Source organism: Podarcis melisellensis (genome assembly GCF_964234715.1).
Source record: "Podarcis melisellensis genome assembly, chromosome: 1".
Lineage (NCBI taxonomy): Eukaryota > Metazoa > Chordata > Lepidosauria > Squamata > Lacertidae > Podarcis > Podarcis melisellensis.
The window spans coordinates 47,801,617-48,284,731 of NC_138528.1; the positions used below are offsets into that span (position 1 = coordinate 47,801,617).

Consider the following 483,115-nt stretch of genomic DNA (forward strand, 5'->3'; position numbering starts at 1 on the left):
GCCGGGCGGCTGGGGGAGGCGTTCCTGCCCCACCGCCCGGCATCGGGACGATGCCCCGAAGCCGGGCGGCTGGGAGAGGCGTTCCTGCCCCGCCGCCCGGCATCGGGACGATGCCCCGAAGCCGGGCGGCGGGGGGAGGCTTCAAAAGCCGTCCGGGGGCTTTTAAATCGCCCCGGACAGTCCCGGGGCGATTTAAAAGCCCCCGGTTAGGCAGGCAGCCTTCAAAAGCCTGCCTTCAAAAGCCGTCCGGGATAGCGGGAAGCGCTTCCCTGCTATCCCGGACCGCTTTTAAAATGCTGGCGGTGGGGAGCAAAGCCTTTCGCCCCCGCCGGCCTTCCTGGACCTCTTCTGAAGTCCGGAGGGGGGAAAAAGGCTTTGCTCCCCACCGCCAGCATTTAAAAAAAGGTCCCCGAGATTTCCCTATGGGCTTTCGTCTTGCGATGCAAGCCCATAGGGAAAATCGTCTAGCGAAGCGTCGCAAAAACCGAAAAACCCTTTCGTCTTGCGGGTTTTTCGTCTTGCGAGGCATTCGTCTTGCGGGGCACCACTGTAAATCATTTTCATTATGTTTTCTTTTAAGGCATTACATGCCGTAAATTTAACACCAGTGGTCCATAACTGTTCCCAGTCAGCAAACATAATATCATGACCGATGTCTTGTGCCCATTTAATCATAGCTGATTTCACTGTTTCATCCTGTGTATTCCATTTCAACAACAAGTTATACATTCTTGACAAATTCTTAGTATTGGGTTCTAACAGTTCTGTTTCTAATTTTGACCTCTCCTTCTGAAATCCTATTTTCCTGTCCTGCTTAAATGTCTCATTTATCTGATGGTAATGTAACCAATCTCGAACTTTGAACTTTAGTTTCTCATAACTCTGGAGTTTAAGCTTCTCACCATCTTGTTCTAGGATTTCACAGTATTTTGGCTAATTAGAATCCATATTAAGTTTTTTCACCGCCTTAGCTTCCATTGGTGACAACCACCTGGGAGTCTTACTTTCCAGCAAGTCTTTATATCTAGTCCAAACATTATATAATGCTTTCCTGACAATATGGTTTTTGAAACTTTTATACACCTTTGCCTTGTCATACCATAGATATGCATGCCAACCAAAATTATTATCATACCCTTCCAAATCCAAAATGTCTGTGTCTTCAAGAAGTAGCAAGTGTTTCAACCAGCAAAAGGCTGCTGATTCATAATAGAGTCTTAAGTCCGGCAGGGCAAAGCCCCCTCTATCTTTTGTGTCAGTTAAAATCTTAAATTTTATTCTGGGCTTTTTGCCCTGCCAGACAAATTTAGATATGTCTTTCTGCCACTTCTTGAAACAGTCCATCTTGTCCAAAATCTGTAAGGTCTGAAATAAGAATAACATTCTAGGCAATACATTCATCTTTATAACAGCAATTCGGCCTAACAAGGAAAGTCTCAACCTAGACCATATTTCTAGATCTTTCTTTACTTCTGTCCAACATTTTTCATAGTTGTCTTTAAATAAATTCACATTCTTAGATGTTAAGTTCACCCCCAGGTATTTCACTTTTTTCGTTATTTCCAAACCAGTTTCACTCTGAAATCTCTCTTTTTCTTCCATTGTTAAATTTTTTTCCAACACTTTCGTTTTCTGTTTGTTCAGTTTAAATCCTGCTACTTGACCAAATATCTCACAATAATTCTTACTATTTACCAACTCTTAATTGCAGCTTGATTGTATTCTGTAATTTGTATGGTCAGTGTGACCTTTTGTTCCCAGCCTGTAATTGCCTTTTACAACCCTGAGGCACTGCTATAGATCAGGGGGGCCCTTGATCAAGAAGATAAACAGCTGCCAGTCTTTTAGACAGCTGGTCTTTTGCCTGGCATTAAAACACACAAGCATCTGCAAATATATATTTTTAAGCTCATTTTAAAATACAAATCTTGATCAATAATACAGATCCTGATCAGCACATGGAATGAGGTTTCTGAAAATGATTCTCCCCCCCCCCATCTATCTTGCTAAAAGACTGTTGCAGTGGAAAGCATGTGAACAGACTGTTTCTAACATTCATTCATGCAATAACAAGACATCAGCTTTTTCCCCCTTGAAGCAGCTTCAGAATAAAATGGAATGTGACGCATGTTTATCTCTTGGCAGCTATTTCAGAAGGACATTGCTGTATTCAGCTCCCCTGAACCCCACACTGTCTGGATTTACAGTCAAGCGATAAAAAACCCCAGAATGCCAAGAGATACCCACCCCGGTATCTCTGTACTCTGTACTTTATCCCCAAGTACTAACCTGAAGAGTGATTTCTTAAAAGCAAGTGAATGCTTTCTGTAAACTTTGTAAAAAAAATATATTTTTAGGATCTACTGAAGAAGCGCAACATGCTCAGATCAAAAGGCTGCTCCTATAGGAATTTTGAAACTTCGAAACTTTGGAAGTTTGCCAGTGCACGGGAACACTGTGCCCCTCCTGCTTAACACTGACAAACACTTGGCAGATGAACTGCAATTTGCAACATGGCTTACAGGCCGCAAAAGCTCTGAAAGAAATTAGAGCGCAGAGAAAAAGACTTTTAAAAATCTCATTGGCAAACTTAACCCAAGAATAACTGTCATCCATCTGTCATGGACGCTTTATTTAAGATTCCTGCATTGCAGAGGATTAGACTAAATGACCCTAGGAATACTCTTCCCAGTCAAGAACACCTGGCACCTATTCTCATGTCTTTTTTTGATGCAAGGTGAAGCCCTTTTAATTTTCCCAGACATCTAAAAGCTGTTTTGAATTGGCTTTATTCAGCTGGTATGCTGGTATGCTTTTACTGTACTGCTTTGCTAATTATACTTCTTGGTAATTTTATTATTTTAATCTATTTCAAATGATTTGCTAGCCATTCTGGAAATAGTAATATTGAAGTGCAGGGTAAAGTAGAAGTGGAGGAGGAGTGATAGTCAAGTACATTGCACAACTAGGCTTAAGCAGGGGAGCACAGTGTACTTAAACAATATGATGCAATTTACACTGATACCTGAGATTACACTGATTACACTGCAGTTTACACTGATACCTGAGATTAGATTGGAATAATTTTGTGGGTGATCTCAAAAGAATCTGCTATGGTTAGGGTGGTGTCTCATAATGGAAGTTATGTGACACCTTGGTGAATCCAGGACTGGGGTGTTTTCTGTTGTTTCATATTTTATTTTCTGCATAAAAATAAATAAAACAACAATAAAGAGAGTCTATTTGGGAAGAGTTTACATAAAAGGTTGTGAGCAATCTTATGATTGATTTTGACGTGCTAAGGATAATCATAATAAAGTTTGTGTGCTCATCAGGGCCTGCCAGCTATGAGGCAAGGTGAGGCAACTGCTTCAGGTGGCAGGATCCACAGGGACAGTAGATTCCAATGCAGGATCTTTATTCCCCCCCCCCTTGTTGCTGATGAAGATCTTCACTCACCCCTTCTTTCCTGGAGTGTGTGGGGGGCATTTTGTGGCTCACCTCTGGTGACAAAAGTGTCTCAGGCCAGACCTGGTGCTTAACAGCACTACATTGGTGTAGGTATTCCCAAGGCCAAACCAACAGCTGCTATGGACCTCCTCCAGCAGAAGAGACACTATAAACATCTGCTGGCACATAAGAAAAGGGAAGCCATTAAGAACACCTGAACTTTAATTATTCAGGCAGTTAAATCCAATGATTCAGCCACATTCTGACATATCACATCTAGCCCACAAGGCTATGGCCCAACCATGGTGGACTGTCACATCACCCCAGGGACCTGGGAGGCACACTTTCAGGATGTTTACTTGGACAGCTCTGCTGAAAATGGAAGATCTAGCCAAATGATAGGAAATCTGCCTATGTGGGCTCCAGTGATGGTAACAGAGATTAAGAACTAGGTAGCTTAGCTAAGACTGGGGAGGGTCCCAGGGGAAGACCTAATCCCAGCAGAGGCCATTAAAAACAATTTGGACTTCTGGGCCCCCACTCTGGCTTCACTCTTGACCTGCATCGACACTCATGGTCAAGTCTCCAATGACTGGGGGCTTGCAATCATTGCCCCTATATATAAAAAGTTGATGAGATAAAGCAAGATATATAGTCAACATCTATTTCTGTGTGGAATGGTTCATTTCAGTAAGAATACATACATTATATATTACCGGTACCTGTAATCCAGAAACTCAGCAGGCTGCTGCTGGATGGACAAAACACTCTTTCTCCTCCAGCAGCAGATTGCATTGTCGGGCTTCAAGTTACACTATTCATACTCTTTAAAAAGTGTGTTTAGATAGCCCTTTCTATTTTTTAAAGAAAAGCAGAAACATGGGCTCCAATTTGCAGTGCACATCTGGTTCAGAAAGCAGGACCAGTGTTAAGTTGTGGGTGAACATGTCAGACGACACAGTGATTCTTTAAACAGCTCTTCTTTATTCAGATGCCAGAACAGAACTAGGCTGAGGAGCTCAGTCAGCCTGCTTATATAGAGTTCCAGAACAATGCAACTGTTGCCATTTTCTAAAACTATCCAATCACTGAACGTCACTTTTCGATCCTTCATTTGCATAACTATCTACAGTATCCTCCTGCTGGCCCAGGATTAGAACTTCAGTACATAACAACCAGGACAATTTCCTGCTAAAAATCACCCTCTAGCTGCTGTTTGTGTCATAAACCCACTTGCTTTACTCTGATAGTGAGACCGAAGTACAATAACAAGTAGAGGCTATAGATCAAATCCATATAGTACACTTTATTTAGAAGTTTTATGAAATGAAAAATATAAATATCCTCCCCCTAAAAGACTATTCAGTCTAGGGTCTAAAGTGACCTAGCTGCACCATTGTCTTTACCTCTGCAAGTATATTAAATATTTCCAGGCTGTTTGGACTGGGATTCAGTCCTGTACTGGCAACTTCAGGTTGTACAATGAAAGGAGATTTGTATATGTTGTAACAAACCTATTTTCCCCGAAGACTGGATTTTTTTGCAATAAGTATAGTGTTGGGGAAATGCACTGGAAAGTGTGGGATAAAAATTGCTTGATGCAACATTCTACACCTCCCTCCAGATAAATCAGGATTAATGCTCAGTAAGCAGCCTGTCACTCTTGGTTGCTCCCAGCTATTAGCATTTGCCAACAGGTGGTGTCATAACTTTCAGTTCTTGTAATTCATTATTACTAATCATGTGGCACTCCTCCCACACCTCTCACTGTTTTATTTCTCTCCGTCAGTGGAGAAATTTCATTTGCAGAGGAGAAGTTTTCTACAATGTCAGCTCTCAGGTTTGGGTTCCTTTATTTCACTAGCTATCCTGTAGGCTTTATTAACTTGTTCTCAGAACCACAAGTAACATTTTGCATAGGCCACATGCATTTTTGTATGCCATACTGAACTACAAGAAGTAGACAAAACCAAGCAGGTTGCAGTCCTAACCCCACTTACCTGGGGGTAGGACTTACTCCTGAGTAGATTTGGTTAGGACTCTACTATGTGTAAATAATTTCTAACCTAATTTAATATTTGACTTTTTGCTGCACTTTTATTATGCTGGAAGCTGCCCAGAGTGGGTGAGGTATAAGTAAGAAAATATTATTATTATTTAACATTCATTGAGGTTATGATTAATATCTCCTTGGCACGCTGAAATAAATATCTACAATTATTGCATGCATTGTGTGGCCCCCTCTCCCTTTCCCTTGCTGTCATTAATATGCTTAAGTGGGCTCTAGCACTTTGGGGAGATTTGTTTCAGCCCTCCCTAGTGACATTCTGAAGGCTAAACTAAAAAAAGTTGCTAGGAACCTTTGGGTGAAGCCATGTGCTTTAAATGTATGGTGCAGATGTGACCTTAGGCTGCAATTGTGAAAGAAAGCCTTACTGAACTTAATGGGTATTAAGTACTGACCTTTGAGGGGCAGTTTTATATAGGTGAGTTTTTGTAATATTGTATCTTATAAATTTCTGATAATCTTATTTTTTTCCACAAGACATCTGCTTTTGAAAATTAAAATTAGTAGTTTTGTGCAAGTAGTTCAACCTAGGGTACGAAATAACTTAGCACTGGTTACTGCCTGTTTCTGTGAGGGAATGCAGAAGGCGAAGGTTGCCAAACCACTTGCTTTGTTAAGGGAATAGCTTTCGCTGGCTAGTTAGGTGGTACCATTTAGCATATCCTAACAGCGCCAACAGTCTCCATTGGCCTTCACTCCAAGGAAGCAAATCCTTGGGAAGCACAGGCACCTCTGGAGTCTCTCACTGCTCAGAGATTGGGGTGGTATGTAACAGAAAGTTAATGGCTATTGAGCTGTATGATATACTATTTTCTTTATGCATATATACAACCTGAGCATAGGATGGCATGGCTCACAGCATCAACACTCCAACAGATCTTGCCTCTCCATTAGGTTCTTAGCCCCTACCATTCTGCTGCATATCCTTGGATTCAGCACAGCCTACGGAGTCAAGCTCAGACAAACCTCAAATACCAAAACTAACATCCTTTTTCTTTTCCTTCCTAGCATAGCATGGCATCCAGCCAGGTAAGAAGGACGTGAGAATACCTACCTGCTCTTTGAAGCATCTACGGTGGTCATTATGGCAACACAACAAAGCCATTCTGATCCTGATTGATTGATTTTTGTTGTCATCGCTACTTATTTTCTGCCCTACACCTTAAGGTCCCAGGGAGGGCGTGGCTTACGACATTTAAAATGCAATTATTGCACAATATTAAAAACAGATTGAAACAACTTATTTAACCAAGGAACCAGTTTGACTGGTTCACCAGGTTTCCTCTTGTAGAGTATAACGTCACAGACGAAAAATCGCAGGCCTGCAAGAGATCCACAGATATCATCCAGACTCATCTCCCAAACCAGTAGCAATATTGTTTCTTCAGATTTTTGCTTAATTGGTGATATATATTTTTCATTTAAAGGGATTTTTTACCATGCTCTTCCGTCAAAAAGGCTCGCTCGGTGTCTTAGAAAGGAAAGTCTTTGTTCTCTGGCATAGAATCTGAGGGTGCCCCCAGATTATTTTGTGGGAAAGGAGTCAAGCGCATTCTGGAACTTTAGAATTCTACAGTCTAAATCCAGCTGCTTGTTGTTGTTATATTTTTAAACAGACTTTTTGTGGTTTGGAAAGTGATGTGGGAATGCATGAGCCAGAGGAGAAGGTTAAAGGACAGAATCACAGAATTGTAGAGTCGGGAGGAATGATGAGGGTCCTCTATTCCAACCCCTGTAAGCAGGAATCTTTTGCCCAATGTGGGGTTCAAATCCACGACCCTGACATTAATAGTCTCATGCTCTAGCATCTGAGCTGCCCAGAGGAGCAGGCCAAGAGAAAACCTCTATACATACCAAAGTAACATTTACGGCTACGCTCTCTTATGTTTTAGGAAGTGGTTTGCAGGAGGAGTATGCACATCAACCGCTCGGCTGGATGGAAAGGTGGCCGTGGTCACAGGGGCTAACACTGGCATAGGGAAGGAAACTGCCAAGGACCTCGCACAAAGAGGCAAGTTGTCTGTCCCATTCATCACCCACCACATGCCACTCAACCATACCAAATTGAGTGGGACATCTCTGAATTACAGAAGCCATCCTGTTTTTTAGTCCAGTAATTTGCTGTGAGTCAGCTGGCTTGTGCCAGACCAAAAGACACTCTTTTTTTGTTTTTGTTTTTTGTTTGTTTGTTTCATGCTCTCCTACAAATTGGCTCTCTCACACCAGAGCGCTGGACCAAAAGACACTGGCTCCCACGAGAGCACCCCTATTTTCATCAGATGGATGTTGCAGAGATTGCCACCATCAGGGTTTAAATGAATAAAGGCTGCCTTAACCATTTTTAAGTGAACAAGCAAATATATAAGTGCCTTAACTCTTTCCTTAAACAGAGGGGTTCTGGTTCATAGGATTTATTTTCATTTTTTAAAGGAAATTCACTGAATTACATAAGCCCCCTGAAGGAGAGGAGGCATGTTGTTGTTTTTTTAAAAAAAACACATGCCACAAGGGCTCTGCAATAGCAGCTGCACTTTAATATGTAAGCTGCCATATCTGTTTTAACTATATATTTCCCCTTTGGCTCTAAAAGCATACTTGGCATACCGTGTAGTTCTTAGCCACACTTCTCTGTATTCACTTTTTCTATACAATAAATAATTTTAGAAACCTCTATCATGCCACTTTCCTTAGGCTGCAACCTTACACACTTACCTGGAAGTAAGTCCAATTGAAGCAAATGGTCATTACTGCTGAGTAGACCTGTCTAGGAGTACACAGTTGTTGCTTTAAAAGGCCAAACAATGTGATCCACATGTAATTCTTTACCACAGGGATGAGGAGCCAGTGGCCTTCCAGATGTTGCTGGACTTCCACTACTCCTCAGCATGGCCAGTGGTCAGGGGTGATGAGAGCTGTAGTCCAGCCCTTCTGAATGTGCCCTCATTGGTGGAATGAACATTTGACTGCGTCCCATTGGAACTGCAGTCTCGAGATATTTAATTAACCATGGTTTAGCGTTATATCTGAATACAGCCATTACATTTGGGGTAAGGGGGGTGTATTTATTACTATAAATGTATGTATTCTGTCCCCTAAAATAACTTTAACCAAAGGTAATTTCCATTTTTAGAAATACATTCAAGTGTATTTTTCTTGAACATAGTAATGGGTAATTAGACAAGGGCAACTACTTCAAATGCTTGAGGTGAGCTTAAAAAAGCTGAGTATTACTCCCCTCCCACAAAGATTCACAATTTATTGCTGCCTATAACATCTGCTGGCAAAAGGGCTTTTACATATATTTATATTCACATATTCATATTGTAGAATTTTTATATTATTTTATATTTTGTTCCATTAAAAGAAATTAGTCTAGAAAGACAGGACCAAGTTTAGAAACAGCTTGTTTGCCTTATTCCTCTTTTCTATTAATTTCCCTTTTGAAGGTGGTCGTGTCATCCTTGCCTGCAGAGATATAGCAAAAGGGGAAGCAGCAGCCCGTGAAATTATAGCCGAAACAGGGAATCAACAAGTTATTGTGAAAAAACTGGACCTGTCTGATAGCAAATCTATACGGGCATTTGCAGAAGATTTCCTAAAAGGTATGACTGACTAAAAGTTGGCACCTGTGTAGTTACTGCATAGTTTAATTACTAGGTGGTCCTGGTCCTAGAGATAATCTGTATGGAGTCAAAATTTTAATAGACTTTGTTTAAAATAGAGAGGCATTTGTCTGGCTTCCCTATGTGTTCTTTAAACCAGGGATCAATAACCATTTTAGACCAGGGGGCACATTTTGAATTTTGAGAGAGTGCTGACTGCTCCAGTCACAAAATTGCTGTACAGTAATGGGGGCCATGGCTTAACACAATATGGCTGCCATAGCATAACACAAAAGAAAAGAGAGAACAGTCATTGCTGATTTTCCACCCTTACCCCACCCTTGGACATCCTCATGCTTAGCACAGGAAGTCATCTATGTCCTGCTGGTCCTGATTGTAGTGACACAGCTGTTAAAGGCAAAAGATTCCTGTTTTCTCCATTTCAAAACAAAGCGAAGGCTGACATCCTGTAGCCGTTTACCTGGTGTTATAAGTGACAAAACTGCTCCTTTCCCCTTATGGGGTACCCAAGAGCCCATATAGAGTCCTTTTGTAGGTTCTCTGTCAGTAGGAGAAAATTACAGAGACCAGCCAGAGAATATTGAGAAGCAAAGCAGCTAGTAAGCCTGATCTTTATTGACTGTTGCAACAGGGTGCTCCCCCACCCACAGGAGAGAGGAGAAGGACCCAGAACAAAGGTGTGTCCGCCCTTATATAGACATTTTAAACTGCCCGTCCCGGAGTCCAAGACCACCCCCAGAAACATCATACATACATCACAGAAGGGGTGTAGCCCAAGACCACCCCCCAGATACATCATACCTACATCACAGAAAAGGTGGTCTACAACAAACCTGAGTGCGTTGTTTATCTCCTGGCAAGTTACCTGATTGCATTATCTGGGTTTTGGCCACTCTTTTTTTATTTGTTGTTGTTGTTGTTTAGTCGTTTAGTCGTGTCAGACTCTTCGTGACCCCGTGGACCAGAGCACGCCAGGCACTCCTGTCTTCCACTGCCTCCTGCAGTTTGGTCAGACTCATGTTTGTGGCTTCGAGAACACCATCCAACCATCTCGTCCTCTGTCGTCCCCTTCTCCTTCTACCCTCAATCTTTCCCAACATCAGGGTCTTTTCCAGAGAGTCTTCTCTTCTCATGAGGTGGCCAAAGTATTGGAGCCTCAGCTTCACGATCTGTTCTTCCAGTGAGCACTCAGGGCTGATTTCCTTAAGAATGGATGCATTTGATCTTCTTGCAGCCCCTGGGACTCTCAAGAGTCTTCTCCAGCACCATAATTCAAAAGCATCAATTCTTCGGCAATCAGCCTTCTTTAGGGTCCAGCTCTCACTTCCATACATCACTACTGGGAAAACCATGGCTTTAACTATACATATCTTTGTTGGCAAGGTGATGTCTCTGCTTTTTAAGATGCTGTCTAGGTTTGCCATCGCCTTTCTTCCAAGGAGCAGGCGTCTTTTAATTTCGTGGCTGCTGTCACCATCTGCAGTGATCATGGAGCCCAAGAAAGTAAAATCTCTCACTGCCTCTATTTCTTCCCCTTCTATTTTCCAAGAGGTGATGGGCCCAGTGGCCATGATCTTCGTTTTTTTGATGTTGAGCTTCAGACCATATTTTGCGCTCTCCTCTTTCACCCTCATTAAAAGGTTCTTTAATTCCTCTTCACTTTCTGCCACCAAGGTTGTGTCATCTGCATATCTGAGGTTGTTGATATTTCTTCCGGCGATCTTAATTCCGGCTTGGGATTCATTCAGCCCAGCCTTTTGCATGATGAATTCTGCATATAAGTTAAATAAGCAGGGAGACAATATACAGCCTTGCCGTACTCCCTTCCCAATTTTGAACCAATCAGTTGTTCCATATCCAGTTCTAACTGTAGCTTCTTGTCCTACATAGAGATTTCTCAGGAGACAGATGAGGTGATCAGGCACTCCCATTTCTTTAAGAACTTGCCATAGTTTGCTGTGGTCGACACAGTCAAAGGCTTTTGCATAGTCAATGAAGCAGAAGTAGATGTTTTTCTGGAACTCTCTAGCTTTCTCCATAATCCAGCGCATGTTTGCAATTTGGTCCCTGCTTCCTCTGCCCCTTCGAAATCCAGCTTGCACTTCTGGGAGTTCTCGGTCCACATGTTGCTTAAGCCTGCCTTGTAGAATTTTAAGCATAACCTTGCTAGCGTGTGAAATGAGTGCAATTGTGCGGTAGTTGGAGCATTCTTTGGCACTGCCCTTCTTTGGGATTGGGATGTAGACTGATCTTCTCCAATCCTCTAGCCACTGCTGAGTTTTCTAAATTTGCTGGCATATTGAGTGTAGCACCTTAACAGCATCATCGTTTAAAATTTTAAATAGTTCAGCTGGAATATCATCACTTCCACTGGCCTTGTTATTAGCAGTGCTTTCTAAGGCCCATTTGACTTCACTCTCCAGGATGTCTGGCTCAAGGTCAGCAACCACACTACCTGGGGTATACGAGACATCCATTTCTTTCTGGTATAGTTCTGTATTCTTGCCACCACTTCTTGATGTCTTCTGCTTCTGTTAGGTCCTTTCCACTTTTGTCTTTTATTATGGTAATCTTTGTATGAAATTTTCCTTTCATATCTCCAATTTTCTTGAACAGATGATTTTTGACCACATCCAACTTACCCAGGTTCATGGTTCTTACATTCCAGGTTCCTATCTAATATTTTTCTTTACAGCATTGGACTTTCCTTTCGCTTCCAGGCATATCCACAACTGAGCGTCCTTTCGGCTTTGGCCCAGTTGCTTCATCAGCTCTGAAACTACTTGTACTTGTACTTGTACTTGTACTTCTACTTGCTCTTCCTCAGTAGCATGTTGGATGCCTTCCGACCTGAGGGGCTCATCTTCCAGCGTCATAACTTTTATATGCCTGTTGTCTTTGTCCATGGAGTTTTCTTGGCAGGGATACTGGAGTGGCTTGCCGGTTCCTGCTCCAGGTGGATCATGTTTGGTCAAAACTCTCCACTATGACCTGTCCATCTTGGATGGCCCTGCACGGCATAGCTCATAGCTTCTCTGAGTTATTCAAGCCCCTTCACCACAGCAAGGCAGTGATCCATGAAGGGGCTTTTGTTATTATAACTACTTAATTCCTGAATCTAGGTCACAGCTCACACCCTGTTCATATCTTGAATGTGCCCTTAAGACAGGATTTGTGAGGACAGGATTTGTGAGGAAAGAGACATGGGGAAGGTTTCTCACTTTGACCTTGCAGAGAAATATTTGAGGTCAATTTGTTCAGGACCTTGTCTATGGGGTTTCAGACGTGTGGTTTATATATACAGTTATCGAACATTATTTATTTTATATATGACCTAATTTTTTTTATAACACTGGGAATAACTCCCACTGAACACAGAGACATCTGAAGTAGAAATGTATCCCATTATACTGGAAATTAACAATGCTGTGAATTCTTAATAAGTACTTGGACATTAGCTTCTGCACAGCAGGAGACATGCCTGAGCCTTTTTGCAAATTTCACATTTTGTATTTGTCATTTGTGGAGGGAATTACCGGTATTTAACACCAACCTGCATTTATTGTGTAGCATTTACAGAAGCGGGTGGCGCTGTGGGTAAAACCTCAGCGCCTAGGACTTGCCGATCGTCAGGTCGGCGGTTCGAATCCCCGCGGCGGGGTGCACTCCCGTTGCTCGGTCCCAGCGCCTGCCAACCTAGCAGTTCGAAAGCACCCCCGGGTGCAAGTAGATAAATAGGGACCGCTTACCAGCGGGAAGGTAAACGGCGTTTCTGTGTGCTGCGCTGGCTCGCCAGATGCAGCTTGTCACGCTGGCCTCGTGACCCGGAAGTGTCTGCGGACAGCGCTGGCTCCCGGCCTCTAGAGTGAGATGAGCGCACAACCCTAGAGTCTGTCAAGACTGGCCCGTACGGGCAGGGGTACCTTTACCTATTTACAGAAAATAACTTTTAGCAGGTACCTGATCTTGAATGAGTCCACTACAGAAAAGACGTGTCCTAGTTGCTAGGGAAAAAGAAGTTCAACCTATAGAGATTCCAAGAACTGCTAGAAAATAAGACAGAAGCAGGAAAAGTACAGTAAAGGGGAGGGGTAAACAGAAACTTTTAATGACCTCAGGGATTTCTATTGCCTGGTATCCAAACAACTTACTTTACAGTCACCACATTGACTTTACTAATTGGCCTAAAAACACTGGCAGGTGGGAGCAGCTAAGCCAATTCATTTCACAGAAATCACTTAGAAGGGAATCTGCACATTTTGCTTCATAACTAACTTTCTAAGAGGGCTAGAGACTTAATTTTTTAAATAGAAGCTTAGAGTCTAAGGAACCCGCCTGAGGGCACCAAAGAAGGCCTTGTGCCTGCTTGGCGATCTCCACTTTAAACCTTCCATGACAATGTTCTTGTATTTAAGAGGAGCTAACCTTTTGCTTGGAAGCTTTCCCTTGAACCTTTCTGGCACTTTGAAGCAGGAGATGGATCATTCCACAGCTTCCATTTGAATTTTGAGATGTCTTATATAAAACACCTGGCAATGTTAACTGCCAGAGACATGGTAGATGGACCTTAGGTATGACCCAGAATAGCTATTCTTATAATTGACTCATTGCACTCTTGGGCACTCTGATTAAAAGGATGATATGCTTTTGAGTAAACACATTTAAGCATGTATGCTGCATTTTGCCTGAAAGGGTAATAATATGTTTTTGTGTGTGTGTATGTGTGTGTGTGTAGGAATGACTGTTCAGCTCCTTAGATATAATAAACCCTGCTAATGATAGTAGTGTTCTATCCAAAACATGTGTCACTCAGAATGGACACAGGGTATATTATATATTTAGCTAACAATGAGTGTTTAGAGATAATTTTTAAATAAATAATAGTCCATGAAGTTGGACTACTACAATTGCCAAAACCCATTCAAAATGGGTATGTATGCACTCAGATACTTGAGCAATAAGGATACATATAATATTCACTGGAAATTAGTCTGAGGTAATAGGCCATTCATACAATCCATTTCTTTCCCACTAGTGCTTCCATTTATTTATTTATCCTGTCACGTGGTCCAACAGGTGGTGGTATCTCACTATTTACCTAAACTAGTAGGAGATCTTGGCAAGAACCATCAACCCTCTGACTGATAGAAGTTTGAATTCCCTCCACCGGTCGGTCCTGTTGGGTAAACTGTAAAGTTTTTCTGTAGACTGAGTAACACAGTCTAATATTTCATCACTTAGTATTTGCTAATTATTTTAATCAATTTACTATACTGTACTTCCTTGTTCCCAACATATACATTCACAGTAACCTTAAATCATAGAATTGTAGCGTTCAAAGGGATCATGCGGGTGATCTAGTCCAACCCCTGGAAAGCAGGAATGTCAAATAAAGGATCCATGACAGATAGGTGGCCATGTAACCAAATGCTAGTTATGATAAGAGCCTTGCTCCTTAAAACATCTCAATCTTCTTGTCTTTGGTATTTTCTGCTTAATACCCCATTATTTCCTGTAGAGGAGAAGAAGCTCCATATCCTCATTAACAATGCAGGAGTGATGATGGTTCCCTATTCCAAGACTGCTGATGGTTTTGAAATGCATATTGGAGTCAATCACCTTGGTAAGATCATGAGACATTGATGTGATAAATGGATATATTACCTGGCTTCTCTTTATTCCTGTATTTGTAAACCTGAATTTAGACAGGAAAAGCATAGAGACAGGCGTTGTTGAGGGTAACACCATGAGGATTACACAAATTAAATTTGAACGCAAAAAGTTATAGACACACTGTAAACTCCAGTATGGACAGGCCCCAAGTCACAGTCCCCTGGAGATTTAATTAAATTATTTATACTGTGCCCATCTTGGTTGAATTTCATATATTCATTTGAACTAACCAGCCAATTTTTTGGTTATCTATTTCTAGTTGATTTATAGTACAGTAAAATTAATGTCATTTTGTTTGATTTTAAAAAAAACATAAAGTGTTTACATTATTGTGAGTACTATTTTTGTTCTAAAGCTTAGTTTTACATTATACACATGTGTGCCCATAAACTCTAGAAAAAGGTAAAGGTAAAGGACCCCTGACAGTTACTGTAAGTCCAGTCATAGACGACTCTGGGGTTGCGGCGCTCATCTCGCTTTACAGGCTGAGGGAGCAGACGTTTGTCCTCAGACAGTTTTTCCAGGTCATGTGGCCAGCATGACTAAGCCGCTTCTGGCGAAACCAGAGCAGTGCACGGAAATGCTGTTTACCTTCCTACCGGAGCGGTACCTATTTATCTACTTGCACTTTGACATGCCTTTGAACTGCTAGGCTAGCAGGAGCTGGGACCGAGCAACGGGAGCTCACCCTGTCGCGGGGATTTGAACAGCCGACCTTCTGATCGGCAAGCCCAAGGCTCAGTGGTTTACACCACAGCGTCAGCCATGTCCCTAAGCTCTAGTAAATAACTGTAAATCTCCTCTCCCTTTAGGGCATTTTCTCTTAACATTCCTCCTGCTGGACCGTTTGAAAGAGTCAGCCCCAGCTCGGATAGTGAATGTGTCTTCCCACCTCCATGCTGTTTGGCGGATAAACTTCAAGAACCTGCAGGGAGAGAAATACTACAATGGGTTCCTGGCATACTGTCAAAGCAAACTGGCTAATGTTCTGTTTACCAGGGAGCTAGCTGGTAAATTGCAAGGTGAGCTTTAAGAATGAACTGCTAATGGCGCACAACCACTCATATGTACGTATATAATAGGGTTGCCCATAGCCAAAGCCTGGATGTGAGAGGAAGGGGGAAGTCACAGATTACTGAAAGGTTGCACACATGAGAGACACATACATACAATCTCAGCATATTATGGAGGGGCTCATAGCATTAGCACAGCATAGATCTTGCTTCCTCATTTATTTGCTGGCAGCACAGAGGTAAACATGTCTCTTTCCCAGGCGCTGCAGCATCTGCCCGCTTCCCTTCTCACTTGCAAGCAGCTTTCAAGCTCTCGGCTCCTTTGTTGTCCTTTTGCTTGTTTGTCACCTAGATGCAGCTAATTTCAACATAGCTCATTCCTTTGAAGTGAAGCAGAGCACTACAGTGGCTGTCTGGTCTTTGAATTCAAAGAGCTTGCCTGACTGGCTCCCAACCTCCCTCAATCTCGTAACCATAGCTGGGTTGAGAAAAGGTTATGCATCACCACATCACCTCTATGTTTCTCATTGCCCCAGTAAGGAATTTTAAATATTGCACATTGAAAGGGGCCATTGGGCTAACCTGACATGCATTTTGGAGGAGTTGGATGTCTAAATTGTCCTAATATTGTATCATACCCATGCCATTGCCAGTGGCTTCTAATGTTATCTAAATTAAGGGTTTTCAGTGATTTATGAATCCACTTTCTACAGTCTCCAATGCTTCTTTATCCCCAAGGATGTTTCAGCCAAGCCATCTCACTGCTACCTTTCCTCTCAGTTCATACTCAAACTAGCTCTGATAAGTGTTGCTAGTTCCCAAACTGTGCTGGGCATTGCACTTCAAGACTGCGGGGAGAGAGGGAGATCCCCAACCATCAAGACAGATTAACATTCTGTTCATTCCCGCCTCGCCCCCCTAAATATGTAAACCATTCATTTAGTATGCTATAACAGATTTCAATTTAAGAGATGTTAACTTTTTGCTGTTTTATTTATATTTTTGTGTATTTTTAAAAAATGGCTTTGTTAAACCCTCGATACTAATTGAGTGCTGCACAAGGTTCTGTGCATTACAATGATATTGTGTGTATTACAGTGAAAAGGGTGGTCCAATACTAGCTGCCTAGTATTGGGTACAAGGGAACAATGCCTAGTATTGGTACATGGGAACAATATTACTCCTTTCCTTTTGAACCTTTGGATTCATATATTTTGGTTGATATTTCTGCTTTATGTTTTTCTAGGCACTGGAGTTACTGTCAATGCTTTACATCCTGGTGTGGTTGATTCTGAATTGTCGCGTTACTCAAATACGTCAGGAATTTCTAAAGCGCTGTTTCGCTTCACGTTTAAGACACCAAAAGAAGGAGCCCAGACTAGTATTTACTGTGCAGTGGCAAAGGAACTGGAGTCAGTGAGTGGGCAATATTTCAGGTGGGTCTGGGATTGTGATTTGCAGTTGGAATACAGACATCTGGATTCAACACATCTGGATAATTTTTTCTGCGGTAATGCTCAGAGGTGCCCACATCAGACCCAGAAGGCAATATTAAAATGGCACATTGCACATTAAAAGAAAGAGATCACATGCAATAGCTCTAACTTAAAAATAGCAGTGTGGACATGGGTTGTGAGAAGTCTTTGCCTCTGGTACAGCAGACACAGTGCAATTGCTCCTTTGAACTATTAAAGGTAAAGGTAAAGGACCCCTGACAGTTAAGTCCGGTCATGAACGACTCTGGGGTTTTGACGCTCATCTCGCTTTACTGGCTGAGGGATCCGACGTTTGTCCGCAGACAGATTTTCCGGATCATGTGGCCAGCATGACTAAGCCGCTGCTGGCGAAACCAGAGCAGCGCATGGAAACGCCATTTACCTCCCCTGACAGAGTGGTACCTATTTATCTACTTGCACTTTGACGTGCTTTCGAACTGCTAGGTTGGCAGGAGCTGGGACTGAGCAACGCGGGGATTTGTCCTAGGCCCTAGGCTCAGTGGTTTAGACCACAGCGCCACCCGCATCCCATCTTCGAACTATACAGAAGCTATACAGAAATAACAAAGCTATTATCAGGAACATCCAGACAGAACAAAAGCCCTTTTCATACATAGTCAATGGGGGGGGGGTGTCATATACCAAAATTTGCCCCTTACCTTTTCAACAGTGGGCAGGACAGCTTCTTTATCTTGTGAACTGCCCTGAATTTTTTGGATGAAGGGCAGTATATAAATTTAATAAACAACACCAACAATAATTCATTATTATATTTTGTAACTTGAGAAATGACACGCAGCTTTGCTGTCAGTGGGCTGGCCACTAATTCCTTCACCCTCAAATGATTCGGATGCAGCTTCAGTTGGCGGGGAGCAAGCTGCAACAAAGCCATAGTGTCTCTTTATCGGCAACCACCATGTTTTGTGGCAACTGTCTCTGGCACCAATGACTGCAAAAATTAGGCAAAGTGCAGTGCCCCATACAAAAACAATGAAAACATCCCCTTTGTTCAGGAGTTTGAATTTGCTCTGATATGATCACTCAGTTAATAGGTTTGGCTATTCCTCATCTTGCTTGTCAACCCTATTGAATTGTCTGAGACTTACTTCTCAGTAAACATGTATAGGATTGTGCTGCTGGGGTAACCTTAGCCCACTGTTGTCCATAAACCCAATTTGCTATCATATTGATTTGGGAAATACGCTCAATGTTTAATCAGAATTCTGATTCTTTGATGGTTTTGAATGGCTTAACAAATGATTAACAAAGTGCCTAATGAATATTTATTTTTTTCTTTCTACAGTGACTGTAGACCAGCCTGGGTTGCTCCTCAGGCTTGTAACAAAGAGGCCGCAAAAAAACTCTGGCAAGTCAGCTGTGAGCTGATGGGAATCCAGTGGGAGTGAACTGGGATGGGTCTGTGGTTGACATTCATAGACAGAATGTGAAGGCAACCAGAACAAAATAAACTATCCTTATCTTCTCATGTGTAGATGTCAGTGTCTATCAGGCACTTTATAAACATAGATTGTATATTAATAAAATATGTTCCAATCAACACTGAGTTCTACTCTTTGGTGACCTGAAGACAGTGATACTTAGCTGCAAACACATAACTGCTTCCCTGGGGGGGGGGAGGAGTGAATCTACCCTTATTGGTTTGTGATATAACTTTCACATGTAAACCTGTTAGATTGGTTGGATTTTGAGAAATTATCCCTACATAGAGGAGGGCAAAAGCATTATTTTTTTATATGCTGAGTCAGAATCTTCTTCCTTCACTTCACATTGAAAACTCTTTTTAAAAAACCCACAAAACACTGCACGCATTATCTGAAAATGGAAGTCTATAGTCACATCCACACCAAACATTTAAAGCATTTTGACAGTCATGGCTCCCCGCAAATTATCCTAAGAACTGTAGTTTACCCCCCAAGCTACAATTCCCAGCACCCTTAAAATTACAGTTCTCAGGATTCTTTGAGGAAAGCCAAGCTTAGGGTTGAACCAGTGAAGGCGGTGAAGGTCCTGTGTGAGTGCCTGGAAGCGGTTGGAGGATGGATGGCAGCTAACTGTGAAGGGAAACAGGGTTACCCCATACAGCCCTTAAAACTGTTTGTGAATTCTCCCCCCCAGCCAGGCCTTGCCTCAAGCATTTTAAAACTGCATTTCCTCTAAGACAAAAAGCATTAGCCAAGCATATTCCGCTTGCTGTAACTAAAAAAGGTAGAGAAACAAAGATAGAGAACAGTCCATTGTTTCCCAGGCCTTTCTCAGGCTTTTGGCCTTGCTAAGAACCACATTGCAACTTGCTTTCTGTCAAACCATGCCAAAGCACAAGAATGAAACAACTGGAACACTCTGAAACCCCCTCACCCCCTTTCCTGGGAAAAGTCCAAAAATGGTCCCAAGACAGAAACTTTCTGTTCATGCTCAGGGGAACTCATGGGCAGGACTCTTGAAGAAGGAGGAGAAAGGGGGAGGGAACTGGAAGGGGATATATACTCTGTGCAATGGCTGTGAACTTCGTGCTTGTTTTGTGACTTATCACACTTGCTCCTCTGCCCACCTGGGTTGTCAGAATAAAAAGCTCTTTCTCTGGATTTAACCCCTTGGTGTTGTTTGGCTCCTTTCGTCCCTGCTCGGGTGCAACATTTTCCTACCCATGGTTTAAAGGGCCTAGAAAGGCTACATTTTCTTTTTTTTAAGAAGTTGCATGAGACCTTAATGGACTTTTTAGACTATAAAATCGTAATGATGGGAGATATGAATGGAGTTGTCTCCACAAACATGGACAAAGCACAGAGACAAGTGATTTCTAAGGAAAGGAGATTACCAAAGACTTCTTTTGAAATGACTGAAACTATGGACTTTATTGATATTTGGAGAACAAGGAACCCTCTTGAGAGAGAGGGAACTTTTTTCTCTGAAGCAAAAATGACATGGACAAGAATTGACCAAATTTGGGTTACTAGTAGCCTGGCGCCAAGAATAAAAAAAATAGAAATCTGCCCAAAAACTTGCTCCGACCATAACGCGGTAAAGATGGAGATGAAATTAACAACAACTGGATCCTTTAGATGGAGAATGAATGACACCCTATTCAGAGATGAAGAGATTTATAAGAAGGCCCAAAAAACATTGAAAGATTACTTTGAGATAAATTTGAGAACAGAAGTGGAGAAAAGAACAATCTGGGACGCTAGCAAGGCCGTGATGCGAGGTTTCCTAATTCAACAGAACTCTATAAAGAGGAAAAAACAAAATGAGAGAAAAGAAAAAATTCTAGAAAAAATGAAAGAAGGAGAAAAGAAATTGAGGTCTAAACCAAAGTCTCACGAGATCTTGAGAGAAATAAAGTATTATCAGATGCAATATATGGAACTGATGAATCAAGAAATAGAATGGAAAATAAAGCAAATGAGACAAAAGACATTTGAATCGGCAGACAAATGTGGGAAACTTCTGTCATGGCAATTGAAAAAGAGGCAGAAATTGAACACTGTGACAAGTCTAGAAATGGATGGAAAGATTATCCACAAACCGAATGAGATAAGTAATTGTTTCCAAAGTTTCTTTAAGAAATTGTATGCACAAGGGCCAGTTAATGAACAAGAAATAGAAGAATTTATTTAAAAAGATGGACTGCCAGAAATTTCAGAACAAAGCAAAATGATTCTGAATGAGAAAATAACAGAACAAGAAATAGAGGGTGCCATTCAGAACATGCAACTGGGAAAATCACCAGGACCAGATGGTTTGTCTGCTAGATATTACAAAGCGCTGAAGGAATGGTTAATACAACCATTGAAGGAAGTTTGTAATGAAATTTTGGAGGGGAAAAAGGCACCTGAATCGTGGAAAGAGGCTTTTATCTCACTTATACCGAAAACAGAGACTGAAAAGAACCAGGTTAGAAACTACCGCCCTATATCTTTACTTAATGTGGATTATAAAATTTTTGCAGACATTTTGGCAAAAAGACTGAAGAGAGTGTTGTTAGGGGAGATTCATAAGGACCAAACAGGCTTTCTCCCAGGGAGACATATGTCAGACAATGTGAGGAACATTATAGACATTTTGGAGTTGCTAGAAGTGGACATTAACAGGAAGGCTGTTCTAATTTTTGTGGACGCGGAGAAAGCCTTTGATAATATTTGCTGGAGCTTTATGAAGAAGAATCTCCAAGGGATGGGGGTAGGCCAAGGTTTTCAAAACGGTATAGGTGCAATATATTCTAACAAAAAGCAAAGTTAATTGTAAACAATCTGGTAACGGAGGAAATACCAATAGAAAAAGGTACACGACAGGGATGCCCAATATCCCCTTTGCTTTTTATATCAGTCCTGGAGGTTTTGTTGAACATGATTAGAAGGGACCAGTTGGTTAAAGGAATTCAGGTCGGAGCCAAACATTATAAGCTAAGGGCATTTGCAGATGACCTAGTATTAACTTTACAACAGCCAGACACTAGTACTAAAAGAGTATTAGAACTAATTGAGATATTTGGTCAAGTAGCAGGATTTAAATTGAACAAACAGAAAACGAAAGTGCTGGGAAAAAATTTAACAATGGAAGAAAGAGAGAGATTTCAGAGTGAAACAGGTTTGGAAATAACGAAAAAAGTGAAATACCTGGGGGTGAACTTAACATCTAAGAATGTGAACTTATTTAAGGACAACTATGAAAAGTGTTGGACAGAAGTAAAGAAAGATCTAGAAATATGGTCTAGGTCAAGAATGTATAATTTGCTGTTGAAATGGAATACACAGGATGAAACGGTGAAATCAGCTATGATTAAATGGGCACAAGATATCGGTCATGATATTCTCTACTTCTTACCCCTTGACATCTTAACACTCCTCAATTTTACAACAGTTTTTAAGATATGTTTGGAATTTCTTCCAGTCCTCTTCCACTGTCTCTTTCCCCTGGTCTTGGATTCTGCCAGTCATCTCTGCTAGTCCCATAAAGTCTGTCACCTTTGTCTGCCATTCTTCCAGAGTAGGTAGTTCTTGCATCTTCCAATACTTTGCCAGAAGAATTCTTGCTGCTGTGGTAGCGTACATGAAAAAAATCCTGTCCTTCTTTGGCACCAGTTGGCCAACCATGCCCAGACGAAAAGCTCAGGTTTCTTAGGAAAAGTCCACTTAAGGACCTTCTTAATTTCATTGTAGATCATCTCCCAAAAGGCTTTAATCTTTGGGCAGGTCCACCAAAGGTGGTAAAAAGTACCTTCAGCCTCTTTACATTTCCAGCATTTGTTATTGGGCAGATGGTAAATTTTTGCAAGCTTGACTGGGGTCATGTACCACCTATAAATCATTTTCATTATGTTTTCTTTTAAGGCATTACATGCCGTAAATTTAACACCAGTGGTCCATAACTGTTCCCAGTCAGCAAACATAATATCATGACCGATGTCTTGTGCCCATTTAATCATAGCTGATTTCACTGTTTCATCCTGTGTATTCCATTTCAACAACAGGTTATACATTCTTGACAAATTCTTAGTATTGGGTTCTAACAGTTCTGTTTCTAATTTTGACCTCTCCTTCTGAAATCCTATTTTCCTGTCCTGCTTAAATGTCTCATTTATCTGATGGTAATGTAACCAATCTCGAACTTTGAACTTTAGTTTCTCATAACTCTGGAGTTTAAGCTTCTCACCATCTTGTTCTAGGATTTCACAGTATTTTGGCCAATTAGAATCCATATTAAGTTTTTTCACCGCCTTAGCTTCCATTGGTGACAACCACCTGGGAGTCTTACTTTCCAGCAAGTCTTTATATCTAGTCCAAACATTATATAATGCTTTCCTGACAATATGGTTTTTGAAACTTTTATACACCTTTGCCTTGTCATACCATAGATATGCATGCCAACCAAAATTATTATCATACCCTTCCAAATCCAAAATGTCTGTGTCTTCAAGAAGTAGCCAGTGTTTCAACCAGCAAAAGGCTGCTGATTCATAATAGAGTCTTAAGTCCGGCAGGGCAAAGCCCCCTCTATCTTTTGCGTCAGTTTGGCGGAGATGACTGGCAGAATCCGAGACCTGGGAGAAGAAAGGATAGAAGAGGACTGGAAGAAATTTAAGAATTATTTACAAAAATATTGTGATTTAATGGAATGTTAAAAAAGATGCTTGGTTATAAATAATTGGCCATCACTAAAATAGATCAGGAAATGATAATAAGAGAGATTAAGAGAAACAAATTTGAAGGAGAATTAATTTATTGTATTTTATTGATACACAAGCTGGAAATAAGATGATAATTTGCTTGACAAAAATTTATTAATGATGTAAATGGGAGCGGGAGGCGTGAGGAAGTTCAAAGATGACATGAAACTTTGTTAAAACAAACAATACTGTTTATTATTAATGTACTTATTTTTTTTCTGTTTTTAAAAATCCTAATAAATATTTATTAAAAAAAAAAATATCTTTTGCGTCAGTTAAAATCTTAAATTTTATTCTGGGCTTTTTGCCCTGCCAGACAAATTTAGATATGTCTTTCTGCCACTTCTTGAAACAGTCCATCTTGTCCAAAATCTGTAAGGTCTGAAATAAGAATAACATTCTAGGCAATACATTCATCTTTATAACAGCAATTCGGCCTAACAAGGAAAGTCTCAACCTAGACCATATTTCTAGATCTTTCTTTACTTCTGTCCAACATTTTTCATAGTTGTCTTTAAATAAATTCACATTCTTAGATGTTAAGTTCACCCCCAGGTATTTCACTTTTTTCGTTATTTCCAAACCAGTTTCACTCTGAAATCTCTCTTTTTCTTCCATTGTTAAATTTTTTTCCAACACTTTCGTTTTCTGTTTGTTCAGTTTAAATCCTGCTACTTGACCAAATATCTCACAATAATTCTTACTATTTACCAACTCTTAATTGCAGCTTGATTGTATTCTGTAATTTGTATGGTCAGTGTGACCTTTTGTTCCCAGCCTGTAATTGCCTTTTACAACCCTGAGGCACTGCTATAGATCAGGGGGGCCCTTGATCAAGAAGATAAACAGCTGCCAGTCTTTTAGACAGCTGGTCTTTTGCCTGGCATTAAAACACACAAGCATCTGCAAATATATATTTTTAAGCTCATTTTAAAATACAAATCTTGATCAATAATACAGATCCTGATCAGCACATGGAATGAGGTTTCTGAAAATGATTCTCCCCCCCCCCCATCTATCTTGCTAAAAGACTGTTGCAGTGGAAAGCATGTGAACAGACTGTTTCTAACATTCATTCATGCAATAACAAGACATCAGCTTTTTCCCCCTTGAAGCAGCTTCAGAATAAAATGGAATGTGACGCATGTTTATCTCTTGGCAGCTATTTCAGAAGGACATTGCTGTATTCAGCTCCCCTGAACCCCACACTGTCTGGATTTACAGTCAAGCGATAAAAAACCCCAGAATGCCAAGAGATACCCACCCCGGTATCTCTGTACTCTGTACTTTATCCCCAAGTACTAACCTGAAGAGTGATTTCTTAAAAGCAAGTGAATGCTTTCTGTAAACTTTGTAAAAAAAAAATATTTTTAGGATCTACTGAAGAAGCGCAGCATGCTCAGATCAAAAGGCTGCTCCTATAGGAATTTTGAAACTTCGAAACTTTGGAAGTTTGCCAGTGCACGGGAACACTGTGCCCCTCCTGCTTAACACTGACAAACACTTGGCAGATGAACTGCAATTTGCAACATGGCTTACAGGCCGCAAAAGCTCTGAAAGAAATTAGAGCGCAGAGAAAAAGACTTTTAAAAATCTCAGCTGGCAAACTTAACCCAAGAATAACTGTCATCCATCTGTCATGGACGCTTTATTTAAGATTCCTGCATTGCAGAGGATTAGACTAAATGACCCTAGGAATACTCTTCCCAGTCAGGCTCACCTGGCACCTATTCTCATGTCTTTTTTGATGCAAGGTGAAGCTCTTTTAATTTTCCCAGACATCTAAAAGCTGTTTTGAATTGGCTTTATTCAGCTGGTATGCTGGTATGCTTTTACTGTACTGCTTTGCTAATTATACTTCTTGGTAATTTTATTATTTTAATCTATTTCAAATGATTTGCTAGCCATTCTGGAAATAGTAATATTGAAGTGCAGGGTAAAGTAGAAGTGGAGGAGGAGTGATAGTCAAGTACATTGCACAACTAGGCTTAAGCAGGGGAGCACAGTGTACTTAAACAATATGATGCAATTTACACTGATACCTGAGATTACACTGATTACACTGCAGTTTACACTGATACCTGAGATTAGATTGGAATAATTTTGTGGGTGATCTCAAAAGAATCTGCTATGGTTAGGGTGGTGTCTCATAATGGAAGTTATGTGACACCTTGGTGAATCCAGGACTGGGGTGTTTTCTGTTGTTTCATATTTTATTTTCTGCATAAAAATAAATAAAACAACAATAAAGAGAGTCTATTTGGGAAGAGTTTACATAAAAGGTTGTGAGCAATCTTATGATTGATTTTGACGTGCTAAGGATAATCATAATAAAGTTTGTGTGCTCCTCAGGGCCTGCCAGCTATGAGGCAAGGTGAGGCAACTGCTTCAGGTGGCAGGATCCACAGGGACAGTAGATTCCGATGCAGGATCTTTATTCCCCCCCCTTGTTGCTGATGAAGATCTTCACTCACCCCTTCTTTCCTGGAGTGTGTGGGGGGCATTTTGTGGCTCACCTCTGGTGACAAAAGTGTCTCAGGCCAGACCTGGTGCTTAACAGCACTACATTGGTGTAGGTATTCCCAAGGCCAAACCAACAGCTGCTATGGACCTCCTCCAGCAGAAGAGACACTATAAACATCTGCTGGCACATAAGAAAAGGGAAGCCATTAAGAACACCTGAACTTTAATTATTCAGGCAGTTAAATCCAATGATTCAGCCACATTCTGACATATCACATCTAGCCCACAAGGCTATGGCCCAACCATGGTGGACTGTCACATCACCCCAGGGACCTGGGAGGCACACTTTCAGGATGTTTACTTGGACAGCTCTGCTGAAAATGGAAGATCTAGCCAAATGATAGGAAATCTGCCTATGTGGGCTCCAGTGATGGTAACAGAGATTAAGAACTAGGTAGCTTAGCTAAGACTGGGGAGGGTCCCAGGGGAAGACCTAATCCCAGCAGAGGCCATTAAAAACAATTTGGACTTCTGGGCCCCCACTCTGGCTTCACTCTTGACCTGCATCGACACTCATGGTCAAGTCTCCAATGACTGGGGGCTTGCAATCATTGCCCCTATATATAAAAAGTTGATGAGATAAAGCAAGATATATAGTCAACATCTATTTCTGTGTGGAATGGTTCATTTCAGTAAGAATACATACATTATATATTACCGGTACCTGTAATCCAGAAACTCAGCAGGCTGCTGCTGGATGGACAAAACACTGTTTCTCCTCCAGCAGCAGATTGCATTGTCGGGCTTCAAGTTACACTATTCATACTCTTTAAAAAGTGTGTTTTGATAGCCCTTTCTATTTTTTAAAGAAAAGCAGAAACATGGGCTCCAATTTGCAATGCACATCTGGTTCAGAAAGCAGGACCAGTGTTAAGTTGTGGGCGAACATGTCAGACGACACAGTGATTCTTTAAACAGCTCTTCTTTATTCAGATGCCAGAACAGAACTAGGCTGAGGAGCTCAGTCAGCCTGCTTATATAGAGTTCCAGAACAATGCAACTGTTGCCATTTTCTAAAACTATCCAATCACTGAACGTCACTTTTCGATCCTTCATTTGCATAACTATCTACAGTATCCCCCTGCTGGCCCAGGATTAGAACTTCAGTACATAACAACCAGGACAATTTCCTGCTAAAAATCACCCTCTAGCTGCTGTTTGTGTCATAAACCCACTTTCTTTACTCTGATAGTGAGACCGAAGTACAATAACAAGTAGAGGCTATAGATCAAATCCATATAGTACACTTTATTTAGAAGTTTTATGAAATAAAAAATATAAATATCCTCTCCCTAAAAGACTATTCAGTCTAGGGTCTAAAGTGACCTAGCTGCACCATTGTCTTTACCTCTGCAAGTATATTAAATATTTCCAGGCTGTTTGGACTGGGATTCAGTCCTGTACTGGCAACTTCAGGTTGTACAATGAAAGGAGATTTGTATATGTTGTAACAAACCTATTTTCCCCGAAGACTGGATTTTTTTGCAATAAGTATAGTGTTGGGGAAATGCACTGGAAAGTGTGGGATAAAAATTGCTTGATGCAAAAATTGCTTGTAGAAACACCTCCCTCCAGATAAATCAGGATTAATGCTCAGTAAGCAGCCTGTCACTCTTGGTTGCTCCCAGCTATTAGCATTTGCCAACAGGTGGTGTCATAACTTTCAGTTCTTGTAATTCATTATTACTAATCATGTGGCACTCCTCCCACACCTCTCACTGTTTTATTTCTCTCCGTCAGTGGAGAAATTTCATTTGCAGAGGAGAAGTTTTCTACAATGTCAGCTCTCAGGTTTGGGTTCCTTTATTTCACTAGCTATCCTGTAGGCTTTATTAACTTGTTCTCAGAACCACAAGTAACATTTTGCATAGGCCACATGCATTTTTGTATGCAATACTGAACTACAAGAAGTAGACAAAACCAAGCAGGTTGCAGTCCTAACCCCACTTACCTGGGGGTAGGACTTACTTCTGAGTAGATTTGGTTAGGACTGTACTATGTGTAAATAATTTCTAACCTAATTTAATATTTGACTTTTTGCTGCACTTTTATTATGCTGGAAGCTGCCCAGAGTGGGTGAGGTATAAGTAAAAAAAATATTATTATTTAACATTCATTGAGGTTATGATTAATATCTCCTTGGCACGCTGAAATAAATATCTACAATTATTGCATGCATTATGTGGCCCCCTCTCCCTTTCCCTTGCTGTCATTAATATGCTTAAGTGGGCTCTAGCACTTTGGGGAGATTTGTTTCAGCCCTCCCTAGTGACATTCTGAAGGCTAAACTAAAAAAAGTTGCTAGGAACCTTTGGGTGAAGCCATGTGCTTTAAATGTATGGTGCAGATGTGACCTTAGGCTGCAATTGTGAAAGAAAGCCTTACTGAACTTAATGGGTATTAAGTACTGACCTTTGAGGGGCAGTTTTATATAGGTGAGTTTTTGTAATATTGTATCTTATAAATTTCTGATAATCTTATTTTTTCCCACAAGACATCTGCTTTTGAAAACTGAAATTAGTAGTTTTGTGCAAGTAGTTCAACCTAGGGTACGAAATAACTTAGCACTGGTTACTGCCTGTTTCTGTGAGGGAATGCAGAAGGCGAAGGTTGCCAAACCACTTGCTTTGTTAAGGGAATAGCTTTCGCTGGCTAGTTAGGTGGTACCATTTAGCATATCCTAACAGCACCAACAGTCTCCATTGGCCTTCACTCCAAGGAAGCAAATCCTTGGGAAGCACAGGCACCTCTGGAGTCTCTCACTGCTCAGAGATTGGGGTGGTATGTAACAGAAAGTTAATGGCTATTGAGCTGTATGATATACTATTTTCTTTATGCATATATACAGCCTGAGCATAGGATGGCATGGCTCACAGCATCAACACTCCAACAGATCTTGCCTCTCCATTAGGTTCTTAGCCCCTACCATTCTGCTGCATATCCTTGGATTCAGCACAGCCTACGGAGTCAAGCTCAGACAAACCTCAAATACCAAAACTAACATCCTTTTTCTTTTCCTTCCTAGCATAGCATGGCATCCAGCCAGGTAAGAAGGACGTGGGAATACCTACCTTCTCTTTGAAGCATCTACGGTGGTCATTATGGCAACACATCATTATGGCAACACAACAAAGCCATTCTGATCCTGATTGATTGATTTTTGTTGTCATCGCTAGTTATTATCTGCCCTACACCTTAAGGTCCCAGGGAGGGCGTGGCTTACGACATTTAAAATGCAATTATTGCACAATATTAAAAACAGATTGAAACAACCAGTTTGACTGGTTCACCAGGTTTCCTCTTGTAGAGTATAACGTCACAGACGAAAAATCGCAGGCCTGCAAGACATCCACAGATATCATCCAGACTCATCTCCCAAACCAGTAGCAATATTGTTTCTTCAGATTTTTGCTTAATTGGTGATATATATTTTTCATTTAAAGGGATTTTTTACCATGCTCTTCCGTCAAAAAGGCTCGCTGGGTGTCTTAGAAAGGAAAGTCTCTGTTCTCTGGCATAGAATCTGAGGGTGCCCCCAGATTACTTTGTGGGAAAGGCGTCAAGCGCATTCTGGTACTTTAGAATTCTACAGTCTAAATCCAGCTGCTTGTTGTTGTTATATTTTTAAACAGACTTTTTGTGGTTTGGAAAGTGATGTGGGAATGCATGAGCCAGAGGAGAAGGTTAAAGGACAGAATCACAGAATTGTAGAGTCGGGAGGGATGATGAGGGTCCTCTATTCCAACCCCTGTAAGCAGGAATCTTTTGCCCAATGTGGGGTTCAAATCCACAACCCTGACATTAATAGTCTCATGCTCTAGCATCTGAGCTGCCCAGAGGAGCAGGCCAAGAGAAAACCTCTATACATACCAAAGTAACATTTACGGCTGCGCTCTCTTATGTTTTAGGAAGTGGTTTGCAGGAGGAGTATGCACATCAACCGCTCGGCTGGATGGAAAGGTGGCCGTGGTCACAGGGGCTAACACTGGAATAGGGAAGGAAACTGCCAAGGACCTCGCACAAAGAGGCAAGTTGTCTGTCCCATTCATCACCCACCACATGCCACTCAACCATACCGAATTGAGTGGGACATCTCTGAATTACAGAAGCCATCCTGTTTTTTGGTCCAGTAATTTGCTGTGAGTCAGCTGGCTTGTGCCAGACCAAAAGACACTCTTTTTTGTTTTTGTTTTTTGTTTGTTTGTTTCATGCTCTCCTACAAATTGGCTCTCTCACACCAGAGCGCTGGACCAAAAGACACTGGCTCCCACGAGAGCACCCCTATTTTCATCAGATGGATGTTGCAGAGATTGCCACCATCAGGGTTTAAATGAATAAAGGCTGCCTTAACCATTTTTAAGTGAACAAGCAAATATATAAGTGCCTTAACTCTTTCCTTAAACAGAGGGGTTCTGGTTCATAGGATTTATTTTCATTTTTTAAAGGAAATTCACTGAATTACATAAGCCCCCTGAAGGAGAGGAGGCATGTTGGTTTTAAAAAAAAAAACACATGCCACAAGGGCTCTGCAATAGCAGCTGCACTTTAATATGTAAACTGCCATATCTGTTTTAACTATATATTTCCCCTTTGGCTCTAAAAGCATACTTGGCATACCGTGTAGTTCTTAGCCACACTTCTCTGTATTCACTTTTTCTATACAATAAATAATTTTAGAAACCTCTATAATGCCACTTTCCTTAGGCTGCAACCTTACACACTTACACACTGGAAGTAAGTCCAATTGAAGCAAATGGTCAATACTGCTGAGTAGACCTGTCTAGGAGTACACAGTTGTTGCTTTAAAAGGCCAAACAATGTGATCCACATGTAATTCTTTACCACAGGGATGAGGAGCCAGTGGCCTTCCAGATGTTGCTGGACTTCCACTACTCCTCAGCATGGCCAGTGGTCAGGGGTGATGAGAGCTGTAGTCCAGCCCTTCTGAATGTGCCCTCATTGGTGGAATGAACATTTGACTGCGTCCCATTGGAACTGCAGTCTTGATATATTTAATTAACCATGGTTTAGCGTTATATGTGAATACAGCCATTACATTTGGGGTAAGGGGGGTGTATTTATTACTATAAATGTATGTATTCTGTCCCCTAAAATAACTTTAACCAAAGGTAATTTCCAAGAGAACAAGTTGGTCATCACAAACACGCTTTTCCAACAACACAAGAGACGACTCTACACATGGACATCACCAGATGGGCAGCATCGAAATCAGATTGATTATATTCTCTGCAGCCAAAGATGGAGAAGCTCTATACAGTCAGCAAAAACAAGACCTGGAGCTGACTGTGGCTCAGATCATCAGCTTCTTATAGCAAAATTCAAGCTTAAACTGAAGAAAGTAGGAAAAACCACTGGGCCGGTAAGATACAATCTAAGTCAAATCCCTTATGAATACACAGTGGAAGTGAGGAACAGGTTTAAGGATTTAGATTTGGTGGACAGAATGCCTGAAGAACTATGGATGGAGGCTCGTAACATTATACAGGAGGCAGCAACGAAAACCATCCCAATGAAAAGGAAATGCAAGAAAGCCAAGTGGCTGTCCAATGAGGCCTTACAAATAGCGGGGGAGAGAAGGCAAGCAAAATGCGAGGGAGATGGTGAAAGATACAGGAAATTGAATGCAGATTTCCAAAGAATAGCAAGGAGAGACAAGAAGACCTTCTTAAACGAGCAATGCAAAGAAATAGAGGAAAGCAATAGAATGGGAAGAACCAGAGATCTGTTCAAGAAAATTGGAGATATGAAAGGAACATTTTGTACAAAGATTTCCATAATAAAGGACAAAAGTGGAAAGGACCTAACAGAAGCAGAAGACATCAAGAAGAGGTGGCAAGAATACACAGAGGAATTATACCAGAAAGAAATGGATGTCTCGTATACCCCAGGTAGTGTGGTTGCTGACCTTGAGCCAGACATCCTGGAAAGTGAAGTCAAATGGGCCTTAGAAAGCACTGCAAATAACAAGGCCAGTGGAAGTGATGGTATTCCAGCTGAACTATTTAAAATTTTAAAAGATGATGCTGTTAAGGTGCTACACTCAATATGCCAGCAAGTTTGGAAAACTCAGCAGTGGCCAGAAGATTGGAGAAGATCAGTCTACATCCCAATCCCAAAGAAGGGCAGTGCCAAAGAATGCTCCAACTACCGCACAATTGCACTCATTTCACATGCTAGCAAGGTTATGCTTAAAATTCTACAAGGAAGGCTCAAGCAGTATGTGGACCGAGAACTCCCAGAAGTGCAAGCTGGATTTCGAAGGGGCAGAGGAACCAGAGACCAAATTGCAAACATGCGCTGGATTATGGAGAAAGCTAGAGAGTTCCAGAAAGACATCTACTTCTGCTTCATTGACTATGCAAAAGCCTTTGACTGTGTCGACCATGGCAAACTATGGCAAGTTCTTAAAGAAATGGGAGTGCCAGATCACCTCATCTGTCTCCTGAGAAATCTCTATGTGGGACAAGAAGCTACAGTTAGAACTGGATATGGAACAACTGATTGGTTCAAAATTGGGAAAGGAGTACGACAAGGCTGTATTTCGTCTCCCTGCTTATTTAACTTATATGCAGAATTTATCATGCGAAAGGCTGGGCTGGATGAATCCCTAGCCGGAATTAAGATTGCCGGAAGAAATATCAACAACCTCAGATATGCAGATGACACAACCTTGATGGCAGAAAGTGAGGAGGAATTAAAGAACCTTTTAATGAGGGTGAAAGAGGAGAGCGCAAAATATGGTCTGAAGCTCAACATCAAAAAAACGAAGATCATGGCCACTGGTCCCATCACCTCCTGGCAAATAGAAGGGGAAGAAATGGAGGTAGTGAGAGATTTTACTTTCTTGGGCTCAATGATCACTGCAGATGGTGACAGCAGCCACGAAATTAAAAGACGCCTGCTTCTTGGGAGAAGGGCAATGACAGGCCTAGACAGCATCTTGAGAAGTAGAGACATCACCTTGCCAACAAAGGTTCGTATAGTTAAAGCTATGGTTTTCCCAGTAGTGATGTATGGAAGTGAGAGCTGGACCATAAAGAAGGCTGATCGCCGAAGAATTGATGCTTTTGAATTATGGTGCTGGAGGAGACTCTTGAGAGTCCCATGGACTGCAAGAAGATCAAACCTCTCCATACTGAAGGAAATCAACCCTGAGTGCTCACTGGAAGGACAGATTGTGAAGCTGAGGCTCCAGTACTTTGGCCACCTCATGAGAAGAGAAGACTCCCTGGAGAAGACCCTGATGTTGGGAAAGATGGAGGGCACAAGGAGAAGGGGACGGCAGAGGACGAGATGGTTGGATAGTGTTTTCGAGGTTACCAGCATGAGTTTGACCAAACTGCGGGAGGCAGTGGAGAACAGAGGTGCCTGGCGTTCTCTGGTCCATGGGGTCACGAAGAGTCGGACACGACTAAACGACTAAACAACAACAACAACAAATTTCCATTTTTAGAAATACATTCAAGTGTATTTTTCTTGTTCATAGTAATGGTCACCGTATTTTTCGCCCTATAGGACGCACCGGCCCATAGGGCGCATCTAGTTTTTTGGGGGGGGAATAAAGAAAAAAAAATTATCCCCCCGCCAGCTGCGGCTTCAGTGCGCCCTGCGCTCCGGACAGCACGCTGCTATCCGCAGCATAGGGAGCCCTGCAGGAACTCCCACAGGGCTCTCTAGGCTGCGGATATCTTCCCGAAGTAATGGGTAATTAGACAAGGGCAACTACTTCAAATGCTTGAGGTGAGCTTAAAAAAGCTGAGTATTACTCCCCTCCCACAATGATTCACAATTTATTGCTGCCTATAACATCTGCTGGCAAAAGGGATTTTACATATATTCATATTCACATATTCATATTGTAGAATTTTTATATTATTTTATATTTTGTTCCATTAAAAGAAATTAGTCTAGAAAGACAGGACCAAGTTTAGAAACAGCTTGTTTGCCTTATTCCTCTTTTCTATTAATTTCCCTTTTGAAGGTGGTCGTGTCATCCTTGCCTGCAGAGATATAGCAAAAGGGGAAGCAGCAGCCCGTGAAATTATAGCCGAAACAGGGAATCAACAAGTTATTGTGAAAAAACTGGACCTGTCTGATAGCAAATCTATACGGGCATTTGCAGAAGATTTCCTAAAAGGTATGACTGACTAAAAGTTGGCACCTGTGTAGTTACTGCATAGTTTAATTACTAGGTGGTCCTGGTCCTAGAGATAATCTGTATGGAGTCAAAATTTTAATAGACTTTGTTTAAAATAGAGAGGCATTTGTCTGGCTTCCCTATGTGTTCTTTAAACCAGGGATCAATAACCATTTTAGACCAGGGGGCACATTTTGAATTTTGAGAGAGTGCTGACTGCTCCAGTCACAAAATTGCTGTACAGTAATGGGGGCCATGGCTTAACACAATATGGCTGCCATAGCATAACACAAAAGAAAAGAGAGAACAGTCATTGCTGATTTTCCACCCTTACCCCACCCTTGGACATCCTCATGCTTAGCACAGGAAGTCATCTATGTCCTGCTGGTCCTGATTGTAGTGACACAGCTGTTAAAGGCAAAAGATTCCTGTTTTCTCCATTTCAAAACAAAGCGAAGGCTGACATCCTGTAGCCGTTTACCTGGTGTTATAAGTGACAAAACTGCTCCTTTCCCCTTATGGGGTACCCAAGAGCCCATATAGAGTCCTTTTGTAGGTTCTCTGTCAGTAGGAGAAAATTACAGAGACCAGCCAGAGAATATTGAGAAGCAAAGCAGCTAGTAAGCCTGATCTTTATTGACTGTTGCAACAGGGTGCTCCCCCACCCACAGGAGAGAGGAGAAGGACCCAGAACAAAGGTGTGTCCGCCCTTATATAGACATTTTAGATTGCCCGCCCCGGAGTCCAAGACTACCCCCAGAAACATCATACATACATCACAGAAGGGGTGTAGCCCAAGACCACCCCCCAGATACATCATACCTACATCACAGAAAAGGTGGTCTACAACAAACCTGAATGAATTGTTTATCTCCTGGCAAGTTACCTGATTGCATTATCTGAGTTTTGGCCACTCTTTTGTTATTATAACTACTTAATTCCCGAATCTAGGGCACAGGCTCACACCCTGTTCATATCTTGAATGTGCTGTGAATTCTTAATAAGTACTTGTACATTAGCTTCTGCACAGCAGCAGACATGCCTGAGCCGTTTTGCAAATTTAACATTTTATATTTGCCATTTGAGGAGGGAATTATTTAACACCTACCTGCATTTATTGTGTAATATTTACAGAAAATAACTTTTAGCAGGTACCTAATCTTGGATGAGTCCACTACAGAAAAGACGCATCCTAGTTGTTAGGAAAAAAGAAGTTCAACCTATGGAGATTCCAAAAACTCCTAGACAGAAGCAGGAAAAGTACAGTAAAGGGGAGGGGTAAACAGAAATTTTTAATGACCTCAGGGATTTCTATTGCCTGGTATCCAAACAACTTACTTTACAGTCACCACACTGACTTTACTAATTGGCCTAAAAACACTGGCAGGTGGGAGCAGCTAAGCCAATTCATTTCACAGAAATCACTTAGAAGGGAATCTGCACATTTTGCTTCATAACTTTCCTTCTAAGAGGGCTAGAGACTTATTGTTTAAAATGGAACCTTAGAGTCTAAGGAACCCGCCTGAGGGCACCAAAGAAGGCCTTGTGCCTGCTTGGCGATCTCCACCTTAAACCTTCCATGACAATGTTATTGTATTTAAGAGGAGCTAACCTTTTGCTTGGAAGCTTTCCCTTGAACCTTTCTGGCACTTTGAAGCAGGAGATGGATCATTCCACAACTTCCATTTGAATTTTGAGATGTCTTATATAAAACACCTGGCAATGTTAACTGTCATGGTAGATGGACCTTAGGTATGACCCAGAATAGCTATTCTTATAATTGTCTCATTGTACTCTTGGACACTCTTACTTGTCGGTCTGATTAAAAGGATGATATGCTTTTGAGTAAACACATTTAAGCATGTATGCTACATTTTGCCTGAAAAGGTAATAGTGTGTGTGTGTGTGTGTGTGTGTGTGTGTGTGTGTGTGTAGAGGAATGACTGTTCAGCTCCTTAGATATAATAAATCCTTCTAATGATAGCAGTGTTCTATCCAAAACATGTGTCACTCAGAATGGACACAGGATATATTATATATTTAGCTAACAATAAAGATTTAGAGATAATTTTTAAATAAATAATAGTCCGTGAAAGTGGACTACTACAATTGCCAAAACCCATTCAAAATGGGTATGCATGCACTCAGATAATTGCTTACCTGAGCAATAAGGATACATATAATATTCACTGGAAATTAGTCTGAGGTAATAGGCCATTCATACAATCCATATCTTTCCCACTAGTGCTTCCATTTACAGTGGTACCTTGGTTAAGTACTTAATTCGTTCCGGAGGTCCTTTCTTAACCTGAAACTGTTCTTAACCTGAAGCACCACTTTAGCTAATGGGGCTTCCCACTGCTGCCGCGCCGCCAGAGCACTATTTCTGTTCTCATCCTGAAGCAAAGTTCTTAACCCGAGGTACTATTTCTAGGTTAGCAAAGTCTGTAACCTGAAGCGTATGTAACCTGAGGTCTATGCAACCTGAGGTACCACTGTATTTATTTATCCTGTCATGTGGTCCGATGGTGGTATATCACTATTTATTTACCTAAATTAGTAGGAGAACTTGGCAAGAACCATCAACCCTCTGTCTGATAGAAGTTTGAATTTCCTCCACCTGTCGGTCCCGTTGGGTAAACTGTAAAGCTTTTCTGTAGACTGAGTAACACAGTCTAATTTAGTATTTGCCAATTATTTTAATCAATTTACTATACTGTACTGTTCCCAACATATATATTCACAGTAACCTTAAATCATAGAATTGTAGATCATGGGGTCATCTAGTCCAACCCTTGGAAAGCAGGAATGTCAAATAAAGCATCCATGACAGATAGGTGGCCATGTAACCAAATGCTAGTTATGATAAGAGCCTTGCTCCTTAAACCATCTCAATCTTCTTGTCTTTGGTATTTTCTCCTTAATACCCCATTATTTCCTGTAGAGGAGAAGAAGCTCCATATCCTCATTAACAATGCAGGAGTGATGATGGTTCCCTATTCCAAGACTGCTGATGGTTTTGAAATGCATATTGGAGTCAATCACCTTGGTAAGATCATGAGACATCGATGTGATAAATGGATATATTACCTGGCTTCTCTTTGCCTTTGCTTATCTTCCCTGCTCTTTCCCCCCCAGATTTCACAGATTATTCCTGTATTTGTAAACCTGAATTTATACAGGGAAAGCATAGAGACAGGCGTTGTTGAGGGTAACACCATGAGGATTACACAAATTAAATTTGAACGCAAAAAGTTATAGACACACTGTAAACTCCAGTATGGACAGGCCCCAAGTCACAGTCCCCTGGAGATTTAATTAAATTATTTATACTGTGCCCATATTGGTTGAGTTTCATATATTCATTTGAACTAACCAGCCAATTTTTTGGTTATATATTTCTAGTTGATTTATAGTACAGTAAAATTAATGTCTTTTTGTTTGATTTTTTTAAAAAAAACATAAAGTGTTTACATTATTGTGAGTACTATTTTTGTTCTAAAGGTTAGTTTTACATTATACATATGTGTGCCCATAAGCTCTAGAAAAAGGTAAAGGTAAAGGACCCCTGACAGTTACTGTAAGTCCAGTCACAGATGACTCTGGGGTTGCGGTGCTCATCTCGCTTTACAGGCCGAGGGAACAGACGTTTGTCCTCAGACAGTTTTTCCAGGTCATGTGGCCAGCATGACTAAGCCGCTTCTGGCGAAACCAGAGCAGCGCACGGAAATGCTGTTTACCTTCCTGCCGGAGCGGTACCTATTTATCTACTTGCACTTTGACGTGCTTTTGAACTGCTAGGCTGGCAGGAGCTGGGACCGAGCAACAGGAGGTCACCCTGTCGCGGGAATTTGAACTGCCGACCTTCTGATCGGCAAGCCCAAGGCTCAGTGGTTTACACCACAGCGTCAGCCACGTCCCTAAGCTCTAGTAAATAATTGTAAATCTCCTCTCCCTTTAGGGCATTTTCTCTTAACATTCCTGCTGCTGGACCGTTTAAAAGAGTCAGCCCCAGCTCGGATAGTGAATGTGTCTTCGCACCTCCATGCTTTTTGGCGGATAAACTTCAAAAACCTGCAGGGAGAGAAATACTACAATGAGTTCCTGGCATACTGTCAAAGCAAACTGGCTAATGTTCTGTTTACCAGGGAGCTAGCTGGTAAATTGCAAGGTGAGCTTTAAGAATGAAATGCTAATGGCGCACAACCACTCATATGTACGTATATAATAGGGTTGCCCATAGCCAAAGCCTGGATGTGAGAGGAAGGGGGAAGTCACAGATTACTGAAAGGTTGCACGCATGAGAGACACCCCAATCTCCAAGCGGTGAGAGACTCTAGGGATACCAGCACTTACCCAGTGTTCAGCTTTCTTGGAATGAGGTCAGTGGAGACTGTGGTGTCTTTAAGATATATGGTTTTATTTACACATACATACAATCTCAGCATTTGATGGAGGGGCTCATAGCATTAGCACAGCATAGATCTTGCTTCCTCATTTATTTGCTGGCAGCACAGAGGTAAACATGTCTCTCTCCCAAGCGCTGCAGCATCTCCCCACTTCCCCTCTCACTCGCAAGCAGCTTTCCAGCTCTCGGCTCCTTTGTTGTCCTTTTGCTTCTTTGTCACCTAGATGCAGCTAATTTCAACATAGCTCATTCCTTTGAAGTGAAGCAGAGCACAATAGTGGCTGTCTGGTCTTTGAATTCAAAGAGCTTGCCTGACTGGCTCCCAACCTCCCCCATCTCGTAACCTAGCTGGGTTGAAATTTAATGGAAGCATCAGAATGAAATGACTCTGCATTTAAAAATTCCTTCTGGGAAAGCTATTAAAGTATGATTTGGAGCCATGGGTAGAGAAAAGGTTATGCATCACCACATCACCTCTATGTTTCTCATTGCCCCAATGAGGAATTTTAAATATTGCACATTGAAAGGGGCCATTGGGCTAACCTGACATGCATTATGTAGGCGTTGGATGTCTAAATTGTCCTAATATTGTATCTTACCCATGCCATTGCCAGTGGCTTCTAATGTTATCTAAATTAAGGGTTTTCAGTGATTTATGAATCCACTTTCCACAGTCTCAAATGCTTCTTTATCCCCAAGGATGTTTCAGCCAAGCCATCTCACTGCTGTCTTTCCTCTCAGTTCATACTCAAACTAGCTCTGATAAGTGTTGCTAGTTCTCAAACTCTGCTGGGCATTGCACTTCAAGACTGCAGGGAGAGAGATCCCCAACCATCAAGACAGATTAACATTCTGTTCATTCCCGCCCCGCCCCCCTAAATATGTAAACCATTCATTTAGTATGCTATAACAGATTTCAATTTAAGAGATGTTAACTTTTTGCTGTTTTATTTATATTTTTGTGTGTTTTTTTAAAAAGGCTTTGTTAAACCCTCGATACTAATTGAGTGCTGCACAAGGTTCTGTGCATTGCAATGATATTGTGTGTATTACAGTGAAAAGGCTGGGCAAATACTAGCTGCCTTACAGGGTACATGGGAACAATATTACTCCTTTCCTTTTGAACCTTTGGATTCATATATTTTGGTTGATGTTTCCGCTTTATGTTTTTCTAGGCACTGGAGTTACTGTCAATGCTTTACATCCTGGTGTGGTTGATTCTGAATTGGCGCGTTACTCATATTCGTTAGGAATTTTAAAAGCGCTGTTTCGCTTCACGTTTAAGACACCAAAAGAAGGAGCCCAGACTAGTATTTACTGTGCAGTGGCAAAGGAACTGGAGTCAGTGAGTGGTGGGCAATATTTCAGGTGGGTCTGGGATTGTGATTTGCAGTTGGAATACAGACATCTGGATTCAACACATCTGGATAAAGTTTTCTGCGGTAATGCTCAGAGGTGCCCACATCAGACCCAGAAGGCAATATTAAAATGGCACATTGCACATTAAAAGAAAGAGATCATATGCAATAGCTCTAACTTAAAAATAGCAGTGTGGACATGGGTTGTGAGAAGTCTTTGCCTCTGGTACAGCAGTCACAGAACAATTGCTCATTCAAAATATTAAAGGTAAAGGTAAAGGACCCCTGCCAGTTAAGTCCAGTCATGAACGACTCTGGGGTTTTGACGCTCATCTCGCTTTACTGGCTGAGGGAGCCGACGTTTGTCCGCAGACAGTTTTTCCAGATCATGTGGCCAGCATGACTAAGCCGCTGCTGGCGAAACCAGAGCAGCGCATGGAAACGCCATTTACCTTCCCTGACAGAGCGGTACCTATTTATCTACTTACACTTTGACGTGCTTTCGAACTGCTAGGTTGGCAGGAGCTGGGACCGAGCAACGCGGGGATTTGTCCTAGGCCCTAGGCTCAGTGGTTTAGACCACAGCGCCACCCGCATCCCATCTTCAAACTATACAGAAGCTATACAGAAATAACAAAGCTATTATCAGGAACATCCAGACAGAACAAAAGCCCTTTTCATACATAGTCAATTGGAGGGGGGGGTGTCATATACCAAAATTTGCCCCTTACTTTTTCAGTGGTGGGCAGGACAGCTTCTTTATCTTGTGAACTGCCCTGAGTTTTTCGGATGAAGGGCAGTATATAAATTTAATAAACACCAACAATAATTCATTATTATTTTTGTAACTTGAGAAATGACAAGCAGCTTTGCTGTCAGTGGGCTGGCCACTAATTCCTTCACTCTCAAATGATTCGGATGCAGCTTCAGTTGGGGGGGGGGGAGCTGCAACAAAGCCATAGTGTCTCTTTATCGGCAACCACCATGTTTTGTGGCAACTGTCTCAGGCACCAATGACTGCAAAAATTAGGGAAAGTGCAGTGGACAGTGCCCCATACAAAAACAATGAAAACATCCCCTTTGTTCAGGAGTTTGAATTTGCTCTGATATGATAGGTTTGGCTATTCCTCATCTTGCTTGTCAACCCTATTGAATTGTCTGAGACTTACTTCTCAGTAAACATGTATAGGATTGTGCTGCTGGGGTAACCTTAGCCCACTGTTGTCCATAAACCCAATTTGCTGTCATATTGATTTGGTAAATACGCTCAATGTTTAATCAGAATTCTGATTCTTTGATGGTTTTGAATGGCTTAACAAATGATTAACAAAGTGCCTAATGAATATTTATTTTTTTCTTTCTACAGTGACTGTAGACCAGCCTGGGTTGCTCCTCAGGCTTGTAACAAAGAGACCGCAAAAAAGCTCTGGCAAGTCAGCTGTGAGCTGATGGGAATCCAGTGGGAGTGAACTGTGATGGGTCTGTGGTTGACATTCTTAGACAGAATGTGAAGGCAACCAGAACGAAATAAACTATCCTTATCTTCTCATGTGTAGATGTCAGTTTCTATCAGGCACTTTATAAACATAGATTGTATATTAATAAAATATGTTCTAATCAACACTGAGTTCTACTCTTTGGTGACCTGAAGACAGTGATACTTAGCTGCAAACACATAACTGCTTCCCTGGGGGGGGGGAGGAGTGAATCTACCCTTATTGGTTTGTGATATAACTTTCACATGTAAACCTGTTAGATTGGTTGGATTTTGAGAAATTATCCCTACATAGAGGAGGGCAAAAGTTTTTTTTTATGTGCTGAGTCAGAATCTTCCTTCACATTGAAAACTGCTTGCTTCGGCAGCACATATACTAAAATTGGGACGATACAGAGAAGATTAGCATGGCCCCTGCGCAAGGATGACACGCAAATTCGTGAAGCATTCCATATTTTTTGACTTCCGGTTTCGATCACAGACAGAAAGGAAAGGGAGCGCAGAAAACCTCATCGGGGTTTTTCCGAGTAATACAGGGGCTTGGGGGAGCCACAAAGGCACTGCGCCCCCCAAAAATCTCAAGGGGGACACCCTTGAGGGATAGGCTATCCAGCAGTGTGGGAGCGGTTTTGTGGTTTTTTTCGGGGGTTTTCTTCTGGAAGAACTTGAGGACAGCAGGACTGTGAGCGCAATGGGAAAGTATCGACTCTGTGTTACGATGTCTCTGGCTCTCACTGGAGAAAGCGATGAATCTCCATAACTGCAAGAATGAAACCCTTAGTGTGAGTAGAGCATTTTTATTCCAAAAAATTAAAGAACACACTAAGTGAACGTTGGATGTTAAAGGATTTAAGTAAGGAATTCAATTTCCGGATTTCTGTATTATCCTCCCAATTCTTTTTTGGATTTTGGTACAAAAACCCAGATGTTTGATTGTGCTACCTCTTCCATCTTCTTTCTCCTCCCCCTTTTCCTCCCTTTTCTTTTCTTTTTGTTTCTTACCTCACTAATACAATATTAACAATTCATTCTTCTTCCTCTCTGTTTTCATAATAATATAATATAATGTAAAATCTAGGGAAATTCTGCTCTAATCCAATTCCTCACCTTTTGGGGGATTTGTAGCTACATGCTGAAGCAACAAAGAACAGATGGAACTGAAAAACTGATTCTAGAAATGGACTAAGTGCAAACAGTGGAAGAGTCTAGAATTTCACCTCAACACCGAATAGCCGAGTTTCCTATTTTACGTTAAACTTCAAATTAAACTTTAATAAATCTGAAAGGACATAAATAGACTCTATATACTTGCAAAACCTTTGGTTTTGAAGATCCTGACTTATCTGGTTACTTATCTGGACACTTATTTGGATATTTATATTCCATCAGGAATTCCAAAGATTGAAAACAAATGGTAACTTATTAGACTTTGGATTCATGCTTGGAATAAACTTCTGAAGACTTTCCGCGAATTGGATTAAGCCGACAAATGGCTGAAGACGACAGAATTTGATTTGGACTGGATGCTCTCTTTCTAACTATAAAAGAAGCTATCCCTCATTTATTAAAATTCTCTTTGCTCTGAAAAATAACATACTAACACGACTATATTTAACATGTGACAAGGTCACTGGGACTCTATAATATTTTAAGGGTTTTTTTGGGGAAGTTTTGACTAAAACCAAGGGGGGTATAACATCAAGAGGTATAAAGAAAGTGGTAAGAGAGTAAAATTGTAAACTTGTTAAGGTCTATTAAGATATACAAAGAATAAGAAAGAGATTGTGCGCCCTCTAGGGGAGAGATCGAATATTAAAACAGATCAACTGATAAAATAATTCTAAAATGTTGGGGAGAAGGTATCCCGACAAGAGGAAATTAAATACCTAGACATTTTGTGGCTAAAAATCAAGGAGGAATTTAAGCAAAGTGAATTACACATGGAAAGTACACTAGGAGAGGTGCAGGAACAGATAGATAGATAGAAAGATAGAAAGTGCTGTAGGAGAACTTTCTAGTAAGATACAAGATTTGACAGTCAGGTCAAAAACAATTGAAGAGACAAATAAGAAAATTCAAAAAGAAATGAAGGAACAAAAGAAGGAGACAGAAAAAATAAAGGAAGAAATAAAAGACTTGAAAAAAACGCAAGATCAAATTTAGAATAGTCTAGCTATGGCAGAAATGCGACAGAAGCAGCTTAATTTGAAATTTAGAGGAGTGGGAGAAGAAGCAAACGAGAACATAAAGGAAAAAATGATTAGGGAATTAGCAAAATGGTTGGAGATAAAAGAGGAAGAGGTAGCATATATGGTAGAAAATGCATTCAGAGTAAGAGTGAAATCCCAACAAATTAAGTCAATAAAACTTTCTGGTGATTGTTTAGTTATTTTTAATTCAATTGAGATGAAAAACACAATATTAAGAATGAGTTATCAAAAAAATTAATAATTGGAGGCAGGCCAATTATTATTTTTAAAGAAATTCCAATCAGGGTTTTGCGCAAAAGGAAAGGATATAGAGAAATAATGTCTTGAAAAGAAATGTTATACAATACAGATGGGAGTTCCCAGAAGGAATCTCCTTCTACTATAAGGATAAAAGATTCAAATTGACAGACACTCAAGAAGTGAAAAAAATTCTGACAAGATATGAAAAGGAACTTGGAAAAGTGTAAGAAAGACCTGGAGGAAGAGAGATGAATACAGAGGAGAAGAGAGGAAAAAAGGAAATCGAGAGGGAAGAGACAGGGGGGGAGGGGAGGAGGAGGACGGAGAGGAGGAAGGAGCCATAGGAGGAGAAGAAGAGGAAGAGGAAGAAACAATCGGAAATAGAACCACCAGAATATAAACCAGAAAAACAAAGTAGAACGAATAGTAACTTAACATAACAATGACTCTTAAATTTTTGTCCTGGAATGTGAATGGTTTGAATGAAAAACATAAGAGAAATAAAATTGAGAAGGTTTTAAAGAAAAAGAACTTTGATGTGATTTGTTGTCAGGAAACACATGTGGCCAAAAAACATAAGCATATTTTGATAAATAAAAGGTTGGGAACAGAATTCATTAACTCAGATACAAACAAAAAAAGAGGGGTAGTGATATATGCAAAGGAGAAATGGGAACCCAAATTAATATGTAAGGATGACGAAGGAAGAATTTTGGGAATACAAATTAACCATCAGGGAGAAAAATTTAATGTGGTAACCGTTTACGCCCCAAACACAAATAAAGCAGAGTTTTTAAAGAAACTGGAACAAATATTATTAGACCTAGAGAGTTATAAGTTGATTTTACTTGGAGATTTAAATGGAGTGCCAACACCGGAATTAGACAGAAGTTCAAAAAGGAGGAAACTGAATCAAGGGAAACTACCAAGATTGTTTAATGACCTCGAGGAAAACCTAGACTTAATAGACATATGGAGACATAAAAGTCCAATGATGAAACAATTTACACATTTTTCAGAACCACATCAGAGCTGAGGTAGGTTGGATCAAATATGGGTCTCAAGAGAACTAACAACAAGAGTTGTGAAATGTGAGATACAACCTAGAACCCTCTCCGATCATAGTTTGATAGTTTTGGAGTTAAAATGTGAAGTACAGGGTACGTACAGATGGAGAATGAACGATTATTTACTTGAAAATGATGAGGTGATTGAGAAGGCCAAAGTTACTCTTGAAATAATATTTTGATTTAAACATCAACAAAGAAACAAATATCGATATAGTTTGGGATGCCAGTAAGGCAGTTTTAAGAGGTTTTCTGATTCAACAAAACAGTTATAGGAAAAAGTTGAGAGAACAAAAAAAAGAAGAGATACTCAATTAAGAGATTGTGGAAAAAATTTAATAACAAAACCTAATGAGGAACGAAATAAGCAATTGTATAAGATGTTGCAAACACAATATTCAATGTTAATAGACCAAGAAGTGGAATGGAGAATTAAGTCAATGAAACAAAAATTCTTTGAATCAGCAAATAAAACGGGGAAATTTTTGGCGTGGCAATTAAGAAAACCAAAAAACCAAAACGTGATTAACAAAATAAAAATAAAAGAGCAACTTTTGGAAGACCCTAATGAAATAAAGAAAAGCTTCCTTAAATTTTACGAAAAATTATATAAAAGAGAAGAGGAAGATATAACAGAAATAAAAAAATACTTAGAAGACAATAGAATTGAATGTTGAACGGAAGAGGAGAAAAGCCAACTAAACAAACCCATAAAAATAGAGGAAATCCAAGAGGCGATAAAGAAGATGAAACTAGGGAAAGCCCCAGGGCCTGATGGTTTATCGGCTAAGTATTATAAAGTCCTGGAAGAACATCTAACACTGGTGTTGTGCGAAGTAACAAATAAAATTTTAAGAGGAGGAAAGATACCAGATTCCTTGAAAGAAGCATACATTACGTTGATAACCAGACTCAGATACACTCAATATTAAGAACTACAGACCGATATCATTATTAAATAATGACTATACAATTTATGCAGAAGTAATGGCTAATCGGCTCAAAAAACGTTTAATCAATCTTATTCATACGGACCAAGCCGGATTTCTACCCAATAGGCAATTAAAAGATAATGTAAGGCACATAATAAATATTATTGAATACTTGGAATGTAAAAATGAAATCCCCGCAGCATTAATTTTTATTGACGCCGAAAAGGCTTTCGATAATGTATCTTGGCAATTCTTATTAAAATGTATGGAAACAGTAGGGATAGAGGGCACATTCTTGGAGGGAATAAAAGTGATCTATTTAGATCAAAGAGCTAAACTGGTTATCTTTTTCCCCCCTTCAATTTCTTTTTATTGAGTTTCTCTTAAAAAACAAATCAAAAGGAAAAAAACAAATCAACAAATGCAAAAGAAATATCCATACATAGCACAAAGATAACATCCATTACAGTTCTTTGTCTTTTTCCTTGAATTTTTATATCTTTAGATATTTAAACCTTTTCTCTACGCACCCATTGACCTCCTTCCCTCCCAATTTCGGGCTTCTTAATAAAAATTCTTTCTTTTTTCTGCAGCTATTAATTGTTAATGGTTTACGCGTCGTAAGACTTATATCAAATCTGCTATAGTTTTTAAGTCTCTGTAGTTTCCTTCAATGTATAACATAAATTTATTCCAGTCACTAATAAACTTTGTATTTCTTTGGTTTCTGATTTTTTGTGTCATTTTTGCTAAATCAACATAGTCATATAATTTTGTTTGCCAATCTCTGATTGTTGGGGTATTTGGGCTTTTCCAATTTTGTGCAATTAATATTCTAGCGGCAGCCGTGGCATATTGGACTAATGTCTTATCTTCTTTTTTATTTTATCCCCAATTACTCCTAGTAAGAAGGCCTCTGGTCTTTTAGGGAAGGTATATATATATATATTTTAAACTCATTATAAATAAGTTCTCAGAACTTCTTCATTATTTCGCAGGTCCACCACATATGGTAGAAATTGCCTTCTTTGATTTTACACTTCCAGCAAGCCTTATTTCCTGTTTTGTACATTTTCCCTAGTTTTGCCGGTGTGATATACCACCTATACATCATTTTTTCCAAATTTTCTCTGAGTAAGACACATGCCGTGAATTTCATTCCACTAGTCCATAATTTCAACCACTTATCATATTCTATATTGTATCCCAAGTCCATTGCCCATTTTGTCATGACCTCCTTTATTTCTTCATCTTTAGTGTCCCAATCTAATAATATGTTATACATTTTAGATAATAACTTGGATTTACCTTCAATTATTTCTATCTGGAATTTAGATTTTTTTCTCGTTTATCCCTACTTTTTTGTCTTCCTTCCATACTGTGTTTATTTGATGAAATTGCAGCCAGCCTGTTAGTTTGTCTTTCAACTCCTCGTATGTTCTCAATTTCCATCCACTCTCTGATCTTATCAGTAGGTCTTCATATGTCAGTCTTTTTCCTTCCATATTTGCTTTTTTGGTTGTTAAAATATCAATTGGTGATAACCACCAGGGTGTTTTCCATTCCAGAAGTTTTTTATTTTTCTCCCAAACTTCGTATAGTGGCCCTCTAATAATGTGGTTTGAAAAACCTTTATGTATCTTTTCTTTATTTAGCCACAAATAGGCATGCCAACCGAACCTGTTATTGAAGACTTCTAAGTCTAACAGATCGGTGTCTTCCAAATTTATCCAATCTCTGATCCAGCAGAGGCAGGAGGCCTCAAAGTATAACTTCAGATTAGGTACCGAAAATCCCCCTCTTTCTTTCCGATCTGTAAGTAATTTGAATCTAATTCTCGGTCTTTTCCCTTGCCATATAAATTTCGAAAGAGTTTTTTGCCAATCTTTAAACATTGAGGAACCTCTAATCACTGGGATGTTTTGGAACAGAAATATCATTCTTGGGAGTATGTTCATTTTTATTGCCACCATCCTTCCCGCCCACGAAAGTTTTACTCTGTTCCACGTATCTAGATCTTTTTTAATCTCCTTCCATGTTGTGGAATAATTATCCTGAATTAGATTTATGTTTTTTGTGGTGAGCCAAATTCCCAAATATTTTATTTTTTTAGCCACCTTGATTCCATTCTGTATCTCCAGTTTTTCTCTTTCATCTTTTCCCAAATTTTTAGTCAACATCTTTGTCTTTAATTTGTTTAATTTAAAACCGGATAGTTTGTCATATTCTTCTAATAACTCCAAGGCCTTACTAAAGCCTTTCTGCGGTTCTTCTAGGGATAGCATCAGATCATCTGTGTATGCTTTTAGTTTGTATTCCTTCGTTCCAACTTTGATCCCTCGACTCTCTGGTGTTGCTCTTATCTTGTTCGTTATTACCTCTAATGCCATAATTAATAAAAGCGGGGATAGAGGGCATCCCTGTCTTGTTCCTTTTTCAATTTTGAATGAATCTGTTAGATTATTGTTTATGATCAGTTTAGCAGATTGGTTCGAATAAATCGATTTTATTCCTTCCATAAATTCGCCCTCTAGCCCTGCTTTCTGCAAACTTTTTAATAAGAACAGCCATGAGACATTGTCGAATGCCTTCTCTGCATCGATGAAAATCAGCGCCGCAGGTACCTCATTCTTACACTCCAGATATTCAATGATGTTTATAATGTGCCTTACATTATCTTTGAGTAACCTATTTGGGAGGAATCCTGCTTGATCTTTATGTATTAAATTTACTAGGCATTTTTTGAGTCCGTTTGCCATCACCTCTGTGAAAATTTTATAATCATTGTTTAATAGTGATATAGGTCTATAGTTTTTGATATTTAATTTACCCGTGTCCGGTTTAGGGATCATCGTAATGTGGGCCTCTTTCCATGTCTCTGGTATCCTACCTCCTCTTAATATTTTGTTCATGATGTCACATAACACTGGCGTTAGTTGGTTTTCTAATACTTTATAATATTTAGCTGACAGTCCGTCCGGTCCCGGAGCTTTCCCTGGTTTCATCTTCCTTATCGCATCCTGGATCTCTTCTACTTTTATAGGTTTATTTAATTGGGTTCTTTCTTCCTCTGTTATGGTCTTCCCACTGTAGTCTTCTAAGTATTCTTCTATCCGGGTTATCTCTTCATCTTCCTTTTTGTACAATTTCTCATAAAATTTAAGGCAATTTTCCTTTATTTCTTTTGGGTCTTCTATCAATTGTTCCTCTATTTTTATCTTATTTATTACATTTTGTTTTTGCCTTTTTCACAGTTGCCAAGCTAATAGTTTACCTGTTTTGTTAGCTGATTCAAAATATTTTTGTTTCATTAACTTAATTTTCCATTCAATTTCTTGACTTGTTAGCATTGAATACTGTGTTTGTAACATTTTTATTCTTTGTATGTTTTGTTCGTCTTTTGGGTTTGTTATTAATTTTTTCTCACATTCTCTTAGCTGACTAAGAATTTCCTCTTTCTTTTGTTCTCTTACTTTCCTCTTATAGCTATTTTGCTGAATAAGAAACCCTCTTAGGACCGCCTTGCTCGCAATCCCAGACTACATCTATATTTGTTTCTTTATTGAGATTCAGACTGAAATAGTCTTTTAAGGTGGCTTTGGCCTTTTCAATGACATCTTCACTCTCTAATAAATATTCATTCATTCTCCATCTGAACCCGCTATGAGATACACCTTTTATTTCGAAAACTATTGAATTATGATCAGAGAGGGTTCTAGGTTGGATTTTGCACTTTGAAGTTCTTAATGTGAGTTCTCTTGAAACCCAGATTTGATCAATTCTGCCCCAGCTCTTATGAGCTGGAGCTAAACTGATTATCAATAATAACTTAATTGACTCATTTGAAATCTCGAAGGGTACAAGACAGGGGTGCCCTCTGTCACCTCTTTTGTTTATAATGGTGCTAGAAATAATTGTGAATAAGATAAGGCAATATCAGAGATACGTGGAATTAGAATTGGTGTAAAAGAATATAAACTAAACACATACGCTGATGATTTGAAGATCCACAAAAAAGTGTTGGTAAAGTGTTAGAATTATTAGAGGAATTTGGAAAGGTATCCGGCTTTAAGCTAAATAAAACCAAAACCAAAATGATGACTAAGAACATGAAGGAAGATTTAAGAAACCATCTTGAGTCACAGACTGGGATTAAAGTGGTAAAAAAGGTAAAATACCTGGGAATATGGTTAACCATGAAAAACATAAACTTAATGGAATACAAACACCTGGAAAGAAATAAAAAAGGACTTACGATACTTGGAACAGGATAAAACTCTCATGGTCTGGAAGAATGGCGGCAATTAAGATGAATATACTGCCGAAACTGCTGTTTTTATTCCAAAATATTCTGGTAATTAGGGGAACCTCAGTATTTAAAGATTGGCAAAAAACTCTCTTGAAATTTATTTGGCAGGGGAAAAGACCGAGAATTAAATTTAAATTACTCACGGACCAAAGAGACAGAGGAAGATTTGCGGTTCCAAATCTGAGATTATATTATGAAGCCTCATGCCTTTGTTGGATCAAGAAATGGATTGTTATAAAGAACACAGATTTCCTGGACTTAGAAGGTTTTAACATCAGATTTGGATGGCACGCATATCTGTGGAACAATAAAGAAAAGGTCCATAAAGGATTCTCTAACCATATTATTAGAGGGCCACTGCTTGAGGTATGGGAGAAAAATAAAAAGCTGCTCGAAAGAAACACTCCCTGGTGGTTATCACTAATTGACATCATAACAGTTAAAAAAATTAACACAGAAGGTGAAAGATGGACTTATGAAGATCTTCTAGTAAGAACAGAAAAAGGATGGAAAATCAGATCATATGAAGAGATAAAGATTAAATTAACAGGTTGGCTCCAATTTCACCATATTAATGCTCTGTGGACTGAAGATAAAAAGGCAGGGATGAATGAAAAAAAATCCAGATACCAGGTAGAAATATTAGAAGGTAAATCTAAACTTCTATCCAAAATGTATAACCAGTTACTAGAATGGGATACCAAAGATGAAGAGATAAAAGAAGTAATGGTAAAATGGGTGATAGATTTTGGATATAATTTAGAATATGACAGTTGGGTGAGACTTTAGAATAAAGGAATGAAATTCACAGCTTGTACGGCACTTAGAGAAAATATGGAAAAAATGATGTACAGATGGTACATCACACCTGTAAAACTGGAAAAAATGCACAAGACTGGAGATAAAACATGTTGGAAATGTAAAACACATAGAATGTAGTGGCGTCCACCCTGTGGAACACCCTCCCATCAGATGTGAAGGAAATAAGCAGCTATCTTCTCTTTAAAAGACATCTGAAGGCAGCCCTGTTTAGGGAAGTTTTTAATATTTAATGCTGCATTGTTTTTAACACTCGATTGGAAGCTGCCCAGAGTGGTGGGGGAAACTCGGCCAAATTGGGGGGGGGGTATAAATAAAAAATTATTATTATTATTATTATTATTATTATTATTATTATTATTATTATTATTTGTTCTCTTTTTTTAGGACACATTCTCTTTTTGGGAGGAAATTTTCTGTCCCCAGTGGATTTTTTAAATTTGCCAAAATGTCTCTGGTTATACTTTCTGAATGAGATACAGATATAAGTGGTGGTTAAATACTTGCTTTCCTCCTCTCTCTTCCTGCAACCCCCCCCCCCTGCAATATATCAGAGCTTCTATAGCAGTGTTTCCCAACCTTTTTTGGGCAAAGGCACACTTGTTTCATGAAAAAAATCTCGAGGCACACCACCATTAGAAAATGTTTAAAAAATTAACTCTGTGCCTATATTGACTATATATAAAGTAACTCTCTTTAATAGGCCTCAAATAAACACAAAGAAAGTATTTTATAATTACTTTATTATGAAATAGTAAGTACCGTATTTTTCGTCCCATAGGACGCTCCGTCCCATAGGACACACCTACTTTTTTTGGGGGGGGGAAATAAAGGAAAACATTTTTTCCTTTATTCCCCCCCCCAAAACAAGGTCGGGGAACAGTGGGATGGCGGTGCTGCACCTCCCCGCTGTCCCCCGAGCTTGTGGGGCTGGCCCATGTCTGCCTGGCACGAGGGGCGCTCTGCTTCAGGGCGCCCCGGCGTCGGGCGGCAGGCTACAGTCCGCAGCATGGGGAACCCTCTGTTTCAGGGCGCCCCACGCGCCCCCCGGGTGCGCAAGGCTTGCCAACACGAGCGCGGAGCACGGGGCGTCCTCCGAAGGGCGCCCCATGCTCCGCGCTGCCAGCTGCCGCCCGCAAGCCTTGCGCTCCTGGGGGGAGATCCCCCGGTTGCGCAAGGCTGGCCAACACCAGCGCGGAGCACGGGGTGTCCTCCGAAGGGCGCCCCGTGCTCCGCGCTGCCAGCTGCCGCCCGCAAGCCTTGCGCTCCCGGGGGGAGATCCCCCAGGTGCGCAAGGCTTGCCGACACCAGCGCGGAGCACGGGGCGTCCTCCGAAGGGCGCCCCGTGCTCCGCGCTGCCAGCTGCCGCCCGCAAGCCTTGCGCTCCCGGGGGGAGATCCCCCGGGTGCGCAAGGCTTGCCGACACCAGCGCGGAGCACGGGGCGTCCTCCGAAGGGCGCCCCGTGCTCCGCGCTGCCAGCTGCCGCCCGCAAGCCTTGCGCTCCCGGGGGGAGATCCCCCGGGTGCGCAAGGCTTGCCGACACCAGCGCGGAGCACGGGGCGTCCTCCGAAGGGCGCCCTGTGCTCCGCGCTGCCAGCTGCCGCCCGCAAGCCTTGCGCTCCTGGGGGGAGATCCCCCGGGTGCGCAAGGCTTGCCGACACCAGCGCGGAGCACGGGGCGTCCTCCGAAGGGCGCCCCGTGCTCCGCGCTGCCAGCTGCCGCCCGCAAGCCTTGCGCTCCTGGGGGGAGATCCCCCGGGTGCGCAAGGCTTGCCGACACCAGCGCGAAGCACGGGGCGTCCTCCGAAGGGCGCCCCGTGCTCCGCGCTGCCAGCTGCCGCCAGCAAGCCTTGCGTTCTCGGGGGGAGATCCGACTCGCCCGCCTCCCTCCCACGGCACACCAGGCAACGTCTCGCGGCACACTAGTGTGCCGCGGAACACCGGTTGGGAAACACTGTTCTATAGCATACATATAGTAGGGGTATTTAAAATGAGAGTCTCCATAGTGTCCTCTTTTTTTGCTCTTCAAAATATGGAAACCCTAACATGATGTGGATGCGATTACAATAAATAAGATGCTGGAAATGAATGAGGAAACACAAATAATCTATAATTCCAGTATAATGTCTAGGAATACAGTTGGAAACTGTTAATCCCATGCACTCAGGGAAATGAATTTTGGGAAAGGCGGGACACAAGCTGCATTTGTGAGAGCAAAAATAATAATAACCTCTTTCACCCAGTGCTCGGAGATTTAGCAAATGTATCCTCTCACACAGTTTATGGGTTTTTCTTTGCTCATCCAATGCTTTTCTAAGAGTAAAAGCAGCTGCAAGGGAAGCCAATGGAACGCAATGCCGCAACAAAGATGCCTCATTGTCAGACAACGGAAAGGCCAGTCTTCACTTTTCTTCTGTCTATGGCTTCCCTTGAAGACTGATGGAACTTCCACTCCAATGCTTAACTTTTCACTTTCCGGTGCACTTTTCAGAGTGGGGAGCGGGTTGGGGAGAGCCACGTTACCTTTTACTGCAAAAGGCAACCGATGGAGTCAGGTACTGAAGGTATTGGGGCCTTTATATGTCCGGGTCCTTGGTCAACTACAAATTGCCACTGTTTTTTGTGTTGAATATATGCCATATGGTAATTTACATGGGTGGCGCTGTGGGTCCCTGCTCCTGCCAACCTAGCAGTTCGAAAGCACCCCAAAAAGTGCAAGTAGATAAATAGGTACCGCTCCGGCGGGAAGGTAAACGGCGTTTCCGTGCGCTGCTCTGGTTTGCCAGAAGCGGCTTAGTCATGCTGGCCACATGACCCGGAAACTGTACGCCGGCTCCCTCGGCCAATAAAGCAAGATGAGCGCCACAACTCCATTTGGTCACAACTGGACCTAATGGTCAGGGGTCCCTTTACCTTTACTTTATATGCTATATGATAATTTATGGACCTAATAGGTATCTAAACCATTTGCACGTGTTGCCATGCAACCAGTCCATGCAGAATGTAGGCACCCTATATGTAGAAATGAGCAAACCAAGTGATATTTTAGGGAGCAGGCTATCAGGCGGGGCCCATTACTTACACCATAGGAGCCTACACAACACAAAACACTGTTGCTGTACGTAGGTTTTATTTTTTTATCTTATATTTTAGAAATGTATATCCAGTTTTTTCCCCTTTAACCCCCTCCTCCCCCCGCGCTTAAACTATAGCTTATAAATTTATAAGTAAATCCGGCACTAGGTGGCACCAGTACTGAGATGAGAAGAAATGCTTGCAAATAAACAAAGACTACCAAGTCGGCTTCCAATGCAAAACACACGGAGTTTTTACCGCAGAAGTGCCTTTAAAACGTAGCTTCAGCGACACGACGGGTGAAAAACGGCCAACGGCGTGTTTGGGCGCTTACCGGAAGCTTAGATTGAGTGTCGTTCTATTTCTTTCCTATCTCTACGGCGCACCAATGAATAGGATCTCGCCCCGCCCCCTCTCTTCCCCGCCCCGCCCCATCTCGCTCTCTCCCTCCCGCCAATCCCAGCACTCTGCGCTCACGCTTCTCCTTTCCGCCTGCTCCTGTGCGGCTTCGCGCGTCGCTGGGAGGTTCTTGCTGCGAGAGCCGGACTCGGCGGAGAGGCGACGATGCTCGGCTTCGTGGGGTCCGTGCTGGCGCTTTTCGCATCTGTCCCCCTCCTGGTATTTGTGGTTGCTCCGATCTTCAGGTCTGTGATTGGTGGGCTTAGACTTGCAGCCTTTTCAGCTCCTGCCTCTGCAACAACTTCCTTGTGCTAAATGAGCTTCGACGTGATGAGGTTATATGGCAGATTTCAAAACTAAAAATCTCATTTTGACACCGGTTTAGCTGTTAAATATTTCTGTCTTAACGCCTGTTTCTTCCTTCACTTACTGTTTTGGCTGTTTCCCCCTACTTTTTCGAAACTTGTCTGTTTTTCACCTAATCCATTCATTTCTTAAATGCTTTTGTCATAAACTCCTGTCTTTCCATTCCCGTTGGCTATTCAGTTTATTTTATTATTTTTGTATTTCTCTGTATTTCCTTTATCTTAGCCTTTAAATATGCTTTTCCGGGGTGGGGTGGGACACAACTGCAGCAAATAACTTGATTTTATGAAATTCAAGAAGCAGGGTGGGAAGGTAGAAACGTGGCTACCATGTTGTAACTAAAGTTAAAGTTCAACAGATAAGGGACAGGTGGAAATTAAGTGAATGCAGATTTTCCATCTCTGAGGTTTACTGACAGGAAAAACTGCTGTAATTTTAAAATGTATTGTGGAGAGGATTCCTAGTCACATCCTAAAGTACAAATGAAAGAGACAGGGTATCTTCGGGCACTACTTTATATAATTCCCTGAACCAGTTAACTGATTAGGAGGCTGTCAAAGGTCTTGGAATAAAATGATCCTGTCTTTGTATTTTCCTTGGGTAACTGTTCCTACCCACTGTGTAAGATTCCCACAATCTTCTGTTAGAAAGTTTTTACATTAAAAGTTTTAAAGATCCATGTGGGGGAGGGTCTAAGAACTCAAGGGATAAAAACCGAATAAAACTGGAAAAACACTGCTAATACTAATTCTACCTTATAATAGTAATGATAATTTTATTATTTGTATGTCGCCCATCTGACTGGGTTGCCCGCAACTCTGGGTGGCTCCCAACAGAATATTAAAAACAATAAAACATCAAACATTACCCGAGAATGTTCTAAAACCAACTTAATTTACCTTTCATTCAGTTGTCTGTTATGTTTGCAGTGTGTGTGTGTGTGAATGTTCTAACACTGTAAAAAAACAAGGACATAGCTTTCTGGTAGCTGATAATAAGGGGGCGGCGGAGGAAGAAATGGGTTTTCAGCTTATGCTGAAAGGTGAACTGTGTTGCACCAGGGAAGAACATTCCACATCTGTGTGATATTTTATGTTATGGTGATATAGAAATGCTTTTTAGAAATAGAAAATCTGGACTTCCACCGTGAAAGCCAAAGCACCCATTACTCAGTGACTAGAAGGAGTCACCCAGCAGATCTTAAATGCTGGGCAGAAGAATACCAAAAGAGGTGCTCCTTCAAATAACTGAGTCATAATTTCAGGGCTCTGTACAGAAGTACTAAAACATTGAATTTGCACAGTAGCATATAGGCAGCCAGAACAAACTCTTCCGAACCAGTGTTATATGATTCCAAGCAGCTTTATCCAAACACTCTGTTCTCTGGCAGTTGCAACTGATGTAAAATACAATCTAAGCTGGAGGCTACCCGAGCATGGATTACTGTGGCCGGGATGTCACTCTCCAGGCATGGCCATAGCTGGCAAACCACCTGAAGTTGGACATAGGTGCTCTGTGCCATTGATGCTACTTGGGCCTCCAGTGGTAACATCTGGATCAAAGAGTACTCCTAAGCTCATGTGGAGTGTGACCCAGTTCAGAACTGGTCTCTTACAAGGCACTAGAACCACCAACCCACAGCATCTCTGTCTTGTTAGGATTCAGCTTCAGTCAAGAATCTCGAGGCAAGAATTGGTATAAACTTGTTGAACCAATTCTTGCTTCAATGTGATAACTGTGAAGATTAAAAATCTCTTTATAAACAACGAAGAACAAAACCTACCAAGTATTGGTTGGGCCGTATTGGTTCCATGCAACACTGAATATGATGCTATATTAGTTCCCATCCCATTGGCTGAGTTTTCTGAGTAGATGTTATAAAAAGAAGCCTTATTCGCCAGATGCTCCCCAGCAGCTTTTGTTAAGAAAATTTCTCCTTATGGCTTCTTCCTTGAATAACTCCAGTTAAGTATAGGCTGGCATTACTGACTAATTGCCCCATAATTATTATGTTTCTGTTCCCAGTATGTGTATGTTTTGGGTGGTGGGGGCAGGGGTCCTATTAGCTTTTAAATTAATTTCATCCCCCCCCCTTTAGTGTGAAATAGCACTATTTTGTAATTAAACAATTATAGGAAGCAAGTAATGGAAGCCCCACACTTAACCACTGTGAGGAACAGGATCCAATTAATTGTGTAGAGACAAAGGGGCAGTTTATCAGTAATGCCAAGAAGGGATGGAGGTAATAATGCCACACAAAAGCAAGATGGCAGACCTGTCCCCCTTCACACTATCCTAGTGGCATGGTATGATGTGATCTCACATCTCTAAGTGGAATATCACAACTATCTAAGTGAGGCTGATAAAGTGGGTCTTTCCACCCAACTGATACCTTCTCAAGGTGGCTATGATATGCTTACATGGCTCCTGATGGTGTGGGATTGTGTCCCAGAGAAGTGACTTCCATGTGGCTGTGTATGTGTGTGTGTTTAGGATTGCTGATGTATATTGGTCACACACAAGTTAGAAAAATAAGCGACAGTCCCTCTCCCCGTCATCAACAGTTAAGTGTGGCCTGTAGGTGCAATCACAAAAGTCTGATTAGAAAACGGGCCATTCAAAGCACATCTGGAGAGAAATTGTGAAGAGTGTTTTCTTTACGTCTGCATATGAGGGAAGGGTCTGTCATTCCAATAGGCACCTACAGAGCTGTCTAGTAAGCAATTATCTTCTTTCTACTTCTGGGCCTTTCTACTTGAGATGTAAAGGTTGTGGTCTTGCTTCACCTTTTTGTTGTTGTTGTTGTTTTAGAATTATGGAGGTGAACTTTTCTCAGAGTCATTTTCATAGCATAGACTTGACTGTGCATATTTAACATGTAAATAAAGTAGCAGTTTGCCACATTCATTGAATCTGTGATTGACTGATGTGTCCTTATTTTTGTAGGAAGTTTATTGCAGGAGGAGTGTGCAAGTCTGCCGCGAAGCTCAATGGGAAGGTTGTTGTGATCACAGGGGCCAACACCGGCATTGGGAAGGAAACTGCCCGAGACCTTGCAGGAAGAGGCAAGTTACTTATCCCCACCCACCAGCAGTTTTCTCCTGTGACAAGCCTTTCACAAGGCATGCAGGAGGGATAATAAAAAGGGCTATCCTAACCATGTATTAAATTCAGTGGGGCTTACTACCTGGTGAGTGCAATTAGGCTTGCAGCCTTGAACACTATCTGTGCTGAAGATTTAATTTGGCCAGAACACCTTGTTCTCATGTTTGCTGGTGTGATGTGGGAAGCACTGGGAGACGAACACATGAGGCGTTCCCAAAGTAAAGGAAGGATTGAACTCTGATTAATAAGAATACACACAGAGGCTTGAATCAGCAAGACCCTGGGAAGGGTGTGTATAATAATCTCTCCCTCCACTCTCTGGCCCAGGTCGTTTTATTCACAAAAGAACTTTTTACAGAGTGTTCGTAAGAACCAATCAGATTTCTTCTGAGCATTACAACAAACCCCACGTGGGGACAAAGTTAAACTACCAAAACTAATAAAGCATGCACTTCTGGGGTAAATAAAGAACAGAACTACAAAGGAGTGCATTAAAGAAACTGCCCACTGTCTTTGATGACCCAGGACACCTGCCTGTCTAAGTGTGTACGTGACTTGTCAAGCAAGAGAAATGGGCAGTGGAGGAAATGGCTAGAGATGCAGAGGGTTGTGGGATTTGATCAGAAATTATTGTCAATGTATCAAACCGAGTCAACACAATGCATTCATCGTGAACACAATGGCTTGACGCATATTGTATATTTCCTCATAGTAATCCCACCTGACCCCACACTCTGTATATTTACACTCCTACAAACACAGCCTTCCAAGGCTTTATAACTGGCCCTCAGGACTCTTCCCCATGCCCTTCACCAGCCCTTGAGGTGAAATGTGTCCTTCTATCTTTGAGACACAACACTTGAGACTATGTATATATTGTAGCCTTCCTTGATAGAAAATATTTTATCCCTTTTCCATGAAGCACAACCAGTATTTAGCTGAGATCCAGTGTGGGAAGGAATAGGACTTAGCAGCCATTTTGTGCTTAGTTTAGTTTAGTAAAATGGTTGCTGTTTGGTTTTAGAGGCTGTTCTGTACAGGAGTGCCAAAGGTTTGGCCTTCAGATTTGGCAGTAAAGGAGAAATAGAAACATAATCAGGAATTAGCTCTTCCTCAGATTGACTAGATGTTAAAAAGTTAAGGGGGAGAACCCAGAAACTGAACTGAGGTTACAAATGGCAAAGTATTGGCTTTGTGAGGGGGGACGCTAGAATAGATATGGCTGTTTATTTTTATTTGCTCTTATAGGTAACCCCACCCCCCATTGTAAAACAAGGCTCCCCTCCTTAAAATAGTTTGCACAAAAACTGTTTTCTTCACCTTACTAAAGCTGTAAATTAATACAGTAGTTTGTTTTGGAACAAGTTGGTCTAAAGCTTTCTTATTCCCTTATATTCTGCCTTTCTCAAGGCGACTCACAGCATAGATTTGAATAGATATGACAAAGAACATACAATATATATAACTATTAAAAAGCAAGTAAGTAACCCTATAAAACAACACTGAAAACCATTAAACACGTATAAAGTATAACACCCACCCTCCGAGGTGTGACTGACTGGCTAGAGATCTGAACAAATGGCATCATTTTATTGCTGGTCCTCTTCAACATACTATTGAAAATCTGTTGTAATTCTAAGGATGGGACTTGAGTCATTTACCTGGAACCTCTTTGAGCCACATAGTTTCTACCTTCTGTACCCCTTTGTGTTGTTTATTAATTCCCTGCTTTTCCTTTTTGCAGGTGCCAAAGTCATCCTTGCCTGCAGAGATATGGCAAAGGCAGAAACAGCAGCCTGTGAAATCCGGACCACAACAGGGAATCAGCAGGTTACGGCAATGAAACTGGACTTGGCAGACACCAAGTCGATTCGAGAATTTGCTGAGAATTTCCTCAAAGGTACGTTTGAGACTCCTTGGTCGTGTTTGCATGTAATGCTAAGCCAAAGTATGGCTTGGCAAGAATGAACAAGCATGGAATAAAAAATGTGAGCCCTTTGCTCCTTCCCTGGTCCTCCTGCTGCTGTACTAACTAGAGCAAAGCCATAATTGTGTTATGTCCAAACCTGGTTTTGTGGTTTATTGGCAGCTCTGACTTATCAAACCGAGATTAAGATTCTCACGCTCTACTAACTGTTTCAACCCTTATTTGAAATCAGTTGCTTTTCTTCAAATATTTTGCTTCACTGTGTATGATAGAAACATTTCTCTGGTTGTTCAGAGACTTGAATTCCAACAGCACAATCCTATGCAAGTTATGTTGAGTTTAATGGGATTTAACACCCAGGTAAAAATGTATAGGATTTCAGTCTTACCATGACATCTGACACTGTAAAACAAGACTGTTAGGTTTGAGGTAATCAGAAATTCAGTTTGCCTGTGACTGGAAATAAAACTTACTATATTGCATCAGGCCACCGTTCAAAGTTATTGCACAACCTGTCCTCGTACATGTAGACCCATGCTCTGAGGCAGTCTGCAAGACTAATGAATCATGGGAGAAACTGCAAAACAGGAGTTAAGCTGACAGCCATGAGGCAGAATGTGTTGTGCTGTCACTAGGGTTTTATCTTGGTTTTCCTATTTCACGTGCTTTCTTGTAGAGGAGAAAGAACTCCATATCCTCATTAACAATGCAGGGGTTATGCTGTGCCCGTACTCCAAGACAGCCGATGGCTTTGAGATGCATCTAGGAGTCAACCACCTGGGTAAGGTCCTGAGGTGTGGGTTGGGTGAATGGGTCTGCCCTTTTTACATTAATAATTTTTTGGAATGTTTCTAGTTGGCTAACAGTACTGTCATATCTCGCCAGGTCCCAGGCACTACTAAAGATTAAGTTAAGGTTTGATTTCCCTCTGGTTGGTTCCATCACCAACTGTTCCAGGACACACACCCATTTAGGGGATCTAGAAATTTTACCTCTTTGTCATGCCTTGAACATACATTTACCCCATTGTATGTGTGTTGGGAGCTGAAATTGCCTGTTATAATTACTAAAATACTTTGTCCCTGATTTCATACTCCCATCACCTTGAGCATTTTGGTTACACTGTTACATTTCCATTCCTAAATAACTTTTGGGACCTGGTATTGCCACCCACAGAACTTCTCTGGAGGAATCTCCGTCTTTGGGGATTTTTACTTCATTTGGCTTTGTGTCCTGTTTGTCATACCGAGCGACATTCCTGTAACATTAAAAAGAGTTTTTGCTGCATCCTGGGTAGAATTGCATCCAAAGCTTCCTTCGCCATTTCTCTTCCAGGGCACTTCCTTTTAACATTCCTGTTGATAGACTGCCTGAAGCAGTCTGCACCAGCACGCATAGTCAATGTATCCTCACTGGCCCATCATGGTGGGAGGATTCGCTTCCATGACCTCCAGGGCGAGAAGTCCTACAATCGGGGCCTGGCATACTGTCATAGCAAACTGGCCAATATTCTCTTTACCCGGGAGTTGGCCAGACGACTGCAAGGTGAGCTGGAAGCATGTAGTGGCCTTTTGTTCATAATCTCATCTTAGTGTGACTTTGTATGGTGGGAAACTGGGATTGTTTTGTGGAGGAGGGAGGTTTAAAAGAGCGACCTTTGCAGACGATGTCTCAGTTTTCTGAAATATTTGTTCAAGGATCTGGACAGACAGTGCAGATTGTGAGCTGAAATCAAAGGGAAGACATACTGCAGCAGTCTATAGGTGCTCTATAGTTGCCGTCCTAAGTACACTTGAGTTTTATTGATGTACTTGTTTCTTTGTGCGAGTTGCATGGTGCCTTTCTGCCAAGGTGGTTTATAACTTTAAAACACTAGAACAAATGCACCGTATAAAATTCAAGGTGACAGAGCCCTCCAAGGCCAACTGGGAGCTGATGTTGCCTCTGCTCCCTAGCCTGAGTTCTCTCACTTCTGCCTGCCTTCAGAGCACACAGGTCTTCAACAGCCCCAGGAAGGTGGGAGAGAAGCTGCCCAACATCTCTGTTTGGCTGTTGATGGTTGTGTCAGAAGCTGATGCTGTGTGCTTCCTGGCCTGGCCACCCAGAGCTCTCATAGCTCCCAGTATGTTTCTGAGCACAATTCAAAGTGTTGGTGCTGACCTTTAAAGCCCTAAATGGCCTCGGTCCAGTATACCTGAAGGAGCGTCTCCACCTCCATCGTTCTGCCCGGACACTGAGGTCCAGCTCTGAGGACCTTCTGGCAGTTCCCTCGCTGTGAGAAGCCAAGTTACAGGGAACCAGGAAGAGGGCCTTCTTGGTAGCGGCGCCCGCCCTGTGGAACGCCCTCCCACCAGATGTCAAAGAGAAAAATAACTACCAAACTACTTTTAGAAGACATCTAAAGGCAGCCCTGTTTAGGGAAGCTTTTAATGTTTAATAGGTTATTGTATTTTAGTGTTTTGTTGGAAGCTGCCCAGAGTGGCTGGGGAAACCCAGCCAGATGGGTGGGGTATAAATAATAAATTATTATTGTTATTGTTGTTGTTGGATTGCAGTTGTATGGAACACATTAGACTTAATCCCAGTCAATGATTGATGGGATTGAACTGCACCTTCAAAAAGACAGCAGCACATTTTGGCACCAGGGACTTTTTTAGCAAAGGCTCTACCCACTAAATAGTTCCAAGGAAGTATACCTTAGGGTTGTACCTGGTGTGTGTGTGTGTGTGTGTGTGTGCGCGCGCGTGCGTGCGTGCTTGTTTGTTTTCAGGAGCAAGCAACAGCCAGTGGCAATTGACTGTGTGTCATATCAGTACCGTTAAAAGTACCTTTTTATATAGACACATGAGAAATACTTGTGTTTTCATTTCCAGGTGCAAACTAATCTTATTTGTTCTGTGGCAATTCAGACAAACAAAAGAAGGGATCCATTTTGCTTTTTATGTTGGTTTATGTGCCTGCTTCCAAAATGCTTTTCTAAAGCACGCATGATTCCTCCCTTGTAGGCACTGGCGTCACTGTAAATGTCCTGCACCCTGGAACAGTCTCTTCTGAATTATCCCGCCATTCAACTATATTAGATACTGTATGGAAAAGGTCGTCTTTCTTCTTGAAGACACCGGCGGAAGGAGCCCAAACCAGTGTGTATTGTGCAGTGGCAGAGGAGCTGGAATCAGTGAGTGGGAAGTATTTCAGGTGAGTTGAGGCTGTGGAAGAACTGGCATTGGGTTGCAGAGTGGGGAAACAATGGTTTAATCCAGATCTCAAGGATGTCTTCGGTGCTAAGCAAAGGCATGAGGCTTGGGAGAACAATGTCAACAGAATGAGTCAGATTGCAACCAGAACAAGCTGGACTCTTTTTGAGCCACAGAAATAATGCAAAAAAATTACCTATCAGGGATGGATTTTTCTAATGCCTACATCTCTTGTAGAGAAGGGAGGGCCCCAATCTAGCTGTGTGCATGATAGTAGACTGCTAGTAGTTAGCAGTATCATATGGGCAGCACCAACTTTCTCTTGGAAAGGGCTGGGCGTCCAAAACTGGGACCTTTGCCTAAATGAATGGTGATCTCAGAGCCATTGTTGACTATGTGTCCTGCACTACATCTGTGCTTAACCCAGCTTTGCCCAACCTGGTGCTCTTGAATTGGTGCTAAGACTCCCAGTTTCCATCAGCCCCAGTCAGCATAGCGAATGGTCAGGGATACTGGGAGTTGTAGTCTACTGACATTTGGAAGGCTGCAGGTTGGGAAAGACTGCTCTAACCAGTGATGCTGGTGGCGATCCATATTTGGGAGCTATGTGTACAGCCCTCCCTGCCCTGGGTTCTTAATGTAGCTGGGGATATGTAGTCCAAAGGCATTTATTTCATGCTTCTTAAATCAGGCTGGCTGAGGAATTCCATCATAGTATTGGGTATTAAGGTGTGTGATGTCTCAGCTCTTCAAAAGGTAGAGGTAGGTTCTAATGCAGCATGGAGATGATACCACTGAGCTGAATACCTAGCAGCTACACCAACTGTTATGTTTGCAGGAAGTAGAGGCTGCATTTAGGGAAAGTGCAGACTGCTATAAACTTGTGCCAGATGAGAAGACTCAAGGCATGGAGACTTGAGCATGGATTTTCACACACCTGCTTCCCTAAGCTGCTCCAATTCAGACTGTAGGTGGGAGCTGACTGTTTTGTTTCCACTCCTTATAAAATCACTCTGCACATAGGGAGATGAGAAGGGTTCTAACCTGATGGTTTTGTGTTTTGTTCATATTTGCTAACCACAGCTTTCGATTATGCCATCCTGAATTCCTAATAGAAACTTTCCTTTATGTGACAGTGACTGCAAACCAGCATATGTATCTCCTCAAGGACGCAATGAAGAAACAGCGAAGAAGCTCTGGGACGTCAGCTGTGAACTATTGGGCATCCATTGGGACTGAACGAGGGGTGATCTTTCCCTAGAGTTGTACATGCCTAGTGAGTTATTTCTTGGAAAAGGCAAACTGTCAGAGCTGAAGGATGCAGCTCCTACATGGTCATTTGATACCCATGATTTGAATTTTGTTTATTATAAAGCGAGCCATTCAAGGCTTTCATATACACAACACAGCTATCAGCATGCTCTGGTTTCCAACATGAGAACAGCCATCCTCTCTTGGTTTGATGCATAAATATGGAAGGAGCAGTTGCCAAAATGCAAGAATGCATTGTACCTCATCTCCCACTCCTCAGTGTTGATTTGTTTGATAAATTAATCACTATTACATTTAGGTTCTTGATTGAGGTTAACTGAGATCTGTCAATTCTGCTACAGTAGACACTTGCTTGTACTGCTACTTTATCTTTTACAAGAAGTCAGCTTTTTGCTGGTCTCTGGAACATAAAATGTGATCAGAATGGGGTGCATTGAGAGGTTTAGACCTACAAATGAAATAGTGTTTCTGGAAGCATTATATGATAGCTAGTTGAGGCCAGTTCAGTTCAGGGCAAGTTGAGTTTAAACACATAGGTTTAACTTCCCTGTAGATTTGGGGTCCAATTACACTTTTGAACTTGAGTTGTGAGGATATCACAAAATGGCTGCTAGCCATAAAACACTCCACATAAGGCAAGCTGCCGAGACGAAGATAGGAGTTGCTTGCTCAAATCAGTAAATACAAGGTGTGTGTATTCTGAGCGCCAAAACTCTTGCTTTAAGCCTCCCATTTTCTAGTCAACCAGCCAATTCCCACCAATGCAGAGAAGGCCAGCCTCTCTTCTTAAATCAGTTCTTGAAAATCTGTTTTGATTTCCTGCCCCATGACCAAATTGCCTCTTGTACTTGGGTACAGACATTTCTTGCTCCCTCTCTCTCCTTGGTGTCAACACAACTTCAGGCTGCTAGTGTAATTAGAAGTATTTAATTGAATGTTGTCCGTGGGGAGAATGGCTAGTGGACCCTGAAAAGAAGAATGAACCAATCAAAGTGGTAGGGGGAGCCTAAACAGACAGCATGAAATAACTTTAATTCTCTCTGGGTTAAAAAGAGCTTCATGGGTGCCGTGGTAGATATCTTGGTATTACAGTAGGGAGCTTAGCTGTAAATTGAGCATACCATTATTTTGTATAGCGTAAGTGTTTTGTTAGTATCTAACAGCCCTTTGTCAGAACAATAGAGCCATGGGGTGGACATGGTATTCTTAATTTTCTGAGGGAAAATTGAGAAATAAATCCAGCAGCATGCCTTTTGAGTATTTAGTTGTTGGACAGATAACTTTTACAAGGAGTCAGATTCTGCATAAATGTTTGGTGCTGTGACCTCAAGTTGGCTTACAGGAAAAACAAGTTCTGCTTGCATCGAGGGGACTTTAACATAGTTTAAGTAAAGTAATGCAAAGTCCATTTTCTTTGGCTGGAAGTTTCAGTTTGGCATTCAGCACTGGACATTTCTCAATACACTGACTAAATTAAACATTGAAATTTGCACTGCTCTGTCTTTGCTTTTAAACATTGATCTCTAGGATTTAATTTAATGTAATTTAATACAAAATCCCAACGTTTGTCAAAGTTAAACTAAATGAAATAAATTGACAAAATATGCTTTATTCCTGTTCATTATGGACAGAAGTTCATCTCTCATCAAGGGTCAACATTTGTTCATCTCATCAACACCAGTATTTATGAGGCAGGGCAATTTATAGGACAGGTTTTGCTGGTGGAAAAAAACACCTTAGAGTGAGCCACCAAGGAATTTTGAGTTGCAAACAATGTAAAGTGCATAGAGTACAGTGCAAAAGGGAACACAGAATTAGTCTAGAATCTTCACCATAGCAGGGTCTATTGTTTCTCCTGTGAAGACGTATGTAAGAGACAGGCAAGGGAATGAGAGATGTATAGCAACTTAAAATACTGTATATAGAATTAGTGCTTTTCTCCCCCCCCCCAAATGCTTTCCCATGAGAAAACTGATCAATACCACGTACAGTCACATCACGTTCTTGTGAAGCCCAGTAGAAATTCAGTTCTGACAGACAGAAAAGCGGCTTTTGTAAGCCTTAAATTCCTAATAGGATAATCTTCAAGACTGAGGAGGTGGAAGAACTTGAAAGCTGAATGTATATAACTTAAGCCGCAAGCTATTTCTGGACACCAAATCCCATGAGCTAATTGTTCCTAACATTTGTGGCTATGATGTACTGCTAAGACCCATAAATAAAGGTCAACCATGTTAAAGTTAAAGTTAGCAGGAAAGGACAATATTAACCTTAAAAACCCGAGTGTTTTAAGGTGTAAACAATTAAGTATGCTTATGGACTGATTGTGCATCATGGCACAGCAGTTAACTTACCATCACTTTAGTGCAGCGACATCACCTACAATTCAATTCCCACACCCCCTTGTAATCAATTAGGTTCCCTTTTCACAGAAACGGATGGGCCCCATAAACTGAGTTGAAGGGTTTTACCTGGATGCTCTGCCTTAGATTTAAAAGGAATTTTAAAGCCCACTGCAAATTATGCTTCCAATTGTGGTAACTGGAAAGACAGCAGGATAGACAGGTAATTAGCGAATGGGATGACAAAAACCAGGTACTGGGCATTACATTTACAATCAGTCCAGACTCCCGAAGGGTCTAGGCGGCTGTGGGGGCAACTTCCTCTCTGGATTCTATTTACTATTTAACTTTATACGTTGATTGCATCACATGGCAATGTGCAGAATTATGCACAGCTCCATTGCTACTCATACTTACAGCAAGACATTGTGGCTTTCATTGAGTGCTTCTGGCTGACAGCAGCTGCTTAAAGTTGCTGCTACAGAGGCAACTTTATTGAAAGATTTGTGGCAAACAGATTCCAAGCTTGCACAACTATCTCACCCCTATAATTGCTTGGCCTAAGCTGCCACTCTGCACTCTGCTCCAGTTAGTTCACATATACACACACAATAGTTATTTCACTCCATCTAAATGTCTACTGTTCTGCAAAGTTGGTTTTGGGCAATGAATAGATCATTAAAGTTATGACTTGTGAGAAAATATAATTAAATCAACCACCCGCTGGAGGTGTATTTTCTACAACAGAGAGGACAATTTTTTACAATAATTTTCACGCTATGCACATGTCGTAAAAAGCTTTGCTAAGTCCACAGATGGCAGTTTTAACAATTGGAACTTGTTTCCAAATTTCACATATCAGCTGTAAGTTTAAGGATCTTACAGCTGACCAGTGGTACAAGTAAAGTTTCCTCCAGGAATTAGGCTATCCTAGTATCTGTCAATTAGCAGCAGGACAAAGTGCATCTCAGCAAACTTGTGTGTTTCTCGAAACAGGAAAGGAAGCTTCCTCCTCATAAGAATTTCCCATTGCTTTCCAATACCTATAGGAGAAACAGCACATACCTGTACAAAAGCAAATCCTAGAGATGCATCTGCTACATATTCCAAAATTCAAAACCCACATTACTATCTCTCTATACAGATTTGCCTGTGATACAGTTTTGCGTTAGCAGAATCACAAGATAGGTTCCAAACTAGATTTAACCGATGTGGGTTTTAAATTAATAAAACAATGCCCAGGGGATACATGTACTGATAGCAGCACAGGAGAATATGGTTGATGAAAGACTGAAACATTAACATTTTTAGGTTGTGCCGGGCGGTGGGGGGAGGGGAGAAAGAAAGAGAACACCCTGAGGTAGAGATAGTTGGTTGTCATCTGGACATGATTGGCACTTTTAGTCAGCAGTCTTTTCCTTTTCGGAAGAGGCATAGGAGCAGCTCCTTTCCAACCCGCCGCCATACATCGACTAAGCTGATCTGACCAACACAATGCAGAGCCTTCCCTTTATAAAAAAGCAAACCGCCAACAATGATACGCTTGCTGGAAGTCACTTCTTGGAGCCCTGAGTGAGCCAGCTTCTTGGCTTGGTGTGGTGCACTGAAAGCCACTGGCTGCAGATGGTTTGCACCACATCTTCCCCACTATCCTCAGCCAACTGCCGTACATGCAGGACCAACTGCACAGCGCGAGCGTTTTCTTGTCTCACTGAGACCAGGTAAGCGGAACGCAGCTTGTGGCATTTCAGATATGCTTGGATCTGAAACGGAGAGAGAAAAGGGTGGGATTCTTCTTTCTGCAATTGGATTTCTACTTAACAGGATGGGACTCTCTCACCAGCTTCCTGGTATAGCCCCGTACACTTCCACCCTCTCCCTTGCCAACCTGCTTGAGGGCTGGGGGAATCCTCCAGAAAAGCATGGGATGTGATTGCAGCTGGGCGTGGGAATCGGTAAAAACACAGGGAGTAGAGAGAAGAGTCAGACCACTGATGCACCTAATTCGGTGTCCTCAACACTGCCTAGCAGCAGCTCTCCAAGGTTTCAGGCAGGGGAGCCCTACATGAAGATGGTGAGGTTTGGATCTTTTGAATGCAAAGCGTGTGCTCTGCCATTGAACCACAACCTTTCTCTAAGGGAGACAAACCTCCACAAACCTTATGTGAGTGGAATAGGAGTTTTGAATCAGAGCCAAAAAGCATTGGCTGGGTCCCTAGAACAACAGTATACACACAAGGTTGGGACGATTCCAAGTATTGGAACAGCTGGCATGGCTGCTCTGATGATCAGGAACTGGAATGCATTAATTACCAAATCTTAAAATAAATCTCAATACTGATCAGCCTGGGAAGTTGGCTAGGACAAATTCAATTTATGCCTGGAGCTTTTAGAATTGAGAAACCAGTGATCAGAATGGATATTGCTTTAGTCTCAAGTATACTATACATCTTTCTTTTCCCGTTGTTTATTTAACAAAGGGTGGGGAATCTGAGGTCCTCCTTTGGCTGATGGAATTACAGCCCTACATTGTCTGGAGGGTCCAAATTCCCCATCAGTCACTCAACCTACAATTTTTTCCATTGCAAAAAAAGAATGAAGCTCATTTAAGAGAATTTGGGTTTCAATATCCACTATTGGAGAAGCCCTATTTGAAAAATAGCACAAAGCTATACTGTTTCATTCGTGAAAAGCAAGTATTTTAGTTGTGGCTTTCTCTGAGAGCAGCAGCCTTTTGCAAAGAGAATTTACCAGCATTAGAAACACAACAATGGATGTGTTCACTAACAGGAGAGAAAGAATCAAATTCTGGAATAATGAGCAGCTCAGGGCACACAAAGGATTCATTGACGGTCTCAGCTGTCTGCAGCCTCTGCAAAAGTTTGCCACGAAAAACAAAAGTGCAGGCTAAATTATTATGCTCCAGATTCTGCAGGGGACCCTCCAGGTCTTTTGACAAGGTTTTTTCCATTGACGGGACAGCTAGATGAGGAGGCTAATCTTCAACAGCTCATGAGTTATATAAAGGGTTATATAGCCAGACTATATAACCCTTTCAAAGCAGCTTTCTTTTATTCTTTTGAGGCCACATCCTTGCAAGTATCACTGAATCTTCTGATACTTGCTGCTAAATCGAGAGAGCACAAGATAATGGAAGAAGCAGGAAAGACTACAAAAGTTGTGGGATCAATGTATCCTATTCTTCACTTACCTTGTTTTCATCACTGTCCATATCCTTGATCAGATCGTCCAGATCCTGTAACCCACAAAGAAAAATAACCAGTTGTAAGATCGCCATGACATGTGTGTAAAACACTTCATTGTTAAACATCCCTTGTATCTATTCCAAATTTGATGACACATTAAGAATTACAGGGATCTACAAGATGATGCCAAAGAGACAGCTAGCCACTTTTGCATGGATGGATTTCAGTTTGTTGCAATCTATGGATATAGACATGGTGCTTTGAGAGGTGGGGCCCACCATGTGTTTGCTCCACACTTGCCCTCCTTAAGTGATAACAACCAGAAGGAGAAAGGCGATTGGTTCGGCCAGGAGGTAATAAACTTCCTGGATTATGAGAGGAAAGGGTCTCAGCCAGCTTGAAAGAAGCTCCTCATAAGAAGCCCCTCACGAAAGCATGACGAGCAAAATGAGAATAATTCAGTCTTGGTGATTACTAAAAGTTGTTACCTGCATTCCAAGCACACAATACTTATTTGCAGAATGTAAACAAAATAGGGTTGTGCCTTTTCTTTCCAGGAAAAGAACAAGATTACCTCAGCAGGAATAGAATCAGACTCGTCCAGACAGTTTAAGAGGACGTTGTCCCCATCAGTTTTATCTTCAGCACCAGATTCCTTGATGCACTTAAGGAGCTGCCTGATCTCACTGTACTTTTGCTGCTTCACCAGTTGTCTGGCCACTTTAATGTATACATCAGCAGCCTCCAGCTGGAAATCCTAAGGTGGAAGAACCAGTATGATTTCAAAATACACAAACACTTCCCTACAACCAGAATCGAGCTTTACTGATACAGGAGCAATAAGGATCTGGGAAAATCCCTTGTCATGCAGAAGTACTTTATATAAATTTAGTCACTGTGATGCTACAGAATCCTCCTTCATTAGGGCTATAGCATCACTTAAACAAGTTCATGCAATTCAATCAGCTAAGATATATTTTAAATCGTATTCTCTCATATGCATCCCACCAACATCAACATACAGGCCAAGCTATTGAACGACTCTGCAATGACTACATCCTTACACACACTGATATGACAGTAAGTCCCACTGAGCTCTGTGTGACTTAGTCAAACACTATTTACAGTATGTAAGCTTCCTTAGGTTTTAAAAGTCAAAAATTATTTGGCCAAAGGTTATCTGTTCCTAGTTTAATTACATAAAATTCACCATCCCAGACCACTGGTCATTATGGCTGGGACTGATGGGAGTTCAGAGTCCAGCAACATCTGAGAGGAATACAGGTTAGCCTCCTCAGATTATACAGCACATATGAAAGTGAATGAAATCAAGTCAAACCATCAGGTCAAACTGGTTTTATAGCAGCAGCTTTTCAGAGGTTCAGACTGGTCCTTTCCAGAAACAAGGACATAAAACCTTCTGTATGCGAAGTAGGTGCTCTAGCACTCAGCTACACCTCTTCCACCTAATTTTTTTAAGACTGGGAAAATGCTTGAGCCATCTAAATATCAACAAATATCAGCTATGGTGGCACTACATCCCTCACACAGTTATCTCAGCAAAGACTTGGCAATAATGCGGGAAGGGTGTGTGGAACTCGCCATTCATGTCTGTATACCTCTACAAGAGATACTGAATATTTGGCAAAGGGAACCTCTATAAAGTTGGACTCAACTAAAGCTGCAACTCTCTGGTTGGATAGTGTTCTCGAAGCTACCAGCATGAGTTTGAACAAACTGCGGGAAGCAGTGGAAGACAGAAGTGTCTGGCGTGCTCTGGTCCATGGGGTCACAAAGAGTCGGACATGACTAAATGACTAAACAACAACAAAGCTGCAACTCTAAGTTGAGGGTTTAGGTTTGTGAGACTCTTGGCAAGAATATGTTTGCTATGAGTATTGTGAACCTGATCAGGAGAGCTTTAAACTAAATCCTGAAGAGAAGGGAGACAAAATTACAGATGGGAATACTGAGTACTGGGGAAAATAATGTCATAGATGATCAGGAAGCAGAGGTGGTGCTACAGAAACGTGCTAAAGGGCAAGAAACTACAAGAAGGAAGCAGCTGGAGGGAATGACTCAAGGTTTCAGTTGTCTCTATACTAAAGCTATACTAAAAACCTAACGCAATTATGAAAACAGAAGCTTCTAACTCAAGTTTTTATAGACACCTAAAAGATACATCATTGTAACTGGCAAAAATGCTGTGGTTTTTCTTATCTGCTTTGGTGAGAATTGTAAGGAATCAACATTATGTATAACATCATCTCAGGTTCACCGTACCTGTAGAACTCTAAACGCAATCCCAAAGCCTTCTTCAATGTTTTTACCTTCCAGCATGACCTGAGAAGAAATAGCAGCAGCAAAAAGGTTGAGTATTGTTCAAACAACCCACAGTTAGTACTGTCAGCTCCATAACACAAACAGGATTATCAGTCCCTCTTTCCAAGCTTAAGGACAACATTCAGTTTCGGAAAAGTGATATTTATAATTTTCAATTTATTTATTTAATATACTTATATCCTGCCTTTCTTTCAAGTTGGGATTCAAGGCAGCTTACAATTAAAAAACACAGCATAATAAAAACAAACTACCGTATTTTTTGCTCTATAAGACTCACTTTTTCCCTCCTAAAAAGTAAGGGGAAATTTGTGTGCGTCTTATGGAGCGAATGCAGGCTGCGCAGCTATCCCAGAAGCCAGAACAGCAAGAGGGATTTCTGCTTTCACTGCGCAGCGATCCCTCTTGCTGTTCTGGCTTCTGAGAGTCAGAATATTTTTTTTCTTGTTTTCCTCCTCCAAAAACTAGGTGCGTCTTGTGGTCTGGTGCGTCTTATAGAGCGAAAAATACAGTAGTTGAAAACAATTAAATTGCAACATATCTAAAACCAGGAATTAAAATATAATTTGCCCTGGGTCAGGGATCAGTATCTTCTGCACCTTAGTTTCCAAAGACCTGTCTGAAGAAGGTCACAGCCTGGCAGTGGAGGAAAAAGGAAAAAGGAGGGAGCCCATCCATCCTCTCTTCAGAATGAATTCTACAATATGAAAGCAGCCATGGATAAAAATCTCTCTTGTATCTCCTCATCCAGTCCTGCTGCTGCTGTGTGAGAAGCCAAAGTTAAGCTTAGCATGAGGTCCAAACCAGAATTTATGCATTGTCTTGCAAACCACAAGTTGTAACTAAGGTTGGTTTTTGGGTTTACTCCTTGTGGTTTGTATGCAGTGAGACAAACCTTGAGTCCAGGTTTGGACAACACGCTACACGAAACCATGGTTTAGTTAGAAGTGCAGAAGCCACGATCTCTTCTCTGGGAACCTGTGTGTTTGCCCTAAGCTATAGTTTATCCTAGTGTTAGATGCAAACCAGCTCTCTGTAGGCTACACTCAGTGCTGTTTATAGTGTTCAGTTTTGATACCTATAACTATGCCATGATTTTATGAGGCACTCAGTACCTTGCAAGCTACTTCCATCTTCATTTGATTGTTTCCAAAGAGTGTAGGTACAGACGAGACAGTCAGAGATGAGGCTCCCAATTTTTCGCACCGATGAAGGAATCTTGTCACTTCCAGTTGAAGCTCAACTGTATTGATGTGCCTGATTTAGGGGGAAATGCTTCATTACACAATACAGTCATACCTTGGATCTCATCGCCTTGGTATTCGTCCGTTTTGGTTCCCGAACGCCACAAACTCTTAAGTGAATGTTCTGGTTTGCGAACGTTTTTTAGAAGCTGAACATCTGACGCGGCTTCTGATCGAGTGCATGAAGCTCCTGCAGCCAATTGGAAGCTGCGCCTTGGTTTTTGAATGTTTTTGAAAGTCGAACAGACTTCTAGAATGGATTCCGTTCAAGAACCAAGGTACGACTGTACAGAAAAGTTTTGTTTTTTTTAAAAACAATGCCTTCACACATCACTGAGTCTATTAATAAATAAATAAGAATATTTACTTATTTTTCCTTTCCCAGAATAAACATCCTTAAACACTTTGTGGGCGAAAGGAAACAAAAAGAATGTCCTCATTAAAGAAAAACACACAAGCATAACTCAAGTATATCACGGAAAACATTGCATGCTAGATTTACTCTGTAAGATAAGAGAGGGTGGACGTGTCAACACATAAGGCAGTATTCAACAAACGCCTCCTGTCAGCTTAAGAATTTCCACTTGTGCAATCGGGATTCCCTCCCCTTCTACTCCTCACCCCCATCCCAAATCTGCTCTGGAGGTTTGGAGGAAACCCAAGAAAAGATATATTGGGGGGAGGAGAGGTGGGAACATTTTGTTGTTCAAGCAGAAATCATTTTGCTGACAGGACACATTACTTAATGCTACTTAGACAAAACCCATACTCCAAAATATCCACAGAGATATGCCTTGTTAAAATGGAGTTGAGCATGAGAAACTTCATTTCCCTTAAATTCAAGACACTAGAGACACAAAACCACAAAAATATTGAACTTAAATCAACTGATTTTTAAGAGCATGGATGCATATAGTAAAAGTCCTGAAGAATGCCTTATCACACTGTTCAGGGAAACTGTATGATCAAAAAAATGGAGAATGAAAAATATGTCATCAAATGTTAACATCTGCTGGTACCTTGAGACGTCAGGAGCAGACATTTTCTTACGGAAAGTACATGTAGCCTTTTTTCTTCCTGAGCTCCTTGAAACTTCCTGTAGGTAAACTTTGAGATGGTCCTTGACCTTCAACAGCCAGGTATGCCTTTCTCCCAATTCAGCGTAAGACTTTGCATTGTGAGTGAAAAATCTAATACAGGTCATAGCAGCACGGACTTGATCCTGAAAGACAGGAGTGTTAAGATGGGTAAACCTTCAAATTGTGTATCATTGGTGAAAACCACTTAGCAACTCTTCAGAACATATTTAACATCACCCGCCCTATGGAACGCCCTCCCACCAGATGTCAAAGAGAAAAACAATTACCAGACTTTTAGAAGACATCTGAAGGCAGCCCTGTTTGGAGAAGCTTTTAATGTTTGACGGACTATTGTATTTTAATATTTTGTTGGAAGCTGCCCGAGTGGCTGAGGAAACCCAGCCAGATAGGCAGGGTATAAATAACAAATTATCATCATCATCACCACCACCACCATCATCATCATCAAACCCCCACTCTTACCTTCATAAATTGTTGCAATTCATATAAGATATGATAGTAATTCTTTTTCTGCAAGTGTTTGCAAGCTGCAATGAGATAAGAACCCCAGCTAGCCAGACCTGGGTCAATCGTTTCCAGTAAGTTTTCCAACATGTGAAGTTTTCCACTGGTATAGCTTGGGATAAATATCCCTTCAATAAATACTTCATGTGGGCTCTCCTAAAACAGAGAAAAATTCAAGTGTTTAGACGGACTTGCCTCTTCCATATCATTACTTTAGGAAGAAAAGCCTCTGTTATCAGGCTACAGTAGACTGCACGTTTTTCATAAAAGTTACATTTGTCCAATTCTCAGATCAGACTGAAAATTGTTTTTGGTTATGAAGGCAGACACAGCAGAAGTTGAGTTAGGGGGAGTCTCAACATGAAAGCCTGTGAATACCCACCAAACACTATGCTGTTCTAATAGTCACAAGACATCTTAAAACTGAAATATTTCCTGGCACCATTTACACTTGCCAATAAATCTTGGAGGCACTTGAAGAAGGCCTCAGCCATTTTATGAAGGGAGTCGTAACATGGAAAATAAAATGGCTATTTTCAAGGCAGAAGAGAACACAGCACACATTGTTCAAGGGCGGCTAGTCATAGCGATAAAATAGGCAAGATTTTCAAAACAGGGCAACTTCAACAAAAGATTGAGACCAAGGTCAAGGTCCTCACAATATTGAGAAAACTAGTTTCATAACAAAGTAACATGTTCCCATAATATACCACCTGGAACCCATCCAAATTAAGAGACATGGAAACCTGGAACCTGCAACCCTCCAGCTGTTGTATTCCAGCTCTCATTGTCCACATGACCAATGGCCAAGGGTGATGGGAGTTGTAGTCCTGCAGCATTTGGAGGACCACAGGTTCATCACCCCTTACTAGAAAACCTCCAGGAGGAACAAGCTGCCTCACCTTATTTAACAAATGCAGCAGTGCTTCTCGCATGCAGTCGTGCCTCATATAAAAACGAATGATTGCTAGATTGGTGCCATAGTTGTTCAAATAGAAGAGGCACTCTTGGTAGTAGCTGTTGTGTTGAATCTTCCCCTCAGGTATCAGCTCCAGGGAAAGGCTTCGTGTCCTTAGTGTTGCTTCCAGTTCCTTCAAAGTAGCAAAGTAGTCGTCATCCTGCTACCAAAAAAAGCAGAGAATCAAACATCACAAGTTCCTGTGAGAAGATGTCTGTTCACCATATGGTCCTGCTGGAGGAAGGAAGAGGGAAGCAATTTCTACCGATTCCTACATTCCTTGGCAATACTGCCACCAAAAACTGGAGGGACCCTCCAGTACAGTGTGGAAGGTGATGCAGGATGATTTTTAAAAAAAATGTTACCAATCACTCCCTGTACCACAAATACCTTCCTCCAGAGGCCCTTCCATGTTTCTGAGCAGAAAGACACTCTGATCCAAATCATAGTCTAGAAATGAGCTGCACAGTTATGCTATGTGGGCAATATCTAACATCCAGTTTCCTCTTTCTCTGACCCGGTGCAAGTCAACACAGAGTGGAAAACTGCTTAATCCCTGCAAACAGGTAGGTTTCAGTATGGTACCACATCGTCTATCTACACCACAATAGCACATAACACAATGTGGCCACTATTATCAACAGCAGTTCACAAGCAGCAAGTTGCAAGCAACATTCCTTTATCAATTCCAATTCCTCTCCAGCCCTTTCTCCAAGGTGGTCAAAGCAGCATGCATGGTCCTCGCTCCCTCTTCATATAATCCTCCAAATCACTTTGTGAGAAGCAGGTGAACGACTGGCTTCTAGTCACCATGCAACTTCTGTGCCTAAATTGGATCTTGGATCTGGGTCTCCTCAGTCCCAAATCCAGCACTACATAAGATTGGATCTGCACATCAGGGATGGAGAATGTGTGGCTCTCTGGATGCTGTTGAACTGAAACTCCCACCAGACCCAGCCAGCAAGACCAGCGGTCAGGGTTGATGGGAGTTGTAGTCACTTTCTTGCTCTACATGCTGTTGTCCATGTCAGCTTTCAGCAAGAATGGCAACAGGCCAGATGGTAATCCCAAATGCTAAAACACCAGAATATTACATGCCTGGCATTTTGTCCCGTGTCAGTAAAGAGCCATAGATACCCTGATTTCACTTTCTTCTTCCCTAGTGAACAGCTTGAAGGCACAAAAAAAAGAATTCCAAACCAAGACAAGATGTTCTTGATGCACACTTTGTTGGCATGGATTTAACTGTGTCTTCAATATTTTCTGCATCTAACCTTGACTTGGACATTCTACCACATGCCATTTTTAGCTGCAGCCTGCATACCACCGAAACAGAATGTTCAGGTTACATTAAAAATAAAGTACGCACATCTCTAGCGCTGTTAGTTGTAGAAATAAAAAGAGAACCACGGGCAATGTTCTAACTATATGCTCACTAAACTGTAAACTCGCCCTTCCAATGACCACACACAGAAACATAAATAGGCAGTAAGCATTAGCTTCTTATTTTTAAGTGTCTTTTAAAAGTACATTTAGGCACTTATACTGCACTTTTCAGAGCAAAAGGCTTTACAAAGTGGCTTACAATACTGAATGGGTAGGCATATAATTTAAAAGCAATGACAATTCAATATAACAATTTTCTTCTAAATAGCAGATTTTATTGAATTGTTATGTTTAATTGTTTTTACTTTTAAACTGTATTCCTACCCATTAATTATTGTCAAGTCCAACAAAACGGGACAGTTTAAAGACTTTATAAAACAGGAAGGCCTTTGGAGCAAGTCCCAAAAGCATGGGGGAGGGAGATGCTGATGATTTACTATTTATACCTTGCCCATCTGATTGGGTTGCCCCAGCCACTCTGGATGGCTTCCAATATAATAAAAACACAGCAAAACATCAAACATTATAACTTCCCTAAACAGGGCTGCCTTCAGATGTCTTCTAAAAGTCAGATAGTTGTTTATTTCCTTGACTCCTATTGGACGGGCGCCACTACTGAGAAGGCCCTCTGCCTGGTTCTCTGTAAACTCACTTCTCTCAGAGAGGGAACCACCAGAAGGCCCTTGGAGCTCGACCTTAGTGTCCATGCTGAACAATGGGAGTGGAGCGGCTCCTTTAGGTATACTGGGCTTTGCACGGTTCCACAGAACAGCCTTCGCCAACCTGGTGTCCTCCAGTATTTTGGACTACAACTACCAACAGTCCCAACCAGCACGGTTGTAGTCCAAATGCCTATCCCTTGGATCTGAGTTATGGTGGGCAGCAGGTCTTTAGATGCCATAACCCAAGGTTTGGGGAGAATAATGTGGACATAGGCAATCACAGAGATAACTTGGTCCCAGATTAAATACAAACAGGACCTTTTTTTTAAGCTGGAAATACCGAACTCAGTTCCGGCACTCTCAGGGTGCCCAGCCATGGCCCTTCTAAGAGAACGAGGGAGGCATTCATGGTGAGTTCCAGAACCTCTTTTTCTAGAAAAATAGCACTGAATACCAATACCCTAGCATGTGGAATGTTCTGGCTGTAGCTGTGGCTTAAATCTACCTCAGGAGACCAGCTGTTGAGGGAGGAGGAAGACTGGATTCTTACCACTGAGATAATGGGCTTCACTGTGGACTCCAGGTACTGTATCACATCTTGGACCAGTCTTGAGCCTGAGTCTAGCTGGTTCAAGTCCAGAGGTGGCTTTAGGCACCGGCTGAATTTCTCTCTGGCGGCAGAGAGGTTGCCAGCTTTAAGACATGCCATGCCCCAGGCGTGCCATGCCCCACCTGGATCCAGGCCAGTCTTTGTGGAAACCTAAAATGAACAGGTTACTGAAAACAGGCACCAATATATGAGAAAGTCTCCCCCTCAGTCTTCCATAGTCATCTTTTGTTTTCTGAAGGAAAAAAAATGTACACATGTGCAATTGCAATGTCTACCTGCTCACTTTTGTTGCTCTTTTCTAGCTCTGCAGTTTTTCTAGCTCTAGAGTATTCTTTTTGAGCTGCAGTAATCATGACCCAGAAGCTGTACGCCGGCTCCCTCGGCCAATAAAGCGAGATGAGCGTCACAACCCCAGAGTCGTCCGCGACTGGAGCTAATGGTCAGGGGTCCCTTTACCTTTAATCAGAGCTGAACACTATTGGCCTATTACTATTGTACACTATTGTGGTCACTATTGGTAGTTTTATAAGAGTGCATTTGTCACAATACTGAGAAGGTACATTTCAGATATTAAGAATTTAAGAAATCTTAATATATATTCTTAGAAACAAAGACCATGCCTAATGGGTTTTTAAAAATTTCCTATTACAGCTACAATAGAACCAAATAGCCCCCAAATTAAGCATGTCTTCAAATCCCAGCCCCACCAATAAAAGCTGACCTGTACCAATTAATCAACAAATGCTTAGTTGATTAATCTACAAATTATACAGTTGCTTTTTTAAAAAAAAAACCAAGCATTGGTTTTCTATATTTTATAAAACACAGAACCAAGCCCAAAAGGCTAATAGGTGTCTTTATGAGGGAAGAGATGCTTCAAGTTGAAGTTCAAACACCCCAATATTTGTGTTCTCTAAATGAAGTCAATCTGTGCAAAAACAGAGCAATGATTTGAAGGAGCCCTGAGGTTGTAACTCCAGAGCTGCTTCTCTCCCCATGCATTACCTCTACAGCTAGCTGATAGTATTCTGCTTCCAAAAGCTGATTTCTTAGCCTTGCAACTGCTGTAGGCTGCAATATCTGATCCAGACATGGAACACGACGATATGAAGCAGTGACTAAAATATGTAGCACATCGACTTTGCTGATGTAGCTGTTGGCAGAGTTAAAATAAGATACAAAAGTTAGAGGCAGCACAAACACTGGGATCCACCAAACTGTGAAAAATTCAGCACAGTCCTTATATAAATGTTTCAGTCTCAGCTATAGACCACTTTCTGCTGCATCCACCTCAACATGAGCCAGGTCTGTCTGACTACTTTGGGAAGGCATCTCAGGAGAACCGCAGACCACTTACCTGTCACAGAGAGCTAAATCTTGGCTCATCCCAGCTTTTACAAACATCATTTTCGCACTGAAGAGAAGTTGTTTCATGATATCCATGAGGAGGCCAGCATCCACTTCGGGGTTTGTCAGCCCTCGAGAAAGCTTGCAGCAGTGATCTATCAACTGGTGACCACAGGCTACGCTGTCCGAATGGAGATTGAGGATGGCAATACACAAGGAAGCACTGGGTGCCTGAACATTAGGAGAGGCAAAGGAAAGGCAGAGGCAATTGTGAATCCACCTGCAGGCTGCAGCTGAAGAGCTAAAGTGTACTCAGCCAAAAAGACAGGAGCAGAACAATATTCTTCACTATAAAACTCAAAGAGATAGAAGAGTCTGTTGACCCCCGCTACGTTGACCAGATGTATAGTAAGCTCATGGCAGTGGAAGAACAGCAGCTTACCATAAGAGACCCAATAACCATGTCCAAAAAGGCAGGCAGCACAATATGGCCCCCTTCCCAGCACCACTACTGGCAGCACAGAGTGCAATATCCAATTTATTAGCATGACTGCGACCCTGTCCATAGGCGAGCTTACATCTGAACTGTATAGGGTCCACATGCGCAACATAAGAAGCTTTAACAGAAGATCTTCAGACAGCTAAAATGCAAGCTTTAGCTTCTAATTAGAGAAGCAAATCATCTTACAAAGAAGCGCTACCACATAAACTGCTATCATGAAGTAGGAATCCAGTCAAAGGAAGAGACAGAAGTGCCCAACCCGCTTATTTTCTTCATTCTCTGTGCTAATCTGTCACAAATGAACTTAAAAGCCCCAACATCACCTCATTCACTTGCTAGAGCAAGGAGTGTACATCAATATTCTTCTTTTCTGCCCTGCTGCCAACTTTTCCTTGCTTGCCCTATCATGTGCCATATTGGAAGTCCATTTCCCCCTTTTAGAACATACACTTACCTGCTCGTAATAAAACTCAGTGCGCACAATTTCATTCTCCTCTTCTCTCAAAGAAAGAAGCCACTCAAGTTCTGTTATTTTGGGTATTTGCACCACTGCAGAGTAATCTGAGCATTCGTTATCGGAGGACGCAACTGCCGTTGACAGAACACACAAGAAATCAGGACAAGAAGTCACATGTTACAATTTGGAATCAGACATCTGTTCCGACCCCTGCTCAGTAGAGGCTCTGTGAAGCAGGGTGCAACTACAGGAGGGAAGGGGAACCCTGCTTCTAGGGGCTGCCAACCATCAGCTCTATAGCAGGTAAGGGAAAAGACTTGGATGTTGTGTACGAATTGCAGCTCCTTCCTTTGCAAAAGATGATTAAAGCAAAGTGGGGAACTGGCTCAGTGCACTTCTGTTCCCTGTCAATATGGGGGGGGGGGACAGTCCTTGCAAATTTGAAACTGCATGCATACGATTTTCAGAATGCAATACATTTTGAAGCTTAAGACCCTGAATAGCTCTAAGCTTACACTTCTTCTGGGATGACTGAGTTGTTTCTGCCTTGTGCACCGTAAGGGCAGATAAAGGATACTGAAAAGCTTTTCTAACCAACTTTGTAAAAGCCTATGAAGAAAACAAAGAGAAACCTGAATGATTTGGAATTAAATACAGGCACCTGTTTCCATGGAGAAAGGAAAGGGGGGTGTCTGACCCTGTTCACTACCAGAACAATGTTCCATCAGCTTTACACCAGAGTAATGTGGCCTTCAGTTCCAAAAAAGTTTCTCACCCTTGAACTACAACATTACTAAAAGATAGGGCATGGGTGAGGGGTTGGGAAGTCCCAAGGGCAAATAGCCCAAGGAGTCCTCTAGCCAGTCATGAAAACGCATTGTGGCTTCCAAATCTTGCCATATTTTCCAGCAAGTAATCTGGCTGAGTTAAAACAAATCCCTGTTCTCTTAAAGAAAAGTAGCTGTGTTAGCCATGCAGCAACGCATTAGAAAGCTCATGCCTCTGCATTTGTTACGTCTTTGAAAATGCTTCAGGGCTTGCCCATGTTGCCCACAAGCAACATTAAATGTGAAGTCAGTCCTGTAATACATGCCAACAAAAGGCAAATCTCCTCACCTTCCTCTTGGTCCTGATCCTCCACTTTTGTACTATGAAAAGAGAAAAACAAAGATGCTTCATACCTATTCAAACATGCGTCGAAAAGTTAAATTCAGTAAAGCAAGTGTTTTCATAGCATTAAATCAAACTCTGAAGCCCTACCCATAGTCCCACTGTTGGAACTAGAAACAGGAACAGCAGGAACTAGAAATAGACTTTTCCTCCTCATTGAAACTCTCAGGGGGTGGGGAGACCCACAAGAAAGGCTAAAATGATTCACTAGTTGACATCAAAGGCTAGCATTCCAGATACAAAAAAAATGGGGAAAGATTGTTTACACACATTTCTGCCTCAGGGGGCAAGTCCTCTGAGCCCTCCTTGTTGTAATAATTGTAGCACTGGTCACAAACACGAGCCGGGTTTTCCCTACACTCTTCCACCGTCATTTTCTTGGTTGAACACGAGCTGCACACCAGCCTCCCGCAGCGTCTGCAGTGATGTCGTCTATTAAACTGAGACACAAAGAAGAACCTTTAAGGGAGCAATGACATTTCAGTGGTTACCATTTAACCCATTCAAGACCCACAGCCATTTTGATCTTTTGGGCACAATAGCAAATACGACTGACAGAAGTGCAGCAAGCTGCCCAAAGAGCCCACAGCAGACACACCCGTTTAAGTGTTCCAGTTACATGTCAAGTATGGCCTTGGGGGTTCCTCACCATAGTAAAACGTTCCGTTTTGCAGACCATACAGGTGACTTCGTTCTCATCGGGAATCCATTGCTGTTTTGGTGGGGGCTTCTCTGGTGGCACAAACTCCTCTGGGGACACAGTTTGCTGCAGGCTTCTCTCTCTCATGCTGGAAGAATGTGTTGCATCTTGATGATAAACAGGAAACGAAACCAAAAAATGGAGAACTGAAATATAATATTTCATAAAATGTACATACCACTCGATTGTAAGTAAAAGCCTCAAATCAATCATGGCTACCCTTCGGTGACAAGGCAATGCAAAGAATATGCTAGTAGAAGTTATTGTATGGGTTTTTGGTGGGGCTCATCCGTTGAATCCCACCCAGAATGTTTTTTTTTTTTTAACTACTACAGCTGAAAGCAGATTTAAGAGAAAAACACAAGTATGAACACAACATCCAGCCATTAGACCTTCTCTCACCAGGAGAACTAACTGGAAACTGTTCCGTCGATTCTGATTTAGACAACGTATCAGACTCAGATCCCCGACACAAATTCTCCTGCATCTGAATCACAGAATCTAAAGGCAAAAGAGAAAACCATTTATATCTGCAGCAAAGAAGATTAGAATGATTCATCCAAACCTGGATCAGTACATGTGATTCAAGTGACTACAGTTTTTGTACAAGCAATTTACTAACCCACCAGCATGCCAAGAAGGTGTAAGGTTCAGACTTTTGCATCTAAGCAAAAGGAGAACAATATGGATATGTAGAAACATAGGGATACTAGGCCTTCTAATGTTCTTTTTCCTCAACTCTTTTGACTACGCCATCTTAAAAATATACAAAAAGTTGAGCCGGAAGAAGTAAGGGGCTTGGTTCACTGCATTATGCAGGCTCCACTGGTCAGTAAAACATATTAGTAGTACTGCACTGTGTGGCAATAAGAGAAACAGAAGAAGAAATGGAGCAGCACAGGGGCTTTTTAGTTAAGTCGCGAGCCAAAACCATGGGGTCACAGAACCCAAAGCGACAAGGTGGATTTGGCTTGAATCCAATCTGCCTTACCAGCTGAAAATCTGTCATGTTTGGTTAAAGAGCACCTGGAACATTTTCACTGATTAGAGATTTCCAAAAGCAAGTCACCTGATCTTTTCTCTTTTAATGAGAAAGGGAAGTCAAGGGCTTTCCCAGCATACTTGGAGAGCAAAGCATCAATGTCTTCTACCGTAAAGCCTATCTCTTGCCCAACCAAGAGCTGGTGCAGTGTCTGTACAGCCACGGCTACCCAATCCACCTTCATGTTCATCAGGAGCTGCTCCAACATGAGCAGTGGCTTGCAGGACAGGTGAGAGTAGTTAGCACGGTAAGGCTCAGGAAGAGTCAGTAAGACCTTGGATGTAGAAACAGAAGAGAAACAAAATTAATTTATTTCATAAAATTAATATAATGCCTGATTATTATTACTGAAACCTCTCTCATTACTTGAGAGAAGAACCCCCAAACCCAGCAATGCAGTTGCAAATTTCAAATCTGCTTACCTTTGATCCCATATAAAGGGCCTGAATTTCATTATGGCGCATAATTGTTAAGTGTTTGTAGAAGTGTGTGGTGAGATAATCTGCAAGGAAATGAGAAGCTGCCAGGCTGGGATGTTTATCAAGACACTGTTCACTTATGACCAGCTGAATGTCTGGGTCTTCTATCCTTTGCAAGAGCTACAAAGAAAGTGAACAATGGAAAGTTAATTCAGATCATAAAATAATTTCACACTGCCAGCTAAAGACATCTGCAACCTAAAATTATCTGTTTAACACAGTTCTACACCGCACTTTATGAGGTTAGGTTTTCACGGCAGCACCAAACAAATATATCAACCACAATACAGGAAATACAGATAATGAGGCAGAAAATACAACTAAAAACATTCCAAGCACAATGGGACCTAGCAAATTATTATGGTTGCTCATTTTATGATGAAGGCTGCTGAGCAGGGCTACAAGAAGAAGGCCTTCCTGCTTGTACATCATATCACTCTACCACAAACAAGTGTCATACATGGAAGGGAAATGGATTTGTGTCCACAGGAACCATAATTTGCCAAAGGCTCCTGGGCACATGCTTGTCATTTGCTCAGACACAGACACCCACCGGAGACACCCACTGAATACAGGAAATCATTTTCCTCCCTAATGTGCAAAGTGTCCCGTTACTGACATCTTTAAGATTGCAAAATGATTTTGGAGGAGGATAAATCAGAAAAAACAAAGCAGTTACCTGCAAAGCCTTTTCTGTGTCTCCCATTTCCAACAAATGAAGGAGATGCTCTTGGTGAAGATTGATCAAATCATCTCTTGGAACAGGATACAAGTTCCCCCATTCTTCACATAATTCATGATCCTAGGATAAAGACAAACAGCTCTTTCTTGTATTGCCATCACTCTGATACTGGAAATCCGGAAAACCTTAGATGAGAAGAGCTTTCTGCAAGACCAACCAATTTATTTGTAGAAAGTTGTTCCTCTGCTAGGCAAGGAAACAATGGGTGTGAAAGGTGCAGTTCCTTTCTACAGCATGACTAGGAAATAAAACCCCAACTGTGGATTTCTCAGAAGTCACCAGTTAGCCATTGCGAGACAATAGGATGTGGGACTAGATGGGACTCTGGGCTTGGGGGAGAATCTGGGGGGAATTGCGTATTGTGCAGGATCAAGCTTCCAAGGGAGGAAACACAAAAAAATATAGCCTACCTTTGCCTCCAAAATCACTCCTACAACGGTTTGGGGGTCATCAGTGCAGGCTCTTTTCAGGTCCTGCCAGTCATGCCAGAGTGTGACATCTTGTAGACTTAGAATCTGACAAAATAAAACAAATACAACTGAACAGCCCCTTCAGCAATCTCTCTCTCTACTTTTAAAAAGGACTAAGGCAGACAACTGAACCAGGAATTATTCTAAATTACAAGTGGTCTGCTGCCAAAAGACCAGAAAGAGCAATCATTGCCTTTATATAACCCAGCAGCCGAAAGACGCCAAAAAATCTGGGAGAAATATTCTACCCCCAAATAAAATGATTTATTACCTTTTGATAAACCTGAAGCTCTCTCGTTTTCCTCTGCAGCTCAGATCTGAGTTCTTCGGGCACCTCAGGGTCGCAGGCACAATAAGCCAAGATTTCTAGACAAGCCTCCAAGGGCCAGTTATCCAGACAGCGCAGGGCCAACCTGCTCCTCAGCAAGGCATCTCTCACTCGGAACAGGTATTGCCAACCATCCTCACCTGGAAAGGAAGAATACACCAGAGATTTGAAGTTTGGCTTTAGAGTACTGTATGCTTTAGCTGCACAGGATGAAGGTGATGCAAAGTAGGGTAGCAGCAATGACATTAGGAACATCAAAGGCTGCCTTATACTGAACCAGACCCTCTCTCCAGGGTTTCAGGCAGGAGTCTTTCCCAGCCTGATCTGGAGATGCTAGTCTCTGGATCTGGGACCTTCTGAATGCAAAGCATGTGCTCTGCTCACTGAGCTACAGCCTGCCTCTTCCCCCTCTTTATAGAACCACAGTTGGGGGAATAACATGGCTATTGCTGCTTTTTCTGTTTCTACTCTACTTCCACCCTACTCTCAAGCAGGCCCACTTATCAGATGTTTCCAGCTCCAGGGCTACCAGAGCAATGGCTTCCAAACCTTTCCACGCATGGACCACTTAAAAACTGCTGATGGTCTTGGTGGAGCACCTAATGATTTTATGTCTGCCACAGCAACTGTAGCAAATGGTGCTTTATGCTGTAATTACATTTATTACTTTTATTTCTGATATTTCATTTTATTGTATTGCAATCTGCATTCCATTGAATTCCTAATGCAATAAAATATTTAAAAAATGAAAGAAGCTATACGAATACAATAAAAATAATATGCATTTTTAACGCATTTAATGCCACACACAGAAGCCTGCAAACCACTGAATGAAGCATGTATACAATTGTTGGTCCATGGACTACAGTTTGGGAACCCCTGAACTAGAGGAAACATCATGGGCTCAAGTCTCAGACTGAGTGGCAAAACCATGGTTTGTCACTGTATCCAAAGTGCCTCAAGACATTTTCCATTTCCTTCCAAAACTAGACGACTGAGTCGTCAGTTCCTGGTCTGCAGCCCAAAGTGCCATTTCTACAAGAAGAATAATCCCTTCTTTACCATCAGCAGCAGCACAGCTGAGTACGGCATCCTGCACGGTGATTAGCTCTTCCGTGTCCTGGCTGCAGAGATTCAAGATCTGGAGGGCTCTGGGCCAGTCCCCTGTGCTGAGAGCTTGCTCAAAGTTCTCCATCAACACCTCAACAGCCATAACAGAATGCAACCCCAGGAAGAGCAACGACACGTAAGGCTTGCCACAAAGTGCACTAGCCAAGCCTTTTCCCTCCTCCTGAGGGTCCTGAAGGGGCTCACACATGGCAAGAAGAAAGCTCTCCAGAAATGGAAACTCCTTTAACAGCGCTTCGCATTCCTTGGCAACGTGCTCTATAGACAAGGGCGCTTCCCGTTTGCCTCGAAAGTCCATCCACAACAGGCCCTGCTTGGGGGTCTTCTGAGCCTTCGACACACTAAGACAAGCCATGGCAGCTGTCAGTTTTGACTGAGATTTCAAGAAGGCGAGGGTGGAAGCTGTGAGCATGTGCTGGTTCTGGTCAGGCAGAGTGGGAGAGGGATGCCCTGGAAGGTCCTCAGAGTCCATGGCGGGATTGTGGACTGGCACCTCCACGTCAGGCAGACAGTGATAGGCATGCAGGTGTGCCAGGCTACTAATGTTGGTCAAAAGGATCCTGGTCTGGTTGCTTTGCCTGGTACAGCACAGAGGCAATGCCTTACAGCAGCAGCTGATGATCACTTCTTGCACATTTAGGTTCAGTTCTTCTTTGGCCAGCAGCAAAGACAGCCTGCACAATTGAGGAGCAGAAAGTACAATAAATTTAGCAGTACACTAAGCGCTGCTTTAAAGAGAGTGAGTGGTATACAAGGTAAACCCAGCTTTGCTATTGATCGTACACAATACATCCGCCCGTGTTTGAAGCAAGTCAGTACCTGTCCGGAGCAACCTGTCTCTCAAACAAAAGCTGGGACAGCAAATGGGGAGGACTCTGCTGAAGTAATAGGAAAGGGTTTGCCACTCTTAACTCCGTAGATTGATCTAGAATTAGAGAAATGATATTGCAAGAGTGTCATGTCAACTTGATTCCGCGCTATGCTTCTAAAATCTGCTCTTGGCATGCAGCAACGCTGCATGTTTTTGAAACAAACTTCTTAGTGCTCCCGTTTCTGCTGCACAGATGCAAAATAGGTTACTTTAGAAAAAGGTTGTCATAGGCAGAGAATCAGTGACACAGGCACAGGTCAAGTTACCCACAAATATAGATACAACTTGAGGTTGCTCATTAAGAAGCTAGTTCCCCCACCCATATTGATATTTCGTGAATTAAAACTTGGATTAGCTTGTTTCAATGGTGAGAGATCTCCCACCTAGCTCTGGAGTGAGGCTTCGGAGGAGAACGGCAGCCAGCCTGTTAATATAGTCAAAGAAGCTTTGCACATAGAGGTTTTGCACAAGGCTCCCTTCAAGGGTCTGAGCATGTTGCTCCAGGGTTCTCAGCAAGAGTTTGAACTGATTAGAAATGGGATGTGCCTCCAATTCCGCGGGTTTCAAAGAAGCCTGTTCTGCTAATGCAGCCAGCAGGTTCCCTCTGGAATCTATTAAAACCAAAAGAAAAAGAGAAAGATTAGAGGTGAAACGCTCTCTCTCACAGATCACAGAATCGCTCTTTATTTCTCCACATCCCACATAACCCTTTCCATTCAAGTGAGAGCCAGTGTGGGATAAGGGTGAGAGTGTTGAACTAGGACTGGGAGACTAGGGTTTAAATCCCCACTCAGCCATGAAGCTCACTGGGTGGCCTTGGGCCAGTCACTGCCTCTCAGCCTAGCCTACCTCACAGGGTTTTCTGAGGATTAAATGAGAAGGGCAGAACTGTGAATGCCACCCTGAGCTCCTTGGAGAAAAAACATATGGGATAGAAATGCCATGAGCAAATAAGAAAGAAACAGTCTGTCTTGGTACAAAAATTATTTCCACCAGCAGGTGAAGTCTTGGGGAAATTTTACATCTAAGAATGTTAAATGGGAATAATTAAAAAGCACTTTTATCCATTATTTTGTACCAGATTATGAGGTAGAGATTTATGGCTTGATCAGGGTAAATTTTTAAAAACCCAATATTTAACATTTTCCTAGAAATATTTACTCATGTTGAATAAGAATGATTTCAGAATTTTCCAAGTTATTTAAAATTGGGAGCTAAATTTAAAATTTAAATATGGAGAAACACATACGGTATTTTTCCACGTATAACATGCCCCTGTGTATAAGACACTCCCTATTTTGTGGGACTACAAATTAAGAAAGTGGGGGGAGATTGTCCAGAGTTGCTGAGCTTTTTTTAGGGAGGATTGCCCTGAGTTGTTGAGCTTTTCGGGGGGGGGGAGGGGGAATTGCCAAAAAACAGTCACCCACCTGACCTACGCTGCCACTTGCACACATTGCGAAAGCCACCTATCATCTGTCCCCTCATCAGCAGAAACTGCCAATTGCCCACCCAATTGCTGCAGCGACAGCCAATCAACAAAACAGCCCTTGCAGCAAACACCAATAACACGCCCAATAGCCGCTGACAAACTCCAAATAGCAGCAGCAACCAATTCCAGGTCCCCCCCATGCACTATCCATGTATAAGTTGACCCCCCATTTTTCACATAATTTTTAAATAAAAAAATCTTGTCTTACGCATGGAAAAATACGGTAGTTCAAATCAAGAAAAAAGTTTGAGTGATTGACTTTAAGAAAGACATTAAGATACACACAGACTCATGCATACACTTACCTGAAGACTCTTCTACATGTGCCAGTCTTTGAAGGATTTGGTCAAAGTCTTGTGATAAAACAATTTGGCTGGTAATACAGTTCTCAGTCAGGACTGGGTAACAAGTCTGCATGAGGTCAGCAATGCTGCAGTTGAAGTGACTGCTTATTTTCTCATCTGAGATTTCTGTTGGGAAAAAAGATGCAGAGTCAATTAATACCAAATCTGAATGTTGTTTCAAATATGGAATAGACATATGAAGGACGCATGAAGGGGCCTAAGTGGCATAACTGAGGCTCACTGTTGAGCTGAGTCAATGCATCATGCAGACAGATGTCTTGCATTGAATAAGACCATTGCTCCATCTAGCCCAGTACCATTGAATGATTGGCAGCAGCTCTCTGAAGCATCAGCTCAGGATCACTAAAACTTCCAACTTAGATTCTCTCTGGTTTCCAAGGGCCGATTCACATATTCAGTTTTGCTATCTGGAACTCAGCTTCCATGAACACCAGGTGTGGGGAACCTGGGGCCCTCTAGACATTGCTGAACTACAACTCCCATCAGCCCCAGCAAGCATGGCCAACAGTCAGAAATGATGGGAGCAGTAGTTTGGCAACATCCAGAGAGTCAAATGTTCCCCACACTTGATGTGCACCAATAATTGTGAGGGTTTTTCCTGCTGGGATACCCACCAGTTGGGCAGTCAACAACAACTGCTGAAACAACACTCACAACAGAACGAAGACTCAATACACAGTTCATAGCTGTAATCCTTGAATAAAAACCATAGCTGAGAGCTTGCCATTTAGAGGAAAGCAAGCAAGCCTTCCTTGGGATTCTGTTGAAATCAGCAGATATCATATGCTACCCTCAGAAATCACTGCAACATAGGATTCCTAAGGAACCCTGCAGTGACAATACAAGGTGTATCTAGCGTGGCCAAGAATCTGTGATAATATATCTAAAGCAATACTTTAATGCAGACACAAGCCCAGGCAAAATCCTCATAGCCAGCTTAACAGAATGTAGGTCTGCATCCGCCCCTGTCTTCTTGCTCAGGTTAATTACATTTATATCCACCTTTCCTAATGGTTCACGGTGGCGAACAACAAGCACACACAACTGTAAGAAGAAATCACGCAAGCAAACAAAAATATAAAAGCGACATAAAATACCCATTTTTTAAAAAATGTTTAAAACCAGCAGCAGGAAATGCAAACATTAAATTCACAGAGCAAACAGTCGAATGAAGTCAGTGAACTGAGGTGCAGCAAAACAGACGGTCAAAGGCTGAAGGCCTTCCCAAAAGAGTAAAGCGGCCATCAGCAGAATGGAGAAGGGAGTGGTTTTCAGTTATTCCCCCTTCCCATCCAGCCTCAAGATTCTCCACACCTAAACTTACTCTGAATGAGCAGATGTAAGATGTGAGAGGGGGCTGCAAAGAGGAGAGGGATTCACAAAAAATGCTTCTCTCCCTTTCCCACTGACGGAAGCCTTACTGTCAGCTGAGCAACGCCACAGGATGCAACCCTAAATCTTCATCCTTCAGCCAATGTCCAACAGAGAGGAAGCCAGATGAGCTGACCTTAGGAGGGAGATCTATAGCCCAGGGGTGACTCTCAAGAATCGGTCCTCGAGGTGTAAGCGAATGAATGATGTTTAAATCAGTTACCTGATTTAGGCTGCCCTTGTGATGTGTTGATGATTTTACTTATTTGTTGAAGAACTGCTGGGAAACCCCTCATGCCAAGAAAGCCCTGGAGAACAGAATCAAGTCTTCGGCCTGGTATCAGATGCAGAAGGCAAAGAAAGAAAACACAGGAGAGAGAGAAACTAATTATGCTGACAGGATTACATGCAAAGTCTATGGTGGCCATAGCTGTTGTAGTTACTTTTAGTGCTAAACATTTTGTTTTTCAAGGTCAAAGCACCTAAAGAGAGGAGAGAAACGTACCCTTAGTTTCAAGGCTGTTATGCAACTTCCTATCTGCCGTCTCCAAGAGCTGCTTGCAGGTTTTCCATAAGTGGCACTGAGTAGACGCCAAGTCAAAGAGAGCCATAGCGGAGGGGCAGAGGCCCTCCACAACATTTCTCAGAGGATCTGTATGCTCTAGCTGGAGACTGTTGGCCCAGAAGCTCTCTCGGAGCATAGGGACAAGGCCTTCTGAAGGGGCAAGGAGCTTGTTGGTAACATCCGAAATCGAGTAGAACACCATACCTTGGGAAACCAAGAGAGAAAGCTTCATTAATGATTTGGGGCCACAATTAACAGGCAACATGGGATTTCAGTCCTGAATATGTCAGACCCCTCTCTAGGTTCCACTCTCATTTTTGTCCAAAACTGGGAGTGCACAGCTCCCTTTCATGCTTAGTATGGCTTTAGATAATAGAGCAGAGAACAGAGGCTGCTTATTTCCTCACTGTATCCAATACCAACATGGATTCCTTACTTGCATGTTTTCATTTGTCCCTCATCGCATACCCCCACTTCGTGTGTGTGTGTGTGTCCACATACTCTATTACTATGATTAACAAAATGGAACATTTTTTATTTATACTGCAAAACATTTTCGTTTCTGAACTGCTATGTGATGCTTTTATAGCACTCTCTTTATTTTACTGTGATCAGGAAAAAGTGAGGGACAGAAGACAATTGACAAAATGTGCTGCAACCAAGAGTGCCTGACGCAAACATAAGGAAAGTAATTTCTTGCTGAGCTACTCTCCTTGCAGCATTAGTTTTAGAGAACATCTGTGACAATCTTCTTTTTTAGACACCCTTCAGGGGCAGTAGGGGCGGGAAGAGACACTTTGGACTGCAGCCCATCAGGGGCTTGCTTGCACCCACTTTATGTTTGCAGTCCCAGCAGGCAGAAAAATCGAGAGGGGTTGGGGTTTGTTTATTTTTAAGCCTATGTTGTATATAGCCTGTATTTAGTTTGGTGGGACGCAAAGCAGATTATATAGTAAGCTGCAGTTTAATTCCCTTGAAAGTCATACCTGTGCTGTGTGTGTGTGTGTGTGTCTCCCCACCCATTTCCCAAATTTTAAAGCCAACAGCCAAGTCTGCACCTGCTGCTGCAGCACTTCCAATGGCCTGCAGTGTTGAACGGCCACTTCCAGACTGTTTGAGGTTTCCAGATCCCTCAGATGACTGGTGCTCAATCTTGTGTTCCACTTTTGCCAGCTCCTTGATCACTTCTTGGTAACGCTCCAAGAATATCAGCTCACCATAGAAAGAAGACGCCTCCAAGCTAAACATAATCGCCACCTGTCATTGTGGAATTGAGAGAAACCACGTACGTACATATTAGGCGGGAGAAGTATTTTTTAATCAATGTTCCAGATGTTCTTTTTTTTGGGGGGGGGAGAATGATAAATTCTCCTCTACTGGCAAGCTCTTTTTTCCTTTTTCTGAAGTTCCAATTGAAACATAGCATATATCCAGAGATTTTTCTAGAAAGATCAGTGAGGCAAATAAAGCTACTGCTACCAGGTTTTCTACCGCGACAGGCTGTGGGTAACCAATACATTTCCAATATTTGTGTGTCTCCTGCTTCTCCCGTCCCAAACTGAATTTCCTTTATTATGTAAACAAAATCTTTTAAAAAAATATTGAAGAAATATTAACTTGCAATCATATCTTAGATATAGAAGGATTAGTAAACCCCTAATATCTTTTCTGGAAGAGGTCCAGACTTAAAACAATCAATTTCCTGAACATAAAAAATAAATAAATCCCTACTAGATCTGGCAGGGGAGGAAGTAGACGGCTGGGAGAGGACCATTTGCCACATCAAGACTGTAGATGCAGAGTCAGCATGCAGAATGTGCACAGAATATCTAGAAACCATGGGAGATTAATCCCATGGCTGCTCTGGACATATAATGGATGCACAAAAACGTCCAGAAGAAACCAGCTACTTTCAAAACAAACACCACGCAGTGGCTATTGAGTTACCTGATGAGCTTCTACGTAGTTACCCCTCAAGATACAGGCAACAAGAAGAGATTCAGGTGGGGAAAGCATCATTGGGATGAGGGAGCTCTGTTGAGGCTTTATCCTGTATTCTACATCACTGCAGCCAGTTAGTGAACTCTCACTTCCATCTAAAAATGGAGGGAAGGTGGAGGGAGGGAGATTTAACAGTTATCAGGTAATCACTATTGAACCTGAACTGGGGAAGATGTACACAAAGTAAGCAGTCGGTGCCAACTCCTGCTGTTTTTGGGTAATTGCAGAACAGTCAAAAGGTTTTTAATTAGTTAAAAATGTTAATGTATGTGCTGTCCTTCAGCATTTTTAACCAGGGTGGCCAACAGTTGATAAAGAAATTAATAATAAAACCCTTAAAAATTATATCTCTGCAGCAGAATAAAAATTAACACTTCAGCAGAATTTCAGAAGAGAAAATAAAGAATATCTTAATATACTGTGCTTCTTTTGAGGGTGATAGGGTGGTTTACAACACAAAGGTGAAAACACAAAATGCATATAACAACAACAAAGAATATTAATCCCCTTCTACAAACACAAATTAATAGGCCATACATTGTTTAATCAGCCAAAGGCTTGGTTATAGAGAAACAGTTTTTGCCTAGCACCTAAGGATATGTAGTGAAGGTGCCAGGTGAGCCTCCCTGAGGAGAGCATTCCACAAATGGGGAACCACTGCAGGAAAGGCCCATTCTCGTGTTGCCACCCTCTTCTCCTGGCTCTTGAAAGACATATGAGCAGGCAGTAGTCATGCCACCATGGAGGGGGCATTTCATGGCAAGCAAAGCACGGCAGTGCGACCAAGGAAGATGCCCATACCTGATGTGCTGGTGAGACTTAACTCACTGCTTGTGCTTGCCAGTGGTGGGTCTGAGGTTCCCTTCTTCTGACCTGAAGAAGAAAACAAGCAGTTTGCGAAACACACTTTGGCCACACAAAGCAATTGAGAACATTTTATTCCAGGTTCCATGGGAATGATGGAAAGAGAGAAGCCAGTAACATTGATATGCTTGTTTGGCCTTTCATCGTTGTTAAAAGTATAGCTTATCAAGCCTTGGGGAGGGAGCCTCAGAGGGGCTTCTCTCTCCCATAGAGGACATTGTCTAGCACTTACAACATAGGGATACTTGTTTTTATTTGGCCCCAAGTCTAACGTGAGCACTGAAAGTTATGCAGTCTGGTTTTTTTAATATATATATTTTAAAGATATATTTTATTAAATTTCCATAAAATTCACATAAACATTCCAATAAATAATGGATTTTTCTTTTATATCATTATATATATATAAAAAAAACGGAGTGCTTTTTCTTTTTTCAACAAAAAAAAATCAGTCTGTTTTTTTATTATAATGATATCAGATTCAGGGCTCTAGTTGTAGACCAGGATGGGTCACAGCCCCACAAATCCCCACGATCACAGACATGAAGTTCTGAAAGAGGGGAGCAGGTTTTCTTATATTTTCTTCACCTCACCTGGCTTTGGCCTTTGAGACGGGCTGTGCCTCCTCTTTGAGCTGGACCCCCTGGTTAAGTTTCCACATGTTTTACTGGGAACACGTTGACCTCCTAGAAGAGCAACAGTCAGCTACTGCGTTGGGACTCCATTATTTATTTCAGTCACAGCACACATTCAACGCAAACAATGACAGCATAAAGTAACCATGCAAGTAGAAGGTAGAAGCTGCCATCTCACATGTTCCGAGCTTAACACACTGAATAAAACCCAAGTTCTCCTTCAAGTATAAAACCATTAAATGATTGAGTTTTAAGTTCTAGCCACAACATTGAAGCTATTGTGTAAACCAGGGGTAGTCAACCTTTTTATACCTACCGCCCACTAATGCATCTTTCCTGATGGTAATATTTCCTTACCAGTGCTCGATGGAAGGAGGATTCAGCTTGTGCTGTAGAACCCCCTACCACCCACCTAGAATCCTGAAACACCCACTAGTGGGCGGTAGGGACCAGATTGACAACCCTGTGTAAACTGACACATTTTACTTCTGGGTGGGCAGTAAGAGCTACATTTTGCAGAGCTCAGGGAATTTACGAAGGGACCTGAACGGTGAGAATTTGTGGCAGATAAGCTAAAAAGAGCACTGGGAAACACTGGAATGGGCTTACTGACAGCAGAGAAGCACCTTCTAATGCAGTCTCACAGTAAGCTGCCTATAATTAGGGACAACCATCAAAAATAATGATGGTTACGCTTGACTTCGGCCGGTGAAACCATTCTGGGCAAACCACATCCACCTGTCCTAGCCCCAGAGTCATACATTAAGTCAGGTGTGGGTAAGGGCTTTGCCAAAAGAGGCATTGCAAGTGCTGCCTTTTGAAACAGCTGCTATAACAAAGGCAGGGGCCTTCATTATAGGCATCTTGTTGCCTGTGAGGTGCTGGCCCTGCCCACCTGTCAAACTGGCCTCACCCACCCCTCTCAAGGCACATCCTAATAAGGATCTGACCCATGGAGCCATGAACATGTGCTCTATTTCTTCCCTGGCTCCTTGACGGTATTAAGATTCTTGCTGCTTGCTTTTCCATTTCAAAGCGCCACTGAAGTAGCAAACCACTTGGAACCCCTTACCTGCATTTCTGTTGCTGAGCACTATTTTGTGCCGCCACTGAGCTTCAGAGAGGTACTTGGAGAGCAGCTGCACACGACAACCAAAGCCATCTCTGTTAACAGACACATTCAAGCAGTCCAGCAGTGCAAGCTCTTCCTGAGCCACATGCTTCGAGTCCCAGGGGGAAGAGCCCTCCATTTCTTTCAGATGGTCCTGGAGCATGTTGAGAATGATCTCCATTGCTACATCATCCGCTAAAAACCCAGAGGTGTCACGGACGAAATGCTTCAAATCCAGATGGCTCCAGCTGAAGGACTCACATTTGTTACTATCTGACTGCAAATCTTGCAGCTTTGGGATGCTGAGCTGCTCGTAAGATATACCGTAGGCAGTGCATGTCTCAGGTCTCCTTCCAGGCTCTGCCGAGTGCTGTGGACTCGCCGAGGTGGAAGAGCCTTGGCTAGCACAACGCTCAAGCCTCCTGACGGCACAGTTCTTTTTCTCGAGGACAGACTCTTCTGTGTTGTCCTCCTCGTGGGGATCATCACTGCAGAGGTCGCTGTAGGAGACAAAGAGCAAGGAGAAGATGTTCTCCAGGAGTTCCAGGCGTAGAGGAACAGGGACAGTCCTTAAAAACTGCTGGCACTTGGCAAGATACTGAGCAAAGAGACCTGCATAATCTGCATTTGGGAAAACAAAACATTAGAAACAGATTTACTATTTCCCCTGCTCTCCTCATTCAAGGACTAGACGCTCAAGATAAAGGTAACTATGGAACTATGGGAGTCATGCACCCTGACCTCTCTAGCCCTGTCTTCTTCCACTTCTTCCTCCTCCAGCGCTTTCTTCTACCCTTTCTACCTTCTCCCCCATCACATTTTATGACTTCCCTAGGAAACCCCTACACGTACCCCCTTGTAAGTTCTTTGGGGTAGGGACCTATCATATCTGTTCTTTGCAAAGCACACAGATGGTGCAGAATATATAAAAACCTCTTTACATAACAAACCTCTTAGGGCATGCCAATATCCAGTATGAATATGTACGATAAACCTTTATATTGTTTACAAAAACAAAACTCAAGAGGGGGAAAAGCCTCTAACTTTAATGTTTGCCTGCTGAAGATGCAGAAATATAAATGCGCCTGAAAATTAGGCAACATTCATATCCCAGCCACCTGTCTTAAATGCCCCCAGCTTAAAAACTCTCCTGAGGGTTTTGATGCAGCCACAGAATAAAGAAGGCAGCATTTAGTTGGACATTCAACATCACTTAGGCAGCACTGGCCATTTCCAAAAACAGAATGCAGGCTGTGCCTTACACCAAGTCAGAGAGTCGATGCGTCTAAGTCAGTGACTGGCAGCAGCTCTCCAGGGTTTTCAGGGAGAGGGTCCTTTCCAGCCCTAGAGACTCTGGGGATTGAACCCAGTACCTTCTGCATGCAAGTCATGTGCTTTACCACTAAGCTACAGCTCTTGCCCTGACACATTAGCCCATCTCATCCAGATAATAGAAGCAGGGTACAGAATTAGACCAGCAGCACTAGGACAAGGGAGTCAAAGAGAAGGAGTCTACGGATTCATGTCTAACTCAATCTATAAATATAACCCAAATGCTATCCTCAACTGTGAGCCCATATTAAATAATTCAATTCACAGCTTATCAGGAAAACAGTTAACATTTTGACCTTGTGCAACAGCTATTGTGCTATTTTACACATTTGTAAAAATAAAAAAGATGTATTGCTCCTACAGTAAGGGTGAATTCTCAGCACAAGGCCTCCACAAATCAGCCCATGGGTATACCCAAACCTTCCACATATGATTGCAATTGCCAATGTAAACTTTCCCTCAGCTTGAAAAGGATTTTTATATAACTGTAAAGGGATAAAAAAGGGGAAAATATGCTGTAATACTTCCCTATACGTTATGGTCCACCTATTCCAGTTTGTGCACTCATAAAGTCTCCTTGTAGCAGCAATGAATGGCTTTAAGGAGAGTGGAAGAAAGAGAAGTGCATGTGGCACCTGCCCCTCCATAAAGGCTTACAGCTTAGTGGGCCAGAGTGTGGTACCCAAAGAGCTAAACCTCTGGGGCAATGCCTTGCTACTTTGGCTCACCCTACACCAGCGAGGGCCAAACTTGGCCCTCCAGCTGTTTTGGGACTACAACTCCCATCATCCCTAGCTAAATGGTCAGGGATGATGGGAATTATAGTCCCAAAACAGCTGGAGGGCCAAGTTTGGCCATCACTGCCCTACACCTCTAGAAATCACTTACTGATCCTAAGGACTCCTTTCCACACCTTTACCCATAAATCCTTACTTGGTGATCATCTCCTTCCATAAATCCCACCTTTCCCCTACGAAGTCTGGGCTAGTGGAGAGATCACTGCTAAAGAAATTGATGGGGCAAAGGAACGAAAGCACACCATTCCAACCGATCATGGTGAAATGATGGCACAGCAGATTGCAACCTCTCTTCCTGCACCAGCATTACAGTTCTGGGGAAGAAAACTATTCAGGTGTTTCTTGTTCTGCAGAAAGAAGTAGATGAACACCGAATAAAAAGCAACAATGACTTTTGTTACAAGGTATGTAGAAGCTACCAGACCTGGGCAAAGGGGCTGATCTGCAGATTTGCATTTGCCAGGAATCTCCTCAGGGAGGCCATTGACAAAAAAGTTCCTGCAGTCTTTGCAGTGTGAATCTTTGTGTGCATTGACACAGAGGGCGTATATGGCATATTTCATGGCACAAAATGCCTGGAAAAGAATGAGATTGCGACGCAGGCTCAAATGACTGGAAGCTGCCATCACTGTTGAATCTAAAAAAAGAAAGAGAAAGTGGGAAATGGGAAATGGAAAGTTGAGTTTGCTCAGCTGTAGGGAAGTTATTAACATTTCCATTGTTTCCAGAGCCTGGAATCAGTGCTCCCACCCAATTCCAAACAAGGTTAGAGAAGCTGCAGACCAACAACTGGTGTAGCACATGGGGTTGTGTGTGTGTAAGAGAAGTAAAAATAGAGAAACAGGTTGGGGCTGTATTGTGAGTGGATGTGGGCTTTAACCTTTTATCCTCATTGCAGCCCCAACAGAAATGGTCTCTGTCTATACCTTCATTTCACAATGAGAAGAGAGCTTTGAATTGTACCAGTGGGAGACCCCCCCCGAAACAGTAAACACACACACATGGTTCCAATTAGGACCACAGCAGGAACAAAGGCTTGCAGTTCACCTCCCTGCGTGCCACAGTCCCCATCTGTCTCATCCCCATACACAATGGCTATTAATGTCACCTAAAAAAACCACGCACACCAGTTCATGATTTGCTTTCACTTTCAAAGAATCATGGCCTAGCATTCTGTAGGAACCAATCTTTGGTTAGTTTCTAAACAAGCCAACATCAAACTATGTGCTATGAAGCTGGCTTCTTTAACTGACCATAGTTTTCTTTCAAACCACAGTCTCTGGTTCGTAGGCGACACTAAGCTAAGATTCTTAGAAACTCAAAAGAAAATGCTAGCAAAGCCCTCCTTGCCATGATAAACAATAGTGTATCCAACAAACAGGTTAGATGGACACTTGGTTATATCTACAGCCATCTCTCCCCCCCCCCCCCATTTACCAGGAGCTTCTTCAGTGTCCCTGGCTGGAATTGCCTGAAGAAGTTCAGTGACAGCTTCTTCGTTCAGGGCCACAAGATTAGTAAGATGGTGCAGAAAGTAAAGGGATGTGTGGGACTCCAAACTGTGCAAGTGCTGCAGAAGAACCTTCTCTGGGATAATATTACTGCAAGAGAAAAGAAGCCTAGTTTCAATGGCAGCAAGATTAGCTTGTAAGTGCACATTTTTTCAAGAGAAGGCTTCACAACACTCTGATTCAGATTTGTCTGCATGAAGTCTTTTATATACCTGTTAAGGGGAATGTAAGTTGAGTGCTTAATGTGTGTAGCAAGTGGCCATTGCACACATTCCCCAGGCCTCATGGACATCAACCATGATGTGCACATCCATCCTTGCAGAACATGCATATATCAAATGAATTTTATGCTTTCTCCAGCCATTGTGCATAATTCTCAACAGGTTTCCCCACCACCACCATGCTGTTACCTATTCTGTTGAATACACCATTCAAGAACTTCCACTTGGGCACACAGTCCATCACAGAAGTCTTTTAATACTGAGTCATTGTGGAGACCCTGTTAAAAAGAAATAGGTTTGCATCCATTCAAAGCAAAAAAGCCCTCCAATTCCTCTTCTTAAGAAACTGACTGGAATCAAAGCAAGGAAAACATTGTGCCTTCCCCTCACAGGCTTGATAAGGCCTGACGTACCTGAGATTTGTGAAGAGTCCACAGAAGCATTTTTGCCGATTCTAAACTGTGACACTGAGTCCACCCTAACAATATCAGGAGGCGACTGAGGTGGCTGAATTCTTGCTGTAGTAAACTGTTGAGGCTGGAGAAGTCTTCCCTTTTCAATAAAGTTAATGCTGTACCCTAGAGAAAAGAACCACTTGTTTGTTTTAAGACTGTGGAATGCCTGAGTGGGAAGCAGAGTTAAAATTGCAAAGTTAAATTTGCAAATGTTAAAAACAGTTCTAAGAAATTTTTCATGTTCTGTTCCTCTGGCCTGTAGGGAAGTAGCCCCTGGAAAATGTATGGATAACATATGCTATTACCACCCCCTCTCTTAGTTCAAAATGACTCCTTCAGGAGTTTATGTAGACACAAATCATTCTAGCATAATGATCCAAAACCTGTACTGGGCATGGACCAATTCAAAGGGACTACGGCTATGAAGAATGCATGCCTTGTATGTGTTAAGGTTCCATGTTCAATCGAGAGCATCTTGGGTACAAAGACCCTTTATTGAGATCTCAGAGAGCTAGCTATTGTTAATTGGGTTGGACAGTACTTACAGTGAATGTTCAGCCTGACTCCACAGAAGCAGATGCTAATATCTATATTAAGTGCTTCAACTCACTTAAATCCCATTCACCTTTATACACTATTTACACTTGTTTCAGACCTTTTCAAAGGCACCATTTCATAACATATGAAGGGTGTTACCCATAGCAAGCCCCTTGATTTAGATAGGTAAGCCCACCTTCAAAAATAAACAAATCCAAGAAAGAAATACCTAAGTTACACCATTAATCAGAGTAAGCATCTACATGAAGCACATAGAGTTCTAGTTTGCAGTTCACTGACTTAACTATTAAGGCACTAAAACTGCAGCACATTTGCCAAAGATCTTGATAATAAAGCTGGTAGTGAGTTCACAAAGTTCTTTGCCTAACTCAGAAACAATGGCAGCCACATGATCCATTACTCAACTCCTATGTGAATGTCTCATAAGTGATTTACCAGAATTTGTTCCAAAAAGTGCTTGTTGCTGCTCAGGCAGTAGAAATACGCAGCTTTCCAAGAAGGAGCGTGTTCACGATCCAAGAACAATGCCATCACTGCCCGCTCTACATCCAGCTGTTCAGATGTACCTGAAACACCCATAAGTTGGGTTAATTTCACATATAGTTAAGACACAGAATAGCACCAAGATGAGCAGGCTCTCTATACATTTTAGCTACAGTCACCAATTATCTCCTGGTTAAACTAAGCCAACAGTTATCATTGCACAGCAAAGAGAACATGCAAATTTAAACAAACCTTTGCCAGGTGACTTCAGTCCCAGCAGCTTCTCTCTCATCTTCTCAATGAATACACTGCTGAACAGATTGAGCAAGGCATGGCTGTCTTTCCTGAGCAGACAGCCAAGCAGCCTCTCTTCTTTCAGCGGGCTCCGCTCAGCCCAACAGGCATCCAGAAGTTCTCGGCAGAGAAGCCGTAGCTCTCCAGTCTGATTCTCCACCTCCAAATTCAACATGCCAAGGGCATGATAAATTTCATCCACGGCCTCGCTCCCACCAGATTCCAACAACTCTGGATTTAGCTGGAGTCGCTTCAAATATTTTAGGGACTCCCAGAGAAAGTCAACGAAGATGTGTTGTGGAGAGCTGCTGTGTGAGAGCGAAGAGCTCTGCTCGGCAGAATCTCTCTGAAGAAGCTCCAAGATGGCTTGCAGCTTCCGAGGAGCCTGCAACAGCATCTTTCGGAGAGCAGAGAACACCTCGGCACTGAATAGCTGCACGGCTCCATCTCTCGGCTTCCTATTTGGCCCATGCCTGTTTCCAAAAGCTTCATATAGTTCCTGGGGAAATAGCTGGATTAACAGAAGATTCTTTCCACAAATACAACTGAGAGACGTAAAGAGGTAAGCAGATATATAAAATATGGAGGAACTGTCAACAGCATTGCCCCAGTTTACACTGGGGGTCTAAGAGAGCCCCAAACATAGTTAAACATCTGCAGCTGGACAGCCCCATTCCAACTCTATCTGCTTAATGCAGCTACAAGGATTCTTCATGTAGCACCAGAGGAGAAATGATGTTGTTGGGTGCCTGAGACTTCCTTGCTCCTCTCTGGTGCTACAAGAAGTATCCCCTAAGTGGCAGAGAATAAATGAGCTGATGGTGAAAAAACAGAGAAAAGACTGGAAGTAGGTTCCCTAGATGACTGTAGAACCAATAGGTGCTAAAGAGAAGCAGAGATGTCTGGCCACAGTGAGGATCTTTTTAATTCTCCTGCGTGATCTGGGCCATTGTCTGCTATCTAGGCCAAAGAACAAGAACTGCAAACACTATTAATGCTTATAGCTATTGAAAAGAAATCAGTAAGAAGATGCAAAATTGACAGAAACAAGAGGAGAAATAAATGATGGGATGGTGATGCTGTCCAGCAATTAGAGGGTGAAAGGTTCCCCACCCCTGGAGTGGAGAAACTCCCTTTCTCCCCATGCTGCTCCTGCTGATAATGGTGAATTATCAGGTTATTATAACCCCCACTCCCAATCAGAGACACTCTATCCCACTTGTCACACTCTGGTTAGATTTCCTTCATTTTTGCCAGGAAATAGCTTCTTTGCAAGAAAACTTATGAACATGACTGTTAAACAAGTAAAGGGCAGAATGAGCATCAAGCATTTCATTATCAAAATATTTTCACATGTGCTAGCCTCTCTTGTAAATTTATTCTACACCTAAAGAGGGAGCACTTTAAAATTAAAGCAATAGTTATCAGCTTTAAATCATGAAGTGAAGGTTTCAGAAAGCCGTATCAAAAGCTAGTTACATTTTCAAAGGGAAGCTAAACCAGCTGCATCTTGTACAGAAAACCATATGTTTTTCTCTTCTTCTTTCAGTCCTATTTAAGGGGTTTCTCACCACAGCCGTTATGTAGCTGGTTACAGATGCCTGAGTCACATGAGTTTCTGACTGCATTTTGTTAATCATGACACATGATCCTAGAGCACCTTTCTGTTCCACAAACAATTGTTTTCTTTAATGAAGGTTTTTGCACAAGTAGAATGATGTGGTAATATAGGATGCAATAATATATAAAAAAACACCTGGTGACCTCTTAAAACAAGTAGAACTCATAAACAGTGTTCCTGAAAAAATTAAATCAGTTGAACCATTTGGTATTTGATCTCAGGTTGGCGATATCCAGTCCAGAACCGAAAGCAAAGCACTTACAGAAAAAAACTGAGAAGCCTAAGAGTTTGACACTAAGACTCAGAACTTTTCCTATTACAGTGGTACCTCTAGATGCACACAGGATCCGTTCCAGAGCCTCATTCGCATCTAGAAGCAAATGTAACCAGTGATGGCACGTCTGCGCACGTGCGCATCGCTTTTCACCGCTTCTGCGCATGCACGTGACACCATTTTGAGCGTCTGCACATGCGCAAGCGGCAAAACCCGGAAGTAACGCGCTCCGTTACTTCCGGGTTGCCGCGGAGCGCAACTCGAACGCGCTCATCCCAAAGCACATTCAAACCGAGGTATGACTGTACCTTTTGGACCAGAAGACAGAGCTATGCAGATCCACTAGCAGTCTGAACAATATTTCATTATGGACCTTAAAACCGAACTTTTCCGGAATTGATGTGGGCCTAACAATTTTACTACACAAAGGCAGGCAGTTTCCCAACTGTTGTTTATGAGTTATGTTGCAAGGTCCAGAATCCAACATCTAAGACATATTAGGTTAAAAACAAACAACCATCCATCAACCTTCACAAGAGAGGTGACAAAGCGATAATAAAATAAAATCGCAACATAGGAATATACTGTATTTTATACCAAGTCAGACCACTGGTCCATCAAGCTTGGTACAACCGACACAGACTCGAGTTTCAAGCAGGATTCTTTCCCAACCCTTCCTAGAGCTGCCGGAATTTTAACCTGGGGCCTTTTGCATGAAAAGCATGTGCTCTCCCACTCAGCTTGACCCTTCCCCAAATTAATGCATCCAAAGTATGACTGTTCCCCTTGAAGGGATCAGTGACATTCCCAATAATCAGTCATCTTCAGAAGGCTGGAGCTGACTGGCTATAAACTTAAGCATAAGGGGGGAAGCCTCAATGGCAAACATCCATAGAGATGGCAATCAAAACACTCAAGAAAACTAGGTTACGTAGGTTATATTTTTTTAACAAGCCACACAACGTTCACTTAAATAGGCATGGATTCGGACCAACAACTGAAGTGGTGACTGCTCATCTGAATCACAGCCAGCTAACTCCTGGATCACCCCACATTTCATATGAATTCCAGGAGTTGGAATTATCTCACGCCTGTACTGCCCAGCTGAATTCACTGTTCATACACGAGCTTTGCACACATGAGAGCAATATTAAATGTAACGCCTGTTGAACCAAGTTCACCCTCAAGAAGCAATCACACCTTTAGAACAGCATGTGAGACATCCTTTTCTAGTTCTTCTAGTAGAAGCAAGAACTCAGTTTCTCTCTGGAGAGCTTCTGGAACTGTTTTCTGGAGAAAGAGAAAAGAAATTAGAATGATATGTACTAGAATAGGTATGCAAATAAAATACCATATTTTCCCATGTATAACCCCCCCCCCCGTGTATACCCCTATTTTAGGGGACTCAAATTTATGAAAATGGGGGAAGACGACCCCCGTTTTTAACATTATTTTAGAGTAAAAAAAACCCTAGTCTTATACACAGAAAAGTACGGTATATCTAGTGAGCACTTCTTGGTAGACATTTTAGATGTTTTAAAGCTTTTAGGAGCTGGGGAGAGATTGCAATTTATTTTCCAGTCTACTTTGATACTTCCTGCTCAAAGAGACTAATTTCAAATAGACAGACATTCAGCCAACAACGTTTACTTGCCAGTACTTATAAACCAAATATTTGGTTCAATTAGTTTTAAAAAATGACAGCTACAATCTAAGGGAACAATTTATGGGAACCTTGCAGAGAGCTGGAGGGTGGTACTTTTGGGGGGGGGGGCATTGCCAAATCTAAAAGAATGTTTTTGCCCCACTGGTTCAGCAAGACTGCCAACTTTCTTACTGAGTTAACTCCTATGACTATACCAGCTAATTAGCACACAGAAACGAAGCAGAAGATTTTCTTATCACTTTATCCCCATGACAGAATCTATATCTGTGGAAGTTCTGCATGTCAGTCTGCCTTTCAATGCACAAGGGCAGGAACATCAAAAACTTAGAACTGCCACTTGCGTTTTGCAAGAATTGAAAAGAAAGCATCATTATATGCTTCATTTTGCTTTTGCATTGTGGCCTATCCATTCAGAATATCAACAGGACTTGCACTATCAAACTAATTGAAGAAGAGCATAATGTTACAGTCATAGCCAGGCATAGGCAAACTCAGCCCTCCAGATGTTTTGAGACTACAATTCCCATCATCCCTGACCACTGGTCCTGTTAGCTAGGGATCATGGGAGTTGTAGTCCCAAAACATCTGGAGGGCCAAGTTTGCCTATGCCTGGTCATAGCCAAAGCCTTCTTTAATAGCCTTCTGATTTTTTTTGTAATTACTAAAACAGCAGCAATTCTCAAACTTCATTGGGTGCTACAAAATTTTTCAAATTAGGACAAAAGTATTTTCTTATCTGGAATGGAACAGATTTTTTTTACCTGCTCCCATGCAAGCCACGTCTGCAAAACAAGGAGCCAAAACCAAGCAAGTTTTTGAGGACTGTGGTTCGATCCACACCTACAAGGAGATATCCCCAAATTAGTCATTTTCCATACTAAATGCATTTATTTAGAAATCTCAGTAACTTTTGAACTGCTTTGAACTGCAGCTCTAGCAAGAGCAGCTCATAACCCCCCAAAGCAATGGTGCTCAAAGCTCTATCACAATCGAATCCATTCTTGAACAAAGGAAATTCAAAGGGAGACTGCAAGATGAAAGCAGTAAATGGCAGTACGTATATCAAGAGGTTCAGTACTATTGCTTGTCTATGGAATTGCCACAATCATTTGTCATCACATTACATGTGATAACTGACTTACAAATGTCAGGATACCTGTGTTTTCAAACATTGTTTTTTGTGAATCGTCCCTGTTATGTAATTCTTACCATCTTCACATTTCTGCATTCCACTTCCTTCTTTCCTCAAAGTTCACAATCACTCTTCCCCTCTACAAATATCTATGTTCCTGTTAAAACAAAAACAAAAAATTCCTTCCAGTAGCACCTTAAAGACCAACTAAGTTAGTTCTTGGTATGAGCTTTCGTGTTCATGCACACTTCTTCAGATACACACACTTTTGTGTGCATACACACTTCTTCTGTATCTGAAGAAGTGTGCATGCACACGAAAGCTCATACCAAGAACTAACTTAGTTGGTCTTTAAGGTGCTACTGGAAGGAATTTTTTTTGTTTTGACTATGGCAGACCAACACGGCTACCTATCTGTAACTATGTTCCTGTTATTCAGGATAACACTTCATGTATCCAATGGTGAACTGGAGTTGACAGAAGTCAATATCATAATAAATTTGTTACTCAATAACCTTTGTTATTTGTGTTGCAAAAAATTAACACTGCTGCCCTTTTGAAATTAATAAGGAACACACTCAAAACATACTTTAAGGCTGCATTTGCTTACCTGGGAATAAGCCCCACTGAAAATAATGGGACTTTCTTTGGAGCATCTATGTACAGGACTGCACTGTAATATTTTAAAACTTGCAACTTTTTCACACACTTTCAACTGTTAGTTACCAAAAGTCAATGTAGTGCTCACCTCAGATGAGAAGGGCAGACTATTAGAGCATGAAGGATCCTTTCCACTTTTTTACAGCCATCTTCCTGCCACCGGTGTAACTGAGGAATGCAGGCCTGTGCAAGTTCCCAGTCTTCCCTCTTCACACAATCACAAAAAAACCAGAAGAGCCGTTCCAGGGATGCAGATTCCTCCTTACCAAATGGATGCATCTTCCTGCTTCAAAATGTAAACAAAAGATTAGAACTCATCAGATCCTATTCTTAAATCATATCTGTCAAACATTCACTTACAATGCACTTCCTAAAATGAGAGATGGAAATTTACAGAAAGATTCATGTCTAGAAGTGGAACTTTAGTTTTTCCCTACACAAAGTTAGAATATCTAGCAGGACAGACAGCTAACCTAATACACTTGCACTTTTACAGAATAACAAGAATAGCAATTGTCTTGTTTGCCCATTGAAAATCCATCAAAACATTTGCAGGTAAAGAGGTGAGAGTGAAAACAGGAAAGTGGAAACTGCAGCTGTCTAGCCTTCCCTCAGGCCTAACAATAACAAGTTGAGAGACTAAGCTGATCTTGAGTGGAAATACAGGGGACAGTATGGATGCAAGGAAAACAATAAAAAGGGGTTAAATCTTTGTGAGGATATGGAAATCTCTGAGGGGGGTGGGGCTGAGCCTGAGCCAGAGAGGGTTAGCAAATTCTGCATTAAGATGAGCAAAACCTTTTAGCCCAGCAAGAATTATTCCTGCAGGTTAACCCCCCCCCCCAAAAAAAACTTTAAGTCATCTAGTGGACTCATTAATAAAGCAAGGCTCATTTATTATATCTGAACAGTTCTTATGGTGCCACATTCGACTTAACTGCTCTGTGGGAAACTTTCCACTGCCAAATAAACTTTGCCCAGCTAATATATGATGAATCAAGCCCCCCTTGAACTTGCTCCAATTCGCATTTCAGTTTCTTAAAGAAGTACCTTGAGGGGCACTACTATTCAAGTATCAAGCTTAAAAGTAGGTACCTTCACTCAGAATTACGTCCCACCAAACAAGCTCAGTAGAGCTAACTCCAAAGAGGGCAAAGGAATGTAGCACTGACGTTCCGTGGCTGCTTTTTATACTTGACAACTTTGCTAAAAGGTTACTCTCATCACGTAGGCAACTGTTAATTTAAAAGCCTGGCTATATTTAAATAACCACCCGCAACAGTCTACTAGTGTCTTCCTCGCTCGTCTCGGCAAGCGAGCTGCCGTGCCCATCTCATGTGAACTTCTCCGCCCAAATACCCCCGGCAGGAGGCTCTCCTGCGTCCTTCTCCGAGTCTCGTCTCACCCAGCGGAGTTTTTCTTTTTCGCCCCCACCCTCCCCATACTTTCCCTGGGCATGCAAAGGCAGCGCAGGCAGGGAACCGGCAACTCGTGCCTTGCATAGGACCCACCTGGAAGAGAGGTCCAACCACCAGTAGAATATACACTCGCCTCTGGAGCTTATCCTACTGTCATCAGCGCTACCTGCACTCCCAGACAGAATCAAGTCCGGTTGCCGCGGCCATGTTGAAAAGCTAATCAGGTGATCGAAGCGACAGGCGGAACAACCGGCTTATTGGGCAAGGGGGGCGCCATCTTTCTCTAGGGCAACGAAGCCCAACAGTTGCCATCTCTGAAGCGGGCAAAAATATCACGTGTCTGGAAAGACAGGCGCTCGTGGTCCGCATAACGTACAATTTATTTACTGATTTTTAAAAATTTGTATTCATCCGAAGATCCCGTTCTCCCTTATCCTCTCTAGTTCGGTTGGCTGGGATTTACCCAGATTTACCATACAGTCCTTTATTCCACTAGCTGGCCGGATCCCTAGCTTTCGTTATAGAAAATAAAATAAGCTAGTGTCTCATCAGGCAAAACGTGTAGGCATTCCGAGCCATTCTTCTTTAAAAAAAAAAAAGCTACTGTAGCCTACTGTCATATTTTAATGTTGCTAGCCAATGAAGCAAGTGATAACTGTGACTGACATTTAGGAAAGCAAAGCACACAGACTAAAATGTTAGACTGACACACCTACTGTCTGGAACTTCTTGATTCATTTTGAAGTCTGGAGGCGACTTCAACGGAGAAATGGTTGTGGCCCTATAGAAAACAATTCTGAGATTTAGGGTTATTGCGTAGCTGTGATTGGGCCTGTGCACCCAAAAACAAAAGGTAGTAAGTCTCTCCAAGTCATCTTTTACATCAAGAAAATGGGTCACCCCAACCTTTGCAAACATATTAAACAGTTAACATGCCAATAATTAATGCTAATAAAATTAATCATTAAGAGAATGTGGGGTATTTTATATGGCAAAGTGGTCTAATATTGTTATACTCATATTGCTAAGAGGGTGGAAGAGAGTACAGTAGTTTACTACAACCCTGCAGTGCAGTTCAGAGAATCCACGACGTATATTTCAGGAAATACCTTTGTGAGACCTACATTACATGTGAATGCATCTAGTCCCTTTGGAGGGAGGTAACTCTTTACAGTGTTTATTATTAGAGCTTCTAATAGCAAATAACTCTTTAGGTCAATGAAGACTGCAATCTCTCTTACCTGGGAGTAAGTCCTGCAAAACTGAGTGTTACCTGCTTCTGACTATATAGGTTTGTGATGTGTAGGGTGAAAAAACTTGTTAAATTTTCATTTCTTTGGGTGCCGTTTACTTCACCATTCAGGTCTGATCGTGAACTAATTTACTTCAGCCTTATTGTCAGTTTTAGTGCTGTTCAACACAGTGAATTTCATGTACTTCCAGGCATTATTTATTTATATGCCATTGTATGTGACAAGGGTACAAGTATATCCTCTATTATATGTGTATAAAAACTGTTGTTTTTTTGCACCTCTGAAGCCTGTCTTTGAAACTTACTGGTTGATCAATGGCAAAATGAACAACTTCCCCTATTCCCAAAGCATTATGTCAAATATTCTTCCCTCTTATTCTGTCCGGCATCCATCTGAAGATGTTGACTGTTGTGTGACTCAGCTATCTGCATGGGTGGTGTCTAACTGGTGTTTGCTAGAGATAATGTTCCCCACTACATCCTCTGTTCTGGCTCTTTTGTTTGTTTTGCATATAGGCAGGAAAAGAACTAAACTTTTTCCATAGACTTCTAAGAAGGCCTGAGTGTAACAGTCCAAAAAAACATGACAGAAAATGACAGGTGCACAACTGTAAGTATTGAAAAACCTACTTTCTACTTTCCTGCAAGCCTATTTATTTGTGTAAGTATGTAAAGAGGAAGAGGCGAATGAGTTTTTATTTAACTTATTTATTTTAATGTTACATATCTTTGAATCCTGGAAAAAAATATCAGATATGGCTTTGCCTGCCAGTGCTAATCCCGTAAATGTCTTTGTTTGGCTGCAACATCCACATTGTTCAGACAGAGTGCTATTACCGTAAATGCTTCTGATGCACTGAAATCAGAAGAAGAAAAAGAGGGCTCATAGAGTGGGAGGCCACTGAACCAGTCTGTTCCCCTCTGTGAGTATAGCAGCATACATTTCCCCCAATTAACATATTGTAAATAAGCCAAGTGATTCTCTACCCATTTTAAGTGACTATGTCAGTGAAAGGTGTCAGTCAAAGCTGCAGTTCCTGCCAACCATGAAATTATTAGTTGTGAGATAACATGATTGTTTTAGATGTTTGAAACTGTTTTAAGTCCATTTTTATTTTTTATTTTTAAAAATTCACTTGCCACCTTGGCAAGAAGGGTAGGATATAAATTTAATAATAATAAATTGCCACGGAATGCAGTTAGACTTCTGAGTAAATCCACTGAGAACCAGGCTGCACAAGAAAAGCTACTGCAAAGTACTTCTACGGATGGCATTTTAAAATTAAGATTCTGTAGAAATAACTGGTTAAATTGAAAATGGAAAATGTTTTGCAACTGTGAGGCTTTAGCATAACCAATGACAGTCATGAAAACTTTTTTAAAATGCATATCAAGTAACCACACCCATCCTTGTGGATGGCAGCGCCAGGAATCAATCTAGATTGAAAGCAGCATGCTAAAGACAAGCATGAACAATTCGGGACTGAGAAAACACTATATTTTTGTGCTACAAATGGCTTGGTGTTTGTGCAGGCATTGTGGTGCAGTACAGAATCAATCTGCAAGGAGCTTTTATTTTTGGAATGAAGCACTTTTCAGGAGCAAATAGTAGATATAGATTGTTTGTGTACTATGTAGAGAAAAACAAGCACTCAGTCTCCTTTGATTCTAGAATAAAATGTCAGGTGCACAGCTTAAGAGTCATCCAGTACAGTACATTTTTGTACTGGCAGTTCATTATTGCTCTGGGAGGTCTTTGGACACACATTTCAAACATTCCAGATTACATTCCATTCTGTGATCAGTGCTTTTTCATTGCCTAGCAAGTATTCATGCGATAGGTCCCCTCACTCCATCTCTCCAAAGGACTGGAGGGAAAGAGTTCAAAGTTATGCCTGAATACGAGATTAGTGGTTTTGTATTCAAGAAGGTTTCAGTGAAGGATTGCTATGCCTCTAGTGAGCAAGGGATGTGGCACCTTTGACCTTTGATGTTGTTGGACTCAAGAGCTCCCATCAGCTGCAGCCAGCATAGCCAATGGTCATTTTAATACATCAACATCTGGAGGGCCACAGGTGCATTATCCCTGCTGAGTAGCCATCTCTCTTAAACAGGATTTGGCAATGGGTGTGTGTGGGGGGGGGGAGGAGATTGTAATGTTTCAAAAACTGGCAAAGTATTTACAACCAGAGACCATGCTTTAGCATATAAATAAAAAACAATAGTTCTGAAATAAGAGGCATATTGTTATGTGCTACCCCAATCTCTGAGTGGTGAGAAATTCCAGGAGTTCCAGTGCTTACCTAGGGTTTGGCTTCCTTGAAATGAAAGTCAGTGGAGACGACACTTTCTTTAGGATCAGGGGCAGCATTTCCCATTTCATTGCTTGTGTCCTCCCCTGCAGTTTTATCCTCACAAAAGCCCTCTGAGGTAGCTAAGGAAGAGAGAGATGGGTCACCTAGTGAGCTTCATAGCTTAGGATTTGACTCTGGGGCTGTGTATACACCATACATTTGAAGCACTTTACCTCTCACAGAACCACAATTTCCAGCACCCTTAATAAACTACAGTTCCTAGATTCTTTGGGGAGAAGTCGTGCTTTAAATATATGTTGTGTGTACACAGCCACAGGTCTCCGTTTCCAGTCTGACATTGTAAGCATTGTATTACACTGACTGTTCACTACACATTTATTAAGTCTAGAGCAGGGGTCAGCAACCTTTTTCAGCTGTGGGTCGGTCCACTATCCCTCAGACCATGTGGTGGGCCAGACTATATTTTGAAAGAAAATATGAATGAATTCCTATGCCCCACAAATAACCCAGAGATCCATTTTAAATAAAAGCACACATTCTACTCATGTAAAAACACCAGGCAGGCCCCACAGATAACCCAGAGATTCATTTTAAATAAAAGGATACATTCTACTCATGTAAAAACACGCTGATTCGCGGACCGTCTGCAGGCCGGATTGAGAAGGTGATTGGGCTGCATCCGGCCCCTGGGCCTTAGTTTGCCTACCCCTGGTCTAGAGTAACCCAAGTGTGAAATGAGGGTATTCAACCTTTTCGGGCTTGAGGGTACAGTTGGAACTGTTGGAGGTACCATAAATATCCATTTCACAGAAGAAAAAGAGGTGATGCTCACCCATCCCCAATAACATGCAAAACACCTGGTCCTCCCCACAAACTCCCCCAAATAATAAAAAAGCAGGCAATCTTTCTAAAAGTCAGCTCCCCAACCAACAAAAAGCCCAAAAAACTACTTTTAAAAATTGAAAGGGGTCAGGGCCTTGACAAGTGCCAAGGGGGCTGTCTGAAAATGATGTAGTGCCCACATTTTGGGCCCCAGGTGTAAAGAAATGCGTTCATGAGGCAGTGCAATCCTCAGCAAGACCTACAGTCCAAGGTAGCACTCTTGTGTACAGCTATCTGGGTGTAACCCTCAGTGAACGCCAGTTAAAAGGTTTGAGCACATCCATTTTCCTTTCTCCTGCAGGGTGGCTCTTTGGATGAAAGGCTGTAGCTTAGTTGTAGGTAGAGCACTAGAGCACTTGCTCTGCATGTGTAAGGTCCCAGGACCAAACCCCAGCATCTCCAGAGAGGACTGGGAATGTCCACTGTCTGAATTCCTGGAGAGCCACTGCTAGTCTCATTATTCCAGTACCGAGCAAGATGGACCAATATAAGACAGATTTCTATCTTGTTGTTTTTAATGCAGAGCTTAAAAGACAGGTACACCTAGGAAGAAAACTCCTGTGTACGTATACTATTAGTAATAGATCAATATGCAGCTTTGTATTTTATTGTACAGATGTCATTTTCAAACACATATTCAGAATTATTGTTTCCCCCATTAGGTGGAGAAATACGTCGGTGAGATTAAAGGAGGACTAAGGCCAACCATGAAAATCACTATCATGGGGGTAATATGCCCTGCCCCCAAGAGGCAAGTGTGTCGGCTGGCATTCTAGCAGCTCCTTCATGGATGTATCTGGCGAAAATTGCTCATAGGTGCAGATCTATTAAGGAATAGCGTTAGCTGGGCAAAAAGGGAGATATAGTATTGTCAATATGGAGAACATCAGAGGAGCACTGAACATAATTCACTATTTCTGAGCACTGTAGCTCAGCAGAGCATAACTGACCATTCTTAGCTCACACATCCAGACATTAAAGGTAAAGGTACCCCTGCCCTTACGGGCCAGTCTTGACAGACTCTAGGGTTGTGCGCTCATCTCACTCTATAGACCGGGAGCGAGCGCTGTCCACAGACACTTCTGGGTCACGTGGCCAGCGTGACGAAGCTGCTCTGGCGAGCCAGAGCCGCACACGGAAACGCCGTTTACCTTCCCGCTAGTAAGCGGTCCCTATTTATCTACTTGCACCCGAGGGTGCTTTCGAACTGCTAGGTTGGCAGGCGCTGGGACCGAGCAACGGGAGCGCACCCCGCCCGGGGATTCGAACCGCCGACCATGCGATCGGCAAGTCCTAGGCGCTGAGGTTTTACCCACAGCGCCACCCGCTATCCCATCCAGACATTAGTCCCTTCCAATTCTAATATTCTATGATTCCATAATTAAGTCTCCTGTGAACCCAAAGTAATCACTCAAAAAGGTGGCTGCCTGCTGGAACTCTGCATGCTTCTTCCAATTTGCCTTCACTGGGGATGGGTAATCCTGCTGACCCATCTCTGCTTCAGTTGTGGCTGGAGCACGGAATCATCCTGATTCATCACAGAATTGCCTCTACTGTCACCAAGGCTCCCTATTGCCCCTCTGCATGAGCCAGTGCTGTGTGCTTCCATCCTTCCCATTGGGAAGGCAGGGGAAAGGGGTCGTAATTTTGCTATACAGTATTTGTTTGTTTGACTGGGTCATTCCAACACTTCTGATGCAAAGATGGAGGAGAAATAGCTGTTCCCAGAGGCATTCCCAGAATAATGCCCTATGCACAGGGCCAGCCCTACCAGTAGGCAGAAAGCGGGAACCCAACTGTTCCTTCTGTACCCCCCAGCTGTTTCCTTCTGTTGCTGTTTTGTTCTGTCTTGTCCCTTTAATCTGGCCTGCTGCTTTATGTGCAGTGCAAGAAGCTATCCCATCACCCCTGGTGCTGAAGGAAAATTAATCTGCATGTCTGGTCAGCTGTTTAAAATTTGCTTGAGTAGCCATGCACAATGCATCATCGCCTCATATATCTGTGCTGTTTCTTACAGAGCACTATGATGATGTCACACTAAAAAGGCAGGCTCTGTGTCGTATCTGATGTATGTTTCTGTACAGTTCTCATAATGCTTTTTCAGGGTCTAGGCCAGTGCAGTTTAGCTACTTTTCTCCAATTGCAGTTGGAGGTAAGCATTTAATGCAGGGTTGGAGAACCTGTGGCCCTATAGAGACATTGCTGGGCTCCCACTAACCCCAGTCTGCATGGCCCATTGTGAAGGATGGTGGGAGCTGCAGTTCAACAGCATTTGGAGCATAGCTGTCAACGTTTCCCTTTCTAAAAGAGAAATTCCCTTATTCCGAATAGGATTCCTCACAAGAAAAGGGAAAAGTTGACAGCTATGATTTGGAGGGCCACAGGTTTCACATCCTTAGACTAGGCCATACTTACCCTGGAAACAAATATGACATTATAATGCCACAGCATGTGATAAATGAGCTCACTATCATGTTAGATTGCTGAATCGTTACTTATCACATGTTCATTCCTTCAAGTTTTTCAGTGACTTTGCTCTGTGACCCCATGGATTCCAGTCTGGACATTGGGCTGTTGCTTGCGGTCAGCTTTCTTGAGAAATCCATTGTCCGGAATTCACGGATTGCTGGGAAATGGGGTAAAGAGGAAAAGACCATTCCCTACTTCCCATTTACAGCAGGGGAGTCATTTAAGGTAACTTTACTTGCTAGTATGGGAGACAGATATATAGATAGAGATATAAACTGCCTAAGACCCTCTGACCCCGTATTGTCTCCTTTGACTGACAGCAGCTCTCCAAGGCCTCAAGCAGATTTTCTTTTTCAACTCTTCAGATTATCTAACTATAGGTGCTTGGAACTAAAATTGTGGTCATGTTTGTAATAAACATGTCCTCTGTTTGCTCCCTCTGTATTTACAGGATCCAAAGGAAGACCATTTATTTATTTATAAAGCTATTTCTAGGCTGTCAAGTCATAATAAAATATGGTTGTCATTTAAGTAGATCTTCCAGTGTAATATTTCCAATTCATTTTCAAAAGCGTCTACGTATAATCAAGTCCCATTGAAATCAATAAGCTTGCAACTCAATATTTTATGGGCGCTCAACTTTATTGGGATTGCTGTCAGGTTATGCCCCTGCCACCCATGGATCTCGTTTGTTTTTTTTCAGATGGAGCTCTTGTGTGAGCATCAGCAGATTCGGGTCTTGCTTGATGGACGTCAGCTCTGCAGTTTCACTCACCGCGTGCAGCCTATGCAAAGGGTGACAGCTTTACAAATCTCCGGAGACATCAAGCTCACCAAAGTGGCTTGAAGAATATATAATCCCCTATCTCCCCTTGGTTGGTGAAGAAATGTTCTCCATATGCCGTTGGATGTTGTTCCTTACTTTTGCTCTTATGTGTGCTTCTTGAGATTTTAAATGAAGGCTGAGCTCTATAAATAGCCCTATTATACCTTGATAAGTTGCAGCAATATATTTCAATGTGCATTCTTTTCAAGCTGCAGCACTTTTGTCTATGGCTGTTTACACATCACCGGCTTAAAACTCAGATTCTTTTTCTCAGTTCAGATTGAAGCTGGTTTGAGGGGAAACACATCAAAACACAGAATTTCATAAGAAGTGACAGGATAGATATGAAGCGTAGCTATCATCATGTGTACACTATTTCTTAAACCAGCAATGGGAGGATGTAGAGTTAATGAGACTGTGTACACAGCCTATGATAAGCTACCATATGGTAAAAGGCAGCACATATGTAGTTGTACTTTTTCCTAGCTGTACATCATTGGATCTGAAGCATTTTTGGTGTGGACAGTCATGCAGTGACAACGTGAAGAAAACAATGTGGTGAGAAATAAGAGCATTCTAATAAAGCAGTCCCTGTTCCACATCGTGTGCATACCCCAACATAAGAGTGGATCAGACTAGGAAGACAGGACTTTACATGCACCTTTTGTCTAACAGTTGCATTTTAAGAAGCCAATACAGTGGTGCCTCGCAAGACGAAATTAATTCGTTCCGCAAGTTCTTTCGTCTTGCGAGTTTTTCGTCTTGCGAAGCACGGTTTCCCATAGGAATGCATTGAAAATCAATCAATGCGTTCCTATGGAAACCGCCTTCAGACCAGGTCCGGGGACAGTCTGTCCCCCGACCTCTTCTGAAGGCTGGGGGGGGGGCGGACAAGGGCTTTTCTTCCCACCCCCAGCATTTAAAAAAAATCCCGGGACAGCAGAGGACTTCTTCGCTGTCCCGAGGTTTTTTAAAATGCTGGCGGGCGGCAGCGAAGGTTTCGCTGCCGCCCGCCAGCATTTTAAGATCGCCCGGATTTTAAGATCGCTGTCCCGGGGTGATTTAAAAGCCCCCGGGAAGGCAGGCAGGGGGGACAAAGACTTTTGCCCCCCGCCTGCCTTCAGAAGAGGTCCTGGACCTCTTCTGAAGGCGGGCGGGGGGCAAAAGTCTTTGCTCCCCCCTGCCTGCCTTCAAAAGCCATCCGGGATAGCGGGAAGCGCTTCCCTGCTATCCCGGACTGCTTTTAAAATGCTGGCGGTGGGGAGCAAAGCCTTTTGGCCCCCGCCGGCCTTCCTGGACCTCTTCTGAAGGCCGGAGAGGGGGGAAGGCTTTGCTCCCCACCGCCAGCATTTAAAAGAGGTCCCCGGAGATTTCCCTATGGGCTTTCTTCTTGCGAAGCAAGCCCATAGGGAAATTCGTTTTGCGAAGCGCCTCCAAAACGGAAAACCCTTTCGTCTAGCGGGTTTTTCGTCTTGCGAGGCGTTCGTCTTGCGGGGCACCACTGTATACAGAATTTATATTAATTAGCCTCGAGGTGCAGCTCTCATCAAGCTTTCCTATGTGAAGGGGATGGTGAATGTGGACTATAGCTCTCATCATCCCTGACTATTGGTTATGCTGACTGGGGCTGAAAGAAACTGGAGTCTCACAACATCTGGAGGGCAACAGATTCCCCATCCTTGCTCTATGACTTCAGAGAAAACACATAGAATTCTCTGTGGGTGCATTTGGGATCACACAAATGTTTTGGTATGAAAGGTTGGATGCACAGAAAATAGTAATTTTCAGAACTGAGTGGGAGGGTTTCATATTATAGTGTTTAAAAATATATGCTTAGGCTTGAATCGGCAGCCAAATGCAGCAACTGCACATCATCTTTCCCTCTGATTGTGACTGTTGAGTTTTATTATATAAAGTTGTTTTCCACAAACAACCAAATCCATAGGCCAAATTGAGGCTTGTCAGCAAGTCTCTTGTGCTTTAGAAATTATTAACATTTAAAGGCATACTATAAGTGGCTCATCACTTTATTTTTTTAAAAAAACTTTTTTTGCAATTTTACAGCTGCAGAATAAATAAACAAATCGGAAATACAAACAAATCATAGAAAAGAGCATACAAAAAAATATGGAAGATCATTAAAACATACCCCAAATATCACTTTTAAATATGGTAATTACCTTCTGCAAAACCTCAGTTTCAGAGCTTCTTAAGTGTTTCATGGGACATTTTTACTTAAAAAAGAAAAGAAAATACTATATTTGGCATGCAGTTCAAACTGCAGCAGTTACCCATCTTGAGACATCTAGCCTCATTATCCTCTACAGAAATTAATTTCCCACAGGTAAAACACAACATAAAATATTGGACCTGCCATTTCCCCCTTTCCTCTGCCTTCTGGCAGAAGGCACTTCTGCTTGTAAGAGGTGAACTGTTCTCAGGAACTCAAACTGACCAGTGGGCTCTATACATGAACTTTCATATGGCCACACACAAATAGGCCGGCTTAAAAAGGTATAAAAAAAGAGAGAACTGAATGCTATAAAAAAAAGAGAACTGAAGCTTAAAACCATCTCAAAGCTGGCAAAGAAATTATATTGATGTAAATCAGTAACACTATGGAAGGAATTCAGTGTTGCACTATGCTGAACCTTCTGTTTGTACAAGTATTTCATCTTGACAGGCAGAAGAGTTTCCCCTGCTCTTCTCCCCCTGCATGCTATTCTGGGTGTTCTCTAGACACACACACCCTAGGCAAATTCAGGGGGAATGGGAGGAGGAAAGGGGAGAAAGACCCATTGCACAAGTGGGAATCCTTATGCAGGGCTTCTGCTGATGGGGCTTGTTAGGCGAATCCCATCCTATATCCTTCTGGGCTGTGAAGGTGAATGGAAACAGATGGCAGAGGTCCAATTCAGTTTCCAAGCTTGATGTCCCCATTCTAGGTTTGTCCAACTCTGTGTCATGTGATTTAGCTTTACTCAGATGAATGTACCTGGTTGAATATTCAGAATTCCCAGAATTATTCTAGGAAAATGATGCATAAGTATCGTGGACCACATACAGGAAATGACTTTTTAAAAAATCTGAATGTACAAGACTTCATATAAGGAAAGTGTGGTAAAGGCCCAAATAGATTTGTTGGATGCAGGCTTTATGTTTGGCTGAAACAACTCACTCATGCACCTCAAAAACCAACCATTATATTACCCCAAAGCGATGATCCAAGTCAATGGTTTTGCCCACATAAGAAATTTGCAAAAGTCTATGTTAGCTGTTTGATGGCTTCAATCCAGCTTGCCCTCTCTGCCTTGGAACTGGCCTGTATAAAGTAGTGAATGTCATTCTTTGTTATGATTTTGAAGAGGTTGCCCTGCACATTCCCTTTCACTCCTGCAACAAAAAGGGAAAGGGAGGGAATGTTAGCAAGGCGTAGAGACAACACAATTGCTGCAGTAACAGCAAAATCTCACAAGGGAGAGAGTTTGATAACTCAACACAGTTTTGCTTTTGTTGATAAGAGAGTGTACCACTGCATTGATACGAATACAGGCTTGGATCTGGATCCAGCTAACCCGGTGTGCTAGCAGAAGCTAGTGCAAGGGCTTCCACTAACACAGTGTGTTTCTTCCCCCTCTTGCCTGCCTGAACACCCACACACCTTGTCCAAATCCACTTTGGAGGGCTGGGAGAATCCCTAGAACAGCAGAAGGGGAAAGGGCGTACCATTTCATCTGAAAAGCAGAAATGCTTGCACTGATCAGAAGAGTGATGTGATGTTGAATTCTTCCCTTTATCTTTACATGACCTCCCACCCACCAAAGTGCCATGAAAGGCCCAAAAAGCAATACTTAATCTGGCAATATGGCTGCTTGAGCCAGCTATTTATGATCAAGAGAGCTACATCCAGTCCTATTGTCACAGTTGCCCTTTTTCAAGGTGCCCTAATTGGTGCTCAGACTGGAGAAGGGGCAAACAGGGCCTAGCCCCCTGGCCTTTATGACAATTTCCTAAACTACTGTTTTTGGAAACCTACAGGGGAGGTGTGATTTGACTAAAATAGTAGGGTGTGGAATTCATGGATTTCATTATGCCCACCACCATTACCACTTAATCTCCCATAACTGGGAGCCCAGGTCCTAATATCTGAAATGGCTTCGGCTTTCCCAGCGTAAGCAGCTGATTCACACTAAACTTCATTCATAAACAAGAAAGGAACATGGGAACTGTTATGTTCATACTTGCCTGTTGGGACTCCATTATCTTCCAATGCTGAGACAAGGCAACCACGGAGAGAGAATCCCCCAACTGGTCGGTTATCTTCCTATGGCGGGTAGAAAGAGTCCAAAGGGAGAAGTAAGGAATATGAATTATATGTTCTATGCAACACATTTTACTTTCGCAAGACATGCAGTAGCTGGCCACATCAGCACAACATGAATCTTGTCCCAGCCTGTTCCTCTTTGGGATAGGCCTCTGGAGGTTCTAGGTGTTAATTATGTAAACAGGTAGTATCTTAATTTTAAAAAATTATACATGTCTTCTTCCAAAGTGTTTTAATAACAGAGTTGAATTCTAAAGACAAGGGGGGAATTATAGGAACCTAGGAAGCTGTCTTGTACTGCATCAGACAGTTTGTCCATCTATTATTTATTGTTATTAGTTGATTCCATTTATGAATTGCCTTAATAAAAACATTATCTAGGCAACATACACAGCAAGATCAACAAAACCAACACATATTATATAATTCAATGAAATCATAAATAGATAAAATCAACCCAGCAGTGTCATAAATCCAATCTAGATCAACACAGGCTGTGAATTATACCTTTGAAGCAAATTTCCCCCCTCAAATAATTCTGGGCACCATAGTTTTTTAAGGGTTGCTGGAAATTATAAATCTGTGAGGAGTAAACTGCGGTGCCCAAAATTCTTTGAAGAAAATAATGTGCTCTGAATGAGCTTTAAATATATGGTGTGCGCACAGCCACAGACCAAACTCCAGCAACCAACCAAATTAGCATAAGAACAAAACACAGCGCCATGTGCGCCGCCTTCATGAACACGCCTTGCCCCTACAATTGAGGGAGCCGGGGCATGACATGCACACACGCCCCAGGATGCCACATTTGTTGACCACAAGAGGTTTAGTTTCAGCCTCACATGATTCTAACTTAAGCACACAAAAATTCAGATCTATTTTACCAAAAAGTTACACACAAGACATGAGATAGTTTATGTATTGGGAGTCCACCATCTCACCTTTGTTGGGTCATAATAGTGTAGGAAAGCAGGGTCAGCCCTCAGGACAAAGCGCCTCACCTTCCAGTTTTTCCTCTTGTGTCCCTAAAAGTTGAAAAGATTAATAGATCCATTTCACCTTCCATTTCTCAGTTTGTCCTTCTGAAGTGGCCTGTAGATCTGCATACACTGAGACATTTCTCGTTATCTGTTTTACCACATTTTATCTTCACAACAGCCCTCTGAAACAGGTTTAGCCAAGAGGAATAATTGTCATAGCCAAGTAAGTTAGACAAAGAAACATTGTCAGAGGTAGAATTGAAGTCATTGTGCATTTTGCTAAGTCACTACATCAACTTCCTTTCCTAACTCAAACAAGTAAAGACAGAAGTGTTTGAATAGCAACTGTAGGCTAGATTTGAATGCTTGTCTTTGAGAACCAAATTTGCTTCAGAATCAGAATATAATAATGTACACAGTGGGACCGCTGTTTCATAGAAGATCTGATTTTAGTGCAAATTATTTTGGAATTCTGCTGAGAATGACAATTCAAAAGGATCACTTGGCACACAAATCCTTATGGGGGATTCTGACCTCACTATTCACCAAGGCACTTCACAATGGTCTCTTAATTCCATTTTAACTTTCAGTGCACTGAGGTGTGTGTGGGGGAACAACCTGATTTACAAAACTATTTGAAATCAGTATAGATAGTTCTGCGTCGGGGGGGGGGGGAATCAAAGGCTTTCCTGGTCAGAAAATTGTTTTTGCCGATTATGATTTGAACAGCATTTCTTATGTCACACAGAAAGCTAAACCATACATTCAGAAATATCGCAAGGTCCAGTGCTTTTTGTGTTGTACCACATCAGGTGAAAGATTGTGTTTCTCAATTATTCTCCACCTCAAACATTATTTGCGAAAGGAAAGGTAGCATATCTGCAAGAAGGATTCCAGTTAGTTTTCTAAAGGCAAATATATTTCCTACTGAAGTATTAGGCATAGAACACCACATTTTTTCCCTATACATTTGGTCCTATGTGCACTCTTTTGCAACACTGTTCATGTGATTGTAATCTTTGGGTTGTATTCAACAGTACGTCAGCAGACTTCCCCTTCCCCTCTCCTCTCCTCATGTGCCCCCCTCAGATCTGCTCCAGATCTTCCCCCAATGCACTGGAGCAGTTTTCGAGGGTGGGCACGAGCAGAAGAGGAGAGAGAAGTCCCATTGGACAAGTGGAAGTTTATTGTACAAGCAGATACAACCCATATTGTTTAATTTTATTACCCAACTTTCTTCTTTAAAAAGAGCTTAAGAAGACACTAAATACAGCATTGCCTCCCATTCTCCACTTGCCAACATGATTCAGAAGTCATGGTCACCTGTTTTATTAAAAATCCTTGTTTTAAAATGGTGCCACTCAGTTCAATAATGTTAAGATGAATATTTTCTTTGGAGGTGGTTCTCTTCTTATAGTTTTCCGCCTGCAATAAAAATTAAAGATATTGGGGAAATTGGGGGTGGCGGTAGCAAAATGAGTACAAAATACAGAAGTCTTCCTTTCCTCCTTTAACATGGAACTTCCTCAGTCACAGAAACTTCCATCTTCAAAGCAGTTTTTTTGCCAGACACAATAAACAACAGGGATGGTCTCAGCACCCAGTATCCTCAGGCAGTTGCCAGGACCCCAATGCTCTTAAAGTGTCCACCACTACTGATGTCACCCCTAGGCAGGTGGCTCACAACCACCCATTGCAGGTCTCAGCACTGCTGCCACCATTCCCAGCAAATAATGCTGCTGGAGAGGCCCAGAGGGCCCTTTGCTGCCCCCTCACTAATAAACAGACACAGAAGTGCATAAATTAAGTTTCATTATGGCAATATGTTCCCATATTGCATCCAGATAAACGCCAAACTGTTCCTGTTGCATGTCCACACCCAACCCAAAGTCCAACTACGTACTGTATTAGTCAGATATAACTTGGAAAGCATTAGAAAGATTTTGCCCAAGTCTTTTGACCTGATTTTCATTTGCCTGATTTTCATTTGCTGCAAATCTTTCCTATCAGTCTCCCCAATTCATATGCACACTGCGCCCCCATTTTTTTTAGTGTCCTCATATGCAGAAAGGAGACTCCCAGAAATCCCATCACTTACAAATGTGTACAGAGCTGTAGAGTCATCCAAAAACTGCTCCGTCAAATCACCATTCCTCATAGCTTCAACACTGCGGGCTCCCACAGGCTTAATGAAATTTTCGTCCACCAGCACAGAGGCCAGGGTGACAGCCTCTAGACGGGAGGCTGCAAAAGGATTGGAAATCAGCCAGTCAACCAGCACAGAGCCTGAAAAGAATAAAGGCGGCTGTTAAGGTGAGGAAAAACGGCATGCAGCCAGTCAATTCCCAAGGAAGGTAGAGGTTTTCAGTACTCGTCCTCTAATATAGAAATGAGTCTCAAATTGTAATCTAACCTGACTGAAGAGCAGACATTTGCATGCACATTTTCATAAACTTGGCAGGTAGCACTGTCTGTCTGGATAACCTTATTCTCATTCTGGGCCAGTCCAAGACATTTTGCAGGCAAAGGGGACCCTTTCAACTCTAGAATTCTATGATTATGTGAAGCGCGCACAAACACAATTCATAAATGATACCTAAAATTAGAGTTTGGGCTCCAGATTATATTTTCCCCTTACATTTTAATCATGCCTTTCCTTTAAGGAGCATAGTACAGTGTAGACGGGTCTCCCTCTTTCATTTCATCTTCATCACAGCCCAGGGAGGTAGATTAGGCTGAGAGGCCATGATTGGCTCAAAGTCACCCAGTGAACTTCACGGCCAAGTAGGGAATTGAACCCAAATCCCCTGGTCCTAAAGCAATTCATTAATTCAGGAGTAGCCAACTGCAATCACCTCTAGACATTTGTTTAGTTGGCTGGGGCTGATGGAAGTTGTAGTTCAACACCATATGAAGGGCACCATGTTAACTACCCACCCCACACTCCAAATACTAGGTTTGGAAGCCACTCCCACTAATGTTTAAGTACCTCCATCTAATCACCAGCATGTGAGGCCTGGCTGTAGCTACTAGTGGGAGCGAAATCGCTGAAGATGTGCTCTTATTGTTCATGTCCCAGGGCTGTGCCCTAATAATGAAAACAAGGTTCTGAAGCTGCACCATGGTGGGCCCTGGGAGAAAACAACATTCCTTTGCATCAGATTATATTGAAGTACTAGGAGGCTAATAACATGAGGTTTGCCTACCTGTAAAACTTTCTTTATAGGTGCTGCCTTGTTCTGTGTTGGGTGTGAGCTTAATTCCACTGCTGCTGTCATGCATTTTGTCCACAATGTGACTGGAAAAAAACCAGCAAAAAGGTTAATGTTTAAGAAAACAGAGAATCCGGTTTTGTGAGGGGACTCAAATCCCTCTGTCTCAATTCATACAGCCAATAAAGAGCACAGTTTCGATCGAAAGTACCTCAGGCATGAGTGGAAGGCAATTCCAGTTTAACACAGGAGAGTACCATTGAGTTCTGTCCCTTCAGTCCTGTATCCTTGATTCAATCAAGTAGTGGCGTAGTGGAAGGGGGCATGGGGCAATTGCCCTGGATGCACAATCGGGGGTGGCAGGCGAACCAAGCTGGGGAATGCGGGGGATGATCTTCACCCTCCACATGTCCCTCCCCCGCCTGTGAGTGCCTGCCCGGTGGCGGTGGCAAGGGCCAGATGAGCACACCCTACACCCGCCCCGGGTGCTGGCAAACAGCACTATGCCCTTGCTTGAATGCATCTCATTCTATGTTGCTGTCAAGTAAGCTCAGTCTTGGGACTATATTCCAGTGGGGTCCCTCTTTAGATGGTAAGGCATATTACTTCACTTCAAAATGTGGTAAACCAGCCTTGCTGCCTTTGGAGGTCCTCCTGGTCATTCTATGAAGTGGGGCTCTGAGCTTCTGCCCCAAAGTCCTGCCCTGATGGCACCACTGTCCAGAGAGTCCCCTGAGCCTCAGGTCTATAAAAACATAAGAGCAGCCCTGCAGAATCAGACCAAAGGTCAACCTAGTCCAGCATTTATTCTCCTGCAGTAGCCAAGCAGATGGCCATGGGGAGCCCACAAACTTCTCCTCCTTAACAACCATGAGTGGTTAGCCCAAACAAACCTTGGCTACAACTTATGGTTTGTCCGAATTGAGACAAACCACAATCTTGGATTCAGACTTAATGTTAAACAAAACTATGGCTTAGCTTCAGGTAGCACAGCAGCAAAACTGGGGGAGAAGTGAAGCAGCCATGACATTTGCCATGAGCATGTTCACATTTAGCCACAGTCTGGCTTAGTGTTATGTACAAACTGGGCTACACACCCCACAAATTACAGGAAAGCAGATGGAGGCATTATTTAACACTTACTTCAGGCTGATATTTGAGGGTAGTTTGAAGGAATTTTTCATGCGGTGAAGTTGCTGGACTTGTACTGGGTTGCCAGCATGAATAGCACCAGTTATATCCAATGCCCAGGCATCACGCTCTTCTCGAGAGCAGAAATCGAGGAAATACTCTGTGTTTGTTTTTGTCTTCAGTTTAATGACCAACTACAAATAAACCCACAAGAAACAACAATACATTATTTGCTAGAAATTATCAGCGCATCACTCAGAAATACTTACTGAAATTTGAGAGACCTTGAACAGCTTAACTTTCTGGTCTTAAACAGATGTGATCAAACATTTTCACAGGTAAAACTACATGATAAATCTACCTGTGTTTTATTTATCACATCTATATCTATCTATCTATCTATCTATCTATCTATCTATCTATCTATCTATCTATCTATATCTATCTATCATCTATCTCCTGGAAATTAAGGATAAGTGTGGGTTTCAGGTGTGCTGCTTTGATGTGTGAGTACTATAATATGTTCAATTTTTTAAAATACAGTATGATAAAGTTGTATATCTATCACTTGCCTTTCCTAGCTAAACTAGAGAAAATGTGTAAGATTTGTGATAGGATCTCACAACATTTTTCCAGAGCTTAGAAGTAGCCAGTTTCAACACTGCTCTTCACCCATAGCTAAAGGGAGAATGTCCTAGCTAATATGACCCACACATTCATGGTACCAGCACTGCCCCCTTCTAATATGTTCCATTTTCTAGAGCCAACACAGCAACAGTAATTTATACCAAATGGAAAGAGAATTGGACATACCGGCCTGTTATACTCCAAACATGGACAAGTCATTGTGCAGCCATCCAAAATAATCCTGCCCTTTGGAGAAGACTCTTTCTTTCCTCCCACAACTTTATAATAGAGAAGTCTGTCCTGGAGAAGAACAAACCATCTTGCTTTCCAGTTGTGGACAACATGTCCCTGCAAACAGAAAGTGTCAATCTTAGGTGCAGCTTATAAACAACATTTATTACCTGCTTTGGTGTTGCATACTCATGAAGTTCTTACTCATTGCACTCAATTGATAATTTATATAGCCTCTAATGTGCTCTCATCTAGTAGGACTTTAAACCGAGTTCTTACCTTCTTTCCACAAATCCAAGGTTTCCCCAAATGTATTTTAGTGATTCCACAAGCGAGCTTTTTGCAACGATAGCACAGTTTCCCAGGCAGTCATTACAGGTATGAGCACAAAACCTGCTGCCAGTACTGAGTACCCTAGTACCCCTGGGGAAAGGCACTAACTACTATGATACAATGGGAAAGATGCTGATTCGCCCCAACTAATCCATGGCAGAAATGAAATAGATTTCTCTCACTCAGACCCAAATTCAGTTTTATAGTCACTAGGCATGAGTGGTTCTCAAAAGGTCCTACCCTACCATGCAGCAAGGTAGGGCAGTAGATTTTTATTTATTTTTTGCAATAGATTTTTTTTTGGGGGGGGGGGAATCCAATACTTTTTGAAGTGGTGGGCCCTAGCATGGGGGAGGCATCATCTGATACTCTGCCTCAGGCACTTTTGGTGTTCCTCAACTTTGACTTTTATAACAGAGAGGATTCAAACCATACATAGCATGGGGTGGAGTTCTAGCTTTAAAAACCCAGATTTCAGACAATGCTCTCAAGTTCCATACAGCAGTTCTCATCTGTTTTTAGTTTACCCAGCATATTGCTATCTCAACAACACGACAGAACATTTCACTGTTGGAGGCAGTTTGCCTCTGAATATCAGGTGTTGGGAAGCACAATGGACAGAGATGTCCCACTTGCAGCTTTCCCATAAACATCTGTCTGGCCACTGTGAAAGCAAGATGTTGGACTAGCTGGGCCTTTGGCTTGATCCAGGAGTTCTTTGCTTTTGTTCTTCACTCTACTCCCAAGTAGACAGCTCTGTCAGCCAACTGCAGTACTACCTAGTCTCTGTTCAGTTTTTCCTGTTTTCCCCTAGTGGGGCTAATGGAAACCTCTGGGGGCAACTTAGATCAGGGAAAGAGCATGGTGGGGAGGAGAAAGAATAAATGCACAATCAAATTAGGAACTCTGTGGCGTCTCTGAAGTAGAGAAAAGAAATTCATTCATTCATTAATCTTCTGCATCATGTGCAATTTGGCCCTTAGACATGAGCATAGAGAAAGCACATTGGACTGGATAAATTGTTAGAAATTAGGGCCCTTCTGAAGATCTGATAAAGGCAATGACAGGTTAAGAGAGGTGGTATATTTCAGATACTGCAAAAGGATAATTTGAATAACTTGGGCTACATTTTGAACCTGGAGCCCTCCTACCATAAATTGAGTGTGCACAATAAAAGGCAAAAGATCAAGATGAGCAGACAGGTAGAGCAAGAAGAACTAGATTGTTGCTCTGACCTGCTGCACCCTAGGTCAGAAGGGCAGGATATAGGGAGAGCTGCTTGAAAAGCAAGACAAGAATAAAAGATGACAGCAGCGGTGGATCTTGAGGAGATCTGCATGCATGCAAGACAGGACCTGACAGTGAATAAGATGCTGCAGGTCAGAGCAAGAGAGGAATGTTAGCAGAATGTTAGCACAGCACTCTAGAGCGGTATCTAAACCTTATACATCCTTTGCCTAGGTATGGGAGACATTCATGTTGGAAAAGTAATAATCTGGCAAGATGTATTTACTTCTGACATTTATAGCTCACTCTCTTTCCCAAACAAGGGCAAACACATTTTTAAAGAGGAGGTTGCAAGTTTGAAACCACCTAGAGATAAAACTGTGGCTGCACATTACAACCGTGGCCATGTCTGCTCTCCCATTCATTTACTCTGCCTCCGGGACTCTCACACCACTGATTTGGGAAGTGGTGTACACATGCCATTAGCCACAATCCATATCTATCTTTTCGTTCCTTATGAAACATTGCTTATTGATGCATTCCCCCCCAAACCAGCAAGAGAAGCTGAGAAAAAGAACAAACTAGTTGTGTTTTAAGCTGGCAATGTACACATCGCCTGTGACTGCAGCTTACCTTTTTAACAAGAAAGCCTTCCTTCAGAATTCCACTCCCTTCCTCCATGCTGATCCAGTAGGAGGTGAATGTGCCTTCCAAGACGTCTGCGGGCAACTGCAAGCCGATCCCTCTGCATGAGGAGTTTTAAATCAGTGACTGTTTTCTTAGCCACCTCCTCCTCTGCTGTGACGTCTGCTCCCCTCCCTACCCAGGAGACAATAGGCAAATAGTGAGCTGGCACCAGGAGATCACCTGTCCTTAAGGGAATACAAAACAGGGAAAGTTTAACAATGTAATTGTACCATAGCAGTACTTCCCCTAGAACTGTGAATGGTTCAAGCTCATTGAATGACTCAGAAGATATTAGTCAGCCATCTGGATTATACAACACAGGAAGGAGACAGACCTTCTGTAGACAGAAGCCAAGGACTGGAGGTTCCCATGTTTTGTTCATTGGGCATTTCCATTTTTAATGTATTGTTTATTGTTATCTCCATGTACTACAGCATACCAGGGACCAACACTGTGGCTACCACAGGACTTGGACTCGGTCCAGTATACTTGAACGAACGTCTCCACCCGAGGGACTTCTGGCAGTTCCTTCACTGTGAGAAGGTTACAGGGAACCAGGCAGAGGAACTTCTCAGTAGTGGCACCCAACCTGTGGAATGCTCTCCCATCAGATGTCAAGGAAATAAACAACTATCTGACTTTTAGAAGACATCTGAAGGCAGCCCTGTTTAGGGAAGTTTTTAATGTTTGATGTTTTATTGTGCTTTTAATATTCTGTCAGCAGCCACCTGGAGTGTCTGGGGAAACCCAGCTGGATATTATTATTATTAATAATAATAATAATAATAATAATAATAATAATAATAATAATAGCTGCAGGGAAAAGGAGTGATGTAAGTGAACTGAAAGGAAAAATGAAAAACTTGGGGAATCAAAATACAAATATTTCTCTATTCTATGAAAATATTTTCAATACCGATGAATTTACTATGCAATGGTTGTGACCCTTACCTGGTCCAAATCAACATGTATGTTAGGGTTCTAAAGCTACATTAGTCCCATCAGCACACACAAACACATTCCAGTCTCCTACTAAGTCATAAACTCATTTTTAAAACAACAAAACTAAAACAAAAAGCAGATTTATAGTTTGACATAGGGTCAGCTCCTGTGATAAAAATGGCTGAAAATGCAAAAACACATTATTGTGCTTGCATAATCTCTTATACATACATTGGTCATTGTTTGGATTTGTAGATAAGAGTAGAATCTAAGGCCTATAATGTGCACGGGTTTCTATGAAGGGAAGTTCTAGCATACAGAAATCACCTGAGGAGAAAGTACACAAATGTTGTTGTTGTTGGCATCTGTCCATCTCAAGAGACAATGGAGTGTTTCTCCGGAGGCAAAGTCTGCATTAGCAGCGCCCTGGGATGCAAGCCTGGGCAGTGTGCATGGAAGTCCAAGGACATATTGGAGCTGTTGGCTCATGGTCCACAATCCAGTAGATCCAATGTACACACATGGGCTCCCAAAATGCATAGAGGGCTTCTGTTTGCACAGGGACTTTTCTCATAACCCCAGGTTTACGGCACTGCTTCCGACATTGACATGAACAAAGAAGTCCTAAATTGTATAGAGCTCTGTATTTTTTGTTGTTTTGAATTTACTAACATGTTCTGTATTTTGTATATTTGTATATTAATTGTTCTCTATTTTAATGTTTGTTTGCTGTAAGCTGCTTTGGGCCCAGCTTGTTATGGGAAAACAGCACATATAAACAATCAGTCACTCAATATGTGCATTGGAGCCTTATGGATCCATAGAGAAGGGTGAAAGTCTTTATTTAGAAAAGTGGCTAACGTGTGGGCCTCCAGATGTTGCTTTAAGTTAGCCTTCCTGCTTTAGAAACACTAACTCAAGGCTAGCAACATTCTTACGTGCTATTGTGAGGCTTACCAGTCTCCTAGATCACTGTCTGGCAGAAAGCAGGCTTTGTTGGTCAAAACATATGACTTAAAGTATGATCATAGAGATAAGAATTCAGTAAGGGCAAAATTCATGCCATGCTTGTAATACTTCTGAAATACTTGCTGTTGTCCCGCTTGAGATAACAATCTGAACTCTAACAGCGTGAGTCACAGGATAGGAAACATTAGTCACCACATCATCGTCCCACATAGTATCCAGGCTATGGGCACACAGATGATTGTGGAGTGGGTAGGAGACAAATAAGAAGGCATTTGTTTTTCCCTTTATAGAGCACTGATAGAATGATCTGGTATAAGAAGTCAACCCAATAACTTGCTTATTCTCTTGGCCAGGGGTGGCCAACTTCTGTATTCCTAGAGACACCTTTCAAACACTGACCTTAGGGCTGGAAAGATCTGTATATTATTCCAGCCAGCTATACTGGCTGCCTGTTCCCTTCCAGGCCCACCTACCCACCATGTGAAGCTGCCTGAGCCCTGGGTTCAGCTACAGCAGTCCTGCTTGAATGCTGGTAGTAGGGGTAGTTTTATTTATTTTTATTTCAAGCTCTTTTATAACTAAGATGATAGGTTTCCAATTTTGCTATTTTGTTATTATGCACAGGGAGAAAGGAGAGGGAGAAGTTCCACTGCGCTAAAAGAATTACTTTGTGGATATCATCCTATGGTTTTCAATGCAAATGAACAGTGTGCTGGCACATACTGAAACTGTGGCTGCTTTGGTTCTACCCTGCTGTTTGTTACATAGCCAGGAAACAAGTGATGGTCTAGCGTGTCATGCTGTCTGAAAACAGCCTTGTGGTATGTTTCTTTCTAAATAAGCCAATGACAAACCTTGGTTACCACTCATAATTTGTTTGGAAAGAAACAAACCACAGGGTTTGATGTAGCAAGTTAGTCTATGGCTTGTTTCCTGGTAGCGGTTGGAACAAAATGCCCACTGCCTCAGCACCGGCATGCTCTTAATTCACATGAAACCAGTTTAACTATGGCTGTGATGTGCAGTCAGGTAAGTGATTGTGGATTAGGGTTTGTATAGTTTAATCTTTCTTGAAATGAAATGGTTTTACTGCTCCATTTATATTTTGATTTTCTTGTTAACTTTAAAATGTTTTTGTTGTGCATTGTGTATCACTTTGGGAAGATATTTGTAGCCTGAAAGATGACTAAGAAGTTTATCAAATAAAATAAATAAAGCAAACTCTAATGGATGATAAGGCTCTAGAAGTTATCACTGAGCGGCAAGGACTTAAAAAATGCAAATACTGTACTGGATAGTGGGAAGTCATAAGGGCGTGTGTATCAGGGAAAAGGGTAACTCAGAAATGAATGTGTTTCCTGAACAATCCCTCACAGATCCTTTCTAGCGTACTTCTGAAAAAGCAATTCAGCAAAATGTATATTCAATAAACGTGGAAAGCCAACATTACTTTTCCTAGAAGAGAAATAGGGTTCAAAATCTCTTACCACACGTTAAACTTAAAGGGCACCAAGAACCAGATTTTTTAAAAATAAAAAACCCTACTACTTTGGGTTTCTTTTCTAAAATCAAGCAGTATATAAAGTTTATGGAATAAAATAAATAAATAAATAAATAAATAAATAAATAAATAAATAAATAAATAAAAGCTTGTATTCCTGCTCTCAATACAGTGGTACCTCGTGTTACATACACTTCAGGTTACAGACTCTGCTAAACCAGAAATAGTGCTTTAGGTTAAGCACTTTGCTTCAGGATGAGAACAGAAATCGTGCTCTAGCGGTGCGGCAGCCGCAGGAAGCCCCATTAGCTAAAGTGGTGCTTCAGGTTAAGTACAGTTTCAGATTAAGTACGGACCTCCAGAACGAATTAAGTACTTAACCTGAGGTACCACTGTACAGCAAAACAATCACTGGGGGCGGGGGGGAAGGTTTGAAGTCCTGAATGTTTTCTGTAAGGAACAAATCTTCACAATTAAAGTGACTAGATAGGTTTGTTTTGAATGCCAGGGACTCAGAAGGGGTGTTGTGGTGGTGCAAGGAGTCTAGAAACCCTCTTAAGGTTATGCCTAAGAGCTCTGACCTCCCTAGCTATAGGAGGCTGTTGTTACAGCCAAGGGTCAATTGATAAGACAGCGAGAAACTACTATTTAGAATCTTTAATACAATTAAAGATTGATATATACTAATTATTTCTAGTCTGTGCTGTGTGATGCTTTTTAATGAGGTAGTTCTAGCTTTCATATTGTTTTGTGCTGTGTTCAGATCTTAGTATTGAACTTTACTGTACCATTGTGCTTTTTAATCTTTCTATATTGACTTACTGTATGCCACCTGGAGTTTAAAGTAACCAATATAAAACACACACATTACCATGTATATTATAGCATTCCACACACAAACAAGGTGGAGGCTGAATATTTGAGTGTAGGTAAGAGTTCAAAGCTGAGATCTGATTTTCAGCATTGCTTAACTTGTCATCACAAGCAGCTCCAGATTTAGTAGTAAACATAACCTCATGTCATAGAAGACAGGTAGAAGCCTGTATGCGTGTAAGACTCAACACAGACAGTGATGTCAGGCTCATGAGAACAGACATAGCTGCAGGATCTAATCAGAACCAGGTGTTTGCTCTTTGTCCTGTAGACCACCCACATCAAGAGAGGGAGAAGTCACCTGTCTTGAGATTTCTGTCAGAACTTTTCTGAGGTCCTCAAGATTTCCTTTGGTGGGGAAAAGTTTGCAGCCGTATTTGTATTGTGTGCCATAGGCCTAAGCATTAAATTTATCAGCTGCAGGTCTTAATGGTCATCAACACTGGAATACAACCATTTTCGTTTTCTACCCTAGGAGCAGAAAATGCTATTTTCTCCAGTGATATTCCTCCCAGTTGGGATTACTGGGAAATACACAATTACACGTGAAGGTTCTCAGGATTTCTCTGTTCCACAAAAAGCTGCTGTGAAAATGAAACACGTGATTGTAATCTCTGTAGAATTTGCATGTTCACTATCTACACTTCCCCTCTCATGAAATAAGGGAACCCCTACATGAGAAATTGGCCTTATACCTTCACTTAAACATCAAATGATTAACTTAAAATGATGGCAGGATTCCTACCACCTCATTCAAATTTTGTAAGTTAAGATACCTTCTTTCTGTAGCAACACTTAAACCAAACAGCCGTAAACAGAGTATATGGATTTTCTGATGCACAATGAACATAGAAGCTTAGACGTGTAGAGTTGGGTCATGTAGTTCAACCACCTGCAATGCAGGAATCACATCACTGATGTTTCTTGGGGCCGTTGTGAGCTAGCCCAAGACATTTTGTTGCATCAGGCAAAGGACAAAATGGTGCCCTCTGCATCTCCCTTCCCCAATTCCACATTCAGAAGCTGACTGGACTGGCAGTTAAATTAACTTGATTTCCATCGCCTTTAGCAGCAAGACCTTTGCCCCATGTGCATTAAAACTCTCTTAAGAATGCGAAGAGGAAGAAAAAGCTAGATAAATATCCAAGAAATTTATTGAATATTTGCATGAGTACAGTCTGCAGAGGAATACTGGTTTAATTTCCAGAAACCTCACTACCAGACATACTGAATGGCTGCCCATCTTGATTTGTTAGATACGAAGATAGTAAATACAACCTTTAGACAATGCCTGGTTTATTGTGGGGGAAGGGAATTACAACTTCAGAGAGAAGCATCTTCCCTTTGAGGAAGTTAAGCAGCACTTTTGAAGCAGATAGCAGATGGTTTCTCGTCTCTTCAAAATTTGGTCTCATTAAAATTCGAAAATATTAAAGTCTTTTCTTGTGGAGTTTTCAATATCAGACACCTTATCACTCAAAGGTGTTGTCACTGGCTGGTGTTTGCTTGCATAATTGCAACCCTTTTCTTCAATCCCATGCAATTTAGTCTTCAGTTTTTGCTTCCATCTCCTCGGCATCATCATCTCCATCCACTTCAGCATTCTCACGCTCCAATCTTTCCAGCTGTCTTGCAAGCTCAGTCTCATCAGTGTCAGTAACCACCTTGGGCTGAAACATCACAAATATGATCAACACTTAAGTTATCTTCCAGTGTGACCCAGAAACCAGTTAAACAGATGTGCTTGCATCAAAAAGGCTTCACACAACTAGAGTGCGTGCAGCTTGCTTGCCCAAATGTTAAAAACAATGATGTATCAATCTGCTAGATACATTGCCAAAAGGCTGCAAGACCAATGAACAGCAGTAGTTTGTAATAATGTCCTGCAAATGATGCTCTCGAAGCTCCATCTCAAACACTTATGTGCAGGCCTGAGTCCTCAAGGAGGTTTCACTGCAGCTCAGTTTGCAGCATGCTGCCTGGTTTGTGATTGCAGTCTTAAGATCACCACCCAGTTCCCTGCAGTACCTTTTCCAACTGTTGCCGCTACTAAATAGCTTTTTTGTGTTGTATTTTATTCTGTCAAATTGCTTTGAGATAGTTTATAATAATAATAATACTCAGGTTTTATACTGGCTAAGAACAGTTTTAGGTTAAGAATGGACCTCCAGAACAAATTAAGTTCTTAACCCGAGGTACCACTGTATCTTTCTACTTGAGATAAGAAGAAGTGACATTTCTAATAAATGGAAGGATCAGTATCAATTGTGTGCTGAAAATATGGCTAGTGTTTAATAATCCTTTAGCATATTTTCTATTAAGATGTCAGCTTCTGCTGCTATGCTAAAGTTAGGAACAAAGGCAACTGCGGTGAAGAAAGCGCACCATACCCCCTGCTGGACAAAATGAGCAACCTGAAAACCTGTCAGCTGCAGAGCCAGTGACTTTACCTTCACATAACCTTTCTTTGCAAACTATTCCCCAGTCCTTACAGACCCATTTAAGCCACTTTTCAGGTCAAGGGAAGGAAAGTGGAAAGATGGGAGAGAAGGATGCTGTAGTGTTCTGACTAATGTATGGCTGACCAAGGTTAAATAAGAGTCCCTAAAGAAAGACATCTCCCCTCTGCACCAAAGTACAGGGTACACAAAAAGATAGGTGTTCAGATACGGTATAAGGATATTAACAGTATGGTCCAAGTACTAAAAATAATGGACAAGTAAATTTTTTGGAAGCTCAAGCTACCACAACACACCTTGGCCTGATATGGTAACCAGTGCATATCTCTGGGGTGCTATATGCTGAAAGAGTCTCACTCCTGTCTCTAACTATGCTGCAGCATTCTGCACAAACTGGATCAAGGGCAAGGGAAGCCTCACAGAGTGCACTGCTGTAATCTAATCTTGAAGTCACCAATTCCTGAACTACTGTAGAGTATTTGTTGTTAAGTTATAATTAGTGTTTGGTCACTTTTAATGTATTGCTATTCTGGTTTTAAAATGTGCATCTTGTTTTGAATCATTATTCTAGTTCAAATGTTGTATTTTAGTTTTATTTCTTAAAGTCTATAAGCCATTTGGAGGCTTTTTTGTGAAAAGTGACAAGTAAACACAAGATAGTGGATTGGATGGGAGTATCTTTCTTTCTCCAAAGTTGGGGCCCACAATCCCTAAAATTTGAAGGAGCAGGAAGGTGGTCTTCAGGTTAGCAACCAGCACTGGTTAGGAGAAGAGACTGCAGTATACTTACTTCCATCTGCACATTGAAGACTCCCCTTTTCTCTTCAATCTTTTCTTTGATAACAGCCATGGCTTGGCTAAGGACGGAAAGGCCTTCAGTCCTCTCCAGTGTTGTTGTGGTCATCACATATCGAGGAGGAGCTATCAGATTAATCTACAAAAGGTGTGCAAAAAACAAGCCTACAAGTCTGGAAAAAATATTGTACCACCACAGAGAAAAACGGGATTTCCAGCATGTGTGGAAAATGCTACTTTGATATTACAGTAATGAGTAATGAGCAAAAGAGGACATAACTGTGTCTTGTTTTCTCTTGCAACGATTTTCGCCCCAGTAACGGAAAACGGTTCATAGTAAAAATGCAACAATGTGAAATAAATACAGGCAACAGCTATTTTGCATGTGTTCAAGGTACGTGTGCTGTTGTCAGACACGGAAGAGGGCGTAACAGGGCGAGCTTACATGCACCCTGCTGATGCAAGTGACGATCCAGAATACAACCCCTGCACAAATTGGGAGTTGTCTGTAACATAATACCCCCAGGAAAACTGGGACATTTCCAAAGTCATAACTAGATTTCCTCTCAAGTGGACTACTCTGAGAGGATTTCTCTCACCTCACCATCCTTCTCCATCACACACACAATTTACATGAGGTCTATCATGGATATGTGTGTTAAAACCACAAGCAGGTATCATCCAATGTCACAGCTGATGCAGGACGCTGCAAATTTATCATATTCATAGTTTTCCAGAACACACGTCTTGGCTGTCACTTACTTTGATAGGCATGCTTTCTGTGGAACAGCACAGGCCAGCTCTGAGAGCTTCTTTCACTGCATCAATACCCTCATAGCCATAACAAGCAACTTCAATATCTAAATGGGGCATAATGACAAATTACGTTAAAACACAGATAAAATATTATCCAAGAAAGATGGCAGAGATTAAAACCTGTCATTTATTCTATTATTACTCAGCCCTCTGTATTTTAGTACCCCCCTCATAAATTTATCTCTAATCAGAACAAGTGCAGTGCAACTTTATAGCTAAGGCATGGTTTGTCTGATAGATCAATATAACACTGTGCACACAGTCCATACAGACTCTTGCAAAGCAATCTTCTTAACAAGATGGCAAACAATGGGCATGACAATACTTCAGTTAGATGGTTCCACAGCTGGCTGAACATCCAAGCCTAATGAGAATGACTTCATGTCAAACAGGGTGCCACAGGGCTCTGTCCTAGTTCCTGCACTGTTCAACATGGTCATAAAAGGGATGCAAAAAAGCCCTTGTGCTTCCCATTTTAACTTGTTTTATTATTCAGACAGAATTTCCGTGCAGCACTAGTTTATGAGCTAGCAGACATGTCAGGATTAGCCTCAACAATTCTGCAACCACTCCCCAGTGATTCATAACATGCAACTAGTATTGCTGTGGTTGAGCCTGATCTTGCATAATAGCATAATTAGCTCTGAGACTGTCATATTCCTTCAAGAAGCTTTAGGGAAGTCCTAAGTTAAAAACATGAAAAGTTAAATGACTAGTTAGATTGCTCAAGTAACTCACAACTATAAACTCTAAAGGCAAGGAATGACAAGCTTCAGGTAGTTTTACAGGAATCCAGTCAAACAGCTTATTTGTGTGATCTCATTCACAACACTTTGTATAGCATATGTGCAGAAAACTTGTTGTCAAAGTAGACTCACCAAGCATATCTTTAATCATCCATGTAGGATATTCTTCCGTAAGAAGCTCAGTCTAAATTAACAAGCCTCGTTTCTTTAATCAATTCTGGTCTGGGGACTTACCTGCTCGAATTTTGACTGCTTGTGGTGTCAGGCGCCTATTGATATTATCAATTAGCACACGCTTCTCATCTTCTGTCAGATCCAGTCCATCAAGGATTGCAGGATCCCTAGTAAGAGACCCATAAATGTAAGCCTGCCAGCATTCCTTAAAGTGCATTTTAACAGGATTGAAAGGACCAACACTGAGGCATTTCTCAACACTGATAATAGAAAGCAGGAGGAATTTGCGTGAACATTTTCTCCAGTCTTTCTCCTGCCTATGGTTAAGAAATAGGCACTGGCCTAAATCATTCCATTTGTTTGTAAACATAATTTATAGTACAATACTGTCCAATCAGTATTACAAAATGTAACTTTTTAATATAACTTTAAATATTGTAAACAAAAAATATGTCTACATTGTCTCAAGAGGAAAAAAATTATAAACCCCCCAAAATTACTACTTTATAAAAATTGTTTTATTGACATAAATTTAAACTGTTACATCCTTTAAAAATTGTATTTCATAATATTCTTAATAAGGGTATCTCTGTGTACATGCACCTATTATTCTAGTACATTAGTCTATTTTTCAGTGAAACAACTATATTGTAATCTTTGTTCTCTGACTTTGATGTAGTATACTGTAACTAGTTATATTTTATATTTAATTTATTATAGAAAAGTAGTATGTTCTTTATTTCAGAGCATTACCAGAACATATTAAATACATCTGAGCTATGCAGTGATTTTTTTCCTAAAATAACGTTTAGGGGTACTCTCATTTTCCTACTCATATTGAAATACCGCCCCTCAATGATGGCAAACTTAGATTCCCAAAATGTCTAGGGGTATATGTACCCTTGTGTCCCCCCCCCCCCGAAAAAAGCACTGCAGCTATGTCAATTTCATCTTCAACAATTGTTACTATGCCCTTTATACATTTTATTAAGGCTAACGGGGAGTTAGATACCATAAAAACAGAATTTTTACAAAAAACCTCCTTGTACCATAGCAGACACTTTTAATTTTATACAAGTTTCCAAATATAATTCCATACATATGATAACAGCTTGCTATCACTTATCTAAGCAGTTAAACTCTAACACAAACCTATTCTTGAGTAAACTACTTGCTATTTAAACATACTAATCTCATAGAAGCAGACCTTGTGCATCATTAGTCTTGTGCACATTCTGATATGGCTGTTAGGTCTGTAGTGCTCTATGATATCTCAACTGCCTTAATTCAGTTTGCAGGTAGGGGCTCATGTGACCACATGAATTTGATACAAAACAAATCCATTTCATACAGACCAGTGAAATGAAGGATTCTTGCAAAGCCTTCTCAGGAACATGTTTTAATATGAAGAAACATTCCATCAATAGCAATAAGCAGGAACAAGAAATGAATGCAGAAAGGTAGTCTTGCAGGCTATTCTGTAGTCTTTAATATATATTTTCCCTTAAACCTCATTAAAATCTAAACATTACCAAAAGTAGCTGTATCTGAACTGACATTTGGGTGATCAGTCAGGCAAAGAAGGTTTGTTGCATATGACATTTTATAACAAACTAAACCCACTGAAATGTTTGTCATCAGGGGTAATACAAACTGGAAAAGTAGTGTACTTACGACACTGCATGCTTGAAAGCATCATATGCACCATATCCAGGCCTTTTATACTTGTCATCAAACACCCAAGCAGTTCTCTGAAACAGGCTCTCCAGCTGCTCATCCTTTGTGTATTCCAAAACCTCAGCAACATGGCGAAGGATGCTGTAAACCTACATACAACAAGGAAAATGTTCAAAAATGCATACAATTACTTCCAATGCGGAGAATAATTCATATGAAAAAATACAAAAGGGTGATAATTGCTTGTGCATTTTGCACATTAAGATACCCTTTCTGAAAAAAACACTGGCCGCCTTCACACCTAACACTAAGTCAAACCATGGCTTAACACAAAGATGCTGGCCCCTGGTAAGGAGAACACAAGCCACTTTGCTCCGCCCCAGTTTTTTAAGCTCTAGCAGCTAACCATGGCCAAGGAGGAATCATAGTAGAGTTGGAAGGTACCCAGAGGGTCATCTAGTCCAACCCTTTACAATGTAGGAATCTCAATTAAAGCATACATGACAGGTGAATATCAAACCATTGCTTTAAAACCTCCACAGAAGTAGAGTCCAATAGGGAACGTGTTCTACTGCCAAACAGGTCTTACTATCACAAAGATCTTCCTGATGTTTAGTTGGAATCTCCTTTCTTGTAACTTGAATCCATTGGTTTGTGTCCTACCCTCTGGAGCAGGAGTAAACAAGCTTGCTCCATCTTTCATTTGACAGCCCTTTAGGTATCTGAAGATGGCTATACCATCTCCCCTTTTCCAGTCTAAACATACCCAACGTCCTCAACCATTCCTCATAAGGCTTGGTTTCAGGACCCTTGGTCATCTTGGTTGCCCTCCTCTGCACATGTTCCAGCTTGGACAAAGAACTATTACTTCCCTTGATCTGGACATTTTACCTCTGTTGATACAGCCTAGAACAGCGTTAGGTTTTTTTATCTGCATCACACTGTTAACTCATGCTAAGCTTGTGGTCTACTAAGACCCCCCCCCAATCCTTTTCACCTGGACTACCGGCAAGCTAGGTGTCTCCCATCTTATATTAGTGCAGCTGGTTTTTCCTGCCTAAGTGAAGCAGCTTACATTTGTCCCTATTGAAATGTGTTTTGTTGGTTTTGGCCCAGTTCTCCAATCTACTACAGTCATCTTGGATCCTGATTCGGTCCTCTGTGACATTGGCTACCCCAGTTTGGTGTTACCAGCAAATTTGATGCTGGTATAAGTGCTGCACTATGCTAAAAATATCAAGGAGCAGCAAGGAGGATGCAAGCTCCTTTCAGGAATGTTTGTGTGGTCCCAGTAAGTCATAGTTTGGCTTACTGTGAAATGTGAATGAGGCCACTAAAGATTTCTGTTCCTAAAAAGGTTTAAATAAGAATCTGTGTAGTTATTTTAATTTTATTGTAGTATAATACATTAAAACAAGTGTACCCCAAGGACACAAAACCTCTAGGCTAGAAGGGATCCTCTGAGGCTTGCAATCTGGTCCTCTCCTCTTTGGCCCTCCCCCTCCCCCTGTGCTGCCTAAAGGAAGAAGTGGGGAAAGCAGCAAATTGCAGGTGCTGGAAGTCCAATCTGCTTTGGCCCCCTGGTGTGTGTGAGAGTGAAAGAGAGGGAGAGGCTCTTTTGCCCTTTGTTCCATCCCAGGCAGTACTATTTCTCCATTAACATCTGAATCAGGAGAGGCTGTGAAAGTTTTGGACTGGTGTCTGGATGCAGTGATGGACTGGATGAGAGTCAATCAACTCTGTTTAAATCCTGGGGAGATGGAGGCTCTTTGGGTGGGTGACTCCCATATTCAAGTTACCTGTTCTAGATTATTATTATTATTTATTAATTTTGTATACCGCTCTTCATCCGAATTTCACAGGCAGTTCACAACATAAAAACACAAAATGAGAACACAGAAAACATAATAATAAAGCAAGTCAATAACTCCCCTCCCACAAACACATTTAAAAGCCCATGGAATGATTAATCAACCAACAGCCTGGTAATAGAGAAATGCTTTCGCCTGGTGCCTGACAAGAATGAGAAACCGAGCCTTTAGCATCAGTCCAGTGGAATGTCTTACCAATGGAGATTCAACAATTTGATTCCCTCCCTCCCTCTCTTTCTTTTTTCTTTTCCTTCTCCTCCTGCGATGAGGCTACATTTTAATATTTTAATGTTCCATTATTTTAATGTTGTATTTTATTTTTGTTTTTAAGTTGTAATCATTCATCTTGTTTTTATTATTGCTTGTAAGCCGCTCTGAGCCCGGCCTTGGCTGGGGAGGGCGGGGTATAAATAAAAATTATTATTATTATTATTATTATTATTATTATTATTATTATTATTATAACAGGCACCATCTGGCCAACTTCTAAATGCCTGCTGCAAGCTTATCTATTCCTCCAGACCTATGAAGACAATTAAGAGTACATCCCCCACAATGGTGTATGGATGTTGGTTTTCAATTTCCTTTTGCTTTTAACTTGTTTTTAACTTTTTCTGATGTCACTGTCAGGTTTTATATTTTTATATTGTAAACTGCTGTGGTATATTTGGTATATTTTTATGATACAATGGTATATAATTTTTATAAATAACTGAGATGAAACAGACAACACAAAATCACTTTCATGCAGGTAAATTCAGAGGCGTTTTCAGTAATACAGAACAATATATATCACATTTCTTCTCAATGCTCTTGTTCATTTAAATCAGGCTTAGAAAAGTTCTCGCAAGTCCTAAACACTCTAAACAATTATTAACACTACTGCATAAACTGTCATTGCAGGGGTGGGGAACCTGTGACCCTGCAGATCAGGATTGGCAACATGGTGCCCACACAGTATAGCTGACTACAACTCCCATCACCACTGGCAATACTAGCTGCGGCTGATGGGAGTTCAGCAACATCTGGAGGATATACACTGGCTACCCTTGCTCCAGATGACAGATTCCTAACTCCTCATCTGCATGGTCAATGACTAGGGATGATGAGAGCTGCACTCTAACATCTGGAGGGCCACAGGTTCCCCACCTGCATCATGAAGCAAAATAACTCAAGGTACATTTTTTCAAACATAAGAATATCATGTACACAGTTACCAGTAGAATTTACACCCACTCCATTCTGCAAAGTACTAGAATAACCAATAATATGGTAACTTACTGTTTTTGATTTGGTGAATTTGTCTTCACATTTTATTGCCTCTTCTGGAGAGACTCTTCTTTTTGACAAGTCAATATAACCTAATTAATACAAAATGAAGTATCTCAAAACAGTGAGGATTCAACACAACTTCTAAACTCATAAAAATGCCACTTCTATCTACTTAAGGCAGTAGAAAACACTTCTTGTTTCAGGAAGAAAAGTTTTAGAAACCCACTTTACTTTTCTATATAGAAGCCAGCTACAGGTAGGCTATGACAGAATGCATTAGACTGCATACTCAGAATGTGAAATAACACTCTAGAATTTTAACTTACCTTTCTCTTTATCCACCCTTATGACAACAACACATTCATTTCTTCCAATTCGAATGAGTTTGTTTATAGAACGGATACGTCTTCTGGACAACTCACTGAGCAGAATCATGCCCTCGATATTGTTATATTCCAGTAGGCTAACATAGGCTCCCATTTCTGCAATGGAGCGGACGTTGACCATGACCACATCTTCAACTTCTGGAAATTTATGCTGGTAAAACCTACAACTTAGTCCAGGCATCCTGCAAAATTATATCGAGAGACCATTTATTCATTTGTAACAGCCCAAACCGAATCATGATACGGCAAACAGTAACATCTATTTAGACTGTTCTGGTATCGGAGAAATTTCCTATTTTCCTGCAACTGGCAGAAAAAAAGGAAAACATACCAGACACGCATGTTTGCAGAACGCTGCTTAGAAACCTCCTTGTCACTCTCTGTGTTCTGGGCCGACATTATGGTCGCCGCAACAACTACATCGCTATGAAACCCTCTCGTTTTTCTCCGTCCAGTTTCCCCCCGGACGGTTATTGACTAGTTCTCCCCCCGAAACACCAAACGTGGGGGCTGTGTGACAAAGCGCAACTTAAGGAGAGGCGTCGCGGCCGTGTGAGGAGGGGACGGGTGTCCTTTTGTGACATAACCCGCACCTCACCGAGGGAGGCCTGTGTCCCAGGAGAAGCGCGGCCGGGAAGCCGCTGCCTCGCGTCGGAAGAGGCCCCGCGGTCCCCTCGCGCGGCAGCCAAGGAACGGGATGGGGAGGCTCCGTCTCGGCCTGCCGGGCGCGCCCCGCGAGTTCCCCGCATGGCGGACGGAGGACACCCACCCACCCCCTCGCCGCGGCCGGGCGTCGGTCACAGAGCAGCCCTCTTCCCGCTCGTAGGCCGCCCCGGAGCGGCCGGCCCTCCTGCCGCTTGCTTACCTGTCTCTTCCACAGGCCGCGCTCTCTGCGCTCCGGGCTGGGGTCTCGGCCGACTGCTCGTATCCGCCTCTGGTCACAGCGTGTACCCCGCCTCAAAATGCGCAGCCGCCATCCCGCCTCTTCCGGAAGCATTTTCGGGGAAAGTAGCCGGAAGCATTTCTACCCAGCTGCTCCCATAAGTCTTTGGTTGTCCTGATAGACGGGAGGGCGGGAAGGAAAGGCTCGCGCGACACGACTGCCAAACCTTATTAGCGCCTCCCGCCCGCAGCGGAATTACTTCTCTGCATAGAGATAGAAAAGGGTAGAATGGTCACAACGGCTATTTGTATTGGGAAGACGAGGCAGAATGCAAGGATTTCTCAGGTTGCAGTCAGAATTGTACATTTACCATAGTTAGAGGTGGAGCTGAGGTTCGTTTGGCTTTCCAACCCCCAACCCCCCGCCGCCAAAAAAAGAAACCGCATGCAAGGGTGCTGCGCATTTAAATAATTCAAAGCCTAAAATAAAGCAAATGCATGTCTTTTTACTCAAGCTCTCCCTGCTGACTCATAATATTGGATGCTGTTTTATTTCAATCCTCCGAATCTTTGCTTTTATACTGTTGCTTTAATGGTTTTAAGCTGTACTTTTGTTTTAATGGATCTTGGCTTGTGTCCAGTGCTTTTAAAAAAAATACTTAAAAGCGGGGGAGGGGGGGGAATCGAAATTTTGCACACGAAATAAGATCCGGTTGTGAAACTGCAGCAACTCCTGCTTCTGCTGATACCGCAGTGGCTGATGTGCAGCGGCACACTGTGCAGCCACGGTTAAGCTCAGGTTAAGGTCTCCGCACAGCTCTCTCTCTCTCTCTTCCCCAGGATACCAAATAAATAAGGAATTTGTACCGCTTGTTTGAGCCTAACGTACAACAACAAAAGCAAATGATAAATGGGTTGTATCATTAAAAATCCAAGGGATGGAGCAGCGCCACAATGGGGAATCTGCTGGATCCGTTTCTCTGCGACGTACAGTCGGCGGGTCCTCGGCAGTTGCACTTATCTCGGAAGCCAGGGCTTTGGACCATAGAGTTTTTGCCAAAGCTCTCCTGTCTAGCATTCTGGCTCTATGCCTTTTGACGCGGCGCCCGCCGGGCTACGCGCCCAGACGAGCCGAGGAGGAGGAGGTGCCTCCTCGGTGACGGGCGGCGTGGAGGGCGGGGCTTCGTATTTGGAAGCGGAACTGGAGGCCGCGGTGCCCTTGGTAACCAAGAGGAGTCACGTGACAGGAGCGGGAGCCCAGCTGAGAGAAGGAAGCGAAGGAGCCAGGGGCGTCTCACTAGCAATCTCCTCCGACCACCCCGGGCAAGATGTCAGGCAAAGACAGGATCGAGGTTTTCCCTTCGCGGATGTGAGTGGCGCTTCCTGGTCCTTTCGGGGCCTCCCTTGGGCGGTGGAGGGGGCCCGGTCAGTTCCTTCCCTGTGCGCTGGGGGGTGTTGAGCTCTCAAATTCAAGCTGCCACGGATCAGCCACAAACACCCTATAGCCGCCGTCACGGGGGTGCATTTTCTCACCCTTGTAATTCGCAAAGGAAGGGTGCGATCCGTTTTCAGAGGCCTTAAGAGCCCAATAGAATGGTAGTTATTTTGGATTGCTTCAATTCGCGTTGAATTTGGAGAGCGCTTTGGGGTGCAGAATTTGATACTCGTCAAATTCTGTTTCGAATCCCATAACTATCACCAATGTATTGATTGGCGTTGATTAAGTTTACAAGGGGTTGTGGGAGGAGTGCGTTGGAATAAAAAGGTGATGTTACCTGTCATATAAGAGTCTCTCCCCCCCCATTCAGGCAAGTCAGACTTGGCTTAAAAAATGGGGAAGTGAAATGTGAGTTGTTTCCAGGTCAAATTGGCAAATGCTTTGTCATATGGTCAGATGTCTTTGACAATTATGGAACAAGGTTGTCATTTTATCTGACTGCAATGCTTGAAATGTCTCTTATTATTAATATGTTTGTATTAGAGACACTTTTTACTAGTCAGAGGATGGTAGGAAGGGGCAGTACTAAAATAAGGGAAAAAAGAGGAAAGTGAAGCCTCAAAATGATGCTCAAAAGTAGAAAGCCTATTCTAGTACATAAGATTGCAACCTTAGTAATTTCAAAATAGAAATTTCTTAATAACAAACAACTGTGTTCAGCTTTCAAACTGAATTTTGAGAGGGAGAACTGAGTTTCCTCATGAGCACTCTTATTTTGAAGGCTGTAAGTCTTCTGTTTCTTTTAAGTGCCATAAAATTAATTGTACTTCTAGTGCCTAGCTTGACAGTTTCTCATTTTCACACATTGCCATACTGTTGTGTTAACTTGGAAGTCCTATTGATTTCAGTGGAATTTTCTCTAGACAGGTATGCATTAAATTTCACCCTTGCAGTACAATCATATGCAAAGTTTTTATTATGAGTATAGATTCCTGCTCCTTACATAGATCAGCCATATTTCCAGTATGTTTGCTGAATCTGGCATGGCATTCTTGATAGTAAACAGAGCCATGTTTAGTATCCACACACAGTTTTGCTGAATCTTGTTCCAACTAGTAAATGAGTTAGTCTGAGACAGAGAGGCAGTGGTGCAAGCCAGTCAGTGCAGGAATACGGACACCAGACCTTCCCTTCATTTAAAGAAGTTCCAGTTCTCTTCCTTAAGTTGATTTCCAGCTTAGGCAGTTCCTGGGAGACATATTATAAACCCTCTAAGGAATTGCCATGAAATCTCCTTATTCAATATTTCCAAAATTAGTTTGTTGTTATGTTTCCAATTACTTTTCCTTGGAGATCATGGGAATCATGGGTGGACGCAGCAATTACTGAACAGGCAAAAACCATTGAATTCAGGCAAATCCATAGAGTGAGCACAGACCGTTTACTGTGTGGCAGCTGCTTGTTACCATTCTTTGAGAAAATTGCAAGCATGTAGAAAGCAAGTTGTGTCTAGCCGTTAGGTGAAGCCAATGTTATTACTTCTTACTCCGATTATAAAAGTGAGGCAAGGGCCTGCAGTGGTTGTCTCATTATGTGCCAGTTTTCAAATATCCACCATTTGTCATAGGATTTCCTCTGTCCATGCTGCTGTTCATACTTTACCTGGTAACTTCATATTGAGAAAAGTAGTATGTGATGTGATTTGGTTTCTGTTGAATGGTAGAGTTTCCAGTAAGGAACTTAGCTTATAATAGGGTTGCGATATTTCTAAAAGTGAAAATTCAGACACAAAGGTTGGTAAGCTTCTTTTGGCAGAGTGAACCAATTCTAAAGTTCTCTTGGCAGCACTTCTGTTGCAGCCTCCCCATAAAACTGGAGTTTGTCATCTTTGCTTATTTGGTATGAGGATGCAAGCATGTTTAGAATTGCAGCCTAAAGGTTATAAGCTTATTATTATTTCTTCTTCTTCTTCTTCTTCTTCTTCTTCTTCTTCTTCTTCTTCTTCTTCAGCAATCACTCATAGCCAAGTAAGATTGTCTTCCATGAACACAGTCTTAACAGTGAGTCCATAAATGAATGTGGAGGTCAGTTCTGGATCCACACATCCTTCCATAGTGGGGACATAGGTTTCTGGGCAGGAGTTGATCTTGGTGAGGGGTTTGCCAAGCGTGACTTCCTCTTAGCTCGTTTCTCCCTTTTGTCCTGAGTTCGAGGCCATGACACCTTTGGTAAAGGCTGCTCTCCAGTTGGACGCTCGTAGGCCAGTTGTTGCCCAGTTGTTGGTGTTTATACTACATTTTTAAAGATTTGCCTTGAGAGATTCTTTAAACCTCTTTTATGATGTACCCTTCAGTGCACAGAAGGTATTATTACAGAGTAAACAAGTGTAGGATTGGACTGTCAGACATGTGTTGTAAGTATATGTTCAAGTTCTGTGAGCCAAAGAATATTACCTCTTGTTTTTAGGAATGTGCCTTTTCAGGAACAATCTTCTCTTTTTCCCAGATCATCTCCAGTGACAAGATCAAAAGTATTTATCACTTTTTTGAATTTGACAGGGCTCAGACCATCATGAAGGCCCGTTTGAAAGGAGCCCAGACAGGTCGCAACCTCTTGAAGAAGAAATCTGATGCTCTGACTATGAGATTCCGGCAGATTCTTAAAAAAATTATTGAGGTAGGGTGTTTTAATGTACTGAATTTATCTGTGAAATAAAGCTTAAAAATTTCCAATGTACATACCATTATAATAGCAGGAATGAGTTTTGCTCTTTTTAAAACAAGAACAAAACAGGCCCATTCCAGACTTAACTCTCATTATCAGTTGTAACCTGTGTATTGGCTTCAGAAAATGTCCTTTTTTTTGGGTTGTATTTGCAGACAAAGATGTTGATGGGTGAGGTGATGAGAGAAGCAGCCTTTTCTCTCGCTGAGGCAAAGTTCACAGCTGGAGACTTCAGGTAAACCTCACAAATGGGTGTAGTTGAGGGAACTTCTGTGTGAGACATTTGGCCTTTCTCAAGAGGTGAACCATTCCTTTCTCTTTATGGAGGAGATTGGGAGGAAAATGAAAATTCTGCAGCAAAACCTTTAAGAGGAAAAGGTAGAACACAAATCCCATAGGAAATTAAATATATTTCCAGAGTGTCTGCAAAGATAAACGAGCAGAAGAAAAATATGAGGGCAGGAAATAACACTAAAGTTGTGATAGACTCCACAGTGTTCTAAATATTACTACCTACCTTCATATTTTAGCTTCTTCTAGTTGACAAATGACTCCTTGAGTTTCTGTGACGTTGTGTTCTAGTAGCAGTCATCGATTACTCTTTAAAACAAATTACCACTGCATTGCCCACAGCGCATCAGAGCATGTTTTGAAGACTGATCAGCATGGTTTGCTGTGGTCACTGCTTTGAACATTTTAAAAATTGCAGTTCACTAATCACGATTTCAGAAACATTTTAGGAATATATTGTAGGAATATTTTAAAATGCAACATCCCATTTCACAGGTATAAAACATTTCTGTTATCACATTTATGAATAAGAAAAATAGCAGTGCATTTTTATTGGCTCAAGAGCTGGAACCTTTAATTCAGCTTAGTACTGTATTTGGAAAAAACCAGAACCTCTAGTACTTTTCTGCTTTATAGGATACCATGATGTTGTGTTATGTATGTACTGTCCTGGGATTAAGCCTCACAAGTGAGACTTGCTCTGAGAAAACATACATGGAATTGTGCAGCAGGTGCTAGGACCAGGTTTTACATTTCTATGTGTGCTGATGTGTTATCATTAAAATACTTCATGAAAACTAAGAAAATATACTGGCAATTGCTTCCTCAAATCCGTTGAATACGTACTGATACATATTTGTTTCTGCAGTACAACTGTGATTCAGAATGTGAACAAAGCTCAGGTCAAGATCAGAGCTAAGAAAGACAATGTAGCAGGTGTGTATCTTTATGCTGTGCATGATATAATTATATTAAATTCTATTTATTTAATTATTTAAGTCATGGAGAAACTACCACATTGTTCAGTGCGGCATATAGTAGAATCAAATAGTTGGAGTGGACTTTGAAGGTTATCGAGGTCCAATTCCTGTTCAATGCAGAATCTGATAAATTGTTATCCAGCCACTCTTTAAATGCCTCCAGCACAATGCCCACCACTTCCCAAGGCTGTCTGTGATACTGTTGAAACAGGAGGAAGCTTCTGAAGTTTATCCAAAATCTGCTTCTCCGCCATTTTCACTTGTTTGTTCTAGATTTGGAGCAATAGATAATAACTGTTCTATATTCTGTGACAGCCCTTCATATATTTGAAGCCTGTCATGTCTCCCCTTAAATACTTTTTCTTAAGCCTAAATATACCCAGCTCTTTTGGCTGTTGCTCATAGGATGGTTTCCTGACTTTTCACACTACTGCTGGCCCTGCTCTGGGCACACTTCAGTCTGTCAGTGTTCTTATTAAAATGTGGCTCATTTTATAAACTGAGCTTCAGAGGATGTGTTCTGGTTTATTTGAGCCATCATTTCTCATGACATCTGAACTTGGAAACTGTTATTTAAGTGCTCCCTATAAACCAGAATCAAATTGGCTTTAGGTCCCAAAGGGTGTGGTCATGAGCGTTATGGGAACAAGATGGCAGCCAGAATAGAAATAAGGAAGTGGAATTCATTAATTACACAAACCGCTGTGTATCTTTTACAGGTGTGACCCTGCCAGTTTTTGAACATTACCAAGAAGGAGGAGACAGTAAGAAGTGATTTTTCTTTTCTTTTCGTTATCTCAAGAGGTTTTGATGTGATCTTAGCTTTAATATGCCATGTTTGAGACCCTTGAAAACTGCGTCTTCTGTAACTAGCCTGTAGTATAATATAATAGCAACGGTTATATGGACTATTTACAGCTTCTCTGTAAATGTTTAGGGGAGAATTTGACATTGCACTCTTCTGATCATTCTGTCAAGTGCAAGTATTTCTGCTTGCCTGATGAAACGATCCCCCCTCTCTGCCCCTGTGTGCTGTTCTGAGGGTTCTCCCTGCCTTCCATGGCAGATATTTTTTTGCAGCGGGGGGGGGGGGGGAGTCCCTTTACATTAGCAGGAGCCCTTGCACCGACTCCCGCTAGCACTCTGGGACTAGCCCTCAATTTTTAAAAAATCAAGGGTTGCTTTTATATACTGGAGGAGAGGTTAACACATGAAAGACCACATGGTGTCTTTTAAAATCCAATCCTGAGCTTTGGGATGTTATGGAAACTCATGCTGTTTACTTTAGTAGGGGTCAAGATTGTATTCTTTGGGCAATATCACTTGTGCGATTGGACTTCCCCTTCCTTTCAGTCCTACCCCCACCCCACTTGTAAATTTGTTCTGGAGAGTTCTCCAACCCTCTGGATCAGACTTTGAGGGGTACAGGGATTGTAGAGAAGGGGAAATTCTGTCACACTGGTGGAAACCCATTCTGCAAGTGTCCTCCTGACACCATCAGATATATCCCTTTACAACTATTTGCATTTTCCATATTAGAAATGGAAGCTGAGATGAGTGGCTTTGCAGCTGTCTCATGCTTGGAACCATCTTCCACCCTATAGTAAATATTCTGATGGTTTAATTTTCTGTTTGGTGACTGATTTTGTTGTTGTTAATGAGGCTGCTAAATGTTCTGGATGAATTATTTCAGGTTATGAGCTGACTGGTTTAGCCAGAGGTGGGGAGCAGCTGGCCAAACTAAAAAGGAACTATGCCAAAGCAGTAGAACTCCTCGTGGAATTGGCCTCTCTGCAGGTAGGTGAAGAAAGAAAACTATTAAAAGGACTTCTGGTATGGCTGTATATATAATAATTCTTTGTGAGGTCTTTTTAAAGTATCTGCTTCTTTTTCTAATTGATCATCTGTAGTTGTTTCTAAGATATACTTTGAGGACAAGAGGAACTGCATATTGTGCTCTGACCTGAAGTCGGGGGTGCATGGTGATGCCAGGGAGTGGTTTGGGGGTAGGTCTAGCTATATGGCTTTCGTTTAAGGGGAAATTAGATTGCAGCTTTTGGACTTGGCTTCCAAAACACTGATGAGTTGACAGTTGCACAGAATCCCACCTTGTTGCACTAAGTTTGTGCTATTCTCTCAACTTCTTTGAAAGGAGCGCACAGCTGGGTCTTTTTGTTGAGTTGCTGAATCTGGATTATCAGCCTGGAAGAACGTTGTGTGCTCACTTTTGTGTGTGCTTGTGGATGTACACATTGTACAATAGCCCCTTCCCTTTGCCACTAACAGTATATAGGCCAGTGTTTCCCAACCGGTGTTCCGCGGCACACTGGTGTGCCGTGAGACCTTGCCTGGTGTGCTGTGGGAAGAGCGAGAGAAGGCGCCTGCGCGGAAAGAGGAGCGAGCAGTACGCCTGCACGCCGCGGCGCCCGAGATCTCTTCTCCCCACCGCCCCTTGCTTCAAAAGAGGTCCGGGGACAGCGGGAAGCGCTGCCCCCGGACCTCTTTTGAAGCAAGGCTTTGCGGGGAGAAGCGATCTCCCCGCAGCCCCTTGCTTCAAAAGAGGTCCGGGGGCAGCGGGAAGCGCAGCACTTCTTCCCCGCTGCCCCCGGACCTCTTTTGAAGCAAGGGGCTGCGGGGAGATCGCTTCTCCCGGTGCTCCGAAGCGGGGCGGGGGGGGCGGGAACACCTGCCCCCGCCGCCCCGCTTCGGAACGCTGCTCCGAAGCGGGGCGGGGGGGCGGGAACCTCTCCCCCCGCCGCCCGGCATCGGAACGATGCCCCGATGCCGGGCGGTGGGGCGGGAACCTCTCCCCCCGCCGCCCGGCATCGGAACGATGCCCCGATGCCGGGCGGTGGGGCGGGAACCTCTCCCCCCGCCGCCCGGCATCGGAACGATGCCCCGATGCCGGGCGGTGGGGCGGGAACCTCTCCCCCCGCCGCCGGGCATCGGAACGATGCCCCGATGCCGGGCGGTGGGGCGGGAACCTCTCCCCCCGCCGCCGGGCATCGGAACGATGCCCCGATGCCGGGCGGTGGGGCGGGAACCTCTCCCCCCGCCGCCGGGCATCGGAACGATGCCCCGATGCCGGGCGGTGGGGCGGGAACCTCTCCCCCCGCCGCCGGGCATCGGAACGATGCCCCGATGCCGGGCGGTGGGGCGGGAACCTCTCCCCCCGCCGCCGGGCATCGGAACGATGCCCCGATGCCGGGCGGTGCGGCGGGAACCTCTCCCCCCGCCGCCCGGCATCGGAACGATGCCCCGATGCCGGGCGGTGGGGCGGGAACCTCGCACCCTGCCGCCGGGCATCGGAACGAGGTCCTGGACCTCTTCTGAAGGCAGGCGGGGGCAAAAGTCTTTGCTCCCCCCGCCTGCCTTCCCGGGACAGCGGAGACTTCTCCGCTGCCCCGGGCGATCTTAAAATGCTGGCGGGCGGGAGCGAAGCGTTCGCTGCCGACCCCCAGCATTTTAAAATCTCCTCGGGGCAGCGGAGACTTCGCTCCCACCCGCCAGCATTTTAAAATCGCCCCGGGACAGCAGGGGCTTTTAAAATGCTGGCGGTTGGCAGCAAAGCCCTCCTGTCCCCGGAGCTTGCGGGGCGGGAGGTGGGAAGAAGGGCTTTTCTTCCCACCGCCAGCCTTCAGAACAGCCTTCTGAAGGCTGGCAGTGGGAAGAAAAGCCCTTGTCCCCGTCCCCCCCAGCCTTCAGAAGAGGTCGGGGGACAGACTGTCCCCGGACCTGGTCTGAAGGCGGTTTCCCTAGGAACGCATTAATTGATTTTCAATGCATTCCTATGGGAAACCGTGCATTGCAAGACGAAAAACTCGCAAGACGAAGAGACTTGCGGAACGAATTAATTTCGTCTTGCGAGGCACCACTGTACTTTTTATATAGTCAATATAGGCACAGAGTTAATTTTTTTAACATTTTCTAATGGTGGTGTGCCTCAAGATTTTTTTCATGAAAGAAGTGTGCCTTTGCCCAAAAAAGGTTGGGAAACACTGATATAGGCTACAGTATCCTGTGTAAGAATTAGCAACACACCCCGCTTTCCACCTTACAAATTAAAACTAGAATGTGGGTAAAGCAGCACTAGGAGTGTGGGCAGCCTGTTTCTATTTTGCCATCCCCTAATGGTAGGCTGGTGCAAAAAAAAACCTGCTAGTAAGTTTGGAAGACTGAGCTACAGTATCAATAAATACTCTATCTAGGGAAACTTGCGTGTAAAATACCAAGTGAGTGACTAAGCCTGCATGATGCCAGATCAATTTATCTTTCTTAGCAATAAAAGTCCCATATATTTGCAGACATGTCTGCTCAGGGCTGAGGTACAAAGAGCTAGTGTATCATGCTTTTTTTGCACAAATATCTAATTTACTGCTCATTCTTTTACCTTTCTATAGACTTCGTTTGTTACACTAGATGAAGCCATCAAGATAACCAATAGGCGTGTGAATGCTATTGAGCATGGTGAGTCCAAGGAGATAATCCTTAAGTTAGTCTTATCCAGCCTGATACCTTTCAGATGTTTTGGACTACAACTGTTGGGGATGGATGGGAGTTGTAGTCCAAAACATCAGTGTGTTCTAACTATGGTGAATGAGCTGGTTTGCATAACAGGGCGAGCAATATGTGGGTTCTCAGATTGCAGCTGCTTTGCTCCTCCTCAGTCCATTTGGCTTAGGGTCTCATCTGAACCAGGTCCAAATGGAGAGCATAACCAAAAATACTGCCCACCATAAATTGGGTAGTAAATGAAGCTTCCTAATATGCATCCTAATACCATGATGTGATTCAGAGCTGTGCTGATGGATGGCTTTTCCAAGGCCCCATTTCATAGTACTATCTTGGAAGAGGTCAGAATCTAGAAGAACCATCTCCCTAAGAAGACCCTTTCCCCCCACAACCACTATGTTTGTGGCCCCTGGAACACCACATCACTGTGAAGGATTTTTCTTTTTGCTTTGTCACACTCTGGCCATCCTGTGTAGTGCTTAAATTACTGTGCCATACAACGAACTACGCATCTAACTCAGGGGTTGACAACCTGGGCACCCCTTGGCAGGAGATCAGACTATACACATATCTATGTATGTTCAAAAACATAGATGGCAATCACCAGGATAACTAATTTTTGCATGGCTGCCCTCCTTGTATTTATAGAATCATACTTACTAATGGCATTTTTTTATATAGTGATTATCCCCAGGATTGAACGTACACTCTCTTATATCATAACTGAGTTGGATGAGCGAGAGCGAGAGGAGTTTTACAGGTGAGTGACTTGGCCATCCAAAAATAGGAAATTATGAATCTGGAAAATATTGTTGGTGTTGTGCAGATGTTAAGTGTGGGGTAAGAAAAATACGGCTTAAGACCTTCAGCCTAGGTCATAATGCCAGTCTGGTTATTCAGACCTTGGAGTTGCTTCAGGAAAGTTTGCTTTAGCAGGAGGCTCTGCTGATTATTATTGTTGTTGTAGACCACTTCAAAAACACTTGTTGGGAAGAGGTTTATAAACCCTTAAATGAAGAACATTTGTATATTTTTTAAAGGTATGGTTCACGTACATATATTGGCGGCATTTTTTCTCCCGAGTGATTCCTTTTGCATATCCTCAGGAACAGAATCATGTGGAGAAATAAAAATGTAAACTGGGTTGCATATGGGTGTAGCCAATGGCTGCTGACACCATTTTCCAGAATCACAGTTGCACTTTTCTTGCCCTCCGTGATCTTGGGAATCGCTTCTAAGCACTGTGAGTGGAATCAAATAGCTGCCTTGGGATGGAGTCTTTTGAGCCCTGTTAACCAAAAAGGAGTGAATTTTTGCTCACTCAACATTTTCCTGCAGCCCCACCACCAGTTTTCATCCTCTTTTTGCAAGGTCTCACAACTCTGTGGAGTCTATTGGGGTGGGAACCTGCAGTGAGGAGGAGTTAGCAAAAATGGCCTCCCCCTTCTTGGATTCCACTCTGTACGAGTGTGCAACCTAGTTCATACTGATCCCCCCCCCCCAAGAGTCCTTAGTAACCTGATGTCCTCCAGATATTTTAGACTACATCTCCCATCAACCTACAGGCAGATTGGCTGGGACTAATTGAAGCTGTACTCCAAAAGACCTGGAGGACACCAGGTAGTTAGTTCCTATTGCTCTAAGCAATAACCTCACTTTTTCTAGGAAGAAATTCAATTTTTAAATAATTGTGCCAAAAGAAAGCAGGTGATTAGGGCTGCAAACAAGTTTCTGCAAACAAGCTACAATGGAAAGTACACCTCCACCTCCAAATGTTGGTACGTTTTGTCCTTTAATTTTCAGCTAAGTTCCACAGAATTGATGGCCCATTACTGTCAACTATTTGAAACAAAAAAAAAAAAAAAAATTCCTTCCAGTAGCACCTTAGAGTTAAGTATGTTATTGGTATGAGCTTTCGTGTGCATGGACACTTATCTGAAGAAGTGTGCATGCACACGAAAGCTCATACCAATAACAAACTTTTGTTTTGACTACGGCAGACCAACACGGCTACCTGCCTGTAACTGTCTCATTGGAATGGAATACAAATGTATATTAACTTATGTATAGCAAAGCCTTCAAATGCAGTGTGTCAAATGGAACAATTTATCATCTAATGGGTGGCACACTGGGACTGCGACACCCACACATAACAACACAGTTGAGTTCCCTCTCCTTCTGGTGCGTGGGAAAGCACTCAGTGCACCAAGCCATTGCAGGGAATGAGAAGCCCTAGCTTTCCCCCGAACTTTGTGAAATTGGAAATAAAATCCCAATAATGGCTGTGTCACATTTCGGGGTGGGGTGTGGAATGCAGGAATGACCTGCTATCTGCACACTGGCTTTACAATAATTTGCACTATTTTTCTCTGTAGATTAAAGAAGATCCAGGAGAAGAAGAAGATACTGAAAGAAAAGAATGAAAAACTGCAAGAGTTGCAGAGGGCTGCTGGACAGCTGCGCGAGCCTGCTAATTTGCTTGCAGAGGAAAAGGATGAGGATCTCCTCTTTGAATAGCTGTGGACATCTGTTACAATGCAGGACTCAGAACAGTGAGTTTGAGATACAGTTCTGGACACATTGTGATGCTTTTGTGGCTCTTCATTTGGTGTATTAGCCTATGCTATCCAGTCTGGATTTATTCCAGGATTTTTTCCTGTTGTGGAAAATAGCTGGTTTGTCCATTGAACACATGCATGAAGCAGAAACATTTCCAGTTCTACATATCTCCATTTAATTTAGTTGGCAGAGAAGTATTGCCACTTCTGCTTCTGCTGTTCTCTCAGCTGTACTTAACTTCATTTTCCCCACATACTGCCAAATTCTTGTGAGCAAAGTTCCTTGTTCTGACCTGCTTTGTGTTCACAAGTGACAGCAACTGTAATAACTTATTAAATGAACAGGCTTTTTTCTTCAAAACGCAATTTAAAAAAAATATCTGTGATCTCATTGTATCTTTTTGTTTCTAAAAGAAGGAATGGTTTCCATTTTATGTTGTATTTGCCAACTCATCTGTGCTGTAAAATCAGTAAAGGAACCTGTGTCTAAACTTGTGTCATTTTTGTAAAACATCTATTAAATCTCCAAAATAGGTAGGTAGGAACTAGTTGAGTGAACAGGATTTCTCTTTTGCATCTGAACAACTATTCTATAGTTACTTGAACTCTGAAGCAGCTGAAAAAGGCATCCTCTTGTCAAAATCTCCCTTATTTAGTGCATGCTTACTTGTCCTACAATTTGACTGAAAGCTGGCCCTAACAAGCAGGCTGAAAAACATGTTATAATATCATGCCAATGTTAGGATCGTCCTACATATACTGTCATGTGATAGACAACAATCCCATGACTGCAAACATGGAGCAGGAATCCTAACAGCCATATGGTAAGTAATCCTATACAGTACAAGGCTATTGTTCTTAATGGAATAGTTTAACACAGTGTTTTTGCCCTTGGGCTGTTATCAGAAAAGGAGCAACCATTTCCCTATGCAACTGGTGTGTTTATATGGGCTGCCATAGGTGGCACCAGCCTCTCTCTACTCATAGTTTCCTCAGCGCTGCCTACCTAACACAGCTATGGTTGTGTCCTGTGCTGCATGCATTTAGCATTCAGAGTCTTCTGAATTAAGAATGTGGGAAGTTCTTGGGAGTAGATGTGGTTTTAGCTCCTTGAGATAGTGCAGCAGCTGAAAGATGCCTGGATAGGGATTCCCCAAAAGATGTAGCCAAACTTTTAACTTGATTCTAGCAAGTGTCTGGAAGCACCTAATGATTTGAGACAGACATGACTACTCATGAAGTTCCACACCAGCAAAGAATTGATCCGCTTAGTGAACAGTTAAGGAAATCACTTAAAGCAGCAACTAATGGTGACCTAACAGAACTCAGAACAGTTCCACTCTTGAAATAAGCTTGCAATAATGGTTAAACTGGTAAGTCTACAACTTTAGAAGCGCAAGGCAACATTAGTATTGGTTTACTGAAGCAAGAATGAGTCACTGGAGTTATACTTTCAATTTACCTAGTACACTATACTTCTCTTCACCTTCAAACATAGCAAAACAGCACCCAGCAGGACTGAAATCCCCCCATCAGCTTGATAAGACACTAGGCATGGGTTGGGAGAAATGGCCTTGCGTTCCACCTTGGAACTTCTGGAGGTTTGGCTTGTGATCTGGAGATTCATTAATCCTGCTCTGCATGCAACAAAACAGTACTACATCCAGAAGAGGGAGGGGTGATTCTAAATAATAAAATAAGGCTTTTAAAATGAGTTGTGAATTCCAAAAAAAGATGCATACAAGGTCTCCTCTCCCCTCCCCTCCCCTCATTGTACCAAGTTCAAATAAGGTGCTGATTTATTTAAAAATACACTTTGTGTGCAATATAAGTAATAAGTGACCTTTATTTTTGGTAAGCAAATAATGATGCAAGATATGCTAATTCCTTTCCAAAGGACAGAGAAAAACCTCCACAATTAAACATATGCTTATTCAAGTTTCATTTTTCAGTCAAGTACCTTATTTTCCATCATGTTGTTACAAACTTGTGCTGAGGTTTTAAGCCATGTTAAAGATATGCTGGAACTTTTATAAAGCAGGGTTGTTTTTAATAATCTCAGGACCGCTCTGGCGTATTGGGATCATACTGGCTCCTAGAACCACTTTGCTCCTCCATGGTCTTTTTTTAGTCTTGTGCCAACTGTGTTCTCTGAACTCACACGTGGCTAAACTCTCTTCACCATCCCCAAGCTGCAGCTAATAATACATTGATTATACACCTTATCGTTAGTGAGGACAGAGCTTAACCAAGAGCTCAGCTCAGTGTAATTGGGGGAGTAAAAACCTGGTAGGAACAGAGATGGATTATTTTTTTTAAAGAGGAGGCTGCAAGCTCTGGGAACCCACACATTTCCATAGGCCATTCCGGTTATGCAGTTGCCTTTAGGTACCAAATGACACAGCCAACTCTCTGCAACAAAAGTTACTGTGTGTGAAGCGGTGCCTATGTACTTCTGGGGAGCATATTCTGCCAAGATGGAGCACACAAAGGGTCTTAGGTACCATGCCCAAGTAGGCTTTGGAACACACCATCCAACTCTACAAATAAGTGACTGCACTGACTGAGCTACAAGGGCAGTATCTGCTTGACAGCTCAATACAAAACATTAGATGCACAAGATTGCACTGATGAAGCTGAATGCCAATAAGGCTTCAGGATAGTACAAAGATGAGGTGGCTTTTGTTTCCCTGCCTTTTGTTAGCATATAGTGGCTGTAGGCTGTACCACCATACCAGCCCTGGCACTGGCAGCCAGAACAGCAGCATGGATGCAACCTGGAGCAATCTTGGTACTGCTTTACATAACACTACAGTCTGCACACAAGCTGCAGCTGTTTTATACAACCCTCTATATTTATTTCCTGGCACAGTAGCCTGTAGTACTAAGCCACTAGGAAGTGAAATATATTACCTCACGGTTACATTTACAACAGTATACTTGAAGGCTAGGAATATTATTTTACATGTTTACATTAATGTGCAGTTTATAATAGCTCAAAATAGAGTGCAAGTAGATGTCAAGCTTAAACCTGGGCATTGTGTAGAGATATACTGTATTACCTTAAAAAGCTATTTTGTTACCCCTTCACCCTTTCTCTTTCCATTTTTAAAGAAATATCATTACAGTCATGGTCTGTTTACAAGGCATATCTTTCACTTGGTTAATCAAATATTTCCCCCTATTTAACTAGCCTAGAATAGAACACCAATTGTTGCAAAGCTCATTATAATACACAATATTGTATCCTCTGAAAGAAGTTTAGAATTTTCTTCTCTCATCCAAACAGATATGCCCATTTTTCTGTAATTCCAATATTGTGGAACATCCTTTTCCAAATGTCAGTAGTAGAGTAATTGACAGATATCAATTTAGTTATACTGGATGATTTCTGAAAGCCCTCTTAATTATTATTGTTTGCCACAGTTGCATTTCTATAGCCAGAGCTTAGTGTGGAGTTTTAGGCCACCACTCTTATCTAAAAGGACAGCAGGTGGCAGGCACATTTAATATATATAGTAATTTCTGCATTTAGAAGACTATGTCCATTTAATTTCTTAATCATCTTAGAAATTCAGAAGGGGCATAGGAGAAACAAATGGGATTTTACTGTTAATACATCACTCTTAACCAGTATAGTATGCCAAAACCAGTATTTCATATACTGTCCTAGAATGCATCATGGATTACATCAGCATTTTCTTAACATTTAAACCTAAGATACTGATAGAAATATTTCACATGGCTGTAAAAGTAATTAAATTTATACCTCATGGACATCAGCACCATAACCCTTAAGATGATGAAAAATACAAACATCTGGGTAATGCACAGACTATACAATGCAGATAAAACACTTTCCATTCCTTAACCATAGTTAAAGAAGAGGGAGCAGGCCATGGCACTGTGTGCGCTCCCCCTAGCCTTCTCTTTGTGTGCGGATTCTACCATCCTTAACCATGAACCTTCATCTCTGCACAATCCTGAACATTTGTTAAGTCTTGTAAGATAGGATTTGTAAACCACTTCAAATACTGATTCTGAATGCCAGTGATCAAGCTTCACCATGGTTTAACAGCAGTGTAGACATAGCAAAGCATAGTTAAAATAAGGGAGGGAAGGGAATTTGTGCGAGAAAAAGGAAGGGGAAAGGAGTGAATAATCCCATAGCCCATTCCTGATCCCCTATGCATGCTTAAAGGGTGGGAAGCCTTATATCTGCACTACCCAGAGTTTCTGAATTTTGTTGTCTACTATCACATCAAAGCAAAGCAAGGAAGAAACACAACATTCATTTTTCTGCTTTGTATTCTAAGCAAAGTTGACAATTTGAGATAAATCACTATTTTGCAGGTTGACAGTGATACATAGATTATTCCATATCACTTCTATTTCCTACCCAAAGGCTTCATTGGATAGAGGCACATTGTTGAGTGATTTTACAATCTCTTGATAAATGTGCTACGCTTAAAGATCATATGCATATACTCTGCAGAGGAGGGGAGCTGTTGGTTGATTCCAGATTTCTCTTTTCTCCCATGGTGGGAGAGTGGATCATAATACTAAGAGAGGAATTTCAGTTCTTAAATAGTATTACCCCCCCTCCCCCCAATTCTTCATATGTCAATGTATACTGTATGTTCAACTATGAACACAAAAAAGTTTCAATCCTGCTTGGATTTTCTGTTTAATCCTTCAGAGAAAAATATGAAAGAACATGGAAAGACTAATTCTTAACTATTAGGTTATATTCAACTACATGTTGAAGTAGTTCCAGTGTATGACAGTATATAAAAATAAAAGCTATGATTGAGAACAAAGAAAACTATTCATATTCACATTAAGGGTGCCACAAAGCAACAAAGCTAATCAGTTTCAAAGGCAGCTACAATTAGAGAAGTTTCATAAATGCAATAGCTGTAATATTTGAACCTTTATGGGTATTTTCAATTGCATATAAGGATATGCTGGTTCTAGAAACAGAACACATCAGGTTCCTAATTTAGTAACATTCACATTCTTCCACTAGTTTTGTTTTACAACAGTATCAATTAAATCCAGGATGATAACTGGGTTACTTAATATTATAAACTCCACTTTATAACTACCTACATGATCAACAGCCATGAGACACCTTGTGCCTAGGTATAAAAATACAAGAAAATATTCTAATATTCATCATCCCAAAGTCTGTTTCCTTGGTTATAAAAGACAAATTTACATTTTAAGGAAGCAAAGTATTCTTTAAAAAAATCCATATAAGAATTTCTATTTTCATAAAAATATAGCTTCCCATCTAAACTCTTCTATAGTCCCATGTGTTAACTGTGGCTCTCAATCAATTGATATAGCAAAGAGGAAAAAATTCATAAAATACCACATCTAAAATATCAGCAGATATATATATATATATATAACCTTCCATAGGACTTACTGTTATTTAATTAGCTGTGAATCTGATTTACAAACTAACTAAAGACAAAAAAGTTTGAAATATTTACAATGTACACATCTTCAAAAATTGCAGTGCGATTAGATAATGGAATGTTTCAACAACAATTTGAAGCCCAAGAAGGCAACTTCAAATCAAAGTAGCCCCTTTATACATTTGAGAGTACTTGTAGATTAATTCCTTCATTCCCCTTGTAGGTATATTCCTTTATCCAATATTCTGTAAAGGTGTTTTTGCAAACTACCATCATGTCCGCAACATAATTAACTTAAAAACGTTAAATAACAATCAGTTTTTATAGTGATCAGGGACTGTATACATATATTTACCTTGAGAAAAAACTCTAGTCAGAAAAGGTAAATTTAAAGCAGCCGCTTGAAAGTGTTTTCAAATGATTAAAAATGTAGTGGCTTGTTCAAAATGTCAATGTCTGGTAAAAAGGTAGTGAAAGATCAGACATTCAAAATCACAGTAGAATGGTGTCAGACTGTATGAGTATTATTTTTTTAAAGCACACAGTTAATCCGTGCACACAGAGGACTAGAGGTTAATCCATCATCTAATATACAGGGTGAGCATTCTTCTATTGGCAAGGTCCTTTCCTTCCTTGTAACTGTTTCATCGTAGCCAGGAGGATGGAACCCACTGAGGTTCTGTATCAAGTTTGTTAATTAAACGAAGTAATTCTTGGTATGCTTTGTCAATATCAGAATTCACAATAGCTGTGTCGAAGTAATGGCCATTATTTTGCTCCATCTCTCGGGTTTTCTCTATAATTTCTCGAAGTTCATCAGGCTGAAATTTAAACGAAAGTATATTATGATATTTATGGATATATTACACAAAAATGTCAGAGTCTTGTGAAAAAGCAGCATTAGATTGATTAGGACGAAACAAAGTACTGGCAGGTCTGAAAGTCAAGCCGCATATATCACTAGGGCACAATCTTATAATCCCTGGGATAATGTCCCAGGGATCATAGGAATTTGCAGAACTCCCTTTTGCTGATAACCATCGTCATCTCCTCATTCCAAGCAAAGATCAGGACCTAATCAAGACTGTTGACTAAACCTGCAGGAAAATCCCCTAATGACCTCATAAAACCATCTGGATCCATTAGGGTTTGGGAGCAGACCTTCTAATTTGATCCTTCCCTCCTATGGAGGTTATAAGTCAAAATAGATCAGATGATGATCTGTCCATGACAGAATCACGACTGGCTCCCACAACATAGAAACAGTCCAGTGTGTTTCCTGCCACCATGTTAGCCCGGTTATAGTTTCAGAAAGGGCCATGGTTGGCATGGAGGCCATAACATTCTGAGCTTCTTCAGATGAAGCAACTTTGGCATAAACACTGAGGATTCCCAGTACAAGCTGCCTCAAGGTCCTCAACGCTATGTCCAAGATTACCTCCAAGAGCTTAGGGAGGGAGACTTTTAGGCAGCAGAATAGATGATACACCAATATAACCCCTGTCCTGTCTTGGGTTCCCAATACCAGGTATACACATGCAACCCTGATCACCTGTCAAACAGGATATCTGATCTGGGGGCTGAACCCCTAAAGGACAAATCTACCCCCTACCCCTTGGCCAAGCTTAAATAGCTGATGTGCTGTGAAACCTGGAAGATTCTATTTTAAACAGGGAACTGAATGCAAAATTTAAGATAAATGCACTTTAGTGATCACCAACAGTAATTTCAGCCATCTTAGATGGCTTCTGCTTTTTGTCCTGTTCTAAGTACAGTGGTACCTTGGTTTGCAGCCGCTTTGCATTACAACCACTTTGGATTACAACCATGTGAAACCCGGAAGTGCATGTCCCTTTTTTTTGGATTACAACCAACTTTGGGGGGGAGGCCCCATTGGCGAAAGCACACCTTGGGTTACAACCTGTTTTGGTTTACAACCGGACCTCTGGAATGGATTATGGTTGTAAACCAAGGTACCACTGTACAGTGGTACTTTGGTTTATGAACTTAATCCATTCCAGAAATCTGTTCTTAAACCAAAACGTTCTTAAACCAAGGTGTGCTTTCTCATAGCAGTGGGGGACACAGTTTACAAATGGAACACACTCAACTGGAAGCGAAACATGTTCTTATTCCAAGGCAAAGTTCACAAACCAAAACACCTACTTCCAGGTTTGCAGCATTCTTAATCCAAGTTGTTCACAAGCTAAGCGATAGGTAGGAAAACTAAGGCCCGGGGGCTGGATCCAGCCCAATCACCTTCTAAATTTGGCCTGCAGACGGTCCAGGAATCAGCATGTTTTTACATGAATAGAATGTATCCTTTTATTTAAAAAGCATCTCTGGGTTACTTGTGGAGCATAGGAATTCGTTCATTTCCCTCCCCCAAAAAAATATAGTCCAGCCCCCCCCAAGGTCTGAGGGACAGTGGACTGGCCCCCTGCTGAAAAAGTTTGCTGACCCCTGAACTAAGCTGTTCTTAAACCAAGCTACCACTGTAATACATTGACAAACTGAAAACACTATCAAAAACAGCTGGCCAGCACCACCTGGTGGCAGAAACTAGGAGGAACACATCAAAACAGAGAATCCAAAAAGAAAAAATTCAGCAGGAACTCAACATCTGCCACACATTCTGTCTATAATAAAGGGAATACCAAGTAAAGTAGAATTTTGTCAGTAGAATTTGTAACCAATGCACACATGTGAGTGGAAAAATTTCAGCTCATACAACAAGACCTCTACTTTCTCCATCCATGCTCAACATGCTAGAGGTTTTGGGTACTCTCAAGAGGAATGTGGCAGCTTCCTTGCTTGAAAGGGTGACGTGGTGGCAGCTTCCTCACCCCTCATATGTATATTTACTTTAAAGTGTCCCAATTCAGTAAGCCTCATCACATATTACTGATGTGTATTTGGACACAAGCTGTAGGAGGATGTCATAACCCTGAACAGGAGCAGCAGAACCCACCAACATTGAATTCTGTGGCATAAAGTTAGGTCTGCAATCCTGCCTGTGTCTTCTCATACTGAATTTTATGACTGCTGCGTGCTACACAGTTAGCATATTTGAAGAAAATGTGTATCGGAGCACCAACGGCCAAATGCACTGTTATAAACACTACATGTGAATATTACCTTTGGATTTTTGCCCTCTTTGGCCAGTAATGCACGAAGCCGCTCTTGTGAAGGTGGTGCAATGAAGATAATATATGGCTTCAAGTCTGAATTGCGAAGGCTCTTCAGTGACTGTTGGGAAATATAAATCTGTACTATTAATATTTTCATAAAACAAAGCAAAACTATAATTCATACCAATTATCTACTGTCAATACAATTTATGCATGCAACATTATACATAAATGGTGACTCTCTACACTAATGATTGTGCAAGGCTTCTACCTAGAAAAGCCAGTTTGCTCCTGGAGAAACTAGCTTAACAAGTTACAACATGTGATCTCAAAAATCGTTCAGTTGGGGCTGCACAAATAACCAAAAAAAGGAACTTAAACTTCATGAACTACACAAGCTAGCAAAGAGATAGTTACATTGAAAATAAAGCTGAAAACTGCAACTGATATAGGGTACCCGAGTCCAATTTTCCTAATAGACCATGCCACTTATCCAGATGACATTCTTCTGACAGCAGCAAAATGGAGAAGACAACGGAAAAATGATGTAAACCTACATAACGAACATGTATGCAATTCTAAAATGATTATGTGTACAGGAACTGTGAAGATCTGACGTTTTATATTCTAATGACTATTTTTTTTTTAATTTGGACAGTCCACGTTCTTACTATGAGTTGCTCTTTACGTGGTGAAGAATATAATATTCTATACCCTTGCTAAGTGTGGTTACAATAATTCTGCTATTTACAGTATTAGTTATTTTTATAGAGTAATTTGCTATTTCTTCATATTTAGTCTTGAAAACACAGATAGCATAATTCAAGACTTAGCAACATGTGGTCTACAGATGCCTGAGGATTCTGAAGAAAGTCTAACATGACCACAGTGAAAGTGGATGAAGCATGAAGAACCTTTGATTATAGCTGCTTCTCACTGTGTATGGTGCATGAGTTACACTGGTGATTGCTATGGTAAACACGAAATGTGAATGGGAGACTGAAAGCAACATTACTGCATGTCCACTGCATGTTTAAAGATGCATATCTTCCTGTTACATGTCTACTGAGGTAGGGAAAGTTACAATGGGGAGTTCTCCAAAGAGAAAACTTAAGAGTGATGTATTTAGAAATTAGTCTTACGAAAACTGCTCAGTACATATAACCACTGAATATGTAGAGTGGGCAACTAATGTACAAATTTATTGCCTGTATAGAAGCATATTAGGGAAGTTGCATACATCTGATCTAGAAGAAAATTTAGTGTATACATAGACAGATTTCACATTTGTATCAAAACCAACTAAAATAAGGCCTTCATCAACAACAACTGAACTACTGCAACACAGAACCTAGGATTTCAATGTCCAAAAGAACTACTATTACCTGTGTATGGATATTTAAAAGACATATCTTTCCAGAATTGATCACTTGCCGGACAGAGTCTATGCTGGTACCATACAGATTCTTCTCGAATTCACCATGCTCAATAAACTTTCCTGCTGCTATGTCGGCCTCAAATACTTGCCGTGATACAAAATGGTAATCTCTGCCAGCCACTTCATTGTCTCTCCTATTTCGTGTTGTATCTGAAAAGACCAGTAAACAAATCTAATTTAAGACTTCTGTGTCTTTTAACTGTTTTGAAGGCATTTTTGTTATGTCAGTTTGCAAGGTATGAAAAACAGCTACTTGGAAAGAAACCCTTTTCAGCAGAATGTATAAGTGCAAAATTAACAATGTTGACCTTTAGAGTCTTTCAGCCAGAAAGAATCGCAAACTCTTAACTGGGCTAAAAAAATAGTTCCATAATACAGCAGTCTCTGGCACATGTCCAACTGTGCATAACACATGTCCAGTCATGCAAATGTACTTCGAACAAAAACATGAAGCAGGGGATGTCAGATGCAACTGAAAATACAGGAGAATGCAAGGTAGCAAAATCACCTTCCTGTAAATGAGAATTTAACTAAGTTATTTCAATAAACTGCCTTGTTCTTATGAATGGAATCAAAGTAGTGGTACAATCAGAAAAGGAACTTTGTGGCAGAAGTCCAGGGCTCCACTCAGCAGAATAAGTAGAAGGGCCCAAAATGGAACAGGGCTGCCTTGCTACATTTTTAGTTAACTTAATACACATCATCATCCAATGATGTGGGGGGAAGAGTTATAATACCATTAAAAATTACATATCTGCATCACTGGGTCAAAGGACATTTTGTATGGTTAACTACATTTGTATTGGGGAAGAATTTACTAAAGCAACTTCCCTCCATACTAAGGTATATAGTGTGGTACTGAACTGAACTTGCAAAAATGATGTAAGGCCAGGCAGCAAGGGTTTGACATCAGAACACAAGACAGTTACATGCCCCAGCCTTTCAACTTACGAGGAACTGCAGAAGCAAATCTGTCAGCTTCGTGATTCATTAACCTTTGCCGAAGTTCATTTTGGCCACAGTTTTGTGGACCGATCAGGACAATGGGTCGTTTCCTATTCGCTGGTTGGTGATAAAGGGACATTTCCTCATAAGTCAAGATCTCCTCGTTGTCATAATCTTGAGAAAACAAGGCCAAAATAAGTATGGCATTTTTTGATTAGGAAGAAATAAACATGGGGTGATATTCAACTATATTTTACTCAAGAGTAGGCCTGCTGAAATTAATGTACCTAGCTGCCATGTTCATTAATTTCAGTGGGTCTACTCTAAGTAAAACTGAGTTGAATACCTTAGAACAGCTTTAAAAAAATAAGCCTTTTATTGTTGTGTAATAGTTTTTTAATTATCATTTCTTCACATTAATTGAATGCCAAAGGATCAGTGTCCAAGGTTTATCACTTCTAAAATCAATGTTTATTACAGTCACACACCAGTAGTTTACTTCTAAAACAAAAAACCCATAGAAAATTCACTATTATAATCAGGAAAGAAATATTAGAAAACATATAGTCCAGATAATATAGAAATAACTATGGGTGAATATTTATGCACAATAATTTTAACACATCGTAAGCTGAAAAATGAATCAGTTGCACTAACCAGAAAAAATACTGGAAGACAGCTGAAATCCCTTCTTACCGTCATTTTTATTGGCATTATACAGAACCTTTTTCCTTTTCTTTTTATTTTTCTTTGCACACCAAAGTTTCCCTAGAAGTTAAAAAATAGAGAGCCAAAGTTGTCCAAATATGTAACTAAGTTTCCAGCTGCAATTATTTATTTTATAAAGCATGTTAAATTGATAGCTGTTGTACACAAATTAAACACAAGGCAGACCCTGCTCACACAGACTTACAATCTAAAGGAGGAAAGGAGAACATGTGCTACTTCAGATGTTGCTGGTCTACAACTCCCATCATACCTGATCACTGGCCATGCTAGCTGGGGATGATGGGAGTTGGACCAACAACATGCGACCACCCTGATCTCAAGGAACAGCTATGACATGTTAGGGAGGAAGAAATAGTAAGTAAAATGAATAAGCCATGGGGAAAGAAGTGTCTTAAGGAGGCACTTGGAATATCAAAACAGAGGATAGTTGTTATATTGGAAATGTGATATCAATTTTTTAAAGAACGGGCTATACTAGCAAGAACAAGTAGAAGAAAAGTTCATAGAGGTTTGTACTCCCTACTTGGTCTGTATATCAGTATTAAGGAACTGCTACTTCTGTCTTCCGTCAATGGGACCACACAGGCAAAACCGTTCATTCCCTTGGTTAAGTATCTTCTTAATTTTTAAAAATACACACACACACCCCTACCTGAGTACAATACATCCATATATGTAATCAAGGAAGACAAAGCACATGGTACCACTTCTAGATTCTACCTGAGTCAAAGTGCAGTAGATGGCTAAATCACACTCAGAATAGACCCATGTAGATCAATTGCCTGCTGATTTCAGTGAGTCTAACACTGAGTACATTAAGTTTCACCCAAAGAGTTGGATATAATGACAGTATCTCAGCAAAAGTTGCTTGGTCAGTTCAGCTCTCCTTAAACATGTTATGAAAGCTGTGGATAAATGCTCACTATCACTGAAGTATTTGAACTGAAAAAGAAGAGGCACAGTTCAAGGACTGAGTTTCTTTTAAGATTATTAGTTATCACAGGTATTTCATGAAGATTTTCATCTACCTGATTTTTCTGGTTCTTTGTCTTCCTCTATAGTTTGCTTCATAGCTTCTCTTTGTTGCTGAAAACTTTTCCCTTAATGATAGAATACATTTAATAATTAGTAATGAGAAATTATTGCCATTTCAGAGTACACCACTGTTTCAAGAGTGATCACATTTCAAAATGGACTGAGATTTTGATCCCTATAAGCGCTTTGAGGAAGATAATCCCACAATAAGAATTCTTCTCATACCTCTGCATCAGTTTTTTCATTTTGTTTTTGTTTTTAAATGCCAAAGTTAAAAGACATCTACAACATTAGGACTCCTGTTGGGAATTTGGTCACATCAGCAGTCTCAACTCACCAAAGGAGGAGACTATGCAACAACAATTCAAAGCAACATCCCAGTAGTTCAACGACAATGGTATCTGAAACTTCTTTGTAAAAAATCATATTCAATATACACAAATACTCCATGATTAAATACCTGGAATGAGGCCTGCCAAAGGCTGATTTTCCTCATCTCCATCTCGATAGGCCTGCCACCAGTTTGGATCTTCTTGGCTGATGACATGGAGTATATCTCCCTTTTGAAAGGATAAGCCTAGCTCTCTGCATGGGACATAGGGGTCATCAGATGGATCATAGTCAAAGTGAGCTTTCACATGGATCTAGAAAATATAGAGGTATACACATAAATATGGACTGGAATTGCAAGTATTAATCTCTGACAATATGTTCCTTTTGTGTATAAGAGATCCCACTTTCACTTCAAATACAGAATGAAGAGCTCAAGCATAAAAAAATATAAACTACTGATATAGAAGGCAATTAAAAATTAGGAACAATTAACTGGGCAGTAAGTAACTTGGAAGTGGCAAGAGGGCTTCCCCTCTACAGCTTAGACCTGAAAAGGCAGACTCAAATTTAAATCAGACAGACAGGAGAGCACTAATTTTCTATTCTCTGATGACCTCCAAAGGAAAGTTTGCCTCTGCCCAGCCATTATGGATTGTGTGTGAACTCAAGCTGGGTCTGCCTGCTCTCCTGCTTAACTATCCCAAGCAACTTGTCCCAAGCAAGCTCCAACCAGTTTCTCCATCAAAATTTGTCAGGGAAAGTGCAGCATTACAAAGCTGCGGCACATGTACATGCACGTGGGAGATGGCTAGGAAAAGTGTGCTCCAGATACTTCTGTGCACTCATTATTATCAAGGTGTTTTTTCCAAGCACAATCAACCAAGTAACACAGAGATGTCAGACAGCTAGAACAAACTTTCTTGTAACAAACTACCAATTTTAAAATAAATTTGACACTTGCGTTATGAAAACATTGATGACTTGATGTTTGTTCCTGCTTCCCCCTGCCTCCACTTTCATTTTTTAATGAGAAGTCATTCTGCTTACATAGGGCGGGGTGGGAAATGTCACTCTGAGCTCAATGAAAGGGCACTTTGATGCATAACTATAAGAGGAATATCCTGGTGTCACAGAAGAAAGTGGGGTAGGCGCAGGCAAATGAATCTTAATGGAAAGCACACCCCAGATCAAGGCACTATCTATTTTTGCATATACAACTCACTACAGAAACAAGACACTTAATAGCAAATATCTAAGGAGCTTAAGGGAAAAAATCAATACAACAAATGTGGTTTCTGCTCTCAGAATCTAGTATGAAAACCTTATTTCTTCACTAAGACATAAGTAAACACTCAAGACATTTCTAAACTGAAAGGTTCCCTGCTTAAAGCTGATGCAGTTTTGTGATGAAAATGAAGATGGTTTGTAACTGATGGTAATGTAGAACCTGAAATGGGATAAACAAGTAACGGATTGGACTAAAAAATTATGTGCATGAAAAAGGTCATTTGCACAACAGGGCTTCCTTCCCCTTCTCTACTGGCCACTGTGCCCTCCCTAAAGCCTCCTGTGGAATTGGGACTGCAGGGAAGATCTGGGAAATAGTACAGGGAGAGTTAAAAATCAGATGAAGATAGCTTGTATTAGCAGCACATGACATGCTAGAAACATCTGTTGTGTTTAACAGCTCACGTCTAATCACCCAGAAAGCCTTTTGCTCCATCATCCAATCCTTATCTACTTTTCTCCTGCCTCTTAAACAGGAAATCTTGCTCTCCAAAGACATCCCGCTAATATTTCCAGTCACTCAAAGGATTGTAAATGTCCCAAAACCCATTTTTTCCTCCTCCTCAAAATGCCTACTCAGGAAAAGGTACTGCTTGGCAAGGCCAAGGATAAGAATAGTTTTATTATTCTCCTTACTTCACATAACAAATGGATTGCCTGTGTCATGTATTTTCAATAGTGTCAAAAAGTGATGTTATGGTAGGGTTGCCATACGTCTGGAATTTCCCAGACCTAGCCAGAAAACTGAAGCTGGAAGCACTGTCTGGATGTATGGCAACCCTATGTTATGGGACAACTTACAATTGCTGTCACCAACATTTTCAAAATCTCTTCTTAAAGCATGGCTAAATTAAATGTAGTCTACTATTCAGTGAAGGAGACACACGAGACTTCAATAGCAACAAAAAGAGAATATAAAACCGACTGAACACCTGCAAATAAGGTAAGTTATACACTGGAAATATGCCACAAGAACATACCACTGTCTCTTTTGTGGGTGGTGGCTTACTCTGCTGACTGGGAATCAGGACAAATGTCAGTGTGCCGTGCATGTCCGCCTGTGAGGAAAAGCACATTCATTAGTAACTGACAACTTAAAAACAGCCTTGAAGTCAGACACTCACGCATGGGGAGCAACAAAGGGTTGGGTGAAGGGGAGGGGAGGAATTTCAAGCTGCTGCTCTTACAGGTCTTTCTTCTCCCTGAACTCTAGGTAGGTTTCCCTACCTCTATTTGGAAGTGCTCTAGTCTAGCATATTTATGTGACAAATTGCCTCCACTTTTCAGAAAACAGTCTGGTCCCCAAACAAGGAGATAAATGGCTTCACATGCTTCAGGTCACCATTGAGACAAAGAATGCTTGATTAAGTGGACTCTGGTATAACCCAGGAAGGCAATTCTTGTGCTTTATGTCTCAAGTCTCACCTCTTAATGTCAACAGGCATGGCTAGCCCAGACACTACACCCATAAGTAATGTGCCAGGCTAGGTAATGCTAAAATAAAGTCAGATGGTGATCCTAGGGCAGCACAATTGGAATTTACTAAGGAAATGAAAATGACACCCAAAGCCAGGATGATGCAGCTTTGTAGCTGAAGCCAGTCCATGGGAATTATTCAATTCAAAGCTGAATGGACAAAAAGGACATGGAACCTTCTGGAGTGCCAGGTTAAAAGAAGAGTTGGACTTTGATCATTTCCTAGTATGTCCTAATACAAACTTGGAACATTTCCTAATAGGTCCTGGCATATTCAGGAACAGGTGGTGCAGAACAATCCACATTCTAGACATAAAAGTCTCATACAATTATACATAGCATTCAAGTAATATAATCCTAAATGCTTTTATAAAGCCCTGCTTATATAAAATGTCTCACTCCTAGGACTGCACTCTGCTACACCTCTGGGAAAGAAGCATTTCAGAACTGATGAGCAAGTATTAACAACCTTGCAAGCTGCTACCATTTGTGCTGAAGGCAATTTCAGAAGGCTGTCCTCCTCTGACCTTTGAAACTGTAACAAGACATAGGCTGTCTGCAAGGTATGCAGTGGTCAAACATTTTAAGCATAGCTGCTGGCAAAACATATCAAAGTCTGAACTGGAATTTAACAAATTTAAATGCACAAGTCGGATCATAGTAAGTAGCAGAATACCATGAAAGCAAGGCTCAACATACCAGTAAATCAAAAACCTCATTAACATCCTTTCCACGAATTTCAATTCCATTAATTTCCAGAACTTCATCACCTTCATGCAACAGCCCACTCTTCTCTGCAGCACCTCCCTTCACTATTCGACTAATGATGACTGAATCCATTTCATTGCGTACTGTAGCACCCTGCATAATTAAAAGTGATAATTTAAAAGTGTCAGAAATTTTCTATAATTGTGGTGCAGTGGATAAAGTAGAATTGGGAAGACACAGGTTCAAATCCCCAATCAGTCTTGGGTCAGTCTATAACTCTAGTCTAACTCACTTCATAAGACAATGTATGCTGAATACTACCCTGAATTCCTGATGATGGGCAGAGCAGAAATATAACCAACAATAAATAACATTTCTGAAAATACAAGTTCTCTACAGATTCTAAGGAATACTGTAATTCTATAGTTAGCACATCAGAGAAAAGTCTAAGAGAAGACAAAAACAACAAAATGAGCCTGAATAAGCTTTTCTTGTTTTGCAGGGAGGTACAGTATCCAGCTCATCAAAACATATTCTTCCCATTTTTAGTTGGGATTTTGAAAGCTTATCTTCTTAATGAATTTTAATTATTGATTTACACTGTTTTTATGATGCTCTTATATTGCTATCTTGTTGTGCTTCTAGATGATATGGCATTTAATAGATTTATTACTGTTATTCTGGATTTGTTAGCCACATTGACATTTGAAGAAGAGAATGTGAAATGATCATGCAATCACTATTAAAAACATTTAATGATTGCAATTAAAGGAACAAGACAGGGAGGGTCTTAGCCTTACCTGCAGCACCTCATGTAGTAATGGTGCTGTTAAATCAAATCTGTGCTAAGGACTGCCTTGGGTATTATGTTGTAACCAATCTTTTTAAATTACAGAATGTGTTACATTAGCATCAATATTTGTGGCTCAATGAGTTAAAACCTGCCCTTTCCTTTTGTTGCTATATAGCCGTAGTCAAGGACAGTTACCCACAACGTTGGAGGGGGACAAGGAAAGGATCATTTCATCCCCATGAAGTGACATTTTATTATTCTTTCTGATCCACAACACCAGAAACCTTGTTTAGGTGGTGATGAGGGTTGAGCCATGATCAGGTCCTAGTGGAACTACCAAAAGGTGGAGCCTAGGCATGCTTGCTTATTGATCTTTGTTAGGAATTACCACATGGAAATTCTGAAATGCATAAAGCAGTGAGGAAAATACTAGTGTATGAAGAAACACAGTAGGACTACCAAATCTGTATCTTAAATTCGAAATACTGTAGCTTCAGCCACTGATCAGATTTGAGAGGTACATTATGGAATACAGGAACAGGCAATTAAGTTCAATTTTCCAATAAAAACGTCATTCTACAAACAAGCAAAAATGAAAACCACCACCTAGGTCTTCCAACAATAGGATATAATTAAATTTTCAGCATAGCCTGAGAACATGAGCCATCAATTTCATGTTCCATTCCACAAAATCAGTGGTACAGTAGGAGTGCTACAAATTAATGCTCTTGCACTATAGTTTACAAGCGGAATTGCAATTGATCATCTATTCTCCAAGAGATCTACTGCTTCTTAAAGCGTTCATCTCACCTTAAAGTGCAGGAATGAAATAGTTATGTGGGCACACTCATTCTCTCAACATTTTTGAAGCTGTTGCTTCTCAGACATTTTAGTAGTGTGCATGAGGAAGATACGATTTGTGGCTTGGGGAGGTATGTGCATGTACAGTACATTAATAAACCTTTGACAACCCAATCTCTTTGCCAGCTACAGCGTCCTCTCCTTGTCAAAAGTGTCAAAAGCTGGAGAGTTAGACCTGTTACCACTGCTGTTCAAAGCTGCTCCTGAGTGCATTGTCATTTAAAAAGCAACACTTAGTTGTGCTATTTCACCATGGAAAACTGAAAAAATTGTACCATGGGCTGTCTGTGCATGTACATACAGATTCACATATAAAGAGTGAGCTCTAAGCAATGCTTTGTACATTGTGAAGGGAGGTAAGCAGGTTAAGGAAAAATCTGCCTAGAAACTTGAACTCCTTTATTTGTAATCCAAGATGGCAGGAAAAGGGAAGGCTGGCAGCAACATCTTTTCATTTTTCAAAAAAGAACTGCAGATGATGGTGACTGTCATGGGACATTGTTCTATATGGAGGGGGGAGGCAGATCTCTCCTCTCCTCAGCTTCCTCCCTTTCTGTTTATTGGGGGGGGGGAAAACCTTCCCATTGTTTTTTTCTAGGAGAATATAAGGAAGAGAGAAGATTCTGAGGAAAGCCTCCCACCCTGTACCTGTATTCATTAAAAAAACAACAACAGAGGTGCAACTGCAAGTTGTCTTTAGAGTAGATATTATTTCACCTAAGATGCTACCAGGAGCAGCCAGATCCTGTGATTCTATTTATTAACAGTTATCCAGTCTGATTTGGTACCTTTATGTAGAGTACAGCCACAGGTTTTTAGAGCTGTGTGCTGAGACTTTATTCAATAACAACGGACAATGGAGAATATGAGACATTTCCAGAAGTGGTGAGAAGGGTGTGGCTGGAGTGATGTCTTAATCGACTATGAATAGATTAGAATACACTGAGGACCATAATGTAAGATTTAGATGAGATATATATATGTGTGTGAGATATTATATCATACAAGATTATATCTTGTATTTCATTTGTAGTTTGAAATTTTTGTTTCTGTATACTGTCATTGCTATCCTCACACATGAACACAATAAAAAACCTTTAAAAACCCACAATGTAAGGATACTGCTTTTACTCCAATTAAGAACTGCTGTTTTCAAGGGGAGCACTAAGGAACCCCTGAAAATATGTGTAACTGTTTTATAAAAGCAACAGCACAGCTGAATTTTCCCTCATTAAAAACCTAATTGAAGTGTGGGGGCTAAGGACATTTAGTTCCAGGAAGCAATTAATTAGTTGAGAGCCAGTGTTCCAGCTGTTTTAGATCAAGGGAAAGGAGAAAAAACAACTCTGAATCAGGAATGTAGGGCAAATAATAAAGCAAGGAAGGGTACCCCTAAACCTCATTCATCCTCTTCAGGGTAACTCCTCTTACTGTTCACCAACTGCGCATTTTCCCATCCACATTTGCAAAAATATTGTGATGCTCCTCATAAGACCATCCAAGGTAAGAAAAAAGATGGATGCAGACTAGGAAAATATGGGAGGAGTACAAACGGATCACAGTGCCATGTGGGTCAACTGTACAATTTCATGAAGGAGGCATGTCTGGGATCACCCTAAGAAAAGGTATTTGCACCTGTCCTTTCTTATATCTGAGTGAGTCAGCATTTTTTTAGAGAGTGAATGTGCCACAGAGATCAGACCAAGTAATACAAAAGTACTATGGTATTCAACTTTTTATTGGCTCTCTTGCCTCAGTATACTCACCAATGGAATATCTCTAGCCTTTTCAATGCGAACTATTTTAACTGTCTCTCCTCCATACAGACCTACATTCTCATAAATCTTTTCATCCGTCACTGGCTCTGGTTGCATTTCCTGCTCAGCAACTTTATCATGAGCCAACAGCAGTGCCTAGTGTAAAACAAACAGTGCCATTTATAGAAAGTGATATTCACACATTAGAGGTAATTTATTATAAGTGGGACACTTTAAAAAATCCAAGCAGATAAAGATTCAACGTGCAGGCTATGGTCCAAGGCAGTCATATCATACATGTTTTCTCTTGCTTTCAGCGTGGATGGGTAGCTACATAACAGAGCTATAACCAAGAATTATGGTTGAATGAACAAAGGATTGTGCTTTCATAAATGCAGGCTGTGACTATTAATACAACAAAAAATAGCCGTTGCCCATTTGTTTTTGTTTTAATTTTAATTTTAATTGCAGTTGTCCTGTGAAGGTGTAGCACTTGAGGCAGCTGCACATTCCTCATGAGATATTTGACTCATACCTGTGTCTTACTGGCAAAACTTCAAAATAGCAGGATACACGCATAGCAGAGAACCTATGTAGCTTGAATTTTGAAGTTTTTAGTCAAAAAGAAAAGCTACTGTTCAGGTGTGTTTTTGCAGTATGCAACTATTATTTCTTTGAATCATGACCATGGAACTTTACTATATTAGGCATGAAGAAAAAGTCTGAAATTTACAATACATAGACATTAAGAAAACAATGGAAATATTTTTTCATTTGCAAATAAACAGTTTATTCCTACCTGAATATGAGGGGCATTCAATAAAGAATTAAGTTCCAATCCATCTTTCTGATGGCTTGGCTTCAAAACACTCTGTACCTGAAACACAGGTGAACACCAAAAATACGATGATGTCTACTATCCTACCCCATAACACACACAAACACCCGAAATAAGTTGCACAGTAAGAATACATTTCCAGAATTAAAAAGGGCAGAACTTCATGTTACATAAACAAACACTGGTTCCCAAATCATTTTCATAGACTAAACATACACACAGACACTTTTAAGAGCAAGAGCGAGTGAGAGTTTTTAACCCTTTCTTTCAACCACAATTATTTTTCCTCTAGCTAGGCCAGTCTGAAAATAGGCTTGCAGAGTGAATACTGGTGAGAGGGCAGGGCTGACAGAGCAGAGCTGAACATCCCCTCCTGCAACATCTCCACTGAAGATCTCTCCACCCATGGATACATCTAATTCTACAAATATGAGATTCCAACCTTGTGCTTCCTGATAGTGTGTAATTCCACCCAAAGCTTTGTCTGATCTGCCAAGTTTGTTTGTCTATGAGCTGATGCTGATTTTTCTATATAACACTTTATATCAGATTAAAAAAATAAAAATAAAATAATAAAGGAATGGCTACACAAATTTCTATTTTGACAGAGATGCATGAGATAGAATGCACGAGAGGGATTCAACATAGCACTAAGGAGATTGCTCCATCATTTCTGCTTGCAGAGATGGAGCAATCTCTCCTCTCCATCTAAGCATGCTGTTCTGAGGGTTCTCCTGATCCCCCTGAACCAATTTGGGGGGGGGCACACATGGGGAAGAGAGGGGAAAGGCCCTGTTGTGCTGGCAGAAGTCCTTGAGTGGACTTCTGTTAGTGGGACTAGTTGGTTGAATCAGATCCTCAGTATTCATAACATTTTCATTGAAAAAATATTCACGATTGAGGCTATGAGACAGGCAAAATAATTTCAAAGAGAAAGGATGTCTGCAGAATATACAGATCACACTCATTTCTGTACTTCAAAGTGAATGATGTTTCCTTCAAAACCAGTGTGGCACTAGCTTTGATCCACCATCAATACCTTGTTAACAGTAAAAATAAAAAAGGGGGGGAGGATCAGAAACCGAGGTGGAACAGCAAAAAAATGTGTGTGAATATTGGAGGACGTTTGGCACTACAATATTAACTCACATACCCTGGAAAAGTTAATTGCTTTACAGACTGACATTCAGATCTGTAAGGAGTCTTGCTTAAAACAGGCTGAGTCAACTGGGCAGTTAGGATGTACAACACAGAGGCCATGTGAATGCGTGGTTCAGAGATCCAGGGATCGGGTGTATTTTTTATTCTGGGCGGGGTTGCACTTTCCCTGAAAGAACAAGTATGCAGTTTGGGGTTTCTCTGAGAACCATCATTGTTACTTACTGGAGGTCCATGTAAGTGCAGTGGCAAAGAGCATCTTTTACTAGTTCTGGCTGGTATGCCAACTACAATTCCTTCTGCATGATTACAGTTTAGCCAAGCCACAGTCATGCTGGTAAACTCAAGATTAGACTGCTGTAACAAGCTGTCCATGTGGGGCTGCCCTGAGACTTGGTTTGGAAGCTGCAACTAGTGTAGAATACCATGGGTAGGTTGCTTATTAGCACATCCTACTGCATGCATGTAACACCTCTCCTGAATGAACTGCACTGATTGTCAATTTGCTCCCAAGCCAAGTTTAAAGTTCTGTTATTTATATAAGATCCTAAAGAATCTGGGAACCAGTCAACTAAGATCTTCAGAGAGCCCCTTCCATGGCCTGCTCTGATCTATCTAGCATCAACCAGCAAAGGGCTCTCACTATAGCAGTGCCCATGTTGTGAAATAGTTTCCCCTCAGTAATGTGTTTCTGCGAGCAATTAACAACTTTTTTGTTCACCCAGGTATTTGTAGATTGTTGAGTGCTGGATTGTTTACTCTCCATTTCCTGCATTTATTATATGACTACTTTTCTACATATTTTTGTTTTAATGCAATGTTGTTTTAAACATGCTGTACACCGCTTTGGTACGTCATGTGAAAAGCAGCATAGAAGTGCTTTTATAAACAAACAAACATTTCTTCCTTAGAAATGCTAAACAAACTGTCACTTAGAAGGTCCACTCTATTATTATGCTATGGGGTCTAGAAATGTAATATATTGCCAATGTGCTACAGAACATTCCATGCCAGAAACTACTTTCTTGAATCTTGCATCAGCTGATCTTTGAGGCTCAACACTCAGACTATTTTCCCCTAATCCTAGCCCTCAATTTTGCCACGTTTAACTGGCTTTAAAATCAATGTAATTAAATTTGATGTTCAACAGCTATTTTTATAACAGAGACAGAGTGCGCCACATTATTTTAGGGAGTTAATCTCCACATAAATTCCTTAAGCCTGCATGCTTTGCTCAGCCTCCTAATTAAATTAAAGTTTCAGAAAAATAGATAAATCATATTTTCCTTGCTATTAAAACTACCTTTTGTCCGTAACAACCGGGAGGAAATAGTTGGATTGAGAATTATCCTACACAGTACTCACATTTAAGCAATAAAGCAAACAACATACTTTATTTTGAATATTAGTCAGAAAGTACAAGGAATGCCTCCCAGTAGGGCATATGCACAGCATCCATGCACTTATCCAAGCTATTGGAAATACTTTCTTATGGCCCCTTTTAAAAGGAAAACTAAAAAATGAGGGCTCTTCTGATACAGACATAGACCTCAAATTAAGCAGCTGGTCCTATTTTCTTGTGGTATTGAACATGAAAAAACTTAGGATAGTTATTTATTGTTACTGACCCAGGCTTCCAGTTCTCATAGGGACCCTGCAAAGTAGCTGTTCAAAATAGACTGTTCTTAAAATTGCAGCCATATTTTCATTAGATAGATAAAAACTAATATTCATTTTCTTTTTGTTATAAGACAAGGCATCCTAATAAATCTTTGCTCAATATTGTAAGCTGTTCAAATATAACCGAATGCACAGTATGTGTGTCTGAAAAAATAGAATCTCAACAAGCAAAATATATTTTAGCCTGAAATGCTTTGAATACTTTACATCCATTATATATTGTAAATATTATTATTATTTTAAAAAATAGTATTAATAAAGGCATCCACATCTCAAACATTCCAGGAATTCCAGATGGCAAGAAGCAATGTAAACATTCAAAGTAGCAAAATAAACATATAGGCTGTTAAAGTACTTTATATAACTGGCTAGTCCAAAGTAGCAGCAGTTGTCAGTCTTCTGAACATTAGCAGAAACAAAATCCAATTCATTCTACAGAATTTAAGTTAACAAGACTCACTAGCTGATTTGTTGAGGTACTGAATGAACTCAGATCTGTGCCTGCATGTATATGCAATTGCTTTGCATTTGTAAAAATTACATATGCAGTGTCTGCTACTATCAGCCTGGTAGTAACAAGAAAAGTGGACATTTACTGCCAAGTCCATGTTAACTTTTGCTTCATTTAGTAATTTAAATGTGTTAGAAAAATAGAACAAATTGCCAGAAGTGGTAGAAACAGAAAAGGTAAAGGCTTGCTTTAAGCACCTATTTAGGTGATAACCAAAACACTGGTTTGTTATAGTAAGCTGTTTTATCTGCAATACACTTTCTTTTTTAGAGGCTATTAATTTAGTAAAAGCAATTCAATGCTGAATAGCATACCATGCTGATGTTATTTAGTTTTTGGCCAGGATTTTATGAGCTATTTTAAGAACATACAAGGGTTTGGGGGTTTACTGTGAAACCTTAAACTATTTCTCTGACCAGACTACCACTCCATACCAAAATGTGCTTTTGGGAGACTCCTTAGGTTATTTGAAATGAGATATATTAGACTGCTGTTTACGACACAACAGTAATAAGCTCAGTGTCCATTTCGGCATGCATAACTAGTCAGATGATCCTTTGGGTCCTGGGTATTGAATTGTATCCGAAGTACGAAGCCTAAACAAAGAAGCTTGCAGAAGAACAGATATCTTTAAAATCAATTAGGATACTGAACACTGTTGTCTGCCATCTTACATTTCTACTGATAAAACTTCTACCTTCTCAGAATCTGATGTTATTTTCTTCTGGACAAAGAAAACAGATAGTAATACAGGCTTTATGCTGGTTCCCCTCCCCATTTTAATGACATAGCTATGACTGGCAATTTGAAATAAGCTACTACTAGTTTCATTATTGGATGCAAATGTACACTATACATACCTCTTGTGCAAGCTCTTGCGCATTGGAGATAAGTGGGTATGGTGGACTGGTTTTGTTCATATGCACGGTAACCGCATTATGTATTTTAAATGCATTTTGAAAGTCGGTGTTTTGAACCAGCTGTAAAATTAGAGCTATTTCCTCTTGGCTTTGGGGATCTACCAGGGTGTGCTGAACATGTTTCAGAGATGATAGAAGCTCCTCAACTTCTGAAAAGAAAATTGAAATACATTACTTAGCCTGAATATATAAGGTAAATGAAACAAAAAAAGAAAAGCCTCGTTCTGAAGAACTGGTTATGATATAAGATGAAAGGCACAAATAGAAGAGCAAGGCTTTGCAGGAAAAAAAATTAAAACTGCCCTTTTCAAATTATTTTTGCTATTATAAATATTAGGCTTGATAAACCTCAGTTAACAGTGGTATAAAATTATTATTCAACAATGTATCTTTTCTATGCTTTTTAGCGTATTGCTTCAAGTCATAATTAGTGTCCAATAAATTCCAACATTAGTATGGTAAGATCAATGGTTGATTACACAATGGCCCTGTTCATACATCACAGTAAAGTTCAGATGTGTTTTAAATGTAAATGTACTTAATTACTGCAATTCCACATCACACATGAGTTGGCTCCTAATGAAAAGGCTTACAAAAATGAAACAACTTGCAAAAAACCCGTGGCTACTTGCTTTGCTATACAGCAGGGGAAATGCTAGAGATCCCAACTGAGCAAGATTTAACCCTCAGTCATCAGCTGATGTGCAGGGGATTAAATTTTGCTGCTTTGTCTGGAAACAGGTGCACAGCAAAGGCAAAATTGAACCCTGCCCTCCTGGGCATCAGATGACATGCATGATATCAGCAGATTGACAGGTGGACATGATTTTGGAAAAATAGCCTCACTGGCCAAACTGGACCCCCTGGGGCCAAGAATGACCCATGGGCTAGAGGTTCCTCACCTCTGCACTAAACCACAGTGAAACTTTGGCTTCACGTTGTGGCTTGTTTGGAGTGCAAACAAAACCCTATTTCAGATACAATGCTCAGTCAGGAATTGTGATTTATTTCTCTCATGTAATACCAAAGAAGATCAAAACAGGAGAGTTCAGTGTGTTCATTGTAAACAACTCACTGTGGTTTGCTGTGATGTGCAAGGTAAAAGAGGAAGCCAGGACAGTGAGCGGGATCCATCTCGCTGGCTGTCTTGGCTTATGCCATAGTGCACGGCTCTGTCCCTTCCCCCAGCTCCCAGAAAAGCCCCAAAGAGCCGCGCTCCCTTTAAAGAGCATGCGGCTCTTGTGGGAGGAAAACCAGTAGGCTTGCTTTCGCTGAAGCCAGGAGGGCAAGAGGGATCGGTGTGCACCGATCCAGCTTGCTCTCCTGACTTCAGGGGTAGCCCCGCAAAGCCTCCTGAGCAAAGATGGAGGAGTGCTCCCTCTTAGCTCAGGATGCTTTGCGTTGCTTTCTTCTTTCTTGTTTTCCTCCCCGAAAAACTAGGTGCGTCCAATCGTCCAGTGCGTCTAATAGAGCGAAAAATACGGTAGATCACTAAGGGTCCACGATCAAGGAACAGTCTATGTAGGTCTTGTTTGGCAGCAGCAGCACTTGCTTTAGGATCCTATTCCTCCCTGGAACTTCATGCCACTTCTTCTGGGTGTCCCACACAACTTAATTCAGAATTGCTCACACTCATGAGACTGTTTTTCCTGAACAGGAAGGGTTCATAACACCACTGTGCTATATACTCAGATGATTACACAAAGGAAGATAAATTATGCACTGTTGTCAGTTCTATGGATATAAAAGTCACAACTTTCTTATGGCTTAAAGCCAAATAGTTTAATTGTGGGGGAGGTGGAGTAGAGGATAAGGCAGAGATAGCTCTATCATTCCACAACACACACACACACAGCCTGAAATATGAAAGGAATAAGAGAACAGAAAATGAATTCTTGAGTTGTGAACTCTCCATTGGAACATAAATGATTTTTATCTCATTTTGTACTTTGAAAAGTAATAAAGATTTGCTATCATTCTTTAGAAGGGTTTCAAAGTAAGTAATATCTAGACATAGGTGGCATGCATATTTTATCAGAAACATTTAATGAAAGTCAACATAAAAAGTAGCCAAAAGACACACTCTGTTGGAAGTGAATGACCTGGTTCATATGTCATTTTAAACCATAGGATAAACTCTGATTTAAAGTCAATGAGTTTACCATTGTAGTTTGTTGGAAGAAAAAGAAACCATGAGCACAGTTCACATATTGTGGAAAGAGAAGCCTCTGGTTTCAGTGGCGTAGCGTGGGGGGTGCAGGGTGGGCCGGCCGCACCAGGCGCAACATCTGGGGGTTAGGGTTAGGGGGAGCAAATCCACGGGTTAGGGGGTGCAAATCCACGGGTTAGGGGGTGCAAATTACTTGCCTTGCCCCGGGTGCTGACAACCCACGCTACGCCACTGTCTGGTTTGTTTATTTCCTAGCACACTAAAGAAAGGAGCAGGGGAGGAGTGAAGCAGAGTCTTTTGAGCTAACCTATGGCTTAATGTGGCATGCAAGCCAGATTAATATGTTAATATGAAATGATAGGCAATTTGTACCCATAATTGCAGTGTAATCTTAACTCTGCAGAAACATTTCTCTCTCCCTGCCCCACCCTCAGAAATTATTAATACACATGTGATGAGTACATTAGCCTGCTTAGCATTTTGCCTCTTCTGCATAACCACCTCCTCCCAACAAAAACAAGGCTCTTATAACACCTTCTTGTGCTCCTGTATTCTCTCTCTTCCAGATATGAACTCTGGCAGCTCAAAGAACCCAGAACAGAGCATGAAGGCTGCCCCCCCACAACACACACACACACACACACACACACAGAAAGTGTGTGGTGGGGGGGAGAATTTCCCTCAAGCACCACCTCTTCTCACAAAATATGAACACCTTAAGAGGCTAAAGAAGGACTACAGTAAGAGTGAATGTTGAAAAGGTAAAAGAGCAAAAATATCCCACTGTTCTCGTATGGTAAAGGCAAACCTATTCTATCTCGGCTTCACCAACAACAACATAGGCATTACAAGTTTAATTCTAGATTTCGTATGTTGGTCTTAAAAATATAGATACATCACAATAACTCCCATTTTCTACCTAAAGCGATGAGTCATACATTAATATTTACTCCCCACAGCTTTTCACAATTAAAAGAAAACATAGGCTGGCACAAAAATTAGTACAAATGGTATTCTGTGTATATACAGGAGCTTTTTAGCTCTTCTCTCATGCTGACAGTGGACAAAGGTCTGAAGCAGAGTAGCATCTCAAGAAGTACAAAGATATGCTGGCAGAAGGGAAAAGCTGTCCACCCTTCCTCTCCCAAACTTGAACATAACATGGTTTACTCACAATAAAGCAAGATTTCTTCTCAATACTTTGGAACTGTTACTATTACCTTATGCGATACTCTATATTTTCTGATTTCAGCAGCAACAGGGTAGACATCCAATGTGCATATCGCTCAAATTAATACCAGAGAATAAACAGAAGTGCAACAAAGGGGAGGATTCTTTTTCAACATGACAGGAAAGCAGATTTGAAGGAGGCAGAGGAAATTGTGCTGGGTCATATTAAATAAATGTTGAACTAGGCATCTCTGAAGAATAGGACAGGCAATAATATATGCCCTGCTCTCTGAAGCAAATTCTTATTTGGGAACACCACTAGTAATTAACAGGTGAAAGGACTATTTTCTTTTGGAACTTTACAACCCAAGGCAATGCATGCATGATTTAAATATGACAAAATCTAAAAGCAGCTACCGTATATTTAAAGTAAAAAAAGAAATGAGGAAGAGGAGGGAATAGCTGCAGGGTTTTTTTTTTCTTTCTTCCTTGAAAAACAAAATTCAAACTATAGCCAACTTGCATACAAATGCAAACAGAAACAATAGTCCTGTGTGAGTATGTGTTATTAAAATACAGAATCACTTATGCTTAACATACAGAACAGTAATACCGTATTTTTCTGTGTAATAGACGAGGTTTTTTGACTCAAAAATCATGTCAAAAAACTGGCGTCGTCCAATACACAGATAGTGGCATGGGGGGGGGGGAGCAGCACACCCGCCAGCCAGTTGGCTGGAGCGCAACTTCACGCGATGCCACTGCGCGCGGGAAACACTCCCTAGATCGTTTCCGGCATGTAGTGGCATCAGGGGAAGTTGTGCTTCAGCCAACGGGCTGGCTGGCTTCCCCCAATGCCACTGCAAGCAGGAAACACTCCCTAGATTGTTTCCTGTGTGCAGCAACATCAGGGGAAGGTGCGCTCCAGCCAACCATCTGGCTGGCGGGAGCGCAACTTCCCCCGATGCCACAGGGTGAGGGAAACGATCTAGGGAGTATTTCCTGCCTGCAGTTACGTGGGGGGAAAAGCTCAACAACTTTGTGCCATCTCCCCTCATTTTCTTAAAACTGAGTCCCCCAAAATAGGGGGGGTCTTATACATGGGGGAGTCTTATAGATGGAAAAGTACGGTATATCAACGGGTGAAGTGTTTGATTTATTCATTTATGATTTTTGAGGAAAAGTACTCATATGACAAACTAGTGAGGGAAGGAACAATGTTACTAAACTGCCACATTCCTGGGGTACAAAATAACAGTTATATGCTGCTCCTTTCCAAATAAATAAAATAAAATAAAATAAAATAAAATAAAAAATTCTTTGCACAGCCACACATTTAAACCAAGTTTGACAGCTTTCAGAGCAAGCTAGAATTTTGTTTTGAAGTTCAGCAAAAGCGTCAAATGTTGAATCTAGAAAGCAGAAAATATGCCACGCTTACAGAAAAATTCATGCTATAAATACACAGTGTAGCTCTTTAGTGCTTATTTTCTTCTACCCTTTGAAATTTAAAGATATCAATATTCAGCTACTCGTAAGCACAACTACTTTGAAGGCTGAAGACTTGAGACCTCACTTACACGTGATCTGCAAAATTTCACATAAATGTGGGTATTTCCCCTACAAGTTCCTCAAATTAGCAAGTATTTATTCTAGTATTTATGCACTAATGCATAAAATGTCAGTCTTATTTTACTGGAGACTGAAGAAAGACAGAGTCAAAAAATATTAAAACAGGTGAAAAACCATAATCCCTGCAGATGTTCTTTAACCCTTTCCACCCCTGCTGAAGGAAATCCCTATTTTGAAGGTTGCTTTAGCAAGTTAATGTCAAATATTTGGATGCAACCAAAAGAATTCTAGACCTTTGGGACATTCTCCCCACAAGCCCATCAGAATGAACTGATGGGACCAATCTGTAAGCATGCTCAAGCCAGCCTCAGTGGCTTGCCACCCTACAGAACCAACATGTAAATGGTATCAAGAAGGACTACACATAGAACAAGAGCTTTGCCAACTAGTAGGTCCTAACCAATGCCTAGGCTGTGAATGCTACTCAGGCTGTATTTTGGTGACAGTTGCCGATGTCTCCATGAAGTCCCATCTGGCAGAGCTTTTCCAAATAGTGAAAGCCATCCTTGGATGGGTTCTCTCTCAGCAGAGATTAAGCCATTCCACACCTGCTGTGATGGGCTTTCACATATATTAATCCTCCCTGCATGACACTGTAACTGACAGGAATTTAGCAGAACACTCTCATGAGTAAAAACCATAAGGCAGAATGCAGTCAAATACACATAACAATTCTGCAGCATTTCCATGCGGAATGCTATGAAAAATGAAGCTTGGGGGAACAGTGCCTGGGCACTGGTTAGGACTTTGGCTACAGAAAGCAGAATCTTTTAATGAAATAAAGAATTAAGTGAATGAATACTGGACCCCCTACATATACTGTATCTAAGACTGGTTACTGGTCTGCAAAAATCAAGTCACAACTGTAGCATTTTCTCAAATTAAATCTCTCCTCATCACCACAGCAACAGGATCAGACTGCTTGCTCTAAGTCATGGGTAGGCAAACTAAGGCCTGCAGGCCGGATCAGGCCCAATTGCCTTCTGGATTTGGCCCACGGATGGTCCGGGAATTGCTACGTGGATCGCCAGCATGTGTTCTTTCCCTCTCCCTCCCTCTCCTTCACACAGCTGTTGCAGCTTCTCCCTCCCTCCTTCTGGCTTCTCCCTGCCCTGCCTAGAGGAGGAAGGAGGCTGGGCTTTGTTGGTGCCGCCAGCAGCAGCAGCAGCAGCAGCAGCAGCACTCAAGCAGCCACCATTTTAAGCAGCCCCTCTCCAGAGCCCTTTCGTGCACTGCTCATCGCCCCGCCGCCTACTGCCCCTGCTGCTCGCAAGACACAGGTAAGCAGCCACCAGGGCTCATGGTGCTCTTTGCATCATTCCCCCCCCAAAAAAATATGGTCCCCCCACAAGGTCTGAGGGACAGTGGACTAGCTCCCTGCTGAAAAAGTTGGCTGACCCCTGCTCTAAGTCATATTTATAAAGTTAAAATACAACCAATGCCTTTAAAGGCAACACAGGTCACCAATTTATAAAACTGATGCAAAGTAACAGTAACTAAGTTGAAAGAGTTGAAACACTATTATATTGTAGCTAACAAATCATTTGTTGCAGATGAAAGTGAAAGTGCATGTCTATATTATTGTGATTACCTATGCTGGATGTAGCTACTTTCATTTAAAAAACACTTATAATTCCAGAAACATTTTCTTTTAAGTCCAGTGGCAATTTTACCCAAGTTCCTTACTACAAAACAGTTAAGACGATCTACCCAGCCATATTTACTGACACTTAATCATGGTTTCATGTGATGTCTGAATAGACAAAGGATGGTTAGCAACTGGCTAGCAAACTGCAAATCAGAAGTTACGGGTACGAACTACAAGAAAATGTTTCCGTATAGAGTACTCCTGCTCAAGCCTTAATCCACTTCATTTACCCCCTTTTCTGTGCCCATCCTGCAAACCAGTCAGCATTGTGTGGGTTCCTCCCTTAAGGTTTAGTTGTAAAGTGTTACCAGATTTCTGTCATATGTGGGAATCTATCAACCCTGCTTCTATCTCCTCTTGTTTGGATGGTGCTATTTTAGCTACATAACAAACCTGGTTCTTTTGAATGTCAATTCTTATTAGTGTATATATGATTATGGTTTGAGGTGGATTGCAAATCATAACTTGTGTGGCATGATGTCTGACTTGACATGCTATCATTATAGCCACTGCTTTGCCTCCAGAGGTCACTGCAACTAGAGACTTAGGTGTTGAAGAGACAGAAAATGAAGTAGACAAGAATTTGCACAACCCAGTTTGGTGTGATTTACCAACTCCCATAATACAAAGAAAACTTTCAGACTAACATTATAGCAGCTAGAAAATTACCTTTAACCACCTTTATATGTCTTACTGCTTTACACTTAATTTACCCCAACAATTATATTAGGTCATAATTTTACTCAAATAATATGCCCATCAGTAGGAATGTATATAGGAATATAGACCAAACCTAGGGGAATAGTTTTAGTTATTAATTTATTCAGCACTATCCATGTACATGTTTCTTGACAAGTCCTCACACTAAGGGCTTCAGGAATGGGAAAAATGGAGGTGGAATAAACAGAGGGTAAATGTGTGATTATTTCAGTTATACATACTTTGGCAAAGCTGTAATAGGATTGTTGTTGTTATATGCCCAGGCAGTAGCTTTGTTGCTTGTTCATGTATAGCGACACTAATTTTTAACTGTTAACTTCCAGTCCTGTCAGGCATAGCAAATATTATTGTTGCCCTTTGCCTGGTGTCTCCCCAGGCATGGCTGTTTGGCTTACCATGTATTTCTCCTTAACATCTCAGTATGTTAGATTTGCATTAATTTATTTGCAATACAAACATTTTGCTTAGAGCCTCTCTGTTGTTCACTCTCATTGGTATGCATCTCATATTCATGTATGGCATGTGCTTTGCCTAGTAAGTTTCTGAAATGCTTTCTGAACTTAAAATATAAAAGCAGCATTTTAAAGCACTCTCCAAATGTTATCCTGCAGAGCACATGGTTCCTAAACTTTATTTATTTAAACAATTTATACTGCTATACTACAATTGTCTCTAAGTAGTTTACAATGATACAATACAAAAAGTAAAAATCAATTAAAACCATTAACATCAAACTTCAAATGAAATGCCTGCTTTGGGGGCGGGGGAGTCTTCATTAGATGCTGCAAGTTCAGTAGGGAAGGGGCCTGTCTGACGTCAACCAGAAGGAAGTTCCACAAAATTGGGCCCACAGTTCTAAACACACGGCTCCTGGTGGTTATGGGCTGTGTATATGATCCTTGGGGAACCACTAACAGTGACTTCCCTGAAGACCTGTGTTCAATTTAGGGATATTAGGAGATCCTTGAGGTATCCTGGACACAAATTGTTAAGGGCCTTGTAAATTAATACAAGCACCTTGAACCTGGCTTGGTAGCATATGGGCAGCCAGTGAAAAATTTCTGAGCACCAGAGTTAGGTGCTGGTGATAGTCTATCCCCATCAACTGTGTAGCTGCAGCATTTGGCACCAGCAGGAGTTTCATTAAAAAGTTTCATTCCAAGTTATACATACCTAGGATTTTCACAGCACAATGTGGGCTCTCTAGAATAACTCCTTCGCCTGTGTCAAACATAGGGTTGTCTATTCCAGTTTTGGGAGGAATTTGAGCTAGCTTCTTCAACCGCATAGAAGAATTAAGGTCCAGTTCCTGTTTCTTTCCATCTTCTTCCCGCCTTCGCCTTAGGTCCTCTTGTTGTTGCCTAATTCGCTCAAGTTGAGCACTCCTCCGCAGTGGCATCATCCTGGTTCCCAGATCACCAGGGCAATCAACAGCCATCTCTCTGTGCCTCTGAGGCTCCTCAAGCGGTACAAGATCCACATTTTTTGTTTCACTGTCAGAATCTTCTGTTATATGCCCATTCATATGAGAGGTTGTCATTGTTGTATGCAGTAAGTCGTACCACTTGTCAGACATAAACTCTATTATAAGGCCTATCTTCTTGAAGGTACCACTTAAAATCCATTATAGCATGAACCAATTCTTCATATGCGTCACCAGATCAAGATGAAAATAAATCTCCAACAAGAAAATCTGAGAAAATATAAAAACAACACAGTAAAATTAACTTCACCTAATGTTTCAGTTACCGTGCATTCAGTTGCTATCAGTAAATTTAGCAGAAATACTTGGGTACAGAGATTTCCACATTCTCCCTCCAAGGTAAAAAGGTAATTGCTCATATTGTGGGGGAATTTGTACACTGCTACATGTACAAATGCAGATAACTACACTGGCAGAGGAAGGGAAGGACCTTCAAAACCAGCAGGTAACCTAAATGTTCCCAAGGCTGTATGTGCAATGCACACAGGTGAATCAGTACTTGGATAAGGACAACATAATATGATTTAGTAATTAGTTGTTATTTTTTTAAAAAAATATATATATTAAAGATTTCTTTGTTTACCAAAATATGTGCATTGTCTTTTTTCAAGTTGTATTTTATTTCAGATCAGTTTCATTTGTTGTGAGACGTGAGTGTTGCACAGAGTGTGAGGTTAGGAAGAAAAGAAGGGGAAAGGGGGGAAATGGTGAGTGGGGTGGGAATTCTTCTACTTAGTGTTTGTGTGGGGTTTTGTGTCAGCATCACTTGTATGGGTTCTCTTACTATTTGCTTGTTTATTTCCTTGGCGGTGAGAGGTTGGGGGTGGGGCCTAAGGTGCGGTAGGTTATCTTTGGTTGGCTGTAGTGAGATTTGTTTTTGTTTGTGAGTGGGGTGTGTGTGTGTGTGTGTATTTTTAGATCAGGTTAGCCAAAATGGTTTGTATGCTGTCAGCGGATTCTTGTTGTCTTGTTGGGTTATGTATGTGATAAAGGGGAACCATATCAGGGTAAAGGTGTCTTCCCCTATTTGTGTCCCCGTGACAGTTTCAGTTTATTGGTTAGTTTTTCTAATAAGGCTTTTTTCCATACTATTTGATACCATTGGTCTAGGCTTACTTCTGACAGGTCTCTCCAGTGTCTGGCTATGACGCTTCTGGCTGCTGAGAGAAGATGGGTTATGAGCTCTTTATAATGTGAGTGGGCATTATCTTGGAAGATGTTCACTACGGCCAGTTCTGGGGTGTGTTCTAATACCTGTTTAGTTATTTTGCATATTTCTTGTAGGACTGCTGTCCAGAAGGATTTGATTTTAAGGCATTCCGACCGCATGTGGAGGTTCTGAAGATTTAATTTACAGGAAGTTTGTTACTCTAATTTTATCACATAGATTTTCCCATCAGTAAGAGTCCTTGCTTTAGGAATCACTGACAGCTTGCTTATTTCACTCCTATGAGTTTTCAAGGCTCACAGTCTTCCCTCACCTAAGACAGCAATCCTAACCCCTGATCTGCCTGCTGGTGCGAGCTACTAACTCCACCACAATAAAGGAACCCTGCCATGTCCAATGAAAGTTTGGAATAGTGCATGCTACCACCAGCAATGTTCCCACTGGTGGCAATGACTAATGGAGTTAATGCAGCAAAAAGTGTCAGGAACAACTGCCTTCTCCTCCACACCTTTTACCAAGGCTGGTAGAAGGAGTTGGACTTTAGATGCAGTTGTGGATCTGCCACCCTGTCCTATTCTGCTGTAGTCCTTTAGATTGTTGTGTTACCTAGCTTCAGGTTAACTGTGCCTCTGTTGCAAACCGGTACTTTTGCAGACCACCATTATCAGTTTCTGACCTCTCTCATTTGCCTTTGTTACTCAGAATAATAACAGTTCAGTTAAAACAACCATGACTAAAAATGTTTTTGGTTTCATTATGCCCATCTGCAAAGCTAATAGTTTAGAAAATGATTATTCTGCACTGGCTTCAAACTGGGAGGATTCCTTTCCACTTTAGTTCACAATCCACAGTTGGCATATCTCATTTTGAATATTGTGGTTTATGCAATAAACATAAAGGACACAGGCTTCAAATTATGTGACATACAGAAGGTGTACTTTTTAAAAACTTTATTGCTGAATGGTCTGAGTGATCATCATTTAATTAGTACATGATGGCTGTTAAGGAAAGACTGACCATGACAAAGTTTCAAACTTAGTAAAACAAGTTTCTGTTTACACTGTTTAATTCCCTTTACTCCCATCTACTTAAAATAAATGATAGAATCTGGAGGAGTACATTGGCCTTGGTCTTAGTAATTAGCAATAAAGAAAACATGCTATGTTTAACTGTATACTACAAGCTGAATGATTAAAAGTGTAAAACTACAAAATCTGAAGAATCATAAATAACCAGGACTATATTGATTTGCAAGTGCATTCTTTAAGCAAGATTCCTTGTGGATTGACAGGAGAGAGAAAGTTGGTGGGCGAGAAAAACACACTAACCGTCAGGGACACTGGCCTCAGGAACAGTAGAAGTCATTCCAGCTACTAGGTTTTACAAGCTCAAATATGTGTAAGTAAATGTCTAGCTCATAAAGGGTAAGCAAGCAGAAGTAAGTCACCAAGCTATTTTGTCTATAGAGTATGAATGTACAAGAGAAACTGGGAGATATTTCATGATTTTGCTATGAAAAAAGCCAGAAAAATAAAGATTTTAATTAAAATGGTCTATTTATAAATCACATTGATTCATTAGAATAAAAAATGAAAAACATAAGGATAAATTTAAATTAAATATAAATAATTAGGATCAATTTAAAAGTTATAAAAACTCCATTTGTGTTATGCCAGAGTTAGGCAACCTGTGACTTTCCAGATAATGTTGGTCTCCAGTAATCATCAGCACAGCTTAATAGCCCAGGATTTCTTTCTCTCTCTCTCTCTCTCTCTCTCTCTCTCTCTCTCTCTCTCACACACACACACACACACACACACACACACACCACCCTTCATCCAAAATTCACAGGGCAGTTCATGACATAAAAATACAAAAAAACCAGAAATTATCTAACTTAATCTTATCTAATCAAACCAAGCTCCCTCTTTTCACAAACACATCTAAAAGGCCACAGAATTTTCATCAGGCAAAAGGCCTGGTTATAGAGAAAGGCTTTGCCTGGCACCAAAAGATATGTAATGAAAGCGCTAGGCAAGCCTCCCTAAGGCGAGCATTCCACAACTAGGGAGCCAGTGCAGAAAAGGCCTGTTGCCACCCTCTGGATCTCTAGTGGAGGACGGACATGAAGAGCCTCTGATGATGATTGCAGGGTCTGGGTTGCTTCATTTGGGGAGAGGTGGTCCTTGAGGTATTGCAGACCTGAGCTGTTTAAGGCTTTATAGGTCAAAACCAGCGCTTTGCCCTGGGCCTGGAAACTAATTAGCAGTGTAGTTGGGCCAGGATTGGTGAGCAGCCTGGCCACCAGATTCTGCACCAGCTGAAGTTTCTAAACCATCTACAAAGGCTTACCAGAGCACAGACCACAGAAATTAGGTTATCCCTTTCCAGATAGAGGCACAGCTAGGCCACCAGCCGAAGCTGATGGAAGGCACTCTGCACCACTGAGGCCACCTGAGATTCAAGTGACAGCAAAGGATGCAGGAGTATCCCCAAGCTACATACCCACTGCTGCAGAGGGAGCAAAACCCCATCAAGAGCAGGGAACCTTCCATCCATCCTGTCTAGAGAACTGCCCACTAACAGAGCTTCATTCGTATCTGGATTAAGCTTGTTTATTGGCTCTCATCCAGTCCATTACCAAGGCAAGACCAAGGTGTTTCATGTTGTAAGGGCCAAGGCCTTTTCAGTACTGGCCCCGATCTGGTGGAATGCTCTGTCACAAGAGACTAGGGCCCTGCGGGACTTGACATCTTTCCGTAGGACCTGCAAGACAGAGCTGTTCCGCCTGGCCTTTGGTTTGGACTCAGTCAGACCCTTATGTTTCCCACAGGGAAATAAGTACTACTCAGAATTGTTTTAAAGATTTTCTTGCACATCGAATCTGAGCATATTGATTTCAACGGTACAGCAGAGCAAGATGTCTTCAAATACAAACAAGTTCAAAGGTCATTATAGATGTGCAGTTAATTAATTTAATTAAACAAGTAATACCACAATACAGTTTCTGTAAAACGAAAGAGAGCATTATTTTTAATCAAATTTAGAATTTGTTGGAAAGAGTTGGAGAACAACACTAAGAGTCTCAAATCAACTCCTTGCTTGTCAGTCTCACCAATTTAGCAGGACTTAAATCTGTGACTGAAGAATGTTGATTAATCACACCAGTGCACCAATCTTCATAGCCTGATTGTTGCACTAGCTAAGAACAACATTTAGTTCAAAGTCACTTCATAATTTCTAGTAAACATCTAAAATATGTAGATGGTGGGAAATGACCACACTAACAGAAGATTTTAATTTTTGTATTTATATTGGAAGCATTTTATTTCTAGCTACTGCAGTCTTTGAAGCACATATAAAAAGATGCCAACATTGAGTAGATAGATCCTGAAAAAGATGCCAATCAATATTGAGTAGATATATACTGAAATAATGGAACATGATTTAATTCCCTTCATTTCCTCTCTCATGTCTCCCACCTTTGGGCAGCAGCTGGAACTCCTCATTTATACCAGATTAGCATTCCATTGGCACTCTCAGGAGCTGACTGTTTGTTTCCATAGCAACAGCTCTGCCAGCTAGCCTGCAACTTGTGCAAAGAAAAAACTTAAATCATGAAATCGCAACCAACCATTCCTCTGTCTTCTCAGATTCTTTTCTACTGAAGTCAGGTAACAGTGATTAGCAACCTAAGCCTGTTAAACAGAAAATTAGATGATTACTCATATGCAAAGCTGTACTACATCTTCCTACTAGCTGTATCAAGCTCAGTTGGCAGATGGCTAAAGCTTCCTAGTAAGTAGAAGTAATGATGTCAAAACCTCTAAAGAACAGCACGTAAACTATTTGCTCTATTTATGTCAGTTATCTGAGACCACTTAATACTGACAGGTGAAAATTCACTTTATGTGATAGGCAAAAATAATAATAATTCTAGATTTAATTTAAAAGTGTAAACTATCAGGTTCACTTATACTAATGCTGTGTGCACTTTAGAAAACCTTGAAGAGTGGACTGCTTAACAGTTCAGCTGATTTACTGGTCTTCCAACCACCATGAAAAGATATCCCCACTATTCATTTCCTGTGAAGCTTATTCACAAAGGGGGGGAAAGAGTCTACCCACCTACAAAGTAGTTCTAGTTTCTCCAACCAATCAATAATACAACCTGGAGGATTAGACATCAGTCTCCTGGCACAGGTAAAATGACAATTTCAATGCCACCTCTTAGAAAATGCAACTAAGTGTTATAGGTCTCACTTACAAATATTGTGAAACCCATTTTGATTGGCTCCAAAGCAGTGTTAGAAACTCAGATATATAAGCTAGGTGCCAAACCAGAGTTACAGTTGTCAAAATAGAATGCCTAGTTGCCATTTTGGGGCCAGTCGGTTCAAAAGTGGTATTTTTCAATATGACTTTTTGGTTCCTGAAATTCATTCTGATTGTGCAGATAAAATGTAATGAATAGAATTCTACAGGATGTGTTGCTAGTGTGTGAAAACAGTCAAGATCCAAGCATCCCCAGGCATGCACCTCCAGAAGGTGGAGACGTCAGGCACCATCCTGGAACCTAGGCATCTTCACTCGGTTGCAAGTGCCGATAGCCAGGTACAAAATGCACATGGCGAATTTTAAACACTGTTCCAAACAACAACACACAGTGATTCATGAACACAGTGGCTTTTCATACCCCATTTCTTGGTACAGCCTTTCATGTCCTCCAAAAATCCACTTGATGATCAAAGGGCTACCAAGAGTGGTTACAGTATGGGACACCAGGGATGGGGGAGAATTGATAACTTCTTTATGAACAAATGCAAGAGACACTTCAGATCCAAACCTTCTTCCAACACAGTTCAACATCATGGTTAACTGCTCCTTAGCTCCTGGCAATTGCTTCTCTGAAACCCACCCCCCTTCAGAATAAAAATTTGCTTGTGTCACACAGAATTTTTTATTGGTAAGAAATGCATTGGAAAACAAAAAGAAACAACTCGTAGCAGTGCTAAAACACATAGAACACAACTACTTTGTAATATGACCATGAGAAAGTATAAAAGAACCAGCTACATAAGAACATGAATCATTCTCAAAATATAATTATAAACAAGCCTCTCACATATGTACCTTAAGTATTATACAAACTCAGTGAGAGGTGGGAGCTTGCTTTTGCTGGGTAATCTCATTTATATTAGGTCTAATGTGAGATAAACACTCTCATCTCCTCAACACCACAAAGAAGCCTTTCTCTTTTCTGATCTTTCATAATTGTCAGAGTTGAAAATCCCTATACACAATATGTCGTGGAGAACTGTAGAATAATAGCCCATGCTCTTGAAGAGAGGCATGGATACTGTTTCTGATCATAGATTTTTTTAAATAAAAAAATAAATACTAACTATACTGTACTGAAATGTTTAAAAGCTTCTTTGATTGTCCTTGAATATTCCTACCACACTTGCTATCCTCTCCTGCCACACCTGTGTGGTGCACCACACCCCTTAAGAACCACTGTCTTGGGGGGGGGGGATGAGTGAGTGCTACTCTGTTACTCTTGCTTGACTTTTGCTGCAGCTTTCAATAGCATGAACCAGGGAATCCTCCTGGATTACCTCTGCAAGTTGGGGACACAGTATAGGAGGTCCCACTACTTCTGTGATCATTTCCAGAGAGTAAGCATTGGAGAGTCCCATGGACTGCAAGAAGATCAAACCTATCCATTCTTAAGGAAATCAACTCTGAGTGCTCACTGGAAGGACAGATCGTGAAGCTGAGGCTCCAGTTACTTTGGCCACCTCATGAGAAGAGAAGACTCCCTGGAAAAGACCCTGATGTTGGGAAAGATCACAAGGAGAAGGAGACGACAGAGGACAAGACGGTTGGATTGTGTTCTTGAAGCTACCAGCATGAGTATGACCAAACTGCGGGAAGAAGTGGAAGACAGAAGTGCCTGGAGTCCATGGGGTCACGAAGAGTCGGACATGACTAAACAACTAAACAACAACGCACTGGATGACTGCCTTTCAGCTCCTTCGCAATTTTGTTGTAGGATGCTGCAGTGCCCCTTCCCCAAATGCTATTTAACTTCTAGATGAAGCAGCTGGGTGCAGTAATTAGGTGATCTGGGTCACAGACACAGAGTCATCAGTATGCTGATGACACACATCTCTATTTCTCTGTAACATCTGAATCATGTATTACTGCACAAGTCCTTGGCCAGTACCTGGACTTAAGAGGTGGGCTGGAGTGGTGAATAAAAAAAACCCTCACTCCTAGTAAGATCAAAGTCCTATGTGTGAATAGTTCCTAGGTCTGATCAACTGCATGTTCAGGATGGAGTTGAACTACATCTGAAGAAGCAGGCTGTTAGGCTAAGAGTACTTCTCGATTGCTGATGGTGGAGGCCAAGTGTCTTCAGTGGCTAGGAGTGCTTTCTACTAGCTTTGGCCGATATGCCACAAATGGCTACAGTGATATATGCAGTGCAATCTCAAGATTGGATTATTGCAATGCACTCTTATGTGTGTTAACTCTTGACTAGAAGTTGCAGTTAGTGCAAAATGCAGCAGCCAGATTGTGACAATTTTGTTGAAACAACTGCATGGGCGTTGGGGCAACTATATGCTGCTGGGCCAGGTTTAAGGCATTTTATTTTATAAAGGTTCCCCACCCTGTTGAAGGTTAAATTATATACTGAGACTACAATCATATGTAAGATTTTCCTATATAATTCTCAAATGCCTCATGGCTATCACAGCCCAGAAGTGCATTAAATCTGAGCCATTGGAGCACCTGATGGACCTTGAGAACACAGCCTCCTCCTCAGTTTGTAATCTGTAAAATGGAAGTAATGGGGTAATTCACAGGACTATTTGTTAGAGGCATGGGAAAGGTTATGGAATGAAGGAATAAAATTTACTGCCTGTAGAGCATTAAAAGAAAATACTATGAAAATGATGTATAGGTGGTATTTAACACCAACTAAACTTGCTAAAATAAATAAGACAAAAGAGAAGAAATGTTGGAAATGTAAAGAAAAGGAAGGGAATTTCTATCATATGTGGTGGACATGTAGTAAAGGAAAGGTTTTCTGGGAAATGATAAATAATGAGTTAAAGAAAATGTACAAAAGTATATTTGTCAAAAAACCAGAAGCATTCTTATTGGGTATAGTAGCTGAAGAAATTCCAAAGAAAGACCAAAAACTGTTTAGATATGCAACAACGGCAGCGAGGACTTTGCTAGACCCAAAATGGAAGCAAAAGGAATTACCAATGATTGAAGAGTGGCAGACGAAGATGATGGAAAACACAGAGCTGGCGAAGCTGACCAGGAAAATCCGAAACCAACGTGATCAAACTTTCCAAAAAGACTGGGGTAAATTTATACAATATTTGAAGAACAACTGCAACCAATTAACAACCCTAGCAGGACTGACTTAAGAAGACTTGTAAAATTTTCAATTTATACCTTAAGAGACGGACACGACTAAACAACAACAACAAATTTAAAAATGGGGCAATAGTAATGGATGAAATGTAAACAAATGTTATGACATAGAAATGAATTATGGTAACCATGAGGCGGGAAGGAGGGAAGTTGATTAGCTCATATGAGCAAATAATAGTGTGAAAAAATAATATTATATTTAAATGATATAAAATGGAAAATTAATAAAGTATTATAAAAATAATAATTCACAGGACTATTCTTAGGATAAATGAAATAGGAATTATGAACCACTTTTCAACTCAAGAGACTAATACAATTGTTAAGAGGATCAAAAAGCAATTTATAACCTGGGACATTCCTGAATATTTTAGGGTTTTACAAGAAAGAGACCATCAATCAGTTGATGATGTCAGCTTGGAACAGTAGGATTCGGCTACTCCCGTTTCAGGCAGGAGTGGTTATTGTTAGTCATCACTTTAGTTTCATTCCATTCATTTTACACTTACTAGAACTTTGAGAGCGCAATCACATCAGATTTCGCAAGCTTCAGAGACAACTATTTCTCTCATGACATACCACATTTTTCAGTGCACTAGATGAAGCAGAATTCTCTTTATAACATGGGAGTTTCCAGTGCCGTCATTGCTTCAACTGCACATGGGAAGCCAGTTTTGACATACCTACCAGAATGATACATAGCTATGTCATTTATGTTTACCATTTGGCTGGAATTAAGATAAGACTTCTAAGTGTGGTTTTAGGAATGCTGCATTATCAGCTGAAGAGAAGGTTAAACTGAGAAATGAAAAACACAGCCTTTTCTTACTTTTTAAGTCTATCGTTTAGTTCAGTGGAAGTTTTAGGTCTTAGCACAGCCAGTAAAGGCAATTAGAGGCATTTGTTAAGAAGTAGGAGATTCAGTGAAGTCTATCTGACTTCAGAAAAATAAGCAGTTCTGTGTTTCTCTTTGTGATCTTTCTAGAATCATATATGTATTACCTTACCTACGAAAAGGTATATGAACCTATCAGTTAAGGATTTCAGCAAGGTCAGCCAAAACCTGAACTCACCAAAGACACTCCCAAGCAGAGAAGGAACAGATGTTTTTGAAGTTATGTTTGAACTCTGCAGTCCAGCATGGCTGAAAGGATGAGGCCCCACTTGCATTACCCAGTTCAGAGCTGGCAAGGAAAGGCGGGCCTTGTTCCCACAATGAGCTGGAAAGAGTACTAGGCAACTCTAAAGTTCAATGTAACATCAAAGAGAAGATCTGGCCCAAGAGGGAACAAGACCTTCTGAGGCCAGCATGGCAAAGACAAACTGCTCACTAGCTCTGAGTTGAGCAGAAGGAAGGAAACTCTTTCCCATGGGCCTAGCACAACATCAGAGTGAGTCCTTGCCCTACTCAGGAACTTGAGAAGGGTGAGGTTTTCTTGGTCTAATGGCAACTGCAACATACTCAAATGACATATTTTCAGAATTGGAAACTTTTCTGTAATGAAAATTACACCTAACATTTTCTGTTATTTTTTTTTCTAAAAATGCATTGTTTAATGATATCAGTAGTATAATGAATAGATATACCACCAGACAAACTGATCAACACCAAAGTATTAATTAATTAAATTTTATGATGTATCCCCAGGAAACATTTCTCTCTTTGACAGCATTCTTATAAAACATCTCTCTCCCTAACCTGTCCCCCTTTCTCTCTTACACACACACACACACACAACCCCCCAACCCAAAATCAAGCTCAGAATTCACATGTGACCTAAGTGAAAGTTAAAATTTTGTTGAAGTAGATTAGTGGAACATATAATGCACACCTCATGGGGTGTATCAGTTTTAGCCTGTTAATAGTCCTTCGTAACTTTTTCTTTAAATTTAGATAGCATAAAATAAGTGAATGTCTGTTGTTGAATCCTCATGTATTAGAATTTACCCTAATAAATAAGATCCTAGAGACCCTACATGCAGTGTTCTTAAATTAGGCTCCTCAGTCCAATAAGACGTCACAAGACCTATGATATATTAACTGGAAAAGTATGTCCACTGCACCAAGTCTAACTTAGAATCGTAGAGCTGGAAGGGACCCCAAAGGTCTCATCTAGTCCAACCTCTAGTCCTGTAATGTAGGAATCTCAACTAAAGCACCCCTGACAGATGGTCATCCAAGTTGCTATCATGTGAACAACAAAACCAGCCACAATGTTCCCAAGGAGCTTGGTTTGGGTGCCTGTATAAGCCACAACTTGGGAAGCCACACAGGGAGCCTCATGTGGCACTGGATGTGAGATAGAAGCCATGACACCCAATAGCACAAACTGACTGTAGTTGATTGCTGCACAGGTTTAGAGGGTATCCTGCATGACAACAGCCTTTACTTGTGGCATGAATGCTTTGATTGAATTGGAAAGCAACATATACCAATGCATTGCTGTTTTCCCCAACCTGAAGGGCTCTAATTCCCATCAGTCCAAGTAAGCATGGCTAATGATGAGGGATGATGGAAGATGATGGAAGGCTGAGGTACAGGATCTTTCTTGTTCACTCCAGTGTGACACTTTTTCCAGTATGTGGAAAGACCCAGCTTCAAAGCAGTGTACCGTCTGATTGACAATTGCAAGTCCCCTCTTTAATTCATATGAAGAACCAATCATGCAGGCTGAAAAAAAATGCATGATCTGCCACTAAAGATGTACCTTGCATTTTGAGAAAATTATCAGGGCAACACAGAGATTGAATTGGTTGCACCCAATACATATAACAGAAGAACTGTCAAGCTAAAATATTATCCTTCAGATTCAATGTAGCAAGCAGACACATGAGCCTCCCACAGAATACATCTGATAAAGCAGGACCTATTGGTAAATTTCTAAATGTTTTGTAGCCAACTTGAATTGTATTCAAAGTAGTGCTAAGAAAGATGGCCTGTTAGCACAAGGATTTCCACTTGTGCAGCAAAACTTCACTTTCTCCTTCCTCTGTGTGCCCCATGTGTTCTAGGGGTTCCCCACACACTCTGGAGCAAATTTGAGGAAGGTGCAGAAGGAAAACGGGGGGGGGGGGGGAGAGTTCTGTTGCACATGAGAGTCCTTGCACAGAGAGGACCCATTAGTTGGATACTGCTCCAGGTGTCTACAATCAAAGTACAGTGGTACCTAGGGTTACATACGCTTCAGGTTACGGATGCTTCAGGTTACAGACTCTGCTAACCCAGAAATAGTACCTCGGGTTAAGAGCTTTGCTTCAGGATGAGAAGAGAAATCACGCAGCGGTGGTGCGGCAGCAGCGGGAGGCCCCATTAGTTAAAGTGGTGCTTCATGTTAAGAACGGACCTCCGGAACGAATTAAGTTTGTAACCAGAGGTACCACTGTAGTTCCTGAAAGCATGAATTCTGCTCATCCCTGCCCCTATGTTCCATTGTAGAATGCTTTCTTTGCCCATGAATATGAAATACATTTGTTAAAAATGACACCCTATTCTGTGCAATATAAATTCAAAGCAGCCAATACAATTTAATATCTAATTAAACTGAAATCCAATAAAGGGTATAGCAAATAGCAAAATATCAGCAACATAAATCTTAAAAGGACCTAATTAAAATATGCCCACTGAAATAAAACTGGCTTAAATGTGCACTTTAAAAGCAGGCAGTGAAGGAGCCAGAAACCTGCCTAGGAAGACGCTTTCATAATTTGGACATTGCAATAAAAAGTCCTGTCTCTTCATCCCCAAATAAACAAACCATCAGTGGAAAACCACAAGGACTTAGAAAGCAGAGCCAAGTTCTTCAGCAGGTTCAGGCTGGAGGAGAATAATTCCTCTGAACCTCAGCCCAACACAGGCAGCTTACGTTTCTGAAGACCAAAGTGGGCATTTTGAAATTGAGGTTGGCAAAAGTGATGTCCAGAGATGTTGGTACATAACTGGCATTGCATTATCAGTCCTACTAGCCCCAGACAACAAGCCTGGCACAGCATTCTGGATCAAATGTAGTTTGAAGTCTGTCCTCAAAGGCAGTCTCACGAGGTGCAGTATATCCAAACGAACAGGAACCGGCCTGGGAATGAATGACCATGTCCAGATCTAACTTTAGGAATGCAAACAGCTGGAATTCCAGTTAAAATTGATAAAAGGCACTCCTGTTAACTGCTGTTACCTGCACGTTCAGAAATGCAGAGGGATCCAAACTGCAAATTGATTGACGGTGCAATGTGGGGCTTTATAAAATACATTTCAAAATGTTGATTGGATTCAGAATCTGTGTCAGAGTCATGCTCATAACCCTTCATTCCAAATTGGAATTGCAGTTCCCTTCCAAATTTGAATTACAGTATTTATAGGCTCCCTGCAAATTCTTCACTACACCTCAGGTCCCCAAAAGTTGGGCTTGTCATGAATATCTGCTAAAAACTGATGGGATGCCTCCTGCCACAGGGTAGAGGGTGTGAGGCAACAAGGTGTGCCTGCCTTGTGAGCGCTCAGCTAACTGAAGAACCACAGCATGGTAAGAAATTCACAAGATAAGCTTTAACAAGTCAATATACCAGAGTCCAGTTAAGTAGTCACATACATCAACAACTAATTACACTGATAGGCAATAACTTAAACTAGCAAATAATGTACATGCAAGTTTACTTCCCTACAAAATGTTTAACCAGACTGACACCAGTCAGTTAAGTACAGAGTTTGACCAGCAAGATTTATTTAAAATATTTGTGTTCCAGATTTAAGGTTCAATGTGGCTCCTACTATATGTTTTATAAATAATCAAGAAATTCAGTTGTCAGTAGCAAACATTATTACTAAAGACCAGCCCTCCATTATATAACAAAATAAGAGGGGAAAAGTGGATCTTACAGCTTCTCCAATAAGGGAGGAACTAGTAAGAAAAGTTCTGTTCCTAGTTGTTGAGAACTTCATCTAATGTATTGGTGTTAAATGAAGAAGGTCTTATCAGAGGATGTGGAGATTCATAAATGGAGGGGTAATCTCTATTGATTCCAGTTGGACCCGAAAGCTAACATTTCAGCAAGTTTTTAATGCTTCATTTTTTACTATGTTTTTATATGCTGCAAACTGCCCGGAGTGGCTGGGGATATCCAGCCAGATGGGCAGGGTATAAATAATAAAATTATTAAAATTATTGTTTTTACTTTTCATTGTTTCTGCTGAGGCTGCTGGACAACTGCACTGCACTTGTCAGAGTCCTCCGTGTGCCAGTAGTGGTTTAGTCATGTTGGCTACATGACCCGGAAAGCTGTCTGTGGAGAAACACGGGCTCCCTCGGCCTGAGATCAGTGTTGCACCCCATAGTCGCCTTTGACTGGACTTAACCGTCCAGGGGTCCTTTACCTTTTACCTTTACTAATTTACTTCAACTGGTAACTGGGAATGGGTGCTTAGAGTTGGTGGTAAGACAGCAGCAAGATCTGTAAGTTGCCCCTTTCTTTGAATTTTGTGATGCAAGTATTCCCTGGTCAGTGTTAAGTTGCCAGATGACAGATTTGGAACCATAAAATATTAATCTTTTGGTGAGAGGTCACCATCTATCTGCTTTCGGTGTGCTGTCTCGCTACTAAATGCATTGCCATTGCTGTTTTGGTGCTTAGAGTTGGTGGCAAGACAGCAACAAGATCTGCAAGTTGCCCCTTTCTTTGAATTTTGATAATGCATTCACTAGCAATACAGCAAACCTAAAAAGGGGAGGTGATCAAGCAGACACAGGTAGTAACAGATGCTTCAAATGCAGCAGCTATCAGTCAGGGTCATCCAACACACTGAGCATGCACCAGGTTCAGAATCACACTCGTATTTCAACCAGGTGGTTGAGACTGAACTACTGCAGTATATACAACAGAGATATAAATGCCTAAGGAACAGTTAGCAGGACACTGAGAGAAGATGGCTAAGTTTCACCTTGACCAAGACACATGGAATTGCTGTCCGCTACAGTAATAAAGGGACAAGGGTGGCGCTGTGGGTTAAACCACAGAGCCTAGGACTTGCCGATCAGAAGGTCGGCGGTTTGAATCCCCACAACGGGGTGAGCTCCCGTTGCTCGGTCCCTGCTCCTGCCAACCTAGCAGTTCAAAACGTGCAAGTAGATAAATAGGTACTGCTCTGGCGGGAAGGTAAACAGCATTTCTGTGTGCTGCTCTGGTTTGCCAGAAGTGGCTTAGTCATGCTGGCCACATGACCCAGAAGCTGTACACCTGCTCCCTCAGCCAATAAAGGGAGATGAGCGCCGCAACCCCAGAGTCGGTCACGACTGGACCTAATAGTCAGGAGTCCCTTTACCTTTACAGCAATAAAGTTGTATCTCATCATATGTGTTTTACTGGATGAGAATGACTTCCATTGACAAATAAATGGTGGTGGGTATGAAAACTGGATAAAACTGTTAGATCTAATTGCATCTTGTGTACTAAATGAACCATCACAATGGCTTTAATGAGCAAAGTAAGTGATTGTTCCTCTTCAAGTTTGGAATATTTTCCTTGGCACAGCAGCATGCTTCAGACTGAACCGATGCTCTGTTCCAGCTCCTTACTTCTCATTCTATAATCAGATAGTTTTACTGATGTATTAGAAGCCTTTTTTGGCTTATAAGTGCTTATATTTATTATAGTGATATTGCCAGTTTTCAATTCCAAATCAAACTGAGGAATTAATCCATCACTATTTCACCATGTCTTGTAGATTCATTTCAGACTATAACTGCTATTGCTATCAGTATTACACTGTTGTCTGTGGAATGGATACATACAAAAAAGTAATAATGGTGTTAAAACATGGAATAAGTGGCTCAGCTTAAACTCACTTGTGTGCAATCCAAGCAAAGTTAAGTACTTTTAAGTCTCACTGATTTTAGTGGGAGAGATTTAAGCACATATTTAATTCTCCTGTTGAAATTAATGGGACAAAGTACTTCGTTTCAGCTGGAGTGTGTTCTTAGTGTTTACAAAGTTCAGCAATCAAAAGGAAAGCCACATATTTCAAAAGCATCTGCTTACCTCTCTGAAGTTTCACCCAGGTAAGATACTTAATAGTCACTATAAAATTGCTCTAATCCAGAAATTTAAGCATATTCAGGCAATGATTCACAGTAAAAATAATCAGAAACAGATTTTGTATTTGTAATAACTAGCAAGTGGTATTAAGTTCACATTAATTTATTTAAAACTGTTATAGCACATCTACATGAATTGATTTCTAAGCATACCATTACGTTTGCAAGGCTCCAACTCTTAAATTCATGATGAAGTTTATTTCCTATATGATCTGTGCTTCTTTAATTATCCAAGACTTGTTTTTCATTTCAAACATTTTTTTAACTATTTTACATCCAGGGCTGACCTGTAGATTCAATTTGTTGTGAACTTTGATGAAAAAAATATTGAACACAATTCTGCCTTTCTTCTTGTTGCCTTTAAAGTTTTAAAGGGAAGCTTAAATTCATACTTCTATAGTATGGATTTTTTGAGACAATGGTGATAGATTAATTACACACCTTAATAAAAATTCCTTTAGCCAATGCCCACCTGTTTAGATAGTCACACAATGAAGTACACCTTCCCCAAATATTTGCATAAAGAAAGCAGATTCTGAGGGACAGGCAATACAAATATGCCATATTAGTGATAATCTATACCTACAACCACTGAAAGGAATATAAATAGAATAAGAATATAAAAATTAAATTGTGACGCGATCAAAGGTTAATTGAAAATAAACAAAAAATGATGCCAAGTTTCTGTTTAGGCCCACTTTGGCTGGCTAGGGCTAAGCCAGAAGATAGGCAGGTTTTAATTTTAATCTTTTATAAATATTGTAACACACTGGGCCCACAGGATGGAGCATACTAGAAATTTGAACCAGATTGACTTGTTGCTAGCTGGTGCCCTTTTAAGCTTTAAATGACAGGATAGAATAGGTTGATTCAATGGCCAAAGCAGATCCTTAATACTACTAGCTCAAGAATGACTTATCGACCACCCAGCAGGAGAAAAAAGCCTAGCTGATCACGTCTTAGCTCATTAACTCTAAAGGTCTCACTTAATTCTACTGTTGCTAACCAAGAAACCAAATTTAGAATTCATCTTCTAGCCTCAAAAAAGTTATCTCACCACTATGGAAAAAGATTAAAAGGAAAACCACTTATTTCCCCCCAGAATTAACAGTTTCTTCCAAGGTTGATTCCTACCATAGGTCTTATATTTTGAGCATGAACAATCTTTATTTACCATTAAAAGCAAGCTACCCACACCTACACCATCCTATTACCCAGCCTAGAGAAGTCTAACAGCAATTCAGAAAGACATAAGCAAAACAACTGTTTTGCATTTATGTATCTTCAATATTTAACAGCTGCCTTTCCACTCATTGCTACTTAAGGCGAATAAACATTAAAAATACAATATAAATAACACACCAATAAAACCACCACTCTAATACAACACAAACCATGTATGTATATGACCTATTAAGCATTTTAAGTCACTGACATCAATTAGATTTATGTGCTGATGTCTGTCCCACTGCAAACAATGCAACTTAGAAGTGCTTAACTTTGACCAGCGGAATATAGGAAATAGCCTTATATTGTGCTAGTCTATTGGTCTATCTTGCTGGCAACAACTCATCAGAGTTTCAGCCCTATTTGGAGGCACCAGCAGCTAAATCTAGGACCTTTACATGGAACACACATGCCCTAACATTAAGGTAGTTCCCCTTTGGTTGGCTTGTGGCTGAACTCTGCCCCGTAACTTTAAGTGACATTAGCCGAGCAATATGTTAGCAATGATAGAATCATGTTTTCAGGTCACCTGCTTCAAATAAGAACTCTTAAGTGATCAGTGCCCGTTGAAAACCTTTCTCTTCCACAAGCCTTCTGAGTATGTACATCTACAGCCTGCATAGTGAAACAGTTATCAGTGTTCTTGTTTAAGTGCAAGTGATTATAGTATTATTTATGCTTAACTGGATTTTTATGCTTTATTGTTGTTTACATTGTTACCCACTCAGATCATTTATGATGAAGGGCAGGAAATAAATTCAACAAATGGTTTGCAATCTTTTTAAAAACAAACAAACACGTTGACTAGCAAGCCTTTTTTAACAGTGTTTACTGCAGAAAATGTTTCTAGGGGCAACACTACTGTTGCTTTCTTCAGTTCAAACTACTGTATTTGAACAAGATTATTTTGCATTTGATAACCAGACACTGCATATTATTTAAGAATATACTATAGCCTTTAAGTGGTTTTTTATTTTTAATTAAAAAGAAAGTGATCTCATATAATCCTCACCTGCATTTACATTTGAGAATACAACTTCCTCTGTAGAACAGGAAGTGAGAAATCTGAAGCTCACCGGCTCCAAAATTTGTGGAACTCTTTCCGTGTTCCTTTTATACTAAGGTTCAACTACTTAATTCAACTTAGCATTTTCAAATTGAATTGTCAACATATGTTGTCATCCCAACTGGGGCAATCAATACAGCACCACAGAAATGGCATATTTCAGATATTTATTTTCCCCCTTTTCTAAAATCCTACAAAAGTTTTCTGAAATATTGGCTGAAAAAACACAAAATATATCACTTAATGTTCAGCAAAAGCAAAAACATCTCTTCTCTTTTCTACTTTTGCTGGGCAATATGCTAATATACATTGCCATATGTCCTATATACAGTTCCAACTTTCTTTCAAGATTGACCAAAACAAAGAAATTGTGATGGGTGGGGTGCAGACTCAGAGCTTGGCGTTTTAATACTTATTACAGTCCCGAGATACATTCACGGAGACAAGACAGCTTTATCTGCAAAATACTTCAAAAACCCCACTTTCTCGATCAGAGGTTCCAAATGGTATCGCAACATTAACCCACCCAGCACGTAATTCGGAATAGATAGCGTGTTGCCGGTACACAAGGTAATCCTTCCTGCAAACGCCCTCCATGCCGGCAGAGACTAATGGCTTTACAAGGCCAACTCCCCAAACATGGGACTTCCAGCAGGTTGCGAAAAGGGGGCCGGATTAAGCACAGGACACACCGAAATAGAACGTGTGTGAGCCAACAATGGAAATAGCTGCACCTAAAGGAAACCCAAAAGACAGGGATGGCAAAAGGGGTCCTTTGAGGAAGCAGCCCAAGACGCGGGTTACACACAAACTGCAAATACCTGAGGATTAACGCAAAAGAGCGTAAAAGGGGGAGGGGGGAGAGAATAAATGTCAACAAACAAGACTGCCTCTTCAGTTTCTACTCAGGCACGTACACAGAGAGAGACAGGAGATATAAACAGGCAGGAAGAGAAAGCACGGAGGAAAGGCGGGGGTGGGAAAGGTCTCGAGAAGTAACCAGCCAGACACGGAGACAAAAGTTCACACACACACGCAGAGGGGAGGGGGAAGGAGGAAGAGGCTGAGGAAGACAACATGTAAGAGGAGCAGCGCCACCTCCTCCCCGGCACACTCCCCCCAACCAGACGCCTCAGCAAAGGGGTCTCGGCTCCCACAAGAGCCCAAACGCACACACGGGAGAAGGGCTGGGCGACTAACTTTGGGGGCCAACTTCCAACGCGCCTCCCCCCGCCCGCCTCTCTCTCTCGGAGACCTGTTGAGCGGCTTCAGGGCTAAGTCAGAAAAAGGGCGTCTCACCTTCGCGTTCCTACTGAAAGCAGCACCGGACGGGGCTCAGCCTAAACAGAGAGGAGGAGGAGGCGCGCGCCCGGCAGCTCCGCTTCTTCACTTGAGGCCCCTCAGAATAAGAGACGCGGGCCGGAGACAAGCAGCGAGACACAGCCTCCCAATTCACCCCGCGCGCAGCCGCCCAGGGAGGAAGGCAGAGCCCAGCACCACAACTTCGGCCGCCGCCGCCGCCCCGCCTCCTGTGCCAGATCCCCAGCAACGAAACCGACTTCCCACGCTGCGCGCATGTGCGCACCAGTTTCTCTCTCTCTCTCTCTCCTCCCCCCCCCCCCATCTCGCCTCTCTCTCTCCCTCTCCCGCCCCATCCTAAAGCCCCTCCTCGCGAGGGTAGGGGCGAGCTCCTGGAAACGTGCGCCTGCCCTCTGCTGCCGAGTGTTCTCCAGACGTCACGGTAGCTGAGCGCGAGCGAGTTTCTTCTCGCGCTCCCTCACGCGCAGCTACCTCGCGCGAATTCCTCCCCCTCAGCTCCGCGTCTCCTGATCACCTCCAACCGCAGTTTGCCAGAACCGTCGAAAATGCTTTTGACCGTGTGAGGCGGGTGGTCGTGAGAACTCTTGAGGGGAAGGAAGGCGGGGTTGGCGCTGCCCCTGCCCACTCCGCTTATAACATCCTCTCTGTAGGTTAGAAATGGAGCAGGTGAAGTTTCTCAACCCTGGGTTAAGTTTCTCTCACGCGTTTACGTGGCGGGCCGCGTTCAGATGATTATAAGCCATTTTGTGAATAATAAGCATCCCTTTAGTTAATTGATTAAGTTAAATATAAATGCAAGGTAACTTATAATTAACAAAAGGTGTTAGCTCATTTGTAAAAAGCCAAAGACCACATGTTGGCCTTTTTATGTAACAAAACCCACTTGACGGTACTACATAAAACAATTTACACAAAGCAACTCCAAAATAATAATAAATAATAATTATAATTATTTATTATTTATTCCCCAGCCACTCTGGGCGGCTCCCAATCAAGTGTTAAAAACAATACAGTGGTACCTCAGGTTAAGTACTTAATTCGTTCCGGAGGTCTGTTCTTAACCTGAAACTGTTCTTAACCTGAAGCACCACTTGAGCTAATGGGGCCTCCTGCTGCCACCGTGCCGCCAAAGCCCGATTTCTGTCTTATCCTGAAGCAAAGTTCTTAACCTGAAGCACTATTTCTGGATTAGGGGAGTGTGTAACCTGAAGCGTATGTAACCTGAGGTACCACTGTACAGCATTAAATATTAAAAACTTCCCTAAATAAAACGTTTCATTTATCAAATATGATAAAAAACAGATTAAAAACATTTCAAAAGCTAATTAAAATCAACAGTACGCTAAAAATTATAAGATATCAATCAAATCAAAAGTTAAGAATGGAGTGGAAGTATTTTGAAGATTGTATGTCAAAATATTCTAAAAATGACGTGCTAATAGGCTTAGAATAAAAAATGTAAGCAGTAACAAAACCAATAAAGAAAGAAGGAAAAATCAGAATTTAACAGAAATAATTTATTATAGAATGCAAGGGAGAAAAGGTAGAAAGAAATATAAAGAAGTCGAATTGCTGTGGAGGGAAGTAGAGGGTGGGTGGTGGGTTTTATAATTAAGTGTATAATTATGCAGCTGTTGTAATTTAGATACTATATTTTATGTGAGGGAATCATTGGGAATTTTAGTTATGTATATATGTTAAGTTTCAATAAAGATCTTGGGGGGGGGACTACCCTCAGACTATTCAAGGGGAACCGCCCCCCGCCCCCCAATACGCTAAAAACAGACTAAAACACATGTAAGTTCTATATGTCTGAATAGGCCTGCCTAAACAAAAATATTTTAAGCAGGTATCAAAAAGTATAATAAAGGTGCCTGTCTGATACTGATAGGGAGTTCCAAAGTCTTGGTGCTTTTCCTTTGAGAATTTCTCTCACAATAATAAGCATGCACCAGAGCCAAACAGCAGTTAAAATACATTTGTGCCATCTTCTCACTAGCCCATGAACAAAATTTGCCCTTAACACTTCCTTCTCACTTTATGTTGCATAAACCCACTCCACTAACATAAGAGTGTCGGCTGGGGGCGGCAAGCAGATACACCTGGCCTTTGTCACCTGAAATGTATATTTTAATATCGCAGGGTAATTTACAATACAAAAACACAGCAGGAAAGTGAAGAGGGGATTGTGAATCAACTAAAAGGAAAGTGGGAACCAGTAGATTCCCCCTGAAGAATGGGCTGTTTGGCTGCACATTTGATTACACTTGGAAATAAAGTCCCCTGCAAATATTCCCGAATAAATTGATTATAAGGACTATTCTGCACCCCCTTGGAGCTGAATTGGCCCTGTATTCCTTCCGAATGCTTAAGCCGGGAAGCAGAGTGATCGTGCCTGTTACGAAAAGGTCCAAAGTTAATACAGTGGTACCTCAGGTTAAGAACTTAATTCGTTCTGGAGGTCCATTCTTAACCTGAAACTGTTCTTAACCTGAAGCACCACTTTAGCTAATGGGGCCTCCCGCTGCTGCCGCACCGCCGGAGCACGATTTCTGTTCTCATCCTGAAGCAAAGTTCTTAACCCGAGGTACTATTTCTGGGTTAGCTGAGTCTGTAACCTGAGGCGTATCTAACCCGAGGTACCACTGTAATAACATCTGCCTCTTCCTGAGTGCTGTCCCTTTGAGGTGTACCTCCTCTCAGAGAATTGCATCAGGCATCAGTCCAGATTTCTTTTAAAACTAAGCTACATTCTTATTTCCAGAAGTAACATCCCCATGTGAAATGCTCATCTATTAATACTTGGAGATAATACTCAAAACATAACTATTGGTAAGTAACCTCTATTTCTTTCTTGAAATAAAGCAATAGAAAAAGTAACCTGAACTGAAATATTTGAACTTTGGACTTTTTCTGGAAATAATACAATAAAACAATGAGATTTATCTGATGCAATCTCTAATTTCATATTGGAGTATACCCTGGGGGTGGTTAGAAAGTAAATTATTGTGCACAGCAGAAGCACTGGCAAAATTCTAGTACACCACCTAATATGTATTGAGCGCTGGAATTCTTGCAAAGAACTTTGGACTAGGTGACTTTAATGTAGGAAGGCATTTTTATGTTCTTAAGCAAGACTGCAGTGCAAGTTCTTAGATAATTAAGACATAACTTAAGAGATGCCAAGTATGCACTCTTGCTTTGCATATTTAACAGGTAGTGGTGTTCTTTGAGAATCATAGGTTGAATAGAAAGGGTAAACAATGCAGAGCTGAAATATTTGGAAACTTGTTAGACTAAAAATTATATAAAAATGAAACAGAAAGGTAGCAAAATAAGTACCCAAATAGTGTCTTATCTTACAACCAGTTAATAGTTCAGCAATCCAAAGTGACTTTTATATTGCTATTTTTAGTGCTGCTATTTTTGGATACTAACCTGTTGAATATTTATGTTACTCTGTGATGTCTTAGGGTATTTAGTAAAAGCAGATCAGGTGTCAGTTGCATGTTTTATATTACATTTTAAAGCAATTTCTACTATCAGGCTGGAAAGTTTCCTCCTCTAGGGGGAAAACACAATTAAGGAAAACATTTGGTTTTTAAGATCCTTCAGATATGTAACTCAAAAGTTTATATGTGCAAATAAATAAATAGGAATGTGGAATTGTAAAAAAAAACAAAAACCCCTGGGCCACGATGTCACACTTTAGGATGTGTGGACATAATTTTACTGTTAATGTGGAATTCCTTTTAAGATGCAGTATGGTGTTGTACAAGGCCATAATCAGTAACAATATTCAAATGGATGAGCTCAGTTGAATATTTGTTTGATGCTACTGTTGCCGGTCCCATTGTCCAATAAACAAGTCCCTCTTCAGCTTTATAATCAGTTTCTCTCTTTGAAAGTAGGAACAGCTATGAAGGCAGCAGAACATATGGTTCTGAGCATACCCGTTGCCCCACTGAAGCATATTATTGCACACCATCTCAATTTCAGAGCAGTACAAATTACTGTACTGGAGTTCTAGGCATTCAATGGGGGTTTCTGTTTCCTTTTGGAAATGAGGCACAGTGGAGACTTGTATTTATAATATGTGGCTTATTTACACATATATACAACCTGTACCTGTGATGGAGGGGTTCACAACATCATCACCCCAAAAGGGTCTTGCTTATTTCTTAGTCATAGCCTTGGATTCAAACAGAAATCAAACATTATGTTCTGACCCTCCCCTCAGCTTTTCAGCTTGCTGCTTTCCTTCTAAGTGAAGTTATTGCTTCCTAACATCTCTGTTCTAAACTCTGGCTTTATTTGTTGAGGGAGAGGGGCCCACACATTTGCTGTCTCACACTGAGCCCTCAATCCTTTGTTCTCCTAATGGCCCAGGCAATTACCTTATCAGGAAGCTAGCCTGGCTTATTTTTTAAACACCTGCTGGACCTTGGGTTCAGTAGGCTTGATTAGATTTCAACACATATTGGATCTGGGGATTAAAAGGGTCCAGCACCCACAAATTTGTAATAATATTATTTGCACAGCTCCATTTTCAGTTACCTTTTTATTGGTAAGAATTCTCAGAAGATAACCATGTTAGTTTGCTATGGCAAAAACAACAATGAAGAGCCATGTGGTACAGTAAGTCAAGTCCCAAGCAAGGTGGAGAGTTTAAAGGTTTTTCCATACCATGTATGCTTGGGATTACCCAGTGTGAAAAACTCCTTTAAGTCGTTGCTTTGCTTGCCGAGCAAGGCTTGCTCACAACACTGGCTTTGGGATACTCTCACCAGATTTTGCGGTACAATCAGAGTTCCCTTGAGATCTTGTGTGAGCATCCCTAGCCCTCTAGAGCCAACATTGTGAGTGGGCTTTGCCTCTCAAGCAAGGCTGAGAGCTTAAAACCCCTTTTTGTACAGAGTAACCCAAGTTGACCTGGGACTCGTCTCCACATTTTAAAAATGAGTTTAAAAATGATTATGATAATCCTATAGCCATATGACATTCTTCTAAAATGTCAATACAGTGGTACCTCAGTTTTCGAACTTAATCTGTTCCTGAAGTCTGTTCTTAAACCAAATCCGTTCTTAAACTGAGGCGCACTTTCCCTAATGAGGCCTCCCGCCGCCGGTGCCCTCCCACCGTTCAGCTTCTGCTCGTAGACCAAGGTAAAGTTCACAAACTGGAACACTACTTCCAGTTTTGTGGGGTTTGTAAACCGAATAGTTCGTAAACAGGACTGTCCGTAAACCGAGGTACTACTGTAATGCGTTATTGAAACGTGACACCAGAGGGTGCTGCAGAACCCACTCCCCATCAAATAAGAGGGAGCCAGGGATGTTCTTGTGAGGACTTGTGGGATAATCCAAGTTCTTGTGAGCTCTCAAGAGCTAGTGCTGTGAGTGGGCCTTCCCCATCAATCAAGGCTGAGAGCTTAAAAGCTTTTTTATGCTGGGTAACCCAGACCCACCTCAAAAGAGCTTCTAAGTTCTTGGCCTTGCCTGCAGAGAAAGCCCTGTTTAGTGCACAGGCTTTGGGAGTGCTGGGGATGCTGTCTCTCACTCCTCCGCACCTGCTAGCCATGGGGGCACTCAGAGGATTTGGAATACCGTATATGCAACTTACACACATATGCATAACTTTTGGAATCAAACCCCCATGTAAGATGAGGGATTATTGTACTTTAAAGACTGGAAAATTTATCATAGCACAAGCTTTCATAGACTACTTCTTTAGATGCATGAAACATCATCCTAAGTTGAAGGCATGGATATGTATATAGAAGGATATTGGTTTAAATAGATGTAAATGAAAAGATGAAGTACAGAAGTTAGCATAATATGAAATGCAAAAATGCAAACTGTGACAATTATTGTGAAGCTGAAATATATGTAAAATAACTACAAAAACTTTTCACAAATCTTGTGTTGATAACAATTTTTTTTGGCACACGTAAGCTAATAAATACATATAGTGAGAGAAATGATATAATGATTCCAGACACAGGTGATAGAATTTAACTTTATGATAAATTTTAATTCAGTAGTTACATATTGGGGAGTTACTTTGAATTTCCTGTGTTCACAATTGGCTACTTTAAGGTCAGTTGCTGATTTTCTTTGGGGCCTGTCAGCTTTGGACCACATTTCATGAATGCTTATGCCATTATAGATCTGCTGGAGTTAAAGGTACAACAAAACTTACTGTACAAACTTTTTCAATTTATCATTAAATAAACAAGGCAATGTTCAATGCTCACATGTTTTATAATTCTCTTAATTATGACAAAATAAGAATAATATCTGTACAAAAACTTAGTTGATAGACTACAGGACAAAGTGTTTGATAATGTTGCCCTCCAGAGGAGGAATGAGATACCACAGGAAGAAAAGTGGGAAGAGGAAACAATTTCCAGGCATTCTCTAATGGCAATCATGGTATTTCACAAATAATGAAGTAAGTAGTGGAGAGAGTCTATTCTTTCTAATGGGCCTATACTCAGTCCAATTGTTAATAATTTATTTGGCACTTTTGCAGTCCTGTCCTGTTAATGTTTACTCAGAAATGGTCTGCATTGGGGCTCAGGATCTTCACAAACTTGGTGGAGTTTCAGGCCTGATGAACATAGCAGCTCATGCCCTGTAGGTCCTACTCCATGAAATCAGTTACCAAGACTAAAAGTGTCTGCCTCCCCACAACCATCTATGTCTCCTCCTCTCCAGGGCTTCTTGCAGGCAATCAGAGATCATGTGCAGCCTGTCTTTGCTCTTCCTGTTTGATACATTTCCTGGTTCTGGGAGTCAGGGGGTAGAGGAGCTTGTCACAGCAGGAGAGGGGACACCTGTGACTCTTCACTAGCTTGATTCATCTCTGCCTCTCGACTTCCCCCCTCCCACTCACCTACTTCAGCTTCTGACCCTGATTCTTGACTTCTCTCTGCCACAGGCTTTCCCCACTCTCTAAGTCTTGCTACCCCTTTGGCTTCCAACACTTCCTCTTCCCAGTCTTCTCCCTCTTCTCCACTCATCATTGTCCCACCACCACTCCCCGGGCTCTGAGCCTTCTTCCGTTGGTGGTTCCCCAGCTGGGGATTCATCTGTGTCCAACCAGTCAATGACAAGTGGATAGACATCTTTCTATGTCTGCCTATATACATAAAAATGTAAAGCTGTCATCACTCTGCAGTTTGCAGTCTTCCACAGTATGTTCACATAATGTGTTACACTCCTAATACCGTGTGTTGTCTTTAATACACAGTTCCAGAATCAGTGAAGTGGTTTAGAACAGGTATTTTATTTAACAAGCAAACACCCATGTAGGAACAGTATTCACCAACTGATCTTAACCTTCTCTAATAGAAGAAGCTAAGTGACAGGCTTGATCCAAGTGACAGGCTTCCTCCCAAAAGTGGAAATGTGTTGACTCATTGGCCCCTTTCAACATGGGCATTACATGAAGGGGGATCACACATAGTATGGGGTTGTGACACCACACCTTTGTCCCCCTTCTGCAGTACTACAAAAGAACATGAGAGTCTGCTGGACCAGGCCAGTGATTCATCTAGTCTAGCATCCTGTTCTCACGGTGGCCAACCAGATGCCTGTGGGAAGCCTGCAAGTAGGACCTGAGTGCAACAACACTCTTTCCTTCTGTGTTTTCCAGCAACTGGTATACAGAGGCATATTGACTCCTTTGACAGTGAGGGCTAAACATTGCCATGGTGGCTAGTAGCCATTGATAGTCTTATCCTCCATTAATTTGTCTAATCCTTTTAAAAAGTCATCCAAGTTGGTGGCCATCACTACCTCCAGTGGAAGCAAATTCCATAGTTTATATATGGACTGTGTAAAGTTATTTTGTTTGTCCTGAATCTTCCTACATGTAACTTCATGGGATGTCCCTAAGTTCCAGTGTTATGATGGAGAGAGAAAAATGTTTCTCCATCCACTTTCTCCATTCATGCATAATTTTATACATGTCTATCATGTCACTTCTTACTCGCCTTTTCTTTATACTAAAATGTCCCAGATGTTGTAACCTTGCTGCATAGAGTTGTTCCATCCCTTTGATCATTTTGGTTACCTTTTGTTGAACCTTCCCAACTCTACAATATCCTTTTTGAAGTGAGGTGACTAGGACTGTATGCAGCCATGCCATAGATTTGTATAGTAGCTTTATTATATTAGTAGTTTTATTTTCAATTCCTTATTTTCAATTTCATCCTTGGCATGGAGTTTGACTTTTTAACAGCTGCTGCACATTGGGTCAGCATTGTTATTGAACCATTCACCATGACCCCAAAGTATTGTTCCTGGACAGCCACTGCCAGTTCAGACTGCATGAGCATAGATGTGAAATCAATATTTTTACCCCAACATGTATCACTTTACACTGAATTGCATGTGCCTTTTTACTGCCAATTTACTCAGTTTGGGGTGGTCTTTTTTTAGTTCTTCACAGTTCATTTTTACATTAATGACCCAGAAAAATATAGTACTGTATCAACATTACTGGCCTCACCACTGGTGTCTACATGTGAAGCATGGAATAAGGGAAAGGTTATGTATGTAGACCTCTTCATGTGTAGGCTTTCTCTGAGTTCTGGATTCCTGATTGTACAGGCCTAACAGCAATGCCTAATGTGGATCCTGGGGATGTGTCCAGGTACATTACCTTTCTAATGTGATTCTCCTTCTTGTGACAACATAAGTGTGAAGGGACTATTGCATGTTCTCAAAACTAGTTGCCAATCTTTTCCTCTCTTTCACATGGTCTGAGTGCATTGCGAACTCGTATACATTATGACATTATATGCATCACTATAGCATATTGCAAGTTTATTTGATAAGCAAAAGAACTTAAGATATACCTACATCAAATTTCCTGTAATATAAGTGTTTTAAAAAGAAAATTACAATTCTGAACCGTCAGTGGAGAGTCATGTTGCTAATGTTTGGTGAAATACTCAGCAAAAGAAGAAATATGCACTACTGTTTTAACCATGTTTATTTTTATTATATTAGAATGGAACAATTCTACAGTTTCTAGATTTCTAATCCCCATCTGAACATGTTCTCTTCTTTTGCTCAGTGTCTTCAGTTTGTTTGCTTCCTTTTCGTATCAGATGTACAGAGATCCATTTTTAATGCTAGTTGTAAAAAACTACCTTGGCTTACTGACATTCTTTAGAATCCCTGTAAAGAAACAGGAGGAACATGAGGAAAATGCAGCCTAGGAAAGCAGATAACAGAGTGTGTGAGAAAAAGAGAGAGAGGAAGGAAGCAGAACACAGAGAGCTGTCATATTTCTTTCTCAGATTCAGAGTGCTGTCATGTGTCTCAGCTGCTTGACGTAATATGAAAATAGTAATGTGAAATATAATAATGTGAATTACATGAAGCATCACATGAAAATTAGATCTTATTACTGAAAAGTTGTGAACACAGCTGAAAAATACACAGCTTATGAGTGTGCATGCAGGGTGGAGGTGGCAGAATATCCTTTTTGGGGAATAGTATAGTGGAAAATGGAAAAGAAATGAGGAAAAGGTGTGGCGGTAAGACGAAACAAAAAAATGGCAAGATTACCTAGAATAGAAGGGGGAAAGAAAGGTTAATCAGAAGTGGGGCAGTTATACTAGAAACAGCTAAAGAGTGCAGAAAAGTGTGAAAAGAGAGAGAGAAAATGAGGGAAGAGTCAGTTTTTGACAGTTTATAGATGTGTAATGAAAAAACGCACAAAACACACATCAACATTTTGTTTTCCTTTCTCTCAGTACCAGAAACTTTGTTCAAGTAACCAGAAAGTGACTGTGAATTCAGGGTAATGACTCAAGAAATCAAGTTTGACTTATTTTTTGCTTTTGATGCTGGTGCTATTTTTCAGACAACGAACTGGCTAAATTGCAATTCTGGTGCTGATGACTTTGGCACATATTTTTGGTGCAATATTTTATATAATATAGCTTACTCTGCAAGCAAAGGTAACATTTCAGCCACCGCAAATCCCTCCTCTTCCAATCTGAGATTGAACGTTTTCTGCACCCCTCTATACTCTTGCACATGTGGTTAGAATTATTCTTTGTTGGAATGCTCATAGTGGGACGATATATTCTCCATTTTGAGCAAGAGAGAAAATGATACATAATTTCCTGGCTTTTCTAGTAATCATGGTATCTGGAACTATAAATATAGTTTACACTAGGGGAAATGCCTGTACTATCTTTTTATTTCCACAGGAGGCACATATAATTATGGTTACATAATGTAGAACTTAAATTCCATTTAAGTTAATTGCATAGTTTGTATGCATACAGGCTTACAATAAAAAAAATCATAAATGAATTGATTTCTAAAAGGCCGTAATGCCCTCATTCTTCAACTTAACACCGAGCATGTTGCACAAAAATGTTACTGTTGCATGATGAAATTTAAACTACTCTTGTTATGTTAAGCTAAGAAAATGGGCATATGACACTGCACACTTTCATCAGTTTATTGTTCCACATTCTGACCTTTACATTGGCATGTAATGAAATACTGTTAGTGCCTTTCAAACATTTTGGAGAGGTTCTGCACAGTCACTGAATTGTGTGTTTGTGAGGGTAGATTACAGCAGCAAAGCATGCTCCCCCCTTTGTACAGTAAGCGTTCTCCAGGTGTCTGAAAGGGGGCTTTGAAGTACAGGACTATGGGCTTAGATTGTTATTGCTATGCTCAGGGAAAGAAGAAACAAAAAGAAATTCACAAGATGCTATAAGATTCAACAATTCTTCATTGGCTCTTTGAATTGAGTTTATATTGGCCATGATGACTTACAGTGAACAGCTTGACATTCAGACTTTCATTTCTATCCATTGGTTGTGTTACCTTTTTAACTGAAGCTTTTCTCAAACCCTCTTTGATTTTTTTGATAACTCCAGTTATAAGTGAGTGCTCATAAGGATGCAATACATTGAATAATGGCAAAGAAACAAAAAAATATACCACCCATATCGCATCAAATTTTCCCCACAAGTGAAGCTTGGATTCAGTCTCTCCATTACATACAAGTAATAGACACTGTTAATGCTGAGAGCACTGAATTGAGCGGATGCTCATCAAATTTGCAGATGACACCAAACTGGAAGGGGTTGCTAATTGTTCCACAATTTAAGAAGGATGTTGACAAGCTGGAACGTGTGCTGAGTGGGGCAACCAAGACGATCAGGGGTCTGGAAACAGCCTTACGAAGAGCCCTTGAAGGAGTTGGGTATATTTAGCTTGGAAAAAGAGACTGAGAGGAGATATGATCACCTAGATTTAGGTGACAGGCTGTAAAATACTTTGTTGATGAGAAGCAAGTAGTGTCACAGGTAGGCAGATAATTAAAATTCTTCAGGATGTCTGATCACAGCTGATGTGAATTAGGTAGTAAAAGATTATTAAATTAAAAATATAATCTACTGAATACTAAATATGATTCACAGATAAATATTGACTGCATAAACTACTCAAATGCCACATATGTATTTCTGAAAATATATATCACAAACCTTTGGTGGGGGAAGAACACCTGTGCCCACCTCAATCCCTGCTCTGCTGGCCCAGCTTCTGCTCATTAATTGCATGGAGTATGCATAGTCATCCAATAAACCAAGTATTTACTGTACTGTCCAAATGTGTGCTGGTCTAGATTGCACAAACTGGACTTAGAACATTGAACTTTATGCTTCATTCCCCATTTAAATGTTGCTTCCAAAGTCAGCACAATTCCATTCCTTCATCATGCATAGATGCTACACACTTTCAGATATAGATGCACAGAACAGCACATAAGTAGATGCCTGAGATATCTATATGCCTATCAGGAAATTAAAAGCTAGCTTTGTATAATGTTTTATGGCACTTGTTATGACTGCAGTGTCACAGGTATCAGAGTAAAGCACAGAATCCATAGATTTGTAAACAGATGGTAGTTTTGGCTGATGAAGTCTGATGAAATCAATAAAAGAAAAAGAAACATTGAAGAATATGCAGTCTTTCAAACCTGTGAAGCTATTTTGGAAGTTTTGACTTCAGTTGACTGAACTGGCTTAGCTGCTGAGGTGTTACGGAATATTTGTAAACATTATCACTGCTCAGAAGTTAAACCACATGCATACCAGATATCGGGAAAGATAGCAAAAAAATGTTCATGTGAGTGAATGATGTGTGCAGATGAGAGGGTTATGTGCATGATGTATCTTTGTGTATATGTATGAGCACTACATGAATGCTGTAAATCTGTCTAAGTGAAGGAGAGAATGAAGGAGAAATTGCGTACAGAGAAAGTATTACTGCACAAAACTCTTCTGCAAATGGTTATGGGTCTCCACATGTCATTGCCCTAATGCTGGACACACAGCAGAGAATGTTGTACGTGTAAATATATTTTTGTGTGGCTGAATTCCAAAGGGTAATGACTGTTTAACTCACAGAGACAACATAGGTGTTGTTTTTATTAGTTGCCTTTGATTGGACTTAACCGTCCAGGGGTCTTTTACCTTTACCTTTGTTTTTATTTTTATTTATTAATTTTTGTTCCTCACCTTTCAGAAACCTGTTCCAAGGTGGCTTGTAATGAAATATAAAAATACAGTGAAACAAAAAGATCAAAGCATAATAATAAAACAACAAAACCAAGAAGCAGAAAAGAGAACAGCATAAAAAACCAGGCACTGGAGATAAACTAGACATAAATGCCTGGGAAAATAAAAAGATATTTGCCAAGCACCAGAATGACATTAAACTAAGCAGCAAGTGAGAGTGTTCTATAGTTGGGAGAACACAATAACAAAGGTCATTTTTCTATTCACCACCTGCCCCAGCTGTGACAGCAGCTCCCCAAAAAACACCTCTGAAGATGGGGAATTCCCATGTTGCATAACCCAGAAAAGATGAAATACCACTAAGCTGAATAGACAGACCATTCGCCAGTGGCACCTCCCATTTATTGGGATAATATTTCAGTTTATGGCTCCCATATGGAAAAATATAACCATAACAGCTATGAGGGCAGAATGGGAAAAATCATTTCAAATGTCATTCATACCTGCAGTCTGCAGTCTTTTCCCCGTAATAGAAAAAAAATCTTGTCCCCTGAAATCAGTAAAGATAATAATAATGATACTTCAATTGAAAGCAATAATATTGAAATGAGTTTCTATTTCAGGGCTGTACACATCTAAGCAAATAGTTTCCCACCTCCATGCTTACTGAATAAAGCATGACTTTTTCCAGAGATGAAGCAGTGAGTGGGAGGGGAGGGCTTTGCTTTTTGCCGTCATAACCTTTAGTTCTGTTTTTGAACTGTGAAAACTGGCAAATTACTCCCAATTAGCTACATATAGTTGTGCTCCCTTTGCTAAAATATGTGGGAATGTAAATATCACATATCTGTAGTTCTTCAGCTTTTCAGATCCATGGCCCATTTTGATAAATCCATGTGGACATTTTATGACACAGTTAATAGCTTCAACCACACAGCCATCTAGTCCCAAATGCCAATAGCAATCTTTCTATTTTACAGAGGGGGAAATGAGCCCATTAATTGAAGAAAGGAGCCACAAAAGTACATTCACTTTTAAAATGGCTTTTCCCCATTAGCTACATTAGCTACATTTGGAAGTGGTACATTAGACACTAAAAGGTGATTTTAGCATCACTTTTGAAAATGACTATTCAATCTGTGAAAAGGTTGGGAGTTAGACTTGGGTCTTACAACTCCTATATAGCATTGATTGGATCACATCAGTTCTCAACATATCAAGTGCCCATCACGTGCCTTTTGTTAATGATTCTCCCCCACTCCACCCACTGCCAAACAGTGATTAAAGATAATATTTTAAAGAACACAAAGATTATTAAGTCTGTATGACCTAGTACATTATTGTAGGTTTCTGTTCTATGGAAATAACTGACTTGTAATGTTAAAAGCTCTCTGCTCAAAAATTATCAGTGACCCTGGTAATATTTTTGTACAGAAGCTCACCATAATTTGAGACTTGCTACACTTGGTTTTGATTATCTGTGTTTTGGTATCTTGCTCTAAATAAGGCTATGTCCATCTTGGGTCTAAAACTGAGATCCTACATTCTGAAAAAGGAGCTTCCTATGAAGCCGAACTTTTTGTATGTTATAATGAATTCCTAAATAAATCCTCAAGTTGATTAGATTAGTTTGACAGCAATGACAAACTGAGCTTTTAGTGTCATTGGTCCAGTCCTGTGGAACACCCTGTCAATAGAAGTTCAGCGGTTGTATTCTGTGCTAACTTTAAAATGCCTGCTGAAAACTTTTCTATTCAACCAGGTCTATGCAGGCAATTAAAAGTACGGTACATCCCCCCACAGCAGTCTCTTGTTTTTATTTTTTACTTTTAACTTGCTTTTAACCTTTTAATGATTTTATTGTCTGTTTTTATGTTTTTATATTGTTGTATAAATATTTTTATAAAGAAGGAAATAATAAAGAGCTTGAAAGGCTGTGTTACTGAGCAGACAAACATGATGTAACACAAAATAAAATTGGAATAGATGCTGGAAGATTGTGTTATGGGTTAGTGGGGGAACAGGGATTCCTCCAGATCCCTGGATGCCAGATTTCCACCTCTAGTTTCTTGGGTGCTGGGGTTTAATCAGAGCTGACAGGCTGAGCTTGACATTAAACCATCTACAATACAAAAGACCCTACAGGAAACTGAGGGGGAGGTTGCCAGGTCAACGTGGGTGTGATATGAGTCAGAAAAAAACTTGTCCTTTTATACAGGTTTTTTTTGGTAAAGTGTTCTAAGAACAAGAATGGGGAAGTAAGGAGTACTCCAAGTGGTGCTGGCTGGAGGACACCAGGGGCTATGACTGGCTGCTGCTTTGGACCTAAGCTCACTGAATCTATCAGAGGAGCCATGAGGTACACTCTTGGGGCATAATGTTCTGTACCCCCTCCAGTGAAGGCTGTAGCTGTAAATATGTGTAAAATAAAGACACTAGTCTCCACCGCACCTCAATTTTCCAGCAAACCTGGGTGAGCACCTGGAACCCCCTGGAATCTTGCTATCGCTTGGCAGAGATTGTGGGTGGCGTGTAACAATAGATAATGATTATGATGGACCACATACCTAGATTTACTCCTTGAGATAGTCCTCTTCATTAATTCTTGACTATACTTCAGTTTTTCTGAGTTTGCAGCACTGGGATTTTTCATGCAGCTGTCAGAAGAAACTGTGGCCTGGCTATGGCTCTTAGGAAATTCTTCAATAGGACCTACTATATCAGAAATGGTGACTCGTTTCGAAGGCATTTTCTTGATTATTTCTGGTTTTATTATTGGCTCTTCGCTGGTTTGTGGTTTTGTGGGAGTTTCTGCTTGATTGTATCCCTTTGGGAGCAACAAAGACAAGAGGAAGTATAGCATATGTTAAAAGCTCAGTACAGAATCAGTCCCACTCACATTCTTTGAGCTTGCCATGGAGAAGTGTGTTCAAAGTGACGACAGTGATTAACTGACACACACTCAAAACAGTCTGAAACAATTAAGTGAAAAAGAAAGCCAGTATATATCACCCTTCATCCAAAGATCACAGGGCGGTTTACAGCATAAAAATACAAAATGAAAACACAAAATACATATCTAGGACTACATTGTGCAGGATGGGTTTCTTGGTATTGGGCAAACCAACAGGAGCTTGCTCATGCAGGTTTTTAAAAACTACACTTTACAAAAAAAATATGATTTTATGTGCTCAAGGTCCTCCCCACCTTTTTTTCAACAATCTTAAGTTATATACCCAAATAGCACTCACTTGTAGTGCCTTGCTTGTTGTGGCTCTGTTTTCCTCCTGAGTCTTAAAATCTTTATATAGGGTATTGACTGAAGAAGTTTTATATTTAGATTTCAGTAGACTGATGAGCCGCACCCACTGTCGGAAGAGCTGGGGCTGTTTCTGTAGTGGCTCACAGAGTTCTAGGTAGTAGGCACGGCCACTCACCAGCTTCAGTTTGATGCGTCTTTTCTTAGCATTGTGAACAGTAACGTCTACAAACTTCAAGGGTAAGAACCTACAAGAAAATGATTGTATGAATTCCTGCTAGCTGTACTTCACTGAATCACTACATAAAGTGAGAGGAAAATGGGATCCAAGAGAGTAGGGAACTGACTGAAATAAATGGAGGCATATTTCAAGAAGGCCACTGTGCACTGTCAGTTTGGGTTACATGTAGGCAACAGAAAATAAAGGCACATAGTGTATCCACTGTCTTTTTTATCATAGAAAAACTTACTTATGTGCATATGACAGCAATAAGTCACATGGCATTCTTTTTCAATCCACCCTGATCTCCCAACTGCCTGCACTGCTGGTAAAGAGAACTTTGGCCTAATTGTGCAGTCCACAAAGAAGGATCAGCATTCACTAGAAAAACCTGTCCAATTATGTACCTTTTCAAGGTAGCCCTCTTTTTTGCACAATGGGCTAACTAAGAATACGGAATTCCATACATAAACCTACTAAAACTGCCATTTGTGGGAGAAATTCCCACCATTTATTGTGTTACCTGTTGTGTTACCTGTTACTCTTGTTGAAGGCTTTAGCGGAAAAGTTACTCCTAAATATTCAAAATAGGTAATTTATTTAACTATAAAATGGCCAAGAAATTACCGTAAATATGCACAATAATGCCCGCATTGGTAAGACATAGCGGGTATTTCACTCTACAGTGGTGAAGGTGGAGCATTCTTTGAAATCTGGAAGATTTGTCCAAAATAAAATTCTATGGCCTGGGACTACCTTGCTTTTACAGTTCTTAAGCAAGCTGCTCTGGGATCCTTTTCATTTGAAGAATGGGGTAGCAATGCTTAAAAATATATAGTTCCTGCTTCTTGATCTCTTGTTGGCTTTTGATACCATCAACCATGATTTCCTCCTGGACTGGCTCCAGGGAATGGGATCTGTGGGCATTGCATTACAATGGTTCCAATCCTGCCTTCAGGACTGACTCCAGTCTTATCTCCGGTGGCATGTAATATCTACAGTTGTTAGGAGATTTGGGCTAAGGTGCTATCAGTATGCTGATGGTGCTCAGCTTCTTTTTGCTATAATATCTGAATCAGAAGAGGCTGTGAAGTCCCTGGGTCATTGCCTGGATGCAGTGGTGCAGTGGATGAAGAAAAACAAGCTGTTGAATCCTGGCAAGACAAAAGCAGTATGGGAGAGTAGCCAAGTCTGAGAAATTGGTCAACTGCCTACCTTGGATGGGGTTGAACTCCCCATGAAGGAGCAGATTCACAGTTTGGGGATGCTTCTGAATCCAGCTCTGCCACTGGAGGCTCAGGTAGCCTCAGTGGCTAGAAGTTTGTTTTATCAACTGTGACTGGTTTGACAGCTATGGCCTTGCCACAGTAGTTCATTCATTGGTTACTTCAAGACTGGATTACAGCAATGTACTTGTATATGGGGCTTCCCTTGTGCTTGATCCAGAAGCTACAGTTAGTGCAGAATGCTGCAGCATGATTGCTAACAGGGGTGAGGCCTTGTAAACATTTAAGAAGATTGCCTTACCCCACATGTACCCAGATGACCTCTTTGATGAGTGGAAATAGCACTACCACAGGTGCCACATAATACCTGTTACGCAGTGTTTAGATTGTTTAGTGTGGCAGCACCTTCACTTTGGAATTCCCTGCCTATTGATATCAAGCATGCACCTTGATTGTATTCTTTTTGGCACCTACTAAAAATATTCTTGCTTAGACAAGCCTACCCAAGTGCTTAGAAAGTTGACGTGAATTTTAACCTGTTGTAGTATTTTTACTTTTTGTATGCGGAGGTGCTAAACACTATGGCAAGCTGTCTCCCTAGATGGTTTGTGGGTTGCCTCTGGTTCTGGTGCAGGTCAAATAAATACAGCCCCAGCTCCCTCATTCTCTTAGATACAGGCGAATGGCTAGGGCAGCTTGGAGGGGCCTTTGCACAAACGTGTGTGTGTGCAATGGTAGAGGCCTGGCTGGAAAGCTTAAAGCCTGCTGCTGCTGCTACATGGGAGACAAGATTGAAGAAAAGGAAATATGAATTGGCTCCACCCCGTAGCTTCAATAATTGCAGCTAGGAGCAGCTAAGGGCTAGATAGAGTCCTAGATCTAAAAAAAGTGTAGAGTTGCACTCGCTGGGCAGATTCCGTTTTGACTTGAAATGTTTGTTTTGGGCTTCTCAAGAAAAAGGAGTGGGGAGTGTTGGCCAGCACCCTCTGGCTGAAAAAACAGCACTGCTTATATTTCTGTTTATTTAAAACATGTATACACTGCCCTTCATCGTACCAGATTTCAGGGCAATATACAGAGCATAAAACAATTAAATAAAACTCAGTCTGAAGATAAGAGCAACCAAGCAAATCTCAAAACTGACACTAAAGTGCCTGGGTAAATAATATTTTTTTCCTGGCACTTAAAAGATGGTTGTGTTGGCACAAGGGAAACATATTTGGGGAGGGTATAACCAAACCTGGGCTAGCACAGCTGAAAAAGCCCTTGCCCTGAGTGATGTCAGCCTCAATTCAGAAGGGAGAGATCTTTCTCTCTGCTCTGCATAAGTGCCTTATGCCAGTCTTATAACTATGAATGGAGGACATGGCATTGTTTCTCACCCCATCCCCTTGTGTAGTACTAGAAATTCAGGCATTTAAACAATGTTGCCATTGGAGTTGGGGTGCAAACATCACATATTTTCATCCTAGCCATAAAAGAGTGCCACCAACTGGACAAATTGTGCTGCTGAAAATTTCATTCATGATGCGCATTGTGGATTCTTGGTGAAAAAGGTTTATGTATAGATACTTTACTATTTTAATTGTAGAGATTGTGAAAATCGGGAGATTTTGTTACCATTTCCCCCTACCAAATTATAACAGTCAACTTGAATTTATGCAATATCTGCAGTCTTTTCATGCCTCCTCAGTACTAACTCACCTGGTGAGCACTAGTTCATCTTCAGAATTTGATTGCCTTCTACTTGCTGGGCGAGCTGAAATGGCTTCCTGGGAGGACGAAGAAGCTGCATGTGCAAGAACCATCACATTTGGCAATGACTGGCTTGAGCTGGAGGCACAAATGCCCATGGTCACATAGTTGGGGCGATTGTGAAGGTAAATTGATTCACCCCTTCTATTCACCTGCAAAGAGATAAGAGGTTATTTTAGGCATATAAAATAAGTATTATTTCAAAAGCATCTGAAAACACAGATGAAACCTTCCAAAAATGAAACCTTATGGCAGCAAGAATGAGTTTCTGTAAAAAAAATTATTTAAATCAATTTAAATCGTGATTTAAATCAAATCCACCCTGCCTGCAGGACATAAATATTTACTGGTTCAACATTCTGCACTTTATGTATGTCTTTATTTCATACAATTTATACACCACTTGGTTGTAAAAAAAACCCCTCAAATCAGTTTACAAAGGAAGAACTCCTGCTTCAGCTCAGAAGTTCATGGCCTCCGTGGTAATCAGACATCCCTTTATCCCTTTGCACTACACATTTGGCAGGTCATAAGCCTGATTTGTGTAAGGCATCAGAATGATTGAACCAGCAATTCTGGTTCAAATCTAGAATGGAGATATGACCCAGACAGTTGACACAATGGGAATTCATTCCTGCTGTTAATCCTGGACTTCTCAGAAGCATTCAATACTATCAACTATGTTATGGTATGGTTTTGAGCCACCTTACTGAGATGGGATGGGAAAGGCACTATTTTGCCGTGGTTGCCATCATCTCTGGAAAGCTGGTTTCAAAAGGTTCTGTTGTACTCTGTGGCTATCGGTTCATGGCGTGCTGCAGGGAACAATGCCCTCTCCCATGCTTTTTGGCTTCTGCATAAAACTGCAAGAGGAGGTCAACTGCAAGAGGAGATTTAAAGTAAGGTGTCATCAATATACTGATGACACCAGTTCTATCACTCTTTCCATAAAATCTCAGGAAGATGTGCAGGTCCTGAACTGGTGTCAAATGGACTTGACACTGGTAAAGAAAAATCCAGTCTGGGATCAGGTGTATTGCCTGTTTGATATTTGGTTCTTATTTTTTATTTATATAATACCATCTGCATAGAGCAGATTCATAGAGCAGACTGTTTCCCCCCGTATGAACCTACCTGAACACTCAAGTTGGCCTGGGGTATACGTGTTTGAAGTATGCCAGGTTGTCAGTTGAAAGAGGCTCTTTCTGATCATGGTGCCTAAGCTGTGGAAAGTTTTTATCAAGGTCCTACTGGTCCCATTATTGTTCTCCTTTGGATGGCTGGTGAATACTTTCAGGGGGCTATTTGAGAGGGCTCTTAGGCTGGGTAGAGATAATTTAGTTACTATTGCTTTGGATTATTATTTTTTACTTTTTTATTCCAAGCAGTTCTACATTTTTAAAAAACCTGTGTTGTTAGCCATCTTAGGGGGAGGCTTTCAAAGAAAAGTTGGGTAAATAAAAAATAAGAAAAATCATCTGTTGATGAAGCTCTTGTTTCCGTACGCCCACTTCTCTGTGCAGCTCTACAATTCCTGTAAAACTAGATCTGAGTTTCTAAGCCAAAACAAGCCCCAGGGGTAATCTTTTCAGGCAACCAGGACAGTTAGCCTTGAAACTTAACTGAAATTGATCCAGACGCTTTGGAATTTATCCACTGGAATTTCCACTTCCTCTCCTCCACCCATATACTCCTCCAGTATCCCCAGATATATTCTGGAAAGTTGAGGAACTGCCAGAGCGGATTTGGGGGGTGCACAGGGAGAGGGAAGGGGAGGAAAGTTCCCTTGCGCTCATGGAAGTCTATCTGTATCTGCAGGTACTAAGTTTTAGGCTGTATACACATTACCACTTCACTCTGGCTTCAGTGCACACCTACCACCGGTGTTTGAATTTGTGTACAAATTTTCCCTCAAACGCTCATGAGGCAGCTTCATGAAGAGGAATTTGGAGGATTGCAGGCACGGTAAACTAGACTCTGTTTTCTACAATTGAGTCTGTGGCATTTGTAGGCGTTCATGCTCTGCTCAGTTGCCAGTCTAAACAGTAGTATTCTAAAAAAATTAGTTACCTGAACAAAATTGCTTTCAAACACAGGAGCAGATCTCAAGGGAATATATTCTCCTCTTTCAAGAATTTTTTTAAGATCTCCCATAATAGGAATGTGAAATGCAGATTAGTGGGCTTCTTAAACTCCGGTTGCTTTTACGCCTACACATAAGACAAGAACAAAATGACATTGGAAATTAATAAGAGACAGCATGGAAAAAAGGATAACTCAGAATAGCATAGAGAGCTAAGAAAATTTATAAATCTTTGCCAGGCACATAATGTAGTGAAGTTATGACTATTCTAAATTACCGTATGTTCTCAGGAGCCTTTCCCATAGAATCATAGAATTGTAAAGTCAAAAGGGACTTAAGGGTCATCTAGTCCAGCCCCCTCAATACAGGAATCTCAACTGGTCATTCAAATTTTTCTGGCATGGGTTGAGTCCTGGAACATCTATCAAAATGTGTTGATAATTTTTTACAGTCTCATTTTAGTAAGTCAGATATGTTTATTAAGGATACTACATATTTCATTCAAATCATAGAACAAAGTACAATGATGGAATCAGATATTCTAGTCACTTTAGATTTACAGTCTTTGTACACATCTATTCCCTTGGATGAGGCGAGGTTAGTTCTTGAGGATACTCTAAATGCTTGGAAGCCTTTTGACCCCCTCCCTTCCTTCTTCCTGATGGAATTAATTGGCTTGATTTCAGAAAAGATTTCCCCCACAGATTTGATCACAATTTTTATTACAAAATCAGAGTTGTTTCAATGGGTTCACCATTTGCCCCTAGTGAGGCAAATTTATTCATGTGTCAATTTGAAAAACAATGGGTTTTGGATCCCAACACTAACCCTTATTTCCATGATATTAAGTTTTTAAAACGCTATAAAGATGAGACATTTAAAATATTTTCCAGTGAACAGCATTTGGATGCCCTGGATAATTGGCTTAATTCAGTTCATTCCACGATTAAATTTAGTTTGCAACATAACAGACAGGCCATCTCTCTTTTAGACATGACTTTATATATAAGCTTCCAAAGGGCAACTGGGCGTTAAAAATTATAGTAAATCTGCAGATAAGCATTCCCTTTTAAAGATATGAGTCCTTTCATTCAAGACACTTGAGAGACAGCCTCCCTTCCAGTCAAATGATTAGAATAAAACGGAACTCATCTCAACCTGGGGGTTTTGCTCAGGACTCCAGAACATTAGCTAAACAAATTCAAAATAGAGGATACCCAGAACATATTATCGGCAATACAGTCCAGAGGGTGTCCAATCTTAATAGGGATCAACTTTTTCAAAAACAGAAAATAATTAAACAACAGAGGATAACATGCACCTTTGAGTTTTCTAGCTTATCTATGAAAATCAAAAAGTTAATAAACATTGGCACATCATTCAACACATCCCCAGATGTGATCTTCCCTCTCTAATTGGTTGGAGAAGGAGCAAAACTATTAAAGACGCCTTAGTCATATTCTATTCTATTCTATTCTATTCTATTCATTATAAATGTCAGCACTGCAGGGTCTGTGATATGTTACTTAATTTTAGAGAATTTCAGGATCCACAGTCTGGACACATTTGGAAATTGAACCTTTTTGCAATTCACCTGTCATCACGGATCATGTATGGGATTATACGCCCGTGTGGCAAAATGCATGTGGGTATGACACTGAGATGTGTATGGATAAGAATTCTGGAACATATATATAGCATTAAACAAAATACTATGGATGCACCCCTGGTGCAACACTACATTGAATATGGTTTACAGATTAGGATATACAGTTTTTGGTGTTGCAGGCTTACAAATATAGAACCTTGTATTTGTCCCTGTTGAAATTTATTTTGTTAGTCCTACAATCTGTTAAGGTCATCTTGAATACTGATTTTGTATTCTGTGGCATTAGCTATCACTTTGGTGTTATCTGCAAATTTGATGAGCATCCCCCTCAATTTCTTCATCCAGGTAGTTTATAAGGATGTTGAACAACTCCAAGCCCAGGACAGAACCCAGGGCACCCCACTTGTCACTTTTTTCCAGGATGATGAAGAACGCTCTTTGGGTTGGGTCAGTCAACCAGCTACAAATCCACCTAACAGTTATGTCATCCAGCTCACATTTTACCAGCTTTTCTGCAATAATATTGTGAAGGTATTTGTTAAAACCTTACTGAAATCAAGTTACACTACATCCATGGCATTCCCTTGATCAACCAAGCTTGTAAGAGGGTGGGGTGTCTTCTAGCTTTGTTCTAGTTGCTGTGAATAACTAGAGCAAGAATGAGGACACATTTGCAGACTTCTGCTTTTAACTATGGATCACTATGACAACTCTCATTTTACATACCCATGAAAAAAAGGACATGTCCTGGAAAAAGAGGACATATGGCAACCCTAAAATATGTTACCAAGGGAGGGAGATACAGGGCTGGTGACAAGTTTTGAGGGCTTTGGGGCATATTCGCCTAAGATGGTCACTGTAATCTAGGGGTTGGAGGAGACATGGTTCGTAGGAGTAAGTGGGATATGCACCTCAAGTATGCATGTTCGTGGCCCTTTGATGAGGGCAAGACCAAATATGCATCAAAATGGCAACATTGGCTCTCAGCAAGTGGGAAAGGTGGAAGAGAAAGGACAGGTGGGCTGTTTAGCTGGTCTGGGTTCTCGTAAGTACCTGACTTTGATAATTTTAAGCTCAACCATGGGAAAATACTAAGTAACAGTGTTGTCTCTGAAGCATGCAGTAGGTGTAGTTTTGATCTCGTATTGTAATCAGTGAAACTCATAAGTCTGATTAGGCAGATAAAAACAATTAGCTTACTGGGTTTTAAAAACATTATTTAACTAAAAATAAATAATAGGTTGGGCCAGCAAGCAGTGATGTATCCCTTTAATTGCAAACAGTAATTGTGTTACTTATCTGATTCCCAATATTACGTACTTTCGTCTAATATTTTGTCTCCCTAAAGGAGCTTCTGTATCTTATTCTCTTATTTTAGAAGAGTAATGTCTTACATGGAGGGCCAGACCAAAGGAAACATGTGGCACCAACATTTGATCCAAGTCTAGTAGCATGTGTTACTTTATAGAGTTTCTCTAGGCAATGGCTGGTATCCAGAAGTGAGGTAATGCCATGTCACAATAGGGGCAATCTATAGAAAACAGAGCCCTGAAACAGTGTCATCATAGTGCATGGCCTAAGATAATAGGACATCAGTACACATAAGAGACATGAAAAAGGCTTTCAGAGAGAAGGCTAGACTTTAATCCTTTTCCCTGACATCCTAATTTCTGGGTCTAAGGAATATTCTCTTTGTGTGGGAGCATTACAATAAGCACTCCACAGCTGTTGCCTTAAGTAGTATAGCTGAGAAAGAGTTTTCCATTTCATCCTGCAGCATCATAAATAAATGTGTAATCCCAGTTGGTATTGCATTCTAATTCTTAAGCAAGAATCTTACTGCAAGATCAGGAGTGTTGAATTGGGTTTGTCTACCTCAAAAAGTGGACCGAACAAATTTTCTCATCATCCCTAGCAAATATGTGGTTGGGGCGGGTTCTGTTGTAATTCTTGGTATTGTTAATTTTTTATAAGTAGACTGAGGACACCACACCCTTCAGAAACATACTATGTTATCAGATACAGTTCTAGGAAAGGGGCACAGTTAGGGTGTGATGGGAAAGAAATAGGATGTTTAATCTATGGACCACGATCTAGGCTTCTAAACTACAATACATGCGGCTATTCTAGTGCAAACTTGTAGGTCTACTATTTTGTAATAAGGCTTCAGTGGCTCAAATCCTCACTCATTTGTAAAGTTCATTTTGGTGACCTTGATCCAATAACCTATTTTACAGGGTTTTTGTGAGGATAAATTGGATCCCTGTATGTCACCTTGAGCTCCTTGGAATAAAGGTGGAATGCTATTTATTTTTTATTTAAATATTTCTATGCCATTTTTTGCAAAAACATTTCAAAGCAGTATGCATCAATTTAAAACAATATAACTATTCAAGGAATATAGACATCATAAACTAGATTAAGAATAAACAAAAAATGAGTGAGCTGGTGACATACATGTGATTTCAAAAAAATAAAAGTGACATAGCAAGATAAACCTGCCCACCTGCCTGAAACAAGACTGTGCATGCCTGTTTGTTAGTGAAGCTAATTCAGCTATGCATGTGTGTTAAAATTGTGATTTCGTACTAAATTTCTGTATTCAGTATTTTTAGAGATCAACTTTCAAAATATGCTCACAAAATCAGTTGTCTAGTTTAGATTTACAGTTACATAACAAAGATAGTGATTAATCAGAAAGGTTAAAAATTCATAATTTTCTGAAAACAACAGGTATTTAGAGATAAAATATTCAAAAAATTTCATAATTGAGGTGATAAATATATAACCAAATATATACACTTGCCTGTATTGTTGCTTGTGTAGGGTGCTGGACTTGCTTTCACTCTTAACAAAAATCTAGTTTTCTTAATGCAGAAGATTGCTGAGGATTGGTTGGCTGATAAAATTAGAGTTGTAAAGTTGGCAAGCTGCATTGGCATTCCATGGTTTCTCCCCAGAAATGCCAAGCTCCTTTTAGTCTTTCATGACATCAACTGGACGATGACCTCTGTCCTCAAAAGGTCCTCCTTGACCTGGTCAGGAGCAAATAGTGTACAAGTAACAAAGGTTTGAAAAATAAACCAACCTCCCCTGTCCCAGAAGGTTCTGAGGTAATAATACCTTATTAGCATATTTCAGTCAAGTAAAGCAGTCATTAATGTCTTTGCTTTGCAGCCTTTTCTAGGCTAGGATAAGGAGGATAAGCAGATGTTGTAAGATGCAAGCAAAACACCAGGGCACATCACTATTTCCTGATGTAAAAATTTAAATTTTCTGGTGCTGTATGCCACATTTGTTAATATGGCAAACCAAATTGGGTGACAGGCACCAGACTTTGTGAAAAAATATAAACAGTAAAAAAAATTGTAAGTAGGAAGTTAGTGTGGAAAAATGAACAGGAAAGTCTGTGTGTGTGTGCATGTGTGTGTGTGTGTGTGTGTGAGAGAGAGAGAGAGAGAGAGAGAGAGAGAGAGAGAGAGAGAGAGAGCGCTCAGACGCTTGAACACACGTTATGCTATTCAGAAAAGTAATTTGAGGTTCAAAATGCAGCTTTGAAAAATAGTCGGCACAGCAGTGATACGATCTTGTTTCCATCCTGTCCTGAATTCCAGAATTGCAAACTCCTGTAGAGTAGATGCCAGTAGAAATTTAGAATAATTAACAACTTCTAGAGATCTGATCAGGATCAGGCTAGAGTTCCCGTTGCTGAGCTCAAGAAACGATATCTGTATTGAAATGTGCAGCAATCTTTGTTATTGACCAGTTTCCAATTGTCTTTTCTATTATGGACCATCAACCTGCCCCTTTCATTCAACCTCCTTCCAGGTCTGTCAATGTCATAGAATTTACGAGGATTTTAAAAAGATTTTTTTTGTTCTTTTTCTTTAGTGTAACTGGTTTATTTTGAGTAAAACTTGATCATTGTTCATGTTTTCCTTTTTGTTTTCAGCACAGCATATTCCCATCTTTAACTGACTGACAAAATAGTGCCTCTGTTGTGCAGATTGATTGCTTTTCACATCTCTGTTTTCTCCTAGATGTCTCTAATATTGAGCCATTACTTCCAAAAAGCAAAATTGTCATTTTCCTTTTCTTCATCCACTATTTTCTTCAACCAATATTCAAATGCAGTAATTGTTTGATCCAACTGGGAAGTGTAGTCAGTTATAGGGTATAGAATATGACTACAGGTGACTAGCAAGAATAGTTTAGAAAAATAATGATGCAAAATGGTGGATGTGAGACTTAATAGTACGTTATATGCTATACAAGTGCAAATATGCTGAACAATACATAACTGGCATATTTTTGTGGATGGGAGAGAGATTTACAGGCCCCAGGGTAGAAGTGACCTCCTCTCCAGAATAGAAGACTATGCTATTACATTGGCTAATATCTTCCACACACCATATGCAATTAATGTAAATGAAAATTGGGCTTGTAATCAGTAAGATTTGGTGTAGTGATGTAAAACCAGAACTAATTAGGAACTGGATTTTTATAAATTTAAATCTTAAGAGAATGTACTGACATCACCAATGAATGGCTAATAAACAATTGGTGGAACATCATGTGTAACAAGACTAACATTTTCAGTTAGCAATAGACATAATTATCATCATCTGAGGCAGATTTGACTAAATCCTTGATAATAAATCTCTTAATATTCTGATCAAGCACATGGCAAATCTTAGGAGTTTAAGAAACCCCCATCAACCACCTTCCATTTTCATAGCTTTCTCTGACAGCTAAGTTGAAGAGTTCATTACGTTTGTGATTTTCACAAAAGCACTGGACAGCTTTCGGATGATAATTTTTAGCTCTAGCCATTTCCCATAAGCTTTGAACTAGTGACAAATGAAAGACTCGACACCTATTAGCAAAACCCTTAGTCATCCAGTTCTCTAAAGGTGATGTATTATCTTTTTTATGTGACATGAAGGCTGACAGAATTTAATATCCTTCTACAACAGAGAATGAAAAATGAAATTGTTGTAATAAGAGACTAAGAAATAGGTTTGGAAAAAAAGCTGTTAGGTTAGCTCATAATTCTGCTCACTCAGAAGATAGTGTGGGAAGTGTTCCATAGATGAGTCCTGTGTTTAGGTAGTAAGGATTTCGGTACCAGTTGACCCACACGCAGAGAGGGCACAGCTAGATTTGCAGAGCTTCATGAAGAGAATTAAGAACTGCTGAAAAGCATTTTGAAGTATTCTCATGACAAATAGGAGAAGAAGGAGAAAAATCAAAGAAAAATTGAGATTATAGGAAAATGTCTATTACTTCATCCATTTAAACATATTTTAACTTTTCTAGTAGTTACACTAGATTCAAACTGGCATATGCATTCTTTTGACCAGGTCATGTAGAAGAGCAGCAAATATCACTTTTACCATTTTCCCTAAAACGTATCTGAGTAAAAGGAGCCAAAGGTTCCAATATTATGATACTATATATGCCACATACAATTTGTGCTACCTATAGTTTAGAACCCAAACCATGATTTAAAGGAAGAGTGTCCACTTTCATCTCTTGTCTGCTCAGTACTCTAGTAGATGCAGCAGAGGTAGAGCAAAGATCAGTTGTATCCAATGTGCCACGAACGGAATTCTGCTCATGAAATGGGAATTCTCCTTTTTACCGCTACTCAATAATAATAATAATAATAATAATAATAATAATAATAATAATAATAATTTATTATTTATACCCCGCCCATCTGGCTGGGTTTCCCCAGCCACTCTGGGCGGCTTCCAACTGAATATTAAAAACAGTACAGCATCAGACATTAAAACTTCAGTTGTCTTTTAAAAGTAAAATAGTTGTTTATTGCTCTGACATCTGCTGGGAGGGCGTTCCACAGGGCAGGCGCCACTACCGAGAAGGCCCTCTGCCTGTTTCCCTGTAACCTTACTTCTCGCGATGAGGTAACTGCCAGAAGGCCCTCGGCGCTGGATCTCAGTGTCCGGGCTGAACGATGGGGGTGGAGACGCTCCTTCAGGTATACTCCAATCTGATCTGGAGTGTTCCCCAACACCCCAGAGCTGCTTTTGAGGGCATGTGTGGGGCAGCAGGGGAGAGGAGAGGAAGTGCATGTGCAAGTGGAAGTCACTTGCCTCCCAGAACAGGAATGTTGGATACTGCACATAGCACAAACTATAGTTTGCAAAACTGTTTCAAACTATGGTTCCTGATTCTGGTTTTCTAGCAAATAGCAAACAATTGTTGGTCAATTTAGATGGCATGTTAAACAATAGAACATAATTACTTAGGGAAACCCACCCTAAGGTTATGCATCCCCTATTCCCAAGAAATTGCAAAGGAAGCCATTAAAATTCAACACATAAACTATAATTCAGGCCATTACTAGCCTAAATAAACCTAATAATATAACAATTATTTCTGAATAACATGCACAATATGAGCATAAACACATGAATACATTTGAAAGAACACTAAGTCAGCTTCAAAGTTTTAATCATTCTCTCCAAGGCAGCCAGTAAATCATCTAGAAAAAAAGAAAAGAAAATCTAGGACCAGTGAGATCCATCAGCTGGAATCAGGTGTAAAGATATACACTTAATTAAATAGTTTTGAGCCCAGTACTTAGTTTTGAATATGAGTAGGAAAATGAGAGTTTGAAAACTCAATATGAGTAGGAAAATGAGAGTACCCCTAAACATTTATTTAGAAAAAAAGCACTGGTTAGACCCAAGCTTTTTGGATTTCAGCAGAATATTTTGGCTCGTGAGTTCAGTATTTCACGTAATCCCTGTTTCTCAACTGTTTCTTCAACTTGGCTCCAAGTACTCGTTCCGCTCTGCCTGCTAAAACAGCCTTATTTGCATTGATCTTGTCTTGGCCTTTGAACTATGAATTCACCTCCTCTTGGTTCCTCTGCTTGGCTACTTTCTGATACGACCTTCCTGGTTATTCTTGTTTACCAATGTTCCTGATTAGGCAGAGAACTGCCCCTTTCCCAAGGCAATACAGCTTTTATTTTATTTATTTATTTGTTAAATTTCTATACTGCTCTTCATCCAAGGATCGTAGTGCAGTTTACAGTATAAAGTCACCTTTTCGACCAAAGATAAAGTGCAGGGTTTCAACCTAGTTTTCATCATGTGAACCCTTACATTCCACCTGGTCATCTGGGAATTGTGTTGAGCTGCTGTTGCGCTTCCAAGCAGAAAGTGCTACATAAGTAGCTGGCACAATCTTGGCAATGATGGCAGTTCTAGGGTCATTGCACTGTTAACTTGAAGCACGAAGCTGAAAACGAAAGGTTGATGCCAGACTTGTATTCTAAAAATATTTAAGAATTAGCGATAGGTGTAATATATACATGGTTCACCACTGAAAAGGGCTAAAAGTGTGGAGAGGAAAAGTCCAGTTTGCCTGGTCACCATATTTGCACTGTCTTTTGTCTTCTCAATATTTTCTTCTTATTGCTGACACAAAAAATGATCACACAGCGGGAAAGCATATTTTCCATTGGATCAGCTGGGGTTTTTTTTGGCATTGTTTTGTGCAGTTATGCATTCATAACGGTACAATGCATAGTGATATTTTTATAAGTTAATATTAAAAGGAGAAGCATAGCTCCACTAATAGCACAAGGGAGGAAGTAGTGCCAATGAAGATTGGGAGCAGTTTTTTCTGGAAAATAATGAACAACTATTTGTAAACATGCGCTTCATTTCTAATTCAGCAGTTAAGATACAAAAGCAGTACAAATCCTGTGAAAGAAACACCACGTACATCTTGAGCTGTCTGAAACTGTAGCATAGCCAAACTCTCAGTACACTATTGGGCAGCTCACTGATGCCACAATGATGAGTGTACCTGAAACACTTTTGCCACAGCTTTTCTCTGCACTAAGCTTCAAGTATTTTATAGTCATAATAAATATAGTTAATGTAGAAAAGAGGATTGGTAGATTATCTAAATTATAACCATAAACAAATAAAAGAATGAATTAGGTGCCCTATGCACCAGACAATATCACACACACCTGACAATGCTATATTCACATAGTTGGTTTATGTGATAGTTGTACTGTGTACAGGGTACTTTTTATGTGAATCTTTTTGTTTTTGTTTTTTTAAATAAATATTGTTAAGAAGGCATAACGGCAGCAAATCTATTTGCATGAAGAACTCAGATGAAAATCTATATCATTATTCCACATCTTAAAGGCAATTCTTAAAACCGTCTACCTGAATTATTTGCATTTTTTCACTTAGTAACCTGGAAATACATCTATTTTAGCCTAGTGACTTTTGGTATACACTATACTTGCAGCAAACTGTTTCCAAAATAAACAATTGTAAAAGTGGAGGAAGTTGACAGAAAGAGTGGTTGTGGCAATCAATGTTGCCATTTCTACACTTGAATCTCAGCTCATTATTTCAGGACTTATTTATCTACATGTGTTAGCATTGTGTCTTAGAGCAATGATGTCAATTTCTTAGGACCAAATGTTTTAAATAAATTAAATCACAACGTTAGAGACACATACTCTATATAGGTGGCATTGACAATTGCCTACTTGGATTTTATGATCTGGATCCAAACAATCCTGTGCATAAGCACTAAGTGCAGAATAGTAATGGCCAAATTCCCTTTCCAGCTATGCCCTCTTCTGCTAAGTTTAGCCTGACTCCATAGTATCCCACAACACCCAGGAGTGTCTTTTTTCAGGGATGTAAAGGACTGGATGGGGAGCACCCAAGTAAGCACTGGTATGTGTGTGGTAATCTGCATGCGGTCCTTTGGATCCCTGTCTATTTGTATACATCAGTGCAACATATTCACTGAAATTTTGTCCAGGGACCCCAGTCTAAGAATGCACAAACAAGAAGATAGCACTTCATATGTTTTTAGAGAGGTCTCTGCAAAATCTCCCCATTGGCATCCTCTTTGCTCAGATGTGTTCTTTAACCATAAAATCCCCACCTCCCAAAAAGAAAGGAGAGTTCTTTTCTCTTATTAAACAACAAGGCTAACACAGTCACCTTTTAAATAATGATCCAGGATTTTTTTTTATTCATTTAAGTTTCAGTATCATTACAGAAAATGTTATGGTACAGAGTTGTTTAACATTAGTTTTATTTCTTTTCTCATTTAATTTCCACACGAATGCTGGTAACACTAATATCTGTACAAGATCAGTCTTTGATTTTTTAAGATTTTAATTCTGTACATTTTTAAATGTATTGGTTAAAAAGGCTGTCAGCACTTAAGGAAGCAATTTTTGTTGTTTGTTTAAACAAAAGGTATCCAGTTACTGCCCAATAGTACTGAGCTGGGTGGCTGCTGGGATGACAGATATCCCTGAACGCGCAGCAAGGGGTGAAAACCTCGGGGCTTGGTCGGGTTCCCAATGCAGCCACTCTGCTTTTGGCACTGTGCACATCAACACGAGATACAAGATAAAGAACAAGCAGAAGCTTTCTGTGAAGCGGTTATGAAGCATACTAATAAGGGAAATCCAAGTGTTGTCTACGCTAGTATAAATAAGCAGACAGCCTTGTTTTAAGAGCATAAGTAGTTGTATCTTAAAGATGAGAAAAAACACAAGTTCTGCAGGCACCTACCGCTGTCTACTAAAAGCTACCGCTATCAGAACTAGCATTGAACACACAAAGCAATTGCAAGAAAGGAAAAAGTTGCTTTGATATAATCAGAATAGATTTCTTTAAGATTTGTTTTTAAAGTTTTTTTTAAAAGGTATTTATTTAAATTCATTTGAAATATAGTTCAAGGTGTTGACTATACTGATCAACTTTTATCCAAATCAGAAAAACTAGCTGTGCCGTTGCATATTACAGGATACAGTCAATGATATGTGGACATGCATCAAAACTTCTCTCTTGCTGGTGACATCATAGTCTTCCAATGACCATGACATCAACCACCTCGCCCTTATGAAGTTCCACATACTGCTCTGTCTTTGGAGGTAGCATCAACAGTCCATTGGCACTGCGCATACTCATCAGACGACTGCTCATCTGGTTCCCTACAGAGAAGCAAATAAGTCTTGTTAGCAGGGTAAATGCCACAGAATAGTTCAGCATATGAAGCCAGTTCCCAAAAATTAATTTTAAAGCGACAATGGTCACAAATGGTGAAGATCTGTTGTTTGAAGTAAAATGTGGGCAATATCCAGGAAATAGATCTCTCTTTCCCCCTTAGAATTCTCACGCAGAAATGCCTTTTTTACCACATCTTTTTTATTTTAAGCTTGCACATCTTAATTATCACATGCACCACTTTCCTAGTTTATCTTCCAAATAACCCCATACTAAATTACAATCTGCACTAGGATGTGTCAAAACTGAACTACTATAGCCCTACCCCCAAATTTATTTCATATAACATTAGCCTTAACATTTAACATATACCACTCACAGATGATAGTGTTATTTTTGGTTCTTTCAATCTGAACACTGGTGTGAACAAAGCAGTTTACAAATGAGGTTCCTGTGCAATTTTTAGCAATGGTTTAACATCTTCTAGAACTAAATATGCCTCAAAGAATGCACTCCAGAATCTAGATATATTTTTTTTCCATTTCCAATATCAAACTTAGATATTGAGTTTTATTAGAAAGGAAGCTTGAGTTTGAAGTGGGCAACTTGTCTAACATATGTCAGCTTTTTCTCCTGAGCTGTGCAAGGTTTTAAAAGCTTTTAGCATCTCTCATTATCCCAGACATTGGGTAGAGGTATAATGGAGGCTCTCTCATTGGAAGTGACATCACAGGTAATGTCCAGTAGTTATGTAATACCTCACACACTCCTAAGAAGAAAAAGTCTTGAGGTGCTGACAATGAAGGGAATTAAAATATTGCTAGAAATGATACATTACAGTCTGAACACTAGTAAAACTTGTTTTCCCAGCAAAAGAAAAAAAGCCTGAAGGGAAAATATCTGTACTCCTCTACAATGTACAATGAGTACAAATGGATCACTCCCAACCAAACTCAACTCAAGACCAGGGCGCTTTTTTTCAGCCAGAACTCGCCAGAACGCAGTTCCACCACCTCTCAGGTGATGTCCTACACCTCTTTTTCTAGAAAAATAGCATTGTTCAAGACCTAAGTGAGCACAGTATGCCAGGGAAAATGGGTGAAGCTTCTTGGTTCTCAAGATGGACACAGTGGCCATGAGACCAATGCAGCCTTCGTCAACCAGATGTTTTGGATTACTATTCCCATCAGTCCCAGCCAACATCTTGAGGGCACCAGCTTGGTGAAGGCGAGTCTAAAGTCTATTGTTGCTGTCTTGAGCACATTCTTGAGGAAAGGTAGTGTGTGCATGTATGTGTGCATTTGTATCTATATACAGTGGTACCTCGGGTTACAGATGCTTCAGGTTACAGACTCCGCTAACCCAGAAATAGTATCTCGGGTTAAGAACTTTGCTTCAGGATGAGAACAGAAATTGTGCAGCAGCAGCAGCAGCAGCGCAGCAGCGGGAAGCCCCATTAGCTAAAGTTGTACTTCAGGTTAAGAACAGTTTCAGGTTAAGAACGAACCTCCAGAACGAATTAAGTTCTTAATCCGAGGTACCTCTGTATATGCATCTCTAAGTACACACACACACACACACACACAGTGGTGCCTCTACTTACGTTCATCTCTGGTTACGTATCCTTCGGGATACATACGTGCCAAACCTGGAAGTATTTTTCCAGGTTTTGCTATGCGTGCATGCGCAGAAGCACTCTACCGCCGCACACACATGCGCAGAAGCGGTCCCTCCGGTTGCAGAAACCTAAGGATCCGACCGGAGCTCAGGAGCGGATCCTGTCCACAACCGGAGGTACCACTGTATATATTTATCTGTATCTGTCTATCTATATCTGTATCTGTATATTTTAGGGGTGGTAATATGGGCTCCTAGCCTGATTTGCATAGTTTGTGGCCTTATTATCTGATGGAATATTTTCTCTTCATATAGCCCAAACTTCTTCTTCTGAAATAGTAGTCATGCTGGTGGTAGTAAAGGTAAAGGGTCCCTGACCATTAGGTCCAGTCGTGACCAACTCTGGGGTTGCGGAGCTCATCTTGCTGTATTGGCCGAGGGTCATGTGGCCAGCAGGACTAAGCCGCTTCTGGCGAACCAGAGCAGCGCACAGAAACGCCGTTTACCTTCCTGCTGGAGCGGTACCTATTTATCTACTTGCACTTTGACGTGCTTTCGAACTGCTCGGTTTGCAGGAGCAGGGACTGAGCAACAGGAGCTCACCCCGTCGCAGGGATTCAAACCGCCGACCTTATTATCAGCAAGTCCTAGGCTCTGTGGTTAAACCCGCAGCTTGCTGGCGGTAGTATCCATGTTCAAAGAACAGGAAGCTATAGTATTTGAAGATTTTGCTTCTATAGTGTTAAACAACAAAACATTGGGAGGGATTCAATGTTCTAATCTGATTCTTCAGTTAGCGCAAGCATTTTGGCTTGCCAGACAGAACAATCCCCCCTCTCCTACCCTGCATGCTGTTCTGTGGGTTCTCCTATCCCTCCATATCAAACCTTGGAGAATGCAGGAGGAGGAGAGGGTGGAAGCGATGTTGTACAAGTGAAAGTGCTTTCATAGGGCTTCTGCTATTGAGATTCATTAGTTGAATCCTGCCCATTATTTGTGAAAACTAAAGTACAGTCAAACCTCGGTTTTTGAACGTGATCTGTTCCGGGAGACTGTTTGACTTCCAAAACGTTCAAAAACCAAGAATCAATGGACTAGCTGCAGAGTCAAAGATTTTTTTTTTAAAATGCACCTTGGAAGCCGTGCAATTTCCAAGATGCGTTCTATGGCCTTTGAAACTGAGGGGGCTGTTTTGTTTTTGTTTGTTACTGTATTTTTGAGATTTTATATTGTAAACCATCCTGTAATCCTTGGATGAAGGGCAGTATAGAAATCATCATCATCATCATCTACAACATCATCATCTTAGCTTGTGGGAAGGTAGGCTGGGACTACTTTTCACATGGCACATGACCATCACAGGTAGAGAAAGCACAAGTCATTCACAGTTCCTTTCATTTCTTCATATTCTGCAACCCGTAAACCCAGTCAAGGAGCACAAGAAATAGAAAACGATAGTAAACAGCTAACCTGTACTTTGTGCCCAAGGCAGTGGTTCTTGGTGATGCCAAGTCAGTATGCACCGATGATATTCTGGACGAGGGTCCAATTTCACATCACATGATAACTGTGGAAAAGCATGCATAGAAAGAAAATACTATGTCATGTACAAAGTTTGCAGGGTGGTTAATACAATGTTGGCTGTTTATTGAACAGTCATTTTGATTTGTTTGTTGGGAAGTTATATGACAAAATGGCAAGCAATTATTATCTCAGTTGCTGTGTTTGTAGCGCAAGAGCACCAAATCCACTTTAATGGTGCAGCCTGAATTTCCCTGTATGTGATTTGCACCATGTGCAAAAACGGCAGGAATCAGGAAGGGTGCACACCAGTGACTACACAGAGTGCCTCAGAAGCTCATTGTATATTTAAAAACTCACCCTGGCTTTTATGATAGTGGGACGAGGATCCAGGATTCCCTGCATCTTCCTCAGTGCTGGGACAACGAAAAGATTGCAGGTAACAACTGCTGACACAGGATTCCCTGGAGGAAAAAGAAAAAAACCCACAACAGTTGATAGATCAGCAATGTAGAATTATTTAGGGAATGACCCCCCCCCAATGTTACTTTGCTGTACAGCTGTGCTAGGAACAGATAATATATTTTACCTGCAGCAGGGATAGTGAACCAGAGCCTCCCATATGTTGTTGGACAATTCTCACCACCACTGACCATTGCCTATGCCTAGGGGTGACAGATGTTATAGTCCAAAAACATCTGGAAAGCTGCAGGTTCCCTTCACTAGAGCCATAGGCATTATTGCATATTAAAGATGTAACAGTATATAGTGCACAAATGCGAGATTACGAAGATTATTCATTTAGGAACTAGAGGTCCAAACATAAAAGCTTTTGCATTTTGTTTTGGATTTTGTTTGTGTTATCCATGAAGGACAATTATAATTATAATTCAACGAACCTTACCTGGGAGTGCAAATATTATTTTTCTTACACCATCAATATCCAAAGTTGCAAAGGTTGTTGGCAACCTAGGGAAAAAAGTCAGCTGCTAAAACTATTTATTTAACAAAATTTGTATAAAACAATTGTAAACAGACCAGCTAAACAGTTTTTAACAAAACTATAAAAATAAAATTATACCTTAAAATTGTCAATAGAAATCAATGTTAAAAGCAAGTTTATAAATAGCAAAATGAATAATATCAGTTAAACGAACTAGATATAACATGGGATGTTAAAAGAAGCAGCCCTGTGTCTCCTTCACCTATCTCCCCTGTAATGTTTAGTGAAACAAAATATGTGTAGTAAAGTTGATATGACTTTCCCTGTCCCCTCAAACAGCAGCCAGGTGCAGAGAAACTCTCAGTGTGATCATGATGTGTAATGGGGAGAAACTGAAGATGAATCCTGCTTTGGTCTTTTATACAGTGATTGATTGGCAATACATCTGTAAGTGCAGTGAGGTTAAAAGACTTAAGGAATGTTTCAGGAGGAAGGTAGATAAAGGTAAAGGACCCCTGGATGGTTAAGTCCAGTCAAAAGCAACTATGGGGTGCGGCACTCATCTCACTTTTCAGGCCGAGGGAGGTTTCATCCTACAGACCTTTTCTCTCCCCCCCCTTTTAGATCTCTCCTCTGCCACTACATAGTTGTAAAATGTTCCCGAAGCCCCAAACCTGTGTCTTCTGGCATTATAGGAAACTTCTACCAGATCGGACTATTTTGCCTATTTGGTAGTATATCCAAGTCCATATCTAACTGGGAAATATTACTCACCCTGGTTTCATAAAAACCCTGCCAAAGTGAATCTGAGCATGAAGATCAATGTCCAGCACCTGTTTAAGATAGTCCTGTTTTAAAAATAAAAACAAAGTTTTCAAGGTATTTACAACACCTAATTTTTCAGAAGTATTAATTAAGATATGTAGGATGACACCTTGTCCAGTCCTAGAAGTTTTATTTATTAAGTAAATTTGAAGCCTGCCTTTCTATCAAACGGCACTCAAGGTAGCCAACAAAAAATTACAAATACATAAAAACACATAAAATATAATAAAATGGCAATCATAGATCTTTTATTACTGAACCCCACTTGTCATTCTAAGAAGTTGGATGTTGACGCTTGGGGGGTTTCAAAATTAATCAGCATGTCAGAGTGAAGTTTACTATCAAAATTAACTAGATAAATCACTAGACCAATTAAGAATGGACATTAATTGCCACCCACAGAACAGAGGAAGAACAACTAATATGTTAATTCTTTCCATGTGTGGGCTAGTTCTGACCAGAATGATCCTTTGCCTGGTGTACTGAGATGCAAAGGGATCCTCAAATTACGAAGGTTACTTATGCCGCATTCTTAAAACTGAGGCATTCCAGAGTTATCCCATATTTAAAGGTTTTTCCAAACAATTACTGAAAATGTGGCACAGCTTCACAAGCTCATCTCACCACTTCTTCAATTCTATTTAGACCACAAAAACATTCCACCAGTGTCTAATAGTTTGGGGTATGGAGTGATAATAGCTTAGCAATGGGTCACATAACCCTGTTGCTCTTTGTCCTGTTAAACAAGAAGAAGACAATATATCTTTGGTTCTCAGTGACACAGAATACCTAAAAGCCTAGCGGTGGTGAACTATGGTTACCCTTTCTTTTATACATTTATTTCTGAATTTTACACCTGCCCTTCCCTTCAATGACCAATTGATATTTCCAGGGTGGCTTACACAAGAAAATAAAATAAACAACACATCCTTTAACCCTGGAAACCCTATTCGGTACAGTAGAGTACAGGAAAAAAATTAAGGGTTTTTCTTTCTTAATTTGGAAACCTTTCAAGTGGCCTCCCCCAACAATGGGAGATCCAGACCATGCTCAGATTTCCTCTGTTATCATTAGCACTTGTCATTTCTGAATATATTTTTCTTCCTATTGCTTCATCTCTGGCTTAACTTCCCGGCCTCAACATAGTTTTTGCACATACCTTTTCACCCATGGACACACCTCCTGATGTGATGATTACATCAGCACGACTGATACCCTCATTCAAGGCATTAAGTAAATCATCTGGACTGAAGGAGAACAAAAGCAAGCAGGTTAATGACCATTAATTTGTACATTCCAAGTACTTTAAAAGGGGGGAGGGGGATACATACATCTCTGCAAAAACAACAACCAAAAAACGCAACCAAATGTAAATACATCTTTTTAAGCAGGCAGAACATATTCTCCAAGAGTAAAACTATCAAGAAACAGTAATAGTAGGCACAGTATTTTGTTCGTGTACCAGAAATGTTAACTGAATGCACAAGCAATCTTGGTATGCAGTTAAGCTAGTCCAGACTAATTCTGAATATAGCAATATTATTGTAGTCAGTCACATAGTGCATTACAACAATTCAGATGGATGGGCTACTACAGGATAACATTAAGCAGCAGCCAGAAAAGGAGGGAGGGAAAGAATCATAATAATTTACTTTATACCTTTCAGAGAGGTAATGAAAACCCCATATTTTCCAATTTTTAAAATTTTATTCTCTACCACTCATGATGAATGTCAAAACTATAAATGGTCTCAGCTCAGTTAATGCTGTTGGAAACTAACAGTGATTAACAAAATCTGTCCCAGATTCAAACTGTGCTGCTGACGGTGAGCTCTCATTCCTACTCCAGTGCAGCCCCCAGATGCAGGGTTAGCTGTTCAGGAGGTCCTTGTCACATATGATTAGAGCATAGTTGGGCATCTATGAAGTTCGCCACACCAGAGGTGTGTGAGTGTGTCTGAACTGCAGACTTCCTAAATTGGTTCCTTCAACCTTGTTACTACCTGATCGTCTGTTCTCCTAGCATGTGTGCGGCAATTAAAGGAGATAGGGCAGCATTCTCCTGTCATCTAGCTCTCTGCTTCTGGGTGGCAATGTGGTTTGGGCTCAGGGACAGAATGCAAGCAAACTGATGTAGTGAGGTGCCTGCAGCCCTGTTCAGGGAGCTCCACCCCACCCCCAGGAAGGCACATGGCCAAGATGGCCCCATATCTTACAGCTAGCACTGATAAATGGTATCTTGAAACTGTCTTGGTCTCTGTAAACCTATACGTTATGAACTTTGAACACATTTGTATCATCGTCTGTTGTGTAATATTCCAGATAAAAGGAAACTATGAACGTTAGTTATATGTTATGAAAGAATTATCTAACCAACACCATCATAGAAACACCAAAAAACAATGAAAATGTATAAAGAGTAACTTATGAATGAACAGTTAAGACTACATAATGAACATGTATATATGTAAACATGAATGATAGTCACTGTTGTGACAATTGCAACAGTTTCTCCAAACATCTCAACTGTTAAATAAGATCTAGAGTGCATATCATTTCATACTTCATCATTGAAAGAATTATCTGCCATCACTTTCCCACAACGGTTTCCTTCTTGTGTAGGAACAGACCTGCAAAGATTTACTTCCAAAGTTCAAACCTATAAGCATATGTTAAGAATATGGGAATGATCCACTCCCATTGTGAGCACAGCTTCCACATAGGCATGGGCATAGTCAGGATTTATTGGGAGGTGGGCAGACATTATGCAGTGTAATTGGTCAGTTAGTTAAGTATTTTTATTTACTTGATGGGGGGGCAACTGCACCCCCTGGCTACACTTATGCACATAGGAGCCCTGTTTTCTTCCTTGGCAATGTATAAGACCATTATGTGGAAAGGGAGGTCTTTGTGCATCTCCAGTATCTCTCCTTCTCACCTGGATACAAGTTACTTGTGCTCAAAGTATGACACAGGGATCTGGAGTGGTGGTACGAAATGAGGAAGAAATTGAAGTTATAACTAAAGTCTTCCAGAAAAGAAGGGTCACCCAACAGAATGAGACGTCTCTTTGGAGAATATGTCCTGAGGAATAACAGTATGAGAATTTCTAAGCATCTTCTATAGATGCAATTGCCCTTCTCACAACAATGCAAATAATATAGTTGGATATATCAAAGTGAATAAAATCTACTAACGTCATGAGTGAAGTTAAAGATAGAATATAATGTCCATTGGGAGATCTAATATTAAGTAGAAAGGTCTTTAGAGAAGTCACGTTCAGAGAAAATTGCAAGAGATTTTTAATTTGTAATTAAACCTGTGTGCAGTAGTGTCAGGTGCAGCAGTGGATGGGGGATGCTGCTGCTCTCCTGGCTTCCAAACACAGCATGTTGCTGGTGCTTACTTAGTGGGGGAGTGCAAGGTGTGGGAAGCTCAGCATAGTGTGGGTGCATAATGGCAAAGCAGCAGATTGGCTCCACCATGCTGCGCTGTACTGAGTTCCCCATGCCTTGCCACTCTGGTAAGCACCAGCAACACATGTGCTAGGAAGCTGGAAGAGCAGTGGTGCTCTGCCTCCGCTGCCCCATGGGCAACTACTAGCATGAATGAATCAGTACACTGAGTTTAATTTAGAAAAATGTAATGAAATACGTCATTCTTGTAATCTGTATCATACAAAAAATAAACATGCATATCACTACGGAAAGCTCAATGAGAACTCCCTGTTTATATGTAAAATAGCAAGCCACACTTCATTGGAACAGGCAGGATTTGTCTTAAGAGAAGGCCAATACACAGAAGGACCATGGGGAAGAAATCTGTATGTTCTGTACCCAGAGATGTATTTTTCTCCCACCCAAAGCGTCCCTGCTGGGTCATCCCTGTATCAGTGATGGTGGACAAGCTGTGTTCTCACTGCAAAGTTGTCACAAATTGCAGTGATTTAGTTTTCCCCACTGGAATGAATGGCAGCCATGGATGAAAGAAAAACAGTATATGAAGGGATATCAGTGACTTGGGGACTAAATCTGTATGTTGACACCTACAACCCCAGGGGCAGATTCCTTCCTCTTTAGCTTTCTCCCAAATTACTGACCATTTTTTTGTCCAAATAACTCAGTGAGAACCATGAGGAATTACCCTTATCTATATAGGCTCAATTCTAGGTTTCCTTACTTGGTCATAATGGTGTGTGCTGGAACCCAGGAACCAGGCACCTAGCTGTAAGGGAGTATGTGGGAAGCTGACCTCACTAGGGAAATTCCAGACCCCTTTACATATATATTCAAAGTTGCGGGTTTTTTGCTTTTAGTCTAGCCCCTTTACTTGCAGAGATATAAGGAAAAGCATGCAGGAACTATTCTAGCTGCTCCTACCTTCCAGAGTTCTGGCCAATGAGTTCAAAGGTACTGAAAAGCACAAGGTATATTTTTAAACTTTGAAAGATTTGAAACTGTTTTTTAAAATATTTAATACAATTAGATACTTGTAAACATATATGGCAATGTGTACCTAGGTTCTGGCTGTTCTGCATCAATTCTCTTGCTGTATCCTTAGCTCCCCTCGCCACAAAGTTTCTGACTACATACCTGCTAGTAACTGGTTTTATAGAGAGTCAAAATAATTGGAAGCACCTCAAAATCTACACGTTGCTAACTGGTGAAAACCTTTTGTAAAGAATAATGATCTGATAAAAAATATGCTGTCATATGTGAAGAAACAAAATTAATTAAAAAAAAGGATTTGATGCTTATATTAAAATGTATCTGCCACATGTATCTATATAATATATTTTACACCAAATGCTAATGCAACGTTTGGTAGTCTTTGGTTTATAATACAGCTAATACAAAGCAAACAACAGTTATGTTTTACTCACATTAGCAGACAGGACAAATTAGCAAGCTCATATGCACCCAGCAGGTATTAATTTTGTCTCTTGCTTCATCTGTCATACCACAACCAAAAAGCTGGATATGGATTGATGGAAAATGGACAAGAGCATCTGATAAGTCTGCATAGCATTTACAATTGCCATGCTCTGATCAGGATATACCTGTCTCACATGACTGTAAAAACAAACAAGACAGGAATGCAATGCACACCTTTAAAGTATTTTATAAATTTTAATCTGACTGTGCTTATCAGGCTTGTTGTAAAAAAGATGGTTACAGACCAAAACACAACACAGCATAGCCAACTGCAGATTTAAGGTTTTAAACTTTGCTCCAATGTAATGTATTTTCCCAATGAGTTTTTAGCCTATGGTACCTCATCCAGTGATTTTCTGTCCTTCGTGAAATTCTTGCTAGAAAATACACTCTTTCACACAGCTTAGTAAAAGCTCCCACTAACTTTCCTTTTGCACTGTCACTGCCAATATGGAATGTTAAGAATTGCGAGTCATCTCATATGCCACACCTCTATATTGGGAACACCAACAGGAACATGGAGAAATAACAAGATAGGTGTATGTATTGTATCAATAGGTAAACACAATATTCCTGTGGATCATTATACTTATTCATAATCTTTATAATCAATCTTTCCATTAAAAATGCCAAAGAGAGCTAATTGTAAAATCCATAATTAAAACCGCCCACACTAATCCACAAACGAGTAAACAAAATGACAATGAAGTTAGATAACAGCAAGTAGTTAAAAACAGGGATGCATCCAATTAAGTTTTATGCAAAGTAAAATTAATGAAATTAATGGGCCTAAGTTAGTCCTGTCCATTCATTTCAACACTGTACTCGGAGTATGTCTAATGTTGGATACCAACCATAATTAAATTAGAAATACAAATGAAAAGACAACAACTTAAGCCTAACAGGCTAAGTCTCTTTAAATTAAAAGGTTTTTGCCTGTCAGTAGAGTGAAAACTACTACAAACATCCAAGGAAAATCCAGGGTAATCAAACATATCACTGAAATTTTCCTCAGTGCAATTAATGGTGCTTTTAAGATTGCAACCCTCAATTTAAACTTTATCTCCCTCCCTCATGGGCAAGGGTTGCTCATGCCTTCCACATTGGGAGATAAGACAACTGTTACTCTGGAGAAATAAGACAACTGTTACTCTGGAGAAATTCCCTTGAAAATACAACATGTGAAGAAATCTTGTACAGTATCACACATTTTATTACCTGCTAACTTGAGGAAGATGTTTTTCAGATTGTCTTTAAAAAGTTCCCATAGAGGACATGACAGATGATTCCTGCCAGTGCAGTTCATAAAAGAACATATCTATGCTCAAATGTTTCCTATCTGAAGAACTTAAGAGATATTCACACATTACTTCATTTATAAGGAAACATGTACCCCACTTTGCCTTCTCCAGAAGGAAAATTAGCCAGGCCAGGGGTTGGCTGAAGCAGTTTTCTAGGCTGAAACTTCTTTGTGTTTCCCTGACCTCCTGGAGAAATGGAGGAGCCGCCACATACTGACCCTTTGTTGTCCTTGGTGGCACTAGCAGTACCTCACTCTGGAAACAGCATTTGCCAAAGATTGAAGAGCAGTTGCTGCCAGGTGATGCACAGCTGCTTTCTGAGAGTACAGAAAAAAGCAAGGGGGTGAGCTACAGTGTGGCGTAGTGGTTAAGAGTGGTGGACTTGTAATCTGGTGAACTGGATTTGCGTCTGGGTGACCTTGGGCTAGTCACACTTCTCTGAAGTTTCTCAGCCTCACTCACCTCACAGAGTGTTTGTTGTGGGGGAGGAAGGGAAAGGAGATTGTTAGCTGCTTTGAGACTCCTTAAAGGTAAAAGTAAAGGTAAAGGTACCCCTGCCCATACGGACCAGTCTTGACAGACTCTGGGGTTGTGCGCCCATCTCACTTAAGAGGCCAGGGGCCAGCGCTGTCCGGAGACACTTCCGGGTCACGTGGCCAGCGTGACATCGCTGCTCTGGCGAGCCAGAGCTGCACACGGAAACGCCGTTTACCTTCCCGCCGGTAAGCGGTCCCTATTTATCTACTTGCACCCAGAGGTGCTTTCGAACTGCTAGGTTGGCAGGCGCTGGGACCGAGCAGCGGGAGCGCACCCCGCCGCAGGGATTCGAACCGCCGACCTTTCGATCGGCAAGTCCTAGGCGCTGAGGCTTTAACCCACAGCGCCACCTGCGTCCACTTGATTTTTTTTTTTTATAATAATTTTTAATGATTTTCAAAACATACAAAATACACAAAACACCAAACAAAATAAAAAAGAAAAACACATACATCAAAAACAAACATCAACAAACAAAATTTGACTTCCCCATACCTCCCTTTCACCACATCCTTGTTTTATCCTTATTCTTTAACAACTCTTCGATCAGTTTTCTAATCAACTCTCTTTTAGATCTTCTTAAGATTAACATTTACAGCTGTAATTCTCCATTTCATACCCCTTGACATCTTATCAGTCCAGAATTTTACAACAATTTTTAAGATATACTCTAAATTTCCCCCAATCCTCCTCCACCATCTCTTTCCTCTGGTCACGAATTCTGCCGGTCATCTCTGCCAGTCCCATATATTCCATCACCTTCGTCTGCCATTCTTCAAGAGTAGGTAGTTCTTGCATCTTCCAATACTTTGCCAACAGGATTCTTGCTGCTGTAGTTGCATACATAAAAAATGTCCTGTCCTTTTTTGGTACCAGTTGGCCGACCATGCCCAAGAGAAAAGCCTCCGGTTTCTTTACAAATGTCCACTTAAGGACTTTCTTAATTTCATTATAGATCATTTCCCAGTAGGCCTTAATCTTTGGGCAGGTCCACCAAAGATGGTAAAAAGTTCCTTCAGATTCCTTACATTTCCAACAGTTATTATTGGGCAAGTGATAGATCTTTGCAAGTTTGACTGGGGTCATGTACCACCTGTAAATCATTTTCATTATATTCTCTTTCAAGGCATTACATGCCGTAAACTTAATACCGGTGGTCCATAACTGTTCCACTTGAGACTCCTTAGGGTAGCGATAAAGCGGGATATCAAATCCAAACTCTTCTTCTTCTTCTACAGTACTTATGGAAGCCTTCTAAGTAGTTCTGTCTTCCTCTGTTAGCTAACAGTGGAAGGGTAGAGGCTCTCTTCTTCTAAATTCCAAAACAGGTGGAAGGGAAGGCAAAAACAGGTTCCTCTATGATTCAACCCTATGTCTAGGATCATTTTGTCTTACCCACATGCAGCTATCTTGAGGAGAAAGTGCTATGATGACTATCCTGGAATCAAATAATTTGGTGTAGATAAACCTACTACTACACATTTGTTGTCATTCTACAGAATGTTAACTCTTCCCTGCGCCACCTTAAACTGTCAATTTCCACAGAGCAACATCAGTGATTATTCAACAGAATAGATAATAAGAGCAGAATGATAATGATTTACACATCAGGCTCTATATTTTTTTATTTAAGATACTGTTGACAATAATATGTGCTCTATAAGGAATATGTGTGTTTTATGGAACTATGCATGTTGCCAGTTAAGCACAGAACCAAACTTTCTCTGGATAATTAGAAATCATTGCTTTCATCATATTGATATAAGGAAGCAAAGTATGGCGGACGCTCGGGTTGCGAATGTGATCCATGCGAGAAGCACGTTTGCAACCTGCATTGTTCACAACCTGCATAGTTCACAACCCGCAGCGCCGCGTCTGTGCATGTGCGGGTTGCGATTTGGCGCTTTTGTGCATGTGCAAAGTGCAATTTAGTGCTTATGCGCATGTGCCATCGCCGAAACCCAGAAGTAACCTGTTCCGGTAATTCCGGGTTCGGCGCGGTGCACAATCCGAAAACACACAACCTGAAGTGTCTGTAACCCAAGGTATGACTGTACTGAGCTCACTGTGCTATGCCTTTGCCTAAAATGCTTCTGAATCTGTTATGATCTCTGTTACCTTTGCCAATCCAAGAAGCATCGCAAACATCTAATTGTTCCACTGTTCTACCCTTAATCTGTAGACAAAATTACTATGCACAGACGGCAGATCAATTTTGTAACTAATTTGCAGCATAACAAAGCCAGCAGTATATATATATTTAAAACAAACTGATACAATGACATCATCACAGAAATATTAGATTATTTCAGATTGGAAAAGCCTTCTGGAAGTGACACTCTTGTTTTTCACCACTTTAAAACTATCGGGATGGAAATCACTTAATGAACAGATTGATTACTAACTGATTATATAAGTGATATTAAAATAATCCAAAAATTAATGCTCAATACTTGGTATAACTCTGCCTGGCAAATTTCATCAGCAGTACAGAACATCTTGATTGCATACATTATTTTATTAGGGCCAATTGCATTAAAATGGTAAAATCTGTTTCTGGACTGGATAACTTTTGACTATAGGTGGGGGCTCACATGATTGCATGCTCCTCTATAACAAATTATTTCCTTTCTGTAGAAAATTAAATAAGAGGCAAAAAGGTTTTCACCTAGCTTTCTCCCTGACATGCTGTTTTTCTGTGTGGAGCAAATCCATAGGTAGGAAAGGAGTGCTACTTTCAGAAATGTTCACAAGGTTCTTTCAGTCTGAAAGAATCTAATACGGCTTTCTCTGGAAAGGTATAGTGTGGCTATAGTTATCCATACTCTAGTAACCTCTAGGATGGATTACTGCAGTGCACTTTATGTAGGATTGCCCTTGAAGACAATCTGGAAGTTGCAACTACAGTAGAATACAGTAGCTAGGGTGTTGGTGGAAGCAGTGAACCATTAGCATATAGCTTCTATCCTCAAACATCTACAGTACATTGGTTGTCAATATCCAATATCCAGTATCCGTATCCAATACAAGCTGTTTATGTTGACATTTAAAGGTGTGAATGGCCTATGACCCAAATATCTGAGTGAATGCCTTCTCCCATAGCAATCTGCCTGCACGTTAAGATCAGCAGGAGGGGGTCTCCTGGTGATCCCAGCATTAAATGAGACATATAGTGGAGGGGGCATGGAAATACCTTTTTAGGGGTGGCTCCATGTCTCTGAAACAATCTCTCTATGGAAGTGAGTCTTGCCCCAGCCAGGAACTTAAAACTGAAGCTGCTTCTGGGAATACCACCTATGAAAGTTCTGGTGAGGCAACTGCTTTGAACTAATCCCACCTGAGTCCAGTATGTCAGCATGGGAGATAGTCAACATTTTTTGTAAAACTTTTAGAGACATGGGCTAAGTCATTTTTATGCTGTTGCTAACTATGTTATTTATATAATTTAGGATAATGATTTTAATGTTTTTGTTCATTATGTATTTTGTTTTTTTTTATTTGCAAACTGTCCTGTGATCATTTTGGTGAAGGGTGATATAGAAATATCTCTCTCTCTCTCTCTCTCTCTCTCTCTCTCTCTCTCTCTCTCTCTCTCTCTCTCTCTCTCTCCATATATAGTGATATCATTTCAATCCTGACTCTCTACCAGCAGTCAGGTAGCCCAGGCACAAGTTTACAATCTTAATGGTACCAATTAAAATGAAACACCTCAAAAGTCCTCATCCAATAATCCAATGAGCATTTAAGGAGACTGTTTTAACTGAATTTCCAGTAGAGTTTTACTTGACCTTCATTTTAATACCTCTCTTTACTAGACTATGCTTTATTGATCGCTTATGAATTTTTTTCTGTCACTTGTTCATTAAAACTGGCAACCATCTCTGTTAGGCTTCTCATTATATCATCACTCTGAAATATACAGTTAATATGAAGTCAAAATTAAGCAATATGGCATGACAGGATTCAGCACTGGGGACTGAATTATCACAGTCTTGTTCCAGCTCAATTCTCTATAGATCATAATGTACTCCATGGATCACTCGTACAGTGTTCTCTTCTCCACTAATCTTTTTACCCAGCTGAATCTCTCAATTACTGCAAGTCACTTTTCCCATATTTGTTATATTAATATTTGAAAATGCAATGATTCTTACAATTTAATACATCAACCAATTTCACTTTGAAGATTTTGCCTCAAATCTGGAGCAAGAGATCCCCTTAATTAGCCATTTTACACTATGGTAATAGTGCACATGAGGCCTACAGAGAACATGACAGGAGTCTATAATACCAAACCAAGGTCAGTGTCTATATCTAGAAAAATTAACTTGCTTATCAGAACTCAGTTGCTACTATCAGTTTAGTCTAAGATGAAGGAACGGAAACAAAGACTCCAAGCAATTCTACCCAAGGAGAAAAATTCAGAGCAAATAGGGCAGATGTTCAAATATCACCTCTCCCACATTTCTATCTTCACCCTTTTCTACAAGTCTTTTGGAGACGTAATGAATATTAAGCATTTCACTGTCAGAGCTGGAGTTACCGTTAGACACACCAAGGCGATTGCATCAGGTGTCATGATCCTGAGATGGCATACCCCACTGCTGTGCCTGCTGGCTGCCACTGCCACTAAAAGCAGTGAGAAGCAGTGAGCTCTCGCTGCTGCGACTGCCTTTCTTCACCTCTCTGGCAATGGGGTGAGGTGGGGAGGCATCATAGGTAGTGCTGGAGCTCCCGCCCTCACCCCCAAGCACCAGAAAAATGAGGAGAAGTGGTGGTAGCAGCAGAACTCCAGCTTCGGCATGTGAGTGGAGCTGGAGGCAGCAACGTCCTGTTTTCTTCAGGTGGCGAAATGGGATGGGTTGCCCATGCCCACCATCGTTTCAAACTCACCAAAGGGCTAAAACAACTTACATTTCATTTGTGTGATCATTTACATAACTGTATCATCAAATGGCTTAATCAGAGGAAAAAGGTAACTGAAGTCCCATCCATTGGCAACATTTGACTCCTCAGCTCCCAACATTGTCTCCATCCACAGCCAATCTACTAGGCTGCATCAGAAGAGGTCATTCTGTGGCCCCCAGTTTAGCAGGGAAAAACTTTTAGAAAAAACTTCCCATCATCATCTAAAAATGGGAAGGGGACTTAAGAATTGGTGCCTGCGTTTGTTTATTTGCCTATTCCTTTCCTTTTTCTTTTATGTGTCTTACAGTGTAAGCTATTATTTTTAATGGCATACTACTTTGAGTGTTTTAGAATAAAGCCAATATATAAAGGTATTAAATAAACAGACTCTATATATCTATATCTATAGGCTATGTAGCAGTGGAATATTAAAGAAAATGATTTAACAAGTATTATGGGAGGTGAAAGTTAGAATTCTACACTCAGTATGGTGGGCAACCATTTTCCTTGGAGGGCTCTATTGCATTAGGGGTAATCAGTTTGGGCTGTGTGCTAAAACACCCCCACCCTCTTTCAAGGAATGGGAAGGAATTACAAGGAATGTTTCTTATCACAGAAACATAGGAAGCTGCCTTATACTGAGTTATTTTTTATGAATAATTTTTTTAAAAACTTTTTTGATACAACAAGTTAAATGGGGGGAAGAAAGAATGAAAGAAGAATAGAGAAAAGAGAAAAGAAAGAAAGAGAAAAGAAAAGGGCTTCTGATTTTCCTTCTGTCAGTTACATAAAAAGAATTATTCAAAACTTTCACTCCACAACAACATCTAACTATTCCATTTTCCATAATCTAGTATTTTTCCAATCTTCAAACCCAAATGTCACGTGTTCATCCTCCTTTTCATGCAAAATGTCCAAAACAGGTTCCCAATTAATATTGATAAATGTCAGCAATAGGTTTTCTCTAATTAACAGTATCACCTTGGCCTCCAACAATTGCAGCAACCATGCCTCCATATTAAATAATGGTAACTCTTTCCCATTCGGAGGTCATAGGAGTCTCTCCACTGTGGACATACATTGATACAGTATTCCATATCCATTGGTCCGGACTATGTTCTGTATCCAATTTCTACTTCCTGTCGTATTTACTTTTTTCCCAACCTTATCTTATCCATATAACTTCATTTTTGTTTTCCAAAATCTCAGCTTTATCATTTAGTTGCTTCATTTCTCCATACACTTGTATAGTAGGTTCTTCCATTTCATCAGATGTTCCTTCTACCTTTGTCATAGTTTCATCTCTCAGCCCTGCCATAGTTTCATTTCTCAGTCCTTTGTCATTTAGATCCACTATGTCATTTTTGATCCCATTTCCCATTTCAACCATTGCTTGTTTAGTTTCATTCCTCATTTCATTTACTCCTCCTTTTAATCTTGTCAATTTTTAATCTATTTTTTCCTCTAAAGCCTCTATTTTTCTGTTAATAAACTTTGTTAGTTCTGTCATCATCTTCTTAAGAATATCCACAGTAAGCAAGGACCCTGAAGTTCTCCTTCTTTATCCCACCTCTTCCCCTCCTTCTGCCTCTCTCTTTTCTCTTCTTGTAAGTGGCATTCTGAATGTTGAAACTTTTCCTGCTTCACATTTTAAAATTATTAGGAGTTCTGTCTCTAAACAGCTTCTGCCACTTCAGCAATTTCACAGCTTGCAAAAGCTTAACTTTGTCTACACTGAATGACAGCAGCTCTCCAGTGTTTCAGACTGGGGGGTCTCTCCCAGGCCTACTTGGAGCTTCTGCGGATTAAACCTGAGATCTTCCACATGTAAAGCAAACACTCTATCATTGAGCCACAGCACTGCTTTGAGTCATGGCTCTTCCCCTTAAAATAGACAGAGAAGCATTCAGGGCTGCTCCAGCTATTGGAATTAATAATAGTTTAAACTACATTTTCTCAGAGTTTCAATAAAAAGAAAATTCTAAATGTGACCTCCTTGCCTTCATTGCTTTATCTAGGGGAGGGGAGGCATAGCAGACAACTGCAAACCAGAGTCCATGTGAGGAAACCCGAGAGCTTGTGGGGAGGAAATACTGTGCAAGCCCAAAGCTTTTTACTAACTTCCTTACTCCTTTCCCCTCTCAAGCTTCAAGATGGCCCTTCTTGATCCCTACAAGTCATTCCTCCACTCTCTCCAGCCAGTGTTCGTGGAACAGAAAGCAACTGGTGAGATTATGGTTCAGGAGAGGAGGTAATGTAGGAGAGTGAGAAAACCTATCAGATGAGCCATGGGGTACACAGAGGTCTGGGAGATGCAAAACTGCACTGGGATTCCTTGTGGCAGTGAGGATATTAAAGCCTCTACTTCCTAGCGATCCCGATGCAGCCAAGATTGCCCTTATACTGATATCGGGCCATGATATTTTGCAGCAAGAGATGAGGGGAAGGAAGCATTTGCAGCCAAGGGTCCTGTGGTTGCCTGCATATGGTGTTTGTGATTAATAAGGAAAGAGATGTGTTTGTTGGGGGGAACAACTCTCAATCATATTTTAAGTGATTCAGATATACAGGCTCAGTGAGCTTGAGAAAGGCATATACTAATGGAGAAAGCTAGGGAGACAGTTGACTGCCTGCTAGTTGAATCTCTAGCTTGTGGCTCTTGATGGAACTGTTTACTTTCAGTGGCACGGACAATTAACAATACAGAAGTACTCTTATTGATAAAATCAAAATAAATAATAAAAGTTGAAATTATTTTCTGTTTTCACATTCTGAAATAAGCACTTTCAACTGTTTGCTTCAAGCACTTGTTTCAGATACAAATGAAGTGCTTCATGTTAACCATCCTCCAAAATAATTTAATGCTTTGGATGTAATTACACTACACCATATAAAGAGGTCAAGTTTAGCAAAAAGACAAAATTAGTGTCCTGTGTACATTAGTCATGCTCTCAGAAGTCACTAAACAGCTGGAAACAGTGGCGACTTGTATTTCATGCAGATAACTTATTCAATATTGTATTTTGAATTTCCAAATGTCTAGAGACTGACATATATTCATGATAAAAAAGAATAGACTAAAGGAGAATACTAGACTTTTTACTGCTAAAACTATCCTTTTTTGATTTATAACCAGCACCTAACAGATTAGCTTAATGCAATAGCTGCTTGTCTCAATGTCAAAAGATTCCTTGCATGTGAGAATTTCAGGCTAGTGTGCAAACTGTACATTTCATAACAACTATTAAGCATGATCGACATGGAAACTGGGCCGCTGTCTTAATACAGAGATTTATTTTTAATAGATTTTATTTTCAATAACAAAACATTCAAAATGGAGTTAATGATTTTAATGGCACAAATATACCAAGATGTGGTTGATACGGGATAATCTGATTTTGAAGATAAGGGATTCTACAATTGTGGACTCGTGGCCCAACCCAAATGCTTACTCAAGAAGTGTGCTTAAGATCACAGCCTTAGAAACAATGGCTGATCTTCTTTAAAAAAATAAGGGTGATTTATAAAGAATCTTGTCTATGATAAATGTATTCAACTTTATGTGTGCCTACTTATTCACCAAACATATAAGAGAGATTTATAGTGATAGGCTGGGATGATGATGATGATGATGATGATGATAATAATAATAATAATAATAATAATAATAATAATAATAATAATAAAGTTTTATTGGTTATAAACTCTTAACTTTCCAAGAGCTGCTTAAGGCCTGCCCCCCTAAGGAAGTTTCAAAAGATGCCACCATGTTCAATGCTATTTACTCCCAAGCCTTATACACTTAAGGCTTATGGGTATAATACTTAGCACTTATTCAGCATATCTAAAAATAAGAGATAATTTTGCAGTGCTTGTATTGGTGACACCTTTAGTTTGACACTAATTGTTTAAACTGTTTAATCTTAGGCAATGATAATCCTATTACAAATACAAATATAGATTTGTCAGAACATTCTGTTTATCTCACTGATGACAACTGTCATCATGTATCCAAGAGAGACACATGTTTAATTCCTATCTACCTTTCTGAAAGTCAGCCAATAAAGTGATTTAAAACCATATTATGAATAGTCCCTGGATGTGATTCCCCAAACCAGAAGTTTTCTTGAAACACTTGGAATATAACAAACAAACAAACAAATAACAATAGTTCCCCCCCCAATATTTCCACAGTTGAAACTTAATGTCTTAGTGGGTCATTATGGAGACTGAATAATTAGTATAAATATAGTTAACTATCATGTGAAAAAATATCTGATGAGTCATCAACTGCCATAACTAATAAACAGGGTTTCTTTGAATTTCAGTATTAAGGAATACGTTGGAATGCCATATTTTATATTCAGTGACATGTCTAGACAGATTGTTCTTTCATTAGTCATTATTGACTGAAAGCAGACCAAATAATCAGGAAAAACTCAAGCTGTGGAAACTATTGCATTTAAGAGCTCAGATGAGAACACACTTTCAAATGTAAACAATCAATAAACAAAGGTATACAATAATGACAGATTATGTTCAGGAGACACAAATCTATAATAAGTATTCAGAAATCCATCTAGATTTTCAGATGCTCCCTGAGAAGTAACGTTGAAAATGGCATGTACTTTTTCAACTAAACATGCTGCAATGCAGGTCTGACTTTTCTGTAATGAAAGCTTACTTCAAAACAAATGAAATACAAGTAATTTTTAAAAATGCAACAACAAAAATTAATGAAGTAAATACAGTCATGGGAAAAAGAAAGTGCGCCCTCTTTGAATTCTGTGGTTTTACATATGAAGATATAATAACAATCATTTGTTCCTTAGCAGGTCTTAAAATTAGGTAAATGCAACCTCAGATGAACAACAGCACATGACATACTACACCGTGTCATGATTTATTTAACAGAAATAAAGCCAAAATGGAAATGCCATATGTGAAAAACTAAATACACCTTATGATTCAATAGCTTGTTGAACTACCTTTAGCAGCAATAACTTGAAGTACAGTGGTGCCCCGCAAGACGAATGCCTCGCAAGACGGAAAACCCGCTAGATGAAAGGGTTTTCCGTTTTGGAGGTGCTTCGCAAAACGAATTTCCTATGGGCTTGCTTCGCAAGATGAAAATATCTTGCGAGTTCCTGCAGGTTCCCCCCCCTTTTCCCCAAGCCGCTAAGTTGCTTATCAGCTGATCTGCTAAGCCGCTTAACAGCTGATCCGCTAAGCTGCTTATCAGCTGATCCGCTAAACCGCTTATCAGCTGATCCGCTAAGCCTGCTAAGCCGCTAATAGCGCTAATCCGCTAATGGGCTTGCTTCGCAAGACGAAAAAACTGCAAGACGAAGAGACTCGCGGAACGGATTCTTTTCGTCTTGCGAGGCACCACTGTAATTGTTTTATGTAGGACTTTATCCGTCTCCCACATCATTGTGGAGGAATTTTGGCCCACTCACCCTGAGATTTTTTTCCCCTTTCCAATTTCTATGAATATTGAACTCCTGAGAAAATTGGCAACTGTCTTGAATGTTTTCCACTTTTGAATAATCTTTATCACTGTAGAATGATGGACTTAAAATTGGTTGGAGATGACCTTAGAACCCTTCCCAATTTCATGGGCAGCAGCACTTGCTTCTCTAAGAGCATTGTGTTGTCATTTCCTTGGCATTGTGTTAAAACACATCTGAATGCACCAGACCAGCAAACTGCTAAAATGTCAGCTTTTATAGAGATGGCCACACTTGCTGGTGATCAATTAAGCAAGGACATTTTATTAGCAACCCCTGCCTGCTACTTGGCCTCTTAATTCCCATGGAAGCAGTAAGGGTGTACAGCCGTACCTTGGCTGACGAACAGAATCTGTTCCAGAAGTCCATTCAACTTCCAAAACATTCGCAAACCAAGGCGTGGCTTCTGATTGGCTGATCGGCCCCAGATACAATGCGGACAGCTGAAACGGACGTTCGGGTTCAAAAGAACGTTCACAAACTGGAACACTCACTTCTGGGTTTCCAGCGTTCGGAAGCCAAAACGTTTGAGTTGCAAGGTGTTTGTCAACAAAGGTACGGCTATACTTAGTTTTTCACACATGATTTATCTTGGCTTTATTTTTGTTATATAAAGCATGACACCCTAGACAGCATCTTAAAAAGCAGAGACATCACCTTGCCAACAAAGGTCTGTATAATTAAAGCTATGGTTTTCCCAGTAGTGATGTATGGAAGTGAGAGCTGGAAGAAGGCTAATCACCGAAGAATTGATGCTTTTGAATTATGGTGCTGGAGGAGACTTTTGAGAGTCCCATGGACTGCAAGAAGTTCAAATGCATCCATTCTTAAGGAAATCAGCCCTGAGTGGTCACTGGAAGGACAGATCATGAAGCTGAGGCTCCAATACTTTGGCCACCTCATGAGAAGAGAAGACTCCCTGGGAAAGACCCGGATGTTGGGAAAGATGGAGGGCAGAAGGAGAAGGGGATGACAGAGGACGAGATGGTTGGGCAGTGTTCTCGAAGCTACAAACATGAGTCTGACCAAACTGCGGGAGACAGTGGAAGACAGGAGTGCCTGGCGTGCTCTGGTCCATGGGGTCACGAAGAGTCGGACACGACTAAACAACAACAACAACAAAGCATGACACGGTGTAGTATGTCATGTGTTGTTGTTCAGCTGAGGTTGCATTTACCTAATTTTAAGACCTGCTAAGGAACAAATGATTGCTATTATGTCCTGATATGTAAAACCACAGAATTCAAAGAGGGTGCACTTTCTTTTCGCCAAGACTGTATATAAATGATTGGTCTGATTATAACTTGATGAATATTTACATCTGTTTACATTTTCTGTTTTCTACCTAGAATAGGCTTAGCGTAGTGGTTATAGTGTGGGAGACCAAGGCTCAAATTTTCTCTCTGCCATGAAGCTGACTGACCTTGGGCTAGTCACTGTTCTTGGACTAACCTATTTCACAGAATTTGAGCATAAATGGGGAGGAGGAGAACTACATACCCCACCTTGAGATCCTAGGAGAAGGTGGGATATAAATGGAACAACAAACAAATACATTTTAAAAACATTTCGTGTTTGATCTTGCCGTGACAGCAGCACTGCATCATCACACACACAAGCACCATATTCTTCATTGGTCTACCATCATATCGCCTTGCCATTTCTCTTGCCACTCAGCTCCCAGCTCTTGTCTAAACTCATCACCTTACACAGAAAACCTGTCACAGATTTATGGGGTGTTTTCCGCCCCCCCCCAGCCTGTGCATCTGGTGGGGGACAGTTTCGCCAATCCCTAGGTATGCTTCTGGCTATGGCCATTCTCTAACATCCTTAGGACTTCAACTTTTTGGCCTTTTCTTACTCTTCCTTTCTTTCCTTCATATTTTCTTTCTCCCTGTCTCATGAATTGTATTTATTTATTCACCACACATATATCTCACCTTTCATCCAAGGAGCTCAAGGTGGCATTCATGATTCTCCCCCTTCTCATTTTATCCTCACAACAACCCTGTGGGATCGGTCAGGTCACCCATCTGACTTCATTGAAGATTTGAAACCTGCTGGTCTCCCCATGTCCTAGCTGGTATATCTATGAATCTGCTTCTCTTTCCCCATCCCTCAGTACATTTCTATGTGAATCTATCACACAATGACATCCTCTCTACTTTACTGATGATCATCTGCATATCCCTCCACAAATTTTTGCATCTCTCTCAAATGTGCCAGTGAATCTATGTCGTCCCAATCCACCCCATCCTTGGCTCTTAGATGTGCCTGTGCATGCATGCCCCCACCCACCTTACAGGTACCCCCCCCCATCTCCTGAACCTTCCATCCCTTACAGGCTTGAACCTAACTTAGCACCCCAGTTCATTGAAGTCAACCACATTCCCGTTCACCATCTGGGAGAGGTGGGTGGCAATGTAGACCTTTGTCCCCTATGGCAAAATATGTAAGTCCAGCACTGGACCAATCACACACGGTGTGGGATTGTTGGTGAAAAATAGTGTTTTTTTAATCAATGGAAAGAACTTTCTGCTCTTGCTTAAAAAGAAACAAGTTTGGAAAACCCATAGTGGTAAGAAAAAAAGTCTGAACCCACAAAAAGCTAAAGCTCCAAGTTGTTGAACTCCCTAGTCAGAGAGGAATGTATTTCTCTCTACAGGAAATCAATATTGCTTCCAAGGACAAAATACGACATTGTCAGATATTTTAAAATAACCACTGTATGGAAAATAAGTCAAAGAGTTATAAACATGTAGTACATACTTATCTCCCACAATCCCCAAGTTGATTGTTGGGTACCCATGTTCTTGAATTGTTGCTAGAAGAGTTGAACGATTACTGTCTCTAATCTTTCCTGGTAGCAGGTCATCTTCAGGATTCAATAGCTATAAAACCAGAATCAAAATGCCTGAATATTCACCTTCACAGCGAATAAAACATAAAAAAGATGTAGATGTTTTGATATTGGACTACTGCAACGCGCTCTACATGGGGCTACCTTTGAAGGTGACCCGGAAACTACAACTAATCCAGAACATGGCAGGTAGACTGGTGACTGGGAGTGGCCACTGAGACCATGTAACACAAAAAGACCTACATTGGCTCCCAGTACGTTTCCGAGCACAATTCAAAGTGTTGGTGCTGACCTTTAAAGCCCTAAACGGCCTCGTCCCAGTATACATGAAGGAGCATCTCCACCCCCATTGTTCAGCCCAGATGCTGAGGTCCAGCGGCAAGGGCCTTCTGGCGGTTCCCTCACTGCGAGAAGTGAAGTTACAGGGAACCGGGCAGAGGGCCTTCTTGGTAGTGGCGCCCGCCCTGTGGAACGTCCTCCCATCAGATGTCAAATAAATAAATAAATAAATAAATAAATAAATATAACTACAGTGGTGCCCCGCAAGACAAATGCCTCGCAAGACGAAAAACCCGCAAGACGAAAGGGTTTTTCGGTTTTTGCGACGCTTCGCTAGACGATTTTCCCTATGGGCTTGCATCGCAAGACGAAAGCCCATAGGGAAATCTCGGGGACCTTTTTTTAAATGCTGGCGGTGGGGAGCAAAGCCTTTTCCCCCCTCCGGACTTCAGAAGAGGTCCAGGAAGGCCGGCGGGGGCGAAAGGCTTTGCTCCCCACCGCCAGCATTTTAAAAGCGGTCCGGGATAGCAGGGAAGCGCTTCCTGCTATCCCGGACGGCTTTTGAAGGCAGGCAGGGGGGGCAAAGACTTTTGCCCCCCGCCCGCCTTGGGAAGAGGTCCTGGACCTCTTCCAAAGGCGAGCGGGGGGCAAAAGTCTTTGCTCCCCCTGCCTGCCTTTCCGGGAGAGCGGGAAGGCAGCGCTGCCTTTTCCGCTCTCCCGGAAAGGCAGGCAGGGGGGAGCAAAGACTTTTGCCCCCCGCCCGCCTTCGGAAGAGGTCCAGGACCTCTTCCCAAGGCGGGCGGGGGGCAAAAGTCTTTGCCCCCCCTGCCTGCCTAACCGGGGGCTTTTAAATCGCCCGGACGAGCGAGAAAGCCTCCCCCCGCCGCCCGGCATCGGAACGATGTCCCGAAGCCCGGCGGCGGGGCGGGAAAGCCTCCCCCCGCCGCCCGGCATCGGAACGATGTCCCGAAGCCCGGCGGCGGGGCGGGAAAGCCTCCCCCGCCGCCCGGCATCGGAACGATGTCCCGAAGCCCGGCGGCGGGGCGGGAAAGCCTCCCCCCGCCGCCCGGCTTCGGAACGATGTCCCGAAGCCCAGCGGCAGGGCCGCGAAGCCTGGGCGCGCTGGCAACTCTCCGCAAGGAGCGCTCCTGCTGCTTGCGGAGAGGTCCGCGAAGCCTGTCCTGGACCTCTTCTGAAGGCAGGCGGGGGGCAAAAGTCTTTGTCCCCCCTGCCTGCCTTCCCAGGGGCTTTTAAATCGCCCCGGACAGCGGAGAAGTCCTCCGCTGTCCCGGGCGATTTTAAAATGCCACCCGCCAGAAGAGGTCGGGGGAAGACGGTTTCCATAGGAACGCATTAATTGATTTTCAATGCATTCCTATGGAAAACCGTGCATCGCAAGACGAAAAACTCGCAAGACGAAGAGACTTGCGGAACGAATTAATTTCGTCTTGCGAGGCACCACTGTATCAGACTTTTAGAAGACATCTGAAGACAGAAACTTTTAATACTGGATGAATCATTGTATTTTAATATTCTTCTGGAAGCCACCTAGAGTGGCTGGGGAAACCCAGCCAGATGGGTGTGTGATATATATATATATATAAATAAATTATTATTATTATTATTATTATTATTATTATTATTATTATTATTATTATTATATTTGACTTTCTATTCAGATCATAAAATGATAGTAGATTTAGTCTGTAATATTCATTTTGTTGGGAAGTATGCTTTATGTATTCAGGATAAGGATTATGTTGCCAGTATCTCAAATGGAGCTGTTTGAAACCAAGTAACTATTTAGAAATATAATTAAATTACGGTACTTTGCTCGCAACAATAAAATTCTCTATTGCAGAATGTGCCCATTACTATTGGACTTATAGAACACTGTGTATGAATCAGCATTTGTGGTTTATTTCTTCCAAACAACCCATGGCAAGCTAATAACAAACTTTGTTTCTCTCTGCTCTGAACTATTCATTGAGTTGCTACCTTGTTAAGACCAAGATGTTGCTGGTAGTGAAACCAAGGAGAGGGAAGAGAAATCTTGGTAGTGTGGATGTGGGAAGAAGGGGGAAGTCTGAATCTTTTAATTACAAGTATTCTGTATGTTTGGTATAAACACTGCTTTGTATCAGGCCTTCTCCAAACCATAAACTGTATCACCCTTTCCCTATCCCCTTTGTCTCCTTCTACTTCAAATCTCTAGCACCCAACCTCTGCTTTTTGTTGGGAATTTCCACCTTTGACCATAGGTGTATAGCTGTAGTATTTCTTCTACTGAACACTGAATTACATCTCTTCCTGGTCAGTGTCGCTTTCTCAACCATTGTCCCACCTCTTTATTTTGCAATCCATGTAAGTTTATCTTTGATTTTAAACATTTGGGTAATAGTGGTTAATTTTTTTACTTTTGCATTAAGTGCATACATATAAAGTAAATATAGCACATTTACAGAATCTTCCTGTGAAATCAGGCATAAAAATAATAGTTTTTGGCAGAAAATCATCATTAACATTGGAAACAGTCCATAAAAAGGTGCTGGCAGCTTTAGTCAAAATACAACTGCCACGCTTGTAGAAGTTTGGTTAGCAGATTTTTCCTTACTTCATTCCCTGTGGACATTACTGCAACCACTGGAAACTTGTTAACTTCAACTTCTGTTACTCCAACAGTTGCTAGGAGACCTATCTCTGATGGACCCATATGGGTTCCCTTGGCCAGCACACATTCACCTCTTTTAATGTCATGTCCTATAGGTCTAGAAATGCATCAGAAAAGGAAAAAAAAGGATTCAAGTTATCTGACCAAACACCAAGTAGGGCTGATAAAACTTATAAAATTTCAAAAGCTATTTATGCTAGAAACATATTAAACTGCTATTTTAGTTTTCAAAAGCAGTATGCAGTTGTGAAAACATGTAATTCGCTGACCTGATATCTTGGCCTGGTCGAGCCTGCACCAGAATGCGCACCTCAAGTTCTTCGGTGCCCTGCAATAAAAGAAACAAGCTTTCTTCATATGTGTTAAACAAAGTTAAATAAGGTACTGTCTCTTATCAGCCTTCATTGGGTATGAATGAAACTCAACATATCACATTTAAGCTCATATAATTCAAACATACAGGCAATGTCAGAGTTACGTGTGTCCAACTTATGCACGACTGCGACTGCACGCATCACAGCAACCCGTAAGTGGCCAGAAAAGGGTGTGGAACAGGAGTGGGGCAGGGGTGTAACAGGCTTATGCACGCTCCACCGTCACACGCAGTGACCTAGAATGCGACTCGCATGTAAACTGGGGGGTTGCCTGTATTGTTTTAAAAACATGTTCTAGAGAATGTTAAAATCCTACTGTAGTTTTGAGTCTATTGTGCTGGAAAAAGTGATTAATTTCCCATTGTGCCTTCTTTATTTGATTCAGAATATTAAGAAGAGCTGGGGTGTATTGAAACGGCATTTCTGTGCCTCTGGCTTCCGTCACAGTGTCCCATTGCACCAGAATCAGTTTCGTCATGCTGGCCACATGACCCGGAAAGCTGTCTGTGGACAAACGCCGGCTCCCTCCCTGAAGCGAGATGAGTGCCGCAACCCCATAGTTGCCTTTGACTGGATTTAACTGTCCAGGGGTCCTTTACCTTTACTTATTGAAACTAATATTGAAACTATAACAGTTTACATGCCAGCTCAGTAATCATGAAACATAAAGGAAAAAGCTTAATTGGTACACACCAAAGGGTAGTTTTGCATTGACATCACAGGGTCATCAGGTGGAGCTCTTGCTCCACCTGCTGGACAACGGTAGGATAAAACTCTTGGGAAGTCGGCAGCTCCCATTTCAGTTTTGTGGATTATCCAAACCTGAACAGCCATCGAGGTCACACACATACATTAAAGGAAACAACCTAGCTGCCTATTTCCCTAACTCTAATTTACTAGAATTTAAGAAGAGCTGCTGCCAACAGGGCTGTAAAAACATCAAAACATCATGTTGCAGTCCATACTAAGGTGTGGACCCTATGCAGTCAATGTAAAAATATCCTTCAGGTACCCATTGTACATTTCCCCACTGACAGCATAGTTTCATTGTGTGGGATATACAAAAGCTTTCCCAATTATGGTAGGTCCTAACTGCAACAATATGCACCATTACTGTGGGAGGGCCTGCTGCTTCTGATTAGGTGAAAACATCCATTTTATAGTGCCTTATAAATGTGCTGGGAACTCAGGTATCCATCCCGCATACCCCTGCAAGGGTAAAGAAGGCCACTGAGGCAGCTCCTTCCCCAGCAGAGTGAACTGCCATTGCTATGCAGGCACGTATCCATCTGGACAATGCAGATGGCATTGTTTTCTTGCCCAGTATAGGTGGGATGAAAGGAGCAAAATGTGTCTCCATTTGTCTGAAGTCCTTAGTTCTGAAACTGAAATGGGAGCTGCCTAGTTTTTCTTCTGTCTTCATCTGCCAGATGGAACTAGAGCCCAGCCTGATGACCCTATGATGTTAGTGGGAAAATGGATGTGTGGGGAAGGATATACCTCTCCTTTGCCTAGTGATAAACTGACAGACGGGTTGAGAACCAATTAGCTTTTAAAAATAAAAATAATAAAAATATTCTTACTACAATGGTACCTCGTGTCAAGAACTTAATTCGTTCTGGAGTTCCGTTCTTAACCTGAAACTGTTCTTAACCTGAGGCACCACTTTAGCTAATGGGGCCTCCCACTCCCGCCGCCGTGCAATTTCTGTTCTCATCCTGAAGCAAAGTTCTTAACCCAAGGTGCTATTTCTGGGTTAGCGGAGTCTGTAAGCTGAAACGTCTGTAACCTGAAGCATCTGTAACCCAAGGTACCACTGTAATTGATTAATACATCATTTAAAACACATCTACATGTGGTAAAATCTGTGAACCGCCCTGAGACCCCCAAGTATAGGGTGGTATATAAATTCAAACAACAACAACAACAACGGGTAGATTTTTAAGGATTCTGGAGGGATCTCTTAAGCATGCAATTGCTAAAGCTTTAAATAGCACTTTTGAGACCTATGTAATATAGGATAAATGAAATGCCTCAGTCCCCTGTCTTCCAGTAGTCCCTCATCCTGCTCTCATGAGTCCTAGTCATTGCCTGCCTCAATCCAATCAAGGCAAAATTAATGATAAAAATTCAATGCAAACAACAGCAAGAACAGAGATTGCAAAATTGCACAAACTTATTTGTTTCAAATGTGTATTTCTATGTATAACCACACTTATTTGATTATGGACTGCTGAGTGATTCTCTGGAGCCATGCTGCTGTGCGTAGCAGGAACAAGGACTTTTAACGTTCTCACTCACATCATCTGATTCCCTGATGAGTTCTGTGTCTTCCACCTGCACCACAGCGTCAGCACCACAGGGTATTGGAGCACCAGTTGTAACTCTCATTACCTGACCAGGCATTACAGTTTGAGTTGGCTGAAAAATAACAGGGAATGTAATTTTAATTTTTTTAAAGGAACAAGGGGTCCCAGGAGGCACTAAATTATGCAGAAATAACTTGGAATAAAAAAAAGTCTTTCTATTAGTAACCTATTTTCTTACCAAATTTTGATTCGCTCTATTCACATAAAGACCGTTAAAACAAATTGCATATATAAAAACAATTTAAAAATTATATTTATTGTCACGGCCACCCAGGACTGGTCCCAGCTCACAAGAGACCTCACTCCGTTGCAGCTTATTTACAGGAAAAGTTTATTGAAGATTTCTGCTTCTCATACAGTTTAGCATTGTGGCCGTACGTCTGCCACGTTAGACCGCTGAAGTCCCCTCTGACTCCTCCCCTCTTCCGCACCAACTTAATAGCCTGGCTCTAGACCACCTCTTCCTCTCCTTTCTTTTCCGCAGGGTCTTCCTGCCCCCCTGGGTTCCCTCTCTCCGTGACTCGCCTGAGGCTGAATCCTCTGCCGCCTCTTCCCCCCTCTTTCTGGCTTTAGGGCCGGGCTCCTCCCCTGAGCTCTCTCCACTTCCGCGCGCCTCTACGTTTGAACTTGGCGCGCGTACGTTGCTGCTGACCTTTCTTTCGACCGCTACACCACCCCCTGCTCTGCTCTCCACCCTTTCCGGCTGAACACCCTGCTCCAACCCCCTCTCTCTGTTCTCTCCTAATCCTGCTCCCTCCGAGAGGCTGACGACTCCACCCCCTTTACTCCGTTCCGGCTGAGACGTCTCTTGCTTCCTCTGTCTTCCACTGGGCTCCTCTCCGCTTCTCCCTTCTCCTCCCCTTTGCTTGATTAAGGTAACCCCCTTTTGAGAATCCTCTGACTCGCTGCTCAGACTCGTGGATTCCCTCAGAATTCCGTCATCTTCTTCCTCATCCTTCTGCCCCTCCTCCCACTCGCTCTCCGTCTCCTCTGTCATCTCCTCCTCTCTCCCAGAAACCCTGACATCCATCCCCCCCTCGAAGCCCCCCCTTCCCCCCTCCCGCTCGCCGGGGACCGGTTGTGGAAACTGCGGCTCTTCGGGGGTAGGCTCAGGATACAGGTCGTCTACGTCAATGTTCTCTGCTGGCAGTTCTGTGTAAGCGTATTCGAAGTCGGGTTCTTCCCCCAAATGCTTCTCAGTCTCTGCTTCCATCGCTACTTCCTCCGGTGCTGCCCGCCAAGGACCTATCAGCCACCTCTTACGCCATTCCTCCTCTGGCTGCTCCTCCCACCAATAAGGGGTTTCCGTGTCCACCCCCGAGCACGATCCCCTGAGCGGGCTTGATTCTGGTGTTCTTTCCTCGGGGGAAGAGAAACCCCTGAACGTGCTATCTGACAATGTGGGTGTGAAAAGCCAGTCATCAAAGTACTCAGCTGGCATGGGTCTATGTGGGAAAAGTGCATGGAACTCTTCTTTCAAAAGGGGTTCGTCTAACTCGTAGCCTGGCACCCAACTATTAGCAGCGGCTGGTGTGCCCTCCCTGGCGAGAAAATATTCAACTCCCTCCTCCCCCCATCTCGAGTCCAGTATCTCTGTGACCTCGTTAAGAGGTCCTGGTCTTGGCGATTCCCCCCTCTCAGGCGCCCTCCTACGTGGCTCTGGGGGTGCTCCTGACTCTTGAAACCTGTGTGGGGTTTTGTAGGGAGTGAGCACCGACCTATGAAAGACCGGGTGCACCCTGGAACCTTCCGGAAGGGCTAGACGAAAAGCCACCGGATTGATCTTAGCCTCAACTTGATATGGCCCTAGCTGCCTGTGTCCTAACTTCTTCTTGGCCAATGACCTGGCCGGCATCGCGTGGGCTGCTAACCACACCCAGTCCCCAACCTGGATGTCCTCTCCCGCCCTCCTGTGCTTATCGGCCTGCACCTTATACGCCTGTTTTGCCAGCTCCAAATGTCTCCGCAGCTCCTCGTGCACCTCTTGCAACTCCGCTGCAAACTGGTCGGCATCTTGAGGCCCCCCCCCTCCTGGTGCCGCAAATCTCGGGAAGGTTCTGGGATGACGGCCATTGTTCGCGAAGAAAGGCGTCACCCCGGTGGAAGCGTGTTTCGTGTTGTTGTAGGCGAATTCAGCCATCGGCAGATAGTCCACCCACGCCGCAGGTCGCTGGTTGGCGTAGCACCGCAGGTACTGCTGCATGATCGCGTTGACCCTCTCCGCTTGACCGTTGGTTTGTGGATGCCTCGCCGATGTCAGGTTGATTTTGACGTGCAAGATGCCCAGAAGCTTTCGCCAGAAAGTGGAAACAAACTGGCGCCCCCTGTCGGACAAGACGGACTGCGGAAGTCCATGCACTCTGAAGACGTGATCGATGAAGAGCTTTGCGGTCTGTTCTGCCGTCGCCACCTTGGCACAAGGGATGAAGTGCGCCATCTTGGTGAACAAGTCCACCACCACTAACACCGCCGTCTTACCTCTGGAGCTGGGCAGGTCTGTAACAAAGTCCAACGCTACCCTCTCCCATGGTTGCTGCGGTGTCTCCAGCGGTTCTAGCAATCCCGCCTGCTTCTGGTGCACCGGTTTGGACCTCTGGCAGATGTCACACCTGGCGACGTAGTCCGCCACCTCTCCTCTCATCTGGGGCCACCAAAAGTCTCTAGCCACCAACTCCATCGTCTTCTCTTTGCCGAAATGGCCTGCACTAGGGGCGTCATGCAACTGTTGCAGAACCTTGGCTCGAAGATCGTCGGTGGGCACGTAAAGGGCACCCTTACGAGTCAAAAGTCCATCTTGTAATTGAAACTCATCGGTGTGTCGCGACCCTCCGCGTAGCTCCTCCATCTTGGACTGTGCAAACTGATCCCTTTGCAACGCGCGTCGCACCGCGTCCAGGTCGACTGCGATGGTAGCGCACGTCCACGCCTGCGGTGCGAAAATGTGCTTTGCTGCGATTGGAGCTGCTTCCTCCAAGTATTGCGGCTTTCGGGACAGCGCGTCTGCAATAACATTGGAGTCTCCTGGGATGTATTCTATTTTGAAGTCGAAATCCGCAAAGAACTCCGCCCAGCGCATGTGTCGCTGGGTCTGCAACTTAGCCGTCCGCCAATACTCTAAGTTCTTGTGATCCGTGCGGACCTGCACCGTGTGCTTGGCTCCTATCAAGAAGTGTCGCCACGCTTTGAAAGCTGCATGAATGGCCAACAACTCCCTGTCCCATATGGTATAATTGCGCTCCGCCTTGCTGAGCTTCCGGGAGTAGAACGCACCCGGTCGCCAGTTGCCTTGTGAATCCTCTTGCAAAAGAACGGCCCCAACCGCTCTATCTGACGCATCGGTCTCTACCCGCATGGGTCTGCCGGGATTCACGTGGAGCAGCTGCTCTTCGGAGGCGAAAAGACCTTTAAGCGTCCGGAAGGACCGCTCCGCTTGTTCGGTCCAGACGAACTTCTTCTTCTTGGAACTGAGGGTGTCAGTGATCGCCGCCGTCGCGTTCGCAAAACCTTTAATAAACTTGCGGTAAAAATTGGCAAAGCCGATGAACCTCTGGACCTCTTTCCGATTTCGAGGGCTTTTCCAGTCCAACAGCGCTTGAACCTTAGCCCTGTCCATGGCCAGTCCCTCGTCGGACAACTTGTAGCCAAGGAAATCAACCTCTCTGACATCAAACTGGCACTTTTCCAACTTGGCGTACAGCCTGTGGTCCTTCAGCCTCTGCAGGACCTCCCTCACGTCCTTATCGTGATCCTCCGGCGATTCCGAGAAAATCAGGATATCGTCGAGAAAGCAGACACACTTCTTGTAGAGGAGACCTGCTAGCACGTGGTGCATAAATGCTTGAAAAACGTGGCTGCCATTTTGGAGGCCGAAAGGCATGACTCTGTATTCGTATGTGCCCAGAGGGGTGAACATGGCGGTCTTCCACTCATCCCCTTTCCGGATGCGGATGAGATTGTAAGCTCCACGTAGGTCCAGCTTGGTGAAAATCTTGCCCCTCCTGACGGTCGCTAAAAGGTCGTCAATCTTGGGCATGGGGAAAGCTTTGGGCTTAGTCAAGCTGTTGATAAACCTGTAATCCACTATAAGCCTTTTTTGGGGCGTGTCCTTCTTCTTCACAAAGAAAACAGGGCTGCCTCCCGCTGCTTTAGATTCCTGGATGAAACCTCGCTTGAGGTTATGGTCTATGAACTCCCGAAGCTCTTGCATTTCGTCCTCCGACATGGAGTACAGCTTGGCAGCAGGCAATTGCGCCCCTGGCACTAAATCAATCGCGCAGTCGTAAGGTCTATGAGGCGGCAACTTGTCAGCTTCCTTCTCACAGAAAACCTCCAAGAATTCCTGGTACTTGTGAGGCACTGTTTGCACCATACCCAGATGCAATGGCTGCTCAGCTTCTCCTCCCTGATCGGTCTGAAAGCAATGCTGAGCACAATACGATGAACAAAAGTTGATCTGCCTCTGGTACCACGCAACCGCGGGACTGTGCCTCTCCAGCCAACTCATGCCTAACACGATGGGTGTGTCCGATAAGTGGGTGACATTGAAACTAATAAGCTCTCGATGGTTGCCAATCTGCATCATCATGGGAGGGGTTTGCTGCACCACTTGCCCCCCCAGCAACTTCCTGCCGTCCACCGTGACCACGTTCAGAGGCGTCGTTGCAGGCAGGAGCGCCATGTTGTGCTGCTTAACGAACTGCAGTCCCATGAAGTCGGCGTTGCTTCCCGAATCGATCGTTATTGGAACCTCGAGGAGTCTCCCATCAGGCAACTGGAGTGTTGCTGTGAGCAGAACTGCCGGTTTGGGAGGCAAAGGGTCCACGCTCTGCAGTGATGCTGGGGGCTTGTCTACAGATCCGCCTGGCTGAGCCCCAGTAGCTCTGCTTCCAGCCAGGCACTGTCGTTTCCCTGAAGCTGCTCCCCTGGTTGCACCTCTGCTGTTACAGTTGCCAGCGCTGCAGTGTGCTTCTGGAGCCTCTGGGGGCACTCTTTCGCCATGTGGTGCGCACTGTCACAGATGTAACACTTCCTGGTTCCTCTAGGAGGCTTCGCTTTGGCTGCACCAGGGACAGGGCTCTGGGATGGCTTCTGAGCCCTCGCACCACCAATCTCCATTGGCTCCTCTCTGTCCTTCCCCATTGGCGAGGGGTGCGCACGGCTGAAGTCCCTGTGCACAAAAGGGAGAGTCCTTGCTTGCGCACGCGCTTGGGGCCCGTCCTCCTCGTGCCACGGACGCGCCTCATGTCGAATTCCAAGAGCTAAAGCCCGTTGCACCACGTCTTCTAGGGTCTGGGGTCTGTCCCCCCTAGCGATCTCATCCTTGATGGGGGGGCTCAATCCCTCCCAAAAAAGATCTCTGACCGGTTTACTGTCCTTTGGCCAATCTAAGGCGGTGAGCAATGCAAAAAATTTAGAGTGGTATTGGCGCACAGTCGCTTTCCCCTGCCTCAGCCCGTGCATTTGACGGCGCGCAATGTCCACATCCACAGAGGATTGAAAACAAGAATCCATCGCTTTGATGAACGCAGTTGAATCGCGACGGGCCGGTCCATCTTCGCGCCACAAATTGCGTAGCCAAGCCCTGGCCTCCCCATGCAGGTGCGAAACAATGAACCCCACTCTCTCCTCCTCATCTTTAAAATCGTGACGGAGTAAGTGCAGTGCATATACAACGTCCGCTCTGAAATTGGGATAGTCTTGCAAGTTGCCATTAAAATGCGGAACTAGGGCACCCCCCCTTCGTCCAAGCGCAATGCCCTCCGCTCTGGATCCTGGGGCCCCCGCCTTGTCCGCGCGCTCCCACCTTGCCTGCAAATCCTGGCACGTCTTCTCCAAGTCGTCATTCTTCTTCTGCGAAGCAATGACTGCCGATGTGAGAGCGGTAACCTGATTCCGCAATGCAACCAGCTGCTCCTCAGCGCTCATGGCTGCTCCCGTTCGTGAGCTTCGCAAAAAAAAATTTTTGCTTTCAGAGAGGGGACTTACTGTCTCGGCCACCCAGGACTGGTCCCAGCTCACAAGAGACCTCACTCCGTTGCAGCTTATTTACAGGAAAAGTTTATTGAAGATTTCTGCTTCTCATACAGTTTAGCATTGTGGCCGTACGTCTGCCACGTTAGACCGCTGAAGTCCCCTCTGACTCCTCCCCTCTTCCGCACCAACTTAATAGCCTGGCTCTAGACCACCTCTTCCTCTCCTTTCTTTTCCGCAGGGTCTTCCTGCCCCCCTGGGTTCCCTCTCTCCGTGACTCGCCTGAGGCTGAATCCTCTGCCGCCTCTTCCCCCCTCTTTCTGGCTTTAGGGCCGGGCTCCTCCCCTGAGCTCTCTCCACTTCCGCGCGCCTCTACGTTTGAACTTGGCGCGCGTACGTTGCTGCTGACCTTTCTTTCGACCGCTACACCACCCCCTGCTCTGCTCTCCACCCTTTCCGGCTGAACACCCTGCTCCAACCCCCTCTCTCTGTTCTCTCCTAATCCTGCTCCCTCCGAGAGGCTGACGACTCCACCCCCTTTACTCCGTTCCGGCTGAGACGTCTCTTGCTTCCTCTGTCTTCCACTGGGCTCCTCTCCGCTTCTCCCTTCTCCTCCCCTTTGCTTGATTAAGGTAACCCCCTTTTGAGAATCCTCTGACTCGCTGCTCAGACTCGTGGATTCCCTCAGAATTCCGTCATCTTCTTCCTCATCCTTCTGCCCCTCCTCCCACTCGCTCTCCGTCTCCTCTGTCATCTCCTCCTCTCTCCCAGAAACCCTGACATTTATATAAAACAGTTTAAAGCAACAACAGCACATACATAAAATCAATAGAGACCTGCTTTTGACATGGTATGGAATGGACCTGCTGATCAGATGGTATCTGTGGGATACCTTCTCTATAACACAGTGAGCTTGTAGGGTGTATGGCACTCTTTTAGGTATCCTGATCCAAGCTTTATAGAGCTGTGTATACCAGTACTAGCCCCTTCAGCCTAGCGTGGTAACTAATTGGCAGCTAGTGGCTGACATGCTCTACAAACCAGGCTGTCTATAGAATCATCACAAATTATACTTCCTTTTTAAAAGCAGTGAAATGTGTACATCATATCATACTAGGGGAAAAACACTTTATTAATAAAGGAAAATTAAAATATAGTGCACTTACTTGTTCACCAGCTTGGGATTCCCCAATGATGAAACGATCCCCAGGTCCATCAGCAGCTGTTAACAATACAGCAAGAAGATAATTACAATTGTTGCTTAAACAGACATTAATGGGATTATTACTATTGTTCTTTACTTCATAACTCTTCCTCCAACTCCAAATCCATTCGGCAATTATGATTGCTATAGATATATTTTTTTTAAGTGAAGAGTTTATCAAGTTGTTCCACATCTCTCCCCCTGTTTTTATTACTGATGCACACCAAGCAGGACTCCTTTTCCATTATAAGATTCTGGATTATCCAAGATTTATTGGTGTTGAACAACAGCACTAGCAGTTGAGAGGGCTGATTGTGTATCCCACATTCTGTTGGCTGGAAAAAGGTCAGAAGAGGGGACAGCTCTCAGATATCTCTCCCTTCTCCTTCATGTTCCTTCACCCTGGGTGCTAATTAAAAAAGCCCCCAAAGAACAATATTGAGTAGAACACAGCTCAATGTTTCAAATAAAGTTACTTTTAAAGGTATGTATGAAAAACATGTAAAGACTATTTGTGTTTGTTCTGTAACTAACCTGAATCAATTTCATAAAGGGCACCACTGAACATGTAAAGCAATCTAGTGTAAAGCTGAACTCTCAAAAACATTATTTCAGGGTCAAAACCACGAGTATTTACCTCTGACAGCATAGCCATCTTTTACTGAAGCTGGGAAGGGTGGTAGGTTGTCTTTTGCATAAACATCTTGGGCAAGGACTCTGCCCATTCCATCTAATATGAGAGAGGCAAAATCTTTGTTAGCAAACATTGACTGCAAAACAGTTCCAATGACAAACTAAGTTCATATGTGCACAATACTGCTAATCCTGCTACTGTGTGGTCCTCCAGATATTGTTGGACTCCAAGTGTCCTCCGCCCCAGCCAGCATGGCCGATGATCAGGGATGACTGGAGTCGTGGTCCAGTAACATCTGGAGGGCCACAGTTTCCTGGCATAAAAGCAGCTTTCAATTTATGTCAATGATAATTAGTGACTAGAGAAATTCAGTCTGGAACAGAGGTAAAAGATTAGATTCAGCCAGCCATCAATTTACATTACAATTAATATGGAGATAGTGAGAGCAAGGACAGATAACAGAAGAGTAAATACGTCAACCTCTTATTTACTTATCCATCCTTTGTTTAAGGAGCGCAAGAGGGTGAACAAACCTCCCCAACTGTATTCTATCCTCAGAAAGCTATGAATGTGTGTGTGTGTGGGGGGGGACTTATTCAGAAAAGAGAATACTGTATACCACATGCTATTCTCAGCTGTGAGCAGAACAGCAGCATTCATTATGAGCATTTCCCCCTATTTTATATCCTAAAATGGTTTATTGGTGCCTGGGAGGTAGTTAACACAGACTTTTTTTTATGACTGGCTGCACCACTATGTCCTTCAAGGCAGTGGGGTACACATCATCACCTATTAATGTGGTCACCACACCCCTCAATTCACCTAGTTAATCCTCCACAGCTGACACAAACCAGCCAGGATTGATGTGGGTCAAGACAGCATGTAGTAGGCTTCAGAGCTACAATGTCTTGTCCACATCTTCAGCATCAATAGCTGAAACTAACAGAAGAAAATTGCATGTGATGGTATATCAGACACCTCAACAGATGTGTGTCATTCAAGTCCACATGGAGACTGGTGATTTCTTCCCTTCAAAATTCCCTGCAAATTTGACACAGTAGGTCTCTGAAGGCTCAAAGACTGGGTTAACCATAGCAGATGAAAGCAACCTTGTATCACTTGGAAAAGTTCTGTTGGATGGGTACTTGAGGATGCAATGGAGGAGGCAAAATAGGCCTTTTTGCTATAGTTTCAGGCCTTAGCAACAATTGTGGTTCACCTCTGCTACATGTCACTAATTTGCTTCTGACTGGGGCTATCCACACACAGCAGTATCATATAGTTACAATGAAATATGTACATTTTTATTAGCCAGTATTTCTGATATTTTCATACTTTTGTCATCATGATATTAATCTCTACTTGAGATTCAAGAGACTAAACAGTGAAGCAGGGTTCCCATGACCAAATTGCAGCAATTCTAAGCTGTAGGCAAACCATTCTCTCAAATTCAGCCCCCTCATATGCAATATGGGGATAGTAACACATCCACTCCAACTAAAGAATTGTTGTAAAGATTACCAAAACAGGGGTCTGCTGTGCAAGTAATGCAGCTAAGCCATGACTTATTAGACCATGGTTTACTAGATTGTCTAAACCCTGTCCTATAGCTTAAACATTATTTATTAACCATGAACAAATCACACACAAAAGCCATGATTTGTTTTGTTGGTTAACCTTGGGTTATGTTACCAATGGATTAGTGTGAAGTGAGACCTTGGCTCTTGTATATAAAATGTGCTGAACCCTAAAGAGCTATGCACTACACAAAAAGCAAGTAAATAAAAATTCAACAATGCTCCCCTTCCTTACTTTCTGGATGTTTGAGGTTATATGAAATACCTCGATAATTTATTATTTCTGTTCCAAGCACTGGGGTCATCTCCAGCACTGTGATGAAGGCTTTGTCCATAGATGTTAATGGAAATGGAGACATACGGTGTCTTCTTGCCACCTTTGTAATGTCTACAGCACTATGACCTGCAGAAGATGAATATGTATGTTAGGGGGAAAAGAAACATGGTATTTTCTCAGGAAGATAACACTGTGATATAAACGTGTCGCTGCCCCTTAAACGTTTCGCTGCCCCTTATTGCTTGCCAACAATACAGTCGTACCTTTGATCCCGAACTCCTTGGTACTTGGACGTTTTGGCTCCCGAATGCCGCAAACCCGGAAGTGAGTGTTCCGGTTTGCAAACATTCTTTGGAACCTGAACATCTGACGTGGCTTCCGTGGCTTCTGATTGGCTGCTGGAGCTTGCTGCAGTCAATCAGAAGCCGCGCTTTTGATTTCAAATGTTTTGGAAGTCTAACAGACTTCCGAAACAGATTCTGTTCGACTTCCAAGGTACAACTGTACAGCACACAGTACTCTCACATAGGGCCTAAGTGTGCAGAGTGTGGAGCCCAGCCTTAAGGCTGTATCTTTCCCAACAACTGCCAGGTTGTACAGGGTTGTATGAAAAGAAAGCCCAACATGCAACCTCCTGTTCACCAGCAGAACTGGTAATGTTAAACAGTGTTAAAGTGACTATTCTATTGAAGAATCCATGACATTTTATTGACCACCAAAAAGTGTTTAAGAGGTAAATGAGTTAGAACACTTACATTGCTTATCTCCTAAAAGTTCTCTTAATATTTTACAAACTGAGACAGATATCTCCAAGAACTCTCCCATGCTCACATACAATGAAATACCATATTCTGAAGTGCTAATATGCAGGTGACATTAAATAAGCATTTCCATCTCAAAGACAAATTACACCAAGTCACTTTATTATCTAGAAAATCAGAAGCTGTTGGAAGCAAAATTGTTGTTAATTTGGGAGAGTCATTTTGAATCAATACTATGTCATGTTTCTCTAAACATGCAATTAACACTATCTTGTCATTATTTCATTTTTATGATAGTGCTTGTTATGATTGGCTTTTTATTCAGCTCTTCCTATGACTTAAGCAATATTTCTGTGGCAAATCATGCCAATTGTTGGAGACTTAATTAAGGTTAGAGGAAAAAGGCTCTAATTTTCTAAGGTTTTCTGTTACTCAAGCTGGCATCTTGCTTCTGGTTCAGGTTTATTGATTGTGTTAATTACGCAAGGGCAAAACAGTCTTTATGTGATATTAAGTTTAGCATACTTCAGATTAATGGCAAACACCCTTCAATGGATGCTGATTTGTGGACATTACTTTCACTAAATGCAACAAAAGGATCAATCACAATATTAAAATTATTTCTCATGAAATTCAAAACTACTATCACGGTTGCAAAATATTTACTTGAAGAATAAAAGAAGAGCCCTGAAAGCTTATGAGCATCTAGTTGCAGCAAGGGCCAAGGAAGGCAGGGTCTCTGTGATATATTCCCTACTGATACAATCCCAGTTCTCTTCACTTACTACTTTGAAATTAATATGGGAGATAGACCCTATAGGCAAACTGGGTTAAGATCTGGTCCACCCGCCCTTTTAGGTCTGTGTCTACTAACATTAGAGATAATTTTGTAAAGGTGGTCCACTGTTGGTTTTTAACCCTGGTTCAACTAGCTCATATTGCAAGATCTGGTTCCCTTCTATGCTGGTGGGATTGTAAAGTATGAGGATCATATTGGCATATGTGGTGGGGATGTAACTATGTACACAAGTTCAGGAAGCCAGTTGTAATGGAGATTGGTATTATTGCTGTCAAACAAGTCATCCTAGACACTAAGCTATGCCTCTTATCAAATTTTGATAGTTCCAATGCTGACCTTGATTCTCAACAATTAATTTTATATCTGTTGGTTGTGGTTCGAGGACCCAATCCCCGCTTGGAGGAATAAAAACATGTGGAAACAGTGTATAAGGTTAATGGGCAAGAAAAGGCCACAACTTTATTGATTACAGCAAGTGAGAAGATATTGGCTTAGGCATTGGACCACAGAAGATTTGACTCCACCCACTAGGAGAGGGGTGAGTCTGAAGAGGTGTTAACCACCAGTAGGGGGAGCCTGTTGATGCTAATACAACTATAAGTTCTCCCCTGATGTCACCGAGGGTCGTGCCATGGCCCCCCGCCATACAGGCATTGGACAGGATCCATGACCGCCGGATTCCTTTAACGGAATACCCAAATATGAAGGGGTAGGTGATGGCCACACCTAGCCCTTCCGCACACCAACAACACATTCCAATGCCTAACCGCCAAATACCCAGAAAGTTGTAACGATTGCTACGAGGTAGGTGAAAAAAACCAAAAGGCCAGTGCCAATTTGCCAGTTGGAAAAAATTCCTACCAGGCCCCCTGGGCGACCAACCAAAGGTCCATAGCAAGTTCAGGAGAAAAGCTAAGCCCTAAGCCCTAATAATAATAATAATAATAATAAATTATTTGTACCACGCCCATCTGGCTGGGTTTCCCCAGCCACTCTGGGCGGCTTCCATAGAAACAAAAAAACACTAAAATATCATACATTAAAAACTTCCCTGAACAAGGCTGTGGTGGGTGGGTGACTCACGGTGAAACGGTGAGAAAATGGGGCAGAATGGCTGGCGCGGTTGCAACTTGTGCAGCAATCCACGGCCCGCTGGCTACACATTTGCCCATGTTACTGTATGGTCAAGCAAGAAGCATACTTCCATCTCTGTCTGTGCTTAGCTAGAGCACAGTTCTGAGCCAGGCAGAGAAATGGAAAGAAGGGCTGCAGCCTTAGGACTGCTCTCCCCATAGTCTTTCCTCACATTCTCAGTTTCTAGATTGGTGAAAGATAATAGCTGGATCTCGATGTAATAATAAATTATGGTTTATTATTAAATGAAGAAGTCTTGGGCCTGTCAACTCCCTCCCCCACTCTTCAACTAGGCTATTAGGAGATTGGAAATTTTCACTTTGATTTGTTAACCACACAGTTTAGCATTATGTCTGAATAAATAGTGGCTGGTCTTAAAAACCGTTTGTGCTGGTCTTAAAAACAAGCCAACTTCCAATTATGGTTTATGAACCTGACTTGTTTCAATAAATCATAGTTAAGATTAACCACAGTCCAGGTTCAGGCATAACAGTAACTTGTGCTTAACTGAAAACAGATGTGGAAGCTTCTCATCTCCTCATGGCCAGAGGAGGATGGGTACGGTAGTAGCTAAGGCTTGTTCAAGTAACAATAAACCATCATTTACCATTATGTCCAAATGATGTTAATAGGACCCTGACATTTTGGACGGTATTAAACTAACTCTCTGCACATGGAATAAGGCCCACTAGTGCAATGGGATGTCCCCTATTTTCTCTCCCTGTAAATCTGCTCTAGAGGGCTGAAATCGAACAGATTTAGTGAGCACGTGTGGGGAGAAAGGGGAAGGGTCTTATGGGCTAAGGGGTTTTGCTTATACTAGTCATAGGAAGACTTTAAAAGTGTTCAGGGCATGTGTCTGTTCATGACTGCTGGCAGGGCTGGATTAAGACCTTTAGATGCCCTAAGCACCTACAAGATTTTGGTGCCTCCATATATATCTAATTCAAAATATAACTGATAATAAACTGCAAAATAAAGAAATAATTTTAAAAATGAAACAAAACCTACAGTAAGATGGAAAATAATGTTTATTTTTTCTGTATTTGTATAATGTTTATTTTTGTTCAGCTATGCTATATTTTCCATGGTAAATCTGGCAATGAAACATTTCTGTGATGTCCCTTCCCTTCCCTCCAGTTCTGAACACTGGAAATGTTATTTAACCACATGCATAACCCATGCATATTCTGCAGCCACAGAAGGCCTAAAAAGTTGCTTTAAAATAAATTTGAGTATCTCAGTTCTGCATTATATTATCTACTCTCATTGTGATTGCAAAGAATCTTAGAATATGTGCAGCTTACACTATGAATTGCCATTTACTAATAAACATTCAAGTACGCAATACTTACTGGCTCTGAGGATATTCTCCTTACTGCTGCACCTGGATTGGACCTGTAGAGACAAGCATAGAACTGGTGAGGCAGAACAAACAGGCACAAGTCACCATAGAAATTTAATGGGCAAGCTCCTGGGACCTGGAGATAGAGGCTTTACTCTCTTTTTTGCACTTTACCATTTATATCGGATACATGATACATACTTAATACAATTATCGGTTGACAGTCTTAATCATACATAGGCATTAAAAATAAACCAACCTATAATAGAACAAACTTTGGTTAAATAAGTAAGAATAATATTTCAAGATGTATATTTAACTTTAATGACAGATTTAAATTCAAGCTTCATTACAAATCGTGATAGAAAGGTGACTAGTTCCAATTCTTGCATTTTACTCCAAATCACACAAATTCAGTATTTACATGAATCTAATGTGCACCTGTTTTCAAAACCTTGAAACCAAAAATTTGCTATGTCAGCAGTGTTTTTCAAGCTTGCAATCAAATATAATGTGCCATCACATCTAATGCGCACCCTAATTTTCAGGACGTAATTTGGCCAAAAAAGTGTGCATTACGTTTGAGTAAATCTGGTAGTACAAAAATATTAACATATTATTGAAGATACTTGAAGCTTATTTTAATCAATTATCTAGGATATAAAAATAAGATAATATGAGAAGAAATTGTTGGGTTTTGGTAACTTTTTACAACTTAATTTCACAAGTGTATCAATTATTTTTCCTAAGAATATGAATACTACTGAGGTGTTTAAAACTACTTTGAAGAGATACTTCTGTTGTACCTTAGATTCCGAACACCCTGCAAGTCAAACGTTATGGCTCCCGAACACCGCAACCCTGGAAGTGACTGTTCCGGTTTGCGAACTATTTTTGGAAGCCGAATGTCCAATGGGGCTTCTGCGGCTTCCAATTGGCGGCAAGAGCTTCCTGCAGCCAATCACTAGCTGTGCTTTGGTTTCCGAACATTTTGGAAGTCAAACGGATTTCTGGAATGGATTCCGTTCCACTTCCAAGGTATGACTGTATTATCCATCTGCTTTGGTGGTGGTGGTTTTACATTAAAAATACCAGCATAAACACTGCTCCTACTTAGTCTATAATTTGCCATTAGGGACGTTTTGGACAACTAGGCAGAATGTATTACAGTACTGTATATAGAATCTATATGAAACAAAGACCTTGTTTTGATCTTTCATTTACTAGACTGGCCGGGATATATTGCTAAATCATAGTTTAGCAAAATGTGTACAAACCGCTCCAAGCCTCAGGCTTGTACACCCTTCCCCTCTCCTTTGTACTTCTAAGCTTACCAGAACATCATTACCATAACACTGAGAACTCTGGTTAATTTTAACTATGGTTCAAACAAATCAGGATGAATTAATAGAATACAATACTGAGTTTGGAAATAGAGGGGAATAATGTGAAAGCTGATCTCCTCTTCTGGAATGTGAGAGGACAAGTGTGATGGAGAAGTATGCAAGCCCAAGGCTTCCCACAGCTCATGCTTGTAATGCTAAAACAATAGTTTGGTGTTATATTTAAACTGGCCCCCGCACTGTTGAATCTACACAAATGCTCTAGAAATATTTGGAATAGATGCTCAGAAGCCCAGTGCTCTGGGAGTGAGCAGATAATGCATGGATACCAGTGCATGAATATATTTTAGCAACCACTAAAAACATTTGGATCACCATTTGAAAGCATTCCTTTTGCGCAATTCTAATGACACTGTTTATGATATACTAGTAATCTCAACAATATTTATAATCTCAACTATTACAGATGTAATTTCCTTAAATCTGTGAATGACAGGACAGGACAAATATTTTTATTCTTGTTAACTGTTCAATAATGCATCAAGGAGGGAAAGAATGTAAGTTAGATTTAAGTACTGTGTGAACAATGACATACTTACTGGATTTCCCTTCCAGGGCCAAACAATAAAATATTTACAAACATAAGACACACCACCTGCCTCATTTCAATGGAGAGTGTCAAAGGATATGTGAATTTGTTGGTGCACACAGAGAAGTAACCACCCTAGAATTCACACATATAAGAGATCTGTGCAGGCATTTGTGCACATATTGATCTCTGAATCTGGGAGTAGAACTTTCTTATGTTCTTCTAAAGACTCAATGGGTCTTCAAAAATATTTGGAACTTCTGGAGGAGGAAGAAAGGAAAAAGAACATCTTAAAATTCAGATTCCAGATTGCATTTGTAGATTTACCTGTAAATGAAGCACATTTCATATTTAGATTACTAAGAGGAAAAAGCAGGAGAACTGTATCATTGTTCCTGCAATTCTTTTTGAGTAAATGGACCTCTGAATTAATTAATAATGTAAATTTAATTAAATTATAAACCTCTTTCTTCTGTTCCACAGCAGCTTGCCCCAAACACATATATCTACACAATGAGTTGGAGGTCTACATCATTTATCACAACTCTATTTATTACAATGGAATACATTATGACAATAATGTTGCAACTTATAGTGGCTTATGGTTGTCCTTCCCTGAAAAAAAATGTTATGTTTTAAAGTAACAAAAACAAAAGAAACCCACCCGTCTCCACCAAACATTACAATTATATTTTAAATAAAATAATGATGCCACATTTTGGCCCACAGTTGGTCTCCTGCCCCAGGTTATTGGAATCAAAGTAATATAAATTCTAATAAAAGAGGAAGTTGTTATATTGGATCTATCATAAAACAATTCTGGACCAAAGAGGTAAAATTGTGTGTGCACTGTGTGTGTGTGTGTGTGTGTGTGTGTGTGTTGGGTTCAGATTCCAAATATGTGGTATGCAAACTGGTGGAAAAACAAATGGGCAAGATGCAAATAAAATAATTTAAACACACAGACCTAAAAGGAGAGAAGGTACAAGAACAAAATACAAACACAAGACAATCTAGAAAATGATGTATGGAAATATAAAAATGATACATAGGGCACAGATAAGAGGGCAGATGGTAAAGACAATACTGAAGTAGTAAAAATGGAAGTCAAGAGAATCTGCAACAAAGTGTAAAAACAGAAGGAGCCCAAAACCATAGCGCAAAGCTAAGTTTGCGAATGGAAAATAGCTCCTTTGAGTAGTAATAGTTACTCTCGAGTCGTAGCCTCTATTCCTCCTGAGTTCATCTTTAAGCCCTTCCAATTTATAGTGGAGCTAGTGCATGGACAAAAACAAGAAATTTATAATGAGCAAAGCAGCTGAGACTTGTAGGTTGAATCATCTAATATTAAAAAGGCTCTCAGACTAACACTCTAGCCATGTTGAAAAGGAGGTGGCAAAAACAGGTAGCTGGTTTTAAAAGCAGTCTCTGAGAGGAATTTTCTTTTGCAAATACAAATTACTTAAATGACAAATCTGTGGGCTGTTTTGGAGGCCTCAGGATTTCAAATGGGCTCATTCAAAATGGGTTTAAATGCCAAAAGAGACCACATTGTTCCAATACACGTGTGCCTTAATTAAGAACGGCCACAGGACTTAGGGGAACAGGAAGAACATGTGTCTTGTACTGTTCCTCTGTACTTCTGTGCATAGTATGAAATAGAACTTCTGTATCTCTACCTTTGTCCTCCTGAAGGAGGGAAAAGTTGTGTATCTTACTGCAAGGTAAGTAGCAAAAGTTCTATTTTAGAAGCTTCAGGGAAGCACAGGAACAGAAAGAAAGAAAATAATGAATTTCATGCCCCACTTGCTTATCCAAACCATCCAAAGCTACTGTGAGACTTGGTTCAAGTGTTATGCAAACTGTGAACTGGTATGGCTGCTTCCCATATCATTCCGGTAATGTTTGAAAGGAAGTGATTATGTGGACAGATTTAACTGATACTGTTACTTTCCATGCTTGTGTAAACATCAGTGTGCAGACATATGTAGACTGAAATTCTCTATTTTGTGACACTGCAGGATATCTAGGCTGCAGTTCTATGCACATTTACCTGGGATTAAGCACTGTTGACTACAGAGGTCCTGGAACATGTAATTAAACAGCCACTTAGAAAATGATGCTGTGATTACTAAGACCCAGCATGGGTTTCTCAAAAACAAGTCATGCCAACTGAATCTCATTTTTCTTCTTTTCTTACAAGCTTGGTGGATCAAGGAAATGTTGTGGAGGTAGTGCATCTTGATTTCACTAAGGCTTTTGATATAAAATTCTTCTGGAGACTCTGGTAAAATGTGGGGTGGCTGAGGTTGACTGTTAGTTGGATTTGTAGCTGGTTGAGTGACTGAACCCAAAGAGGGCTCACTCATGGTTCCTCATTGCCTTAGAAAAAGTGACAAGTACAGTGCTGCAGGGTTTTGTCCTGGACCCACTGTAGTCCAACATCTTTATAAATGACTTGGATGAAGGTGTTGAGGGGATGTTCATCAAATTGACAGATGACACAAAACTGGGAGGGGTATCCTATTCCGCAGAAGACTGAATTGGGCTTCAAGATGACGTCAACAGATTGGAGAACTGGGTGCCCAAACTAACAACATGAATTTCACTTAGACAGGAATAACCAGCTGCACTAATACATGATAGGGGTTGCCAGTAGTACATGTGAAAAGGATCTAGGGGGTCTTAGTAGACCATCAGCTTAACATGAGTCTGTATTGTGATGCTGCAGCAAAAAAGGCTAATGCTGTTCTAGGCTGCATCAACAGAAGTACAGTGCCCCTATCAAGGGAAGTAATGGTGCCACTCTATTCTGCCTTGGTCAGACCCCACCTGGAGTACTGTAACTATGTAATTCTAGGCATCACAATTCAAGAAGCATATTGATAAGCTAGAACGTGTGCAGAGGAGGGCAACCAAGGTTATCAAGGGTCTGAAAACCAAGCCATATGAGGAATGGTTGAGGGAGCTGAGTAGGTTTAGCCTGCTTTCACTGTTTTGAAGTTAAATTAGTGCACTCTTGTTATATTTGTGTTTTAAACACTGAGGAGCACTTCTTCCACAAAAATGAGCATTAAGCCACAAGTGAAATAAAACACTTAAAGCAGACAGAGAATGGTTAAAACATACTTGCTAACATAGCTACCAACTATGATAGATCAAAGTCATGAAACATTTGACAGCAATAAATGTTTTTAAAATCCATCTCATTTTTTATTGTAACATTAAAGTGCCTCAGGGATTAATGCTACAAAAGAAATTATATGAAAAATCCATGCTAAACATGAAAAATTAAATAAAAACATAACCAACCGCATCAAACCAAAACCACAGTTGAAGAAGAAAGCAGAGAGAAACCTTGAGCATGTGACTATAATCTTTAGGAAAGATTCAAGAAATTACTTACCTTTTATAGATCATAACAAGATTAGCACAGGGCAGGTACAATTAAAAGCCAAGAGTCAAGGTAAAATGAATTGCTATACAATGATGAAGAGTTTCGAAGCCAACATGATAAGCTAACTCTTATGAAGAACATTTCAACTCACATTTAAAACAGTACAGAGGACACTGACATCAAAACAAATTTTTGCCACTGACAGAGAATAGTGATTTTGTTCAAGAGGAATAGTGGAAAGCTAACCCATAATCTATACAATTTATGGGGAAGCTTATAATTCATCTTCATAGAGACATGCAGTATGTGGAACCACCAGCAGAAAAGCAAATTAGTAGACATATACACACAGTGTTGACTAAGATATAGGAAAGGGGAATGGATTATCTAAGCTATAATGAAGGAAGCAAGAGAAGCAAAGCACAGCAGCAACTATGAAGTGAGAATTTTCTTTTAAATTTATGCATATTTAAGTCTGAACACAAAATATTATTCGTATATTATACCACAGGTTGTGGCTTTGCATAAATGCAGAGCTCTTATTGCCCTTCATACAATATTAAAGTTGGTGGCAAAAGAGCTATATTTTCATATAGGTACAAAGTTCTTCTGCTGACGTTTTTATTGAGCACAGAACTAAACACCCTAAAATCTATCCCTGAAATATAAGATCTTAATTACTGTTTTCTTTTGTTTAAATGCTTCACTTGAATACAACTGGTATCTATTATTTTAGCAACATTCAAGCTTCATCCAATGTTGATATTTGGGATTACGTTTCTGACAAATACAATCTATGAGGCTTTGGATGTTACTGACACAGTGCCACCAGTAGAAGGTGTTCCTTATTCAGCTGGCAAGTTGTTGTTTTGTAAAATTTTGAAGGAATTTCTACAGACATCTCTTGCCTACTTTCCAAAAATCACTTGACATTGTTTTTGTCATGTCCAAAGTAATTTGTAAGTTTGGAGTCATACGAAAATACCTGAGGCATATAATAATATATCAAACACGGAGCAAGTTACTTGTAATAACAAAGATTAGTTTTGTGAACTGCAGTATAATACATTTTTATGTATCTTCAGAGATTGATAATAACTTACTGAGTGTACTATGTCAATTCAATATTAAAAGATATAAGTAGTCCCCCATATGATTTTTCTTTAGAAACCTTTCATCTCTTAAAATGAACATTCACTTCGGTCCCATCTCTTTCATAAGTGTCTTTTGTGTGTGTACCATTGTCAGGATCCCTTAATCACTGAGGACTGAATCCAGTTGTGTCCTTGCATTCACAGAAAGGCTTTTGATCCAGTTGATCCACAGTAATGGAAAAGGATGGAGGCAACTTTCGTGGCTTGCTCTTTTTCCTTGCAGCCCCCTGAAAATGTGGTGCAGAGGCTTGGGGGAGCCTTCCTAACAGCATGGGAGAGGTACAGGAGGCAGCAGGAGCAATTGGGGAAAATAACTTACCGTATTGGCCCGGATATAAGCCATACTCCCCCCCCCCCAAATTCCGATTGTGAAAAGTTAAAGTGTGGCTTATATTTGCGACCTTACGGTATTGCTGCTGAAACAGCTGCCCACGAGGGCCGTTGGGGGTGCAGGACAATGGCGCCCGTCCCGACCGTGTCTCCCAAGCCTCCCCCGAGCTGCCGTAAGGAAGGGAGAATGGAGGGAGGCTGCCAGCAAAGCAGCGTGGATCCCCCCACCCCAGAAGCGTAGGACAATGGTGCACAGCCCTCCTGCTGCTCCCAAGCCTCCCCTGACACTGGCTTATTTGTGAGTGTCTTATATTCAGGCCAATACAGTATCTCCTCTTCTATTACTGTATGCCTCTCCTAAATCAAAGACTCATCTGCAAATGGAAGGACTCTTGCGGAAGAGCACCATTAGAGGCATCCATGAAATCTTACAGAATTGTATGACCCTCATAATGTTTCCCCCCCTTTTTTTGCCATTCATAGTTGATTAGCTGAATAAAACCTATAATTCAGAAGAATCTGCCCTCCTACTGATAACTTGCAGGCATACACATTGACCTGCATGTATTTTTAACATTAACTATATTACTTGATGTAGCTATTCTGCCTTAAAAATTCCCTTGAAAAGATATCAGAAAGGTTTTTATTTTTATTTTTTTAAAAGAAAACCCTCATCACATCACTGAGGTATAACAGCATGAATATGGGATAAGTTGTACTTAAAAAACATTATTGATCTTATTTTTAAAAGACTATTTGCTTGAAGCAGGACTACACCTTTCCTTCATTATATTTGTATGCTTACCAAGCTAGTAACACAGGATTGAGGCTAATTTCATTTTAGTGCTAAATCGCATTGCTCCAAAGTAATCACCCACATATAATACGTTGATGGAAGAAGTGCTGTGACAGGAATACTGATTGTTTTTCAGCAGGAATATCAACTCAGGATCCATCAAAATACCAATAAAACAAACATAGAAGTTCAAACTTCTGGGGTTTTTTTTTTATATCTTAAAAGTACTTTATAGGCCAAACACATTGCATTAGAATGGGCCGGAACATTGTAGATTCCAGAATATTGATGTAATACGCTTCTGGCAACTTAATACGGTGGTGAAGGAGCTAGAATGATCTATTTCTACACATTTTCAGGGACAGGCCTGTGCTTTCCTACTAATAAAGTAAGAGTGATTGTAAGCACCATGTAAAAAAGATTTCAGAAAGTGAAAACGGTCAAACAAATTAATGCAAATTAATGCAGTTTCTAAAACCATGAAAGTTAACAAACACCTGCTTGATAGGTCACCTGTCAAAGTGGCCTAGGGAAGATTCACCCCTTCTGGATTCAGCCCTCTGGCTTGATCCATTTCCCCACCTCTGGTTTAGAAACTAAAATTGAATTAATGCATGCTACACAATTACTATATTTTTCCATGTATAAGGCTATATTTTCCCCTAAATTTTTGAGGTTTAAAATAAGGGGCTGTCTTATACACAGATAGTGCATTTTCTTAATTTTGAGTCCCCAAAAATAGGGGGCGTCTTATACACGGGGGCATGTTATACACGGAAAAATACGGTATCTCCCTTTTTAGACTATAGTGGCCTCCCTTCCCTAATAAGAAGAAGATAATTTATTGGAGGTGTATAGTACTGTGCATTACTCTATCTTCTTGAACAGGAGAGGCCGACATACATTTTCTCCTTTTGTCATAACTCTAGGAGACTGACAGATATATATGTCCTACTTTCCTCCTATATCAATCATGTTCATGGAAGTGAGGCCTATTTTATTTCTCAAGCAGCTAGGGAAAGAAAATAGTAAACCATATTTCTCCTTGCTTCCATGTGCAGCCATACATCATGAATTCTTGTTTTGGTCCCATATAAAAAGTGTGTGTCCCCTGATTTCATCTAGATAGAGTTAAGTCTGAACTATCTATCAGGGAAGAAGAAGTTTTAATAGATATTGGTGATATGAAAAATGGATCCATGCTCAAAAACTTTATGTAATATTTATTTTAAAGAAGTACAGTACCAGTAAGTCCTCTTGCCATTTTGGTAAAAAGAAAGAAAAATCACCAACAATAATTGCATATTAAGATTGATGCTCCCAAATCCAGTAAGAAATAATAGGTATCTAATATAGATCTATTTAACAATTAATTTTAGATTGAAACAGTGTCAGAGAGATTGCATGTGTTTTCCCCAAATTATATTAACAGTTAACAGGCGTTATCTGGCAGTAGTCAGTGGTTGACTCATCTTAAATAAAAGCAGGCATAAAATTAATACCTCATTAATCCGAAGAAGGATCGGAATAGGGAAAAGAAACAAGATCATACAAATGTAAGTCTACAATACAGCACAATTAAGGGATGCCATAGACTGGAGAAATCAGGAAACTGATTTCTGGGCTGATGGTGGCTAGATCTACAAAAATCCTGATACATGAAATGAGCAAAGGTAAGGGTAGTTATATGATGTAGGTGGAGAGGGTGTCTTAATAACTTGGGTTGCAAAATGGAGTATAAATTGAATATTGCATTAAGTACAGCATTGCGAGATTACACTGATAAAGTTAAGAGTGCTTGTTTATTATTTTACAAGTTTGGCAGTTATTGTTGCTGAGTTTGGAGAAAGGTAGTAGAGCTCAGGTATTAAGAAGATTGACTTAAAAGTGCACATGATGGGAGCTAAGAGAAGAATACTTCCATAATAAGTAGACATGATTAGCAATATAGTATAATTTCCCATTGCACAGGAAACTAAAATATACAATTATAGTGTTTTTATGTTCTTCTGAAAATACCAAGCAACATTTGAATTTAGAATGCAGAGGGACATAGGCTTTTCACAGCACTGGAAAGAATAAATGAATCACCCTAGTCCAATTCCCTGATCTAAGACTGGATACTCCACCAGATCACCAACAAAGTCCTAACCAATATTTTATACACACACCTTTCCCAAAAAGTAGTAAATATCTAAGTTAGGGTGGAAATGAAAACAAAAAAGTAAGGTTGCCCATTTTAATTGTATGTACTTGGGGCGATATTTTTCATTTTTAACTTACATACTGTGCAGTAACTATGTCTAAAGTGTGGTGTCTAGGAATGGATTAACTGCTCCATTTCTCAGTTTGAAATTCAATTCACATTTCCACATCAGTTTGCGATTTTTTTCATAAAATCCTCATGATAAATTTATTAGAATTTTAGTGTTAATTTATGTCCCAAGACACTTTTGTTTGTAGTTTTGACTAATGTACAGATTTTTGCATGCAAATTATAATGTACTTTTGTGTGCTATTCTTACCAATATATAATTTTTATCTTATCTCATAAAATTTATACAGTGCTTGATTGTAAAAAATCTCAAAGCGGTTCACAAAAAAGATAAAACTGTCAATAAGAAGAATTAACAACAATAATTTAAGGCTTCCAAAAATTTAAAATAACAATCAACTAAAAACAGATTCAAACTCGCACTAACTTTCTAAATATCTAGGTAGGCTTGTCTACAAAAAAAGGTTTTTAGCAGGGGCCGAAAGGAATAACAGTGAAGGCAACTGCCTGATATCAATAGGCAGTTTCAAAGTGTAGGTATCGCAACACATTTTTATACACCTCTTTCCCTAGTATATGTGAGTTTCAAAGGATACTGTGTTTCAGTTTGTGTCTTATTTTGGAAAGTGTGAATTAGGTAGATTCTTGTTGAAACTGAAACAAAATCAAATTTCTTTCCCTAGTAGTGTACTGTAAGGCAAGAACAATTGCACCCCTGGATTTGTGTTACATCTCAGCCAGGGAAGTCCTCATCAGAGGAGGGTGTCATGTCAAGGTCTGCAAGATCTCAAGGACCACCTCTCGCCATATGAACCAGCCTGGATCCTGTGATCTTCATTTGAGGCCCTTCTTTGTGTGCCTCCTCCACGAGAGGTCTAGAAGGTGGCAATACAAGAACGGGCCTTTTCTGCAGTGCCTCCCCGTATGTGGAATGCTCTCCCTAGGGAGGCTCGCCTGGTACCTTCATTACATATTTTTAGGTGCCACGCAAAACTATTTCTCTATAACCAGGCTTTGGGTTGATTAATATTCAACAGGCTTTTAAATATGTTTGCTTTTATTATGTATTTCGCATTCTCAGTTTGTATTTATATGTCGGGAACTGCCATGTGATCTTCAGGTAAAGGGTGGTATGCAAATTTAATAAATAATAGAACAACAATAATAAAATAATGTCCCAGACAGGAAAGTCCTCATCAGGATAGGCTCAGAAGGGCCCAGGCTTGTCCCTCTATCTGGAGGTGAAAAGAAGAAGAGTTTGGACTTGATATCCCGCCTTTCACTCCCCTTAAGGAGTCTCAAAGCTGCTAACAATCTCCTTTCCCTTCCTCCCCCATAACAGACACTCTGTGAGGTGAGTGAAGCTGAGAGACTTCAGAGAAGTGTGACTAGCCCAAGGTCACCCAGCAGCTGCATGTGGAGGAACAGGGACGTGAACCCAGTTCACCAGATTATGACTCCACTGCTCTTAACCACTACACCACGCTGGCTGGGATCCTGTGATAAAGCAGAGGAGGGGTTGTCTATACTCAGGGTGAGTTCAGCCTCCATCATTGAGGCTGAATGGGTCCCACGTCCAAGGGGAAGGTGGTGCCTTAAACACCAGATGGAAACGCTAACTTCTCCTCTTGCCTGACCCTTTGTTGTGGAGCTTAAGCTTGGACCAGTCCTGGATACAGTTTTGGTCGCTTCTCCATTGGTATTGCTGCTGGCAAGTCTCCTATTTACTCAAAAGCCCAGAGAGAATGAGACAATTCTAAAATGTATTTATTGATGTGTGTTTTTCTCTTTTTAAATTTACCAAATAAGAAAATAAGAAAAAACCGGGATTAAGGGACAGTGGAGAGTGTGTATCCCATTGGATAGTAGTGGTGGCACTCACCATTCTTCTGTTAGGAAATGCTCTAAGGGGGCTGGAACAAAAAATGGGGAGTCGAGGAGGATCAGTTGGGGTGTGTGAGAAACATGTTCATATGAGGAATGTTGGAGGGTGGGAGCTTATGCCTTAAACAACTGCTCCCTCTGCTATTTTCACATAGGAAATGTGCACAAACAGTTCATGATGTGTCATGATGGTCTGTTGTTCAAAGAAAAAAAAGTTCCACTAGGCATGTCTAAATTCTTGGGGATGCCTAAGATAGATATCTGGATCTGTTACTGACAATAAAAATGTTTGGATAGACCTGAACTCTACAATAACCAATTACTATAAAATAGAAATATTGTTTATTAATGAGCTACCCCCTCTAGTGAAACTTGCAATGGGTCATTTCTTAATTAAGCTATTAAAACTGCAATACTTGCTATCAAACTGAGACATGGTTCCAAGTAAACATGCCAAAGATTACATTGCATGATGACTGAACGAATTAAACGGAAAGCACAGAAAAAAGGATGACAAACTGCAAGGAGTTCTGCATAGGCTTTTAGAAAAGTAGAGGTGCCCTGTAATACAAAACTTCTTAAAACACTCAAATAACATTACTTGCAATTTGTCCCTATTAATGAAGAACTCCAAGCTGGGATATCTACATATCCTTTCAACAAAACCTTTTCATAAGCTCACTTTACACTGTACAGATATATGCTATCCCCTGCTTTGGGCATCAACCCCAACACCAAAGAATATTTAGCAGATACTTAACATGCAATGATAAAAACCTAAAGCATCAAGTAAGCTTTTCTTGATGTAGATTGGGGTGTGGTGTGGCAGTTTGTTATGAGAGGCGTACGAGTTTGAATAAAGAAATAGAAAGTAAATGGAAAACGTTATTTTCTAGCCACTTCATCTGTGTATATGCTCAAGCACACATGCGTAGGAATTCTGCATTCTGGAAGAAAACAAACATTTCCCAAATGCTACTAAAAATCCTACTAAAGACTGATTGCAAGGTGTCTTATCTTCAGGCTTAAAAACAATCAAACCAACATAAAACTGTCAAGATGCTCTGAATTTCAAATGTGTCAAATATCAGCTTTCAAGCTAGTGTGGAAGCCAGTCAACTATTTTCATATCAACCATGTCAGGTATTTCTAAAGTCAGAGTGACCTGAAGACAGAATCAGGATTCAAGATGACCTAAACAGATTGGAGAACCGAGCCAAAGCTAACAAAATGAATTTCAATAGGGACAAATGGTTCTAGACTGGGAGGAGACATGATAGCCATCTTCAGATATCCGAAGGGCTGTCACATGGTTGATGAAGCAAGTCCTACCGCAGGGTAGGACCTGAACCAATAGCTTCAAGTTACAAGAAAGGAGATTCCGACTAAACATCAGAAAGAACTTCCTGGCAGTAAGAGCTGTTTGACAGTGGAATGGACTCCCTTGGGAGGTGGTGGACTCTCCTTCCTTGGAGGTTTTAAGCAGAGGTTGGAGAGTCCTGCATCACAGGGGTTGAACTAGATGACCCTTGGGGTCCCTTCCAACTCTATACTTCTGGCTTTCTAATCAATATGGAAATATCTTGATTGATTTCAGATATACTTCATGACCCCTTTTTGAAAATGATTCATTTTACTTTCAACTTCTCCAACAATATAAACCGATACCAGAAAAAAAGAAAAATAAGAACTGGTTTCATGGTGTACATTTATGTTTTATTTTAAACCTGAAGGCTCTTGGTGGCTGTGAATAACATTTTTTTGCTTTTTTCCAAGCCAGAAACTTTTAAAAGATGTATACAAAATACCGAATTAAAAAGTCAACTTTATTCATGATGGCCCCCCCCCTCGTGCCTTTACCTGCCAATAGTTGATATTGTGGCACTGTGGGTTAAACCACTGAGCCTAGGACTTGCCGATCAGAAGGTCGGCGGTTTGAATCCCCGCGACGGGGTGAGCTCCTGTTGCTCGGTCCCTGCTCCTGCCAACCTAGCAGTTCAAAAGCACGTCAAAATGCAAGTAGATAAATAGGTACCGCTCCGGCGGGAAGGTAAATGGCATTTCTGTGCGCTGCTCTGGTTCGCCAGAAGCAGCTTAGTCATGCTGGTCACATGACCTGGAAACTACTCCAACTCCCTCGGCCAGTAAAGCGAGATGAGCGCCGCAACCCCAGAGTCGGTCACGAATGGACCTAGTCAGGGGTCCCTTTACCTTTTAGTTGATATTATTTCTTTGCATATTGTGCCTTCTTTTCTTTTGGGGTAACATAACCCACTTTTTAAATAGTAACATCCTCTATCACAACAGGCATTTTCAGATAGTGCCAAATAAAAGAGAAAGCTGTAAAATATTAGTTGTTCTTCTCCATGATAGTCATTGTCTTTAAACAAATGCAAACTTTTGATATAAAAGCTTATTTGTCTTGAATTTTCCTAACTTTTTAGCCTTTCAGATAGCATTATCATTTGTATAAAATAGAATAGGCTGACTTAAAAAAACCAAATCCACTTCTACAAGCAATATATGTTCTGGTTCTAGTCTTATTGCAGGAATTTTATAAACAGTTTTTTCCTCCTTGTTCTGTGAGAAGCAACAAAGCACTGCAGGGGATATTCAGATCATTCACATTTATTTTTTCACTGTACAAAATCGTATTGGAAACTGAAGGATATTGTTACAGAAGTATATTGAAATGATATAGTTTTGGCAGATATATATTTGACTGCTGCTGTGCCTTCCGCAAGCAAACTGAAAGGCTTCCTTCATTATTTTGTTTCAGCATTTTTCAAACATAGCACATGCAAGAAGCCAGAAAGAGATGGATAGAGTCACAGGAAAGGGAAAGCTGAAGGTGACAGTAAATGGCTGTGATACAAAGGCAGATATATATATATATTTAAAAAAGTGTCCACTGAAAACTATCTATGGGGAGTTTCATAAATAAGCACAGTGTGGACCATCCAGTTACATACTAATTATAGGCAACACTGTATAAAATACAGAGCTGAAGGCCAAGTAATTTTATACATGAGTGCAGCTAATGTGATCTAATATTTTAAGTGAGAAAATTTTAATGAAATGTCATTAAAAAAAGAATAGATATATCTATGACCAAAAGAGCTACACTTAATTATGATTGCATGTTTAATAAAGTGTGTATTAAAAGTCTCCTTGACAAGAATTATACATAAGAGAATATTCATCAAAGGGTCAACCTTTCTCAGAGATTACTAAATTCTACCATAGCTAATAATAAAAGTCATATAGAGTGTCATAATATAGCCATAGGTCCTGCATACTAGGAAACTGGAGAAGCAGAACTTTAATGGTCCAGGACTGACTTGGTGGCATATTGAAAGTGTAACCCTATTTAATGCAAGTAATCTATAACATTTTAGTGCAGTTAACCACTAATAGATATTTCTATATACAACAAATCAATTAAGCTACAACACAGCTTGGTTGCAGCTATTCAGTAACAGTTTGTTTTCTTTTGGGAAAGGCTTCAGAATTCTTCCAAATTGTCTGTCTCCCTTGTCAGAACTAAATTTCTAAATCAGAGTTTTTTGCATACTAGAACTAATCTCTTCCAAAGTTGTGTGTGTGCTGTTCAGATGCACTGCAACAGAAATTTATCTTACATATCAAAATTACGAATCCATACAATAGAACTTGCTGTTCCTTTTGTTTTGATATAGGGTGGTACTTAACAATATGTATATACCACTAAATTGTAGGAAAACCTTTAAGTAGTTTACAAAACTATAAAACAATGAAATTCTCAAAAATAGTTAAAACTGATATTTAAAAACATTCTAAATATGATTAAAATCAATAGTTGCCCAAAAGTGATAAAACATATGTAACTTCTACATGCCTGGATAGCCTTGCTTGAACAAAATATATATTTAGCAGGCACTGAAAAAATACAGCAAAGGTGCCTGTCGGATATCAATAGGCAGGAAGATCCAAACTGTAGGTGCTGTGGCACCTGTAATAGTGGCAGTTTCACAGATCAAAGTGGTTAAGTGGACACATATGGGATAAGGTGATCCCACAAGTCAACTGGTCTCAAGCTGCTAAGGGATTTATATACAAATAGTAACATTTTGAACTTGGCCAAGTAGGAAATGGGCAATCAGCGCAGATGTCTGAGCTGAGATATATTCAGACAGTGTCTTGCTCTCATCAGCAACTATGCTTCAGTAGTCTGCATTAACAGCAGCTTCTGGATCAAGCACAAGGGAAACCCCACACATAGTGCACTGTAATAATTCAGTCTTGAAGTCATCAATGCTAGTCTTACTCAGGACTCAACACTAACTCAGTTCAGAGTAGACTTACTGAAGCTCATGGGCAGCTTACTAAACCTTACTTTAGTAAAGCTGGAATTCAATGCAGTGCGAAGTGGGGTATGTACGCAGGGAACAACCAGGGCACAGTGTGTGGGGTGTGTGTGCGCGCCAGTGTGTGGGGTGTGTGTGTGTGCTCGGGGCACTGGTGTGGGGGTACCTGCTTTGCACTAACCAAGTACAACATCAGCTGGCAGGGCTTCCCCCACATGGGTGGGTAGGGCTGGGATGCCTCAATGGGCTCCTCCACCCTTTGTGCACTGCCCCTCCAGCACACGAGTGCCCGCCCCGGGCACTGTGAGCTCACTCACGCCACTGGGAAAGAAGATTTGCTTGTGCAACAAGACTCCCCCCATCTTCATCAACCCTCCAGAGCAGATTTGAGGACGCACAGGAAGCAGAAGGGATCTCATAGTGCAAGAGGACTTCATTTCATGCATGCGTCTACTTAGTTGGTGCCCTTGGTCTTTGAAGGAAATATTGGGGCCTGCACAGAAGCCAGTGCAAGGGGTCCTGCTAGCACTGTAGGGCTTCCCCCCTCTCCTCTTCTGTGCACCTCTTGTGCCTCCCCCAAATCTGCTCTGGAGGATCAGGAGAACCCCCAGGAAAAAAAAACAAAGGGAAAGAAGAGGGGGGCATCATTTTGCCTGGCAAGCATAAATCCTTGTGCTGATAGAACAATCAGAATAGTGTCGTGTTGAATGCTTCCCTATAGCTAGTATCTTGATAGAGGATCTTATTTCACTGAACATAAGGAACTGATAATTTATGGAAAGATCCCATAATAATACAGTGTCCTGTAACTATAATTCTGTTAAACCCAAGTTGTTGTTGTTTCTTGGAAATAGTTCATTGTGGTTTCTTGCAATTTAAAGCTCTCATCCTTTTAATGACATGGGTGAAATTAACTTTCAACAAGCTTTAACAGCATTGAAAGTTTGCGATGCATTTACATGATGGAACAATTCCAAGAACATGAATATCCATCAGGATCAACTATAAAGGAAGACATGTAAAAGTGACTTTTTAAAATGCAAGAAAAAGAAGATGGAAAAGGGGGCATCTGCTAACGCAAGAATATGCATAGTTTCCCACAAACAGTGTTCACTAGAAAAACCAAAGAAACAACATACGCATCAGCAGATGTCTGTAGAGAACATACTATACTTTAATCAGTCACATAAACCCTGCAGATTAATAAATTTGTTTAAGGAATCAACAAAATGTATTAGGTCTATGTTCAGTTCAAAGAAGACATAAAACTCATATAACCAGTTCTTTTGGAATATAGTCTTCTCAGGAGTTTCAGTTTTCCATGAAAACACATAGAGAAGTTCATTTTCCAAATGTCAGTAGTACAGTCCAATTGGTGGCCTTGCACTCAGGGAATGGCTTTTGACTCAGTAGATACCTCTGGTAATGGAACAAGGGGTGAGGCAATTTTTGCTATTTTTTTCTCCCCATGCAGCCCCACCCCCAAATATGCTCCAGAGAGCCGGGGGACCCTCCAGGACAGGTTAGAAGAGGGCTATAAGGGGAAATAAGGAAAAACAAAACAAAACAAAAACCACCCCAAGCATCCTTCGCTCTTCTGTTAACAGAAGTGTCTACTAGATCAGAAGCCCTCTTATGAGTGCAGGATTTGAAAAGTGACAGGATGAACTCAGGTCTTCTGTATATCATGCCTAACATGTGCAAGTGCTTCACAGTGGCCAACCAAATGCCAGGGGGTGCAGCTATGCAGGTGATTAAGATTATGGTCTTCCTGTTTGTCTCCAGCAGCTGGTGTTCAGATAAGAACATCAACTAAAGCAACAGTTGCAACTGCTTATCATAGTGATCCTAGCTAAGTCAAGACTAAACCTGTATATACCTTCCCCATGTATAAACAAGGAAAAAATGTTTTCACCTTCTAATATTTACTTTGGGTCCTAGTAAGGGGCAGGAAAAAATGAAGCTCAGGGTGAAATGGCTCAGGGTTGTTATAGGGATTAAAAAGCTGACTTGATAATATCAGAGCTTGCCAAAATATTGAGTAGTCTCATTAGTCCATATCCCATTCCATCAACCCAAGTAATAAGGCTAAGTTTATGTAACTGCTTGTTTGGAACTGACAGGGAAACTTGACAATAAACATCTGGCCTACTTAAGAAACAAACAAAGCAAGGCTAGTTGGGGTGGGGGAGATAGAACCTTGTTCTACAAGTTCTCCTATCATCTTATTTGGAAGATAAAGGTACTAATGGCTTCTGTGCTTTTAATATAGAGTGACTGCATGCATGGGGGGGGGGGAGGAAAGCCACATGTATTTAAAGTTCAGGAAAGCTGTGGTAAAAAAACCGCCCTAATTCTAGCCCTTTCAGTTGTACAATATAATGAAACAAACACTGAATATCTGATGTATTGTCACTTTAGTATATTTTTTAATGCGCACAGCAGTTCACATGGTTGGACAGGAGAGTTTCAGCACTACAGTGACTGGTCCTCTCATGTTAGTGCTGGGATTAGGCTATAAATCTCTGTAGCAGAACAAGGCAGATATATTGGTGCTGTCTTCATACACGACACAGTTGCTGTTTGTCAGGGGCATTCAGCTATTATGTGCACAATGTCCCGGGAACCCTTGAGCTGGTGCAACATCATATCTCTTAGTGAGCTAAGGGTTTTTTAAAAAAAGAGTTTAGCATCATTTTCCAGGTACTGAACGCAGTTGCAGGGCTGCAAACTACAATCTGCATCATTTCTCTTGATAAAACTGACCTATCTCCAGACCGCATGGACTAGATATAACCATTGACTTCTATGGAAGAAAAGTAAATCCAGCCAGCTATATTGGCTACACTGGTAGATACTTAGCAAGAATTTTAATTATATCTAGCATGATCCATTCCTTCCCATATATAAAGAGTTCTTCTAACTTTAAAAGGATCCCCACTGCAGTCTAATGAGACCTCATCCAACTTAATAGGCATCCTGCCACTCTGCTGACTGTACTGCAACAGACCTGCCTATTTCTTATAATGTGAGTTCCTTCAACACCTTACTTAGTTCTTCAGTAATCTGATCTTCTCCAGACCTCTGATGTGCAGCCTACTTCCACAAAGAGCATGAATAAGTGAACATGAGTATATGTACAGAGCAGGTCAGTGGATAACTAAGGTATGGGAAGGTCTCGTTTATTGGGAAGTAGCCACATGTGTTGCCTACCACAGCAGCACCACACCTGGCTAGAGGTGGGAAGGAAGGGCTGAAAACAATGCCTATGGGGAGTTCTTCTATGTCTGCCTGTGGAAAGTCTCTGTAAGCACAGGAGGGAAGCTGGCTGTATGCATTTTCTATATAACAGTTATGTTCTGATGTTTGAATAGCAAAGGATGCATAGTAATTTGTTAGTAGACATCTGTATAGGATAGAACAGGGGTTGCAATCTTTTTTGGGCCAGTGGGCACATTGGCAGTTTTGAAAATGTGCCGTAGGCACCAGTCACAAAATGGCAGCTGTGGGGTGTGCGGCATAAGACAAAATGGTTGCAACATCTAAAAGAGCAGAAATCACGAAATAATGCAGGCATGTCCCCTCCGCCCCCCCAAATGGAAAAAAGGCACCTAAACCAGCCGAACGCTCACAGAGAAGCTCTTTGCACCTTTCATCTGCTCAGGACAGAAGGAAGGGTGAGTGTCCAGTTTTGCCATCTAATAAAATGTGGGCATGTTTAAGAGACGTGTTCAAGGGAGGAGAGGCTGAGCTAGTAGTGCAGATGGGAACTGAGCAGGAAAAGCTAACAATCTCTCATGCATTGGGAATCTTTGAGGGGATATTTACGGAGACTTTCCATGGGAACCACAGGAGGCATTGGTACAACACAGAGGTGCTGCATTGGCAGTCTCTGGGATAGATATTACACCTAAAATATCTTACAGTGCTTTCTTAAAGGAACAGATACTACATCATAAATCCTGTTTCAAAGAGATTTATCAGATGTATTTGATTTGTGTTTCTGAATATTTCCCATTATAGAGAAACTTTGTCCAATATTTGCAAGCATTCTATTTCAAAAAAAGAAGAATTAAGGGAAAGCATTGTTGGATGAAACAACAAGCAATTCTACCACTATCCCTGAAAACACGGGGACAGTTTGTGTGCATATGATTTTAATGTGACTATATTCAGTATTAAATCTGTATATCCTCAAAGTAATTCATATATAAAAAGGTAACTATTAATCTGAAGGAACTTTTTAATTTCTGGATAGCCTTGTTATCATCAGAGTTCATGATCTTGTGGAAGGAACATTTTCAAAAAGCTGTAGAGCATGTTATATTTATGTGTAGTAATTACACAGCATAATCATAGATTATCAAATGTGTCTCCCATTAAAGGTATAGTGCTATGCAGTAAGTGTTGGCATTTACACCAGGGTGATTTCAAACTGCTATGGTGGTATTAAACCATGCTGGACATGGTTGCAGGTTATCATGCAGAACCAATCGCACAAACTGATTTTTCCTCACTTGTGTATGGTGCACGACCAAATAAAATAAAATAAAATAAAGGGTGATGAGTGACAATTTTGACTGTGACAGATCACGTGCAAAATATACCTCAGAAACACTATAGGTGGATGAGCACGAAGGGAGCCGAGCCTGGTTGTGCAGTGGGGAAAAGAAAACATTGTTAAAAAAGAAATGATGGCACAGTAGGTCTTAGAAGGTTTTCTGTTTAGGTGGTTCCAGCACTGAGACATTAGCAGGGGGTTCATTTCATTCCCAAAACCAGATTTTTCATACACATTTTTTTTAATAGATTAGGCCATTTAAGGTGGAAACTCTAAAATACAAGTACTTTAAAACTGAACTTACATCTTACTTTATTTCCTAATAAGAAGCACCCTCTGGGATGACTGATTATCTTGATTTCAGAAATCCATAATTGTCAACTTTTAAAAAAGCTATATACATACAAAAGAACTTGAAGATTTATATGGGCAAATACTCCAGGTTTACTATTATTTAAATTCTACAGCCTGATCATAAGCATATTTACACAAATTTAACTGATTTGGGAGATCTGTTTTTGGATTGTAGCCTTAATGTATTCATGATTTACCCCACAGGTTCCCTATCCCCAGTTTTAGCGGATGAATTGATTGAGACAGTCTTAACTGGCAAGGGAAAATGTTCATCTGTGGGAATGTGTGCTAAGGACATACTAAACTTCTTGCTGGAGTGCAAATTGGGAGGCATGGTGGCACTGATCCATTCTGGAGTGGCTAGGCTTGCCATATGTGAGGAAAAATCCTGACATGTCCTGGTTTTCAGGTGTAAAAATGGCATGGGGGAATTTTGCCGAACTGGCAAAATGTCAGGGAAAACCAGGATGTATGGCAACGCGATGGAAAAGCAGTGGAAAAACTAAAAACCACTATTCTTGCATTCTGTTTCTCCCCAAAAGCTCTACAATTTTGTGGGTGTCAGGAATTTTCCTTTTTGAAATGTGGCAAGCCTAGGAGTGGCAGGTCCAGAAGTGGCATTGTGAGACTAAGGTTCTACTCCATACTACAGGAGAACTGTGATGAAAATCTCCCTTTCACTTTAGGGTATAATTTGTACCTCATGAAATTGCAAGGTGTGTATGTGTCTGTCAGTTTTGCAAGGGAGGGTAGATTCAAAATATTTATGGGGGTAAGAGGCTTTGCAGTATTTGAGGCAGCAGTTATTTTCTTAAGCTTTTCTTCCTTAAACAGAAAAAGAATGTCATTGCTTGAAGTGGCAACACAGCTCCAATCATCAGCCCACTGCCTTCTGTTCTACACAATCCCCAAATGTAAATGATACTATGTCATGACATGGTCTTGTTCTATGGCCATTGTTGGCCAAGTCATCTTTTTAAAAAAACCACACACACCACAATGATGTCCTGGGTGTGGTGCTGTGTCATGACACAGGCAGTGCCATTCCTGTTCAGACATTCTGTGCTTTTCACCATATCCCTGAAATTTCCAAAAATCATGAAACTGAATTTGCTGAGTTCATGAAACTGAAATCATGAAACCATTGCAATGGTTACTCAATTTCCATGCTCAGATAAAAGCACTAGCATTAACTTGTAAAGTTGTGAATGGTTTAAGACTAGGTTCTTTGATGGACTACCTACACCTATAATAACTTGCCTGGGCCTTAAGGCTGGCTACAGATTTCCTCTGGCCTGCCACTATGATAAATAAACCTGGTGGGTACCAGGAATAGGCCCTTTTCAATGGTGGCCCCCCAGTTGTGGAATGCCATACTCTAAGAACTCAGGCTGCCAGACTCTGCTGCAATCTCTTAGGGGACCCTAAATATATTTTTATTTACCAAGTTTTTAACTGATGACTCCTTATACTGTATATTTTATGTGATATGGCTTTTACATGTAAGTTGTTCAATTATTTTGCCTTTAGAATTTTACTTGTAAGTTGTCTTCTGAGGAATTGCTCTAAACGTTTAAGCAGGAATAAATAAAATAATAACTAAGAGTGGTATCTAACATTAGTCATACTCAGAATATGCATAAAGAACTTAAGCCTGTTAACCACCCTGAGATGGGGTGATTAAAATATTTTAGATGAGTGTCATTACATATATCCATTATATATAATAAAGAATATGCACACTGATATACATGGTGTTATGACATTAAATGGTTCTGGCTATCATTCTTATGCTATGCCCTGAGAAAATATTTGACTTTGATTTCAGCATATGAAATTGCTGGGGATACTGAACCCAGTAACCCTGAGAAATAAGAATAAACAGCACAAAAATGCTCATTTGTAAACCATGTGGCCAGTTTTCACATAGGCAGCTTATCAGAAGTTGTTTTAGGGTAATATACTGCACAGGATAAGGAGGTAATCCAAAACAAATTTGTTTTGATGAGTTCTCTTAGTTTGACTTGGTGCAAGTGTTTTTAATGATATCTGACAAGGCAGAGCTATTCTGGTTACTTTATTCATATACACGTTTCAGCAAACTATGTTAATATATATGCTTATATATAAGCCTGTGGTGCGAAGAATCCTATATTATTTGTGTGGTCAAATTATTCTGTGGTCTCACTATGCTTAAGCTAAACTTGCCTTTTAAGTGTTAGAAAGTTATTCCTGCTGACATTAGCTACCATAAAAGTTTTCTTTGCCTCCTCTCATGCTAATATATTTTCATCATTTGAAAAACAACAACACTAAATTACTTTTCTCTATATACAACTAGAAAATGGAGTAACAGTTCAAAAGTTTACTGCATGACATGTCAGTAACCGTTAATCATATCTGTATGAAAGGTAAGTTCCAAGATAAATCTGTCTCTCTTCTTATGAACTGCCTTAGGAAAGCCTTTGTCTCACAGCCTGAGTGCCTGCATGCTTGCAATATGGGTATAATAATACTGACCTCCCTTACAGGGCCAGTATTACTTGAGGGTTTCAAGGCATGGTTTGAAGGAATATGGAGCAGTGGCCTTGCTTGAGCCAAGGAGGTTGGGATCTGGTCAGTGCCTGGATGGGAGACTGCTTGGGAACCCCATGTCCACTGCCTTGAGTTCCAGACAGGATATAAATGTAAAGTAGGCAGATAGACAGGTAGAACTGGTGTCAGTTCAATCAGTGTAAAGTGGCTACTAAATCAAACCAGAACCGAACTAGAGATAAGAATGGGGAAAAGCAAATAGTATTTGCCGCAATTCTTAATTGCTTCTGCCGATGAAGAACTAAATGTTCTTAAACTTGAGACATAATTGAGGGAACAAACAGTACCCCTAAATCCAGTCACTGAGAAACAGAGGCAGATGAAGACCTACTCCAATGGTGTCTTTAATTTACACCCTGAATGCTGTTCCATTAAATTAATTGCTGCAATTTATTCCAATGGATTTTTTAAAAACATGCTCATTATCCTATACACTAAAGGGAGCACAGAGCTGGGGCAGGGCTTATACTGTTACTTTTTCCAACCATATGCATCTATTCTACTATATTCACACCTATGTTTCCTAGTTTTCTACTTTTTATTAATTATTAATTATTATTAGATATTGATCATTAACAGCTGTCCTTTGGCAATGTTCAGGCAACATCTGGGCAATCTGATGGTAGTGTCAAGAACCTGGAGCACAGACTGAAGTGGAAAGAGCACAGTGACTCAGAAAGAGATCTTTAAAAAAAGAAAAAAAGCTCATATACAAAACAAATCTTGGGACCTGTGCATAATCCTTAAAATGTTTAAAAATATTATCATTCATTGCTTTATTAAGAACTTAATTTACACAAAACTATGGATACTTTTTTTCTGTGATGTAAGAAGATTAACATTTAAAAAGGGTCCTTTAAATTTAATATTTTTGGCAATGTTTAGCATGTTTAAAAGGTTGACTTTTAAAAGTTTGAGACAGCCAAAATGTCCTTTTGGTTTATTAGTGAGGCGACTAATTAATGCAACAGATACAGCATTTGAAACAATGCAAAGGTTCCACCTTAAATAGGCACAGAATTATGAATTACCTTAGTTTTCAATTTATTTGGGAGAGGCAGTAGCCAAATCTATTAAACAAAATGCTTAAAATACCATACATCTATCCCACTGTACATCTGCAATAAATCCTTTTCCAAAACCAGGTTGGTATATATGACAATGAACTTCAACTCTCACCTACTTTCCCCCCTTTGCTTTTGTCTCAGATTATTTCAACGAATAAGTTATATTGTTTTGTCATTGTATCATTGTTTGGTTGTATCACTGTGTGGTTTGATCAGTGAGTCCATCTTCTTTTCCATCCATCCTCATAAGCAAAACATATGCTGCAAGTGCCATATGAAATCTGGCAGATGAACCCCAACTGCCACAAGATTATTCATGGCACCTGTGCTATTTTCTCTGTCCATAAAGTAACTCTCCTCAGCAACATTAAATATTGTAGTGTGAAACAGAACAATTTTATGTTTCAATCTCAAACCATTTCATCAAAATTTATGAGTAGTTTATGGTTTGCTTTTATACTACAACTTGAGAGAAAATTCAAACAATATCTGCCCAAACTCAGGATCACTATTCAATTTTCTGTCTATGTGTTAATTATTATTGCAAAAATGATGACACAGGAGAAATGGAGTTAAGAATTAGCCTTTCATTTTCTTCAGAGAATGAATGAATTCAAAATGGCAGGAAAAACCCAAAAAGGTTGTTTCCACCCTAGCTCTTTTTCTGGAATTGATATTCTGCATATTCTTTGACATTTGGGGAAAATAAAGTAGCACAATCTCCTTACATCTGACCATTGGGATTTGACTTCTATGTCCAGATGGTATATATTTGGTGATTTAAAAAACAACCACTTTCTGTCAATGACATTACTATTCTGGATCTTGAATCAAACTTGTGATCTATTAAACAATGCATCCACAACCTTGAAGACAATGGGTGAAAAAGGGTATGTGGACATTACTGTAAAGTGGCAGATGTGCAATTCTTACTCCATTTTCAGAACTTGGTGCATTTTCCATGTTTTTATTGTAATGCTTAGTGTCAAACTAGAAGTGATATTTTTTCTTGTACTTTGCCCTGTGTGGTTGATTTTTATTTTTAAACTATCTAGTGCTCCTGCCACTGCTATTCCTAGACTTGGAGCCAAACTGCACATTACATGTAGTTGCTTAATCTCTTTGCTTCCTACTAACTGTACATGCAAGACCACATGCTCCAAGCTGCTGTCCCATCCATGAGGGGAAAAGCACCTAGAGGTTGTTTTTCACGAAACAAAACTTAGTGAAACTAAGTTTAGTTTAGTAAACCTCACTAACCAACTGCATGTAATATATAGCTTAGCTGCCAGGAATAACACTTTCCCCGCCATGTTGTAAATCCGTAATGTTAGTGCAGTTCTAGAAGTTAAAAACAAAGAATTTCAAAGAAAGTGGTAAAAAAGCGAAGGTACAGATGATCTAAAAAGTGTTCATTTAAATGAGCACAGGGGAAGCTTTGGATCTTCAGATGTTGTTGGACTACAACTTCCATCATCCCTGACTGCTGGTGGAGGCTGATGGGAGTTGGAGTCAAACCATATTTGGAGTATCAAGGTTCCCCAGCCATGACTTAACCTGATGCCTAGGGTAGGAGTGGCCTTCCAGATGTTGTTGGTTTCCAACTTCTAGCAACCCCAGCCACCATTGTCAATAGGCAGAAATGATGGGAACACTAGTCCAACAACCTGCAGGAGGATCACAAGTTAGCTACCCTAGGCTTGAAACTTGCTTTACAATTAGGAATGACTTCAGGTGATGGTTTAATTTTGGAAAGGATTTTTTGTTGTTGTTCAATGGGAAAGCCCAAAATTTACTTAATATTTAACGCATATTAGGGTTTTCTCTTAAATTAAACCCTGTGACATTATGCTAAATTTTCATGGATATTTGAATGAAACCCCAGCTAGAAAAAGAAACAGAAGAAGGGAAAAGAGAGAAAGGGAAAAAAAGATGGGGATGAGAGGACAAACCAATCAGATTTGGTGTTACCAGCCAACGGAAGTTTTTAAAAAACAAATCACCGAGTGAAATCGTACATTTACTCGGAGAGAGCATCCTTTGACATTTCCTTCTAGGTGATCTCTGAGCTCCTCCAGCTTTCGATGGAGCTACATGTAAACATCAGAAAATGAATTGAAAATTATACCTATTCTCTTTTCATGTTTGTTGTTTCCGTTCTTTTTATAAAAAAGGTAAGATCATAGCGCAACACATTTCTCACTGCCTTTACAATACATCAAACATTTCATCAACACAAATATATGCTCCATATACTCTGACAAGAAAAGCAACTCATTTGGTTAAATCAGCAATTACTTTTTCAACATGTAAAAGTTAGTTCAGTTAGTAAATACAGGTTGTGTAGTGATCATTGCCTTTAGCAAACTTCCTAATTTTCAAGCATTGTTTGTAGCAAGGAGAGTGCTGAAATATTGTAGATTGTTTTCAGTGGGTGCAGTACCAAATATAGGGTCTTCCATGAAATTTCTGAATGTTCATAGCTCATTCTGATGCCTAAATTGGCTACTGCTGAACGCTAACAGCAACAATTCTTATATTTAGTAGAGAAGTACAGAATTAAGAAATATAACGAAAGTATCAATAGGTTTTGAAAGATGACCCAAATTTCAAAAGACACGGGGTAAATGAACTTGGATCCAAGGATAAGTGAATGCATGGGATTTCACAGAAGGAAAATTTACCATCTCCTCATTCTGCTGCAATAGTCTGAACCTCTGAAAAAACTCTCCAATGTGGAGCATGGGGCTGCTGGATGGGATCATCTCAAAACCAGGCAGAAACACCTTTTATGAATGCCTGGTTTGAGGCTGCCCTCCCTCCCTCCCTTGGAAGGGCCTGGGGAGGAGCAGTTGGCTGTGGTGGGGAGGGAATAGCAAAAGCTCCTTCTAAGAGCTTCCTTGTTTTCACTGATCTTAGGATCCAATCCACTGAATTCAAAACCCAAGGTGCTGCATTTATTCAAGTATAAACTTACAAATCTTGCATACAAGTTTGCGGTAAGGACAGATCTTTTTTCTTGGAATACAATTTGAAAGCTGGATTCACAGTTAATTATGTACATATATTTTCAATGGCTATTTTTATTTTCCATTAAACGTGGACTGAAACTTGTTCTGTCCACTGCAGCAAAAGTATCCAACAATGCAAAGTATATCTTCGACTGCACCACAACCATAAATTAAAAGGGGGGGGGGGGAATCAGCCTCACAGAAAGACAGTGAGGAATGTTGTAGTTGCATAAGCGTAATAGCAACTTTTTCCTTTTTTTCCATTATGAAATCAATTGTATGGAATTGAATATGGGAAATAGGTGCATAATTACACTTTTCCCTTCCCCCTGTTTATGCTCAGTGCAACAACACTTTCACACGGAGCAGCTGTATAGAGCGGTATTAAGAGAAAAGAGAGGATGGCTTGTCCTGGAATAAAGGTGATACACACGCACACACACAAACACAAAATATATTTTTGAAAAAAATTGAGAAGGCAGGATTGGCAAGGAGAGTGCAGAAAAAAGAAAGAAAATAAGTGCTTCATGTGGTGCAAAAAAAAACAAAACAAAACTGAAGTGAGAAGTGAAATAGTGCAAGGATTAAAAACGAGAGGCCACAATTATTGCTAAATATTAACAAGGTAACCTATGCCATGCCATGGGTTCAAAACATGTTGATAAACTGGATTTTTAGATGTGTTTTTTAAATAACATAACAGCATCTTTCAGAAGACTGTATGGGCAAGGGCAGATTAAATAATAATCTTGGAACTCAATGTGATAAACTATAGATGGAAACTGGTTTAGGAAGCTGACTGATTTTGCTATAGTTTTGACTTAATTATTTGCACTTAGTTCCCATTAAAACGAATGGGGAAAGTTAGCCTTAATTTAAGTCTTTTTGATTTCAGTGGAAATCAAAAGGCAACTAACTTAGCATGGATCCAGCTCACCAGACATTGTGTAATTCTTTAAAATGAACAAAGAAGGCAGTAAAGGGGCCTAGCACTGCAGTAATTTTAACAGCCTTGTTATTCAGAAATGTCTCACAAGATCTCTCTCCCCATATTTCCCATTTTCACTCTTCTTAAGCATATACACACACAACAAATTCAGCTAATTTGATTACAAAATGAGTATTTTTAAAGTACAAAGTAAAAACTGAGAAGTCAATCAACAATCTTACATCTGAAACAGGAAAACTGCATGTTTTAATCTGACTTCATCCACAAATCACTTAAACGACAAAACTTGAATCTAAGCAACCTTATCCTATTTAAATAAATGAAACTAAGCCATTTTAGTGCCACTAAGTGGTTTAAGAGAGAAGAACGTGTCATTGTTTTTATATAAATGTAGCATGAACATAATTTTATTCTTGCCATCTATCAGAGAAGTGTTAATTATTCACAAATGGTAGGCTCCTTAAGGAAACTTCGGCTATTCCCCCGCCCCCTGATACGCAGTAACATCCAGAGCTAGGCACTTGGCAACTTGCCTTCAGCTAACTGCATTATGGTGGCTCTTGGGTAGCACAGAAACAAAAAAAATGTGATCCAACAGTGATAAAAACACTGAAATAAAAACAATGAAATGGTGAGAAAGATAATAGCCCCACCCTCTGCCTCCCCTCCCCGCTCCCTCCAAAATAAAAGTGTAGGCTATAGAAGAAAACTTGCAAAATAAAAGTTAGAAACATATTTACTTTGAGGGATCCAACTCTACTAGCAACTCCTTTGCTTTCATCCGGGCGTCTAATTTGCTACAATGGGGGAAGATGGATAAAAAAGACAGAAGAATAAAGAAAAAAGTGAACTTAAAAAAATTTCCACACAGTCAGTTAGCAGTGCATGCAAGACATCAATTTGACTTTCTGACACACTTCTAGGGAACAAGGACACAGACTCTTATTTCTGGATCACATTATGACTCGTTTGCTGAATTCTTCTCTTTAATTACGGATTCAGTACTGAAAGTGTGCATGCTATAGTTGTTACTAATATTTTAAAAAATACATAAACCATAATATATTTGAAATCCTGGATTTGGTTCATGACGAATGAAGTACTGACACAAAGATAGGACAAATGTCTTTGTCTTTAAGCCAGGTCAGTGAACTTGTGCTATGTGCGATGGTTGAAGAGTGTCAAGCACACAAATTAGAGACATGAGTATTGCAAAGCTTTCAGCCCTGCGAAATATTAGTGATAACTGGCAGAATTATATACAGCTGCCCCATGTTAAAAGAAATTAGGATATTAGACACAGTCCTTAGTTCCCAATTAAATAATTTTGCTGCCCAGCCAGAAAATTTTAATGCCATACCAACAGCAACTTAACAATAGCCAAGACACGTCTTAGTTTTGCTTTCAATACGAGCCTCCTTGTTGTTTTCCTTGCTTATGTTACGGTAATTCTGTATTGTGCAGGGGAATGAAGAAACAGTTCTGTAGCTACTGCTTATCAAGCTTTCATATTGCTAGGAAGAAAATTTAAAAGTAAGCAGAGAAAAGTTATGCACTAAAGAATCTTCATTTTTATTATTTGTATTTTTATAAAAATGGCAAATAAGCCTACTAAATAATACCAAGTCCAAAGTTTTGTATGTGATTCAGATGAAACATTTATGTAAATAATGGAAAAGGTTCCTACTAGAATGGACTGGATAACAAATAGGCAATACTAGGAATACATAATATCCCATGCTGCCCTACTAGATGCAACAGGACTTCTATCTCCCCTCCTCACCACCAAAGGCCCCCCAAAGAAGCTCCTCTGAACTTCCTCTCCTTGCCTCTTTCCTGCAGGCCCCACCCACCCTGCTCCAGAAAGTTCCTCAACATTCTGGAGCAGACTTATGGAATACACAGGGGGTTGGGAAGGAATTCTGTTGCAAAAGCAGAATTCCGTTGCAAAAAATGAGCTGACACTATTTGATGTCATCCAATAATAGATAGTCTTAAAAGGTAACTCATTTTGACAATATGGAAGATTCCAATTGGTTCAAAGTAAAGTGCACATTTTCAGACAGAGTAAAAGACTGGGCAGATCTCTTGTCATTTGGCTGGCTAACAAGTAGTTAGCTGCAGACGCTGGTCATCCAACAGGTCAATAGGACATAAGACTATCTCTCTAACCTTGAGCTAGAGCAGGCCTTTCCAAACTTTTCATGTTGGTGACACACTTTTTATCATTTCGCGACACAGCATCATTTCGCGACACAGTAAATCAATTTTACTAGCAAGTCAGAGGTTTCCAGCCCTGGGAGGAGCATGGGGAGCGTTTGTGCGACAAACCTACACACTGCAGCCGACACGCTAATGTGTCGCAAACGCACAGTTTGGAAAGCCCTGAGCTGGAGGCTTAATATTTCTGTGCCTTAATTCCCCATTTATTAAAATGGCATATTGCGCAAGTGTTTTGATTAGAAATTCATAGAATGCATACAAGTGTAAGCAGAAAAGATATAAGAGAAAATGAGAAACCCACAAGTGAAAAGGCTTGTTGCAATATTTTCTTCTCAAAAAGGAATTCAGACACTATGTTTGCTAAGCACCTAGGTCAGAGAAATAAAACAGGCGAAACTATATAACAGGAAAAGTGGAAGTCAGGTAACATAATAAAGCAGATAACAAAATGCAGTGGGTTGGAATAATAAACAACGGGGAGTGAAAAGCAAAGAAAGAGGAAAAAGATCATACAACAAGAGCTAAGGGCGGGGGGGCGGTAAATGAAGTAAAGGAGTTTTTATATAGGCTCCAAAATACAGGCAATAGCATTGGAGGTTCAACATTACAGAAGATACAGACATCAACATCAATTCAAAATATTGAAAGAAAGTCTAAAGATTGCATTCCTAAAAGTACCTAACTAATCAATTTCTCTTACATTAAATAATGGGAATAATTCCTCCAATAGGAGCTGAATTATTAACAAAAAGGAAATGTACAGCAAGTCAAGTATTATTATTTTTTTGAACACAATAATCTAAAAATGCCATGTTTTTCTACTATTTTATCTTCTTTGAAATGATTTTAAACTTGTTACTGCTATATAGCAATTTTTGAAACTGTTATGATGTTTCACTGTATTGCACAATCAAGAACAAATATAGTGCACAGGGCTTCCAGTGCTGAGGCACAGGGACATTTTTGGCTGGGATCCAAAATATACCTTTTCTGCTTGCGCATGCGCAGAATTCTGCCTCATTGTATTGCAGACTGAGGGAGGTGATGAATAGATAACTCCAACCTGGTTTCCTAGAATCTAGCAACTGGGAAAGCAGTTTCCAGGAGGATTTGAAGAAGAGAAACAGCGAGCAGTGAAAGTTTATAACACTCCACTCCTTCTCCCTGTTTTATCTCTGCTTTAAATCCTCTACTAATACAGGGAAAATTTGACTGAGAGAAAAGTAAGGAAAAGTCATGATTCGATAGGATTGAAGGAAACCGTCAGACATGCACTATTGTTTCATAAGCAGCTCTGAAGTGAACGGAAAGCAAGCATGTCTGTGAGAATGTGTATTTTATTCTACAGATGTCTTGGGAGTCAGTTTGCACAGCCCAAGAAATACAAATAGGCAACTGATGGTGAATATGCAGCAGAATATATTTCTGAGAGCAGCCTCAAGCGTCACAAGTATTTGGAAGTAAAAGTTTTCACAGGTTTTTGGCTAACAGGGCTGTACCTGTAAGCTCAAACATTTGGTGAAGAAATTTAGGACTATAGAAAAATTAAGAAGCACCCTGCATACAGTGGTAGTTAATAACAATGAATTAGACATATCTCAAGTGCTCAAAATTTTGAGCTAAACACTCTTTATCATCTTTGAAAAAAATGAGCAACCAAAACTTTGTGAATATTTATCACACTTTTGCAAAAAGTTGTATGAATCTATTGAGGCATATGATGTCTGGAATGGAGTAGAAAATACCCTTCCTGAAGGAGTAGTTTTTTATTCAACAACTCCTTCTGTAAAATGCTCCCCCCACCCCAAAAAAATCCTTTGGAAAAATGAAGGCTATGGCCTGTGAAGTTTTGTTTTTTTGTTATGTGAAGTCCAAAACAAACAAGAAGGTTCAGAGAAAGAGAGACTGTTGAAGGTATCCTAAATGATGACTCAGGGTAGCTATTTGTTATAGTTCTTTTAGTGCCAATGGTTTTGGAGCTGTTTGTGGCAGGCAATTTGTACATAGCGTAGCTCCAGGATGGGGGTTAGAGTGTCTTCATCTGTATCTAAACTAGATGAAGTATGTAGATGAGTTTTGTGGTCAGAGAATGATCAACCTATACAAACATATAAATATTGAGCTATATTAATATTGATACCATGGGGGTAAGGAAAGCCATGAATCTAAATAAAACTGCTAGTACATGAATGCTAGCAATGGATAAGAAAGCCTCAAACATATGGCCAAGCTTTAAAAACTGTCAAGAAGTAATTTTAATGGAAGTAACCACTTGGAAAATAATTCTAGAAAAAAAATTAGTATAGAATCTCTGGTTTATTAAGTTAGAAACTGATCTTTCTCAAAGAGAGCAAACACTGTTATGCTATGTCATAAATTATAAGTATATTTTAATCATTAAGAAATTTAATGTTTTGTTATGCCACCCACGCATTTCTACTACCTCATACCCTCCAACATTTCTCCAATGAAAATAGGGACATCCCATTCCATAATGATAATTTTACTATTTATAACCCACAAATCTTACTGGGTTGCCCCAGCCACTCTGGGCAGCTTCCAACATATATAAAAACATAATAAAACATTAAACATAAAATAACTTCCCTATACAGGATTGCCTTCAGCATGCTCGGGGGGTGGATAACTCCATACCCTCTAACATTTCTCCAATGAAAATAGGGACATCCTAAGGAAAAGTGGGACATTCCAGGATTAAATCAGAAACCGGGATGGCTTCTCTAAATCAGGGATGTCCCTGGAAAATAGGGACTCTTGACGGGTTTACTATCTCCATTCCAAGACATAAAAATGGTGTTATAGTTCAGTTTTCATTAAAAAATAATTACACTGAAAGGAAAACTTCTGAAAGGAGACACAGGTATGCAGAAGTTAAAGGCAGACTTCTGAAAACTAAAGGGACAATATGCATTCTCATAATTCTGATACAGTCAGACTTCATTAAGTCTCAATGACTTAAGTGTGCCCATTCTAAGCCAGCAGCAGTCAATAACATGGCTTACTGACACAGTGGGCTGCTGGAGCTTACTGAGAGGGAGAGGGGAGGAGCTTGGCCCAGTTCAGCATGTGGCAGCAGGAATATCAGACTGCCTCTGCCATCATGCACCACACCCTCTCGGTAAGTGTCAGTGACCCACTGTGCCTGGAGGGTAATGGTGCCCCACTGGCGCTGCCTCCCTGGTCACTACTGCTCCAAGCATAACTAAGTCTGCACCCATTCCATGAGCCCTTATCAAAATTAAGTAAATGACACATAAATCCTATTGAAATCAGTATCACATCAGGTGATTTCATATTATAGATGATCAACCATTTTTAATCATATGGCTAGGCAGTCATAATCAAGTATACATCTCTACTGCCAGCATTTCCCATCAAATTTGTGCACACTTTGGACACCTGTTCCAAGTTCTCAGATATAAAACAGGAAGAAAATGAAGTACAATAGTTGAAAACGTTTTTAGGGAATGTGAAACACAACCCACACTTTCTATCTATTCAATTATATCTATTCAATCTATTCAATTTAAAACAGAAAACAATTTATTTGTCAGAAAAAAGATTCAAAGAAGTATGTATGTTAAAAGATTACTTAGTTGGTTTTGTGCTTCTAGATCAAAGTTCTAAAATAACCTATAAAAAAACCCAATTTCTATTTATTATGCTTTAATATAAAATGAAATATAGCATTATTCATGTATATAAAACATTAGGCTTTCCATATTATAGCTATGGAAATCTATTACCTGTAAAACAAAATTATTTTAGAAATTCTTTAAAATATTCATATACATATTTCCCTGCACTCAAATCAGTTAATATATAACAAACACAAGAACAATAATTAAGCATACAACGCAAAGCTCAATAAAACTTAACAGCAATCAAATAAATCCAAAACTGCCTGTAAATGCCTCAACAGTCCAAAGCCTTCCAAAATAAATACGGTAAGTGTTCTGTTTTGTGCAAGCTGTAGAGAATAGTTTGGGATAAATTTCTCTCTCAAAATACTAGCAATGAAGCAGAATTTTTGGAAGATTCAGGACAGACAAAAGAAAGAAATTCCCTCCACAAGACGTAGTGGTGGCCACCAATATGGATTATTTTAGACTAATTTATGGAGGATAATACTACTATAATAATATCTAGTCATGACAGCTATGTTCTACCTCCATTGTTGGACACAGTATGCCTCCTGAATACCAGTACAGGTCTGAAAAGAATTTTCAAGGACCCCAATAATGTTTGCAGGATTCAGGCTCTGAGTTAAGCTCAACAAAGGTTTCTACCTCATATAGTGAAGCCATGTACAGGGCCCAATTTACTGTACCCAGAATGGAGGCTCAGAATAGGCAAGACACTCTTTTAAGTACATTATTTCCAGTGTGTGAAAATCTTAAGAAAACTACACTTTAGCATCATACAATTATGTGTGGAAGCTCACAGGCAGTCAGTGCAGCTGCCACCGACCTGGTTGGATGCTTTTGCCTCCCAAAATTTATCAAAAAGCAATCTGCAGCATTTTGTGCAAGCCATAACGCCAGAATTGTCTTCAAGGACAGCCCCACGTAAAGCACATTGCAGCAGTCAATCATAGAGGTTATGAAAGCATACATCTATGGATGTAGCATGGTATAGAAATTTAATAAATAATAATAAAAAAACAATAATAAAAGGTAAGCATGGTCAGATCCTGGATCTCAAAAAAGGGACACATATACCTAATAAAAGTCTATATTTATTTAGTTAGACTGTGAGATTACTGAGTAAGATGTGCCTGCAGAGTGTTGCAGAGTTAAAATCATTTGTAGAGCAGTATGTGCAAAATATAACAGCATGGATTTTTTTAAATCTGACTGCTGGATGGCCCAATGTTGAAGCAACACTTTTTCTCCATTTTAACACGGTCATTTGTAGTCATCTCACAGTGGTGACCCACATAGAAGTCAGCCTGTTTAATGCATGTAATCCCTTTTAAATCTCAGTTACCTAATGGTAAGGTAGGTCAATACCATGATGCACACATGGATTTATGACTTGAAGAGAATGTAGGGGTAGCCAATGTGGTGCTTCCTGATGCCTATGGCCTTATACTCCCATCAGTCCCAGTTGGCATGGCTAATGGTCAGGGATGAAAAATAAATAAAGAAGAGTAGTAACAACACAAGATAAGTAAGATGTTATATATCCATTTTTGTAAACTTAATGATTATATTATATTGACAAAATCTTAAGTTGCCCTTCTGAAACAGAAGAGCACCTCCCATTCATGGAAGGAATGTGACCCAGATGAGGCTCCCTCTTGCTCTCAGTGATGGTGGGGACTGGGGAGGTGATTTTCATTGGTTACCTCTTCCTCCTGCTGCCCCCCACCTCCCATACTGATCTGGAGCATCCCCAACACTAGAGCAGAATCTTAAGGGGCTACGGGGGAATTGGCAAAATCTCCCTTCCTCCTAACAGCAACATACCAAGTGGAGATCTGCTAATGAGAACATAGGAACCAAGTCATAATGTTTAGATACGGAGAGATGAATCTCAGATATCCAAAATGGGTGATTGGAAGAAAAATACTAGTCTAGATAGCCAACGTAGAATCAAAAGAAGTAATGAAAAAGGGGCAAAAATGTTCTATCAGTCAGCTTTAGTCAATCCCTACTGGTTCAAGGTAAGTGCAAAAGAAAGGAGAGTTGTAAAAAATACCTTTGGAGCCTTAAAAATGCCTGCTACTTAATATGCAGTAAAAACATTGTTATTACAAAGTAAAGGACATGGGTTTATATAGTTTAGCGTCACAAAACTAATACCAAAGGGAAAGAACAAAGTAGCAAACACTCCCTGATTACCAAAATATGCTAGGAGGGATGGCCTTAAAAAACACAACCGCCCCTAGCTCTGAGCATGTTCTGATAGGTCTTCTAAATCTACTCTGAGACAGACCTACTAATGTTGTGCTATGGCTGTATGCTAATTTTTGTGTTCTGATTGGTGGGACTGCCATCATGACAACAGGAGGAGGCTGGAACCTGTAAAACTGCTGAGGCTACTAAGAAAATACATTTTTAAAACTCGGTTCCTCTGCCTGGAGATGAATGGGAGAAACCTCCTGGCCAATGCAATAGTCTGGATCAGGCATGACTGAACAGTGGAGAGAGCTGACTGCCCAGAGAACGGGAGACTGGCAGAAATGTCTCCAGGGAGTTCCTCTAAGTTGAAATGAAATTTTGGGCAAAACTACTGTATATGTATTAGGCGCAGGTGGCGCTGTGGGTTAAACCACAGAGCCTAGGACTTGCCGATCAGAAGGTCGGCGGTTCGAATCCCCACGACGGGGTGAGCTCCTGTTGCTCGGTCCCAGCTCCTGCCAACCTAGCAGTTCGAAAGCACGTCAAAGTGCAAGTAGATAAATAGGTACTGCTCCGGCGGGAAGGTAAATGGCATTTCCGTGCGCTACTCTGGTTCGCCAGAAGCGGCTTAGTCATGCTGGCCACATGACCTGGAGCTGTACGCCAGTTCCCTCAGCCAATAAAGCGAGATGAGCGCCGCAACCCCAGAGCTGGCCACGACTGGACCTAATGGTCAGGGGTCCCTTTACCTTTACCTTACTGTATATGTAAAAAACAAAACAAAAAGCTTTTGCCTTTTATTTTTTAACTGGGTTTTTGCTTCCATAAGCAGCGTTGTAATCCTAGGGTCAGATTATTCTTCAGGGGATGAGGCTGAGGATTTGGAGTTGGAATTGCCCTCAGGGCCAGTGGCCCTGGATGTACATATTAAACCAGAAGCACTTGTACAAGAGGAGCACATTGTGCCAGTACCTCCTGGGCCTGAGGAGGTTGTATTGCCCTCCTTGAACAGCAGTTCAGAAGCTTCAGTAGAGCCATTGCCTCTTCTGCTCCACTGGAGTCAATAGCTGCTAAGACGAGTTGGGTCCCTTCATATTCAGAGAATTTCATGGAAAGCAGAACTAGCGACTGTGGCACAGCTCCAGCTCCTATTTAAGGCTCTTGTCTTTTTTATGTTTTTTATGACAGAATATGTTTTTTTCTGTCAGTCTGCACTTTTTATGGTCATGCCTATTGCCCCTTAAAACACGTTAATGTCTAAATGTTCAGCTGTCGTCTGCCAACTGATGTATTTTCCTTTTTAGCAAGAATTCTCTGTATCTTTGGGTTATTTTACAAGACTTCACTATTTATTATATTTACCAAATATCTTAAATTTTCAATAGTTCATCATGAGAAAAGATAAAATGGTTTGACCAAAATAGTTTAGTTAACAAGAAATTGGATTAGAAAGCACAAAGTCTCTGCACCATTTTTAGCAGATTGCTTCTCAGTAACCTGTCCAGTTTTTTGCACAGAGGTCACATTGCCTGGTGTAGGGGGAGGAGCAATTGACAAGAGATGTGTGAATAACAAAGGATATATTTTTTACAAAGACTAAAATCTTTGACCTAGTTAGTGATTATCATTTTCAAACTCCGCTCCTCATTTTATATCTAAAATTAGGATAGCAGCAGGATGAGAAATTTAATCTTTAGCAAATTAAATTCCCCATCATGCTCTCTGAAATAAGAATTAGATATAGCCTTTGGCTAGATAAGTAAGCCATAGTACAAATATTTAACAGTAAAGAAAGAGACTTAGTCATAATGAACATTATTCCCCATTTTATTTTCCCCAGTCTTACTGAAGAATAGCTATACTCACATAAAACTGGTGCAATGAAATGGAAAGCAAGACACTTTGTCGGAAATGCTTAACCCTTCAAAGCCTGCTACAATTTCCCCCTGTTTTTGGTTACCATTGCCAGCAATTCTAGTTTAGATTTCATGCTATTATATTTATCAGGGTGTATTTCAAAGATGTCGGGCAAATGCAATTTCAACGAGTTCAACCTAACAAGTCAAAGTGATCTCAGGGCTAGTTTATACACGGAAGCTGTCTGCTTTCCGTTGCTCCATACAATTCTTCCCAATCAACCCTTGAGTGTGAAATTGAAGAGAGATACAACAGCATGTACAGAGCTGCAGACAGATACAGCCAGCAGTGGTAAGCAGCGATTTCTCTGAGAATACTTGCTGGACAAAAACCTGACATGATAGTGAAAATTACTGCCTTCTACTGCTGGCTATATGTATTTAGAGCTCAGGTCACAGTGACATTTCTCCATGTGCTTCTGTACCAGGGACAATCAAGATAGATTGTACAAAAGGGAAAAGTGGGGAGGGAGAAGCATCCTGTTTGCATGAGTGAGCTGGCCGATACACTACTAATGACCTAGCTACTACAATAAGCAAAAAACAAAAACCCCAAAATATATTAAATTCACCTATCAAAATTAACAAGAGATTTCTCTTAAAAGCAGTCATTTTTTTAAATATCATGGGATGCCAAAAAGATAAAATATCACATACGTGTGTGTGTAATGTATATATATGTGTGTGTGTGTGTGTGCGTGCGTGCGCTACATCATAGCTGTAACATCCCTGAGGCTCTGTACCCAGCACACTCCCTTAAATCCACCTCTGAATCTGTGTATGTGTATAGATATATATAGATATAATATAGATATATGTGTGTGTGTTTATGCTAAAACTTTAACATTTACTCAGAATGCAGCTTTAATTAGGTTACAAGTATCTCTCCAAGATGTAATTTTGAAAACAGCATAGTGCATTAAATTATAAACAAGATAGAATTTCGTAAAGAAATCATGAAGCAGTTTTCCAGCACTCCTGATTAAATTTTACTATACAGGTTTTTTCTGAAAAGAGTAATGAAACCGGTAAAAAAGTTCCAGACATTTGAAATCTAATAATTTTCCTCTGACATATAAAGTGGACACTATTTAAATTTCACTTAACAAGATAGAACCTGAAAAAATCCTAAACTATCCAGTCCAAATTCAGTATGAGCAGGAAGGAAGGAATGTTCTAGCATTCAAACAATGCTTAATGGAATTCTCAAGTGCATGATTTCTCTAACTTACACTCTACTGTCACAAAAATCAAGCAGTACATCATCACAACATTGGTTCACTTGGTAGTATTAACGTATGTCAGGAAGTAAGTTAGCCTATCTGTAGCAATAGCAGGATAATTCAGAGTTTATTTAACAATAATAGTTACAACGTGCTAGAGCTTTTCAACGGATAAAAAATAACAATCCCAAACTTTTCTGAACAATCCAAATGTTGGCATTGAAGGGTTTGTTTTTTCTCAATAGTCTAAAAATAATTGAAACCTGGAAGGTTTCAATCACCTTTTATTAGATACTGGTAAAGAGAAGGCATTGCCCCCAGACACACCGTGCTGATATAGTAAGATATAAAATGTTCTATAAAGTATTCACTGCTCTAACTCAGTGAATAACAGAACCCTTGAGTCATGGATCTTCTTGCACCAAAGGCTAAATGCAATCTGTGCATCTCCTTTCCCTTTCCCCAGCATAATAGGTTAGAAGTCAACACAGGGCTTCTGATAGCAGATAGCCACTTGTAATTCTCCAAGCTGTCCAATCCAGCACTGCTATTTGGCTTGGGCATGCACATGTGGTTACAGGTGGCTCTGGAAACTTTTGGAAGTGGCTGGTGAGCAGTAAGGGACATAAAGATTTAGAGATTGCTAGGAAATTAGAGGGAAAGGAAAACTGGAACCATGTGGTATCAAAAATTGTGGGATCTTAGGTCATTGGTACTACATGCTCTGCATGTAGAAAGTTCAAGGCTGAATATCCAGCTTCTCCAGCTGAAAAACTTCAGTGTATCTCTGCACAGCAACAATTGACAAAAGGAATTTGAAACATTAAAATTCTGCTTAAACTCAGCTTCTAAAAATGGCACCTTTTGTATCAACATGTTTTTCTACACAGAGAAATTAAGGCACAGACCTCAAGAACTGAGCCTATAGTTTTTACTTATCTTGTTCACTCAAGTTTAATAAACTTCCAAGTTTCCCCCCAATAACAGTATTTCAAAGTATGTCTCAGTTTATTTTGAACCCCGCTGATGAAAGAAACAAATTCAAGTGCAATTTAAAGTTCCAACAAGATTCTTTAGGAAACCCATTTTATATTGTCCACCAATTCCTCTAATCTGTTTTAACATAGACATGCAATCAGTATTAAATGCCAGAACATTGAAACAAAGATAAGTCAGTGGCTGGATATGTTACTATAACTTGCTGATACAAAATAAATAATTTCGGTAAAAAAAGTTAACTGCCAGACACTTGCAATCATTTTAAGAATCTGGGAACCACAATCAATTAGATAAGATGGATTACTTTTTACCATTTCCTTTATTAAACACTGCAATATTGAACAAGTCAGAAAGAAAGCTTTTTGATATGATATGTACCAATTGAATACAGATGAGGAATTCACTTGCTAAAATAAATTATATATTTACTGCTCTTGCTAGTTGCCGAACTTTGCTACAAATATATCACACATTGAGTGTTATACCAAACATATTGGATCACCTGCATAAGTAAAACCAGTCTGAAATAATACCTAAAATACTGACTAGTAGTCTAAAAGGTTGGCATTAAAACTTTCTTTCTATGTAATTTAGAATTTCCAAAGAGAAGGCAGCAAGTATCCAAGTTAAATAAACATTGTTTGGCTTGAAAGTGTTTTAAATATGCTAAGATGATGCTGAGGCAGAGAAATGCCACAGATCAAGAAGTCACAAATGTTTTTGCAGAAAGCATACTATTAGTCTAGTTCTACTGATTCAGGGGCAGGGTTAACTGCACTTTCCTGGGGGAATAAAACACTGTAAGGGATTCATGACTAGTATTGCAATAGAGAACAGACAAGCACTTTTAGATATAAGAAACTTTTGCATAGAATTGCAGGCTTAACGGCAGTGGTTCAAAAGAACAGCAGCCATTTAGTCTAAGAACTTTCATACCCTCTTTCTTCTTCCACACTATTGCTTGGACAGCAATGCATGTACAAGTGAACTATCTTTCACACATTTATCAGTCTCCACAGAGTAAGTTTCCATGCGAGCAGCAGAAGGCATTTATCAACCAGACAAATCACACATCCCATGAGTATTGGACAGGCACAGTACTTACTTTTGGTGTTGGGCAGGAAGCAGTGGAGAGGCGAGAGGTGGCCTGTGCACGAGGAGATTCTGAAGGGGTAGTGCTAAGTGAGGCCGTGTCTCGTGGAAGCACCTGAACACCACGAGATATGATGGAATCTGGAATCTAAGCATAAAAATAAATTTAGTTAATTTCACACTGCATTATAAAATGGCTCAATATCAAAATATTTATATTCAAAATAGACTATAGTGCCAGCTTGAATAAAATATTGCGGGGGCCCAGGTAAGCCTCACCTTGAATAATCAATCACATGATGCAGTGGACACACATCATTCAAATCACAACTCCCCATCAACTTGGGGAGCCCCAGCCCCCTCAAAACTTTCATGGGGGGGGGAGCGAAGCCCCCATGGCACCTAGGAGTTGGCTCCTATGGAGCAGATTATCATTTTCCTCCCTCCTGGTAATCAGGGTGGCGGGGACTAGACAGTCTTGGGGTTAGGGCTCGCATCCTCTCCGACACAAATGCCTGCTCATAGGGCTCAAAGCCCCCTTTGTTGACACCAGTCATCTCTGAGTATATTTCTATATGAATTAAAGAAAAATGGTAGCATGTTGCCCAAAGAATTTTGAGGGAGTGAGAAGTTACCCCGAGGAGAGCTAATGGGTAGAGAAGCATCATGCTGAACTTGAGAGTGGAGCTTGAACAATAAGCTTCTGGTTCTTCAACTCTTCAAAAATATTTATGAGCCATTTCTTTACAGTGCATTTGCGATCCCTTCTTAATTTAATTTTTAATTTAATATTTACAACCTGTCTTCACCCCCTTTTAGAATAGAATAGCCTTTTTAGAATCTAATATAATGATAATTATATAGTTTTCAGCATTAGTATTAGTACTAATTAGTACCATCAGTACCAGGAGAAGAAGTAGAAGTCCTTAACCAGGATCTGGAGGTAGTAAAGGACTGAATGTTTGCAAAAAACTGAAGCTCAATCCATAAAGAAAGGAAGTGCTATGGGTGGATGGTTCCCACGTCCAGAAGCTGGCAGAATAACCAGTTCTTAATGAGGATCCACTCCCCTTGAAGGTGCAGATGTGCAGTTTGAAGGTACTTCTGGACTCATCATTGACACTTTTGAGAGACTTGGTGACACCTATACCCAACTTTGGCTAACACACCAGACATTTGTAAATAGGGATCTCCTGGCTATGGTTACTTGTACTCTGAGAACCTCCAAGCTAGACTATTGCAATGGTCTAGCATTTAAGAAGGGATCAAAAGGATCAAAAGAAAAAACACACACCCAACGTTCTCCATTCAGGAGTACACTAGAAATAGTTACAAGCACAGATGGAAAAGAAATGAAAGCACTGAGGAAGCAATGAGCATGGAAAGGGGAACTGCCGAAAGTGATGATCAATCCACCCACCAAAAAACATCAAAACAAATTGTCTGTGACTTTGCATGGAGCAGTTTGGAGCTCAGTTTCACCAAATCAAACTATCCCCATATAGGGTAAACTGAAATTTACAGGGAGAAGGCATAGAGATTGATGTTGTTTGAGGATAACATCACATATACTACACATATTAAATGTAAATCCAAGCAAGCTACAAATACACTAAACTCTGATGCAGGCAAGCCCATAGTCTTGCCCTTGCGGAAATCAGCAAGCAGTCCCTCTGTATGAAGCCTCAGAAGCACAGCATCCCCCCCCCCACTTGAACAGGATAATGGTATCCTTCTCCCATGAAACAGCAATGGGAAGAAGCAGAGTCCTTGGAGGAGAAAGGAAAGACTAACAGGTGTGACCAATGGACTCCATACTGATCAGTCAGGGACTCTGAAGGGCAACAGGGGTTCCCATACTAGGCAATGAACATTGCTGGTATATTTCTGTGCAATTCAGGGGTTCAGAAGTAGGGAAAGCTGCTTTCAATAGCAGTTTCTCTCTTAATTTTGGTGGGCAGAGGAGGGGGGCAGTGGCGCCGGGTATAGGGGGTGCAAGGGGCTTCAGCCCCCTCAATATTTTTAAGCAAGGGGCTGATCCCCCCATTGAGGGGGCTGCCATCCCCTAATGTCTCTGGATGATTTTTTGCCCTCTGCACCCCCACAGCAATTGCCAAAAAATTGTGGGTGAGAGATACAAACCAAGGAATTAGGGTCATCTAGTCCAACCCCCTACAATGCAGAAACATTGACATGATTTTTGCCAATTTCTCCATCCTTCTGCAGACCTCAGTGTCACTTCCCATGCTGTTCCAGAAGGTCTCCTGCACTTTATGGAAAATATTTTTGAGGGGCACAGTGGGCTGAAGGAATAATTGAAAAAAGCCCCCACCTGTAGGAACACCCAATTAGTGGAATTCTGCTGCAGGCAAGGCTGGAACCAAGCCAGTAGTATTCAGATCCTAAAAGCACCTTTGTTTGTAAACAATTCCATTGTTCAAAATGCATTTAGCCAGGGATTTCTGATTCATATGTTAATATCTAAAGAAATGAAGTTAGTGAAAAATGAATTTAGTAAATGGATTTCTTCTTATTTCTTCTATTTTTGCTCTCAGTATTCTGATTCTCTGAGGAAATATTCCAATGATTTTGAGTTAGCTGACTAAATCTTCTACAGGTTCCTTATGGATGCTTGTGAAAACCAGATAGTAAGGGCACATTTTTATATTTTCCCTAGGCTACTCCACAGTATTGAGCAGCTCAGAGAGGTAAACTCACATAGCTAGTTTTCTCAATTTCCCTTAAGAATACAAAAACCCTATTAGACTTTTATAAGTTTGTTAAATTATTCCATTTTTGCCACTTATATTTGTAGAAATGCTTACATTTGAAGCTAAAATCATATCTACATGTGGCCATTACTGATTTTTTTAAGTTACAGATAGGTAGCCGTGTTGGTCTGCCATAGTCAAAACAAAAAAATTCCTTCCAGTAGCACCTTAAAGACCAACTAAGTTAGTTCTTCGTGTGAGCTTTCGTGTGCATGCACACTTCTTCTTCTTCTTCTTTTAAAATTCCAAATTTCAGTTTTACCATCATTCTGAGAATAAGGCTACTTTTATTAATGAGATTTTAGAAAGAAAGCCAAGTAAGTGACCAGCAACAGTAGAATATGTCTGATAACAGAGGAAGAAATTAGCACAATGAAATTAACAGTGACCCACTCAAAAGGGAAGCACTGTTTAAGCCTTAGGGCATGAAAATAAGGCACCCGTTTAATACAAGTGAATGGAGATGAAGACACACTAAGACGTTTGCTCTATAGAAGCAAATGACATACTTCAGGATGAAAGCCTTCAAAATGGTCAATTAGGTCATGAAAGAAACTGGTGTCTTCCCTATTTCTCTTATGGGATGCTCCCCACTTTTTCAGGAGTTGGTAGAGTGATTCTGCCCAGGATGATAAGCTGCTCACATCTCTCTCTTTTCAGCTCCACTTCACTGCTTCCTCTCTGTTCCATTAAGGTATATATTCTAGGATAATGTACCACTGAGTTTTCAAGTCACAAGTTTATTGCCCAGTAAATACTAGTGAGATGGCTAGCACAAACACTGAGGAAGAAAACCATCTGCAAAAAACAGATGGTGGCAGCACCAGCTGCATGACTTCAAAATAATTTTTAGAGCATGCATGGGGAAAGACTCTCCTCCCTGAAAGAGAGGGGAGTGGTTGTGGACGGGAGCCCGAACACCGCTCCTAGCAGGGGGCGTTGCCCCCTGCCTCCTGCTCACCTGGCTGGCACTCACGCCCCCCCCGGTGGCCGTCCAACCAGGTGCCACGGGGGGGGGGCGTGTCCAGCGGCCTTTATGCTGCAGTGCCAGCCTTTCCCCGGCCTCATTTCTCTTTGTCATCCTGTGCAAGTCACCCACCCTCCACTCCCTTTGAGCTAGGGCTTAGGTCATTGGCCTTGCTATGGACCTTAGGTTGGTCGCCCCGGTTGCCCGGGGGGCCTGGTAGGAGTTTTTCCATTTGGCATTAGGCTTTTGGGTTTTTTCGCCTACCTCGTAGCAATCGTCACAACTTTTTGGTGGTATTGGTGGGTAGGTTAGGCATTGGAATAATGTGTTGTGGTGTGTCGAAGTGCTAGGTGTGGCCATCGCCTATGCCTTCAATGTCTAGGGGTATTCCATTAAAGGAATCTGGCGGTCGTGTAATCTGTCCGAAACCTGCTTGGCGGGAGGCCATGGCACGACCCTCGGTGACATCAGGGGTGAGCCTATAGTTGGATTAGCATCAACAGGTGATGAACCCCTGGTGAATAAACCCACTTGTTTCGCGATCCAATGCCTAAGCCAATACCTTTTCATTGCTGTAATCAATAAAGTTGTGGCCTTTTCTAGCCCATTAACCTTATATCACGTGTCCCTGTGTCTTCATTTTACTTCGCGGGGGTCGGGTCCTCAAACCACAACCTCTAGCCAACAGCTCAAATTTGGCTTTATTTTGGCTGTTTCTCCTGAAACCACACACACTGCTCTCATACACACACACTGATGTCATATGATATCAGATGTGAGGCAGGTAAAGCCATAGCTGCAAATTAAGAGCTCCAGAGCGCTTGAAATATGGCACCAAAGGGAGCTCCTGAAGGAAGAATATCCTTGCTTAAAGTCTTGCTTTTAAGCAATAAAGTTTGCAGCTATGGTTTAAATAATTCAAGCTGGGGCTGCAAAGCAAGAATCAGGAGCACACGCTGAAGTTTAATCACTTGAGTCATATGATGTCATTAGTGTATGGTTAGTATCAAATAAAATAAAAACTAACCTGCAGTATCATCAACATCATCATCACATCATCACAATCTTATCTCCATACCAGTGTTGGATTATTGGGGAGAGGGGAGTATCTCTGGTGGGGGACACATTGTGCTCCTTCTGGGGTAGTTTGTCCACCTTTGGTCTCTACCCCGCACTCAGCTCTCACCAGTGGCTCCTAGAAGCTGTCAGCATGCAACAGTGGCCACTCCCTGGGAAACAGCTTCAACTGGCCAGCTAAACCAGGTGAGGGTAGTCAATAGGTCCCAAACCCTCACTGAGTTAAGGACTTCCCTGCATATGAATACTAGCTCTGGCAGATTGAGTGGACAAGACCAATAGTGGGTTCAACGGTCAAGAAGGCAGTTACTGCACATGCTGTTGTAGAGGGAAGTGAGGGGCAGATGGGGTTTGCCAATCTGGGAAGCTAGCCCATCTAGGAGAAGAAAAACACTGATCCTAAAGCTCTGCTGCCTTGCAGCTATACTCATTCATGATAAAGGCTTTGTTTTGGGAGTAAACCCTAAGGAAACTTCCATGCTTGTTGTGGGACATCTTTGCGAAAAGACAAGGCTAAGGAGTAAATGCTACACAAATATGGAGTCCCTAAGATGGTTGGATGGCATCTTGTATGCCTCCTTCCGGCAACTCCTGCAGCCCACTTTCCTTGGTGCTCAATGAGGCTGAAAGTGGGGTCTTGTCATCTAGGCAGCCCAGGACTTCCATACACACTGCCCAGGCTTGTGTCCTAGATAGGTCACTTTGGTGCTGCTAACGCAGCAAAAACAATGCAGGAGGAAACAGTTATGAGCTACTGGTCTCTACAGTCACAGCAGGCGCTGTAATTCTTTAGCGGTTTGATTTCAGTCCCAGAGGCGCACTCTATTGTCTCTTGAGACAGATGGATGCCAACAACATCTGAGGATCACAGGGCGGTTTACAATATAAAAGCACAAAACTACATACCATAGTAACAAACAAAAAGAATACCATGCCAGTTTAAAAGGCCTTTGATGGTTTTATCAGCCAAAGGCCTAGGAGAAGATGAAAGCTTTTGCCTGGCGCCTAAAGATATGTAACGGAAGTGTCAGGCAAGCCTCCCTGGGGAGAGCATTACACAGGTGGGAAGCCCATTCTCATGCTGTCATCCTCTGAACCTCTCATGGAGGAGACACACACAGAGGGGTCTCAGATGATGACTGCAGGGTCCAGGTTGGTTCATATGAGCAGATAAGGTTCACATAAGACTTTTATATTTATTTTCCCAGTCACCTGTCAAAAGTGGCCTGCAGAGGCTAGGCCAGTTCTGGATCCAACCTACTGGTCAGATCAATTTCCCTACCTGGCCCTGCTCTACAGCTCATTGGGAAAACCCCATCATATAAAACTTTGAAAATTGTAAAAGAAAACCAGTAATTTCACAACATAATCATCTAGTGACTGGTCCTCTTATGTTCTTGCTATCATCTTAGGCTAGCAACCTAATTACATTAATTTGGTCTGCTGTTACAAGCAATTGAACCTGAAGATACCAGGACAAACTTGAAGGGATATGCACTTTCATATTTTTTCTGCTACTAAATTAACCAAAGATTAGTATAAAATAAAAACAAACCCACAATATAAAGTCCTTAAAATGTTATCTCTTTCTGAGGCTATGAAAATTTGAAGCTGTTTATCCCATAGCTGTCAACTTTTCCCTTTTCTTTTGAGGAATCCTATTCGGAATAAGGGAATTTCCCTTTAAAAAAGGGAAACGTTGACAGCTATGGTTTATTCACATATATACTTAACTGCTGAATTGAGTGAACCAAGGTCATACTGATTCTTTCCTCATGTCTTCTAAATCTGAGAAACTGGCACATTTTACATAATTAAACCATAATAATCTCTATGGCACTATAGAGCTTTTTGGGGGAGTTTCTTGCTACAAATCAGTTTAGCATTTCTACTTAATAATCTTCTTTAAAACAACAGTAAACCATGAAGAATTTCACTTATTTAAAAATAAACGAGGTGTATTACAAAAGTTTAAAGAAGTATGGAATTTAAGACCAGATGGCACAAGGGGTTGTTAATATTGCAAAAATTGGCTGATGTTGCTCAATAGCTTTCATGTTATAATGCTTTTTATATAATTAAAAATTATATTATGAAATTACTTTGGTAGCCTTTTTAGGAACAGAGGTGATATCCAGCATTAGAAATACTCTTGAGTATGGCTTTTTAACACCAGTAGTTCAGGAAAGTTTAGTAGAAATGATTCATAGAAATGCATTAGCTAAATAAAGGGAGTTCTGATCAAATGAACTCATCTTTAAATCTACAATCAAACATATATTTCCTGGGAAGGTTCTGTGTCAGTATGATAGTCCTTTCCCTCTGTCTATAACTATCTGCATACGGATGCAGAGGATACAAAACTGGGGGTGGAAATGAGCTTCGTCTCAACTGAGAACAAAGACCTTCAGGTGGTAAGACTGGCTAAGCACAGTAAATTGTCATCACCCCACCTCACTCCCCACAAAAGCAGCCTTTGGATGTGCAGTTTGACCTCAGAGAGCCCAATCCATTCCTGTTCTGTTGTAGAGACACAACTCCAGGGGCTGTGAGTCCCCTCTCTTCTTCCATCTCACCTGAGTCTGAGGAAGAAAGCACATACCCTGAAAATAAAAAACCCTGATTTTTCTATATCTCTATCTGGAGGATACCCATTCCACCTGTATGCTTCCTTTTTCTAGGGGCAAGCACAATGATGTGTGTGTGTGTGTGTGTGTGTGTGTAAGCATGAAGGAAAAAAAGGAAGGAGAAAGCAGAGGGTGGGAGAGTAGGCAGGGAAGAGAGGGAGTGGAGGTGAGTAGAGAAGAGAGATGAAGAGGGGGAGGACAGGAGTGGTAGGACAAAGAGTGATGGGAAGGAGGAGGGGTCAAAGATCAGGAGAGAAGAGGAAGAAAGAGTATGTCAGTGGTGAACTTTAAGCACTCAAATGTCAGTGGTGCTCTATGCAACGCTAAAATTCAGATGGGCATCACCCCCACCGCTCATGCTCCATTCTACAGTATTGTCTTGGTGCCTCCTGCAGTGTGATGCCCAATGAGACTGCACCATTTGTGCCACCCTAAAACTGTCTCTGGGTACGTGAAAATTAGATAGGGAGGAGGAGAGATGAGAGGAAGACGAAAACACCTGAGTACATTGTTGCTTGTTGCATCCCGCAACTTGCTTAACGGCAAACACAAAAGTTAATTTAATTGCCACAAATGGCTACTTGTAGAATATTTTTTGGAGAGTAGTAATATTTTTGAAGTGTTGAGTTATAGAAAGACTGGGATTAGAGCAGCAATCTTTACTTAGCAAAAGTAGCAAAAGGGACCTGCACTTGATTTGTTTTGTTGGCTGAGTGAGCATGCAGGTAAAAGAAAAGGATAATCACATTTGTCGTTACCATGGTAATCATTCCAGCTAACTTTATCCTTGCAGAAAGTGCAGCAAAATGATTGCTGCGTATCCACTGCGAGGAAATATTTCCTGGGAGAGGTTGAAGGGAGACTCTGTTCTTGTACACAGAGGCCTCTGGGAGTTAAAACTGGGAGAAAAACTCCTGTTTCTCCACTCCCTCCATCAATATCTTGCCAATGAGCAGGAAGTGAAAGAGATCTGCGTCCTTCCCTCTGCCCCTCTCGTAGTTTATTTATTTTGTAGGTTTATATTCCACTTTTCAACCAGAGTCCTCAAAGTGGCTAACTTTAGCTTTAAAATGCAACAGTTATGTTGTAAGTGGGAAGGTGAAGGTCAAAGGGAAGGAGATCCCCACTCTGCTGTTCCTTCTCCCATGTCTTCCACATCTCTATGCACATAGGGGCAACAGAGATGAGGACATTCATTTTTGCTGACACAGTTAGTAGGACACAAACAATGGTGTTTTAAGTTCAATTATAGATTCTTTACTGATTCTATTAGCCTCAGCTTTCTAACACAGTCTGTCAGATACCGTTTTTCAGAGTCAGAAGGAGGTTATTGTCCAGATTTCAATTGTATGTTGAGGGAGCAATTATTTGCCGTGCCAAAATGATCTGATGGCTGACTAACTGGCTATATTAATATTCTCTTTAAACCACAATGTACTGCTCACTTAGGAGGGGGAACTGACACACATACAAAAGACAATTTAGATACTATCTGTTCAGTTTTCACTTTCTGAGTCAAGCAAAGCCAACAACAAGAACTGGATTAGGATTAGGATGAATAAGTGGTAGAAAAGTGTTAGTGATGGATACCAGAAATATCTGGCTGTCATCCAAGGCCAAGCAATTTGAAGCCCAGATGCAGCCACCAATTCTCTATAGAATTGAAGGCCTTTGAGCCTTCAGAATTGAAACCTTTGAGCATTGCAGTAATAGAAATACCATAATACAGAAAGTAAAAAATGTCTGAGGCAGGTTTCATTGCTGATCAAATTGCCAGAACGTCTTTAAACCAAACCAAAAAGCTTCTATCTGGGAGCAACCAATATCTTACAATTAATCCTTCACATCTAAAATAAATGATCTTAAACTCTATATACTTGATAAGAGTGTACTGAATAACAATTTAGTTCATGTTTGCTCAGAACATAACACTATGATAGTGGGAATAAACGAACAGCTGTGTCTCCTCCTTATACAGAGTGGAGGAGGCAGGTAGAATGTCTGCAGATATTCATGCAAAACCCTCTGGTAGGTGTGTCTTACCGGTTTTCCTGCACTGCCTGATGCGTGATGGGAATAACAGATGAGACCAGGAATGGGATGTTCACCTTTTGCCATGATAACAGCAGAACTGGTGTAGGATGGATGCTTCTAATGTACAATACATAATAACTATGAATACAGTGACAGCAAAACATGAAACTAAACAAGCAGTGACATAGAGGAACAAGGATGAAAACATGGAATACCTGAATACAAGTTGCTTAATGAGCACAACTAGTTTAGATCTCAGGTATTTTTCTGCTTTTAAAAGAGCAAATGGATAACATAACCACAGTACCACAGCCCAATATCCAATGCCTGGGTCGGCTGCCCAGTTGGCAACAGTCTTATTCTGCTGCCCAATTGGCAACAGCTATGGAAGGAAGCAGATTGAAGAGCACCCGATTCCTCCATCACTTGCTTAGTCACCTCTTCCTTGGCATCCCATGCCATTCTGCAACATGAAATATTGAAAGCAACACAGGCTCACAAGAGGCTCCTAAGCTCTTGTGGGGTGCCCAGGACTTTCAGTGAGCACATTTGCTTCCCCACTGCTGTGGTAACAAAGCTGCAATGTGCAATGCCCTTTACTTGTGCTGCTTTTAAAAGAGCTGTGTGCACTGCCTAACAGTTGCTGCATCAGGACTTTCCTCGCCCAAGACTGTGGGTGGACAAGAACCATCCAGATCACTGTGACTGGGATGGCGAGGGCACAATTCCATGTAATATTATGAACTGTTGTTTAAAATTCAGCTTCCACTAGTCACAAATGACTATCTGCATCATGCTCGCACAATGTGATATACACATTTAAAGAAAACAGTTTTGTACATGGGGAAAATATTGTATTGAGATCATTTGAAGGCATGATCCCTGAACTACAAGAACACTGATATTCAGGGCTCAATTCATAAAATGAGGGGTTTCAGGCAATGTATAAGGCATGATGCAGACACCTAGACCTCCATTCCAGGTTTCAACTCTACCTTGCTAGGACTCGAATCTCTCTTAAGCTTGAGTCAGGCTATTACCGATATCCCAACTGAATAAGAATGTTTAATCTAGCAAAAACAAATTCTTCACAGAGACAGATAGATATACCATTTGTGCCTATTTAGCTTCCATTGATTTTCAAAAAGTGAATCTTGATACCCAGAAGCTTGGCCTGAACTTCTTAGGGCCCATCTGAAACCAGAGACGTGGAAGAGCACCAAGGTGGACTGCTGCAGATGCACATAGAGAGCGCCATCACTCAATCCAGTCTCCAGGTTTCTTGGTAAACAGGTGCTCTGTGAGTGTGTGTGTGTGTGCGTGCACACACACACACACACACACGTAGTGATTCTACAAGGGCTTCATTTTCATGTCAGAAAATGACATTTCTCAAGTTATTACTAGGTTCTTTCACCTACCATGGCTCATGGTTTTGAATTAAAGACCAATAGCTCCTAAGAGCAAAATGTGCTCGTGCTTCCTTCACTGAAGCATTTTGAGCCCACTGCTTCTGACAATGGAGGGAGCCCTGCCATATCATTCAATGTTGCATGGATGGTGCAGTCAGAGAGGAAAACTAACAGAAATGGGTGACCCTTCTTTGTTTAAGCACAAATGCTTTCCTCTTGTGCTACGTTACTGTGAGATCTATGCCACTGTACTTCATGTAATGGTGGGGGGAGAGGAAAATGCTATACAGAGAAAACTTAAAATTATGTGATTAAAATGGAAAGACCTCTTATGTCTGTAACTCTAGACTGACACAAATTAAATGCATTCCTGAAAAGTAACTAGCTGTTCAGGGAAAGTACCTGAGATAGAAACCAGTGTGCCGCTTTGCACAGAACCTTAACTCACCTTAGCTGCAATGGCTGCAGCAGTTATATGTGAGGAGGAACTATCCTCTGTTGAAGCAACTCCACTATCTTTTTTCTCTTCCTCCTCTTCCTCACACTGTACACCTTTGTCTTCTGTCTGCTTGTGTGGGCTGATGGTTGGAGGTGGAGAAAGAGGTGGTGGTGGTGAAGGTAGATCTTCAAGTTCATCATGCACCTCTTTTACTTTTACAATGGCATCCCGCAAAAGGTCAATGGCATGAGGTAGGGCTGGCAGTATAAACTGAAAGCATTCCTGTGCACAATGAGAAAAATGACAATGAACACTTACCTATAAATGATAATAGCTATTGACCAGTTCTAATATTAAAGTTGACTAGTGATCTGATATGTATATTGTTTTTAGGGGCATGTTATTGATTTGCTATTATATTGATTTGATATTCAAATTCACTAAAGTTACAGACTTCTTAATTTTCTGTTTTACTTTATAATGTGTATGTCACAGTTAAATTCTCTAGGCTTTTCATTTCCTTTTGTCCTAATGGGCAGTAGAAAATTATAATTCTGTGGCTGAAGAAATTCTAGAAATATAAATATTATACAACACTATTTCAAAAAGTGGTAGGGTTGGGTTTTTTCCCCCATAAAACAAAGTGTTGACTTATTTCAACAATATTAAAATAAATAGCACTTAGTACTGAACCTAGCAATAACACTATCATCTTTCTTCTGTGATTCATTATACAGACCCATTCACTTTTCTAGAGGTGTCCTTTTGATTTTAACATTTAATGTACCTTCTCACAATTCAGTTTTTACATACCTAGCATTTTTCTTGGTTTTGCCCACGTAACAACATTCATGTGGGGTAAGCACATATTTTCTAATTTAATACAAAGCAAACAGTGGCTGAGAATGTATGATTTGCTCAAAGGCATGCCCTCAATCCCATCAGGCAGGACTTGGACTCAGTCCAAATCCAACTTTCTTTACACTAGTAGACACAGTCCAATTTTTGTCCATACATATATCAAACTGGATAAAGGAATGCTATTATATATCTTAAGATCAGACTTTCAGAATAAATAGAACTGCGATTCAGAGAGAAAAAAGAACTCAATCTTAAGATCAGACTTTCAGAATAAATAGAACTGGATTCAGAGAGAAAAAAGAACTCAATGCGGCAGTGAGATCAGACTTCCCTGCCTCTTCTCCTTCAGCTGCTACTTCCTCCAAGGCTTCCTAATGGTTTAGGGACTCTCCTTAATGTGCTGCAGTACAGTATAAGGGAACTCTGGCAATCAGGCAGAGGCAGCTTTCAGGAGTGGAGGAAGTGAAGTTACTTCCGCCCTGTGATGGGACGATGAGCTGCTTGTGCGTAAAATGCAAGTCCCTCAGAGTTTGATCAGGTTTTCAAACCTCTGCCTGTGACGGAGCCCCTCCAGCATGGCTGCGTCAATCACTAGTAGAATCCGAAAGTGGCTGCTTTCGGAATCTTTTCCAACATAAAAGCTCTTTAACGGAAACACGTCGTCTGGCCTCTCGGCGTGACAGTTTCCGGCGAGGTGTGGGGGTCCCTATAGGAGGTCCTGAGACCTCCCCACTGTTTTCGCTGGAAGTGTCTCTGAGCCATCCCTCCGACTCACTTTCCCTTGGAGTTCTTGCTCGCCCTCTACTGGTTCCCTCTTCCGCTGCTACTCCTCTCTCAACCTCAGTGAGCCTTTGCGCCCCCGGCGCTTTAGATGGCAGTTCCCTGACATCCACCTCCCCTCCAGGGCCCCCTTCACCCCCTCCCGTCTCCTCCCCTACTGGCGGTGAGGAGGTAAAACCCCTGAAAGAACCTCCCTCATCTTCCGACGTCGCGAACACTTCCCTCCACTTGTTGCTGTTCCTACTCTCTCGGTAATCTTCGTCATCGGAGTCCACTCCCTCTTCCAACTCCGACTCCGCGAACCCTTCCATTTCCTCTTCCTCATCGGTGGTGCCGAAATACTCCCTCCTAAACCTTGCTATCGGCTGAGGTTTCCTCGGGAACCTTTGGTGGAACGTTTCTGTTAAAACCTCGTCATTGACTTCCTCTGCACTTACCCAGGTGTTTTCTGACTCCGGTTCCCCTTCCCACGCCACCAAATACTCCACCTGATTTCCCTTCCACCTGGAATCGAGGATTTCCGCTACATGGTTGCGGCGTTCCCTCTCTTCCAAGGCTGGTCCCCTGACGTACTCCCCTTCACGTCCCCCCCTGTATGGTGACAGTAACGACCTGTGGAACACTGGGTGCAATTTCATGTGGTTGGGTAATCGGAGTTTGAAAGCTACCGGGTTGACCTGCTGAATGACCTCAAAGGGTCCCAATCTTCTGGGCCTCAATTTCTTACAACCCCCTTTGAACGGCAACCCTTGGGTTGACAACCACACTTGATCCCCCACCCTTATGGTTTCACCTTCCCTTCTGTTCTTGTCTGCCTGCTTCTTATATTGTGCCTTAGCCCTTTCTAAGTTGAGCTGGAGCTGATGATGGATCGCTTCCATCTCTTCTACAAAATGTTCAGCCGCTGGGACGCTCCATCTCTCCCCTCCTTCCCCTGGAAATGCCCTGGGGTGACACCCGTAATTAGCCAAAAAGGGACTCATCCCTGTGGACACATTCTCCGCATTATTGTAGGCAAATTCTGCCAACGCCAACTTTTCGACCCAATCGTTCTCTCTGTCATTGACATAACACCTCAGATATTGTTGAAGAATGCCATTTGCTCTTTCCGCCTGCCCGTTGGTTTCAGGGTGCCGGGCAGTTGAAAAATTGACTTCCACGTGCAGCAAGCTCATGAGCTTCCTCCAGAACCTGGAAGTAAATTGTTTGCCGCGATCTGAGATCACCCTCAAGGGAGCCCCGTGCAACCTAAAGATGTGTTCTACAAACAACTTCGCGGTTTCTTCCGCTGTGACTGCATGTGAGCATGCTACAAAGTGGCACATCTTAGTTAACAGGTCTACTACTACCATGATGGCTGTTTTCCCCTTGGACTTTGGCAGATCCGTCATAAAATCTATTGATATCGCTTCCCAAGGCCGTTCTGGTGTGGGTAATGGTTCTAATAACCCTGCCGGCGCCCTTCTTTCCCCTTTGGCTCGCTGACATTGGTCACACCCTCTTACATACTCCCTTACATCTTCCCTCACCTTAGGCCACCAAAATTCCCTGGTAACCAACCACATGGTCTTGTGTTGTCCAAAATGTCCCGCCGTGGGGCTATCATGCAACTGCTTGAGTACTCTCCCCCTCAATTCACCTTCGGGTATATACAGTGCCCCTTTGTAATACAATGCCCCATTTCTTTCCTCAAAACCTCCGGGACTCTCGCCCTCCCCCCTGAGACCTCTGAGCTTATCCTGGGCATATTCATCATTTTCCGTTTCCTCTACCAGTTCTCGTTGCCCCACCAGCGCCGCCCCACACACCCAGCGGTCCTCAGGGATGACATGTCTCTCTTCGATCACCCCCTCCCCTTCCCAATACTCTGGTTTGCGTGAGAGCGCGTCCGCCCTGACGTTTTCTGGGCCTGGCACATAACAAATTTCAAAGTTGAATTTGGAGAATTCCTGTGCCCATCTCACTTGTCGTTGGTTGAGCACTCGAGCTGTTCTCCAATACTCTAAATTCTTGTGGTCGGTGCACACTTGCACCTTGTGTTGTGCCCCAATTAATAAATGTCTCCACCTCCGGAATGCTTCGTGAATGGCAAGTAGTTCCCTGTCATACACCGTGTAATTCCTCTCGGATTTATTCAGCTTCCGCGAGAAGAAGGCACACGGTCTCCACTCCGACGCACTCCTCCCCGGTTGAAGAAGGACCGCCCCTACCGCCCGGTCGGATGCATCGGTTTCCACTCTCATGGGTTTTCGTAAATCCACATGCAGAAGTTGTTCTTCCGAGGCGAAAGCCCTTTTCAGTTCTTCAAAGGCTCGATCCGCCTCTACCGTCCAAACAAATTTCTTCTTGCTGCTGAGGCAGTCGGTGATGGGCGCCGTCAAGTGGGCAAAGTTCTTGATGAACTTCCGATAAAAGTTCCCAAACCCCAAGAATCTTTGCACGTCCTTCTTGGTCTTCGGTGTCTTCCATTCCAGTACCGCTTGGACCTTGCCTGGATCCATGGCCAATCCCTTGTCTGACAAGCGGTACCCCAGGAATTCCACCTCCTTGGTATGAAACTGGCACTTCTCCAGTTTCACCCACAGCTGGTTGGCTTGCAGCCTGCCCAACACTTCTCGAACGTCCCTCACATGCTGTTCCTCATCTTCCGAATACACCAACACGTCGTCTAAAAAGGCCACACAATTCTTGTAGAGCAAAGGTCCCAGAACGTGGTTTATAAAAGCTTGAAAACACGCGGAGCCCCCTTGTAGACCGAAGGGCATAACGAGGTATTCAAAGGCTCCCAAAGGGGTAAACATGGTGGTCTTCCATTCATCTCCCTTCCTTATGCGTATCAGATTGTACGCCCCCCGCAGGTCCAGCTTTGTAAAAATCTTTCCCTTCCTTACTCTGGTCAAAATGTCATCAATTCGGGGCATAGGGAAAGCCAGGGGTTCCGACACTGCATTGAGGGCCCTAAAGTCACACACCAGTCTCGGTTTGTCTGTGTTCTTTTTGTCCACAAAAAACACTGGGCTGCCCCCCACCGCTCGGGACTCTCTGATGAAACCTCGCTTCAGGTTTTTGTCAATGAACTCCCTCAGCTCCTGCATCTCCCTGTCTGACATGGCGTACAGCTTGCCTACTGGGAGTTGGGCCCCAGGGAGTAGGTTGATTTGACAGTCAAAGGGTCTATGCGGTGGCAGTTTGTCTGCTTCCCTTTCGCTGAATACGTTGCTCAGATCTGCGTATTGCGGGGGCACCTTCCCTTTGTCCATTACTTCCATCCCGGCTAGGGTGACTCTGTCTCCTCCCGAAACCTTCCCCTCCTTGCAGTGTTCTAGGCAATGCGCTGACCCAAAGGAGACCACCCTCTGATGCCAGCCCACTAGCGGATCGTGTAGCGCCAGCCAGCTCATCCCCAAAATGATGGGCGCTCCTCCCAGGATGGCCACATTAAACGCTATCTGTTCGGTGTGCCTTGCCACCCTCATTATCATCGGGACAGTCTGTTGGCTAACTTCTCCCCCCAACAGCTCTCTGCCGTCAATCGTAGTCACCTGCAAGGGGTTACTTAAAGGGATGGTCTGTATCTGATGCTCAGCTGCAAACTCCTTACTCATGAAATTACAGGAGCTGCCTGAATCCAAAAGCGCCTTGATCTTTAGTGGGTGTCCGTTTGGCAGTTCTAGTAACACCTCTATCACTAAAGCGGGTCTGGGAGGTTCCGGCGTGGGCACTTTCACTGCTCTTTGGCCTGGCTGCTGTGCCCCGACGGTGGCAGCCAGGCGTTGGCTTTTACTTGCTCCTTGCCTTCCTCTTCCTTTCCCCCAACAGCTCCTGCCATCCCTTGCCATTCCTTTCTTTGTGGGCAGACTCTGGCAAAGTGCCCTGGCTGTTGGCAGAGATAACATCTCTTGGCGCTCTTTCCCTCCTTCTTCCGCCCTTCACTGGGATTTGAAACTGCGCGCGCCCGCGCTGTTCCAACTTCCATCGGCTCTGCCGGCGGGAAAGGTGGCTCTGGAATGTCTGGAATGCGGAACTCCCTCCAACGGTCTCCTTTCCCTTCCCGCTTTTCCAAAGCCCTCGCCTCCTGGCGCGCTCCTATGGACAGCGCAGATTTGGTTAACTGATCCATAGACTCCGCCCTGGGCCCCCGGGAAAGCTCATCTTTGACGGTTGAAGAAAGCCCCTCTTCGAAAAGCATTTGGATGGGCTCCGCCGATAGGTCCCACCCCAATTTATGAATCAGCATAGTAAATTCAGTCCAGTACTCACGGACAGATCTGCTTCCTTGCTGGCAAGCCATTAACTGCCTTCGCACCACCCCCTGCTCAATATCGCTGGAAAACATCAGGTCCATGGCACGAAAAAACTTCCTCGTGTCCTTTAGGATCTCATTATTCGCTGCCATCAGGGGTCTAACCCAATCTTTTGCCCCGGATTCGAGATGGCCAATCACAAAAGCCACTCGCGATTCCTCGTCGGGGAAGTCATCAAACTGCAAGTTTAGAGCGTATTGCATCTCTGTTCTAAAGGCATGATAGTTCCTGGGATCCCCCCCGAATTTCTGCACCAATCCTGGTACCTTTCTGGCGAGCGGGGTGGTTTTCTCCTTTCCCTTTTCTGCATCCTGAGCCCTCCTCTCCTCAAGCCTCGCCGTTTGCAGCGCCAACTGGATCTCCAACGCCCTGTACCTTTCTTCCAGGCTTGGACCCCCTCCAGCTGCTCCTGCTCCTCCGGTTCCGGCTGGGTTGCTCATGATGCTTCTCCCTGCACAAGCTGGCTTTCGGTGACTTTCGGATTGCTGTGATGGGACGATGAGCTGCTTGTGCGTAAAATGCAAGTCCCTCAGAGTTTGATCAGGTTTTCAAACCTCTGCCTGTGACGGAGCCCCTCCAGCATGGCTGCGTCAATCACTAGTAGAATCCGAAAGTGGCTGCTTTCGGAATCTTTTCCAACATAAAAGCTCTTTAACGGAAACACGTCGTCTGGCCTCTCGGCGTGACAGTTTCCGGCGAGGTGTGGGGGTCCCTATAGGAGGTCCTGAGACCTCCCCACTGTTTTCGCTGGAAGTGTCTCTGAGCCATCCCTCCGACTCACTTTCCCTTGGAGTTCTTGCTCGCCCTCTACTGGTTCCCTCTTCCGCTGCTACTCCTCTCTCAACCTCAGTGAGCCTTTGCGCCCCCGGCGCTTTAGATGGCAGTTCCCTGACACGCCCAATTTCCCCTTCAGTTCCCCTGGTTAAAACCACTCCATTCAGCAGTGGTCCCTAATCCTCAGTACCCTTTCTGGGAGATGCTGGTGGGAGAATGGGCTGAGGAAGTCTGCTTTCATCAACCACATAACATATGTTTCTCTTTGGATCCCACTGATGGTATTATTCTGACTTAACCACTGGCAAGGACAATCATTTAGATGATTGTTATTGCTTGGTGTTTGTTTTTATCCTCCTAAGACAGAACACATGATGTTGACTTATACCACGTCAGACCAATGGTTCAGCAAGCTCAACAGTACTACCTGGGATCCTTAAAGAAAAACAAGAACTGAAGATGAAGGAGACTGAACCTGGGACTTGTGTGGCACTAAAACTGGCAACAAAACATCAGATAAAGCAACAGGAGTAAATAGCAGGTGATGGTAGCAGAAAAAACAATTCCAGACAACCTCCCAGGAGAAGCCTAGAAAAAGGCCTCTGATGGCAATTGCATACTTAAAGCAGTCCTTCCAATACTCTGATTCAAGTCATGTGTGTAATCTTCCTTTTGAAACTTAACACTCATTGGTAGACCACATAAGAATAAACTTATCAGCCCCAATTTAAAGGAATGAATAGATGATGTTTGATTGTCAGTATGAAAGTGTTTAGACTCTGGCTTGGTAATACTCAACTTATTGTACTTATTATGCTTATTTTCTATGCGTCTTGGTAGTTTCCATTCCAGGTTATTCTACTGTTGGAAAAGTTCAGAAAAAGGCAAACAAAATGATAAAGCTGATGGAGGAAAGGTTACAACATTTGGGGGTTTTTAATTTAGAGAAAAGGCGAGTAAGTTAAGTTCTGAAAGGAAACCTTCATCTGAACTATCTTGGACACTGGACCTGTGGAAAGCAGAAGAAGCAGTTGCCTTATAAGACAGGGTTCTATAACCCGAGGAAGGGGCTGATATGCTAAAGTAATTGAGACTGATGCCAAGGGTGCTTTCACATCATCTCCTGGGTTGGATGAGGATGATACCAAAGAGGATGGAAGGGTCCCAAATCAGTGGTAGAGATTCTGTCTTGCATACAGAATGTCCAAGTTTCAATCCCCGGCATCTTCAAATATGGGTGGGAGATAACCCTGCCTGAGATCCTGAAGAGCCACTGCCAGTCACTGTGGATGATACTGAACCATGTAGACCAATGGGTGGGTTTCAGTATAAGGCAGCTTCCTATGTTCCAGTAATCCATGTTCCAGTCATATTTGTGGCTTCTTAACAACCATGGTTCTAACTTAGAAAAACAAATATTAATAAGTACTCTCTTTCCACTCAACAATGAAGCTTACTTACTAGTGAATTTGTCTGAAGAAAGGTGAGATGGTGACTTGAAAATAACAAAACACAAAAAGGAAAATTGAAGAAAATCTTCCAGAGCTCTAGAGTTCTCTACAACACTGCTTTGAAACTGCTAAAAGAGAAGGAGAACCAAGCAGAAAGGTGTTTGCCTGCCCCTCAAGTTATATATATAACTTAGGAACTTCCATTTAACTCTATTTTTCTGAGCCTTAGTTTTCCAAGGTTTTGTTCTATTTAGGTACAGATTTCTTCTTTTTCTTCTTTGGCCGAGTAAGATTGTCTTACATGAACATGGTCTTAACAGTGAGTCCGTAAGTGACTGTAGAGGCCATTTCTGGAGCCCCACGTCCTTCCATAGTGTGGGCATTGGTTTCCAGGCGGGAGTTGATCATGGTGAGGATTTGCCAAATGTACCTTCCTCTTGGACGCGGGTGGCGCTGTGGGTTAAACCACAGAGCCTAGGGCTTGCCTATCAGAAAGTTGGCGGTTCGAATCCCCGTGACGGGGTGAGCTCCCGTTGCTTGGCCAACCTAGCAGTTCGAAAGCACATCAAAGTGCGAGTAGATAAATAGGTACTCCAGCGGGAAGGTAAACGGCGTTTCCATGTGCTGCTCTGGTTCGCCAGAAGCGGCTTAGTCATGCTGGCCACATGACCCAGAAGCTGAACGCCAGCTCCCTTGGCCAATAAAGCGAGTTGAGCGCTGCAACCCCAGAGTCATCCGTGACTGGACCTAATGGTCAGGGGATCCCTTTAACTTTACCTTCTTCTTAGCTTGTTTCTCCTTTTCACCCTGAGTTTGGGCTTCTTCAAAGTCCATGACACCTTTGGTAAAGGCTGTTCTCCAATTGGAGTGCTCGCAGGCCAGTGTTTCCCAGTTATCAGTGCTTATACAATATTTTTGAAGATTTGCCTTGAGAGCGTCTTTATACATCTTTTGTTGTCCCCCAGTATTTCACTTTCCATTCTTAAGTTGGGAATAGAGTAGTTGCTTTGGAAGACGATAACCAGGCATCCAAACAACATGACCAGTCCAACAAAGTTGATGTTAAAGAATCATTGCTTTGACACTGATGATCTTTGCTTCTTCCAGTACACTGACATTAGTTCACCTGTCTTCCCAAGTGATGTGTAAAATTTTCTGGAGACATTGTTGATGGAATCTTTTTAGGAGTTGGAGATGGCCATGTGAAGAGCTTGTGGGAACAAGATGGGGTGATCATATCATTGTGTACAGAAACATTTGAAGGATATCAGTTTCAGTAAAAAATAACTGTTTTTTGTGGTTTCTGTGCAGTCTCAAAAATGGAAAAATAGTGAGCTGACATGCCAGGTGGAAGACGCAGACTTCCCATAAAAAAGTTAGACATTAAAAATTGTTTCCTTGAAGTTGTATCCCTTCATGCAACTCACTGACTTAAATGCTTTAGAGAGATAGGTGTAGATCACTTTGAAACATTTATAAAGCACCAATCACTTTCAGAAATGCAGTCCTTGAGGTCTGCATTTTTGTAGTGTGAATGTGAACTCCTAAGAGACCCTATACTTGGACTAAATTGTAATATAGTTTTAATAACTAAAACAATCCATCTGGAAACAAGACTAGGCAGAAACTTTATTCCTCTCTCCAAAATGTTTATTAACTCTATGAAATCTTCAGCAACAGCTTGCCTGACACTCAAGGTGTAGCACACTCACCCATTATCATCCTGAAGATCAGAAAAAAATAAAAGCCCAACATAATATATTTAGTGATATGAAAATGAGAAACTTGCTTTAGAGCATTTACCTAACAAGAATGAAAAATGAAACTTAAGATATTATACATCTCAAAGCATAAACTGCAAGTAATCACCATGTCAGATTTTTATTGTTTATACCAAATAGCCATTACAATATACATCACAAGACAAAATATATTTCAACAAAAAATTAATACAGGAGGAGGTTAGCTTATACATTTTCAAAGATGCAATCTGTAAAAACTTAAACTTGTAATGTTCCCCTAATCTTCTAAATCAAAAATCCTGTTGCCAGTCAACACTGCTTTAGGTAAAAATACTTTACTTTCTTACACTACTTTCTTACAGCTGGCACTTATAAAGCTACACTATAGTTAACAAATCTGTTTATGGTCAGCAATCATATAACTTTAAATTAATTTTATTGACCTTCCATAAAATTATGAAAAGAAGACAGAGATCTACCCCTTGGAAAGTAAGATAAAGGACAATACAAAACATAAAGCAAAATGTATTCAAACTCATCTGACCTGCATATACTGAAATTATAATTTATGTATTTATTTTTAAATTTACTAGTCAGATAATATTTGTACATAATTTAGAATCAATCCAAGCCTTTGCTGTAAAAACTCCTGGAGAACATATGGCTATTAGCTCAAAGAGTTTTAACACCAACTTCAAATGAACAAGGGGGAAATTCCCTTGAGGCACCGGAGTTTTTCTAGTGGGTATAAGGGAACCAAACCTCTAAGTCAGTGTTTTTCAACCTTTTTTAGGCAAAGGCACACTTGTTTAATGAAAAAAATCACGAGGCACACCACCATTAGAAAATGTTAACAAATTTAACTCTGTGCCTATATTGACTATATATAAAGCAATTCTCTTGAATAGGAATCAAATTAACACAAAGAAAGTATTTTATAATTACTTTATTATGAAATAGTAAGTAAACAGAAATATGAAAAATTATAAAATACTTTATTTTTAAATCTTTCAAATTTTTCAATTTTTCCCACGGCACACCAGGCAACATCTAGTGTGCCGCGGAACAGTGGTTGAAAAACACTGCTCTAAGTCTTAACATCTAACTACATGCTACATTAGTCATTCACCTGAGCTGTTGGATGCAGTTTTGTTTTGTTTTGTTTTGAAAGACAAATTGCCAGTGTGTAGACTTGATCTAACCCTCTAGGCCTAATTGAACTCTTACGACTGAAAGAGCCAACAATTCACTTCAGGTCTAGCAAATTAAAATCCATGTTAATAAAAATTTCTTAAAGAAGCTACTGTTGGAATATTTTCCATCACATGATATATGAATAGTGTTTCTCCACACTTATAAAAGAATCTCTACTGAAGATTGGCTTCTGAAGAAGAGATACAATCTTTAAACTACAGTTCCCATCATCCCTGACCACTGGTCCTGCTAGCTAGGGATTATGGGAGTTGTAGGCCAAAAACATCTGGAGGGCCGAGTTTGAGGAAGCCTGCTCTAAACCCTCAGATGAAGAGTCTGGGTATTGTGATATAACAGAGACACCTCTATTGGATATTAATAGAACCGGATGTGAAAGGAAAATGTGAATAACTGAAAACACTTTCTGTAGGTTACATAATGTAGCATTATCAAAAGCAATAATCTGGGAAACAAGTAAAGTTGTCGCTAGAGGTCATATTATATCACAACTGCCTTCCTATATCAAAAAAGAAATGCTTAAAATTACAAAAGATATATAGATTTTAGAAAGCAAAAAGAAATTTAAACACTCTAAAGAACCATATGAGAACTCCATTGACAGTAAAGCTACTTGTTTTAGGAGAGCCTTCTGTTAGTCAACAGGGATCAAATTGATCTTTGGCACATACCCACATACCAGAAAAATTGCTCTAAAACAGTATAGGAGGTGATGTTGGAGTCTGCAAAGGGAATTGCTGAAGATTGCCTTGAAGTTTTGCTGGTAGAAGGCTCAACTGGAAGCCTTCCATCAATGGAAAGACATCAATATATACAAACTCCTATCTGAAAAAGGGTAAGTTATATAAGTTGTGATAGTGGGTGGAAGAAAAGTATCCACATGACTGTGACCAGATTTATCACTCTAACAATTAAACATATACAGTCATACCTTGGGATGCGAACGTGATCTGTGCAGGAGGCACGTTCGCAACCCGCAGCGCCGCCTCTGTGCATGCGTGTGACATGATTCAGCGCTTCTGCGCATGATGTCATTTTGAGCTTCTATGCATGCACGAGCGCCGAAACCCGGAAGTAACCCGTTCCGGTACTTCCGGGTTCAACGCGGTCCGCAACCTAAAAACGCGCAACCCGCAGCGTTCACAACAATGCCACTTATCAGAATAATGGGGCCAATTATGTTATTTTCTGGTAAACAGATGAACTATTTATAATGGATCATGAACTTCTTCACTAGGAAAGCACCCCCACCCTCTAACTCTCCTCTTCATACCAATGGTATAACCTCAATGTCTGATGTGCCTGCTTCCCTCCAGTAAGGTGACTGTTTTCTAGAAAGTGACAATATTTCCTTCATTGCTCCAGCACTAATTCTCATTACTTGTAGGAACTGGCCTTTTGTTTTTTGTTGCTCTCTCATCTTTTTAGATACCTTCTGCAATGGTTCTAAATAAGCTTTGCCTCTGAAACTTGGCCTTCTTATGTACTAACCCATTTAGAGTAGAGGGAGGGATCTTTCAACATGGCCTTAAGAGTTTTTGGCACTGAGGTCTTCTTGTGGAATCCATGCACATTTCCCTTTCATTCTGGACTCACAACTGATATGGATAAAAATGAAATGGGTTTCTGAGGAGTTTATAGTCATATTTTTCATTATGACTTATTTGCATTTGATAGGATTGTTAGAAGATGTATGACGTTTGTGGTATATTTTGGCATTTCTGCTTTGTGTACAGCAACGTAGGAAGGTGGTAATAATAATAATAATGAAATGAACTTCTCAATGGAAGAGGTACTCCATGTAATTTGGCTGGCTACATATATATATATTCCATCACACCTCCCTCCCACAAAGTTGTCTATAAATTAGAAGTGCTGTCACTTCAAGACATAGAAGAATGCTGAAAAATCTGATATGGCAACTTGAACTCTGAACAAATAATAATGCGGTGTCTGTGGTCAACCAAATGAGTGATATCATTTACTGAGGTAAAAATTCTAGATAGTCATCCACAGCAATACTATAAACTCGACTAATTAATTATATACAAATTATAACTCAGAATGTAAGTTGAAGTAAAGAGTCTGAATATGATTTCCAAAGAGGAAATGTTTACAGACTTTTCAGGGAGAGAGAATGCTGTCCTCTACCTCCCCTCAGATGAGTGAAGATGAATAAACTAATCAAAAGGGAAACAATTTATGCTGTTGGAAGATCTCTGGAAGACATAAATAGCTTTCATTTTGCCGCACAAGATGACCCTTCCACTGAATTGCCAAGCTCCATTCAATAAAAGGATCGGTTTCATTATAAAACTGGCAAAATCTAAAGGTGCTTCCAGTTACTGAACACATTTGCCAACAAATAAGTACATTTGTATATTACATATGCATTACATACAAAATCAAAAAGAAAGGCATTAAACTGTACAACATCTTTACAATATTTCTACTTCCCTTCTGAGTGAAACTGTGGCCAAAACTTTTAACATATACTGGTTACAATTTGATAAATTTCTTATCCAGTTTACTTCATTGAATGTTTCTTGGTCTTCTATTGTATTTTCTCTACTCAAGCTCAAATATCTTATTATAGTAGCTTGTGAAAAATAAATACTTCATATCACCAATGGCTTAGAACAAAGGCAACAGATAAAAAAGTAATTTTCTTAAATGTAGCCAACTTGATTTAGGGAGACTGCCACATATTTTTTGACAGTGAAATAAATATTATTTTCTAATTCCAAGTCTTATAGCAATTGATTTCTATTATAGCTATATACATACTTTTAAAAGCTAAACAATTATCTAATCACTATCCTAATATCTTATAACTTCTCAGGTGTTTATAGACTCAATGATATGGTGGCATAAAAGTGACAAACAATTGTTCACACAGAAAATTTTGTTTTGTTTCCAGTGTGGGCCATACTTACTCTGGTTGAGGTATAAGGGGATCACAGGTTTTTCACCTCACATTATTAAGAGTCCTTACTGCTGAATATTAGTGAAAGCTACCACATAAAAGAATCTCAGATCTCTCAAGTGTTACTGACAGGAAGATTCAAAGTTTTAAAGCACCCTAAACCAGTTCATGTTACCTTGCTTCAAAATTTATTGAGGGAGTTTGCCGCACTGTGAATATATGCTCCCTCCTCTTACATTTTCAGCTGAACAGAACACTTGCCAACATATAAACTGTGGTTTAAGTAGTTCCTTGAAACAAGGGTTGCAAACCAGTTTCAAACTGATTTGCATTGTTTTAATTCAAGGCATTTTAACTCAAAGATTTATATCAGTAAGAAGAAAAGCTGCTTTTTATATAACTGATTTAAATTGAGTTAAGCAAACTTATTCAAATATTTCTTAAATAATGGTGCAAATCTGATCACCAAAATCATGTTATTTTATCACTAAATATATTATCATTTGCAGGGCTTCATTTTTGCAAATAAATCTTGCATATCCTTTCTTGCACTACATAAAATGTGCACTGTTCCCTTTTTAACCTATAAAATATCCCCAAAGAGAATACAGAAACCTGCACATTGGAAAATTTTGTCTTCTTTTCTATGTTACTCTGCACAATCTCACCCTCACAAAAACAAAGTAGAAAGTGAAACTGAAATACCCACAAGTGAAAGGTCAAAGCATAGCCTGATAGTTTACTGGGCAGACCAGAGAGGTTTCTCTTTATTGGGTGAAAAGGAAATGTCTGTATTTTGTAGAAAACTATTCATAGCTAAGAAATTATAAAATCGGTTCTTTTTTAAAAAAGAAAAACCTCCTTTAACTCATTATGTTAAAGCAGTGGTACTGATTCGGTTTCCAGATTAAAAATAAAATAATGACAAACTTAAATAATACTATTTCTTACTGCAGTTGTTCTTATTATGATTATTATATCATTCATTTTTATCTACTCTACCACTGTTTGCCCATTTGGACAACATGGCAAACTATTTTGACAAACCAGCAAGTGTTATATCTAACCAGGTATGTGAGAAGATAAGAGAAAAGAGCTTATGTGAACCAACACCCACAGCTGCCATTTCGGTTTCAAAAAGCAATCATGTATCACTGAACAATGATGCCACATAATGTATAGATTTGCCCCAACACATTCTAAATCAACTCGGTAATGTAACTTCAGATATGTGCCATAATTCAGCAATATTCCATACATAAGTGGTATGATGCACATATACCCACCCAGAAGGGCTCCCTCATTCATTTCAGAGGATTGGGCTGAATGATTACCAGTTGACCTTCAGATACCAAACAACTCGAAGCCTTTGTTTTGATAACTGGGATGATGGCATTGTAGGTTTCACAAGATAGAACACTAATGTTCATTAAAAATAATGTTCACCTTATTGTTTCATTGTTAATTTCATGGTTGTTACAATTCATGGGAGAAATAACTTAAAAGGCAAAATTATTCTCCTTCCCCAGATTCATCATGAATATTAATAATTTTTTTCCCCAGAATACTGCTTACCTGGGACCCCTTCTTGCTACCTGGAAGATTAATTATAAGAGTTTTCCCTCTGATTCCGCATACAGGTCTGAAAAGAGAAGAGACTGTGATGAATATGAGTGCATGGGAAACATCAACACTGGAACAAAATGTTTTATTATTCATAACTGTCTACCAATGGTCAAGACAGGGGAGGTCTTAAGATGTGCTCAGTAGAAACAGACTATTCAATACAATGGACCAATTTGATTTAAATATATTTGATTAAAGCATTCCATCAACACATTAAGCATGGTATGAGCGTGAAAGCTTTCCAAACGTGGCAACGAAAGTAGCAACTCTTAAACGGTTTTAACAGTAGCAAAGCATAATTATTACATAGCTTCTCTTTCAAAAATAGTGCCCTCATTGATTGATTGATTGATTGATTGATTGAACTAATAAACAATCTATGTTAGGGTTAGAGGGAATACTTCATTCCCATGATGTTTTCAAGACATGTGAGGCGAGGCACATTGTCCACGACCTGTTAAATAGAATACTTTACCATTTTATTTATGGGTAGAGAAGAGAAGTAAGAATTCAAATAATACTTTCTAGGTTGGCCAGAAATTCTCTAACATTTTGAAGGAAATCTAAACAAGAAAATATTCCTTTCTTTTCAGCACCGGATTAAACATGACTTTCTCATGCATGCACTCTTGAATTTCGGCAACTGGCTAAAATGTTTTAATCAGTTCTAATTTTGGTTCCTCAGTTTTGTTTTTGTTGGGTTGATGTTGGTGAAATGTTTAGTTGGGGTAGTCGCTATTTTAATTTGGGTATAACTGTAAACTGTTCATTATTGTTATTATTGTTGTTGTTATTGGTTTCTATTGATTTATTGGTTTGTTTGTTGCTTGTATAGGATATTTTGTTTTTTAATGTTTGGTGCTTTGTTGTGTTTTTATACATGTTGTAAGCCACCCAGAGTGGCTGGGGAAACCCAGCAAGATGAGCAGGATATAAATTACAAAATTATTATTATTATTAAAAACATTTTTGTTTGCTCAGGTTTAATGAGCTTTATGCAGCTATTTTGTTGTATTTCATTGCTCTGCTCTGTTTCTTGTTTTAAATTGTGAGTTTCAAAAGTTTTTTTCTTTTTGACTTCACTTTTTTATTGTAAACAACCTGAGAAACAAATAGTAAAAAGTAATAACCAAATCAATTTTCAGAAAAAAATATTGCTATGTCCTGGGCCATATTTTGCCATGGAGCAGAAAGGAAGATTAAGGATCCAGGGTACCCTTCAAGATTCTAAGACTAAAGAGTAAGTTACTGACTTAAATGTGAATATCATAATTTTATATGGTTTTTTCTCCCCTTCTATATTCTCTGGATTCGTGAAGTAACCATTATTCTGTATTATCTAGCTGACTATACCTGCTACAGTTAGACCCATATGATATAAAGGGTGTAAAATAAAACACATAATTTAATTAAGGTCTAAAATACATTCCACAGATATATAGGTCTTTGATTAATTCAGACATGTACAGAAACTCTGTTTACAGAGAAATGACAGTTTTAAATTGCTTTAAACACTAAGAATTTCATTAACTTTATTGCAAGCTTATGAAAATGCATAAAATACACAAAATCCAGAGCAATGACATTTAATTTTAAATAATAATATTTCTATTTTTTTACTTATGAAAGGTTACCTAACAATTCCAACATAACAATTCCTATCAGTAGGCTTGAATCGTAAATTTTACTGATAACTCTTGAGATGCATACAGTGGTACCTCAGGTTAAGAACTCGATTCGTTCTGGAGGTCCATTCTTAACTTGAAACTGTTCTTAACCTGAGGTACCACTTTAGCTAATGGGGCCTCCCACTGCTGCCATGCCGTTTCTGTTCTCATCCTGAAGCAAAGTTCTTAACCCGAGGTACTATTTGTGGGTTAGCGGAGTCTGTAACCTGAAGCGTCTGTAACCTGAGGTACCACTGTAGTCTGAAATGAAAGGCTTATATTTTGATAGCCTCCCTTCATATTATGCGAATAGCTAAATTTATGCATTATCTTCATGGTATCCCTAATTTTCTTTAAGCCTTGTCTCACATCTTGTTGATCAGATGACTGCTTTCTGATAGATTTCCTGTCTTTTGCATTAAAAAAAATTCTCTGGATTTTATAGCCCTTGTGGTGAATATTGAGAAATTGTGGGGTGCAGGTAAAGTAGAAGCACACATTCTTCATTAAAGAAGTATTTTTACCTGCTACTATATTTCTGATGAGTTGTCCTAAATTTTTTCAAATGAAGTTCTTAGCACTATAACCCTGACTCACCTGAATGCATAGCAGCCAAGGCTCCAGGCACTTAGCTCCAGTCATATCACCATCAGTCTAATCATCGGTTCAAGGCAGGAATGAATCCATTTCCTGGTTCATTCATCCTGATCAGATGTTCAGTGCTATGAACAATAAGCTGATGAATGTAAGCCCTCTGGGGCTAAACCAGGACAAGAACTGCACATACTGCCTTTGCTTGCAAATGCAGATTCTTATGCAGCTAGGAACACATGTGCAGAAGACTGCTTCTGTGTATGTAAGGCATTACTTCAACTAGGCATATTTGTTTTTCTCCATGCAAACATCACCAGTGCAGGAAACAAAGCAAAGAAACCTTAAAGGTAAGCTGGAAGCACCATTTGAGGCCCAATATGCTTTAAATCAAGATAATCAAGGGCTAGCAATAAAAAAAGGTATTAATAATGTCAAATAATCACAAAAACTGTTAAAAACAACAACACATTGTGACTCATTCAAAATAAAAATATGGCACAGCTTGTTGCATGGAACAGCCAAGCCACAAGTAACTGTTTCACAGAAATAAAAACTCAATTATTTCTCTTTAAGAAAACCCGCTCTGAATCCACAAGTATTTTCAACAAACACACATAATAATCTATAGTAAAACTGTATGTTTGTTTACAGATGATATACAACCACAGACTCCTAAGATGCTCTTTTTGATGCCCCTAATTTTATAAGAACAAACTCTCAGCATACTATAAGCAAATCAGCAATGAACCAGTACATATTAATTTTATTGCCAATTTTTCTCTATCCATATAGAAAGTGATCACTATCCTTTTGAGCTTATTTTAGATTTCAATATTGCTGGAGGTCAGCTATCTTACTGACATAATTGGAGTCAATGGGTCTTGGGGACCAGAAGAATGAAGTAGTCTGAGGCTCTCTGGCTCTTGGATTAAATTGATGAGATCTGACCAATTAATAATACTTCATCCTCATTGTCTTTTGTGGAAAGCTTCTTCTTTAATTATTTACCAACAGGCAGCAGACAGACCTTTTCTAATTACACCATATATCTCATATCAGAATTTTGGCCCTTCCACTGTGTGGTATGATAAGAACTGCAATAATGCTAAAAGGACTCTGGTTAAATTCTCCAGACAACACTGTAAACTAAAAATGGAAGTAGCCACTGAACAGCTCATCAAATTTAGATCATACATCAAAAAAAGCAAAAAGCAAGTATATAACAGAACTCAGTGGAAAGACTCGGCTGTCAGAGAAATAATGAGTATAAGTTTTGGGCTATCATTCCTTGTGGACTGGCTAAGTGAAGAGGGGTTACTAAAGCTCAGATTTCAACTGATGATTAGACTAATTATTTTACAAAACTATATAACTCCTCAACAGCTTCTCCTCCCCTTTGGTGGATTAATGAGTTTTCCCTAACTGGGATCCAGCAACTTTATGTATGGTCAAATCTCTGAATGATCCAACTAGGTCAAATAAGTCCTCAAGGGAAGATCACATGCATCTCAAACTCTTTAATATGCATTCTAACTGTGGCATCCTCTCCTCAATAAATTGTTTATTGATATTGGCTTGACAGGCTTAATTCCTTTATGGTTGGAACTGTCTGTGGTTTATCCTTTTTTAAAATCAGTTTGTTGCATGTTTCCTGTAAAACTTATTTCTGCTTAAGTTGCAGGCGTGTATCTCCTGCAACGGTATTCTGTCTGAAGAGAAAGCTGGGGTTAGAAATTCTTATTCCACTATTAATTGTTGCCATACTCTGTTCCATCTTATTGGGGAAATGGTTAAAAATATCCATTGTTGACCTATCCTCAGCTTTTGAGTTGCTAGATAGAAGCGGTCCTTGGGCTAAGTTGCTGCCCTAGGCTGCCGATGCTTCTTCAAAGTCTGGGCCATGATACATTTGTTAAAATTAAAGTAGGCAGCAGTGGACCTCTATCTGACCCAATTCCAACTATGAACATAGTTAAAGAGGAATGTTTTTGGTGCTTTTGCTTTTCAGCCTTTATGTCAATGTTCTGGGTAAATTGTTTGGGAAATTGGATGCCATAAGAAATAGAAAGGTCAGCATCATTCTATGCATGGGGCAGTCTGGAAAAGCAGATGGATCTGCTGCCCAATTTCTATCAGAAGGAACAGCTTAGTATTAATATTTTTTCTAAAACTAAAGTGCTGGCATACAGTAAGCGATCTCCCACATATAACTGGATAAATTATTTTGTTTTTTAGGGGTTCACTTTGCAGCTAATTCTTCTTTGGTGGCCCATAAGGATGCTACTCTAATTAAAGTGAGACGTCTTGTTGGAACCATTTTGAATTCTTTTTATACAAAGGGAGGACAACAAATTGCTCCAGCCCTAAAAATCTTTTTGACTGAGGATAATTCTTCCGTTGAACACTGTCCAGGAGTTGGAGAAAGTTCAAAATTCATTACTAATGGAAGTACTGCTTTACCTGTTGGTACTCCTGTTGCTTATGTTGGTGCAGAAGTAGACTGGCCTTCTGTCCAGACTAAAATACAAGTCAAATTATTTTGGATTTTCTAGGCTGTATCCATGTATCAAATTGGCTCACCAGAAAGCTAATTATTTGGATCTAATTAGTAGAGCTGCGCAACTGATTTATCCATATTCGGAACAGAGTTGATTTATGCCAAATCCAAATCAGGCCAAGGCAGCTACAAATCGTTCCAGAGCAGTCCAATTGATCTGTAGTGATCTGTAGTGATTTGTGCCAATCTGGAACTAAAGAATAGTTCATCTAAGGCCAAGGAGAACTATAAGGAGAACGCTAGTGGGGAGAGGCAGGGAAGTCATTTGTGTTCCATAAATATGATACTCATTACTATAGCACAAACAGATGGATGTTTTGGGCTGCCACTATTCTCTCATGCACTAACATATCTGGAACTACACTCTGTCCAGTGCCCCAGAAGATTCCTCCCTCCCTGCATAGTCACATAAAGATGGAATATAGTGACATTCCTGATCTGAAATCTGTTGCATTCCAAACTGGAGAAACACTAATAACAAAGTATCAGAAATCTGAACCGCAGGTTTATTCCTAAAATGGAGTGACTTCTAGCTTGGAAATTATTAATTTTTTTAAAAGAGGGGGTGAGGGAGATCATTTTCTAAATAACAGAGACAAATGCTTGTCTAGATCCTGGAAAAGAGCCTGTACAGGCAAGGCAGATATGAGGAGTTGACAAGAAGGAAGCGAGACAGGAATGAGCAACCAAGAGAAGGCTGGCAAAGTGAAGGAAGAACAGCAGGGTGGGGCGCAATCAGGAACAGCATTTGTGCACATGGAAACGTTTGTTGTCCGATGCCAGCAAGGAAAAAATAAAGCCCAATCACAGTGGGAAAGGGGTAGAGTTATTTGGGTCGAAGAAAGCTTGTACCATTCCAAAGACATACACTGAGTCAAAGAACAGGGTTCTAGTTCAGTTAAAAGAAAATATGTGGTGAGGACCACGGCAATAACTAACAGCAGTACATAGAGTCTCTAGCTCATCATTATGTGTTATGAACCAGGCTGTTGTAATTATGTCAGGTCACATAGGAAGTTGAATTAGAAGGTACAGGGGGGGAAGACTCTATTTGTGGTTGCTATTTTCAGCAGCACCCTTGTGTTCTTTGCAAAATGCCATTCCATCAGAAGCTACACTTATCTCTTAGCCCCCTCCACTTTGCATTGACATCTCCTGTACACATATGTGAGGAACCTTATGTTCCTTATTTCAACTCACAAAGCTGGAGCGTCATGTTCTAAGGCTGATAACTTCCTTTAGTAGATGGGCTATTTGTGAAAATTCTATGAGTGCCGATTAGTTCCATCATAATTAGTGCCACTCAGGACAACCACTGAAACACCCCTAATTTATAACAATGTAGATTTGGTGGATAACCACCATCATAACAAAACGTTTAAAAAGTTTCATATTCAGAAGAATCTAGGTCTAATATAGACTTAGATATAGAATCTAATCACTATTTGTATACAAAAAGCACCATGTGATAATTTAACAAAAGTGGTTAGGCCAGAATAGTAATAATGGTCTAGAAACAGCACCTCCTAAGAACAGAGTAAAGGAAACACAGGCAGGTAAAGTACTGATTCATATAGAATAGATATTTCCCACCATGTATTGCTACATCATCACCAAGTGTATTTTAGCACACCATTTCACTACTGCTTCATTTGAAGCAAATACATTCAGAAGCAATTTTTGCAATTGGAGCTGCCTCAACACAGTAATTGAACAGTCTTACTGAACAAGCATGTTAAGCTGAAATCACATGAAGGAAAGTAACTGAGTAAACACAGCCTCAAGTTACCAACAGAAACTGCATAGACCTTGAAGATGGATTCCAAACAGACTTGTGCAATACTTTCTTACAGTTAGGGATTCAAGAAGGAAATGCCATTTGACATCTGTGAAGCAGATTTGTGTCATTTTCCTCATCCTAGTAAGTGTATCAAACACATTAGCAACAAAGCAAGCAAAGTTAATATAACTACAAACAGAGTAACTGCTTTAGTAACCATTCAGTAGCAAAGTCTCAAGCCTGAACTAGACATGATAGTAATATATCAGTGTATTCCCTTCACATAATCACCTTCCTGCAATCTCTTCCCCCACCCCATTTTCCTCTTTAGCAGGGTTCTGATTTCAGAAGTATTATTGGTCGGGAGAAAAGGACTTGGAGAAAGGGAGTGTGGAACGGTAAGCAACAAGGCGAGGTTTTGTACTCCTCACCCATGCATCCCTTTGCTTTTTAAAAAAGAGATACCCCTTCTCTTTCTATATGGGGGGAACTTATTTAAATTTAAGGTCATCACCACCTTGTATACTGTTTTCGTCTCCCTCTCACACAGCTACTCATATTTACACGAGTACACCCTTCACTCCCATCTCTGTATTCATACATACACAAATCCATCCACACACATCCACATTCCCTACAACCATTTTATTCTCCCCATCACCCCCTTTTTCTGCTCTCCTCCCCCTTCTATCCCCCCTGCCTGTGACAATTAGGCTTAGAGGGTGAAAACTCCCGTGGGCATCAACAGGAGCTTTTTCTGTTTAACTGCTGTGCAAATATAGTTGTTGGTGGGGGGTGGCAATGCACGGGTGAGGGTTAGCCTCCTTCCAGTTGCCATTCCCATGAAAATTGCCCGCCCATATGACAATGGGAACTCTCTGCCTTCTAACATCACATGACAGTGAGCAAGGCCAACGAGAGAATATCCAAGGCAAATCCAAAGGCTCTACAGATTGGCTCTTCTATGTGATATGGGCAGATCTGTGTTTAAAGCCCACCCCCATTTTAGAGTACTTCCAGAATGGTCTTTGTTCCTCAGTGATATTTCAAAGTCTTATGAGATTTACAGTTAATTAAGCTGCTTAACGGACACATCACGCACAATCCCAATCACATTCATACACAATGACAATTTCACTGCCACTTTGGCGGCAAGGAGGAGAATAAAGATAATCCAATGCTTGAATGGTACAATGAACTGTCTAGTTTTGGAAATGAGTCTACTTTTAATTCATTTAACATTTCCCCCCTTTTAACTGCAAAAATTAGAAATACAATAAAATAATGATAGGGAAGAAACCCTATGAACAACATTATTTGCTAGTCTCTGCCATGGAAAGAGCAGAAACACTAACTTTTATAGAACACTCATAATGTGTTCTTGTTGAATTATTTATACTTAAATATTTCATTTTACAATTCATCTTGAAAGCTACATGTGACCACCTAATCTCTGTTCCCCCACCCCATAATTATGTTCAACTCAAGAGAGGCACAGTATTAATTTTCTCTAATACAGACTTCCTCAATTTGGTGCTTGATGGTTTGAATGATGAACTCCCATCATTCCCGACGACTGGCTGATGGAAACTGTAGCCAGAAATATCTGGGCCTGGGGGACACCAGGCTGGGGAAGACTGTTCTAACATATACTTAGTAAAGTGAATTTCCTTGATATCTCACGAACATGAACCAAGTCAGTTATACCTGTGTCATGTACAGACAGGCCACAGTCCCATGACAACGACAACACATGTGCATCCACTTATGCAGCCTCTGGCATTAAAAAAATAAACCTTCTTAGCAACTGCTCTTATTGTTGTTATAAAGTTGTTATAAAGCAGTTGTTATAAAGAAAGCTGGGAGTTTAGTGGAAGCAATGTGAGAGAAAAATTCTCATAAAAATACAGGGATATGTACCAAGCTTTGTTCTTTGCTAGTTTTGGGACTTATGAAATGACTATAAATAATTTATTTTATTATGACTAAATTATTCATTTTTATTTATTTTCTATATTTATAGGAACCGTGTTTATGTATGTTCTCTGTTGAATACTGCTTACAAGCTAATTAATGAGCAAGTTTCATGCCATCTTAAAGTATGACTACATTAGAAGTTAATTTATTTCAGGGGAAACTTACAATACAGTCCTTTTCTGGATTGTGTCTATGATAAGAAAATCACTGCTAGGTGAGCAGGGTTACTGAATGAAAGAACAAGCCAAGAAGTTGCTAGCAGCCATTAATTCACTAGACAGCCTTAGGCAAGTCAGCATTTCTCTGCATCAGCTGAAGTAGTGTATAGAAAGTGCAATGTTTTCATACATGCAGATTCACAAGAAAGTTTCAGAATAAGATCCTTAACCAGATTTCCCCCTACCAAACACCAATTTTTACCAATACTAACCAATCAAAATGTCATTTTTAAAAACTTAAATCAATATTAGCATTTTAAGAATTAGACACCTATGCCAGTTCAACTGTACATAGAGTGACAAAGAATGTTACCCTAAATATAGCACTGAAGATAATTTTCTAGGAAATGTACCACCATGTGCCACAAGTTACACTATTTTTGGGAAAAAAAACTGTTGTAGATCTAAAAGACACTATACGCAAAAATGGTAAGAAGCAGTGCTAACAAACATATGCTGACAGCAAAGGTCTATCTTTGAAGGGTGAAGTGCTTAAGGTCTCAAGCAACAAAAGCACTGGAAATCTGTAGCCAAAACATGTTTTCAAAATGCATTACTGTTTAACCATTCCACATAGCTATTTCAAGCATTTTGAACATTAGTTCTTATAATCTGATGTGGGGAAAGAACTTCCAGCCCATGGGTCAAATCTGGACGAGGTCTCCCCATTTGGCCGCAAGGCTGTTTTGGCCAAGCCACATCCACCTGCCTTGCACCTGACATCATAAATGTCAAGGCTTGGCCAGCTGGTTGCCAGGTGCTTCAGAAGCTCTGAGCAAAGCATTTTGCAAGCCCTGAGTTCATCACTTGCCAAGTCCCAAGTATAGGGCTTTGCAAAGCTCACTGAGCAGCACTTCCCAAGTGACCAACAAACGGTTGTTGGGAGCTTGGGAAGTGCTGTGCAAGGGCCTTTGCAAGCACTCCCAATTTACAGTGTCTACCAAACCCCTTTTGGCCAAGTCATATATAGATGGGCCTGCTTTTGCTATCAGCTAAACATTAGGAAGAACTTTTAGATGGTAAGAGCTGCAGGACAGACTCCCTCCGAAGATGGTGGACTCTCCTTTATGGGAGGTTTTGAAGCAGCAGTTGGATGGCAATCCATCATGCATGCTTCAGTTGAGGTTCTTGCATTGCAGGGGGCTGGACTACATTACCATCATGGTCCCTTCCAACTCTACAATTCTAGGATTCCATGATAGAAGTCTATTAGTATCTGAGTAACACTGATCCCATCCAATACAAGTGATGAGGTTGCTTTAAAACAGTATCTTCCAAGCAGGGCATCTTTCCATGGCTATTGCAAGATGATACTATGCCACAGGCTATGGAAGCTTAGCAAGTTCTTTATAGGTTTCAAAAGAGTTTTGGCAGTGACGTGCAATTGTATTTGAAAGCACCTTCATTTTCAAGTTGTTAGATTTCAGTTGCTCTTGTGGTCAGGAAGTGCAAGAGTAGAATCCTCCACAACACATTGAAAGATTGGAACAGTCTCTCTTAGCTGATCAATCCTCATCGGGTTTGGTGATGTCACCAGCTGTCTACACCTCTTCTTATGAGAACATCAGACAGAAAGTGGGCTAGATTAGCAAAATTTTCATCCATGGCAATACATTATCTCCATATCTGCAGTAGCTGCACATCAAGCACCCCACCAAGTTGTATTGGCCCCTTCAAATACGTTTGAGGGGATTGTGTGGCAGCCTTTGTAGAATACACTTCAATGTAATAATCAGAAATGACACCAACTTGTGTGAACATAAATTTGTGAGTTATAGTAACAAGGTGGTAAATAATTCCAGGTGCAATGTCCTGTTGTGATCCCTTTCAAGATTTCCATAATTCTCATATACATTGTTCAGATTACAAAGTTTGAATTGTCACAACTGAGCATTTAAGTTCTCTAAAACTATTCCAGAATGTGGCAGCTAGACTGGTGACTGGGAGTGGCCACTGGGACCATATAACACTGGTCCTAAAGGATCTACAGTTTCTGAGAACAATTCAAAGTGCTGATGCTAACCTTTAAAGCCCTAAACTGCCTCAGCCTGAAGGAGTGTCTCCACCCCCATCATTCAGCCCAGACACAGAGGTCCAACTTCAAGGAACTCCTTGCAGGTCCCTCACTGTGAGAAGTGAAGCTACAGTGAACCAGGCATAGGACCTTCTCAGCAGTAGGGCCCTTCCTGTGGAACACCCTCCCATCAGATATCAAGGAGATAAATAACTATACAACTTTTAGAAGACCCGGTCAGATGGGTGAGGTATAAATGATAAAATGCTGTCCAGCAGTTCAAGCTGCTATGTGGTCAGAAAACCTGGCCAATCTATTACACATTATTGGTATTATCATTTTTAGCAAAATTTAGCAGCTTTTCTGACTGTTTAGGTGTTGTGAATGACATAGTGCACCTTTGTTGTTGCCATTTGCAAAACATACAAAGTTCACACTAACTCCTTTAAGCTTCAAACAAGAGGCATCAAAACTCCAACAAAGCTTTATTTTAGGAGAAAGCAGGTAAAAATATGAAAAGGAGAACTCACAGTAAGGTAGGCCTGCAGCTCCTAGCTAGAATAAACCCTTTTCTAAATTACCCAGCTTACATCACCTCCCACAATAACCAGGAAATCACTTTTAAATAAAATGTAATGGTTTGTTCATGTTCCATAGGCCATGTGCCTCAGTTTGGCAAGTCAGTATTGTACATAATTGTTACCTTTATTAACAAGAAGCAGCTTTGATGACATGGGTCAGGAACACTGAAATTAGTATCTATATGCTGTTTATTTTATTTCATGTGGTTTTTTTGTCTTGTAACTGTTTTAAGAGGTATGGCTGTGTCTTCTATTCACTGTAATTTTGTACGTATCTATCTGACTTAGACATTCAGTGCAATTGTAGGAAAAATGTTGGCTGCTAAATATATAGTAGACTTGAAATAGCTGTGTGGGATGGTTAAAACAGTTCTGCTTTCCAAAGCCATATTTTGGCCAATTTCCAGTGTGCTTACTGCTCTTGCCCTTATGGCACTTCACCCTTAAAATGTAAGACTACTATAGCTATTATATATTTGGTTGCACAGCTGCTTACCTTCATCTTGGTGTACAGTATGTCTAAATCAGTTCATCACTTTCAGAAATGCGACAGTTAGCCTAAAAATAGCCTATCCCATGCCATTCACTGATATGTGCCTTTGAAAATGAACTTTTCTTTGTAGGTGGCATCCACCCACATCCTCTTTGTCCCCCTACGTAAAATTGATCTGGCATGGATACCTGCTTTTTAACAGACTGAAACCATTAACTCATTTTCTAAAGTACTTTCAAATATTGGCTGGCCTATTAACATGCCAGAGGTCCTAAAAGGATGAATCAGGAGCCTCAAAAAAGTGTATCTACCTGAATCTGAAAATGATGAAGGGGCCAAATATTAATGTATTGCTCAATGCAACCATTCCACCACCTTAAATATTTCTAGAGAAATAATTCATGGTATTTTTGTTAATATTCTTACCTAGAGAGCATGCCCAGAGGTGTAACATTAAGTGATCCCATCAGCATTGCCAAGGCCATCCCTGGGGCCTCTCGTTCTATTACTTCTTTAGTAGCCTGTAATCAAAGATTAAACAGCAGACTGAGTGAAAACAACAAAAAGAAAGTAAAATTAATATAAAACTAAATAAAAACTGAAATCTCCATCCTTTTCCTGAAGACTATGTAGCATGAATTTCAGTAGTGAATGTTACAGACTCAGGGCATATAACCAGTAAACACTCATCCACTAAGATTAGCTTCTGTGGAAGCTTGCATTACATTCCACTACAATTTCTAGGACTTTCTGCTGATCATACACTAGTCAGGTTTGCACATCAAATTAAACCATAGTTTAAAAACAAGCTATTGTTTAATGCAGTGAACTAATGCATGCTGTTGAAAAGTTTTCACTTTGTTCCTCTCCTGCTGTTCTGTCACCAGGAAACAAGCCAAACTCCAAACTTTGACTCAGGTTTCTCAAGTGGGTGCCATAGCCATAATAAGAGAACAAGGGAGGTGTTAATGGCGAGTTCTGGCACCTCTTTTTCTAGAAAAATAGCACTGCATGAGTGGCAGCAGCAGCAGGACGCAAGGGAGGAGAGGCACAATAACTTCTCAGGAGTATGCACCAGTATGCTTACATGAAACCATAGCTTGTTTTAAACTAATGTGACATATGAATGAGGCCAACGTATCTGTCTATGCAAAAGTAAGTCTAAGTAACTATAAGGATGCTCAATTAACATGACATTTAGTTTGCGAATGGTTAACAACCATTGGCCACAAAATACTTAAGCCATGCAAATAATAGATTTGATTTGCTCATAGCCTCACCTGGCCCAGTAGATTTCTCACAGAAATCTAAGTAACCTTAACAGTGCATATGGTTAATGAAAGGTAATGACTTATATAACCTTTCAAAATGATTACTATCTTTTGCCAATAATGCATATCTTCCATCCATGACTTGCAATCAATGGTTTTCAAACCTGCTGTATCTCCACTTTAGAAGCTAAGATATCATCAGCATGCTACAGTAACATTTGCCACCTACTTTGTATAAGAAATTCCTCAATTAAGGAACTACAACTTCCCATAGAGATGTCAGAAACAGTAAGAAAATATATGGGGCTGTTTTTAGAATTGAAATAATAGTATATTTTCAATTGCAGTAAACTTCTATTTTAAAAGAAAAGAAAAGCTAGGTTTAAAATTAAACCTAAACTTAATAAAATGTATTCAAAGAAGGTTAAAATTATCCTTGACCAGTCAAACCCCAAACTCTTATCAAATACAGGAATAGATAGGAAATTATGGACTGAAGGGACAAAGGAAGAAAAGGAGAAAAACACTTAAATACAACTAGATCAGATGCTTATGTGTTCTGGTTTTCTAAACAAATCTTCAGCTCAAATTCAAACCAGCAATTGGGCAAGAAGGAGAAAAGTGGCATGATGAATACGGTAAAGCTACTTGGTTTCAGGAGTGAAGACGTATAACTCCATCCCTTGTAGTGAGTCTGTTTTCTTTAAGCCTAAGCTTTAAAGCTAAACTTCTGGTGGCCTGTTAGCTTCTCTTCTCTCGGTAAAGGCAAATACAATTACTGTAGCTATCTCTTGGACTAAAGGGGAAGTCCACTGGAGTCATCTGTGTGGGAGGGACATTTTTTGGCTGCAGCCCAAACATAAAGTAGGCAGCATGAGTCATCCTGAGGTTCACTCTGACACCTCTCCCCTTGCTCCAGGTTTCTGGACTGTATTACCTCTGCCCTATGTTGCATACTTAAGCAGCCAGATCCTAGCTCTCTCCTGCATGAAATATATGAGGTCATTTCCAAACTGTGAGTGTTCCTATGTTTCAGTTCATTAGTCTTTGATATTGAAAATGGTGTCTTTCCCCCGAGACCATAAACTTAAGCTGTTTCACTTGTTTGGGAGGTAGGGAAATTGCAAGTTGTTGAATTACTTAACATTTTTAGGGGGGAAATTCTAACGAGATTCTAAGACCCAGTTCACATGTAATGCTCTCAAAGGTAGGCCTACCCTGTGGAAATTAGAACTTTATAGACCATATAATATGCTACATTTGAGTTGTGGCTCAGTGGGAGAACATCTGCTTTACATGCAGAAGGTTCTAGGCTCAAATTATGACATCTCCAGATATGGCTCAGAATTTTCCTAGCCTGAAGCCATGGATAGTCAATGCTAGTCAGCAATACTGAGTTAGACAAAGCAATGGCCTGACTTGGCTTTCTGTCTTCCTAATACCACTGGCAATGACATGCCAATGACATCAATCATTAGGTGAGAGTTTGCAAAATGAGTTGACAATTTCTACAGATTCCTATGGGGAAAAATCTAATGTGCTCCTGATCACAGAATTCTGACCCCCCCAAAAAAACCCTCCCCAAGAAACCTCAGAAAAAAGCTCTCTGATTTGTCCAGTTGCTCCCCTTCCCGCAGCTAACTACAGAAGTAAAAAAAATCTGAATCTGTGCTGTGTATGGTGAGGTTTGGGTACTAATTCCTAGTGTTCAGATAAGTGAATTTTCCCATAGCCAACTAAAGTAGGACCTGCGTGTACAGCGCCCTCCACTTATGCACATTCCACTCACACATGACTGCATTTATGCAGGTCGACGCTAAATAAATAAATAAATAAATAGACCTTCCCTTGGCCAGGGCTGCTGCCTGGAAGTTGCTTGGGGGCACTGTCTGAATGAGGGAAGGTGCCCTTCAATCAACTAGCAGCACAGGGCAGGAGGCGCCTTCTCCCGGCACTTGCTGCTCCGCTGTACATCTGCACCCCAATCCTGGCACCATTTCTACTGGGCGTCCTCCTCAGCCAGCCACTGCCATGTGCACTGGCTCCCGTCAGGCAAGCAGGCAGGCCCAGGCACTCACAGGTTGAGTGATTTTCAGAGCAAGTCTCTCTCTCTCCTGCCTCTTCCCTGCACACCCTCTCTATTAAAGTGGAGTCCTCCCCACTTTTCACAATTTCAATTATGCATGTGGGACCCCGGAACATAACTCCTGGGTAAGTGGGGGGCGGGACATGCCTGCAGTGTAAACTTTGGTTTTAGGAGGTTGTTTTTCAGTTATACAGTTTTTAAACACAATATTAATTAACACTGAAAGTGATGGAAGTATGTCCTGGGTAGCAGACAGAAAAAAAGAATAGTAAAAATGACCATAATAAATAAAATTGGAACTATTTTCTTTTAATAGTACTTAACATTTGTATAGTGTTTTCACTAAATGCTTCATTTGTATAGTGTTTTCACTAAATGCTTGCATTATATAATTGCAATCCTTTCAAACAATCCTGCAAAATATGTCAGTATTATTACTTCTAATGTTGTGGATAGGGACTAAAGCTGGGAGGGAGTAGTTGTCTAAGTTAGGTTCACTTAGTGATTTCATGGTGGAGGTGAGGTTTAAACAAAGATTTTCATAGTTCATCTCTTACCCACTATAACCATCATACTACATCAGCTTTATATCAATTTTATCAGTAAAATGGAGGTTGTAAAACAAATTATAAAGTCCAAATGCTTTCACAGCTTTCCCTCTTTGAAATAAGGGATAGATGGAGGGAAAACAATTTGACTGGTACAGACAGTTGCACAATGTAGACTTTACCCCACTGGAGCAAACCATCATTTTTAATGGAACTACTCTGTATAACAAAACTACCTCCTTGTATCCAGCTATGTAAGCATAAGTTATAATTTCTGAGGAACACAGAGACCACATTCTGAACATGATCAGATTTCATATTTGAGCAAGTTGAATAATTTACCAACATCAATCAACTAACATTAACCAACTATCAAATAGAAAAGCAGTATCCCCATCACTATAAAAGCAACTTATATTATCTGAATAGAAAGGTGGTAGAAGAAAGGTTTGAAGATTCAAATAAATTTTCAATGAGGTTAATCCAAGGAACAATTATTGCTAATTGAAATTCACAAGACTAGTCCTGTGCAAGATTCAACCATCACAACAGAAATAATGTAAAAGTGGAGTTGCTTTAACCATTCAGATATAATCTGCTATTGCTTTGAGAAAAAAATGTCCTTCAAGTACTAATGATTTTGGACATTTAATGTTAAACACAAGTATTAAAACCTCACTTTTCTTTTTATAAATTATATACTCTATCAATACAACTTATTCATGAGATTTTCAAAAAGCGCGTCAGATTACAGAAATTCTAATAAGATAATGAATCTCCATTTTATCCCTCTAGAAATAACAAAGGTTACCACTCTCTGGCAGACTAGGAAGTGAAACACTAACACTACGGCCTAATACTAAGGACATTCTGATAGTTATGTATGCTATGAAAGTACATTTCTAATCTTATCAGGATGCAAATCCTTTTTGAGTGTTCAATCTTAAAACAACAGAATATGATTTTCATTTTATATTCCAAAGTGCGTACGTGCTGCAATAAATATTTATTTGCAAAATGCATGCAAGCATTCCTTACTGCCTAAGAGGCTCTCTAGACAGTTTAATCACAAGGTAAAACTGTTTCTGGAAGGTACTGGTTTAGCCTGCAAATGGACAATGGAATGATCGCAAATGATGGAAGGCTCCCTCACAAAAAGTATTCTTACACCAAAAAAAGCAGCCTGTCAGGGAGTGAGGTTTCCTTGACATTTAATTTTATATGAAGCTATGTTACCAAGCCTTAATGTGTCCCTGATAATATGTTTAACACTAAAACATGGATGTAACCTTTGGGTTGCAAATGCGGCAAACGCGTGTGCAGAAGTGGTCCTCCAGTTACGAAATCTTCAGGATACGGCCAGGCCTCCAGAACAGAGCCAGTTCATAACCGGGGAAACCACTGTATGTGTATTACCACGAATTTATGGTATTTTGTGATTTTGGATTAAGACCTGTGGCATACTATGAAAAGAAGGGGGCCCTGTATTACCAGGGGCAGTTAACATGAACCACACGGGCCCAATTTCAATTCAAAATGATTTTGTTTATTATTACAAGTATCAAGATGACATCAAGGAGTAAATTGCATAATTTGAATCATCAAAATGCAGTTATCTACAGAGAATTATAGAGTTGGAAGAGACCACAAGGGTCATCTAGTCCAACCCCCAGCAATGCAGGAATCTTTTGCCCAATGTGGGGCTTGAACCTACAACCCTGAGATTAAGAGTCTCATGCTCTACGAACTGAGCTATCCTTGGCAGTTTGCGGAAATGAAAAGCTAGATGCCATAAGAAAAGTCTGAATACACATGACACAGGTTTGAGCAATCCAAGGACAGAAAAGACAGCAAGATTTGGAAAGTGAAGAATACAGAGAAAAATGTGTCAATAGTTATGGTTCCAAGTAGTGTAAGTTTCACAGATAAGAAGGAGACTCTGGATCTAAGACATAATCTACCATTTGTCTTGCAGATGGTGCTTTCCCCTTAATATCTTGATGTAAAACTCAATGGTGGCGGCGGAGGGCAACCTGGTTCTCTGAAACCCTCCTAAGATGATTCTGAAATAAAGGATTTCTTCAAAAATTACACACTACAGTGGTACCTCGGGTTACATACGCTTAAGGTTACAGACTCCGCTAACCCAGAAATAGTACCTCAGGTTAAGAACTTTCCTTCAGGATGAGAACAGAAATCGTGCTCCGGCGGCACGGCAGCAGCAGGAGGCCCCATTAGCTAAAGTGGTCCTTCAGGTTAAGAACAGTTTCAGGTTAAGAACGGACCTCTGGAATGAATTAAGTACTTAACCCGAGGTACCACTGTACTTGTAGTTTCTGACTAAGCCAAAGAAAGCAAGAATGTGGAAAAGAGGCAAATGAACAGAGGAGAAAGGGAATCAGCTACAGTTGAAGGAATCTGTTTTTGTGGACATTCCACACACTGAGGCAGGAAGATATTGGGAGTTCTGTGAGTGAAACAGAGGTGGTATATGCCATCATTAATAGATGCAAATAATTCCTGACTAGTTTACTAGAGGAGGCAATGCTGTTATTGGCAGGGCAAAATGATGGCCAAATGCTAGGGTTGTATGTTTTAGAAGAAGCTGTTACTGCTTCTTCTCATTCCCCTCAGGGCAAGATGAGCCTTCAGATGCCACTATGGTGGCAGTTGGGGGAAGGAGGGTCACTCTGGGAGCTGGATGGTGGCAACTCTCAAGTTTCTTCTTTTTCAACTCCCCTCAGGGAGCATTTTTAAAACTATCCAAGTTGGTGGCTATCTGTGCATCTTGTGGGAGAGAGTTCTGTAGTTTAACTATGCATTGTTTAAAGAAGTACAGTGGAACCTTGGTTTACGAACTTAACCCGTTCCGGAAGTCTGTTCTTAAACCAAAACCTTTCTTAAACCGAGGCACGCTTTCCCTAATGAGGCCTCCTGTCGCTGGTGCCCTTCCACCGTTCAGATTCCGTTCCTAGACGGAGGTAAAGTTCTCAAACCGGGACACTACTTCCGGTTTTGAGGAGTTCGTAAACCGAATCGTTCGCAAATAGGACTGTTCTTAAACCGAGGGACCACTGTACAAATCTCGGTTGTCGAACATAATCCATTCCGGAAGACCATTCGACTTCCGAAATCTTCGACAACCGAAAACTGAAAGCGGAAGCCTCAATACAATAAGGAAACTCAAAACAAAAGCTGTGTAGCACATTTGGCTTCTGAAAATTGTTCAAAAACTGGAGCAGTTACTTCCGAGTTTTTGCATTTAGGAGCCGAAACATTCTAAAATGGAGGCACTTGGGAACCAAGGTTTGACTGTACTTCATTTTGTCCATCCTGCACTTTCCAACATTCAGCCTCCTTGGATGGTGCCTAGCTCTATATGACAATGCATAAATTTAGACCTCTGTCATCTCCCTCCCTCTTAAAAAAATGTAACTTTGCCTCATTTCACTCCAACTCCTTGATCATTTTAGTTGTCCTTTTCTGAACCTTTCCCAACTTTTCTGTTTTCTGGTACAACCGTAAAATGTGGGAACATGAGTAAGAGACATGTTTAATATTCTATCTAAGAAATTTTATTACAAACATTAAGGAAGAATTGCCATTTATAAAGGAATCTTGTAGCAGAAGTTTAGTTAAAGAGTAAGGGTGGGATTTACAATGAATGAGTCCTATCAGAACAAGCCCTGTGCTCCTCCCACACACACCCCAGTGCCCCCAAAATTGGCTAGGGGAGGATCAAAATAACCCCCAGAACAGCACAAAGTGGGAGAAGAGGGGTATCATTCCATCCAGCAAGCTGCAATGCTTGTTCTAATGGGGCATTCATCATGGCACAATATTGAATTCCACTCTAAACTTGCATGTATGTGTGTATTTAGAATATCCCACTATATAGTCTCAAAAACTTTTTTAAAAATGTACAATTCAGCTATATTTGAAAAAAGAAGATTTGCATATATAAGAAACAATATGGTACCAGGTTTATTCAGGCAACGTTTTTTGCCATCAATTGTGGTCTCCTGTGGTGTTGTCAGGCTGCAGCCCAGATGTTCTATGAGGATCTTTTGTTATATGATTTTTCACAGGCTACAAATAGCTCTCAGATGCAGTTTCCCCAAGCTAGATCACTGAAACTCTCTGCCCATGGGTTTTGGAAAAATTACTCTGGATTTTATCTATTTAATGATAATTGTCGATGAAAGCAATTTTTTGGGCATGAAAGCTCCTTCATTAGGGTCCCCAGAATGATGATCAAGTGATTTGATCCAATCATGCTATCACAAGGAGGCACTACACAAAATGGAAAGAATTCACACTTTGCTTCAGAGCCTACTGAGAAAATCCAAAATTTAACAAGATACAAAATGTATTTACATGAATTGTCAAAGTCTGACAAGTATGAAAGACTCATGAGTAAGCTTTGCAGCTGAAGACAATTTTGTTTCAGTAAGCTTTTCCACCTGAATGAAAAGATCTCTGCTTTATGTGTTCATTTTGTATTGTTTTAAACCCAGCTTTAGTTAAATTTTGTGCTGAATGTTTTTTTAAAAACTATTTTAGCTTGCTTTTTTAATTGTATGTAGTGACATTGCCTTGAGTTGCATGTAAAAGGCAACTTGTAAATTAAACAACAACATATTCATACATCTATTATATAATGTGTGCTAATGGGGTTCTGAATCTCCTAATTATCCGTTACATGAACTGCAGCTATCTGCCTCAGAATGCTCCAGTAGGTTAACCAAACCTGGTCTAAACAAGGATTTAACAATACACTGTACACATAATTTGTAATGCACATACAAGGATATTATTCCTCACTCTTCAAGTAATGAAATGCTTTTCTAAGCTTTTCACAAACACTTCTACCTTAATTTATGTACTAAGATCCCTCTTCTTTGTCCTTGAGCAGAATGACACTTTGAAGAGGGTGCTAGTACAAGATGCAAAAGAGCTCCATAAACAATGATCCTGCAGCCCAGGGAGCCCTTCAATAGAATTCAAGTCAGGAAAAAAATGACCTTGACAAATAGCCTTAGCTAGCAGGCATTGCAATTATTAAATATGTATAGGCTATGGAAGACTAAAAATGGAAAGGACAGCAAGCTCAGATAAGCAATTTTATCTTATATGTGACATTAAATATAGTGACTGTAGATGAGGTATCTGTATCTTTGTCCTGTAGTAGAATTATTCTTATGCCAGATCTCTAAAGGATATCCTTTGGAAGAAGTTAGCTATTATTGCCCCTTAACAAAACAGAATTATCCACTTTCACCCACAAAAGCTAGTGCTTTATTTCACAAAAAAGGCTGACACAATAAAAAGTAGCAAAATTCCAACTAAACACGTCTCAGTCCTGGTAAATCAGAATGAGAAGTTCCATAGGTACATAAAGACTGCATGGACATCACATTAATCAAATAGTTGGACAACTCATTGATGTCAAAAGGTCTTAATTTGAGGTAGGGTTCTAAAAATAAAAGGGGAAAGAAACTCATCCAGGGCAACCCCTGAGATCAGGAAAACATAGTTTCGGTGTAGCGCATTGGGTTGAGGACATGAAAACAGTTACACAGGGAATGGCTCTGCAAAACGTTAGAGGGGTACAGATAGGAACTGTTTAATGTTAGCCTATTGACTGTACTGCAAAGAAAACAGGAACTCACAAAGGCCTTGCATACATAAATATGGGGTAAAATGAAGGCAGATAAGAGAACTGGGTGAGGAAACTGTTCTTCTACTACTACCAGACCCTCCTAAGAAAAGCTTGCTCATTCTTTGCATGTGTCAGATAATATGTTCACATTATGGTTTTTTAATCTCCCAAATTTATACCTTATAAAGATACACATTGTAGATTACTGATAGTATTCCAATCAATGGCCTGTGTCTGTTACTCTAAATTATACCCACCTGGTTTTCTATTAGTAATTTGTCAAATGCTATAGTTTTATCCATCATTTTGACTTTCACTGCAGAACACTGGGGACGGGGATGGGTAGAAGATAAAGCATTTGCCTCTGCTTCTAGCTCCAGTCTTAACAAGTTCATTTATTTATCTGCATATAAATTACCAGAGGGATATGTGAGTCACTATATTAATACTGTGCCAATACACAAAAACTTGAAATATGGTGCCTAAGTTCTATTTGATTAACTACTTTACATAATCTGTGCTCCGATTTCTTCATAGACTTAGCAACCAATTGTATCTTACACAGTTAGTTTGTTAAACTACATGAAACAAAAGTAGAGGAAAGTTTGAGATCAGAAGAACTGAATACACTGCAGGGGAATTGAGATACTGAATGAAGAGACTGAGCCATAATGAGTATAGAAAGTAAGCAAGCTGTGAAATTGCAACTACTTCTTAACTGCCAGTTTAGAAGAGTTACAAGTAAAGACCGGTAATGCTAAGGTTTGACGACAATAATGTCATTATGTGACCTCAATCAAATAGTGTATTTTAGGTATTTCTGCTTTAACTGTCATTGCTTACAATGTGGCTCATTGACATATAGCTGAACAAAACTTTACACAGGCTTTTCTCCTCTGTCTGTTGCACAAATGGACTGAGTACAACCCCTGAACTATGGATGCCACTGAGGCAATGTCCTTTGCAACTGTACAGTGCAAATTGATTAACATCACAGTAGTTTCACATTTCAGAAATTCTTAAAAATACTAGGGACCAATTCAGTTCCCCACAAGTGTAGCATGGGTTGAGGTTCCCATAAAATTACTAGATTCCCTACCCCTCCATTCCCCACCCTAGTTGCTTGTATACACTAACACATAAAGGTTGATGAGCAGGTGCCACTACTGGCCATCAAGAGAAAGTCTTGGTTTACCTGTCATGTACCTTCATCCAACCCTCAACCAAATGACTCATGCTCCAATCCACACAGGCTTTACATTTCCCTAGTGTCCATTCACTCTGTCTGCATGCATAGGCTCCATTTTGCCTATGTGAATCATTTGCATTCAAGGTGGTCAGGATCATATACAATGAGTTATTTTTTAAAGTATAAAATTACTACAGAATGCACAATTATCTTTTGCACAAATGCAAACATTATCTGGAAATAACATAATGGCATCTAATGTAAATGAGATGTCAAAGAACCATATATCATCGAACCTAATCATGTAGAAAAAGGCGGAATCATAATATATCAATACAATGTGGACAATGGGAAGGAACAAGTTTATTGGTGAATTGTGGAAAGAGTTTTGAATTATAGAAAACTAAAAACTGTGGGAGGGGAAGTACAATAGCGCAAAAGAAAGTCACTAAAGGCACAAAAAATATTTTAATAGTAACTGCTCTTATTATTTTCTGTTTCAAAAATAGAACACTCTAGGAAAAGAGACTAAAGCCATTTCAAACGTTAGACAAAACCCACAAATATATTTGAGAAAAGGTGAAACAGATCAAGTGAAAGGGGGATAGTTCTAAATATGTGTTTGATTTATAGTTAGGTAGGTGCTACTGATCTTAAGTTCTACAAGAATGCATACATTTATTCCTGAAACCTAAAAGTGGATATACAATGATGAATAATGCTGGATTTGCCAGAAAAATATAAAAGGTAATTCCTAGAAAGTCTATAGATATTAACACTCATTTCAAATTTGAAGTATGCTTTCTGTTTTGGCTCTTTTCCTTAAACACAATGGGAGTGATTGTGAACCACCCTAGGCATTTTTAATTGAAAGGTGGTGCAGAAATGTTTTAACTACAATACATAAAATACACAAACATGGATCTGGTAGAAAAAAGATGCTTATACAACTCTCCTATGGGGGAAAAATCTATTATGTTCACATGTGTACCACTTCCAACAGGGAAATGTACAAGTGCTCTTAAACATTAGAGAGGCACATAAAAGGAATGCAAGTCATTCATACTTTGTTTCGGTGATTGTCAGAATGTAGAAAGATTTTGCAAAAGAAATGAGTCTCCGCTAGCAACTGTTGCATTTGATTCCTATATTGTACAACATTGAAACTCATCCGCAAAAAAGCCCTCTCACAAAGTACATTGGCCACAGCCCATTGTGTTGAACATTCTGTGCTGCGTAACACAAATGGATAAGGCCTGAAATCCAGATAAATTTATAATTCTTTCCTATAAAAAACTGAGTATTATTTAAGTTCTGTTTCTGCAAGAAGAACAGTTTTTCATGCCCTTAAGTGGCACCATAAAAGACTAGGGCTGTGTCTGTTTTGGTAGGTCAAACATTTGGCATGGTCTAGTAAGTTTGTTAAAGCCAATTAGAGTTTAAACATGAATCCATAAACCTTTAGAATAGTTTATAGTTCAGATAGTTTAAAAACTCACGTTGTAATTTATTCAGAGTGGGTTCTCCACTACTTCAGGTGTTTTTCAATTCTTTAACGCCTCCTGGCAGCCGCACACACATGCCACGGGGCGTGTTGACGTCATGCCCACAAGCCGGGGGACATCCGCAAGATATGTCAGAACGTCCTGCGGATTGTGTGAGTGACATCAGCACACTGCAGGGTGTGCACGCACACCGTGGGGCATGCCTTCATCATGCGTGCATGCCGTGGGGTGTGTGTGCATGGTGTGATGATGTTGCAGCCCTGGGCCGCCTCAATTGTGAGGGCTGTGTTGTGTGATGATCACACATTCAGGTTTTTTGGTCTATTATCTGCATGCATGTTATCTAAATTCCTTCTGCATATAGATCGTAGTTGTGATAAATTCTGAAATGTGTAAAGTGACCCTGAGAACTTTATTACCAGTATACCTCTTAGGTGTGATTTGCTACTACTCAAGTGCTAGGTTGCTTTTGTGGACAAAAGGAATGCTTTAGGTATTCTCCAGTTTCTCAGCTGGGGATTCTCCAACTGGCATTATAATCCTTCTCTCCATCACTGTTTACTATAGTAAGCAGGGGAGGCTTAGTTGAGAGTTTGCAGATACTCTCTCATCTGAAGAGGCCTTCTTCTGACTACCTTTGGACAGTTTGGTGACTGAGCAGGTGGGAGGGCGGATATATATGATCTATATATATTGTGTGGTGATGAGTAATTACCTTTTATTAATATGAGATGTCAATATAGTTATTTTTTTTAAAAAAACCAAGATTGCTCATACTGAACTTTTAAGATCAGCTTTAAACAGTATTATTTCCACTTCACTACCAACACTTCAGTGGTATAAAGTAAGCTGCACTGATGATTCAAAGGCTTAAAACAATCTCTAAAACATTTGCAGAATGATCAACTATATTTCACGAAAATACTATAAATGATATCAACAAAAACTACCACCACCACGACGCAAAACAACTCTAGTAACCACAACTATGTTTGAGTGGAGGCAATATGGATACAAAATTGTCAAGAACAACAACTTCAAGCATGCTTTGTCTAACACTTTGAAAACAACACATGTTGGATAAAATATGTACATGCTTTTGATACCATGAGCTTTGCAGGAAGCACATTGCTAGGGAGAGCAGAAGTCATGACTTGGCAAAATGAGATGTACCTGGTTAGAGGGGAAAGAACAATCTTTATGAGGCCAAAAACTGAACTGACTACATTTGATGTTCTACCTTTATCTAACTTACAAAAAATATTGTAAGACCTCAATGGTCCTATTGCTACAATCTGTATGGCTAAATCCTATTCCATAGAGTAGGGCTAAGATGAAGATAATGCCCTGAATCACACACCATTTCATTTTTGAATAAATAAATAAATACTTGGTTAAAGAAAATCACAGAAGTCCACATATCTGCAAGATTAAATCTTTGAAGCCTCATGAAGATCAGATATCAATAAAAATTTTGTACTGTCAATAGATATGCCAGCAAGGATACAAACATTTTCCACATACAAAATGGAAACTGATTCAAAGGTATAAATTAATTTTCTAAGTTTAATGAGAAATAAAACTACAACTCTGGTGCCATGTGATTCTAAAGAGCTCAGGATATTTTGTGATTACATGACAAAAAGACAAAGTGCTTATTGTAAGGAAAATATAACAGAACAATAAGGGCTAAAGATACAGCTGAGAGTTTTAATTGGGGAGTTTATTTTTCAGAATTTCAAAGGGGTGTGTTTAAAAATATGAACCTAAAACAGGTGAAATGTCCGAACTAGATCAAGATAGCATACACATGTTGGGTGTTCTTAAAAGGGGGAAAGAAAAGGAGTTTATAATAAATTAGGATTGAAAATTCTGGTTGGACTCTGGGAAACCTAAATGTTGCAAATAATTCAGTACCCTTATTTTAATTGTGGTTGCAAGAAACTAATACAAAAACCACCAGCCTTAAAAAATATTAAAAACTTTGGTTAATATAATAAGAGAAAGTTCCTTGGAAGAGATGCTAAAACAACCGAAAATTATTTTGAATGAAAGATTGTAGTTTGGCGTCAGACACTAGAGGCAATGGACTAAAATAAACTAAAATGCTATTGATAAGCACACAAGACAAAGTAGTTTTCAAAAAAGAAGAAACTGAAGAATAGAATTTCAGTTTGAATACGAGAAATGTCAGTCAAGAAAAACTAATAACATTGGGAGTAAAGTTGCAAATAAAAATAATGCAAGTTTACATTAATTGCGAAAAATCACAGGCTTCATAAAATGAAACAAATATTGCTATTATGTTGCTAGAATGTGTGTGCATCATTCACTATTTCAGTTGAAAAGTCCATCCTATTTTATTAGTAACTTTCCTGTTGAAATTCCCCCTGATATTTCAGCAGTTACAATTTTCAGTTGAAAGAGTATCAAATAATTCATTTGCAATTAGGTTTGCCGGCTTTAAAAACAAAAACAAAAGCAGTGAATTGGATAGTATATGTTGGAAAAGTTGAAACCTAACACTTTTAGTTATACTTTTAAACTTTCACATGATGCAGGAAAGCAAATATTTATGTCGGTTAGAATTGGATAATGGGGATTTATCTACGAGCCACTCAGTCCCATACAACACAATTTGTTGTCATTTCAAAATGCATGAAGGAGGGAGCAAAGACATTAAAAACGTGCAGAGAGCAGTGACTGGAAATTAGAGGAAGTCATGCAAAACTTACTACTTCCACTAGAATTCCTTATAATTTAAGCAACTATACAATATTCCAAGAAAACCAGCCTTCCCAGTGCTGCAAGCTCCACAAATTCTAACAAAATTCATATTTTAGTTCATTCAGAAGCCATGAATACAAGTCTCAACTACATTCTCTGTTAGTTGGCTGGCTGCAGAAATGCTTTTTTAAACTTAGGTGATAATGGGAAAGAGAGTATCAGCAACAGACATGAGTTATGTCAGCTGTGTGGAACACAGGTAGAAATTAAGAACACAGGTTCTTAGATTTTGAAACTTATAACATAAGTGATAGTGCTGTGAATGAACATTTGAAGCTGGGATACATTTGGTACTGCACTAGGAATATTTGGTACTGCACTAAGAATATTTTCAAAAGAAAAAAAGTTACTGTCTTTTAAAAAGCTGATATCTTTTGCCAGACTCCTCAGAACTTTTTTTATAGATAGAATGTGATGGTCAAAAGTTTGCTCAGCAACACCTCCCCCTCTTCAATTCTGCCATAAAATCAATACATTAAATGGAATCTTTTCTACTTTTTCTTTAGGCTAGACTACAATAAGCTGGAAGAATCACATCAGCTAAGTCAACAGTGAGATGTTTTCAGCTTTGCCCTTTATACAACAGAATGACCTGCCACATATCTAGTAATGGTGAGATAGCCACTTGTTTTGTATGTTATATAGCCGGCTTTTTTGCTCTCTTGTAATAGGTAAACTAGATAAACTAGATATGTTTACCTATTGGTCTCCCAAACACTTTAAAACCAACATTGCAAAATAAGTTAGGGTACACTTAACAGGGAGTCAATCAAGTAATTGAAACATCAGCCTTGCAATTCCTTCCCTCATTTATGATCATGGTCAAATTTGCTGAAACAAGAGATCCAACTTTAATCTGTCTGAGTTTGTTTCACTATCAATAAAATGATGGGATAAATAATTAACTATGTTATGTAGCCATAGTGAAATCATTTCAGTAAGTTTGGTATGAACCACTTCATAAACATAAATTGTTCTTGCTACTAATCTTTATGCATATTGTAAAGTATTTTGTTTTATGAGGTAAATAATGGAAGAAAAGACTAAAAATGAGATCCAGACTCCCTCAATCTATCTAGAGGCTGAGATTGAGTATTCTGATGAAAATAGAGAGGAATACATTTACAAAATGTGGGTATGTGAGCTTGGATAAGGGCATGTTTGAGCCAATCAGAGCATTTTTCACTTCCTCACATTTTTACTTAGATTTTTGGAAGAGTAAGCAGTAAAGAAGCAAAAAGAGGAATGGCAAACAATCAGCAGATGAGCACGATTGCATAAACACAGCAATGCTGATGTGTAATCAGATCCCGAGGGCAGCACAAGTTATATGTAAGCTAGTGGTCAAGCGGACAAGGCAGGAGGGAAAAGACAAAACAGGCAACAAGTTGATAGAGCAGTATCAATCAGTCAGCAGGTGCACAAAGCATCAGAACAGCAGTTCCATGAAGTCAGCAGATGCACACAGCAGCAAGGGAGCAATGCTAGCCAGTGAAAAGAGAGAAGTTCAGTTGGAGGTCCTGCCTATAAGCAGTCATATACAAATGGCAGCAAGGATACATGGGCAGTACCTTGGGCAGCCTTATGCCACGCAATCAGTGGTGAAGAGGACCATTCCAGGAAATCAAGCAGCAAAATAGTATATTGCAATGCCAGGCAGCCAGCAAGTAGACAAAGCAGAAAGAAAGCAATGAGCGCCATATCATTTTTTTAAAAGCAGAGTTTGAAGAGGGCTGTGCCCATGAATAATCAGAGAAAGCTGCTGGCAAGGAGGAAAGAGAAGCTCTTGAACAGATTGCCAGGGCAGTGAGATGACATTATTCTTTCGGAACTAAGAATATTTTAAGTGAAAGAACCCCAGAATCTGGATGCTCATCTTCCAGTAACAGCATTAGATCAACATAGTGTATTGTGAAAATCCACAAGAGTACAGCACACAAATGGAAATGAGGCTGAGCCCTAGTGCCTGAGGGAGGCCTGGGGACCCTCCTATAAATGAAATTAAAGAATGAGAATCCACAAGGAAATTAAAGAAATGGGAACGCGTCTAAAATTGTTTCTAATAAATGATTTCAAAATAAAACAAACCAAAATACTAGCAAAGAGCTGGATTAGAAATGATTGGCTGGGATTGAAGATGTTGCTTACCCCTCTCTGGAGCCCACAAAATGGGAATGTTGGGAATTTCTGCAGCAGAAAAACAGAAGAGAAAAAGGGATTTCTGACTCCCAGGTTCAAGGAAAAGCAGGTCAATTTAGGGATGGTGACGTGCTTAGAGCACAACAAGAACTGGACAGAACCTTTGCCCATTCCCAGATGCAAACGTTTTCTGAGATTTGAGAAAGGTTTGAAAATCCCACAGCATTTTAATATTACAATCTCCCACCTCTATTCACAAAAACAACAACATCACTTACCTGCAGTTAGTTTTCTTCGAAGAGTTTGGCGACATAGAGCCTACATATAGCGTGAGGGCATCTCTCTTGGGAACAGGTACAGGCACACACACACAAAATCAAAAAACCTTTCAAAATAAATTAATTTAAAGAAACAGGAACTGTGCAGATGGTAGCAAGTGGCAAAATGATCTCATTAAGTGGATCCACACTTTCTTCTAAATTCAAATTTACCTTTTATTTCTTGAAATATTTATCTGTGTTTGAGGCTCAGAGTGGGATTTAGGTAGACAATAGTTTACTAAGAAAATTAGTTACACCAGGGAGCTTTCATTCCTTCATTAAGTGGTTGCCCACAAAGAGCCACACATACGGTTGAGCAAAGTCATGCTCAGAAATCAGAAATGGACCCAAGGACCCTTAAATCTGATTATATTTATATTATTAGTGAATTCTCATAAAACCATCAGTAAAGTAATTCAATGGCGTTCATTATGTGGAAAATTGAAGGCTAAAGATTGTGTTATATCATATATTAATTTATAGCACACTAGTATGATCCATTCTTCCTACATTTTGTTCTCGAAAGGCAGTATGATTATGAATCAATGAGACTGTTTCAGCTACATGCCTGGCAAAACTACTCTTTAGCTGATAACTTTAGTTGGTGTGTCTGCTGGGAATTAAGGTCTCTTTCTTTCTCAAAATACAATGTATATATCTGCAATATTACACAGAGTGCATGAGACATATGTTGGCAGAAATGTAGTTTAAGTTTATTTTATGTAATTAAGAGAAAAAAAATAGATCAACATACTTTCATGAAAGTATTCATTAGACAAAACTGTGCAAACAGACACACCAACGTGCAATAGGAAATAAATAAATAAATAAATAAATAAATAAGTGAGTGGTGGTAGTGCTATCACAATTAGTCCGGTATGGCAAGGAAATACAGCTGGAAAAGTAACATGCACTGTACTTTATACAAAAAACCAAAGTTGTTTGCCTATTGGGTACATATTTGGATGAAGTAGTAGACTACTTAGGAATTTATTATGTAAGAACATGAAAATTTTGTAAGATAAGAATCATGTTTGCCATATCCTGTTTGCCATACAATAAAATAGCAATGGTTCATAAGTGGAATAATTCATCAATTACTTTACATTTAAGACAGGGATCCTCTCTCATAATACTTCTTCACAGAAGTACTGCAGAAGCGAATTAAAATATATATTTCAATGCTTAGTGATGGAAACTCCAGGAGATAAGTCTGTCTTGAACCCAAGAATAAGATTTATGACTAAAAGCAAAATAAGAGCAAGTATGGATTTAAGTGTTGAAAGGATATTTTTAGAAAGTGTATGCAGACATTAATAAATGTAGTGACAGTAAGAGGATGAATGGATCCCAAAACTCTGATTTAACAAAATATGGCACATTTGCTGTACCTCATATTGTGACCTAAATTAAAGTCGCTTAGAAAGGAAAACTAGCATAAACAGAAAGCTCACAGGAGATCAGAAATGTAAGTAACTAACAGACTATCATACCAAAAGCTAATTCTCTCATTGAGCATCAACTCATGAATCATAGTCACTGTTCTAGATGCTATACTAGTATGTATCAATTTGCCTAAAAATAAGACATATAAAAGTAGCAGCTTTCGTAGCATGAGGCACATAAATGTTATTAAAGTCACTAGATTTTTTTTTTAATAAATGAATTTAGGATTCAGGTTCTAATCATTCATATTCCACTAATAAAATGAATCAATTGCAGTATGTATAACTAAGCATATGTTTCATTAAAATGTATCCTCCTCTGCCTCCTTCTCATTGATTTGTTAATCAGCTTCTAAGCAACCCTCTCAATGCATTTTACACCTAAGAGTTAAAAATAGTTAAAAACACAAAAAAGGCAAATATGTTTAAAATGAGATTAAAATGCTAACATAGCAGACACTCATGGTAAAGACCCATTTTTAAAGCTGGGAACGCCTGCCCGAACAAAAATGCCACTAATGGTTTCAAAAAACTGCAGATAGTGGGCCCTGTTGTATATCAGCATTAATGCTATTTTACACAATGGAGAGCCCTGCTCCAAGTTACTGAAGAACAGGCTTCTGAGATCTTTGGAATTTGCAGGAAAATTGTTCCACACACCACAGCAATCTGCTTGATCTACTAATGCGCAACAAGTATCAGAAATATGTGATATACCCATCCTGAAGGAATGTTAGGATTTTCCAGTATTATTCTGTTGCTGCAATGCAGGATTAACAAGGGAGAGATGGGTGAAAAAATGTTCTGAATATGGACATGAATATCACAGCTGTGCTGTAGGACTGCATGATGATATGATAGAACAAGCTGTATTTCCTCTGATCCGGCCAATTATAATGTGGTGCTATCACATTTCAAAAATCAGTAAATACTATTAAATGTGGGGTGGGATTCAATTAATGAGTCCCATCAGAGTATGTGCACAAGCACAACATAAATTTAATTAATAAAATACAATACTTTGGGAAGTATTGTTTTTGTTTGTTACTATGCTATGTTATGAATTTTGTGTTTCTATATTGTAAACTGCCCTGTGATCCTCAGATGAAGTGTGGCATAGAAATTTAATAAAATAAATCAATAAATTTCAGTTCAGTTCAGGGGAATGCTTGCATAAACAGGTGTCTTCATGAGCCGGAGAACTGCCATCACTGATTGGGCCTCTTGTATTTTAGCAGTGAGGGCTTTCCACAACACTAGTGCCACCAGTGAAAAGCCTGGCTTCTGTGTTACCACAAGCTGGTAATCATTAGGCTGTGGCAAAACTAACTGGGTTACATTAGCTGATGATAGTACCCTACCAAGCAGTGAAGAGGAAGATCGTTTTTCAGGTAACATGCTCCAGAGTTTTTTAGGACGTTGCATGCAAGTAGCATAACCTTAAGACTGGCTTGGTGGCTAATAAGGGAGGCAATATTGTGATAAGGAGCACCACTTACCACACGGGCTGCAATATTCTGTGCCAGCTGCATCGGGGGAGACCCATATAGAGCACATCACAGTAATCCAGACACGAGGTTATCAATGCATGTGTCACAGTGGCCAACTTAGCACTGTCCAATAAAGGGCACAGTTGACATACCAGCTGAATCTGATGATAGGTGCTCTTTGCCACAGAGGCCAGCTGGGCCTCAATGGACAACGATGGCTCCAAGAGTTCCCCTAAACTGCATACCTGTGCTTTTGGAGGGAGTGCAACCCCATCTAGAATAGGCAGACTCAGCAGTGATCAAATCTGGGAACCTCTTACCCAGAGTGTCTCTGTCTTAGCAGGATTCAGTACTTGGTAACCCTATATCCTTCTAGGTTGGAGTGAAGAACACAAAACACATTAGCCTGCTTGTGGAAATGATGACCATCAGGAAAGCTATTGTGAATATGAGTAGCTGCAGATTCCAAGTAGTTTCGCAAAGTTTTTGTAAGATACATGCAGGTCTCGCTTCCTGAACACAATCTGTTCCTTGGAAACTGTTCGTTAGGCAAGAGTTTGCATAATGGGTTGTCAATTTCCATTGATCCCTATGGGAAAATTTCTAATACATTTATGGCCATGGAATTTTGACCCCCAAAAGTAAAACAACAGAAGAAATGTTCCCTGATTTGTCTGATTGCTCCCCCACTCTTCTTCTGTTCACATGCATCAAAAGCAAAATTTTCAATATACCAATTAAAAACCGGATCTCAATGCACAAATCCTTCCATCTGTAAAATCCAATATCTAGGGCAATATTTTCAGGTAGTGCTAAAAGCTAACTAATGATGGTACAAGCTCAAGAGAAGGATGTTCTGCAACTGGGGTACTGCCACTGAGACGGTCCTTTCAGGGTCCTGGTATCCTGGTCCTGATGCTGGTATAATTAAAAGGACCTCCCCAGTAGATCTAAGCTCATGGGCAGGACAGTCACACCTTCAGACAGCTTGGTGATATAACTTGTAGGGTATTAAATGTTGGAGTCAGCCCTGTAAATTTGGCTCAGTAGCAAGCAGGCAGACAGTGCAGACCTTTAAGGACTGGTGCAACATGGTATTGCACAGTCAATTGCTGGCGGTATCAGAAGCCATTGAAAAAATGTGAGGAATTAGTTGTGTTGCCCCCTTCCTGACACAAGTTATGAATCAGAGCAACCAAAGTCATGTTGGTGCCTAAAATGGTCTAGATAAAATCTTTCCCCATTCTCTCAAGTACCTTGTCTGAAAATGGGTATTTGTGACCAGGTGATAGTTGTTATGCACGTCTGGGTTCAGAGAGGGCTTACTGAGGAGGAGTCCAATGGTTTAAAGCTATAATACTTTCCCTGGAATTGTCCCCAGAAGATATTGTCCATCTGCACAATACAGCCCCCTGCCCCTAGGATATTGTTATGTGCTTCCACCATTTTTTAATAAAAAAGATAAGATCAGGAAGGTTTTGATGACTGTTGAAAGACTAATAATCCTGTCATGGTCTTGCAGGATTTACCATTGGACACTGAAACAACGAAGGGAACTTCGCCCCATAACACTCAAATGGCAAGGGGCAGGAATAAGATGCTATTGGGCGCTTCCTTTTAGTTTAGTAGTCACCAAAGGAAACACATCACTCTCAGCCACCAGCCTCAAAGAAACCGCAGAACTATTAACAACTCTAGAACAGGAATGTCCACCTGAGGTTATTGATTTTTTGGAGAGCAAGATCGTGAGCCCATTGGAGAAGATGATCCAGCTCAGGAGCCCATGCGAGAGCTAAGGAAAGCCATCAACAATTAAAAAGAAGAACGGGACAAGGAACAAGCAGCACTGCACATATTTCAGAAAGTTTACTATATTCTCAAATGCCCAGAAAATGAACAGGAACTAAGGCAGAACTAATGCAAGGCTAGAATTCTGTTTCAAAGAGAAAAGGACTCATTTTCTACAGAAGCAAAAACAATTGGACTGGACAATATGAAAATACCTTGGATTTTGGGCATGAGGTTTAAAATAAAATGTCTACTTTAATGTACCCTATCATTTAAAATAAGCTTGTTTTTTATGCTTATGGTTTACTCTATACCCACTGTGGTACTGGAGTGCCCTCTACTGTTGAAAGAGGACACACACCTTGATGTATGTTTTAAAGGTTTTAGGTTAAAATTAAAAGGTTTTCCCCCAAAGTTGTGATATAAGTAGATTTATTATAAAAATAACTGAACTGCCTAATAGGAGCAAAAATGTGGAAGGTTTAGACTGGTGAAAGGCACTATTGATTATTTTCTAAAATGAGTACAAGTATTAATGTAGCTACTTTAAAAGTGAAGTAGTTGGGAGATCCAATAAAGGGCCAGAATGGCAACTTATTTGTTCAAATGGATCCACCTACAGCCATTTTGCAATAAATCCATAAAATAGATGAAAAAATGCAGTGCTTATACAGTCATAGGTCAGCCAAAGGTTCATAGTGAACAGCTCCAATAAATTAATACATTCATGATTTAATTGGAAAATATTTTGAAATTACATCTGCTACAATTAGGATAAATAATACAGATTCACAAAAATGTCCACTCAGATGCAGGACAAAACAACGTTGTCAATTATCACCTTTATTATTTGCTCTAATTATGTTGTTTTTGTTTTTGTTTTTGTTTAGTCTTTTAGTTGTGTCCGACTCTTCGTGACCCCATGGACCAGAGCACGCCAGGCACTCCTGTCTTCCACTGCCTCCTGCAGTTTGGTCAAAGCTCTAATTATAAAACCCCTGAAATTATGCCAATTCTGGCAGGAAAGGGTGTAACTATCAATGGAAGGGAATACATTTTGGGACGATATTGTTTCATGTACACCAGGCCCAGTTGATGCTGGAAAGTTATTGAGTATAGACAGCGGTGGAGGAAGCCACTTGGGTGCCTGGGATGGCGTGCCCAGGCGCAGGGCGAGCCGGCCATAGGGGTGGGGCGCACTGCGGGGCCTCAAGAGTCTGCCTGCCTCCTCCCACTCAGCTGTCCTACAGCTGGAGGGAGGCAGCGGGCTGACTGTTTGGGGCAGCGTGGAGCCTGCATGCGCCCAAGCCATAGCGTCTCTCCCAGAAGAGACGAGTGGCTAGGGTGCACTGCAGGCCCTGCTGTGAGTGCCGCCCGGCATTTTGTCACCCCCCTCAGTGGTGACACCTGGGGCAAACCACACCCACCGCACCCCCCTTCCTCCACCCCTGAGTATAGAACTGGATACCTTTTTTAATGTCTCTGGACTTAAGGTAATTTTTCAAAAATTGGCAGTAATGTTCTTTCAAACTCCCCGGCAACTTGAAGAAACCTTCTCCAAAATATTACAAATCCCAATAGCTAGAGAAAGCTTCAGATACTTAGGTTACCCATTCAGGTTACCCATAATTGAAACAAATTATAGCAAAGTATGGAAAACAATAAATATGGATATACAATGTTGGAGTAACATGAAATTTCTATTATGCATTAACTGGCTGCAACTAAAAACGATGCGTGTTCCAAAATTACTCTTTTTATTTTAAACATTACTAGTTTGGATCCCTCCAGCCCACATGTCCAAATGGCAAAAAGCAAAACATATTCCTATTTCAATCAGGCAGACCATGCATGTAAAATACCTTTGCTGTACCCTCAACCAACTGTTGGAGGATGAGGACCCCCAAATCTAAACAGCTATTACTACACATGTCAACTTAGCAACATGACAAACCTAATGTCTGGCAATAAGGGAACTCAATGGAGCACATTAGAGAACACTGGCTTAGTAATCCATTCACACTTACAACTTTCAAAAGTTGGACAAAATGGGCAAAGGTTTTGATTCCAGGCCTCTCACCCATTATTCCATTACTGTTCTACACAGTTTCCACCCCCCCCCAAAAAAAAACACCACACCAGAGAGCCTATAACAGATTTGTGGAATGAAAATCAATTCTATTATTTGAAAGATTTTTACATAGATGGAACCGCTTACCATTAATGTTGCGGTGTTTCCCAGCACATACACAAGGTGAAGGCAGGGTACGGAAGGTGAACATAACCCACCACACCAGCCCAGCCCAGCCCTTGCTGCCAATGCAGCCAGGCATGGCTCTTGGTGGGTGAGTCTCCCCTATGCTGGACAGTCGGCCATTCAGCGAGGGAGCTGGGGCGTGACAGTGAGGCCAGGCCAGGCTCTGGGGCCCACAGACCCCCAGCAGCAGGCAGGGTGGGATGAGGATGTCTGTGTGGGAGTGCCTGGCTCACACTCTCTAAAAATCATGTGCCCAGGGCTACAGCCCCCCTGGGCCCCCCATGCTAGGCCCCTGCATTAATGAGATGCAAATTCATTTGGGAAATGTTCAGATATCATGGCTATTAGGCTACCAGTTAAGGTCCTTTTAAACAAATTGTCAGGTTAAAAATGAAGCCATAAGACAATCAACAAAATATGAAAAAAATAATAGTGGAAGAAGGGCTAATGTCTTATTTGTATAAATCTATTACAGACGTTCAATTTTGCTTGCAGCAAAATTTGAGAAGGTTGTGGGAACTAAATTGGAATTTAGAAATTGTAAAAGAGGCATGGAAAACACTGTGGACAAAAGTGTCGTACAAATCCCTATTGGCAACCACCTGAGAAAGAGTTTTTAAAATTGTGTATTGGCTGGTTTTTAAGACCTAGGTGCCTAGTTTATATAAAACCAAACAGTTCTCCGCTGTGTAAGGAGGATGCCCCACTATAGGGACATATTAATGGATGTGGTGGGAGTATCCAAAAATTGAAAAGATCTGGAGAAATATATTTACAGCAATAACTTTGATAACAAGGCAGACAGTCCCCATGACCCCAGGATTCTCTCCACTTAACGTGTATAGTCATGATGTGTTGTAAATTAAAAACAAAGAGCTCATAACACATATATTAACCACTACAATAACAACTATTGCTAGAACATAGAAATCATTGCAATTATTAACTGTGGACCAATAAAATAATGCTATTTGGCAAACAGCATTACTGGAAAAACTGACATAAAAAAATAAAAGTAGTGAGAGGCCAAAAGAAACACGACAATTTTTACATAGTCTGGTGTGACTTTATTGATTACACAAATAATGAGGCATATGGTAGAACAGTACCCATAGCTTACAGCACAGTCTGGTGTGCATGAAGTACATATTTTATTTTATTTTATTTTCCCTTCCTCCTCCCTCCCCCTTCTTATAAATTCTTATAAATTCTAACTGTTATTGATACAAAATACCTTTTTACTTATGGTCACCAATCTAGGCAATACACATTACTATACATCATTTCACATATGTAATAATTTTGGTATATACACTTTGACCCAACTTTGTCAATATATTCAGAAATGTTGATCTGAGTGTTTTTAAAATTGTAGTTTAAATTTTTTAACTTGGTTAAAATTGTAGTTTTATTTTTTAATTTGAATGTTATGTAATTGCTGCATGTCATATGCTCTAATGGAAACAAAGATATATAGTGGTACCTCAGGTTAAGTACTTAATTCGTTCCGGAGGTCCGTTCTTAACCTGAAACTGTTCTTAACCTGAAGCACCACTTTAGCTAATGGGGCCTCCTGCTGCCACCGCGCCACCGGAGCACAATTTTTGTTGTCATCCTGAAGCAAAGTTCTTAACCCGAGGTACTATTTCTGGGCTAGCGGAGTCTGTAACCTGAAGTGCATGTAACCTGAAGCGTATGTAACCCGAGGTACCACTGTATCTCAATGCAACCACGTTAAACAGTTCAAGGGTAAAGGAGACAACGGCATGTTTGAATGATGTAGGGAAGGAACCACAGGAAAGAGAGGATGATTGTATGGCATAGAGGAGAAATAATGTTGGGGTAGTACCAGTCATAAGATGGGAAGTAATGGGACTGGAGAGGCACACAGAGAGGTGAGATGAGGACAACAGGATAGTTGACTCATCAAGTGAAAAAGAGAATAAAAAGGGAAACAGTTAATAATGGTGTATGGGGGACCACTGAAGATTCCCAATAAATGCACAGTCAGTAGCAAGGGCTTATTAAACATACTTTTTAGCATACATGTGTATTGCATATGCTAAAAAAATTAAAGAGTTATGTTATATTTTAATGGATAAATGCCTTCTGTTGTAAGCACACATAGTGGTGAATTCCTGATACAGGTTACTCTGCATGGAGACTTAGCCATAACAGCAATACTCTCATGATGTGCTTGTTTCGAAAGATGATTGTGAGTGTGCTGCTGTAATAATGTGATGTAAATTCAAAGAAAATTCAGAATATTTTTCCAAAATAAAATATTGGCATAAGATTTATAATGGTGTGTACCTTCTACGGTTTTGTGCTCATTGAAGAGTCTCCTCTTGGGGAAAATGTAAAAATGACTTAGGGGACCAGGACAAGTCTTGCAAGGATAAAGACAAGCCATTTTTCTTACGGTTGGAAAACTGCTCAGCAAAATAATTTCTAGTTTCTCCCCAATCAAATTTCAGTGGAAGTAAAAGAGATTTTTAGCAGATTACCACAGACTAATAATAATGTTTCCTGATTCATTCTACTTTCTTTGGCAAAACTTAATCCCTTTACTATTTACAAATCACATTATTACATAACACAGCAAGTGCATATCAAGGAAAATGGTACTGTACTGCTGCCTGCTATACATAATGAAATCTATTTCCACTACAAACAGACCTCCATGAGAATCATTATAAATTGTTCTCAAGGATATTAGCAATCAAATAAATACCTCAGCAATGTAGCCCAGAGGAAAGAGAACACCTAATGCACTTTATATGTACCCAACAAACTCTCTCTCTTTTTTCTGCAACATAAAGAAATATATTCCAAAACTTGTGGTGCTCATTACAGTGGGAACTTGGAAATAAATAAAAATAAGAAATAGTATGCAATATTCAAAGTATTTAACATTTATTGTCTTGTAATAATCACTTCAGGGCTATATTGGTTTGCATGTTGCTTTTGTACATGAACATTTCCCCCAATTTGATCAGAATGGCATTTAAAGCTGTGCATTGGGGCTGAGCAACAATAGTGATTTGCCTATAGACACCCAGAAAACGTAATGCCAGGACCCAAAATTTTACACTCAAACCTACTGTTGATAGCTCAGTGGTTTTGAAGCTATGTTCCAAGGAACAATGGGATTTTCCAGAAGCTTATGAGTTTCCTCAATGAAGTAGCTAATGGAAGAAAGTATCTCTAGAAAGTAGCTTGTTCATGTCTACCAATTTGTGCATGCAGTTCATGCAGAATAACAGTGAGCCCCAACAGGCCTGGGCAAAGGCCAGGTGAACTGAGTGTGCACCCTAAAACGTTTTTCAGAATTCTCTACAAGATACAACAGTTCTTTAGTATATGTATATGTGCTTGAGTTCCTTGAAAGACAAGTTAACATGGAATATTCCCTAAAACTAGAAAGTTAGAAAACCATTCCTCTAGCCATGTACCATATTAGTTCTTCACAGCCATATCAGATAATATTGTACATTTCTACTGTTTCAATCAAATTCTAAGACCTGACAAGGGAATAGGGTAAATCCAATTACCACTTTCCTTCAGTAACTGATAGGAAATGGATTGGGGACCTGTAGACAAAGCTTATACAAATTACAAAAGAAAATGGAAGACCAAGGTAAAAGAGAGTGGAGAGTGAGTAAAACAATAGCTTTAAACCAGAAAAATATTGAAACAGATTTTGTTTTTTAAATACCTGTACCCTTATTTTCTGTCTTGGCAATGAGACACCTACTCGGCAGCTATACTTTCCACTACAAAAAAATACAGTAATATAGCTGAACAATAATGGTTAACAGCGTAAAGGGCAAGCATGTCTTCAGGTCTGCTAAAGTCTTGTCTATGGCTGGATACATGTGAATTCCATGAAGCAGAATTTAGATTAGGGATGTGAGCTGACATGGGAAAGCATGTAGAAATAGGAGTTTTTAGCATCTAACAAAATGTGTATGCAAACTTCAATCAGCAGCATGTTACACAAGGCAGGTCTAACTTATTAAATGTATTTATAATAACCCACACAATATTGGAGGGTATGCTATAACCTCCTCCTATAAGAGCCATCATAGTCTCTAATACTGAGTATCCTCCAAACAATACAACTAAATGCCAAAAAAGTGCCTCAGTGGGAAGGGCACACACTTTGCATGCAAAACATCCCAGGTTCAAAACTGTTTCAGATGTAAAGGTCTGAATCTGTAAGACAGCTATGTTTATATGATGACATGAGCACATTTTTGTGATAGACTCCGAGTTATTTATATATTGACCTTTTTTGGATCAAATAATTACTATTGCAATATCATTTTACACATTTTGAAGATTAATATTTATTGCTTATTTGGGGGAGGGACCTCTATTAATGAGCTTTTGGGAACTGTTCCTGTTTCATACGTCATTTTATTTTCTGTAGTCCACATAGACTAGATATGAATTTGTATTTTTTTTGTTTCTTTGAATTTGTGTTTATATTTTTGCATTTTAATAGGGAGTTCCTAAATGATAAACAATTAGGGTGGTATGGTAACCATTTATTTAATTTATATGCCACCCTAAAGTCACAGAAATCTTTGGAGAGATCTATTGGATTAAGGACATCAATATCAAACATTAAAGCTTCCCAAAACAGAGCTGCCTTCAGTTTTCTCCAAAAAATTATATAATGGTTTAACTCTTTCAACATCTGCCGGGAGGGCATTCCATGCTTTTTGCAAGCGTGATAATAAAAGTTAATTTTAAACAGGGAGATTTGACCTATGGTGGTTTTGCATCAGGTAGAGGCTATAATTTCAGAAGCCGACCCTTCACAAATCCCCCTTATGAGGGGTCTGCAAGTCGCTTGGAAGTAAATGGGTGGGAAACAGACTGTCAATTTCAGGGATGGATTGAAAACTGCAACTGCAGGATAATGGGAATGGGTTATAGGATAGACAAGATGCACACTTTCATGAATCATTCTCCCCTTTAACATTACTCAGTATTTGAACTTGATTGTTCATTGTGTCAGCAGTTGGGCTATCAGCAACAACCACCTATTTCCAGCCCACTTTATACCAAAAAAGGTGGAAGTTTTAATTTAAATAAAAACTTGCAGCCTGTTTTGTACCTAGATCTGTAAGTCCCTCATTTTCAGCATGCTGCAATTGCGACAAGATGCAATTAATCCTAGCTGGCTCAGTACAGTGGTACCTTGGTTTATGAACTTAATCCATTCCGGAGGTCTGTTCTGAAACCAAAGCTTTCTTAAACTAAGGCATGCTTTCCCATAGCAGCGGGGGACTCAATTTACAAATGGAACACATTCAACAGGAAGCGAAACATGTTCTGCTTCCAAGGCAAAGTTCACAAACAAAACACCTACTTCCGGGTTTGCAGTGTTCTTAAGCCAAGTTGTTCATAAACTAAACGGTACTTAAACCAAGGTACCACTGTACAATGAACGCTCAGATTGCGAACATGATCTGTGCAGGAAGCACGTCCACAACCCGCAGCACCACGTCTGCGCATGCGCGGGTCACAATTCAACGCTTCTGCGCATGCGCCGAAACTCGGAAGTAACCCTTTTCAGTACTTCCGGGTTCAACGCGGTGCGCAACCCGAAATCGTGCAACCCGAAGTGTCTGTAACCCAAGGTATGACTGTATACACTAAATTCATTTTCTCTTTCACCTCTCCTACTTCCTAGATAACTTCCTAGATAAGTGCTCTGCTTAAAAAAAACCCCATTCATCTCTCCCTGTACTCTGTAAAGTGCAAGGGAAATTAATGGTGTTATCAGTAAGGAATATTAATACAGCATGTCAAACACTGCCACCTTTCCAGGTAGACTGGGAGCCTGCTTGCAAGTAGCAAATTGGATAGATTTTAACCAATAGGTTCATCTTCTTTTTCTTATTCTGCTTCATCTACTGCTTTCATCTCTTGGTTTTTATTCTTAATAAAACTTCATATAATTCGGCTCTTGGTGTCTGAGGTGTGTTTATGCCAAACTCTAGGATTCTGGGAATCTCCTATGTGCCTACCCACCTACTACATAGATGAAAAGGGGGGATTTCATAGGTCAAAGAGCAATCTGTGCAGAACACTTAGGTGGGGTAGGCAGCTGGGTGCTAGTCCTGTGGTTCCTGATAAATCAAGAGGGATTTGGCTGAGAAGGGCAGGCTGTGCTGTTTCAAAGTAATAGCTGTGGCCTCCCAGAATTCACCCCACCTGGGGGTTAATAGGGAGCTAATAGGGGGTGTGGTGGCAGCTTGGGTCACAACTGGCCTATCTTCTAAGACAGTTGTGCAAAGGAGTTTATAAGGAAGCTCTATTATCCTCTCCCTTCTGTTAAACGGTGCATAATGGACGGAGTGGAATTTTGAGAAATATAATTTCTCCACAAGTGTTCAACCATCTTCAGTATCAGTTAAGGTCCAGATTGTTTAGCTATGCATTCACATAGCTTCAAGACCAGGTAAAGAAAGTTAAATGGACTTCCAGAAGGTATGGGGGAAAACTTTCATTCAAAATTCACAAAGCACATGCTATTGCTGCTTCCTAATTTTTGCTTTTTGAGTTTTCCTTCTCTTAATATGCTACTCTTGCCAAAATGAATCAAGAGTGTCAGCCCGCCACTGCCTTGTGTCATAGGATGGCTGTATGTTAAACTTCCAAACAGTAAATATAAGTTGAAAATTTGGCAGAAATTCAGATTGGAGAAGAAGCACAAGGAAAACTAAACAGAAAACATAAGGGGTGGTTCGTGCCAGGGGACTGGCCGGACACCGGCAAGTGTGTACCAGGGAAAGTAGGGCTGGAGTCTGACTCAGGAGAGGAGGGCAGTGATTTGTGATGCCGGGGAAGCTTTAGAGCTGGAGGGTGGAGCACAGGATGGGTCAAAAAAAGAGGAAGAGGCAGGTCCGGCAAGTGAAGGGCTGGGTGCTTCCCCACCCTCTCCTGCAGCCCTGTCTCCCAGAACCAGAAGTGAATAGAAGAGGGAAGAGCAAAGGAAGCTTCCACGCAGGCGTAGTCTCCAATTGTGTGCACGCAGCCCATCAGGGAAAAGTTCATAAACTGGTGGAGAGGAAGTGGTCCCCTGTTGCTGCAACTGCTCCATGGAGCACAGACCTGGGAATAGCTGCCTAGACTCTAGACTGGTATACGTGGGTATTCAGAGCCATAGAAATGACTGTTAAGTGTCAGTTTGACAATAAAGAGTTAACTATCTGCCATGCGCATTCCTTTGGCTGGTGAGCATCCCTGACAGCACATTTCAAACTAGCTTGAAACTTTGTTTTGCAATCCACAAATAAGAACCAAATTAATTCATTGGAGGTTTTTAAGCAGAGGTTGGATGGTCTCATGTCATGTATGATTTGGTTGAAATTCCTGCATTGCAGAGGACTGGACAAGATGACCTCTGGGGTCCCTTCCAACTCTACAATTCTATTAGTCTACATTATTCAGAGTCCTTTTGGCAATTCATTTCATGATTAAGTTACAGGCCCACACAGGTTTCAAAATTGCAACCAGCCTGGCATACAAGCCAAATAGGTTATAAAGTATTCAGAATACCATATCTGAGAAAACTGGCTTATGGTAGCTAACAAAAAGCAATACACTAAAGTCCTGGTTATTTTTAAAAGAAGAGCATTGAATATTGATACACTACGAACTATTTTATGATACACTACGAACTATTTTATGTGCTTGTTTAATTTGTGTGGTTCTTCCCACACAAGAGTCTCAAAGTGACTAACAACAGTAATAATTTTAAAAGTACAATAGATAAAAAAGTCAATTCTAAAAACAACACACTCAAAGTTAATCCACAAAATCAATCACAGGACCTTCCCACCCTCTCATTAGTAAATCCCAGAATCAATGCTTTTCTGAACATAATACTTGCAGGGGTTCTTTGTCTTTTCTACATTCTCTCCCTCTCTTGTTTTTAAATTTTAATTTACTGGATTCTGCCAATGCAGCAAATATATTATTGAACACTGATACAAATATATTATGCTGCTAAACTTGACACAAAAATGTTAGCATAATGGAAAAATGAGTGATCTCCAAGCAATGCATCTAGAATGAGAGAAATATAAGATAGATAAATATTTAAAGAGCATTTGTGTCCTTACAGGTATAATTCCTAAATGACCCAACTTGTTTAGAAGTTAAAATAAATCTTAAGAACAATTTTTCCATCTCTGCAGCACTTACTGCTAGTCATAACTTTTAGTCATACTGAATACATTATTTTTCCTCAACTTTTTGTCTTTATTTTCCAACCTGCTTTTTTTTGTAACAAAGCAAGAATATACAGCTAAATCTAGAAATGACACTCACAAGAAAGGCTGGTAGATCATGGGAACTGTAATTACAAGTAGTTAAACTCTGGTTTAAAAATCTATCAAAATTATATTTCTACAAGTGGGCAAAGCTACAACAAAGCTTTGCCCTGGGCAACAGTGGAGGAGATTTTCTCACTATCCTCCTGGCACAGACAAAAGGCATGGAAATTTCTCTCATTAACAGCCAGTCTTTGCCAGTCTCATGAGGCAGATTGCCAACCCAATCTCTTGCCAGGCTGTCTGAGCCTGGGTGCCAGCAATGTGACACAGATGGCACTCTAAGTGGCATGTATGATGAAACTGACTTTGTTCTTACGCATTGCCTTCCCTCTTGTGTTTGCTCTCAACTGTTAAACTGCAGCTTGTGCTATGAGGGGACAACTCAGCAGACCCACCCCCTCCTTGCCTTCCTGCTCCATCCCCCCTTTACATGCATGGTTTTCCTTTATCTGTTTTTGATAGGTTAGTCCCTTCTTGGTGGTTGTTTTAATTAAATATTTTATTTTTTCATGCCTTCTAGGAAAAAAATATATATGTCACCCAATGAAGAAGCAACCTCAATTCTGTTTGTGGGTGGCTCCGATTCACCTCAACCTGGTCCACACAGGGCCCCAGAAAATGATTAAAAAGCAATACTGAAATTAAAATCACCACAAACTATTCTGAGAGCTTGCCACCCAAATACCTCTGGCTTTAGATTGTGATACTTCCGTTGCATATATGCCCTCCACTTCTCAAGGAATAAATCAATAGCTTCCAAATTCAAGTGATGCTTATCTTCAAGGCGGAAGCTTTTAACCTCAAGCCAACCTTTGTTCTAATAGTCGTTTTAAAGATTGATGTTAAAAGATTGATAAAAGTACAGCAATACACCATGAATAAAATACTAGTGTCTTTAGACTATTTGAAGTGTAACAAAGTAAATCATACTATTATGGAGATTAATCCTGTGTCTGCTCACTCCCCCCACAAGCACACACTACACATGAGGGACTACGTCTGACAGCTGGATTGGGTTGAAATCAAAAATAAAGTCCTAGACTTTCTGATGGAAAAGTCATTATTAATACGCAGAGCATGTATTCTCCAAGGTCCTGCTAACATATACAGCCACCCTTCTGGTATTCATGGATGCATGGTACAATCCCACGTTACCGAGAGCAGAAGTATTAAGGATGTGAGCATACAAATTTATCCATCCGATTGGTATCTTCCCTCCCAAAAGGACTCCAGTGGCATGGGAAAGATTTGTCTTGCTGGCCTAGCCGCACAGTCTTTTTATTCATATTCACATATGGCCCTGCAGTGTGGGGCTGTAACTCACAGAAGCAGCTCTCATACTACTGACTGCATATGTGAAAGGGACCTGACATTGCCAGGATCGAGAAAATCAACTGCTTGGATATCCCTAAGATAAATGAACACAAGGAAAGATAGTTTCCTCACTATGGCCTTGTACCAAAGCAGACCAAAGGAAAAGAGTAGAAGCATAGTGTAGTTAAAGATTCCTGTGGGAGTAACCTTAAGGAAGAAAAAGCTGTAAAAATGGGTGGAATAGGAGTAGGCTGTCATAAATTCTCCTTGGCAAATCAAAGCACACATTGTGGGGCTGGTGCACCTTCTTTGGTAACTATCCACAGCTCCCTAGGGAGGCCTGCTTTATACTGTACTTTGAAAACAACTTCCATAGAATAATCTCCATGTCCCTCTTAGACATATACATAGCTGTCAACTTTCAGATTTGAAAATAAGGGATCAGCAGCCTCGAAAATAAGGGATCAGCAGCCTCACCTGTCCCGGGGACAGTCTATGGGATATATAACAATCTGGGATAGCAGCGGGAAGCAGCAGGAAATGGCGCTGGAATAAGGGAATTTCCCACAAAAAAAGGGAAGGTTGACAGCTATGGACATATGCCAGCAAGTGACACAACTGAGAAAACAGGAACACCGTAAAGTAGCCTGCACACAAATACAAGCCTCCTTATGGCACCGAGGTAAAATCAATTGCTTGCTTTTGAACTATTTAATACAGGTCTTTTTTTGGTTTATTTTAGAAATGCAATGGAATTTTATATTATATCAAATTCCTTCTGAGACATCCCATATAGAAGAACATTATTGGTATTTTCAAAAGGCAGATGGCTTTAAAGATAAAACTCTCTCACCTCTGGTGTGACATCCCTTGGCGCAAATCCTGTTCCTCCAGTAGTTAAAATCAAGTTAAGCTCCTTTTCATCACACCAGTCTATCAATGTCTCCTGGGGGGAAAACACACAAAGAAATATGTTATCAGATTTTCATGTTCATAAATAAATAAATGACAGAGCAAATTCAAACTGTGCATTTTATTTTATGAATAACTGGTATTGCCTTTAATTTAATCCTAAATATTGATAGTAAACTTCATTTAAAGCACTGATATTAATAGATGTGGAGGACATTTAAAATAAATTTAAAATACCAATCGTTTCCAGTTCCAAAAATATATCAAATGTAGGTTGATATCTAATAGAATACAATTGCTCATCCTGTTTTGTCACTCCTTTCTCCCAAGAAGCAGCCTAAACTTTTGGTTTACAAAATACCAAAGTTCCCAATCCTGAAAACACAAACAAAACTGTTTAGTATTAGCAATAGACCATCCTGATCATAGGAAAGAAATATTAGTAACACATTCCTTGAATTTCTAAACAAATATGTAACAGTATTTTCAAGAGCCCATAAAGCCTAGAATTGCATGACACATGAAAATGTAAAACCATGAAAATGAAACTTTATATTTGTTCACACTCAGCTCTTTTTGCCATTCCTTCTTACTTTACTCTCTTTTGCCATCTTCCAACTTCAAAACACAGGCAATAAGGTCCTTAAAGCAGGAGCCTCTATTGTGATTATATTGCTCTGTAAAGTGCTGTTTATTTTGATGGCTTTATATAAATAATAGCAAATTTGCCACCCCAGAAATAGCACTTCAGTACAAAGGATTGAATCAATCCTTCAATGGAAAAAGTACATGGTTGAGAAACAAATTTATGTTGGAATTCATAAAAAAAAAAATGTACTACTCTGTCCAGTTTTTTCCCTACCAGGAAGCAAAAGGTACAGTAATCTTAGCAGATGTGTCCTAAGGTTATCACTAGTAAGCCCGCAACTTACATGGGGGTTACGTTCCTGCAATCACACCTAAAGCCAAAATCACATATAGTCAAAACACACTGGGTTCAATGGTGGATGGGACTGGAGCAAAAAAAATATTCAGTAGAGTGATCTGAATATTGCCAGACGCTGATCATTATGATCAGACTATCTCGGTTCAGGAGGGCCCAGTCTGCATACTAGCCAAACATTATTGAGGGCAGAGGTAAAGAAATGGGAGCAGCATATTGGAGGAAAGTGAGATCAGTGTGATCCTTCCTCAATCCACATCCCAGAGCTATACAGCATTCTTTCCCCATGAGTTTAATACACTGTTTAGAGGGGCATGACCCTGACAAAGGTTAACGATTCTGGAATAAATTGGGGAAACAAGAGGAAATCCCTCCTGTGGTATGTACAATCAACCCTACCTTCCCCTTGTATCAGGCCTTATTTCTATTTGCTTTCCATTATTTATACTGGTCTGGAGTTTTAAAATGGTTATTTCTCTGTGTGTTTTACCTTTAGTGGTCTGGATTAGGATATTTACATGCTGCTATTTTGTTAATATTTTATAACATGTTTTTTACATTGCTTTTAATGAATGTTTGTTTACATTAAATTTATATTAGGTTGGTTCTGTTGTCAGCCACTTTGTGGAAGGTTGTGTCTGGAAAAAAATGTGATATAATATAATGATTTAATAAGAAACATCAGCATTAACCACTGCTACATTAGTAGATGCATCAAAGTACTAATCGTGCTATACATAGACAATTTATTTCATAAATTCTTTAAGCTACGTTTATTAAAACAAACATCACAGAAATTGTAAAAACTTTAGATTCCTTACTAGGAATTTGATTTTCAACCAATTAAAATTAAATAAATTAAATGATGACTTATTGCCAGTTATTTTTCTCAGCTGGGTTGCAAGCATCTGATATACAGCCCTATGATTATTTCCAGAACATTTTAGGCTAAAACAGCAATTATAGATTACAATGTAAGAAAATAGGTCTAAGATTCAAGAATAGCTTACAGCTAGATGTTAACCAGAATTTCTTTACTCAGAATTGGCCATTTGTCAATGTTTCAAAGAGATGAAACTGAAGATTTCTTAGTTGCTACTGAGGCCACAAATAAAATGGTTGCTTGTCATTAAATTAGTAACAGCTGTAGATAGCTTAAAATTCAAATCAACAGGGAGACTTCAAGAATTGGGGCCTCAAGAGTTAACAGGACCATCACTTACATGAAACACAAAAAGTTAACTGTCTACAACAATGAAAGGTGGGTAACATGTTCTGCTCTGCATAACAAACAAAATTTCATTTTATAGCATCATCTCAATCAAAGCAACACACAACAGAATATACAACAGAATATGATCAAATAATTATAACTGCTAAAGAAAATGAACAATAACAACACCCATGTTAAATGACCCATGTCTAAGAAAATGAACATGATTTTTTATATACCTTTTAAAAAATGTTCTTTATACACACACAAGCCCACACACCCTAAATTTTACTTGAAGCAAATTCTTCAAGGTGCTTTAGTAAAAAGCTAACATGGAACCATATAAAAATAATTTAATAATTTTGGTGTACGGTTTTTAAAGAAATGAATACAATTATGAATTCTTATATTATTCCCTCTCCCCAGCCTGCATTGCTATCTATTTTTTTGTCTCATTTCTAGAGAGACCTAAACTGAGCTATTATTTCTTTTTGGTATTGGAACATGCTTGACCCATAAACTACACATCTGTAGGTTTGATTTTATTACATATGTCAATAAGGAAGAAGATAGTTCATTCCCTCCCTTTGCTTATCAGTGGATTTGGTTAATTCAATGATATATAATATTGTTATTCAGTAAGATTCATCTCACCCACAGAAATTAGTTGCTAAGTTGCTGGGTGAAGGGTCCTCCCCACCCCTCAGTTAAACCTCACTGTAAGCTTAATGGAGGGGGGCAGGTGCTTCATGCCTGCCTCCCCCCACCTTCATTAAACAGCTTGCCTGGGCTGGGCTGGTGTTCCTCATGTTGCAGTTGGCATGGATGCCTATTAGCAGCCAGCAAACTGCAGAGTGTGGTGACATTTTACACTCTTACATATACAGGAAGATGGTGCATATAAGAATTAAGAGTGTTAAAGGGAAACACATTCTGAAGGTTTTTGTCAAGCTGCACACATGAAGACACAGCAGGTTTGGTACTAAGTAACATGAAATCTGCATCATTGTAATTTTAATATGGGCAACCAAAATTAGTGTCCTCGGCTATTCCTGTTGTGTTTGAATCAGACACCAAGTGGCGCTTTCTTCTATGAAAGGACTATTCCTGCATAGAAACAAATTTCCTTGCGCAAAACATGAGTCATTTTTAGAACTGTGAAAACTCATGGAAATCCCTCAGGGCTACAGAGTGTGCATATACACACTCACACTCATAACACTGAAAGAAAGAGACACACAGAGCAACCTTTAAAAGAATACCAAGCTATTTATGTGCTTTCAAAAGGCTCCTTATAGTAGTGATGAGCCCACATCATTTTTGTAACATCTGACTACCTCTTTTTATTCTACAGGATAAAAGTACTTCTAACAGCCCAATCCTCTGTGTCTTTCCTTTAAATCCTTCCTTACATTTGGCTTTACTGCTGGTAAATTATCATTCAACTCATCTAAAGCTATTTAAAATCACCCCACTTAATAGTACTTCAAGTTTTGAAAGGTGAACCAATAACATTATGTTTGTGTGTAGTCAAAATATCTCAGTAGCATTTGCTCAGCATTCAGAAGCTCACAGGTTCACTCCCTGGCATCTCCAGGTAGGCTTAGGAGAGAACCTTGTATGGAGACCTGTTGCCTGACCATGTAAACAGTTCTGAGATAGATGGATCAACGGTCTGACTTAATATAAGGCAGTTTCCTATGTTTCTATAGTTGCTTTTATACAAAGAATATCTGAGCACTGTGATTCTGTAAAAAATAATAATAATGCACCTGATACTAAAAGAATTCAAAGTGATCAATCAAGTTCATTGGAAAACATTTTATCCTCTTAGTGCAGTGCTTACGATTTCATTATCAGCTAGAAAAGATTTAGAGCATGTTCACATATGCACAGACTTAATTTGATTTCTCTGCACATCTTGAAGAACTGAAAAGCGCAGCAGTGCTGCACAAGGGGCTTTCTAGACACTGCCAATCAGAAATGACTGCAAAGCCCCCTTTTGCCAAGCCTCGCTTGTACCTGCCATAAATGGCATCAGGAATAGGACAGGTGGGCATGTCTTGCACAAACAGCCTCGTGGACCAAATGGAGAGGCTTGATGGATCAAATTTACAACATAGACTGGAGGTTCGCAGCCCCTGAATAAAAGCAACCAACACTGTTCTTAGCAGAGCTGAGGTGCTATGTTAAGATAACTATGAAGCCCCAATGTGCTACTGAGGTACAAGGAGGTGCCAGGGTTCGGGTTTGTTTTAACTGGATTGGGGGGCAGGGCGGCTAGGTAAAGGAACCCCTGACCATTAGGTCCAGTTGTGGCCGACTCTGGGGTTGCGGCACTCATCTTGCTTTATTGGCCGAAGGAGCAGGAGTACAGCTTCCGGGTCATCCCAAAACACAGCCCAGTGAGGATTGAGCATGTTCAGTGGCCACAAAATGCGGAGCGTATATTGGGATGGAATGGATTATTTTGAAAGAATGGACCTGAGCAATCTAACAGATCAAAAGAAAAAAATCTTTTTAGAAACGTCAGTAAAATTAGTAAAAGTAAAAGCAGCAACAATTAGTAAGACCATATATCTTCCATCTCAGTTTTTGAGATTGCTACCCTGGGCTCCTTTGAGAGGAAGAGTGGGGTATAACTTTAACAAACAAACAAATCTTTTCCCCTAAACAATAGTCTCTATGTGATGCAATACAAGCCAATTAAAAAACCTTTATGAGCTTCAAAAGCAGCTTTGACACAGCACTGGGTATGTGTACACCAATGTAACTCCATCTTGGACCTGATGTATCTGAAAGGTTACCGAAGGTTGTTTTAAAAGTTTGATGAAAGAGTCCATCCCCCGTCCCCACCACCAAATGTTGTAAGCTTTGCAAAAAGGAATTCACTTAACGTCTATACCAAAGATGCTTCTTTTATTGTGTAGGCGTTATCTTCAGAATTACCACTGAGATCACTAATTATCTTAATTCTCTCTGATTTATGAGAGTTCATTTGAATTTGTGTGGGTGATGACAACTTTAGGATTATATCTTAGACCTGCTCTTTACCTCACTGGGTAAAAATACCCTTTCCAAGATCACCAGTTCCTTGATCTTCAAAAGCAACCCCACGGGAATGCTAACTTGTTAAACCACCACCACACTTTTCCAGTGCCACTTCCGAATATCCAATGCCCTACACCTCATAAAAGCGTAACATGGGAACATAAGAAGGCCCATCTAATCCAGCATTCTGTTTTCACAGTGGCAAATCTATGAAAGCCCATAAGCAGGGCATGAGCATAATAGGCCCCCCCTCCAACAGCTGCTTGTGAGAAGTGAAGTTACAGGGAACCATGAGGGGTCTTCTTGGTAGTGGTGCCCTCCCTGTGGCACACCCTCCCTTCAGATGTCAAGAAGATAAAGAATTACTTTTAGAAGACATCTGAAGGCAGCCCTGTATCAGGAAGCTTTTAATGTTTGATGTTTTTATTATGTTTTTAGATATGCTGTAAGCTGCCCAGAGTGGCTGCGGAAACCCAGACAGATGGGCGGAATAATAATAATAATAATAATAATAATAATAATAATAATAATAATAATAATATAGGGAGCGGGTGGCGCTGTGGTCTGAACCACTGAGCCTCTTCGGCTTGCTGATTGGAAAGTTGGCAGTTGGAATCCCTGCGACTGGGTGAGCTCCTATTGCTCGGTCCCTGCTCCTGCCAACCTAGCAGTCTGAAAGCACAATAGTGCAAGTAGATAAATAGGTACCACTGTGGTGGGAAGGTAAACGGTGTTTCCGTGCGCTCTCGCTTCTGTCATGGTGTTCTGTTGCGTCAGAAGCAGTTTAGTCATGCTGGCCACATGACCCAGAAAGCAGTCTGTGGACAAATGCTGGCTCCCTCAGCCTGAAAATGAGATGAACACCGTAACCCCATAGTCACCTTTGACTGGACTTAACCGTCCAGGGGTCATTTACCTTTACTTTTTTTAACCTATTATTATTATTATTATTATTATTATTAAGCCTAATAGGTTAAGAAGTCAAATAATTCAAGTTAGGAATTAGCATATTGTTATGTTTCTTCTCCAGTCTTCTATTTCTCATGTGCTGCTTCTTGAGTTTTACAATGTTATAAATTTGATTCTACACTTTATGAAGCTGTATTGTGTGCTAATACAGTTTTGCATAATATTTGTACTTTGTGTCCACTGAAAATTAAATAATTTATTTGGACAGAGCTGCAAACTGGGGAATTACTTGCCTTTATCACCTAAACTTAATTAGGGCCAATTTGCCAAGGACAAACTACTAGGGGGAAAGTCAAAATACTCAAGCCTTTCAGTACACCTAACCATGATCTCACAGCCATGATTAAATGTTAAATTTTCTGATTGGCATTTTCTGATCACACAAGTTAAAAAGTGCAATCCAATACATGTATATTCTGAACTAAGAACTTTGTCATGGTCCATCCAGATAACGAAGACACATGTCTGATATAGTTAATTCTTTATTGGAAATAGGAACACTTTCAGTGCTTCCACAGTGCTCTGGATACACATGCTAACACACTTCTAGCCTCCAGGGAGCTATCCACAGATCTGGGCCAAAAGAGCAGTTGCAGCAACAGTGGGGCCCTTCCTCTCCTCCAGCTTATATACCCTCCTTTGATGGGCTGTGTGCTCACAACCTGTGTTGTGTGCTTCTCCCTGCACGGAGGTTGTCACTGCTCTTCCCTTTTCAAGCCCCCCCCCCCTGGTTCTAGGAGACAGTGGGGAGGGGGAAGGTGAGGAATCTACTGACCCATCCTTCACATAAACCGTCCCTTCCTCCTCCAACTTGGACTGCCCCGACTCTCCCTCCTCCCCTGGCTCCTGCCTTGCAGGCGGTGTGACACCCCATAAATCATTGGTTCCCTCTCCCGGGTCACTCCCCCTGGTCCCCTGCTTCTGCCACACACTCTTTGGAGCCCTGTCAGTCCCTGACACACCACCGAGTTCCAACACATATGTGCACATATGATTGCAGCCTAGAAAATTAAACTCAGTTGGTGCTGCACCTTTATTGAACTCTGATGACTCACTGACAGTATTTCTTCTTTGCACTTCTCAAGGATGGTCAAGTCACATCATTTCTAAAACCCTACTGGTAATCCAAAGATATAAACAGACAAAATACTGCCACAGAAAATCAAATCAGATTATTAGTAGGTATACTCAAGCATGTTTTCACTGTGGTAGAGCTTTCCCCCATATTTGTGAATATCCAAAAAAGAACAAACACTAATTCAGTGTCCTGTCTGAAAGTGTGGGGAGGCTTTGGAGGACACTTTTTATTTCACGAACTGAAATTTGTACCTGAAATTTTTGCAGCTATGAAATATTTTTCCTCTAATATATAAGCACGGGGAAGAGAACAAATGAGAAATTCTATTTATCTCCCATTTGGATTAAGGCATAATTGCAAAACTCTGTGGTGTCTGGTTAAACTTGGATCAGAACAAGGATACATATGTGAGAAAAAGGGCACGAGATTTGGATCTAAGAATAACCAGGAAAAAATAGAACTGGATTTGGGGCGTTCCATTCTAATATTATTTCAAGAGATCTAAATGAGAACTATTTAAAAACCCTCTATCAATGACATTTAACACCTTATAAATTGAATTTAATATGGAAGTTAGGATCAGATAAATGTTGGAGATGTGGCTCAAATAAAGCAGATTACATACACATCTTTTCTTGTTATAGCAATTCCAATATGCCAGAATGTCTAACATGTTTCTGATGCTATCTTTTAACTGTCTTTTAGGCAGAAATCCACATTGATCGTGATGAACATGATCCTGTAAAATCCAACCTTATGCTGCTTTCAACCTGCTATAAGAGTTTTCCTTTATGCTCTTTATCTTTAGTTTATTTTGTGTGTGTGTGTATGATCAAAAAATTACTAACATTATGAAAATGTGCAAAGATAATCAATTTATTTTAAAATTGGTCTCTATTCATATTGGAATTATTCTTTGGGTGGGTGGGTGGAATTAATAATGGAGCAATGCCCCATTGAGATGTAAAAAGAAAAGTTGATTTTATATATTTTTTTTTCTGCCGAGGAAAGAAATAAGAAATGACTGTAATAAAGAAAATATAACTCAAAATTGATATTAAATTAAAATTGCTATTTTTTAAAAACAAAACAGAGTTAAAATAATTATTCAATATTAATTCACAAATAACAGAACTATACTGATGTAGTAACATGTTGGAAACAGCTTGTAAGACAGTGCTTTTTTGCAGAGCAGGAGTGGGGCAGGGGCAGAGCGGAGTGTTCAAATTGCATGTGATTTCACGCAAGCATGCAATGACCTGGAATGCACCCACCATGCAAATCAGGGGTTGCCTGTATATCCCATTTAAAGACTATTTCCTGGGTTTCCTTCTTGTTGCTTTATATATTTCTTTATTTGGCTCTATTTTCATGTTTTTTTATTTATGTATTTTTTAATTTCCAGAAAAAAGGTTGTAAAATATTTTGCATAAAGCATTATCTAACAAGATCTGGTGACAATCTATATAGTCCATATGCAATTATAGATCACTGTTGAACAAATACAGATATAGAATAAAACCAAAATAAATAAATCTTTTCATATTTTTTATCTCCAGGTGTTGTTTTCTTTTCCTTACACAGATGACCTTCAGTTCAATTTTCCTTTTCTGATTTATCCTCTTCTATCTTAATTGATATTGCTTAATCACCCACTGGGTGACTTCTCATTTTCTAACACTGAACATTTTCTAACTCCTCATTCTTTTCCTTTTTCTCAGGCATTCTTTCCATTTTCTTTGCCAGAAAAAAATCCATATCCCTTCCCAAAATTGGTTATCTCTTTGTGAGTTCAGTGAGACACCTCCTGAGCAAATATGGTTGGGACTGCATTGTTAAGTATTAATGGTCTAGATGATATCAGATTGCCATCTCTCACCAGCCCCAAATAGGATGGCCAAAATGATCAGGGGTAATGTGTGTGTTGTAGTTCAGCAACAACTGGGTGGCATCTCCCATATCTGGTTAAACAACATGACTTCAGTCTGGAGCTTTGAGGCTCAGCAGTTTTCAAACCCAGCAATACTTTACAAACAGATTTGAAAGGCTACTGCTAGATTAAACAAAATGAGGTGAGTCTAGATACAGACAGAAGCAGCTGCAGATTTGGATGGACAAAAGTGTATCTTGATTTAATCAAGAAAAAATATATTGAGAAAATGATGTTTTTGTTAGTGATAGAAAAGGCAGTAGCAGCAGCATTTATTTACACCTGCATGAAATTAACAAGAGCAAAGGCAAAAAGAAAACCTTTATAGCTACCATTGAACATAACTGCTGAAGAAATTTATAAAGATCGTGCTGAGATGAAATCAACTACTCTCTGAGGTGTCAAGAGTACTTTGTTTTTAAATTCATACCATGGGTATTGTTGCTAATTTCAGAAATGTATGCACACACATCCACAAGAGATTTCACGAGAATGCCAAAAAACAGCAGCAGGGTAGAGGATATAATTTGGGGTTTATAAAGAAAAAAGGCACAAGAGGAATGGAGGAATATGGGGAAAACAAAATAAGCAGTGTTTCCCCAAGCACTAAGCGGTGATATTAGCAGATAGGCATTTATATAGTTTTGTCACTGAAGTCCATTGCTTCCAATTTCAAATTTGTCCGGATTGTAATGTTTTAGATGTATTCTGAAATGAGTAGAAAAGAGCCCGCATGACAATTAGCCATCAACAGCCTTATCCTCCATGAATTTGTCTAATCCTATACTAAACCATCCAAGTTGGTGGCCATCAGTACCTCTTGTGGGAATAAATCCCATATGTGATGTGTTAAGAAACACTTTGTTTTGTCTGTTCTGAATCTTTCAGCTTCAACATTCAGTTTCACTAGATGCCCACAAGTTCTATCATTATCATCATCATCATCATCATCATCATCATTTATTCTTACCACACTTTTCCCTGATGGGACTCAAGGCAACTTATAGATAAAGGAAAGAAGTGCTAAAACACAAAAACTCAGTAATTAAAATACTAGTAAACCGTGATAGAATCAAAACTATATACATATATTAAATCTGTTTAGAACACGTTCTAATGTTATGGGAAAGACAGAAAAACTTTTCTCTATCCATTTTCTCCATACCATGCATAATTTTATATACTTCTACTATATCACCTCTTTTTGGCCTTTAAACAAAAAAGCCCCAAATGCTGCAACCACAGGGGAGTTGCCTTTATTATTTTGGTTGCCATTTTCTGAATCTTTTCCAACTCTACATCCTTTTTGAAGTGAAGAATCAGATGTTCAAGTTGATGGCCATCACTACCTCGTATGGGAATGAATTCCATAGTATAACTATGAGCTGTGTGAATAAGCTTTTTCTTTTCTCTGTCCTGAAAATTTCAACATTCAGTATCATTGGATGGCTCTGAGTTCCAGTATTATGAGAGGGAGAAAAACCTCTCTATTCATTTTTTTTCTATATCATGCATCATTTTCTACACTTCTAGAATGCCCTTTACTTGCCTTTACTCTAAACTAAAAAGCCCCAAATTTCATAACCCTTAAGAAGTCTTAATTCTCAGCCTCCATTGCATCTGCTAGCTCTCGCCTGGCACAACTTTTTATCTGAAGAAGTGTGCATGCACACAAAAGCTCATACCAAGAACTACCTTAGTTGGTCTTTAAGGTGCTACTGGAAGGAATTTTTTTGTTACAACTTTTTAGTATAATTAGGTCTTTAACGTCTCTGGAGGGACAGCCAAATTTAAATACCAATTTGACAAATAGCTGTGAGGCATTTGCGAGCTTTTTTGCAGAGAAGGCCTGGTTGCTCCGCCATGACCTCCCTGCCAATTTGGATACAATAACGGAACTGGAGGCCCCTCAACTGTCCTCGGGTCCAGTATTGGACCACTTCGACCGGATATCCCCGGCCAATGTGAACAGACTCCCATCTCTTGCAGAGCCGCAATTAGTGCCAGCGCCATCCGTTAAGAGTTTGGGTGTAATCTTCAATACCTCCCTTTCTATGGAGGCACAAGTCACAGCTATAACAAAGGTGGCATTTTTTCATCTCCGCTAAGCTCAGCAGTTGGCTCCTTACCTCTCTCGCCCTGACCTATCCACTGTGATCCACGCGATGGTCACCTCCAGACTTGATTATTCTAACTCACTCTACGTGGGGCTGCCCTTGAGACTGACCCAGAAACTCCAGCGGGTGCAGAATGCCGCGACGAGACTCCTTACGGGCTCCTCACTGCGGGATCACATTCACCCAGTGCTATACCAGCTGCACTGGCTCCCAGTGGAGTACAGAATCAGGTTTAAGGTGCTGGTTTTAACCTTTAAAGACCAATATGTCTTAGGACCCTCATACCTACAGGACCGCCTCTCCTGGTATGTCCCATGGAGGACCTTACGGTAATAAATAAAAACATATTGGAGATCCTGGGCCACAGGGAGGTTAGACTGGCCTCGATCAGAGCCAGGGCTTTTTCAGTTGTGGCCCCAATCTGGTGGAACGCTCTGTCACAAGAGACTAGGGCACTGCGGGACTTGACATCTTTCCGCAGGGCCTGCAACACGGTGCTGTTCCGCCAGGCCTTTGGCCAAGGCACAGTTTGACCCCCTTTCTCCTTCTGTAATCTTCATAGAACTCTAACCTGATGGTTGCCATTAATTTGATGCTGAATTGATTCTAGAATGTATTTTAATTAATTGACTGTGCAATTTTATGTACACTTTGCTATTTTTACTTGTTGTTAGCCGCTCTGAGCCCAGCTTTAGCCAGGGAGGGCGGGATTATTATTATTATTCCTCATAAGGGAGTTGCTCTGTAAATGTTACTCTGTGAAAGCCCCTATGAATGCATCACCATAAGGACAGCCTCATTTTTAAAGTGCAGTCATTCCGCTGCCAAGCAGTTCATGTAGCTTTGCATTTTTAAATTGTTTAAAATAAAGGACAGCTTTGATACCAACAACAACAAAAAGCTAACTGTTTAAACTACAGTTGGGATAAAATGACTCCAATGCAAAACACAAGAGTTCAGCAGCTTAAATGGATGAAATATTTAATCAAGTCATTGTCTCATTTCTGGCACACAGTCCAATAAGAAATAGTTAGACTTAAAACATGGTTTAATATGAATTTTCATTTTCTCAAAGGACTCCAAATTATTTACAGCTACAGTCCTGCTCTACAGGAGTTCCAAGATTAAAGTTATTTGCTGCCCAAATAAGCACATAATACAAAATAGATACATAATCTTGAGCCCCAGCCTTATCAGGTGTAACAGATTATAATGAGAATTAGCTACTCTAGCTGTACTGCAGGCCCAATCCACAGTGCTTAAATGGCTCAGGCAGCAATATCTCAATGACTGCCTCTCCCCCTATGAACTGCCCCGGACCCTGTGATCATCATCTGAGGTCCTTCTTTGTGTGAGAAGTCTGGAGAGTGGCAACATAAGAGCAGGCCTTTTCTGCAGTGACTCCCCATTTGTGGAATTCTCTTCCCAAAGAGGTTTGCCTGGGACCTTCATTAAATGTCTTTAGGTGCCAGGTGAAAACATTTCTCTATAAGCAGACGTTTGGCTGATCTAACTTTCTATAGGCTTTTTAAAGTGTTTGTGGGAGGGGGATTAATGGTTGTTGTTGTTGTTTCATTATGTATTTTGAGTTCTCATGTTGTATTTTTTTGCTGTGCACTGTCCTGTGATCTTCAGTTATCACGCAGTATACAAATTTAATAAATCAATCAAATCAATAAATAGACCAGATGTTCTGATAGGCTTCAGTAGGAATATTTTTATTGTTACAGAGCTGGCTTTCCAGAGATCTGAACAGATAGTCTTATCATAAATTGATTTTTTTTATTTGCACATTAGAGGCTGGGGTGTGTGTGTGTGAAATCTGTGTTGAAGCACTTATCAGGTTTTTCAATTGATCTAGCGGGTGAAAACAGAGAATGCCACTCTTCCCTAATTTTGTTTCACTTGCCTAGATGAATTTTCCATCACCAAAAGCAAATGGTAAACTAAGCAGTTAAAACAACCACCTTCCCTGGCTCTTTCCCTCCACAAACTGTAGCTGTCTCAAGTCACACAATCCTTTTCTTGCAACTCCAGTATAACCAGCTTCCTCCAGGGGGGACAAAAACTCATGTGCTTGCATTTATCAAACATGTAGTTGTTCATATACATATAAAATGGAGGCAGGGTCTACTTTCTATATCAAAATGAATGCAGGGGGGAAAGGAGCAGAACCTTTCCCCCCACCCACCTAACCTTATCATGTCTATTTGCTGCAAGTTAGTTTCCCCCAGCCTAACTCATCTACAGAATCAGAACTAGACTTGGGGAAAGCAGCTTAAAGCAGTTAAGCAGGGAGAGTTTAAGTACAATATGGAGGTAAGTTTCACACTTCTCTCTCATCTGCTTACTTACCCCTATCCTTGCTTTACAGGTCGATAGACAAGCAGTTGTTCAATAAACATGTAAACATCTGGTTTGACCCTCAGTTTCTAAAAATACTAACTAGAAATTAGAAAATTCCTTAGGAGCAGATTCCATTTTTCGTAAGCATAGACTCACTGAAGGATGAGGCACACATGTGCCCTGATCCACAGGCCTGTGGAAGTGGATTGATGCAGGGATACCAAAGAAAGATGTCCAAAATGCCAGAGTGATGAGTTCTAATACTTTATTAGAAGCCATAGACTTGCAACACAGCCTACAGAGCCTTTCTGTTTTTACAGACTTGGGACAGACACCAAAACGGCCTACACCCAGGAAAGCATTTGTGCATTACTTATACAAAAAACAGTATATGTCAGTTTGGCCAGAACCTCCAATTGGTTCACCTGCTGATGAAGGCATATGTGGCAAGCCTCCAAGTCTTATGGATAGCCCCCATCTCTAGGACAATAACCAAACTTCCCAAGCCCATAGATCAGCATAGCATCAAAGCAAGCCAATTTGCATATCAACGTAAGTGTATAAACACATATGAGCTCATTCTTGCAGCAACTACCAATAATCCCAAGTTTATCTTGATTACTAAATGAAGTTCACAGGCCTTCCGGAACATTATCCCCCTTTGGTTCTACACAACATGTTAGGATGCACGAAGAGGTTTTCTACATAACTGTTTTATAACATAGATATATCTTTCTTAGCTGCCTTTAAAATTGTGTGGATTTGTCATGACTTGCATGCGTCTTTTAAAATTGAACTCATACAAGAAAAAATAACGCCAATTCCTTCCACTCCTCCTACTAGTTGCTTCAGAGAACTAACACTGAGGGGATGGAATGGAATAACTGCATAATTCTGTGTAGTAATAATAGGTTTCATCATAATCCCAAAGCAATTTTTAAACTAGAGGTTAAAATATTGGAAACAAATATGAACATCACATCTTAGCATAGGATTGTAATGGATTCTACTAAAGCTGCTAGGATAGTCTTGCCTCTGCAGAAGAAAGTTCATATGAAACTTTCTTTGATAATGAAGATAAATTGACAATAATAAACCTAGGCTGCTGGTGAGCTAATAATCCTAGGGTGGTAGCCAAGCAGAGTAAATGCTTCTTTTATAAGAATCTGGCAAATTGCCCCACTGTCTGTCTGCATATTCTGTTTCTTTTGAGGAATGCTGCATATTAATATTTCCAAATTGCCTTAGGAAACAAGAGCATCTCTGATCTGAAAGGTAGAGCAGAAATTATAGTCTGCCCTCTGTGTCTGGGCCAGCTATTTCAAACTGAAAGCAACAGTTGTAGACAAATTCCTAGCAATTGTAGCTCTGTGAGATTTGGGAATAAATGGAGTAATCCCTTCTCACTTTTTACCAAGGACTATTTTGCTACATTTAAAGCAATCCTTTAAAAAATAAGAAATTTAGACTACATTCTTAGAATCATAGAATCATAGAGTTGGAAGAGACCACAAGGGCCATCGAGTCCAACCCCCTGCCAAACAGGAAACACCATTAGAGCACTCCTGACATAGGGTTGTCAAGCCTCTGCTTAAATACCTCCAAAGAAGGAGACTCCACCACACTCCTTGGCAGCAAATTCCACTGTCAAACAACTCTTACTGTCAGGAAGTTCTTCCTAATGCTTAGGTGGAATCTTCTTTCTTGTAGTTTGGAACCATTGCTCTGTGTCCGCTTCTCTGGAGCAGCAGAAAACAACCTTTCTCCCTCCTCTATGTGACATCCTTTTATATATTTGAACATGGCTATCATATCACCCCTTAACCTCCTCTTCTCCAGGCTAAACATGCCCAGCTCCCTTAGACGTTCCTCATAAGGCATCGTTTCCAGGCCCATTTTGGTTGCCCTCCTCTGGACACGTTCCAGTTTGTCAGTGTCCTTCTTGAACTGCGGTGCCCAGAATTGGACACAGTACTCCAGGTGAGGTCTGACCAGAGCAGAATACAGTGGCACTATTACTTCCCTTGATCTAGATGCTATACTCCTATTGATGCAGCCCAAAATTGCATTGGCTTTTTTAGCTGCGCGTCACACTGTTGGCTCATGTCAAGTTTGTGGTCAACCAAGATTCCTAGATCCTTTTCACATGTACTGCTCTCAAGCCAGGTGTCACCCATCTTGTATTTGTGCCTCTCATTTTTTTTGCCCAAGTGCAATACTTTACATTTCTCCCTGTTAAAATTCATCTTATTTGTTTTGGCCCAGTTCTCTAATCTGTCAAGGTTGTTTTGAAGTGTGATCCTGTCCTCTGGGGTGTTAGCCACCCCTCCCAGTTTGGTGTCATCTGCAAATTTGATCAGGATGCCCTTGAGTCCATCATCCAAGTCATTGATAAAGATGTTGAATAAGACCGGGCCCAAGACAGAACCCTGTGGCACCCCACTAGCCACTCTTCTCCAGGATGAAGAGGAACCATTGATGAGCACCCTTTGGGTTCGGTCAGTCAGCCAGTTACAAATCCACTGAGTGGTAGCATAGTCAAGACCGCATTTTACCAGCTTCTTTACAAGAATATCATGGAGCACCTTGTCAAATGCCTTGCTGAAATCAAGGTAGGCTACATCCACTGCGTTCCCTTCATCTACCAGGGTTGTAATTCTGTCAAAAAACAAGATCAGGTTAGTCTGACATGACTTATTTTTCAGAAATCCATGCTGACTATTGGTGATCACAGCATTCCTTTCTAGGTGCTCACAGACTGTTTGCTTAATGATCTGCTCCAGAATCTTCCCTGGTATTGATGTCAGACTGACTGGGTGGTAATTATTTGGGTCCTCTCTTTTCCCCTTTTTGAAAATAGGGACAACATTTGCCCTCCTCCAGTCTGCCGGGACTTCGCCTGTTCTCCAGGAATTCTCAAAGATGACTCCAGGAATTCTCAAAGATGACTGCCAGTGGTTCTGAGATCACATCTGCCAGTTCTTTTAATACTCTTGGATGCAGATCATCTGGCGCTGGAGACTTGAATACATCTAAACTAGCCAAGTATTCTTGTACTATCTCCTTAGTTATTCTGGGCTGTGTTTTCTCTGCTGAATCATTTGCTCCAAATTCTTCAGGTCGGGCACTGTTTTCTTTATCGGAGAAGACTGAGGCAAAGAAGGCATTGAGGAGTTCAGCCCTTTCTGTGTCCCCTGTTTGCATTTCATCATCTTCTCCTCTGAGTGACCCTGCTGTTTGTTTGTTCTTCCTTTTGCTACGAACATACCCATAAAAGCCTTTTTTGTTGCTTTTAACCTCTCTAGCAAGCCTGAGTTCATTCTGTGCTTTAGCTTTTCTTACTTTGTGTCTACACGTGCTGGCTATTTGTTTGAATTCCTCTTTGGTGGTTTCCCCCCTTTTCCATTTTTTGTACACATCCTTTTTTAATCTTAACTCAGTTAAAAGTTCTTTAGATAGCCACCCTGGCTTCTTTAGGCACCTTCCATGTTTCCGTCTCATTGGTATTGCCTGAAGTTGTGCTTTTACTATCTCCCTCTTAACAAACTCCCAGCCATCATGAACTCCCTTTCCTTTTAGTATTACTGTCCATGGGATCTCACCCAGCACTTCCCTAAGTTTTATGAAGTCGGCTTTCTTAAAGTCTAGAAATTGAGTCCTAGTATGCTTGGCTGCTCCTTTCCGCTGTATAGTAAACTTCAGAAGAGCATGATCACTCGCGCCTAATTATCCTTCTACCCCACTAACCAGGTCATCAACATTGGTTAGGACCAGATCTAAAATGGCTGTTCCTCTTGTTGCTTCTCCCACTTTCTGGACAATGAAGTTGTCTGCAAGGCCAGTGAGGAATCTGTTTGACCTTATGCTCTTGGCTGAGTTGGACATCCAACAAGTATCCGAGTAATTGAAGTCCCCCATTACTACTATCTCCCTTCCTTTTGGATGCTTGGCCATCTGTTCCAGGAAGGCATCATCTATGTCCTCCGTTTGGCTTGGGGATCTATAGTAAACTCCCACAGTGAGGTCACTGTTATTCTTCTCTCCCTTAATTTTGATCCAAATGCTCTCACTTTGGCTTTGAGGTTCTAAATCTTGGATCTCTTCACAGGTATACACATCCCTGACTTATAACGCCACTCCTCCTCCTTTCTTGTCTGGTCTGTTTCTCTGAAATAGATTGTATCCCTCCATTATTACATTCCAATCGTGGGACGTATCCCACCAGGTTTCAGTGATGCCTATTGTGTCATATTTAGTTTGCTGTACCAAGACCTCAAGCTCATCTTGTTTATTTCCCATGCTTTGCGCATTAGTGTACAGACATTAGTGTACAGATATCTTCTCACAGCTTTCTGTTAATAACTTAGAAGAATGAATCTTTAAATATTCTAAATTACATTTTTATGTTGAACCATCAGCCAAATCATCAAATTTACAGAGAGTTGATCTGTTGCATCAAAAAAAACCCCAAAAGAGCCTTGTGGCACCTGAAAGACTAACAAATTGTTATGATGTGAACCGCATTCCATATTGTGAACCACAATCCATATTAGCAGATGAATGAAGTGTCATCTTGACCTCACCCCACCCCCTAAAAAACTCAGATCAGGATAAACCCTGATGGTATAAACTGTAGTCCTCAAAAACATATGCAATAAGAAAATTGTTAGTCTAAGATGCCCCACATCATTTTGTTATACTTAAAAAAAATAGCCAGTTTACTTTGCTGATTCGACTAGAAAGCAGAGCTTAACTATTGCCCAATTAAATGCTCAATAGCATTAATTAATACACAAGCTAAAAATAGAGTATGACAGGAAAGCTTTTGTGCTGTTTCCCAGGTTGATGCAAATGGTTTTGACTTTGCAGAATTGCAGCTAAAATAATTAATCAACATTCTGTGTAAAAAGGAGCTTGAACAAATGAATAGAAAAGACAAAAGCAATACTTCCATTATGTTATTCCAGGTGTTGTGGTAGCTGTTGAATGACCAGAAACTTGAATTTAATTATTAACTAATTTAATTTAAAATCAGTAAATCATCATTGTACATTTCAGCATACATAAAAAATTAAAGCACTGAACAAAAATGGTTATTAAAATGATACCTTGATTTCGTCTATTTCATCTGGCACTATCTTGTATGCAGATACAGTCCCGCCTAACCTGAAATTTGGAAAAGAAAATATTCTCAAAATCCAGTAACAGTATGGAATAAACAAATTGATGCTAACCACATAAGCCCATTTCTATGGTTCACTTCTAGGAGCAAACTGTGCTTAGATACCCAAGAAGCTTATGCATTGCTGCAACAGTGCACACTGGCATGTTAGACAAAACATCTGAAGTTGGTACATTGGCTAACATAGTGGACATTTGCATACATGAGGTTTAAAGGAGCTCTTGTTTTAAATGTGCTCACGATTTTTATTTGCATATTACAAATGTCTCATCTCTAGTTTCTCTTCTGCATGAGCAAGGATCAGATGTTAACAAAACAAAACTTCAGTAAAGTACTTCTAAAGGTTACAAAGTCATCCCTAGATTCAGGTGGGTAGCCGTGTTGGTCTGACGCAGTCAAAATAAATAAAAAAAATAAAAAATTGTCCAGTAGCACCTTAGAAACCAACTAAGTTTGTTCTGGGTATAAGCTTTCGTGTGCATGCACACCGCCTTCAGCCTCCCTCCCAGCTGTAGGACGGGCTCAGTGGGAGGAGGCAAGCAGACTATGGAGGGCCCGCGGCTCACCACTGCGAGGAGCTGCAACTGCCAGAGCATGTAAGGCGGCAAGTATCGTATCAATTTATAGATTTCATTGCTATATTCCATGTATAAGACTGGTGTGCTCTGGTCCATGGGGTCATGAAGAATCAGACAACACTAAACAACAAATGTATAAGACGACCCACGTTTGTAAACTTAAAAAATTGGGGGGGAACCTCATCTTATACACAGAAAAGTACGATATATAGAGGTCTATACAGTAGTAGAAAAAGCTTATTATGGTCACAAACCAATAAAATTCAGTACAGAATGAAGCATATATTTCAATTAAAACACATTAAAAGGTAAAGGTACCCCTGCCCGTACGGGCCAGTCTTGCCAGACTCTAGGGTTGTGCGCTCATCTCACTCTATAGGCCGGGAGCCAGCGCTGTCCGCAGACACTTCCGGGTCACGTGGCCAGCGTGACGAAGCTGCATCTGGCGAGCCAGCGCAGCACACGGAATGCCGTTTACCTTCCCGCTGGTAAACGGTCCCTATTTATCTACTTGCACCAGGAGGTGCTTTCGAACTGCTAGGTTGGCAGGCGCTGGGAACGAACGACGGGAGCGCACCCCGCCGCGGGGATTCGAACCACCGACCATGCGATCGGCAAGTCCTAGGCGCTGAGGTTTTACCCACAGCGCCACCCGCATCCCATAAAACACATTACAACAGCTAAAATATTCCAGCAGTTAAAACAAGTACAAATACTTATACATTCTTTTCCTGCTAGGTGCCAGCAATTTCCCCCCTGATCTGCATTAATATTAGATATTACCGGAAGAAAAGAGGTGCAGAGATAAAAATGGAATTTACTAATATGTGCCCTTGAAAAAAAGAGTAGTAAATTACTACGGGGGCACTAACAAATCACTTTGAAACTCCCACTTGTTTATTTCCATGCAAGTGGGAAGTTATTTTTCTGAAATTTTTCAAGAATCTGTCAATTCTTCAACCACCTCTTCAACCACCTCCAGAGTGGCATTTGTAACTTCTGGTGATATTATTGATCTGACTGCCCAGCTCAAACCTGGTAAAGCCTCTGACCCATATTCTATACTACCTGATCTCTTCAGAATCTCATCCAAGATGGTGGGCTCCTTTACTCTCAGTTCTTTTACTTCTATTAACAAAACTGGAACCCCGGACATTAGGAGCAAAGCAATTATAGTTTCTATTTGAAAAGTAGGTGTTAGGACTAATCGATCTAATTACCATCACATCAGCCTTCTTTCAGTTATTGGGAAACTTTATGTCAGATTTTTTTAATGTAAGCTTTTATCTTGGATAGAGACTAATAGCATCACTGGTGAAAAACAGATTGGGTTCAAAGCTAGTCATTCAACCTTAGACCATTGCAGTGTATTACCTCCTCTGGCAGAGGAATACACTGGTGGTAAGCTTTTCACTGCTTTTATTGATCTGAAGTCTGTCTTGATTTGTTCTTAAGGAAATTGCTATAAATTGCATAATTACAGTGTAATTGATAGCCCAGGTAAAATCTAGGAATCCATTCCACAATCTGACCCTACACTATATTCAAAAGTTAAGCCCACATGAGAACATCTAGTGGCTTGGAAACACTGTCATTCCCTCTTCCCAACACACCAGCAGGAAATATCAGAATACCATCAGTGGTGGTTACATTTTGTTGCAACTCCCCATGTGAAATACCATATTTTTTCGTGTATAAGACTACGTTTTTCCCCTTTAAAAGTAATGTCAAAAATTAGGGGGTGTCTTATACTCTGGGCCATCTTCCCCCATTTTCTTAAATTTGAGTCCCCCAAAATAGGGGGCATCTTATACATGGGGGTGTCTTATAGATCCCTCTTACAATGTAGATTACGTATACACCAGTATATACCGGTAATTACATACCTTCTGAACAAATTTCTGTTAATAAGAGTTCTGGAATTGGGGGGGGGGGGGAGTAGCCTACAGGAAGTAAGTCCTCATGTACTAGACATTCTATATCACTGATACAAGAGCCAACTTCAATTTAAAAAATAACTCCAAAATTGGGTAACATATTTTTTCTCAATCTTGTGGCCTATATTACAAACAAAGACCCATATTTGTTAGTTTATTTTCAAAACCCACAATAAAGTAAATCAGGACCAACAGGAGTCACAAAATAGTTACCAAGCTTCTTTATGGGCTAACACCTTTGTTTTGTGTGTCACTTTGAGTGTCACTATCGCAAGTTAGCTACACATACTGATTGTTGCATGAAACATGTGTAACATTAGTGCTTTTCAAAGTAAACATGCAATATGTGGGTACTACACACACGCTTCTAGAAATTGGCTCAGTCTAAGAAAATTGTCAGACACTCAAATTAAATCTTTCACTGACCCAAATTCTGTTACAGGAACACCTTTTCAATGCTCTGACACCATATGTATTGATCTAAGGTGAGAAAGATTTTCAATACTGTGCAATCCAGTTACAAAGGAGTCAATCAGTGCATAAAGATTACAGCTTCTGAAAGTAATCTGATAAAGCTTCAGGTTCACTGTTCCTAAAAACTAGCCGTTTCTTATCTCTAACCATGTCCTTTTTTTTCAAATCAGGGTTAGGGAGCAAGAGTTAAATTGTCATTTAAGTCTTGGATTTTGGGTGTGTAGAGCATAACTTGCGCTCCTCATCTGTTTAGTATTTTTTTAGCCAAACTGTATGGCTACATAATAGCCTTCCCCATCCTGGGAATACAACTCCCATTGTTACAGACCATTGGTCATGCTGACTGGGGCTGATGGAATTTGTAGTTCAAGACATATGCAAGGCTGGGGACGGCTGTACTACTCTGTGATCAACTGTGGATTTAGTTCCAGCTTACTTACATCTTTGCTTTAGGATTAGCAACTTTCTCCTCTTGCTTTCTAACTTCAGGAGAAATGACAAAGAGCTGCTAGAACTTATCTGAGTGAGCTAGAAAGCTTCAGTAACATCTTAATAGTACCTTAATACTACTATAGAAAGCTATTGCTGACCAGTTTAGCATAAGTTGTTGCACACATTTCTAAAAATAATGCTAGTAACAGGCACTATACTTCTAAATATAAAAAAATGCTTTGCTAAATTTTATTTAAAGAACTCATTTTATACAGAGATAGTATGAACAAATCAAAGAACACATTTGGGGAGAATGTGCCTTGTTGTTTGTGGTCTGTCATCCCAAACTACAGAATATGGAAAATAAAATATTTTATCATTTTGATTTCTTCCACATCAGGTCTTTTGTTGTTGAATGCCTTGGTATGTGTTGAATTGTGTTGTACAACAGTCATGAATAACTGAAGTATTGAAATAATAGAGCTTCACTCCCTATTGTCACCCATGTTTAGAGACACATTTAGTATGAAATCAGATTTCAAATAAAATTATAGTTGTTTTGGGACTGTGGTCCATATTGCTCTGTTCATGTAATTTCATTATATACATTTTTATGTTTAGAAAATTGCAATAAACTAAGCCACTTTTAAAACCTTAATAAATGAGTCAGCTGAATTCAGTGAAGCAATCTAAAAATAACTCCATCTAGCCTAGTTGTTGTTATTTGCAGAAGTGCTCAGATGCCACTTTAATTAACATGATCTTTTGCTCAGTAGATAATAATATTCAAATAATACAATATCTTTCACTGTCGTCCAAAAACTAATTATTAAAATTGAGTGTTTCCCTCCTAAAGCACACACTACTCACATTTTATCAGATCCATCATGCATGTGCTCTACTTTCTCATGGGTTATATTCAATATTGGGGGGGGGGGAATGCTGTTTATGTTCAGAGTTATAGGTATCTTATGTTGGCTAAAAGTCCACAATTTAGAACACTGGAAGTGAAAGCTGATGTCTTAACAGATGTACCCTGTGATCAGTAATGATGTGAAACACCACAAATGATACTTACTTACAACTTACCCTCCATGCACCCACACTTTTCCTTTTAGGGTTTTTAAGGCCCAAATTGAGAAGGGGATGATGAAGTGCTTGCAATAGAGCAAAAGTGACTGACATTGTTCCAGTCCTTCATTGCCTTATGAAGCACCTAGGTCTAACCTTATTGCTAGAAGTATACTCCTGTCAGTTGACCCATGTTTGTTTCTTGCTTATGCCAGTAGTTAGCAGGATAGGTTATAGTGGGAAGAAACTTTATTCCAGCTCCATCCTTATGCAGGCTCACCAGTAGGGATATATTAAGTTAGCCATGTTCATTGCTTCATGTATTCACCCTAAGACAAGTTGTCTCTGTTCTGCTGCAGTTTGGTTGCTGCCAAATACATTATTCTTCTCACTGTCCACACCATGGGCAGAATCTTAATTATTCTGAGGCATAATTATTGCATTTACTACAGGATTTCACAGCCTTCTCTGCATCTCCCCCTTCCTCACTGCCTTTGAAGTGCTTTGTGCTTCTTTAAAGTATGTGTGTGTTTTGTCATTGTCTTTTCATAGCAAATGAAGTAACTAATTACCCATCAATTAGCCATCTCCCCACAGAGATTCTTTGTGTACATGTGTACCTTTTAAAAATTGGTGCTTCTCTCTACACAGATCTATTTGTGTTCATCTGAAAAGCATTTTCCCCTTTAGCTGCTCACTAGTCTGTTACACCCTGTAGTGACTGCTGAGAAGGGGAAATGAGGTCACCCGGGAAGATCATTCTCTGTGGTAAAGGATGGCAGTGTGGGGGATGGGAGAAGAGGAGAGAAAGCAGGGAAGCTGCTAGCCAAGCCTAGTGGTTGGCAAAAGGGGAAGAGGGACGCTTGACACTGAGAAGCGAGATGTGGGACAGAGGTGGACCCTTCAGGCTCTAAAGGCAGGGGCAAACAGTTACTGAGCCTCCATCTGAAACTCCAGAAGAGAAAAAGGGGACTGAGCAAATTTCTCAGTTTTGAAAAAATGTACAGTTGCATACAGGGCAAGTCTATAAATGTCTATTCATAAGTAAGCATCTTTGAATTCAATCCATAAACTGGATTGCAGTATTAAATATTAAGCAGTTTCATTAATATATCTTATTATAATTACCCAATAAGATTATTCCTTGTTTTTGCTGCAGTAGCCGATAAGACTTCCACCCAAGAGCTTCCAACCCCAAAAGTCCTATGACATGAGCAACAGCTGCAGAAATATTTTTTTCATTCTCCGATATCAGTAAAGAAGCATGCTTAGCTCAGAAATTTTATCCATTGATAAAGAGATTAGACTTTCTCCATAGTAAACATACACAGCATTGTATTCTTTGAAATGCTGTTTTTGCGACTTCTGAACAATCTTCAATTTCTTCATTGGGAGTCTTGAAAGTCTGATGTTTCAACTTTCCCCCCTGTAGCCTTATGATATGTAGAAATCCAATGGATAAAGCTTTCCTAGCAGGAATACATAGTAATGGGAGCAATTCACCTGCTGATTTTTTACCCCGTCATGCACCCAGCTGTTAGCACCCAGCCAGGGAAAACTAGAAATCCTGCATATGCTACATCATATTCACAGCCTTCCCATTCCCTTCACTTTTTAGTGTAAAAGAGGACAGTCATACCTTGGGTTGCGAATGTGATCCATGTGGGAGGCACATTTGCAACCTGCAGCAATACAGCGTCTGCGCGTGACGCAATTCAACACTTCTGCGCATGCACGAGCGCTGAAACCCAGAAGTCACCCATTCCAGTACTTCCGGGTTTGGCGCGGTCCGCAACCCGCAGCGTTCGTAACCCGAGGTATGACTGTACTTTAAAGACACTGCTAACAGCATCATGGACCTTAGAAAGCACTGCTAACAACAAGGCCAGTGGAAGTGATGGTATTCCAGCTGAACTATTTAAAATTTTAAAAGATGATGCTGTTAAGGTGCTACACTCAATATGCCAGCAAATTTGGAAAACTCAGCAGTGGCCAGAGGATTGGAGAAGATCAGTCTACATCCCAATCCCAAAAAAGGGCAGTGCCAAAGAATGCTCCAACTACCCCACAATTGCACTCATTTCACACGCTAGCAAGGTTATGCTTAAAATTCTACAAGGCAGGCTTAAGCAGTATGTGGACTGAGAACTCCCAGAAGTGCAAGCTGGATTTAGAAGAGGCAGAGGAACCAGAGACCAAATTGCAAACATGCGCTGGATTATGGAAGAAGCTAGAGAGTTCCAGAAAGACATCTACTTTTGCTTCATTGACTATGCAAAAGCCTTTGACTGTGTCGACCACAGCAAACTATGGCAAGTTCTTAAAGAAATGGGAGAGCCTGATCACCTCATCTGTCTCCTGAGAAATCTCTATGTGGGACAAGAAGCTACAGTTAGAACTGGATATGGAACAACTGACTGGTTCAAAATGGGGAAAGGAGTACGACAAGGCTGTATATTGTCTCCCTGCTTATTTACGGTAACTTATATGCAGAATTCATCATGCGAAAGGCTGGGCTGGATGAATCCCAAGCCGGAATTAAGATCGCCGGAAGAAATATCAACAACCTCAGATATGCAGATGACACAACCTTGATGGCAGAAAGTGAGGAGGAATTAAAGAACCTTTTAATGAGGGTGAAAGAGGAGAGCGCAAAATATGGTCTGAAGCTCAACATCAAAAAAACTAAGATCATGGCCACTGGGCCCATCACCTCCTGGCAAATAGAAGGGGAAGAAATGGAGGCAATGAGAGATTTTACTTTCTTGGGCTTCATGATCACTGCAGATGGTGACAGCAGTCACGAAATTAAAAGATGCCTGCTCCTTGGGAGAAAGGCAATGGCAAACCTAGACAGCATCTTAAAAAGCAGAGACATTACCTTGCCAACAAAGGTCCGTATAGTGAAAGCCATGGTTTTCCCAGTAGTGATGTATGGAAGTGAGAGCTGGACCATCAAGAAGGCTGATCGCCGAAGAATAGATGCTTTTGAATTATAGTGCTGGAGGAGACTCTTGAGAGTCCCATGGACTGCAAGAAGACCAAACCTATCCATTCTTAAGGAAATCAGCCCTGAGTGCTCACTGGAAGGACAGATCATGAAGCTGAGGCTCCAATACTTTGGCCACCTCATGAGAAGAGAAGACTCCCTGGAAAAGACCCTGATGTTGGGAAAGATGGAGGGCACAAGGAGAAGGGGACGACAGAGGACAAGATGGTTGGACAGTGTTCTCGAAGCTACAAACATGAGTTTGACCAAACTGCGGGAAGCAGTGGAAGACAGGAGTGCCTGGTGTGCTCTGGTCCATGGGGTCACGAAGAGTCGGACACGACTAAACGACTAAACAACAACAACAACAACAACATAGACTACTGTTCTGATGGTATTTGGAGTAAAAACCTAATCTTATATATGAGATTTACATGTATAATCTTACATGTTTACTCAGAATGTTTCACTGGGTTCAATGTAGCTTACATCCAAGTAAATGTTCATAGCTTACAGCAGTAATTTCTGCACCCATTTGTTTTTGTCATAATTATCCGCTATCCCTACATAGGGTATTTGTGTATGGCAGTACAGTAAGATGGAATGTCATGAACAAGAAGAACAGCAGAATATTCATTCACTACCATGTTGAGATTTCCAGCAGAAGGAACACTGCAAGACATCTGGGATTGATTTGGAACTTGAGTTGCTTGTTGCAAATAAAACAGGATGCATGGTATAGTGCTGCAGTTGAAAAGAAGTGATATGTGGAAGGGTTTTGCATCCTCTTCCAGCTCATCACCTCTTTCCTTCAAATTCCACTTTCCCCACACCACTTCACAACAGAAAAATATATATGGACTAAGGTTTCACAGCTTAGCTGTCAAACTTCCTACTTTATGTAAGTCCCTGTGAACACCTTTTATAGGGGAAGAGGTACTGCCCTACAAATGCACTGGAATGTAAAAAATGAAGCAATCCATGTCTTCTCGAAGTCTGAATGTTCACTGGCCTCATGCTGCAAAGATATGCCATTTCTTGTTGCCTCATTAAAATCTATGAAACAGAGTTTCATATTCTCATTTTTCATTACTGGTATCATCATTAGTCACAATGGTGCTATGAAACAGAGCTACATGCACCACACCCCAAGTACCACTCCTGCATCAGAGGAGACCCTCATCTCCCACTATTTAACTCATCCTGTAGTAAGAAATAGGCATGGCTGACTCACAGGAAGATTCCTCTGACAATGAAGCAAGGCTTCGCTACTTCATAAGGCAAAACAGGAAAAGGACAAAATGAGACATTTATTGATCCCAAGCATTTACTTCATCCTTCCTATTTGGATTTGTGCTTAAAAGACCAAGAAAAACTGTAGATTCATGAAGGGTAAGTTGTTTAAGTACAATTTGTGATGTTGCACAACATCATTACTGATCACGGGCTGTATCTGCATGCAAATCATTCTTAGCTTTCAATTTCACACATTGTGGAGCTCAAGCAAACATGAGAAAACTGACAGGTTTTTTATCATTGATTTCTGTGGTTTTTGGAAAGGAAAATATTGGGTTCCATTAAATGTATTGTTTCAGTGTTTGTGGGAGTAGGGGGCATGTGATGGCATATGTGATGGAGAGGTCAGGGAGTGTGTGGTTGCAGGAGGCAGGTGCCCATGGGCCTCCAAAGTTGGCAACCTTCCCTTATCTAACCACTGCACGACACTGTCATATGCATAACTAAAGGGATAGGCATAGCATATGAAATCCACTAGGGGACTCTCCCCAGTAAACAATGAATTAACAGCACTTTTACTGTGTGTTCACTGTATTAAATACTGTATTTTTTCATGTATAAGACAACTTTTTTTCTTAAAATTTTTAATGATAAATTGGGTTAATATGGTACGTATAGGTGTCATGATATACACGGGGAAATATGGTAGTTGGATTGTTAATTCAAAACACAGAAGGTGTTTATAGAAAAACACAGTGCCAGCATTTATACTTATCATATACTTTATACAGTGTATACATATTCACAGACTTAAATATTATGTATATATAATCTTGATTATACTAAGAGATGTGAATAAAAATAAATCAATTTAGATTTTATTCCAATCCACAATTTAGAATGATGTTTGCTTTTCAACAACAGCAGATATATAGGCTAAAGTGCATTTGTGGTGATCCAGACCACCACCTACTACCTTGATGAACCTTGGTGTTTCTCCCATACATCACCAACACACTTTGGAGATCAGTTGTTTTAGTTCAGTTAACCCTGTGCATGCAACATTTTGTTTTGATTATATATATAAAATCATTACAATAAACTTCACTGACTTAAAGACTTTAGTACTTTCAAGAGGAGATGTAGAGATCCTGTGGCCCTCCAAATGTTGCTAGATAAACTGTATTCAGCCCCAGCATGGCCAGTGGCCAGGAAAGTTCTATCACTCATAACTGAGCTGAGCAACTATATGGTCAAGCTGAGACAATATTCTTCCTGATCTTGACCCTACATATTGGGGCGGCAGTGGGGGTACTTCTTTCTACTTCACCTAACTGGTGTGCTCTGACAACACTAAGTATCCATATATGGGTCAAAGTAGTATGTGCATGACTACAATAAGTCCAAATATAGTTCAATATGCATTATGTCAGTAGCAAGATCCCACTAACAATTCAGTAGTCAATCATCTGATAAGCAAATAGCTAGTTTAAAATATAGTCACACATGGATGTCCAAAGCCGTTTGGAGGCAGAGCACAGCAATCTTGTTCCCCATAAGGGATATTCCGGGTATAAACACACCCAATATATCCTTATGCAATTTTAAGCAAGGGAATTGCCTGCATGGATTTTTTCCCAATCAAGAGGCAGTATTTCAAGCAGTACACAATTCTTTGGGTGGGCAGGATTCATGTTGGGTAAGTCTATTATGACCCTATTTGGAAAAATTATCCCATTTTACTATTAGAAACCACTTTATTCCAATGTAGGTCAAAAGTACAACCTAGAGTGTCTGGGATTTTTTTATTCCCTGTAAAAAAAAAATGGTGTTGGCCCACAAGAAAATTCCAAAATCCATATTAGGTCAATACTAGGCCAACCAAAATATCACAATATAGTGAACAAGCTTCCAAGTTCTCCAGAAGTTTGTTGGCTAGCTGGTAATAGAGACTATTATAGTTAAGCAGTATATAAATGAATATATAAATAACAGAGCAATGCAGGGGGAAAAGAAAATATTTTTAGCTGATATTGAAACCATACATGTAGTCATAATCTTAAAACTATGATTTCCATCTTAAGACTGTGGCCATATAACGGTTTTCCTGCCTTCAACATCAACCAAAAAATAATAAAAATCATTCCACCAACCCACATTATTCGTAGTTCACTGTAATAGGTAAACAGATATCCAGAGTTTTGTCTCTGAACAAACATCCAGGAGTTAAGCTCTTTTCACATGGCCCCTCTAATTGGAATTGACAAGGACTTTCATAATCTAAGTTCAGAGCATTAGGGAGGTGGATTTGTCCTCTAAATAAAAGTCTTATTGGCCACCTAGACTACCAATATAAAAAATGAAGATTTCTTGTCTACTGGACAAAATGGCATGCTGTCTTAAGAAAGAAGCTTGTTTATCTAGCCACAAGCTCCCACAACTAAGTGAGACTTTATCCCCAATCCTTGCCTTCTTAGAAACATATTTATTTATTTACTTCATGTGCCACCCTTTCTTCACAAGGAACCCAGGGTGGCTAACAATATAAAACTGCATAAAGCACTTACAGCACAAAATAAAACCAATCAAGAACAAAATAACACAATGGGGAATTCAATATAGTGCTATTGCAATTGTTCTGTCAATGCAAGTTTTTCAGCTTCCCAGATGGAAGGATCAACCCTCTCCCAGCCCCATCCTGAGCCAATATCCAGCATGCAGGAGAAGACTGGGGAGAAACCCAGTTGCACTAACATAACTTCTTGACTATAACAGCCTATCTCTCCTGTTGATCATTGACAGCAGATGGAAGGATATTGGGCAAGATGTTCTATCAGGTACTTAGGCTGTAAATTGTTTAGGGCTTTATATACCAGTAACAAAACCTTGAAACAGGCCCAGTAACTGAGAGGCAGCCAGGGCAGTATTTTAGGAATTGGAGTGACATGATTTTTCCTTGTTTCCCAAAAGCAACCGAGTTGCAATATTCTGTACTGGCTGCAGTTCCCCTTCTTCAAGGGTAGCACCATGTAGAATGTGTTACAGTAATCTCTCTGCAGGATGTTATCAGAGCATGGATTACGGAGCCCAAGCTTTTTTAATCCATGAACAGTTGGATGATCAGGAATTCAAATATGCTCTTTCTCAGAAACCCATTTAGTACAGCAAACTATGCACATGCTCTGTCCTCTGAGATTCTGTTCAATCAGGAAATGTACAACATATAGCTAAATTAGACTGATTTTACTGATTTTACTTCCATGCATAAGTGTATATATGTATGTGACTGTTACCTTTGCTTTTTCCTTCTTTCCCTTTCCAACAAAATTATTTGTATTTTGACATTTGGCTTCCTTGGTTTTAAAGGGCAATTCTTTGGAATTTCTCATTGGAATTTTCACCACATGTGTCTTAAGGATATTTCACAAGGTTTTGTTAAGTTCTATATCCACTGTGCTTTGGGAACATAAATCTAGAGCTTCTCTCTTTACTTTTCCTGCAGCTGGACTAAAGAGAAAGATCCTGGGCAAAAAGCTTAGAAATTATACAAGGAGCTGGGCAGACTAGGCTGAAACAGGAAGTTCACCAACACTCTCTTTTTTAGGGGGGGGGGGCGTGTACAAAAAGGAAAACCCTATACCATCGCAGTTACAGATAGGTAGCCGTGTTGGTCTGCCATAGTCAAAACAAAAAAAATATTAAAAAAAATTCCTTCCAGTAGCACCTTAAAGACCAACTAAGTTAGTTCTTGGTATGAGCTTTCGTGTGCATGCACACTTCTTCAGATACCAATATACCATCGCAGTCATCCATCATGTACCATCGCAGTCATCCATCATGTTCACACAGAAGGTTTATTAGCTGACAGTTTTAAAGAATTGAACAAAGTAAATTTATTGGAAGAAAATGTCCATGCTCATCTTGGGTGCCCTCTAAGCAATGCACTACAATCACATGTGTCACAGCAAAGGAACCACTCATAACCAAAACTAGCTATAATGCCGTTTGAATCTACTTTCTTTGATCAAAATATGCAAATTTAGGACTTCAAAACTGGACTTCCCCAGCTCTATTTTCACCTCTTAGGAACTTTTTAGCATTAGTCTATCACTCTCTTATTTTTTATTAAAATAATATATAAATATAAATATGGGGCAGATAGCCCCGCAACAAAGACCTTCAGTAACCATGAGATGTTGACAAAATGGTTGTGGGAGGAGGGGGGAAGGAGAAGGCACTGGGATGGCTGTAATGGTGTATCCTGGAAGAAAGCACGGCTGTTGGGCACTCTGAATTGCCAGGTGGTGAGGATATACTGCAACCTTTTTTGTAGGTTCCATTTACAGGGCTCTAGTGCTCAAGCACAGACTCCATATTTCAATGTTTCCCACATGATTGTGAATTTGAGGCCTTCTGTTCACAGAAATCATTGAGTTAACTGTGAAACATTGGGAAAGCCACCCACAGTTCTAGCCCTCAAAATCATTTTCTGGGTCACCAAGTGCTTGGTGCATTCTACATTACTCCCCAAATGTGACACTGGACATAAGGTAAATCCTTATTTAAGATTGCTCACAGTTGGATTCCTGCCAGCCCTCAAGCCTTCCCTGTAGCTGATTACCCTTCTAGTCAGCTGCACTCTGCAGTGTGACTGGACGGAGGAAAGAATTGTTTAAAAGATTGAATGTTACGGGAGGGGAGGAAGAGTACACAGGAAGACAGAATGTTCAGGATTTGTTTGTTAAAACAGTTGGTGGGTTTTGGACTAGGAGAAAGAGTTGAGAAATTTCTTAGGTTTGGAATAAGACTAGGAGAATAGATCTCCTGTTTTGAAAATTTCTGTGAAAAAATAAAAGTAAAAATAAACAGGCTCAGAGATTCAGATTTTCCATTCTCTCTGAAGGAAAAATTGTTAATGCTGCTATGTCTTACATGAAATTAATGTTTTAAGGATTTGATCAGTCAACCCAAAGTCAAGTATTCATGGCGAATAATACTTGACAAACTTGGTGGCAGTAGTGGAATATAAAAGGTAAAAACAAACCATTCAGATCATTTGGTGTTATTAAATCTGAGTCCATTCTACCTGAGCTTAAGAATGTTAAGAGCCCTGCTGGATAAGACGCGATGCCTATGTACAGTGGTGCCCCGCAAGACGAACGCCTCGCAAGACGAAAACCCGCTAGACGAAAGGGTTTTCCGTTTTGGAGACGCTTCGCAAAACGAATTCCCCTATGGGGTTGCTTCGCAAGACGAAAAAAATCTTGCATCCCCCCGCGGTTTTTTTCCGCTTTTTCCGCCCTTTTCTTAAGCCGCTAAGCCGCTTATCAGCTGTTCCGCTGATAAGCCGCTTAACAGCTGATCGCTGGAAGCCGCTTGACAGCTGTAGCTCCGCTAAGCTGTCAATGGGCTTGCTTCGCAAGACGAAAAAACCGCTAGACGAAGAGAATCGCGGAACGAATTCTTTTCGTCTAGTGAGGCACCACTGTAGTCCAGCATCCTATTCTCAGAGTGGCCTACAGGAAACCTGGAAGCAGAAAAGGAATGCAAGAACACTCCCCATACAGTGGTACCTCGGGTTAAGTACTTAATTCGTTCCGGAGGTCCGTACTTAACCTAAAATTGTTCTTAACCTGAAGACCACTTTAGCTAATGGGGCCTCCTGCTGTTGCCGCGCCACCGGAGCACGATTTCTGTTCTCATCCTGAAGCAAAGTTCTTAACCTGAAGCACTATTTCTGGGTTAGCGGAGTCTGTAAACTGAAGCATATGTAACCTGAAGCGTATGTAACCAGAGGTACCACTGTCCTTGTGATTCCCAGCAAGTGGCCTTCAGAGATACCATTCAGAGGCATTCTGCCTCTAATACTGGAGATAGTAAATAGCCATCATAGCAAGTAGTCATTCATGCCCTTATCCTCCATGAAATTATCTAATCTCCCCTTTTAAAACAATCAAACTTGGAGGCAACCACTATGTCTTGTGATGGTGAATTCCATAGTTTGACTATGAGGAAGTATTTGCATTGAATCTTCCAGCATTTAGCTTCATGGGATGGCCCTGGGATCTAGTATTATGAGAGGGAGAAAAACTACCCACATTCTCAGCACCATGCATATTATACACATCTATCATTCCCTGGGCCCCCATCACCTTTTCTCTAAACAAAAAAGATACAAATATTGTAGTTTTTCCTCAAAGGGGGAGTTGTTCTATTCCCTTGATCATTTTGGTTGCCCTTTTCTAAACCTTTTCCAGCTTTGCAATATCCTTTTTGCGGTGAGGTTGAACTTATCTGAGAATACGGCAATGGGCAGCTAGGTTTCTAATTCTTAGTTTCAATATATATTTTTAAAAGCATTTAAACTGCTTCCAAATCTGTACAGAATCTTAAAATTGTGCAAAAAAAAAAATTTGCTTGCATATTTACAGCACGGTGGAGCAATTTTTGTCTGCTCCATCTGATTGGTAATTTATCTATGGATGTCACACATTAAATCCAACAGACAGGAATGTCAGCTAGGTTTAAGGAAAATGTGCTCAGTGACTTTGAAAGTTCCCACTGGGGCATCAGATGCTTGACCGGCCAGCTCATTAAACATGATAAAGATCTGAAGCTTCATGAGGGGAGAAATATGCAGAAGTTGGGAAAAAAATCCCCATAAAACATTCCAACTCTCATTGTTTAGACAAAGAAGAATGCTTTTTAAAAGCCATTTTGAGATACAGTTGGTGGGCTGATGACTCCCTAAAGTGCAGCTATTTATTACAATGAGGACTAGGTAATAAATTATGTTCCTTGCTTCAACTTAAAGACAGTGCTTTTTTATACAGGGATGGATATTTTCAAAGCAAGTACTCCTTTGGGAAGGGCACAAAAATATGTAGCAGTACAGCAATCAATGAATTATCGCAGAATTATTTCTCCCTTCCTTCAGTAAACCCCACTCTACTTGGCAAGAAAAACATTTCTGTAAGAGTGATTTGCCTCCTCTAACCAGATCAATTATTCTGTTTTTTCCCCATAAACACTACACATAACACCTTTTCATAACACTTTGCATTACTGACCCTATACCACACTCCACTTCATTATTCCAATCAAGCATATTAGTTCAGCGACTTTACTTCATTACTTGAACAATGAAGACAACTATGCATATGTAAACTACAATCTGTGTATACATAAACTACAAAATGGAAACAACCTCTAATTCAACTAACTGTGTGGTGAATGCAGCAACTTGAATGGATAGTGTGTGAAACTCAGCCACCGTGTATAGTCAGTGGACATTGCGGAGCATGTGCATGAATCAACAGTCCTAAGAACATAGGAAGAGCTGGCTGGATCAAGCCAATGGCCCACCTAATTCAGCATCCTGTTTTCACAATGGCCACCCAGATGCCTGTGGGAAAGCAACAAGCAGGATGCGAGCACAAGAGAACCCTTCCCTCCTGAGGCTTCCAGCAACTGACATTCAAAGGCTTTACTGCATCCGACAGTGGAGGAAGAGCACAGCTATTGTGGCGAGTAGCCATTGGTAGACTTATTCTCCATTAATTTGTTCAATCCTCTTTTAAAACCATCCAGGGTGGTGGCCATCACTGCTTCCAATGGGAGCAAGTTCAATAATTTAACTATGTGCTATGTGAATAATTGGATGCGGGTGGCGCTGTGGGGTAAACCAGAGAGCCTAGGACTTGCCGATCAGAAGATCATCAGTTCGAATCCCTTCGACGGAGTGAGCTCCCGTTGCTCGGTCCCTGCTCCTGCCAACCTAGCAGTTTGAAAGCACGTCAAAGAGCAAGTAGATAAATAGGTACTGCTCTGGCAGGAAGGTAAACGGCGTTTCTGTGCGCCGCTCTGGTTCGCCAGAAGCGGTTTAGTCATGCTGGCCACATTACCCGGAAGCTGTACACCGGCTCCTTCGGCCAATAAAGCGAGATGAGCGCCACAACCCCAGAGTCGGCCACGACTGGACCTAATGGTCAGGGGTCCCTTTACCTTTACCTTTACCTTATGTGAATAACTACTTTTTTTATCTGTCCTCAGTCTTCCAACATTCAGCTTCATTAGATGTCTATGCACTGCAGTTATGACAGAGGGAGAAAATAATTTCTCTGTCCACTTTCTTCACGTCATGCATAACTTTATAAACTTTTATCATTTTGCCTCTTATTTGCCTTTTCTCTGAACTAAAAAGTCCCAAACGCTGCAACCTTTCCTCATAGAGCAGCAGCTTCATCTCTTTGAACATCTTGGTTGACCTTTTCAGAACCTTTTCCAACTCTACAATATCCTTTTTGCGGTGCAGTGACCAGAAATATTTATAGAATTCCAAATACGGTCACCCCATAAGTTTTTGTAATTATGAAATAAAGGCTATGTTTATATACCGTCTTGATTTTCCTAATTCCAATTTATGTTCTATCTATCTTATTCCAGCATATTTATCCAGCACAAAATTGGTGACTTAGGAAAAAGAAAGTGTTAAGACAACAAGCTCAGTGAAGGACCACAGTGAAGCTACTTTAAAAACTGGTATTTTGTCCCTATGGAAAACCTAGAGACAACTAGGTTACAAAAGGATAGGAAGCCCACAGAGCATCAAACTAAAGATAAAAAACATTCATTCAAAACCCACTATTTTAAAGCAGAGTTACTATTAATAGGCTTTAATGCAAATCACCATAATGGCAGTAGGCTGTTTTTTACCTTGAATATCTTTTTCAGAGCACAAAAAGCAATGCTATCCCTTGCAGCGGCAATCAAAGCCTCACTTGGTTTTTCTCCAAGCCCTATCACCTGACTTGAAATGCTTATTCATGCATATTACTATCCTGGATAAATGTCAAGGTGTGTTTCATAGCTGTAATGCTTCTTATTTTAAGCTGCCAAAAGTGTATGCTTCCAAACTCACAATGATACTCTTCAAAGCTGATGAAATTTTGCTGGAGAAGTCTCTCTTTCCTCTGCAAACCAGCTACAGTTATAGTACCTGCCAAAGGACATCCCATTTTTTCAGTCCTGACTTCCCAATGTTTTGGTTTTCTGAATAACATAATTAATAAAAGGATTTCAAAACCTTATCTTGCAGTGTAGCATTTAGCAAGGAGTGAACTATCAGGCAAATCTTGCCCCCTATCACTACCATCTATAAACTACCACCACTAATCATCTCTCTACCAACTCCAATTCCCAGATTTTATTCCTTCTTTCTATCATTTACAGCAGGCTTCCTTAACCTCGGTCCTCCAGATGTTTTTGGTCTACGACTCCCATGTTCCCTAGCTAGCAGGACCAGTGGTCAGGGATGATGGGAATTGTAGTCTCAAAACATCTGGAGGGCTGAGGTTGAGGAAGCCTGATTTACAGCATCTTCCAGGACTACGTGAAGAAGGAATCTGAAAAATGCACATTTTTCAGTGGGTTGTAGACTGTGAAGAAGTGACAAAGGGAATATAGAGTGGTTGTAAGGCAGCTATTCCACATGTTCATGTTTTTGCTCTTTTAGCTCTTTTAGAAGAGAAAACTAAATAAGGCTACTTCCTATGCACTGATCGCCAAAAAGAAGACCAAACCTACCCGTTCTTAAGGAAATCAGCCCTGAGTGCTCACTGGAAGGACAGATTCTGAAGCTGAAGCTCCAATACTTTGGCCACCTCATGAGAAGAGAAGACTCCCTGGAAAAGACCCTGATGCTGGGAAAGATGGAGGGCACAAGGAGAAGGGGACGACAGAGGACGAGATGGTTGGACAGTGTTCTCGAAGCTACCAGCATGAGTTTGACCAAACTGCGGAAGGCAGTGAAAGACAGGAGTGCCTGGCGTGCTCTGGTCCATGGGGTCACGAAGAGTCGGACATGACTAAACGACTAAACAACAACAAAGCTCTGTGGCCCCATAATCAGCTCCAAAGGAATGGGGAACTATCCAAAGCAGTCCCCCCACCCACCCAGCAGAAGTGGTGATAAATTTCACTGATAGCATGAGTGTAGAAATAGAGATGCCCCACCTTTCCATATGGGATGGATGTTGGTTTTTCCTTAACAAGGAAATTTAACTTTATAGGTTTTTTAACAGCAGAAATTCTCTGAAATTGAGTTAAGTAAAAATAATAATGAAGTTCAAATTGTAAGGTAAGAGGGCTGAGGCAATTTGATTACCGAGTAAGGCTTCATGAAAAAAGAACTGCGAAATAAGTGCTATTTGGACTTTTGCTACAACTAAAGGAGATTCTAAATACAGCTGAACTGATGTTAAAGTTGAAAGCTAGGAACTACTGGTGCCAGGGGAAATGTGAATTCTTCAAATGTATTTTCCTTATAGAAATTCCTGGACTTTTATTTCTTACATTCCTGTGTTTTGAACAAATATTTCAGTATGTATTTATGTCCATTTTGTCTCATGTGCTTATTTTAATGATTTGTTTGGTACAGGGTTTCATATTATATAAACACAAAAGGAAGAAAACAATTGACCATTTTGTTTTGCAGTATAAAAGGCAATGTATGCAGAGACTAATCTGTTCACCTCCTAGAAGTAGTCTCCTGCTACAAACTCTTGGATTTAGAAGTAAAAAATTAACCTGAACAAGTTTACATTAAAAATAATTATAGGGAGAGATAGCTCCTTTTGTAAGATTTAACACGCACGCACACATACACAAACTCCTGAAAGGACCAATACTCCCCAAAAGGAGTCAACCAGTAAAGGCCAATGATACAAAAAAGTATTTTATCCAAGAAATTAACACCTTCCTGAATTAACAAACCAAAATAAGGTCCATCAAAGTAGAAATAGCCACCAGTTTCTAAAAGAAAGCTGCAACATTTTACCTATTTCTGTACCTATTTCTGTGTTAAAAGGTGGAAGTGAATAAATTGGCAGGAATTGGTTTAATTTCCAATTATTCAACAGTACTCCACATTATTATTTATCAAATTTCTTACTTGCCTTCAACAAAATAGATATATATACAGTCATACCTCAGGTTGAAGTTGCTTCAGGTTGAGCGCTTTTGGGTTGCGCTCCGCAGCGACCCGGAAGTAACAGAACGCGTTACTTCCAGGTTTCGCTGCTCGCGCATGCGTAGACGGTCAAAATGACATCACACGCATGCACGGAAGCAGCAAATCGCGACCCGGGTTGCGTTCGCTTCAGGATGTGAACAGGATTCCGGAACGGATCCCATTCGTATCCAGAGGTACCACTGGATAGATAGAGATAGATAGAGATAGAGATAGAGATAGATAATTTGTATACCGCCCTTCATTTGTAGATCCAAATATTTCTTGTATGGAGGTCCTTTCCTCAAAGACGGTAGATATAGCTGCTCCTTTAATGGAAAAAGCCAGAATACTCTGACAAAAGCAGATTTGTAAACCAAAGCAATGCATTTCTTTAATCATCTAAATTTAGATAGGAATGCTTGAGCAATGCAGGATGACAGGAAACAAACAGGCTGCAAAATTGTTATTGTGGTTTAGGGTGCTTTCAGAAGGAATCCCATGCCATTAAAAAAAAACCAGCAACAATCATACACTGGCAAACTCAGGTTGTGCAATTACAGTTGATTTGGAGATTTTTGCACAAAATAACCTTGCCTGCCTCACCAAAAAACCAGTCTTTTGTGGGGAAATCCACTGGAAAGTGTATGATAATGCTTGCTTGAGACAACATCACAAAGAAATCAGAATAAATTGCTCAGTTAATAGCAAGTGCCATCTAACCTCCACACAAAAAACTCAGGATGAATTCTCAACAAACAGGTTTTCTAGAAGTAACCTTAGTGTGTGACTAATGAGGAATCTGAGAACTCAGAAAACATCAAAAAAATGCAATTTCTTCTTCTTACAAGTTACCAGGTGAGCAAAGAAGCGATTTCAATGAGACAGTTCTTAAGGGGCTTGAAAGCACACTGTAAAAGAGTATGCTGCACAACACTCAGGCTACATGAGGAGGCATAATGACCTAGTGGAGGCAAAATCAAAAAGATGTGCCTCTATGGAATTTTTAAAAGTTAAGAGGTTGTGATTTTCTGTTCATCCAGTTATGCCTGAAGGTGAGAGGCTGGAGGTCAGATATATTTCTGGAGAAATATAAGACATTACACACTAAGACTGTAGTAGATTTCTTCCATTATATGCAGCAATCAAGAAAAGGCCTTCCATATACTGAAGTATATGAAGAGCATATAATTAAGGTCTTCTGTGATACAAGGAAAGTGAACATCAACTGAGGGCACCATTTCACTGCAAATCAACAAAGAATCAGCTGAAATAGTTGCATCTAAGGGTAAAGGAGTGGGCTTTGATAATGGTAGTCAGGGATCCTCAATCACAAAGACCACTTGGGGGGACGACGACTTGGTGAGGACTTTGTCCTCTTCTTGGTCCCTGAATGATTGCTCTGATAGGTAGTAGAGGTGGAAAGGGATACAGAACAACTATCAGCCTGCATGACTGTAATGCTACTTGCCTCCCTAATCTTTCTACCCATCTCTTTGCATTGCAGACAAAAATTAACATTCAGATCCATTACTTGACAGAAGATGGCCTGATTCATTGCCCACTCTATGTGGTCTATCTGCTGGTGCTGCTTGTCAAGTTGTACATCAAGCTATCCCTTCAGATGTCTTTCCAAGATGGATTTCAGCGTTTTTTCTGCCCACTGAAGATGTTGAACACCTATTGGATAAGTTATGGAAAGAGAGTGCCTCATTGTCAGCTCAGTGCTGTCTTCCCATGCTTATTCCTCAGTTGAGGAAAGAGTTGTAGCTTGGTGGCAGAGCACATACTTCGCATGCAGAAGGTCCCAGGTTCAATTTCTGGTTATCTTTGGGTAGGATGGGGAAAGACTCCAACCTGAAACCCTACTGACTACAAGTCAGTGTAGTCAATGCAGACTAGCATTGGAGTGGTGTGGCTAAAAAGGTGCCTCTGCTCTTAAGTGAATCTCTGAAAAGCAACCCAAGGGATTTTATTTTCCTATTTTAGTGCTAAGCACCAAAGCGATAAGACCAGAGACAAACCTCAGACCATTGTGAGACAGGTTAGTTTTACCCTACTAATGGGTGCTATAGTTGAGATTCCTGCATTGCAGGGGGTTGGACTAGATGACCTTCAGGGTCCCTTCCAACTCTGTAATTCTATGATTCTATCATTCTGACTGCTCTTTAACAGTAAAAGACAACATTTCTCCCCATCTGATGTTATCTCTGGTTTTGGCATGGTAGTGCTTAGATCAGAGATCTTTCTAACTGACCCACAACTAGATGAGTGTGTTTTGCCCAAAATTGCTTTGGAGACAAATGGAGATGCCTGGTGGGTCTAATATGGCTGAAAGGCTGAATATGGTTCCAGACTGCTGGAATAATCTAAGGTTGAAAACTTACCTAGAATTAAGATACATTGTGCAAAGTAGGACCTGTTTCCAAGCAAACATGCATGGGAATGTGCTGCATTCAGTTATTGGTTGAGCCCTAACATTTACCAAACTTTCAGAGTAGGAATAAGTCAAGCATTTACTGGACCTTAAATAAGATATGCTCAGTGATTTAGTTTCCTGTTTTATTGTATATGTGTGAAATGTTAACGGAACTGATTTTATTGTTGTGTAATGCCTTGCCGATCAGAAGGTCGGTGTTTCAAATCCCTGCGACGGGGTGAGCTCCCGCTGCTCGGTCCCTGCTCCTGCCAACAGAGCAGTTTGAAAGCACATCAAAGTGCAAGTAGATAAATAGGTACCACTCCAGCGGGAAGGTAAACAGCGTTTCCGTGCACTGCTCTGGTTCGCCAGAAGCAGCTTAGTCATGCTGGCCACATGACCCGGAAGCTGTACGCCGGCTCCCTCGGCCAATAAAGCGAGATGAGCGTCACAACCCCAGAGTCGGTCACGACTGGACCTAATGGTCAGGGGTCCCTTTACCTTTAATGCCTTGAGATGTGTTAATGGCAGTGCATATATTTTAAGTAAGTAAGTAAGTAAGTAAGTAAGTAAGTAAGTAAGTAAGTAAATGACTATAAGTATTCCTTTTCACCAGGATCCCTAGCCACTTTTATCATTTTAATTTGTCACTCACTGTCATATTTTTCAGTGTGTCTATATTCTTCTTGGATTATGGCTATAAGTGGGGAGATGAAAACTTTAGAACTTGTAGTACTGTAGGACTGCTGGAAAGGCTAAACAGAGTTTGTGCTTTGGATGGATCAAGACTGCCCAATGGTATCACAGTATTTCTGAGGTAAGATCTCAGTCTCATTCTATAAATTCTGGGCTTAGAACTCCCCATCTACAGGCTTGGTTTCTGTTTTTCCATAGATGAAAAGATACTAAGATATTCATGACTGGGTACAGATGGTGTGCACTCTTTTGCATTTTCTCCATGTCAATAGACACTTTGACCTGGCTTGCCTCCTATTAGAAATTAAAATTATTTTTCCTACTCTTTTTTCCCTCTCTCTCCCCATCTGTTCAGAGGGAAAAAAATAAGAGACACACAGAGGGCACTAAAATGTTCTGTGCTATTTTTATATGCTTTTCCACAATTCTGAAGTCACAGAAGCACAGCTGAAAAAAATCTTTCTTAGTCAATTAATAGAAAAAAACGTGTAGATTTTTTAAAAAATGAAAACAAAGCCAAAAACTCCCCACTGGAAATATTATGAAATATGACTCTCAATGAGATAGGAATGAAACATTCAAAGTAGCAGGCTTTTAGCTATGCAATGCCTTGTTAAAAGTATCAGTCTGGGTGGGGGCCAGCAGGTGCTGCCTCCTAGGCCTAATCCAGCTACCCTTTCCCACCAGTTACCTAATCCAGCTACCCTTTCCCACCAGTTTTCAAGCACATCCTCAAATACCACAGGAGAATGGGAGGGAGACAGACATACATACAGAGAAATTAAGTAAGGTTTATGGTCTAGGTGGTTCCTGGATCTATTTGAATCCACAAACCAAGTGATGGATGTGGCCAGGTATGCTTTTGCCTGGCTTAGCCTGGTACACCAGCTGTGCTCGTTTCTGTAAGAGACATATCTGGCTGTGGCAACACATGCTTTAATCACATCACAATTTGATTAATGAAATATGCTTGACAAGAGGCTGCCTTTTAAGATGCTTTGGAAACTGAAATTGATGCAGAATGTGCCAGTTAGGTACTTTATCTGTGCCTTAATAACGTCACATGTTCCTGCTATAACAGGTTTCCTAAATTCCAATGTGTTTCCAGTCCTAAATTGAAACTCTGGTTATGACCTTTAGAATCCTAATCAGGTTTCAGACTTGGATAGCTGAATAACTGCGTGGTTTTGTTTGTATTAGCCTCATTAAAACCATCAATGCATATTATTTTGCATATCCTGCCAATGGCTGAGGTGCATTTGGCCTAGTGAAATGGAGGCAAAACTTGGCTCTCACCACAATTCCAAGCCCACCCATTTGAAACTCAAATTTCTGGCTAGAAAACTGTCTTGGGAAGAAATTGCTAACAACTTAATTTTAAATTTGGTGAGTCACTAAAAATATTTTTAATAAGAAGCTAATTAAAGCAAACATTGCTCTTTGTTAAGAGGCAGGATAAGTAAATCCTGTTTTATAGTAAATTATGAAAATTAAACACTTACTGAGCTGTATAAAAATGTTTAAACCTCACACTTTAGGCAAAGTTTGCTGGTTCAAGGTAATTATAGGAAAACAATATTCAGCTTAATTCTGCCAGTGCAGGCAGAACCTATAAATCAGGTGTTTGTGCTTTTTTTCTTCAGGTACCTCCACACTAGACATTTAGAGTTGTATTCAACAAAGCGCTAAGCAGATCATTCCATCAGTACAATAATCCCTCTTTACACAGCAGAATGGTCCACCACTCCTCCCACTGTGCACCTCCTAAATCTGTTTTGGGTTTCCCCCAACCTTGCAGACCAGATTGGGTGATAGCATGGGGGACGGAGAGTGGGGGAAATACCCTTGCACTAGCACAAAAATGCAGCTGAATACTGCCCTTGAGACGTGGGTGGCATTGTGATCTAAACCACAGAGCCTAGGGCTTGCCGATAAGAAGGTCGGCGGTTCGAATCCACATGACAGGTCCCTGCTCCTGCCAACCTAGCAGTTCGAAGGCACGTCAAAGTGCAAGTAGATAAATAGGTACCGCTCCAGCGGGAAGGTAAATGGCGTTTCCGTGTGCTGCTCTGATTCGCCAGAAGCGGCTTAGTCATGCTGGCCACATGACCTGGAAGCTGTACGCCAGCTCCCTTGGCCAGTAAAGCAAGATAACCCCAGAGTCATCTGCGAGAGGACCTAACGGTCAGGGGTCCCTTTACCTTTACTGCCCTTAGCGTTAATTGTCATGGTTTCTACACTCATTTTTGAGGGGCATCCAAACACTGCCATTCAATCATTGTATTGTCCTGCACATACCCTAATATTCTTCCATCTTTTCTCAGACCACAAAAAGTCTCATTTCTTTTTCTAAAAAAAAAAAAGTAGCATAGTACTAATCTTCTGTCTTTTAAAAAAGGTGGGCTTTCACATAGGCAACAATGTATCAGGGAAGTGAAGATATCACAGCTCAATACCTTTGAGGTGGTTATCTTTTTCTCTATTTTCAGCTTTTTAAAAACTGAAAGTTTGCTACAGAATAAAAAAAATACACCACTTATTATCCAGATTGCTAAAATAGTGGTAAACAGATAAGTTATTTTAAGAAAATAGTAATGCTGTATGCTCAACACTATTTTAGAAACTTGGTTAATAATGGCACTGACCAGAAAGGGTTATTTAAAATCCTTTTTAATATATACAATTAACATTATAACACTACAATACTCTTTCATTTAAAAAACGTAGCCAGAAAAATGTTTTAGTGCTAATTAATCAAGAGATCAAAATAATAAATAGTGATAAAATGGCAACCACTACAAAAATTATAGTGAATGCCTGCTGGACTTCAACTGGCTGTTCAGGTGAGCTGGACCTTCTCCTGTCCCACCAACAGCGGCTATGTCACACCCATTGCTGGGGATGGAATGTTACAGGATGAAAACATAGAAATAGTTGGATTTACACATATAAAACACACAATACTCCTAATGGCTTGGAAAGTCAGTTGCAATTCCACTTGTAGTGTACAACAAAAAATTAATGACTTATTTTAACATGAGAGGAAAATAAGTTCATGTTATCAGATTTTATTTTCCTATTCCCTATAGACTTAGCATGGAACTGAGTATTGTTAGACTTAGTTGAGAAAACAATCATCCCTCTGGCCTGAGCTATTGAGGTGGTAATGTTTGGGTTTTATGTGTGTTTATTTATTCTACAGATGATCCGTTATTAATTTGTGGCTCAATTAGAAATCCATTATTCATACATTGAGATAGATACTTACAAAGAAGGATCTTGGACGAGGTCTTTAAGGTTTATCCCACTACGATCCTCTGCAAGGTTCCTGAAGCAACTGTCACTCACTAAAAAAAGAGAAAGAGAAATACAAGAGATGAAAATATGTTACACATGTATAGTACCTTCAAATCAATTAAATGATGTTGGTCTTATAGTAAAATTTTACTAAAAGACTGCACTATTTTACTATATTCTAAAGATTATTAATATGAAGCAATGCTGACTGAAAAAACACAATGTCAAAATCAGGATACTGAATACCAAGAATAGAAAATGCCTCATCTAGGAATTAAAATACTGCAAACTTATTTGGTTCTGAACAGTTAGACAACCCTAACAAACTATTGAAACAGGAGAAGACACTTTGAGGACCAAACTAGACACAACACAGACGGAGACATGAAAAGAAGTACATGCCCATCTTGTTTAGATCTAAAGTTGTGGGGAGCGAGTCAGGAAAACACTTTAACGGTAAAAGTTACTTGGGGTGGAAAGTACTATGGCAGTAAAAAAAATCCCAGAATATTGCTGGGAGTGGCCTTCACACATTTGTGTAGAACCTGTGGCCCTCCAGATTTCCTAACTTATAGCTCCCATCAGCCCTGGCCATTGATGATGTTGGCTGGAGCTGATGAGAGACCAACATCTGGAAGCCCAAAGGTTCCCCACCCCTGTTATAGACTCTATCAAGTTGAGCTTTTTAGTTTGCTGGTGACTTAGCTTTGCCTACTTTTTAGCCAATATTCTGTCTCCGTAGGTAGCTATGTCTTTACCAACCCCGGCAGCTGCCAGAACATTTAATTTCACCTGTTCTTACCCCAGGCCACAAAGAATTTGCTGATGACAGAAAACTGGGACAAAACTACCAATCCCACAGAGTATAAGATTAAAATTCAAAATGACCTAGATAATTGCTGAATTTCATTTTGTGTTTCTTACATCTCAATGTTTCAAAGCCAAGCATAAACATATTACTCATTACAAAGAAAAAAAATGTATATGCAAAATTCAGGAAGTTGGGGGGAAGAGCTATAGTCTATGTCAGGCATGGGCAAACTCGGCCCTCCAGATGTTTGGGGACTACAACTCCCATCATCCCTAGCTAACAGGACCAGTGGTCAGGGATGGTGGGAACTGTAGTCCCAAAACATCTGGAGGGCCGAGTTTGCCCATGCCTGGTCTATGTGTTAAGGAAGCAAGGTACAGTCTCCAGCTGAGGTTACTTTATGGGCTATTTTAATTGAAGGAAACATAACTGTTATAGTGAATTACTGAGGATTAGTATGAATAAAAGGGGATGCAACAGAGCCTCTATTCAGCATTATCTAGGCCGCAGCTGAAGTACTATACCCAGATTCCATTATTCATAGACTTACTGTTGACATTTGGAGAAAACAACATTCTGGTTGAAATCTGAAACTCTGGCACTTTCAAATCCTGCTAAACTGTGGCAGTCATATTGAAATCTACCCCCAGGGTTACTTGAACTATCAAATTTTCCTCACAAAATGAACAAGCAAGACCATGCCTCTGTATGAACCAAGCTTCTGAGCCATCAGAAGCTTATAAGAAGAGCCAAACTCGCACAAGATGTTGTCTGCATGGTGGAGGGTTGAGCTCACTCCACCAAGGACAATGTTGGCATTTGAGAACAAATGGTGACTGTGAAGTTCCTTTGAGATTATTTTGTGCTGCCTCAGCTGCCCCCTGGTCCTTAGAGCTAGGAGGAGCAGGTAGGACAGTTCTGCAGTGCTCTTTCCAGCAGCTAAAGGAAGAGACTGAACAGAATAGCAATTGTAGCAAGGCTTTCCCTTAACAATTTGCAAGTTTGGAATATGTTTCCAGCATTTTCAATTTAACTTGCTAGACCTGTAAGTCTCATGGTGTATGGAATGTTATTTTAACACTCAAGCAAGTGTGTAAACATCAAGCAAAGCAAGCATTTCCTAATGCCCTTGAGAACAGCCCAGAGGAGAACTTCACTGTAATGTTCTTGTTCCACTGAATACTAGATCATACTATCACCCAAAGAGGCTCTACTATTATGAATGCATGTAATAGATAAAGGCAGAAAACTAAGTACAGTTTCACACACACATATACAATATACAAAGATAAACTATATTAATGACTCATTGCAATTATTAACATACATAGTTGGTATGCATGAAAAATGATTTTCATTTAAAGATCAGAGAAATTTTCTTCTACAAATTATTTTAAAATATGCAACGTAATATTTGCGAACACCCATAAAATATGTATTGCACTTTTTCACTTTTTCAGTTCACCATTTTACAGCATCTTGTTCTCCCAGAGATATGTCATATAATTTTTCTATACATATCTCAAATTACATTTACCAGTTGTATTCAATGTGTGTTTACTTTTTGTTGGTGGTTCATGATGTTAATATCACTGGCAAATAATTTGCAAGTGTATCAGCACTGGCAGTTTCCTGAAGAAAGTAGTTTTGGGCACAGTAGGAAGCAATTTTTGTGTGAAAAAATATTAAAATTAAAAATGCAGAGAACAAAGCTTATGGATTATTTCACCATTTTTCCAATATTTTACATTCTATTAAAAAATTATAGTTTCTAGTATCGTTCTGTCACATCGTCACTCCTGCTACTCACTCCACTTGTTATATATAGCTGAGCTTCTGCAGAGTGGAGCATTTCTACTCATAGGCTCCCTACACAATTTAAAACCCTAGAAGATCAACATTCTGAGTTGTACATGAGCAAGCATCCCACTATAGAATCTCAGCTCCCAACATGTGGAAGGCAGCAGAGAGAATGACAAAGGGGGTGGATGCCATTTCATAGACTATTTGGTTCTTCTATGGAATCTGTTGCCCCACCACACTGAAAAGAGCACAGAAGTGATTGATTTCTTTCTTTGAGGGTAAAAAAAGTGGATACTGAAAACTATGAAAAATCTTGTTCCTGGAAATGTGCTTCTGCACTGGGTGTAAAAACAGCTTCCCAGAGAGTGTATGCCAACCAAAGCAAGGCTGGTGCTCAGTAACCATTTCTGATATTTTAAATCACTATCAGTTTGCATTGAATTGTATTAATTGTTTGAATAATTTGTTTGTTTCAAAAGTAGAACACAAATATCAAATCAAATCAAACATCAAACCAATTCTGTCTCAAAGTCAGGTCTGAATCTGTACAGAAATCAGTTTTCTCCAAGAGAGTCTGCAGCTTGACTGCCTCCACCCTCTCAAGCCCCTTACCCAAAACTTACTAGTGCTGGCCAGCTACTTAAGGATGCAACAGAGGCAGCAAAATAAGCTGCCAGGTGTATGTGCTTGATAATAGTTTCTATATTCTCACCTGGTCACCATTCCCCAGCACTTTGTTAGCCACACACACACATATTCATTCATTCAAGATTTTTATGTCCTGCCCTTCCTCCAACCTGAAGCGAAGTATTAGAGCAAACAGTATGCAATACTACTTTTATTTTCTCCCCCCCCCCAAAGTAGCACGCCCCCATAAAAAAAATATACTGCACAGGAAGCTCCTTTGGGGTGGGAAGGTGCCAGAAGAAGCACTCAACAGAGGGAAATGCTGCTCAGGAATACTTTAGTCCTGCTGTACGTGCACAAAACCAGGACAAAAAAATATGAATAAGAGGGCTAACTGGATCAGAGCCAAAGTGTTTTTAAGCACAGTCGGGAAAACAAGAAACTGCAGATTGAGATTCTGTTTTTCACAGGCTGTGTCATACTCTCTAACCATAATGAAATGAGACATTTATCTTTTGTAATCATTGACCCAGTGTATTACAACTGTTTCTAATGATGTATTTCTTAAGCCTTGCAACATTTTCTGTGGCCAAGGGCCACTGAACCTATTTGGTGTTCCTCAATCTTAATTTTATTCATAACTCAGCTATGCTGGAATGCAACTGTGCTTTCCTATACACAATAAGTCATGCTGGAGTTGGAGGCACGACTCAAAACTGAGTACATTCAAATGAATAGTAATAATAATAATAGCCATTATTTGCACACTAGACTGAAAACAAAAACAGAATAAGGCAGCTTTAACATAGAAAGGTGATGCCCCAGATCTTAGGAACTATGAGCAGAGTTCCACTAACTGAACAGCAGTTTTCCACTTCCTTCTTTTAGGTGCTGTCTTCTGCAACCCCCCCCCCCCAAAAAAAAACCATATCATTCAATTCAGCATAGACAGCTGAAGCTGCAGAAGAAAGTAAGAAGTCAAACACACTCTTTCATTGCACAGCAGAAAGACTTTGAACTTGGCCCAGTAGAATAATGGCAGCCAAATCCAGCTTTGCCAGCACAAGTGTAACACACCACCTTCAACAGCCTTGCCACAACATTCCACATTAGCTACTGTAGCTTCCAGGATTCCCAACACAGAGTGTACTGCAGTAATCCAGTCTGGCGGTTACCAGTACCTGCAGTACTGTAGGCTAACGTATACAAATCTAGGAACAGCCAAAGCTGCTACACTAGCAGTAGCTGGCAGGAATTACTATTGGTTACCAAAGCCATTTAGGTTTCCAGTAGTACCTCCAACCCCAAGTTATGTATCTGCTCAGATAAAGTGCACTCACATCCAAACAGGCAACTGACCTATTTCCTGGACCCAGTAACTACTTACCCACACAGCTTCTACCTTATCAAGATTCAAACTCAGATTATTGGCCATCATCCAGCCCACCACTGTGCCCAAGCATCATACCAGTTCCTGCACTGTCATACCTTATGGAGAAATAAGTTATATTGTCATCAACAGTGTGATGAGACCACACTCCAAATCCCCTAATAACCACTCCTAGCAGTTTCATATAGATGTCAAAAAGCATTAGGAATAAATTAGTGCCCTGCAGAACCTCACCACAGTGTAAAACACAGTGGGCCAAAGAACACTTGCCCAATGATGCTCTCTGGAACAAATCCTGGGGATGGGAACAGAACCACTGTAAAACAATGCCCACCCCACAGAGTCAGTCTAAAAGGATACCACAGCTGTTTATATAAAAAGCCTCAAAGAGATTGAGAAGAAGAAGCAAGGTCGCACTTCCCTCTGTCTCTTTCTCTCACAACAAAAGTCACACACCAGGGCAACCAAGACTGATTCTATCCCCAAACCAGTCCTGAACCTAGACTAGAATGGGTAGCTAATATCTTCCAATAATCTTTGCGGTAGTCCCTCCCCCAACATATATATTTGCAACTAGTTGGTCGCTCTCGCAAACCATGAAGTTCAGAGTACAGAGAAGTACTTTCTTTTCTCCATCCTGAATCTTCACATTCAGCTTCACTGGATGTCCCCAAGTTCTAGAGTTATGAGAAGGGGAATTCTCTATCAACTTTCTACATACCATACACTTCTACCATGTCAGTTCTAAGTTGACTTCTCTCTAAATTCAAAAGCCTCAAATGCTGCTCCATCCCACTAATCACGTTGTTTGCCCTTTTCTGAACCTTTTTCTGCTCTACAATATGCTTTTGAAAGCGAGACAAACTGAATTATACATAGTATTCCAAACACAGCTGCACCATAGTTTTGTATAACAGCATTATGATATTGGAAGTTTTATTTTCAATTCCTTTCCTAACAGTGCAGCCACACACTAGGTCAGCGTCTTCACTGTATGACCCCATAAGTGTATATGTGAAATTTAAGACACCCCCCGCAACTTGCATCACATTACTCTTGTTTACATTTTTAACAAGGTGGACATATTGGACTCAATTCAAAGTTCCTTGTGTTAATGTTCTATTCCAAGCATGTATGCTGATGATTCCAAATGTACACGCCAAGCTTACCAACTCAAAGAAAATGGAAGTGACTTTTACAAAGGGGCCCCTCCCACTAGATTCTAGCCAATGTCTGCACAAATCAGTCAACTGGTTCTTTCCAAGAAGAGAGAAGCCTGAATAGTTAAATAATTTATCAGTGTGCCTTGGATGTCTAACAAAATCCAGGAGTACAAAAATAGTCTCAAGACATATAGAAAGAAAAAAGATTAATTGCTTCAAAACTACCAATGGCAAAACATCTGGATTATAGAAGTGTTGTTCTCTGCCACAAGTTTATATAGTATCATCTGCAGAGATGACTCAATACATTTTAGGTAGAAGATGCAAATGGCATCCCCACACCTACCCCATCAAGGTGGAAAAAGCAAGATTTAAGAAATTGCTGTCATCTAATGGAAACTCAAAAACTGTTGCTCAGTATGAAATTATGTTTGTGTAACTACAAAGTCTGTCCTTTTAGGGATTTTGTGACAATGTATCTTTATTCCAGACCATGGTTGTGAAATTTCTCCTATCATGCCCCTTTAGAATTCGTGTGGGCACTTCAAAATCATTTTGATGGGGATGGTGAAAAACATGTATTTATTCTACAGAAAAATGAAATCCAAAGTGCTAATGTTCAACACAGTCCTACTTTAAAGTTTTTTTCTTATTTTGTAAGCTGCAGACCTGTACTACCGTATTCAGAAAGAAATAGATTTTATTCTTGAGCATTCAGAACCATAGGCTATATGGGCAAATGTTAGGTTGTGCTTTTACCCTATTAAATACCTATATTTTTCTTTGAATCCCTGTTGAGTCATTGGAAAAACTATAATATCTATTAGACTTAAAGAAACCCGCAATTGATGTCTTATTTTAAACTTAGGATTGCTTGGGCAATTTGCCATCTGAATTTCCCTTCTGATTTTGGGGCTCCAAGTTACCTTATCTCACTTGCAGAACAGCGCCAATGAATTAACAACCCACCATTAACCAGACTTTGTTCATGCTGTTATACATGGCATGTGTAATTTGAAACATTTTAAAGTTCATAACTCTTACTGGTTACTGATGTGCACGTGCATAACTTCATCAGGATACCTTCCTGGCCAATGCCTTAATCAATATGTATATACACTTATGCACATCAGTAAGTGTAAATAAATAAACACCTGAAAATTGCTGCACACGCACTAATTCCAAAAAGAAGTGTTCAAAACAAATTAAACTAGAGTTCAGACAGAGAAAAGCATAAGGCAGAACAACTCCTGGAATAATAGTGACACACAAACCATCCACTCATCCCCAGTTTTAACCAACTGAGTTCTCTTACTAAGTGGTGACATTTCCTATTGGAGCCACTTCAAACTAAGTTTCAGTTTTGTCCAGTTTGCTTATATTTTTTAATCAAGGCAAGTTAACAGCTATCATTTAGATTTAAATGTTAACAGTCTTAATTGTTTAATTAAAAGCATAAGCCCTCCCTCCACACAACAAGATGTATTTAACAAAACATATCCATAATTATTTAGACATGTGTGAAAGATTTGTAGTTACATAATCTGTCATATTTTGCATAATTTGAAGTTACTGAATGAAGAACGAGCTAGATTGTTTTTTAGAACACTGAAGCAGAGCAGGTGTAGCTGAATAGCTAAGATTTGCTATTACCATGCTAGGCTTAGTCTTGTAATAGCACACAGACCTTAGTTTATTGAATATAAGAAGGAAGCAAAGTAAACCTGCATAGATAGAAAAATGAACATGTGATAAATGTGTTAAATTTTAGCTTAGGAAACATGTAATAAGTAACAATGTCTGACAAGTCAGTAGAAAATACTGAGGTTTATCAAACTATGAGCAACATATTAAAACAAATATGTGGAGTGTTCACACTACAACTCTGAAGGACCATAAAGTGACTGTTAAAAAAAAAGGTTTAAAATCTTTTGAAAAAATATAGTTATTCAGGTTTGTCTTTCAGTTGTCATTTACCTTCTGAAATTCTCTAGAGACAAAGCATTTCCCCCCTAGCTTCTTGGAAAATTTGACACCACCTTAACTAGTGTTGCTCTACGCTGCAACCGTAACAAAGGAGCTTGTATCAAAGACATATAATTAGTGTTTGGTTCTTTGATCGTAAGAGGTGCTGAAAATTGTAAGTCTTTATTAATAGCCACTTGCAAAATCAAACTCTAGATGCCATAATATCTCTAAATTAGATTCTGTGAACTATCTAAAGATAAAATAACTCATTACTAAAAATATCTTTGTTTCTGAAGGAAATATAGTGATGTTTCTTCCACAAGAGAAAATGAAAGCATTTTAGCTCAAGAATTGTAAACTACTCAGACCATATAATTCAGAGATTCTGAATCATCTTCATGTGCGAGTTCACATCTTTTAAAATGTTTCCTCACAGGCATGGTCTTGCCAACTATACTGTGATTGGAAATTTAATCATAGCCAACTTGCATGTTTTTGCATACGTTAGTGTTCTAGTGAATTTTACAAAAGCTTTGCAAATTCTGTCCCTGATATTATTTCCTCTAGTCAATTTGTATCTCCAAGTGTGTCCTCTAAATGACAGGAAGCTCTTTGATCCAGTGGAAAGGGGAGGGCAATTTCCTTTTCTCCTGCAACCTCCAACACCACTCCAAAAGCTTCCACAAGCCTCCAGAGCAGATTTGATGGGGTGCAGGGGGCTGCAGAGGGAAGGAGGAATCAGAAAAGATTTCATTCCCTCCTCCTTTCTACTCATGGCAGCTTCCTCTGGAACAAAGAGCCTTCCATCAGAGGATGGATAAAACCCTTAGGGAAAAACGTAATTCTACATATAGAACCATTATTACTAAATACGCCTTGCACCTGAACAAGAAATTGTTGCTCTCAAGTTAACACAAAACTAAAAAGAAAAAGAAAAACCCAAATCAATCTGGGTAACACCTGCAAAGAGAAGAGGAGTGTCCTGCAGCCAATCGGAAGCCGCGCTGGATGTTCGGCTTCCGAAAATCACTTGAAAATCGGAACACACACTTCCGGGTTTCGATTGTTTGGGAGCCAATTTGTTTGGGAGCCAAGGCATTTGAGATCCAAGGTACGACTATAAAATACAGCTAAATTGCAAAAACTAAAAACTTATTAAAGATAATTGTTAAAAATGATTCTATAATAGAATTAAAACAATATTTAAAGAGCAACATACCAATGAAAATCAACTGCTAGGGCCCAGCAATAGGTAAGGTCTATTTCATTCTTGTCTGTAAGCTTCCCAGCAGATTGCTGGACTCAATGGATCTTTGGTCTCAAGAGTAATGTTCTTGTGTTCATCCTTTTATATTAGCCAGTATGTTGGAGGAGGGGGTGTAGTGATGTACAGTCACATATGGTTCTCTCAAAATCTGCATCTGCTCTTAAACAAGAGAACTTGGGCACATCTCTTAGAGAATGGACACATTTGAATGAAATCCTCATATGTTTCAGAGAAATGCAGTAAACAGAATATTTGAGATTCAGCATAGATTTATACTAGGTCACTAAAACTGCCATCCCAGCTGTTTATGGTTCTCCAGCTTTTCTGCAAGGACACTCTGCTTAGAAACAGCAGTTAGAGCCCCATTTAAAAAAGCCAGGTGCAGCAATCTGGTATTTAAAAAACAGCCAGAGAAGCCAGCAATGGAGAATACTCTTCCTATATTCTTACTAATTGTGAAAAACCCTTACTACTCTAGTCACACAGTACATAGTGATTCGTAGACAGACAGTTGCTATTTTGAGCTTTTGCACTCTCAGATTGATCCACAATATAGCTGTTCTCTTGAAACTGCAGCAATTGTGTAAGCCGCTTATTATTATGTTTTGAAATAGAAAATTTGAAAGACTGGCTATATGATGACAAGAAGCCTCCTGCTTACAAGATGATAATATTTTGTCTATAAACACATGTTATTTTCTCATCTATCCCTTTATTTAAGATGAGTGGGTATAGTTTTGCATTACACAAGTACTACGTACTGGAATTCCAAGAGTAAAAGAAAATGGTGCCAGTGGAACCAGATTTTTACTCCAGATACTTTAGGAATGTAGTAGTAAAACTTAGAAACTTACTATTTGAGAGATAGAAGCGTCAATACCAATATCAAGAGGATTCAGAGATCTGCTTAAGCATGGCAGAATATCAAAGCATCAATTGAAGACATATGATGGGATCTGAAGAGCTAAGTGAGCATGCCTAAGGTACTTCCATGAATACCATGGGGGGGTTGTTGTTTTTATTAGTAGTAGTATACCACCATTCATCTGAAGATCTCAGGGCAGTTCATAGCATAAAAATATAAAATAAAAACACAAATGTCATAATAAAAACATTAACAAAACAAACCGACAATCCTCCACCCAAACACATTTAAAAGGACATAGAATGGTTGAAGTCTGGTTGAAGAACATTTTTGCCTGGCACTAAGATGTATAATAAAAGTGCCAGGTGAGCCTCCCTGGGGAAAGTATTCCACAAGCAGGGAGCCACTGCAGAAAAGGCCCATTCTCATGTTGCCAGCCCCCAGTCCTCTTATGAAGGAGACACATGAAGTAGGGCCTCAGGTGATGATTTCAGGGTTCAAGTAGATTAATATGGGGAGGGGCAGTCTTTGGGGTATTGCGGTCCTGAGCCGCTTAAGGTTTTCTGGGTCAAAATCAGCACTTTGAATTGGGCCTGGAAATTAATTGGTAGCCAGTGTAGTTGGGTGAGGATCGGTATGCTCAAACTGTCTTGCCCCAGTGAGCAACCTGGCCAGCAAATTCTGCACCAGCTGCACCTGTATTCAGAGTTAACCCCACATACAATGTGTTGAAGTAATCTAAACTAGAGGTTACCATAGCACAGACAACAGAAGTTAAGCTACCCCTGTCCAGATAGGGGCACAGCTGGGCTACCAGCTGAAGCTGATGGAAGGCACTCCACACCACTGAGGCCAACAGCAATGGATCCAGAAGTACCCCCAAATTGTATACCTGCTCTTTTAAAGAAAGTGTAACCTCATCAACTCCCATCCATCCAGTATAGGGAAACAGCCACTAACAGTGTCTCAGTCTTATCTGGATTAAGCTTCGTTATGTTGGCTCTAATCCAGTTCATTACTGAGGCAAAACAATGGTCAGCACATCCACTGCCATACCTGCAGATGTAAAGAAGTAGAGCTGTGTCTCATCAGTATATTGCTGACAATGTAATACAAAACTCCAGATAACCCCAATGTAAGGGGTGTGTGAGCATTTTAGTTCCCTGGCAAGCCCTGGTCAGCCCAGCTGCATTAGGATTGTAAAGGAAGGGCACTTTCTACTTTAGACTCACAAAAAGCATTTCTTCACCTTACATGGAATCTAAAATGACTACAAAATTATCATTTCCTAAAATGAGTAATCAAACAAAAATAAAATTGAAAGGAATATTGTTGAAGCTTATTCAGGAGTAAATTTACACATCAAAACTCCTTGAAAGGGTTTGCTCAGAACCAAGAAGAAGGATGGGTGGCAAAAAGCCTCAAAGGGCGGGGGGGGGGGGCATTCTAAAAGGAAACCAGAGGGTGTCAGCTGATCTTATGGAAATGTAGTCTTTCAATGAGCCTGTGACCAATTAAATCCAATTCAAAACTTGACCGCAGATAGACAACTGCTGCACATGGAAGTTCCACTTTGACAAACGATTAGCTTTTACTGGAAGGGATGTTCATTTTCCCTTTGGTCATACAGTCATAATACTTCCTAGGATTCTTTTGTATTCAAATGATATACTGCCTACTTTTTATGTGTTAATGTTCGTGTTTGTTAGTTTTGTATATATGTATGTATGTATGGAACAACTGATTGGTTCAAAATTGGGAAAGGAGTACGACAAGGCTGTATTTTGTCTCCCTGCTTATTTAACTTATATGCAGAATTCATCATGCGAAAGGCTGGGCTGGATGAATCCCTAGCCGGAATTAAGATTGCCGGAAGAAATATCAACAACCTCAGATATGCAGATGACACAACCTTGATGGCAGAAAGTGAGGAGGAATTAAAGAACCTTTTAATGAGGGTGAAAGAGGAGAGCGCAAAATATGGTCTGAAGCTCAACATCAAAAAAACGAAGATCATGGCCACTGGTCCCATCCTGGCAAATAGAAGGGGAAGAAATGGAGGTAGTGAGAGATTTCACTTTCTTGGGCTCCATGATCACTGCAGATGGTGACAGCAGCCACGAAATTAAAAGACGCCTGCTTCTTGGGAGAAGGGCAATGACAGGCCTAGACAGCATCTTGAGAAGTAGAGACATCACCTTGCCAACAAAGGTTCGTATAGTTAAAGCTATGGTTTTCCCAGTAGTGATGTATGGAAGTGAGAGCTGGACCATAAAGAAGGCTGATCGCCGAAGAATTGATGCTTTTGAATTATGGTGCTGGAGGAGACTCTTGAGAGTCCCATGGACTGCAAGAAGATCAAACCTCTCCATACTGAAGGAAATCAACCCTGAGTGCTCACTGGAAGGACAGATTGTGAAGCTGAGGCTCCAGTACTTTGGCCACCTCATGAGAAGAGAAGACTCCCTGGAGAAGACCCTGATGTTGGGAAAGATGGAGGGCACAAGGAGAAGGGGGCGACAGAGGACGAGATGGCTGGATAGTGTTTTCGAGGTTACCAGCATGAGTTTGACCAAACTGCGGGAGGCAGTGGAGGACAGAGGTGCCTGGCGTTCTCTGGTCCATGGGGTCACGAAGAGTCGGACACGACTAAACGACAACAACAACAACATGTATGTATTTATGTGTATGTATGCAAACACTCATCCAGGGGGGTAGGGTGCCAAACTGGGTCTTTGACTCTGGTGACAGAAAGCCTAATTTCAGCCCTGATGAGGGAAAATAAAGCCTAAATGGTTTGGGTCTTGACTATCTTAGGCAACGTCCTCTGTAATATAAATATTCCCATGGAGGCTATGCTTCAGGTTCCATTGTATGGGGAGGTCTAGATTAGCCTTTTCAGGAGCAGATATGATGCAGTGAAATGAAACATTCAATCAGTCCTCTCTCTGGCAGCCTTCCAAAAACAGGATAAAATATTTTTCTACTTCATTTGACTCTTTTGAGTTTTCTTCTTCTTTTTTTTTTTTTTTTTTTTGCTTGTGTCTTATGGGCATTTAATTTATAATATTTAAAAATATCTTACTGGTCATTTTATAAATTGCTTTTGACGTTTATCAAAGAGCAGTATAGAAATATTAAAATCAAAGTAAACTAGCAAGCAGTAACAGCAGCAGGGGCAGCAGCAACTTTCACAGGGTCATACACCACAAGTGGGTTTGAGCCAAAAGACTGTTGGGCGCTAGGTCATTAAACCACTGTAACTCTCTGGAAAACCATCAAGATTCTTAGACCCAAGTAATTTTCTGCATTCTTTGTCATGATCTACCCATCCCCAGTGGGACTGGGCCCTTGCGGATTTTGTTACCTGCTCTCTTCTCCACACCTATCCACACAAACATTTGGGAATCAACTTTAGCCTGCCTCTCTAACCAACAGTTCCTTAGAAGAATGTCACATTTCAGGACGGTTGCATCCATTTGCCTAGAAGCACCTTGATGGGAGTCTGAAAGTTGATGCAAAGGGACTTGCATTTCCAACACCTTGAGGTATTCTGCTGGGGATCTGAAAGGTGATACAAAGACAATCCTGGGAAAGTATTTGCCATGTAGCTCTTGCAATAAAAAGGAGCATGTACAACTGACACATTGGTCTCAAAGACTGAGTAGGAAGTATAAGAACTTAAGAGCTACAGTCATCTTTGAAGAAAGATCTCTACAGCACACAAAGGAGCAATATGGAGCCTTTATATCATCCTGCTCCATTCTCTGTGTTACTAGAATGGCCATTTAGTTAGGCAGAGAAACAATTGCTTGTAACTATATCCCTGCACAGCACGTGGTGTATGACTTGGAACTCCTCAATAAATGAAGTTATTACATATTTTGAAAACTGGAACCAATGCCTTAATTTCTATATCTTCCACCTCTGATCCTGGTTTGCATTCATAACATGGCTAGGTTGACCTGTGTGAAACCTGGAGAGTCACTGCCAGTCAGCGGGTACAATACTGTGCTAGATGGATCAATAGACTGACTTACAATGAGGCACCTTCTTATGTTCTTGTGGAAGAGATTGTTGAGCAGGGTTTCATAATCTCATACATCCCTCTCATGAGAAATGAGCCAGGCTCTGCTGAAGAAGATGAACTTGAGGTTTCTGCCAAACCTAGAGGTAAAGAGAAGGGACAAAATCCTATCCCTTTCCCAGCTCCAAGGTTGGGCTGAAGTCTGGGATTTGTGTCAGCTCTGTGCTTGCTAGGTGCAAGTACAGAGCCCAACAAGCACTCACCTCCAAAGGTAGAGGTGTAAGGTTTATCTCTGCATCTGACAATTACCCCAAGCTTGGAGCACACTGCATTGATGGGAACTTGGGAGCACCTTTCAGGCACAGAGACAGGGTAGCCCCCCTTCCACTTCTGAACTGGGGTGTGTGTGGTTATATTCTGCAGCCCTCCCCAGTTCCAAGTTTAGAGCTGGAGAGAAAATGATATATTTTCCAGATTTTGAGCTACATTTCAGAGAGGCAAGGGACAAAATCATGCCCCTTGGGTGAGAAAAGGCCCTGGCAACAACCCTTTTTCTTGGCCAATGAACGTTTTGTGTGAATTTTAAATTTCAGTCAGCTACTCAGCACAAAATTCTTGCAGGAGCAGTTGTATTCCATAATTAATTCATAAGGAAACAACATTTCTTACATTCTTCTTTTGACAGAGTGAATTACAGTAAAAGTGGGTGTGCAACTCAAGACTGCTCAAATGTGTACCAGTATACACAAGCACTATAGAATAATGGAGCAAAATAGACCTTTGGGTTCATTGATACCAGTCCCCCTTCAGAAAATTCTTTCTTGAAACCATCACTGACAGATGTTAACTCATCCTCTTCTAAAATATCTTATTTAATGCTGATATCTTAATAATTACTATGCCATGTAGTTCTGATAGATCATAGTCCTAAAGGCCTCCCGCGCAGATGAAGAGAAATCATCAGATTACAGCATTGATTTCTGGTTTAGCTGTAATTTATTATTTCTTCATTTCAATAAGCAGCCAGTGAAAGATGAGTGATACTATACAGCAATAAGTGAAGACTTGCTCAGAGCAACTCTCCCATATACCAATTAGCATTGTTCATGCAAAAGTTCCCCTGCCTTAGAGAAGGTACTTAATCTGAATTTGACAGAAAATTACTCACTTTGTTTCTGTCATGAAACTATTCAATCTTCTCACTAAAATCATGCATGTGATCATCCTCTTAACATCCAAGCATAAGTAGTACATTAAATAGCCAAAACAATTTGTACCCCTCCAATTGAGATCTTTTGTTAGGTCTTCAAAGGAACATTTAATAAGCCAAGATATGAACGAACTAACTGCTTGGGGTGAGGGTAGGAAGCACAGAAAACAAAGTGGGAGGAGGAATGAAACAGAGTATCCTGGAGAAGGGCATGGCTGGCTGGCAGGCTAACAAAATGAAAGGAGCCCACCACACTGTAACATTTCTGTTAGTCTACTGTACAGACTATGGTAAAAACTTGTGCTACACTCTCTCCAGAAAACTGAACATCTGGCTGGGAAAGGGCCACGGCTCAGTGGCAGAGAATCTGCTTTGCAACTTTAATCCCTGACATCTCTGGATAGGGCTGGGAGAGATTGCGGTCTGAAATTCTGGACAGCTGCTGCCAGTCAGCATAGACAATACTAAAAGTTGGATCAATGATTTGACACCTACCGTATTTTTCGCTATATAAGATGTACCAGACCACAAGACGCACCTAGTTTTCGGAGGAGGAAAACAAGAAAAGAAATATTCTGAATCTCAGAAGCCATAACAGCAAGAGGGATCGCTGCACAGTGAAAGCAGCAATCCTTCTTGCTGTTCTGGCTCCTGGGATAGCTGCGCAGCCTGCATTCGCTCCATAAGACGCACACACATTTCCCCTTACTTTTTAGGAGGAAAAAAGTGAGTTTTATAGAGCAAAAAATACGGTATATTACTATCAGCATCTCGTATGGCAAATAGAAAAAGATCAAGAATGACACCTCAGGTTTGGAACACAGCATACAGAACTGAACTGGACACACCAATGCACCGGGCAGAAATTCTTCAAAACAAGGGAAGTGATTTTTTTTTTAATAATTCATTTATCTAAGGAAAAAGAAAACTAACATATGTCTCTATTGACCCATTTAGGACACCCTGAACTCACCTAGCAATACTGTAAATCAAGATGCACACTGAGCCAGGCAGAACAGTCCTTTCTTTCACAAGGCCTGACCTTCTGCCCTACTAAATCTATACAGATGATACCATTCTGTACTATGCAGAAGCATCTTCCTGTCACCTACAACTCAAGTAATATTTCTATCATGAAATATTTCTTGAGTTGAACCAGCATCAATTACCTTTCGCCCATGACACCAACGGAAAGTGCACTGACAAACAACAAACATATTCTCAACAACACAGGAAGAATTCTGCATGGACATCTCTAGATGCTTATTAATTAGATTAGATTCTTACACTGAGTGCTACCACCATCATGCCCAAGCAGATGTAATCAGCATGCAGGCTAATTTACCTCACTATCTCAGCTGTACAGAACATGATGCCATCCACACTCTCAGAAGCAATACTGAAGTCATAATCAAAAGCATGAATGTGATATATGGCATGATCCGCAAGCAAAGCCCTTCTACATAAGACAAGCTAATCTCTACGCAAAATAATAAAGGTAAAGGTAAAGGACCCCTGACAGTTAAATCCAGTCACGAACAACTCTAAAGGGTTGCGGCGCTCATCTCGCTTTACTGGCCGAGGGAGCCAACGTTTGTCTGCAGACAGTTTTTCCAGGTCATGTGGCTAGCATGTGGCCAGCAAAACCACATGGAACGGAAGTTATTGGAGGAATAGTGATCTGTTGAGGTGTAACAGATGTGCACTGGGCAGTGGAAGGTGGATTGTGAGCACCCTAAGGAGAGCGATACTTTAAATATAATTATTATTTATTAAATTTACATACTGCCCTATACCCACAGGTCTCAGGGCAGTTCACAAGATAACATCACGATATAAAAACACAAAATACATAATCAAAACAAAAACAAACCAATGACCACATCCATAAATCCATAAATCCCATCCAAAGTACCCAAATCAGAATGTAGCTTAAAGAGAAAATACTGTAGTTCTGTTCTACAGTTGAGTAACCAGTCTAAAAAACCCCTCAGTCTTTACCATAATTTCTTCTAAAGCAAATCTCCTTAATGATTATATGATAGGTAAGTGTCACACAAGGGCAGTTACAGTTTCTTCGATAGTAGTTCTACAAATACTGTAGCTACACTGCCTTCTGTAATAGTTCTATAACAGGTCCTATTAACCTTTCAATTCAAGGGTTAAACATTTATATCAAACAGCACATTACAAAGAACCTACTCATAACTAACTTTCTAAATCCTCTACACAACTCATGCCGCATGGACATTTCATTTTTAATATATCTGTAGCCCTCTTCCAGCTACTGATTTTGTCTGTAAAAATGTTAACTCAATAGCCTCCTTAAATGTATGATAAATTATGTGTGGAAAATACAGCTCTATCTCAAAAGTACATTTTATACACTTTTTGGAAAGGGATGCTATGGACTAAGAAAATTAACAGCAGTTAATTTTGAAGAGCAAGACACTTTGATATTTCTAAGAATAAACTTGAGGTGTTTAGAAAATCCTGTTCTGATAGAACATATCTCCATGAACACTAAAATTAGGCAGAACACTAATTTTACTTTGTGCTGTGTGAAGTAGTACCTTCTTTTATCTGTCCTGAATCTTCTAACATTCAGCTTTATTGGATGATTCTGGGTTCTATTACTTTGATGAAGGGAGGAAAAAGTCCTCTGTCTACTTTCTCTACACCATGCATAGCCTCATATATTCTATTGGATCCAACCAGTACTATTTTTCTAGAAAAAGAGGTGCCAGAACTCACCATGAAAGCCTCCTTTGTTCTCTCATAAGGGCAATGGGGCCTACCTGAAAGGTGACAAAACTGAGTTCTGGTGAGTTCTGGCTGAAAAAAAGCCCAGGGTCCAACCCATGCTGTTTTTCTAAACTAAAAAGACCCTAATATTGTAACATTTACTCAGAGATGAGTTGCTCCAACCCAGGGGGGATAAAAATCAATGTGTTGTTTTTTAAAAAATAAAAATCAGATTTATTTTTTTTAAATCGGAGTTTATTAAAAAATCAGATTTTTAAAATAAAATGCTTTTGGAGGAAAAATCTTTCTAAATATAGTCTTCTATTTAAGTTACATTATAGTCCAAAGGCTATTCATCAGGAAATAAGGATTTATTTTAAGTTTTTCATGTGTGCTAAAACTCAGTTGCGGGTGGCACTGTGGTCTAAACCACAGAGCCTAGGGCTTGCCGATCAGAAGGTCGGCGGTTCGAATCCCCATGACAGGGTGAGCTCCCGTTGTTCAGTCCCAGCTCCTGCCCACCTAGCAGTCTGAAAGCACGTCAAAGTGCAAGCAGATAAATAGGTACCGCTCCAGTGGGAAGGTAAACAGCGCTTCCGTGTACTGCTCTAGTTTCACCAGAAGCAGCTTAGCCATGCTGGCCACATGACCCGAAAGCTGTACGCTGGCTCCCTTGGCCAGTAAAGCGAGGTGAGCGCCGCAACCCCAGAGTTGTCCGTGACTGCACCTAACGGTCAGGGGTCCCTTTACCTAAGTTAAAAAAATATATTATTTTTTAACCACATCAGTTAACAAACATGGATACATATGCTATAATGTTATTATTTTAGTTAAATAAATTGTTTAAATGGTTATTAAGGAAATGATGATTTTTCTCCTTCCAATAAAGTACAGCAGAAAAGTTGTCCAAATATAAACAGTTAATTTATTAAACATCACCATAATTTCATAATTATCTATGTATTTTTAGTAGTATAACCAAATCAGTAATTTTTTATATAACTGTAAAAACTAGTCTGAAAAATTATTATTCCAAAAATGAAACCTTCATATGGTTGTAAATATAAAGATGATACCAGCAAGAATGAGTCTTTCTGTAAAAAAAATGATTCAAATCAAGCCTTACTGACTAGTGATTTAAATCGTGATTTAAATTGATTTGATTTAAATCAAATCCACCCTGCTCCAACCCCTTGATCATTTCAGTCTGAACCTTTTCTGACACTACAATAGCCTTTTTGAGCTTAGGTGACCACAACTGTACAGAGTATTCCAAGTGTACCAAAGATTTGTATAATGCACCATAGATTTGTGTAATGGCATTGTGACAGTTTTCATAACATGGGATTCATACTTTTCACAGCTGCCACACACTGAGTCAACATCTTCATGGAGTTATCCTCTATGATCCCAAAGTCTCATTCCTAGTTAGTCACTGCCAGTTGAGACCCTATTAGTGCATATGTGAAGTTGGAATTCTTTCCCTGATATGCATCACTTGCATACACCGAAGGCAATAATTCATTATTTGAAGTGATACAATCCTGATTTGATATTCTTTGGATTCTGAGCCAGTACTCAACAATATCAACATTTTGCCCAATCTCATCTCTTCTCTTCTCTTCTCTTCTCTTCCATTTGGCACTGATCTGTGGGCTAGGACTGCCCATCTTTAGGGCTACCAAACGTCCGGATTTTGCGGACATTACCAGGATTTCAAAGATGGAATTGACGTCAGGTGTGTCTGTGTGTGGATTTCTGAAATGTGATGCCTTGTACTAGATCTTAGGCAAGTCAATCTTAAAATCTTTTAAAAAGCTCAATAACTTGTTCTGATTTGAAATATGGCAACCCTACCCATCTTGGAGCAGAATCTAAATGCAGACCTCATGTCTAGAACATGCACCCTGATTTTTGTACTTCTGATGCCCAGGCCCCAGGCCCTTGTTCCCCTTACTCTCTACTGTACAGTGGATGCTCGGCTTGCGAACGTGATCCGTGTGGGATGCACGTTCACAATGTGCAGCGACGCGTCTGTACACATGCAGGTTGCGATTCGGAGCTTCTGCGCATGCGCAACCGCCGAAACCCGGAAGTAACCTGTTCCGGTACTTCCGGGTTTCAGAGGGTCCGTAACCCGAAAAAACGCAACCTGAATCATCTATAACCCAAGGTATGACTGTATGTTGTAAGCCGCCAGAGTGACTGGGGAAACCAATCCAGATGGGTGGGGTATAAATAATAAATATAATAATAATAATCATTATTACTTTGTGTGACATTCAGCCTGATGATTAGTTCTGGATAACTTAAAGGTTAGCTTACTTGTGTGACATTTGGTTGCTCCTAAAAAGAGATGTTGCCAAACTATGGATTATGGAGTTTTTTCTTGTCAATCAACATGCATGTATTTATTTCCTTGTACAGTACTTATATGATGCTCTTCTCCCCAACAAGAGCACAGAGCAGTCAACAAAATGACACAACAATAAAAAAGTCATAACTTACATATAAAACATCAGTGTCTGCAAGAAGGTTGATTACATCCCAAAGGCCTAGTTAAAAAATGCTTTCACCTTGTGCCTAAATGAGGACAAGGGGGGGGGGGAGGAAACCAACTGTCATTTGCCAACTTCGTTTTTTATTGCTTTAGCAAGTTTCAAGAAGGGTAAAACTACAACATTCCAGTCCTCAATTGTCAATAGGCTTCTGCTTCGAGCAGGATCAGAGAACCTGCGGCCATTTCAGATACTGCTTGACTACAACTCCCACCATCCCCTACCTTGTGGGCTGGGGCTGATGTGTGGTCAAGATCAATAACATCTGGAGGACCAAAGAGTAAAATTTTAATGGAAACTTCTAGAAGCACATTTCTACATTTGCTTTACACACGTTTATGCCTACAATAAGCAATGGATTGCATCAACTGCCAATAAAGTTAAAAGATTAAAGGAGTAGGAGTACAGGAATAATCACCATGTTCCAAATGAGCTGGCAGTATCAAAGCCCAGTTAGTTTCCAGAAATTCAAACACACAGAATGAGCAACAGAAAGATGACACAAGTTGCTGCAAGTTGGAACTGGCCAGATTCCCAAAAAACAGAGGGAAAGTAAGAGTTAGAGATAGGCAACAGAAAGGGAAATGGCTTCAAGAACACATTAAAAACAAAACTGTGTACACTCTTATCACTTGAACCAAGTAGCTATACAAATATGTGAACCCTAAGGACAATGAGATAAAGTAGAAATACCACCAGAGTTGGAGACTGATCATCCTTTATTAAATAGAAATACCTACCAATAAAAACCAACCAGTGTACTTGACATTAAAATGAAATTAAAGCTTTAGCAGCAGCACAAAAACTGTCTGGACGATGTGGGCAGGAGTGTCTTACTCTGAGGAATCTGTACCTCAGAAACAAAGTTTGCGAGCCTACATCGCCAGTCAGTGCAAGCACATAAGCAGTTGGGGTGCCAGCTTGAATAAACTATTGGGGGGACAGGTAAGCCCTAAGCCCGCATAATCAGTCGCAAGGCATGCACACACACACCCCATTTGAATGGCAATGCCCATCAAAGTGGGGGGCCGGCCACCTCAAATATTTTAGGGGGGGCAAAGGGACGTCAGCCCCTAGGAACTGGCACGTATGTGAGCAGTCATGAAGGAGTGAATTGTGACAGCAATGGGTGGGCAGGAGGGAGGGAGCAGCAGTGTTTGAGAATGGCAGTCAGCAGTGCTATTTGCAGTAAAGGTGGCTAGTTCAAAACACATGAAATGGAGGGGGTTCACAAGCTATCAGCTGAAGAGAGTGTCTTAATTCACATCATGGAAGGGTTTGTCCTGCTTATCTCCGCAACATCCTCCTTTTGTTGGGAAGTGTCTGTAGCACCTGAACAACCTGTCTTTGACTCTCACTTGTTCCCTCCCTTTTCCGGACAGGAGCTTTTCCAGGCAAACAGGAGGCAACCACAACATTCTACACTTCAACTATGCACCTAGCCTGCAAGTGTCTTCAGGAGATGGGAAAATGCAGCAAATGGATGAAGCCTTTTGGAATCCTAAACTAGAAATAGTAAAGGATTTACCTGTTTAACTTTTGTGTGCCATGTAGGTATGAGGAATTTCTGCGAGAAAGAGATGCCAACACTAAACTATTTTTGCTATTCTGCAACCAGAGACATCGGTAATTATATTGTATACTGACATTGCAAACTCTTACATCAGAGGCTGAGCAGGCAAACCTGTGATATGTATGAATATAACTTGTACTTTGACAGCAATGTGGCAGACAGTTCAACATATGAAATAATGGAAAAACTTCACCTCTAAGCCAAGAAAAACTGCATCTGATTTCCTCCCCTGCTGTGCAACTACTAAAAGCAATGGAATAAAAAGAGGTGAGAAATTTGCTCTGGAGGGTAAAGAAAAGAGGTTTCCATTTTATTCACTAAAAGGAAAAAACACTTACACCAGCACACATAAGTTATAAGTAAATCATCTACTGCAAATTGAAATAAGGCAGCAGACCTAAGCATGCTCACTTGAAAAATAACTAACAAAATCAACAGAACTTACTTTAGAAAGCATCTGTTAGGAATGAAAGCATCCAAACAGCCATTGCTTTTTCACAGATCTAACATGTAAGACAAATATTTTTCATCATAAATGCATCCCCCCACCCCATCATGCACCCCTATCCACATTTTTTTCTGGTGCTGCCACTGGTCTTCATTCAGATGAACAGAATATAAGGCAGGGACCACCAACATTTCAGGTTACTGGGTAACTCTGAAATGGGTGTGGGTCTCAGTCACAAAATGGCTGTCAAGGGCTCGCTCCCACATCTAAATGAGCAGGAGCGGGGAAAACAAGGCTGTTAAATGGTACAGGGGTTCTCCCTCCATCTCAAGGCACCTACATCAGCCACTAGGTGCACTCACTCATAGAGAGAAGCTCTGTTCGCATTTCCTCAGTTTAGAAAATATGATTTTTCTAGAAAAAGGTGTGTGGAAACTCACCATGAACGCCTCCCTCGTTATCTTATAATAGCAATGGCGCCCACCAGAGAGGTGGGCAAGTCAGAGAAGTAGGGGGCTGCTCAGGTGGGGAGGGCAAAGCTGCTTCCTCCCTGGCGAGATGAGGCTCTGGGGTGAAACCGTCTCAGTGATTTCACCCCGATGCCTTGCAGGACTGTGGTAGGAAGCAGGGTTTTGAACATCGTGATGTACTGTCAGATCACTATGTTTGCCTGGTAATACTCTGTACACTGCTCTTTTCAACGCCTGCTAACATTTTTGTTTAGATAAGCCTACCCAGTTATGTGGGGACACAGGTGGCGCTGTGGGTTAAAGCCTCAGCGCCTAGGACTTGCTGATCTAAAGGTCGGCGGTTCGAATCCCTGCTGCGGGGTGCGCTCCCGCTGCTCGGTCCCAGCGCCTGCCAACCTAGCAGTTCGAAAGCACCTCCAGGTGCAAGTAGATAAATAGGGACCGCTTACCAGCGGGAAGGTAAACGGCGTTTCCGTGTGCAGCTCTGGCTCGCCAGAGCAGCGATGTCACACTGGCCATGTGACCCGGAAGTGTCTCCGGACAGCGCTGGCCCCTGGCCTCTTAAGTGAGATGGGCGCACAACCCCAGAGTCTGTCAAGACTGGCCCGTACGGGCAGGGGTACCTTTACCTTTACCTTTACCCAGTTATGTAGAATGTTGACATGCGTTTTAATCTGTTTTTAGTTTATCATTAATCATAATTGTTTTTGAATGTTTCAAATAATTGTTTGTAACTGTTTTCACTGATAATTTATTGCTTTATTCTTTTTGAAGGGTTTTTTTACAGTCAAGTAGTGTGTGTGTGTATAATGAAATAACATACCCTCTTATACCCTACGTATTCTCATCAGTTCAGAAACCCCTTGAACAATAATGAACCAACACACTTACTGCCATTTTAGTTCTATGTAGCCCATGCCTTCCCAAATGCCCATCGTTTTCAAACCACAGTCCATAATCTAGGGAACTAAAGCCCATCTGCTTACAACAGCTGCACATGACCACTAGAACATGACTTGTCCCTTGTGGATCTCTTCATTTTACCAGGAATATTGATTAAAACCCCACAGTGCCACCCCCCTGCTTCAACCTGACTACCAATGCGTTATTGTTTCGATCCTTTCAGCATTCTTCATTACACCACGCTAGTGCCCACCTGGATAAGCAACATTGGCTGACTGCCAGTTGTTTTAATAAGCTTTGGCAACCTTTCAAGAATGACTTTAATGCACACTCAAGGCAAACAGTGCAGGCCTCAGGATACTAAAGCAGGTCAGCAAACAAATCCCTATCAAAGTACATACCCAATCGCAACAATCCTGCTGTTTCTTTTGGAAGTGGGAAACTTCCTGCTACTCACCTCTAAACATTTTTCAATATTTTTTGTTTTTTAGTATCTTCTCCACCATATTACTATAACTCTAATCTCCCATTTTCCAGCCTCCAGTTTCTGTTTAAAAAAATATTTCTTCATTTATTATTTTGCACATCAAATATTCAATACTAAGGGAAATTTCTCCAGACAAGGTTTTCAGCAGTGCAGTTTTCCTGACTGTTGGTCTAAAGGCTTTCTTCATGCCTTCGTACATTTTGCAAGTGTTGCTGCTGTCAGCAATGAGTTGAATACTCTGACACAGCCTCAGCCAGGAGTAACGGGCACATCATCTGGCAATCCACTGGGCATCTCTCCTTGCTTTTCTCAGTGCAGCAAGTGTATTCTTGCAGGGCGCGCACTTGAAGTTTGTATTGCGTGCTCTGCAGCAATAACAAGATCCATGTCCTCAATGCCATCCTCAAACCAGTCAGGGATCTACTTCTATCTTTTGCCAAAGGAGGACGTAGCTGTATTGTAGGTTGCCTCTTTGATGTAGTTCCTCCTTTTTTCAACACTGTCTCTCAATAGATATTGTTCGATGGAATCAGAGAAGCAATCCCAAAGTTCAGGTACTGCTGGCAGTATTAATTCATGGCCACACAAATTGTGTTATTGGTCAGTCCTCTTTGGCTGCAGAAGGATCTTGCGCACCACCAGAGTGTGATCAGTGTTGCAGTTGGCATTGTGATAGCTCCGTGTGACACAAACACAGTTCAGTATTCATCACCTGGTGATCATCACGTCCAGGTGGTGCCAGTGGCCTGACCTTGGATGTCTCCACGACACTTGGTGTTGTTGTTTTAAATTTTATTTATTACATTTAGACATACGGCATTCAACAGTTACATAAAATGAGAATGAAAATAAACAGTCTATGTTCAGATAAACATTTCTGATTATATTAACAAAATTTTGATAAAGTATATATATCTTATTTATTACAGATATGAAATTATGTATAACAATGTGTATGCTTAGATTGTAACCATTAGTAAAAGGTATTTCCTATCAAGAACAATTTTAATTTTTGTCAAATTGCATTATACCATTGCTCCATAGTCAAAAATTGTAATGATTTCCATCTCTTGACAATGGTTGTTTTTGCAGCAGTTAACAGATGTGTTATGAGTTATTTATTTCCAATCTGCAACATAGCATGACTGTAGAAATTAAGCAGAGCTAGTCCTGGAGTCACGGGAATTGTTTGCCTTGTACTTAAAGGTATTTCAGTAAATATGTTTTTTTCCAAAACCTTTCTATTTTTTGACACTCCCACCATATATGCTGATATGTCCTTATAGTGGGTCTTCCTCTCCAACACAAGGGAGAACTGTCCAGTTTTATATTAGCTAGGAATCAAGGTGTTAAGTACCAGCCATGTACAATTTTAAGGGCTCTTTCTTTTGTTGTTGCCGATATAGATTTGTATGACGCTTTAATCCACAGACTGATCCATGTCTCCTCTTCAATTTCTAAATTCCAATTTCAATTCCCACCACCTTCTCAAATTTTGCTGAGGGCAAAATTGAACCTCAATAATAAAAAGGTAAAGGGACCCCTGACCGTTAGGTCCAGTCGTGGCCGACTCTGGGGTTGCGGCACTCATCTCACTTTACTGGCCAAGGGAGCCGGCGTACAGCTTCCGGGTCATGTGGCCAGCATGACTAAGCCGCTTCTGGCAAACCAGAGCAGCGCACGGAAACGCCGTTTACCTTCCCGCCGGAGCAGTACCTATTTATCTACTTGCACTTTGAGGTGCTTTCGAACTGCTAGGTGGGCAGGAGCTGGGACCAAGCAACGGGAGCTCACCCCATCGTGGGGATTTGAACCACCAACCTTCTGATCGGCAAATCCTAGGCTCTGTGGTTTAACCCACAGCGCCACCCGCGTTCCTAACCTCAATAATAGATTTATACAAATATGATATTAATCCATTTGCCGTTATATTTTATTTGACTATTATTTTATCATATATTGTTAATTGCCTCATGACTTCGTTTTTAACCTGGAAACTTGTTTAAAAGGACCTTAATTGGTAACGCATGGTATTTCTATTTCACAAATGAATTTGCATTTCCTTGAAGGTAAGTGGTCATCCATTTTTGTAACACTCTTTCAAATAATACAGTTTGTTTCCACACATCTATATTATAGGCTCTATGTTTATCATTAAAAAGTACGGTGGGTCCTTATCAGAGAGATGTTGTTTGCAGATGATGCATTCTTGACAGCACACTCTGAGGAAGCTCTACAGTTTCATCAACCATTCTGCCCAAACCTTTCAATCAGCCTGACAGATACCAACATTCTGGGACAGGGTGTTTTCTGCATTCCACGCATTAGCAGTGCTGACCACATGTCTAAGGTAGTAGGCGATTTTGTCTATCTTGGCTCCACTATAACTAGCAACCTCTCAATCAATGCTGAACTGGATAAGCATACTGGCAAAGCCGGCTATGGCAATGACTTGCCTTTCCAGAAAAATTTATGGGAGAATGTGATGCTAACGACCAATACCAAGAAGGAGGTCTAGCAACCATGCTTGTTGAGCATGCTGCTTTATGGTAGTGAGACATGGGCAACTTAAACCCGCCTCAACACCTTCCACATGCACGCAGTGTCAGGAAGATTTTGGGCATCAAATGGCAGGACAGAGTCTCGAACGTCCCCTGTATGTTCACAGTCCTGTCTCAGCAACATCTATGCTGGCTTGGTCATGTTAACAGAATGGAAGATGGCAGGATCCCCAAGGATGTGCTCTATGGGGAGCTGGCTTCAGGCACCAGGCCCACTGACTGATCAACTCTGCATTACAAAGATGTCTGTAAATGCAACATGAAGGCTGGCAACATTTGGAATCCCTTGCAGATGACCACAACACCTAGAGACAGTCAATCAGGTTGTGTATCCCCACAGTGACCACAGGAGGAATGACCGGTAGGAGGAGCGCAGAAAGAAGAAATGGCACGGTACACCTGCATCAGCACTACCCGATGCTTTCATCTGCCATACCTGATGTCTTTATCTGCCCCAGCTGCAACAAAACACCTCTCCTGTATCTGGAGCCACAGCTGGCGCTGAAACTCTGCAATGGTTTGACTTCACCCACGAAGGCAGACTCTCCCATTTCCATGTTAGAAATGCAGATATATAAGCTATTCACAAGATGGCTCCTGAAACATAGGTTGTGGGCGCCACAACAGAATGTTTAGTCACTTTTTTTTAAGTTGCTCGTTTGATTTATTTTTTTTGAAACACATGAACTAATGCATAGTTCACATCTGTGACACACTGTTAATAGCACATTTTTAATAGCAATTCGTAATTGGACACAACAAACACATATGGTGCTCAACCCCTGCAATAGTGGCAAAAATTAATATTTACAAAAACTGGTGTGTGTGTGTGTGTTTTATACAAGGTATTGTGCTAGCTTTGAACTTACATGTTTGGGGTTGGGAGGGAAGACAAAGTGGCACATGGAAAGCAGCAGCCAGCAATCTCACTTTGGGATCAGACAGTGATCTCATTTTGGGGTGGGGGGAAGAGGCAATGTGACAATGTGAATTGCCAAAACAAGGGTAATTTAAAGGACTATAATCTCAAAGAAATACTCTGATTTAAGAAACAAAGAAGACTGAAGAAAGTTTAGCAGCATCTCCTAGAAAAAGCCCTCAATTTGAATGTAGGCTTATAAACCTGTCTGGGGATTTAACATACTGCAAGGCAAGCAATAATAACATAAACCTTCCTCTCCATCATATATATAGGTAAAAGGTAAAGGACCCCTGGATGGTTAAGTCCAGTCAAAGACAACTATGGGGTGTGGTGCTCATCTCGTTTCAGGCTGAGGGAGCCAGTGTTTGTCCACAGACAGATTTCCGTGTCATATGGCAAGCATGACTAAACTGCTTCTGGTGCAATGGAACACCATGGCAGAAGCCAGAGTACAAGTAAATGATGTTTACCTTCCCGCCACAGCAATATCTATTTATCTACTTGCATTGGTGTGCTTTTGAACTGCTAGGTTGGCAGAAGCTAGGACAGAGCAATGGGAGCTCAAGTTGTTGCAGAGATTTGAACCACTGTCCTTCTGATCGGCAAGCCCAAGAGACTCAGTGGTTTAGATCACAGTGCCACCCGCATCCCAGCATAGGGAGGGAGGGAGGGAGGGAGAGAGAAAGAATGATTTAACAAACAGCCTTCTCCAATTGGTACCCCTGAGCTATTTTGCCATTCCCATTATTCCCAGCCAGTATAGCTAACAATTTGGGATAATCAGAGTTGCAATTCACCAGGTCTGGAAAGGCTTATGGTACTTAGCATATGAGTCACGGTTCCCACTTGACTGACTGCTCATATGGAAACGCCATTTATGTGATTTTGCCACTTCCCTGCTACTTTTGGGAGGGAAGAAAACTTGCCCAATCTTAGGAATGAAGGGCATAGTTAAATTATACCTTCAGATTCCTGAAACTTTAGGACACATATAATAGCATTAAGATGCTCTAAATGTTATCTTCTACTCCAGTATACATGAAAGAGATACATATATTATAGGGTTAAAAGATTAGAGGGAGTTGCTTAGCAAGTTAGACAGTATCTGGCACCAAACATCTAGAAATAATAAATTATGAGATTATATGTACCTGTTTACCTGTACATTCCAATCTTACTCCTTGTACTCTGTCCAATAGAGACCCTAGACAACTAGATTAGAACTAAATGTCAAGCATAGTATTTACATTCCTGTGTCAAGATAAGATGGAGTGTTAAGAATAAGATGTAATTAAATGATGATTGGATGCATACTTGAATGTGTAATCAGTATGTGTGCGTATGTATTTAATGTGCAAATGCATCTGTTTATAAGTTTACAACTATAGTCATTGCTGTGAAGAGGAATGCCAATAGTACATTATATTGAATCTAGGGAGAAATAGAAGTTCCCAGCTTCACATCTTCAAAAATATGAAAAGTACCAAACAGCACCTCAGCTGACTCAGTATACCAAGCAGGGCTTTTGCATCCTGAACCACAAAACTGTTTCTTTTTTAAAAGGTTGTGTGTGTTGAGATTAGTTTCAATGGTGTATAATGGAGCAAGAGAACTCTACTGGTCAAAGAAAGATGTCAGAAGTTTCACTCAGAATGCTCAGGCCCTTGGGTGCACCTAAAATGGCTTTCCAAACTGTGACTATGGAAGGCTGTAAACAAGACACACATAGGAATAGGAGTTGGCTCAGTCCAAAGGTCCATAAAGTCCAACATCCTGTTTGCCACAATGGGAAACCAGATGCCTCTGTGAAGACCACAAGCAGTGCATGAACTAAAAGCATGGAAAGCTGTGGTCTTCCTGATGTTGCTGAACTCCCAACTCCTATTGCAATTTCCCCCTCTTATAAATACTGGGTGAGCAAGGTGGCCATACCTTAGACCAGTGATTCTCAGACAGTGAACTGGGAGCCTGGGTCCTGAGTAATTTTCAGCTGAGCCTCAATGCTACTGTCTGCCAGGTGCCTCCTCACTTGCCTGCCCCACCCCCTCCTATTGATTTGATATTAATAGAAAATTATGTTGGCAATTGCCAACGGATGATGTCAAATACTTCCTTTATCTGCCAACGTTATTGACACGCTGTGTGCCCCTGTTTTGTGAGTGATAGGCTTCTGCAATTTTCTGCCCTTTGAAGTGGGCTGTGGGGTAGAAAGTTTGGGAACCCTGGCTTAGAAAACTTTGCCATTACCTTATCTTTGCAAAGAACAAAAACCACTATTGGAGTATGGATTTGACTTGAAAGAACACATTGGCAAAGTAAACATGCCATTTATTCTCCCTGTGCCCATTAAATAGGGTTGCTGCACTTGCACTGAGTATGGAAGTCCTAACTACTTACCTTCCACTAAGGGGGTGATGAAATTGACAGCAGCATGTCCTAGATTACACCAGAACTATGGCTATGATTCCTGGGTAGGAAAAAAATTAAGTAAGAGTGTTCTGGTGGAAAACACACAGTATGGTTTTAATTGAAATCATTCCTGGCCAATGGATGCTTAAAGTAAGTGCATACAGTAGGGTTTTTTTACAGCAACTGATACCTTCTCTTATCTGAAACCAAGAGAAATTGATGATTTTTGCAGCATTATTATTGTTTTCCAATTACATGGTAGATGACCAGTCAGAATCTGAACCATATTCACATATATCAGGAAACAAGTTCCATGGCATTAATGGAACTTACTTCCAAAATCCTGCTTAAGTCTAGGCTGTAAGTTTACTAACTCAATAATTTCAGGATAGACTACATGTAGTACTCAGAGCTCCTTGGTGATGAGGAATATCTCAAGCCTTATTTCACTATTGTAGCAAATCCATCACTCAATGGTTCTAGCTATTAACTCTTATTTCCAGGCTACACTTCTGCAGCCACTGCACTGAGATCAGATATGCCAAAAAGATCAAAGTGATCAACATTCACAAAAAAGAGCATAGATGTTAGTAACATTATTTACTTTATAACCATAGTTCAAAAGTGAACAGAAAAATAAATTATAACCATGTATTTCTAAATAACCAAACTATCACGAGACATATATTAGCCTACATTCCAACCACGTTCTATATTATAGCAGCACTGGTCAAGTAATACTACATGTTCCAGTAATTATTTGCATACCCATGAAACATTCATAAATAACCACTCACTTGAGGGCTCTTACAATAAAATTCTATACGTCTACTCAGAAGCAAGTCCCAAGTTTAATGGACCTTGTTTCTAGGTTAAATGGGCATAGGACTGCAACCTTAAGAAACTTTAAGGAATTAGACAGGCCTGGGGGGGGGGGGGAGTTGTGCTAAAGAAGTTGGAATATTTTTCTAGGTCCCTGAACACATTCTGGACAAGGCTTAACATAGCTAGGAGACCTAGTATTGTTGCAGTGTCTAAAGTTAACCAAACACCCTCAACCATGATAACAGCAATATACTGCACTAATCTACAGAACATTCCTACTGGTTGCCCTACAGTTGATTAATTTACTTCCCCCAAAATTTAGCAATTTAGCTCTAACCTGACAACTTTCAGAAAGCACTAAGACATTTTTTAAAAATTTGAATTGAATTGTGGGAGTAACCAAAAGGTAAGGATTTAACTTTTACATCAAATTATATTTTTAATTGTATTTTTAAATGTCCTGACAAATAATGCTATCAAAGATCACATATAAAACAGGTAGAGTTTTGTGGACAAAGCTCTTAAACACACAGGATACCTTCATACTATTCACTATAGAACTATTGTATCTGTCTCACAATGAAAGGAAAGAATAATAACATACTTCAATATAATTGCTATGAAAAACCTATCAGTACTTTTAGCATTTGCCTAACCAATCAATGCAACACTTATAGTACATTAAAATATTGATGCTTATAGACTCTTTTATAAAACTTTATGAATATGAAACAACTGAAAGATGAAGAGCTCATACTAAACCAATAAACTAACTTCCAATTATTTCTAAAATGCTACATAAGAAACACAGTAGCGATGATTATACCAAATCCAGAGGAATTAAAATTGGTTCTACATCATATATTACTTTGATAATACCTACAGATTCCATCTGCAATTCTAATAAACATCCATCAAACTGTAATTATTAAATTACAGGAGGCAAAACTTAAAAAACACAGAAAACATTCAGGTTAAAATAATATGTCTTCTGAATCAGTTTCACATCTTTCTGTAGAATAGGAATTACACCAACCAGACAAATAAAGAAATCTTGCAACACTTGCAAGAAAATCATTACACTAAGACAGATTACTTTTCAAGAAGAATATATCCTGTACAACCATCGTTTGTTTTTATAATTTTTCTTAAAAATGATGAAGTCAAACAATTGGGTTTGCTTTATTCCCAAATGCAACATAAAGGCGGTCACAACTACAATTTAATAAAGTAAACCTGGCCCCACAAAACAAAATTCAAAATGTATTTGCATATACTTCCCCCTAGACATTTATGTGACTTCTGTAAGAACCCCTGCCTCTGAGAGTATAGATAAGGAAAATATGCAAATAGGAAGACAAAACAATTCCAGCAGTTTGAATTTCATACCTTGCCAAACCACATCTGCCATATTTAACGATCCAGTTGTCTACAATGCCGAAGCATCATTAAGATTTATGTTTTTCTTACAGCAGCGGCTTCTAGAACTTTGTACACTGCCACAATATTCTTGCAAGAAAGGCTTGACAGAAGGAAAAGGAAGAGAATTTCAAGCCTAACAACTACATTCTATTGGCAGCTACTGAAGATGAAAATCAGAGGCTGGTAGTTTCAGTACCAAGAGAAGAGAACAGCGCATCATCAGACTGGGATTTCCCAGTCACATTCACACTCAGGAAGGTTCCAAGTTGCTATTCATAGGCAGGCCATAGGCTCCCGCAAAATCTGGGGCAGCCAAGTACGCAGTACATGAATACAGAACCTTTTTTTTTAAAGAAGAGAGGCATTTTTATTTAATACCACAAGGCCAAAAAAATAATACTTCGCTGTTCTATTTCTCATTCAGCTGTTTTATCTTCTCACATTCTGTAACAAGATTCCTTCAGGGGACAGAGAGTGGCTCTCACCCAGTCTCAATTAAAAGGAATATGAAAATATGTGCAAGAAAAATCTCTAGGGTTTTCCAACTCCCACTGGCCTGCCTCCCCCTCCTACTGATCATCACACACACTTCCAATTTAATCTCATAGATCATTCAAACCCTCTAGCTTTGTCTTCAGCTATCTAAGACAAACATCTAGGCAGCCATATCACCAGAAAGAGAAATGGGAAGGGAGGAATCAAAGTTCCACACTACATACTCACTAGAGAGCTATGCCCTGGAAGAAAATTCCCAAGTGAACAGAAGGCTGGTATTGGAGATCAGCCTCCATTGGGCAACTGCCAAGATCCCAGCCCCTTAGGCACACTCACTGACACCAACCCTAAGTATCTATCTGCCTCTGAATGCCACAAGCCAAAAAAGAAAAGTCACCACACAAGATGTATTGGTTCCCTGCTTCTGTGTACAGGCCACCTTCTTCCAGTGGGGCCCAAAGCAGGCAGCAAGGGGAACACTTAACCAACCTCTCTCTCTAGGTGATGGTGAGAATTGGTCCCAACACTGCTGCTCAGAGAGAGCCCGGAAACAAGTGGCAGTGGCTGCTTGGGTAGGCTGGTGAGCAAGTGGCAGTGGCAAGCAAGAGTCACTGCCCCTACTCAATCACTCCTTTTCTCTAGTTGGCACAGCTGGGAGGACTGGGCCTACTGGGTTCAATTCCAATCAACACATGACCTGCCACCTCTGTTGCTTGGTCACCTGTGCACTTAAGTAACCAGGGCAACAAGCAGTCAATGCCACCCAACTCATCCCCATTTCCTCTGGCCAATGCAATGGAACCAATTCAATCCACCACAGGACAGCAGCAGCTGCTCCTTGCAGCTTCCTTTGCTTCTGTCCACCTGGTTAGGAGAGCCAACAGCAGCCACCCAGCTCACAGAGTCGCCCTCTGGGTGGCAAGGCTGGGCCCAATCCCTTCTGCCGTGCCACCCAGAGAAAGTGTGGAGGCGTCGGGAGCGGGTCCCTGGCTGCTGCCTTCGCTGCTCACTTGCCCGCTGGAGCGGACGAGAGGTGGAGGCGGTTGGTTACGAGGCGCCGGCTGCTGCTTCTCCCTCTGGGCAGCGCAGCGGGGGAGATCGGTCCCACTAGGGGAGGGGGGGTAAACGAGGGGGGGGGGTAACCAAGGGCATGTTACTGGTGGGGGTGGCATCCAGCGTTTGGAAACAGCCCTGCACCCATTAGCAACCCCCCTCCCTCCCCCCACGCCTCCAAATACACACACACACACACACACACGACACACAGGCTCCTCTGGAATGAAAAGGACCCAGTGTGAAGAAAGGAAAATTTTGCAAAGGAATGCCACCTCGGCCCAAGCTGAAGGCGATCCCCTCCCGCGGTGAAAGCGGAGAGGGGTGCCCAGCTCGGATTCCTCCGGGGCCTGTGGGAAGCCAAGGGGAGCATGCCGCTCCTGGCCATGCATCCGCTTTCCCTGAGCACCTGGATCTCCCTCGGCGCCCGAGGCAAACCCAGCACCGCCGCTTCTCCCCCCCCCCCCCCATCGCCTGCCTTCCTCCCTCCACGCGGGTTATTTACGGGCCAGTCCCCAGCGGGAGCGGAGAACTCGAGGCTGCGGCACTGAAGAGCCTCCCGCCCGCATGCGGCAGCAACAGCAGCGCCCAATCCCACCAGCAGCAGCCTTACTCTCGCTCGCCCGCCAAGCCAGCTTTTCCCGTCCTCCCTCTCTTCCACCTCAGCCGGCGACGCCGGGGACGCTGCCGAGGCCGAGCTCGGAAGGAAGCCGGGGGTGGTGGGGGGCGAAGGGAGAGAGAGCGCACACGAGAGCCGGCGAGGGGCGCTCGGGCTCCGGGTGCAGCGGCGTCGGAGCCACGGCCGGGAAAGG

The 483,115-nt window shown here is 40.7% G+C and overlaps 11 protein-coding genes and 1 long non-coding RNA gene across 46 annotated transcripts; 6 read left to right on the plus strand and 6 right to left on the minus strand.

The window, feature by feature from the left end:
- The first annotated feature begins 8,961 nt into the window (after positions 1-8,961).
- On the plus strand, positions 8,962-18,881 carry LOC309364734 (retinol dehydrogenase 12-like). The gene is made up of 5 exons (XM_081902547.1): positions 8,962-9,120; positions 14,660-14,764; positions 15,627-15,836; positions 17,074-17,263; positions 18,627-18,881. Exons 2-5 carry the CDS (start codon positions 14,701-14,703, stop codon positions 18,727-18,729), a joined length of 567 nt encoding a protein of 188 aa, XP_081758673.1. The 5' UTR covers positions 8,962-9,120; positions 14,660-14,700; the 3' UTR covers positions 18,730-18,881.
- An 8,847-nt stretch (positions 18,882-27,728) lies between these two features.
- On the plus strand, positions 27,729-41,575 carry LOC309364790 (retinol dehydrogenase 12-like). The gene is made up of 8 exons (XM_081902699.1): positions 27,729-27,821; positions 29,056-29,076; positions 29,939-30,057; positions 34,033-34,188; positions 37,133-37,237; positions 38,150-38,359; positions 39,772-39,964; positions 41,321-41,575. The coding sequence occupies exons 1-8, from the start codon at positions 27,808-27,810 to the stop codon at positions 41,421-41,423; spliced, it is 921 nt and encodes a 306-aa protein (XP_081758825.1). The 5' UTR covers positions 27,729-27,807; the 3' UTR covers positions 41,424-41,575.
- Positions 41,576-53,015: 11,440 nt separating this feature from the next.
- Positions 53,016-65,975, plus strand: LOC309364612 (retinol dehydrogenase 12-like). Of its 4 annotated transcripts, none has more exons than XM_081902272.1 (7): positions 53,016-53,581; positions 57,813-57,931; positions 59,716-59,871; positions 60,575-60,679; positions 61,234-61,443; positions 62,904-63,093; positions 64,229-65,975. In XM_081902272.1, the coding sequence occupies exons 1-7, from the start codon at positions 53,466-53,468 to the stop codon at positions 64,329-64,331; spliced, it is 999 nt and encodes a 332-aa protein (XP_081758398.1). In that variant the 5' UTR covers positions 53,016-53,465; the 3' UTR covers positions 64,332-65,975. The 4 variants fall into 4 exon arrangements, with proteins under 4 accessions (XP_081758398.1, XP_081758399.1, XP_081758401.1 ...); XM_081902273.1 differs by lacking the exon at positions 53,016-53,581 and adding an exon at positions 54,551-54,745; XM_081902275.1 differs by lacking the exon at positions 53,016-53,581 and adding an exon at positions 54,555-54,682.
- Positions 65,954-108,999, minus strand: ZFYVE26 (zinc finger FYVE-type containing 26). Of its 4 annotated transcripts, none has more exons than XM_081900410.1 (42): positions 108,872-108,999; positions 107,449-107,646; positions 106,330-106,408; positions 105,103-105,192; positions 101,966-102,506; positions 101,666-101,796; positions 100,631-100,795; positions 100,407-100,495; positions 99,923-100,086; positions 98,910-99,122; positions 96,318-96,977; positions 95,204-95,296; positions 94,548-94,619; positions 93,693-93,841; positions 92,804-93,002; positions 91,686-91,949; positions 91,404-91,514; positions 89,750-89,914; positions 88,336-88,563; positions 87,901-88,006; positions 87,016-87,755; positions 85,897-86,093; positions 85,566-85,670; positions 85,093-85,215; positions 84,357-84,533; positions 83,962-84,208; positions 83,295-83,393; positions 82,842-82,999; positions 82,463-82,632; positions 82,139-82,170; positions 81,020-81,153; positions 80,074-80,294; positions 79,722-79,869; positions 78,657-78,866; positions 76,003-76,218; positions 75,059-75,256; positions 74,516-74,718; positions 73,368-73,509; positions 72,196-72,255; positions 70,487-70,669; positions 69,918-69,962; positions 65,954-68,469 (listed from the first exon to the last, which is right to left on the minus strand). In XM_081900410.1, exons 2-42 carry the CDS (start codon positions 107,637-107,639, stop codon positions 68,260-68,262), a joined length of 7,728 nt encoding a protein of 2,575 aa, XP_081756536.1. In that variant the 5' UTR covers positions 107,640-107,646; positions 108,872-108,999; the 3' UTR covers positions 65,954-68,259. The 4 variants fall into 4 exon arrangements, with proteins under 4 accessions (XP_081756536.1, XP_081756534.1, XP_081756535.1 ...); XM_081900408.1 differs by having other exon boundaries at positions 76,003-76,221; XM_081900409.1 differs by having other exon boundaries at positions 76,003-76,221; positions 107,449-107,643; positions 108,872-108,983.
- A 37-nt stretch (positions 109,000-109,036) lies between these two features.
- On the plus strand, positions 109,037-116,704 carry LOC309364746 (galectin-related protein A-like). 4 transcript variants are annotated; one of them, XM_081902601.1, is made up of 5 exons: positions 109,037-109,139; positions 110,547-110,640; positions 113,890-113,978; positions 115,747-115,921; positions 116,400-116,704. In XM_081902601.1, exons 2-5 carry the CDS (start codon positions 110,614-110,616, stop codon positions 116,541-116,543), a joined length of 435 nt encoding a protein of 144 aa, XP_081758727.1. In that variant the 5' UTR covers positions 109,037-109,139; positions 110,547-110,613; the 3' UTR covers positions 116,544-116,704. The 4 variants fall into 4 exon arrangements, with proteins under 4 accessions (XP_081758727.1, XP_081758729.1, XP_081758726.1 ...); XM_081902603.1 differs by having other exon boundaries at positions 109,130-109,150; XM_081902600.1 differs by lacking the exon at positions 109,037-109,139 and adding an exon at positions 109,167-109,631.
- Positions 116,705-119,705: 3,001 nt separating this feature from the next.
- Positions 119,706-129,750, minus strand: PLEK2 (pleckstrin 2). The gene is made up of 9 exons (XM_081902192.1): positions 129,221-129,750; positions 126,983-127,144; positions 126,182-126,363; positions 125,033-125,124; positions 123,925-124,112; positions 123,150-123,251; positions 121,788-121,871; positions 120,768-120,846; positions 119,706-119,915 (listed from the first exon to the last, which is right to left on the minus strand). Exons 1-9 carry the CDS (start codon positions 129,266-129,268, stop codon positions 119,788-119,790), a joined length of 1,065 nt encoding a protein of 354 aa, XP_081758318.1. The 5' UTR covers positions 129,269-129,750; the 3' UTR covers positions 119,706-119,787.
- A 5,088-nt stretch (positions 129,751-134,838) lies between these two features.
- On the minus strand, positions 134,839-144,885 carry EIF2S1 (eukaryotic translation initiation factor 2 subunit alpha). 2 transcript variants are annotated; one of them, XM_081902238.1, is made up of 8 exons: positions 144,621-144,885; positions 143,696-143,937; positions 143,379-143,458; positions 140,224-140,375; positions 138,610-138,716; positions 137,576-137,673; positions 136,809-136,952; positions 134,839-135,229 (listed from the first exon to the last, which is right to left on the minus strand). In XM_081902238.1, exons 2-8 carry the CDS (start codon positions 143,934-143,936, stop codon positions 135,104-135,106), a joined length of 948 nt encoding a protein of 315 aa, XP_081758364.1. In that variant the 5' UTR covers position 143,937; positions 144,621-144,885; the 3' UTR covers positions 134,839-135,103. The 2 variants fall into 2 exon arrangements, with proteins under 2 accessions (XP_081758364.1, XP_081758363.1); XM_081902237.1 differs by lacking the exon at positions 144,621-144,885 and adding an exon at positions 144,087-144,275.
- A 901-nt stretch (positions 144,886-145,786) lies between these two features.
- Positions 145,787-157,631, plus strand: ATP6V1D (ATPase H+ transporting V1 subunit D). Its single transcript, XM_081902510.1, has 9 exons — positions 145,787-146,006; positions 148,634-148,751; positions 148,955-149,034; positions 149,959-150,026; positions 150,790-150,834; positions 151,764-151,867; positions 154,471-154,537; positions 155,264-155,342; positions 156,958-157,631. Exons 1-9 carry the CDS (start codon positions 145,966-145,968, stop codon positions 157,097-157,099), a joined length of 744 nt encoding a protein of 247 aa, XP_081758636.1. The 5' UTR covers positions 145,787-145,965; the 3' UTR covers positions 157,100-157,631.
- A 1,337-nt stretch (positions 157,632-158,968) lies between these two features.
- PALS1 (protein associated with LIN7 1, MAGUK p55 family member) lies at positions 158,969-210,563 on the minus strand. 4 transcript variants are annotated; one of them, XM_081901260.1, is made up of 16 exons: positions 210,287-210,563; positions 196,286-196,351; positions 195,640-195,855; positions 190,680-191,199; positions 182,107-182,315; positions 177,859-177,936; positions 177,069-177,215; positions 173,640-173,801; positions 172,445-172,522; positions 170,305-170,488; positions 169,838-169,909; positions 168,738-168,848; positions 168,087-168,254; positions 167,083-167,285; positions 165,705-165,815; positions 158,969-163,387 (listed from the first exon to the last, which is right to left on the minus strand). In XM_081901260.1, exons 4-16 carry the CDS (start codon positions 191,080-191,082, stop codon positions 163,211-163,213), a joined length of 2,103 nt encoding a protein of 700 aa, XP_081757386.1. In that variant the 5' UTR covers positions 191,083-191,199; positions 195,640-195,855; positions 196,286-196,351; positions 210,287-210,563; the 3' UTR covers positions 158,969-163,210. The 4 variants fall into 4 exon arrangements, with proteins under 4 accessions (XP_081757386.1, XP_081757387.1, XP_081757385.1 ...); XM_081901261.1 differs by lacking the exon at positions 196,286-196,351; XM_081901259.1 differs by lacking the exons at positions 195,640-195,855; positions 196,286-196,351.
- A 142-nt stretch (positions 210,564-210,705) lies between these two features.
- LOC309364822 lies at positions 210,706-272,916 on the plus strand. The gene is made up of 3 exons (XR_014165885.1): positions 210,706-210,953; positions 213,072-213,139; positions 271,726-272,916. It is a non-coding gene; the product is annotated as an uncharacterized lncRNA (long non-coding RNA).
- On the minus strand, positions 219,298-234,600 carry GARIN2 (golgi associated RAB2 interactor family member 2). Of its 3 annotated transcripts, none has more exons than XM_081902350.1 (8): positions 234,419-234,600; positions 231,403-231,542; positions 229,282-229,484; positions 226,310-226,379; positions 225,440-225,699; positions 223,376-223,422; positions 219,892-219,950; positions 219,298-219,498 (listed from the first exon to the last, which is right to left on the minus strand). In XM_081902350.1, the coding sequence occupies exons 2-7, from the start codon at positions 231,484-231,486 to the stop codon at positions 219,892-219,894; spliced, it is 723 nt and encodes a 240-aa protein (XP_081758476.1). In that variant the 5' UTR covers positions 231,487-231,542; positions 234,419-234,600; the 3' UTR covers positions 219,298-219,498. The 3 variants fall into 3 exon arrangements, with proteins under 3 accessions (XP_081758476.1, XP_081758474.1, XP_081758475.1); XM_081902348.1 differs by having other exon boundaries at positions 226,124-226,379; positions 234,419-234,589; XM_081902349.1 differs by lacking the exon at positions 219,892-219,950 and having other exon boundaries at positions 226,124-226,379; positions 234,419-234,586.
- On the minus strand, positions 242,041-480,759 carry GPHN (gephyrin). 20 transcript variants are annotated; one of them, XM_081901108.1, is made up of 29 exons: positions 480,723-480,759; positions 448,273-448,351; positions 447,822-447,899; positions 422,091-422,148; positions 403,277-403,369; positions 385,462-385,500; positions 368,692-368,786; positions 356,334-356,400; positions 340,718-340,990; positions 338,867-338,974; positions 329,395-329,529; positions 316,802-316,858; positions 314,120-314,191; positions 308,132-308,173; positions 287,421-287,463; positions 283,360-283,497; positions 281,521-281,613; positions 280,846-280,901; positions 273,642-273,761; positions 271,236-271,294; positions 270,910-271,063; positions 267,926-268,047; positions 252,346-252,378; positions 249,127-249,214; positions 247,917-247,990; positions 247,104-247,168; positions 246,560-246,663; positions 246,149-246,245; positions 242,041-243,048 (listed from the first exon to the last, which is right to left on the minus strand). In XM_081901108.1, exons 1-29 carry the CDS (start codon positions 480,742-480,744, stop codon positions 242,915-242,917), a joined length of 2,598 nt encoding a protein of 865 aa, XP_081757234.1. In that variant the 5' UTR covers positions 480,745-480,759; the 3' UTR covers positions 242,041-242,914. The 20 variants fall into 20 exon arrangements, with proteins under 20 accessions (XP_081757234.1, XP_081757248.1, XP_081757247.1 ...); XM_081901122.1 differs by lacking the exon at positions 447,822-447,899; XM_081901121.1 differs by lacking the exon at positions 447,822-447,899 and having other exon boundaries at positions 283,330-283,497.
- Positions 480,760-483,115: the final 2,356 nt, after the last annotated feature.

Coding starts and splice junctions, on each gene's coding strand:
- LOC309364734 (XM_081902547.1), top strand. CDS start 14,701: ATGATGGTTCCCTATTCCAAGACTGCTGATGGTTTTGAAATGCATATT. Junction 14,765..15,626: donor TATTGGAGTCAATCACCTTG/GTAAGATCATGA, acceptor CTCTCCCTTTAG/GGCATTTTCTCTTAACATTC. Junction 15,837..17,073: donor GCTAGCTGGTAAATTGCAAG/GTGAGCTTTAAG, acceptor ATGTTTTTCTAG/GCACTGGAGTTACTGTCAAT.
- LOC309364790 (XM_081902699.1), top strand. Junction 30,058..34,032: donor CAAGGACCTCGCACAAAGAG/GCAAGTTGTCTG, acceptor TCCCTTTTGAAG/GTGGTCGTGTCATCCTTGCC. Junction 37,238..38,149: donor TATTGGAGTCAATCACCTTG/GTAAGATCATGA, acceptor CTCTCCCTTTAG/GGCATTTTCTCTTAACATTC.
- LOC309364612 (XM_081902272.1), top strand. CDS start 53,466: ATGGAACTTCCACTCCAATGCTTAACTTTTCACTTTCCGGTGCACTTT. Junction 57,932..59,715: donor CCGAGACCTTGCAGGAAGAG/GCAAGTTACTTA, acceptor TCCTTTTTGCAG/GTGCCAAAGTCATCCTTGCC. Junction 63,094..64,228: donor GTGAGTGGGAAGTATTTCAG/GTGAGTTGAGGC, acceptor TTTATGTGACAG/TGACTGCAAACCAGCATATG.
- ZFYVE26 (XM_081900408.1), bottom strand. CDS start 107,639: ATGCATCCATTTGGTAAGGAGGAATCTGCATCCCTGGAACGGCTCTTC. Junction 83,394..83,961: donor ATTAAAAGAGAAAAGATCAG/GTGACTTGCTTT, acceptor TTTTGCCTTTAG/ATTCTGTGATTCAGATGCAG. Junction 78,867..79,721: donor ACTATCAGCTAGCTGTAGAG/GTAATGCATGGG, acceptor TGTTCATTTTAG/GTTTCCACAAAGACTGGCCT.
- LOC309364746 (XM_081902601.1), top strand. CDS start 110,614: ATGACAGAAAATGACAGGTGCACAACT. Junction 110,641..113,889: donor AAAATGACAGGTGCACAACT/GTAAGTATTGAA, acceptor TTCCCCCATTAG/GTGGAGAAATACGTCGGTGA. Junction 113,979..115,746: donor ATATGCCCTGCCCCCAAGAG/GCAAGTGTGTCG, acceptor CATTCCTTCAAG/TTTTTCAGTGACTTTGCTCT.
- PLEK2 (XM_081902192.1), bottom strand. CDS start 129,268: ATGGAGGAAGGGAGTGGAATTCTGAAGGAAGGCTTTCTTGTTAAAAAG. Junction 126,364..126,982: donor GTTTGGAGTATAACAGGCCG/GTATGTCCAATT, acceptor GTTTATTTGTAG/TTGGTCATTAAACTGAAGAC. Junction 119,916..120,767: donor AGATAATGGAGTCCCAACAG/GCAAGTATGAAC, acceptor TTTTTGTTGCAG/GAGTGAAAGGGAATGTGCAG.
- EIF2S1 (XM_081902237.1), bottom strand. CDS start 144,154: ATGTCGGCCCAGAACACAGAGAGTGACAAGGAGGTTTCTAAGCAGCGT. Junction 143,938..144,086: donor TCTGCAAACATGCGTGTCTG/GTATGTTTTCCT, acceptor ATAATTTTGCAG/GATGCCTGGACTAAGTTGTA. Junction 135,230..136,808: donor TCTTCAATGTGCAGATGGAA/GTAAGTATACTG, acceptor GTGATGTTTCAG/CCCAAGGTGGTTACTGACAC.
- ATP6V1D (XM_081902510.1), top strand. CDS start 145,966: ATGTCAGGCAAAGACAGGATCGAGGTTTTCCCTTCGCGGAT. Junction 148,752..148,954: donor TTCTTAAAAAAATTATTGAG/GTAGGGTGTTTT, acceptor TTGTATTTGCAG/ACAAAGATGTTGATGGGTGA. Junction 155,343..156,957: donor GAGCGAGAGGAGTTTTACAG/GTGAGTGACTTG, acceptor TTTTCTCTGTAG/ATTAAAGAAGATCCAGGAGA.
- PALS1 (XM_081901259.1), bottom strand. CDS start 191,082: ATGTCTGACAAGTGGTACGACTTACTGCATACAACAATGACAACCTCT. Junction 182,316..190,679: donor TTGTGCTGTGAAAATCCTAG/GTATGTATAACT, acceptor TTTTCTTTTCAG/AAGTTGAGGAGCTTCTATCA. Junction 169,910..170,304: donor TTTGGCAGGCCTCATTCCAG/GTATTTAATCAT, acceptor TCTATCATTAAG/GGAAAAGTTTTCAGCAACAA.
- GARIN2 (XM_081902348.1), bottom strand. CDS start 231,486: ATGGGAGATCTTAAAAAAATTCTTGAAAGAGGAGAATATATTCCCTTG. Junction 226,380..229,281: donor GATGAACTAGTGCTCACCAG/GTGAGTTAGTAC, acceptor ATTTTCTTGTAG/GTTCTTACCCTTGAAGTTTG. Junction 225,700..226,123: donor CAACAAGCAAGGCACTACAA/GTGAGTGCTATT, acceptor TTGCTCCCAAAG/GGATACAATCAAGCAGAAAC.
- GPHN (XM_081901108.1), bottom strand. CDS start 480,744: ATGGCAGATGTGGTTTGGCAAG. Junction 338,975..340,717: donor CTGCAGCCATTGCAGCTAAG/GTGAGTTAAGGT, acceptor ATTGTACATTAG/AAGCATCCATCCTACACCAG. Junction 271,295..273,641: donor TCATCAGGGAATCAGATGAT/GTGAGTGAGAAC, acceptor CTTTTATTGCAG/GGCACCGAAGAACTTGAGGT.